The sequence below is a fragment of the Aedes aegypti genome, chromosome 3 (assembly GCF_002204515.2).
Source record: "Aedes aegypti strain LVP_AGWG chromosome 3, AaegL5.0 Primary Assembly, whole genome shotgun sequence".
In the NCBI taxonomy this organism is placed as follows: domain Eukaryota; kingdom Metazoa; phylum Arthropoda; class Insecta; order Diptera; family Culicidae; genus Aedes; species Aedes aegypti.
In genome coordinates, this window is record NC_035109.1 from 353,468,441 (window position 1) to 354,042,623 (window position 574,183).

General features: G+C 38.2%; 5 protein-coding genes across 8 annotated transcripts; 3 read left to right on the forward strand and 2 right to left on the reverse strand.

The window, feature by feature from the left end:
- Nucleotides 1-26,705: 26,705 nt before the first annotated feature.
- Nucleotides 26,706-410,149, reverse strand: LOC5574699 (MOXD1 homolog 2). Of its 2 annotated transcripts, none has more exons than XM_021855282.1 (10): nt 409,019-410,149; nt 296,024-296,447; nt 213,927-214,082; nt 189,471-189,740; nt 157,958-158,137; nt 125,919-126,428; nt 125,664-125,826; nt 114,360-114,495; nt 78,419-78,581; nt 26,706-27,943 (listed from the first exon to the last, which is right to left on the reverse strand). In XM_021855282.1, exons 2-10 carry the CDS (start codon nt 296,306-296,308, stop codon nt 27,596-27,598), a joined length of 2,211 nt encoding a protein of 736 aa, XP_021710974.1. In that variant the 5' UTR covers nt 296,309-296,447; nt 409,019-410,149; the 3' UTR covers nt 26,706-27,595. The 2 variants fall into 2 exon arrangements, with proteins under 2 accessions (XP_021710974.1, XP_021710975.1); XM_021855283.1 differs by lacking the exon at nt 409,019-410,149 and adding an exon at nt 296,533-296,634.
- Nucleotides 393,811-396,661, forward strand: LOC5574698. Its single transcript, XM_001661548.2, has one exon. It carries the CDS (start codon nt 393,861-393,863, stop codon nt 396,456-396,458), a length of 2,598 nt encoding a protein of 865 aa, XP_001661598.2. The 5' UTR covers nt 393,811-393,860; the 3' UTR covers nt 396,459-396,661.
- A 16,394-nt stretch (nt 410,150-426,543) lies between the features above and the next one.
- Nucleotides 426,544-429,505, forward strand: LOC5574695. The gene has a single exon (XM_001661547.2). It carries the CDS (start codon nt 426,605-426,607, stop codon nt 429,341-429,343), a length of 2,739 nt encoding a protein of 912 aa, XP_001661597.2. The 5' UTR covers nt 426,544-426,604; the 3' UTR covers nt 429,344-429,505.
- Nucleotides 429,506-446,373: 16,868 nt separating this feature from the next.
- Nucleotides 446,374-448,452, reverse strand: LOC110677974 (probable serine/threonine-protein kinase kinX). Of its 3 annotated transcripts, XM_021850165.1 has the most exons (5): nt 448,098-448,452; nt 446,978-447,938; nt 446,860-446,913; nt 446,692-446,799; nt 446,374-446,628 (listed from the first exon to the last, which is right to left on the reverse strand). In XM_021850165.1, exons 1-5 carry the CDS (start codon nt 448,374-448,376, stop codon nt 446,585-446,587), a joined length of 1,446 nt encoding a protein of 481 aa, XP_021705857.1. In that variant the 5' UTR covers nt 448,377-448,452; the 3' UTR covers nt 446,374-446,584. The 3 variants fall into 3 exon arrangements, with proteins under 3 accessions (XP_021705857.1, XP_021705855.1, XP_021705856.1); XM_021850163.1 differs by having other exon boundaries at nt 446,978-448,452; XM_021850164.1 differs by having other exon boundaries at nt 446,692-446,796; nt 446,978-448,451.
- A 17,491-nt stretch (nt 448,453-465,943) lies between these two features.
- LOC5574696 lies at nt 465,944-467,028 on the forward strand. Its single transcript, XM_001661544.2, has one exon. The coding sequence runs from the start codon at nt 466,028-466,030 to the stop codon at nt 466,919-466,921; it is 894 nt and encodes a 297-aa protein (XP_001661594.2). The 5' UTR covers nt 465,944-466,027; the 3' UTR covers nt 466,922-467,028.
- The last annotated feature ends 107,155 nt before the right edge of the window (nt 467,029-574,183 follow it).

Below are 574,183 nucleotides of genomic sequence, written 5' to 3' on the forward strand. Positions count from 1 at the left end.
GGAAACAAACACAGTTTTAGCTGTCAAACATACAGCGTAGTTTAGTGCAACTTTCGCGTGTCTGGCAAGAATCTTCTTGAGTTGTGTGTATTGAAACGCAGATTGCATGCAATGATGTTATGTTGTGGATGCTTCCAATGAAATAAACTTGAAACAGAACATTAAAATCAGCGTTTTGAAAATGTTTGTTTAAAAAGTTACTGAATACATTTTGATAAACTTAACTTCAATGCTGTTTAAAGAAAACATTTGGAGCAAATCTCGTCGTTTCAATTATGTTAAGCTTAAGTTCGTGCTGGGCTCGAATCCCGGTCGGTCCAGAATGTTTTCGTAAAGAAAATTTCCTTGACCTCCCAGGGCATAGAGTAGCATGCCACACGATATACGAATGCAAAAATGGCAACTTTGGCAAAGAAAGCTCTCAGTTAATAACTGTGGAAGTGCTGGTTGAACACTAAGCTGAGAAGCAGGCTCTGTCCCAGTGAGGACGTTAATGCCGAGAAGAATAAGAAGTAGCTTAAGTGCGGGATGAAACGCAAGTTCATTGGAACGGCAATGAAGCTTTATGAGCTTTTTACATTAATATCCTAAATAGCACGCAAAACATCTTTCAAAAATATATTTTCTAAAACTGGTTTTAGAGATGTATGATACATCAACATTTACTCATGATACATATATGTATGATACAGTATCAACAAAAACATCTGTAGATTACCTAGTTCTAGTTCCATTGCATATTAATATCAAAAACCCATAAAATTTCATTGCCGTTCCAATGAACTTGCATTTCATCTTGCGTTTGAGTTTAGTATTATTGACACGACGAGATTTGCTCCAAATGTTCTCTGCAAACAGTATTGAAGTCAAGTTTATCAAGATGTATTCAGTATCTTAAAAAAACTCTAGCTACTTCTTCGAAAATGACAAAAACACTAAGTAATCGTTCGAAGAGCTGGTGTAGTAGTGAGTATAGGAAAAGATTTACAATCTTGAGATCGGAAATTCGGTTCACGTATATATTGTTTTTCTTTTTTTCTCAAGTATTTTGCAACAAAAAAGCAATTTCTCTAGAACATAAATATGTTGCAAACAGAATCCGCCTCTTGCGCTTTTTGCGTTGCTTTTTGGTGCAGTTGTAAGTCATATTTATAAGAATTGACAACTGTGATTAGTATCAAGAGATATTTTTATTCTTGAATTCAAACAAACAGTGTTGCTTGGGATGCAACGGAACTAGAACTAGGTTATTTACAGATGCTTTTGTTGATACATCTCTGAAACCATTTATGGAAAGCATCTCTTTGAATGATGTTTCGCGTGCTTCTTGGGATTTCTTTGAAGGTATTCTTGAAAGATTATCAGAAGTATCTTTGATGAAATACACAAAATAATTCCCAAGGAAACATCTGTAAGTATTTTATAGGAGTTTCGGTTACTGTAAACCACTAAATAATTTTCATTTGTTTCTCTCATTATTTTGTCCAGTTCTTATATATATAAGGATTTGTTCTGGTCACATCTATGCTCATCCTCATGTTTAATAGTTTTTTTTTATTAATGAAAGCGTCTATTGTGACAAATAACAATTTAATTAAAGGCATGTTTCGTTTTTCTGGATACGTCTCACCTGAATTCGATTATTTATATTAACAATTCTGACTATTTGATTTGACTGGCTAACATGATTGATTATGTATGTTGTTTATATTGATAATTGTTTCTCATTGAAATTGATAATATTCGTATTTTAAAATTGAAATTGTTCAGAATGCAGTTCAACCTGGCATCAACTGAGTAATATATTTTTTTTTGCAAATTTCAACTTTACCTTAAATTTAAGGGTATTGGTAATACCGATAGAATCTACAGAAAATAAATTGCAAATCTTTAAAGCGTTAGTAAATAGACTGCCATTTATCTTGAAACCGTTCATGTCCAGCAGTATACCCAACATCACCATACACCAAAATCCATTCCCCTCTCCCCCCGTACACTGAATCCATCGTGATTCCATAGATCGTTCCATTTGAATTATGACGGCTCATAAGCACCTAAATTGAGCTGCATTAAAGTAACATCTCAATTCACCCTCAATTTATGCAGTCTCACACCTCGGTACATCGCCCCCATGCGCTTCGTGCATGCCAGCAGGGTAACTGTACATAGCTAGATGAACGTTGCAAAATGCACATTATAGCTATGCACCGATATGTTCGGTGTGCCTGATGGGATGGCAGGCCTTCTTCCTGCTGTTGGGCGTGTAGAACACTCGATTTCCATCGAATCGTAAATCGACACCAGTAAAGTAGTGCCGTTCTTGTAAGTGCTCTACAGTGGTAGCCATTCGTTAAGTCGACCTTATAAAATGGATCAAAAATTTGTAGTGAATAATACTATAAGTAACACTCTTTCATTACTGGGTGATGTGTCACATTTTTTAGTTTTTTTTTCAGAGAAAATGTCTTGAAAGAATTTAGACTACAAGAAATGACATATGTTACATTGTTTCTACATTGAATATTCTATGTAACTCATTAGTACTATACTAGGATGGAAGTTTCAGAATCATTTTCAAAATTTTATTAAGAATCCTCTGCGGAGCTTTCTTTCTGGTATTAAATCGACTAGTTCATATTGGTACAGCATACAACATGGCTGGCCAGAAAGTTTGTTAGAAGATCAAAAGCTTGTTTTTGAGACAGAAAAGTTTGATTTTATGTTAATGAGTGAATACAGACATTTTATATATTCGTTACATTCGGCTTGAATGCCCTCAAAATGATCTTTGAAAGCAAATGTTTTACCTAGCATTTGCTCTAGATACTTAATATCAACTGACCAATCTTTTGGAGCCCCACTCATCGTGATGGTTTCAAATAAAGAGCTTTTGGTTTATGTGGGAGTATTATAAGTTGAGTATGCTTCCATTATGAGAAATCTTCCTATTTGCAAGTATGTAGAAAATATATCCAAACTTTTTTGCAATCTACTACAGATTAAATGCATACTTTATTCCTTGGTGGATAGGCCTGTGTTATTCACAAACAAAGATTTTTGTCATTTTTGAGGTAACTCAGGTAAGACAGATGTATAAATATTTTATAATATTGGTCCCGAAATTTGTTGGGTTTGTTTTTCTGACACTTTTTGTAAAAAAATGGAACTCGACTAAACGAAAGGCGACCACTGTACATACCTAACTCAGCAACACATCGCAACGCGGCGGGTGCGAAGTTCAATCAATCCTGCAGTATACAGAAGGTGTGACGCATACAAATTTTATAATTTAAAACAAAGTTGTATATGATATGGATCCGTACCGGTAGCGCAAAATATACGAACTACTACACAGTACTTACATAGATGCACCATGAAACAAGGTGTTCACGGTTGAAAGTGTAACTTATTGTTACCCTCCAACGTGGGTCAGGATACAGTTTCAGCTGATGTACGACAAGGGGAGTGTTAATGTAATTTCCGACATGACATGGAAGGTGACGAGTTGTATTTGGCCTTAGCGTTTTTGCATGGTGGTGATGGTCGTCAGACAAAACATTGTTTTTATTTTCTTAGTTTAGGTTGGAATGGTTTTCAACAGATCAATAGTGTCTCTGAATTGCTAAGATGCTCATAGAAGAAATTATGAGCTTTGTGTCATTCTGAGTATCGGTATTATAATAATGTTGGATAACAGTCAGTTCTATCATTAGCACCATCTGGTACGCTTGTACCACTTTTTTAAGATAGGATCCTTGGAAGGTTTCATAATTTTTATTTCAAAAATTTTGATTCTAATCAAATCAACTGTTTTTTACTTTACATTCATGTTTACATCCTGATTTTGTTCAAGGTTTTCTGTTCGTTATCCCATTTGGCCACTTCCTCCGGGGCACCTAACACCGGTTTCGGAACACTATCGATTGTCTGGAAAGTACTGATATAGCACATCAAATTCGTTAATTGCCCACATGGAACAGTGAACTATCCAAGCATCGTAGTTCAACTCCCATGTGGTTCATACCCATACAATATCTACGTTTATTCAAAGTTCTACTAGCAGAGCAAGCAGTCCTTGGTCCGAACCCGAAGAGAAGCCACTTCAGTTAGAGATGCATTGCTCCGAAACTCCTCCCATGCGTGGTGGCAAACCAAACTAACAAGTTTTAATTATTGCTCTTTCGGCATTGCCGTGTTCAGCGCTCCAAAACGCTGAACTCTCTAAAGGGAGTGAGAATAGTTTTAAATAGTTTCTAACTAAGCTCCCCACTTCAGGCCGTGACGCTGACGGTGGAACGCAATCCACCAGTGGAACCTCCTGCAGAAGGGTGACCCATTCAGTTCGTTAAACTTCCGGTAAATTTGCATCGAATTCGGTAACCGGGAGAACGACGACATTAGAAGGGTTCTCTGTGCTCCGAGATGGCTGTTGGGAATCACCCACTTGAGCAAGAAGTGCTAGGAATTCAGCATCCGGAAAGTGCAAATGTGCACTTGAAGAGAATCCACTGCTCTTCCCGCAGTCTCATTGCATAATATTGTTTTTATAATATCAAACTTTGGTTCCACATTGTGGCGTCTGACGATGCACGTGGGAGTAGCCGGACAAAATTCATGCTTAAAATGTTTTATGGTATTTACATAGTCATACTACATTATTGCCTTACTAGGCAAACAAATATATCAAAAGTTTAAGTTTATTAAAGTTATGTTTGTGCTTACAAGGTTAACAACTCATTCTACTACTTAAAAACAAGATGGCGTCAAAATCCAATATGGCCGCCAGATTTATTCACTTTAATTAATACTCTTATTCTTGACTCGACTCGAAGAAAACACCAACGATTGAAAACATGTTTTTTTGTTGTACAAAAAATGTTGTGTTCGTTTATTGCACTCGTCATATACGACAAAATCGAAGAGCACGATTTAGAAAATCATTCTATTCATAGGGTAAATACCATTGCTCACCTAGTTTTGTAGCCTATCTTACTCAATTTTTTTAGCTTTCTGATGGTGACCTCAAAATTCTAAACGATTGGTAGCTTATGGTGTAAAAACAACGAAGTTAAAGATTTCGGCCAAATTCAAAATGGCCACCATCATTTTTTAAGATGAAAGCTATTTGCCATTTTCGCATACTCTATGCCCAGGGAAGTCAAGGAAATTTCTATTACGAAAAGATCCTGGACCGACCGGGAATCGAACCCAGACACCTTCAGCATGGCTTTGCTTTGTAGACGCGGATGCTAACCACTCGGCTAAGGAAGGGCCCAGATAGCCGTAGCGGTAAACGCGCAGTTATTCAGCCCGACTATGCTGAGGGTCGTGGGTTCGAATCCCGCTGGTCGAGGATCTTTTCGTAAAGGAAATTTTCTCGATTTCCAGGGCATAGAGTATCATCGTATCTGCCACGCGATATACACATGCAAAAATGGTCAATCGGCAAAGAAAGCTCTTAGTGTTCTGTTCGGGATGAACCGCTGCGACCAGTTTTCTTTGATCTTTTGTGGTAACAATGTATACAATGTGTACAAGCTCGCAGTTAGTAACCGTGGAAGTGCTCATAAAAATACTAATCTGAGAAGCAGGCTTTGTCTCAGTTGGGACGTAACGCCAGAAAGAAGAAGAAGAAGAAGTAAGGAAGGCCCCTAAGGATGGATATTGTATTAATAAAAATGGATTTTTCTGCAGTATTCGTAGGGCACACCGGGGAAAGTTGAAACGGCTGGGATAAGATGAAAAGCACTAATCTACCCCACTCATTTTGACTTGCCATGTCCATTTCAACATGCCCCGGTATACTATCTCACGAGATGAAAACAAATATTCTCCGATAGTCATGTTTGTTACATATTGTAAAGTTAGTGAAATAATATGTTATTGAACGTCAGTTTCAAGGCACTATGACAGAAAAACAATCCATTCAACTGTATTTATCATATCGCAGAGTAATGTTACCCTTCACCACTGAAATCACGTATGAATGCGCAAAAATACATGACTTATGTCCAGGAATAAGATCCATTTACTCCAATGTGGCAATGGTTGCTGCTCGTCGTGGTGTGTGAATTCTACCGAAATCGAAATGCTAAAGAGCAAGTTTTACTCGCACCTGGTCAAATCGGTATGCAGCAAATAGATAACATGAACACATCCAGGTTCAAAAAACAAACGAAAACATTATCATCCGCCACAGCACTCACTCTGGTATGTGCTTTCGTTTCGTTGTGTTTTCAATTGTTAGTTGTTCACCGTGGTCTGGCCGGCCGGAGTCTAACTAGAACCACTTTCCAACGCCAAGTGTCTGCAAAGTTTGGCTTTTGGAAAGCGTCCGGGAAAAAGGCATCGTTATTTTCAGGAGACTCTTTAGTTGTCCCTGGTGGCGGGACATTGGAGAATTGAAATGCATCGAAAAGTTTTCAAGAGGATTGAAAGTGTCTGCAATATACCTGTGAAACTTAATTAGTTTTCCACTGGGAGACAATCGGGTGAGGTGAGGTGATGGAATTGTTAAGGATAGGGAAAAAGTTATAAAAAATGTAAAAAAAAAGTGATTCAATGATTTAAATTCTTGTGGTTAATTAGTTTATTTTCAATTCATCGAACTTATTTTTTATACAAAATTGGACTGATAGATTCAAACCTTTTTAATCCATAATGAGGTTTAATATGACAGTGTTTTCAAGCGATATTCTAGAAATAAGACCATAGAGCATAAATTTGAGCACCAAAGCTATCACTATCTTCACCTATTAGTATAAGAAGGTGTGAATTATTCCCAAATTTGTAAAACTCACACTTTGGAGTTAAACTTTTCTATTAAACAACAGAATTTTTGGAACGCCAATAACTTTTTTGGAAGAAAATAGAGACCAGTTTAAATTTGACCATTATGAAAATATTTTTGAGATTATTTAGTGTTCAGTTATTGTTTCAATAATCAATTGAAATATCCATAGACCATCACCCCCCCCCCCTCCATCTCAAATAACAAATTTTTTTATAAGAATTATCAAATATATTTTTGAAATTCAACACTAAAATCCACAAAAATCGGAGCAGTAAGTTGTACACTGTAACTTCAATTTAAGAACTAGATCGGGGGTGCGCAAATTGGGTTGGTGCGTCAATTGAATCCGGCGTAAAACGAAGGAGCTTAGTTCGTAAAACGAGGTTTTGCATTTTGGAGTCTACTTGTATGACATTAATTTATATTATTTAGAGAAGTTATGCTCATTCAGCATCATTAACATATTATTGATATACTGGGTTCTTAATCAGACTAGAATGTGTACAAGTCAAGGTCTTCCAAGAACTCTTTGGAGTTTGGGCATATGATTCTACATCAATTTATCATTTCTATGTAGAAGAACGTCTCACAATACTAGACCCTAGAAGATTGTTATAATTCGAAAAAGGTTATGTATTCTCAGATCCGAGTTTGGTAACTAAATTAGTACAACAGGAATTTTGGTTCGTCAAAAAATTTCCTGGAATATATACCTGCAATGTATATATGGCTAAATACGATCCTTTGATGTTTTTTGTTTGTCTATTCATTGCCTTATCTATTCATAGCAGTAAAATGAGTATTGTTAAAATCTGTACCGATATTCTAGGTCCTTTAAGGACTCCATATAAGTCATCGGAATATTTTATTTGTTTGTACGGATGTTTTGTTCCTCGAAGGACTCCATAGAATATAGGCCTTACCATTCCATTGAGTAAACGGTGTATTGTATTAATGTATGTGGATTCTTGGTCCTCCAAGATCTTTATCGAATATTAAGATTAAGGCATTAAGATCTACAAGCGTAACCAATCATCAATAGATAGTTTTCAATATTTCAAAGGCCCCTTACTTACCATAGTTGCAAAAGAAGTGTTGTTTTGAGTTGTGTCGATGTTTTTGGAGTTCTAAAGACTCCACGAAATATTGGCCTGAGTATCTACAAACGCAAGTAGTTCTATATTGATGATATATAGCATAGAATCTTCATATAAGCAAATGGATCAATGTACTAATCTGTACTGATGTTTTTGAGTTTAATTCGTAAACAGTGACGTCAAATTAATTTGCTTAAAAACAGACTTCGTCAATTGATGTTTAAGTGAATGAGAATTAAAAATGGTGTCAGACATCAATTTTCGTCAATCGCTTGTGGAGCCCGTTTTGAAAATACCCATATTTTATGGGTTTCCAACCGTTTTCTTGGAAAAATTGCGTCGGACATCGATTTTCGTCATCCTCACTTCGTGCCCGTTCCGCAAATACCCATATTGCATGGGATTCCAACGGTTTTCCCCAACCGGAGGACAATCCTTTGGGATGGTACACGTTTGTCCGTACCCAACAAACGTATTTTGGATAATTTATTGTTAATCTTTATAAAAATGTATGCCCAAAGTAGAAGAGAAAAACCTAATTTGGCGATTTTTTCACACTCGTTTTATTTTCCCAAAAAAATATGGTATTCTCTTAACAATATTCGAGGAATTCAATTATAGTTTTAATTTTTTTTTCTGGATTTCTTTCAGAATATCTTTTAAAGAATTCTGCTGAGGGTCCTTTAAAAATATATTCAAAGATGGTTCTTCCAATTCTTTTTTGAAGTTTGCGGTTCAAGTACCATCGAGATAGGCATAAAAACTAACTTTTAATATGGTTCCTAAATTCGTTATTGAGATGTAAAGTATCGAGCTAGAAAGAGTTGACTGTGTTGAGTAATTTAATGATATTTTGGAGAACTTATACAAAACTCAATACAGTTATATGTAAATTTCATAAAATTTATTCTAATAAGTTTGGAATCTAATTTCAGATAAAAAATCATGACCAGTGACTCGTTTCAAGATAAATCAATGAGGTTCATACTCATGTGAGAAATCATCGAAATTCTTGAAATTATAAGATCTACAAGCGTAATCAATGAACTTTTCGTATCCTAATGACCTAGCTCAATATTGTATTTCCTATCATGTCTCGAAATCAAGCATCAATAGTCTTTGAACTGAGTACTTGGGAGAACCTAACTATTGACTATTATTCTATTTCGCAAAGTACTAAACGGTCACTCGTTACTTTTGTACATCTGCGGACTTGTACTCCAACTAGTAAACATTATAAATAAAAAAAAAAATAACCTCGAGAAAATATGTCATGCAATCAAATCTAGATTTTCAGTGAATCAAACAAAAAATGGACAACATTCTTCTCGCACAGTTCTAAAGTAAATCTAAATTCACCGAAGAAGTCATGACATGATTTATCACTTGTTCCCCTTCTTCAAATAATTGATAATCTCATAGATCGTGAGCAATCTCCGGACCCCCACGATGCTTGAGTGCTATTTTCCACGGCTCGATGGCGTCATTATTTTAAATTTATTCCTTCTCTGAGCGTATTCGTAGCAAAGCAACATACTTTCTCCGAATTACACACGCCTCACTGTTACATTATTTTATTGCAACCATGCCTGTAAGTGTACACACTGGTGCTTAGCGGGTTCCCGCTTGCAAGTGTGCCAATAATATCCTCGAATAAAAAGGACAAAACTTTGCAAAAATAATAAAACGATTAATGCCGACACGTGCTTCAATCCCGTCATACGTGAGTGCATTTGATTTTTCGGCAGCACCGGGCTTTGCGCGGCCGAAGCCATAATGAATCCCAGGACACGCCCAGCGAATCCCTGAAGCACTCTCACGTGCACTCAGCGGGAACACGTGCCCGGGATCGACACGTCACGATTCCGCGTGGATTAATACGGATAACGAGCATGATGGAGGCTACAGCATCCTGAAATCTGCATAGGCTGAGCTGTGCTGGGTTCTGTTGGAGCATTAAGATTCACAGAAACACCAACGGAACAAGTGACGTTTTATCTTAAATTCCAACCAGAATCATATTCCGAACACTCGAGTTTTTGTATGAGGTTTCCGTTGAAATATGTTAATAATACAGTGTAACAAAAATGTAATATTTGCGATTCTCAAGGATCAAATCATACTTTTGGGTAAAAATATCAGAAAAACACGATAAAACCTTTTCTTATTAGTCATTTTTTGTGTCCATTATATGCATATGAAATCACTGTAAGTCTTAAGTGTTCAGAATATGATCTAAAACGGTAGTTAGATGATCTCATTATTTAATCCTTGATGCTCGGTTTGCGTGTGCGGTAAGGGCTGCTCCGTCTAGACGTTTGGAGCCTTCTACATGAGAGAATCGTTTAAGTTCAATTTCATGCAACATTTCGCTGGTGCCGGCCACCGTCCACGCAAAAACCACTGCAGACGATTCCCTGCCGCGTGCAGCCGAAGATGTGAGGTACCGACCGACTACGAAATGTGCATAGTGTTTTCTCCTACAAACAACTGATCCCAATTCCCCCATGGGAACGCGTCATAAGTATGAAGCCGAGAATGGACGACGTCGTTCGAGGCCAAGGCAAAAACAACACCACTGGCAGCCTAGCCAGCCTAGTGATTTAGTGAAATAATTCTAAGGGTGAGGCGCTAACGGTGGTGTGCAATATGGCACGCACTACTTGCAGTCAAGTTCAGTCCCTGCAGCAGGCTCAATACGGTAGACATGCTCAAATGAAATTAATGGTTGGCTGGGATTACCCGTAATGAATGGTCCTGTTGAACTTTTTAAAGGAAAGAAGAATAAGAGAGCAGAGCTACTATTTGAGCTTCAGTTGATTATAACAGAAGAGCTATTTAACATACACTGTATTTTAAAGTTGTTCTGGAGTAAAATTTAAAGGGTAATATATTAACTATAGAGCGCAGGTGCGGTATTTACATTTTCTTAGACGCGTATCATACCGATTATTTTAGCTTGACATCACTTCGATATAAAAAGCTATGCCAAAAATGCTGAGAACGGTGAAACATGAAAAACCACCGATCAAAAAAAAAAAATGGTGCGTATCAGATGACCATCTTGAAATGTATAAAGCTATGACCATTATGAGTGTCAAAAACTTTTCGAGGAAATTGATAATTTCGAGAAACGGAACATCTTGGTAACTGTAATTTGGGGGTATGACATTGTTCGAGGGAACGACATTCGTGAAAAAATAGCACAATTACGTCTTTCGCCGCGCTTTTTATACAAATCGCTTACCAAGGACATTGTATTTCAGTAAATAGTGGAAAAGTTACCAACAAATTAAGTACTTCACTGTAATAATCGAAAGAGAACAAGAGAGGAAAGAATCTCTCATGTTGGATAGGACGTTGCGAGAGGTCTTTGCTGACGAAACAATTTGATCAAGACTGTACGACTTTTTATATTCAATCATACTCCTGTCTGAAGGACCAAAAGCGATTGGCGGACCCGTAAGCATAGACACTTACGCGAAACCCGCAAGGGACAGAGAATCTCCTTTCAGAAGTAAGTTCACATAAAAAGTCGTACAATCAAGCCCTTGCTTGCCAGAAAGACCCAATAGATGGGGAGAAGAGCCCGCCCTCTTTCCACGAAATGTTAGCGATAGGAAGTTGACAGTTTCACTCTTCCTATCCATCTCGCTTTAATCGGGTGCCCTGTTGGTTGTTATTATTTTCATTATAGTCAGTTTCAATAGGCAATACATTAAATTGTTTAAATCGCTTACCTTACTGTTGGATATATATTAGAGTGGTTCAAAAAATCGTTTTTGCTCCACACCGCTCATTCGATTCTAGATCAAATTCTGAGTGTCCTCCCAAAATTTGAGCTCATTTGGATGAAAATTGAGACTACACAAGCCCTTCAAAGTTTATATGGGAATTACTATGGGAAAAGCAAGCAATTCATTCAATCGGTCATAGTGTTTTCCCATGTGCTCTTGGGGATTAGAGCTACGTTGATACTGTGAGATACATTCATCAGCTACAACTTTGCCGAAGACCGTTTTTAAATCGGACGCCTCAGTAATTAGTTATTGATGTATATCCAGTCACAAATTCTTCGGCAGTGCTCATTTAACTTCTGAACAGGCAACATTGCTGCACTTGGCGCGAAAGATAGCACGCACAAATCATGGCTACTATGTTTTACTGCATATATCCAGTGATGCCTGCAGAACAGCCCAATAATTATAGCCAAAGTTTTACAACTCATTCAAAAATCAATAACTAATTACCGGGGCGTCCGATTTAAAAACGGTCTTCGGCAAAGTTGTAGCTGATGAATGTATCTCACAGTTTCAACGTTACTCTAATCCCCAAGAGCACATGGGAAAACACTATGACCGATTGAATGAATTGCTTGCTTTTCCCATAGTAATTCCCATATAAACTTTAAAGGACTTGTGCAGTCTCAGTTTTCATCCAAATGAGTTCAAATTTTGGGAGGACATTCAGAATTTGATCTAGAATCGAATGAGCGGTGTGGAGCAAAAACGATTTTTTGAACCACTCTAATATAAATGCTGAAACGAATGGTTATGGTTATTGTACTGGCAATGTTCATTGTTTAGTAACGGCAATAATTCATCTTTTGTTATATTATTTATTCCGGTGGTTTACGACATTTTGAACTTGGGATCTCCTGATCCTCAGGCCTAAACCTATTTTTTTGTGTGAAGGTTAAGCCACTGCGTCCATTGGATTGAACTTTTGTGGCATGTCCCATTTTACTATTAGCATTATTGAAGGGGCCCAGATAGCCGTAGCGGTAAACGCGCAGCTATTCAGCAAGACCAAGCTGAAGGTCGTGGGTTCGAATCCCACCGGTCGAGGATTTTTTCGGGTTGGAAATTCTCTCGACTTTCCAGGGCATAGAGTATCTTCGTACCTGCCACACGAAATACGCATGCAAAAATGGTCATTGGCATAGTAAGCTCTCAGTTAATAACTGTGGAAGTGCTCATAAGAACACTAAGCTGAGAAGCAGGCTCTGTCCCAGTGGGGACGTAACGCCAGAAAGAAGATCATTGAAGGAAATAAAAATGCCCACCATGAATCAAGTGAACAGCTTAAGCACTTTGACGCGTCTTTTCCCAGTCAGGCAAAATAAAGTTAATAAAACCCACAACCTTACTGGGATTTTCAGTCCAAATTTCACTTGATTGTAAGTTACTCCCGTTTAGAAATTTGGATCTGCGGTTGTATAATGGACTATAACTGCAGAGCAGATGTTCCGAGGTTTCGGGTTCCATATGACACACACGACAGATGTCATTCTGAATCTGACCAATATTCTTCAAATGATATCTACTTAGACAGTGTCCAGTTAACCTTCCAGTCGTCGCGCGGTTTGCCACCATCAGAACCACCACGCTGCTGTTGTGAACGAAAAGCAAAGTTTTTGCATCAGTGTTGTACAAAATACAACAGCGCAACAACTGAAGTGTTAATAGGCCAGTGTATGCACAAAGAACACTCTTGTTGAGCCCGAAGAGTGTTTTCGTGATAGTTACATTTGGAACTAAAAATCTTTTAGATTGATGATATCTTGTGGTGACCATCCAATTGGTCATCATCCTTTGTCGATCCCAGCTTTTAAGTTCCATATTTTGTGCATAAAATGGCTCCGGTGCATTGAACTGTGTATTTGAACCCTGTTCAGCAAGATTGTCTGCCTTTTTATTTCCTTCAATGTCATTGTGTCCCGGAACCCAATTGAAAACACAGAGATTTCTTGGCATTGGATAGCTTCCCACTGAAACGATTGTCCCAGGGTCGTAGAATTTTTGAGCCATCTGTGAAGAATTTTTTGGAGCCTTGACGTATATTGAGACCTCCGACATTCCAAACCGTACGCGTCGTGTCGCATACAATGCCAGGGATATAAAAATTGTCCACAATTTTCATCCAGTCTTCATGCAAAGTTAACACTGGCCCACAATGTATATGTTGTGGAATATTCAAGTGTCCAACAAGATCCTGACCTGATTTGAACTTATTTAATCTATTAAGCCTTAGACAACTCTTCCTCGCTTCAAATTATACAAATTCATACAACGGTAGTAGATGAAGGATAGCATCTAATGCTTTTGACGAAGTGCTTCGCATAGCTCCCGTTATAGCAATGGACGTAATACGTTGTAGGGTGATGTGCTATTAGGTATCCATCGTATTAAGCATTGATCAGTGAGAAACTGTAATTTTCCCAGTATTGCAGTGAATGATGTTGATACAAACCGATGCCAAACCATTCTTTCTCAAAACGGCTTTAACATTGTTCAATAACATTTTGATAAATCTTGATCTTTTTTTGAAATAATGCAAAAATGCATCTTACCGTATTCTCAATCCGTCGTATCGTTTTCAACTTCGTCGCAATCATTTTCCAGATTCGTCTCACAACTGGTCGGCGTTAAGTCAGAGGGGACCAAGTACAAAACTTGGGAAAATTGGATTATTCTATCATTAAATGAGAAATTACCTTACCTCCATTTCACTTTGATCAGATTTGATGAATACTGTAAACTGCGAGAGATATGTAATAAATTTACTTTGGATGATCAATAAAAATTGATAAAAGTATGCAGTCAGAGTGGACCAAGTGCTTATTACCATAACAGCAAAAATGATCAGCGCGCTGAGGAATGCGAAAAAATTCAAAACATTTCAAGAGATTTGTCTGATTTTTCAACATCGAATGATTCTTTTATTCATCCATCAATAGGAATTCATAAATTTTATTTAATTCGATGCATTTGAGTTTGATTTTTGACCATTTTCTATATTTGGATGGGTGGTCAGAAATTTCAACAATATCTGTGCAGACAGAGCGGACTAAGTGTTGAAATGCAATAAACTGATTTATTATTGCATTTTTTGAGTCAAGTTCAGAGTCCGATAGAAGTTTATGGTAGTTCTATGGTGTATGTATCGAATGTCCTAAGCCCCGCTTATTGGACCAAAATATTTTGGTCGTTACTCAAGATAAGTGATAATCCACTCTGACTGAACGCAAATTTGAAAATTTCTGGTCTTCAATGCCCTGACTCTGCAAAACCTTAATTTTCGAGCTACCGTAATGCCACTGCTATCGGGATTGACGATATGGATTATTGAAGAATCTACGATACTGGTGTCGAAGGGTGTTGATGATCTGTTTATCTTAGAGATATGCACCCAGTTTGACCTTGCAAGTATTAAATGATTGTTATTTTCATAGAAACTGTTCAGTCAGAGTGAACCAACTCACTGAACGGTGGTCTTCAGTTCAGTCAGAGTAGACCAGGGTTTCTCAACCGGTGGTCCGCGGACCCCCAGGGGGCCGTGAAGAATTATCAGGGGGTCCGCGAAGCCGTTGTAAATAAATATCGTGTTGTTGGTTATGATGAATAAATTTGAGGAATTTCTCAATTTGCTTGTTTTACGAGAAAATATCATTACCGAGTTGCAGTATGTATTTTTAAAATGTTGTTTTTTTTTTAACTACTGAAATGCTGAGTCTGTTAATGACATCCTGTCTATAAATTTACAGAAAAACAATAGCAGTTGATATAAAATGAATACCACACAGTAAACTTTCAACATGTTGGCTACAATTTTCCTGAACAAACTTGTGTCAATTTATTTACCCATTTTTAGTTATAACAGTTTCAAAATTAATTGCTTACATAGGATTATATCTGTATTGAGTTCCATGCAATTCTAGGGTTTCAATGCTAGTAATGAACCCCTCCCGGGGTCCATAATAGGAATGTTTACAAATTTGACGTTTCCTATTATAGACCCTCCATTTGATTTCCATGTAATCCGGCTCGCTACCGACGTGCCTATTATGGACCCTCTTGTGTGGTTTTATTTACAAAATTGTTTAAATATCTGTATTTATGCGTCTCAACCCAAATATTTTGCCTGAAACTGCTGACTAACAATGCAATGCAATTGAAGTTCCCCCGGTGGATTTTCATAGGAATAAGGTTGCTTGGAGGGTTAATTTTATGTTTTTCTGTAGGGGGTCCAAAATACGCAAAGGGTCTATAACCGGCATCGACTCCCTAGTTTGATCAAAAATTACAAATTTTTATTCAAACTAGGGTGTCGATGCCGGTTATAAAGGGTCCAAAACGGCATCGACTCCCAGGTTTGATCAAAAATAACAATTTTTGCGTGAAAAAACAACAAATAGGCATAACTTTTCAAAATCTCAATCGACTCTTATGATATTTGTAGTGAAAGTCTCTTACTTAAGTAGTTTTGTTTTGAATTGAGCTAGAAATTTTAAAAAGAAATTCTAGCCCCACTTTACTCCAAGTGTTTCCCATCGGTGTTGCTTAAGTATTTTTTCAGGTCAAATCTAAAAATGCGAATAACAACGTCCTTTATGAAAATTCCTAGCATATTTTCGGCTTAAATCTTGTCAAAATTCATCAGGAATCTATGCTGTTGCATAGAATTGTTGAATTCCCGGCAAAAAATCCTAGTATTAACAGGATAAAAAACTCCATTTTTTTTTATTATTTCAACTCAAATCATTGGCAAAATGTTCTCGAATCTATCAGCAGGATTTTTGAAGAGATTATCGACTGATATCTGCAGAAATGATCTTTGGTAGATTTCGGCGATGATTTTGGACGGATGTTTGACAAGGCATTCTAAGAGTTTCCTGCGTTGTTTGCTGATAATTGTTTCCCGCTAATAAATTTCTAAAAATATTCTTAGCAGTTTCCAGGTGGCGATTTTTTGTGGATATTGCTAGACATTCAATAATTTTCTTTCCGAGCTTTTCGTGGATTTCAGGTAACAAGATACGATATGGTAAAAAGTTTTTGATCCTTGAGGAAATCATTGAACGCAGTACCTGACCTGCAAGAATTTTATGTTGGGCTCGACTCTTATCAAACTTGGCTTCGAAATTTTCAGTCATCCAGTGGCTCAGTAGCTCATTAGGTAAAGCGCTCGTCTATCATATAAGAGTTGTGGTTTCGAATCTCACAAGAGCAAGTAGATTTTTTCATAGTTCTTCTCGTAAATTGTTGGTCTTTATACACGCGCAATTAGGTTTTTTCCTAATCAGGTAAGATGAATCCTTGCTAGATATTTCTGAGTGCTGAGCAAAAAGGTGTATGTTTGGAAGTTTAGTAAACTCAGTTTAATTGTAATTTTCAGCTGCATTGAGTTTATTTGACGCAATGCTGATGATATAGATAAATTCTATTTTTTTATAAAGTGTGATTCCAATAATGTAAATTTGAAGGGGTCCGTGAGATGTTTCTAGAATATCAGAAAAGGCCGCAGCTTCAAAAAGGTTGAGAACCACTGGAGTAGACCAAGTACATATAGTCCATCAAAAAATCGTTCTATTAGAGGTTTGGATTATGATTTTTCGTGATTATCACTTCACATTATATGGTTTGAAAGTCCAAAGATATGTAGAAATGTTTAACCAAAATTTTAACGAGTTAAAAAATTACAAAGCGTTAGACTTTAAGGCCATTTTTCTCAAAAAATAAAAAATGTCACTTGGTCCACTCTGACTTAACGCTGACCAACTTACGGCTCACTAGCGTTTATATGTTGGCTAAAACACAACATATAAACGCTATAGTAAAAAAGTAAAATAGGCAACAATACCAAATTACTGTTAAGAATGTGAATTTTCATTAGGAAGATGCCTACCTTTAGGCGTATTCCGTGGATTGAGGTGTTTTCAATTATAAAATAACTCAAACAGTAAATGACTTGTAAGCGTTTGGCCTTCATATTCGGTTTCAGGGGCCATGATTTAAGTAAGTAAGGACATTTTCGATGTTACCGAACGTTGTTTACATAGGTGATCAATGTTACCCCATATCAACTAAATACAAAAATCGCTTTAAGTATATTTTTAAACATGCTTACATCTTTCAAAAAACAAAGTAAAGTGTAAAGTCACGAACTATGCGTGGCAGTACTTGTTTTAAAAATATAAAATTTGTAACATTTGCATTTTCAAACGAAATATTTAGAAAATATTCAAAAAAAAAAAAAATGATCAATGTTACCTCGGATTACGGTATTCACCTTTGTCTATGTTAAGCCGTTCAAAGGTTGTTCCAGAATTAATTATCGGATTGCTCTAGTGATTTCTTTGTAAAAAGTCTTAGAATTCCGCTGCTAATTCCTTCGAATATGCTTTCAAGAGACTACCCAAATTTTTGAAGAATATTACTAAAAATTATTGTAAGAGTTCTTATTAGAATTCCTTAAGAACTGTTTTTAAGATTCTTGCAGAAATTACTTCAATGATCCGTTTTGCCTACCAAATGCGTGAGAAAATATCGTTCTGGGCACCTGTATGATTCGCTTTGGATTTGAAGGGACGCACAAACTATCTGAATGCAATAATAAGTACTTCAATGCAACATAAAAGGTTTGAAAATACCCCTTGCCGAAGTAATTTAAAAGTGACAAGATCATGTAAAATTGCCCAAAGATGAAATTACTAGGGGAAATCCTTCAGTACTGAACAGCACCCAGAAATCATGGTCCAATCAAGATGGTGTATTAGAAAAAATAAAGCCGTTAAGTAGGTATAGAGAGGAGTGGTTGCGAACAACACTTGAAATGTATTATTTTTCATCATATATGTACGAAAAAGATTTTTGGAACCACTTGCACACTAAGTAAAACTTGCAAATTCATTGAATTGACAGTAAAATACTCATCCTTGAGTAAACATATTCAACAGAATTCGAGGCATTTTCAGATCGATTCCGGTATTGGGTGCCGCCTTTTAATATTGGTCAATATGATACCGTAATCCGGGGTACTCATCTCATAGAAAGTTCATATCATCATTTATTGATAGAATATTTCAAAATCATGAATTGCGTATGGGACCTTCCTTAGCCTAGTGGTTAGAGTCCACGGCTACAAAACAAAGCCATGCTGAAGGTGTCTAGGTTCAAATCCCGGTCGGTCCTGGATCTTTTCGTGAAGGTAATTTCCTTGGCTTCCCTGAGCATTAAGTATCACCGTACCTGCCACACGACGTAGAAATGCGAAAATGGCTAATTTGGCTAAGAACGCTCTAAGTTAATAACTGTGGAAGTACTCTTTGAACACTAAGCTGAGAAGCAGGCTCTGTACCAGTGCGGACGTAAATGCTAAGAAGAGGAAGATGAATTGCGCTTCTTTTTCTTATATTCATGGGCTAATAAAAATTAAGGTTTCTGAGAAAATTGCGTTGCATTCATGCGAAAATTTGTCAACTTTTTGAAACAACGGTTTCAATGGTAAAGGATGACACTGCCGAAAATTCATGTCTCACATAAGTTTTGCAGGCGGTTCTAACTAAAATGACACTGCAGAAAACGATTCCGGTCTTAAATCATCCATAAGATGTTCAATTAGGCATCAATAACGAATTAATGTTGAGAATGTATATAAATAATAAATGATAAATTGCCTGCCTTTAGGCGTACTCCGCGGTTCGAGGTGTTTTTAATATTAAAATAACTCAAACAGTAAATGACTTATAAGCGTTTGACCTTCACATTCGGCTTCAGAAGCCATGATTTAAGTAAATAACGATATTTTCAATATTATCGAACGTTGTTTACAAGGTGATCAATTTAACCTCATATCATGTAAATTAAAAAATCGCTGAAAACATTTTTTTAACATGCTTAAATTTTTCAAAAAACAAAATACAGTATATAGTAACGAGATATAGGTGAAAGCACTCGTTTTAAAAAATATAAAACTTGCAACATTTGTATTTTAGAATGAAATTTTCAATAAATATTAAAAAAAAATGACCAATGTTACCCCGGATTACGGTAATAAAATACATAATCAAAATGCAATGTTAAAATTCATACCGTTTTGATTCATATTACGGACAGCTTCAAATTCCGGACACTCTACTTTGTATGGGAAACATTTCACACGAATTGTTTCAACTTTTGCCGTTCAAAAGTTCTCACTTTCAAGGCTCATTTTAATAAGCTTTTTCAATAGATATCTATGAAAATATATAATGCCCAACTTCCTAAGGTATCTCTGTAGTGGTTTAACGATTTCATTTGATGATTTGACTTTTCTTTTTATGATTTGTTTGACCTGTCCGCAATTCGAATCGAAGTTTCCGGAATATGAGACAAAAGTAAGGAAGCGTTCGGAATCAGAATCATGTAAAGTTCACACATTTCTATTTATTTAAAATTATTCATGTTTCGGAATCGAAATCTTCTCTTACCAATCGAAAGTTAATGGGTTTGTAAGTTTGATAACGTGGAGGAATCATACGGAATGGTTTATTTTACATGCTTTTTTGTGAGTTATACTTTACTGAGGCCTTAAGAGTCCGTAATATGAATCAAAACGGTACTTATATTTTCAAATTTATTTATGCACAAACACGATAATATTTATCATAAATAGGCACCAAGACCACATACATTTTTTTAAATTACGAATTTGGCGGCTAAGATGTCCGGTACTAGGGGATCTCCCACAACTCAATGATTTTTTTTTCGAAAAACTCTGTAAAACTTCCTTTAAAGATATTTTTTAAATTCTCTAAGCAGGTCTCAAACATATTTCTAGGCTAATGCTGCCAAAGATTCCTTTTTTTAATAGATTAGTTCAAGTGCCACTTCAAGAATTCCTCATCATCTCCTCTACGTTTTTCTAAGGATTTTCAACAAATTTATTTAATTTCTCAGGAACTTCTTCAGGGATTCCTTCGATGACTTCTGTACAAGTTCTTTCTTGCAAGTCTTTGGGTGATTTCTCCATATATACAGGCAAGAGTTTTTTGGTGGATTTTATTTTTCAACATTCGTGTTCTTGTACCTTTGAGGATTCAGGCAAAAAATCCAAATTACCAATTATTCCCTATAAAATCTCTCTAGTAAATAATTTATGGGTTCTTTAGAAGATTCCTCCATATACACTGATAGACGCATGGAGGTGTGATGTGATGAAATGTGATGGTCTGGGGGTGTTTTTCACGGAGTGGAGAAGGAAGCCTCGTGAAAATCGACGGAATAATGACGGCAGATTCCTACATTAACATCTTGCGGGAAAATCTGGAGGTTTCGCTGATCCAGACGGGCCTTGAAGAGAAATTCATATTTCTCTAGAACAACGACCCGAAGCATAATGGAAAGAAGACCAAGTCTTTCTTCCGGTCATGTCGGTTTAACTAAAATGGCCTCCTCAAAGCCCAGACCTCAACCCCATCGAGAATTTGTGCGGCGATTCTCCATGCCAGGGTTGACAAAAGTGGTGTTACCAACAAAAATAATTATTTTGAAGCCTCGGAGCGCGCCCGGGAAGAACTAGATCCACAACACCTACAAAACCTGGTGAAAAGCATGCCGAAGCGCCTCCAGCAAGTCCTTAAGGCCAAAGGAGGACACATTAACTATTAAATTGCTTTTTATTTTTCTTAAATCATCTTTTCTGGGGCCAAGAAGGAAGTGGGCACTTTTTTTTGTCACTACTTTTTTTTCAATACAAATTGATTTTCTTTTTCTTTGAGTAAAATTCTTTTTTTTTATCAAAATTTCGTAAGTGCAACTTTAAAAGAACATCAAAAATAAAATATCAATAAAGAATTAAGTGTATTAACTTTAATTTGAACCAAATCAATGAGAGAAATTCGAAAACTGGTAAGGTGGGCACTTTATTTTGCCTATCAGTGTATTCCAGCGATAATTTCTTCAGGTTCTTCCTTGTATCTTTTCAGAAAATATTACTTTATCCCAGATTTTCTTCAAAGATTCATGTAAGAATTACTACTGTTCTTTCTCCGACAGATAATCCTCCAGACTAATCTTCAGGCATCCTCCCAGAATTTAAAAAAAATCTGACAGGACTTTTCTCAACAACTTCTCCGAGTATTCTTTCACTATGGTTTTGAAATTTTATTAGGAAATCTCTATTAATTTTATCAGAGATTGTTACAGATAAGCAATATTAATTGCTCTATTATTTAATGACCTACGGTTATAAATAACCCACAAATATGGATCAATATTTGATGAAATACATAAACATTCATCATTTATTTTGAGGACCGGGCAAGATACAAACATATTTATTCATTTATATTTATTAAATAACTTGAAATGCATTTAACATGGCTTGACATCCATACAGCTTTTCTATTAGTTATAATAGAATTTGATACATTTTTCTTGTCGAAGAAAATAAAATTTTGAAATTGTAATTTGGTATGTATAGCTTTTACCGTTTCCTACCGAGTGAGCACGCTGTTTTAAGGTTGTAAATAAATTATTAGTTGTTTCAAAAACATTCGTTTCTTGTTCTCGTTATCCGCCCTAGTAAAGTCAATACAACGTAGGAGAAGACATCTTGGCCGCTCGAAACAGTGATTCATAACTGGCACTATAGCGAAGTATGCACTTCAACAGAAAAGAAATGGCCTATCTCGATGCGTGGGAAATTTTTTGCAAGAAATGCTCCAGAAAAGCATTTTTCTTTGATCGCAGTACGCAGTTGAAAAGAAATGTCAATTCAAATGGAGCCCACTGTAGGAAATTTCTTGACCATTTCTTGGGAAGAATTTTTACTTTTCTTGAGCTGTTCTGCTTAGCTTATGAATGAAACAAATATATGGCGATGTTAATAAAATGTCTTATATAAAAAAAAATCATATAAAAATCTACCAAAACGTAAACCATTAACATAATTTGCACAAAATAAAATTATTAATTCAGCAGGTCTGCTTATACAAGCTTGAATATTAAGGTTTGGAAATGTATCTTTTTCATATGAATTATTATTTAAATATAAAAGCCGAAGATTTATTATAAAGAAACCTTGAATGCAACCTTTGATTTCTTACCAAAATGTCCGAAAATTTGAAAAAACTTTATTTCATAAAGATATGGGAATGGGGGTTTCCAAGATTTTTGTTGTTTGACCTATATGAAAATTTGTATGCTCAATTTTCCTCCACGCCGATGTACGCCGCCGCCGCCGCCGCCGAAAATGCTCAACGGCGTGACGCCGATAACGCCGCCGCCGCCGTTGCGAAAATGCCCTGACGCCACCGCTGATTAAATATATTTCGGCGCACAGGCATCCTTATTCTTACATATACATTACAAAGACCTTGTGACTTAGTCAGCAGTCAATAGACTTATACTGATTCTGAATCTGTTTGACCCTGTTTATCTACGTGTTAAAATTCTGAATCCAGTTTGTTGTTGCTATTCCCTTCAATTGCTCAGCGGTTGAAAAACATACACACAATCCGACACAAAGTGCAAATCGATAATTATTATGGTGAACCGATTTAATTAGTCGTATCCCTCGAGTTTCGGTCAGGGCAGTTAACCCGCGGAAGTGAGTTCATTTGGACAAGTTATTGATCCGCGCATTTTGTTACACACAATGAACGATGATTTCCCCGCAATTTGAGGGAATCTCACCCGAACTCATTAGAGAACAATAATATTGATAAAAATGATAATTATTTCATTTTTACTAACCGACTAGTCAATGTGCAAAAAACCATCGCAAATCATTCATAACACATTTCAGGAAAATACAATTGTATCAGTTGCCATTGACACGCGGTTGGGAATTATCTGTTGAAGACAAAAAAAGTTTCCCACTTAGAAAAAATCGGAAATAATATAACCTATCCATACATGATTTATTAAAATTTCATACGCTTGATGGCAAACAAATAATTAGTTTGAAATGTAAACGACCGCTTCCGCAACGCATAAATTATTGCCGGATGAATGGCGTGTAGAAAAATGCGTGGATCGAATAATTGTAATCAGCATTTTTTCACAGCTTTCCGGAAATGCCATCGATGCCCAACGTCAACGCTAGAGAGCTTGAATTTGTGAAGCATGAAAAAAAGATCCGAATAATCTAGCCATAGAGTAAACAATATGCCACAGCGATTAGCGATAAATTGAGTTTCGGTCTTTTATCGCCACCATCATCAGCGGATGGTGGTATTTGCATATACAGGTGTGTAAGTTTGTGCATGGCGCGGAAATTAATCAGATAATAAAATATATAATTATCCGTACCCATTAGCCCAGTTTGCGGTTTTGATTAGGTATGAGCAATCGAACGAAATGGTTTACCAAGCATAGAGGTCCAGGTTTTGCAAAAGCTGACAAAAACTCAGATTTGAAACAAAGTTTTAAGTTGAAAAACAAAGCCAAACATTCGTCTACAATACCAAACAGTTAATAAGTTATACAAGAATTGAAAAATGTTTCATTATGATTGAATGCGCAATAGCGACACATGTCCAAAATTACAATTTTTACATTGAAGTTCAACTATTTCATTTCCACCAAAACCCGTGTAAATTTGGGTTTCATATTTCTTTGTCGATAGCTAATTATTACTTTGGCTCCGCATTTCCGGAAGCAAATTTATTTTTATCTGCCGTTACCCTTATTAATCAAACAGTTATACACATTTAGATTATTTTACGGATTCCTGTAAAATTTCACCATATTCTCAACAGCTGAAGGTATAATGAAAAATAACAAACAAACTCAAAAATGGTTCGACCTAGAATCGAACTCCCAACCTACCGATCAGAAAACAGGCTTGCTAAGCCAGCTTCCACTGCTTGTTAGTAGATTTAACCGATTTCATCCGAATAATAATAGATTTCACAGAAAAAATCTGCATTTTTTTTTTAAATATTAACACATATGTTGAGCTTTTCGATACTCCAATCTGCATGGTTATTAACCCTCTAATACCCAACCCCGCCTTTAGACGGGGTACACTTTGGAATTTTGTATATTTTTTCGTAGCTCGGAAATCAAAATGTTTTTATTTTTGGCTTATACTTTACTCATAACAGGCAGATTAAAAAAGTTTTTTATGACTTTTTAAAATTTTTTTGTATTTTAGAAATTGTTTGAAAAATTGCATTCTTATATAACCTACATTTAACGTGTAATATAAAAATCATACTTTTAATATTTTCCTACGATCAACCTATCACAAAAGAAGAGCCTGGTGGTATTAATATAATTTCAAACCTGTTTTTCCGTTAGTTACACGGAAAACAAAATATGCTCCGAAAAAAAAATAATGTTTTTAAAAGTGCCGTAAAAATTTAATTTTTTATTATTGCCAAAAATCAACAGCTAGAAAAGGCTTCAAGCAAAAATGAAAAAAGCTAGGGATGTTCAAAAATAAAAATTATAAAAATCAAAAATCAAAATTTAAAAATTTGCGAATAAAAATAAATAATTGCCCGAAACGTGTTTAGAACGATTTTAGATTACGAAAAATAATACTTAAATCGAAAATAAAAATTTGGGTATTAAAGGGTTAAATAAGTTAACTCATTACGCGTGATAAAGATTAATAAATTATGGGTGAAATTATGATAAAATCCACATGCTCGGCTTTTAATTTTATGTTTTTTTTGTTAACAGTTAAAATGTCAAGGTAATTTATTTTCTGGGATATTAACTTTGATTTATTCTAAACGTGTAGGTATGAGAAATAATTGAACGATAGCTTCTTCATAGCATACAAATCGCTTCCCGCCATTCCCACCGAAGATATTTTGTCCAAATGCGCTTATAAGACTAAGAAAATGTTTAGAAAAGATTTATGTTGCCCAAGTTCATCTGAACATTAGTGTTTTGAATTTGTTGTACAAAAACAGTTATTTTATTCTACAAAAACTTAAAAAATGGTTGCTATGCCAAAATAAGAAATTCAACCCTAAATCCTGAAACTCTTTTCTAGATTAAAATAATAAAACTTTGAGAATGGTGATTTTTTGTGAAGTCTTTTTTTATTCTGGTCCACTATGTAAAGACGTCTTTCCACAGTCGATTTGCGTTTCATTCAACGTTAATGGTACCGGTGTTAATTGTGTATTGAAAATTGTTCCAATGAGTATGCTTACAGGTCTTCTGGTGAGGTTCGTAAAAGTTAATGTTTATTTCCAATATTGCGTGGTAGTATTGGTTTTCCGCATATTATCCCTACAAATTTCAAAGGCATCCATATAAGTCGAGTCTAGTGCACGACACTGAAGACGGCCTTACATTTAAGGTCGAAGTACGCGTATCTGTAAAAGGATACAAACTCTTGTGGAATTAAATGGTATAGTACTAAAATCGTTTTTTTTTTCATCTACTCATGCATATATGTGAAGCTGAAAAAATTGAGCATTCCAACATGATTTGATTTTTTGACCTTGTATATTCCTCATTTCTGATTTCACATGTTTGTAAACTCAAGTCAAATGTTTTGAACGGTCTTAGCGAATACCATTTTACGAACTTTATAACGGAAAAGGTATGTCCTTCAAACTCACAGAATTTCAATCGTTCTTCTTCTGCTTCTTCTCCTTGGCATTACGTCATCACTTTAACAAAGCCTGCTTCTCAGCTTAGTGTTCACAGTTATTAACTTAGAGCTTTCTTTGTTGAAGTTGCCATTTTCGCAATCGTAAATCGTGTAGCAGGTACGATGGTACTTCATACCCAGGGAAGTCAACAAATTTCCATTACCTACTAAAAGATCCTGGACCGACCGGGAATCGAACCCAGACACCTTCAGAATGGCTTTGCTTTTTAGCCGCGGACTATAATCTCTCGGCTAAGGAAGGCCCAAATTGGACAGGTCATCATAACCAAAAAACAACTTATCACATTTCTGTTAAATAGTTTTATTTGATAAATACATTTTTTACATAAATTGCAAGTAGGTCCGTTGCGCTGGTTTTTCTTCCATACGATTTCTTATCAATTGTGATTTTTGTCTCGGCTTATTTTACGATTTATTTGATTTTTTCCATTAGATTCTGCTTATTGGTTTCGTGGCTAGCTTGCAAGGACGTGGAATGGTTACTTAAACTTTGTTTTGCTTGTTGACAATTGAGTTATCTATTCGTTATCTACGGAAGGTTGATGAGAGTTACTTCCCGTACTTATAATTTGTTTGACTATTGAATCGGATGCCAAACAACAAATCATGTTCTGATGTTTGCATTGATATATTTCTATTTAATGGTCAATTTCTATCACTTCGCTATACACTATGATACAAGTCATGCGGCTATTCCAAATATCGCCGAATCTATTTGGTAACTAGCATACGCCATACTGTAATTAGTCTACACACGGTTCCGTTGATAACACGATTCGATACAAAATTGTTCTCAGGTTTGTTCGCTTTGAAATATATCCGCCAAACGTTAGTACTGGTATTTACACGACGCAAATGGTTTCACTCGCCCACGCTAACGATACCACGGAGGATGATTACTATTTTTCATGTAGGTATGCCGAATCACGTTTCTACAACAAATATTTCATATTTTCTAGCAGTCAAATTGCTACACCACTCGGTACCTTTATTGCTTCTCGAATTTGTTTCATCTCGTTTTATGTTTTTTTTTTGTTTCACTAGAGCAATCAAATTCCTTTTCATCATCGGTATTCCGAAACTGTAATAAAATCGCAACCGTTCGAATCCATTTTTGTGCAGGGTTTCAGATTTGCAACTATTCTAATTTCGGCTTCCGCGGTCAACGTCCGCTTTTCGGATCCTATCGGATCTAATTATTTTGCTTTCAGTTCACATCTGCCGTTTTTGAAGTGATTCTTACAAAACAGTTTAATCTTCACCATGATAAGGGGTGGTGTATGGTCAGTTTCCGTTTTAATTAAATTAATCTGTTTACAATGCTGCTTGTAGCGGCGAGCATTGCGGTGGCCATTACGATTCGCAGAACCGATCCGTGTTCGCTGGAACCGCTGCTGCGTCCTGATGTTGGACGATTACCACCTTGGGAATACGTGGATCCCCCCGGTCGGGGAGTTACCTTGGCTTTCAGTTCCGTGTCGATCAGGTTGGTACTTTCATGGTCATCCATTGCTGGCATATCGATCATGTTGGGTTCGCTTCCGTCTTGCACCGGCTCGGAGATCATATTGGTGTGGATGTTGCGGCAGGTGTCCACGGGTTCCCAGTGGCGGGTGATGTTGCTTACGTACGATTCCATTTCAATACCCTGAGAAAGAGAGAAGGAGAAATGCACAAGGTTAAACTCTTGAAATATATATTCATTATAACTAGGAATAGGAATCAAAATGTATGTATTTGCGAAAAGGATTTTATTTGAATATGATAAGCTTAGTGGGCCGAAGTAGTCGTAGTCAAGGTATTTTTAAATGCCTTGATCGTAGCTACAACTTCTATACAACTTTGGTGACCTAAAGCTTTCAATTTTAACGTGCAGGAAAATTTCTGAGGGAGGCATCTGATTTCGCAAACCTAAATATCCTAGAGACACATAAATGTATTCTTGAGTTACGCATAAATGCTAATTTTGTTAAGCTGTGGTATTTGAATATTCATTCGAATCTAGTATTTTGAATCTACCATCGTTACCAGTGCCCTTCAATGAATAAGGTTGAAGCCCCAACAGGCTCAATATAGTATGTCCCATCAAGTAACTAGCGCAACAGTTGTTTGCGAATATCCGCAGATCGTGAACAGGCCTTCAATAAGGTTCATACTCATAAAGATTCAAACCAATATAATCTATCAAGTTTTGAGCTCAACGGCTGACTAGGGTTATCGGCTCATACAATAAGGTTGATTCCAATACGCATCCGGATTATCATTGAACTCCTTTGATAAAGGCCTTCAGATCTAAAAGCTGGTGATCTCATGAAGATTAACTAGTAAGAATGATATCGAGACAGGCATAATAAAATGTGTACCATCATAGACATATCATAGATCATAGACCAATAACTGAGTTAGATTATCCAAGAACCTTTAAGATATCATTAATAACTCTTGTAGATCTGAAGGCCTGTTTCCCATGGAGTTTGTGGCTAACTTAGAACAACAATGCAAATTAGCATATGGCTGAAGTAGTGGGGTGGGGGTTATATTCCACAGTCTTTGATAGTCAAAATTTACCAGGTGGAAAATGATCATCGGCATCAACAAAACATTTGTGAAAAAATGAACATTTTTGGAAAAAGTTTAGAGTTTTTATTAAAGCGAGTTTTTTAGCATATTTATTATGCTTTCCAGGTTATTTCGATGATTTTAGACTTCTTAAGAGAAAAAATCACCTCAAAATTGCGATATCTCTTCTCTATAATGAGATATTTGTCAAACATCTTCTAAGAATCTAATGTTGGCCCTTGTGTTTGTTTCGTTGAATGACCACTTTGAACTTGATGGCCAGACGGGGGAATGTAGGGCATTCCCATTATTACGAAAAAGAGAAAGAGATAAGCATTGTTCATTTTGAAAGTGAATACTTTGTTAATGCTATACCTTTTTGATTTACTGTTAAAATCGTAATCGGTATTCTGTGCATCGTTCAACTATTATTCTACAATGTTATGAAAATATAAAATCTTACAATATGCTTTTGGTTGAAAAAATAAATAGTTTTTCCAAAAACTCCTAAGAAAAACTGTTCATCAAAGTTAAGCATTATTTTTCGCCTAACAAAAATCCTGAACAAATTGGCTGTTCATATCCTTTACTATTTTGCGACCATTATTTAGATCTATTGTGGCATTACCCGAATCCTTAGTATATAGTGCATGTCTCATTACTCCATTTCCATTGATAGGTAATGAAGCATCGATTTCTGTACAGTTCTTGTTTTGATTCCTCAAAGTATGATAAAAATCGAATGTGATGAAAAGGTCCCGCTACTTACACCCTTCATAGAGACTTGCATCTCAGCGAAAGCGCGCCCCTTAGCAAACATAATCGATTTAATTTCAAAGGAACCAAATCGGTATTACTGATATTTGACCATGCAACGAAATTCTAGTCCCATCCTTGTTTTGCTTTTAGTTAAGTCCCAGAAAAATACTAGAAAAAAGGGGCTTTGTAATATCAGCAAAACCGAATCAAGCTAGAAAATTTGTTTAGTAATTAGAATTCACGTGAGTCCTTGAATTACCTGTACTTAACAGTTCTTGTTGAGTTAATATTCATGATTGTTATCCTGGCTTCAAGTGTAGTCTCGAGACTGATCAACTCTGAGTCTTTAACCATCTGCTAGGTAAATTAGATTCAATTTCAGAAACTGTTACCAGTAACAAGGATTTTGTACCGCGAATCCTTGAATTACCAAAACATATTACCCTAGCCCGACAAACAAGATGAGACTAGGGATCAAATTGGTAGACACTACCCCGTAACGCACCACAAAATGGTGATCTACCAGCGTTAAAATAAATCATTTATATTCCACCATTCTTTGGCACTGGGTTACTATGTGATTTATTCCTTATGATCAAATTTGCTAAAACACTATCCTTGTACTCCCAGCAAAACAGTAAAGTGAAAAACGTGTTAAAATTGGTTAAGATCACTAAAGCAACCATATTTGTATAAGAAAGAGAGCTAAATCGAAAATTTTAACCGAATTATTATGTATGATTTTTTCTCTTTATAATCGTTTTATTAAAAAAAAAACTCATACTTGTAAAATCATGTAAGCATATTTATCGAACCACAGCAAATTGTAAGCGTTTTCCTCCAAATATTTTGATAGGTTATCGCCGAATAACATATTGTGAAAATAATACATGGTAAATAAATTTAATTTCATTACAGCTGTGTACCCAAATTTAACGACGGTCATTATGCTTTGGGAAGTCTTCTGGTAATAAAGCATTTGTTTTTCTATTATTTTGTACAATATTAGTCGAACGATGTACAGAAACCCGATTGCGATTTCATTGATGAATTAAAAATATATTGCATGTACAAGTTGTCAACTTTATAAAATGAACATTCCTTAAAAGGAGAGAAAAGGACATATAATTAGAGAAAAAGAGAGAAAGAGTGAGAGAGATAAAAGAGCAGGAGTTGGTTGTGTCAACATTAGTACAAGCATTATAGTTAGTGTTGACGGTTTTACGCGTTCATTTTTTCCCCTAAAAATGACAAGGAAACTCTCCAAAAAATTGCGAAAAGATTCCAAAATCAAGTACATTGTCGTGGAAATCTTAGAGGCAGAGGGAGGACGTTTCCCGGAAGTGCGTGGAGTTTTGTGTTTTTTTCTTTTACCAACACCGCACGCTCAAACATACCATTAGAAACAGTTACAGTTGCAGTACAGAATCTCAGAACTAAATTCAGGGAGAAAACGTGTATTCCGTTTCCCCAGAACATACATTCCATCCGATCTATTGAGAAATAACACTCGCAGTGTAAGAGCCTTCTCAAATCTAATGGATGAGATAACTTCATCCAAGTCAAGAAGTTTCCTCAGTTAGGCAGTATATTTGATTTGGCACCGAAACATGCTACCATTCATATGAAAAAGGTTATTAAGCAAACCAAGAATGAGCCGGTTAGCATGGCCTTCAAGAAGACATTAAGTTTCTGGAGAATCAGAGGAATAAGCAGGAGTGTAAAGCCGTTATTGGTGGTTTTGACATCAAATATGGTAACGTTCAAGCGAAGAAAGACAAGAAAAAATCTCGGTGGTTTTGAAAGTGATGGCGGATAACCCAGCAGAACAAGGTAACCTGTTTTATCCATTCCTAGTTTCCTAACAAAATATTGCAATGGATGAGTACATCCTAAAGCAGATTCCTTATCTGAAAATGTGGCGTTATCGTATGACGTAGACGTAATGACGTAGAAGATTTAGAAGAGGTAGTGTTCCGAAACCGCGGCGAGGAAATACTAATGTAATGCTTTGGATGTTTTAAAAGTTAGTAACAGAAATGCAACGATTATTTTGGTTGCTGCTGAAAATATTTCGGTCCAATCGAAACTCCAACATCAACCTAACATCGATAAGACGAAAGCGAAATGCAGCTTGCGATACATTGGTAGCAAAAGTGATGAAGACATTCAAACTCGACGATGTTCATACCGTGCATTATTATGAAAAAATCATGAAGATGCTTCCGGCTAATTAATAAGTAGATCGACAGACAATAGTTGATACTAGTATTACCGTCGATGGGGTGACAATGGGTCTAGGGGTGAGATTGTGTCAAACCGGAAGAATATGATTTATGAAATATTTCAGCTTATAACGCTGATATTAACAAAATTAATATCTCATATGATAGGGAACATATTATTACACATAATTCATCACAATATACATTTTTAGAAAAAGTAGTTTTTGTATACTATATCAATAAACTTGTATGTTGAAGCTAGTTAAAATTTACAACATTAAATTTCCCCTGTGCAAAGTATCACGCATGTACTTCAACCTCTATCGTTATATTAGTAGAAGGTTGAAAGATTTTTCATTACACTTCACACATATTTCCGGAATCTATTTTATTTTTTCGCAAAAATATCATTTTATCGGTATGGTTTTTAAAATTTTAAAAAATGGGGGTGTGATTGGATCAAGCAAGAACGACAGTAAATGATATTGTAAGTTTACATTTTTGACATTTTACGGTGCCGGGTGTTCCCTTTTTGTCATCAAGATGTGTTCATTCTTTCTAAATACAGCATCTCTGAAACATGAAACAAGTCTACTTGAGGTTTCCGTGCATTGAATAACAATGCAACGCATTTTGACAACTTCTCAAACCAGCAACTGTGTTTCGTTCGCAGCAACAACGTAAAATTTTATCAAATGGATCGTTTTTTTTTGGAATTTAATTATTTATCAGTGTTTTCATATTATACAAACATCTCACGGAAGTACAAATGAGTTGGATCGCTGAAATGCCGGGATTATCACAATAGACGTCATCATTGGTGCAGAGTTCTACTTGGATCTCCTCAAAGATGAGCTGCGAAAGGCAACTGAAGACGGCCCACGTTACAAAATACTGATTTGGGGATGGATTGTCTCCGGAAAGCTTTCAGGTCACGCTCGTAACAGCCAACAGTCACTCACTTTTGTTCGTTCTACGACCGAACTTCAAGATCAACTTTGGGAACTGGAAACCTGTTGAAGTCCTAGTCACTTTCTCTCGAGGAGTCGGCGTGTGTAAATCATTTTGATATGACCACAGTACGAGACGAGAGCGACAGGTTCATCGTGACGCTGCCTGTCTACGACCAACAAATCCTATTCATCCCTCGCTACACTACTGGTGCACTACTGGCTAGCGCAAGTCCGCAAATATTATATAATTGCAATCACCAGGCCACTATCTCCGAGATGACCAAAACAATAAGTTTGTTGATCTCCCTTGCGTGGTCGGAAACAATAGGCTTCCAGCGCCAGTGGTATTGCCATCATCTCTATGTAGGACCACAGCACCATCACTAGCACCCGGTAGATCGATAGCCGATCGGTTAACGGCTAAGAGAGTGAGATCCTGACTACTGAGCATGCAGATCTACTCACCGCAGAAGATTGAACCCAGAAACCAGTCGATTTTGGATCACCGGCGGGAACACTTGGGCACCGAGCCCACGCGCATTTTTAATCCGTTTAGCTTTAAGAAGAAATATAGGTGTAAGTTTACTCAATATAGTGTTTTTGTCCTAAATAAAGTGCAGTTTGTGTGTAGCTTGTTATTTGAGTACGCGAAGGTGTTTTATTGCTAAACTGAAGTAGTGCATGTATTGTTTCGACCGAATATCTGGATAAGGAGAGCCTTCTAAGTTGGTTCGAGATCTGATCACGATCTCCTATTGGATCCCCATATTTCTACGGTCGATGTCGGACCTGACTGCCCGCTACGCTACGTCTACGCTATCGAACCCACGGAAGGTTGAACAGCCAGGTGCGTACACTGCCGATCAACGAGGTGATCAACAAACTAGGTCACTCCGAAGCCACAGCTATAAGGCGTTTGATAGGGATGGAACGACATTCCGCTGCTAATCCAGAGTTGAAAGCAATGTACGTCGATTTCATTCGTACCCAATGATCGGTGTACAAGGTCAAGATTATCCGGTGCATAAAGTGGAGATATGAACCATCTGAGCCAATCCATAGTTACGAGTTGACGACAGTGACGTACGGTACTTCGTCCGCGCCATTTCTAGCTACAAAATACCTTCAACACCTTGCAGAAGTTGGAGAAGCCACACACCTAGTTGCGTCCAAAGTTACCAGGAAAGATTTCTACGTCCGTGACATGCTCTCCGGCGTTGAAACCGTAGAAGAAGGTCGAAGATTGGTACGAGATGTCATTGAGCAGACATCATGTATACGCGCTTCATATCAAGAGCTTGAGATCAGCTTGCCATGAGCGCACAAAAATAATCGCGCGCATGAGCACGTGCTATGGCGAGACACATTTTTTTAGATCGCATGTAGCAATGTACTAGCTCAAACGATCACATCTGCACTGGCTCATGCGCCGTCTCATGAGAAAATCTCAATGTGACAGTGCATTTGAGCCTCGCTGGTGAAGGTTTCAGAAGCAAGGAAAAGGGATTAAACTATGGATCGAACTGCCCGTAGGCAGTTTCAAAGGACTGACGTGGTTCAACGCGATTGAGATTCTAGAATTTGAATTGATAAACTTGGGCTGGTTACCGAAGAAGCAAAGGCATAGACCGGAGTCGTACGCTTCCGTAGGGTTATTGTACTAGGCAAACATAACTGCATAAAAGTATTCCTAGTAAGCGCATGTGACGAGCCTCACGAGATGTCTCATGAGACTCGCTCACTAAGATATATTTTGTACGTATCCGCACCTCGTGTCTCACATAATCTGTGAGCTGCGATATGAAATATCGCATGGCACACTAGCTCATTTAGGTATACATGAGAAACACGACACTCTGTCATTGAGTTGTCGCAGCCAGCGGGTTTCACTCTCCGAAAGAGGAACTCGAACAGCAAGGAGCTTCTGGAAGTCATTCCAGGTGATCTAAAAGATGATCGATCTGTGCTAGAAATAGATTTCTCGGATACCGCCATCAAAACTTTGGGGCTTGTGTGGGTGACTGGCCATAATGTCTTCCGATTTACATTAACGTCCTTCAACTGGTCGGCGATAATCACAAAACGAATAGTAGTCTCTGATGTATCCAGACTCACGGTGTACTATATTATCGCCTTGTTAATTTTTATGCCGTGTCCAGACTGTTAGACTCGCTCGGTCTAGTTGGCCCTGTAGTTATTCAGGCTAAGATCGTCATTCAGGAGTTATGGAAGCAAGGCTGCGGCTGGGACGAGCCGCTTGGTTCGATATTACAGGAAAAATGCCAAGAGTATTGACGTAACCTAGCAGCACTTCAAAACCTTACCGTTCCCCGGTGGGTGGGAACAGGTAGTCACATCATTTTCACCGAGATACATGGTTTCTACGATGAATCGAATAAGGCTTATGGAGCATGTATTCACATCTACACAATCTCTGAAACGAAGGAGGTGTGTGTAAAACTTTTGACGGCAAAGTCACGAGTGGTACCACTGGACAGTCTGAAAAAGGGAACAAACGGCTGTCTACTCCACGACTGGAACTCTTTTATTGGCACATGTGTTTGAGAAGATTACGAACAGTCTCGATATCGAAGCAAATTGTTTCTCCTTTACGGACTCCACGTTGACTGTGTTGGCTAGCCTCACCACCGTCAAAGTGGAAGCAGTTTGTAGGAAATAGAGTTTCGGTGGTACAGCATACTACGAAGCATGGTCTTAGCGATATGGAACGCTATGAGTTAGCACAATCCATTCAGATGGAGAATGCTGAAAAATGACTCGGAAGCGTGAAATATCTATCGATAAATTGATGAAAACCACAATATCGCAGTTAGGAACCCCAAACACCTCATGATGTTTCGATAAAAGCGATCTCTTGAAATCGATAAGACCTATCTCTACATTCTTGTTGTTACATGGAAAATGAACCCATGTTATATTCACCGAAAACGAATCGTGGACAATTTGAAGGTTGTGAACGATCACGCTGAAAGAACGATCAAATTCGCAAGACTGCAATGGATACGCTACTGAAAACGAAGCTGGCTTTCAGCGTTTGCTTATTAACCCGTATAGGCCTGGGTAAAAGAAAAAAAAACTAAAAGTCTCACCGCTCAGCGAATACTTAATGAATTTCAATTATTTTTTGATGGTATATTCGTACACATATTTAGTTCCTAGAAGTGAACAAAGGATCTCGGGAATGTAACTGTGGCCAGAGTTATTCCACTGGGTCATGTCGGTTAAAAGGGTGTTGTGCTTTTGTGCCCCTGGTGGTAGGCAAATTTTAAGTCACAGATATTTTCTGGTTTCAGTTGTAACGTGGTCACTTTATAAAAGAGTTAAGGAAAACGATTTGATTGTTCCTACAAATGGCCATTTTCGGGTCCCGGGACGCATCAAATTTACGATTAAGTGAGCAATTTGTATCTGAACATTTGTGCCAAGCTTATGTAGGCACATTTTAGTGAACTATTATGTTTGATATTTACCTTCCAAGAATTGAAACGGTTTATTATCCAACAAATCTATAGTCGGCTCTTCACAGTATTAAATCCAAGTGACCAGCTACGGTACATTCTGAATGGTGCAAAACTCTTCATTTATAATTTTGAATATGGGATCTTAATTATTTATTCAAATTAAAATTATTGTGATTGCAAATAAATAAAGATAAGTACTCTTATCGATTTGTTCCTCATATTAATTTAGAAGCTCAATAAATTGGAAGCGTTGAATTCGAATACGTTTTTCTTTTAATCAATAATGTTGCATCTGCCCGTGTTCTAGTTTCTTTTTTAATAAACTTTATGACAAATATAACGTACCATGCAACTTACTTTCCATTTCACTTTTTTTTCTCTTTCTCTCTCTGCTCCTTAGAGTTCTAAAATAGAGACAACTCCGTGTGTGTAACAGAGTGGTTGATAAAGTCGTGCGTAAGTGGGATCTACTTTGGTAGGTAAGGAATTGAATCCTATTTTTAGCACTTTCAATTTACTTCAGCAGATTTTTTTTAGAACACACTTTATTAGTCACATTATTACAGCAGAAATCAACCTCTTTTAGCACAATTTGATTGAGAAGTGCTTTATTTTTATTTTATTCTAGAATTTATACTTTATTATCAATAGTCAATTGATTAATATGTAGATCCTATCACATTATGTATAGAGACTTGATTCCTATTTCCCTTTTTTTAATAATTTAATGTTTATATACCTTAGACTTATACCTTTTATAACTAACTGTTGCGGCCAGGATGTCTTTCCCTACGTTGTGATAATTTTTACTTGATGAACGGACAACGACTCAAACGCATTTTCGATTACTAATTTATTACCACCGAGGGGCAGCGTGCCCGCTCGGTGGGGAACGAACGATAATGTACAAGCAAGAGGGATACAAATTTACAAGTGATGATGCTGTGTCAAGTGTGGCTTATATATACTGTAGAGGTAGTACGGTTGAATGCTATCGTGCGTACAAAGCATTGCAATGGCACAAAGCAATGCTACGCTTGCGGTGTGTCACCACGATGCCTAATTTAGCAGAGATAATAAAATTAGGCTGCTACTGATGCTGGGCACAAAGGGGATCAATTGAATGGGATCACACGCTAGGTGTGATCTGCACAGCCAGGGAGATGCTGATGCGAGATCAAACATACTCCCGCCCGAAAACGAATGTTTTCCAATTTGCTTGGCCCGGCGACGGTTGACTGTAGGTAGTCTTCTCGATGGCTGCATTCGGTTGCCTACTTCGATGATGCGATTCACTTGCTTGGATGGATGCTTGCGTCGGTACGGCTGAACATAAACGATGCCTACTTGGATGGTGTTCGCCAATCGATACGGTCTCATTCTAGGTAGGATGCTTACACGGGTTGCTTGCTTCGATGGATGGAGATGGATGGATTTGCTTGAATGAGTGGTTGGGGTTGATCGTTGTCGTCCGCTTGAATGGATGATCGTTTGAACGGGGCTTGCTTGGATTCGATGCGACTTGGATAGTTTCAGTTGACTTGTTTGGTGTTTTTCGAGGATGCCTTTCTTCTACGGTTGGGCGCTACGGCCCGGACGGTGGACGCTGGGGTCCGACGGATGGACGCTTCGGTCCGACAGGTGGACGCTTCGGTCCGGATGGACGCAGGGGTCCGACGGGTGGACGGCGAGGTCCGGCAAGTGGACGCTAGGGTCCCACAAATGGACGCAGGGGTCCGGTTGGACGCCAATGGTCCGGGATTGGACGCTATGGTCCCTCGGGTGGACGCTACGGTCCGGATAGACGCCAATGGTCTTACAGGTGGACGCAGGGGTCCGGTTGGACGGCAGAGGTCCGGGGCATGGACGGCAATGGTCCGGCGGGTGGACGCTGGGTCCCACAGGTGGACGGCGAGGTCCGGATGGACGCAAAGGTCCCACAATTGAACTCTACGGTTCGGATGGACGGCTAGGTCCGACAAATGGACGCGGGGGTCCGACGGGTGGACGGCGGAGTCCGGAAACGAGGTAGGCATCCTCCTTCTCTTCGATACGGTGATCCTCACTGACAAAGGCTCGACGAAGTTGATCTTCAATCCTGGTCACGGCACCAATGTTGCGGCCAGGATGTCTTTCCCTACGTTGTGATAATTTTTACTTGATGAACGGACAACGACTCAAACGCATTTTCGATTACTAATTTATTACCACCGAGGGGCAAGCGGGCACGAACGAACGATAATGTACAAGCAAGAGGGATACAAATTTACAAGTGATGATGCTGTGTCAAGTGTGGCTTATATATACTGTAGAGGTAGTACGGTTGAATGCTATCGTGCGTACAAAGCATTGCAATGGCACAAAGCAATGCTACGCTTGCGGTGTGTCACCACGATGCCTAATTTAGCAGAGATAATAAAATTAGGCTGCTACTGATGCTGGGCACAAAGGGGATCAATTGAATGGGATCACACGCTAGGTGTGATCTGCACAGCCAGGGAGATGCTGATGCGAGATCAAACATACTCCCGCCCGAAAACGAATGTTTTCCAATTTGCTTGGCCCGGCGACGGTTGACTGTAGGTAGTCTTCTCGATGGCTGCATTCGGTTGCCTACTTCGATGATGCGATTCACTTGCTTGGATGGATGCTTGCGTCGGTACGGCTGAACATAAACGATGCCTACTTGGATGGTGTTCGCCAATCGATACGGTCTCATTCTAGGTAGGATGCTTACACGGGTTGCTTGCTTCGATGGATGGAGATGGATGGATTTGCTTGAATGAGTGGTTGGGGTTGATCGTTGTCGTCCGCTTGAATGGATGATCGTTTGAACGGGGCTTGCTTGGATTCGATGCGACTTGGATAGTTTCAGTTGACTTGTTTGGTGTTTTTCGAGGATGCCTTTCTTCTACGGTTGGGCGCTACGGCCCGGACGGTGGACGCTGGGGTCCGACGGATGGACGCTTCGGTCCGACAGGTGGACGCTTCGGTCCGGATGGACGCAGGGGTCCGACGGGTGGACGGCGAGGTCCGGCAAGTGGACGCTAGGGTCCCACAAATGGACGCAGGGGTCCGGTTGGACGCCAATGGTCCGGGATTGGACGCTATGGTCCCTCGGGTGGACGCTACGGTCCGGATAGACGCCAATGGTCTTACAGGTGGACGCAGGGGTCCGGTTGGACGGCAGAGGTCCGGGGCATGGACGGCAATGGTCCGGCGGGTGGACGCTGGGTCCCACAGGTGGACGGCGAGGTCCGGATGGACGCAAAGGTCCCACAATTGAACTCTACGGTTCGGATGGACGGCTAGGTCCGACAAATGGACGCGGGGGTCCGACGGGTGGACGGCGGAGTCCGGAAACGAGGTAGGCATCCTCCTTCTCTTCGATACGGTGATCCTCACTGACAAAGGCTCGACGAAGTTGATCTTCAATCCTGGTCACGGCACCAATGTTGCGGCCAGGATGTCTTTCCCTACGTTGTGATAATTTTTACTTGATGAACGGACAACGACTCAAACGCATTTTCGATTACTAATTTATTACCACCGAGGGGCAAGCGGGCACGAACGAACGATAATGTACAAGCAAGAGGGATACAAATTTACAAGTGATGATGCTGTGTCAAGTGTGGCTTATATATACTGTAGAGGTAGTACGGTTGAATGCTATCGTGCGTACAAAGCATTGCAATGGCACAAAGCAATGCTACGCTTGCGGTGTGTCACCACGATGCCTAATTTAGCAGAGATAATAAAATTAGGCTGCTACTGATGCTGGGCACAAAGGGGATCAATTGAATGGGATCACACGCTAGGTGTGATCTGCACAGCCAGGGAGATGCTGATGCGAGATCAAACATACTCCCGCCCGAAAACGAATGTTTTCCAATTTGCTTGGCCCGGCGACGGTTGACTGTAGGTAGTCTTCTCGATGGCTGCATTCGGTTGCCTACTTCGATGATGCGATTCACTTGCTTGGATGGATGCTTGCGTCGGTACGGCTGAACATAAACGATGCCTACTTGGATGGTGTTCGCCAATCGATACGGTCTCATTCTAGGTAGGATGCTTACACGGGTTGCTTGCTTCGATGGATGGAGATGGATGGATTTGCTTGAATGAGTGGTTGGGGTTGATCGTTGTCGTCCGCTTGAATGGATGATCGTTTGAACGGGGCTTGCTTGGATTCGATGCGACTTGGATAGTTTCAGTTGACTTGTTTGGTGTTTTTCGAGGATGCCTTTCTTCTACGGTTGGGCGCTACGGCCCGGACGGTGGACGCTGGGGTCCGACGGATGGACGCTTCGGTCCGACAGGTGGACGCTTCGGTCCGGATGGACGCAGGGGTCCGACGGGTGGACGGCGAGGTCCGGCAAGTGGACGCTAGGGTCCCACAAATGGACGCAGGGGTCCGGTTGGACGCCAATGGTCCGGGATTGGACGCTATGGTCCCTCGGGTGGACGCTACGGTCCGGATAGACGCCAATGGTCTTACAGGTGGACGCAGGGGTCCGGTTGGACGGCAGAGGTCCGGGGCATGGACGGCAATGGTCCGGCGGGTGGACGCTGGGTCCCACAGGTGGACGGCGAGGTCCGGATGGACGCAAAGGTCCCACAATTGAACTCTACGGTTCGGATGGACGGCTAGGTCCGACAAATGGACGCGGGGGTCCGACGGGTGGACGGCGGAGTCCGGAAACGAGGTAGGCATCCTCCTTCTCTTCGATACGGTGATCCTCACTGACAAAGGCTCGACGAAGTTGATCTTCAATCCTGGTCACGGCACCAATGTTGCGGCCAGGATGTCTTTCCCTACGTTGTGATAATTTTTACTTGATGAACGGACAACGACTCAAACGCATTTTCGATTACTAATTTATTACCACCGAGGGGCAAGCGGGCACGAACGAACGATAATGTACAAGCAAGAGGGATACAAATTTACAAGTGATGATGCTGTGTCAAGTGTGGCTTATATATACTGTAGAGGTAGTACGGTTGAATGCTATCGTGCGTACAAAGCATTGCAATGGCACAAAGCAATGCTACGCTTGCGGTGTGTCACCACGATGCCTAATTTAGCAGAGATAATAAAATTAGGCTGCTACTGATGCTGGGCGCAAAGGGGATCAATTGAATGGGATCACACGCTAGGTGTGATCTGCACAGCCAGGGAGATGCTGATGCGAGATCAAACACTAACTTATACATTCTATTTGTCTAATTTAGACTAATAGTATGTTAAACTGAATGCAAGCTAAGATAAGTAGTGCTCCGGATTGAAATTGAAAGGACACAAATTTAAGTAAGTGATTGTATTGTTCAAAATCTTAATTTAAAATTAATGAAATTACATTTTGAGCCTGATCTTGCTGCTGGAAAGACATAAAACTGCTAAAACCAAGATTTGTTTTTTTTTTCAGGATAACCTACTCCTAATTTTTAGCCAAAAAACTCTTCTAAATTTCAAATAATATAAATGATTCATGTGAAGCAGTGTCAGTTCGCTAAATTTATTTATAAGGTAAACTGCCGTGAATCGCAAGTCAGTCCCATCTGTAAAAAGTAGGCATTGAGAAAATGGGCTGTGAAGTTTTCAAACTCGTTTTCCATACGAATATGCAAAAAATTCCAGAGGATTGGAACATGTTCCAATCTTAATGACACTTTCACAACTTGCTTATCACTATGATATTTTACCGAGAAAAATATAAAGATGATCGAAACAAGTTGCATTTTTGTGTTCCATGGTGCGAAAGTCTGTAGTGGGACTGATATGCTATTACTTTTCACTATGGGACTTGCGATTCGGCAGTAAACGTCCTGAAATTTTGAAAAATAAAAAACGAAATGTTGTGAGTAAAGATAAATAAATATGTAAATATGTGTTGTACGATAGCATCACCGTTTTCATCCTGGGTTCAGCTTGCCAATCAATTCATTTCATACTTTCATTAACATGCCCAGTTTGCGACAGCTGAATCGTTCTGCAAATAAGTTATTCTCTTCAAAATGTACGTACACCCCCATCCTCTACCTCCCTCCCATCCACCGACAACAGGACACTTTCCTCGCAGCATGGCATATTTGTGTATCATCTTCATAGTTCACTCTTTTATCACGATATTTTCCTCACTCGAGCAGCTCCTCTCGTGAACCGAGAGTTGCGATGATGAGTACCAGTGAACCGAAGTGCACCCCTTTCCACTTAGAAGCGTTGTTGGCGTGAGCCCGAGACGATGTCGGCATTTTCCTTTGATGTTGATTTCAAAAGCTTTTTTCCTTCTCTTTTGTTGTTGTGTATATTTTTTTGTGTTCTTGTACCAACCCCCTGGAGTGGGTGCACCTTAGGGTGCGACTTTTTTAAGTTTTCAAAACCAAAGATTCGTAATAATACTAAATTAAGTAGGTGAAAACTTTTATAATCTATATTTTTTTATCTTCAAAAAAAGGCTTGTTCTTTAAAAGCATCACACAGCGTAACAAAAATGACATTTTTGCGTGTCTCAAGGATCAAATTATTTGTCTCGAGTAGATTTCGGGTTGATGAATCTGGTGCCATTTTCAGATCTGTCCTAGCACGTCACAATTTTTAGCTACAGATCGCCAAAGTTGTATAAAACACTGGTTCTATTGATGTTTACATAAAATTTAAAGTATGATTTATCAAACTTTTTTGTGATCTAATCCACCAAGCTATTTTGCACTTAAACTTTCATTATGGATAAAATTTGGTTGAAATTGCACGATTAAATTTAGACCGAATTTTTCAACATGCTTGCTGTCTCCATACAAAATTCTTCGTTTCTCTCATTTGGGAAAATGCAATAATTTTTTGAACCGTCAAAAATAACTTTTTCACATCGAAAGTAGTATAAACTTTGTTGATAAGTATTGTTATACACATAAAGTTTGAATTCTGTGGCAAATTAAGCAAATAAATTGTCATACAAGCTGGCAAACGTGCATGCAAGTTGGTTAAAATAGTCAACCCTTAATTGAATGAATAGCGGTATTTATGGCGCTTGAGACAAAAGCGTGTTCCGCAGTGTCATTAATAAAAAGCCTTCTTAGAAAATCAAGTTAGTTTTAAGCAATAAAATTTCAGGTACCATAAAAACAATTTACACCGACTTTTTAGACAAAAATATTTTACATTTAAAGGCAGCTGAAATGAGCAGACTTTTATAACTTGGAAAGTTACTTTTTAGTTACTTGCTCCTTCTCTTTATATAGCTAAAACTCAAATAAAGAGGTTTCTCTTTTAATTCTACTCAAATTAAGTAAAGGCTACAAATGTTTGGTTATGAGAACTTTCGAAAACTAAGCCGCACCCTAGTGCACACCAACGGATGCTGGCGGTGGTGTGGTTCAGTCCAAACTGTGACTGCATTTTCCGCTTTCGGATATGCAGCGCCCTTTGGAAGCCTCCTGCCCATAGAGAGTTGTGTGTGTGTGTGTGTGTGTCTGTCGTTATTATTATATTGCAGTTGCTGATGATGAAGGCTCGCTTTCTGTGCATCTCAATAGTAAATGGGGGTTCTCCAGGGTTATGGGTATGTGTTTGCCCTATCAACTTCTTTCACGTTGTCGTTGTTGAGCATAAAGTTGGTTGGTAATGATTAGGATGGTGGGCTGGGCTGCGTGATTGTTTCTTGTGTGTACTGTATATGCCGTTCTTGTTTTTTCATTAGGTTTTCCTCGAGGAGGATATCTTCATCGCTGCTTCTCACGTCTGAGTGGAACTGGGAGGGAACAGTTGAAGCAGTTTCCTGCAAACCGGTGTGATTAAACATGAAGTTCTTGAGGCATTCACGATCTATTCACGAGCCTTCTCTTGAAGCGGACGTTGGTGGTTAGTAGAAAGATGAAAGGAGAAATACCGACGCAATGTGTTCATCGTCATTAATTTACGTGTGTCCAGCGGTGAAATACTAAAGGTATACCGAAAGGCATTACATTCACATCAAAATCCGATCCTCGATAGGATGGTCTTCTTCACATTTGGATTTTTAGATTTGGATCGTCGGAACCATGCAGAAGCCTCTTTTCGCATTGAATGGTTTTTATGAGTGATTATATTAGGAAAATCCTGCCCAGATTAGGTGTATGCGAGTTGCAATTATAAGGAAAATAATTATTTTTCTTGGTATTTTTCATCAATTCGGATGAGTAAACGAATGTAGCTCTAACATGTGAATGTGGTCTACCGAATACGAAATGCTTACGACTAGCGATATGGTCAAAACTCGTACTTCTACCATATATATTTCATTTTTTTTTGCTCCTTTACATTGCAAATCCAGAAGGAGTTAAGACTGATTCTGGTTTTGTATTTTGAACGGTACAAAAATTATAGTATTTATCAGAAATGGATAACAAGATCGCATGGAACCAACTATTTAAGAATCATGAAGGCTTAGGTATCCGGTACTGGAGAATCTACCCCTATTTGTTAAGTTTTTTTTTTCCTCGTCTGTAGAGCCTTTTGACCACTACTTTTATTATTTAGGAATATTGTGGTTTGACCCATGTTTTATTTGGTGCTTATTTAAACTCTTAAATAAATGAGATGTGTTAGGCATTGATTGATGTGGAACATTGTCCCAGCTGGGCACAACTCGATTTTTTAAGCTGATAGGATTACTTTGCCATGCTTCCAATAGCTCCAATAAACCTTTTCCAAATGTTAAAATTCTTTAATAAACCTTTTGGTTGTCGCCCAATTTTTTGTAACGCCAGTAGTCGCGCTTTGTAATTTGTACAATACTGTTGATTTTTAAAATGTTCAACATGAAATAGAAAGTAAGATCCTGTTATTGGCACTTTAGATTCATTCCGACAGTGGGGTTTTTCGAAAGCTACTGAGCTCATATTTGGACACAATATGCGTCGCATTGCTTCTTTTGGCGAAGTTTCATACAATTCGGCCGAGATAAATCCCTTATGCCAAAGTGAATCATTGAAGTGCATAAGTAGCTCTGAACCCTACCTCGCGATCTAGATTGAATATAGGGAACCATCTTCAACACATTTGTTTTGGAGATCAAGAGCTGCGGTGATCATTCAGATTCGTAATTTCGTCACCAAGCTGCGTTCCGGATTCGGCTTTGAGCTATCTTTTTTGAAAAAAGTAAGAGGTTGTTTCCGAGATACGACCGCTAAGTTGACGTTGGATAACGTTAGCTTCTTCTATTTCCTGATTTAGGACCGTCACGAACTTATGAAAGATTTCTAGGTACTGACAAAAAATCAGTGGGGGTTGTGTACAAGACACGACCGCATGACGTTAACTACGCCATTTAATTTGTTGCATTTGTATTATAGTCAAATGTCATAATTGCAACCTTCTTTTAGTTATCATCCAGAATGTAATGGTTTGTGAATTTAGAAAAGATATATGTTTAAAATAAAATTTTGCGTTAGGTAATATTTGAATTATTCCTTAACAATAGAAAATATATTGCATCCCAACGGCACAGCAGCAGCGTCCTCGGAAACAGCTTCAAATTGCCGTATTGTCAATTATTCGTAATAAATCAATTATTGTATGATGCTATGAGATGAATTAAGATATTATAGCAAGTATGTGGTAAACACAATAGGGAATATTATACAATTAACTCTTTAAAACACATTTGTTGGCTCTCAAAAGGGCCGATTGAGTTGTTGAAATTGCGTAACACGCACACATTTTGACGGCGCACTGGTTGCGTCCTGCTCGCCCGATGAGATTTGCGGTGCGGATGATGATGTGCGCATCAACAAGCGGCTTTGGTCGATTTTCTTCAGCCATCTCGTACAAACAGCTTGCCTCTGGTAGCGAGGAGCTCTTACCAGCTCGAAAGCAAAAACAGAATGAAACCGAATTCAACGAAGAAGGGATGCTTTATACCCTTAGAATAGCAGGTGATGCTCCTCCTTTCAAATTCATCGTTTTCTTATCTTGGAAATAGGCTATTTGAAACTGATGTCTGGGTAAGGGATGTACAAGATTAGCATTATGCTGTTATTGCATCCCGACGGCACTGCAGCAGCGTCCTCGGAAACATCCTCAAATTGCCGTATTGTCAATTATTCGTAATAAATCAATTATTGTATGCTGCTATGAGATGAATTAAGAAATTATAGCAAGTATGTGGTAAACACTTTAGGGAATATTACACAATTAACTCTTTAAAACACATTTGTTGGCTCTGGAAAGGGCCGATTGAATTGTTGAATTTGCGTAACACGGACACATTTTGGCGGCTTTGGTCGATTTTCTTCAGCCATCTCGAACAAATTAAGGAATATTATACAATCAACTCTTTAAAACACATTTGTTGGCTCTGAAAAGGGCCGATTGAATTGTTGAATTTGCGTAACACGAACACATTTTGACGGCGCACTGGTTTCAATCCTCCTCGCCCGATGAGATTTGCGATGCGCATGACGATGTGCGCTTCAACAAGCGGCTTTGGTCGATTTTCTTCAGCTATCTCGTACAACAGCTTGCCTCTGGTAGCGAGGAGCTGAGCAGGTTTGGAGGAGCTCTTACCAGCTTGAAAGCGAAAACAGAATGAAACCAGATTCAATGAAGGAGGGATGCTTTATACCCTTAGAATAGCAGATAATGCTCCTCCTTTCATATTCTTCGTTCTCTTATCTGGGACATAGGCTATATGAAACTGATGTCTGGGTAAGGGATGTACAGATTAGCATTATGCTGTTATTGCAACCCGACGGCACTGCAGCAGCATCCTCGGAAACAGCTTCAAATTGCCGTATTGTCAATTATTCGTAATAAATCAATTATTGTATGATGCTATGAGATGAATTAAGAGATTATAGCAAGTATGTGGTAAACACATTAGGGAATATTGTACAATTAACTCTTTAAAACACATTTGTTGGCTCTGAAAAGTGCCGATTGAGTTGTTGAATTTGCGTAACACGGACACATTTTGACGGCGCACTGGTTTCAATCTGCCTCGCCCGATGAGATTTGCGGTGCGGATGATGATGTGCGCTTCAACAAGCGGCTTTGGTCGATTCTCTTCAGCCATCTCGTATAAATTAGGGAATATTACACGGAAGGTGACGGCTGTGCCGCTCGATCTAATGAACCAGAATGACCGCGCTAGCCTCCCGCATGGCAATGACAGCGGAGCACTGGCTGGTAGCGACGATTTCTGGCCGAAAACGATTATGCTGGCTGGTGCACTCAAATGAGCGGCTTCAGTTGCTGCGGCTCCGAAATGCGTGGTTCTTCGGTTCTAATGCGTGTTGTATTCGCGTCCTATTGAAAACTGAACTGAGGACGCGAATGACTCTCGAAATTTGCTCGCCGACCGTGTTTACAGTCAGACGGCAAAAAGAAGAATGAGGGAAGAAGCAGGGTGCGGTGCGCTTTTATAGTGGGAAGCGGAACCGAAAAATGTGCTTGAACGTGATTGGTTAGATAAGAAAGGGGTCAACGTTTTATGATATTTCAATAGTTTGTTGCTAATAATCAATAGTGTCCTCCATTTGGATCGACGCGTAGATAAATTTCCAATCGATTCATGGATAAATATTGAAAATCTATCGATAAATGACTGAGTTATTAGCGGTCAAAACCTGACCATTTTTCGTTACATGCTCAATTTTTCGTTTTTCTGAATTGTACCCCCATATCGTCCCCTTAATGCTACAACTAGATAACTCGAAAATCAAAATTTTGAGATGTGCAACTTTGAAAGTATGACCGTTTAACAAGGTGATGGTTAATCGCAGAGATTATGATTGAAAAATAATCTTTAACTTGTGTATTTTGAATCACACGCTTAAGACCTGTGGATATTTTGCAGATCTAATTAAGAAAAATGTTTTGACATATTGAAGTCAAAAATTTCAAATTTCGAGTTATCTAGTTGTAGCATCAAGGGGACGATATGTTGCCGTAAGACGTTATCCAACGTCAAAAAAATCGACGGTTTTCAAGCTTTTGAACAGTATTTTTAGGAGAGTTTTCATTCTTATAATACAAATTTCATAATTTGTAGCAGATTGGCGTGTTATTTTGGTTCCCATACAATCCCATAAATTGCTGAAAATTTTAAAAACCATGTTTTCAAAAGTAGGGTTCTGTCACTTACACCTTTTTGATTCTAACCTCTGAAATTATAATCCACAAGCTGCAATTATTCTATAGAAACGAGATGTTTTGTTATTTTTCTCATTATTGCATTTAGTAGTGACGTCATTCCTATCGTAAAATCGAACGAGTGCAAACAAACAGCAAGCACTGCTCTCTTTTACTATCCTCAAAGCCTCATTGTTGGCGATAGGAATGACGACACATGTTTTGATTGAAAATCGTTGTATACCTTGTTGTGTATACCGTGTACATGAAGAGCTTTGTATCATTGTATGGAATACAATTAGACACTTTACTTTTTATAAATATTCTGCAAATGTATTAGAGAAAAACCACTTACTTTCGACTTCTGTACCAATTCATTCAGAGCTTATTTTTCGGGTATACCTACAAAGACTTCTTCAGGGTTCCTCACAAGAATTATTATGGAGCTTCCACTAGCAATTCTCCCAGGAATTTGTCTTCCAGAAATTTCTTGAACTGTTTGCTTAAGGTGCGCTAAAAGGAATTCCTTCAAAATTTGCACTCGGAAAATTCTTCAGCAGTCTAACAACGGAATTGAACGTAAATTTTCTTAGAAATTCCTATAACGATTTCTCCACTTATTACACTGAGATATCTAGAAATATCCATACAGAAATGAACAGAAAAATAACCAAAGATTCATTCTACGATTAAGTTATTCGTATAAAAATTATAAAATCTAGAAATCATGCACGCATTTTTCGAAAATGTATAATGGAAACTTTATACTTTCCAGGTTCTGGAAACATCAATACTTCAATAATAACCCCACTGATTATTCCAGGAATTGCTCCATAAATTCTTCGAGGGATTATTCCATAAAATCATTAGATTTTATTTCAAAAAGTCTCAATAAATCCAATACTGGAATTATTTCTATACTAATTTCTACTTGGATTCCTCAATTTAAACATTTATTTAGTCTGAACACGAAATTCACAAAATCCTACAGCAATTATTCCTGTAGCTCCACAAATAATTTCACCCGAGATTTATCAAGGATTTCGTCTAGTAAATTTTGGTTAGGTCATTTCCAATTATTTCATTATTAGTTTCTATGAAGACTCATTCAAGACTTTCTCAAGAGTCTAGAAGAGATCCGGAAATCTTTGAAAGACTTCTCTATAGTAGGAATTTATCATATATATCATCTTTGATATATTTACGATTTCGTTTAGAAATATATCTAGTTTTATTGAAGAAATTTCCTCCAATAAAATCTGTAAAACTGCCTTAGCGCACTCAAATTTCAAGACAAATCTTGTAACAAATCTATGAAGACACCTTTGGGAAATTTTCTGAGGAAATCATAAAAAAATGTTGGAATAATTGGAAATAGTTCAGATTAATTTTTTTAAGGTTCCTCGAATGAAATTTGTGGTAATTTGTGAAGGAGTCGTTCAATGTACTCCTGATGAAATCTTTGAATAAGTTATAAGTTTATACATGCGAAATTATTAAGAAAAAAATTAGAGGCAGTCAAAGAAAGAATTAAGGGCTGGGATAAAAAAAGACCGATTTTGTAGGACTTTTTTTGGAAGGCTGAAATTCTATGGAAAGATGTTATGATTTAGGCCTGATTATTCGCCAAAAATGACAACAATTAAATGATTTTTTCAATTAATCTTGTCGGATATTATACGAGTTGTAGTTAATATATGGATTTATTTGAAGAATTCAATCATGGATTTATCTGTTCAAATCAATCATCATCACCGGACACCTCGGACAGGGCACCCTCCAAAAATATGGGAAATCGTAATGCAGTGAGTATGCTGCATTATGCTGAAACATTGAAACAGTATTGTTTGCACTATCCAGATAATTCGAATTTAAGTAACCGAATTTCCGGCACACTGACGCTTAAATCGCACACAACAACGAGCTGGTCCGAGCGGCACCAATTGAGCTATTGCCCGACGGTTAATCTTTCGGTTGTTGTACGATTCACCGAAGTCAGAACGATCACACTGATGCTGTGTACGACAAGCGAGGTTTTCCCACTATTGTATTACAAAATAAATAGAATCAACTACTGAAGAATATTTGTCAAGTGCTTCAGAAGATTTTTCTTCACGTTCACCAATCATGTCATTTTTTTAATTCCTGGGGGAGGGTGGCCTAAATGACTCCTGGAGGCCTCCTCCTGTTCCTACGCCAATGATTACGAGGTAAGATCTACCGGGGCAGCAGGGACGAAAGTCCAGGGGCTTAACAGACTCCCCCTCCCAGGACCTCTGCGAGTTGGGGTGTTGCCCTGGACGTGGTGGAGTTCACAGTAGGCTCTGATGAACCTTCATAAATACCACAATAATCCGAATGCAACTCTGTCAATGCGACCGGTGCCGCATAAAGTACCACAGCACCCTAGCCCAAAATAACAGGAGTGTCAACCAGTACATCAGTTGCGATTCAAACGGACAAGGCATGAAACTACGAGTAGGAGTGCTTCGAGCAGCTTTGGGTGACACTGGCCTGAAACAGCGCGTGGGCTAATAGCAAACCATGGCAGGCCTTCGAGTACGCTCCAAATCCGTCGCCTGGTTGTTCCAACTGGGCGGGAGTAGGCTCAAATGCCATTGCCTGACTTGCGCCAGTCATACGATATTTCCAAGACACCCAGAAAGCTTCCAGCCAATAATTGTGGCAATGCTCATAGCGCACTAAGCTTAGATCCAGTCTCTTTTTCTTTGCGGACGTAATATCAAAAAGATGTTCGATATCAAGTTCTGTTCCGCACCCTTCGATGCTCGGACGTTAGTCTGGAAGTTACAAAAGTTTTTCCGCAATCTCCATGCGGCCTTTGACGCAGTTTTCAAAACTAGAAGATCCAAACAAGCGAAAGAAAATGAAAGGCAGAAATAAAAGTACCGCAAGCAAGCAAGAGCCCGTTTATAATATCGGCGTCAATCGACCACCACCCAGCGTTATTCGTCGTTCTGACCTCAGATAATTTTCCTCTTTTTAATGATTACAGAGCCGTGTTGCGCTGGGAGGGCACAGAACAAAAAAAAATCCTCAAAGGAAAAACATGACTCTCCACTGTGCGCCTCAAGCACTTGAAGTCGGCGTAGTTTGTCGAGAATGGGAAATTCCACGGCTATTCAGTATAAATTTCACAGTTCTGTAATTCTTACTCTGGGTACTTAAGTTGAGGGGCTTTGACCGTACCGGGAAAACTCACCAAATTTTCAACGATACCGAAGTTTTTTTTTCGAAGTCATTAACCATATCTTAATTGCCGATTTGCCATGGATTATAAAAGGAGTCTTGAGCCCTTTGATGGCACAATAGATCACAGAGAAATGAAAACTAGTGCATTGTGGTTGCCCTCTAACAAAACGTACAAACTACGCCATCGTAAGAAATCTAACAAACATGGAAAATCTTTTAATTGGTTTCTTTGTTAACTTTACCTTTGAAATCGAAGACGTTCATACTCTCGTTCAAATAGTAATTTTTCAAGTTAATCATTCAAATTTCTTCTCAAAATGGTCATTTTTTTGTATTAAAAGTTCTCTACTCAAAAATATTAATGTTCATATTTGATATTGAACACCAGTAATAAACTACAGTTGAAACGCTTTCTTAATTCTAGTATTTTATGGAAAAATCATAAAATATTTAATTCTTCATAATACTACTAATCATTGGTAAGATATAATGAAAATTCATTAAATGCCAAGTATGAAAACCAATTTTTCATTTTCAAATCAAAGAATAGCTTAAATCACACATCTCACGAGTTACTAAAAATAAAACAAAAACAGTCTTGAAAACACCGAACCTGAAGAATGGTGTGAGATGTGATGAAGAGGCGCATTCGACGTTGGGAGGCACCCCACTTCACCACGAAAAACACAACGGGCAATTTTTCAATTCTACAATTTTGCAATTTTCCCTTTGATCTTTTCCGCCGGTTGGCATTCGTTATGGAGAGATGAAATGCTTCATTCATGAACAGCCACTCTTCCACAGTGCGCCCTCTTGTCACGATGCATGTGTTTGTGCGTGCCTATTGATGTACCTAACGCAAGACAGAAATGTCTGGAGAATACTAAACGTGATACTGGTAGAAGAAGGGAAACCGTCATCATTTGAATGACGGAGACCGCAACTCGATGATGATAAGATAAACGGCTATTGCTGTGAGTTTGGTGTAAATTGTGCGCGATAAAAATTTGTCATATGTTGCAAGTGCCCAATGGAAAAAGCTTTTTTTCTCGTTTTTAGTCAATTAGTCTCCTTTTTCTTGCACAACATTCTTGAAGGGATTTTAAAACTTTATCACAATTTTAGTACCAAATGCCAAATTTTAGAACCAAAAGTTTAGGCAAGAAAAACATGTTTACTCAATTTTCAAATGTTTTTCGTTGATATAAGTCCAAAAAAGAATGGTTCAGGTTTTTGAGATTTTGGTTTAGGCACAATTTTTTGAGTAAATGAAAAAAAAAACCGAATTTAGTACTATACCATTCAATACCACTAGAGTTTGTATCTTTTGACAGTTACGCGTATTTCGACCTCAACTTCAACTTCAGTGTCGTGTACTAGACTTGACTTGGTTGATTTTGTTTTCAGTGTCCCTTTCGAAATGTCAGATAGGAACAACGCTAGTGCTAAATAGTAAAACCCATATGGGGCAAACGAACTTTTGCCCCACCGGTGGGGCAAGAGTTCGAATCTAGTATGGGGCAAAATTTCGCTGGCTAAAACACAAAATATCGATCTTTTTATGACAGGGATACTTTACACCAGCCGTAAACTTAAGTTTGCCGAAAAAAACACATTAAATTTTCATCAAAAAATTGCCCATAACAGGGTTAATTGTTAAATGTAAAATTTTGGTGACAGTTTTCACACGATCAGACAAATTTAACCAAATTTGAAGATAATATGTGGATTTTATGCAATTTGCATTTTTTTTCCGTGAGTTTATACATGGGTCGAGCTTTTGCCCCGCTGATTCGAACTTTTGCCCCACTATGGGCCAAAAATTGTTTTCAAGTATTTATGCAAAAACTAATACACCTCAAAGCAACCTTATGATAGGCCTAGAAACGCCCTTACATAAAATATTGAAAAAGATTTTATCTTCAATTGGTTCCATGCAACGAAAGTTTGACCAAAAATTACAATATTCTCGTCGAAAAGCAATAAATAGCCATAACTTTTCCAAATCTCAATCGATTTTTATGATATTTGGAGTGAAAGTCTCTTACTTGAATAGAATTCGAACCACCATGACATTTATAAGTTTTGTTTTGAATTGAGCTAGAAATCTTGAAATGAAACTCTTACCCCACTCGAACTTTTGCCCCACTTTACTCTATAAGTCGAAATCCTATACAAAATCAAAACAGCGCACAGGCCTATGGCATTTAAGGGGGGGGGGGGCAAAAGAACGATCTTAGTGAAATAATCAATATCTCGACAAAAACAAAAACAGTTTAGAGAAAATACAAAACAACGAATCTTGGCTTCAACTTAAACTAAAAAACTTGTATCAAAATATTACCCCGTTTTTTTGTTATAACAGTTTAAAAATAGATTGTCTGAAATGAGCTTTTGCCCACCGATGGGGCAAGAGTTTCAATCAAGTGTAGGGCTCAGTGTCGTAAAAATTCAGTCGAATGATACCCGATCAGTGCAAAAACGAACAAAACTAACTTCGCTAGCACGAAACCAATCTGACTATGAGAGCGAATGCAACGAGAAATAAAGTGGGTTCAACACGCGCACGCATTTACACCCACTGTTGGTGTCATTTCACCTAGGTCCTAGAGGCAATTGAATATAAAAAAAATCAAATGAATTTTATATTACTGGTGTAAGAAAACGGCAATGTGATGCCTCCAGTCGATGAATCATGAGTGTCTTTCCGTAAAAAATACAACTTTTGCAATTTGCGGATATGTTTGTGGGACATTCTGATGGAAATGAATTTTTTCACGAGCGAAATTGAATTTGTTGCCATGTCAGTAGGTGGATGAGAATCAGTGTACACAAAGTAATTGAAAAACTGAATGCATGTTCAACCAGATTTGTGCATGTATTGTCAAAAAAAAAAACATTCACACAAAGAAGAATTCTGGGATGACAGATCTGACTGAGGGTCGGCGTTGAAATATGCAGACACTGAGGGCAATAGTTCGCCGGCCGAAACACAAAACGTGGATCATTTTTAGACAGACATACTTTATATAAGCCGTTAGCTTAGCTTTGCAGGAAAATAAACACTACATATTTGTCAAAAATTGCCAAAAGCAGAGTAAATTGGATTATATTCAAAAATAGCAGATTTTCGCAAAACTATGTAAAATGTGAAATTTTGGTGAGTTTTTTTTCACACGTTCAGGCTTATTTCGCTAAATTTGCAGATAATTTCTGGATTACGAGCCAAAAATGGATTCCAATATACAAAGTATCTTAATAGAAAGCATACAAATGCTTTTACATAATTGACGGGGTTGGTGGTCTGATGGCTACCGCTTCTGCTTCATAAGCAGAAGGTCATGGGTTCGATCCCAGGCCCGTCCATTTCCTCGTACTTTGTAGCTGTATATCTCTAACTTGCTTCTATCTTCTATTCTAAATCTATCACACTCAAACTATGGGTTCATAGCAAACGCTAGAACCAGAGACGGACAAGAAACCGTTTTCCTAACGCTTCCATTCTTCCACGCGCATGCCTTGCCTTACGCCTAATTCATAGGCAGTCTGCTAACCACAAAAGCAAACCTCTCTGCCATGCCTTTCCACCAATCCATACACTCCCGCATGAACTGGCGTAGATGCAGTGGTATATACGGTCTACGTGGGAGCCAGTATAAAGCATCATCAATTCCTCCCCCTTCCCCACATTGGTCTGGATTATGACGTGGCAGGCACCATTGTCACCTAAAAATAGAAGATCTCCAGCACTTATAAACTGAGGATGCCTGTTAGTCACAAGCAGTCATTCGGTTGGTTTCTTGTGTAAGTGCAGCTGATCATGGCGATACTGGAGTAGCAACCACGGGCGGCCAATCAAGCTCAAGCTCAAGCTCAAGCATGCAAATGCTTTTACATAAAAAGGCGAGAAAGATTATATATTATTTTTTTGCCATTCAACGAAATTTCGACCGAAAATCGCATTTTTTTACGTCTTAAACAAAAAATATGAAAAACTTTTCCAAATATAATATATATATATATGCTATAAAATTTGGAGTGAAAGTCTCTTATTCGAATAACATCCAAACCACCATGATATTTATAACATTTGTTTTGAGTTGAGTTGGAAATCCTGAAAAGAAACTCTTGCCCAACTTTACTCTGTATCCGTTATTTGAGCGGGAAAAAATGTCAAAGTAGTAGCAAGAACACGTTATATTGTATTATTGAATAAAACCAAGATTTTATTTTAACTTTTTGGAACCTATTCAGTTTTAACTATATATGGCGTTGTTAATAAACGACGAAGTCATATATTTTTTAAACCACCTCGTGGATTTTAGCTGACACAAAAAAAAAAAATAATTAAAATTTGTAGAAACCGTGGTTATTGACAGTTTTTTGTTCTTTTTTCATTCAAACATTTTTGGTCATAATTCATAAACCGTTTATAATGTAACATAAGTGTCTTCCACAAAAATATGGTTTTAACCAAGACAACTTTGCTGAAAACTTTGATAAGCTTAAAACGTTCCTTCTTCTAATTCATATTAACACTTCAGTGTTCGTGCTATTGTATTTTGTTCACAAACTGTTGGAAAACCTTCGTTTTCGCTTTTTTTCAAGGTTGCGCGACCATTTCTTGCATTCCAATGCAACTAATCAGATTGGGCAGTGTTCATTTACTACTTAACACTAAAACTGACTAGTAGGTATGTTTTTTGTCATATGATTCGTAACACTCAACTCTATTTTTGCATGATTTGTGATCGGCGTCTTCAAAGTTCAAGAAACTACTTAAAGAATGCTATTTGATGTTTTTTTAAATAAAGTTATATGTCTTAAATTGATTAACTCAAACAAACTTTTTTTTTTAAAGTGATGCTGCCTGACTGTAGTAGTCATGTGGTCATTTGAGTAAGAACGACATGTTGATAGCCTTCCCGCATCTTTACTCTTCCACAATACAGTTGTTGTGGAAGCGATGTATAGGATGATAAGCAAACAATTCCAACACTAAATAAATCGCACTCGCTCTACGCGCTTGTAGTATACATGAGATGGATGGATATGGGTTATGAAAAGGGTCTGCGTGATCAGTGGGGATTTGAATTCGAAACATGTAACCTTCTAAGTTATTAGGTCACCAATTGGCTCGGTAGCTTAGTTGGTAAAAGCTCGTCTAGCATACAAGAGTCCCGGGTTCGAATCCCAGCCAAGCACGTGATTTTTTTTTCATAATTTCACCAATAATATATCCATTTTTACTACGCTTCTTCTTCTTCTTTCTGGCGTTACGTCCCCACTGGGACAGAGCCTGCTTCTCAGCTTAGTGTTCTTAGGAGCACTTCCACAGTTATTAACTGAGAGCTTACTATGCCGATGACCATTTTTGCATGCCTATATCGTGTGGCAGGTACGATGATACTTTATGCCCTGGGAAGTCGAAAACATTTCCAACCCGAAAAGATCCTCGACCGGTGGGATTCGAACCCACTACCCTCAGCTTGGTTCTGCTGAATAACTGCGCGTTTACCGCTACGGCTATCTGGGCCCCATACCACGCGTCATGAGTTAATTAATTTAATAACCATTCGGATTGGATTACCGAACAGCTCAATATAAGCGTCAATTTATTATATGTCTTATTTTAGAAAAAATAAATAAATAATATAATATGCTTTTATTTTAGCATCAGCATAAACATTTAGCAATTAGCACAAATTCGTGGATGGTATAGTCTGAGACCATCGTCTCGTATTTTTTGAGTTCCTCAGTGTATTTTATTTTGTTCCGTATAGTGCGTACGGTTGCGCCACTAATGATAACGTTCAATGTAGGCAACCAGGAAGAGAACCCCATAATAATCGTCCAAAAATTGGTAGATCCCTGAAGAAGGCCAATTCCAAAGGCCGAAACTTTGGATTTAAAAAAAACGTAGCGTTATGATTATTCCGTAAAACAGAAAAGCTGTTAATTTTAGAAAATATACTGGAAGCTATAGGGGCCCTTACCTATCACTAATTTAGAGCCTCTCCAAACCTGAAAGGTTTCTTGGAAAAGTGCAGAGGACTCCTCGGCTTGCTAAAAACATGCCACAGTCACACGCCAACATTTCCCTCTTATCTGCAAATTGACCTGCATTCTGACGCAGCCAGCGCCATTATTGTTTCCTATAATGAGAGCATCAGTATTTACATATTGAGAATGGTACTGGTCCCAAGTAGCGTCTGTTGATTCCCTTTGTTAATGCAGCTGTTCTTGAAATAACGGAGTAGCAACTGTGGATGGTCAATCATGTTCAAGCTCATGCTTTGGACCTGTGGCTTTGATCCTCAATACCTTTGAGTTTTTTTTCGTAAGCTGTCGTGCACTAGCGAAGTACCGTCACGGCACCAGTACCCGCTCATGTTCCAGTAGCCCGCTCACGAGTTTAAAAATTAAGGTTGCTTGAGTTAAGAAAATGATCACAGTGTGTTTTAACATGTCGATTCGAAATAGCTAACGGCTGAAATTCACAAATTTACGTTGTTTAAACCCATCTTTTTTAAGTGTGAGCGGGGTACTGGAACATGAGCAGATACGGGTGCATTGATGGTAATTGTGTTTTATTTTTTTTGCTTAAAAGTTGAATTAAGAAATATTTTGGCAGCATGAAGTACAATCTCGAGGATGCGAGACAAACATACTTTGATTCAGATGCAAAATAGTTGAATTACATGATACGTTCAAAGTTATACCGGTAACAATTTCTAGCAACAATTCGTTCATTCTCTGAAACGTTCTTTTTGTTTCGATCAATTGTCCCCTATTATGTTTCATTAGAACTATACTACTACAAATTCAGCCATCAGCAATTCAAAAATGGACGCAATATGTGTAACGTTACCAGTTACACGTTGAAGAAATAATTCACACACCGATTACATATCCTCTGGGTAACTCTGCTATCCCCTTTTTCTCTCTCACTATTGAAACGCCAACACCATCTTCTCAGACCGTATCCAGACGGCGAAGGCTCAGATCTCAGATTGGCTGAGTGTTCACTTGTCGTCGGCTTGGTGCAACGCCACCTCGAGAGTGACAATATTAGCACCTTTCCAAAACTGCCGCTGAAAGCCAGAAAAGCTCACCTACCCCACTTGTCACGCCACGCACATTCCCCTCCCTCGTTTTTCTTCTTAAGTCGAAAAACTGTATCCCGCCACTCGGTGGTTTTTGCTTTGATGTTGCCGTTTTTTTGCTTCGTTCAAGCTGGTCTAATTTTCAACAGTGCACAGAAGCTGCTACTATTCACACCCGAAGCCTTCGACTCTTGGCTATGCCTCTGAGGAACGATGGCTTAGTGTCTTCGCTTCTTTTCAGCGCAACGAGGCACCAATAGATTCAGCCTGAAGACCGGCAGTCAAAGAAAATAAGCTTTTCTTCAGCCTGATGCGTTATCATTTTTGCGCTTTATTGAAGGCGTGGAAATTTTCTCATTAGACATCATCATTGAGTCCCTGAGTAGAATGAAGTATAAAGAGATGGCTCTTGCTTTTGAACTCTTTTTTTCGGTTATGGTTTCATCTAAGAGTGTAGGTAGCATTGATGTTACCAACAACTAGCGCAGCGTAATTAAACGCTTCAAAGCACTTGCATCAGGGTGCAATTAGCTGATGGTAGTTTTAAGGACAGTGCTTGCATGGCTTTTGTAAATGAAAGGAAAATATTTTTCATACTTTAATATTTGGCGTTGCTTTCAATAGTTAGAGTATGCAAGTAAGGGTGGTCATCGGTCAAGGTTTTGATGGATGAGCTATTCAGTGAGTACAGTATGGGTATGGGTAACACGGTACATGGAATAATGATAAGTTGTGACAAAATTCCAAATTATTCGCATCACCATCTGAAGGTTATAGAACTTTGTTCGTTATATCGTTTTCATGATCATATTAAATCTATACTGTTTAATGAAGGTCAGGAAGCCAAAACACCAAATTCCTCGCAAGACAAAAGTTCAATTCCAATTGACACACACTCTTAAAAAGTAGAGCTTCCAAATCCAAAAATTTCAGAAATAGAGCATAAACGCAATTACTTCATGGTGGAGCAGAGCGAAATTAGGGACACAACATCGATCGATAACCATCTTATAAACAGGTCAACCATGTACAGCAACAAACTCATTAGTACCAGCGTCATGTTAAGCTGCATGATCCAATTTGTTCGAAATATGTGAGCAACAAAAAAAAATCCAAAACAACCATCCACGGAAGCACTTGGGTGGGACTGTGGATGCAACCAACCACACTATCGCTCCCGGTCGGCTAGCTCAAATATCAAACTATCGGATTTAATTTGTCCAATCTTCCGGTTGTCTTGCCCTTGTGAGTTGCAGGCATCATCGTATAGTGTCGTCCGTGGGGTTGGTACAGTTACCCCACAATTATGGATCAGTTTTGGATTAAACTCTGAAGTTTTCATCGAATATATTTGCAACACACAAGATATACGAATGCAAAAATGGCAACTTTGGCAAAGAAAGCACTCAGTTAAAAACTATGGAAATGCTCATCGAACACAAAGCTGAGATGCAAGCTTTGTCCCAGTGAGGACGCAACGCCAAGAAAAAAAAGAAGAAGAAGAAGATAAGGTGAAAATTGATTGAGTTCGTAAACACAATGTTGACACACACTCGAACCACCCACTAAAGCACTCTCTCGAGCCATCCAACAAGACGGAGCACAGTGTTATGTGCGCCGGCCAAAAATAATTCATCATGTTCTTAGAATCCAAATCAAAACGTGACCCTTAGTCGACTCATAACCGCGGGATAACTGTAGCTCCATCTAGAACCGCACACTTTTTAGCTTTCACTTCACGCGCAGCACTATCATCATCATCGTCGCCATTCCTCATCCGAAGAAGGGGCACATTGCTGAAAACGATCTCTCGGCCAACCCCCTGGACTGAAATTTCATCTCTTAAGTGGTTTGTCTCCTCTGCACAGAAGCTAGATTGCACTGTTGGTTGGTTGCTTCCCGTGTGTCGACTAAGATGCATGATCCGTCCATGTACGATGGCACCTCCGGCAAAAATTGTTATTCTACTGGAGCGCACTGCCACCAACTTGTAGTATCGAATGAGCGGATGTTCGCTTTTCCTTCGTTCCATGTTCCGGATCCGGGCTGGATGGTGGCGTTAAAAGCACAGAACACTTTCACCCGCTTTCCAGAAGTTTACTCTTTCGGGTGGGATTTTTTTCTGAAAATTTTTTGTTTTCTCCTCTTATGCGCTTTGTCCACTGGGTATAGTTTTACGCTTCAGGGTGCAGATAAACGGGAATTTTAAACAATTCAATCCGATCAGCGCAAATTGCTTGACGGTAAGGGCTGTTGGTATATGAGATACCTTCAGATCGTTCAGTAAATATAACAATTGGGGGATCATGTTTTTGAAAAAGTTGACTACTGAAGAAAATATAATAATTAGAGAAAGGTGAGGCAAAAGTTTGACCTTAGTGAAATAAAGGTTGTTCACAAATTTCACGATAATCTCAGCAGCTGAACAGTTGAGTAAAATAAAACACCATAATTCCGTTAATATTTACGGATTTTGATGATTTTTCACTGAAAACTGTCAAAATTTACCATCCTCCGCAATTTTTTTTTTTTTTTCAATTTCTCCATGATAGGCTGTTTTTTATCATACCAGTCTGAAACGGCCTACTTTCCTGCACTGAATTATGCTGTGTGGTAAAAGTTGGGTGGTTAATGACTTGACAATGCGTACCATTGGTATTTCGCGTACCTTGCAGGTATAAAATATACCCCATTTGTGGTCCTTAGCCTCTTGTCCAGTAACTCCTATCCCTACCTCCCCGTGGTGCCGCCTGGGGTACGAGGGTAGGGAAGATCGGGTAACCAACCCTGGTCGTATGCTGACAGGGAAGGGGGGCTCCTCTCTTCTGAGGGTGTAGCTTATCAGAGTGTCTGTGCTCCATGTTAGGGGCGGCTCAAAACAGCGTCTGTTCTCCATGTTAGGAGCGGCTGATCATCGTCCTAGTGCCAGCGTGGGACTCTAAACAGTGCTGTGCACGATGATCCTCCGGCGAGACAGGGGGTTGGTGCAGGCCTTACAAGCCAGCCGTAAAAATCATCAGTACAGGAAGCATACAATGTAAATTCGTACCGGAACAATCGGCATAGACCCAGGCATCGAAAACGGACTAACGATTGGAAACTCGGATCATGGAACTGTAAGTCTCTCAATTTCTTGGTAAGTACCCGCATTCTTTCCTAATTATTGAGAGTCCGCAAGTTCGACATCGTAGCACTGCAGGAGATTTGCTGGAAAGGGTCGACGGTACATACGTATACCGATGGTTATACCATCTAACAGAGCTGCGGCAACAGACATGAGCTGGGCACAGCTTTTATCGTGATGGGCAAAATGAGGCGCGTGATTGGGTGGTAGCAAATCGACAACAGAATGTGCAAGTTGAAGATCAAAGTCCGTTTCTTCAATATCAGCATAATCAACGTGCACAGCCCTCACCTAGCAAGTGACGATGACGATAAGGACGCTTTCTACGCGCAGCTGGAACGTGAATAAGATGGCTGCCAATGCCATGATGTCAAAATCGTTATCGGAGATCTAAACGCTCAGGTTGGCCAGGAGGAGGAATTTAGACCGATTATAGGGAAGTTCCACACTCACCAGCTTACGAACGAAAACGGCCTTAGACTGATTGATTTTGCCGCCTCCAAGAATATGGCCATACGTAGTACCTACTTCCAGCACAGCCTCCCGTATCGGTACACCTGGAGATCACCCCAACAGACTGAATCGCAAATCGACCACGTTTTGATTGATGGAAGACACTTCTCGGACATCATCGACGTCAGAACCTATCGCGGTGCAAACATCGATTCGGACCACAACCTAGTGACGGCTAAAGTGCGCCAACGACTCTCCGTCGTAAACAACATTCGGTACCGACGCCCGCCACGGTACAATCTAGAACGACTCAAGCTACCCGAAGTCGCAATCGATAACGCGCAAAGCGTTGCCGGAAGAGGGAGAGCTCACCGAAGCCTCTCTTGAGGACTGCTGGAGTAGTCTCAAAGCAGCCATTAACAACGCAGCGGAAGGTGCCATTGCACACTGGGCCAGGAGCAGAATTTAGCCAGACAAAACCTCTAGCGCTTTAGGAACGCATTTTTTCGGGTTGGTGTCAATGGAGACTTATCTTGAATTTATTTGTTCTTCAATTTGATGATAAAAGTTAGTTGGAAATTTCGCCGCATAGATGGCGCTGCGATGCAAACTTTTTTTTGTATTGCGTCCTAGAGCTTTTGCATCTTCGGCAAAGTTATGAAACGTGTAAAAATACGACAAGTTGTCGAAGACACCAAAGTTCTAGGCCTTCAAATAACAAAGTTGTGGTAAAAAATGTGTAAATCACTTAAATTTTACGTTGTTTATTCTTTTTACGTCAAAATCGTATATGTTTCATTTTAAACACCATGCGTCGCTTAAATTCGATAACATGCATTTACTTTATGAAAAGAAAATCTTTTTTTTGTTTGAATATTTTATTTTTGAACAAATTATTGTAAAAACATTATAATTTTTAACATAATTTTACTCTAAAAGTTGCAGATTTTTGCAAAAACTTATCAATGTTCCGAAATACGCTATATTTCATCTTCTAAATGTCAAAGTTATACGGATGTATATTTGTATATGTTTGAGATATCTTCATTCAAAATAATTAACTTTTTCATAAAAATAAAATAGACTTATTGTTAATTTTATCACTACAAGATTTTTGACACATTGCGCCAGTTAGGATTTGTTAATCAAATGTTTTTATTTTTAAAATACATTCTGTGAATTGTGATTTATGTCAGAGAGAACTGTCTCGACACGATCATAACAAAAATAAAAAATATATATAGTAGGCCACAGCGAAGTTCCAATGGGGCTTTGCATTGTTTTGAGATTTTGACGTATACTAGGCCAGTCAAAACAACAAGGCCTGTTGTTTACTAATTTCGTGGAAGAGTAAAAGAGATACGCTGATTTTTGAACAGAGCCCCATTGGACAGTTACTGTGGATGACAAAAGAGCCACACAATAATATGAAAATGTCTAGATACTTAAACCCCTGACTTACAAAATATTTGATTAACAAATCTTAACTGACGGAATTTTGACATATTGCGTAGTATAATGATAATATTAATAATAAGTCTATTCTATTAATAAGAAAAAAGTGATTATTTTGAATTTAGATATCTTAAATATATCAAAATTTACATCCCGCAAAGTTTGACATTTCGTAGATGAAATATAGCGTAATTGTGAACATTGATAAGTTTTGCAAAAAATTGCAACTGTTTGAGTGAAGTTCTGTTAAAAATTATTATACTTCTACAATAATTTGTTCAAAAATTAAAAAATTCAAATAAAAACAAGATATTTTTTGTACAGTAAATGCATGTTATCGAATTCAAGCGACGCATGATGTTTAAAATGAAACAATTTGCGATTTACGATAAATTATAAACAACGTAAAATTTAGGTGATTTTCACATTTTTCACCACAACTTTGTAATTTGAAGTCCTAGAACTTTGGTGTCTTCGACAACTTGTATTTTTACACGTTTTAAAACTTTTCCTAAGACGCGAAAGCGCTAGGACGCAAAACAAAGAAAGTATGCATCGCAGCGCCACCTATGCGGCGAAATTTCCAACTAGTTTTCGTCATCAAATTGAAGAACAAATACATTCAAGATAAGTCTCCTTTGACACCAACCCGGAAAAATGCACTCCTAAAGCGCTAGAGGTTTTGTCTGGCTAAATTCTGCTCCTGACCCAGTGTTCATTGGGTTCGTGGAAGGAAATCGAAGGAGCGGTTGGTTTGACGAGGAGTGCAGCGCGGGCGATGATGCTGCAGCAAGGCACCCGTCAAAACGTGGAACGATACAAACAGAAGCGAAGACAGCAAACCCATCTATTCCGGGATAAAATGCGCCGCCTGGAAGAGATGGAGTGCGAAGAAATGAAGCAGCTGTATCATTCTCAAGAAACACGTAAGTTCTACAAGAAGCTCATTGCATCTCGCAAAGGCTTTGTGCATCGAGCCGAAATGTGCCGGGATAAGGATGGCGGTATCTTGACGGACTAACGTGAAGTGATTGAAAGGTGGAAGCAGCACTACGATGAACACCTAAAAGGCGCAGAGGAGGAAGATCAAGACAGCGACAGGAATGGCTTCATCAGTACGGCGGATGAAAGAGACGTGCCAACTCCCACAATAGGTGAAGTTAAGGATGCTATCAAACAGCTCAAGAACAACAAACCAGCTGGAAAGGATGGTATTGGAGTGGAACTTATTAAAATGGGCCCGGACAGGTTGGCCACTTGTCTGCACCGATTGATAGCCAGGATCTGGGATACAGAACAGCTACCGGAGAAGTGGAAGGAGGGAATAATATACCCAATAGACAAAAAGAGTGACAAGTAAGAATGTGAGAACTATCGAGCGATCACATTCTTAACGCAGCCTATAAAGTGCTTTCCCAGATCATCTTTTGTGGACGGGCGATCAACGACAGATCAAATCTTTATGTTGCGGCAGATCCTTCAAAAGTGTCGCGAATATCAAGTCCCTACGTTCCACCTATTTATCAATTTCAAAGCGACCTATGATACCATCGACCGCGAAGTGCTATGGAAGATTATGGACGAGAATGGTTTTACCGGGAAACTGACTAGACTGATCAAGGCAACGATGGATAGTGTGCAGAGCTGTGTGAAGATATCGGGTGCATTATCGACCCGTTTGAAACACGCAATGGACTTCGGCAAGACGATGGTTTTTCCTGCCTCCTTTTCAATATTTCGCTAAAAGGTATTATGAAACGGGCGGGCATCAACTTGCGGGGCACGATCTTCAATAAATCCAGCCAGTTCATCTGTTTTGCTGACGACGTGAACATTGTCGGAAGAACGTTCCAGGTGGTTTCTGAACAGTATACCGGGCTGAAACGTGAAGCAGACCGGGTTGGATTGAAGGTAAATACGTCGAAAATGAAATATCTGCTAGCTGGAGGAAGCGATAGAGCTCGCATTGGCAGAAGCGTGATGATCGACGGGGATGAGTTCAGGGTGGTGGACGAATTTGTCTACCTCGGATCATTGACAACGTCGAACAACAACTGCAGTAGAGAAATTCGAAGACGTATAATTGCCGGAAGTCGTGCTCACTACGGACTCTATAAGACCTTGCGGTCTGGTAATCTTCACTTCCATACAAAGTGTAGCATGTACAAGATGCTGATAAGACGGTAGTCTTCTACGGGCATGAGACGTGGACAATAGAACGATGCAAATTTTAAAATGTTTGCTCCCCTATGCTTAAACGATTTTAATTATGGTAAAAAGCATCCTCCCAAAGTTTGAAGTGATTCGGAAGAAATTTGACTGTGCACACGCCATTTGAAGTTTATATGGAGATTACTATGGAAAACGCCAATCTTTTGTGTTAAGCCCTCTATCTCTTCGTCATAATATTTTATGGAAAAGTGAACAAATTCTTCTAATGTGAAATCCTCCCAGCTACAACTTTGCCGAAGACCACTTTTTGATTGGACCTCAGGATAAATTGTTATTCATCATCATAAAGTAGGTTTGCATGTAGCATGCTTCTCCAACTGTTCGGCAGGCAACAGTGGTGTTCCTGGCGGGAAGAATAGATCAAAGTAATTCAGGCTACTATGTTCTACAGCAACAAAGCAGTGTTGCTCTGAAAGTAATTGAATGATCATCTCAGCATGATTAAGACTTTGTTATCAATAATAACAAATTATACTTACGTCCCATCGAAATGTGGTCTTCGGCAAAGTTGTAGCTGGGAAGTTTTCACATGAGATGAGTGTGTTCACTTTTCCATAAATTATTTTGACGAACAGTTAGGGGACTGAACACAAAAGGTTTGCCTTTTCCATAGTAATTTCCATATAAACTTCAAATAGCGTGTGCACAACCGAATTTCTTCCGAATCACTTCAAATTTTGGGAGGATCATTTTCATCATAATTGACATCGTTTAAGCATAGGGGAGCAAAAACTTCAAAATTTGCATCAGTCTAGTGGACAATGCTCGAAGAGGACCTGCAAGTGCTAGGAGTTTTTGAACGACGTGTGCTCAGGACGATCTTTGACGGAGTATGTGAGAACGGCGTATGGAGGAGAAGAATAAACCACGAGCTTGCGCAACTCTACGGTGAACCCAGTATCCAGAAAGTCGCCAAAGCTGTAAGGGTATGATGGGCGGGACACGTTGTGCCCGGTACAAGACGAAGGGGAGCGCATCGAGCTAGGTGGTTTGACCAAGTCGAGCTTGATCTTGGGAGTGTGGGGTGATCGAGAAACTGGAGGTTAGCAGCCATGGATCGAGTTAGTTGGCGTAACATTGTGGCGTAATTCATGTCTCGAACTCATTATTTGCCAATTTTAGGATTTAACTCAAGAGATTTTCCATTTATTTTGGCAGTAGACTGTATATAAGTCATCACCCCAATTCTCTATTGCATCACCAGTCGAGTTTGACTAAGCTCATGTTATTTTGACAGATCATCCACCGGTAAGACAGAGACGAGATGTTATGCCATCTCTCTTGCCAGTGCGCAATCTGTCACAATGACCTGAGTATTGTCAAACTTAGTGAGGTTATGTTTCTTCGTGCAATAAAGAATGACGGATTCAATTCACACTGTGAGAGAATTGATAGCAAACAGTCAGCATTACCAAATATTCAAGTCCATCATTAATGTTACATCAATCTATAAATCAGACATTCAAACGCAACGGTACCATATAGCAGATATGAACGTTTGTAGTGAAATGCAATTATTTCTGGTGAAACTTATAAAATAAATTCTAAATTAAATCGCAGAAAGAGTTTCTCAGAGAATACGACGGATTTCCTTGAGTCGTTTTAGCATATACTCATGAAGGATTTATGACCTACCATACTTGAGTAATTTTCCAAGACAAATCTGGGATAAATTTCAATCGCAAATCACACAGCACAATTGAATAATAGACGAATCCTTGGAAGTATTTATCGTAGATTTTTACAGAAGTTTCTTTATGATAGGTTAAAAAATAATTAATTTGCTAGACTTGTGGAAATGTACACTTGAAAAAATATTCAGACTTTGAAGAATTTTTCGGTTGAGTTCAATTTTAACTGAATTTAAAAAATGGCTTGTGAACGCTAAGAGCAAACGAACCTAAAAAAATAGTTCAAGGAAATTTTAATGCAATTACAGAGAGTAACCAACCAAGAATATGAGAGAAGCTGTTCACAGCAATGACTAAATGTTAATCAGACGTACCGTGAGCCCTTTTCTTCTTCATGGAGTTTCGTTCTAACTTGAACATAGCTTGCTCCTTAACTTAGTGTTATATGAGCATATTTGCAGTTAATTACTGAGTGCTCTCTTTGCTAATCGAAGATTTTAGAATTTATATATCACATAGCTAACAAGTTGATACTCTTTGCCCAAGTCATAGAATATCGTAGAAAAGGTCTTCGGCCAAACCCGGAATTTAAACCCGTGACCCTCACTAAAAATTTAATTCATACATCTTACAAACACAATTATTAAATCCAGCATCTTAATCAAGATCATAAATAATGAACGAAAAATGTCTTCTCTCAAAGAATGTTGCAAGTAAAACGACTCCGTTTACATAATCTAACACTGAAATTATGTCTGCTAAGTATCATAACAGACTAACGATATTGATTAAACGAGTGTTTTCACTGTCACTAGACGAAGCTACATTGCATGAGCTCACTTCATCATGTCGCAATGACGGAGCTCTCACGAGAGGATATTCTGCCATTTGGAGTATTTTCCGAAATAAATGTGTTTGATAAGTAAAGTGAATATGCTGCCATAATTCCAACGATATAAATAACAATCATACCAGATAATGAACTATATAAGACAGTGAGGGAAGCATCTAAAGTCGCGTGACACTTCTATTTACATTGATGCTTTGGGGCTGTACATTTATTACGTAAGACAATTTTGTCGGTTTTTTGCACGGAATACGCCTAAAGGTAGGTAATTTGCTAAGGGAATTTTACATTCTTAACAGTAATTCGGTAATGTTGCCTAATTGAGCATACCATAGCATAGGTACTTATGAAAGTTTTGACAGCAGAATCGTTTTCGGTGATGCCATTTTTAGTAACAACCACATTTTCCTTTCTTATATCGTTTTCAGAACTTATGCGAGACATGAATCTTCGGTAGTGTCATCCTTAACAATGAGCATGAGCATGAGCATAGATGACCGTACAATTCGTAGTTGCTACTCCATGATTGACCAGAGCAATCGAAGTTGCACAGGGATTAAGTGAATGGGGCTTGGGATTAGCTTACCATTCTTCAATGTGCACAAATCGAAAGCTCAAACTTTAGAAGTCAATAACGGCGCCGGCCACGTCCTTACGGTCATCGGGGAAGGGAAGGAATGTTAGTTAGACAACCATTGGTTTTAGAGACAGAAGAAGCTTCTGCATCTCCATAGTTGTCATGGAAAGGATATTGGGTTAGTGGGATAAGGTAAGGATCTGGAAGTCATCTTTAGCTGATGATGCGATCCTTGATATATTCACGCCTGACTGGATTCGCGATATTATTCGATAAATGAATTGTATGCTGTACAAGTGTTCATCGTTCGCCCTCGCAAGAGTAAGCAACGCGACCAAAGGATCAAACACTAATAACACTAATCACGCGATCCGCGACTCTTATATATTATCGTGCCGCGCGAGCGACGAGCAACACGATTGATCCTGTCCGCATCACCCGCCCCCGCAGGAGCAAGCAACGCGATCAAAGGATCAAACACTACTCTCTTCGGTAGTGTCATCCTTAACAATAAGGGTAAATTGCCGTGCAATAATTCACGGTTAAGGAAGCAGCGTCAGTAATTTGGCTGTCAAATATGACAGAGTCCATTGAACCTTAACTGAATTTCGCTCAAAACCAGCAAATATATTCGGCAATCAGATTTCTCATTTGTGGGTTCGAATCCCACCGGTCGAGGATCTTTTCGGGTTGAAAATTTTCTCAACTTCCCAGGGCATAGTGTATCTTCGTACCTGCCACACGATATACGCATGCAAAAATGATCATTGGCATAGTAAGCTCTCAGTTAATAACTGTGGAAGTGCTCATAAGAACACTAAGCTGAGAAGCAGGCTCTGTCCCAGTGGGGACGTAACGCCAGCAAGAAGAAGAAGATTTCCCATAGGTTTTTGTGCTTTTAAATTGATTTGACTGACTTTTTTCCACATTCAAGAACCCTTGCCAAAATCCAATTGTTGCACACTTTGAAAACATCCGCATCCTATTATTGCACAGTTTGAGTCCAATTATTGCACACATCTTTAGTTTTGCTTTTTGTTTGGAGTTGATACGCTAATCTAATTGAAGACGATTATGTATCACGAAGTCTAAACAATAAATTTAATGAATTACGAAGAGTTTGCACGACAATTCGATGAAATAATGTAACAATGGCCATTGCTTATCTCGCGGCATTTACTCCATAGCCAATAAATTAGGCTACAGCTGCTGGCGATGCGCCAATTATCGAACGCTTTCATATTTACAATGAAGAATCATGTGTTTCTATTAAGTTCTCCTCGCATTATAAAACCATAACATATATCTCCATTTTTGTTGAAAAAAAGTTGAAATCCATTTAGATTTGACTTCGGTAGTAGCTATATTTGAATCATGACGTAACAATTTGGGTGCTACTTGACTAGCGTTGCACACGATAGATAATTTTCGCTTCAATTGCATGATTTTGAACTTTTCAAAGAGAAATAAACAATTTTATCAAAAATATTAACTTTTATTTGCTCATAAATATGAGAAAAAGAAGCACCATTCATGATATGGAAATGTTTCATCAATAAATGATAATACAAACTTTTGATGAGATGAGTCATTCCGATCAATGTTACCCCGCTGATCAATGTTACCCCGGATTAAGGTACTTCCTTTCTCAGTTTCCTATAGAATTATGGTTTAATATATATCTTATATAGTTGAAGAGATTATGGAGTTCAGGATTTTTTATATTATAAATAAAATAAACAAAACGTGGGCTTTCAATTCTTACAGCTAAGATTCAGATTTTCCGCTTAAGCTTGCAAGTTATTTTCAAAAACTATAATATCAAAGTCTGACAGATGCAAATAAAAAAAAAATAAATACAAATTTTACCCTATAAAAACGTACGGGGACCTTCCTTAGCCGTGTGGTTAGAGTCCGCGGCTACAAAGCAAATCCATGCTGAAGGTGTCTGGGTTCGATTCCCGGTCGGTCCAGGATCTTTTCGTAATGGAAATTTCCTTGACTTCCCTGGGCATAGAGTATCATCGTACCTGCCATACGATATACGAATGCGAAAATGGCAACTTTGGCAAAGAAAGCTCTCAGTTAATAACTGTGGAAGTGTTTTTAGAACACTACGCTAAGGAGCCGGCTCTGTCCCAGTTGGGACGTTAATGCCAAGAAGAAGAAGAAAAACGTACGAAGTGGAATTAACTCATTATCAAAAATAAGACGAAACAGGAATTAAAATGCATCAGATTGACTATACTAAATTTGAAAATTGGAGAATTCCTATAGTTCAACAAACAATTGAATCATGAGAAAATTTATTGAAATTTTCATTTTCCAATATTTATCTAGGAATTGTTTTTTTTTCGAATATCTACCGACGGATGAATCAATCCATTTATTGTATTTCTTGTTAAGCTATCCAGGATTGTACGATGGTTTATATCAATATTTATCAATGTTTGAACTTGGTTGAAATCAATATTAAATTATAAAGTGCTTGAGGACGTTATTGAAATATTCCAATTTCTCCATACCTATGCTTGCTTATACATCAAGATTTTTCTTCATCGACAGAAAAATACATGATCGCCATGAACATACCGGTTTTACGCTGACATCTTACAACAAAACAACCTGGTTATTCCTGTCAGGAAAAATCCAATTAATGTAAACCATAACCACACACCAGCTTCGATGTAGACACGACATGGGCAGCCCAACACTCCGTACCAGTCAATATGCGAGTATGTAAAAACGACAGAGCAGAAGTTATAACATGAAGAGAAAACAGCGGCGGTAAAAAACAGGTTCACAGACCTCGACCTTTGAAGACCTGGCCGGTCTAGGATTTCAAGTAAACGGGTCACGTTATTCCATCACTTCATGCTGCTACCGACGACGAGCAACGGATCGAGCTGTACCTACTCACTTGTCCCGGATACTAAGTATTCAAAGTGACTTACGTCATTATAGTGTGTTCCAGTATACATTAGGGTAGTTCAAAAATCAAAATGGTATGAAATTCAATCTCCCATATCTTTCTTACGATAAAAATAGTGTTCATGTTAGTTCAAACTTCTCATCTCATAGTAAAACTCATTATTCAAACCATGATAAAGGAAGTCCTTCCTTTCTTAGCCAAGTGGTTAGAATCCGCGGCTACAAAGCAAAGCCTTGCTGAAGGTGACTGCGTTCGATTCCTGGTCAGTTCAGGATCTTTTCATAATGTAAATTTCCTTGACTTCCCTGGGCGAAAATGGCAACTTTGGCAAAGAAAGCTCTCAGTTAATAACTGTGGAAGTGCTTACTGAACACTGAGCTGAGAAGCAGGCTTTGTTCCAACGAGGACATAATGCCAAGAAAAAGAAGTTAAAAAAGTTGCCAAAATTTCTCCAGAGAAATTCCCATATAAACCTACATAGTCTGGTCACCTTCAAATTACAACCGAAATAGCCAAACATTTCAGAGAATACTATTTATTTTGTAAGACTAAGCAATATTGGATTTTCAAACTATTTTTTGGATTTCGAGTTACCCTAGTGCAGTATACGTTGCGACGAGTGAAACCTCTTTTCTTTGTCAGTCCGGAAGAGCAACGACGACGACGACGGTGTTGTATCTAACCAGTTCAATCGCTCGCATTCTCTAGGATCTACTGCAAAATCGGTTTTATCATATCACACTGGCTTTGAAGATGCCGAACTAAAATACCACCCTGGGAATGGGTTGAAAAGGGCTCCCCAGAAAAAAATGTAATCAGTACCCCTTGCTTGTCGTTCGAACTAAGAGCACCGGCACCAGCAAGTAACCTCATTTTCCTCAAAAGTTTTTTTTTTCTATCGTTTCTGCAGCCGGAATCTGAACCATGAGCGAAAAGCTGATTCATTTTAATCAAAAAGAAATCAAGAAATGTTTTTCACAATTAAGAAACCAAAAATTTGAAAATAAAATTTCTCAATTGGACCCTGGCTCTAAGCCCTTTTGGAAATTATCTAAAATTTGGAAAAACTTCAGAAGCCAATACCAGCATTGAAAGAGGAGAACAAATTATTACTAACTACAGTATGGCCCATAAAAAAAATGCGAAAATCGTCATATCATGTTTAATGGTAATTTTTACATAGAAAATGTGAATGAAACATAAATATTATTCATTACTTGTATTGTTTAATCTATTTAGACTCAGTTTTTTGCTTTGGACATCATTTTTATCTGTTACTTTCACCTTACCAGAGAGGAATTGGAAGCATACCTTCAAATTTTATCATGCGGACGTTGAGTTCAATATCTGTGTGATGAAAGCTTCTAAAACATCAACGATGGCGTGAGATTCTTCACAGACCTTGTCTCCAGCCTACGCCCATATCAAATAATAGAATTGATTCATACTTTGGTCATTGGAGACTTAAACATATTTTCAAAAAACGGCTCATTTTGGAGAGCTTTCATTGAACCTCCATATAAGTGTGATAAGCGGCTCCGTTTTGCTCAAAACCTATGATCTAGTATTGATATAAGTTGTCTCTAACCGAAGGAACAAATTTCATCCTCAAAAATCTGTTATAAGCCTCCGTATTTATTTTTTACTAAACTTTAACAAAAAATAAAGGCATATCAAACCTATAAGACGCAAAGGGAGTGGTTCTATCATAATTCCGCCTAACTTGTATAACTTTAAACAGAAGACTATCCTGATCTGCACAGAAGAAAAAAACGCTGCAAAGAATTAGTGACCATGAGCAGATCCAACGTATGAAAAAATGAAGATATTGTGGTTCTTGAAAGCAGTTATTACATTATGTGATGTTGCAGAAAATGTTTAGAATATTGTGTATCAATTAGCTTGGATAAGACAGAAGGCTTAGTTGTTCGAATAAATAACATGTTTCGTTGTACAGTGCAGTGTGGAAGAGAGGGTGCATGAGTTTTGTCTACATGCGCAAACAGGGGTAGCATGAGTTTCGCTATAAATGTGTTGGTGACTGTGTTGATGTCGACTTCGTTTCACACTGTTCCGAAGTGCTAATTTTTCTTGACGATATGCACGTGTTTTGCGGGGGAAAGTTTCGTGAAGGCTGCAGTATTCGAAATCGTTTTTGCGCGTCTCGGGAGTGCTGTTATGAGTGTTGATAAAAAATGTTGTTGGTGAATCAATTGATTTTATTTTCTTCGTTAAGCAACGGAGAATTGCAGCGGAGTGTCGAAAGTAGAATTTGGTGAGTTTGGTGGAAATTACAAAAAAATGGTATTATGCAGCAAAAAGAAAGTTCAACCGCTTCACTTTTCAGGAACAATAAATCCGGTTTTACGAAGACATTTAATAAAAAAAATTGTTAATTGCAGAATGTTATCACGGCAGCTAGGCAAGATGGAGGCAGTGGTTATATTTTCAAAGTTACTTTTATATAAAACGGTCAACAAATCTAAAAAAAAACATTTCATGATTTTTATACATAAACAAGAACAGACAAGAGAGAGATTTGTCGACTGTTCCTTATTATGTTTGACTCTTTGGGCAGCGTTCATTTATTACGTAGCTAAATTTATCAATTTTCAATTGATTTTACATTATATTGTTAGTACGGTATTGTGATGACTATATTTTTATTATTATATTGGGTTCCCATATTATTATATATTATACTTTGATCTGCTATATAAAATTTCATATAAACATCAAATGTGGTGGGAGGGAGCATCAGGGCATCATTGAAGTTACCAATGGACAAGGAAGTGGTATGCCAATCAGAGTCAGGAGGCGAAATGCTAGTCGTTTGTGGCTAACGCTTATCTATAAAACTAAATGATTCGACGCTTATGTGACAGAATATATGAAACTTTGATGTGCCTTGTGCAAGGTTTTGTTTTTGTGTTGCATTTTTTTTCAGGGACAGCATCTTCAAGCGTTGGAATTTTCCGTTTACATGTAATACAGAGGTACCCGGGTAATTCCTTTCTCGAATAAAACTACAACATTCCCTGGACATCAATAGATGTTATCATAAGTTATAAATTTTATTCCTCATAGCTACCAGACAATTCGTGGCGCGCAAATTACTTACTTATATTTGGTTTATTATCCTAATTAATTGGTTCAACTTCCAGAAGCATCAGGAAATCTGCATATCGGAAACGCTAGCTTAATCACCGCTCTTCATATTTCAGCATGTCGTTCTTCTCCAGAAATCGTAATTCGTCCTTATTTTGGAGATTGCTTAATAAAATTGAATTCATCATATCCAAAGAATTAAATTAATTGAATATCTATATCTATGTCATATATAAATGTAATTTCCGTTATTATATATTTCATTATAATTATTTCATTTATTATAACATATCTGATCATATTTCTATTATTTTATGTGCTTTGGGTTGGGCTGGGACCACCAGGGCACCCGAATGAAGCGATTTGGACAGGGAGCTTGGGACTGCCTCCTCCCTGTTTTCAACATTTCGTGAATTGAGGGCGGGCTCTTCGACCCCATCTATTGGGAGTATTCTGTCAATCGAGGGCTTGATTGTACAATTGTTCGTGAAAACTTTCTTCTGGAAGGAGATTCTTTTCCCCTGCCGCGGGTTTCGTGCAAGTGTCTCTGCTGCTCCGTTTTTGGCCCTTCATACAGGAGACTGACTGCTCACGAACAACTGCACAATCTTGATCAAATCGCTTTTCAGATTGTTCCAGTGCTATAGGCAGATGCCTTGCTACAATAGATGGTAGAACCAAATCATCATCATCATCAAACCTATAAGACGCAAATGCCCTCAAAACTATGACACTGGAAAAATATTTTATTGTAACCATGAAAAACACGTTCTCTAAGAACTCCTCCGTCATCTGATACCAAACAAGCTAAAATTAACAACAATAAAGTGTGATTTTTGAACGTGGAAAGTTTATCACCAGAGTATACGACAATCAGACGCTGTTTCTAGCTTTGGGTGGACAAAACCTTTGAACTTCTTTGCTTTATTACATTATTAAGGACAGTAAGAAAAATATGACTAGATAGCGAAGTTATGATAGAATCTTCTAGATAGCGAAGTTATGATTGAATATACTACAATAAACAGAAATTAAATTCAATAGCAAAAATAATGAAAATAACGCTTGTGGATGCTAGATTCACGTTCAAACAATTTTCGCATTTTTTTATGGGCCATACTGTAATTGCGAAAAAGCTATGCAGTTTGAAAGTGCGCACAATTTTAATTAAGGACTTACTAGTCCACTTGAAAATCAAGTAACTCAGGACTTCGAAAATATTCTCAATCAAGAGAACGTTTTCGAAAATGCCTGGGAGACTGATTTGGAAAAGTGACAACTATTATGAAAAAATCCAAAAATATGAAAGCTCCTGGCGATGATGGAATTTTCTACATCCTCATCAAGAAACTTCCAGAAAGTAGCTTATCATTCTTAGTTGATATATTAAACAAATGTTTTCAATTAGAATATTTTCCTGATAAATGGAAAAACGCTAAGGTTGTACCAATTTTAAAACCAGACAAAAATCCTGCAGAAGCTTCTAGCTATCGTCCAATCAGTTTGCTTTCCTCTATAACTTTTTGAAAATGTAATTTTGAACGCAGAATGATGGTCCACATCAATAAAAATTCAATTTTTGCCAATGAACAGTTCAGATTCCGCCATGAACATTCGACCACTCATAAACTTTTACGTGTAACAAATTTGATCCGTTCCAACAAATCTGAAAGCTATTGTACTGGTCTTGCTCTTCTAGACATAGAAAAAGCATTCGACAGTGTTTGGCATGAATTCTTGATCGTAAAATTAAAAAACTTTCAGTTTTCCAACATTCATATTTTTAGAATATTTCAAAGTTATCTGTCAAATCGTACACTTCAGGTTAATTATCAGAACTCCAGATCTGAAAGACTTCCTGTAAGAGCTTCCTCAAGGCAGCATTTTGGGTCCAATATTATACAATATTTTCACATCTGAGTTGCCTCTGGGATGTCAAAAATCCTTGTTTGCGGATGACACAGGCCTCTCTGCCAAAGGACGAACTATGCGTGTCATCTGTAGTCGATCGCAAAAAAGTTCGGATATTTTTTCTTTATACTTGCAAAAATGGAAGATTTCTCCTAATGCTTCCAAAACTCAACTAATAATATTCCTACATAAATCAAAATCTCTTTATTTGAAACCTTCAAGTTGACATGTTATCACAAATATGGCATTCAAGCCAAATGTAACAGATAAATAAAATGTCTGTGTCCACTTAATACAGGAAATCGAAATTTTGTCTATCGGCGCACAGCTCTAACCCGCAGTTCTCTCCATGGCTGGTTGCTTCGAGCTAAGCACTCATCTACCGTGCCGGATTACCAAGACGAATCTGGCTGCCACCGACGTCAAGGGATGGTGGTGATGACGACATCGACAAAAGACATGGGATGTGAAAATGCGATAGATTTTTTTTTCTCGTCAACTCCGTTTTGAGAAACTCATAAGCATATAAGCCATTTATTTCACTTGAAATCTTCTCCTGCCGGAATTATTCCGTGGGGACGAACCGGCGGCAGCTCACACGCATTTGACTGTGCGTGGTTGAGGTACGTGGAGGATTCTGACGTTGTCAAAAAACGATGGAAAGCCGGATTTGTATGCTGAGTGAAGACACGTGGATTTTTTTTCTTGATTTAATTCAAAGCAACACAATGGAAATGCTTTGGCTTTATTTGTACGCATTTGTCTAATTAGATTCGTAGAAAGCTTTTTTGAATATTTTTTCTAAAATTTTCAAAAGGATAGAGCGTTAGCTACAGCTTAGTGCAGCGCGTTCACAAATTCTTTCTTTGACACAATCCAAAGCAATAAAATAATACTTCTTAGTGCTACGTTTTTATAGTTAATTATTCTTTTCGATACATGTTTTGACCCGTGCTTTCGATCTTTTGTTGGACCCGGAAGCTAACGGTGTAATGCTTCTTGGACACTGTCTTGGAAGTAAAAATTCCTAAAAGCTCACTTCAAGTATTCACTGAACCATTGAACCACTATCGCAAACAAAATATTGAAAAATATTGAACATTGTATCGGAATGAGCAATGCATTTTCTGAGCAACAAATCGAAGCAGCCCCTAGCCTCTAGTGGGGATGCCAAGAGTGGCGCCAATCGTGGTCAGTATTTCTGAAGTTCCACAAACAAGATTGAAGTAGAGCAGGATCTTTTTTAAACTGAAGTGTGAAAAAGGAACAATAACTATGGAGTCCCTTTTGACACATTCCTGTGCTGTTCCTTGATCCCATCCGTCCCGTAAGAATTTGTCGCAATCAAAATAGCTCCCCATCCCCCTTTACCACACAATGGAACAGGTAAGCAAACCGTAAATATTTCAGGTCCCGTAATTTCATCCCGCATTATGCTCTCACTTACCGGCAGCATGGCATTGGCCCAGCACATCGGCTTGAAGGATCCCAGTCGGGTCACGTACTGGAAGTTTTCGAACTGATTGGCCCAATCGTACGAGATGAGCCGCTTCTCCAGGGTCATTCCGGCCAACTCCGGAGGTGACGAGATTTCCACCGGATTGGATCCACTGAAACGAAATGGAAACAGAAAACCAATTTAGAAGAGTCCTATATTCAGTACAAGAAGAGCAATGCATACGGTTCCGTCGTAAAACCGCGCCCTCATCGTTCATTACCGGGATCCCAAAAATTGGTCAACCATGACGGTGGCTACCGCATTATTGGTGGTTAGCTTGTTTTGCGGTTTGGCGACATAATGTATAACAATTGCGTGACACGGCCGGTTTACGGGTCGGGAATCGACAGAATAGAGGAGGATGTGCTGACTCTGAATTTGAAATGGCACCAACCACAGGAAATCGCTATCCTGCGACCGCCTAAGCCAACCACTAGTTTTCGGAACCACTAGCACGAAAAGGCATCCCGAGTGTGTTAATATTGCTCAGAGTAAGGTAGGAGAAAATTATGCAAGTGGTAAAATTTTCCGCGTTAGAGACATATGTTTGCCTCGAAAACTGACACAATTATCTAACATTTTTTTGTAAGACAGCTATGTCATACATTATGTTAATTAGATAATTCAATCATTTATCAATATTAGGTATTCAAAAACGCAAAGATCATTTTTTTTATTACTTTATTTATCTCAACAGTTGTAAACAACGGAGAATCCTGTAATGCTAGCATAATTTGTCGTAACTTTTTGGCACCATTTTTTTAATCATCGAACAACTTTTCGCCACTAATTAGAGTTTTAACCAGTCAAAATTTTGGTTGATGTGTTTTTTTTATATGTCATTCTGAATGAATAAATTTACTTTATAGCATGCATGGAAAGTCTCTATAACTACCAAATTGGATACTCTAACAGTTTATACAACAATTAGCAATTCTATGTTATACTATTCACAACATATTTTTATTTTATCAACACAGATTGTCAGTAATTAACCGATTTCGGGGATTACACTCAGACTATGTTAACATTTATTGATATAAATTTGACATACCGTTTTGATTCATATTACGGACAGCTCCAAATTCCGGACGCTCAACTTTGTATGGGAAACATTTCACACGATATGTTTCAATTTCTGCCGTTTAAAAGTTCTCGATTTCAAGGCTCGTTTTAGTAAGCATTTTCCATAAATATTTTTGAAAATTTATAATGCCCAACTACCTCAGATGTCTCTTTAGTGGTTTGACGATTTCATTTAATGATTTGACTGTTCCATTAATGATTATCATGAGCTGTCTGGAATTCGAATCAAAGTGTCCGGAATATGAGGCAAAAGTGAGGAAGCGTCCGGAATAAGAATCATGAAAAGGCCACACATTTTGATTTATTCAAAATGATTCAAGTTGCGGAAGCGAATTCTTTACCCACCATTCGAAAGTTAAGGGCTTCCAACGCTTGATAATGCCAAAAAATTATACAGAATGATTTGTTTTGTATGCTCTCTGCTGGGTTATACTTCACTAAGGCCTTAAGTGTCCGTAATATGATACAAAACGGTATTGTGCGATAAGATTCCAGATATATTCCGACATTCCTTGTGGGATTTGGATGACAAATTTGCGCCAAGGTATGTAAGGTACATGTTAATTTGCCTTGGTATTCCAGTCAGATCAACAAGCGTAGACTACTGGTGACAAATCAAAGGTCTATGAACAAGAATTACAAAAATATGTTCTGCCATGATTTTTATTCTAACAACTGTTTAGTAACTTCTTTAAATATGGGGTTCAGGTTCAGATCTTTGGGGCCCAGATAGCCGTAGCGGTAAACGCGCAGCTATTCAGCAAGACCAAGCTGAGGGTCGTGGGTTCGAATCCCACCGGTCGAGGATCTTTTCGGGTTGGAAATTTTCTCGACTTCCCAGGGCATAGAGTATCTTCGTATCTGCCACACGATATACACATGCAAAAATGGTCGTTGGCATAGTAAGCTCTCAGTTAATAACTGTGGAAGTGCTCATTAGAACACTAAGCTGAGAAGCAGGCTCTGTCCCAGTGGGGACGTAACGCCAGATAGAAGAAGAAGAAGAAGGTTCAGATCTAAAAACGTTATCGATGATCTTTCAGCAGATGATGAATAGACTCAATTAATTGTACCCTGCTGCATCGAATTGCCAGACGCTTCGAGAGCTGGACACTGGCCTGTTTCACGATGTTTTGGGGCCAAATTCCAAATACTTTTTTGCAAAGAATTCATAATTAAGTTTTCTTCTGAATTCTGCATGCATGAAAAATGCATAAAGGATAATTTTTGGGTGATTAAAGGCCGGTGTCCGGGATTCGAAGCATCCGGATATATCGGAATCAAGGCGAGTACAAATATTGGTCAAGGTTATCCAATTATCACTTGGAGTATAGGTCATGAGATCTACAAACCTAACGAGTGATTTTTCTGTACATTGTGAACAAATGCAATATCCATGCTGGCTCATTTAATTAAGTTCTACTCTGGCTTGAGTTAAACGACAATTTTAGATTCACCATTTTTTCCTTTGAGCTCAGAATTTCATACATATCTACGAGCATAACCAACAATTTTTCGAGAGTGCTTGATACATTTTTGATTGATAAAAAATTTTCAAAAGCTCGTTTGAGTATCAGCCTTTACTTCTACAAGCGTATTCCATGATCTCTCAAAATATTGTAAAAATGGTTGCTTAATTATTTGTTACCTATTTTTAAGTCGAAGGTACATTTAAGATTATCCAAGAAATACTGGGACTTAATAGGTAAGCAAATCTGAAAGCGTAACGAATACAGCAAATTGAATTTGAATTCTGAAGTTCAATATTCTTCGTTCCAATCAAAACGAGCTAGAACGCATTATTCATTAACATTCACATTCAAAAGATTACTGGTCACGCTTGTGGACTCGAAACCCTGTACTAATTGGTTACCCTTGACAACCGTAAGAATCAAGACTTAATAATTATGATTGTTCGATCCTGCATTAGTATGAATATTGTTCATAAACTTCCGAGAGATTACAAGGAACGCCTATATATTCGAAGGCTTGGACTCAAAGTGATGTTTGGGTTTCATAAGGCTGTAGTTGAGTTCGAAACATAATAGGACAAATACTATTGAGTCTTTTTGAGTGTAGACCTTAGTCATTATATATGCTTGAAGATCTGAATGTATAAAATAAATTTTTTAATATTTATGTTTTTGATAATATTGCTATAAACAAGGGATTATTTTTTTTAGGGGGAGTTGAAGTCTTTCAAGAAACATTAGACTATCGGGTTTGACCCCACATAGTCTGAACAACTGAACTTTTTTATTTGCATCCCGCTTATTTGCACATCTTTCAGATTGAAAATGGTTCAAACTTCATTTAGCACATGGAACGGAGTAAAGTGGATCGAAACCTCGTGTAAAGAAACACAGAATCAAAACAAAATTGCCAAAGGGATAACCAGAAGTACGATTTTCTGTTATTTGTAGGACTGACATTACCCCGAAAGCATATTGTTTTGAGATTGATAATTGTGGAGTAGGGTAAAAGCACCGGTTCTGACCAGCCTAAGAGAAAATGTCAATACAAATCATATGGGAAGCCATATTTATGCTACAAATATGTCAAATGAAAGCTTGAAATCCATACTATGTGTGTAGAATATCAAAACTGAGCTAAAACCATCATTTCGCTTTGAAAATATCGTTGGGCAATATAGACCACCAGAACCAGTTTCGGACAGAGACATAACTTCGGTTCGTAAATTGGTCAATCACATTGATTTTCTATGAGAGTGGCCAAATTAGGTGTATGGGATTTAAAACTATTAGAAAAAATAATGTGTCGAATCGATTCGGACGAGTAAATGAATGCAGCTCTATCATATGAATGTGACCTACTGAATACAAAATGTTTGGCTATGAAAAACGGTGTATAATTCACCATGGCTACAACTGGCGTATGGCCAAAACCGATGCATCTACACTATTGTTATGTGGAATTTTAATCAATTAGATGTTCAATACTGTTATGGAAGCTAAACAGCCATAGCGCTAAGTGCGCAATAGGATTATATTGAGGATGACTGGTTCAAATATGATAGTTGATAATTATTTGGAATTTTAAATTATAGAGTTTCCAGGGCAAAGAGTATCTTCATGCGTCTCACACGAAAAACTTTGCAAAAATGATCCACTGGCTAAGCTAGCTCTTAGTTAACAGTTATGGAAGTGCTCATGATAATATATGGCTAAAAAGCAGTATTGTTTCAGTGGGAATGTAATGTCAAAAATTTATCGAAGATGCTATTGCTGTGTCTAACAATTGGAAGACATAAGGTAACACGAGGCAGTGAGAATCCGGGGTAAGTGGGGCGTTTCGACATAGCTCACTTAGGAAAAGTTTTTCATGGGGGTATTCTTCTAGAAAATTGAAGATACAATGACAATGAATGTATTAAGTACTAAACATATTGTTATTTATATTACCATGTGGTTCATGTAACAGTTGTTGGTTCAGCGCCATTTTCAATTTGCATGATAAATTGTGACACGTTTCACGTCTTACATTGACTCTCAAAAAATAAATGTGTTATAAAGCGAATTTTCATCAGTAAGCTATAATTTTAAGTATTTTTACAAGCTGCTAACGATAAACCAGTATTTTATTTTCATTTCATATGAAATTTTCGATAGTCTATCTTACCCCATGAGAACGATCACTTTTCTATTTTATTTGAACTGTATTTGTTATTTCTACCAAATTAAGTAGTGATGGAAAACAATTCCACCCAATTAAGTGGTTTTCTGCCATGCATATAAATAATAACAACACATATTTATAATTTCGTCAATTATTGATTGTTTATGTGCTACATTTTAATTAACAACTTATAAATGGTATATTTTGAACATGTTTAATCCCTCTTTACGCTTTTATTGAGGAATTTGCAGTTAATATTAAATGTGAGGTGACATACTATTAAATAAAGGTTTTCTTCCTAAAACGTTACGTATTTTATGGTTGATCCCTTATGTACATCAAATATGTACTTAAAATTAAAAATCTATGATTTATCAATCCTTTTATTGTAATGGTTGACTTGCTGATGTTTATTGACGCATGAAACTGGATGTGTCCCACTTGCCCCGTTTAGCGAGGTTACTGCGGCTAATGGCTCATTCTAAAACTTTCTTCCAAGGTTTTCACAATTTCGAAATTATTCGATCAGTTTCATACACACATACTCAAATGTGTTGCCAAAATGTGATTGTGTTGTTGGATTTGAAAAGTATTGACATTTGAACATTTTATTAAACAATTTGTTTGAACTATCGTTTTTTTCGTTCCCACTTGCCCCGCGGTACCTTATGGGTTGTAATGAGTATCCATTGGTTAATTTGACCCAAATAATGATCCACTGGCCCTCTATGTTTCTCTTGTCGATATTTCAGCGTATGATCCAAAACTGGCCCAAACAATCTCGGATTTATGATTTTAATATGTATAGCAACAATGCCAAAAGAAGAGCCTAAGTTAAAAAGAAGGGATTTTTTTTATAAGAATAAAAACCATGAAATTCCCAATAAACCCTATTTCATCAAGTTTTACCCATTTTCTCGCCTACATGAATTTTTAGTAACAGAAATAAAACGTCACCATGATTCTGTAAATACTGATATAAGGGATCATCTAGATTCTAGAAGACCAACTATACCAAAATAATTGGGCTATAGAACAGAAACGCTGGAACGCATGTACAAATATCGACACAAGGATAAATCACGATGACCTTTTATCTACTTCACTGCGAAAAAAATCGCGTTGGTGTGTGGAATTCTTTAGCTGAGTTCCGATAACAGCTGAGCACATTTTATTCGTATGAAGAATAAAGCTTCAACAGAAAATAAGGATACAACTGAAATGGTTCATTCTATGACTTGATAACAAATGAAGCCAAGAGGTGTAAGTGATACTTTGGTCGGTTTTGAGTTAAGTATACTCACAAATTCTACTGTTTTCAAGCTTTCCAACGGTAATTTCAGATGATTTTACCGTTAAACAGCACAAATAACATAATTCGTAGAAGATTAACTTGTTTTCTAGACTTGATATGGGATACAATTTTGCTTCAAAAGCTTTAAAGTTGATTTTTTCAAAACTAAGTTATTGTCACTTGTCACTAAGTTATTGTCAGAAGCAAGGAGATGGCTTCTAACCCCCTCAAATGGAAAAAAGTGGTAAAACACTGTTTGTCAATGATTTTATTCAGCGCTACTCTATTTACCGTTATGATTCAAAATGCTACGTCCACTAGTTGAGACCCCTCCCTCCCCCTCGTCACACATCGTCACAAACTTGTGAAGATCCCCTCCCCCTAAAATGCTACGTCATTTATGGACGACCCCCAAGGAGAACTCTATGATTAAAAGCAATGAACTATTTATATCGAAATTATAGCCTGTCAGCACAAGTCGAGAAGAAATATATCTTCAATCAATAACCCTGACAACAGCATAACTTATTGCAAATGTTCTGTTTTTCATGAGAATTTACAGTTTTTTTTTATTTATTAGATGCTAGCGCTTCCAGCATTAATTCGAAAGAACAGCTTATTTCAGAAAGAAGGGGTTATTTCTGATGAACATGAAATACTTGCAGCTATGATGTCAATAATCACTCTAACAGAAGCATTAGATTTTCCTATAAAAAGAAAGTGAAATCTCTGATAGAACTAATAGCAAGAATATAATCATCAACAACATAGTTCGAAATAATAGCCTATATATGGATGAGAAGATAATTTTATATTGTATTTTACGCACCCTTGGTAATCAGCGAGACATGCTCGTGGTTGGTAAATGGCTGAGCATGGCGTACCATTGGTACCTCGCGTACCTTAAGGAATAAAATAGACCCCTCTGTGCAGTCCTTAGCCTCTTGCTCAGCAAATCCTATCCCTACCTCCTCGCGGTACTGGCCGGGGTACGAGTAACCTTAGGGGAGATTGGGTAGCCAACCCCCGGTGGGAGCTTTGGTCGTATGCTGACAGGGAAGGGGGGGTTTGCTTTTGCTTTTGCTTCTGCAAACCTTGAGCGTCTGTTCCCCATGTCAGGGGCGGCTGATCATCGTCCGAGTGCCAGAGAAGGACTCTAAGCTAAACTGCGCACTATGGTCCTCCGAACGTTTAGGGGGAATGGTCCTCCGGAAATCGAGGGGGTTGGTGTCAGGCCCTGCAAGCCAGCCGTAAAAAAATCAAGCAACGAATAATCAACGAGAGAATACGAACCGGGACAATCGGCGAAGACCACAGCGACGTAAAGGGACTAGCGATTGGATGCTCGGTACGTGGAACTGTAAATCTTTCAACTTCATCGGGAGCACACGCATACTCGCCGACGTGCTGAAGGACCGCGGATTCGGCATCGTAGCGTTGCAGGAAGTATGTTGGAAGGGATCAATGGTGCGAAAGTTTAGAAGTAACCATACCATCTACCAGAGCTGCGGCAACACACATGAGCTGGGAACAGCTTTAATAGTGATGGGTGATATGCAGAGGCGCGTGATCGGGTGGTGGCCAATTAATGAGAAAATGTGCAAGTTGAGGATCAAAGGCCGGTTCTTCAACTTCAGCATAATAAACGTGCGCAGCCCTCACTCCGGAAGAACTGATGATGATAAAGACGCTTTTTACGCGCAGCTTGAACGCGAGTACAACAGCTGCCCAAGCCACGACGTCAAAATCATCATAGGAGATCTAAACGCACAGGTTGGCCATGAGAAGGAATTCAGACCGACGATCGGAAAGTTCAGCGCCCACCGGCTGACGAGCGAAAACGACCTACGATTAATTGATTTCACCGCCTCCAAGAATATGGCCATTCGTTGCACCTACTTCCAGCACAGCCTTCCATACCGATACACCTGGAGATCACCACAGCAGACAGAATCGCAAATCGACCACGTTTTGATTGATGGTCGGCACTTCTCCGACATTATCGACGTCAGGACCTATCGTGGCGCTAACATCGACTCTGACCACTATCTGGTGATGGTCAAACTGCGCCCAAAACTCTTCGTCGTTAACAACGTACGGTACCGACGGCCGCCCCGGTATGACCTAGAGCGGCCAAAGCAACCAGATGTCGTAGCGGCATACGCGCAGCACCTCGAGGCTGCATTACCGGAAGAGGGTGAGCTGGACTGCTGGAGAACAGTAAAAGCAGCCATCAACGATGCAGCTGAGAGCAACGTCGGGTACGTGGGACGATCGAACTCATAAAGATGGGTCCGGAGAGGCTGACCATTTGTCTACACCGGCTGATAGGCACAATCTGGGAAACAGAACAGCTACCGGAGGAGTGGTAGGAAGGGGTAATATGTTCCATCTACAAGAAAGGCGACAAGTTAGGTTGTGAGAACTTTCGATCTATCATTATTCTAAATGCGGCCTACAAAGTATTATCCCTGATCATCTTCCGTCGTCTGTCACTAGTAGTAAACGAGTTCGTGCGAAGTTATCAAGCCGGCTTCGTTGACGGCTGATCGACAACGGACCAGATCTTAACTGTACGGCAAATCCTCCAAAAATGTCGTGAATAACAGGTCCCAATGCATCACCTTCAAGGCGGCATACGACAGTATCGACCGCTTAGAGCTATGGAAAATCATGGACGAGAACAGCTTTCCCGGGAAGCTCACGAGACTGATAAGAGCGACGATGGAAGGTGTGCAAAATTGTATAAAGGTTTCAGGCGAACATTCCAGTTCGTTTGAATACCGCCGGGGACTACGACAAGGTGATGAACTTTCGTGCCTGTTGTTCAATATTGCGCTAGAAGGTGTTATGCGGAGAGCCGGGCTCAACAGCCGGGGTACGATTTTTACGAGATCCAGTCAATTTGTTTGCTTCGCGGATGATATGGACATTGTCGGCCGAACATTTGAAAAGGTGGCAGACCTGTACACCCGCCTGAAACGCGAGGCAGCAAAAGTTAGACTGGTGGTGAATGCGTCCAAGAAAAAGTACATGCTATCTGGTGGGGCCGAGCGCGACAGGGCTCGCCTAGGTAGCAGTGTTACGATAGACGGGGATACGTTCGAGGTGGTCGACGAGTTCGTCTACCTTGGATCCTTGCTGACGGCTGACAATAACGTTAGCCGTGAAATACGGAGGCGCATCATCAGTGGAAGTCGGGCCTACTATGGCCTCCAGAAGATGCTGCGGTCAAAAAAGATTCACACCTGCACCAAATTTACCATGTACAAAACGCTCATAATGCCTGTAGTCCTCTATGGCCATGAAATGTGGACGATGCTCGAGGAGGACCTGCAAGCACTTGGAGTCTTCGAACGTCGGGTGCTTAGGACGATCTTCAGCGGTGTGCAGGAAAACGGTGTGTGGCGGCGAAGGATGAACCACGAGCTCGCCCAATTCTACGGCGAACCCAGTATCCAGAAGGTGTCCAGTTGGATTGCGATTGTATTTGGTACTAAATTGTGATTGGATTGCGATTTGATTTCAATTATTCTGAAATTCGATTGCATTTTATTTAGCAGCGCCCATTTATTACGTAAGGCTAAAATTTTAAATTTTTGACCCCCTCCTCCATAACGATGTTTGTACGAAAAATTTAAAATGTTTCTACGTTCCGTAAATTTTGAGCCTATCACACCCCCTCCCCCTGGAGCTTTACATAACTTTTAGATTGCGCCTTTGCGATTGGATTGAGATTTTATTGAAGTTGAACTGCGATTAGATTTGATTTGGATTGGATTGAATAAGGAATGGGTTGAATGTGGAAAGGATTTTAATTGGATTTGGATTGTGTTTGTATTGCATTTGAATCATTTGTTTGTTTTATAATTTTGACGACGATTTAAATTGCGAATTTTATTTTGATGTAGATGGTGATTTGTGTTGGAATTTGGATAGCATTGTGTTTGATTTGTATTTCGATATGGATTGGGGTTTGCATTACTATTTAGATTTTGATTTGGATTGTTAATCCATTCTGCGTCTAAATGCACAAGATTGAAATTCATCAAAGACAATAATTCCCACGTAAATTCATTGTTGCAAAATTTACCAGAATGAAGCAATGCGGTTGATTTGTAAGCAATGGTGCTGTGTAAATTTTACGGTTAAAATTTCATATGATGGAAGTGGCCTGCGTTGTTAACCAAATCATCCTCACCATTAGACGTTGCAAAACATTTGAATAGTCAAGTCACAACGCATCAAGTTGTCTGACCTCACACCTGATCCTCCCCTCGAATGGATTCCGGAAAAATTCAACGAAGAAAATATATTGTTTTGGAAAGTAATTTATTAGATTTTCGCTTGCCGACACTTTCACCCCACCGGAAATTGAAGCAAATTCGATGGTGCGAGTTTTGCGTACGAAGAACGCCAAAGTTGACTCTCTTGTCGCGGTTCAACTTTTTTCCGCCCAGATTAAATGTAATTCATTACGTTTGCCATTGAGTGAGGGGTGCGAAATTATAACTTTTTTCGCGCAGCATTGAAGCTACGTAGGGAAAAGGGTGTGGGAGGACTTTTTTCACGAATGTCTCAGTTTATTTGTGGCATCATTACTGTTTCGGATTTACGTTCGTATATTTTAGTAAGGGCAAGGAGCAGCTGCTTGTGCTTGTGAGGCAGATTAATTGAGACTGACTCGAGATTAAGGTGCAACCGTGTTTGTAGAAAGGGAAAGTGCCAGGGAATAATCGTTAATGTCTGTCTCATTTTTCTTCCACCTCCCCCCAGGAGGGAAGGATCAACGCTGGTCGAACAAAAAACAAATCGAGGGTTCGTGGATAAGCGGCTGTAGAAGGGATTAAACTTTCAACGATGTTGTTGAGTGCAGAAACAGCAGAAGCTGTAATCCGACTCCGAATTAATTAAAATCTTTGAATTAATTGTATCATGAAGTGGTTGGCGACGAGCGCTGCGATGGGAATGACAATGATGGCTGGCGACGTCCGAATCTCAGAGGAGTAAGTATTATAAATTCTTGGTAATAATTCAAGTTCGAAAATTTGAGATTTTTGATCCTGATATTTTTTTAAACATAGTTGATAGTATGCCGTATGTTGCGTTTACATTGTAAAACATAAAAAGAAAAAACATTTAAAAATTGTAATTATTATTTCTGACGATTGTTAGATTGGGTTCTCTTATTTTGATCTCTTCAGATGACTTATAGTCACTTGAGAGACCTTTCAAGACAACTTTGAACAAACGTTCAGTTTTGTCGTCATAGGTAAAACAAAATTGCTTTTAATTTTCAAGATGTTTGAGAAGAAGTATGCGATCTTCAAGAGTTTACGACAAAACACGACAGTCTCCTTTCATTGCGATTTGGAAGGAAAGCTTGATTCCCCTAATGGAGTTCAAGATCTCCTGCATATATCCTCCAAATTCGAAACAACTGACCACAATAGGCCTCTGCACTGTTTTGATTTTGTATGGGATTTTGACTTTTACTGGCCTTGTTGTTTACAAGATTCATGAAAGAGTGAAAGGGAGAGGTACATTTTTGTGCATAGCCCCCTAGGTGGCACTCTTTGTTTCGTCACTTGAAAGCCTGGGCTGCTTCGATTGGATGTTCGAAATTGTTTGTCTAAAGCATCGAACTGATTGCTCATTTCGATGCAATTATCAACATTAACCTTTTCATTCTTAAGTGAAAGTGCTCATTCCGTAGAAACGTCCTTTCTTCCATGTTTTCCACGTTTTGTGACAGTTTCAAAACCATTTTTTTTTTTGAAAGCACGTAGTGAATTCAGAAATGCACCCTTCCTTTTGCATGTGGTTGTAATCATGTTTAGTTAGTAAATAAAGAAGAAGTGATCCTCTAAAGGTTTTTTTTTTCCAAAACGGTTTCCAAGATAGATTAACACCGCAATTTTTTGCTAACAGGTCCAGCGAAAAATCGAAGGAACGGGTTCAAAGTGATCACTTGTAGAAAAAGTAGCACTGAAATGTACTGTTATAAGTAATGTTTTATTGCTTTAGGTATTCTTAAAAAATTCCGAGAGCAGAAAGAATTTGTGTACGCACAACACTAGGGTACGATGCGCACTTCAACTTTAATTCTTTTTTATCATATTATTAGGTAATAAATAGTTTTGGCCATGATTAATCAAACATACTCCTATGTGCGACGAAGCCAAGGGTGAAGCTACTTGGCAGCCATCGTTACACTTACGAGAGAACGCCTTCAACACAACGCGAAATTCTTACTCAGAAGAGCAAATTTCGGTCGATACCTTTCGTGTAACTTTTCAAAAGATGAAACGCAACTCTTCCCTAAACAACGACATTACAGCCAAGCCAAAGCCGGGCTAAGATAAAGGACTCAACGCAGGATAAAAGTTCTTTTGTGTCGAAAAGTTTTATCCCTCGTCGTCCCGAAAAAGAGTTGAAGGCAGGTGCATTAGCGCGATTTTGTCGGAGCTGGCTGCACACAAAGTTCAAGTAACGTTCGCTGTAAACTTAATGAGATTGACCCAAAAAACTTTTGCCGAGCAGCAGAAGTATGCTTTCTTTCAGCTAGCTCGTTTGTTTCGGTATATCCTACCACTTGAAACGAAATTTGCGTAATCTTGGATGGGAACTTGACAGTCAACACAGGGGTTTTCGTAGCAGCTAATTTTAGGGCAGACTTAAGACTGGTTAATTATGTGCCAAGCTACTGAAGTGAGGACAATGCAGTTGAACTGAAATGATGATTTGGAGACAGAAAAAAGATTTTTGAGAATTTTGCTTCACCAATCTGAATGCAAATGTGCAAATTATGTGTATAGAGATTTTTTTTGGTTTCTATTTTTTAATTATTGTCTCTGGTCAGCAACGATTACCCTCTCGTAAGTTAACCAATGTTACAAATTAGAATTCTGATACATTTTTGGTTACTCACACTTTGAAAAAAAAAAAAAAATGCAGCTCAAAAGTTTTATGAAAATTTATACTCAATTTTCCAAAGAATATTGAAAATCAAAATATTCAAAAATACATTAGCTATCTAACTATCTTCAAAGAAGAAGGAGCCCAATCGATTAGTGGTAAACGCGTAGCTATAGAGCAAGATCTTGTTGAGCGTCGTGTGTTTGAATCTGTTTAGGTTGAATACTTCGACATTGATTTTTCACAAGGGTCTACTTGCAGTGATCTATTTTTCTTCATCGTTGCTCTCTTTGCATGAATATAAAAAACTATTTTTTTTTTTTGAAACATATTCTAATGTTGTACAATTAAGAAACACCAAAACTTGCTTCATAGGCAAGAAACATAGCTCATGAAGCAACAATGTCGATATTCGCGACTTCTCATATCATGGAGTATCTTTGTGCACTTCTACAGTGACACTACTTTCTTGGCGAATCCTATCACACTCAGTTCCTGGCTAGTGTGGTGAATTAATTTAAGGACCTCATCGAATTATCGTGACTGGGGTTTTTTTTTTGCTGAAGATTAATAATGAGCTATGAAGTAGATAGAATTTCAAATTTATAAGCGTTAGCGTTAGCGTAGTTATGGTTTACTTCGTAGATTGGATACTAGCAACATTCATGTTTCTTTTTAATAATCTCATCCTGACTACTTTCAGGAACAAGGCAGGGGGGTATACCTTGTTCAAATCATAAACAAGAATACTAAAAGCATGAATATCACTATTCCCGGCCACGCCCATCTTTACCGTAACTTGGGATAGGGGAAAGAAAAGGTTGATGTAGCACTTACTCAATAAAGCCACCGACTCAGCGACACCCTCATAAGTGCTACGAAGTTGGAAGTTGGGGAAGGTATTTTGTCAGGATTCGCCTAGAAAGCTGGCGATTGACCATAAACATTTGTTGTTTAAGTGTTTTCAATTTAATCTTTTGAATGCCGGCAATCAAAAGAGAAAACAATAGTTTATTTATAGTATAAATAGTACTTCGCGAAATGCTTGTCGATTGTGCAGTAATATTCACGAAGCACTACCCAGCAAGACGCTCCGAAACAGGAAAAAACATTAAAAAAAAATCTCCGGCGACGAAAACACGCGCGAAACCGTGAGCAAAACCTATCTGACGACGCAAAATCGAACTGTCCTGTTTGGGCTTCACGAAGCACTACCCAGCAAGACGCTCCAAAACAGGGAAAAGAATCTCCAGCGACGAGAACACGCGCGAAACCGCGAGCAAAATCTATCGGACGACGCAAAACCGAACTGTCCTGCTTGGATTTCACGAAGCACTCATAGAATTTCAAATTTATAAGTAATGCACAAACCCTGAAAATTTACTTGAGCTATAGCCCCTTCAGTTCTCTAAGTACCTTCGCTCCTTTTGATACCGTCGTTGGGGGTGACAATGGGCCAAAAAGGGCATATGTACGATTTATTTATTGAATAACTATCGTAATTCAACTCCAATAAACTTCAAATTTGGTGTGTATGTACTTTGATGGTACATTAACAACTGTTCAAAAAATTAAAGAAAAATATTTATTTACAGCGGCACCACAAATGAATGAAAAATGACCCAATCTCACCCCATAGAAGGGGTTACATTGGGTCACTGTAATTAAAATAACTTTTTTTGAGAATATTACTGCAAAACCATTCATAGCTGAAAAGTATTGATGAAATACGATGCAAACAAGTCGAAAACATATCTAAGATGTTTCACAAGTATGATAAACCCACTTAAAAGAACGATTATACCAAAAAATTGAAGAGCTATGAGATAAAATATATTTACCCAACATTTATAGCCAAATTTACATAAATTTTCTTGTTTTTTTCCCTCAAATTAACTTCAAAGTCTCATCCTCATTGCCATAAAGCCTATTCAGTTTCCCCAAAAGTGTACTGAAACAGTGATTATTTTAAACCTTCGCAAATAGTTAAATTTCGGTTCGACATTCCACGATCAATACATTTCAGGCAGATGTTGACGTCATAATCCCGGTATTTCAGCGGTCCAACTTATTTGTACTTCCGTGAGATGTTTCTATAACATGAAAACACTGATAAATAATTAAATTAAAAAAAATTCATGTGTTAAAATTTTACGATGTTGCTGTGCACAAAAAACAGGTTTGAGAAGTTATCAAAATGCGTTGCATTGTTATTCAATGCACGGAATACTCAAGTAGATTTGTTTGATGTCTCACAGATGCTGTATTTAGAAAGAATAAACACATCTTAATGAAAGAAGAAAACATCCGGTACCGTAAAATGTCAAAAAAGTGGACTTGCAATTTCATTTACTATCGCTCTTGCTTGACCCAATCTCACCCCCATTTTTGATGTTTTAGACACCGTACCGAAAAAAATGAAATTTTTGTGGAAAAATCAAATAGATTACGGAAAATACGTGTGAAGTGTAATGAAAAGACTATCAACCTTCTACTAATATAACGGTAGAGGTTAAAGTACATGCGTGATACTTTGCACAGGAGAAATTTAATGTTGTTAATTTTATCTAGTTTCAACAAACAAGTTTATTGAAATAGTTAACAAAAACTATTATTTCTAAAAATGTGTATTGTGATGAATTACGTGTAATAATATGCTCCCCAACATATGAATTATTAATTTTATTAATATCAGCGTTATCAGCTGAAATACTTCATAAATCATATTTTTTCCGTTTTGACCCAATCTCACCCCCTAGACCCATTGCCACCCCCATCGACGGTAAGCTAGAAAACACATCTTGAATGTTTATAACTATAAATCCCCAGTCACAAGAAATGCATTGTATCAACGGAAAAACAATCGTACGCCGAAATAATTTGCACCTGAGCACAGTACCATTAATCATTGCCACTTTCTACAAAACTAGTTCTACTTGTAGTCTTTTGTCTGCACAATGAAACCTCATTCCAGTTCAAATTGCTTTTCTGGGTATTTACAGTTTGTTAGCAGCAAGAATTTGTGCCGTTTTTTTTATTTTTGGCTCGGATAGAAGATTAGTGTTTGGGTGTGGTTTTGTGATGAATCAATATAGTTTCCACCGTGTAATGGTTTGGATAAGTCGTGCACCTGGTGTCTTGTGTTTTTTATCTCCTGTATCGAACACCTTTGCCGATAAATTCTTTATTTCAAAATTATTGGCTCCATACGATCTTGTATTTCATTTAGGATAAATATTTTATTTTCACAGTGCATTTTGGTACCAAATTGATCAATTGAAATATAGTCTTCAATACCGGATAGAACCTAGAAATATCATGAATTTGCTTAATTTATACATCATGAGTTGTTTTTACTCCTTAAATGGTAGCTTATAATCTGAAGATGTAGTAAATAAAATAAAATAAACTAATCATTTCAAACATTTGTAACATGAGTTATTTGAGTTCTTCTGAGCCTGCAAGATGTCAATTCCAAACCATCTTAATTACACAGTTCGACAAAAAAAGTCGATCTGAATGCACAGAGACCGGACACCCTGGGCTTGAAAGAATAAAAATAAACAAAAATAATGGCGTTTTCAGAACGTTCGTGTCTGCCCCAGGTCATTTTTAAAATATACTTGAACTTTTTGCATTTTTTATTTAAAAATCTAATCTAATCAATAAGTGTTTTATATTCAGGACAGCGGAATTCATGTGCCATATAATGTCTTCAACTTTAAATACAAAATGAAGAGTTGTAATAAGATTTGCAGGGAGCCCTCCCACCTTTTTTGTACCCTCCCCATTTTTAAAGTATCGCAAATGATGGAATATTTGATATACAGGGGGTTGTCAAAACAACTGGAACAGGCAAAAATTGGGCCAACTTTGGAATGCTGTAATTTTGACAAAAAAAAATGACCGATTTCAATTCTTTAAGAAGTAATGGACGGGTCAACTGATCTAGTTTTGAGGTGCATCCACGGAGATGAACTATGACCACCGGATACCGGTGATAATCCGGATTTCCGGAAGCATGTCTTATGCAGTAAAATTATGACGTGATTTTAGCAAAGGTCTCGGCTAAAAAATCAAAATTTTACTACACATGAAGATAGAAGATCAAATTCTGAAGCGATTGGTGCGCCAAGTATTAAGATCGGTCCAGAAACAACCAAGATATGGCCATTTCCCTGGAATCGGTGCCGGTAGTGGATCCGAATTGGGATCAAACAATTTATTCACTCAAAATATATCGCGCAATATTGTTTTCTCCCTAGCTTATCATAAAATACCCTATTATAAATTGAAAATGAGTCTTGTACAGATTTGGCCACTCATGGCGCCGCCAAGTGCCTCGGGGAACCTTGCATAGGGGACATTTCGATTTTGACACCAAAGCAGATTATGCGACGGCTCATTCTTCATGTCTTGTCGTAAATAGATCAACTGTAGACTCAAAATGGATATTTGATTACAGTGACTACTTTTGGGACCACCGGATATCCCCGAGGGAATCTGTAATTAGGGACAATTGAAATTGAACTCCAATACATATCGTGCGACGGTTCATTTTTCATTTCTCGTGCTAAATAGGGCTATTGTAGACCTAAAATGGATAATTGACTATAGTGGCCACTTTTGTGACCACCGGAATTTCCCGGAGGAACCTGTCATTGGGAACATTTCTGTTCTTACACCGAAACATATCATGCGACGGCTCTTTCTTCATGCCTTGTCGTAAATAAAGTAACTGTAGACTCAAAATGGGAATTTAATTGAATTGGCCACTTCTGGGACCACCGGGTGTCCCCTAGGGAACCTATGATTGGGGACAATTGGAATTGAGCTCCAATACTCATCGTGCAACGGCCCATTCTTCATGTCTAGTCATGAATAGGTCTACTTTAGACCGAAAATTGATATTTAACTAGAATGGCCACTTTGGGGACCTCCTATAGTTCCCTAAGGAACCTATCACTTTTGGGACCACCGGAATTTCCCGGAGGAATCTGTCATTGAAGACATCACAGCCTCCCTCAGGGATATCCGGTGGTCCCAAAAGTGGCCACTGTAGTCAACTATCCATTTTGAGTCTACAATTGCCCTATTTACGACAAGACATGGAGAATGAACCGTCGCATGATATGTTTTGGTGTCAAAATCGAAATGTCCCCTGTGCAAGGTTCCCCCGGGGCACTTGGCGGCGCCATGAGTGGCCAAATCTGTACAAGACTCATTTTCAATTTATAATAGGGTATTTTATGATAAGCTAGGGAGAAAACAATATTGCGCGACATATTTTGAGTGAATAAATTATTTGATCCCAATTCGGATCCACTACCGGCACCGATTCCAGGGAAATGGCCATATCTTGGTTGTTTCTGGACCGACCCTAATACTTGGCGCACCAATCGCTTCAGAATTTAATCTTCTATCTTCATGTGTAGTAAAATTTTGATTTTTTAGCCGAGACCTTTGCTAAAAACACGACATAATTTTACTGCATAAGACATGCTTCCGGAAATCCGGATTATCACCGGTATCCGGTGGTCATAGTTCATCTCCGTGGATGCACCTCAAAACTAGATCAGTTGACCCGTCCATTACTTCTTAAAGAATTGAAATCGGTCATTTTTTTGTCAAAGTTACAGCATTCCAAAGTTGGCCCAATTTTTGCCTGTCCCAGTTATTTTGACAACCCCAAATATTCAAATATTCCATCATTTGCAATACTTTAAAAATGGGGAGGGTACAAAAAAAGGTGGGAGGGCTCCCTGCAAATCTTATTACAACTCTTCATATTGTATTTAAAGTTAAAAACATTATATGGCACATGAATTCCGCTGTCCTGAATATAAAACACTTATTGATTAGATTAGATTTTTAAATAAAAAATGCAAAAAGTTCAAGTATATTTTAAAAATGACCTGTGGCAGACACGAACATTCTGAAAACGCCATTATTTTTGTTTATTTTTATACTTTCAAGCCCGGGTTGTCCGGTCTCTGTGCATTCAGACCGACTTTTTTTGTCGAACAGTGTTATGCTCTGAAAAATCGTTGTTAATATATTTATTGCATGTTTGATATTATGATAAACGAAATCAATGAGAAATAAACGTACTTTGAGGCACTTGTGTAATGAATAAAAAAACATGTATCAAATCAAGCTGTCCAGAACTGGGATACAGGAACTGCTGGACCAAACTCGTAGTTTTCCCACATTTACTAGAATATTGATGCAAAATACGCGGAGCATTTTTTCCAATTCCACGCATTTTGCTGTGGGTGTTTTGGAAAGCCCAAGGAAAAGTTATTTTTGTGCGTTTTGTTTAGTTGTATTTGATCCGATGATTCTGTTGCATGCTCCTGCGGGGAGAGCGACGGAATTAGGCTCAATCGTGTCGCGTGTCCGGATCCTATTGTGCGAGTGTCAGAATGGATTATCAACTGGCGAGCTCGTTTCATGCTTATGATAACACAGCTCTATCGTTTCAGCGTTCTTCTTAGGCAATTTTCAAACAAACTATGAATGGTTCGTCATTACAAGATTGGAAATTAACACTTATTCCTGTTTTATATAATTTTAATATTTGCATAATTTATTTTTTGTCATTACATTTTGAATGGTTCGATTTTATAATTGTTGATGTATTTTCAATTCCTTTACCATCACAGAACAAAAATGCAAAACTAGTTTTAAGTAAGACTCGTATTTTTCCTTCTTATCTTTGGATTGCATCACCGATCAAAGGTGACTCCCAGATCTTTCCCCTCCCTCACCAATAAACACCCTTCCCGTGGTGATCGTGGAGATGTAGAGGTATTCTCGGTCTTAAGAAGCAACAATAGTAAACTATCATTCCTTTCCCATCCCAGCTGACTGTAAGGACTTAGCCGACGCCGTTATTGATCAATAAAATGAGATCTGCTAAAATGTGTACTTCGAAAATAAGCGGAAAATCCCATTCCTTAGTCATTTGGATCGAAGTGTAACTCTTACCAGTTCCCATCAACCAGAGTAGCAACCATTGGCATGTACAGTTAGTCTATACTATGCTGTGTTATCCTATACCTGAACGTCGGGACAAAATATATTCATATTTTCAAATTTGGATTATATTTATATATATGCTTGCGCGATCGAAATATTAATTTCGTAATCAAAATCATTATTTTTTAAAACATCTCCACTCTTACTAAAATATGTGCATATTTCAAGGATGTGTTATTCTACGCAAACATTGCTCTTAAACCAGCTTCATTTTTTTTAGCTTGACCTTGATATCTACGACTTTGACGGTGGTTGCTGTCCTATACTGGGGGATCTCCATCTACTTTTATTAATTATTGAACGAGGATTGTGATTTGAGACAACTCTATTGAATAGCTGCTGTATTAATATATTTTAAAAGATTATTTCAATGCATGTCCCGTATGTTGCCTGAAATACAGTCAATCCTCTTTTAACGCTTATAACTGGAGAATGGGGGCTTCAAAAGAATTATTTCGAATTTAGAGCGTTAAAAAGTTGTCGGATGTTATCAAGTAGTTTTGCGTCGTGGTGGAATTTACCCATGGCTCTTCTCAAGGGTATCCATAGGGATGGCGAAAATGTATGTATGATGCCATTTTTTTGAATCCAAGATGGCGACTTACAGTCTGTGGAAATAACTGAAATCCAATGTACTATGGGTATTTCTGGAACGGGTTCAATGAGTAGATGATGGAAATCGAAATTGGTGACATTCGGTTTGTGAAAATTATTTTACTAATTCTCTGAATGTAGACTAATAAAGCATCACTTTACAAAATTGTACTATTTATACAGTAAAATTTATACCCATCTAGTCAGTCCAAATTAAGCCACGAATGTAGACAGATCTACATTATATGCTCCGAAAGGTCTCAGATTCTCGGTAGTCCACTTTGAGATCGACGTCCGTGCGTCCTCATATCTGTTACAAGCTGTAGACAGGATGAAAGCCTTGAGCAAGCATGGGAAACATTCACTCGATTATTGCGTTATTCTCGCTCACTTCCACACGCAGTCAAGGGAGAGGTTGCCGTTTTTCCAACCAAGCTGAGTGTTTTAATTTCCAATGCGCTTTCTACTTGATCGCCGAGCGACAAGCTAGACAAAAACGGCAACAAAATGATTCACTACCGGTTCCGTGTGCTGAAGGCACCCGATTGCTGTAGTGAATGATTCTTTACATTCTGATTCCGCATGGATGGCATTCGTATTTGAGAGCTGATTAGCGCTAACTGACCGGGAATACACCCGGCGAAATGTTTCAGTGAGCGCGAAATTCGTACATTTCGCAGAAAGCATTCAGTGATTGAATGACGCACGCGTTCTTTCGTGTCTCACATTGAAGAGTGGATTGGTGCTCTCTCCATTCCGTGAATCTTTTGATTTTCGGTTTATCTCAATCGTTTGAGATTCGTCAGGACTGCACTCACCCTAGTAGCGTTAGGCAGTTACTGAACATTCGGTGGCAGCAGATACTTCGCAGAAATTTTATCGATAGCGATCGGATGACTGTGTGAATTTTCCCATGCTTGGCCTTGGGTGGTACAAACCAGTGCGATCAATAGACACTGTGCTCATTGTCGGATGGCGAAATTTGGAAATTGTGAACGTGCGGGTTTGGCAAAGATTTTTTAAGCACAGTGGTTAATGTTAGCGAAGAAAGTTCGTGTTTGATAATTCACGATACGGTAGTCGTGGATGAGTACGGACGACGAAGAAAGGTCGGACGTTGAGACGGCTGGTTAGAGAGACGATGAATTTGGAACGCAGGTGTAATTTGTAATTAATCGAAAAGCTAAGCAAAAATCGCGTTTGTACAAAAAAAGGATGCAAAATTGAAAGAAGCCGAAGAAGAGATCCAGAAACTCAAAATGCAAATGTTGCCAATCGGAGCTGGAACAAGTGCTGGGTCGAGTTTCGCCAGCCAGATTTTTGGGAGCTGAAGGAATTAGTGAGCATATTTATTTCTAAAGATCCCGCGTGTTTGTCTGCCGAAGATTGGATCGATGAGATCAATACTACAGCGGCTCATATAATTGGAAGTAAGACACAAATCTTCATTGAACTCGGTTGAATTTGGAGTGATCGGCTAAGTTGAGGTGAACTGGTGGACCACAAAGCGATAGTATACAAAGCGACAGCAGATCGAAGCTATTCCAGCTGTGGAGATAGTCATTGGCGTAGGAACAGGGGGGGCCAGGGGGGCCTGGCCCCCTCCAGAATCATCCAGGCCCCCCCCCCCCCCAGAATTTTTGATATGTAGTAATAAAAAAAAAACAATTTAATCATGATGCAAATTTAACATGACTCTTTTTATTATCAAAAATATCTTCAATAGTTACGATATTTTATGTTGTTGTATCTATCGTGAGAAAACCTCGCTTCCCGAGCAGAAGAAAATAACTACTGAATACCAAATTGAGGTATTCCATACCAGACAATTTCCAATACTGCATGCCTGAATGAGGTATGAATTAGCCCTGCATAAGAGGTAAAATACCTCAAATAATATCTCAAGCATATTCTACGAACACCAAACTGATAACTAGATCAGGTATTGTAATACCTCAATAATACTTGATGGATTTTCATATAAAAATGAAATTTTTCAATTATAGTTCAATACCTCCAGCCAGGCTTGATAATTCTCCTCAACATCATCAGAGTTCGGTGACATACTCTAGAGCAGCGTGCTGCCAGTGCCTCTTTGCGAGGGAGCCAAAAAATGCTAAGCAGCGAGCCAACGAAAAATGAGCGAGGAAGATGCAGCACAAAAAAAACCGAGTTAAATTCCATCAAAAAAGGGTGCTCTCACAACTCCCCGAGGACTGTCTGTTCGGGCGGCAGACTCGAGAGTTCGCTTGAAGTGTGAGTGATGGTGAGCATCGCAACGAGAGAGAGAGAGTGTCTGAAAAAATCCTCGCATTTTTCTGCACTCTCACTCGAATCGCTTGAGGATCTGTGTTGAAAATTTTGAGTTTATTTTTTTCTCCTCAGAAAAACGGCAAAATCGCCTCCTCTTTGCCTCGCAGAGGAGTTTCTATCAAGCCTGCCTCCAGCAGACCTCAATAGCTGTTCAATACCTCAATGAGGTATTCTTAATTGTTTTAAAGATTTTTTTCAATACCATTATAATACCAAATTGAGGTATTGACAACTGAACAATACCTAATTTTGGTATGATACCAAAAAATGGTATGCATAAGTTATTGGGGAGTTATTTGTTCCTCCTCGGGTTGTCACACACAGCATCAGCGTCGTGGTTCTGAGTTCGGTGAATCACGCGACAACCGAAAGCCTATCCACCCGGCTGTCGATCAATTGGTTACTGTTAGAACTAGCATCTTGTTGTATGCGATAAGCGCAATTTTTGGACATCTCCGTTGCGAAAAATACCGTGGTATAAAAAAGCATCAATATCCTGGAAATTCAATTCCCGAATTTGTGTTTTATGAATAATGCAAATGATGCTATTTCAGCAAAAAGCAACATATTCACTGCATTCTGATTTCTCATATTTTTAGGATACCCTGCTCGAAGTGTTCAGTGATGATGATTACCCTTATAAGAATTCACTAAAGAAATCCATACATTAACATCAACTCCGTAAAAAATAATTGGGAAAATAGACAAAATTACCAATGGAATTTCTCGGACAATACATGACGAACATTTTTAACAAAAAATAAGGCTTAGCTTTCAAGGAAATTCGACATAGTTCAGTTTTCTTTAGATCAATGGCTATTGTGGAAAAATGTAATAAAATCGACAATTCGCTTGAATAAATTTATTGATTAAACAATATTTTTTCAAAAAATCTTATTATTTATAGCAAAATTTTTCAAAAAAATAAACTCTTCGATGTTCTTTATAGAACTTTAGTATAATAAAATCTCTTGGAAATTAGTCTAATAATATTGTGGGACTTGATCACACTTCCCTGGTGGACATTCATTCTTTCTATGTCCACTTTTTATTAGCAAATTTATTCCGAAATATATTCCTGGAATTACCTAAACAATGTTACTTAATCATTCAAAAGTTCAGTTTCCCTTACAATTCCTCCAAAAAATAACAGATTCTGTCAAAACTTAAACTAAGATATCTGTGAATCTAGCGGTAAAGGAATCTGTAGAGAAACATGTAGCAAGGTAACTGGGAAGAGAGAAAAGATTTATTGATATTCATAAAGAAATTTGTATTAATCTTCTACTTCTAGTTCTCTAAAAGTAATGCTATCAATTGATGTCAGAATCCATATTTATGGTTTGATTTTTTGTGCGATACGAAGGCGGAATTTCTAGGGGTTTTCCGGTAAAATTCTAGAAAACCCAGAAGTAAAGGAAGAATAGATTTCAAGGATAATTTCTGAACAAGATGAAAATATAACTTCTTGAGAAATATGTTTAATTTGTAAATTCATCAGAGAGGCTTAAACTATCCAGTAATTTACCTCTAAAGAAAAGATTATAAATTATCTTTCATTGTACCATTGCCCATCTATTGTTCTACCTACTTAAACATTTTGTTGTTTCTCCTTCGCATTATGCTTTGAGGAACTTCGTACAAAAATCTTTTCATACTCCATAAAGAAACATTTTAAAGAATCTCAAAGAGAGATTTAAGAGTTTTGAAAAATTACAGAGCTCTTATACACGCAGAACTGGACTATCGAAATTCATACATTTTGCCATGGAACGATTACCGCAATACGAACGCTTTATGTATCGTTTTGGTATCACCATTCACCAAGGCTTCGATAGGCGCGGGGTGTACGCACGAGCCTTTCGATCACAAGGTCCTTGGTTCGGTTCCAGGTTACCGCGACATTTTATTTCTTATTTTTGTTTTCAAATTTGATTTCATAAGATAAATTTATGAATTTCAACCCGATTGTGGCGAATTTTCATAAGGGGTTCTTATGTTTATCGATAGTCCATTTGCCTGAGTGTACGTACGGTTGCTGATTTCTGTAAGTCTATCAGAAATTCGTGAACAAATTTTTAAATTAATGGAAAAGTTTCCCCTAAGATTTAAATTCATTAAAATACGAATTTTAACACAAAACGAATTTTAACACAACATATCTTCGGTAATGTTCTTGAAAAAATGCCGTCAATATTTTCGCGTTAAACTTTTACAGTAGCTCAAAATAATTATTAATATACCCTTCAAAACAGTTTGTGAAAATTTCTAAAGGTTGGAAAAATTAGTACTTTCTGCATCAATATGTTTACCATCGTATCATGAAACTTCGGAGTTCAATCTTATCCAATATTGTAAGATTTTAGTTACAAATACTTCAGTAAAAATTCCATCCGTTTCAACACAAATCATTTTTTGTTATAAAAGACGAATACAAAAGAACGAGAATTTTTGTAGCGAATCTGACAAAGACCACTTAAGCTTTTCTGTGAGGTACATTGTCGACAAGTTTCAGAAATTCTACGGTTCAATACTTGCATTTTACGACAGGAATTTTGGTATTTTTTTCCGAATTATGTTTAAGCTGCAATTATTCAAAAAATTACCAACAAAGTTTTCTCTAAACCTTTTTGTAAGTGTTTCTCTAGAAATTGGATATGGAGTGATCTGTAGAGGATTTTGTAAAACTATCCCTCAAAATATTGAGATATTCCTGGAGTAGTTTTTGAACCAAAAAATGAAGAGTGGATAAGTGTTTAAATGTTATTATGGAAGAACCCTGAGATTACCATTAGGAAAAAATTGCAGTGATTTCTAGAACCTAAAAGAATACTTGATGGAACTCCTGAACAATTTTTTTGAGATGTTCAAGAATGAATTCCAAAATCTTCGATCTGATCTAATGAAAATTTCTTCAAAAAATTCATAAAAAAAATCGTTAGTGCGGTTATAAGAAAAAAATCTCTTGAAAATAATTCTCTAAGAAATTTCTGAACAAATTACTCGGGAAATCTATAACTAAAAACTGCGGAAGAGTTTTTGACAAAACAGGAATGTTAGAGTACCTCAAACATTTCTTTGTTTGGCATTTTTTGAAAAAAAATAAAAAACAAAATTTTTTGAGAGAGTTTTGAAGGAATGCGGGATGTTGCTCCTTTATTTAAGAAAAATCTAAAAAAATACTATCGGTGAAAAAAAATGCACATAGATATGCGGAGAACTTCTGTGAGAAATTATGATATCATTTTCCCAATTGATTTCTTTTCAATTGCTAATGAAATTCTTGTGGAATATTACGAGGAATCCTTAGAGTCCTTAGAGACCTGAACAGGCTTTGGGAACTGTGATCACTCTTTACCACAGTTCATCGATTCTGCCAGTCAACCAAAACACAAAGCAGCAGCAGCATCAATACCATCAAGCGTTGCGCTGCCAACGGTTCACACACTGCTTGAATGTTTTTGTCTCTCCACTATGATCGTTTTCGAGCAGCCATCCCGAGGTGAATGATTGAAATAAATGTTAAATAATGCAATCGCTAATATTTCGCTTGTGTTTTCAATTAATTGAAATCTATTAGTACTAACAGCAAGGGCACAATCATTCTGTCGCGATACATATAAACAAGTTCAATTTAATGCCGCCTTTACCGAGCGAAAAGTCAAAACCCCGAAAACCGGAAAAATCGTGTCACCACTGTGCTCGAGTCATTTCGCATTCGGGTTTGAAAAAACGTTGGGAAGAAGAAGATTACAGTTTTGAAGAGCCGAGACATTTTTTTGTTTTGAACGGTCATGGTTTGCTTTGGATTTTGACCGTCGTGTAGAAACATGTAAATGTAGAGGCGGTAAATGTTTGCTACAGTACTTTTCCCATCCCTGGACCTGAAAGCAGTGCTGGGAATGGTAATAGTAGTAGGTTTGAATTTCGCGAAAATCACGTGGCTCTTCCAGTACAGTAGTTCAAAAAATTTAATTTCATCAAGTAGCCTATGTAGGGTGCATGAATTTTCTAAACGATTAGTGTCATTGAAGGCTCTAAATGCGGGAAATCCAGCGGAAAATAGAACATTTTTCTACAGTAATGTTGGGTTGCCCCTAGCAACGGGTGTTTTGCTATTTTCAAGGCTTTTTGCCTAACGCAGCGATGTGCGTGAATTTCACTGGCTTCGCGGTCTGTGATTTGCTTTGCTTGGCTACTGTAGAGTGAATTTCAAGATTTTTCCCATTCCTGCCTGAAAGAATCATCTTTTTTAAAGGAAGTCTGGATAATCTATGCTGCGATTTTTTCAAACAATCCTGTAGTGAAACTTTAGGAAGAAATTCAAAAGCATAGTTGAAAAAACTGAAGGTGGTCAGATTCCTAGAATTTTGTGTTCTATTTTTTGAAGAATCTGTTATTCCTGTAAATCATTAGCAAATTGTAAATTAACAAATGGAGGATACTGACAATTGGATTTTATATCTAATAAGTACGAGAGGATGTTACAGGAGAAATGATTAAAATAATTTCTAAGGCATTCTCTGGTGGAATTCTTTATTAGATTTGGAAAGCAATTTGAAAAAGATCCTTCGTGATTTTTTTTAGTGGGATTAGAAAGTCTGTGAATGATTTTCCATGGGAATCGCAAGACAAACTCAGTGGCTACTGGTAAAGTAATTCTTTAAGAAAGCACTGAAGAGTACGAAAATAATTCATGAACAAATTCCCGCAGGAATTCAATGCACATGGTTGAATACCTTAAAAAATCGTGGAAGAATCACATATGACATTCCCTGTGAGTTTTTTTTCTCTAGAACTTTTGAAGAATTTTTGACTGGATTACAAAACGAATGAATCTTTTCCGTAGCAAAAATTGATATTTACAAATATCACTCATGTGCCACAAAATGAGATAAAATACTAAATAAATAAAATCAATACAAATCTGATAAAACTTCGAAATTTGTGAAAACCGTGATTATTGCGACCGATATTACTTCTGTAAAAAAGTATTTGCTAGGCCCCCCTAGGCCCCCTCCAGAAAAAAATCCTAGCTACGCCAATGGAGATAGTGGTCATTTGGCGAAGAGTTGCCTTAAATCGTCTCAGGCCGGGCCTTCTCGTGACGCTAACAGCGCAGCAGTTTTTGAGTTTAGCCAAATTTATCTAGAAATTTGTCCTATTGTTCAGCCTTGTGGCATTTCCCTGCAAATGGACGATTGCCGCGATTTCACGGATGGTTTGCTGCATGTACAGTTTGATGAGCGTGTCTAAGCCACAGTGACGCGATTTCGCAGCGATTCTCGTCGTGTCAGTTTAGATGGTTCTATATAAGAGTGCTTGCAGCGACACAACAACAAAATCGCTGCGATTTTTTGTTGTTGTATTTTTGAAACGACGTCGATGAGCATTTGCCGGAAATCCATGTCTAACGACACTTTGGAATCTAAAATGGCGTCTACAGGTATATGAAAGTATTTAGAAACAATCAATGTGAATATTTTTTAATAGGGATCAAATAGTAGATGACAGAACCCAAGATGGCAATTTCTGGTTTGTGAAAATCACTTCAAAAACCCATGTAATATGTATGTTATTTTTTAAGGGAAATTTCAAAGGCATAAATGATAACATAGATAAGGAGCACTTTTGATTCACTTCGGCAGTGGGGTGTTTCGAAAACTACTGAGCTCATATTTGGCCCCAATGAGCGTCGTATTGAAGTGTTTCTGATCGCAAAGTTTCAGACAATTCGGTGCCAAAGTGAATCATGTAAGTGCCCAAGCTCCTATAACATCTGATATCACTTCTTCATTAAATTGAGTTGAATTAATTCGAATTTATTCAGTTTCATGTGAAATCAGAAACAATATTTTGCTAAATCATGAACTTTGACAAAAGTGGGACCAAATTTCCAATCACATTATGCGTTGAATGCAAAACCGTATTGATCGTTTGTTTTCCCATCGAACAATAAACCTATTCAGCGGTTTGCGTGTTTGCAAACGAATAGCACTTGAAAGCCAACTGCTGTGGAGAGTAAGTCGGCGAGAAGAAAGCCATCTCAACGCCAAGCTAAACACCGCGAAGACAATCCTCTTATAGCATCTCTCCATCGTCTGATCCGGCGGGGGAATAAAATACCTTCAGATTCTTTTTTTTTTTTCTTTGCTGTTATCGCTCGACCGTATTCATCATCAAGTCCTTTCTGCTAGATTTTTCTCGTTATCTTGCCGAATGCCCACCCCGCCAGGCCGCAGTTTTCCTTCGCAACAACCCCCCACGAAAGGGAATTGCATCGTTTTCTGTTTTCGTTAAATGAATGGCTAAAGTGATTTTTTCGCTTTTTACAAGGACTTTTTTCATTATTTATATCTTACAATGAGGCTTCCTCTATTCCTATTGGTCCCGCCACTATGAAGCTGTGCATAATAGACGTAGCCAGGATTTTCATCAGGGGGCGACCTTAAAAGTTCATTCATGAATTTCACGCATAAAGGTTCATTATATTCAACATCTGCACCCTTTTTGTACAAAAAGTTAAACTATGAAGGACATCCATTGCGAACATAGCAGTCCAGAACGTACTGGATGCCAAAGATGTAAAAAGGAGACTTTCATGAACTGCATATGTACATTTTAACATTTTATGTTCATCTTTATTTGAAGGTTATAAAAACACGAACAATTTTTGGAATTAACCCTAAAATGATTATTACAAAATTTATAAAATCGACTGGGAAATAAATTGAGTCTGAAAAAGAATTCCTGGCAAGCATGTGAAGCTATTCCTTATCGAATTCCTTGACGATTTTTTGAAAGAAAACCTGGATAAATTTAGCAAATACATTCAAAACTCTTCGAGTTCCATACATGATTTTTTAGAATTTTCTTGCGAGATCTGTTGCAGACTGTTGATTAATTGAATAAATTGTTATTTAAATCATTTCTGATAAAGTCCTTGGCAGGAGTCAGAATTTTAGTAGTACTTGAATAAATAACGAATAAGGCGGCGTCCATTTATTACGTAACGCCAAAATTGAAAATTTTTGACCCCCTCCCCCCTCTGTAACGCTTATTGTATGAAAAACTATAAGGGTACATCCCTATGGGATTGTACGAACTGGTGACGTAGGACCACGTAACAATTGAAAATATATTGCATCCCAACGGTACAGCAGCAGCGTCCTCGGAAACATCCTCAAATTGCAGTATTGTCAATAATAAATCAATTATTGTATGCTGCTATGAGATGAATTAAGAAATTATAGCAAGTATGTGGTAAACACATTAGGGAATATTACACAATCAACTCTTTAAAACACATTTGTTGGCTCTGACAAGGGCCGATTGAATTGTTGAATTTGCGTAACACGGACACACTTTGACGGCGCACTGGTTGCAATCCTCCTCGCCCGATGAGATTTGCGGTGCGGATGACGATGTGCGCTTCAACAAGCGGCTTTGGTCGATTTTCTTCAGCCATCTCGTACAAACAGCTTGCCTCTGGTAGCGAGGAGCTGAGCAGGTTTGGAGGAGCTCTTACCAGCTCGAAAGCGAAAAACAGAATGAAACCGAATTCAACGAAGGAGGGATGCTTTATACCCTTAGAATAGCAGGTGATGCTCCTCCTTTCAAATTCTTCGTTTTCTTATCTGGGAAATAGGCTATATGAAACTGATGTCTGGGTAAGGGATGTACAAGATTAGCATTATGCTGTTATTGCATCCCGACGGCACTGCAGCAGCGTCCTCGGAAACATCCTCAAATTGCCGTATTGTCAATTATTCGTAATAAATCAATTATTGTATGATGCTATGAGATGAATTAAGAGATTATAGCAAGTATGTGGTAAACAAATTAGGGAAGATTACACAAATAACTCTGATATTAATTGGTGGCTCTGAAAAGAACCGTTTTGATTGGTGGGTCAAAGGGCTTTTACATGAAAAATTATCCTAATAACTCTCTTGATATTAATTGGTGGCTCTGAAAAGAGCCGTTTATTTTGTGGCTCTGAAAAGAGCCGTTTTGTTTGGTGGCTCTGAAAAGAGCCGTTTTATCGTTCAATCACCTGGTTCATATAATATACACGAGCAGGAGTGAGCGGAACACGGAAAGTGACCAATAGTTCACCACGATTGATCTGGATTTTCCGGTCCTTGAAAAGTTGTTGCAGTGGTGGTTGTCGATGCTTCTTCGGCGGATGTTTCTTCGGCGGATGCTTCTTCAACTGAAGCTTCGGTGGCGTTTCCTTATCGTTTATGAACGAAACCAAAAGAGCGGCAATTTGCTGCTTGCAGTTGCAAGGAGCAACTCCGCTCTTCGATTTCGCTCGAGCCATTTTCTTCAAATGTTGTTCGGAGCGCTGATCACGATAGAATGAGGCATGGCAGGCTATGTGAGCTGCTTTTATAACTGGAACCAATCACTTAACGACCAATCACAAACCAGTAAGGGGAAAAGGCGGTTCCCCGCCGGTGACGATTGGTTGTGCATTAGGCACCAATCAGAAGCAGTGTAAGCTCCCTCTCTTGCTAGATGATTTCGTATTCTGGAGCGTGCTGTTTAACATTGCAATTTGATCTATTGTTCGTCATGTTTATCAATGAAGATGAACGATTCTCCATTTAGAATAATTTATAACGCGATATAGTAGAAAATATACCTCTGTTAATATATGATGTCTTCTTGGAAGGCCCCCTTCGTAAGCTTAAGAGAAGTAATATTCTTTGCTTGGCATATAAGATGTTAGAAATAAATAAAGTGGAAATCTTACTATAACTCTTTTACGCACATTTTGGTGGCCTGAAAAGGGCTGATGGCTTTCTTAGCTTCGATGCTGTCACAGATGAATATTAATGCGATATGTTATCAGTTGATTGTCAAACGGGGAATCCCCAACGCAAATATATAAATTTGAGCAAGCTATTTGCTTATGCGACGAACCAGCTGGATGTTTCGTGGCTTGGATGGCGCACAACAGCAACGGGCTGTGGATCGCCGGGCTTAAGTCGAAATCTGGAAACGTTTTTCATGCATTATCATGAGAAATTGATCGAACATGAATAGTTGGAATGCTTGACATTTACTAAATATTCTATAGTTAGCTATTGATAATCAATAGTTTTCTTTAATATGAAGGTAAATTTTTGATCCATGGGTACCAAAATTATGAAAATTGTTCAATCAGAATTTCTCTTCAAAACCATTCTGAACATGTCGCAATTTTGTTACATGGGATAATTTTCATATTCGAAATGCTCCCATTAAATATGGCAAATCAAAGACACTGTTTGAAATGCCACTCTAGTTTACAATCTTTGTGAAATGTTGAGCACTCACCCCGACGGCACTGCAGCAGCGTCCACGAATAGTCTCAAATTGTCGTGCCATCAATTATTCATGACAAATTAAATTTTGTACGAAGCTGCGAGATTGATTGATATTATATAAGATGTAATAAGGTTGGAAATATTATTCCTTCAACTCTTTTCCATAAATATTATGGCCCTGACAAGGGCCGATGGCTCTCTTGGATCGATACGGTTACAGATAAATAGCACTACGGGATGTTATCAGTTGATTGTCATGGTCAAACGGGGAATTTGCTTATTCGACGAACCAGCTGAATAGTTCGTGACGTGGATGGCGCACAACAGCAACGGGTATTGTATCGCCGGGCACAAGTCGAAATCAGGAAACGATGCTCACTCTTGAAAGCTTGAGCGATTTCACCAGTCCGACGCTCGATTAGCAGCATCTCCTCGGATCAGCAACTCTGGGGGCTTCTGGTTTCTGGTTCCTAACGGGCTTGATTCTGGACCACCGATCACGAGTCGAAATCTGGGAGCGCGGATAAATTTGTGGCGGCGTTGACGATGGCTTGAACGCTTCTCCGAGCAGCAGTAGTTTGCCGCTCGGAGAAGCGCCCAAGCCATCGTCATCGCCGCCGCAAATCAATCTTGCGTCTTCCTCTTCCGACGACACAAATTGGACTGTGACGCGGGTGCAAAAGCAAAGCGAGAATGACTCGCCCGACCGTGCTCACAGTCCGACCGCAAAAAGAAGACTGAGGGAAGAAGCAGGGACCATTTGCTTTTATAGTGGGAAGCGACACCGTCGAAAAGTGCTCGAACGTGATTGGTTGGATAAGAAAGGGGTCAACATTTATCAAATTTTCAATAGTTTAACAACAAAATTCACTTATCGGATATATTACTAACGATGCGTAGATACATTTCTGATCGAATGATACTAAAATCGTAATAATTGGTTCATAAACAACTGAGTTATTAACGTTCAAAATCTCCCCTAATTTCGTTACATGTCTCATTTTCCGTACTTTTAAAGTGCACCCCAATATAGAAAACAAAGACGTAGTCCTACGTCAAAATGTTAAATTTATGTATGAGCCGTAACGCTTGAGCCTACTCCCACCCTCCCCCTAGAACGTTACATAATTTGTAGATGCCGCCTAAGATGGCCAGGGAGGATGGCAACGAACCCCCATACTCCTGGCTACGCCCACAGCCATACCAAGGAGAGGAATAAAGCAAAGGAATGCTCCGTTGTTCCCTTCCTAGAACTTGCCAAGACGTTGCTCGAGTTGTCAGACAACCGCCTGCATTGCGAGGCTCTCTTTATCCATAGCACTGCCACGTTATTGTCGGCGGCATTCTTCACCGTTGTTGGCTTCGTAGCTGGGGATATTGCTGCTCCTTTGGTAAAAGATTTTCCTTTTTCTGTAATATTTTTTTTGCAATCATCACTCACAGCGCTGCGCTGGTGCACACCTGCGTCCTGGATGATGATGGAGGGGGTCTTTCCATTGGTTTTATAATTTCCGAGCATACTGAAGCCTGTCCACGTTAAATTTCGGACACCCAAATAATGGCAGCAAAAAAAAGTTACTCATAATTCAACAAAAACAATTGTTTATTTCAGAATAAAAGAGTTATATCTACAAAATAAACAGTTGACAAGGATGTTAATCCTTCTTTCTGTAAAATTCTCGAACTTTCTGTGGTAAACCCGCCATCCGTGTCCGAAATTTATCGTGGACAGGCTTTATATGGAGTAACGCTGGACTAGCATGGGAGGAAAGCTTTTTAGAGAAGAGTTTCGCTCAAACTCCGCCCATCGGACGGTTTTCATCATCTTTCTCCATATTTCTTCAATGTCTAGCGTGGGGAAGCATTTTTTGTTGCTCCTTTTGCCTGGTTGCTCCGCACGCCACAATCACCACCTCATTACAGCGCAATTTTCCCTCCTACCCAACCCATCCGAGAAGCAATCTTTCTACAACTATCTCGAATCTACTGTGCATTCCGAGGAAATCGCACCTTTAGTTGATATTCTACACCATCACCTTTTCCACATTTACTCGTTTTCGTCATTGTCATAATCGTCATCAACATTCATAAGAAAAAAGGGCCAGAAAATTCTCATTAAATTTTAATGATAACATTCCATGCGAGCCTTTCTTGCGTGTTGCAATCTTTTCACAATGACTAGCACCGGGAGTGTGCATTAATTTTGCACAAAGTTAACATCAATGCATGAATGGAACTGTACCCTAAACTTCTTGTATGAGTGCTTTTGCTGTATTTTGTCTCTTTTATATGATAACAATTCAGTAAAAAAAACTAACGGTCTGAGGTTGGTCCATTTGACTCTGAGAAAATGCAGCTACGATTCGTGCTCACGATAAGTTGGCGTAATATTACTCTTTCAATCGTACCAATCCACAGTCACAACAGAAAAAAAATTGTAAATCCCGCTCAGATCCCGTCCCGATGGAACTGTTGGGATAAGAAATCAAAATCAGAATCAGGTACATTTTTAGGGCATTTCCGTTGGTGAAGAGGTGTAATTTAAATTTGTACTCGCAGAAATACAAGCATTGAACAAATATCATATAAGTGGAATATGAGTCAAATAAAATAACGCTCAAGCTTATTTTAGCTGAACAAACTGTTGTATCACGCTAGCATAATAGAATATGTCTGGTAGCAAAACTGCTTACAAGTAGTGTTTTCAAAACTTGTTTAGTGAACATTGTTTTATAAACTCCAACATCCTTTTTGAGCTAAATATGTAAAATCCCACCTTTTCCTAGAAGTTTGAAAGTAGCAAAACTTAAGAGCATAATAAATCCACAAATCCGTAGAAGTGTGTATTAAACAAACGTTCTTAAACTTCTGCAACAGAAGAAGTAAATTTACTACTACACGGGTCGAAATCAGAATCCAAAATCATGATTATGCACCCGGATATCATGATTCCTGTGTGTTCTCATCTTATGAAAATACACCATGATTTGGGCTCACGATATCATGAGTCAGATTGTCGTAATGCGACACAAGTTGCAGCTGAGTGCTCGAAATCATGCAGCGAATGCTCGAAAATCATGATTCGCGCATCCATTTCGGATCTATTTATATTTCTGTAAGTCAACCCGATAAAATGAAAAAAAAAAAAAAAACAAAATATTGAAAAGCACGAACCGAACCAAAAACCTTCTGATTGAGAGTCACGTACTTTACCACAGTACCAATCTATCGTAATGAATGATGGGTGATCGATGCGAATGACGTAAAGCAAAGTGCACCGCTTTGTGTTGTCGCTCTGGATGTTGCGTTTATGAAGAATCATGATTATGGCTCCAGAAACCATGATTTGTCGTCCTGATATCATGGCCTAATCAATTTATGAATTTCATGACTTGTAAATCATGGTGTGGGAATCAGATTTTTATCCGTGTAGGTAAACAAATTTCGTTCACTCGAACATCCTTAGATTTACTATTAAGATTCATAAACATCTTCTACGGAAATGCCATGCTTCTTATTGCCCTTAAACAATTTCGACCAAATAATCGTCATTCGATTAAGTTGCATTATCAAATAACATTCTTACTGGACGTCACTAATCGTATGGCAACGCAATCATATGCCAAAATAGTTGCAATCACCATTGGATCAATAAATATAGAAAAAATAAACTTTTATATATAATACTTACGAAGCCAGCTCCTGAATTCCCAGCGAGTGCAGCACCGTCGGCAAGCTTGGCAGTGAGTGACAGGATGTCAGTGCCTGCTGTCTCGGGTAATAAAGCGTAAGGACAAGACAGATTTCCTCCCGAGTTGTCATGCCACCTGTGGAAATCAGAAATATAGAGAAAAGACGCAACATTACGATAGCAAAAAAAAAATCAATGAACCATAACCGGAGATGAGCTTGGCGGTTTGCTCCAGCCAGCTAGGTACAGGGGTTAGACAAAAAAGCTGAAATAGGTGGAATTTTGTAAGAATTCAAAAAACGCATAACTTCCTTGAAAATTGATGAAAATTCAAGCTTCCAGAAGCATTCTGCGGTTAACTTTATCTAGTAACATACAATGACCAGATTGGACCTGATAACCATTTGCCACCTGAGTTGTAACGGGTTTCCGTAGGATATGCCAAAATGTTAATTCTTTCATATTTTCATCTGGTGTGAATCTTTACCTTAGTTGATATTTTTTCTACAAAGTATGATGTCTGATGACAACTGCCAAAGTCTAAAAAAAAAAACCCGTTGAAAGCCGTCGGAGAAATTTCTGTTTCCACAACAACGGTTCCGGAAAAGTGATCATTTTCGTTCTGTTTCAGAATTATGTCAATATTTATATTAAACTTCATGATTTCTTTAAGATGACATCTGAGCTGTTATTTGCGAGACTCCAACGACACTTGGTAAGATTGGGGTAGGTTTCGAGTGCCCCATGGAATAGGGACAATACAGAATGTCTGTAACTAAATTGAAGTTCAATTAAAGATTTTAATTTTTTTTTGTTCACGATCGGACATTTCTAGAACCCATGTGAAATTTATGATTAATGAAAATGTCATCGTATCAGACGACATTCATTCTACGGTTTTTTTGTTTTGTTTATCGATGTTCATTCTACCGCTTGTACTTTGGGTAAGTAAATGACTATAGAAAAATCAATTGACTGCTGATCATGGAAGCAATACGAACGTCGCGAGAAATATTGAGTGTTTAGAGCACTAGTTCTGCCCCAGAGTTAACAGAGCATATATTAAGTCAGTATTGAAAAATGTCAACACAGTTGTGATTTTTTTAAATGGGTTTTTCGAACCCCTTCTCTACCCCCTCCACCAGAGCAGAAAATTTTTATAAGAATTGTCAAATATATTTTTGAAATTCAACAGCAAAATCGACAAACACGAAATGCTTTAATATCTGCGATGCTGATATGCCTTCGACAAACTGCTCATGATAGTCACAATGCTTCTTACTGTGGCTCGCGCTGAAAAAGCATTCTGTGCGTACAGAAATGTAGCTTGGATAAATTTACGAAAAGAAACTACGAAAAATTTAAATTTCAAAGATATCAGAATATTGAAATCCCGTGCAGTTATTCATATTTGAAAAAGCAGAATCGAAGCCAATATTTGTAAAGAACAAAATATTCTTTGGAACCCGAAGGTTTTTTCATACTTAATGAACATATTTCGGAAAACTTCCGGAAAATTTCATCAGGTACAACAGATTTCCTTCAAGTAGCGTTGTAAGTTCATATAAAAATGTATGCCCATGATGGACAAGTAAAGCTTTATTTTGCATATGGTGTAACGTTTTTTCTTCAAAGTTAATCTAGCAATATTTTTAAATTTTTCTGTTCGAAATTTTTTACATCCGTTTTATTCTCCCAAAAACACATTATCTTGAAGTTCATAAAACCTCCCCCTAAGGCTAAATCCTGGTTGCGCTACTGATTTTAACCAAAGCAATATGCCTCAGAATGTGGGAATTCCAACTTTTACGTATATTTAGAGCGTGAGAATTTTGCGTAAGATTAATTTGATTTTATTTAAAACAAAATCTTTGTACCTCAATAGGTTTTTTCTTAAGGTTTGTTTGTGTTACCCTTTAATAACTTTTCAAAAATTAAAGCAACAATTGTTTGAAGGTGAATTGAATTTGCTACTGGTTGAGCTATCTGTTAAATCACTATCCGTATTATTTATCTTTATAAAATAAACTCATTCTTTCAACATACTAGTCATATCAATGTCATCAAATTTACGATCGAATTTTTGATAATTATTGAACTCTTTATTCTTCAAACATTACTCATTCTTTTATTATATAGTTTTAATTTTGTTTATTTTTATTTTTTTTAATTCAGTCAATTTATTAACTTACTTTCCGGGAACAGATCATGTATGACTAAAACTAGCAAATCCGTTAAGCTTTACTTATCCTTAGTTTGATATTTTTTATCCTTCCAACACTGCCTATAAGTTACCATAGCATGGTGATAACATTGGAAAACAAAATATTTTTCAATGTCTCAACTGTTTGAAACATTGTTCAGTGTTTGAATTTTACGTTGCATTTCTATCGATTTTCTTCGTATTTTTATTTAACAAATAGATCGAAGTTTTATTTCTTTTCAATCTTTATAAACGAGATTTTAAGCCCTGGGCTAGCTCATCTTGGGACCAACGACTTTACTTCCCTTCCCTAAGGAAGTCGTCACTATAACCTTTACGTCATAAATGACTATCTCGGGGATGGGATCCCAAGTCCTGGGCGGGAGAGGCGTGTGTTGTAACTACTGGGCCCATCCCCTTACCAGGTTTTTCAGATATTCTCGATTTTTTCCGTATTGTCCATTCGACGTTTTGACCCTTTGACGTTTTGTCCATTCAACATTAAGGATTCGATATTTTTTATTTTCGACGTTTTGTCCCTTCGATGTTTTGTAATTCAACATTTTGTCTTTCGACATTTTGTCTTCGACGTTTTGGCATTCGACCTTTTGTCTTTCGATGTTTTGTCACCCGACCCCCTGCATCTACGCCAGTTCATGCGGGAAGGGGTGGTAATTTTATGGCAGATATGCTTGCTGTTTAATCAGCAGACTGCCTATGTATCAGGTGAAAGGAAAGGCGTGCTATAACGATGGCAGAATGGAAACGTATGGAAACGGTTATTTTCTCCATCTCTGGTTCTAGCAAATGGTATGAACTGTGATAGATCAACTGTGATAGATTCGGAGTGGAAGATAGAGATAAGTGATAGATACAACTACAAAGTACGAGTAAAAGGACGGGCATGGGATTGATCCCATGACCTTCTGCTTACGAAGCAGAAGCGGTAGCCATTAGACTGCAAAATCCGTGTTAACATCGAAACATGAATATTGCGATGTAAAAAGGTGTTGGTTCGAAAATCCATATGAAACAGTTATGCTTTTATGGGCAGTGTAGTTTTCAATCTGTCCAGGATATCTGAACTTTGCATAGAGCAATAAAGGTTTCGTCGAAATCAAAGAGAGCTGGGAATTTCATATGAAAAATTGGGATTTTTTGACTTAAAAATGCAATTTCACAAGGAATGCTCAAATATTTCGAGGAAAATTATGTTTTCGACTGAAAAATGTCTTATAAATCAAAATTTTTGAAATAAAAAAAATCATTCAAAGAAAAACCAGAGGCGAATGAACCGGTCGGTTTAAAACCTCTATAATAATTAAAAAAAAAAACAAAGGAAATCGGAATAGAATTTTTAAATTTTTAGAATGGAATATTTGGCAACACTGTACCAAAGAAAGACTTATTTAACGGTTTTCGCTATGGCTAATAGTTTTGAAGATATAAATTGAACGATGTAAGCAAAATCATGGGCTTTTGTCAAATTTGCGAGCACGGGAATTAGTCCCATGAACCAAGGGGTGGTCCGATAGGCATAAAAATTGGACTTTTCCCATGTTTCAAGACAATGAACATTAAATGTCATATCAAATTTTGACAAAAAGTTAGTTGGAATCGGTGATGGTCGATTACTCACACGTGCTGTGGGCCCCTAGTATGGGATGACCTATATGTTTTTCGTTTTATCTGATAAACATAGGCAAACAAATCGTTCTCCGTTCCTTCTCAACGGTATAATAGTTCAACATCATTACCGAAAGTGACAGTGTTTGCCAGCGTACACAATGGCCTGATAAAAGATTCAAAAATGTACAATAAAATTACAGAAAATAATAAGAACTGCTTTGACTAGCCATATACAGCGTTACGAAAATCTCATATTCTCATATCTCACGCTTGATATTTTTCACGCCTCAGTTGAAGCTTGCGCAACTAACAGCTAAAACATCATGCATGAGTCGGCTCATCCAGTTGACTCATTGGTTTGTATTTACACAGTTTTCTTACACAAAGTACTAATTCTCTGTTTCTCTGCTCGAAATTTAACAAATCTTATTTAACAAATTTAACAATTATAATAATTTAACAAATAACATCGAGATTTGATATATTCCTGATGGATTTTGTGAAGAAAATATTCGCATCACGAAGCACTTCATGAGTGTAAACCAACGCAAAACAAACATGACAAACTCGGGAACAGGCCTGATGTGTGTGAGCTTTTTTTAAGGGCGCAAATAATGCTGAACAGCTCCGAATAGGTCCACGAATAAATTCAGCTTTATTTCTTCGCGAGCATAACAGATTTGAGTAAATCAACACTCTGATGCTCGCGAGCGTTTTTGTTTTTTGTTTCCGTTTTGGTGCAGCAAACATATTCGTCACTTTCCCTTTTTCTGTTCGTGATTGATTCATTTTTAGAGGGGGAGAAAACTAATTTGAGATTCCCAATCATTTTGCATTACCTGCTAGAAAAAGTAACAGTAGCACCATATTACCAATAAAATCATTAATGAACTTGATGAGTTTCCTTGCCGTCGTCAAGTTAATAAATTGCAGTTCCTAATATTTTGTATAAAAGTATAAATGATGTTGTTGTTAACAAAACCAATAAAACATTGTTAAAATTCAAAAATATTTCATGCAATCTATTATTGTAATTTTCAGTAACACTTTTTTTTTCTAGAGATTCACATAATCTGTGAATCTCTAAAAAAAAGTGTTGCTGAAAATTGCCCAGGTGTAATATCGGTATACATGATCTTTGTATTTTTTTTTCTATCTTTTTTAACGAGATTTTTAGCCCTGGGCTAGTTCATATCGGGACCAACAGCTTTACTTCCCTTCCGAAGGAAGTCGTCACTGAAATTTTTAGTGACTATCTCGGAAATGGGATTTGATCCCAGGTTCTCAGCGTGAGTGATCTTTGTACCTTTTAAAAATCCTTAACGTTTACCTCGGATATCCGTCCAACATGAATTATATCGATTTAAACAACGTGATTTATCATATATGTTCAATGACAAAAGTTGCACAAATTTTGTAAATTGTTGTCATCAAACATGATAATTTTTGACTGAACAATCTGGCAACTCTGCTTTGTTCTTGTTAACTAATTTCAATAAGGAGCTATCAAGACTTTTTGTAGCTCCACCGTGAGCTCTGAAAGAGTAGTGTGTGATCCTTTGACCGTGACGCTTGCTCCTGCCGGGGCAGGTGATGCGGTCAGAATCGATCATGTTACGTGTGTAGTGTAGTGAAAGTGTGTAGTATTTTGCGGTAAGCACAGTGCTGCGACAGGAGAAACAGCGTTACATCCTGGTAAATTCATTCTTTATTATTATTTACTCACCTATTACCCTATGAAACTAAATACGTGCCAGGGTCGAAAATTTAATTTTCGATTCGGGAAGTATAAAAACATTTCAGATATCCATTTGATATATGGGTGTTTTTATGCGGGGCTTACTGTATATGAAAATGACCTCAGAATGTGTGTGTATTTACTGCCATTCTTGAAATGGGTCGTTGGAATTTCAGTAGAGCTATCACCTTTCATCTCCTGGGCTAAAATTGTCTGCAGATATAAAGATATCAAAGGGTATCAATAAATACATGCATACAATTTTCTTCCATAAAAGCACTGCCGGTCAGTGGGAGGTGGATTGTATATACACACACACACACACACACACTCCACCGTGAGCTCTGAAAGTTATGAAAATGTTAGAGCTGTTTTGTTTAACTCACAATTTTGCGTAAGTTTTCTTATAAGGTACCCTGGGGGAAGTGTATCAGTGGGGTAAGTGGATCATTTGTCCATATTAAGCATAAATGCTGGATTATGTTCAATGTTTTTGCACTATTGCTTTGTTTTATGTTATATTCTTACGTCCACACTAATACTATTATAAAACTGGTACTACACGGACACTAACACAAGCAAACTTGATGGCTGCAAAAACCAATTTATTTTAAAATTGTTTTCCATCAATCAAAAATCTATTGTATCTCTGTCTAAAATCGAAAACTATTAGTTTTTTCAACACATGGTGAGCATTTCAGTTCTAATTGAATGAATCACAATGAAAAATATTTGATTTTTATAAATAAATACGGATATATTGGACATGCTACACTTACCCCTACTTTTGAATGGGGTGGGGTAAGTGGATCAAGTATTCTTATCATTTATTCGCAGTCTGCTTACGAGAATTTGAATAAGTTTTAATATCCGAAAATGTTGTTTTCTTAAGCTTTTTTCAACCCTAGCTTAAATTTGTCAAATTGACTATAAAAAATTTGAATTTATCCACCTAGTAGTTTTTTTTAATCTTTCTTGTATAAAAAATATTAAAGAATGAATATTGCTAAATTCAAACAAAAATTTTCGTGGTTTTTCTAAGATGAATTGCAAAAAAGCAATAAGGTACAGTGGGGGAAGTGTAGCAGTGGGGTAAGTGGATCATTTGTCAATATAAAGCATAAATACTTGAATATGTTGAATATTTTCGCCCCTTTGCTTCGTTTTAGGTTATATTCTTACGCCCATACTGATACTATTTCAAAACTGGTACTACACGTACACTAACACAAGCAAACTTGATAGCTGCAAAAAGTAATTAATTTGAAAATTGTTTTCCATCAATCTAAAATCCATTGTATCTCTGTCTAAAATCGAATTCTATTATTTTTTTCGACACATGGTGAGCATTTCAGTTTTAATTGAATGAATCACAATGAAAAATATGTCATTTTTATAAATAAATACAAATATATTGGACATGGTACACTTACCCCTACTTTTTAATGGGGTGGGGTAAGTGGATCAAGAATAATTATCATTTATTGGCAGATTGCTTACGAAAAAATTTAATAAGCTATAATATCCGCAAATGTTGTTTTCCTTTATTTTGTTCCATTCCCAGCTTGAATTTGTCAAATTGGCCATGGAAACTTTGAATTAATCCACCTAAAAGTTTTTTTTAACCTTTCTTGTATAAAAAAATATTAAAAGAATAATAATTTCAAAATTCACACGAAAATTTTCGTGTTTTATCTAAGCTGAGTTGTAAAAGAGCAAAATATACTTATTTTCCAATCTAAAGCATAGTATCGTACTTTATTTGACCATATAAATTGTTCTAGACAGATGATACACATATATTCATAAACAAAATAGAAGGATTTCAGTTTGTTATTCAAAAGTAAATGTAACTAATGTTTTTAAACCATGAGTGTTCTTCAAAAATATCTTTAAGAATAATCCTACAATACTTCTGTATAACTTATGCGTATAAAAGGAAGAATTTTCTCCAAATTTTTCTATTTACAATGTTTTTTTTTTGTTCTTATTAGTATGAATTAATATATACATACTTTTTATAATATTTTGATTAAATAAAAATACTTTTTAATTTTTAAGTATTAAAATGTAACATAAGTAGCACTAATAACAAGAGCGAGGGTAATATCATTCTTATTAAACATAATCACATTACATTTGTTTCGAGAACAGATTTTTTTTTAAAGGTGGTCCACTTACCCCACCATGGTGGGGCAAGTAGATCATTTGGTGCAAATTTTTAAGTCTCTCATACTCAATACATAACAATCAGAAAAATCGAAATAAATGACGATTTGAAGTTTATTAGTCCCTTATTTGTTATCCACAGAAAAAAGTTTGAGTTACATTATTCACGTTAGCTGTACATAATAATGAAGTTAACTATTGATTTTTCTGTATCCACTTACCCCACGGTATCTTATATACATTTTTTTCAATGGACCGATGCATGTGTTCACTAATTTGACGTTTAAGCAGTGCAGAATTTACTGGTTACCATGGTCACATAAATAATGATAATAGATGATACAAACATATTCATTAATAGAATAAAAAGATTTAAGTTTTTAACACAAAAATATATGTAACTAATATCTTTAAACTACGAGCATTTTTCTAAAACATCGTTAGGAACAATTCTACAATACTTTTGTATAACGTATGTGTATAAATGGATAAATTTTCTCCAAATTATTCTAGCTACAATGTTTTTTTTGTTCGTATTATTTTGAACTTATGTATAAATATGTTAATACTATTTTGATATACTAAAGATACTTTTTTAATTTTTATGGTATCAAAATGTAACAAAACAAACACTAATTACAAGAACAAAAGTAATATCATTCATACTATACATAATTACACCACATTAGTTTTAGGAAAGGATTCTTTTGTTGGTGATCCACTTACCCCACCATGGTGGGGCAAGTGGATCATTTGGCGCAAATTTTCAAGTCCCTCATACTCAATATATAACAATCAGATAAATCGAAATACATGACGATTTGAAGTATATTAGTCCCTCATTTGTTATCCACAGAAAAAAGTTTGAATTACATTATTCACATTAGCTGTACATAACAATGAAATTGACCATTGATTTTTCTGTATCCACTTACTCCACGGTACCTTACTTTTGAAAAGCTTTATTTGTCACATATATCCATTATATCCATATTACTTATTTTGATGAAATGACATTTCTCTTAATAATTTACAGTATTGGACAAAACATTTGCAACTTTTTCGATGATCCATACAAAATGACCAACTTTGATAAGCTAGATCTCAGCTATTTATGGACCGATTCGAATGAAACTTTCACAGAACATCAGATATAACTTGAATTTTAACATATATTTCTGAATATTTTTTCCAATCACGAGTTTATAAGTAATAACGGTTGAACTAAAGTGCAATTTTCGACGAAAAATTCAAAACTATTTATCTTTATGTCTGATGTTCTGCCAAAATTTCATTCAAATCGGTCCATAAACAACTGAGATATAGCTTACCAAAGTTGGTCATTTTGTATGGAAAATCGAAAAAGTTGCAAATGTTTTGTCCAATACTGTATATTCGTGACCCTTAACAAATTATTAGGCATAAGATGTTTCTTACTTCAATATATCTTTTCTGTATACGAAAAATTATTTATGGTAATATCATTATTAAAAGCAATATACGATGCTTGAAGTGTTTTTATATAATACGTTAAAGAGCCAAAATTTGAAGCAAAAGCAAAAGCAATTATTCTTGTACCGTTTTGTCTCAAATTCCGAACATGACTCATATTCCGAACAGTGGCGATTTCAAAGATATAAATATATATTTTCACATCTTTTAAATGTAGAAGACTTAAATCATAGGAGAATTGATAATCATGTGAAAAATTGAAGTGGTTTTCATGAAAATTCGCTATGAAAAGTCGAGTGTTCGGAATATGAGTCATGTTCGGAATTTGAGACAAAACGGTATGCGGTTGTGCATTTTTTTAAGTATTTCCATGCATTTACTTCAATTATTGCTGTTTGCGTTTGACGTGCAAATCCAATCTAATAGAGCTTCAAATGCGGTAACACAAAGTAACCAAAAGATATTAGATAAGATGGTGTTCCCGCATTTGATATTTGCGTTTCAAACCTAGCTGACCCGACAAACCTTGCTTTATCTCAAAGTAGGTTGTTTGACAATGTCAACCATAATTCTACTAAAAAGTGTTTGTTTCCTACCCCGGGTTTTCCGATTTTCCCGTGAATGTTTTCGTCGTTCAAGCGTTCAATTTAACACTTCTGAACACTTCAAGAACATAACTGTGAAAAAATCAGGTAAGGGTTGATTCACAAATTTCATAACGCCAAAAATGGCCATTTTCGACACCCACCCACCCCCTCGTAACGCTTTTTGTATGAATATTTTACAAATTTTGTATGAGCCGTAACACCACGAGGACACCCACCCACCCCCTTTAGCGTTATGAAATTTGTGAATGGACCCTAAATCAGTTGACTCGCTCTCAAGTTATTTCGTGACATACAAACACCATTCCATGTTTATTCATTTAGATTATTTATTTAGATGAAAATATTAGAATGATTGTTGAAAGTTTGATAATTAAGTACTATTGTTTGTTGCAAGATGCTCCATATATTGAGTGATTTGAAATACTCACAATTTTTGTTCCTTCAACTCAAGGTCACTAAAACTTAATCCATATCAGTAGGACACTTGACAACTGTTTTATTATTTAAACTTTTGAACGTCATCTAATAAGCTTTGAAGTTGAAAGGTGTTTCAATTTACCTCGTTTGATAGTACTTTGAGGATTTTAATACGAAAATATGTACATATAACATACAGTATCGAACATACAATGCACCATAGTTTCTCATACAAAATGATCAACTTCAGAGAGCTATATCTCTGCCTTTTTTCAGTTGATTCTTTTGATTGTTTTCTGTGGTGAACTACAAAACACCACAATTATTGATAACTATTGGAAACGTCGCGTGAAAAATATTGGTTGAAGATAGTTTGAATTTTGACAAAAGAATTTATCAAGACACAAGTGATGTAAGTGATTTGTTTACTGAAAGATAAGGACCAAATACGCTACGACATGTAGTTTGTTTGCTACATCACTTTTGTCTTGGTGCAATTTTTTATCAACATTCAACCTATACGCAATTTTTGAATAAATAGTATTCACACAACTTTAACAATAGTTATCAAAAAACTGAGGTAAATTGTAGCTCGTCACAGAAAAACGGTGGAAATATAGCTCTCTAAAGTAGACCATTTTGTATGGGAAAACAGCGTCCCTGTATTTTATATGTCCGATACTGTATGTATAATGACACACTAGAATAGAATTTCGTTTAGAATGCCTTTCTTACTACTAGTACGATTTGAGGGCGACCAATGAGATATCGATCTGTGCGATTTATAAGTTTGTTATCAATTTTTGAACGATGCTGTTACTGGCGGGTACCATTGCGATATTTTTACTCCTAGTTTTGGGTGGAATTAGGGAATTGAAATTGTTGATCAGCCAACGGTGGGTTTGAATTTGTTTGTCAACTGATATCAAGTCCAGACAAAATAGATTAAATTTATCGCGTCAAGTCTCATCAATTTTCAAGAAACTGATGCTTGTTTGAATTTATACAAAATTTCATCTATTTCATCCTTTTTGTCTAACCCCTGTACTTTCGGGGACACATTGCTGCATTGTCATAACGGATCTTACCCAGGGTAATGGATTTCCGCGAAGAGCTGTCATAGATACATTCGGCAATCAGGCTGTCACCGGGGAGTGCCTTCACCGGCGTCGGCAGCCATCGGTAGTCCTGATAGCTCGGATCGACGTTGGTGTCATGCACAATCGGTTGGAGTTCCTCGTTTCCACGAATCTGAAAAAGTGAAAAAAAAACCGCAAAGGAAACGGGGGAAATTAAATTCCTTCGCTCGGTGCTGAAAAATCCAACACACGTGACGTTCTCACCTGTCTCAGCTTCACCTGCCGTCCGATGAGATGAGTGCGCGTCATCACGGCGAAAATATTAATTCCCTCCTGGGGGAAGCTTTGCTGGGTGCACGCTCCGATGCAGTGCCCTTCGGAAACTACCTTCTCCTGGCCGGGCGGGATGATGTGGCGCCAGTTTGGATCTATTCCCACCGACAAGACACCGGCATCGAAATTCCGCAATGATTGCGTGTAGTACAGCTTGAGGCCGGAATTATCAACCACCTGCTGCTCGGCCTCCGGTTCGCTACCGTCGTCCCGGTAGTCGTCTTGGTTTTCCCGGTCTTCATCGTAGTTATCGGCATCATCAGCAGCTTCATCCTCACCGTTGTGGATCTTCATATTGCGTTGCTGCTTGCTCAGATTCTTCCGGTAGAACGACGAGAAATCATACGAATAGTCCGGATTGTTGTAGTGCGTTTCCAGCAAGTAATACGTGGCTTGATGGGAGTCCAGCGGGTAACCGGCTTCCTGTGGGAAGCTGAAGCCCTGGATGAGACAGTGGCGTGATTGGAAGCAATTAATCAATTTAAATTGAGGTATATTTTGTGTCGTATATTGAATTATTTTTTTTTTCTATTAATTTAAAACACATGAATCAACTTGAAAAACATGCAATAGGTACCCGTTATAGGAATGGACTCGCTTAAAAAAGTATTGCAACACTTCGATGCATATTGAATCACTCCCAAAAAAAAGTTTAGCATCACCTCACATCATCCGGTGAGTTCATATCAGTACACAGAAATAATTAAAGCAACATGTAAATCATCAGAGCTGTAACGGGGGGGTGTTTATTAGTGAGGGCGGAAAAGATCTGGGAGTCACCAATAGTCAGTGATGCGATCCATGGATAAGGAGGAAAAATACAGCTTAAAGCTAGTTTTGCATTTTGTCTCGAGAAGTTTTTGGTAGAAGATTTAAAAAATACGTCAACATCCATAACGCCGAACCATTCAAAAGATGTTTTAAGTAATAGTGAAAAGAGAAAAAAATACGTCTACATTTTAAATGTGAAACAAGAATGATGCCGACACTTGTAGTGACGAACCATACATAGTGTATTTGAAAATTACAGAAGAGTAACGCTGTACATTTTTGTCTCGACATGAAAAGTTTTTGATAGGATTTTTAAAACATACGTCAACATCTATAATGTCGAACCATTCAAAAGATGTTTTTAGTAATGTTAAAGATAGAAAATATATGTTAATTTATATTATATAAAACAGGCATAATGCCGACACTTGCAGTGAAGAACCATACAAAGTTTGTTTGAATATTACATAAAATTAACGCTGTTATGAAAAAATGTGTCATAATAAGCATGAAACGAGCTCACCACTTGGTAATCCATCCTCGACTTAACACGGATATCTTTTCGCACTCACACAACGCAAACCGTAGAACTTCTCAGCGTCCCGAAAACGAACCGTGTTGCTTGGGCTCTCAGAAGCACCGACCAGCAAACACGCGAAACGAAACACAATTCCCGGCGTCCCGAAAACGAACCGTCTTGCTTGCGCTCTCAGGAGAACTCTACTTTGTAGAATACCAAATTTGTCTAAAATCAAAACTAGTTTTAGGTAAAAGTAGTTTACTTGATTTTTTTCCTCATTTCACTAAAAATGTTATCTTTGTTTGACTATAACTTCATGAACTCAACCGATTCCAAATATTTGTGCATGGTTTAGAAGCTAATTTGATTGTTTTTAAACTGTTGATGCAAAAAATTTCACTATAATATTGTTTTGACCAGGTTATTCAATGCACAAAAACATGAATTTTTAATGAATAGTGACAGATTTTATTCAAGTTTTTGCCAGTTAAACATCATCTCCAAAGCTGAAACTGCTTGCTCTTATCTGTTAAACCTTTGAAAAGGACTTGCTTTATCAACTTAAGTTTTATAGAGAAAAAAATCAATTTCTGGCAAAAAAATATACCTAAATAATCCAAAGAAATTGCGTTTTTCCATTAAAAAATCATGTTTTTGGGTAGTTTTTGTTAAATAACTAAGTCAGAACCATTTTTTAGTAAAATGGGTTGTACGAACAGTTTGACAACAACTAAATTTGCTTCGAAAACATGTAATAAACTTGTAATCGATTGAATATTTATGAAATTATGAAGAAATGAAAATTTTAGTAAAATGAGGAAAAAAAATGAAAAACTTTTTTTTTATATATTTATTGATTGATACAAAAATGTTGAACGAGGGTAAAACCCCTTTGAGTGATATCAATTAAAAAAACGTTCTCAAAAAGGCACATAACCTCTTTATCTTTTCTTATAACGTTACAAAAACAAATCTTAAACTAAAGGCTCAACCGGAAGTGATCCATCTTCTTCTTTTTCTTGGCATTTACATACTCACTAGGACAGAGCCTGCTTCTCAGCGTAGTGTTCTTATAAGCACTTCCACAGTTATTAACTGAGAGCTTTCTTTGCTAAAGTTGCCATTTTCGCATTCGCATATCGTGTGGCAGGTACGATGATACTCTATGCCCAGGGAAGTCAAGGAAATTTCCTTTACGAAAAGATCATGGACCGACCGGGATTCGAACCCAGACACCTTCAGCATGGTTTTGCTTTGTAGCCGCGGACTCTAACCACTCGGCTAAGGAAGGCCCCAAGTGATCCATATCAGATCCAAATTCTTGAAAAGGAAGTAATCATATAGGAAGGATTATTATTTATTTTCTTGATATCTGAAACGAAAGTGATAAAAAGCAAAGCAGTACCAAATAATGTAACAAATATCTCTGAAAAAAAGTATTTTTTTTCCTTCGGCAAAACATATTTTTTGAAACGAAAAACTATGTGATCGATATCTTGATAAGATTCTCCACAGTCACATAAATTTGAATCAATAATGATTAGAAATAAGTCTTGAAAACATGCAAATATAATTTCTTCCAACAGACAGTTTTATAAAACCAGGTACTTTCATCCACATTTCGAAAAATTGAATGACACCATCGACCCTTAGCACTAGAATCCCAATCAACTTGCCAAGAATCCAAAGCATTTCTTTTGATTTTAGCATAATATTCCGAATGAAAAACATTTCGTTTATATAAAATTCCACGAGTAGCTTCTTGTTTAGCTAAATAATCAGCTTGTTTACCACCAAATATATGACTATGGGCTGGAACTAAAAAAAACTATTTTCAACTAAGATTATTTCTAGTTTTAGACAAATTTGATGTTCTACAAAGATTTCATGACTCTATTTATGAAGATAATGATGCTAAAAGTTTCAAAATTGGTTGACAAATAAAAAATATATAGTGATTTCACTAATGACCATTTTTTAAAACTTGAAAATTCACCTTTAAAACGATTGCGCCATTTCTAAATCTTAATATTTTTAGCTTAAACTTTAAGGTTAATGTGATTTTAATTCATTAGAGCACACGAATTTCGGGTTTTGACAACTTTTGAAAAGTAAGCCGCACCCTAATGAGTATATCTAGATCGTGTACCACTCATGAGTCCATTCGATAAGTGCCGATAAAACCAATGCATATGAGGAAGAGAACCATCAGTTATTGGTGAATCATCAAACAGACCGTGTGAAAGCCAGTAATGTTCGGTAGTAGAGCTCAATTGATGTATGCTGTGGTCAGACCGATGTGAGTTAGAAAGCCTTTTGTGTGAGTTGTGCTTTATATCTGATATCTTCAGATTTATTTTTTGAACGGGCTACAATCATTTGTGGATATATTTTCGGAAATTTAATGAAAATTTTCAAATATATTTGTTTTGCTCACGTATTATGCATGATGTTCATTTTACACCAACAACTGTTCATTTTTTTTAGGGGGCTCTGTAGCCTTGAGGTTACGCTTTCGCTTCATAAGCGGAAGGTCATGGATTCGATTCCCAGCCCCTCCACAAAAAACCTGTCCAGCTACCAGAAGACGCCTCACGGAGGACCGTGCTCTGGGGAGCACATCCATCCTCCGTCAGTATCAGATGGTGACTGAGACAAACTGACCCTCTTCGCAGGCAGCTAGCCTCACTAATAGCAGAGCTCTCTCCTACCTGCTCGGTGTAAGAGTAAAAGAGTAGAAGAGAGTGAAACTAGATGTAAATATAGATAAGTTGAAAATAGATCTGTATCGATAAAGAAGCTACAGATCAACTGAGTCCGGCACAGTAGTGGCCACAAGCACGGATTCCCCCAAAAAAAAAAAAAACTGTTCATTTCACCTATATAATGCAGGTAAAACGAAAATTTGCACTGTTTTTTTTATTGCAATGAAAGTATGTGACAATTTAGCTATTTTTGTCTGAATTCGTATCACTGCTTTAGATAACATCCATATTTTTGATGTTGTGTGATACAACAATACAGAATCCGCGTTTTTCTATGAGAAACAATATGATATCTTTAAGGTGTTCATTCTACCACCCTAGTAGCACACATGTTATAATTGAGGCAGAATAACTCTTATATAACCAGATCTGGTCATATAAGAGTTATTCTGCCTCAAATACAACATGTGTGCTACTCGGGCACCTATTTTCCTATCTAATTTACATTCCTTCCTCTCCCGATGGATAGCCGATGCTGGGTAGCGTGATTGTAGAAGAATGAAGATAATGGAAAGTTTAAACCCACGCTCCATCTGAGTGGCTCTCTATGCCATATAACTATCCTGATCGATAACGGAGTAGCAACTATGAAGTATATTTTCTATCAGTTGATCGTTTTTATCTCATTCATTATTTTGGAAAAATTTAGATAGGGTCGGTGTTCCCTTAGTGGACAGTCCCCTATAGTCGCACTAGTGGCTTTTTACGGCCGTTTTGCTATAAATCTATTCAAAACGTTTTTTGACATGTGCTCTTGAAAATTTGAGGTTTGGCTTCGATTCATCTTCACCTTAACTCATGCGACTGTTCAAAAAAAATCAACATGTTAAATTATGTTATTTTATCCTGAAATGGGCTGTTAATCTGTATTTTTCTATCAGCATGATGGTAACACTCAAATTCATAAAAAAAATAGTATCCTATGGAAGGTATTTTAAATTTTCATGACAATATTCCCGACACGAATGCCCTAACGAGAATAAAGTGTCGATAATAAAAAATAATAATAATGACAATATCGATTTAGAGAGGTAAACTTTCATATGATACTATAACAGCAACAGACAGCATCGAGTCAGGAAGCATCAAGTTAGAGAGGTTACGACTTACAGAGGGGACGACTACATTGAAGGGAATGCGCATTACATCAAGTTTAGGGAAATATCGAGTTAGTTGCCTGTAGTATACAATGTACAATTGTTATGTGAATCACAAAATATAACAAATTCAAACTGTTCAAATTTACATGCTCTTTATCGTTACCTAGTAGAAAAACTTCCATCCCTTATTACTGCCTTCCGGATCGTTGCAATACGAGTTTCTTACTCTACCTTTAAAAAGAGGAACCACTCTTCCAATTTTCAGACATCTGTGCTTCTGTGATATCTACCAATCCTCAAGTGACAAAAGCAATCCCAAAAATAGCTACAGCTGACTAAAACCTAATTGCAGACATGTCTCGAAAGAAACCAATCTTTCAGCAAACTAGTCTGCCGAAATACGGTAAAGTGATATAAGTAGCATTAGAATTTCTTTTTTATCCTTGAATACCAAGCGACAGTAACTAATTTTCGCATGCTGGTTTGTTTTACCTAAAGTTACATCATAATTTCATTATTGCTACATTAGAACTTCAAATCACTATCGATGGCGCTTACGTCATTCTGTAACTTCACGGCAGACTATCAACTCACATCTACGAAGCTAACCCTCAAAACAGAACATTCTTCCAAGAATTGAAACCAATTTTGCTTCGATTAGTATTGTGAACAATCAAATTAAGCTCATCAGTCGGAAATCACGCAAACCGAAGCTGTGGATGTCTCCTGGATTGTGTACTAACTCTGTAATCTGGTTTGCACCGTCGTCGTGCCAGAATTGAATTCCTTCTCTCGAGTGCTTTGCCTTGAGTTGGATCCATTCTATTCCCATTGCTGGCAACTTGAATGCACTTTTCTGCTTCCTCGGGACTTACGAGATACGTTTGCCAAATGATTCATTTGGGAAAATTGTCAACACAGGGAGCACGTTTCGCCGTTTGGCAATAGAAGGCAAATGCTTGCATTGATGAAGTGGAAAATTGCTTTCTTTGTTATGTGATTCGTGTGGCATTTTGTCTAGTTTGATTGGATTGAATAAGAAAATTGCATTCCATGAAAGAAAGTAAGTTTGGTACTGTGAGGGAAAAGGCGAGATCTAGAGCAAGTATCTACATCATCACAGTATAGGTAAGAAGCAAAAAAAGGCATTCGTACAAAAACAACTTTTTTCCAAAAGGGGCTAAGAATACTTTGACAACACTTAAGATGAATCACTTACGGACTAATTAAACAAAAGTATTGTTGTATTATTTGAGCAAAGTGGCCATCCAAGAATCACACTTTGAAACTGGAATAATGCTGGCTTAAGTCCATTCTTAAAACATTGTAATCAGAGTTAAAGGTGCAGTACTGTGATATAAAATTATCCAAGGCTAGGCCTTTGATCGCAACCTTAATTATCTGAACAGAAGCATTTTACTTCATCAAAATGTGCGGAGTATATATAAGAGCTCACATTGCTTTTTGAAAAATGGTCATTGTCTACCATGTGAGTACAACTTAAGCTGTCTTGGTTCACAAGAATAGAAGGTAATCAGCATCGAATTTTCAACTCCTGCAAACCTCTAGGAATCTTATGCGAATCCAATCAGGAGTTACTTGTTACCCCTTAATAAATCCATAGATTGGATAGAACCCTTGTAAGAACCCAAGTAACTTATGAAAACCGCTTGTAATACCTTGAGAACCCCTGTTTCCGGGTTGCTGTGAGGATCGTTTCGAAAAACGTATAAAATAATGGTGGATATATGCCAATATAATGTCTGATACCCTCAAGTGGTCTTCTATGAAAATGCAAAAAATGTTGTACGTATCTCGCTGCAGAACTCGATTTTTACAGCACTCGTTTTAATTATTGTGCATTTAAAACCATCATTCTGCATCTTGTTGCGGTAACTACTATTTGAAAACGCTTTGAAAACGTTTTCATAATCTCTGTGCAAAAAATCAGTATATTTTGTATTTCTTCGAGTCGTTTATAGATTGAAACTACTTTACACATAAAGAAAATACATTTTTCCATATTTTTGCATTCAAAGGCTGGTTTGCTACTGACAAGAAAAGGATCGCCTATCTCGATATGTGAAAAATGTCTTCCCAGAAATGGTTCAGAAAAGCACATTTTTCTAATCGCAGTACGCAGTTGAGTGGAAATTTCATTTCAAATGGGGCTCTCTGTAAGAAATTTCTTGACCCATTCAGTCAAGAAATTTCATTACTTTTCTTGAGCGAAATAGCTCAGCTTAAGACACAAACATGAAATTGAAGAAAAAATTATCTCCTACAAAATTGTCTCTGAAAATGTAACCTGTTGTTCAGTGTTTTTAAAATAATGGATGTTCATAATGTGACATAAACAGAATAACTCTTGTAAGCAACAAGAAATCTCGTAAAACTCGTTAAAGTCACATGGCTACAAACACTTCAGTCAATCTACATTGATTTATCCCCATTCCTAATACATGCCAACCTTTACATTACTCCAATTGCACGTCAGTCGAACGCTTCGAAGTCGATGATTTGCTCGAATGAACTTCCAACGCCCGTGAAAGGGTGCACAGTTTTCTTGGTAGGTACGCAAATTACTGTAATTCTGACGCGACGCCGTTGCCATCGTCACAGCCATTTGGTGGTTGGGCGTCGTCATCGTGTTGGCATATGATGTTATACCACCAGGGTTGAGAACCGTGCAGCTAGGCAGTTAGAATTGATCATCATCACCGTTGCCGCACAGCGGTGCAGATTTGAATTTTTTTGAAAATTATGCGCTTTAAATATTTTATTAGTTTTAGCTTTGAAGAGTGGATTTGGGTTTAAGACTTTATGTAGAGCATAGTCATAATTGTTTGATCTTCATAGAATAAAATGCTAACGAAATATCTGTTTTCATACTTCTAAGAGTGTTAATGAAGTTGTGGTAAAACAATGTTATTTTATAAGCATAATCAGGAAAAAAATGAGAAAACTACTGTGAACTAAGACTAGATTTGTTTTTAGACAAATTAGAACTAAACAAATTAGAACTAAACACATTAGTATAGATTTTCCAAAAAACCTTGCTTTAAAACTCAAGTTTTTCATTTACTTCAAAATCCGTGCAAATTTGGGCTTCAGTATATTTTTTTATGGACGATAATTCTGTCTCATATAGATTAAGCATGCAAATGTATATGCAAATGATGCAATTTAGGATTCATAGTTTTTATTCAAGTGTCGTTAACCTTATTAAATTAATACTTATTGTTGTAGATACATGAAATAATTACAGAAGAGCTTCTTTAAACAGTACTCTTCGTTCCCCGCCACTCCCCGCGGGGATATCTTGCTCAAACGCGCTTTAAAGACTAAGTACTCGATTGAAGAAGATTCTTCTTGCTTATGTCTGCGTAAACAATAGTTTTTTTTGGGAAAGTTGAGAGCAAAAAAGTGTATGAAAAACCGCATTTAGTTAGAATTTTGTTCTACAAGAATCAAACAATTGTGGCTATACCAAAACAGAGTCTTCAGCCTTAAATCATGTTCCAAAACACTTGCAATGGCTTAAAAATAGTATTATATTAAGAATGCGCAATTTCTGCCATGATTTTCTAAAACTGTACCGCTGTGTGGCAACGATTTTGTCGTCGTCGCCAGTCTGCCCGGCAGTCCTCAGAGCGAAGGGTATAGGGGTACGGTAATCGTCACTTGGAAAATCGCGTTCGACGAGCTTCTATGCGGCACGGATGGAAAATTGGCCTGTATTTGTGTGCACGATGAGCACCGTGACATTAAGGAACCACTCCCCAGGTGCCAATTTCTGAATTGGAGCCCTACGAACATTACGCTATAGCTTGGCTCTGAGGCCGGGCATTTTTTCGCGTTTGGGGAGCGTCTCGATGCACTGTCCCAAATTTCAAAAGGTAGGTCTTTCCCAAGGGTATTAGAGAAAATCATTAGGTGGAAAAGGAAGGGTTTGACCTTTCTGTTAACAAACTGGATATGAACTGAAGAGGCGATGAACGGTCTCTCCTTAGTCGAAATTGTGAGACTCAGTTGCAATTTATTGCAAACTTGACTTGACTATATTATGACTGTTAAAGAATTAGGAGTGAACATTTAGTGCATGCTTTGTCTTTTCAATTTATCAATGAAGTTTCAATCGGATATACATAGCCGTTTTGTCTCAAATTCCAAAAAGGACGCAAATTTCGAACACTCGACTTTTTATAGCGATTTTTCAACAAAACCACTCAAATTTCATCACCAGATGATCTATCCTTTTTTGAATCAAGGCCTCTACATTGAAAAGTTGTGAAAATATTAGTTCTTACCATTGAAATTTGGAGTTTGAGACAAAACAGTATTCCTGAATGAACTGCTCCGACGTATTTGTGTGGATCAAAAACTCAGAATATTTTCCTACTTGATGACGAGACGAAGTTAGCTGGGGCCAACAGTTTAAAGAAAGAATTAAGTTTATATTTTGGAATGTGGCTTAAACTCCCGATTTAGAGTTCCTAATCTATTTTGAACACGTTATTGACTTTACTATTTAGTTGGATGTTGTAGAAATGTAACTCAGAAAAGGTTGACATAAATTGTTAAAAGACTAGAGCAACAGAGTATCAGAGATTGGTGGAATATCATTGGTGGTTTAAGGAAATATATCCTTGAGTACCAAAATGGCCTCTAATATGGCGGTTTATGGACAAAACGTCGCACAGTGGGAAAAACGCAACGAATAATCCTTGAGAAAATACCTGTATCTTATGTAAAAATGTCTAAGGAATCGAATGAAATTGGTTCTGATGGCTGCACGGATCGTTATCATGCCCATTTTACCCGAATTCCCCATTTTTTATTAGGTATTTGATAGGATTTCTCACATTATATGCAGGGATACTGTGTATGAGCTATTGAAATGACGATTTTCAAACGATAGGAATATGAAGATGTGGATGCAGAAGTTTGACCTGACCGCACGGATAGTTATCATGCCCATTTCACCCAATTTCCCCATTTTATCAACTTTTTCCTATAATTTATCATATTATACGCAGGTAAACCGTTTATTAGCTATTGACATAACGTTTTCTACACGGTAATAGCCTAGAAAAGCGAGTGCATGAATTAAAACTGATCGCACGGATCGGTACCAAGCTCATTTTACCCGAATTCCCCCATTAATCAGGTTTTTTATAAGATTTCTCATACTATATGGGAGGAAACTGTTAATGAGCTATTGAAATAACATTTTTAAGCGATAACAGTCTGATTAGGTGAGTGCATGAGTCTATGCTGACCGCACGGATCGTTATCATGCTGATTTCACCCAAATTCCCCATTTTATCATCACTTTTTCCATGCGATTTATCACATTATGCGCAGGAAAACCGTTTATTAGCTATTGACATAACGTTTTCTAAGCGGTAATGGCCTAGAGACGAAAGTGCATGAATTAAAACTGACCGCACGGATCAGTGTCAAGCTCGTTTTACCCGAATTCCCCAATCAATCAGGTTTTTGATAGGATTTTTCATATTATAAGCTGTGTGAGCTATTGGCACAATATTTTTTAAGCGATAACAGTCTGAGCATGTAAGAGCAGGTGTTGCAACTGACCGCACGGATCGTCAACATGCCCATTTTACCCAAATTCGCCATTTTTATGAGTTTTTTTTTCATAAAATTTACCTTACTATAGGCAGTGAAACAGCTCTCGGCATAATGTTTACTTAGCGATAATAGTCTAGACAAGGGAGTGCAAGAATTCAAACTGACCTCTCGGATAGGTATTATGCTCGTTTTACCCAATTTCCCCCATTTATCAGGTTTTGATAGGATTTCTTATATTATATGTATGGAAACTGTTTATGAGCTGTTCAAATTACGTTTGTTAGATGAAAGGAATGTAAAGATGTGAGTTCATGAGTTGGACCTGACCACACGGATAGTTGTCATGCTCATTTTACCCAAATTTCTCATTACATCAGGTTTTTCATGTGTTTTATATTATTATATGCAGGGAAACCGTTTATTGTCTATTTACATAATGTTTTCCAAGTGATAATAGTCTAGAGGAGGAAGTGCATGAATTAAAACTGACCACACGGATCGGTAGCATTTTCATTTTACCCAAATTCCCCAAATTATCAGACAGTCTAAAGAAGTGAATTTGGGAATTATAGCTGATCACACGGATTGGTAACATGCCTATATTTGTATCCAAATCCCCCATTTTTATCAGGTTTTGGTAATATTTCTCATATTATGAGCAAGAAAATTTATTGTAAACGTCTTATAGGCAATTATAGTCGAAGGAAATGAGTGCTGGAATTAAAAGGTATCACAAGTATCACAAATTCTCCATATATATCTGATCCTTGATTGGACTTCTTTTAAGATATGCAAAAAAAAAACTCTAAACCGGTAACGTAATTCAAGCAACAACAGTAAAAAAAAAAGAGTGCAGTAATTCAAACTGAGCGAACGGATTGCTGAAATGCTTATTCTACCCACATTTTCTATTTTGATCGCAATTTGTAAGTGTCAAGAGCCTAAGCAAATGAGTGTAGGAATAGAAACTGATCGCAAGGTTCGTTATTATGCTCAATTTATCTATTGGGAGCCGTTTCTTCAGATTCGAATAAAAACCTATCGACAGCAGTGTTCATAGTACATAGCTTAAAAGCTAAAATTTATTGGAAATATTACATAATTCTTTCACTTTAGAATACATTTAAAATAACTTACATTCTAGTTTTACTTCAAATTTCCCTGAGGAACAAACTCGTTACCCTTTCTCACTCTAATCAAATTCACAACTAATCCACTTCAATACAGTTTTATATATCTACATACAACAAGGTAAGTGTTGCCAGTTTCACCAAAAATCTATCGCAACATTATCCATATATCTCCATTTTCCATAAAAAAATTGATCGCAGAAGCCTGATCATATGGGGAATTTGGGTAAAATGAGCATGATGCCCATCCTGGCCACACAGTTTAAATTCCTGCACACACTTTCTTAGACTGTTGTCACGTATAAAACGTTATTTCAGCAGTTCATTTTTTCTTCATTTTCAGCTGTAAACTTGTTTTTCATGGTAACAACAGCAAAAGTTATACAATTTAGCCAACAACGTAAACAGGAAAAAGTTTATTTAAAACTGTTTTCCAAGTAACTTTTTAACGCTACTGTATATCAAACGTTCGCAAATCATTATTCGTTAGACTATCCTTACGTTTCAGTCAGTAAATAATATCAAACTGTGTTTTGATATGCTACGTATTTTCCAAGGGAGGTATCATCATTTGTGACGAAATGCTACGAGGGGGGAGGGGGGTTTAAAAAATCAGTGAAAAATGCTACGTCATTTATGGACGGCCTCTTACAATTGTGATAAAAATAGAAAATGTGGGTAAAATGAGCATTTCAACAATCCTTTCGCTCAGTTTAAATTACTGCACATACTTTTTAGACTGTTGTTTCTCGGAAAATGTTACCCTAAATAACTCATTAGAGGTTTCTTTGCATACAATAAAATAAGTCCAATCAAGAATCAGAAAAATATGGAAAATTTGGGCGAAATGAGCATGATCACAACCTTTCTGATAACTGTTATTGTCGGCGCGGTAAAAAGTTAGAACCGATTTCTCGCCGAAATTGGATTTTTCTCAGAATCTATGCGAGATAGGGTAGATGTACCAATAGTGGAGGTACTAAGCATCATTGAAGTTCATTTAACCGCCTAAATTCAAGAAGCGCAATCAATATACATGTTAATGTTGTAACAGGAAGTAACGGCCATTGACTCAATAAGAAAAATGATTTCATCGCAGTAATCCACGGCATGTCAGTGAAAAATAATACCTCCACTATTGGTACACAGTTCCTTTAGTTGCGGTATATTTTTAATTTATGTTCCTATAGTTGCGGTATCCGTGGTTTTCTTATGGGATCCTCCACTATAGGAACACTTTACCGCAACTATTGGTACAAGCAAGAACAGTTTTAGTCATTTTAGTGATATTTCATCAGTTTTAAAGTAATTTGAACGCTCTTTTCAACTATTCCGTGTATCAACAAGCCACGACGTTGATTGGCAGTGTCGGTTCTGCGACTAATGTAATAAAATCAGTGAAAACAGCACTACCGCAACTATAGGAACACCCACAACTAAGGGAACACTTACCCTACCTAACTTCGGAAGTGGTGTATTCGCTCTAATGCGCCCTGCTTCCGAAGTAAGCTATCTTGCATGGATACCGATAAAAATCCATTTTCAGCAAACTGCATTTTCTAAAGATTGACTGAACTTATAACAATTCCAGCATTCATTTCCTTCGACTATAATTGCCTATAAGACGTTCATAATAAATTTGTGTGCTTATGATATGAGAAATCTTATCAAAGCCTGATAAAATGGGGAATTTGAATAAAAAGAGCATGATATCGATCCGTGTGATCAGTTTTAATTCCTAAATTCACTTCTTTATACTGTTATCGTTTCATAGTTCATTATCAGCTTCCCTGAATATATGAGTCAAGATATATCAGGGTATCAGATTTATTATCAGAATTATCAGAATTCAAAATTCAGGATTCAGAATCAGAATAACCAGAATATCAGAATTATTAGAGGATATATCAAGATCAATATCAGGGTCAGGCTTCAAGTTCACTGAAGAAATCAAGAGACAATGGGGATTATGGGTAAAATGAGAATGATAACGATCCATCATCCGTTTGATTAATAGTAATTATTGCATTCCTTTTCGCTGACTTTTATAGCTTCGAAAACATTACGTCTATACTGCCGTGAATCACAAGTCAGTCCCATCTGTAAAAAGTAGGCATTGAGAAAATGGGGTGTGAAGTTTCCAAACTCGTTTTCCATACGAATATTCAAAAAATTCCAGAAGATTGGACATGTTCAAATCTTAATGCAGCTTTCACAATTTGCTATTCACACCGATAACTTTCTGAGAAAAATATAAAGATGATCAAAACACCGTTCATTTTTGTGTTACACGGTGCGGAAATCTGTAGTGGGACTGACATGCGGTTACTTTTCATTATGGGACAATTTGACTGTTTTTTCCTACTTTTTTCGAACAAATCTTATTATCTCATTAGGATAACTGAAAGAGCATTGGGAGATATGTTGAAAACTGAACTCAACTCAATTTTGACGAAAATGCAGATGGGACTGACTTGCGATTCACGGCAGTATAGTTCACGAACAATTGCCATGCATATATCAATATGAGTAACTATTATTTCAGAAATCAGAACGAAAGTCTGATAATTTGAGGAATTTGGGTAAAATGAAAATGCTACCGATCCGTGTGGTCAAATTTAATTCATGCACTTCCTCCTCTAGACTATTATCACTTAAAAAACATTATGTAAATAAATACAAAATGGTTTCCCTGCATATAATATGATAACACCCATGAAAAACCTGATATAATGAAGAATTTGGGTAAAATGAGCATGATAACTATCCGTGTGGTCAGGTCCAACTCATGCAGTCACATCTTTACATTCCTTTCATCTAACAAACGTAATTTGAACAGCTCATAAACAGTTTCCATACATATAATATAAGAAATCCTATCAAAACCTGATAAATTGGGGAATTTGGGTAAAACGAGCATAGTAGGGGGAGATCCCCCAGTACCGGACACTTAAGCCACTAAATTCATAATTCGAAAAATATTAGTTTCATGTGCTCGTGTTACCCATTTATGATAAATATTATCATTTTTATGATGTACAAAAATAAATTTGAAAATATAAATATGAATTTTGACATTGCATTTTGATGATGTATTTTAGTACCAAATTGATCGATCTTGAAAGGTGGCACCCAATACCGGACACGATCTGGAAGTGCCTCGAATCATGTGAATTTGAACATCTTTGAATGTGTTTACTATTGGAATAGTATATAATTGCCAATTCAATGCATTTGCAACATTTACAAGAACAATTTGAGTTTTCCTTAGTTTGCAAGATGTCCATCGAAAACCTCTTTCATATATGATGAAAAATAGCACATTTTACGATGTTGTTCTGAATGTTCATTCTTATTAATTTTATTGCATGTTTGATACCATGATCGACGGAATCCATGAAAAATGAATGTATTTTGAGACAATGGGGCAAAAATTACAAAGATATCATATAACAAATCAAGCTGTCCGAAACTGGGGGACAGGAGGAGCTCAACCAAAATTGTAATTTGTCCATATTTAGTTCAATTATGGTACAAAATACATTCATACTATCAATTAAGGATTATGTTCGAACATGCTTGCGTGATCCAAATTATTTTTCCATATTCGAAATAATAACTAAATAGGCTCAAAATTAAGGCGACACGTCAATTTTTTTAAAATTTTCAAAATTTTGTAGTTTTTTGAAAACGCGTGCATATTTCAAGGATGTGTTATTCTACGCAAACATTAGTCTCTATAATAGCTTCCTTTTCTACTAATACACCATCTTGATTGGACCATGATTTCTCAATTTTTCAACTTTGTCCGGTATTGGGTGCTGTCCGGCACTGGGGGATCTCCCCCTACCTATCCTAGAGGTCAGTTTAAATTCTTGCACTCCCTTGTCTAGAATATTATCGCTAAGTAAACATTATGCCGAGAGCTGTTTCCCTGCCTATAGTAAGGTAAATTTTATGAAAAAAAAACTCATTCAAATGGCGAACTTGGGTAAAATGGGCATATTGACGATCCGTGCGGTCAGTTTCAACACCTGCTCTTACATGCTCAGACTGCTATCGCTTAGAAAATATTGTTCCAATAGCTCACAAACAGTTTTCTGCTTATAATATGAAAAAGCCTATCAAAAACCTGATAAATTGGGGAATTCGGGTAAAGCGAGCTTGACACTGATCCGTGCGGTCAGTTTTAATTCATGCACTTTCGTCTCTAGGCTATTACCGCTTAGAAAACGTTATGTCAATAGCTAATAAACGGTTTTCCTGCGTATAATGTGATAAATCGCATGGAAAAAGTGATGATAAAATGGGGAATTTGGGTGAAATGAGCATGATAACGATCCGTGCGGTCAGCATAGACTCATGTACTTACCTAATCAGACTGTTATCGCTTTAAAATGTTATTTCAATAGCTCATTAACAGTTTCCCCCCATATAGTATGAGAAATCCTATAAAAAACCTGGTTAATGGGGGAATTCGGGTAAAATGAGCTTGGTACCGATACGTGCGATCAGTTTTAATTCATGCACTCGCTTTTCTAGGCTATTACCGCTTAGAAAACGTTATGTCAATAGCTAATAAACGGTTTACCTGCGTATAATATGATAAATTATATGAAAAAGCTGATAAAATGGGGAAATTGGGTGAAATGGGCATGATAACTATCCGTGCGGTCAGGTCAAACTTCTGCATCCACATCTTCATATTCCTATCGTTTGAAAATCGTCATTTCAATAGCTCATACACAGTATCCCTGCATATAATGTGAGAAATCCTATCAAATACCTAATAAAAATGGGGAATTCGGGTAAAATGGGCATGATAACGATCCGTGCGGCCATCAGAACCAGTTTCATTCGATTCCTTAGACATTTTTACATAAGATACAGGTATTTTCTCGAGGATTACTCGTTGCGTTCAGAAGATACAGAATTCTTCGTCGGTTTGTTACCATTTTTCCCACTGTGCGTCGCAAGACAAAAGGTCAAAAGGTCGAAAATTATTTGTTTGGTGGAAAATTTTTCCTTCTTTGAAAAAGGTTTTCGACCTTTGTCCCTTCCTTTTTGTTCTTCGACCTTTGGTCCTTTCGACCTTTTGTCTTTCGACCTTCTGTCCTTTTGACCTTTTGTCATAGATTCAATATGGCACCTTACTTTATTTTCACCCTTCACTTTTCGCTCCCTCCTCCCACACTTCTCACAGTGTTTCCGTGAGCTATCATAAAAAATGATTTGTTGGAGTTACTAACCTTATTGTAGAGGGGTGGTTTCTTTACTGAAAGCAATCCATAATGTTTTATCCATAATCTATCAGTTTTTGAATGCAAACAAGTAGTTATTGCTGTGATTTGTGTTGTATAATACCACTCACTACCGAATCACTTCATCTTCACGCACCGTGATGTTTTTTGCTGGTTTTTTGGGACCCGTTGTTAAACTCACTTTTAATGGTTTTTCAACTCACCGTAGCAATTCAATAATCTGATGCGATACTTGAAACAGTTAATTTTTTCTCGCGCCGTGCTCCTGGGAGCAATAGAATACTTAAATTCATCGAAAAACAACACCGGAACGCGAATTCATTGAGCTAACGTTGTTTATGAATGGAATGTACAGCTCTCACTGATTGGAAGTGATGTCAGTTTTTATGTTTGGAATTAAAATTGTTTGGATATTCAGACGCTTGCTCCAACCACTTATTGTACAATTTCAAAACATCTAAAAGGTGTACAATGTCACAAGTATTGCAAAACATTTTTATACGTAAGAAAAACTATATACGACGCAATTTAACAGCAAAAATGAATATAAGATCATTGAATAGTGGTCGAATTTGAAAGTGATTACGATTTCAATAATGAATAAAATAAATCTCCAATTCACAAAATGAACAGTCCTTACTAACTTGAAAGAATTCGTTTGTTAATCGTTCAATAATATTTTCAAAGTCTTTTTACAAAGTAAAATTTATCTACGAGGGGCACTCACTTATTATTACCACAATTTTTTTCTCCAAGTCATTTTGAATAAATGCAAATAAAGAATTTTCAGTGTGAAAATACATTCCATACTTGTTTTTATCCAGAATCGCTAATTATATATTTGATGTCAAGAAAACCATTAGCATGAGCCTTATATTACGAAGTTTATATATTTTGCAGTGTAAAATCAAGCGCGAAAGTTCACTTATCTTTGTCCTGTTATATTTTTGCTATGCTAACCCAAATATTTATTTTCAATCTAAGTATTATTTTTTTTCTATCTAAAATTCGGCCGAATGCCGTTTGATCGAAAGCAATTTGCCTGAATGTTATTTGGTAGAATGAGTCGTTTGGCTGAATAACGAACAAAAAAATAATCATTTTTTTCCAACGCTGATGTGTAGGTTTTATAAATGTGGTCAATAACTGATCTTCTAATTAATTTGTTGATATTGTGATGTGGCGGTATGTCATGTTTGTCGCTTTATAAGTGCTCCGACGAAATAATTAAAATTATCCCTTCATTCAAGACGAAATTGTGAACTTGCTTCAAGACTCTGAGATCATGGTTGGTTCGTCTTTGGACTACCAACGCTGTGCCAGGGTTTGAAATGTGTTTGGTAGTTTAATAAGATTTTTTTCCTTCTTCTGATCATAGGCTATTCCTTCAACTTGTACTGGTTTCATTAATATTGGCAATAATTTAGCTAATATTTTAATTGGGAATTTTACCTTCTTTAAATCATTTCGAAGGTTCTTTATAGTTATACTGATATAACAATTATTAACATAACACTAGCTTTAATTTTTATAAGAGATTTTTCCTTCTTATTATCATAAGCTTTCATTTTCGAAAATGTTTTATAATTATTGGAATTAAGGCTTATTATACGTTCATAGAGAGTCTTATTAAAAATTAAACCGAACGTCTTGGTAAACACTAACGTTAAAGAAACTCACAGTTTCTCCGTGAAAAGAAGAAGCCAAACTTGTGGTTGCTAGAAATCAATTTATTTTCTTAGTACTTAGTATCAGAATGATTGGAGCAAGTCGGTGCTACAGAAAGACGAATAAGTCGTAAACCGTATCAGTAACTGTCAAAAGCTTACTACAAACGCAATGAGAAAACCTATGCTTGCCTGGCAGCTATAACCGCAAGCAGAGAAGTGAATAATTGCTTACATTTAGATTGTTCTTCTTTCAGCATTGACTATTCCTAAAGAGCTGTATATCAATGATTTATCCTTCTTTGAGCTTCCAGTCGTCGTGCAGTTTGCTATCGTCAGAACCACCGCGCTGCTGTTGTGAACGAAAAGCGAAGTTTTCTTATGAGTGTTGTACAAAACACAACTGCGCGACTACTGAAGTATTAAGAATAAAGCCAGAGCCAGCTCGATATGTCTGAAGATGACCAATTAGTAGCAGGTCGAAACGCGTAATATTTGTTTGTCAATTTTTTTTATTAATGACACTTTACACTATAAGTACATTCGTGTCAACACCTAAGTCTGCATTGCTTCATAAACATCAATTACAATATTTAGCGACAAATTTGTCTTGCCGTTTTGAGCGTTTGTTGAATTTGACGATCCATCCTGCGTATTAAAAATTAAGCTGCAATCGTCGTTTTTGACCGAGAAAAGTAAATCAATTTCCACATTTTTCGTTGCACGTTTATCAACCCCCATTGATGGCAATCTTAATATTTTCAAAATATTTTGTTATAGATCCTTGGCATTCACAAATAACCATTGATAATTTCAGAATTTTTGTTATCATGGCAACTTTCTGATCTCGGTAATCATTAATTCCCGAAGATCTTTAGAAAAATATTTGAAATTTTAAATAAACCTAATAAACTGAGATATATAGAAAGAGCTCTTGGAGGCATATCTCCAAGTTATAATTATCATATAACTTCTAGATAGATGTCTTTATAAATCTTAGCTTAACTTAGCTTAGCTTAGACTGACTACACATATCAATGGTTGCTATTCCGTGATTGACCTAAGTCAGTGAAAATGCACAAAGAATCAACTAAAAGTTCGGCTGGGATTGGCCTTAATTTTCTTTAGTGTGCTTAATTCAGTGCCTCTATTTTTATAGGGTCAATAACGGCGCCGGCCACGTCCTTGCAGTCAGGTAGGATTGGGGAAAGGAATGTTAGTGTGTAACCTTTGCTATTTGGATACCGTGTTTGCCTCTGCATCTTCACAAAGGTTACTGAGAGCGATGTTTGTTAATGGGGAGGATCGTTGGGTCACAGGATTCACTTTGATAAGCGATTAGACTATGATGAATAATTATTTGTGAGATATAAACTTGATTATATGTAAATATAATATATTCATTTGATATGAACAATTTCTATGTAGAGGAAAATTATGCCGACACTTGAGGTGACGAACCATTCAAAGTTTGTTGAACAATTACCTAAATGTAACATTCCCAACACTCTTATTCTTATGCCGACACTTACAGTGGCGAACCATCCAAAGTTTGTTGAATAAAGTGAACCTTTCGCAAGTCTACACTTGTAGTGTCGAACCAACCAAAATTTTTTTTTTAATTACAAAGATAAAGGTAAAGATAAAGGTGTTTTTAAAAATAAATTTTAAACATAAATAATTCATGAATCATAGTTTATGTCGACACTCACAATGACGAACCATTCATAGTTTGTTGTAAAATCATATTTTCGTCCCAACGTTGTAACGATTAAATGTGCAGTCATACATATTTTATAGATTAGAAATAGTGACATGAAACGAACTCACCAATTGATCCATCATAATTGACTGAGCAGCAATAATCCACTTTCAGCTTTACTCCTTTGCTCGTCTATATAAAAGCACTCAGAGAAAAAAGGCGCGCGACCCGAGAGGGAAAACAACTGACGACTTCTCGGGTTTTCTTGACGCACTGCCCAGGAGCAAGCGTCAAGGTCGATGAATCAAAAAGAACTAATCAAACGCGGTACTTTTTCACTTTACGCGTCCGACGCGCGACATGTTTGGCCCTGCCCTCATAGCCTGCCCCCGCAGGAGCAAGCGTCAAGGTCGAAAGATCAAACACTTCTCTCTAGAAAGATGTCTTTAAAATTCTATACAAAAATCTTTCTGGACAAACTTGTAGAAAAAATCATCCTTCTAAAAAATCAGGATCGTAAGATACAATGATTTTCATAAACCAAAAGTTGCCATGTTTGTTTTCAGGCCGCCATCTTGGGTTCCAAAATGTTCAATTGAAAGCTATTTTGTTCATCCTGGACCAGCTTGTAGAAAACATCATCGTTCTAAATTATCAGAATCTTTAGATAGCATGATTTTCATTAACCGAAAGTCGCCATCTTGTTTTCTAGGCTACCATCTTAAACTCATGTTCAATTGAAAGCAATTATCAACCTGGAAAAGCTTGTAGAAATAATCATGAATCCTTGGTGATTAGGATCTTGATATAAAATAATTGCCATGAGCCGAAAGTGCTAGATTAACCTTTACGTTACCGGCCGCCGACAAGGCATTTTCAAATAGCTGCCATTTTGTCAATTTCCATTCGATTTTTTTGAAACCACCGTCAGTTTACTTTAAAAAAGTTTCAGTTATGTGTCATCAATGCTGAATTCGGAACCATGCCGGAAATATTCCGGATTGTACTCGGGTCACGAGGGTGCCATATTTGGAAAATGTGATTATTTTATTATTTATTGCAGTTACAACCATGTTATATATAAGAAAATGATCAATTGTTATGATTTCAACATAATTCGAATAAGCTAACCGTTCCGGAACATGATAGCCGGTTTTGCCAGGGCCAGTTTGGGGACATTTCCGTTTCATGTCCAAAACATACCGTGCGACGCACAGTGCGTTGCTCCATAGACAAAAATCAAATTTCAAGTTATTTTGTCCGGCGATAATAAGTATCCACAAGTGTTCATAGATACCATCTACTATTGAAACAAGCATTTATAAGCTATACAAAGCATTAAATCCACTACAACAAGCATCGAAAGTGACACTTGTCGGCATAGCAGAAAAAATCAATTTTGTCGCATGTTTTCAGCATTCCTTCCAATTAGCCAGGAGAGTTTTGAAAACAAACTATTCAATCAAAATCTAAAAGAGAACATGGCTAAACATTGTTTAAGTATATTTGATGTGATAAGAACACCAATTTTAACTTTGAATATAAGAAATCGGCACGTTAAGTTGGCTATGAAATCAAACTTGTGAAATACTAACATGTAACTCTGATTATCGATTCAAAAAAAGTTCCGCCGAGTTCCACGCTAAATCACGCACAGACATGTTTCTCAGAGTGTCCTCTGACAGGTCTAAAAAATACAGCTGCAACTCCCTGCAACTCTTCGAGATTTTTGACTATTTTTAGGTATACTCCTTAACCAGCACAAGTATGAAAATGAGTTGTTAATGATTAAAATCCGAAAAACTTGCAACGCTTTGGGGTCTCGGCTCAACCAGACATTACACCAGAGCAAGTTTATGCTTAAAATAACTTATTGGAAGTGTAATTCCCAAGATTTTAGTCAAATTTTATATTAAAAACTGAAAAATTAAAGAAAATGCGATTTTTTTTTTGCTTCAAGGCGTATAAGTCACTTTTGCAGCTTTGAGTGAGAAGAGACATATTTGCAAATAACTTCTTACATCATTTTGAGCAATAAAAGTACAAATTGCAAAGTTTTTCTTGGAAAACAATGAAATTGGCGCTTGGGACAGTTTTGCGATTATGTGTACAGTATATGTCATTTATGCAAATTGTAGCTCATTTGACCAGAAACAACTTTCCCTTCCATACCAAGGTGCTCAAATGTGTTGATCTTCCAGTTTTGATTTTTGTCCCACATCTCAATACATTCTACGCACTGTGCGACGTCTCAATTTTTATGAATTTGGGAGAACATGTCAATAAACGAAGAAAAACCCCGGTACAAACAGTTGTGGCCACTCCAGATCTCCTGGCACAGGTTCCACGAGGGCTTCTTTGGGGACATTCATGTTTTATGTCCAAAACAAACCGTGCGACGTATCAATCTTCATGAATTCGAGGGAACTTGTCAATAAACGAAGATTTGGCCACTCCAGAACAATACAATTTGAATTGGGGCTTATTAAGTTTCAAGCTTCAAAAATAAAAAAAAAAATCAAACATAAAAAAAAAATAAAAAATGTATTAAGAATTTGTAAGTAAAATCCTTGCGGATAATGAGCATGAGCTCAAGCATAGATGCCTGCTTCGTAGTTGCACTCCGTTATTGACCGGAGCAGTCGAAGATGCACAGAGATTTAATAAACGGGGCTTGGGATTAGCGAACCATTCTCAAAGAGCACAAATCGAGAGTTCAAAGACTGAATGTATCCCTGAATCTCCACAATTGTTTTGGAAAGTACATTGCACATTGGTCCACGGATCAAAATTAAGTGGAATGAATTTATCACTTGAAAAATATAAGAGATAGGGTTCTGGTGTCTTCTGAACATTTGTTTGTCTGGTCAAGGCGCGTTATACGCAAAAGTGTCCTAAGCGCCAAATTTCATAGCTTTCGAAATTCTCTCTCAAACTTTTTTGTTTCAAAAGATAGCGCAACAAAATTATCTTCAATATTGAAGATTATAGAAAACATGAAAACTTTGTAGAACATCATTTTTTTCTATATCTGATAGTTTTAGAGATATAGGTCCCTTTAGAACTTTATGGTGAAAAATTGGTTTTTCCTCAATACTAACGAAAATTTCAATTTTTCAGGCCTGCTATGTTCTAAGGAGTTTCAGATATGAACAAAATTCACATTTTCTCTGAAGACGTCATACCTCTAAAATTTTCATATGAAAATAAATAAGCGTTTTTGAAGTTTTTTCATTCACTTTTTCAAGCGTAACATTTCGAAATGGCGCAAGGAAAATCAAAAACTTTTCCTGCTACATGAATAAGCATATCTTAAAGTATATTTTAAGAAACTTTGGTGATGGTGATTTTCGATTTTCTCAGATTAATGTGTTTTGAACTATCCCTTAATTTCAATAGAAAACACTTCTTGTTCATGCTAAGAATGATTCATTATTTATGAATGTATTACAAAATGTTCGACTGTTTTTGAATTAGAATCTCAAGAAGTTGAAAAAATCTGTTTTCTAAGTAAAATTAAGGGATAAGTTGTTAATTTATTCCACTTAATTTTGCTACGTGGACCAATGTGCATTGGGTTAGTGGGTGTTTCCGTTCCCATCGCTCGCTCCAGCTGGAGCAAGCAATACAATCGATGGACCAAACATTTTTGACTGGATTACACTACTTTTCCTTCGCACTGCGCGAACCGGACACGTCTGATTTCTATTGCATCGCTCCCCCCGTAGGGGCAAGCGACGCAATCGATGGACCGAACACAAGGATTTTCCTATAGATTATCCTTTGCGGATAATAGAAAAAATCTCGAATGGACTCCAAATTTGATAATTGATGGCTAGATTATTGTTCAATTTCTGATCAAATCCTCAACATATACTAAGCAAAATTTTGTATTATGTTGCACATGGAATTCCTTCATTCATGAATAAGCGGTACGATTGACGGAACCGACGTTTGATCAAATTTACTGTTCTTTAAATGGGCAATAGGTTGTTTTTTATACTGTTCAAACAGTTATTGGCAGTGAATATGCCAAAGGTCAGTAAGCCAAAGGGATTCCATAAATCATAAGACAACTGTTATGGTGCATTCATGAGAAGTTCCAAAGCGAATTTTATTTAAGTTTTTATCAAAAAATTTATTGAGAACCCTGAGTAATTAATGGAAAATTTTCTTCGAAGTTTACAAAAGATTCATGGTAACATTCTAGCCAAAACCCTTTTAGGATTCTTGTTGGATTTCTGATGATGTTCGAAACAAAGTTCTGGAGGATTCCATGTTAGTTTTCTTCTCAGCTTTCTTCTGAGTTTTAACTAGTTGCACAGTGCATTCCTGGCATATTCATGAAGATCTGCATAACAGATTTTCTAAAAATCGTGGAAAATATCTGTTCAGAAAGATCCTGCCTAAGACTGCATCAGTGATGAGGAGCCACATCAGTTTGTACGTATTTTATTCTAGATTTATTTGAATACTTTTCATCATTTTCATTATGCTTTACCCGTGGCACATCATGTTTTGTTAAAATAACGGAAAATTTTCAAAAAAGGTTTTCGGCGAAACCTATTCCTTGTGCTCTGAAGTAGCCAGATCTGTTAGGAGCGAGGTCATTCTTCATTTATTGACATATCATTTCCTAACGGTAATGTCATAAAATAGGCCTTTCTGGAACCTGTACATGATGCTCAGGAGTGGAAACACAGGGTCTATTCCTCATTAATTGACATATTCTGTCGAATTTATGTAGATTGAAACGTTGCACAATACGTTTTGGACATAAAACTGAAATGTCGCCAAAGAGGCCTTGGCGGAACCAGTACCAGGTGCTTAGGAGGACCTAATTAGTTGATACCTAGTTCATACTTCATGAATTGACATGTTCTTTCGAATTCACGAAGATTGACATGTCACACGGTTTGTTATGGATATAAAACAGAAATATCTCCAAGGAGGCCATGGTGGAACCTAGGACAGTACGTGACAGCTCAACTAAGACTGCCCCGTTGTGTTTCAGTCGTTAAGCTTGACGATACAAAAGCCAGTGTTGTTACCAGTATTCTTTTGAAGCAAATCTTGTGAACATATTCAAATATAAAGGCTCATAATTTGATTGTTTCTTGTGCGATTCATTCATTTAGTGCATTAAGGATGCTATATTAAAAAACAAATCAGGTTTTAATTCAAGACCGACGATAATTTAGAGAGAATTGACACAATTTTCATTATATTGGTCTCAATTAGGCATTTTTATGTATTTTAACATTGAAGGAGCACATGCTTTGAACCTAGCATCGAATATGAATAGATTTGAAACAAAAAGATGTTATTGAAAATTTCCAAATTTTCGATGAAAACTCTAACCAATGAACTAGCAACACGGCCGAACTAGCAACAAAGTGCCCTGTTGCAATCAAACTCAACGATGTGAAAGTAGGCCTTTGCCAAAACGACCAATGAGAAGTGGTCTTTTTTGACAGGCAATTGGTTTCATTTCTGTACTTTGACCTGTCCGGTCTTGTCTTAGGGTGGAACCTGTGCCTGGAGCTATGGAGTGGCCACATCACATGTTAATAAGTTGATTCTTCTTTTATTGACATGTTTTTTTACAATTCACAAAGATTGAGACAGAAGCAGAAATATCCCCAAAGAAGCAATTATGGAACCTGTGCCAGAAGCTCTGGACTGGCCAAATCTTTTATTATCGTGTTATTTTTCATTTATTGTCAAGTTATTTAAAATTCATTAAGATTGAGAAGTCGCACGGTATGTTTTTGGACATAAAATGGAAATGTTCCCCAAGAAGCGCTCGTGGAACCTGTGCCTGGAGATCTGGAGTGGCCATATCTATTCGTACCGAGCTTTTTCTTCTTCTATTGACAAGTTCTCTCGAATTCACGAAGATTGATAGTCGCACGGTATGTTTCCGACAAATAACGGAAATGTCCTCAAAGAGTGTCTGGCGGAACCTGTATCAGGTGCTCTGGAGTAGCCAATTGTATTGAAATTTAGTTTATTCTTCCTTTATTGACATGTTCCCCCGAATTCATGAAGATTGATATGTCGCACGGTATGTTTTGCACATGAAACGGAAATGTCCCCAACTGGTGCTGGTGGAACCGTCTACGATGTTCCGGAACGGTCCACTTATTCAAACTATGTTGAAATGATGGCAATCGACCACGGTTTACATAAAAACTTTAGTGTTGTAGCTGAAATAAATAAAAAAAAATCACATTTCCAGAATTTGGCACCCTCGTGACCCGAGTACAACCCGGAATATCTCCCGCATGGTTCCGAATACAGAATTGTCCATTTGTGACAAATGACTGAAACCTTTTTAGAGTAAACAGAGGGTAGTTTCAAAACAATCGAATGGAAATTGACGAAATGGCAGCTGTTTGAAAATGCCTTGTCGGAGGCCGGTAACGTAAAGGTTAATTTAAAGCAGAATCTATATGGCAAAAATAATGTACGTTTATATAGCTTCGTGGTAACCTGGGTAAACTTATTATTTCACTATAGGTCTTTTTTTAAAGTTTGTCTCGAAAACTAAACATCAAATTTGCGTCATCTCACCTCATGTACAATAGATGGCAAACATAGTGAAGTCTTATGTTAAGCTGGGGGATGCGAAATGGAAATCAATAAGCAGCCAGGCTGCTGTCAATCTTAAATTTTCGTAAAAATGATCTGAGTGTGCCTAGAAATGTGTGGTCATGATTTAGCCACTCTAAAAAATGTTATACAATTTATATAACACAAAGACCACCAACTGTTAAGAAAAGTTGTAATTAGTCTAAATTATGCATGAGAATTTTACAATTTTTCTGAAATATATTTCTAACTTACATACGGCTAGCAACTTTCTGATTTAGTATATTTATTGGGTTAATTGCCTACACCGAAATGATGGAGATTGGTGAGAAGTATTTTAAGGGTGAACTTTTACTGTGGTTTCCTGCGAGACAATCAAACAAACAACGGTTAGCACTCGTGGAAAAGTTTGTGTTCAATTTGAACAACCGAAATGTTCGAGAGATCGAAGCGTGCCGTGCTTCAAATCGGACGCGAACATGTTTTTACTGCTGTCAAATTAAAAAAAAAAAACAAATCTTTCCGGTTTTAATATCTAATAATATTAGAAAACAATTGTTATGTTCAAAAAGTGAAAAAGTGATAGTGGAAAAATTGAAGAATGGAAGTGATTTCGTTGACTCGTGTTTTAGGTATTGTGAATCAAATGGTTTTTGGCTGTCTCATGCTTTGCAACGAACCGTCCGGAATTTACATGCAACACAGGATTTCAGAGAACCAATCCGGTGAGTTTGTTCCAGTTTGATACTTTTTTTTTTGTAAGTTTTAGGGACCGTATTATTTGTGCGTTGTGGAACTCCGGTCGATTCTTGAACGAAAAATATTTTTTCGGAGTTACCGTCAGCCCCGTCTTTTGATTCCGGGGGCTACTTTGGACACTCACGATTTGGATTTATTTCCAGCATAAATATTAATCTGAGCCATTTTGTGTCTTCAGCACTTTTATTAACCAATTTATGTTCAACAATCAGGCATGAATACTTTTTGGAACAACATCAACAATAACAGGATAAACAAGATAATATATCAAAAAAGTCCAAACAAATATTCACAAGCTACTAAACATTTGCTATGTAAACATTGTATGAATTTTCCACATATCGTGGAAAGTTGTTGGGAACATCACAAAACTATCAAATCGTCATGATTCAAAGAAATTTGTGATAAATTTATGTTGAAAGTTGGTTTTAAGAAAAATAAATGATCAAATGTCTTAATTTTACGACTCATATTTAATTACAAAGTGTTGGTCTCTATATTTTACAACACAATAAAAAATAAACAAAGGATTAAGAAAAGTAAATAATTGTAAAACATATATATTTCAACTCGTATAAACAGTAATCTCACAACATAATCCTTAAAAAATATTATTCAGTCATATTTTACATGAATCTGCTATACAAAGCAATGGTATCCTTCAACTGCTAAAAAAAACTACTCTTACGCCATCTCAAAACTATTAAGAGCCAAAATGCATCTAACAAAAGCAAACTTTTATTGTTTATGATCTTGTGAATCATTATTCTGATACTTCATGGATTGTATTTGGAATAAAAGCTACTTTCAGTTACAGGAATTAATTAGATTCTTCTACATATAGTTCATATAACATTAAGAATCAGAACGAATATTTCTGTACAAAGTTATTTATTCATCGCAGTACTTGATAGTTACACAATTCGTTTGCATCAACTTGAACAATCAAGCATAAGTCGATATTTATCAGCTGACATTTAAAAGGAAGTAAACATATCATCATGCAAACTAAAAATTATGAATAGCATGTTTTTGTGAAAAGTATTGTATAGGTATGTGTAGTTTTTTCAAGCTTTACAATTTTCTAAATTATGTATATCATTGAAAAACATTCGAAAACATTACAATGAACGATAATCAATAGTATCAGTTTGAAATGTATGATGAAAAATCATTTTACTATCAAAACGTATTAATTTCAAAAAGTGTCCAAAGTAGCCCCTTTTTTGTCTCGAAGGACACATTTTTTTCGCTATTCAAGCAACTTTTTTGTTTATTGATGGATTTGCCTCATATTTTGCACATTGGTTACTTACAAATACAACTTAAATATGCGCAAGAGTTATCGAAATCTATCTATAATTCACAGAGCTACAAATCCTCAAAGTTGAAAAATGTGGAAATAATGTCAAAAGAAGCCCCGTTTGACGGTATATATTTTTGTTCGATTCGCGTGTTCTGTTCGGGCGGGTGTTACGCAGCTTACAATGGATTGTGAGTGCTTTTTGAACCGTTCGATGACCCTGGAGGGATCGATTCTGCTTTTTGTATAATTCTGAGCAGAAAAACATATTGTGTTGTCCTCACTGTTTAGTTCAAACGCGCTTCCTTCCTTTTTTCGATTATCCTAGAAACTGTACCATCGGTCCTTTTTTTATTGGTATTTTTTTACGGTCAGCTTTGTTTGTGTTTTACGCGCATTATTATCATTTTTTTACAGACGATGACCCTGGAGGGCTCGGTTTTGTTCTTTACTGGCTATTGAGCAAAAAAATATTACCGCACAATCAAAAATCATTACTCTAAATACTATTTATACAATAAATAAACTGTTGCTTTCTCTTTTGATTGCCGGAATTCAAAAGACTAAATAATTACCACCTAATCACAATTGCTCTGGGTCCATCGCTAGCTTTTCAAGCGAATCCTGACGTAACCTTATACCCCTCCCAACCCCCAACTCCGTAGCACTTATGAGGGCGTCGCTGAGTCGGTGGCCTCTCATTAAGTAAGTGCTACATCAACATATCCTTCCCCTATCCTAAGTTACGGTAAAGATGGGCGTGGCCGGGAATAGCAATATTCATGCGTTTAATATTCTTGTTTATGATTAGAACAAGGTATACTCCCCTGCCTTGTTCCTGAAAGCAGTCAGGATGAGATTATTAAAAAGAAACATGAATGTTGCTAGCATCCAATCTACGAAGTATACCGTAACTACGCTAACGCTAACGCTAACGCTAACGCTAACGCTAACGCTTATTTGAACAACCGAAATGTTCGAGTCCGCACCCCTAGATGTTAAGTATATCCGATATCAATTTTAGGTACTTCATACAAAGTGAATATGGAAGGTGAGAGCTTCATTTACTTAGAATTATATTTACGTACCCCTGACCCATTAGGTAAGTAGAGGTTTCAGTGTAATTTGCCGCTTTTCAATCAACTTTGCGACATGAACGTAATTCATAAAGAAAAAGCACCACACTGAGAAAAATCTACACGTCAAGGTCGTGTGTTTTACTTATAGATTTGCGCAATGAGGAAAACCACATGATTTGAGTGTGGTAGCCATATGGATTTCATCATTGATTTCACGGTATCATAACATGTGTATCAACATTAGGTTGTCATGTGAAACAAACATGAATTTCCAAAAATTAAATCATGAAAACCAACTGATTTGCTTATTGAATTCGAAATGTAGTAGCTTTAGATAGTCATGTGTGATAGAACATAAATGTCAAGGGACTGAAAGAAGAAATTTGGTAGAAAAACTTTTGCTCCCCAAAATATGGATCCGTGGCTCCTCTGCTTGTCGCAAGCTCTCTACATTTTTTTTTTCAAACCCGTGAGCCAGCAACAAGCGGGGCGCCGCAAATCCATACTTTGGGAAGCCAGGGATAAGCATATTCCATTTTTTTCGAAACTGAAAGCCAGGAAAATCTGATAGTGGAATCCGATTTTTCTACTAAACTATACTTTATAATCAATGTTTTCTTATAGAAAGGTAGAACTCTCGTACATCGGTCAACTTCACTAATAAAAGAAAAATCGAATTCACAAATTTTCATCTAACACTTTCAGCTTCAAAATTTGCTTCTTCTCTTTGGAATCATGATTATGACTGTCGTTCGACATCGAATTCACAAATTTTCATCTAACACTTTCAGCTTCAAAATTTGCTTCTTCTCTTTGGAATCATGATTATGACTGTCGTTCGACACGAGGTCCAACCGCAATTCAGTTCACTATGCATCCCATGGGTTGATCACAAACAATTTAGAAGCTTTGAACATGGAAATCGATAGCATAGCTCATGGATTTCATCATAACAATCTCATTGCGCAAATCAATGAATCGACCAACTTGAACATGATGATTATGACACAAGGTAACCATAGGCAAAACACACTGAATCCGTGTTGGAGTGATGATCTATGCGTCCATAGGTTGACACATACGAATCTGAAGAGAAAGCTTCGGGAACTTATGTGGAAAAAATATGGAATCCCTGTTGTCGGTTGATGAATCAATCCATGAAGCAAAACACAGGAATTTAATGTGTAACATACACGAAGTTTGCAAGAAAATCATAGCAAATCGATATGGACGTTCATGAATCGATCCATAATTTTAAACACACAGATCGAGCGTGTGGATTTTTATCAGTGCACTTTCATCTCTGAATCTATGCGTCCGAGTCCCACGTTGAAATCCAACCGACTCAACTTGTTGCCAGTTATAGCCCAAGATGATGATGTAATATTTCAGTAGCATGAATTTTCAAGAGTGCCACTTTTGGACAAAACCCGTTGCGAGGAACATTTTTATAACCGTCGTATCATGGAGGAAGGCTTCAAGTTCCGTCACGCTGCGGCTGTTGCGTAAACATCGGTCTTGGGTCCTGAAGCGAAAAAGTCTTTCAAGTTTTTCTGCTTTCCAGGCGCTGGTCCTAGTTGGAAAACACGTGAAATGGAAACCGTTGCGTTCTGGGGCGGTACCTTTTTTATTCGCATGAAATGCAAGTTAATTAGCGTTGGCAATTACGTGTTACTTTTGTCACCTTTGATTTCGCTTTCTGTGTTCAGTGGTTTGAAACTTACGTCAGATCCACGTGCCCAGTTGGCTACGACGGTGTTGCAGTGCGTTGCCTTTATCTGGAAACAGGGTTGTCCATGCCGCCTGGATAACATTTCGAGCTCATTAGAAAGTCCTTGGCACTCGTACAGGATCATGTGATTTAGGAAAAGCACGCTGGTCGATGAATCAAATACCGGTTCGTACTGTAAGGAGAAAGCAATTGAAACACGTTTAAGTAAATTTGAAGGAGGAGATGGATATTTTTTATCATTATAAGTATCCGCTAGATCGATGGAATCGTTTTCAACCAAATTACACTCTTCACGATAATCTCAAATCAATTTAAACCGCAACCGTTGCCTTCCAAACCACAGAAGCACTCCACGGTTTCTTCTCTTCCGAGAAAGGAAATGAAATTTTTACAACTTTCTTATCTTTTCCTTTGACGGTTTTTGCTCACTTCGTCGGTAACCAGAAGCCACTCACGGCACACAAATCTACGATCATTTTTCTTTCTCCAGTGGTCTCTGGATATTTCCTCTCTACAAGCGGCAGCCGGGGAAAAAATATTCACTTCTTACAGAACCAACTCACACAAACAGTCACTCTTGGGGCAAAGCACATTCCAACATCCGTATCTCGAGCGCCATTTTTATCTTCGACACTCGCCCGTCAATTTCCTCCCCCGCGTTATCGCCATTCATTGCAAACGTCATGAGGTTGGTTTCTATATAGGTAAGTAAGCACACCCAGCTCAAACATCGGCTCCAACTCTTTGATACCTTCCCCAAAGGAGCACCGAGGACAGGAGGTGGAAAAAAGCGAAAGCATGGCACCCGGAGCATCATATATCACTGTAATGACGGCGGAAATTGGAAGTATACACATCCATTCCGTCTCTGTCACTATCAAATTTATACACATTATAAATAAATTTTCTCGGCTTCGATCCTTGCGGTCGGTCCCAGCATCATCGGATTGCATCCGAAGAAAAATTTCTGCAACTTGTTATCGCACTACTGACTGGTGGCTTCTCGTGTTCTGCTTCGACATACTCAAGCATGCTCGGGGAAATCAAGAAGAACTTATACATTCTCCGGGGAAAAATGGTGGTAAATGTAAAACATTCCGCCGGAAATTGAATGACAAGAATTTTATTTAAGTGAGATAATAAGGAATTGAGACCAAACAGCGTGACATGGGAATAATAAGTCGAAGGTGTATCTTTATCGAAGACATGACACCGGTGTTGAATCATTTCTTTTTTCTTCATTGCAGGTAAGTCGGACACATACATCTAACATGTTTCATCAGCTACAGAAGACAGTACTCCAAACGCTACCTACAATTGATATTGAAAACTAACAGTTTCAGAAGCCATCATCTTAATGCTAGACTACACTAATTAATGACCCATCGTGCAACGCGTTGCGACACAATCAAAATAGTTCCTAACGAAAAGTTCTCAAGACTGAAGCAGGCATCGAACCCAAAGTCCTTAGCACGTCAAAACGCACGGCGGTGAAATCCAATCTCCACAAACTTTACTCAATAATGTTCAGCCCTTTTAAGGGTTAAATGAACCCCTGTAGAAATTCCTAGCAGATTGAAGAAATATTGACACAAGTCGTGAAACTTTGCAATAAGAAGCGATTCGGTACAACGCATATCGGGACCAAATAAGAGCTTTGTAGCTTTCAAAAACCTCCACTGTAGAAGTGAATCAAAAGTGCCAAGAATAGGATCCGGCTCCCTATCACTGTATAAAATTTCAGGAAGAATCTCTGCTGGTTTAACTTAAAAAAGCTTTCCTAGAGTAATTACTGGAAGAATTGTCAGTAGAATTCATTAAACAATCTCTGGAAGAAATCTCAGAGGAATCAGTGAAGAAATTTCTGAAAATATCTCTTGAGTAATCAAATACGAAATACTGAAGGAATCACAAGATGAATAAATGAATGAAATGCATGAGGAATTTCTGGAGAGTTTTTTGAAATTCTTCCTGAGACTACCAGAAGAAATATCTTGAGTAATTATTTAGGGCCTTAACCTTACGAAGCGCAGAAAAGAGTGACTATTTGCAACATAACCCGAGCAGAAGAAAATAACTTCTGAATACCAAACTAAGGTATTCCATACCAGATAATTTCCAATACTAACAACCTGAATAAGGTATGAATGAGCCCTGCATAAGAGGTAAAATACCTCACATAATATCTCAAGCATATTCTACGAACACCAAACTGATAACTAAATCAGGTATTGTAATACCTCAATAAAACTTGATGGATTTTCATATAAAAGTGAAATTTTTAGTTCAATATCTCCAGCAGACCTCAATAGCTGTTCAATACCTCAATGAAGTATTTTTAATTGTTTTGAAGATTTTTTTCAATACCATAATAATACCAAATTGAGGTATTGACACCTGAACAATACCTATTTTTGGTATGATACCAAAATGTGGTATGCATAAGTTATTGGGGAGTTATTTGTTCCTCCTCGGGTAGCGATGGAAGAAGGTGAAAAGATATGGAATTAATAATAATCAGCTTCGATGTTAAACGAAGTTAAACACATGTTGAAATGCAATTTTAGTTAAAGTGGAAACAATCAAACTTTTAGGCTTAATGCAACTGAACTGACACGAGAAATGATGCTGGTGCCTTCCCTGAGACCTAATTGAACCAATATTAGAGAGACATGTTATGGGTACTGATCATGGAATTCCTGGAGTTGTTCTAATCCCTACATGAATTTTTGAACGTTTCATTTAAGGAACTCTTTAATTGATGGCAGGTGGAATTTTTTTGGAGCCATCTCTGAAGGTATTCTTAGGCGAAATTCTGGAGGAAATCTTGAAGTAATCCCTAAAGGAATTGCAGAAGCAATTACTGGTAGTAGGAATTGGCAATCCCGTCATGAATTATTACTTTTACCGGAGGAATAGGTTTGTGAAGGAGCACCTTAGGAGTTCCTGATGAAATATTTGGAGGAGTTTTTTCAGGAATTCCAAGAGTTATTCTGAAGACTATGTTGAGAGAAAAATTTAAAAAAGAAGGAGAAAAAGTTCACCTCACAGGTGACTCGTAAATCACGCGGGTTCAAGCTTACCGTGCCAAAGAATGAATGGTTAGGGGGAGTGTAAATGAAACCTAACTGTGAACGGAGCTTGTAAAGTACCAGGGCGCCCTCCACAGTATCGTGTTCTTTTTGTGCTACCCGGAGCTATGGTGCAGGCGACTTTATGTGTCTTTGAGCTGATTATGATTCTTCCCCAGACAACCAGAATGTACGTATAACGAAATCACCTTTTGCGTTATGCGATGCTTATATGCGCAAAGTTTCACGTATAAGATGTTGCGAAAAGGCCCTACACGTACAAAAGTGGAGGCGATATACGTGCATATTTTATATGATGAAAAGTAACATGCAATGCGAGTGTGTAAATTTTCTTACGAACTTGTCTGTACTCTTATGCGACTTAATTTATCATAACAAATTGATTTGACAGCTGCTACGGATTGATCCGACCTACTTTGTACAAGTATACGGGACGAAACGAAATGTACAAATGAACTCAGAAAATAGCATTTTATGCGAGGAAACTCATCGATCGAACGATATCATCCACCATGTAGTCCGGGTGTGATGTGATTTGGAACTATAAAGATGTTGAAAAAGGTGGAAAATTCGAAAATGGTGCAGATGCATGAATCACGGGTTGTATCAAGTGTACAAAGATGCGAATACTATCAAGCGTGTAAAATATGGCAGACTTCAGTGGGCTGGTCACTTAGTGCGAAAGTCGGAAGAAAGAATTGCGAAAATAATTTTCAGCAGGGAACCGGGCAGAGGTCAGCGGCTTCGGGGAAGACAACAAATACGCTGGCTCTATGCAGTGGAAGAGGACCTGGCGACCCTAAACGTTTGGGGCAATTGGAGAAGTTTTGCCCAACACCGACGAAGATGGAGCTCTACAATACGCCCGGCAATGGCGTGACGCTACGTTGTAGCCATCAAGGTATCAAGGTAGGTAAAGATGTTGAAATTTAGTTTAAATTTTCACCTTTATGGTATCGCAGTGTATTCTGTGCTTTTCGCCTTTGGCGACTATTAAGAGATTCCGATCTGTTTTTTTTTTCGCTGCTGGTTTTTTTGTGTGCTGAGATTGTAAAAAGCTTAATCCTGCCTAGTTTGGTTAATGGCTACGGTGAGGATAGCTCAGACCAATTTCAGCATAAAAGAACAGCAATATTTAACAATTTATAGACCTATGCAAAATGCTACAGTTCAAATGCCGTTCATTCAAGCACCTTACTTTCGTAAGAGATTCTTCTATCTTGCTATCTTTAAGGACCCAGTTGACGAATTGACATGTATCAGATAATAAATCAACCATCGCTTTGAACACTTGAATACAAATTCGCAGACTTTGAATTTTTTATACCCTAAACTAATTCCTAGAGATTTGGATGTTTCCACTTTGGGACACAATTGTCCTTGCTCCAAGTGATCTCACAGTTACTTGTCACGTTCCTTATAAGAAATTTTCCACACAACACTCTTCACATGAAGAGTGGCTATTTGTAAAGAAGTTTGTCAGATAGTTAGGCTGCTATGAAAGCTCTTTGCTTCGGACAACTCAATGTCTATGCTTGTTATCGCATTTCGAAAATTGAGAAACTGGATTCAGTCGATTGTACCCCGTTTGGCACAAACTCGTTTAGCATAAGGCCGTTTGGCATAAAGTTCGTTTGGTGTAATGGATGATTTGAAATGAACAGATGCAAACACAAAACATTTCATACATCAGGGATTTTTTTTGCATTTTTTAAAAATAGACAAACTAATTTATTTTACTTGAACACCTTGGTGCCATCGGGCTATTAGTAAACATCTCTGACTTGTCTTTTAACAATCGAGGTATTAGCTCAGAGCAATTTAAGTTATGTGTATGTTCGATTTTTTTCAGTTCAACCAATTGAAAAATGAAATCCAGAGAAGAGTTTTGGATTAATTTATCAACAGTCATAGGAGAAGTCGATACCTTCTGATTGTTATATATTATTTTTGTTATGGCTTCAGCGATCATGCGACTCGAAGGTAAAGTGAGTCTATAGAAGATTTTTGCAAATGATGGAAATGAATAGGTGGATAGGCGTCGCAAGGGAGCGACAAGATTTAATTTTTTATTAGGTGTCGGAAATTGAGCAAGCAGTTTCAGAGTCAGTAAGCATCGGAGCGTCCTGTATTCTACCGAGCTTCTCTACTGGAAAAGTGTAGACTCAAAGCTTTGAGCTTTGCTACCAATGCAGGCATGACACATTCATCAAAAAATGGCATCAAGAAATTTTCACTTCAAACGCTACTGAACTTATACAAGGCAAGTAGATGATGCCATTAGTGATATCTGATTGAACCGATGTTTAAGGGACATCATTTTGAAAGATGTTGAGTTTTCAAGGAATTTCTTGCAGAATCCCCGGAGAAATCTCTGGAGGAATTCTTAGACAAACTTATAAAGAATTATTAATGAAATCTCCGAGGCAATCTGTGCTTCTTATGTGAAATTAAGGAATCTTGTGAGGAATTTCTGGACGGAAGAAGAAATTCCTGGAAGCTTGAAGTCCTTGCGTAATCCAAAGTGAAAATTCTAAATGATCTTCAGAGAAAAAGCAAAAAACATTTCTCCAAAATCCTTCATGAATCCCTGAAGGAATATCTGGTGCTTTTTCTGAGGAATGCCTTGAACATTTACTGGAAGAAATCCTTTTTCAGAATTTATGCAGCCATGTCATTCCAAACATTTCAAGAGAAATCCCTGGTTGGGTCCCAGGAAGTATATATTGGGGAAGTTCTGTTGGGTAGAATGGTGGGATTCGTAGAGGAATACTTCAAACTTCAATTGGACTATACAAGTACAATCTAGCATCACTAGAAGAATCCCTGTTGAAATATCTGGATGAATTCTTAAGTAATGCATGGGAAATTCTCTGGTAGAATCCTTTACGAACCTCAGGAGTTTTGAAGTGAACCTTGAAAACGATAAACTTTTGAAAAAGTTAAGGAGGAAGAATTCCTATGTGATTCCCTGTTCGAATTTCAGGAGAAATCTCAGGTGAAATTCTTGGAGCAGAGCAATCTATAATGAAATTTATGGAGAAATCCCCCTGGAGGAAACCTTGATAGAAATATTCCTAAAGAAGCGCCTGGTGGTATTCCCGGAAATGCTGCTGTATGAATCTCTTGTTGAATTCCTATCATATGGAACTTCTAGTGAAATTCCTTTTCGAGTTCCTTAGTGATTTTCAGAAGTTTTTTTCTGAAGCACTATCGCAACCTGTTCCAAGAATTCGATAGCAATCAAAAGTTCTCATGAGTTGACAATTTTAAAAGAACTGGATACAAAATCATCCATCGAATGATATCTTTGAGTTTTGTAATCAAATTGTCCTTGTTTGGCTGAATTGAAACCAGTCCTGGATATCTAATTGAGCAGTGAAAACTTGAGCAGTCATACCTTGTATGTATATGACATTTTTAATATGGCACCCAGTTACGTTTGAAAAGTTTCCAGACAACAGGTGTGTCCAGTATGGCTAAGGATATAACAAGTGCCCAGAGTTCCATTCTTAGTTTTCTTATTTTTCGTAGAAAGGTAAAGTAATGAGCATCGGTTCAGAAAAAGATGTTAGCGCATTTCAAAGTCATTTGCCATTTTAGGGGCACAGATAGCCGTAGCAGTAAACGCGTAGCTATTTAGTAAGACCAAGCTGAAGGTCGTTGATTTGAATCCCACCAGACGAGAATATTTTCGCAAAGGAAACTTAGATTTCACTGGGTTTAAAGTATCTTCGTACTTACCACACATGCTAAAATGGTCAATCGGCAAAGAAATCTCTCAGTTAAAGTGAAGATGAATCGAAGCCAAACTTCAAATTTTCAAGAGCACTAATCTAGAAAACCAAACACTCGTTTGAGCTGAAAACTTAATCGATCGTTCACCACCAGCTAGTGACCAATCGATTAAATTTTCAGCTCAAATGGATATTTGGTTCTCCAGATTTGGGCTCTTGAAAATTTGAGGTTTAGCTTAGATTCATCTTCACCTTATTAACAATGGAAGTCCTCATAAGAACACTAATCTGAGACGTAATTTCTGTCCCAATTGGGACTTAGAGACATAAATAAGAAGAAGACCATGTTTGATCCTTAATGCATAATGTGTAACTTTTTCTTGATGTATTAGGAAGGTTTAGTAGTCTACATTGGCGTAACTAGTGAGGAGGCAAGTAAGGGGAGTTTAGGGCCCCATAGGAATATTATAGTCCCTCCTCGTGACAAGATGTACAATGCTGGTTTTGTTTAATTGTATTGTATACTTGACTGAGCATAGCTTGTGATTTCGGCTCATAAAAATTTAATCTTATCAAAAAAGTCGAGGACAGAACGTAATACCCAAAGATTAGTTACAGTTTATTTTAATGATTTCTTAGATACCTCTATTTCCCAAGTTCACTCACCCTGAAATCGATCGAGCACGTATCCAAGGATAACCTTTTCCCATATACCAAACGATGCGAATAAGTTGTTTACGTCAACACACTCCAAAAAAGAAACTCCCATCGTCGGATCGTATCTGCTGTGATTTCTTGACTCCTCTTCCACTACACTTGCTCGTCAGAGTTCGCTTCAGATTTTGTCACGTTCTCATTTCGAATAAATGGAACGGAATTGATTTAGAAATCCACGGAAAAAACTTTCACTTCTTCACATCACACATCTACGTGCTCATGAGAAAAGTCTGACATTTGGGTGGATTCGGTGGGGGAGGGATGAGTCGTCTGTTTTCATTCATCATGCCATCATCATCAATATTGTCATCGTCGGATGGTTTCCAAGCGCATATAGAGGCTCTTGCCAAGTGTCGTTTCCGTTTGGCATCCTTTCGTCTAGCGGAGTTTTTTTTCCTTCTATCAATCCTGATCCCCCTGTCTTGTATATCCCCAAATCGATTCCCGCACGTTCATATCTTCATTTATGCAAATTAACCCAAACGACAAGCAGCATAACGATGATGATGATGCCGACGACGATTGAGCCGGATCATTGAGCAGAGGAAAGCTCTTTTTTGCACTCGAATCCGATGAACTGATAGCTGTTTACGATTCCAATAAACTACTTCTGTTCTTATCTAGTTTTGCCTATTTTCCTCTTTTCCATCATGTCTACATTTTAAACCCCAGCTTGTCTGGGAAGTTGTGGGCTACGATTCGAATCCAACGTTCAAAATTCGACAGACGATCAATCTCGAGCTCAAGCTCTAGGAGCAACAGCAAGCCGACCAGATGTCTATCCGGTTTTCTATTCAACTAAAAACCTCCTTTGGTTTATCATGGAACCGTATCTCGAAGAAAACTGAAATCGAACAGAATGCCTTCCAACCGGTAGGAAACTTTTGGGGATATGGCTCTTTGTCGGCGAAACGTTCTCTACCACGAACGACACTGCGTTCCCGCACTAATAAACAAGGAAGTAGTGAGGATATCCATGAGGGGGTTTCTGCTGATGTCCTGCAAAAGTTCTTCGAAGGATTTTTTCCAAGAAATCCGTTCAGAACTGCTCAGGATTTTATCTTGACTTTAAAGGAGAAATTTCCGGAAAATTTTCAGATACCTCGCGAGTACCTAAAGACTCTTCTAGCGTTAGCGTTAGCGTTAGCGTAGTTACGGTATACTTCGTAGATTGGATACTAGCAACATTCATGTTTCTTTTTAATAATCTCATCCTGACTACTTTCAAGAACAAGGCAGGGGAGTATACCTTGTTCAAATCATAAACAAGAATACTAAAAGCATGAATATCGCCATTCCCGGCCACGCCCATCTTTACCGTAACTTGGGATAGGGGAAGGAAATGTTGATGTAGCACTTACTTAATGAGAGGCCACCGACTCAGCGACACCCTCATAAGTGCTACGGAGTTGGAGGTTGGGGAAGGTATATTGTCAGGATTCGCCTAGAAAGCTGGCGATAGACCATAGATATTTGTTGTTTAAGCGTTTTCAAATTAATCATTTGAATGCCGGCAATCAAAAGAGAAAACAATAGATTATTTATAGTATAAATAGTATTTCGCGAAATGCTTGTCGATTGTGCAGTAATATTTTTGCTCAATAACCAGTAAAAAGCAAAACCGATCCCTCCAGGGTCATCGGATTGTATAAAATAACGATACGCGTAAAAAAAATCACGCCTATTGAAAAACTGTACTGGGTGGTACTGTATTTTTAGATAATCGAAAAACGAAAGGAAGCGCGTTCGAACTAAACACCCTAGGATAACACAGTCGGTTTTTCTGCTCAAAATTATACGAAAAGCAGAATCGATCCCTCCAGGGTCATCGAACGGTTAAAAAGCATCCACAACCGATTGTTAGTTGCGTAACACCCACCCGGACAGAATGCGCAATCTGAACATAATTATTAAACTCCGAAAATAACATTTTCCGTTCAAGAAACGATCAGAAGTTCCACGACGCGGACAAAAACAATTCGGAAGGCTCACAAAAGAAAATGTATCATACTGGAACAAACTCACCGGATTGATTCTCTAAATTTATGTGCTGCCTGTCACTTCTGGACGGTTCGGTGAACTTAGGGCAGCCAAAAACCAACAGTACTGAGGACACAAATCAAACAAATCACTTTTTCATTTTTCACTTTTCACTGTTCCATTTCTGAATGTAAAAACTGTGCTGCTTGGGCTTCACGAAGCACTACCCAGCAAGATGCTCCAATACAGGAAAAAACAAAAAAAAAACTCCAGCGACGAAAACACACGTGAAACCGTGAGCTAAATCTATCGGACGACACAAAACCGAACTGTCCTGCTTGGGCTTCACGAAGCACTACCCAGCAAGACGCTCCAATACAGGAAAAAACAAAGAAAAACTCCAGCGACGAAAACACGCGCGAAACCGTGAGCTAAATCTATCGGACGACGCAAAACCGAACTGTCCTGCTTGGGCTTCACGAAGCACTCAGTACCTAAAGACTCTTCTAGGAACAAAAAGTGTCATGACTTTTTCGAGGAATTCAAACAGAGAAATTTTTCATAAAGTTCTTTAAGAATTTGTATGTTTCAAAAACCTTGCCATATTCATATGAATATTCTCTTGCGATATCCTCAGAATATTTCACTTCATGAACTTCAACTACTTATCTTTAATCCCTTCAAAGATTTATTCAAGAAATTCTCCAAGAATAACGTAAGAAACTTTTCCAAAACACTAGCACTAACGTGCTTAGAAGTTTCCTATTGATTTATGTAACGGATATTTCAATTTGTAATTCATTGAGAGATTTCTACATGAAACCAATGCGATCTGGAATCCAGGAAAAGTAGCACAACCTCTTTCATGAAAGATCTCACTAGGTGTTAGTGGAGGCAGAAACCTCAAGACTCCAAATATTCTGTTATATAATCGAATACTTTCAAAAGAGTATTCTGTTATAATTACGAAAACTGCAAACAAGCTTTTAAAATTTGAAACAAAATTTCATCCCTCGTAGTAAATTTGTGGATTTTGATTTATATTTTGGGCAGCTAGAGAGGGGCAACGGACCCCTTCGCTCTTCCCTGGCTACATCGATACAAACACACGTCGAGATTATATGCTTTTTCTCGAAAACTCCAAGTTAACAAGGTTTTCCCTGTGTCACCACCGCACAAGGCTGCAACTCCATTGGACTACTAACTGTAAGAAAAAAGGATTCTGGCTGAGAAAACTTCCTCCTTCTTGCGGAATGGCAATAGAACAAATGCAGTCAATTCAGTTTGACTCTTTCTGTACTGAGCGAGCATGCCTGCTAGCAATTTAGATCCTGACACACATAGTTTTCCAGATGTACACATGAGTAAGTGAAAGCCATGGCAGAGACCCCTCGGGCAGCACCGGAAAGAAAGGATTACAGAAAATTTCTAATTAAATTGAAAGAAGTCGGAAATATTTACAATCTTGCTGCCACGACCGGAAACACTTGCGGGGGCAAAGCCAGCCAAGCAGAGGACCGGGACCAAGGACAAACATTCGCAGAAAACGTGGAGTTACAGTGGTGGATAATCGTTTAGCCGAGTTCATTTTTTTCGGAAAAGCTTCAGAAAAACCAGGATATTAGTTTTACCCTAAAATTTTTCGTTTGTGGTTAAACACAAATTAAAACTCTTTTCATGAAAAGGTGATGCACCACACAAGGAATTTTATTTTGACAACACAAGAAATTTTCAAAACACAAGAAATTTTATTTTGACCAAGACATTCGTTTAGCCAAATAACACTTAGGTTCAATTTTTCAGAAGTTGTAAGCAGTGCTGGGAATGGTAATAGTAGTAGGCTTGAGTTTTTGCGAAAATCACGTGGCTCTCTTAATACAGTAGTTCAATAGTAGTTTACGGAACAAGTTGCAGAATGATGATTTTTACAGCACGAGTCGTAAATTTATCCTACGAGGCTTGCCGAGTAGGATAATTACGACGAGTGCTGTAAAAATCGAGTTCTGCAACGAGTTACGTACAACATTTTTTGCAATTTCGTAGAAGACCACTTGAGGGTATCATAAATTATATCAGCATGCATTCACCTTTATTTTACAATTTCTGAAAAATTGTTGGGTAATGATTCATTACGCAACTCAAAACAGTTGCGTAATGAGAAAGCGTTGCGTAATGAATCATTACAGCACTGGTTTCAGTTAGGTAATGACTATTCCCGCACTCCATAGTTCAGTGCAGGAAAGTAGGCCGTTTCATGACAGATCGGCGTGATGAAAAACAGCCTATTACGATAAGAAATTGCAAAAAATTGTGAATCTCATCAAGTAGCCTATGTTGGGTACATGAATTTTCTAAATCAGGAGTGTCATTGAAGGCTGAAAATGCGGGAAATAGAACATTTTTCTACAGTAGTTTTGGGTTGCCCTTAGCAACGGGTGTTTTGCTATTTTCAAGCCATTTGCCTACAGCAGCGATACGCGTGAGTTTCACTGGCTCCGGTGACTGTGATTCGCTACGCTTGCCTACTGTAGTGTGAATCTCAGAACTTTTCCCAACTCTGGTTGTAAGTACGACGATTCTCTGTATGCCTAGGGAGGATAAGACTTTAAACCTAGACACCTTCAGCATGGTTTTGATTTATAGCCGCGAACTTTACCTTTAAGCTAAGGAAGACCCCAAGTGAGTTTTAGTTATAATTGTAGATTTTATCTGCTCATTAGTATTTAAAACAATAAGTTAAATACTTGAGTAACACGACTTGTATGTTATAGTAAAGATATTTTTTCAATTGTTACTATATTGATTCAATAATTAATACAAATACTTGTTTCAAGAAAATAAATTGAAATTCTCTAGAAAAAAAAAACATTTTAAAAATGGTATAATCCTGTCCTGTTACTCGTTATTTTCATTTTCAAAATCAAAATTTAATGTTTACTTTGTCCCAATTATATCTGTTCTGGACGCAAACATCTAAATATTGTTGTTTAATGGTTCTTCTTCCTAAGAGTTTTGGCAATAAGTCTCTAAACATGTTGAAATTTACGGGAGTTTTTTTGTAGTCGGTCTCATTTGGCGTACAGTAATACAATCAATATTGCATATTCTACGCTTAAATGCTACATGAACATGACTTTTATCAGCAAAAATATTTTACTATGATTTTTAACTATGGTAGTAATGTACCGTGATATACCGAAGCATGATATAATGAAAATGTTTTTTTCAGCTATATAGTTTTCATTTAAATTTGAGTTTTATGTTGTAGGAATAGAACGAATTAAATAAAAGGCACGTAAGAGATGAGTCAAATAGATTTATGTTGATTGTTTAGGGCTATTTTCTAAAATAAAATATATGAATTTTATACCGTTATTGTGGCGTGATGAAGTCGAACTCCTAAATTTGAGGAACCATTCTGAAACTTCACGATCCACTTTACAATCCCAGTATTTAAACTAGAATACCAGGATTCACACTGAAATCTCACTATTCATACTGGAATCCCAAGAACCACATTAACAAACTATGATCCACTCGAGAGTCCCAAGATCCACACTGAAAATTAGTATACCACACTGGCCTTCCAATAGCCACATTGAAGCCTAGGATCAATGCAATGATGCAATGCTGTAACACAATCTACAATAGAATCCTAGGTTCCACACTGAAACCATATGATTCAAACTAAACATCAGGATACACATTGAAATCCCAGCATCCATACTGGACTCGCAGCATACACACATACAGAATCCATACACGATTCCCAGAACCAATCCACACTGAAATCCCAGAATCTACACTGAAATGCCAGAATCCACATTATGATCCCAGTATCTCAGAATCTCAGAAACCGCACTGAAAAAATAGAACCCAAAATCTACACTGGGATCCCAGGAATAGCATTGGAACCCGAGGATCCTGAAATTCCAATATTCACTATGGAACCCAAAGATCCACACTAAAATACCAAAATCCACAATGGAATTCAACGATCCTCACTGGAATCCCAGGATCTATGCTAATCCCAGAATCCACAGTAGTTGCCTAGTATCTATACTGAAATCCAAGGATCCATAATTAAATATAAGAAACCACACTGAAAACCCATGATCCACACTACAATCCAGTGAATAACACTAGATTCCCAGGATTCACACTAGAATGTCAGAAATAACACTGGAATTCCAAAATCCACAACGGGAATTGAAAAATACACACCGGAATCCCAGGATACACACAGGAGTCCTAGGATCCACAATAAATTCCTAGAATCCATACTGGAATCGCAGTATCCACACTGCAATCCAAAGATCCCTTCTGGATACGAAGTATCCGCACTATAATTCAAGTATCTACACTGGAATCCCAGGGTCTATACCGAAATCCCAGGATCCCTACTTGACCTATATAGGGATCCCAAGATTCACACTGGAAATCCAGGTCCAGACTGAACTTCCAGGATCTACACTGGAATCCTTGAAGTTACACTGACGTCCCTAGATCTTTGCTTTAACCCCAAAGTTATCAAACGATTCATACTGAAATTCCAGAAACCAGGCTGGAATCTTACTTTATTCCTAAGATTTACACTGTTACCAAAAGATCTACACTGAATCTACACTGAAATACTAGAGATCCACACTTTAATCTCAAGAGCCCCACCTTAAATTCCTATATCTTCACTGGAATCCTACGTTGCATAATGGTGAGTTGACTACCAGGAAGGAGCGTTCAACATTGTTCTGATCCTTGGTAGGGACTTGACCTCACGCTTCCACAGGACTAACGATGACAAAGACCGCCAGCTTAGGGTTCCGTGCTTGGCTGGTAGTGCAACCTGGGCACTGTTATCTTTCTAGCATCAGCTAGGGTGAAGAGGTGCCAGATGGGAGCTTGGGATACTTGCCTTTTCCAAGTGAATTTCATCCATACAGCCGTACGAAATACCACCTCCCGAAGGAAGTGGGAGATGGTCCAGCGTCTTGTCCGTCTGACCATGGGCTCAAGCATGGTCTACCTAGGATGTGGCGGGGGTTCAGCAGTGGGCAAGGTTGGATCTCCACGAAAAACCACATATCAAGCGACGTGGTACTGCTTTCTAAGTGCCTTAGCCTTTTGGAGAGCCAACCGGGACATCAGGATGATTGCCAGTAAAATCCTGATCCTGGTCACAGCCCAGAACAACGGACAGCACACGGATTGCATACGTCGACTAACAGTCGTGGGCTGGCAGTATACTCTACTATTCCCTGAGTAAGGAAGGGTGACACCAGCATAGAACGGTGAATAGGACTATGAGGAGACTGCTTTCGTCCTGAAAAAAACCTTGACAGGCCTTCGTGTACGTTCGAAACTCGTCACTACCCTCGGTTACGCCGATCTGGCTCTAAACATAATCCCCATGAAGGATTGTGTCAACCTTAGTTTGGCCTCCCTGCTTGCATAGACAACCATGGGATCACGAGAGGCGACTATATACAACGATTAGAGATAGCGATCCGAAGGGGGCACCCAATCGAATGGAGTAAATAATCGATTTGCATAGAGAATCTAGTGGAGCAAACGAAGACACAGAACGTGGGCAGAAGGAATTGCGGATTAGAGCGGAAAAAGTCGAAAAGGCATTGATCTAGGTGAATGCAGCAGCCGGCTCACAGGAGACGCCTAGGAGCAATCCAACCACCCGCTCGGAGAAAAGAACGAGGGATACACCAGGAGTGCAGGAAGATCCCAAAAAGCAGAGAAGCGACACTGAGTGCGTCAGCGAGCAAAACAACGGCAGTAAATGGCACACCGTGAAAGGCCAAAAGGAGAAGAATCCAAGGAGAGAAATAAAAAAAGAAAGGAACCGAAGAAGAAAGAAAAACGACGGTCACCTCGTGAGAGGTTCAAGGGCGATGCTCTTATCATTGAGGCAAGTGACACGATAACCCACGCGGCGATTCTTACGAGAGTGAGGGAGGATCCAGAGCTGAAGGAGTTGGGTGAAAACTTGGTGAGAACTCAAAATAGATCCATCGATCAAGAGTTCCACCTGCCGTGAGCTCGTCGTGAAGTCGCTGGGCAACGAGGAAAATGTGAGAGCCTTATCCCAGTAATCGAATGTAGATAACTAAACGAGATCACAACAGAAGTCGTCGTCGTTGAAGCACTCCGAGCAGGAAGCAATGCTCCAAACATGGATGCAGGAGAGCTTACAAAAGCGTTGGCGAAAGCGTGTGACGCAACTATGCCGAGAAAATTGGAGCCAATGAATCAACGGCGTCCTGCATACTGGTGGAATGACAGACTCAGCACCCTTCGCGCAGCCTGCTTAAGAGCCAGAAGTCGCGTCCAGAGAGCTAGATCCGAAGCCAGCATGGAAGAGCGTAAAGTGACCTACCGACTGGCCAGAGCCGCGTTCAAACGGGAAATATCGACGAGCAAAACGAACTGCTACAAGAAGTTGTACCGGGAAGCTGACGCAAATCCCTGGGGCAACGCCTATCGAGTAGTGATGGCGAAGACCAAGGGCCCAGTTACCCCAGCTGAAATGTGTTCCGACAAACTGAAGGCGATAGTGAACGGTCTCTTTCCTATGCATGCTCCAACCGCGTGGCCGCCAAAGCTTCCGGACCAGATGGTATTCCTAATGTTGCGCTAAGGGCAGCAATCTTGGTGTTCCTAGACATATTCAGGACAGCGTTGCAGATGTGTCTAGCGAAAGGCTGCTTCCCAGACAGATGGAAGGTGCAGAAGCTGGTGTTACTGCCAAAACCGGAAAAAGCGCCAGGAGATCCTGCTTCATATAGACCAATATGCTTGCTAGATACTCTTGGCAAACTTTTGGAGAAGGTCATCCTCGGCAGGCTAACGATCTACATGGAAGGCGAGATCGGATTGCCGAAAAGGCAGTACGGATTCCGTAAAAAGACTTCGACGGTGGATGCTATTCGGCCAGTCATTGCGTACGCGGAGAAAGCGTTCAAGCAGAAGAGGAGAGGCAATCGATACTGCATAGTGATAATAATAGAAGCCACGAACGCGTTCAACAGTGCCACCTGGGAGGCTATAGTCGCATCGCTACGCTGAATGCGGGTTTCAGAATATCTGTGTAAAGTTTTGCAAAGGTAATTTCATTATCGGGTAATGGTTTAAGACACAAACCAGGGACGGATGTCAATTGAAGTAACAGCGAGAGTTCCACAGGGATCCATACTTGGTCCACCACTGTGGAATACAATGTATGATGTAGTGCTAACCTTGACAATGCCGAATGGAGTCAAAGCTAAAGGGAGTTTATAGAAGGTTTTTTTTTTCAAATGATAGAAATGAATAGGGCCCAGATAGCCCTAGCGGTAAACGCGCAGCTATTCAGCATGGTCATGGGTCGTGGGTTCGAATCCCACTGGTCGAGGATCTCTTCGTAAAGGAAATTTTCTCGATTCCCAGGGCATGGAGTATCATCGTGCCTGCCACACGATATAGACGAACACTAATCTGAGAAGCAGGCTTTGTCCCTGTTGGGAAGTAACGCCAGAAAGAAGAAGAAATGAATATGTGGGTAGGCGTTGCAAGGGAGCGACAAGATTTAAATTATATTAGGTGGTGAAAATCGAGCAAGCCATTTTAAAGTCAGTAAGCATCGAAGCGTCCTGTATTTTGCCTAGCTTCTCTATTGGAAAAGGGTTGGCTCAAAGCTTTGAGCTTTGCAACCAACATGACCGATACAGCCATAACATGATGTCGTTCTTCTTTTTTTAACTGGCGAGACTGCGAAGGAGGTGGAGATGCTTACGGCGGAATCGCTAGACACCAGTGAATCGTGAATGACTGGAGTCAAGCTGCTATTGGCTCATCACACAACGGAGGTGGTGCTGGTCAGCAACTGCAAGGCGGTTCAGCAGCTCGAGATCAACGTCGAAGGACACGCAATCTCATCAAAGCGCTTTCTAAAGCACCTTGGAGTAATGGTCGACGACAGGCTAAACTTCAACAGCCACGTAGACTATGGCTGACAGCTGTAGCTAGGATCATGCCCAACATTGGATGACCTAGAAGCAGTACGAGGCGTCTTCTGGCGTCCATACTGCGGTACGGCCTCCCGGCTTGGGTTGCAGCGTTGGGAACCAAACGTAACCGAGAGAAGCTGGCAGGTACGTTCCGGCTCATGACTATACGGGTGACGAGTGTCTACCGCACTATATCGTCGAAGGCAGTGTACGTTATCGCCGGAATGATCCCCATCTGCACACTCTGCATATTGTCCGGCCTATCCAAATATCGAGGAGACCCCGGAGCATGTTATATTAGACTGCCCTCGATTCAGGGATATACGAAGCGAGATGATGTCAGATACAGCAAGCGTCCGAAATCCGGACAACATCAGGCAGAACATGTGCCATCATGAAAGCACTGGGAATGCGGTAAACTGGGGGATAACGCAGATCATGTCGTTGCTGCAAAAGAGATGGCTGGAAGACCAGAGAGCTGCGGGTCGCGATCGGAGTAGGCTAGATGCTCCGTCAGGGACCAGAGTAAAGCGGGAGTAGTGTACCGTTTTGACTCATATTCCGAACACTTAAGGCCAACAGTGACCTCAAATGCACCTGATTGGCATCAATTGGCTGATATTTGTGTAAATTTTAACTTCTTCGCAAAGTTTAACTGTTAGCTGTTGGGTGTACCAATAATTATGTTGATTTAATTAGTTTTAGTATTGTTTTTACGTAAAAGTATGAAGCAACATTTTGATTCAAATGCCGAACACTGTGTTAATTCTGTCTCATATTCCGAACACCTTGATTCAAATGCCGAACAGCACGAGTAAATCGTATTCAAATGAATAATTTCGCAAATAAATTTATCTTAGCTTGTTCTACTGGTCTTAAACTTGAGAATCATCACTACTACCGCGGTATAAAATATATTGGAGACGTTAAAATTGAATTGCAATTGACTGCCATTTCCTTGTTATTTGATGACATATTTCAGCGAAACATTTCAACCAAATCGCCATACAAAAACTGAGTGTTCGGAATATGAGTCTGTTCGGAATTTGAGACAAAACGGTAGTATCGGTAATGAGTCGTCGGGGCGCCTGCAAACCGGAAGTCATCCTCCAACCGGAATTGCAGAACCGAAAATGAAATGAAGATTTCATTGCAGATTCCAGCGATGAAAAAATCGACTTTTGCAACGAGCTTTTTTTGCAATAACGAAAATTGTTTCCGTCAACTGAGTAGAATTCGGATGATCCATTGAATGTTACATGAGAAGCTAGTTAACGAAGTTATTAATAAATCAAGAACAATACAATGGAGGCATTCAGAAATTATTTTTGCCTTCAAAAATAGAACTGAAATGTACTACTTTTTAGCACCGTTATGAACCAGTGCTAAAACGTAGCACTTTTCTGTTCTACTTATGTTGGTGGGAAAAGTAGGCCGTTATATTGTTGTATTGTTGGCTGATATACAACGTTATAAAAAATAGACTATAATAACAATTTATCTACAAATGAGGCACATTTCCATGATTTGAGTGAAATGCAACACTTTAGGCTATAGCATAACTGCGGCCAATACGTATTATAATTCTCAAGGAGTCTAGTCTAGTACACGAAAATGAAGACGGCCTTACAGTTGAGGTCGATTTCCGCGTATCTGCCCAAGGATACAAACTTAAGTAAAATTAAATGGTAATGTGATAAATTTGGTTTTAATTTATTTATAGGTATTCCACTAAACAGCTCGAAGATTTATTATCATTCTCTAAGAATTTCTGATCCTTTCCAGAAGCTCGACCAAACGAATGACCATCACTGTAGACACGAGATCAGAAAAGCACCCTTGTCGGTGATGGGTAGAGCAATAACATGTTTCTGTGGCGACAAGTGCATAAGTTTACATGCTGATACGGTCCCGAAGCTTGAGTTCGAGAGAAAAGCCAGTAGTGGAAAGGACCGGAAAGATGCCCTGCGGTTTGATGCTTTATCAGTTTCGCATTGCGTTTGGTTTCCAATGGGGGTTGGTAAGCGCATATGGCAAGTTCAAGTTCTGAAAATGTATGTATTTGGTGTCTATCCCAAAGGGCAACGAGGATGGAAGAGAATTTGAGAACGCTCGTGACTTTACTTTTGGCTGATGTACTACTGCACACTAGGGTTGTTCACTTTGATATCTTTTGAGGACCAAGTCATAATTGATTGATAATTTAGATTTGTATATTGGTTTTGGAAAATACAAATACTAAGTAGAATAAAAAAACAGAATTTAGTACTATAGCAATTAATTCCATTAGAGTTTGTATCCTTTGATAGATACGCGTATTTCGACCTCAACTGTAAGGCCGACTCGACTTCGAGTTCAGTACACGATACTGAAGACGGCCTTACAGTTGAGGTCGAAATACACGTATCTGTCAAAGGATACAAACTCTAGTGGAATTAAATGATTTAGTACAAAATTCGGTTATGTTATGTTTTCCAGGCGTGACTGTAAGAATTTCTTCTGAATTGCTACAGTATTTCTAACACTAGTTTCTAGAGTTACTAAGAAATGGCCCATAATGCGGGTGGTGTGTTATAGGGCAAAGATCAACCATTGAATGCTCATGCTGGCTGAGGACTAGGATTTTAATTCCAACAGCGTTTCGACTTTTGTAAGGCCGTCTTCAGTGTCGAGTATTAGACTCGATAAGGTTTATTAAGTCAAAGAGTTGGTTTAGTAATAAATTCTGTTTTAATTTTCTTACTCCATTCTGCGAACGTTATCACAGTATTTTGGAAGCTCTTGAAAGAATATTTGTGGTATGAATGATAATTGTAGCCACCCTAGCGCACTGCACTATGTAGTAATCGCACTCTCAACTCTTTGAGTGAACGCTCTACTCGAACAAACATCCATTCACATTCGCAATTATCTTCACCGTCGAAGGCTAACTACCCACAAACCCATGCTCAATGCCCATATGCAGTAGCACAATCCCTGCGTCTACATCAGTCGGCAACCCAGAGCCGCAAACGAAACCCGAAAATTGAAAATTTAATATCCTGTCGACAAATACCGTTGGCGTTGCGGAATAACAGCAGCAGCAATGGACTCTTAGCCCACTCACTAGTATAGAAATGTGTGCAGAACGACGAAGCAAAATGGTTGGTCCTGCGCTACGCTTCAAGAGTTCGAATTCCTTAACGATGTCCAAGAGCCGGCGGCAAGACGTGGGCACTTCTGTGCAGCAATCAGTGGGCGATCCAAATCCGGCCGTAAACGATACACATCCGGTTCGATGGGGGAGACTGGACACTCAAGAATTCGAATATGTAAGTATATGTGCGAAGGAGGAGGAATGGACCTTCATTAGGTCAACTGGGAAGCTGTAATGGAGTGAAATTTGCTGCCATCGAGCTGCTCCGCTATGCAGGGTTCGATCATTGGATGCCTATGACGCCATGCCATAGCGGTTCGCCCTTTCTGAGCACTAGCGGGGTGCTTTGAAGAACTTTATCATAAGAAAAACTCTCCATCAAATATTTGCTTCCCACTTGATTTCTATAGCCAAACAGGAAAACTTAGTAAAATTTCAGAAAATAAAAAGTCTAAGTAAAACAGTGATATTTGTCATTTTAAATTTTGCCGCCATCTTGAATTTTGTCAGAAAAACATTTTTTTTTCATTTGAACGATCATTTCGAATTCCAAGATTACCATCAGAAAGCTGAGAAAAAACTGAGTAAGATAGGCTACAAAAACTAGGTGGGAAATGGTATGAATTGAATGATTTTCTAAATCATGTTCTACGATTGTGACGCATAACTCGAGTGCAATCAATGAAAACATTTTTTTTTGTACAACAAAAAAACAAGTTTTCAATCGTAAGCGTTTTTTTAAGTCAGGTATCAGAAGGCCAAAGGCACGTTCCCCGCCATTTCTGACTACCATCTTGGATTTGGACGCTATTTTAATTTTAAGTAGTAGAATGAAATTTTCATCAGTCCCCATAAATATCCAATGAACACTCTTATAAAATTTTACAGGAAATTCAATTAGCAATAAACTGTGGTAGGGATTATTCGAAACACTCTGTTTTTTTTTTCAAAAATATTTCAATTGAATAATTCCTAACCATTCTTTAATCCAGAACATGGCTATGCGATGGATAAACTAAGATTGTTTAATTTGTACTGTTCTTAGAAAAGATGAAGAGACTTTGTGCGTCTACGAGAACGATTTCAATAAATCACTCAAATGGGGTTTTCCCAATTATAAAATTTCAAATTAAAAATATATAATAATAATAAAATATATATTAAATAAATAAATAACATTTCGAAATAAAATTAATTCACTTTCCTTCTTCTTGGTTAATCGACTCGGTAAAGAAGCTAGTTTAGCTTAGCTAGAACTTCGTAAAGACACGAGATAGAGATCTGAAATTTCCCGACTTTCGAAAAGTAACATATCAAAGTAAAGGTAATTTTCTTAAGGAGTGGCATTACAAAAAAGTTACACATAGAGTTTCAATAACTTTAAAACGCTTCCAAAAATAATGTTTGAACCGATTATTATTTTTTTATTTGTCAACGAACTATATGAGATCTTCGAACGGGAATCTAGACGTTTTTTGGAGGTTAGGCCGTCCTGGCACCTGGAATCTATTTTAAAAAGAAATAGTTTACATCACATTCTTATGGAATTTCTACAAGAATATCTTTTCTGCAGGAATATCTGGTGAACTTCTATAAGAATTGCTATAAGAATATAATTTTTGTAAGAATATCTGGTGGAACTTCTGGAGAAATCCCTGGTACAATTGATAGTGAAATCCTCATGTGAATAGCTGTAGGAATCCTTGAGTGACTTCCAGGAAAAAACCTTGCGAGATTCCTGGAGAAACCTCTGTTCCAAGTTTTACAAGAATAACACTGCGGAAAAGGTTTCTGTCTCAAGCATCAAAATACTGCTATTTACTAAATTAAACGTTGCTGAATCCATTGCCGTTTCCAAAAATTTCATAGCACGTCTAGTTTTTGAAATATTGACTGTTGAAAATGATAAATTTGACAATTTCAGCCAACTTCCAAGCAAGTCTGCTTGCTTGTATGGCAATTTATTTGCTTATTTTGCCACAGGATTCAAACTTCATGTGTATAACAATTACTACCAATAAATTGCATAATACTTATAATACAAATAATACAAAAAAATTCGAATGGAGACTGCAAGCAATTGACTTAATTTAAATTTAATCGCGCAATTTCTACTAAATTATATCTGAAATGGAAGTTGAAGGCAAATATTGCATGCTTGGTGAATTAAATCATTAAAAAGTTTGATAAATCATACCTTAAATTAAATGTAAACATCAATGAACACAACTTTCACTACAGGTCTAATAATTGTGACGTGCTGGAATAATTATGCGAACGGAATCAGATACAGTAACCCCAAATCTACAACAAACACATAAATCGACACGCATAAATATAATTTTTGTTACGCTGTGTACTTACGGAAAAAAATACTGTCGAAATTTTACGAAGAATACTGGCGGAATTTATGACGAAATTCATGGAAAAATGACTGACGGTATTCATGAAGGAATTACTGGCAGAAATAATAGAGGTATTGCTGGTGGAATTTTGATAGAATCCCTGCTGTAATATCTGGAGCTATACATGATAAAATTACCATTTTATTAACAAATCTTAACTGATGCAATGTGTCAAAAATCTTGTAGTATAATGATAAAATTAATAATGAGTGCTTTCTATTTATATGAAGAGATGGTTATTTTGATTTAGATATCTCAAATATATCAAAATATACATCTGGCAAACTTAAACATTTGGTACATGGAATATAGCGTATTTCGGAACATTGATAAGTTTTTGCAAAAACTTGCAACTTTTTGAGTAGAGTTATGTTAAAAATTATGATTTTTTTTTTTACAATAATTTGTTCAAAAATTCAAATATTTATACAAAAATAAGATTTTTTTTTCATACAGTACATGCATGTTATCAAAATTAAGCGATGCATGGTTTTTAAAATGAAACATTTCACGATATTGACGTAAAGAGTAGAAAAAACGAAAAGTTTAAGTGATTTATACATTTTCTACCATAACTTTGTTATTTGAAGTCCTAGAACATTGGTGTTTTCGACAACTTGTCGTATATTTACACGTTCTAAAACATTGCAGAAGACTCGAAAGCTCTAGGACGCAAAACAAAAAAAGTTTGCATCGCAGCACCGCCTATGCGGCGAAGTTTCCAACTAACTTTTATCATCAAATTGCAGAACAAACAAATTCAAGATAAGTCTCCTTTGACACCAACTCTGAAAAATGCACTCCTAAAGCGCTAGAGGTTTTGTCTGGCTAAATTCTCCTGGCCCAGTGTGGGATGGAAGCAGTTTTTAAATAGATGTATAAAAATGAAGAAAAGTCCCAGCGATGATCTTTATGCTTCATTCAAAAGATATTAATTGCTTTTCCAAGGGAAAAATGTTAAACCTATGTAAAAATTAACTATATTGTTTAAAATTCCTTGTAACTCCCAAACGTCTATTACTGGAGCACTAGCGCAACTACTGGAACACGTGTACCAATAGTGGCTCAAGCGGTTTTATGCCCAAAAATTATTTTTATCACTCTTTTCATATTTTTCCCATATAGTAGAGGTCGTTATTTTGTTATGATTTTTTAAAGCTTCGGTAGTCCACTAATGGTACCGGCACCCTATATAAGAATACAATTTTTCAAACAGTCTTCAAAAATGCAAAAAAGTTTCAAAAGTACTAAAAACTTTTCTTATATGTGTGTTAAGAGCCTAGGTTTAAGCCAAAAATAAAATCATTTTGATTTCCGAGCTACGAAAAAATACACAAAATTCCAAAGTGTACCCGGTCTAAAGGCGGGGTTGGGTATTAGAGGGTTAAAGTAATTCTGTGGAGAAATCTCTGAAGAAATACTGGAACAAAGGGAGTCCCCTAGGGATTTCTTGAAAGAATCCATGGAGAATTCCTGGGAAAGTCCCAGGTATACTCTTCTCGAAAATATCTAAAATATTTCATGACGAGTTCCTCAATAAATGCGTTGAGAACTCCTTGAAGGGCTTTCAATTGTAGAACAAATCATAGAACAAATTCCTAAAAGAATCTTTGAAAAAATTCTTATAAAAGTGCAGAAAGAGTTCCTGGAGGAATCTTTTGTGGAACCCTGAAAGAATCCCATGGAGAATTATTGGAAGCATCGCTGGAGAAATTCTTAAAGAAATTTATAAAAATTAAATTTAGATATCTGTTTAGGTGAAAACATCGTCGGAATTACTGAAATGCCTGAAATATTACTTGGAGAAATTTTTGGAGATTCCTTGGAGAAAGTACTGAGAAGCTTTCGAAAATATCTCTGAAGAAGCTCTTGTAGGAATTCCTGAGGGTATGCTTGAACGAATTCCAGCAGGAATCCTTTCGAGGAATTATTTAGAGCATTTGCAAATGGAAGAAATGGCAGTCGGAATTCTTAAAGGAATCCTTGGAGGAACTCTGTAAAAATTCTTGAAAATACTTCTGGAGGAGTCTCTGGAAGAACCCGTTGAGAAATTTCTGTACAATATCTGCAATATGTCAAGGTGAAATTTTTGAAAGAATTACTGACATCCTTGGAGGAGTTTTCGAAAGAATCTATGAGTTATTTCGTTGTGAAATTTCCCTAGAGAAATTCATTAAGAAATCTTTGAAGGATTTTCTTGAAGAATACTTTGAAAGTATCCTTGGAGACAATTGCATGATGAATTCATGGAGGAAGCCTTGGTGAGTCCTTAGAGGAATCTCTTTTGGAAATTTGCGTAAGAATCCCTGGATGAATCTATGGTGGAATTTCTGGAGTGTTCTCTAGAGAAATTCCGGGTGGGTTATATTTCAATTATTTCTTGGTGAATTCTTTGAAGAAAGCCCTAAAGGAATTACTGGATTATCCGAAGAAGTTCTCAAATATATCTTTAATTTCCTGAAATTCTCCAGGTATATTTGAAAGGGATTCTAGAGAAATTCCTGAGGAAATCCCTGGACAAATTAAAGAAGTAAATCTTGAAGAATTTCTAGCGAAATTGGAAAGAAATTCCATAGGGAATTGTCAAAAGAATCCTCGGAGAAATTTTGGGAAAATATCTGAATTTTGTCGATGTGAAATCTATGCAGGAATTACTGAAATCTGTCGAGGAAATTTCGAAAAAATCTTTGAATTATTTAGCGGTGAAATTTGCCTAGAGAAATTCCTTGAAAAAATCGTTGGTGGAGTTTATAGACGAAGAATTTTGTGAAAAAATCCCTCGAGAAATTGCAGGACTCTCTGATGGAACTCTGAGGGAGTCCTTTTGGGACTCTGGAGAAATATTTGGAAGAATTAGGGAAAATGTCTCTGGAGGAATCATTGGAGAAATTCCTGAATTATGTCAAGAAAACATCTTTGAAAGCATTATTAAAATTTTTGGAGGACTTTTCAAAAGAATCTCTGAATAATTTGGCGGCGAAATTTTACTAGATTTTTTCCTTACTATTTCCTTGCAATAAGTCCCTAGAGAAAACCCTTGGGAAATTCCTGAAGAAACTTCTGGAGAAAATCCTGCGGAAATCGATGGACAAATTCCTTGAAAATCCTCAGCAGGACTCACATGAGGATTCTCTAGTTGAGTTCTTTGTAGAAAGAAATTCTGGAGGAACTCGAGGTGGAGTTCTCGAAGAGGAGGACTCCGTAGAGAAATTTCTGGAAGATGTCTGAACTATGAAATCTTTGAAGGAACTTCTGAAATCCTTGGAAAAGTTTTTGAAAAATAAAAAATATCCATGACTTATTTCGTAGTGGAATTTTCCAACACAAATACCTTGAGAAACCCAGGTAACAATTTGAAGCTGCTCAAACGCTTTTATTACTAAGTCAAATCAGCCCTTGTTTGAACAAAAGCTGTTCATAGCCTCCTCACACTTTTAATCAGCTTTTAAACATCTAATTCTGGCGATTTTATTCAGCCTTAAGCTGAATTGCAGCTATATGGAAGGCTGAATAAAGGTCAAGCATGCTCTTATTCAAGTTTCTTTCAATAACGATAGTTCTATTTTTAGAACTGATTTCAACCTCAAAAAGCTTATGCATCCATTATTCAACAATAAACAAAAAAAAGGTAAAATAAATATAGGTGAATTTATTTGGATTTTGTCAATACCGCTAACCATTTCAACACTGGAATTTAAAGATGAAGATTATGAATAATGATCAATTGAGAACTGAACTCAGGTTCACCGATTTATAGCCACTTACCTTGACAACTACTCCACATGAGACTGTGTGAACATCTTTCAGAACAAGAGAATACCTTGCTGACATGTCTGAATAAGAGCTATGTTAAAGGTTGCATTGAGGCTGGAGAAGCGATATCAGTGCTACGCGAAAATATTTCAATTAGCTGTCAAAAGTGTGTTGCGATTTTAGTTTTAAAATAGAATCCTCGATAATCTGTAATCTGTTTAATTGTTGTCAACTAATTTTATGTTGGTTATAGTAAAAAATCAGTAATTCTTACCGCTTCGTTCGTGTTTTTTTTTTTCATCGAGAAAAGAAATGCCTGTGTTCGTTTAAAGTATGTCCGCTTTGTGATGGGGAGATTTGTTGTTCAACAAGTTTAATGAAACGGTTTTCAAATAAGCAGGATGTACATACATGAACGACCCAAACTTTGGTTGGTGTATTTTTGTTCTCGTACGATATGACCATTTTTCGACAGTGGATGTTGATTTCATTAAAGCTTTAAATAACCTTTAATCAGTGTCATTAATGCTTTCTGAACAAAAGTAAAAACTGTAGATTGAGAAAAGTTTGTTCAACTTGATATTCAGCTTTGCTTGTTTAATAAGCTTTTCTTCAAATTATTGTTCATCTGTCACGGTGTTCAGCCTTGTACACCATTGTTCAGCCAATGTTCAGAAATAACTCTTGCTGTTCAGCTTTCATTGTCACTTGGAAATAGCCGTGAAAAAATCCTACGAAAAATTAAGGCATTCTTTGAAGAAACAGCATGAGGAATCCTTGTAGGAATCGTGGAGGAGCCCTTTTGAGAATTTCTGGAAGAGTCGAGGAATCTGTTGAAAAATTCTTAGAGGAGTCTCTGGAAGTGTATTTGAAAGAATTTCTTAAAAATGTCTGGCATATTCTTGGTGAAATATTTGAAAAAATCATTGCAGGAGTTACTGCATCCAAAGGATGAATTTTCGAAAAAAAAAACTCAGAACTATTGTCTGCATAATAACTCTTGAGAAATTCCCTGACAAAACCTTAGATAAATGCGTTTTTACTCTGATCTGGTTTATTTTTACTCTTCGCAGATGGTTCCGGGACATTTTACCGAATGCCGTTTGGCCGAAATTGAACACCAATAATAAACTACGGCATGTGTTATGAATTTCAAAGCTGAATTTTGAAGAACTTATTCAGCTTATTCTGAAAGAAGGATACATCATCATTAAGGGTTTATTCATAAATTTCATAACGCCAAAAATGGTAATTTTTGACACCCACCCACCCCCTCGTAACACTTTTTGTATGAATATTCTACAAATTTTGTATGAGCTGTAACACCTGAAGGACACCCACCCACCCCCTAGAGCGTTATGAAATTTGTGAATGGGCCCTAATATACACACACAATTAACTTTTTAGTGTTAGTTCAAGAAACAGTCAGTGCTGAAGGAAGAGCATCCTAAATGCAAGCAATTATCAACTTCTCTGCTTGCGAAAATAGCTGCCAGCAGAGGTTTTCGCATTGCGTTTGTAGTCAGCATTTCACAGTAACTAAAACGGTTTAATACATCTCTTGAAAGACTATGATCAAAAGAAGGAAAAATCTCCTATGAAAATTTTAGCAAGTGTAATGCAAATAACCATTACATCAGTATAACTAAAATGATTGCTGATGATTTAAAGCAGGAAAAATTCGCAATTAGAGCATAAGTCAAATTATTGCCAACAGTTATTGAACCAGTGTAAAGCACCATCAACAAATTACGTAAAGCTCTTGGAGGAAGGGGGGAGTAGGCTCAAGCGTTACGGCTCAAACAAAAAAAAAAAATCATACAAAAAGCGTTACGAATGGTGGAGAGGAGGTAGAAAATTTACAATTTCGCGTTACGTAGTAAATGAATGCTGCCTCAAAAGAATTACCTATATTTAAAAGAAGGAAAACATTGTGATGAAATAATTAAAACAAACTTTTTTTTTTTAATTTCTTTATAAGTATCATTTTAAACATTACATTCATTTCTTATATCTAGGTGTTCTGTGTTATTAAAAAACACTATCATCCTAATTTGGTAAACATTTTGTTAACAACATATTATATTTCATTTGCCGTAGCTGTTCAGATTTTTAACAGGTGAGTTGATTTCACCTGCTTATAAGAGGAAAAAAAAACGTTCTTAATTTACTTAACCTAACTTAACCTAAACATATAACGCATTAATCGTGGCAATTGAAGATTGGAATGATTTTTTCCTGGAATTATTAATGATTTTATTTGACATTTGTTCCAATGTTTCAACATTGGATATTCTATGCAACTTATTGGTACTATACCAGCCTCAGAATCATTTTAAAAATTTAATTTTGAATTCTCTGCAGAGCTTTTTTCCTGGTATTACAACAGCTAGTCCATATTGATACAGCATACAACATGGCTGGCCTGAAAATTTGTTTGAATATCAAAAGCTTGTTCTTAAGACAAAGTTTTGATTTTCTATGAATAAGGAGATAGAGACATTTTTCATATTAATTACATTCCGCTTGAATGCCCTCAATGTGATTTTTGTAAGTTAAATTCTTATCTAGCCATTCTAATCAATATATTTGACAGTTACGCCTCTATTGGTAAAAAATAGTATTGATCTTCATTCGAAAATCCACCCAGAAGTAAAGAGTACATATACAAATCAACTTTAAATCTAGTTTTGATAGTGAATAATGAAAATTCGTATAAATATCGCTGATTTCATAACTTCAAAAGCGGATACGATTCTTTTAAAGATACCTATAAAGTTCATCTATATAAATCGACTGGTGAGAAAAGATTTGATGATTCTTTTTCTGATGATAACAGGTCTGGGAAGCACCGTGACAATGCTATGGAAGGAGACACTCGTAATGCGTATCAATCGATTGGCCCCAATCATTTCTTGACCGTACAAACCATACGTAATACCGATTGATGAAATGCTTAAACTCATTGTGGAACAAACACTTGAAGACGCACTCGGAAGGGATCCTATTTGAATACCGGCGTAGAGTGTGTCGATTTGGGTGCATTAGCAATGTTTCCATGGAAAGATTTCTCAATATCGACTAAGTGTGGAGTTCCCCTAGGGAGAGGAACCATTTTATTGCTTATTGTTTTCACCCCATCCAAACACGACGATAGACCTTCAGTCGTCATTGCTCACGAAGACAGCTACCACCGGAAAACAAATATTTAGGTTAAGAATGTAATAATCTTCCCTTTATCAATAAAACTGGAAGAAGGAAGGCCTCTCTCAGTAAAGAAAAACGGCCGTCGCGTCGTTTCATCTGCAAATTCAATCTCAAGTGCCGAGCGTTGATGAACAAGGACGCGATTTCCCCTGATTTGATAGTACAACTAGGGTAGGTGTACCAATTTCGGATACAGTATGTCAACAGTATGGTTATGGATATGGGTGTAAATCATTAATTTTAATGGTAAAAATGATCCTGGCATTCGCCATAAAAGTATATCAAATATAAATTATCAACTCTATTCAATTTGGTCATAACATTTTAGTGACACAATAAAGTTAATCTCTTTTTGTTCTCACCATTGCCATAATTGGTACATCTACCTTACCTCTAGTGTAGTGACAAAGTGAGTGATGCTCCGGTTTCAAATAAACACGGAGTTCAAGTGCAGCCGCGAAACGCGATCAACTTACAAAGCGATGGCGGCGGCGGCGGCTTTCAAGGAAGTTTCAGCGGAGAAAGCAAGCAGCTGATGATTTCGAGGGGTTTATTTTATTAATGTCTGATTTGCGGTAGTCGGTACACGGATGACAGGGGTAAGGTGCTGCCAACCATCACGTGACACGTTTCCAAGAGGGTGGAACAATGGCCCTCTAGGGTTTGTAGTTTTTTTGGGTTGTGAGATGAAATCTGATATCGCACGCTTTCATCAGATATTGCGTTCAGGATAATTGAATCTGATGTGGAATTAATTAGATTTACCATAAATGTGCCGCCGTTAATTTATGTGTTCTAACCGCTCACAGTTCTGTTTTCGGAGCTCGAATCACTGAAGCAAAACTTACATCTATGAATCCAACAGCTTGATTCTAACAATTTTTTTTTATTTGAATAATTAGGACAATTCGCTAACTTTAAAAAAAGTTCAAACATTTGCCCATTTTTGAACTAATAGCCATTTACCATGAACGACATGTTGTTCACCATGCTGTAGGAAATCTTTGGTACATACACTGCCGTGCAAAAGTTTGGGATCACCCCTTTTGAAACATATAAAAGTATTTGGTCCATACCTCTGTGGTTACACGTCCATTTGAAACTCTTTATGGCGCCTTTGAAAGGCAATGAGTTATTCTTACATTTTAGGTATTTTTCCAAAAACATTTTTTGAATTTTGTCTACTGAATGTTTACTTAAGTTGTGTCATTTTTCAAAAAACACAATGAAAAAACTTGGCTCATCCTCTCAGTATTGGATTAACCAAAAGATTAAATCAATGTGTCATTAGGATGATATTCTTATATTCTTTAAAGAGCACTCACGAAATTTTGACGGAAAAATCTGAAAATTATTCAAAATCAATGAAACAGTCTTTGAAGTCATCGAGCAAAAGTTTTGGAACACCTGAGATGCATGCAAATATTTTAATAGTTCATACACTTTTAAATTTTCAGACATTTTTCATCTTATGTACTTACCCGAATCAAGTGATGTTTTTGGTGAAAGTCATCCAGTTTGAAGATTTTACACCAGTACAAACTCTCGTCACTCTCCGGAAGTTCTACATCCATGTTCCTCAACTCCAGAATATTGATATCAGCTTCGTTCGTCAGCAGATGCTGATTAGTCCTCTGGGTCAGAAAAACCGACCGGGATCCTTTGAATGCCTCCAGCGGATCCGGCAGCGCTAGGGATCCCTTTTGTGGCTTCTGCTTCGAGTACATAAATATCACTCTCATTGTATCATTCTGTAAATAGAAATCGAACAAAACAAAAATAATAAGAAGATTAAATCCATTGTACGAGAAAAAAATCGATGCAATTTGCTCCGAAATCGTTCAATAATGCATGCAGCTGATTGAAATTCGTCGCCCTCGGACGATTACTATCGCCATAGCGCTTGGCCAATGAAACACACCACGGGCGCAAATAATTACCGCTGAGCTTCGGAAAATGGAAATGTATTAAATCGCTTTAAAGTTCCCTTCCACCACCACCACATGGCAGTGCCATTTTTCCATCTACCAGCGCAACACTTCCTGGCAACCAAAACAGCCAAAGGTGCCCGGAGGGTGCTGTTTTGTGTGCAAATTCTCGCACCGAAACCAATCGGAAGCCTACCAACCAGTGCAATGCTGCGATACCCACTATGGGCTGGGCAGTCTAGTGGTCAAAAATCGAGGAAAAATATTTTTCCTGAAGGTATTTTTTTTTTAATTTACCCTTTAAAAGTAAATAATTATTTATATTTTCCTTTTAAATCAAAGCAAGATCTTTCGTTAATTTGTTGAAAGACTCAAGGTATTTTCCGAATGAACATTTTTTTATAGATATTTATACATCCTTCAAAACTGATTAGAAAAGCCATACCTATAAAAATTAAATTTTGGCCTCGAGACTATATGGAAACGTCTCATAGTGATACCACGCTTTCACCGGAAAAATACCGGGAAAACAACAGAAATTGAACAGAACAGAACGAACATTGGACCAACTGAACATTGCCACCGCAGAGCAATAATGAAAAAATATAAAGCAAGAGAAATCATCATCGAATACGGAATGCGACTCTGCTCGGCTGCGATTTCGGTAGGCTCCGATGCACCGCGCAACGTATCAGTAATAATGGAATTATGAAGCATGAAATTTTATCTGTTTCGTTTCATGGTTTATCAATTATCATTTTGTGTGCGAAATTTAATTTCGAATCAGGAATTAATAACGATTGAACGGAAATGGGGTAGATATGGGCGGTTTGAATCGATGCGGTCGTGAGGGGTGTGAGAAATTTAGTTATTGTTCGTGCTGATTTGATGAATGCAACATTGTTGTGCGACGATTTTTGAATGCATGCTTGCTGTAAGATGGAAAAATGTTTTGCCAGCATGACACTACACTCAATAGAGAATAAAAACTCCATTGTGATGTATACAATTGATCCAAACCAGTATCATCACAATAACATTTTTTTTTCAATTTTTGTACTTAAGATCTTTATCTTTATTCATAATCATTTCAAACAATTTTTAAAGCTTTTTTTTATTTGTATCATTCCAAGCCTTACATTAATTTCTTATATCTAGATGTTGCAACATATTAGAGTTTAAAGGTATTTGATCACCTTACTAGTTATTTTAGTATTTTATTTTTTTGCAAAAATGACGTGTTAAAGTTCAATTAGTAGTTTTACTGAAAAGTACTGTGTTTGTAGCATTGAGAAGCACTGTTAGTTTGCTTCAGGTAGTTTTAAAAACTTCCAAGATCAGAGAGAATTTGTGTACGCTCAGCACGTGAGTACGATGCACATGGCCACTTTAACAATCGATATGTTCAAAATCAGCATTCTATCACGCTAGACATCTATAGGCATCTGCTTGTCTGATTGTCTTCCCATCAACCAATTGGGATTCTTCGTCTCTACTCGGGAGTCGCAAATTCAAATTTAATCGCTTGTAAACTATCTCTATAAATCAGACCCAACTTCCGTCTGGTTCCCTGACTCCGTCCCCAGCACCTGACACACTTCCGTAACTCGATGAGCTCATCTCTCGTTTCATCTTTCGCTAAAATCCCATACCTATAACGCCCAAACAACTGTGCGACAACCGTCCGAAGCTCCAGTGGCCCAGTTTGGTATCGGAAGAGAGCAAAGCCCAGGGAGAAAACAAAGTCAAACGGTTGTCCTTGTGCCCTCTTCCACCACGTGTCACACGCTGCTACTGTTTGGCTGGCAGCACTAGTATTTGCCTATCGATGTCACCTACTGATAGTGCTTCCCGATAAATTCATTCTTGTCCTCGGTGTCTGTCACTGTACCGCAACCGACCATCGGAACACTGTAGTTGAGCTCCGGCTGTAGCGAAGAGCGGTTTGACCCTATCTGACCGAGGAGTCATCGATGTCAAAGTTTAACCCGATCCCAAGGATAACCAGCCGGCGGCGACGGGAACGTTCAAACAACGCAACAACATATCTACCTAGATACCTGTATGGCGGTCTGGCTTTGAAACTGTCCCCATGGCGATTCTCCCATGTTATCCTCAGACGGATTAATACAAAGGGTGCTGTAGGATGGAGATATTTTACTAGTGCTCCAATTTTGGTGTTTAGTAAGCCCTTAGAATGCTGGATTAAAATTAAAACATTCAAAAGGCTAACTTAATAAATTTTCAGCTAACTTTTGTGCAATTTTCACTTCCTGGTCCCAATGTTGTGGTGGTGGTTTCGATGATTGTACCCCGTTTGGCATAAAGTCGTTTGGCATAATGGTCGTTTGGCATAATAGTTGTTTGGTATAATGGTAATTTAGCATAATGGCATAATGGCCGTTTAGCATTTGATTGACTCAAACGTCCATAGTGCGAAACGTCTGCCCCCCTCATGGGGCAGTTTGAAACTAACGTGGGTAACAAGTTTCAGTACTAGAACACAAAATAAAATGTTGATACTTTTCCAACAGAAATACATTGAGCTAGACATAAAAAAGATGTTTATCAGATATTTACCAAAAGTAGAATGATAGTAAAATACAAAAAAAAACATGGAAAAATGTAAACTTTTTACCAATATTTTTTTTTTTTTGCTTGATTTGATAAATTTCACTTTGGGCAATGTGCAAGCTCCCCCAAGAGATTATATAGAGCTCGAACTGTTATCTCACGATGGACAATAAATAGTTCCCAAACATTTATGTAGCATCCTTACAATGGATCTTCAATCACACATTTATTTTTACTTTTTTTGAATTCTGTTTGATACAATGGAAATTCGATCGGAAATTACAATTTTCATACCTAAAAAAGACAGTTAGCTATACATCTCAATCGACTTTAATCATATTGTGTGGGACAGTGTCTTGAAGAGCATTCGAATAACATTAACATATATAACATTTGTTTGGAAATGAAAGATACAAATTTAAATATATGTTGATTTCACCCGTATAGGACTGAGTGAAAGCAAAAATACTGAAATCCTCACCGCTCAGCGAATTCTTAACGGATTGAAATGATTTTTTGTCAGTTCACTGGCCCACATATCTAGTTTCTAGAAGTGGCCAGAGGAACTCGGTAATATTCCTGTGGCCTGTTCCTGTTATTCGTGTGTATCACTGGGTCAAGTCGGGTAAAAAAGAACTATTTTTTGGGACATGCCAAGTTACCTTTATTTATTTGCAATGACAATGATTTTAGGGGCCTATTTTGTAAATCGAGCAGATTCATGTGACTCGTCTGTATTCATCGTCGATCAAAGCAAGCATGCATATTTCAGATGTCACCCGTCGACTCCCATAGTAATCCAGTCACATAGAGTGACAACTGTCGAAAAACTCGAGTGACAGAGCTGAGTCGAGCAAATTTTTCGGTCGACAGTGACTCCAGTCGAGTCATTTTGACCGACTCGACTTATAAAATAGACCCCTTAATTTACAAAATCCTTAAGATCTGATATTGAACATTGGGCTTCGTAGCCGTGCGGTTAGTGTCACCAGGCATTTAGCCGCATCGTGCTAGGGAGTGTGGGTTCGATTCCCGCCTCAGGCTGGTAAACTTTTCGTGAGAAATGTTTTCCGACTGTGCCACTGGGCGTTGCATGCTAGTCCGTTGTCTAGTGTGGTGCTTCCTTCAAAGGGCATAAATGCCCACTGGAAGAATTAACGTGTCTTTAAAAAAAAAATGAAGACTTTTGCACCGTTTAAAATTTACCGGATGCGGCCATTTGGACATAATGCCCGGAAGAACCGGCTATAGATTTGTTGGATACTAAACCGTTTCAATTCTCGAAAAGTAGAAATCAAACATAATAGTGCACTGAAATGCGTTTCTATCCAGCTTTTTAAAAGCGCTAATGGCTGCCGCAAACACACTCACTTTCTGGTAGGGATCAGTCGATTTGACGTTTAGCTTGGGTCGTTTTATATTGAACGGACCCAAGCCAAACGTCATATTGACAGCTCCCCAGAAAGTGAGCCTGTTTGCGGCAGCCATTAGCGCTCGTAAAAACCTGGATAAGCTTGGCACAGATGTTCATATACAAATTGGCCACTTTATCGTAAGTTTTAGGACCCAAAAATGGTCATTTGTAAGATTAACCAAATGCAAAACTCATAGTTATCCAATTCAATCGTTTCTCAAAAGGTTTACACTGATGCAATTTTCTTAAAATTCCGCCATGTGGTGGCTACATTATAGCCGATTCCGAAAATTATCTGTGACTTGAAATTTACCTTCAGCGGCACATACGCACAGTACCCTTCTCACTCGACCTGACCCAGTGATCCACCGGAATAACTCCAGCCACAGGAATATTACCGCGTTCCTCTGTCTTCTTCTAGAAACTAGATATGTGGGCCAGTGAACTGACAAAAAGCATTTGAATCCGTTAAGAATTCGCTGAGCGGTGAAGATTTCAGTATTTTTGCTTTCACTCAGGCCTATACGGGTGAAATCAAAATATTTTGAAATTTGTATCTTTCCTTTCAAAACAAATGCTAGTATACTGACAAAGAATCATTTGAATCCATTAAGAATTCGCTGAGCGTGAGGGTTTTAGAATGTTTGCTTTCACTCAGGCCTATACGGGTTAATTCATGGTTCTCATACATATTTCGTAGGTACTAAGCATTTAAAGTTTTATAATTGATGTTGAAAATTCTATTTGAATTTGCTAATGAGCGTTTCCAAAACTGGTTTAATCGAGAAATAAATATCATATTATAAGAAAGTATCTTGAAGTTATATAAACAATTTACCCCTAGAAGCTAAATAAAGCAAAATGCTTTAATATAAACTAATTGAAATTAAGTTTGAGCTTAAACCAGTAAGCTAAGTTTAATAGAATGAATTCTAAAAAAATATATTTCAATATAATGTTGAAGTTATGTTCAATAGCCTAGATAGCCGTAGTGGTAAACGCGCAGCTATTCAGCAAGACCAAGCTGAGGGTCGTGGGTTCGAATCCCACCGGTCGAGGATCTATTCGGGTTGGAAATTTTCTCGACTTTCCAGGGCGTAGAGTATCTTCGTACCTACCACACGATGTACACATGCAAAAATGGTCATTGGCATAGTGGAAGTGCTCATAAGAACACTAAGCTGAGAAGCAGGCTCTGTCCCAGTGGGGACGTAATGCCAGAAAGAAGATGAAGAATGTACAATAAACGTGAAACGTTCAATGCTAAAAATAATTTATTTATAGCTGATTTTTTACGACTTTCACTCTTAGTGACAAGCCAACTAAAGTCTGCCGTATTTATTTAGCGTAGCTCCTTTGTACATCTGGTACTACGCCTGATGTATACGTTTAGTTTTACAACGAGTATTTTCCTAACCACTTTACGTAAATATTCTATTCTATATTCTCAGCCACAACATGATTTCAATTACACATTAATAATGATTTTTAGATGTCACAAGTGTTCGAAGATTAACAAAATTTTTAACCACTTCAAACAAATTCCCTTGGAGTACTACTAGAACTTCCACATTCTATACCTGCAACCATTAACTTCGTTTTGATAGATTTCAGCAACGAAAATCTAACTGTGGCAGACAATATCATAGACTTAAAAAGAAGATGCTAATATCTCAACATGAATTTTCCAGTTCATTGATTAAGCTAATAAATGCAATGTGTAAGAATTGTAGACGAGGTGGAGGAATGAAAAGCAGATGAGTTTCCGAATTCACTGTTAAAATTGTGTTTTGTCGCACATACTCCTTGATTTTGCAGACAATAACTTTATTGGAATCGATCGACAGTAGAACAGAGTTTTGCTACATTAAAGAGGAAGAACTAGGATATGCTTGTAATGTCATTTAACGTATTAGCTTGCATGTAGATGAAGAAGCAGGTTCCGTTGTGTTTAATCTGAGACAGTGCTTGATGGGGATGTAATTGAAGTTGTTGAAGAGTCATAGAACACTTGTGACGTGTGATAATGATGTTTTCCGTGTAATAAAAACACGGATACGTAACCAGTAAGGGGACCCCCCAACTTGCAATGAAAATGGCATTTCTACACTGTTGTTTGATATCCGACTTCATAGATCCATTCTTTCGTTATTAACTTCCACAATGATTCTATCTTCGATCGCGATCCTTTATCGTTCAACACTGAAAAATGTTTCGGAAGGCAAATAAGTTTTCAATATTAATACGAAGAGAGCAACGATGAATGCAAGCATGCCCAAATGAAACAACACTGTCAATTTGCCCTGTATAAAACGCTGATTCTTAGCTCTCTAGGCTCATTTATTTAAGAACAGGAGCGAATACTAAGCAAATAAAATACAGCAAACTTCAGTGAGCTGGTGATTCAGCGCGAATGCCAGAAGAAAATATTGCAACAATTAGGTGGAGGCCAGCGGTCCCGTGAAATACATCCAGGTATGTTCATTCTGATATTGACGTAAGCGTACCAGATCAACCAAATCATTCCAGATTTAGAACAAACGGTTCCTAATTGCTTTAATCGACTCTTACAGTAGTCACATGGCTTATCTTATAATTATTATTGTGCTATATTTATTCTCTGTAGTAGTTCAAATGGAACAACTGTACTCAATGATGGTCTTTGACAGAATGTCCTTTATTGTCTCCTTACAAAGTCATTGCCTACTTACAATATTTAATCTAAGTCTACCTAGTTAACAAATATACTGTCCCACTATTTCTACATTCTTAGATCCTTTTTCCCGAAATAACTTTATTTTAATTGTTATTTTTGTTCTGTTTTAACTTTCAATCAGTTCAACATAGAAAACAACAATCAATTAAACTTAAACCAGTAAACTATGAAAAACATACTTAAGCCACTCTGGTGAGTCAGCTGTAAATATTTGTAATTATGTATAACCGTTGTAGCAATTATATACTTGTTTAGAACAGTTTGGTCAACTATTTTGACCGCTTTTGTATTATATTAAATAACATTATATTGGATTTTACTGTCACATTTTTCTCGGTTCCTCTGAACATTAATTTAGCTACTAAATTGCCAAAACGGCTTTCTGAGAAGTGATTCTTTTGATTATTTGAGCGAAGAAATATGTGATACTGGAAGTATTTGCTGGATGAATGATGGAGGCTTTCTGTAGTTAACTGGCAGCAGAACTACTTTATGGATGTGGCAAGCAGAAGCTGGCGTGCTGCAGTTTTGGTAAGAAGTTTCCAATATGTACTTTTTCAACGCAGTAAACTAGAATAGGCGTTCACTGGCAGCGTGGAAGTCTAATCCAACAGCGGAACGGTATATCTCGATTAACCTATGCGTACCCAACGTCTGTTTTTGAGGATTTTCAAATCTTCAATCAGCTGGTAAAAAGTCATTTTTCAACCGATTTTCATGAAACCAATGGCATGCGATTCAGATTTGTCTAAATTTGCAAGGGCCGCAAAACGGAACCGGTTCACCTAATGGTTCCGGAGTTATTCCGGATTCCGTTGGGGTCAGAACCTGTCGAAATACGAATTTTCAAACAATTTAACTTCTTTACTCGTGCTATTCGATATGTTTATACATAAAACACTATCAATATATATAACCATATACAAATAAGTGTTAATGACCTCTTTGGACACGACAATCCGTTTACTTGTGCCAGATATGTTCCGGAAGTCCTGGGGGAGGTGGTCATTCCCACAATGTTATCAGAACCATTCGTGCGACACCTCAATCTTCATGATTTGTCATATAATGAGTGGAAATGGTTATAAGAAAGTTCAACGACCATTCGGGATTGACCTGGTCACACCGGACATGTTCCGAACACCCTGGCGGAAGTGGTCAATTCCACAATGCTGTATAAGCCGTTCGTGCGACATATCAAACTTCATGATTTGTAGAAACAATAACGAAAATAAATGTTCTGGACATGCATGACCATTCTGGACCGGGGTACACCGGACATATTCCGGATACCTCGAGGGAAATGTCAATTTTCTAAGTTTTTCCGAAACAATTCGTACAACAACTGAAAACCCACGATTCGTCAAATAATGAGTGGAAATGGCCAAAATAAATTTTCAGAAATTAGTGTGGACAAAATTGTAAAAAGAGAGATAAAAATAGAGTACACTACGCACAGGTTGAACCGTTTCAAAATAATTCTTGACAACACAATCTGAAGTCATTACTGTCTGGCTCGGATGATGCTGAAACTGAAGCTAACTGTGCTGCCATCAATGTGGACGAAATTGTAAAAAAAGAAAGAAAGAAGTAGAGCACACAAGGAGCAGGTGCGACCAGATTATTAGAGTTTCCAAATTTCCCAGGATTGGATTTCCCGGGAAACGGGAAATACAATTACAATTTCCCGGGAAATCCAGGGATCCCGGGAAATTCTGAAAAACGTGAAAATAAAGCAAATTTGATGGAATTTTCTTTTTCAAATTATTCGTATTTCGTGTAGGGTCGGTGTTCCCTTAGTAGACAGTCCCCTATAGTCACACTAGTGGCTTTTTATGGCCGTTTTGCTATAAATCGTTGCAAAATTTTTTTTGACATGAGGCTCAGGAACTATTTATTTAGGTACCATTGATATTTTGTTAAAAATTCGATTTTGTTAAAAAAAATGATCCAAGTATAGTTTAGTTTATAATTTAAGCTCCCTTGCATCTATAGCAAATCTTTTATTCCTATAGTAGCAATAGAAAGAGAAATCTTTTTCAAAAAAATAAATAAAAAAAATATGAAATAAGAACTTTTTTATATCAATCGAAAGCTTTTAATCCACACTTTGAAGGAAAAATATAGAAGTTTTGTAAAAATACGGTTTTGATTTGTTTTTTGCTTTGTATCAAAGGCACATGTATACCTGTAGTGACACAAGCGAAAATAAATACAAAAAAATGAGATTTCGTATTTTTTATGTTTTTTTTTTTCACAAAACCGAGGTAAAAAGCTTTCAAATGACGTAAAAATAATGACACTGGCTTTATTTTTCGATTTTAAACGAATATTTGTTCTTAGTTATGCGGCTTCAAAATTCAACATGTATTTGGTACATCGACCCTATATGTATGTATTTGAAACCAGTAAATCCATGAAACTTTTATAAGCCTACTCAGTTCAGTTGGAGCCTTCCTTAGCCGAGTGGTTAGAGTCCGCGGCTACCAAGCAAAGCCATGCTGAAGGTGTCTGGGTTCGATTCCCGGACGGTCCAGGATCTTTTCGTAATGGAAATTTCCTTGACTTCCCTGGGCATAAAGTATAATCGTACCTGCCGCACGAGATACGAATGCGAAAATGGCAAGTTTGGTAAAGAAATCTCTCAGTTAATAACTGTGGAAGTGCTCATAAGAACACTAAGCTGAGAAGCAGGCTCTGTCCCAGTGAGGACGTAATGCTAAGTAGAAGAAATTCATAGCAAAGATCCATCGAAAGTTCCTTTATTTTATATAGCAAATATTCTTTCGCCAAAAACGATATTCATTTTATGACCAACTATTTCATTACGAAAAATAAAACAAAAATAAGCATCGAAATATAACTATTGATGTAGTGAGTCCATTGGTTAAAATTATATGAAAAGTAAATTGTGCGATGGTTTTTGTTTGAAAATAGATAGTAAATTTTTATTTTTCATAGAAATATGAGAAATATGAAAATCCCGGGAAATACGGGAATCATGGGAAACAGAAAGTCATTTCCCGGGAAATCTCAATTCCCGGGAAATGGTCCTGGGAATGTAAACTCTAAAGATTACAATAATTCTTGACAACACTCCTTCTCCAACCAATCAGGAGTCAATCTCTAAATTACCTATCTAAGATGTTTGTAAACAAAACGGCAAGCCCTTCCTCACCTACCCTGTCTGGTTTTCTCCACAAAGTGTGCATAATGAGTCACCTTAGTAAAGTGAACCCGCCTTGCTGAAAACAACGGTGCCAGCACCATTGTTTTCAAGTTTTATTGAAGAGCGAAGGAGAGCGAATTTCACCGTGAAATGCCTAATTGCACGGTGATGTCACCAGAAAATCGCTCTCTTTCTCTCCTTTGAGAAATCAACTTTGACAGGTTCTGGCACCGTTGTTTTCAAGTTTTGTTAAAGAGCAGAAGAGAGAGAATTTCGCCGTGAAATGAGCTATTGCCCACTGCACGGTGACGTCATCAAAAAATGTTTCTCTTTCTCTCCTATGGGAAATCTGAAAACAACGTTACCAATACATGTCAAAGTTGACTGGTACTGGCACCGTTGTTTTCAGGTTTTGACAGGTACTGGCACCATTGTTTTTAAGTTTGGTTAAAGAGCGAAAGAGAGAGAATTTCGCCGTGAAATGCCTAATAGGTCACTTCACAGCGATATTCATTCTCTTTCGTTCTTCTAGAAAATTCATTCGATAGGAGCTGTTTCTTGTTTTTTAGTTTCCCATAGAAAGAGAACAAAGTTTGACTATTACAAGCGAACATTTTATCCATGATTCAAGGAAACATTGTGCGCTACTCGGGATATCCAGATTTTGTTCGGTATGGTCACAAACCATCTGAAATGTTTCCAATTTCATCTAAACGAAATGAGGTACACACGAATGGTTTTGGAAAAACTCAGCTTATGACCACTTCTCTTGAAGCAATCAGATTATATACAAAAGAACCCGTCCTGATTGGTCCTGAAACCGGTGTAAAATGCCGCAAAAATTAAATTTGATATGTCGCATGAACAGTATTGGGGAATTGGCCTTTTCCGCCAGGCCGTACGGAACATATCTGGTGTGGCCAGGTCAATCCTGAATGGTCGTTGAACTATCAAAGGACCATTTCCACTCATTATTTGACAAATCTGGAAGTTTGACGTGTTGCACGAATTGTTTTGGAAAACTTAGAAAATGGCCATTTCCCTCGAGGTATCCGGAATATGTCCGGTGTAACCCGGTCCAGAATGGTCATGGATGTCCAGAACATTTATTTTCGTTATTGTTTCCACAAATCATGAAGTTTGTTATGTCGTACGAACGGGTTATACAGCATTGTGGAATTGACCACTTCCGCCAGGGTGTTCGGAACATGTCCGGTGGGACCAGGTCAATCCCGAATGGTCGTTGAACTTTCTTATAACCATTTCCACTCATTATATGACAAATCATGAAGATTGAGGTGTCGCACGAATGGTTCTGATAACATTGTGGGAATGACCACCTCCCCCAGGACTTCCGGAACATATCTGGCACAAGTAAACGGATTGTCGTGTCCAAAGAGGTCATTAACACTTATTTGTATATGGTTATATATATTGATAGTGTTTTATGTATAAACATATCGAATAGCACGAGTAAAGAAGTTAAATTGTTTGAAAATTCGTATTTCGACAGGTTCTGACCCCAACGGAATCCGGAATAACTCCGGAACCATTAGGTGAACCGGTTCCGTTTTGCGGCCCTTGCAAATTTAGACAAATCTGGATCGCATGCCATTGGTTTCATGAAAATCGGTTGAAAAATGACTTTTTAACAGCTGATTGTAGATTTGAAAATCCTCAAAAACAGACGTTGGGTACGCATAGGTTAACTTGTGAAAGGGTCTTGCAGGTCATTTGTAGTCAGGCATGTTAAATAGGTTTTGAGCGTGGTCACTAATATCAATAGACGATAAACGATGATTGTAGTAAAAAGTGCAAATTTTGTGAAGAGCATTTCATTACCGGAAGGGACTTTTTATTTCATTCAATTTTAAAAATGGCTGTAATTTGGTAGTGCTTAATATTGGAGAATATTTAGTACACAGTACAAAGTGAGTGAGAATTTTTGAAAACATTCGTTCTTTATTCGAAGAACTGTTTAAGTAATGGAAAATCACATATTTGGCAATCCATTTATTTTTGAGATATAAATTAGACACCATTTGGGAGGTTTTTTTCTTTTCATTTCAGAGAGCGAGTAACGGCGCTTAAGCCTAGGCTATCGAGCTAGGACATACGGGAGAAATACCTGTGTCCCATCCTAGGAAATGGACCATGCTCAACGATGGAGTGTGCATTGACATTCTTAGACTCGCCACTCCCAACGTTCTTACTTTTTTCCCTAAATGAAACGGTTGGAACGGTTTTCCCAGTTTCTTCCTCTGCAAAATTTCAAATTTTTGGTCTATCATGTTTTTCATGTGTGAATAATCTGATCGGTGTAATTTTTGGAATTATCTTCAAACCCCAAGTCTGCACAGTGGGCCTGGCCATTTTAATATTTGTATCATATTATCGATACGCTGCAAATATTAATGTTGACAAGAAAATACTGGAAGAAATTTCAGTATTTCCAGGATGCTTTTCAATATTGGCTGTGCAGGCACTTAGATTAGATTAGATTAGATATTAAATAACATTATATTGAAATTTATTTATTTTTTTCAGTGCTTTAGTTAATGCACCGGTTTTGGCTAGCCTAAGAGTACATTTCTAGGAAAATTATATAGGAAACCCTATTTATACATCAAATATGTCAAACGCAAGCTTTCAATCCATATTATGTATGAAAAATATCGGACCAGAGCTGAAACCCTTTTTTGCTTTGAAAAGCTCGTTGGTCAAAAAATAGACCACCAGAACCAGTTTCGGTCAGATATTTTACTTCGGTTCCTAAATTTGCCAGTCACATTGATTTCTTATGAGAGTGGCCAAATTAGGAGTAACTTGATTAGGTAAGAAGTATGGGAGATAATATTATAAGGAAAATTAATTATTTCTCCTATGTTTTGAATCAATTCGGACGAGTAAATGAATGTTGCACTATCAAGTGGATGTGCTCTACTGAACCAAAAAAGGTTTCATACTGATTGCCTATGTAAAACGGTGTATATTCTACCATGGCTACAACTGACAATATTTCTTGTAAAATGCATTAGTTCAATCAACAGTACGGGGTTTTTGAATAAACTGTCACTCTTTTGTGAAAATTGATTTCAAAGTAAGCCTACCCCAGTAACCAATTAGCATTTAAAAAAGCATTTACTCAGCATTATGTGCGACTACACGACAGCGCATGAAATGGCATTCAAACGTATATTCCGCTATTTCTCTTCTCACTTTTTTGTTATTGTATTGTATTTTTATCTTATTTCATTAGTGCGATTTGAAACTACATCTCATGATCGAGAAAGTTGCCTATGGTGATGCTCTGTGCTGCTACAGGATAGTCTGCAGATGGTTAGGTGCCGGGCGATGAATTAAAGCCCAACTTAAAGAACGTATACTTCTCGTGTATGGCATCGTAATTTATTATTAGGACAAGACATTATTCAAGACAAAAAAAAAGTGTTTGAAGGATTAGGATCATTTTGGCTCTCTGTAACTGATCATTTAGTGGCATATATTTCTTCAAGATTGCGAAGCTGATAAATCCAAATAATTCTCGCATAATTTGTGATCTCGCCCTAAAAGCCATTGATAACCGAGAGTGTAGCTTGTTGTTACCGCGCAAACGAATAAATTTACACGTTATTCAACAATTCTACGATGAAGAGAAGATACTCCCAGTGGTGATAGTTTTCATCCTGGTCCATTCATTTGCTTAGAAAAAAGGAGCTACACACTCGGTTACCAATGGCTTTTAGGGCGAGATCACAGGTTATGCGAGAATTGTACATTTGGGCTGTCGTTTTGCCGAGTCCATCATGTTTGTTTTGAAAATCCCCTTCTTGATATCAACATTTCAAGGCTGTCAAAACTATCGTACAGTATGAGAGAGACGAAATGATCTATCAAATTAGTAACCCATTTCCTGTCCTCCTCTTTTGTGGCAACTAAAAAGCATTTCGATTGATTCCAACTGAATCAGCCCGTGCAATGGGAATGCTTCTTAACAACCGAGTGATTTTGAAAAGCAGTGCTTCTGCTGATTAAGGACAGCTAAACAATCGAACCAAGTCCGTCCCACTTGGGCTCAGATTGGGTACCACTTCTAGTACTGCATTTTGTCCCTCGGTAGTGCAAAAGGTACCCAAGTTTGACAGATCGCAGTATACTTTTCACGGCATTCTAGATTACCTTATGAGCCATAAAATTTTGGGCAACTGCAAGGGACATGGAGGCCTTTAATTTGTCTTTGATCGCACTGCTTTTATAGAACATCGATCAGTTCAAATGCAAAAAACTGTCTGCTATAAGGCTTATTTAAATGCTCATTGATTACCTGGGATGTTCGTTGATATATTTACCTGCTTTCAATAAAATTGTATTCCATCTTACTGTGTTGTAACAACAATTTTGACATCCATTGTAGATGATTTTATTAAAAACTCTCCTCGACAGGACAGGTGTTCAACACTTGTTGGCATCCCATTTTGCCTGGAAAATATCTGAACGTTTTCTGAGAGCTAACCAGGAATTTTGATATGCACCCGTTCAAGGTGATCTCGGAAAACAGCTTTAAAAAGTTTGATGAACAAAGTGTACAGATTTTCAACTATGCAAAAGTTGTGTTTGAATCCGCTCAATTAAAATCGCTCATTATGCCAAACGACTCTATGCTAAATGGAATACAATCTATATCCCAGAAGTTTACACGTTTTGTATAAATCGTGAGAACACCCACATGATACCGTGGTGAATCAAAATCCGGACGGTACCAATATCCGGACACTCTGATTGTATTCATAAAATTAAACATGAAATCAAACAAAAAATGTAGGTTATTAATTTTTATTCATACCTTTCAATATTTCTCTTTATTTTAATTCATAGTTTCATCTAGTAATCCTTTGCTATTTAATATCAAAAATAAAAACAAATTGGCAGCCCCAGTTGGACGTCGTTTCTCCGAAGAACCAAATCCAATAGTGAAGTTTACGACAAGAACGTCAGCCACTCTCGGCTGACAATGAAGCTACTAAATAATAAAATTTGAAATTATACGTCTCTGAAAAGTGTATGGACTAATAGTTTTCAAGTGTAGTGCATGAAAAAGTGGGAAAACTTGTGCAAATAAGCATTTGTGGTGTGAAAAAAGGCTGCCTTGCCCGCTGTCCGGATTTATAGGCTAGTGATCATTAAACCGGACATACCGTGAAAACCTAATATTTATTGAGCATTCGGAAGATATTTTAATGTGAATTGCTGCAAAACTGTTTAATTACATAAAAAAGGTGTGTGTAGTTACCAGAGCATGGATTTACGCAAGAAACGTGTTGATATTGTGGCTCATTCCAGTGAACCTAGAATGCAGGCTATTGACATGGGGTGCAGGTAAAAATAATTGTAATTCCACTCAACATTTTGGCCTTTCATAGGTTTTTAAACACACGTATGCAAATAACTCTTTTATATTTAAGATTTTAAGCTCGATTGACGTGCCTTTAATCATTTTTTCATGTAATATTGTCAACCAAAACGCTTCTGTCCGGATTTCGATTCAAAACCGTCCGGCTTTTTGGTGCATGTGTCCGGATTTAAGAACACGACATGCTTCATTAATTTAACGTTTTACATGTTAAACTTGTATTTTTAACTGTATTTTTTGACTTAAACTCAATCGATCATCTTGAATATTTTATCGATTGATTGCAATTGATAGCGAGTGGCAAATCGATCAAGTTTTCATCTTAAATGTCTAGTACTCCAGATATGTGATCTTGAAAATTTGAAGGGTGGCTTCATTTTATCTTCACTTTAAGAGTAATTAAAAACTTAGTGGAAACAAAATCGTAAAGGCCTGTTGTTCACTCAATTAACAACCTTCAAACTGAAAGCACAAAACAGTCATTGTGACGACAATTTAATTTTAAAAATTAAGGTTATATGAGACTTTCACACTTTATTTAATAAATAATACCTCATTCTAATATGGGGCTAGAAAGAATGTTGATCAATATTAAACACAATAAGCTCAGGTTTTCCCCTCATCAACTAGTGTCCCCAAAAATCCATCTCAGATTTCCCCAAGCGTATATAAACAACACCCAATCAGGCCTCTCGAATCTCTCCCCAAGTGCAATAACTCTCATTCTGTCCTAATTTCCCTACGTGACACAAATGTTTGTTCCCGTTCTCATCCCGTGAAGCTGGTACTTTTTCGTCCCGTTACACAGATAGGAATCAAACTAATTTCCAAGTGTTAAAGTTCAATTCCAACCGTCACTCCCGGTCCCCTCTTATTGTTCGCTTTCCGATTCGGATCGAAAAGTCAAAACCAGGCACCACTGCACGCATAGAGTTACCATAGTACCGTCCGAACAGACTCATATTCGGAACACTTGTTTTTTGTATAGCGATTTGGTTGAAATGTTTCGCTGAAATATGTCATCAAATTACCAAGAAATGGCAGTCATTTGCAATTTAGTTTTTACTCGAATAGTGATGACTCTCTAGTTCGAGACCAGTAGAACTTGCTAAGAAGAATTTATTTACGAAATTATTAATTTGAATATGATTTATTCGTGCTGTTCGGAATTTGAATCAAGGTGTTCGGAACATGAGACAGAATGAACACAGGGTTCGGCATTTGAATCAATATATTGTTTCATACTTTTACGTAGAAACAATACTAAACAATTTTGTCAGCTAACCCAACAGCTAACAGTTAGACTTTGCTATGAAATTAAAGTTTTCACAATTATCAGAAAATGTATGCCTATTAGATGCATTTGAAGTCACTGTTGACGTTAAGTATACGGAATATGATTCAAAATGGTACTCTTCTAGGCGTACACTGGTTACACTATTTTGGGCCACCCGCTATTATACAATATACTTTTACAAAGTTAGTTAAAAATTCCGATCAAAGCAAATATGGTAACCCTAATCACGCACGGGATCACAGACAAGGTTACAGGCAGGACAAGGACGAGGCGAGCGGGTCATCCCGCCCGCATTAATAATCACAAGAGTTAAAACAACTTTTCCAATTAGTTTCCGAAAGTTTCGAGGAACCGACAATGACAATCCGACCCACACACAGAGAGACAGAGCGGGGTGTCGCCGTCGTCGGTGCCGTTCGTTTTCTCATTTTAGGTGGGTTCAAACGATTGCTGCTGCTGGGTGGCACAAGTTGGGGAGGTCTTCGCATAAGCCGCCGTTGCGGGCGGAAACAAAAGAGCCACAGAATGAGAGGGATGAAATTACACAGAATACACATTAAAATCTGATGATGCTTTATTTATTGTGTAATTAATTTGTACCACTTTTGGAGCGGCCGGAGATTGTCCCTGTGGGATTTGGAGACGGATTTTGGGCGTTTTGATGGAAGGACATGGAAATGGTTACAGATCTCAGCTGACGTCATGGCCTTGCTGGTTCGATATGGAACATTCTTCGGAGGAAGAAGGTTTGAAATTGTTAGTTACGTAGAGTGAATACGAACAGACATTTATCTATCCTTTGACGATACTCTATTTATCACCATTGACCATTTTTGTTGTAAATGAGTATCACAAATCGAAAATATATATTCGTTCTTCTTCTTCATCTTGTCATATCGTCCTCACTGGAACTGAGCCTACTTTTCAGCTTAGCATTCAATGATCACAGTTGCCATTTTTGCATTTGTATTGCTGTGTGCGTTTGAAATGCAAATATCAAATGCGGGAACACCAAATGCGGTAAGACTTTTCACATGAAATGCGATGTCAAAGATAGATTTTTCTTGCTAGGGTGGCGGTGATTTCTATAATCGTTGCTAGGTGTCCTTCGATTGTTTTGTGTTACCGCATTTGAAGGACGTTTAGACAAGATTTGCATCTCAAATGCAAACAGCAATATATCGTGTAGCAGGTACGATAGTACTCTATGCCCAGGAAAGTTAAGAAAATTTCCATTACGAAAAGATCCTCGATGGTTTTGCTCTCTAACCGCGGATTTGAACCAATCGGCTAAGGAAGGCCCCGATAGCTGCTCTGTTTCCCAGATTGTGCCTATCAGACGATGCAGACAAATGGCCCGCCTCTCCGCGCCCATCTCTATGAGTTCAGCTCCGATACCATTCTTACTAGCAGCTTCATTGTTCTTGAGTTGTTGAATGGTATCTTAACTTCCCTCAAAGTGGGGGCTTGCTGGTTTCCATCGTCCGCAGAACTGATGAAAACATTTCCACGGTTGCTTAGACCTTCATTGCCTCTCAGCGCCATTCAGGTGTTCGTCGAAGTGCTGCCTCCACCTTTCGATCACCTCCTGTTCATCCGTTAAGATGCTCCCATCCTTATCCCTGCACATCTCTGCTCGCGGCACGAAGCCGTTACGGGATTCGTTGAGCTTCTGATAGAATTTACGTGTTTCTTGAGACCGGCACAGCTGTTGCATCTTGTCGCACTCCGAATCATGGAATTTATTCTCTAAAGAGGTGGGTCTAGTGTTGCCGTTTCCTTTTATAATGTTCCACGTTCTGCCGGGTCCCTTGCTGCAGCATGACCACCCACACTGCATTCTTCTCTTCAGAACTTGCGTACATTCATCGTCGAACTGATCGTTCCAAAATACCCGACGTTGCTCTCGTTGCCTACATCGTTGATGGCTGCGTTCTCCAGCAGTCCTCAAGAGGGGCTTCATCCAACTCACCCTCTTCCGGTAAGACAGCCTCGCGGTGCTACGCGTATGCAGTTGGATCATCCGGTTGCATATGCCGCTTTATGTCATACCAAGACAGCCGTCGGTAACGTGCGCTGTTAACGACGGAGAGTTCTTGACGCAGTTAAACCATCAACAGGGGTGAGAATCAATGTAAGCGCCACGATAGGTCCTGATTCGATAATGTCGAACTAGTGCTGACCTTCAATCAAAGCATAGTCGATTTGTGTTTTTGTCTGTTGTAGTGATCTCCAGGAGTATCGGTACGGAAAGCTGTGCTGGAAGTAGGTGCTACGGATGGCCATATTCTTGGAGGCGTCAAAATCAATAACTCGTAAGCCGGTTTTGTTCATCAGCCGGTGAGCGCTTAACTTCCCATTAGTCGGTCTGAACTCCTCCTCTTGTCCAACCCGAGCGTTTAGATCTCATATAATGATTGTGACGTCGTAGCTTAGGCAGCTGTCATACTCTCTGAGCAAAGCGTCTTGATAGGTGATTTTCCAACCAATTCCTAGCGTTCCTTTTAGCGTTATAATGATCGATGTCAAGCTTAATTTTATTAGTCACGTTGTACGAGCCTGAAAAGGCATCTACAGTTATTGTGACGCTGTCAAGCATGATAGGTATCTAACAGTTCTGCATAATTATTAGCAATCGCAAGCTCATGGCTCTATCCATAACTAGGAATGGGAACCAATCTGGTCACCTTTTGGTTTTGAACGAAAATAAACTAAGTGGTTGGAAAGCACTTGCATCTTTTGTGCTCTAAAGTGATGAAAATCATCGGTATTCCAGTTTTAACGCCGAGCTGATAACGGTTGCGAAAAGATTGAAGCTGAACAAAGCTCCCGATCCAGGTGGTGTCCCCAACGTAGCGCTAAAGGCAACAACCTTGGCATTCCCAGATATATTTAGGGCAGCGTTCCGCTAAACAAAGCTGCCTTCCAGGCAGATGGAAGGTGCAGAAGCTGGTGATGCTGCCAAAACCGGGAAAACCGCCAGGAGATTCTGATTCATATAGACCAATATGCTTGCTGGATACTCTTGGTAATGTTCTGGAGAAGGTCATTCTCGGCAGGCTGACGATCGACATGGAAGGCGAGAACAGATTGTCGAAAAGGCAGTTCGGATTCCGTAAAAAGAGTTCGACGGTGGATGCTATTCGGGCAGTCATCGCGTACGCGGAGAAAGCGTCCAAGCAGAAGAGGAGAGGCAATCGATACTGCGCAGTGGTAACAATAGACGTCAAGAACGCGCCAGTTGGAAGGCTATCGCCGCAGCCCTACACAGAATGCAGGTTACCGAATATCCGTGTAAAGTTCTGCAAAGCTACTGTCAGAACCGGGTGTCAACAACCGAAAGTCGGTGCAGCAAGCGGTGATCAGTGTAGGCGACTGCACGATCACTTCGAAGCACTCCGTCAAACACTTGGGGGTGATGATCGACGATAAGCTTACCTTCGGTAGCCTCGTTGATTATGCCTGCAAGAGAGCCTCCACAGCTATTGTGGCACTGTTCCGGATGATGTCCAATAGCTCTGCAGTGTACGCCCGTAAGCGTAAGCTTCTGGCCAGTGTCGCCTCGTCCATACTGAGTTATGGTGGCTCGGCTTGGGCCCGGCTTCAAGTACCAACAGCTACCGTAGCAAGCTGGAGAGTACATATAGGCTAATATGCCTGAGAGTTGCGAGCGCCTACCGTACCGTGTCACACGATGCACTCTGCGCCATCACCGGTATGGTGCCTATTGGTATCCTTATCATAGAATACATAGAGTGCTTCGAAAGGCGCGGCACAAGAGGCATACGCAGGACTGCCAGACTGGCATCTATGGTCAAATGGCAGCATGCGTGGGATAGTTCCACCAAAAGGGAGTGTTGACTCACAGGTTGATTCCGAGGTTAGATATCTGAGTCAATAGGCGCCATGGGGAACTAACATTCCACTTGACATAGGTCCTTTCGGGACATGGTTGCTTTAGACAGTATCTACACCGTTTCGGTCATACTGGTTCTCCCGAATGTCCAGTTTGTGCAAGTATAGAGGAAACGGCGGAACACGTTTTGTTCGTGTGCCCGCGTTTTCGCACAATGCGTGACCGCTTGTTTGCCACATGCGGTGGAGACACCGGACAATCTGGTTCAGAGGATGTGTGAAGACGAGTTTGGCTGGAATGTCGTTTCATCGGCTATCACCCACATCGTGGCGAGTGGACTTGAGAAGTGGCTAGTGCAGACGCTAAACAACAGGTGGTCCAAGGGTTCGCAGTCGGCTACGTAGATCATACCAGTGCCCTACGGTCGAAATCAACCCTTACAGCGATTAAGTGACCGCGGGGAGAACATCCTGGTAGCGTTGCTGTCGTGGCGCTGGCCTACTGGGTTGGATACGAGCCTCTGGTTGTTCGGGACAGGTGGAGGCCCCTTCGTCAGCAATCCCAGCTGGCGCTAGCAGATAGGGCCTGAGCCTTCAGTAGGTCAAATTGCAAAGCCCGCAGTATCAGTTCTTGATACCTGCGGTGCAGCTGGGCGCGGGCGTTGTGGTCAACCCTGCCCGCCTTCAGCGGGCAATGGGGGGTAAGGACCACCTGGGAAGCTGGCAAAGCTCCAGCATGCTACCTTGGTGGACCCCCCTAAGCGTGCCATCGATGTTCGTTGCTGCATGGCTACGCAGCTAACCTTGAGGTTGCGATGTGCAATAGCCCCTCTCCGAAGCAATGCCATCTTGGTGGTCCCGGAGAGACGAAGGGTTTGGCGGCAATGGAAATGGTTTAGTGGGTCGGGGTGTAGTCCTGTTTACTGCTTGCATGTAGTAAATGGTCCCCAACCCCACAATCCCGGACCTCGGTCCGGCGTCTGTTGAGCAGAATATCCCCCCATTGCTAAGAAAAAAAAAACATCTGCATCATTCTGGCTGAGGACATAGTATGGTACAGGCAAAGGGACTCAAGAAATGTGATGAATACCTTCAGAATGGATACAATGGTGAGGTGGCAGCAGGAGTGGAATAATTCGGTGAAAGGAAGTTGGACCCACAGGCTAATTCCAAACGTGTCGGTGTGGACAACCAGAAAACATAGAGAAGTTAACTTTTTCCTGACCCAGGTTTTGTCAGGCCATGGATGCTTCTGGAAATATCTGCACAGATTCGGACATGCAGAGTCTCCACATTGTCTGCATATTCAACTATCGAGGAGGCCCCGAAGCATGTTATATTCGACTGTCATCAATTCAGTTATATACGAAGCGAGATGATACTGCAAGCGTCCTAAATCCGGAAAACATCGTGCAGAACATGTGCCAGCGTGAAAGCATTTGGAATGCCGTGAACAGGGGGATAACGCAGATTATGTTGTTGCTGCAAAGGAGATGGCGGGATGACCAGAGAGCTCCGCATCGCGATCGGAGTAGGCTGAATCCTCCGTCGGGGACTAGACCGTGTAGAGCAGACGTAGCATAGAGTCGTTAATAAGTCGTCGAGCGCCTGCAAACCGGAAGTCGTCCTCCAACCGGAATTGCAGAACCGACCCTGGTACTTGGCCGACCAACGTCGAAGCGGAGTAGGCTGAGTCCACCACCGGGGTCTAGCTGAGTAATTCGCGAAACAGCACCGGCAAATGGTCGTCGGGGCGCTTGTGAACCGGAATCACATGACCGACCTCGACATCTGCCCGGATAGCATCGGTTCGGGAGATCTTCCGTCACCGGGAAAATCTTCGCCGGAGTAGGATAGATCCATCGTTGGGGACTACTCTGAGTAGTACGTAGCGTATCACCGGCTTAAGCCGTCGGAGTGCCAACGAACCAGAAGCCATCATCCAACCGGAATCGCTAGACCGACCTCGGCATCCAACCGATCAACCAGGAGAGCTCGAACAGCAGCAGCGGAGAACGAGTCGTTGTAGAGCAATGCAGTGCATATGAGCGTCCCGTAGAAGTTCAACAGGGTTCTCACGCGAGGCCAGCGCAAGGGCAGTATGCGTCGTAGCACAGAAAGCTGTACAAAGCCCCGGCGAGATCTTGAACCGCCAATTGGGCACTGGTAGTCGCAGAGACACCGTAGAAATGTCGTAGTGAGTAGCGTTTTTGACGACATAAAGGTCCAACAGCGAACTAGCAGAACAGCTAAAGGCTTAGAATGATGAAGTGCATGAGCACAGCCCTCACCCAATGAAGTTGCGTGATGTAGTTCCGGGGTAGATCGAGGCACAGGTTAGTGGTTAAGCACGCCTAACGTAAGTCCCACACCGTGCCAACACACAAAAGGCCAGGCTTTTGAAGCTTATTAGCTCTCAGTTAATAGCTGAGGAAGTGCTCATTGAATACTAAGCCGAGAAGCAAACTTTGTACCAGTGAGGACGTAATGCCCAGAAGAAGAAGGTAGGCATTTAATGTTTTCAACAGTTATTCTTCATTCTATAGGATTTCTTGATCTATTGTGTGTTGAGATGAAAAAATACAAAATTCTTCCACATAAAAAGCGTTCATTGAGATTGCCCATAACAATGCTCCATCAAAACAAATGTTAACATACATGATTTCTTTCATCAGGTTACGATTGTCATTGCTTTTTTCTTCAGCGAAACCCCACCAGGAAAAGGTAAGGAGCCCATGTTCTATTCTTAAAAACGAGCTCGTTGAAACTTTTAATGATGGAGTTTGCTGCTAACAAATCTAGACGTAGCATCAATTCGTTTCCGCGAGCATCGTGGTGCCAACATAAGTAGAGGAGTTTCTCATACACACACGCGAAGTTAATTTCAATTTGTATTCAAATTTAATAAGTTGCTTGACAGCTTTCCGTCGAATGGCACCGTCGCCACTTGTCTGTCTGGATTCGGTTTTCCGAGCACCATTGAGAAAAAAAAAAAAAACAGGAATCTCCCGTTTGGTTGCGTGTTGACTGTGGTTTTAGCATTCGTTCATCATCGTTTTCCATAATTCAATTTCCAATTAGAAAACTGGATTACGAGTGCTGGCGATTGTGTATCGGCTGGGTGTGGGTGTGGGAGGCGTTCAAATGTTTCCACCTTGATTCGAGTTATGGTTTTGAGGGGGGTGGAATCTTATCTCAATTAAATCGAGTGAATACATTTCCTATGTTGTTCCGAGTATTTCAACAAAGAAGGATTTACTTGTTGTTTCTGGAAGGGGAGAAGGCGTTTGGAAGGATGTGGGGGAGAAAGATAATGGAATTTAGGGCGACTGGAATTTGGTTTTCGTTTGCTAAGACCACCTGCATTTCGTTATAAGGCTTTGGATGGGATATTTCTTTGGGTCAGATCGTCTCTGAGTGGATTATGATTGAGTTTTGACTAAATTGAGTTTGTGGTTTGCGCAAAGTTTTCGCACAAGGTATGGTTCCATGCTTTATTATGAATTAGTGTGCCGAGTGTTGTGAGGAATTTATACGAAATATTTGGCAAATTGGAAATCGTGTTTAATCTCACCGTAATTGGAAAGTCATCCTTGTTGTCACAGGTATTCAGATTCCGCTTGAATCTCATCACTGTGTGCGTTTGGTTTTGATACAAGCTCAGCAGAGTGTAGTCTTGGGAGGGATCGATGATTGGATCACCATCACTGCCGGCTCGTATGTGACGGTCCTGTAAATAAAAGAACAATAAACATTAAAATCAAGTATTTTTTGTGGTTGTTTTGTATAAAAACAGCCAAAGTGTACTTTATTCTATGAAGTTCTGACTGTATAATATAATAGTTTGGATTATTAGCTATAAAAGGTAAATATTTGGTCTGCATCAAAGGCTTTTCCCGGTACTTGACCATCAATTCCGCAAAATCGAAACAGATCCCAACTGGCCAATTCAGCACTCAAGGGGCAACCACAGCGCGCGGTAACAACAATCTGCTACCACTCAGTGAGAGGAATGTATCCATTTGCTTACCAGCAGTTTATTCACGGCTGATTTATGGTGGAAATAATTGCTACAATTTGTCATCGCTATTTTGTTTTATGGGTCCCACGACAGGTCCAGAGAGAGAACCCATCCGTTTCCTGTTTCGTCGTCGTCGTCGTCGTCATCATCGTGGCGTTGTTGGCGGGAAGTTGACTTTTCAGACGATTAGCTTCGGCGGCCGACTACTCGACCAACTCAGGCCACCGTGATGGACATGAAATTTATGTCTATTCCGCGCGCCGGACAGTGTCGTCTCGGTTGTGAGCTAGCAGCGCACTGTAGGACAGAAACCTATTTTGGTTGGCCAAATCCTCTGGTGCTGTGGATATGATTCATTGAGGTTTGATATTTATGTCAAATTATCTTGGGTGAATCTCTGCATTATTTTGATGGAATTGTATTTGATCTGCATAAATGACGGCTTATCTAAGCCAGTTCAATTTTCTGGTAGAAACGTTATTGCATAAACATTCTTCTGTAAAGTTGTTCAATTAAATACTTTTGACAAATGTTCATTAGACTCCTTTGGTCTTAAACCTTTCGCGAGTAACGATTTAAGTTTTAATAATTACTTCTAGGGCGCTGGAAACTTATGTTTTTCTTCCTAGCATCTACCAAAACCTCTTGAAGTGTAAAATGGGTTTAGTTATGGCAAACCAATAAAGCAATATAGTCTTTATGACTGCCGTTTCAAAACCAACTTAATAAATGCTGTTTCTACTAGGAAATGCTTTAATTATAACGAAATAGGATTTATAATAAATTAAATTGTACTTGACAAGTATATGTCAACAATAGAACAGATTGTCTGTCCTGATTTTTTTTGCTGGTACAGTAAATCAGCGTTAAATGAATTTCGACTGATAGTGGAAAAAATAATTCTGTTGTATCTGAAGTACCAAAATTGTATTCTGTTGGAACTATGTCTAGTGGTGATTAAAAATTAGTTCGCGTCCGTTATAAAGTATTTGGTGTTTAAGGAATGAAAAAGTTGCTCTAAGTGGAAAGAGTTTTCAAGTATCAAAAGGACAACCAAAATATTCCATCAGGTGCCCTATTGGAATACAATCAAGAGATGTACAGGGTGATTACTATTTCCTGTCAGTAAAATAAGTAATCATAGAAAAAAGATAGTTGTATGAATTTCAATTACCAGTGCATATCCAGTATTGGACATCTATAATATTTGTCTTCACTGTACATAGATAACATATTTATTTCTTTACCTTAATTTCCAGCCACATGCGTTGTTTCATAAGCATTACAGTTAACATAAATGTTATTCAGAAGCAAATATTTTAACCAAAAAAGGCATATTTTTTTCGCTTCAATTTTCCATAATCAGCCTTATGCTATTCCCTAATAAGTCTGAAAGATTGTGGTAACATACTGTTTTAATCAGGCAAATTTTTCAGCGGCGTTAAGTCAAAAATACATATCTGTGGAAAACGTGCGTGCCAGGTGCTATGTCTTTAAAACAACACATATGACTAAAAGCTAAGGTAAATGAAAAAAAGATTTAATCTTTACTTTGTCAAAACAAACTTTCTAGATGAACAAAACAGGATGTATACTAGAAATTAAAATTCATACATACATCTTTTATCTACAATCAGTTACTTTACTGACAGGAATTAGTAATCACCCTGTAATCTGAAATGAGCTCTTATATAAAATGTTGAATTTGGTGAGTTTGTGCCAGTTGGAAAAATAAACCGTTAATCATATTTTTTTAATGGGATACATGCCTGATTCGCTCACCACATAGTAACGCACATGCACTAGTGCGCGAAAAATCGTTAAAAGGTAACGCGGAAAATATTTGTATTGTGAAATGCATCTAACGAATTATTTCATTATTATTATTCAAAATTGGGAACCTTTTTTGAAAAAATATTTGGTACCGGTTGTGCGTAATGATGGTGCGTTTCACGCCTACCAAATATTTTTTCGATTGAAGTTTTCATTTCCGAGAAATTTACAGTTAGATGCCTTTCTCCATACAAAATAAAATGAGAAAACTTCTGCTGATCAACTATGTACATGAGCATAGCAGGTAGGGACATCTGAAATAACATGTACCCCCAGTATAAAACGACTTTTTATGGTTTTTATGACTAATTTGGGAAAATTTAGACATTTTTCACTTTTTTTTTGTCAAATCGTACACACTAAAAACATATTAGAATTACACGTCACGTAATTCAAGCTTCAATCATTTTAAGCCACTAGTAATGTATTATTCAATGATAAACCCTACAAACTCAGCTATTATACCCAACATTGCTAACAAAATTCTCAAAATTGTACGCAAAACGGCTTCTTTCAAAAAATGTTGCAAGCAAAACCGCACGGTTTACACGACTTTTTTGCATCCATGTGCATTATTTTTGACAGACATTGCAGCGTAGAATCGTGTAAACCGAACATTCTCGTTTGCATTTTCTCATCTAAGATGCAAGAAAGAATGCAATATTGGCGAATATTGGGTATTCCTGTGCTACCCGGAGCAATGGTGCAGGTGACCTTGTATTTCTCCGAGATAATCGGCTGCCCTTCTTCAGTCTCTATCTTGAGGCTTAATAAGGGTGGGATTATGAATATGTTGACATTTAATTTAAATTATCACCTATATGGATTCGCATTATGCGTTTTACACAGTGTATTCTGTGCTCTTTCGCCTTTGGCGACTTTAAATAGATACCGATCTGGTTTTTTCGTTGCTGGTCTTTTTCGTGCTGAGATTGCAAAAAGCTTAATCCTGCCTAGTTTGGGTAGTGGCTACGGTTAGGTTAGCTCAGATCAATCTTCAGCATAAAAGAACAGCAACGATCAATCTTTGCAGACTCATGCAAAATGGTGCAGCCCAAGTGGCGCTAGTTCAAGAACCCTACTTTCGTAGAGGGAACTTCTATCTAGGTAACCTTGTGGACCCAGTTTTTGCTACTTTTAGCAAGCTTGAAATGGCAAACTCGCGCTCCATGCCCCGCGCATGCGTGCTCGTAAATAAAGCAATCGTTGCTACACTCATTTCTGAGTTGACGACCAGAGATGTATGTGCTGTCACAATTGATGTTTCTGTTGGTGACCTCAACAGGAAATACGTCTATTGTTCGGTATATTTACCACATGATGAACCATCCCCAACGGATGACTTCAAACGAGTTGTCGTACACTGCGTAACAAAAGCCCTTCCGCTGATTGTGGGCAGTGATGCCAATGCTCATCACATCATCTGGGGCAGCTCGGATATCAATTTGAGAGGCTCCAGTCTGATGGAATACTTAAGTAGTACAGACCTTGGATTACTTAACATAGGCAATCGCCCAACCTTCATGGTTTCTAATAGAGAAGAAGTGTTAGACATAACGCTCTGCTCGAATAGAATCAGTCACGAGTTGACGAATTGGCATGTATCAGATGAGGAATCATTATCTGATCATCGCTACATCTTCTTTGAACATTCAAATGTAACTGCGCAGACTTTGCGTTTTAGGAATCCTCGGTCAACAAACTGGGAACTCTACATTGAATTGGTTGCGACCAAATTTCATGGATATTCTCCGTCCATTGAAAATCCAAGTGATCTGGATGATGCCGTTGATACTACAACATCCTACATTATGGAAGCTTTTGAAGAAGCATGTCCTCTGCGGTCTGTAAAGACTACAAGAGGGACCCCATGGTGGAATTCCGATCTGACTAGACTCAGGAAACAATGTAGAAGGAGTTGGAACAGACGCCGTTCAGCTGGATCAGAGTCGTTCAAGTCAGCTCGCAAGGCTTACAAGAAGGCTCTTCGTTCTGCTGAACGATCCGGCTGGAAAAACCTTTGTACAAATGTTTCCAGTTTGAGTGAAGTCAGTCGGTTGAACAAAATTCTTGCAAAATCTAAGGATTTCCAAGTGAACGAAATTCGCTTACCTAATGGTGACTTTACTTCTTCCGATGAAGAAGTTTTAGAATGTTTATTCAATACACACTTCCCCGGATGTGTGGACATAGCATCTACGGATGAACCAAATGTCTTTTCATGTAGTTACGAGTCTCTGGCCTCGGCTCGCAGTATCGTAACTACTGAATCGATTCAATGGGCACTTAATAGTTTTGCTCCTTTCAAATCTCCGGGAGCGGATGGGATTTATCCTGTTCTGCTCCAAAAGGGATTTGAGTCTATCAAACATGTTTTGAAAAAGCTACTTGTAAGCAGTTTTGCTACCGGGTACATTCCCAAATCCTGGCGTGATATTACTGTAAAGTTTATCCCAAAAGGAGGACGTGCATCGTATGAGGAAGCGAAGAGTTTTAGACCTATCAGTCTGACCTCTTTTCTTCTGAAATGTCTGGAACGCATTATCGATCATCACATCCGTGATGTTTATTTGGCAAACATGCCTCTTCATGTGAATCAACATGCTTACCAATCTGGAAAGTCCACTGTGACTCTTTTACACAAAGTTGTATACGATATCGAGAAAGCATTCGCTCAGAAGCAATCGTGCTTGGGTGTTTTCTTGGATATTGAGGGTGCCTTTGATAACGTGTCTTTCGATGCCATATTGGAAGCCGCACGAAACCATGGGCTACCTACAATGATTACCAATTGGATTCATCAAATGCTCAAAAACCGACATCTCTTCTCGACATTGCGTCAAGCAGCGATTCGAAAATTGAGTGTTTGCGGATGCCCCCAAGGGGGAGTCTTGTCACCACTTTTGTGGAATCTCGTAGCAGATACGCTATTGAGGCAACTCAATAATTGCGGTTTTCCAACTTATGGATTTGCCGACGACTATCTAGCTCTGATAGTTGGTATGTGCATAAGCACCCTATTCGACCTGATGCAAAGTGCTCTTCAGGTAGTCGAGAGTTGGTGTCGCCAATATGGCCTTTCGGTTAACCCGAATAAAACATCTATTGTTCTTTTTACGGAAAGACGAAACCGCGATGGAATTCGACCTTTACGTCTTTTTGGCACTGAGATTAATGTGACTGATCAAGTAAAGTATGTCGGAGTCATTCTAGATTCCAAACTTTTATGGACAGCTCACATTGATTTCAGAGTCAAAAAAGCTTGTATGGCCTTCGGTCAATGCCGGCGAACCTTTGGTAAAACTTGGGGCCTCAAACCCAAATATATCAAATGGATTTACACAACAGTTGTTCGACCAATATTGGCATATGGATGTCTTGTGTGGTGGCAAAAGGGCGAAGTGAGAACAATCCAATCAAAATTGGGCCATCTCCAAAGGATGTGCTTGATGGCGATGTCTGGTGCGTTCTCTACAACTCCCACAGCAGCGCTCGAGGCCCTTTTCGACGTTGCGCCACTACACATATATCTTAAACAAGAAGCACTTTCTTGCTCTTACCGTTCATGGGTACTGGATCTACTGGAAAAAAATCCAGTGAATCGTAGATCTACACACACTTCGTTGTTTCCACTTTTGGTGAATTGGGACAAAATTGTCCTTGCTCCAAGTGATCTCACAATTGCTTGTAACTTTCCTTACAGGACATTTACCACACAATTCCCTTCACGGGAAGAGTGGACGTCTGGCTATTTGGAAAGAAGTATATCAAACAATATAGTATGTTACACTGATGGCTCCCTTCTTGAAGGTAGAGCTGGTGCAGGAGTATATTCTCGTGAGCTAAGGCTGAATCAGTTTTACTCACTTGGTAGAAACTGCACCGTTTTTCAGGCGGAAATATTTGCCCTTATGTGTGGAGTGCAATCAGCACTTCAACAGCGCGTAATGGGTAAAGTCATATACTTCTGTTCAGATAGTCAAGCTGCTATAAAAGCTCTCGCTTCGACCAACTCAAGGTCGAAGCTTGTTATCGCATGTCGAACTCAAATTGAGGAACTGAATTCAGTCAACTCTGTAAACCTTGTATGGGTACCTGGCCATTCTTCCATCGCTGGAAATGAATTGGCTGATGAGCTAGCTCGCGATGGAGCATCGCATGACTTCATTGGCCCTGAGCCGGCTATTCCAATTTCGAAGTGCTGGGTGAAGCTTCAGATAAACTCTTGGGCGGCAACTCAGCACAAGCAATATTGGAATAGTTTGGAGTCGTGTCGTCAAACAAAATTGTATATTACTGAGCCATCTCCAAAGGTGGCGAAGTATTTAACAAATCTGTCAAAGCAGAATTGCAGTCTCTTGGTCAGAGCGTTGACAGGCCACTGCCGACTCAACTATCACATGGCAAATATTCAGCGTGCTGACTCATTTGTGTGTGATAGTTGTGACTCCGATTATGGAACTTCGTATCACCTGATATGTAACTGTCCAGTTTTTGCGCAAATGCGATTCCAATTACTTGGTAAACACTTATTAAGTGAAACTGAATACAGAAGCCTGAATCTTCAGGACATCCTGTTATTCTTAACCCGCTGTGGTAATGAGCTATAGGCTCTCTTTACGCTCATGCGTTTTGCAGTGCCCTTTTTAGGGCGCTGTTCGAACCCATTGTGGTATGGAGCTACATGCTCTCATTTCGCTTATGCGATCTTCCCTCTTCAAGGGACCCCACTCCTATTTCCTCCCATCTTTCCCTTCCCTTTCCTCTCCCATCGGGTAGATGATGAAATAGGCTCAAATATGGCGATGGCACAAATCTCCCAACTGGTGGGGAACGTGCCTTTGGAGCCGGCCTTCTGATACCTGATACACACTAAAAACATATTAGAATTACACGTCACGTAATTCAAGCTTCAATCATTTTAAGCCACTAGTAATGTATTATTCAATGATAAACCCTACAAACTCAGCTATTATACCCAACATTGCTAACAAAATTCTCAAAATTGTACGCAAAACGGCTTCTTTCAAAAAATGTTGCAAGCAAAACCGCACGGTTTACACGACTTTTTTGCATCCATGTGCATTATTTTTGACAGACATTGCAGCGTAGAATCGTGTAAACCGAACATTCTCGTTTGCATTTTCTCATCTAAGATGATGATGATGATGATGATGATGATGATGATGATTTTTTTGCTGTGTATGTTTGGGTGCCTTACTATTATCCCCTGATGAAAAATTGTCCAAAACTACTTCGCAAATAGCCTAAAAGTGCACAGTGGGTCGTTTTTATTACCATGGATTCCTTTAATCCATTATGATGCAATGTGCATCGAGTATCCATATGGAAAACAAACAGTTTTCAAATATTAGCATTCATAAATTTGTCTAGCAGCACAACAAAAAATTCTAAATTTACACGGCATTTATTGGAAAGTCTGTAAAACATGTAAACTTTTCTGACTGTCAACGATGAATAATGTAAAATGTATCATCGCGTTCAAGACTGTTTGCAATCTTAAGCTAATTTGAAATAGTTCAAGTTTTTGCATGCAATATTCGCCAAAATTGCATGCTTTCTTGCATCTTGAAAATTGTAAACAAGATTGCTCTATACACACAATTATACGTAGTATTACCGTTGATTTTTTTTCCTTGAGATGTTTGGTTACCCGGTGCCTTATTCACGTGACATTTTATTTTGTGTATTGTTTGGTTTTGATCTGATAGCCCTGAAGGGATCGGATCTACTTTTCAATTATTACTGAGGAGATTATCAGAGATAACTTTACATAAAAACGGTTGATAGTTTATTATTATTCGAAATATTATAATCAATTAATAAAATAAAATAAATGTCTTCTTTTTTGATAGCTGCCACTCAAAGTTTGAATTGTTAAAAATTTAAACAACAATTGCCTTCTGTCAAACGCCAGCTTTTCAGGCGAATCCTGATTCTATATCTACCAAAACCTCCACCTTCATAGAACTTAGGACAGTGTTGTGAGAAACTCAAATTCTCATAACTCACGATTGACATTTTTAATCTGTGGGTAGTGGGTAGTATCACACAACTCAGCAGTCAAAAAATCATGGACGAGTTTGCTGATCAGTTCGAATCATTGTTTTTTTTCGACTCACACATGGCTTGAGTGTGATTGAGGGATTTTTCACGAAAAAATCAAGCATGAGATCAAGGTTACTGATACTCGCCTCGTGCGACTCGAAATCGCTTGCCGCTTATGAACGCGTTCGGAAAAACGAGAGCAAAGCATTATTCCCGAATGAATGAACCGATAGCATCGTCGGGAGGCTTGTGAGAGCCTTCTGCGGGGAGAGTGTTTGCGCATTTTGCCACTCAGTCTGGCTCGATTCTAACAACTCTTCGGGGAATTTTGCGATCGGGGAAGAGTGCAAGCAGCAATGAAAGCTCACTGCGAGTTTTGACTAACGCTCGCCGCGAGTCGTTGGGGAAAGGCTCGTAGGATCTTGGAAAGAAAAATTGTTGCTGCCGTGGAATGAAGGATAGCGCGTTACGCACGTTGCGTGTGGGTAGAAATGCTGGTTTGTGATTAAACGTGCGGGATTACGCCTAGTCGGATTTGGTGTCTTCACCGCACTTGTTCAACATGAGATGACAAATAAATACGGTGAGGAAACCAAACCGATGCGATCCCGCAATCTTATCAACTCCGCACGCTATGTCTAAACCGTTCGATTATAAAAATCGAACGTACATCGGGTTTTTTTTCTCACTAGAGCACAGTGTTTGGGTTGTATTTTCATAATAAAAAGGTTTTAAAATATTCCACTGGTGGTTTTTTTTTTCACTTTTTAGTGATTTTTCATGCTAAACCCCATGGAAATCCCGTTTTTAGACGCATTTCAGCCCATACAAAATGAATGGAAACAACTTTACCGATAGAATATTTTGAAACCTTCCTATCGTGAAAATATAGACCAAATACTGATCTCTAGCGAGAAAAAATTCGATGTACATTAGATTTTTATAATCGTCTGACTCAGACATAGCGTGCCCCGCACTCTATAATATTATAATGTTAGCCTCTAAAACTCCAATTTGTTCAACAGGTTCTGCTAAACAAATGTCTGAATTTAATCAGTGCACAGCACAACGTTTCAACGGAAGTCAGCATTATGTTAAACCAGTATGAGGCATACTGAGTCCTCCTTTTCACATCAATCTTTTATTAGTCACACATCGGATTATTTTCTCGCTAGAGATCAATATATGGGCCATATTTTCATGATCGGAAGAAATCAAAAATTCTATCGGTGAAATGCGTCAAAATGGATACTTCCTTGATTATTAGTATGAAAAATGAATAAATAGGGGGTAGGAGGGGGTACCAATGTGAACCATGCACCGTAGCAACCTCGATAGCAATCATGATGACTCTTTCTTGACCAGCGTTTTTGAGACTCCTACACTGCACTATGGCATTTGTTACAAATTTCAATTTCAATTTCTATTATATTTTTCATTTTACAATATTTCCTCCCTTATTGTTTGATCATTTTACACTCAGGATAAACAGTAGCGCAGCCAGGATTTTATTGCAAGACCGTGTTATTGGAAGATTGAAAAGGACAGCAAGTTTTGTGGAATATATCTCTCTTCACATAAAGTCGTTTGGCATACGACCATTTGGCATAAGGTCATTTGGCATAATGGTCGTTTTTCATAATGAGTTATTAAGGTGAAACTCCGTTGAATCCACAAATTGTAATGTAAATGTAGTGGTAGGCACAACTTTATTCTCTTGTTTCCGGGTAGTAGTGAAATTTAAATCAAATGTACATCGTTGCCAGCAATTGATGCTCATTTTATATACGTGATTGGTGTTTATTTTCAATTCGCTTTCAAACTGCTGGATGTCTTACATACCTTCCAACGACACCGACAACACTGCAACAACGAAAGCGATCAAAAATTAGAAAAATAAAAAAATTGAAATATTCTAACATCGTGATTGTTTTGACAACGGTTTTGTTAAGTTTTGAGTTATATCTTCCAGATATTATCTAGTACGTGTTCTTAAATATACAATAAGTGAAAGTAAATCCTGCTGAACGGACTACCTTTAGCAGAAACTAGGAAATTTAGTAAAAAATGTCCTTCGTTTGCAAGTGGATTAGTGTAAACAAGCACCGAAATAGTCGTCGTGTGTGTTGAAAATGACCACGAATCGTCAAATTTCTAACATAATTAGTTGAGAAAATGAGTAAAATGGAAAGGTAATATAGTTATTACAGTGTTTTAGCAATTTGGCTGTAATTAATCACTGGTAAGTTGCATAATATGAGAAAAAGAAAAAACCGCTGGCTGAATGTGTCTGTATGCGTCAGGAAGCCATCTTCCCTGCCATGTCAGGGATTCTTTACTATATGTCCTTAAATCACCACCAGATCAAAACATAATATTTTACTTATTTAAAAATTATTTGATCGGTGTTCAGACAGACTGGACTGGACTGGACACTGTTTTCATTGATGTTTACATGAAATCTAAAATAAGATTTTTAGTGATCTTTTCCACCAAGCACTCCAGATATAACATTACCTTTCGTTCCAGATTTAATTTGGTTGAAATTGCACGATTAAATTAAAAAAAAAAAACGATTTTTCGACATGCCGTCTTCATACAAAACTATTAGTTTCTGTCATATAGCAAAATACAATACTTTTCAAAACCATCAAAAACTAACTTTTGAGTATCGAAAATATAATGAACTTTGTTGATAAGTATTGTCATACACATCAAATTGAAGTTCTGTGACAAATTAAAGCAAATAAATTGTCATACAAGCTGGAAAACTTGCATACAAGTTGGCCGAAATAGTCAAATTTCACATTTTCAACCATCAGTATCTTATAAAGTAGACGTACTATGATATTTTTGAAAACGGCCATGGATGTAGCAACCCTAAATTTAGTTAATAATGGTATTTTGGTGCTTGAGACAAAAACGTGTTCCGCAGTGATATCATCTAGGCGTGTCTATCTGAACTCCGACCATTTATGCTGCACTTTCAATAACTAACACACTTTTTCAATGCGTTTTGACGATATTGACACCTACGCATACATTTCTGACGAGATTCCAAGCGTGGTTTATTTTCAGAGATTTGTCGAGCACAAGTCGGTACCAACAAATGCCGAGCTCCACATAGATAATGATTTAACTTTACCAAATTGAAAATACATAAACACAACCAATGTTTAAAACAGTTCACTATAAATGCAAAATTTTATAAAAGCTTTAACGGTCAGGATTTTTCCGTATCGATTTTATTTATTTTTTGCTTTCTAGCCTTCAATGAAATTATAGACCAACAATATTAAAAAGATGAAAATTAACAACAAAGCTTAACTAAATATTAGGTATTTTACAACAAAGAACAGTCTGTGTTTGGCAGAAGGCAAAATATATAATTTAAACAGTAAAAGACGGACCGCCAAAAATATTGCAACATAAAGAAACTTAAAACATCGAATGTGATGTTTCAAACCATTGGAGTAGCTGAAGTTATCGGTTTCTTTCATTTAGTTTGTTTTGCTAATAAACTGGACAGATAAATTTGTCACCATTATTTCAAAAGAAAGTTAAATAAAGACCACAATTTATTCATAATGCATTGGGAAATCCAACAACCGACTGTGCTTCGAGTGATTATCCAAAGAGAAAATCGATTAAGTCTTTTCGATCACTACAGTTACGATATACGAATACAATACTGAATGTGATAAAAGAAGGAATGTGTATAATTAAAATATTTAACAAAATCCGACCATAATGTTTGCAGCATAACAGCTCGAGAGAACAATTTATGTTTGTTTGAAATGAAAAAAATCAGATTATAACCTTCCTTAGCTATAATTACGAGGACAGTTTACACGTAGATAAATAGTTTACCTAAATTTTGATTATACGTTACCCAAAATTAAGTATATCGATGATACTTAAACCTAAAATTCTCTTTCTTCCAATAGGGATACTTTGGCCCAGTAAGCCAAATTTGAGCAAAACAAACTTTTTTCAAGCTTGGGTTGTAAAAACTCAATTTTGCGGTAAATTAACACAAAATTGAGAATATTTTTCTAATGGAATTAAAGGCTACCTAGTTGGGACCTTGGAAAGTTAGCCAAAACTGAGTAATTGGGCTCAACTACGGAATTGCGTTGAAACAACCCAAAATTGAGTTGAGTCCTATCTCCGTGCATACTAAATAAGCCGAAGCATACCTTAGATAATTTTAGAGAATAGGATTGTGAGATAAGGTATCTTTTTTGTACCAATTCATACCAAAATAAGCCTGAAATCGTCAGTGGAGTTCAAGAGAAACGTGGAAATGAATTCCACATAAAAAAAAAACTGTTTTTTTAGACTCTTTACGCCAAACGACTATTACGAAAAATGACCTTTATTTCAATATGCTTCATGGCATATGGCCTTATGCCAAACGACATCAGGCCAAATGACTTACCACCAATTTTGAGAATGTACTTTATATCTAGGGAATACAGTAAACCGAGCGGTTTCGATCTTGGCAAGAAAAACGGCGGTAACGAATGTAATGTATGTAATTCGACGGTATCGGTTGTTCAAATCAATATAAGTTGGCGTGAGAGGCGTGTGTTCTAACCACTATATCAGGTCCGTCCCCTTACCACCCCACATTGTCACTTCACTGCTATAAGTGTATAAAGAAACCAATTTTTGTGGAACTGTTGCTGAATAAAAATTTTCAAAACGGAAACGAATTCACCTGGCGTTTTATTTCCCGGCCCTTCTATCTTCAAGGTATAACAAAATTTACCATGAAATGTGTTGTTTTGTGATAAAAATGTCATCCCAATTTTCTACTAACAAATTTACAGCATATCATACAGACATCATTTGGTTGACTTCTTATTTAACGCCTCAAACCTATAACCATTCGAACGACCAGCCACATCGCAGTGAACGCTCGTCGCGAGTGGTAAATTGCACTCTTGACAAACGGAACTCTTCCATAAGGAGTCATCGGGTAGATCGGTCATAGTAAAAATCATGCAATAACGAGCAGCACGCTGAGTGACGCATGTTCGGTTCGCCAACGGCGGTAACTCAAAGAGCAGCGGGAGAATGTGAAAGATGCAAAAAAACAGAATGATGGTTTCCCTTTCGCGAGAGCGAAATCCCTCCGACGATGGAGCAACACAGCGATTTTCGCTTCGTTGTGATGATACGCAACCTTGCATGAGATTTTCGGAGTAGATCTCTAATGAGTTTGCTCTCACGGAAGCGCTCATTGATTGAGATTTGAGTGTGAGTCTGTCAACACTGCCAACTAACAAATGATATCTATTTTTATTTTAACAGTATCAGTTCAAGACAGAAATGAAAGAAAAGAAGTGTTTGCTTATTTTTTTCATCACGAATTTCTCATCGTTGAAATATTTCGATAATTTTTAATTATTAACTATCCTTCTGTTGATTTCCAATAGTGCACTCAAACTATCTATGCATGCTGCTCTAGATGTATTATGAAATGAACAATTTCACTCATTGTGAATTCATGCGCCCTACGTGAAATGGGAAAATGAAACAAAATATACTGAAAATTTGAGTTTCTTTCTTTTTTTTTTCCAGCGAATCCAATCCCAATTTTAGAAACGCAATATGACACCTTCCTCATGATGCCTTCAGTGCCGACAAAAATATTGAAACATATGTTTTTATTGAAGGTTGGGAGGCAACTTGCTATCATTCAGCCTAACAATTTTCACCACAAGATGTTTTTGAATAATAAGTAAATGTAACCTATTCATTTCCATCTTTTGCTTCTATAGAATCCAAGGAAGTGTGCATTGAATAAACATTCTAAAACTTCTTCATCAAATTGATGCATGAAGATGTTTTATATATATGTTTCTGAAGAAAAGACTGGAAGAATTAGCTGCGGCGAGCTACGACCTTTTGATTTAAAGTACATCTGAAAAAGAATAATCTATAAACACTTTCACATATGTTTCCGATGAAATAACAAAATTATACTGAAATTTCGAAGCAGTCTGGAAATAGGGCGATTCAAGTCAAATATACTCACGTAAAATCGGTCAAAAAGACATTCAGTTATGATTTACCGTTTACGGATAACAAGCCGAGTGGAAGTTGTAAAAACTTCGAAAACCTTATTATTACTTACATATACCATATACCGTACAGCTCAATTGGAAGTCGTGAGTTTTGACCCAATTGAAAAGTATATGAGATGTTTAGTTTTTAGGTGGCGATCGAAAACGTCTTTTTAGACAGTCATCCCTTTTCTTGTTTACGTTCGAATGCTCTTTCGATCGAAAAATAAAGTGGGTCATGGATTCGAACGAATAAGATTCGATCGAAAGTTGGATCCACCATAAACAAAATAAAAGGAGTGAATGTTTCTTTATATGTCAAATTGCGCTATTCACAAAGATTTTAAAGCATAGATGTCTTCAGGTTATTCGCCAGAAACATTTGAAAGAACATTTTTGCAAAAGAAAGTTTTTTTACTAGGACGATTTTATTTAAAAATAAAACTGATCTAGATAAATTGTAAGTTATCTAAATAAAATTCAATACTGTCAAAATGAAGCTCGTTCTTCTTCTTGGCAGTCACGTCCTCACTGGGACAGAGCCTGCGTCTCAGCTTCCACAGTTATTAGATTAGAGCTTTCTTTGCCAAAGTTGCCATTTTCGCATTCATATATGCCTAGGGAAGTCAAGGAATTTTCCATTACGAAAAAATCTTGGACCGACCGGGAATCGAACCCTGACACCTTCAGCATGGTTTTGGTTTGTAGCCACGGACTCTAACCACTCTGCTAAGGAAGGCCCCTACAAAAATGAATCTCGTATTCTTACAACATAATTCAACTAAGTCATCACCCCTCTATCACAGACAAACAGACGTAACATTTAGAACAAATCTCTATCAAAATCATAGTACATGTACGCGCAATGCTAAAATTAGTGTGTTTGGTCGACGGGCCAACAGATGGCGGTAGTGTGTAAACGTCAAACGCGAACAAAAACGATGCAAGCGCTGTAAATGGCGGATTGGCCATCTACCAAATATTTGAATTGACTGTTAAAATGGAGGTCGATGGACATCGATAAAAGTGTGACGTCTGTTTGTCTGTGCCTCTATGCTTCATCACCAGAGCGCTAGAAGTTTTGTCCAACCAAATTAGGCTTCTGTCCCATAGTGCAGCGGTAGCATATTTTGCCTGTGAGCACTTTTGCTAACACGGTTCAATTGGTTGTGAAATGATTGAGTGAGAGCGCGGAAAGTGTCCCAGGACGACCACTTAGACGAATGACGAGGCCGCTGCCGCCGACACGGTTGTTGTTGAGGCACGGATTGCAGCGAATTGCGCCACTGGGTGGTTGGGAATGCCACTGGGCAGTTACCCCCTCCTACACTGCATTATTGGACATCATGGGATGGGGGTGGGTGTCAGACATAATAGTTCAAGCGACCGACCCTGAGTGAGTGATTAGTGGCAGCGATTAGGGAGGCAGTTTTCCGCTGGAAGGCTTTTTTGCTGGTTACGGCTGTCGGCGGAAATTGTTACTAGTAAAGGACAGTGGAGATGCAAATACCTGGAATAGTTCCAATCAGTGGAGTTCTGTTTTATTGCATGATGCAGGTGGATTATAAATACACCCACCGTTTAGCAGCACTGTTCAATGTTCACTTCGTTCGATCAAACATAAAACCATCCTGAGCATTCATCATTCAATCCATAAAAAGAGGAGAGAACCCTTGCAAATTCCCATCCAGGTTCAGCAGCACAATTCCTCGGGATTCACTTTGTGACATAAAAGCTATTACGAGTGTACTTAGCAACTCTATTACACAACATGCTTTCTCGTGCTGCACAAACCTATATGCACATTTACCGGTGACATGGGTGCTTTTTGGTTGACCGGCTCTAATACTATAGAATCAGATGTTGCGCTGCTGTTCCGAAGCTAAGCTGCTGATGCCTAGTGTACGGAACAAGACATCCAAACGTCTCGGTTGAAACTAGTGCTGCCACAATATTGCCCACTTGTCGGAGAAACTGTCGTTAGAACTCTCGGCTGCTTTGCTTGTGTATAGCTGACATAGAGGGATCCATTGAGGGAAGGGAGCTAGCTAGTAAGTAGGAAGCCGAAGGTTGTCAGTGTGCAGTCTTGTTCATGTACGGTGAAAAATCGTAAAATCCTTTTCATGTCTTATTTCCCTCCCTGGGCATCCAGGGAGAATTCGAAGGCCGTTACGTGAACAACTCGTTCAAACGGGAAAAGTACCTTATGTACGTTCCGGTTGAGTAGTTTGTTCTAGTTTGTTTAAGTTCCACTTGAAAACTTCCGGTTGGGCCCCGTAGACGACGATGACGGCAGAGTAAAAGGGGCCATCCCAATCTTTGGCGTGTCCATCTTGGAGCTTTCTTTAATGCCACATCGCAAAGCACCGGTTAAGTTCCAGCTTGTTATCGTTCCACTTTGGGGCTCTTGTCGTCATCGTCATCATCGTTATCATCAGAGAACATCAACAACATTCTCACCGCCAGGTATAGAAGACGAAGCCGAAAGGTACACACCATCGCTGACAGCTGTAGAGTAATTCGGGGCAAATATGCGTATTTCGACCTCAGCTTTAAGACTTTCTTCAGTGTCATGTATTACTTTCGACGAAGTCAAATGAAACTTTTCAAAATCTAGTTATCCGTTTTGATGTAAATATGTTTTCCCTTACAAACCGGAGCTCAACAGATTTCAATTTAAAAGATATATTCTGCAAAAAATTGAGAGCCAATTTTTACCCCGCATTACTCTATTTCGGCTATACCGCACACAAAGAGGACCGTACCTCCGTCCGGGAGCCATATTTTCGGTCCAATTTCTCTAAATCACCTCTTTGGCCCCGCAAAAAGTTCAAGATCACTTTCAGCTTTGGGTGACTGACGAGCTGGGATGTAACCCGAGGAGATACCGGATCATTGGACTTGAAATTACGGCAACGGCTGCTGTTAGTGCACCGTCGGGGTCGGAAACTTTTAGCCGGATTAACTTTCCTAATTGAGTTGCAGCTCTGGATATAGATAGGGGTGAAGGAAAAGCAAATCGATTGTGGAGAGAGAGGGGAAGTCTGCCAAATCGTATCAAAAGCATTGACGTGCACGTGTGGTTGACGAAGATTTATTGTGATTTAGTGGGAAGTCTTCAATGACGTAAACTATAAAATTTTAAGTTTTATACAAGAGTGAAAACGTAGTCGACACTCATTTCTATCTGTAGAATACAGTATAAAAATCAAGGTTATGAAGTTATAAGCCACTCCAAAAATGTAATTTGCGTTGAAAAAATAAATTTGGCTATTTATATGTATGAATATATAATGTCTGCAGATGTGAAGAAGTTGCAGATAAAGAGATCAAACACAAAACAAATCAGCTATGGTGTAATATCCCGAGATCTGAAAATGACCGCAACTATTTTTGATGTGTGAGTTAGACTCTAGTTTTCAAAGCCACCAATATAAAGAAATACGTAATCTTTTTACTGCCAGTGTGAACCAGTGCTGGTAAACTTATACTCAAATCACTGAGCTTCACCTCGAAAACGATCTGCTTCAAATATCCATGCTCTAAATTTTCTTCCGATATTATTCATTCACACTCATACCATAAAAAAATGATCTCATTATTGAAGCAGGGGCGTACACCTAGAGTTGTAGAGATAAAGAGTGCGTGTCCCATACTTTTTAAGCATTGACATTTTCTAAAACAGAACTCTGAAAGCAAATCATTTAAGACGTCTAGAAAACATTTTTATTGGATAAAGTGTTTCAAAATATACTTGCATTTATTTCAAAAACTTGACTCCATCGTGTTTATGAGACATTTTCCAGTCGAAAACACTCAGGGGTCGTTCATAAACTACGTCGTCATTGAGGAGGGAGGGGGTGTTGTCTATATGGGCACGAGAAGCCTTGCCGAGGGACGGAGAGCCAACCATGTGGTAATGTCAGAAGTCTTTTGCATTACCAAATAATCTTTAATGTGGACGGGACAATAGGCATAAATACGTTAGCAATACGGATGGTTATGAAACAGACGATTGCCAAAAATATGTTAGGCATAATAGAGATTTTCCATATTGGACGATAACCATAACGTACGATTGTCATAACAGACGTTAGTTATAATGAAAATTATACCTGGTGTTAGAATATATGAAAATGTATGAAGTTCATTTTGAACCTAGAGTTAAAACAGGTTGTACTACTTTTCCCCAAAAATCGGTTCCCCGAACATCATTGCACCGAATTTCATTTCTCAGAATGCCAGTTCCTCGACTATCCCGTTCCCCTGAACAACTTTTTGGCACTCTTAATTATAATTGTCATATTTTTAAACATTTCAAGGTGATCAATGAATCGATCATTGGATATATTTGATAGACGGTTCTTTCGAGTTCAACCGTCCACAGCCTTTTTGTCATTATATGTTTAATCGAGAATGAAAAAATATATATCTCCTTCTTTCGATTGATCAATTCTAGTTCGTTAAAACGGGCATTCGAAGTAATGTCATTCGGAGAAACAACATTGGGGAAAAGCATGTAAAGTAGCCGTTAAAATACTTTTGTATGCTACAAATTGTTTCTTGAGATAAGTAAAGTTTTTTAATGCAATCTAAAAACAAAATGTGGGGTTACACACTAAGTAGAAGCTAGACAAAAAATCACTTCAGCTAAGTTTGAGCAAATATTTTTTCCTACAATTAAACAAAAATATTTGGGAACATTTTAGGGTCGATATACCAATAGCCGCATAGCTAAGAACAAATATTCGTATAAAATCGAAAAATAACGCTATTGTAATTGCTTGTTTTTAATTATGAATCGTGGTTTACGGCCAACCAGCCGAGTGGAAGTTTAACAACTACCGAAAAGCTAAACATTACATATAATTTGCAATTGGATTAGATGGACAAATTGATGTGAAGATTTGCGAAAAAGTTACACATCTTCTCAGTGAGAATAGAACTCACGACTCCCCGATCTCTAGTTGGGGCGCGTTACCACTACGCCATGAGAGGACTCATGAACGCAGAAGTTAACCTGAATTCGATTTCAGCTCAATAATCACGTGGTCCTTTTTCGCAAAGTGCACCTCTTTCGGAAGAATTAGATGCCCATCCAAACACAACGCTTTCTATATATATCCAATGCCTAGCCCGAGAGCGCATTGCCCAAGTAACACCGAAAACATCTTTTCAGATAGCAGATAGCAGATCTTGTCATATAAGAGTTATAATGGTGAATACCATAACATCTTGTGTTATATAAATGTTATAAAATAGCTATTGGAAAACAAGTCATCTCAAAACATTAAATGCAAAAATGACAACCTGACTTGGTTGATTGGATGCTCTACAAACGTACATAATAAAATGTATGTTGTTATAATGCATTTTAAACGAATTTTTTACAAGATTCAAACATCAATAAACCCATCATAGTCGATACATGTTGTGTGTCACTCTAACATCGACTATTGAATTTGGGACAAAAATGCCATAATCAAACCTTGTGGAGAAAAATTGAACGTAATGAAATCGTTAGCGGGTGGTTTTCTAAGTACGGTTGCTTTTCATTATCACAAAAAAAAAAAAACAATCGGTTTGATACTATAAACTTCTGAAAGAGTGGTTTCAGAGTGTACTGCGAATTAACAAAATAAATGTTTTTTTAGGTGAACAAAACTTCTGCCAACTGCGTTTGCTTCTTCAACTAGAATTCGGTGTCTTACACATGCACATAACGAATTTTGATATATTCACATTGGAAAATAAACGCACGGTTTTAACACACCGAGGTTGGAACATTACGTAGTCCAGAGTGCCGATATACCCCACACAACCAAAATGTACGTATAACGGAATCACCTTTTACATTATGCGATGCTTATATGTGAAAAGTTTCACGTATAAGATGGTGCGAAAAGCCCTTATACGTACAAAAGTGGAGGCGATATACGTGCATTTTTATATGATGAAAAATAGCATGCAATGCGAGTGTATCGATTTTATTGCGAACTAATCTGTACTCTTATGCGACTTATTTTATGATAACAAAGTTTATTTGACAGCTGCTACGGATTGATCCGACTAACTTTGTACGAGTATACGGGAGGAAACAAAATGTACATATGAACTCATAAAATAACGTTTCATGCGAGGAAACCCAACAATCAAACGATTTCATTCACCATGTAGTGTGGGTGTGATGCAATTTGTATAAATAAACGACTTTGTTTGTAAACTGTTATGCGACTTCTGGTTGTCTGGGACAGCACCATAATTTCGAGTTTGTTCTGGTAGAAGAAAACACATGATCTAAATGATGCATATTTCACTAGTGTTAAAATAAAGCAGGTTTCTTCTGTGCGGGCCAAAATTATTGTAGTCGAATAGGCTCTCAAATTGGTGAATATCGTCAAAAATAACAAATAGCTATTGCGTGAGGTCTGTCAACATTACTGCAAATTTCACAATGTGGACATTTGTAGAGTAATGTTTGACGTTTGGCAGATTAAAATCTATCCCCTAAGCAAGAAGCTATATTCATGTTATTTGGGTGTTATAAACATTATTGAGAAAACAATAAAATGATTTTTTTAGATAATATGTTGAAAGTATGTTCTTATGATGCATTATGAACGTTATTATAAGTCAATCTAAATCCTCTAGTTAAGATGCTCTGGAGACGTTATTACAACGTAATTTCAACTCATATCTGAATCAACATACACAAACATTTCACATTTTGCTAAATAAATAATCAGGCTTACAGTACCGGTTGAAAGCTTGAATCACCTTACTTCGAATCTATTAATTTGCATATCGATTATATTAAATTAAATAAATTGATTAGAAATTAGAATCAATTTGATAAGTTGCGTCATTGACAGCGATATAAAACAATTTCGTATGAAAAATTTAATAAAATAATTAAAACGTTCGAATATTTTTGGACGGCGCTGTAAGCCATATTAAAAATCTGCCATCTTACTTTTTCGTGAGCATTGAAGAAAATTAATCAAAACAGCACAATTTTAGGTGGCTTCGTTATACATTTAGGAATTATTGGCCCATTAATTATTGAAAAGTGAAATTGAATGTTTCACCATTAATTTTGATCCGCATAATAAACTTCTGAAATATCGTTGAACACCATCCTTTTTAATTTTATTCATCTCTGTGATGAAAAACAATCTTAGATTTTTTAGTTTGGAAACATTTGTCAGGTTATGGTAGCCATGTATTTTTGGAGACAATTTTGTGTTTTTTTCTGTAAGTTCCTTCGTTTTGCAGATTGGACATTTCAAGCAGATAGTATGTAATATGATTGTGTTTTGCAAGTTATATAGCTTTCAAATAACGTTACAATAACCAAAACATTTGCCTGTATTATAATCTAGTCATCTTGTGGCATATATATGTGGTTTGTACTTTAAAATAGCTCAATTACAGCACATGAAGTATGTCGTTATATACACTTGAATTGTGAGTATTTAATGCTGAAAAATAACCTAATTATAACAACTGTTCATTATAGCTTATACTCTCATCTTGATTATGTTGAGAGTATGCTTATAAATCGACAATGGTATGTGATTATAGGTGGTTGTCAGACCTATGAGATGTTATATAAGCCGCCATTTTTTGCGCTGTTTTAGCTATACAAGTGTTAGATATAAAGTAAATATCACTAGAAAAATACAACAGAATGTGTTAAAAACTGGAATTTTTAACTCTTATATAACTAACTGTGTTACTTGGGTGTTTTTTAGGTATAGGAATAGCAAACTACACTAGCCAGCAAATGCGCTGGCTGAGGTTTCTATTGTGTGGGCTTTCAATGGGTCGCGACGTTCTCAAACGACCGGTCACGGAACATGAGTCCGTTGCTCGATAAATACTTGTTTTTGATTATGAATCGTGGCTAGGCATTGGATATACATAGAAAGCGTTGTGTTTGGATGGGCATCTAATTCTTCCAAAAGAGGTGCACTTTGCGAAAAAGGACCACGTGATTATTGAGCTGAAATCGAATTCAGGTCAACTTCTGCGTTCATGAGTCCTCTCATGGCGTAGTGGTAACGCGCCCCAACTAGAGATCGGGGAGTCGTGAGTTCGATTCTCACTGAGAAGACGTGTAACTTTTTCGCAAATCTTCACATCAATTTGTCCATCTAATCCAATTGCAAATTATTTGTAATGTTCAGCTTTTCGGTAGTTGCTATTGTAATTATTTTTACATCATCTGAAAGCTTTTTATTTTTTTTGTGGGAAAAATATGAAAACTACGAAAACTCATATATTTGTAATTATTATCGCTTGTGCCACTATAAGAACACATGTGCATATAGTAGCACTATTTCTATAGTTCCTATATTTTTACAAAACTTTTATATTTTTCCTACAAAGTGTGGGTCAAAAGCTTTCATTTGATGCAAAAAAAGTTTTTAATTCATTCATTATTTTGTATAATAAAAAATTGTTTCTCTCAGTAGTGCTATTATAGGAACAATAGGTTTACTATAGGCGCAAGGGAGCTAATTTTTATCTAATTATTTCAATATTTTTTTGAAGAAAATCAAGCTGTGTATCAATGGTTTTTAGATAAATAGCTTCTGACCTTCATGTAAAAAAATATTTTTAAACGCTTCATAGCAAAACGGCCGTAAGAAGCGACTAGTGCGACTATAGGGGACTGTCTACTAAGGGAACACCGACCCTGTCAAATGTTGTTGCATGGCCTACCTAGGAACAATTTTAAAAATTCAACATTCCTATAAAAAATTCTAACAGGGTACTTTCAAATTTTCTTTCATAAACCCTTCCACAAATATACTCAAAAATTTCCCGAGCATGGATTTCTTCAGAGAATTATATTATTGTTTCCCCTGGGACGTCGTCCTAGCATTCTTCCGAAAAATTCACCAAAGATCCATCCAAGTATTTACCATTTTTTTTACTTTAAACAACATTATCAAATCTTCTGGGAATTCGAAAATAAGTTTTCCAAAAGATTTACTAAAGCATTTTGCAATTCATTCTCGAAAACAGTCTTCAGATATTCCATCAAGTATTGTTTCAGGTTCTGAAAATTCCTCCGTTTTCGAATGTTCATTCAGGAATTCTTCCATTAATAATGTCTAGAATTCTAACCACTCTCCATATATGGTTTAAAACCTATTCCAGAAATACTTCCATATTTCTTTAAGAATTTCTTCGAATTTTTTTCTACATATTATACAGAGTTTTGGAAGAACTTCTAATCTATTTTTTTGATAATTTCAGTTTTAATTGAATTTGTAAAAAGAATTACTTAATTTTTTGTCGAAAAATTCAAGAATTTATCGTACAATTTCTGAAACCTTTTGGCGAACTTCCTGACGATGTATCTTACAGAACAGTTTATGTAGTTTTTGTAGTTTATTCGTCTTTTATAATCGACAATGATTTTCGTTAATGGGAGTGGAATATTAACGGAAAGTGTTTGTTCATAACATATTAGAAAATGTTTTGAATGAACTCCGAAGTTTCATGATACGATGGTGAACAGATTAATGTTAAAACCAATTTCTTCCTACTTGCATAAATTCAGAACAAACTTTTTTGGATGGACTATATTAAACTATTTTGGTAGAACTACAGAAATTTAAAGTAAAAATATTGTTGGTATTTTCATAGAACATTATGGTAAAATTTGTAATGTAACCAAATTTTTGTAAAGCAGTAAAAATTTGGCTGGAGACTACCTGTTGGACTTTCAGAAATCACGAACCTCATAAACACCTAGATTTATTTCCTAAAGGTTCCTTAAAAAGTTGCTTTTAGAAGTAAGAAAAGATTTTTTGCACGAAGTTGCTGAAGGAAGCGTCATGTGAAGGAAAACGAAACAAGAAAATGTTGAAGCAGTTGGAAACAACAGATGGATAACGGAACAACTAAAGATTATAGAGGTGAAAGACTACAGGAAAATTGAAACCTTTCTAATGAATTAATAAAAAACAAATTCCTCAAGAACCCCCTCATAAGCTTCTTTAGAAAATATCCTTGAAATCTGGCAGAATTCATTTTTTGCTTTCTGGATTCTTGAGAATTCCACCAGAAAGCCTCTAGGAATTCCGTTTTTGAATTGCCCAAGAATTCAATTCCAGAATTATTGGCAGAATTGATAGAACTATTTTCAAAGTTATTTAAAGTTATTTATTTTTAAAGCAAAATGTTAATTCAAAATTTTCTCATAATATTCCCTCTTGCAAACTTGTTTGTACCTCTCAACTTTTTTCGATGTATAATCTAACATAGATTTTGCATGCTGGTCGTTGGGGTTCCGCTTGACCTTTTTCAAGTGATTGTTTTTTATTTGGTGAGTTATGAGTCATCCATGGACACTGTGTAATTTTAATTTTGACCTGTTTTTCAATTATTTAGGTATAGCATTGTATCAAAGTATTAAATTTGTTGATTATGCCACTGAGGCAGAAATTAACATCTTCAATTTCAGCAATGCAATCAATATACGATTTAAATTCACAGTTCAATTTATCATGGTTAACTACCTTTTAGGTATATACACCCAGCTTTTCGAGCAAACGTTTCTGAAAGAGGATTCTCTTGCCAAAGTCTCTCTCTCGATAATCATTGGAGTTCAATAAAAGGAATTATCAATGATGCAGGCGTGAACATTGTCGGATACGTTCAACAGAGTTGACGAAAAGTTCGACAAGAAAAGTAGATAGATACTGCAGCACGCTACTAGTCAGCACGTGAACTTTATAGACAGAACCGTAAGCAGTAGAATACCTTTGAGGCGGTAGATGAGTTCGTATACCTCATTCCAACAACGAAATATGGAGGCGCATCATCTGTGAAAGCCGTGTCTACTCTGGGCTACAGAAGATCCTTCGATCAAAATAGATTCGTCCTCACACCTGATGTAACATTTATGAAATGTTCATTAGACCGGTAGTCGTCTACGGTAATGAAACGTGAACTATGGTTGATAATAACATGCAAGCTATTGGGTTTTTAAAACTTCGGAAAATTATAGTATCATCTTTGACGACGTGTGAGATAACGGTGTGAAGTGTTAAAAAATGAAGCATGAGCTCGCTGAATCTGGACCTAGATTCGTCAAGGTGGCAAGAGCTGGAAGGATACGATGGGCAGAGAATAATGCAGGAATGCCGGACAATAATCCTGCGAAATTTGTGCGGCAGGTACAAAGAGACGAATTGTTCGTGATGGGCTGACCAGGCGCTGCCAAATGTGATGAGTGTGGGACGCAGCCGAGGTAGAGGGAGTCAATAGCAAACCTAGAAGAATGGCGACTTTTTTTTGGCGCGATTCTATTTCAATTACAATATATTAGCAATAAATGTACGATGAAACAATGTTATGAGGGGCGGTTGTAGCAAACACGAAATGATGCCTGCCTCCCACATGATTCATAGTTTCAACGTTATTTTGAGAGTTAGAAAACTTGAGTGTCCTACTCAGTGTCTAAAAATAAGCTCTCAAGTTCAATTTCCGTAAATACCATCAGCAACCGTTCATCACCCGGTCTGCAGGCTGCTAACTCGACCTAATGGGAAACTTTGAAATTGAGTCATGTGAAGCACGCCAACACAAAGCAATAATGTTTGTGAATACCGACTAACCGACCGACCAAGGAGTCACCACCAGGACCACCCATTCCCCGCGGCAACAAACGTCCAAATGTCGAGCTAATAAATCCATCTTAATAAATTGCCGTCCACCAGCTGCACTGGTTGATGGGGGGTGGGTTAAGGTCCGTCCGAGCTCCCATGCGACACCGATAGAAGCCAGAGCCAGCCTTGCCTGTATGAAGCGATGCACGGTCCGATACACTCAGACCGATGCTAATTGAGTGATGAAATATGCCAATTTTGTTTGCTGGTTCCTTCACATGAAAGGCAGTGCATTTCCATGTGTAGGCTTGGTTCTCCTGTTTGAGGATTGGGAGGAAGGGAGTAGATTCGGATCGGAACAAGTACCAGCAGTACCGAGGACAGGGTCATGGACGACGCACGGTACTTGAAGTGCCCACTGCAAGTAGGGGTATGAAAATGCAATCATCAAAGCTACTGCCATTGGGGAGGACGGATGATGGGTAAATGGACGAGGAGAATTTCATGACTTTCAAGGAAGTGTGGAACGTATATTTTATACCCTTGTGTGCGAGAGTGAGTAGGTGTGTGCAATCTTGGACATGTTCTGAGTGCCAGAGCCAGGAAGAAATACGCAGCCGGAAGATTATGTGCTGATGGATGTAGCTTTTTATGGAGGAAAGCCGAGCGCAGAACAGAAGGTGAGTGCCGAGTGGATTCGGAAAGGGGAGGGTAATTCCAGTTGATGGACAATACATCAAGCTTGGAGGTCTGCTTTTGCTGATGCTGGTACACTGCATTCCGACGACAACAACTTTATACGACGGTATTTACGATTATGATGAGCTTCGTCAGCTTGCAAGAGTGCAAAAAAATGGTACTTTGTTCGAAGGGAGGTTACTCTCAGAGGTAAACTCAAAAATTTAAGATTGCTGCAAAGAGTTATTTTGTGAGCAGTGTCATTTGAATTTTAGATTTAGTACCGGTTGTTGAGGAGGAATTGATCTGCGGGTATGAAACAAAGTCATGTTTGAATTGATGGAACTTTACCTTTGGCCGTAAAGAGAATCAATGTTATGTGATTGGACTGAAAATATTTTTATGATTTTTATTCTTCATGGTCCCTATCCCTACCTCCCCGTGGTATTGGTCGGGGTACGATTAACCTTAGGAATGTAGTAATCAGCACCGGTGAGAACTTTGGACGTATGCCATCCTTGCTTGTAAACCTTGCTTTTCATTTCATAAACACAGTATTCAATGTGTGGCAAGATCTGTTCTCAGGTTCTTTAGTAAAATCAAAAAAGAACTGGAGTTGTAAGCTAGAAATCCAAAGCCTTGATTGCTTGGTTATCTTAAAAACTCTCCAAGCAATTTTATCTCCCATTCAATTCCTCAACCACCGAATATTGTTATTCAACAAGAGAGACACTTTAATTAGGTTCTTCGATATAATTTATAGAATCTCTCTCCCACGTGCAGAATCGTTTAATCGACCAGAAGTACATGAATGATTTCCTTATTCAATCTTATAAAAAATGCATCACTCGTTCGGAACTCTTCCGCGTACTTTACATTTCCATCTCAGGAATGCTAACAAAAGAAAAATTCCAAGAGAAAACTCAACGAACAAGTGCAAACCCAACAAATCAAATATTTGAGAATAATTGAGTAGCGCAATAATCAGAGCTTCCTCATTTCATCGTCATTCAAGCTGCACCCAAAAGTAGTCTTCTCGATTCGTTCGCTCTGCCGTTCCAAGATGACGATGGTTGTCGAATTCGAGGCAGCCAGACACGGGAGCTGAAACCTAATCGATTAGCATGTGTTTGATTACCTCTTTTCCAAACCATCGACCAATTTTCCTGTCTTTCGCTCTTCTGCTCAGAAACAATCGTAAAGAACGAAACGAGAAGAACACGACGACACAATTGGTTGCCATCTCGGTTGATTCGGTTGAACAGAAGTTGGAAGGGACTGCAACTTTTCCGTCGCCCGTCGTCGTCCTGAAGTGTGACACCAGATGATTGGTTGCTCAATAATGCACAATTGAAATCGAGTTGTGATTCAATATTGAAATTCTTTGATTTGTTGCTCTTTGCTTTCCCCAAAAAGACGTTCCTAGCTACACTAACACATATCCTACCATGGATGGGCATAGTTAGATAGGAAGAATCACATTCCTTTAACAGGCGGAAAGGACTTTACTTCACTGGTTTTAAGTCATTCTTAGTAAAATGGAATATTTATCCCGAAAGCTTACCCGAAATCATAATTTAAACTCTGCTCCGTAATGTCTGCTTGACCATATGATAAATAGGTTAATTGTAAAATGATCTTCTGCGACACGTTATTGTAGTTTGTTGTTAACAAAAATTAAAAATAATTGACGAAATTAGAATGCGCTTTTATGTAATAAAAATAGTGCTCCATGCTCGGTTCTGCCATACGCTCGCAAAAACGATACGCACTTGATCCGCTCACTTAACTCGCTGTGCTCCACGCCTTCTTATATCAACTTGACTGCAGCGTACACCATCTTTGCAGGGTTACTGTCCGGCATTCTTGCAACATGCCGTGTCCATCGTATCCTTCCAGCTTTGGCCACCTTCTGGATACTGGATTCACCGTAGTTGGTCGAGCTCGTGATTCATCCTTCGCCGCCACACACCATTTTCCTACACAGCGCCAAAGATCGTCCTCAGCACCCGACGTCCAAAGACACCAAGTGCTTGGTCCTCCTCGAGCATCGTCCACGTTTCATGTCCGTAGAGGACCATCGGCCATATGAGCCTTTTGTACATGGTACATTTGGTGCTGGTGTGAATCTTTTTTGAATGCAGCTTCTTGTGGAGGTCATAGTAGACCCGACTTCCACTGATGATGCGCCTCCGTATTTCACGGTTAACGTTATTGTCAGCCATCAGCAAGGATCCAAGGTAGACAAACTAGTCTACCATCTCGAACGTATCCCCGCCTATCGTAACACTGCCTCCGAGGCGAACCCTGTTGCGCTCGGCCCCACGAGCTAGCATGTACTTTATCTTGGTCGCATTCACCACCAGTCCAACTTTTGCTGCCTCGCGTTTCAGGCGAGTGTACAGGTCTGCCACCTTTTAAAATGTTCAGCCCACAATGTCCGTATCATCCGCGAAGCGAATAAATTTACTGGATCTCGTAAAAATCGTACCCCGGATGTTAAGCCCTGCTCTCCGCATAACACCTTGTAGCGCAATGTTGAACAACAGACACAATAGTCCATCACCTTGTCGTAGTCTTTGGCGGTATCCAAACGAACTGGAATGTTCGCCTGAAATCTTTACACGATTTTGCTCACCTTCCACCGTCGCTCTCATCAGTCTGATGAGCTTCCCGGGAAAGCTGTTTTCGTCCATGATTTTCCATAGCTCTACATGGTCGATACTATCGTAGGCCACCTTAAAATCGATGAAAAAGTGATGCGCTGGGACCTGGTATTCACGACATTTTTGGAGGATTTGCCGTACAGTGAAGATCTGGTCCGTTGTCGATCTGCCGTCAACGAAGCCGGCTTGATAACTTTCCACAAACACATTTACTACAGGTGACAGCCGACGAAAGATGATCTGGGATAATACTTTGTAGGCCGCATTTAGAATGGTGATCGCTCGGAAGTTCTCACAATCTAACTTGTCGCCTTGGGCATATTAACCCTAACTTCCACTCCTCCGATATCTGATGGATTTCCCAGATTATGCCTATCAGACGGTGCAGACAAATGGCCAGTCTCTCCACGCCCATCTTTATTAGTTTTGCTCCGATACCATTCTTACCAGCAGCTTTATTGTTCTTGAGCTGGTGAATGGCATCCTTAACCTCCCTCAAAGTGGGGGATGGTTGGTTTCCATCGCCCGCAGTACTGACGAAGGCATTTCCTCCCGTTTTCCGTTCTTCATTGCCTGTGCTCTCAGTGCCATTTAGATGTTCGCCGAAATGCTGCTTCCACCTTTCGATCACCTCATTCTCGTCCGTCAAAATGCTCCCATCCTTTAATCATCACCATCACCATGTATGCTGTGGTGATCTCCAGGTGTATCGGTATGGAAGGATGTGCTGGAAGTAGGTGCTACGAATGGCCATATTCTTGGAGGATTGTGCTGTGCATCTGCACTTCTATTACGCTCTTGACGTTTTCCCACTCTGTGTTCTTGCTATCGCTACCGGCGTCTATCGCTGGGGAGATCTTCGTCAGGCTGACTCGAGTGCCGAGGTCGGTCAATCTATTCCGATTGGTGGTTGCTCTCTGCTCCCGTTTCGCTGCTCTTCCCACAAGTTTCTCTACATGATAGACGTTATATCGACCACCATATTGTTCGCCAGATTCTAAAAGTTAGGATCGCGAATCTCCGTCAATCGAACACAACATGTTCCGGCGTTTCCTCTCTCTCACTACACACGAAACAGAATGGTGACAGCGCGAGGCCGAGTACTGTTTGAAGCAACTGTGAGCTGACCAGAACTGTGTCAGGTGGAAGTTCACATCGCCATACTCCCTGTTTACCCAAGTCGACACAGTCGGAATGAATCATTCTTGCTGCCAATTAACCAGCGAGCCGATCCTTGCAAATTTCCTCGCTTGTCTAGCGCCTCTCTACTGATAACACACGATGTCTTCTCTCAGGGTGATGCAAATCGGAATCATCCCGGTAATTTTACAAACTGCCTCCGACGATGTTGTTCTGTATGCGCTTGCTACTCTCATGGCTATGAGCCGGAATGTGCTTTTCAGTTTGTCCCGATTGCGCTTCGTTTACAGTGCTGCATCCCAGGCTGGAACTCCATATCTCAGTATCGACGATGTTACGCTAGCCAAAAGACGCCTCCTACTACAGGGTGTTCGCAAATTATCCAAACAGCAAAATATTGGAAAGATGATCTCGCATTGAAGACAATGAAAAATAAATGTACATGTACCTTTTATAATACATCTATATGTCAACGCAAAATACAACTTCAAATAATTTTGAAATTATTGTTTGTTACTGAGATAGGCAAATTTAAATTTTTCGGAGACGTTTTTCCTGGGGGCCACCAGTTACACTGGAGATGCGTTATCCCTAAAATCTAAAAGAGATGAATCCAAATATCCTATCATTATTTTAAGTTACCTGTAGTTTAGTGGCTTCAAGTTAGACTGGAAATAGAAAATTATACGGTTAAAATCCAGTGAGTTCTATGGACATTTCTCTTCCGTCGTAAAGCTCGAAATACAACTCCTTTAAAGACACCTCAATACATTTGGTTTGGTTTTGCAAATATTTGAAATCGGAAATGTATCAAACTTACTTCTTAACAATACAATAAGCCAATGTTTAAAACCATGCGAGAATATTGAATTTATTATGTTTGATTGTATAGAGCCATGTCTTCAAAGTTTGTACGGATAATTTGCGGACACCCTGTACTTCTCGGACCATGAGCGTTCGGCATGATCCTTGTAAGTGCGTTGGTCGCTTTTGTCGCTTTCTCACATGCATAGCGACGTTGCGTTTCGCCTATTAGGGGAATTAGGGGCATAATGGACACGTTAAGCAAATGTTCGTTTTAAGACCATTAAATGGCAAAATTTTTAATTTACCCCCGGCTAGTTTTCAAGTATGATGTTAGTACGACGTGCCACATTCATTCATAGTGATAAAAATCATATCATATGTCAGAAAAGCGAGATAGAAAATTGGGTCGAAAACAAGGCTGGTAAAAAGGTATCGGGGCGAAATGAACACCTGCATGAAATTTAGTTATTCCAATATATTCAATGACTGTCAATCATTCCGATATGCAAAAGGGCTCTCCCTCAATCATAATAGCTAAAAAGAACCTTTCTGGGTTCGTTACTTTGCTCAAAAATTAGATTCTTCCACGGTCTTGCTTATATGCCAATTTGAAACTGAGAAAAATTTTAAGTCAAATTTTGAAGAACAATTGAAGCAAAAAATAAACTTTTATACCGTCAAACATTTCAAATGCATTACAGATTTCATGCAGTGAATGAACTTTTGATGAAATATGCGTATTATCAGATATTGAGAGGGTGTCCATTTCGCCCCGTATGTTCATTATGCCCCTAATCCCCCTACTGTCAAGACGACGGCATCAGCAAAGTCGACGATCTCGATGCTCATCCCTTTCCATTGCGTCGGACCCAGTATGGACCCTTGCGGAACTCCCGCCGTTACTCTTAACACTTTCCGGCCTGCGTCGATTGCATACACCAACACAAGATTCTCGAAGTAGCTCTGCAGAATCCGGCACAGATAGTCAGGAACCCGCATTCTATGCAGTTCCACTGCAATGCTCCAGTGTTCCGCTGGCCAATCCTGTAGCGTATCGCCTGGTGCTCGCTATGGGTGTACTCTTCGATTATCCTCCTGTTAATGTTGCCCGTAAGTGGTGGGCTACAAAATATTAGGTCGATGCTCGACTTCCGTCCGTCTTTTTGAAATGTGTTAACGGTGCCTCTGTTACACAATTGTATGTCTAGCTTTACTAGAGCCTCCAGTAGGTTGTAACCACTGACATTGGTAACCCTGCTACCCCACTCTACGGCCCATGCATTTAAGTCACCCTTTATTTGGTGTTATTAAGAATTTCGGTGGACCACATTTTCATAGAAATTGTGTAACTAACTTTCTTATTTGTAGAAATTATATTATATATGCTTCATCAAAGTTGTAGACCATTCAATTTCAAGCAACTTTTCCAAAAAAGTATTTTTGTATCTCTTAAATTGACCGATTTAGAGCTTTTTTCCTACGGTGACATAGGGTGGTCCAAACAAAACTTGTTTTCTGGCTCTAGTGTTTTCAATTAAAACATCTCATCAAAGTAGTCTATGAAAAAACTTTTAGAACTTTGAAAAATGCGTCATTTGGTGAGTGAAGAAACTCGCTATCTCCTTCCGTTTGGGAGTTATTCTTCTTACAAAAACATGTCTACTATCTCTGATAGGGGCAAACATAAAAAACTATCTTTTGACGGCATTCAAAAGACAAAACAAAATTGTATGTTATATCAAAAAATTACAGATGTGTTATTTTTGTAACTCTAATAAAATGCCTTGAAAAACAAATGATTTTTATCACAAAAACTTTTATAACTCTTGAAATAAAATAGATATCAACAATCTTTTTGCATGTAAATTTGTGTTTTGGTAAGTTCTAAAAGTTGTTCATAGATGACTTTAACTTTGTGGCTATTCACCACCAAATTTACGTTATTGAGTGGTACTCGATACGGTTCAGCTTATCGCAACGTCGCACTGTCGACTGTCACAACAATTGCTGTGCGGTGTCACAGTGATTCAGGATGATTTGCGTTACCTCCGTAACTGTTGAGCTTTGATCGCCTATTAGTACGCACGACAATTGAAGCTGCCCGTCGAATAGGTGTTCCCTTCCTCCGGTGAGCAGAGCAGGAACCTTGGTCGATTCTTGCAGTCGTTTCCAAAGTAACCTGTTTCTCCACATCCCTTGTACCGTTCGGTTCTATCCGGATATTTACAGCTCTTGTTCGGCTGTCCGCATCGGTGGTCTATCTGCTCGTGTGACGAGTCTCAGTGGGCATATCGACCAGCTAATTCTCATCTTGCCTTTCTTCACCAGTTTGTTCGCCGTGTCAACTGGTAGCTAACCGAGTGCCGTCATACGACTTCCTCAGACGGATCGCCATGACCTCCTTTCCAAGGCTGTATTGCTTATGAAGCTCCTCAGTCACCTTGTCCACGGTTGTTATGTCATCCAGATATCTGCACTCACAACTCGCCAAAGATCTCGCAACTAACTTCTGATAGGCTGAGTCCTTCATCGCTAGGATACTCTTCAGCTCAAACAGCATTTTCCCTTTCTGGGTGCGCCGCGTTCTAACCACGTTTTCTCCAAGTACGGCATCCCCTTTCGACCGTTCACGCTGCGGGCGCTTCTTCACTTTCTTCTTCCCGTCCTTTTCCTTCTCCACCTGCTCTTTCTGTTTCTTTTTTATCTTTTGCGTTGGCGATTGTTTGCCATCCATCCACATTCCCGTCCTTTTTCGGCACACCTTTTCCTTACTCGTTCTACAATTAAGACATATCAGCCGATATATGACTAGATTTGGTCGTATAACAGTTGAACTGACTTAATTACTGTGTTACTAAGGATTGATCTTGATTCCCTTGAACCATGCAACTAAATCGAAAGTCCACACACTACTCTATAATCATAGGCACTCACCATTTATCTGCATAAATTGGCCAAAAGTAGTGTTAACTTAGGCAGGGAGAATCTATGACATTTGGTCGAATGCGCCCTCTTTATTCCTCTTCGACTTTTCGTTCTTTCGAAATTCGACCACTAGTAGGGTCCTTGAAAAAGAGGAAAGCATGTATGGTAGGTGCTATTACTGGTGGCTGCATATGCTAGAGTGATAGAGTGCAAGTAATCTACATTGGTGTACTGGTAGTTCTTGAACAAACTTCAAGCCTTCATCACATGATAAGCGATATTTTTGGATTCCAAATGATCACCCAGATTCCCTAACAAAACTGATTGACCCCTTTTGTTGTTAACTTAACGTAATGTTTTTTTTTTCTCAAGTCAAGTCAACCTCTCTCACCTAAGTCAACTCGTCTCACCTCACGCGATATAACAGATAAACACAATTCCCCAGTCAACATTTTGGTTGGTATAACTTTTGTTATACATCATTCTATATGAATCAATTCAATTGTAATGAATGCACGTAAAGGCTATATACCTACCAAAGTGGAGGCTATATGCGTACAAAATTTGGATGAAAATAAAAAAAATTGTTTCCACCCAGCCTCGAACGCGGGACCTCTGTATTAGGAATCGGACACCTCACCACTGTACCACGAAGGGTTACATGACAAACGTTTGATTATTTGCCAATATTAATTCATGGTTCATGTTCAGCGACACTTGCTATGTTGTTCTTTGAGGCCCATCGTCAGCAGATACCAAGTTTGGGTGGCATTGTTTTTCTAAGTTATTGTGATTTCATATGATGCTTTCTGGATTGATATGTCAGTTTATACAACTCAACGCGATTATATGTTGCACTATTTACGACATGTTGATCTGTGTTGACAGATTGTCGTTTATGAATCGTATTGGGGATTTATATGCAACTCGTGTTGACATTGATAATGCTTAATCTAGTATGTTGTGCGATTCTGATTTAAGACTTACGAATATATGATTTTGGATGCACATTCTTATGCGATACGTGGTTCACTAGGTCTCTTGTTTGATTATTTTCGATTGAATTTATTACGCCTTATTATCAATCGAAGCCATCGAGTTCGTTATCAAAGCCACAAGTTTGCCCAAGGAATGTAAGGTGCAATCACAACAATAATTAACCTTGAGCGAGAAAATGTATCCTATAGGTGACTTTTGTCGCATTTCGTCAAATCTTTCGTCACCGGATTTAAATAGGGGACTCACAGTCGCACTCTGTATGGGTTTATTCATAACTTATGGCCAATAAAGTAAAGTGGGGCAAGAGTTTCTTTCTAATATTTCTAGCTCAATTCAAAACAAAACTTATAAATATCATGGTGATTCAAATTCTATTCAAGTAAAAGACTTTCACTCCAAATATCATAAAAATTGATTGAGATTTGGAAAAGTTATGGCTATTTGTTGTTTTTTGAAGTGAATATTGTAATTTTTGTTGCATAGAATCAAATGAAACTTTCGTTGCATGGAATCCAATGAAGATAGAATCTTTTTCAATATTTTATGTAAGGGCATTTCTAGGCCTATTATAAGGATGCTTTGAGGTGTATTAGTTTTTACATAAATGCTTGGAAACAATTTTTGGCCCATAGTGGGGCAAAATTTTGAATCAGCAGGCCAAAAGTTCGACCCATGTATAAACTCACTCAGGGTAAATTAATTTTACTACTAAGGTCGAACTTTTGCCCCACCTTACTCTATCATCCTAGACGAAACTTCACATCTTGTTTCTGACATTTATCATTTTTCGGCCTAACGGTCAGCTGGCATTCGGCCAAATGACTCTTTCAGTCGAATGGCGTTCTGCCAATGACCCGGATCCCATGGTGAACAAGTGTTAGTCTTAATGCTATGCTCGGACAGAATCAGTCCCGAATTGATGAACTGACATGTTTCAGATGAGGCATCATTTTCTGATTATAACTAAAGCTTCTATAAACTCTTGATTGTAACTTTGCTGACCTTGCGTTTTACCAGTAACCGGTCTACAAACTGAAAACCCTAAAACAATTGATGGCGTTCTAATAACCTACGTCCTGCAAAGTCTGCTAGACTTTGGAAATAATGCAAATGGAGTTAGAACAGACGCCATACAACTGGATCAGTCCTTCAATTCAACGCGCAAGGTTAAACAAACCCTCTAAATATCTGGACGGATTATCGTTATCATATTTGATACGTCAATCTTACAGACTCCTTCAAGTGAGTCCAATATGGAAATCAATCTGGAAAATTCACTACCATGGCCCTATTATACCATGAAGTGTGTAATTTAACAATATTTTTGTTCAAAACTACAACTGTTAGCAAGTTGTAATTGTTAACTGAGGGCTTTTCATTCAAAATGCAGATATGTGAAGTGCATATCGCTGAAATGTTAGTTTGCAAACACAATTTTAACAAATTTCACTTTCTGGTTTCTGACGCTTGTTTCCCTCAAAATTAACCGCACTAAATATCCATTTTAAATGGAATCAAACACTGTTCCGAAAAGTGCTCTTATCTCACCTGGAACATAATTACCGAACTGGATTCCAGAAGAGTGCACTCATCCATACTGGTTATTAAAAAGCTCGACAAAGTGTTGATCACCTTCCTACAAGCAAAGTTAGAGCACAGCCAGCGCAGCTTCCCGGGGAAAATAAGTTATGCACCATATCATGATCCGGACACAGCTTGCGATAACCCCATTGGAACCCAGTTTTTATCAAACGCATCCTGGGGAATGGAAACCGCACTCGTTAAACATTGTTACTCACACCGACCGCCCCAACTTCAATCCCTTCTCCTGGCCTGACCCCCAGGAAATGGATTAAAAGCGGTAGAATTTTTCTGCTGACGGAAACGCTCCTCTGAATCGCACATTTAGCATATCGCGAACCGCGCGCAGGGTCCAGGTCCTGGGTCAGGTGAACGAGAACAAGCACTCGTTATGAGTGAAAAGTTTGTGCAAAACTCAATTTCCCTAGCTTTTTTGGCCAAGTGGAAAAAAGTGGGAATCCTGACGGTTTGGTATGCTTACGAAGAGGCAGCTGGTCCGTTAGATGCACGAGTGTCGTAATTAGCTAATTTTCCTGTACCTGCCTTTTAACTGACTGGTGGAGGTCGGTGGAGAGGTGGCTGATTAAGCTCAGAGGTTGGGAATTTGAGGGAAAAAAGCTGCTAGTAGGGCAGCTGCTGAACTTCTGTGTTCAAATGGAAAAGTGCTGCGTTGATTGCTTTATCGCGAACTCTCGAGGCTCGCACCTGGTTCCGATCGTAGTAGAGTACCCTCCAGCTAACTGTGTACCTACTAGGAAGGTATTTGTGCGAGAAAAAGTGCTCACCAAGCTTTATCTTTGATAATGGGAGGGTTCACTGGAGTAGTGGCGTGTTTGACGTAGCGTGAGAGATAAGACCGTACTGGGAACGTATGGCTTTTTATCTGAGCCCCGTGGGGTATGGACTAGATTCTGTTTCTACTTATTTAGTTTGGTTTTGAATATGTTTGAATCTCGTTTCATACATATGCAAGCAGAGGCGCGTCCACGTTCGGAACCATGGGTAGGACAAAGATTAGCAATTTTTTAGCAATTTTTTGCTGTGAAGCTACGAAAAATTTTAACCCTGGGCTGGAAATTGAAAATTACTATATTAGAGGGGCTGAAACACAAAGCGGTGTAAGTGACATTTCGGTCGTTTTAAGTAGAGTTGATTTGAGTTGAGGAAATTCTTTTGTTTCCAAGCGCCCAAACGATATTTTTAGGTGACTTTTCCGCTCAACTAAAAAAATAATACAATTCTTCAAGACTAGTTTTTTTTGGCTACCATTCAATTATTATAGAATGAAAAATTGCTGAATAAAGTTCAAAGTAGATTAAATATCTGGAAGGAAATAAAAAAAAAATATATTTGAAGGAAATTCAACGACAGTTTTGAAAAAAAAACAGAGTAATACCTGACTGAGGTAATTACTGGAGGTAGTAGCTTTGGAGTTCTCAAGGATTTCCTGGAGAAAATTCTGAAGAAATTCTTCTGAGCATCATTTGACAAATCACTGAAAGGATTTCTGGAAGAAATGGTAAAGAAATCTCTAGAAAAACTCTCGTAGAAGACCCTGAAATTTTTTTAAGTAAAATCACTATTTTAATTGCTGAAGCTTTAAATCGTGAAATCTGAGACGAAATTTATGAAGAACCTGTTGAACCCGTTATAGTTTCTGAAAGTTCTTTGATTTTGGTTGAAATAGATACTCTAAAGACTTTCCGATAAAAGAAGAGATATCTTGCCTTAAGGAATTTAAGAATTCACTACGAGTGTGGATGTTCTAATTTTCTTATTTATTTCTAGCCAACAAATGGATAAACAGCAAACATTCTGTGAATATGAGTAGTTTTTTTTGCACCGAAATGACCTGGCTATTCGCAAAAGTTTTCAGGAGAAACTGAAGATGCTTGAAAAATGCTTCATCGCGCAGAAACTCCAACAAATGTTTCGCTGGAATTTCTTGAACCAGTCTGCAAAAAAATCATTCAAAAAGTCGTCATAATCTGCTGGATAATTTAGGAATTGCTCTGAAAATCATCAAGAGATTCAGCAATGCTGTGATAGATTATACCAAGAGAAATCGCAAGCATCATCACACTCGTGGTAACACGGTGGTATTAGACTGGTATTAGATTAACCCATTACTTCATTCAAAGATTCTTCAATAATCTTCTGATAATTATCTTTGGATGTTCCAGAAACTTCTCAAGAATTACTTCCTGGAATGCTCATGGCAATTTGTCCCAGAACATATACAGAGTATTTAATACATCTACGGCCAATATATTTAAGAAATCATTGATTGATTGATTCAGAAAAGCCATAGACGATTTGTTTTTCTAATGGTTGAAGAAGTTTCTTGTAGCAATTATTACAGTTTGTTTCCCATGATTTTCATTACAGATATTCTCATTCGTTCTTCTCACGAGTCAGAACAAGGGTAATATACAAACAATTTCATACTTTACTAGGCATGAGAATGCAATGGAAAATCTTGATCGTGTTTCTGCTGATCTAATGTTTTGTTTTGTAGAATCGTGGGTAGGACAATCCTTTGACTGTCCTACCCAGGTGATTTCGTGCGTAGTACATGTCCTACCTGTCCTACCCACTTCCCGCGCCACTGTATGCAAGAGTACCAAGCGTTACAGAATGTTTAAATACCGAAAAAATAATTGCACAAGAATTGCTTATTGTAGGCTTCCTCTCAGAAGTCTGGAAAAAATTAAACTGCGTGGATCACCTCTAAACTTATGACTTTATATGGATTTTGCCTAAGTCAAATTCAGATATGTATTTTCGAGCTTCTGTCTCTGGAATTTTTGTTCTAGTTGAATAAGTTTCAAATAATATAGTTTGTGCCCTAAAATTACCTCATTTTATTCGCTTACCAGAGCACTTCTCTAGGACTCTACCGGGGTTCATGAGAGGTTGCTAAAGGTAACTGTAAGGTTGGTGTTAAGTCAGATTAGACCAAGTACAAAACTCAAGAAAAATGGATTGTTCAGTCATTAGATACAACATTAGCTCCATTTCACTTTGATCATATTTGTTGAATGTTGTAAACTGCAAGAGATATGTAACAGAATTTACTTTGGATAAAAAATAAAAATCGATAAATGTATGCAGTCAGAGTAGACCAAATGCTTTTTATCATACCGACGAAAATGATCTGCTGAGTAATGCAAGAAAAATCAAGACATTTCAGGTGATTTGCTATTTTTTCGGCATGAAATGATTCTTCTCGTCCATCAATAGAAATACATCAATTTTGTATAATTTGATGCAACTGATTTTATTTTCTGGCCTTTTAACATAGTTGGATTGATGGTCAGAAATAGCAATAAGGCAGACAGAGCAAACCAAGTGTCAAAGAGCAAAAAAACTGATTGTTTATTGCATTTTTAAGTGGATTCCAGGGTCCGTTAGACGTTTTTAGTAGTAATATGGCCCTTTCTGAGTTCCTCCAATGTCATCAGGTATCAGATCTCGTCTACTCATTTTACTACATTTGATATTTTTGATGAACATGGGAAATTGTTGTATCCTTCCATCAACTAATAATTAAACATCAGAGATTTTTCTGATGATTTATCGAAAAAATCTTCTTGGAATTCACCCTGGAAAACTACAACCAATTTTCCAGAGCGTTCTTAAAATTGATTCAAGATTTACCAAATTGCTTCCAAGATTGGTTCCTACAGCGTTCGGTTGGGGCTTCCAGGAGGAATATAACTAAACTCTACTTTTAGAATTATCGGTAACTTCCAGCAGAATATTTAGGGTAATTGGGACTGCGATAAGGAAAACGCCTTATATTATTTCTAAATTTTTGGTGGATGCTCAGAATAAGACTGCCAAAAATACAAAATTGTTGCAGATCTGTGAGCGAATTGGTGAAAAGATTTAAGATTGTCTGAAAAAATATGCACTTAATCGAGCTCGGTTAATTTTCATTCTTTTACCGAGATTCGCACAGCCGAGCGGTCAGCAACTGAGTTTTAACTGATACATATGTCAGCATAAAAATAGTTTGTTTATAGCAGCACCTTTGGGTGCCGCTGACATCAAACGTCAGTTTTGCTAAGATGTCAGCAAACGAACTGCAACCTAGATTTGCACAACTGAGATCGGTATTCTGTTTTAAGTATGTATGCTAGCAAATAAGCTAATAATATATAACTAAAAATGTTACAGTGTGGAGATAACGGGAGTGTAGGAGTTTATTTTTTATTTTTTGTTTTGTAAATGCACAGTTGTGTGTGTAAATTGTAGCTTGACGTGCATACTAATCGCTCGTAATTGAACGCTGTTTTACAAGTTTTTAAGCCGGTTTTAATATTACCGTGTTGAGAGATTCAATGTTTAACGTGTTTGCTTCGAGAGCCCAACATTATAAATTAGTTTTGTTGTTGATAAAGCAATAAAATTCGGCTTCAAATATCGGAAATTTTGCTCTACACGTACCTCGACTGCCTCTACTTCAATCCCAGACAACCAAAATGTACGTATAACGAAATCACCTGGAGGCTTTGTATGTGCAACATTTCACTTATAAGATGTCGCGAAAAGGCCTTCTACGTACAAAAGTGGAGGCGATATGCGTGTATATATTATGTGATGAATAATTACATACATTGCGAGTGTATAAATTTTCTACTGAACTAACCTGTAATCTTATGCGACTTAACGTATGATAACAAATGTTGATTTGACAGCTGCTACGGATCAATTTGACTTACTTTGTACGAGTGTACGGGACGAAGCAAAATGTACAAATGAACTCAGAAAAAATTGTTTTATGCGAGGAAACTCATCAATCCGACGAGTTTATCCACGGTGTTTTGCGGGTTTGATGTAATTAGTACGAATAATCGAGTTGAAACGTGAACTTTCATGCCATTTCTGGTTGTCTGGGATGTGTTCGCTGTTCATAATGGATTGCCAGAAGTGTTCGCAAATCATCACCGAAGTAGCTATGTATACCGTGTGTGAAGTAAATGTTCTAAACGTTTCCACGCATTATGTGTCGGTGTTGATGAACAGCAATGGAATGCGTTTATCAAATAACATTATCTGGCTGTGTGATTGCTCTATGGCGGATTTTCGATCCGTAGACGTGGAGATTATGGAGTTGTAGACCAAAGTTGCAACGGTATTTGAAACTTTAGCTGCTATCACTGCATCTGAGAAGCCTTCGTCCGATGGAAACATCCAACGCCACTCTACTCCTGTGTCATCGCGTTGTCTTCGTGGAGCAACAAATTCATTGTGCGAAAATTCTCAAGCAGATGTATATGCTTCTGATGAACAACATTCGCAAAACGACGTTAACAAAACATTCGATTTGTGTCTAACGAATATTGATCCAAATGACCGAAAAAGATATCAGTTTCATGGTAGCTCGCTGCTTAGGCATAAATTCCGTTGATTTTATAGATATAAGAAAATTGGTGTCAAGAGAAAAAGTGTGTTCTAGACTTGATTATGTTTCTTTTAAAATAGCACTGCAAGAGTAAAAATCCGAGAATTTGTAAATCGGCATAACGATACATGGAAGCCTTAATTTTACTGTTTTTAGTTTATAACTTTCAATGTGTTTTTGGAGATTTTATAATGTTTTAATGTGTGTTTGTAATGTTTTCAGTGTGTGATACTATTGATAATGATTGTTATGATAATGAAATAGTGAAGTTTTATTTGTATGGATGTAATGTCATGATGTGTTGCTCTACGGTTAGTTTTAAGCATTCATTGAGACCTTTTGGGTCGGATGAATTAAGTAATAAATACAAATACAAATACAAATACAAATGAAGATTACACGTCATGTAAACTTCAATCATGCGATGTAAACATGAAGTCATGTAAATTAAAGTCTGAAATCATGTCAAAATGTGTTATATGTCATGTAGGCACTCAGAATCCTGCTGGATTACATGACATATAATTAAAGTTTACATGACATATCATGTAAATATCCATGATATTCCACACTCCAATTATGTGCATTATATGTCTCAGAAATTTACACGTTTCGTTCGAACTGTGTGGCAGTAACAAAGTCTGACTGATATTGGAAAACGATGAATAATTTCTAGATCATTAGAAATAGCTAAAATCGTTTGGAATTTATAAAAAATAATCTGAGATGATATAATACTGGTTTTCTCCTTATGGGATGTTTTCAGAAATACCAACCAAAAATTATTCGAAAATTCCTCCACAATCCTATACATAAGTTTTCAGTTATTCATCTACAAATATCCAGTCTTATGTAGATTTATTGGGGTTCACTCACTTTATTCAGAAACTTCTCTGAGATCTACGCTTACGGTAATTACAGAGGTTCTAATTAAGGCAAAATATAACTTTACCCACTCTATTTTACAGTTAGATACCAACCATTTTTTGGGAAGTATTTTCGCGAAACAATGATAACCGAAACTGGACCGTTACCATTATTAGGGAAATTCAAAAATTATTAATGGTTATTTTTGAATGCAAAGAACTTCTGACATAACATTTTGACCAAATTAAGATTGTTGAGGAATATGGGTAATTTCAAGATCAATAATTAATTGATTATAGACTATGATTTCTCGAAAAAATGATTGAATAATATGAATAGGAAGAGGATTATAGCTCATAAATACTCAGTCCAAAACAGCACTTTCTTAAAACCGATGATATTTTTGTGCTCTAATTATACGTGAAAAACTCCAACAATTCTAAATTTTCCGATGCTATTTTGATGCAGATGTATCATCAAATAGATAAGTTCCATTATTACAGCAAATGATTTAAATATTTTAATGTTTCGAATGACGGAGGTCTGTTTTCCTGAAACCATTAAAAAACACTTGGTTCAGTCTGTCTGAACACTCACCAATTATAGTTGATAAATTTCCCATAATGATTTAAATTTCTGGCAATTTTTCTTATTTGTATACCATTTTGACTCATATTACGGACACTTAAGGTCTCAGTGACCTATAACTCATTTAAAAGCATATTAAACCAAACATTCTGTATGATTTCTTCGCGTTATCGACCCTTCAAGGCACTTAACTTTCGAATGAAAAGTGAAGGTTTTTTTTTTATTCCGTAACATGAACAATTTTAGGTTAATGAAAATGTGTGACCTTATCGTGATTTTTATTTCGGACGCTACCTCACTTTTGCCTCTTATTCCGGACACTTTGATTCAAATTCCGGACAGCTCACGAAAATCATAAATAGAAAAGTCAAAACATCAATTGAAAAAAAAGTTAGACATTATATTTTTTTATAAAAATCTATGGGAAAAACTTACTAAAACAAGCCTTGAAACTGAGAATATTTGAACGGCAAAAATCGAGACATTTCGTGTGAAATGTTTTCCCCCATAGTAGAATGTCCGGAATTTGAAGCTGTCCGTAATATGAATCAAAACGATAGTTGGTCGTAAATTGCAACCATTTCTGTGCAAACAGAGCGGACCCAGTGTCAATGCCAAAGCACAGTGGTCTTCTCTGTACTAGTAGATTTTAGAAGTATGATGTCTTCAGATAAATTATTCGTAATTGAGTTTTGCATATTCTAAGAAAAAAATTGAATAGGGTAGCCCTTTCTTAAGTCTCAATTTTGACTCAAACTTTTCAAACTTTTTGTTTGATGAAATTTGGGGCTGCGCTTTTCTACTAGCTTGAGGAAATGTTATTTTGAACAACTTAGTTGATGACTCTTTTAATCTAACTCTTCATTTGAGCTAAGTACATTGATCCTAGAAGTTTCAACTAAGGGTGGACCCGAAAAAGAAGGTTTTTTATTTAACTTTTTTAGTTTTACGTTTACGTTTCACGTCTTCAGAATAGTTGTAGAGAAAGTAAAGATACACTTTTTTGCTGAACATTGCAAGTATGTTGTTGTTGTGATTTGTAAGTTATAAGCAAATTTTAGTGGAACACTACGAAATCTATAGATGACCATAACTCATGGAGATGATTCTATTTTTTTTTCTATGCAGCATTTGAAAGGCCATACATTAGGCAGCTTTTTCAGCCAAAACTGTGAGAACGTTTTTTTTTTGTAAATTGAGAAAATTATCTTTAAAAATAGGCTTAAAAAACTCAAAATTCGCCAAACCATAATTATATTTGAAGAATGAAAATAAAGCTATTAAAAAGATAAAGAACTTTGAATTTCCAAGCTAAAGCTCGTCACTTCGGATAAAAACTATGGGTTGATCTTGTTCGCAACTTGAAATTGATTCCATTTTAGGTCAATTTTTTTTTGAAGAAGTGATCAGAAAATGAAATTAAATTCCAGAAAATAATAATAGGGTGAAGCTAACAGAGCGAACAAATTTCTAGATCTATTCATTGATTTGATTTGATAGGAAAATAGGATTTTTTTAAAATTTGGCTCCGAGAATAATCGAATGGTGCTAAAGCTATACACACTTATATTTTTTTCACCAGCTCGGCTGTGCAAATCTCGGATTTACGCGGTTACGCGTATTTCGACTACCACATGTAGCCTTCTTCAGTGTCAGTTACTCGTATTCACTAACAGATATGAGTGGATACGAGTAACTGACACTGAAGAAGGCTACAAGTGGAAGTTAGAATACGGGTATCTGTCAAAGATAAGCAATAAGGGCGGAATTAAAAGGCATCTCAACATCTAAGAAAACTTTAATATTCAAAGTTTTTGGTATACACTTCCTCCAGTTTCTTGAATCGTTAAACCACAATTTGATCCGGATCTTCGTGTGACATAATTCAACTCAACTCCCTCGATGACACTTTTGTGTAACCATGCACACGAAAACCAAGTTACATTTTCATTGTAAAGCCATCACCTCGTTATTAACACTTTCCTTCCGTACTCACTCCGGTTATCGGTAAATATTTATGAGCCCTGTTGTCGTACTCCAGTTTGATTAAAAGGGTTGCTTATCACGATATGCTAATGATCGGTCTTTGAATACCCTTTGCCAGGTTGAAAGAAGTCTTGAGAGGTGACCGAGCTACAACGCTTTTCAATTGTGAATCCGGCACGGTCATATCCGTGGGTTCTGTTTGGCGAATGAAGCGGATGTAATTTATAGAATTGTGACATTCCATGTTACAAGTTAATTCACTATAAATTGCTTGAAATTGTGTGAGCACGAAAGGGTGGTAAACCTATTGTTGTCGCACAAAGGGCTCAGCTTAATAATTCATACCAATAAAGTCTTTTTAATTGAGATTATTACTGAGTAACAAGGGGTTCATGTTCATACTTTGGTAGTGTTGCATTGTACTAACTTCTAAGCGAAAAAGTCTTTCTTTGTACTTGTTAAAATCCCTCTTGGGATCATAAAAATAACAATAACTTCAGAATCTCCATTCCGAGAACCATATTTTCCTCAAATTCCATTTAATTAGAATTATACCTCTTCACCTTTCACCGGAATGGATCAGGAAAACACTTTCAAGTGCCATTTCGAAGTTGTAGCCCTTCTCCCAATTCAAACCAATATATATTTTCAACACCTTCCCGTTCGAGTTGGTTCCCCTTTCTGAATGGATCTCCTATTTTGGATATGGCTCACATGTAACCATTCTTTTTTTTGCTTTCAATTCTCAAGGCGAATAGCCTTTTCCACTCCATCGTGTAGGAAAGCAACAGGATTCAAAAAAATAAAATGGGCAAATGTGTTGTTTCGGTAAGTGCACTATGGGACAGAATACTACTTTGGATCGCCAAAAACCTCTAGTGCTCTGGAGATGCGTCCTTGATATTTGGACAGATTTGGGACAGAAGTCCCATAGTGAGGCGTAGACTGAACTGCTTGCGTGCTCGTTCCTTCAAGAACTCAACCAGAACGGAAATTCGACATCTATCCCGAAAATATCGCAGGCAATAGCAATTTATTTTGATAAATGAAAAATAGTACCCATTTCGGCGAATGAGATTACGTTTATGGAGCTGCTTTATTGCCCTCTGCCATCATCTGGGTGCTCGGAATGGCATTGAAATGATTGTTTCTCTTCCTTGCCCACAGTCTGCATCTTGGCAGATGGCAGAATTTGCGCGTGGGGGCAGATCCTAGCTCATAGTTACTAAGCTACTGGGGAGGAAAGCGTCTTACCGAGAAAGCTTCCTAGCCGAGAGGCAAGCACGCATTTCATATGACAATAAATAAAGGCTTTCAATCATGTCACTCGTGAGTTCGTGCGTGGGAATGCTGAAGTTATTCAAATTTTGTCTTATTTATTAGGTTGCTATGAGTGGATCCGGAGCAATTGGCAATGAAAGATCTGCTGAAACCACCCAAGTTTGAGATATTCGAGATGAAGGTAAAAATATATTTGATCAAGAACAATTAAAGCTGTTGTTTGTTGAAATCTGGCTCAGACTCAATACGCCTAATTTATCAGGGTTTCCACCATGTTTGCTTGGTAAAGGCTAATTACCGAAACATTTGGTTAATCTTCAGTGTATATTGTATTACTTAGAGCATCAAAACAGAACTTTTAAGTACAAGTCGTACTTGATTATCCATTGTATCAATTATCACTAAAAGAAAAAGAAAAATCTGTGGTAAAAGAACCAAAATATAATCTTTTTATTTATATGATGTTGTAGCGTAGCCAGAAATGATTTCTAGGAACATTAGGGGTTTTGAGAAGAAAACAAATTCTTAGACCAACAAACACAAAATATCTCTTTTTAAAACCCCTCTTTTCCTACCTATGCCAAAAACTGCTAAACCATTCATATTGCATATTGAAATATTAAATTTTCTCAATTTTTTGCATAAAACTGAAAAACAAGAGTATCAAAAATCACACTCCGGTAATCGAGTCCCGGATAATCAAGTCGCCGGATAATCGAGTCCAACCTGTAGTACTTTTACACCTTTTGATCCCTTTTTGAATATTCGCTCACAGAAAATGTATGTTCGAGGAAAGATTCAATTGGAGAACTAGAATGAGACTTCAACTGTCTTCTACAAAGTTATTTGAATAAGATGAGCCAAAATAAATATAAGAAGTAAGACGTTCACTTTTGCTGTCTGGTGGCAACATTTCAAATCTAATAATGACCCAAATAATGACAGACCTTGACTTTCTAAGCATCTCTCGCCATCTCTCTTAGTAGTCAGAATACTTAGATATCTACAAAATAAAAGTTTCATGCTCATTAGCGCTACCGGGTAGCAAAATCCTGAATCGGCAGGCCTAAATTATGATGGCGCTTGACTCACTGAACAATTTTGCGGAAGACACCATTTGTATGGGTAATATATCTGCGAAACAAAAAAAAAATAAATGTGTATCAACGCCTCCTGGTGGCAATATTTAATTTTTTTTCCTTACAATGACAGATTTTTACCTATTGGACATTTTTTTTTTCAAAAACGCCAGCCAAATCTATGGTTTTCGCAACATGCCCACTCCCTCTTCCTCCTTACAAAATATTCACACTGCTGCCTAAACATGTTCATATTAGATATTTTTGAAACTTGTTAGATCATCCCTCCCACATTTTTCTATAACTGTATTAGATAGGGTAAATATATTAGTATTCGCCTTGATTTAGTTTTCGCCGCTTTCATATAAATTTAGACTTTTTTGTATGAAGGGGCGAAGACTAGATTTTTACTGTATACATTTTAGCCATCTTTTTCAGAGACTTATGAAGATTTCATTTCGAATCATTCTTGTCCAACACTCGTCCCGTATGCTGAGAATACGCAAATCTACGAAAAGCGGCGTGGAGTATAAATTAGCTCTATGTCTTAGTTGCAACTTGATTGTTGTCTCAATTGATCTGCCTACAAGCGCAAATAGTTCCGCGTACCTAAAATAAAGGTAAATCAATGAAATTCACTGAGGATAAACAATAAATAGACATGAATTGAATTTCCAATTGCACAATGTTTAAATTCAAAACAAATGAGCCACTGGGCGTGCCCTAAATTTATTTGTTCTTATGACTTTTACTGTGCGCCGTGCGTTGGTGCTGTCCCGCTCTCTCTAACGGGCAACTTGAAAACAGGGCGCACAGTAAAAGTCAAATGTTTTATAGCATGCATAGCCTCATTTTAGATTGCCACTTACTTGGATCATACTATAAAATCCGTAGGTAAGAAATATCAAATTGAATAAGCTAGCTTAAAAAGCTGGATATCTGCATTTAATGATGTTATTATGATGCCGGTTCCGGGTCATTTGGCCGAATGCCGTTTGGTCGAATGCCTTTTGCCCAAAAAATTGCAATCATGAAAAACTATGGATAGCATTTGAAACACCAGATGTGAAGCAGAGTGCAACTGTGTTGCGTGTATCTTTGTGAACATCCTTACCAACACACTTAATCGTAGAATTTCATTTCGGTTAAGTTAAATGACGAATTGAGCTCGTGAAACATATTTTTACTGAAATCTCGTTCAATTTCGACAGATGAGCGATATTGGCAGATACAAATTGACGATAATCGGTAGTTTACATAAATTACTGAGACTCGGTAATTTGTTTTGCCACAACGATCAGCAAACAATATTTTTAATGAATTTCGGCAAAGTGCATCGGTGAAAACCGAAAAATCAGAGTTGGATGAATTCCCGGGTAGAGGTGAATAACAAAATAATGGTAAAATAAGAACAAATTTTGCTATCATATCTAGTTTAACCATTATTATGTTATTAATATATGACATTAAATATCTCATCAATAGCAAAACATACTATCATAGCAAAATTTGTTATTGATATGTTATACTTGAAATTCATGCAATAACTAATCAATAACAAAATATACTATCATGGTAAAATTTGTTATTTGTGCAAAAATATTAAAAAACATTAAATATCTAAAGAATAACAAAAATCGCCATCATAGTAAAATATGTCATTATTTTGATATTTGAAAACTTTATTTAAATAATTTATGAGAACAAACCAATATCAAATTTTGCCATAATAGCTCGTTTTACTGTTTATATGATATTCATTAAAGATTCAAAAAGCAAAAGTTTTTTAGCAAGAGAGCTAAAAGTTTATTTTTTAATCATGCTAAATTTAAATATTAAAGTCAAATAACTAAAAGTATCGTTATTTTGATCTACTCGTGAATAGCTTATTTAGTTATTATTTTGTTATCAATATCAAAATAATAACATATTTCGTTATTTACGGTTGCTTATATTTTTGCTATTAATTTGTTATTACAATGGCAAAATATGCTATTATTTAGTTATTATGCCATACAAACTTAGTTATTTTTTTTGTTATTTTATCTCTTATTTCAAACAAACAAAGAACAAATTTTGCTATTCAAACATTCTATTTTAATGGTAAATTTTGTTATTCTTTTGCTATTCTTCTCTACCCGGGTTAACATGTGCTTGAAGTATTTTAAAACGTTCTTGGAAAGAGGGAGAGCACTAACATGTAAAGATTCAAATAATTTATTATATTATTCATTCATACTGCCGTTCGTAGAAGAGCGTAGAAGGGCAGCATCCCGGGTAGAGGAGAATAGCAAAAGAATAACAAAATTTACCATTAAAATATAATGTTTGAATAGCAACATTTGTTCTTTGTTTGTTTGAAATAAGAGATAAAATAACAAAAATAATAACTGAGTTTGTATGGCATAAAAACTAAATCATAACATATGTAGCCATTGTATGAACAAAATAATAGCAAAAATATAGGCAACCGTAAATAATAAAATATGTTATTATTTTGATATTGAGAACGAAATAATAACTAAATTAGCTATTCACGAGTAGAGATCAAAATAACGGTAATTTTAGTTCTTTGACTTTAATATCTAAATTTAGCATGATTCAAAAACAAACTTTTAACTTTTAAACCTTTAATAAATATCATACAAATAGTAAAATGAGCTATTATGGCAAAATTTGATATTGGTTTGTTCTCATGAATTATTTAAACAAAGTTTTTAAATATCAAAATAATGACATATTTTACTATGATGGCGATGTTTGTTATTCTTTGGATATTAAATGTTTTTAGTATGTTTGCACAAATGACAAATTTAACCATGATAGTATATTTTGTTATTGATTAGTTATTACATGAATTTCAAGTATAACATATCGATGACAAATTTTGCTATGAATGTATGTTTTGCTATTGATGAGGTATTTAATGTCATATATAAATAACATAATAATGGTTAAACTAGATATGATTGCAAAATTTGTTGTTATTTTACCATTATTTTGTTATTCACATCTACCCGGGATACGAGTCAGCTTAGTTAAAACTATTTTTATTACAGTTTTAGGAGTATTCCATGCAACTTCTACCTATTGCAATGAACGTGCTGCAAAAATGGTCATTGCACGAAATGGGAAGTGCACGAAATTTTTTCAATTGAGTGAAATGTGTGTTTTGCAATAATACATTTATTTAAATAAATTTGTTTCAATTATTAAAATGTATGTTTTTTTCTTCTTATTCTACTAGCAATCTAAATTATAATCATTTGCCGAATTTCGGTAGTGGTGTGCCGAGATTTTTAGCAATGGATTACCGACATTTTCGGCAAATTTTGACAGCTGGGTTGATTTAACATTTTGCAGTTCAATCGGCACATTGAAATTTTACCGAGATTTTTGCCGAAATCTGAGCTGTTAGTTTCTAGGCAATTATTTTTGCCGGCCTCGGCGAAATAAATTAAGTGTGCAAGCTAATATTACTACCGATCACTTAAAGCAGATGGATATTGTCTATGATTATTCTAACATTATCAATTGGAAGAAAAACCAATTGCTTAAAGATGGACAAATTATCATTGACATATAAAAAACTAGCTCTACAGTATAAGTTGAAAAAATAATCAGTTTTATAGTGCATTATTTGGAAGAACACCCTTTTCATGAAAGAAAGAAAAATCTCGGTTGAAAATGTTTTTCTACGCAAGTATTCTTTTTAATGACAGAACTCTAAATGAATGTATGTAAAATAATCCTCAATGTCAATAATTATGAGAAAACTCAGTTTTTGATAAAAAAATAAGGAAAAATTTCTTATAAAAATGAGAACAAGTGCAATACAAGTAGTGGTTACATCAGTTCAGCTACAAAGAGCTGTCTTAAATAAGATAAACCCAATTGAAATATAAGTGAGTTTTTGTCAATAGTAATGAAACTAGTAAAACTCGAAAGAATAGTCTATTTTCAAAAGAAGGAAAAAAATCTGATGAAAAATAATTGCACACCAACTTCAGCACAAAGTTTATAACCCAAAAACGTACCAGTCATCAGCTAAGAGTCTCAAAAACATGTGCGAAATTCAAAAATTCATCAAATTAACAAATCGGTTTAATCTTTCTCTTGAAGCTCTATACAGTGACAAACATGACGTCAGGTAACATCATAATAATTTACAAACATAAAAGCTGATGAGTCATAGCCAGGATAGAGGAGAATGGCAAATGAATTACAAAATTTATCATTAAAATAAAATGTTTGAATATCAAAATTTGTTCTTTGTTTGTTTGAAATAAGAGATAAAATAACAAAAAATAATAACTTAGTTTGTATAGCGTAATAACTAAATAATGTCATTTTTTGCCATTGTTATAACAAAATAATAACAAAAATATAGGCAACAGTAAATAACCAAATATGTTATTATTTAGATATTGATAGCAAAATAATAACTAAATAAGCTATTCACGAGTAGATCAAAATAATGGTAATTGTTGTTCAATGACTGTAATATCTAAATTTAGCATGATTGAAAAATAAACTTTTGGTTTTCCTGTAAAAATTAATTTGATGCATGTCAGCTTACGCATATAATGCCATTATAATGCAAGAAAAGGCGAAATAGTGTGACATTATAATGCAATGGTATAACCCTGCTTCTCTTCACGACTAATGCCAATTCAAGAATCGTACATTGGTTTCGCCATTTTTTTGGGACGAATGTTTTGTACTTTTGCGTACGCGTCCAAGCAGCTGGTACAATAGGTAAATAAATGTATGAATAAAAATGGAAACCTCAAAAAACTTGCAAAAAAATAATGAAATGATTTAGAGAATACTTCTCTACTTCTGCACTAAAAATGCTGTCATTAGACGTGTAAGCATTTGTAGTGCTATCAGAATGCCGGTATGCATCTATGATGCTGATTTAGTACTTATTTGACTGTATTGTTTTTTATTTTGTCAATTTAGTGCACTTTGTGGAAAGCAATTGTCACGATAGTGAAAGACGATTGCCCCTTCTGGGTAAAGGCTCTATAAACAGAAAAAAAAACTTGTTTTTAATTATGAATCGTGGTTTACGGCTAACCAGCCGAGTGGAAGTTTAACAACTACCGAAAAGCTAAACATTACATATACAGTCGACTCTCCACATCTCGATGTTCTACATCTCGATATCTCTCCCTATGTCGATGATTTCATAAGTCCCTTCAGTCTGCATACGATTTCACTCTCCATATCTCGATATTCTCCTTGTCTCGATATCTCCACATCTCGATGTGTGTCTGTTCATTTTTCGTTCTTAATTTTCTCTCCGTATGTCGATATGACCATTATCAAAGGTTACTAGACCAAAGTTTTGGGATTCAAAACAAATTAGGAGCGCGAAATGACGTTTGCTTGTGTATTACTTTCTTGGCAACGGAGTGTTTTTCAATCTAGTATTCATCAATAATTTGTTCTTTGTCTCGATCTCTCCCTATCTCGATGGTCCCTTCGATATCGAGATGTGGAGAGGCGACTGTACTTTGCAATTGGATTAAATGGACAAATTGATGTTAAGTTTTCCGAAAAAGTTACACGTCTTCTCAGTGAGAATCGAACTCATGACTCCCTGATCTCTAGTTAGGGCGCGTTACCACTACGCTTTGAGAGGACTCATGAACTCAGAAGTTAACCTGAATTCGATTTCAGCTCAATAATCACGTGGTCCTTTTTCGCAAAGTGCACCTCTTTCGGAAGAATTAGATGCCCATCCAAACACAACGCTTTCTATTCATATCCAATGCCTAGCCCGAGAGTGCATTATTTTTTAGGTATGGAAATAGCACACTACACTAGCCAGCAACTGTGCTGGCTGAGGTTTCTATTGTGTGGGCTTCCAATGGGTCGCGATGTTCTCAAACGACCGGTTACGGAACATGAGTCCGTTGCTCGATAAATACTTGTTTTTAATTATGATTCGTGGTTTACGGCTAACCAGCCGAGTGGAATTTTCGTGAGCTTCCGACTAGCGTAGCACACTAGGATTTCGATGAGCTGAGAGACGGTTTGGTTGGAGGCTCGTCAGTACATTTATGTGCTCCTGAGAAATATGTAATTCTACTTACGGGATTTGATCACGAAACAGTTTGAAAAATCCTTAAATTTCATGTAAACATCAATAAAGCCAGTGTTTTCTACATTTTTGGTAACCTGTAGCTAAAAATTGTGACGTGCTGAAACACTTCTGAGAACGGCATCAGATTCGGCGACCCAAAATCTACTAGAGACACATAATTTAATCCTTGAGACAAGCAAAAATGTTACGCTATGTTATCTAATATCAGGATCTTAAATTAATGGCTGTTCATTAACCACGGTTTTTTTTTCTGAAAAAGTTATATTTTAGTAGTAATGATGACCGGTAACGGTAAAATCCTAATGGTAAACGAGCAATTTAGCAAGACTATGCTGAGAGTAATGGTTTCGAGTTTCGATCTAAGCGAGGATTTTTCCGGATTTTGAAATTTTTCGGAGTAACAGTATCTTATACTTTTCAAAATAAAATTGAAAAAAAGAACAGAATGACAAATACAACTGGCCATTTAACAAGATGTTCATTTTTTACGAAAAGCATACAAAATGTCGTTGCATTATCTTCTTGAACACAAATTAGAAAGAAACTGGAATTTTCTCTGATTATCATTCAAATTCAGATTTAGCGGAGGATTGATACTCGAACAGGCTCAAAATCCGTACACTTCATACAAATAGTAGCCATTTTGAATGAAATGGACGGATTTAGATTCAATTCCTAGGTGTAGGGATTTTTATCTCTCAGGGTATATAGCTAATATCCCAAGCGTCCTAAGCCAAAGTTCGCAGATATAATTACTTCCGTGATATCGCGTATTCAATTTCTCTCTAGAAAAAATTACTGCTCTCACGACTGAAAGTCTAAAACAAAAATGAAGTTACTAATTTTGTCTTATTCAAATAACTAGTACAACAGCGAAGCAAATTGATTCACAATGACAAAGACTATCCTTCAAACAATTTCATCTGTTATTTTTTTCTGACAAATTATTGTTTTCCCATCCCACCCTTCTTACCATAGTTTTCACATCACATTTCCCGGATATAGGCACACATTCCGCTGCGTTAATTCATCCTTCATCCACTGATGTTCGAACTCTTCGTTGTTTCACCAAAACATCGAAAGGGTCGAAAGGATAATGATACCGTAATTTTTCGGCAATTCCAACTCAAATGTACTCCTTTTTCCTGTCGAGTTCAAATATTTTCATCATTTATTTCTAAACCATACAGGCAGCACAAAACTAGGAAACCCGGTCGATACGGAATCGGTACCAACGGATAGTATAGAGTAAAGTGGGGCAAAAGTTCGAGTGGGGTAAGAGTTTCTTTTTAAGATTTCTAGCTCAATTCAAAACAAATCTTATAAATGTCATGGTGGCTCGAATGCTATTCAAGTAAGAGACTTTCACTCCAAATATCATAAAATTTGATTGAGATTTGGAAAAGTTATGGCTATTTGTTGTTTTCGACGTGAATATTGTAATTTTTGGTCAAGCTTTCGTTACATGGTACTAATTGAAGATAAAATCTTTTTCAATACTTTATGTAAGGGCGTTTCTAGGCCTATCATATGGTTGCTTTGAGGTGTATTAGTTTTTGCATAAATGCTTTAAAACAATTTTTGGCCCATAGTGGGGCAAAAGTTCGAATCAGCGGGGCAAAAGTTCGACCCATGTATAAAATCACGGAAAAAATTGCAAATTGTCTAAAATCCACATATTATCTTCAAATTTAGTTAAATTTGTCTGATCGCGTGAAAATTGTCACCGAAATTTTACATTTCCACTTAGTTATGCGAAAAACTGCTATTTTTGAGTATATTAAAATTAACCCGGTTTTGGGCAATTTTTTGATGGAAATTTAGTGTGTATTTTTCGTCAAACATAAGTTCACGGCTGGTGTAAAGTATGCCTGTCATAAAAGGATCGATATTTTGTATTTTACCTAGTGAACTTTTGCCCCACACTAGATTCGAACTCTTGCCCCACCGGTGGGGCAAAAGTTCGAATAAGACAATCAATTTTGAAACTGTTATAACTAAAAATGGGTAAATATTTTGACACAAGTTTGTTTAGCAAAATTATAGCCATTATGTTGAAGGTTCACTGTATGGTATTTGTTTTGTTTCAACTGCTATTGTTTTTCTGGAAACTTTGATTATACCACTAAGGTCGAACTTTTGCCCCACCTTACTCTATATGTGGGGGGATACGCCCTTGACTGCTGTAAAAAATATCACGAAGGGGATTCCTCCAAAAGGTATGCTTTTTACTAGGGGTTGCCGACCTGTAGTAGAGTTGCTTGGGAGTTCGGGCCCCCAAGTGCCGTAAAAGGCGTTTTAATGATAGTCATTTGTTTTATTTGAACGTTTTTCGTTCGTTCTTGGCCCATTAGGATCGAGGCTGCTAACCCCATTCTATGAGTGTGTGTGGAGATAATAAAAATGGTGTTTTCGTTCAGTTGAATGTTGATATTTTCATTAATTATTGCTAGTAATGTAGGGTCAGGGGTTTTATAGGCAAGAATTGAGTCGTGTGAAAACCTGATTTCAAGAGTTAATCATCTGATTTATGATACGCATTTGATTTTTTTTCTTGTACAATACATGAGACGAACGAGGGAGGTAAGACCATACAATATTTCAAATTATGGAAAACAATTTGACGGTTTTCCGAAAAAAAAACATCATATTCTTGATTTTTCAAATCAAGATTCTTCACTATCACTGTTTGTTTGTGCTTGTTTGGCATTTTAAAACAATGACAAAAAAAAATGACTTTTTGCGAGTCAATTTCCGTAAGCCATTTTGAACCAAATTTACTTGCTGCCCAGTGCATTGAAAAGGTGATTAGATAGCTATGAAAGTATATCTACCAAGCTGTGTTTCAACAGAAACATTCAAACCTTTGAAAACTTTAGTTTTATTATGTTTCGTCATTCTTATCGTTTCGTATCGTCATGAAAAAGTACAATTCGCATACCCCTAGTTTTTGAGCTTGGCCAATAACTTTAAATTGTAACAAACAGATTGATGAATACTTTTTGAATGCTTTTTGATAGATTTGTTTAGCAATCCTCCCTCCGCTGCAATGCCTTCAATAACGCAGCAGAAATATTTCCGCTTCATTAAATCATTAAACATTTTGGCTGAATTGTTTCGTAATTCACCCAACTCTTCCTGAATTCCTTCACTTATAACTTCTCATACGTAACAGGTTCGGAAACAGCCGTCCTAGTGCAGCAGGAGGAAACCCTAAATTTCGCAACTAAAACTCAACTTCTTGCATTTATTGCTGGGGCAATCTTTTCGACTAGCAACAACTTTATCTTTCCACTTGGCAGCATGTTCGTTTCCATCGTCGAGAGCAGTTCAATCCCGGTTCTGTCGAAAATTCCCTCCAGGAAAATTTCGCCGTGTTCGTGTGGGTGTGTGCGCTAGCTAAATTTGTTTACTTACGTAATTTATAACGTAATCATAAACATAACACAATCCGACAACCCGCCTGGCAGCAATCTCTCTTAGTGGTGTTCCCCGTGCCCAAGTTAGATCTTTACAACAGAACGGAAAACAACGCGATTTTAACCGGCTTGAACCATTCCAGCGAACGGTTTTGATGCTCTTGGAGCAGCCTCTCCGGTGTGGCAGCTGTCTAAAACATTAGTTTTCCTCCGACGGGTTTACCCTTCATCATCTTTGCCGAAATGTGGTGGAGATTACCAACCAAACAAGCCAGGCCCGTCCATAACCGGGTTCAACTCCGTGAAAAAGGGGTAATAACGAAACGCAACATAGCTCGAGTATGTGAGTCCTTATTTACATTGCCAGACGTTGCTCTTGCCCGGTCAGTAACCACCAACACCACCTGCCCCAATACTCCCCAAACCCTCTGATGTTAGATTTGAATTATGTTTAAATTTTAATCAGATTACGAGATATGCAGATCTCTTGCCCTTGCCATCAGGGTTTGTGATCCAGGGATAAATATTACAACTCGCCAGGTTGGGATGGGAACCTTTAATAATGATACACAAAGTCTTTGGGGGTAATGCAGATTTTCACTTTGAGGGAGTAATAGATATTGCAAATTCAAATCGGTGTAGATAGAATCTCAATTATGATCCTTAAACAATGTCAAATACATAAGGAACAGTCTAGAATTTAAGGATATGCCCCAGGATTTTGTTCAGTTGTTTGAGTTTGTACATGTTATCTTCATTTCATACGAATGATTCTGAATTACATATACACTTGTGTCTTTTGTTTGATTTACTTATCACAAACTGAAACACAAAGGATAGTTTCAAACAAGTTATTATAGAATGTGATTGAAAACGCCTTCCAAAAAATCTAGCCAGTGATACAAATGAGCACCAGTTGACCATTTGAGTTTACGACTTTGCCTGTCTCAGTAACGAATCCTTATTTAACCATCGCAACAATTGAATGGGATCTCACGTAATCAATAACAAAATTTTTAAAAAATTTTTGATCAAAATTTTACTCAATCATTTAACTTTTTAACTAGAAACTAGAAATTCCCTCGAGGAAAATCCTTAAGGCATACCTCCAGGTGACATTCTTCCCGCAATAGTTTCCTCTACTAAATTTCTTTGATTTATTCATTCAAAGATCAATCCAAAAAAATTCTCTAGTGATTTCTTCAGTAATTCTTCAGAGCTCACTCCAAGATTACCTACAAGAATTCCTCCAAAGATGGCTTTAACAATTTGTTCAAATTTTTCTTCAGGAATTATTCTAGAAGTTAGTTCCAAGAATTCGATCATGCGTTAACCAGGAATCACACAAAGATTTTTTTCAGGGTTCCTTAAGAAATGTATCACCAGAAATTCCCCAAAGGATTGCATCAGGACTCTTTTCAGGAGTTGTTTCAGGAATTCCAGAAGAAATTCAGCGATTCTTTCTTGTATTTTTACTACAAATTCCTCCAGGGATTTATCCAACAAGTTCCAAAAGGATTTCTGCAATTATTCATCCAATACTTCCTTCAAAGATTTCACCGAAAAATCATCCAAAGATTTAAAAATGATTCTTTTCCTGCGATTCCATCAGGAATTCCTCGAGAAATTCTTGAAGGGATTTTTTAAATGAATCCCTTTCAAGAAATTCCACCAGGAATTGCTTCTATCAAAAATCTTCCAGTCATTCTTCTAGTGATTTCCCTAGATATACCGTACAGATTTCCTACATAAATACATGCAGAGATTTACCCAGAAGTTCTCCAAGGATTCATTAAACAGTTTTTCCAGGGATTCCACCTTAGGGTTTCCACAAAAACCACTTCAATTTTGTTTTAAAAAGCTTCTACAAGGGATTCCAGCAGGAATTTCTTTAGACATACCGCTTTCAACTAGAGGTTCCCTTAGGTTATATCCCGGGGATCCTTCTAGGAAATATTCAGTAAGTTCTCTTATAAATTCTTCCAGTATTTCCTTCAAAGATTCTTCTTTGTATCGTAGAAGGGACCCTACGAGGCATTCGACTTGAGATTTCTGATGGAAATACTTCAAGAATCTACCAGAAATTTCTCCGAGGATTCCTAAAGGCATTTCTTCGTTAATTCCTTCGAATATGGTTAAATTGCTGGAGGAATTTCTGAAAACCCCCAAGAGTTCCTTAAGATATTCCGCGAGAAATTCCGAAAGGAATTTCTTGAGTAATTCCGGTGACAAAATACTTTTTTATAAGCATTCTGGTAAAATCTCTGGAGGAATTACTGATAACTCTTGAAGACCCTTGAAGTTTTCCGGGAGGAATTCCTTATGAAATTTCGGGAGGCTTCCTTCGAATTATTCTGGGGGGACTCTCCTGAAGAATTCATGGTGGAATCCCTTGAAGAATAGAACAACCCCTGGAAGAAAATTCTGGTAGAATCCCTCTATAAATTCCGGGCCGAATCTGTAGTTAACAGCTTGATGGAACCCAGAATAAAACTGAAGGAATCCCTGGAGGAACCTTAGGAAGAATTCTTGATATAATCCCTGATAGAACTTCCGATGGAATCCCAGAAGGTGTTCGTGATGGAGCCCCAGGAGAATTTTATAATGAAACCTTAGAAGTATTTCAAAATAAATGCACGGAACAATTTTTGATGGAATCCCTGCAGAAACTCCTAATGAAATACCTAGAAGAAACTTCTGATGTAATCCCTGGAAGAATTTCTTATGGAATCCATTGAGAAACTCTTGATAGAATTCCTGTAGGAATTCCAGTTAGAATATCTGAAGGAACTCTTAATGAAAACCCCGGAGTAACTCCTGATAAAATCCTTAGAAGGCCTCCTAATGGAATCTCGTGCAGTAATTCCTAGAAGAATTTCTGATGTAATCCCTGGAGGAACTCCTAATAGAATATCTAAAGAAACTCCTGACGGGATCCTTAATGGAACTATTGATAAAATCTCTGGAGGGTCACAATTGTTAGCTTATTTATGTCTATCAGATGCATTTGAAGTCACTGTTGGCCTTAAGTGTTCGGAATATGAGTCAAAACGGTACTCTTGATACTATCAAGAGTACCAATCCCTAAAGGAACTCCAGATGGAATCCTTGGAGGAATTCCTAAATATATTATTGAAGGAACTCCCGATAGAATTATTGGGGAATCCCTATAGAATTTCCTGATGAAATCCCTGGAGTAATTCCTGATAAGATTCTTGATAGAACTCCTGATAGAATCCTTAGAGAAACTCCGTATGATATCCCTAGAAATAATCCTGATTGAATTCCTCGACTCCTGATATAATCTCTGGTGGAACTACTGATAGTGCCTCTGGAAGTATTCTAGGTGAAATCTTTGAAGGCACTCTTGATGGAATCTTTAGAGGAATTCTTGATGTCATCTCCAAGAGAAATCTAATGGAAGCCCTGAAGATACTCTTGATATAATCCCTAAAGGAACTCCTGATGGCACCCTTGGAGGAATTCCTAAAGATATTATCGAAGGAACTCCTGATAGAATTATTGGGGAATCCCTATAGAATGATGAAATCCCTGGATGAATTCCTGATAAGATTCTTGATAGAACTCCTGATAGAATCCTCAGAGAAACTCCGTATGATATCCCTAGAAATAATCCTGATTGAATTCCTCGACCCCTTATATAATCTCTGGTGGAACTACTGATAGTGCCTCTGGAAGTATTCTAGGTGAAATCTTTGAAGGCACTCTTGATGGAATCTTTAGAGGAATTCTTGATGTCATCTCCAAGAGAAATCTAATGGAAGCCCTGAAGATACTCTTGATATAATCCCTATAGGAACTCCTGATGGAACCCTTGGAGGATTTCCTAAAGATATTATTGAAGGAACTCAAGGTGGAATCATTGGAGGAACTCCTGATAAAATCCCCTAAAGAGCTCCTGATGGAATCTCTATAGAAACACCTGATCAAAACCCTGGATGAATTCCTGATTAGATGCCTTGAAGAACTTCTGATAGAATCCCTAGAGGAATTCCTTATTGTATGCCTAGAAAAAATCCTGATAGAATTCCTCGAGGAACTCCTGATATAATCTCTGGAGGAACTTCTGATGGAATCTCTGGAGGACTTTTGATGGAACCCATGGAGGATCTCCTGATGATATCCTCAGCAGAACTCTGATGGAAGCCCTGAAGGCACTCCTGACAGAATTCCTAAAGGAACTCTTGATGGAATCCTTGGAAGGATTCCTAAAGATATTCTTGATGGAACTCCTGATGGACTCATTGAAGGGGATCACTATAGGAACTTCTGATGAAATCCCGGGAGGAATTCCTGATTAAATTCCTGATAGGACTCCTGGTATAATTTTTAGTGCACCTCCATGTGATATCCCTAGAAATAATCCTGATGGAATTCCTCGAGAAACTCCTGCTATGATCTCCTGAGGAACTATAGGATAGAGTCTCTGGAAGTATTCTATGTGGAATCTTTGAAGGATCTTTTGATGGAATCTCTGGAGGAATTCTTGATGTAATCTTAAAGAGAAATCTAATGGAAGCCCTGAAGGTAATCTTGATAGAATCCCTATAGAAATGTCTGATGAAATACCTAGATGAACTTCTTATGAAGTCCCTAGAAGAAATCCTGATGAAATTTCTCGAGGAACTCCTGATATAATCTCGTGAGGAATTACAGGTGGAATCTCAGAACTAATTCTTGATAGAATCCCTGGAGGAACTAACGATAAAAATCTCCAGAAGGATTCTGATGGAAGCCCTAAGACACTTTTGATAAAATTCCTATAGGAACTCCTGATGGAAATACTGGAGTAATTGCTGATGGAATCCTTGGAGGAATTCCTGAAGCATACAGAGTAAATTCGCATCCGAACAATCGGCACAGACCCAGGCATCGAAAACGCACTAACGATTGGAAACTCGGATCATGGAACTGTAAGTCTCTTAATTTCTTTGGAAGTACCCGCAGTCCTTCCGAATTATTGAGAGCCCGCAAGTTTGATATCGTAGTGCTGCAGGAGGTTTGCTGGAAAAGGTCAATGGTACATACGTATAGGGATGGTTACTAGTGTAGAACAAAATTTAGATTCTCGCTCCAGTCCACTTTTTGGATTGCATTTAAGTCCCATAAAAACTGTGCAAAATTTCAGCTCGATCAGTGAAACTATATTTTAGCGCAGCCGGTCAAAATTTGTATGGGATTTACTATGGGAAAACTAGCTTTTGCAAAGATAAATCGCCAGAGGTCGTCCATTGGCCTCTATTAAAATTCTGAATGCAGACTAGATAGGTATTTTTACGATGAAGAATATTGCCAAAGACCGCGAAATAATCCGACAGTTGTGAAAAAAGTTATTCAATGAAAACCTATTAGCAAGGTGACGTTGATTAACACGTAAAGGAATAACAATAATAACAAAATTAGGCAAAATTTCTGAACAGTCTATCCTTAATAACTTTTTTCACAAGCATAGGATTGCTTCGCGGTCTTCGACAATGTTGTTCATCGTAAAAAAAAACCTGTTTTCAGAATTTTTAAAGAGGTCAATGTGCGACCTCTGGCGAGTATTCTTTGCAAAAGTAAGTTTTCCCATAGTAAATCCCATACAAACTTTGAACGGCTGGCGCTAAATATAGTTTTCCTGATCGAGCTGAAATTTTGTACAGTTGTTATGGGACCCAATTTCAATCTAAACAGTGGACTGGAGCGAGAATCTAAATTTTGCATATAACCGTGTTCCAGGCTAATGATTATACCATCTTTCAGAGCTACGGCAACAGACAAAAGCCTGGCACAACTCTTATCGTTATGGACAAAATGCAGAGGCGCGTGATTGGGTGGTGGCCAATCGACAAGCGAATGTGCAAGTTGAGGATCGAAGGCCGTTGCTTCAATATCAGCATAATCAGCACTCTCTCAGCCACGGATTGTTCAACCAACATCGAATGCTGACTCATAATTGTAGTGACCGTACGAGGCCGCTCCATCTATCAGATCAAGATGAGCAAAATAAAGCCTGCACCGATCGATAGCCAGGATTTGGGATACAGAACAACTACCGGAGGAGTAGTGGAAGGAGGAAGTAATATTCTTAGAAAGGGTGACAAGTTAGAATGTGAGAACTATCGAGCGATCAACTTCCTCATGCGGCCTATAAAATGCTTTCCCAGATCATCTTTCTTCTACCAAGCCGGTTTTGTGGACGGGTGATCGTCAAAAGACCAAATCTTTATGTTGCAGCAGATCTGCAAAAGTAGCCTATGATACCATCGACCGCGAAGAGCTATGAAAAACTATGGACAAGAATGGTTTTCCCGAGAAACTGACTAATCTGATCAAGGTAACGATAGATAGTACCGTGATGGATCGAAATACGTACACCTAAGAATTGAATCTTAAGCCGTCCACTTCATACAAAACGCTTACTATTTGCATTAAGTGTACGGATTTTTAGCCTGTACGGATTTCGGTCCCCCACTGTATACAGTGCTGTGTTAATATATCTGGTGCGTTTCGGACCCGTTTGAAATACGAAAAGGATTTCGGCAATGCGATGGTCTTTCCTGCCTCCTATCCACTATTGCGCTAGAAGGTGTTATGAAACGGGCGGGCTTCAATATGCGGGACACGATCTTCAATAAATCCAGCCAGTACTCTGTTTCGCTGTCTGTCCACGTCATTGTCGGAATAACGTTCCAGGTGGCTGCTGAACAGTATACCTACCAGACTGAAAAGTGAAGCAAACTGCGTTGGATTGAAGGTAAATACGCCGAAGACGAAGAATCTGCTCACTGGAGGAACTGAGTGCGATAGAGCTCGCATTGGCAGACGCATGATGATCGACGGAGATGAGATCGAGATGGAGGATGAATTTGTCTACCTCGGATCATTGGTAACGTCGGATAGCAACTGCAGCAGAGAGATTCGAAGACATATCATTGCCGGAAGTCGTGCTTACTACGGTCTCCACAAGACGTTGCGGTCTGGTAATTTTCACCTCGATACTAAGTGTACCATGTTCTTCTTCTTTCTGGCATTACGTCCCCACTGGGACAAAGCCTGCTTCTCAGATTAGTGTTCTTATGAGCACTTCCACAGTTATTAACTGAGAGCTTTCTTTGCCGATTGACAATTTTTGCATGTGTATATCGTGTGGCAGGTACGATGATACTCTATGCCCTGGGAATCGAGAAAATTTCCTTTACGAAAAGATCGTCGACCAGCGGGATTCGAACCCACGACCCTCAGCATGGTCATGCTGAATAGCTGCGCGTTTACCGCTACGGCTATCTGGGCCCCTATGTGTACCATGTACAAGACGCTGATAAGACCGGTAGTCCTCTACGGGTATAAGATGTTGACAGTGCTCAAGAGGATCTGCAAGCGCTAGAAGTTTTTGAACTACGTGTGCTCAGGACGATCTTTGGCTGAGTATGTGAGAACGGCGTATGGAGAAGAAGAATGTGCCACGAGTTTGCGCAACTCTACGGTGAATCAAGTTTTCATAAAGGCGCCAAAGCTGGAAGGGTACGATGGGCGGAGCACGTTGTGAGAATGCCGGCGAACAATTCCGCAAAAAATGTGTTCCCCTTGAATCCGGCTGGTTCCCGGCAAGATTTGAATACCACAGGTTTCTAAACAGAAGACACAAAATTCAATGCTTTCCAACTAAGAGGCAACGTTTTTGTCGACAATACATGAAACTAAGATATCAGCATTATGGCCTCTCGGTTGACCCGAATAATACACATAATATTAATCGACGAAACCGAGATGGAATCCAACCTTTGCTTCTTATCTTGCTCTGATATTGATATAACTGATAAGGTAACGTACGACGGAGTCGCATTCAGCATTAAAATTATCGGCTTAAGTCAATTTGAAAGTTGATCTACATTTAAGGTTTCTGTAACAAATATGAAACGGAACCAATTAAACGACCTAATTCAACATAAATACTACATACCATGACCGCAAATGGTCCACAATCATAGATAATAGAAACCACCATTAGCCCTCTGTTGGAAATCCATCAGCGATATTGCCCCCAATTCGTCCAAACTGACTGTTCACCAAATTCCGCTCATTACGCAGCTGTCATGATGGCAATGGCATTTCCTGTCCATTCGTCCACTTCATTTGAAAGCCCTTTGTCACATGCTCAGCGTAGGTGGGCTGATTCATAACGTACGCACATTTCCGCCAACAAAAGGCCCATAAACGCTCATTATGTGATTTTTGCGACCATTTCTGCAATTATTACCGTACACGTATCCCAATGCATCATCATCATCATCATTGCTATTGGATGTTGAAAACGTTGCAATCCGTACGAGTCGGGTCCACCAGAGTTGAATGGCCATCCGTTGGTACGTCGTCCCTGATGGCGGATATAACCGAATCGTTATCCTTGTGTCATCATTATTGTAACAGGAAGAAAATCCCTGCTCCCACCACGCTGACCGCACAAAAAGGTCGAATTGTCCAGAAATACGATAATTGTTTGCCCGACGATGATGACGACTACGACGGTGTATTGTCGGCTGGTCGTCACATTCCATATAGGCTGAAAATCCTCCCGCGGTGTGATGGGATGTCCTTTGGAAAAAAAATCATGACGGCTTGTCGACAGTCAAACTCATGCACTCCCGCCAACAATGAGAGAAAGCTTGTCAAGCCAACAACAATCGGTATCCACAACGTCCCACAAATTCCACCGTTCGAGCTACGAGCGGAACGAGAGAACGATAATTACTCTACGAAAACGATTATTACGGTTTGCGCCAGGCCGGAAACGTGGTTTGGAGACTCAATGGACATTGACTTGGTCCGGCGTGGAAGCTTTGTCATGCAACAGTGTGGAACATTAATTTCGGAAATTGGTTGTATTGTGAAAGATTTTAGTGATAATTGAACGAAAAAATGCATCCATGTCGAATTATATTGAACACCCAGACAACCAGAATGTACGTATCATGAAATAACCTTCTACCTTATGCGATGCTTCTATGTGAAAAGTTTCACATACAAGATGTCGCGAAAAGGCCTTATACGTACAAAAGTGGAGGCGATTTATGTGCATGTTTTATACGATGAAAAATAGAATGCAATACGAGTGTGTAGATTTTATTACGAACTAATCGGAACTCTTATGCGACTTACTTTGTGATAACAACGTTGATTTGACAGCTGCTACACGGATTGATCCGACTTACTTTGTACAAGTATACGGGACGATTAAAAATGCATTGATAAACTCAGAAAATAGCATTTTATGTGAGGAAACTCGTCACTCAAACGATTTCTGTCACCGTTTTGTGCGGGTGTGATGTTATTTGTACAAGTAAACGAGTTTTTGCGTTAATTCTTATGCGACTTCTGGTTGTGTGGGCAGCCGTCGACAGCGAAGAATAACTGCCGGGAGACCGACACCCGTCAAGCTGTGACAGTTATAAATTATCATATAATTGAGTTCGAAACATATGTTTTCCGGATTCCGAAACTCAAACAACAGCCCCATCATAATCGTCATCATGAATACAAGAAGTGTGGCAAATGAGGCCAAACGAGAGTCATCACGCAAATTGGTGCATTTCCCGACATCCGAAAACCGTCCCGACAGATGGTCGCCGTTAAGTCAGAGGGGACCAAGTACAAAACTTGAGAAAATTGGATTATTCTCTCATTAGATGCAAAATTACTTTACCTCCGTTACACTTTGATCAGATTTGAAGAATGCTGTAAACTACGAGAGATATGTAATAAATTTACTTTGGATGATCAACAAAAATCGATAAAGTGTGCAGTCAGAATGGACCATGTGCTTATTACCATAACAGCGAAAATGATCAGCGCGCTTAGGAATGCGAGGAAATGAAAGGCATTTCAGGAGATTTGTCAGATTTTTCGACATCGAATCATTCTTCTACTTATCCATCAATAGAAATTTATAAATATTACATGATTCGATGCATTTGATTTTGATTTTTGACAATTTACCACATTCGGATGGGTGGTCAGAAATTGCAACAAATTCTGTGCAGACAGAGCGGACCAAGTGTTGAAAAGCAATAAAATGATTGATTACTGCATTTTTTGAGTCAATTTCAGAGTCCGATAGAAGTTTACGGTAGTTCTATGGTGTATGTATGGCATGTTCTACAATCCGCTTATTGGACCAGCATATTTTGGTCGGTACTAAAGATTTTCACTTGGTCCACTCTGACTGAACGCATATTTGAATATTTCTGGTCTTCAACGCCCTGACTCTGCGAAACCTTAATTTTCAAGCTATCGCAATGCCACTGATTTTGGTATTAACTATATGGGTTATTTAAGAATTTACGATACTTGTGTCGAAGGGTCTTGATAATCTGTTTATCTTAGAGATATGCACCCAATTTGACCATGCAAGCATTGAATGATTGTTATTTTCCTAGAAATTGTTCAGTCAGAGTGAACCAACTCACTGAACGGTGGTTTTTGGTTCAGTCAGAGTGGACCAAGTACACATAGTCCATAAAAAAATCGTTCTATTAGAGGTTTGGATTATGATTTTTCATGATTATCACTTCACATTATATTGTTTGAAAGTAACATAAAGACGTGTAAAAATATTGAACCGAAATTTAAACGAGTTCAAAAATTACAGAGCGTTAGACTTTAAACCCATTTTTCTCAAAATATCAAAAATGTCACTTGGTCCACTCTGACTTAACGCCGACCAGATACCAATCGAATCGGTGATCCATTCGACATTCGACGCCTTTCACGCAGAAAATTGCCTACCAAATAGCTCATCCATTCAGACATATTCATAAATCGATAAGCGCCCGTCAAATGAATGCAGTAGTAGATGTCACACACGATTGGAGCCTATCGCCCTTGTCCGCAACGACGGTCGTCCCCTGCCGACCGAGGAGCAAAGTGTGAAATCAATTTTCCCCGGAGCAATTTTGCTGAAAGCGCTACACAGCAGCAACTCATCCACCTACCTCTGTGATAACTCCAAAAGCGTGGAACAACTCACACTCAAACACTGCGTCCCACAGTGGTTACATTTGTTTTACGTGGCGGTCAAAAACCATCTTATACAAAACCTGATAGAAACACTATCGAGATTTTTGTCATTGATACAACTTCACTAGGGTTTTTTTGGGCGTAAAATGAGTAAAACGAAGATCGTGGGTTCAAATCCCGCCGGTTCTGAATCTTCTCGAAAAAGGAAATTTTATCGACTTCCCAGAGCATAGCGTATCTTCGTTCCTGCCATACGACATGCAAGAATGGTTAAACGACAAAGAAAGCTCTCAGTTTAAAAATGTGGAAGTGCTCATAAGACCAGTGAGCTGAGAAGCGGTCTCTTTCCTAATTGGGACGTAACGCAAGAAAGATTAAGATTTTTTTTCGATTTTCGGCCTGTGGACGCTTCCACTGTGCATCCATTTCCCCCCACGGGGGGTGGGATGCGGGGAATTAGCGCCACAATTCGCGACGTTGTTTTCCGCGATGTGCTTCGGTTGGTGTGTCGCCCGCCCGCGTGTCGACGAGACTGAATAAAGAACGGCTGCTGGCTGGCTATGTATTATGCGGAGATGCAGGCAACTGAAATTGCAACTGTTGACCGAGTTTCGGAGGCACGTATTGTGCAGTTTGGTTTGGTGTGGTGCTGCCTTTGTGGGTGCTGAGCTTATTTTTGAGCCAGCCAGCGGGTGGAAATTTATGGAAAAACTAGCGAGCGCGTTGGTTGACGGGAATTGGTTAATGATTTGGAAAATTGCGGTTGCAGAGTGATGTAGGACAGTGGGAAACAGAATGCAGAATGTGTTTTAGAATTACTGGAGTGCGATAGATGCGATGAATAACAATTGGATTGATACGGGGGAAACTATCGTGGAAATGATTGCAATAGTTTAATTTTAAAGCAATCTAAAAATGACGATTGACAACGCAAATGCATTGCCTAATTGGATGAAGAGTGTCAAAGAGAGAAAGACGAGAAAAATTCCGCAAGAAGCTGAATGTTATAAGCTGTTTGGGATGCTTTTTTCCATAACCATATGGAAAAAGATATAGGGGTCTCTTGAAGAGTTAAAATTGGATACGGAAATTACTGTTCAATCCACTTTAGAGTTAATTTTGTTCAGGATTTTTGTAGATGTCTGCAGGGCTATAATCTTATATGGAACTAAATAATAATAAAAAAAAATCATGAATATCTCTTCTTTTATCCGTCGGATAGAACTAGTCTCTTCAGGTAACTTCTTTTTTTATGGTTTAAAGATTAAGTTTTCACTATGGGTTGATAGTTCTAAAATATTTGAAACATTTTTAAAAATTTCTCTAGAGTTGTTTCCATATAAACCTACATCATCTTTGGGCAAACTTTAAATCACCACCTAGAAAAGCTGAAAGTTTCACGGAACACTTTTTATATGGTAAGGATAGTAAGGATGATATGGAAGATTGGATTTTCAAACTTTTTAAAATTTTGTACTGCCCTTTCCATAGTGCAAATGTATTATATTATCAATATAGATCACTCTCATTTATTTCTGGTCACAGCTTTTTTTTTGTGATTGTTGCGCCACCCATGACAAACGTGAAAACCAATACTATCTGAACATTCGGGATCATTGAAGTGACACTTCATATCATATGCAGTAGAACTTATCAAACGTACCAAGCTCAAATACGAATTAACTTCTGCGGAATTTTAAAATAATTTCCACATGTGCGAAAGAAGACCATTCTCTATTTCTAAAACTATTATTTGCTGAAGAATCGTACATGGATTACGCAACCTTAATGAGTCAAGTTTTGCGTTGCGATGCGTACAAATTTTGAAAAAAGGGCAAGAGAAAAGTTAAATTTTGTACAGCAAGGATTCGGTTGTTGGGACACGACTACGTTTCAACTAGCGAGTCCTACGTCATTTGGGACGACTCACAGTGGCCGCACTATAACAAAACTTGACCAAAAGTTAAAATTTTACACAAATCGTTTAAGAACCCTAGTTCTTCAACAATACTTTGTGAAAGTATTATGTTCGAAATTATTGCCTAAATCACAATTCTCCATTTCCGGTATATTTGGTAGATTGGGTTAAAAAAGCATTTTTCGTTCATATATCGATAACAACATAGGGACCCAGATAGCCGTAGCGGTAAACGCGCAGCTATTCAGCATGACCAAGCTGAGGGTCGTGGGTTCGAATCCCACCAGTCGAGGATATTTTCGGGTTGGAAATTTTCTCGACTTCCCAGGGCATAGAGTATCTTCGTACCTGCCACACGATATACACATGCAAAAATGGTCATTGGCATAGTAAGCTCTCACTTAATAACTGTGGAAGTGCTCATAAGAACACTAAGCTGAGAAGCAGGCTCTGTCCCAGTGGGGACGTAACGCCAGAAAGAAGAAGAAGAATCGATAACAACATCAAGCTTTACTTAGATGTAATTATTAGCACACTATTTTTTGCAGTAAATTTGTAGCGCAATCTTTTGATTTTTTTTTTTATTCAAAAAGTTATAATGACGAAAAATGAGTTGATGAAATAAAATCAGACAGTTCCATAGCCTGATTAGCTCTGCAACAGAACAATAAATGTTCATATCTTGGCGCAAAAATGCGCAAGCAATTACATAGCACATTGCATACCATACAAAATTTGTACCACAGTTAGGGGTGAATGATCATTTTTGAGTGTTTCCTAGATAATTTACAATAGCTTAGAAAAAATGAAATTTTTTTATGAAGTTCCATGCTAGCAACACTTATTGACATTCTCAAATGTTAAACGTATCAAATATGATTCACAATACCTTCAAAACAACACCGCTAGCGCATGACGGCTCACCATAGTAGCATTTTCGAAAGAACTTGAAACTATTGAGAACCAGAGCTACAGGTCCAAAGCCCTGATAAAGGTGGATGGTTGTGATGGCTATGACCGTGGTCATCATGTAAAGAACAAACGGACATTGCTGTATCGTGTCAGCACCGAGGAGGCAGCCTTTCTAGTACGATGTAGGTAGCGTAACCCTGGTTAGGTGGCCTATCGAAGACTCTTCACCAACCAAGAAATGCAAAAGTAGAGCAAACGGATGAATTTTACGGCAACAGACCCGGCAACGAATAAAGGACAACGCTTGGAAAGTTGGATCTTGGAACGTGAGAACTTTGAATGAACCCGCGCGTGTTGGGATCCTGGCTCGTGAACTGCGGAATGTCGGCGTGAACGTGGCAGCTTTCTAGGAAATACGCTGGCCGAGAACCGGTGAACGCGAATTCCGAGCGGTGCACGCAGCGAACTGGACTATCGAAATTCATAAATTTTGCCTTATGAAAGGTGGAATGATTATTACAATGTGAGCGCTTTATGTATCGTTCTTGCATCACTTAACATCAAGGCGTCGATAGGCGCGTGGTATACGCACGGGCCTGACGATCGCAAGGTTCTTGGTTCAATTCCAGATTGCCGCGTAAACAACCGGTTTTCAAATTTTGGTTTCGTAAGGCAAATTTAATTTCAACCCGATTTCTTGTGGCGCATTTAAGGGGTTATTTTGTGTATTTCGATAGTCCATTTGCCTAAGTGTGGACCCCATCGTCAACACTTCATTCAAGTAAAACATCTACTACAGCGGTGGCGACAGAGCAGAACGTGGAGTTGGCTTCATAGTGATTGGGAAGCAGATGAAGCGAATTATTCGGTGGAAACCGGTAAGTGACCGAATCTGTGTGTTGAGAATGAAGGGCAAGTTCTTCAACTACAGTCTGATCAGCATATATGCGCCAACGAACGAAAAGCCCGATGACATGAAGGATGAGTTCTAGGAGAGCCTGCTCCCAAATAGACCACATACTGGTTGATGGGCGACATTTTTCAGATGTCATGGGTGTCAGGAACTTCCTAGGCCCTAATATCGACTCGGAGCTTTATCTCGTTGTAGTTAAAATTCGGGCGCGGTTATCCAGCATCACGAGTTCCACAACAAACAGAACGCTGCGCTTCAATATACAACGCTTGTCGACTGATGGGATAGCTGCGCAGTACCGTCAGCAACTAGACGAGCAGTTGGGAAGAATCAACGTTCATGGAGACGTAGACAGCCTGTGGGACCCTATCCACGAAGCTGTGACAACAACGGCGCGGGAAGTGATCGGCACTGGTCAACGACGAAGACGAAACGACTGGTTCGATGAAGAGTGCCAGAGGGTGACAGACATGAAGAATTTCGCCAAAAGCCGTATGCTTGTGGCCGGTACCCGACAGAACAGAGAGCGGTACAGGACAGCGAGAGCCGAAGAAAAGCGAATCCACCGCAGAAAGAAAAGGCAGCACGAAGAAAGTGTGGTAACTGACGCTCAAGAAAGCATGAACCGGAATGATATGCGGAGATTCTATGCAACGGTCAATGGTGCGCGGCACAATACCGTACCAGTGCCCGTCATGTGCAATGATCGAGAAGGGAATTTGCTGACCGATAAAACGGCGGTGGCTGCCAGGTGGAAGGAGCACTTTCAGCAATTGTGGAAATGGAAATGTAGCGAGGAGCAGGATGAACATAGATGACGACGATCAAGCTGTGGACCCACCGACCATAGGAGAGTTTAAAAAGGCTATCAGCGAGCTGAAAAACTGTAAGGCTGGAAGGACGAGACCCACCGAGTACTCGCTTGTTGGATACCGGCTGGTTGGATGGCCTTAATCTACAAGAAAGGGCACAGACTGGAGTGTGCCAATTACAGAGGAATTACCCTGCTGAATTCGGCGTACAAAATTCTGTCGCGCATCTTATTCAACAGACTGCGACCGCTCGAGGAGTCCTTCGTCGGCGAATATCAAGCTGGTTTCCGTGAGGGCCGTTCGACAACGGACCAGATGTTTAGCTTGCGAATGATCCTAGACAAACTCCAGGAGTATATCTTGCAGACTCACCATCTGTTAATTGATTTCAAGCCGGCGTACGACTCAGTGAAAAGAAATGAGCTTTGGCAGATAATGTCTGAAAATGGTTTTCCGGCGAAACTAATTAGGCTGATACGTGCTACGCTGGATGGCTCGAAATCAAGTGTTCGGATCGCAGACAAGGTGTCAGCCTCGTTCGTGACGTTGGACGGATTGAAGCAGGGAGACGCACTTTCGAATTTACTGTTCAACATTGCAGAGGGTGCTATTAGGAGATCTGGCGTGCAGAGAAATATGTTTTAACCCGTATAGGACTGAGTGAAAGCAAAAATGCTAAAACCCTCACTACTCTGCGAATTCTTAACGGATTCAAATAATGTTTTTGTTAGTACACTCTTAAACAAGTTTTGTTTCAAAAAGTGGCCAAAGGAACTCAGGAATATTCATATGGCCGGAGTGATCCCAAAGGAAGAATAAAACGGAGGATTAGGAACTGGTTATATGTGTCTTAGTCGTTTACCATGTCTTTCTCTCTATTATTTTCACCTAAATTTTTAACATTAGTTTTACAATTGACACAAAAACATCAGAATATTCTCTACACTCATATCACAAACATCACGTCTAGCGCCAAAAACCTTTTCAATCGTCAGTCATGCTGGTTCAGCACATTTCAAAATCCTCACCTTACGGGTTGCAGATGTACCTATCCTAAACGTACATCATAACAGATTAGCTGAGAAATTGGAAATACTCATTTTACCCGAACTAGATGGAATCACTAATTCAAAAACAATCAACTGCCGCGACCGGGAACCACTCACTAGAGACAACGTCGCTTTCATCGAAAAGCATTATTGCCAAAGCAGATACCTACAATACATCACACAGCAAAGAGCATTCATACCATGTCACGTCCACACCGTGTCGCTTTTGCGTGGATCCGTCGCTCATTGGTGCCAATTTCGATCAAACATAATCAATTTTCCAAACACTACAACCCAACATTTCAGTTTGATTTAATTTTCAGGTTTTCGTTATCTTTGTGTTCGAATTTTCGAGCCCGCCTTTGGGTGGGAAATCACGCGCGCCTAGCCTAGCCTGCCAGCTGCCAGACAACCGAAACCGATTCCTCGCCGGAGTGGCACTCAAACAATATTATGTGCCGAGCCGCGGGGCCAACCGGTGAAATCGAGCACGCTCGAGCTTTTCAAGGCTTCTACCGTCGCGCCGGTATATAGGTAGGTGCCTATCATACGAAAAAGCACATTAATTATGCCAAACAACGATGTTGGATCTGAAGGCTTCGTAAACAAAAATTTCAACGATCGCTCGCTCCTGTCGGCGCGGACCAAATGAACTGACTGATTTCAATTGGGGGTGGTCGTTCGACAATCCGATGAATTTACTTCACATATTTCAAGTGAGATCTGAAAATTTGAAAACGAAGTAGAGTGAAGGTCTATGGACAGGCAATGATAGGCATGGGAAAAATAATCAGAAGGAATTTAAAAGCAAAATGGAAAAAATAACAATTGTTTTTGAATATATGTTATCTCTGACTAGGTTTCTGTTCAAAATATAATATGTTTAGGAGATGTTTTGCCAGTGTTGCTGTGCTGTAGTAATTGGGACATGAATTAAAAATGATTAAAATCGTACTTTTGATTAAAAACGTTTCTCTAGAATAGATAATAAAACAATGTGAGTAAGATATAAATTTTAGATAGAGCAATCTGTAACATTCTAATCCAAACCTTCACAGTCTAATCACCATCAGCTCCAGAAATCCTCCAAACATGACCAACCGAGAGAGGTGTTAGCTCTGGAAAAACATATAAATAGCAAAGACAAGTCTTCCGCCGCCCCAAAAAGTAAAAGAAAACCATTATAATGGTGCACCTTGCAGCGTGAGGCGGCGTCGTCATATCACGCACCATTAAAATGTAAAACACACAACCGACCGTTAGCTCGGTTGCAGCGCAGCTCAGAACTATAGTGGTCGACTCGAAAGCTCCGTTGTATACCGTAAACCGGCGGCCATTTCTTATGAAATGAGCCCTTTTTCTGGAATAAATGGGTATTTGAGCGAAAAACTATGCTTGTAATGATTTATGATTACTTTTGTAAGTAGTTTCTGTTGTGTCAATAAAGCATTTGAAAGAAAATGCTATTTGGTACCGACTTGATCTTATTCACCACAGTGATCAATTCGACCCCGCATCACGGTACTCGGTTGTGGTGCACAACACCGATGGTTGAAGGATTTCCGTGCCAAGTTTCCGGCTCCGGCCTCTTCGCCACTTCATACCTCGCTGCATACATATCTCACGGCATCCAGCCCGGTGGAAAGGTACAAAATTAGGGAAAATGAAGTTGTGAAACGGGCGAGCGAAAAGCCTAATGAATTTAAACAGCTCGTTTCCCCGGGATGATGTGCACAAGGATGAATGACGAAGGGGGGGTGAGGGAGCTTGGGTGGCGAATGAAGTTTAGCTGCATGTTTTGCGGGTTTGGTCGGCAAATGTGTCAAAGTTTTGGTTTGCGTTTGCACTTGCAACCAGGGTGTGAAAGTGGTTCGAGAGGTGCGATATTTTGTCTGGTTTGTGGGTGGTTGCGCCGTGTACAACGTGATGCAATTGGTTGGGGACCAAATATACCGGACAAGTTGATTTTTGGCTCGGTAAAATGTTAGCAACTGTGACAGTGTTTGTTTGGTCAAATGTGTTTCGAGTTTTTCGAGTTGATCTGAACAGGGCCTGACAGTTTTTAATAATGTCGTAAATAACTCTACAATTTACAGGCAGGTACGATGATACTTTATGCCAAGGGAAGTCAAGGAAATTTCCATTACGAAGAATTCCTTGACCGACTGGGAATCGAGCCCAGACACCTTCAGCATGGCTTTGCTTTATTGCCGCAGACCCTAACCACTCGGTTAAGGAAGGCCCCTAAGAACATTATATTTTACATGAATGGTGATGATGGTCATGACTCATGAGATTTCCAAGGCTGGCAGTCCAGTAATTCATCTGAAACAACTTTTTCGCAAACGCCTGGAAATTTCACACTCGGAGATAGGTTTTGACATACTGACAACACTCACTTTTCCGATAAATGCAATAACATATTTGGATTCAATTTTTAAAAGCATAATTTTGTTTTTTCTACACTATCACCCAATGTTTTATCTTGTGTCACATGTTTGCTTCAATTGTATTTTCTATTTTGCCAAATTGAATCAACAACACAAATTGTTTAACCAACCACAAATATGGTAGAATCAATTTTATTATACAAATGACTTAAATTCAAAGTAATAATATGACTGTTATCCGGCGAGTATGATTGACTAGACTTTTTTTCTCCGTGTAGTGATCCCTTTGGTTACTTCTGATGGAATATTCCAAGGAGTTTTAGTATTTTGCGTCGAATTAATCTTATTCTGTATCATGCATTGTTTTTATATTCCCTATGACATTTTGTGAATTATTTATGAATTTTCCGAGCGTCTGATCCGTTTCCAAAGGAGTGATCACCAGTAATATTTAAAGGGGTTTTACACAAAACTGATTAAAGCAAAGGAAGATTTTTACTTGAGTTATACGAAGAAAATCCCTTATTTATTTATCCAGAAACTTTACCAATGATTTTCTCAAAAATTCAGCTCTAATACCTACTAGGAGACGAGCCTAGTGTTGTGGTTAGAGCTCATGCCTCTCAAGCCAAGGAACTGGAATTCAATCCCATACGCAAGATAGTCACTTACGACTTTCGGAAGAAAAGTAATGCAGGGAATGTGTTAAAACTCAGTGATGTGCAAAAATAATGCGTGTCACTCCGAAATTAATTGTGCATCTCCCATTTTTTTTTGCGAGTGAACTCAAATTAAGGTGCATGAGACAAAGTAAAGCACAATCACAACTCTTTCAATCTCTTTCGTGCCAGCACAAAAATTTTCTCTAGTAAAATTTCAGCAAAGCATGCTTTAAAGGAGAACAAGCTTGATAAGCAATCTGCGTAAAATTTATAGTTTTGAATCTAAATATATTTGGTAAAGCCAGAAACTTTAGGTGGAAATTTAATTTATTGAATTTATTATGTTCATTCTGTTTAAGAGTTTCGACAGTCACATATTAGTGAAATGAATTCAAGTGGATTTTTTTACGCGTGTACTGAATGCAAAGAGTGAAAATGAGACAATACGAAGCCACGTAGTCCAAAGCACATTGGGAGTCAGCACCTCCAAGGTGCAGAGCAGAAAAACTACTCGTGCACGTCTCTCTTGAATTTAAGATGCTGTCGCGCAGCAGCGCGTGTAGCACAGAAAGAAATTTGAGTCGCGTCTCATCCCTGAAGTAAAACTCTTGGTACAGATACGAACTAGCCCAGGGCTAAACAATTTGTTAATAAAGTTAGAAAAAAAAATCTTTCATAAGGATTCTCCAGGACATCCTGTGCAAACATCTTCGAAAACTTTATTACAGATTGCTCTTCCAATTCATTGTATCAGGAAATATTCAAGAATTTTTACCAACTTCTATTTAAATGCTTTCTCCAGAAATATTTTCAGTGGATTACGAGCAGTCGTATCAGTGACATTTCCAACAGTTGCTCAACAAAACCATATGCAGGATCTTCTTCCAGGGATTTCAAAAATTTCTCGTTTTAATTTTTCGGGTTTATGTTTCTTCAAAGCCCCTAGATACCAAATCAGCATTGCATCTGGAAACATCTGGAAAATAAGAGAAAGTACTGGTGGAAAATAATTTTGAATTCTTCGTGAAAAACGTAATTGGTCTCCTGAATGAACCTCTGTCACATGAATTGGAACAAAATTCTGAAATAAAGGATAAATTCCAGAAGAATATTGATAAGGTTCTGAAGAATTTCTGTAGGCATCCCTAGAGCAATTTTTTGAGCAGCAGTTTACAGTTTGTATTCCAGAGCATTATGAACTACTCAAAAGCTTAGCGACCACATTATCGAGTAACAACCAAAACACAAATTGGGACAAACTGACTAATCACTGACCACAAATAAAATAATTTTTTTTTGTTAAGAAATATTTCCAGAAATATATCAGAAAAACCCTCTATGTATTTCTTCAAAACATCTTCTATGGAATCAACTGAGTATTTTGAATAGAATTAGAAAGAAAATATTCTTCAGGAATTATAACCGGTATGCCTTAATATTTTTTGTTCAACATTTAATTACATCAATAAATATTTGGTTATTTCTTTAGAAAAATCAATTTTTAAAGTAATTTCCATGTACACACTTTTTCAGATTGCTTCTGATTTTCTTTTCCTTGGATTCAGCCTATAATGATACTGTACGGATTCCTCTTAAAGTCCCTCCAAATATTCCTTGGCGGTTTTTTATTTTATTTTTATGCAACACAATATGCATCGGAAAAAGTCGTCCTGAAATATATCTGCGAAATGATCCAATCAATAAAACATGGAAAAATCTAACAATATAACTTTATGCAACTTTTAATTGAGAAACCTGAAAGAAATTCTTAGAGTTGTTTATTAACAAGTCATATGATGAATGAAATGCAAATTTTATAGCAATTCCTCCTGGTACAACTTTACTGAATAAGTCAATACTATCCTACATACATTTCCAAATAACTTTCATAATTGTATACTAAACTACTTTGAAGAATTTTTGAAGTATTCCTGCAAGAAAATTTCAAATATTTGACCAAGAGTTTTGCTGAGGACATCTTCAAGCATTTTTTTTAGCAGGGTTTTCCCAAGGAATACAATCAAGGATTCATACATGGATTTCTTCAAGAACTGTTACAGATATTCTTTTGAAAATTTGTTTAACACGTCTGGAAAAGCTGTAGAATAATCCAGGATTTTTTTTATCAAATTTACTTTTCCAGATATTCTCAGGATTTATCTCAACATCCGATGCAGGCACTTCTTTGGGAATTTTAAAAACAAAGCCAAAGGAAAAAAAGCTTAGTTTTCACAAAAAGTTTCTTCAGATATTGCTGTAAAACATTTTGAATCTAGGCATTGAGTATCGAAACTTCTGAACAAATTTCTGAATCTCTGAAGGAATGCAAATTGTATAGCTTCTGGATTAATAATTGTTATGAGTTTTGAAATAGATTCATTCCATTGATCCTTGGAAAAACCCTTCAATAAATGAAAAAAAACAGGGGCCCAGATAGCCGTAGCGGTAAACGCGCAGCTATTCAGCAAGACCAAGCTGAGGGTCGTTAGTTCAAATCCCACCGGTCGAGGATCTTTTCGGGTTGGAAATTTTCTCGACTTCCCTGGGCATAGAGTATCTTCGTACCTGCCACACGATATACGCATGCAAAAATGGTCATTGGCACAGTAAGCTCTCAGTTAATAACTGTGGAAGTGCTCATAAGAACACTAAGCTGAGAAGCAGGCTCTGTTCCAGTGGGAACGTTATGCCAGAAAGAAGAAGAAGAAATGCAAGAAATACAGAGATCTGAGGCAAGTATATAGAGGAATGAAGTTATTCTGAAAAAAATCAAGGAAATAACAAAATATATCTCCTGATGGTCGAGTTGTAGAAATTAACAAGAGAATTGTCTAAAAAATACCCTTGGTATATCTCAAGGCAAAAATGGAATAACATGTAGCAGGTAAAGGGTGATTTACGGCTCCAGCACCATTCGACTATTATTGACAACCAGAATACACTCCAAAGAATAGATACACATGATTATTTGTTCTGTATGCTTCACTGAGTAATTCGAAGCGTTGTAAAAAGGTTCTGAATAAGCGTTCGACAACTCGGTGTCGGTGTGAATCGTAAGAATATAAGACAGTGCATGTTAAAGGAACACATCTCATTTAATTTGTTTGCGTATGCTCAAACTGCCGACAATCCGCAAATTCCTCTACTAGAAAAAAAAATCATGAATTGATTCCTGAACAAAATAAAGTAACATCTCTGAAAAAATCTCACCGAAACTCAGGCTGTCGTTACTGGACGAATTTAAAAGCAAATACCTGTTGAGTATCTGGTGCAAAATGTTTAAAGGAACTTTGAGAAGAATAAGACATTTTAAATATTTCGAAAGTTCCTCCACATATTTTAAATAGGAATGATTTCTAAAAGTAGGTACAGGTTCAAACTATTAAGATCAAATACATAGAAATTCCTGGAAATTGTATATGAGAAATCTTTTGCAGAACCCTTTACAGCCAGTGCAAAACCATCATTCAACGAATCTATCACAAATCAAATCTTCGATTTTTTCACAATCGTTCAAAATTAGGCACTGCAGAATTCGTTCTCAATTTATTTCGAAACACGATCAAAGCGTGCAAAGAAAAACATCGCATCTGTATCACTCCATGATCGCTTCCATGTTTCGCAAGTTGTAACAAGTTTGATATGCAGCATTAGCGAAAGAGAACCTCAAAGAGAGAGCGATGATAAAACCTATTGTTCTCGCTTATTTATCTTTGGGAATAGGTGTTTTACTTTACTGGCATGATAAACAATCCCCAAACATCCTATAGCAATAGAGCCTCCTAGGTTTGGAGTCTGTTTAGATGGGCTATTTCATGTACAGGTTGGACTCGAAAATCCGGAGACTCGATTATCCGGTGACTCGATTATCCGGGATTCGATTATCCGGAATTTTAGACTCGATTATCCGGAATATGTTTTTTGATGTTCTTGTATTTCAGTTTACATGCATAAACTTGAGATAATTTATTATTGCAATATACAATTTGAATGGTTTAGCAGTTTTAGACATAGGTAGGATAAAGGGGGGTGACGAAGGGGGTTTCTGTGTATGCTGGTCAAAAAATGTGTTTTCTTCTCAAGACCCCTAATGTTCCTAGAAATAATTTCTGGCTACGCCACTGCATCATATAAATAAAATAACGAAAAAAGATAATATTTAAGTTCTTTTATCACAGGTTTTTATTTTTCTTTATGTGATTCGATCAGCCGGAGGATTCGATTATCCGGAGTGAAAAAAAATCGATACTCCGTATAATCGAGTCCGAACTGTACTGTAATCCCCCCGATATAATCAAAGCTGTAGCAGTAGACAATAAACAGGCTCTCATGATGTGCAGCAAATCATGATTGTTACAGAGAGCAATAAGTAAGAGATACTCTCAATTTTCTCAGAACCCTGTTTGATTGGGGTTGAACCCTGTTCAAAATCCAAGTCAAGAATTTAAATTACTATCCATTAATGTCCTCTAAAGTGTTACGTTTCAAATAAATAAAAAAAAACCCTTTATGAAAACCTGGCTACGACTTTGGAAAATCTCTGGAGATTAAGTTGGAGGATTCCTCGAGAGATTTTGGATTATACCTCCAATGATGTTTTTGTTATCTAACTCTGGGAGGAATTCTTGGTTAATCCTACCGCCAACAATAGCAAACTTTTTTCCGCTCAAAAATGATATATGTAAGAGGTAGCCTCGGTTTACCTTTGGTACACGTTTTAATAAAAAATATAGAGTGTATCTCCAAAACGCTGCTGAAGGTGAGTATCAAAAGTATACAAAATTTACGCTTTCAAAAGGATTTATCGAAGTTCTATATAAATCAAACTTACCTGAAATTGGGCCTGTCCATCATCCATCCAGCCGACAACGATATCCGAATCCGCTAGCGTTCCATCCCGAGAGAACCCCAAACCCACAAATCCCTGGGTCCGACTTTGCACCTCGAACGTTATATCCTTACTGGTTGAAGTCCATAGCAATCGATAGTTTTGATCAAAGTCCATTATATGATCCCAATTACTCCCGCCGATTCCTAGCTGCCAACTCCACGCCACAAGTAAGCACTGGAAGCATCGCACCATTCTGGTGGATTTTCGCATTTTGCTGTTTCCCATTTTTTAGCAAATATCACTCCCCAAAAATATTCACCACTCACTTGATAATTCTCAAATAAAACTCCTGTTTCACTCGCGTAGATTCACCGTTTCGAAGACGCGCCTCGATTTACTGCAACGAAACAAGCCCGACGAACATCTGAAACGAAACCAAAGCGCAGCGGTTAGTTTTATACAAATGACAAGTTTAGGAACACATTTTTATCTAAATTATTAATTATTACATCGGGCACCATGAATTCGGAAGGTATGTGGTGGAGAAACGCCGGCGGTTTCAGTAAAATGCAACGAAAGTATGATGAACACACTTTTTTGCTGCTCTTCACAAAGTACTTTCATAAATTAGCTTTAATTAAATGTATCTTCCCGAGAGTGACTTGCAGTCCGGTGCTGCTGGTCGGCTGCTATTGCAATGCGCGTTTCCAGAGTGCAATATTTCTGCATTCTTCGCACAAGACCGGGATTCATAATTTCTCCGTTACGTGTACGTAGCCTAGCCTGGTCGTCGTTCTCTATCGCCGACATTCCGTTCCGTTCCTTGTATTTCGAAGGTGGCAGTGCAAGCTGACCAAACCATCACTCCGAGGAATATGGTACTTCTTTTTTTTTGGCATTACGTCCCTACTGGGACAGAACTTGTTGCTCAGCTTATTCTTTGCCTCAATTGACTTTTTTGCATTCCTTTATCGAGTGAGAGTTACAACGATACTATATGGCCAGGAAAATCAGAGAATTTTCCACTACGAAAAGATCCTGGACCGACCAGAAATCGAAACCAGACACCTTCAGCTTTGTAGTCATTTACGTTACCACCAGGCTTAAGAAGGCCCCGAGAAGTATGGTTCTGGCAGCAATTTTTTTTTTGTAGAGACATAGTAACACATAGAAAAGAGTCACCGCTGGAAAAATGTGCGATTCTGATAAGACGATGAACTACTGGCACAGAAAAGTAATGTGTCTGTGAAGAGCTAGAGTTACAGCTGAGTTTGGTGAAAAAGGGAGGGTGGGGGACAGAAAGATGGTTGGACTTGGACACGGTGTGACAAGGACCAATTAATTCATATCATCTAACATAATTATGTGTTTCATTTGGAAGACAGATTAAAGAGTGAAATGTTTGCCAGGCGTTCTGGTAATGGGGAAAATGTGGCTAACGATGGAACAATATAGTCTAGGGATGGTGTCTCATCATAAAGCCGTCCGAGTAGGGGAAGACAAGGTAAGAGCACCCATCGGGGTAAGACGGATCACCTACAGTTTAATATAAAAATCGTGGTTTTCTTGAGAGTTCACCAAGCACTTTATTAAACCACAGGATTTTTGCTATTCCGAGGCATTGTGAGTGATATTCACAACAAATTTATGTAACCATTATCAAATACAATATGTTTGCTCACCGATAGTGAATTCGATGTAAATTGAACAAATTACTTTTACCCCTTAGGTGGGTGGTTTGTGATTTTTAATAACTTTTTCAAGTCTCAAAAATTGAAAAAGTTTTCACTTATACAATACCTGTGATAACTTTTAATCATGCCAAATGGTTTATAAATCGACAATCTACATCGAAAATTAATTTTTTTATCCTAGATTTTGACACACAAAATAACATGTTTGAACGGGTTTAAATGCGCCCCGTCTACAGCGTATTTGTTTCTGAAGAGTTCAGCAAAAATCCTCCAATGTAGCACCCCGACCAGTGGATTACAACAAAATTGTAGCACGATTATAGCAAGATTTTGTACAAGTAACACATTTTGTTTCATGTTTGTCAGAAGCACTTTGAGTTGATGGAAGATTTTTTTTTTTCAAATTTGTCTCACACAATTTATTATAAAAAAAATTGGGAGCAATGGCTTACAACAATTTTGTTATAAATCAGTTATGCAAAACAACAAATTGAGTTATATTTAGGCTTTAATTAAAACATGATTTGTTTCAATTTTGATAAGCGTAGAGGAAACTGTGTTATAACTTTAGTTATTTTAACTACTAACCAGCCAAAATTAAAACATATTTTGTTAGAAAAAACGTGCTAAATGAGTTAGATAATCTGTAACAACACTGTTCTAATCCACTGGTCGGGACGTACTTTTCTGCATCAGTGGTTTCCAACTGGAGTAGTGTTTGATCCAATGCTACTGCTGCATTCTTCTGTGCGGCGAGTGACGGAAACAGGAACAATCGTATCCAGTTTACGTTTTGAATGTGAAGAAAATTTGGGGTGGGTAATGTCTATTACATTACCGCGAGGTTGACGTAGAACTACGATAATTAATAATTTGATTTGTCAAGTGTATGAATTTGTAAGTGTACTAGTTTTGTGTTGTTATTGATCGGATGAAGTTTTCAGAAGTTAACTCTTTTCGGACTCATTTTGGTAGTCCTGAAAAGAACCATTTGTCGTTCTGTGGTTCCGAGAACCAGTGTTTGATGTTCCAGGAATAATGCCAGATGATTGAATTTGTTTGTTTGGTCGTTGCTTCCTTGTGTTGCTTGGTAAGTGAAGTAACCCGCGACAAACCAACATATACCAATTGCTGATCCTGGCTTTTGTCATAGTCGTACACGACCTCGGGGAAAGTTCCACCTTGCGACTTATGAACAGTAAAAGCACAGGCACTAACCATCGGGAACTGAATACGTTTGCATTTGATTATGCCGCACAGTTTGAAAGTAAAATAATTCTCTATACAGGAGTGAAATTGGAATTTCAAAACCAAGAGCCTTACGTTGGCATGAAATATTTTGAACTCTTATAACTGTTTGCTGGTTTAACGAAATTCTTTGAATGGCACCTCAATTGAAAGACAAGACATCGAAGGGTCATGTCGTTTACTTACTGAATAACACATACCTGTCCAAATAGATTAATAACTGTTTTAAAAGAAAACGTTGATTTCAAGCAAATTTATAAATAGGGGTGCTAGAGAAAATTTGACGTCATTTGCTTTAAATTCTCCGCTTGGATCGCATCTCAGCAGGCAACAGATCGTCTTGCTCTGACCGGGCGTGCTTCTCACGCACAGACATCGATAGCGAAGGACCTCCCCGTTTGTCTTGCTTGGCTCAAATCAAACTGTCGAGCGAGCGAAAGAAGATGCCGTCCGAAGCCAAAATCATCACCGCTGCAGCCGCCAAGAAGAAGAAGAAGAAAAAGAGGAAGCAGTCCACAGGTGAATTTGCGGTCGAACTGTGAACACGGTCGGGCAAGTCATTCTCGCTTTGTGCTTCACCGCTTGTTTGCGTTCACCCAGCCATCGTCATCGCCGCCATCATCAGATTTCGACTTAAGCCCGGTGATCCACTATCTGTTACAGTTGTGCGCCATCTACGCCACGAAACTTTCGGTTCGTCGTATAAGCAAATAACTTGCTCAAATTTATACATTTGAGTTGAGGATTCCCCGTTTGACCATGGCAATCAACTGATAACTTCCTGCAGTGTTATTTATCTGTAAGAGCATCAAAGCTAACAAAGCCATCGACCCTTTTCAGGGCCATCAAATTTGTGGAAAAGAGTTAAAAGAGAAATATTTCCGACTTTATATATGACTTCTTATAATCCTAAATCAATTTCACAGCTTCATACAAAATTTCATTTGTCATGAATAATTTATGACTGAACATTTTGATACTGTAATCGCGGACGCTGCTGCAGTGCCGTCGGGGTGAGTACTCAACATTCCTCAACAATTGTAAAATAGAGTGGCATTTCCAACAGCGTCTTTGATGTTCCATATTTTATGGGAACACATTGATTAGCAAAATTATCACATGTAACAAAATTGCGACATATTAAGAATGCTTTTGAAAAGACATTCTCATTGAACAATTGTAATAATGTTGGCACCCATGGATCAGAAATTTACCTTCAAAATAAAGAAAACTATTGATTATCAATAGCTCGTATTGAATATTTAGTTAATGTCAACCCTTCCAGCAATTCATGTTCGACCAATTTCTCATGCATTAGCATTTTCCGCAATTTTCAAGTAATTCTAAGCCCAACACATTATTGGCACATACCCATTTCCCAGACTGGTCGATCAGAAAGCGAAGAGCACAAAAGGGAGGAGCATCATCTGCTATTCTGAGGTTATAAAACATGCTTCCTTCGTCGGATTCAGTTTCATTCCAATTCCACTTTGGAGCTGGTAAGAGCTCCTTCGAACTTGCTCAGCGAGAAGTACATCGCTGCTAGAAATCTGCTGAGTTGTTAATCTTCAAGCTGCCAATCCAGCATCTGGTTTGTGAAATCGCTCAAGATTTCTAGGTTGACCGATCCGCGCTTCTAGATTTCGACTCGTGGTAAACTCGTAGTCACAGCACCCAAGCTCAATCGGCCCTTTTCAGGGCCAACATACGTTCATAAAAGGGTTTATTGGATGATATCTACTGATTTATCTATAATGATCTAAATATCGCGGTATACTACAATTTGGTTCACATAATTTACCCCACATAATTACATGAATTTGAGAATTTACCACTGCAGCGCCGTCGGACCGTAATAACATCATACTACTCAGCTTGTATGGTATTTCTAACAGCATCGTTGATTTATCATATAATGGGGGAACACTTCCTAAATTCTCGAGTATGGAAATTGGAAAATGTATCAAAATTGCGACAGATTTTAAATACTGTTCAATAAACTGTTTCCTGACCAATTGTAATGAGCAACTATTGATCTGAAATTTTTCTACATGTTAGTCTATTGCAAATGTCATAGTATATAAATCAGAACACATTGAACATTGATCAGAAATATTTAAAATTTGCACGAAACCAAAACATGCGTGATTTTAATATATTGTAAGCTGTTAAAATAATGTTGATATTTTTACTGTCCATACGAACGCGCATGTGAATTTTCCAAGGTATGTAAATCCCTAACTAAGCCATCAACTTCATGTATCTTATCCTAGATTGGTCAATCAGAAGAAGGCGAAGAATACGAAAGGGAGGAGCATCGTCTGCAATTCAAATTATGTAAAACATACTATCTTCGACAGATTCGGTTCATTTAAGGGACGAATGACCTTCGGATTAAAATCCCTCTGTAACAACAACAGGATTCGGTTCATTTCATTTACACTTTCGAGCTAGTAAGAACTTCTCGTGATAAACACAGTATAGCTAGTAATACTTCCACATACTTGCTATAATCTCTTAATTCATCTCGTAGCATCATACAATATCTGATTTATCACGAATAATCGACAATACGACAATTTGAGGATGGTCCGAGAACGCTGCTGCAGTGCCGGGATGCAATAACAGCATAATGCTCATCTTGTACATCCCTTGCCAAGACATCAATTTCATATAGCCTATTTCTTAGATTAACGCAATAGACAACATGTAGAAAAATCAATTCAGATCAATAGTTGCTCATTACAATTGGTCAAGAAACAGTTTATTGAACAGTATTTAAAATCTGTCGCAATTTTAGTACATTTTCCAATTTCCGTACTCGAGAATTTTGGAAGCGGGGGCCGTGATGCTCGGGATGGATTGTCTTCCATGACTGGTCCTGGCTGGAAATATTCGTGGGGAGAAACTCGACCCTTTGCTGTAGGAATTTCATCAACAACTCTTTGTTAAAGCAGAAATTTCTGATAAAAGTGAACTTTTTCGAAACAACTCTTATTGATTGGAATATTTATCAACAACTCTTTGTTAAGTAAAATCATCCTTAATAACTCTTTGCTCCATCGCCAAACCAAACCATTTCATTGACTTCATCAAGTACAAGAATATGCATGGTAAGGAGAGGCAGATGGTGTATATTTCGCTGGTGTTACTTTCCAACAGGTCGCCGGTAGGCGCTGACTACTAATCCGTCCACTGAATGATTTTCAGTTGTTGCTTTCGCTTCGTTGCTCTCTGGTTCCGTTCGCTACTCGCACACTGCTGTGGCTTTCACGCGCTCTTCTTTGCTGCTCCGCTGCTTGATCCGTTCGTTATGCCGTTCGATTTGTGAATGAGCTGGGAGCAGAACAACCAGTGGTTTTATTTGCTCGAGCTCCGTTCACCGATGGCGAGTGGTGGGGTTCTCGCTTGGTTGTTTCGTCACTCCGTTCGCTACTCGCACGCGATTGGTTATTGCTTTCGCGCTATTTTCGTTGATGGTGTAATTCTTCGCTGAGAAAAAACTGCAACTTTTGATTTTTCATGCAATATGACCAACTTTGATAAACTATATCGCAAATATTTATGGACCGATTTGAATGAAATTTTCACAGAATATCAGACATAACTTAAATTTTAACATATATTTTTGAGTGATTTTTCCAATCACACGTTGAAAAGTAGTAACGGTTTGACTAAAGTAAATTTTTTGACGATTTTTTATAATTGACATAACTAAACATATTGAAGGAATAGCTTCATGGTATCTTCAGCAAAGTTGTAGATTTTGACAAGATGAATAAGTTTGCTGAAGACAGTTTTTGTGGCTATCAGATTTTAAGATAAAAAGTTTTGAATTTTTCGTCGAAAATTACAGTTTAGTCAAACCGTTATTACTTATAAACTTGTGATTGGAAAAAATATTCAAAAATATATGTTAAAATTCAAGTTACATCTGATGTTCTGTGAAAGTTTCATTCGAAAATATTTCCATAAATAACTGAGATCTAACTTACCAAAGTTGGTCATTTTGTATGGAAAATCGAAAAAGTTGCAAATGCATGTGAATAAGTTGGGGCCTTCCTTAGCCGAGTGGTTAGAGTCCGCGGCTACAAAGCAAAGCCATGCTGAAGGTGTCTGGGTTCGATTCCCGGTCTGTCCAGGATCTTTTCGTAATGGAAATTTTCTTGACTTCCCTGGGCATAGAGTATAATCGTACCTGCCACACGATATACGAATGCAAAAATTGAAACTTTGGTAAAGAAAGCTCTCAGTTAATAACTGTGGAAGTGTCATAAGAACACTAAACTGAGAAGCAGGCTCTGTTCCAGTGAGGACGTTGATGTCAAGAAGAAGAAGAAGAAGAAGAAGATGTGAATAAGTACTCTGTTTATTCGTCAAACCAGCTGAATATTTCATGGGTGCACAACAGCAACAGGGTAGCGGATCACAGGGATTTAGTTGAAATCTAGAAACGTAGCTCAATCTTGAAATCTTGAGCGATTTCACAAACCAGATTCTGGATTAACAGCTCAGCAGGCTTCTAGCAGCGAGGTACTTCTCACTAAGCAAGTTCGGAGGAGCTCTTATCAGCTCGAAAGCGGAAATGGAATGAAACTGAATCCAACGAAGGCAGCATGTTTTATAACCCTGGAAAAGCAGATGATGCTCCTCCCTTTTGTGCTCTTCGCTTTCTGATCGACCAATCTGGGAAATGGGTATGTGCCAATAATGTGTTTTGCTTGGAATTACTTGAAAATTGCGGAGAATACTTATAAGGTACAGTGGGGGAAGTGTATCAGTGGGGTAAGTGGATCATTTGTCAATATAAAGCCTAAATACTTGGATATGTTGAATGTTTTCGCACCATTGCTTCGTTTTAGGTTATATTCTTACGCCCACACTGATACTATTGCAAAACTGGTACTACACGTACACTAACACAAGCAAACTTGTTAGCTGCAAAAATCAATTAATTTCAAAATTGGTTTCCATCAATCAAAAATCCATTGTCTCTCTGTCTAAAATCAAATTCTATTATTTTTTTCGACACATGGTGAGCATTTCAGTTCTAATTGAATGAATCACAATGAAAAATATGTCATTTTTATGAATAAATACAAATATATTGGACATGGTACACTTACCCCTACTTTTTAGTGGGGTGGGGTAAGTGGATCAAGAATAATTATCATTTATTGGCAGACTGCTTAGGAGAATTTTAATAAGCTTTAATACCCGCAAATGTTGTTTTCCTTTATTTTGTTCCATTCCCAGCTTGAATTTGTTAAGTTGACCATAGAAAATTTAAATTAATCCACCTAAAAGTTTTTTTAACCTTTCTGGTATAAAAAAAATATAAAAAAAAATAATAATTTCAAAATTCACACGAAACTTTTCGTGGTTTATTTAAGCTGGGTTGTAAAATAGCAAAATATACTAATTTAAAATCGAAAGCATAGTCTCGTACATGATTTGACCATATAAATTGTTCTAGACAGATGATACACATATATTCATAAATAAAACAGAAGGATTTCAGTTCGTTATTCAAAAGTAAATGTAACTAATATTTTTAAACCAAGAGTGCTTTTCGAAAATATCGTTAGGAATAATCCTACAATACTTCTGTATAACTTATGCGTATAAATGAATGAATTTTCTCCAATTTTTTCTAGTTACAATGTTTTTTTTTTGTTCTAAATAGTATGAACTAATATATGCATACTTTTTATTATATTTTGATTAAATAAAGATACTTTTTAATTTATAAGTAATAAAATGTAGCATTACTAGCACTAATAACAAGTGCGAGGGTAATATCATTCTTAATAAACATAATCATACTACATTTGTTTCTAGAACAGATTTTTTTTAATGGTGATCCACTTACCCCACCATGGTGCGGCAAGTGGATCATTTGGCGCAAATTTTTAAGTCTCTCATTCTCAATACATAACGATCAGAAAAATCGAAATAAATGACGATTTGAAGTATAATAGTCCCTTATTTGTTATCCACAGAAAAAAGTTTGAGTTAAACTATTCACGTTAGCTGTACATAACAATGAAGTTTACTATTGATTTTTCTGTATCCACTTACCCCACGGTACCTTACGTGAGAAATTGGTCGAACATGAATTGTTGGAATGATTGTCATTCCCTAAATATTCAACACGAGCTATTGATAATTAATAGTTTTCTTTATTATGACGGTAAATTTCTAATCCATGGGTGCCAAAATTATTACAATTGTTCAATGAGAATGTCTTTTCAAAAGCATTCTAAATATGTCGCAATTTTGTCACATGGGATAATTTTCCTTATCAAAGTGTTCCCATAAAATATGGAACATAAAAGGCGCTGTTGGAAAAGCCACTCTATTTTGCAATCGTTGTGAAATGTTGAGCACTCACCCCGACGGCACTGCAGCAGCGTCCGCGATTACAGTCTCAAAATGTTGAGTCATAAATTATTCATGACAAATGAAATTTTGTATGAAGCTGTGAAATTGATTTAGGAATACTAGAAGTTATAAATAAAGTCGGAAATATTTCTCTTTTAACTCTTTTCCACAAATTTGATGGCTCTGAAAAGAACCGATGGCTTTGTTAGCTTCGATGTTGTTACGGATAAATAACACTGCTCGGACCAGCAAAACTCAGGGGGCTTCTGGTATTTGCTCCAAACGGGATTGCTTCTTGACCACCAATGATGATTTCATCACGAGTCGAAATTTTGAAGCGCGGGTCAACAGCTCCTCGGCCGATGAAATTTGCGGCGGCGATGACGATGGCTGGGTGAACGCAAACAAGCGGTGAACCACAAAGCGAGAATGACCCGCCCGACCGTGTTCACAGTTCGACCGCAATTTCTCCTGTGGACTGCTTCCTCTTCTTCTTCTAGGCGGCGGCAGCGGTGATGGCTTTAGCTTCGGACGGCATCTTCTCTCGCTCGCTCGACAGTTTGATTTGAGCGAAGCAAGACAAACGGGAGCGTCCTTCGCTATCGATGTCTGTGCCTGAGAAGCACGCCCGGTCAGAACAAGCCGATCTGTCGCCTGCTGAGATGCGAGCCAATCGGAGAGTGAAAAGCAAATGACGTCAAATTTTCTCTAGCCACCCCTATTTATAGATTTGCTTGAAATCAACGTTCTCTTTTAAAACAGTTATTAAACTATTTGGACAGGTATGTGGGATTCAGTAAGTAAACTACATGAAGCTTTGATGTCTTATCTTTCGATTGAGATGCTAATCAAGAAATTTCGTTAAGCCAGCGAAAAGTTATAAACGTTTAAAATATTTCATGCCAACGTAACGCTCTTGGTTTTGAAATTCCAATTTCACTCCTGTATAGAGAAGAAAGACGTACTTCTACGTCAAAAACTATATGTAATTTATGTTCATGTTCATGCATTCATTTTATTTTAAATTTGTATCGTTTACCCGGACAAATCCTGCAAACGAACTACCCTTTGCCATATCAAAACTATTGAGGGTTTCTTATGGAAATGCAGAGGACTCAACGGCTTCCTTAAGGCATATCTATTTTACTTCCAAGATTTTTAACATTTGTTGTGTATTCCGCAAACCTATTTGACACATAAAAACGCGTGTTTTTGCTGAACATGTCATCATGCTACATTTTGAAATAGAAAGTTTTTCAATAATAACTCTTCTTCTAAGTGGTAGGTTATCTCAATATCTGCTTCCGGTACAAAACGTCGCAGAAAACCTTTACGTATTATAAGAGCACTATATCTTCCCTTTTTCGGCAGGTGATAAAAACTTCTGTCCATAAGATTATTTTAATGCGTATTTACTCTCAAACAAATGAGCCTTATGAAATCGAAATCGACTGCTAACTTCTTCACCTTAAGAGATAGACAGTTGTGATGTTCAACAAAAACATGTGTTTATATCTAACTACTCTGTAAAATATCTACTCACGATCCATACACTATAAAAACATTATACATAACCTGTGTGCGTTCAATTTAAGAATACTGTAGCATAGTTTGGTCACCGATTTCATTAACTCATGAAAATCTTATAGAATCAGTTCAAGAACAATTTCTGTTTGCACTTCGAAAATTAGGTTGGACAAGGTTACCTCTACCATCTTATGAAGCACGATGTATGCTTATTAATATTCAAACATTGAATAAACGTCGCGAATTTGCAATGGTCTCGTTCGTAAACGATATAGTTTTGCATCGTATTGACTCGATGCCACTTTTGTCAAAATCAAATTTTTATGCTCCTTCAAGACAACTGTATTTTTTTTATACAAACCATCACCGCACAAATTATGCCAAATTTGAGCCTTCAAATCAAATAATGTCTGTTTACAATAAATATTGCGAAACCATTGACTTTACAATGACGAAATCGGAACTAAAACAAAAATGTATGTTTAATCAAAATTTGAACTAGATTAAGAAAATTACGTTTTAAACTATATAATATTAAGTTTAAAATTGTTACAAAATGGTCTACCTCTGATTGACGACAAGTTGCAGTGAGTGATTTCAAACCAGTTTTCTCATAAAGTTAGCAAACTGGGAAACTAGAAAACTATGAAATAAGAAACTCAAAAGAATGGAAACTAACAAATCAGCAAACTAGCCAACTAGAAATCTGAGCAACTAGGAAACTAGAAAAATAGGGAACTGAGACACAAGGAACAAGGAATCTTGGAAACTAGAGAACTATAAAATTAGGAAACAAGGAAACAAGAAAACTTGAAAACTATGAAACTAGGAAACTGGGAAGCTAAGAAACTAGGAAACTAGGAAGCTAGAAAACTACAAAACTAAGAAAAACTAGAAAGCAAGGAAACTGGGAAACTTGGAGACTAAAAAACTAGAGAATTAGCAAATTAACAAACTAGAAAACTAGGAAACGAGGAAACTAGGAAATTAGGAGACTGGGAAGCTAGGAAACTAGGAAACTAGGAAATTAGGAAACTTGGGAACTAGGAGACTAGAAAAATAGGGAACTAAATAAAATAGGAAACCATGAAACAAGCAAAATTAGAGATCTAGCAAATCAGTGAACTAGGGAACTACTGAACTAGGGAGCTAGTAAATTGGAAAACTAGTTAGTTAGAAAACTAGAAAAATAGTAAATAAGGAAACAAGGAAACAAGGAAACGGGGAAACTTGGAAACAAAACTAGCAGATTATCAAACTAGAAAACAATAAAACTGGGACACTAGTAAACTAGGAAACTAAAAAACTAGGAAACTAGTCAACTAGGAAACTAAAAAACTAGCAAAACTAGCAATTAAGCAAACTAGCAAATTAAGAAACTTATAAACGAGGAAGCTGGAAAACTTGTTAACTTGGAAAAAAGGCTACTAGGAAACAGGAAACAAGAAGACTAGGGAGCTAAGTAATTTGAAAATTAGGAAACTGGGAAACCTGGAAGTTAAAAAACTACGAAACAAGGAAGCTTAGAAACTAGGAAATTAAGAAACTTAGAAACTAGGAAACTACGAATCTCTATATCTACGAAACTGGGACACTAGGAAACTATGTAATTTGAAACTAAATCACAAGGAAAATGGGAAACTAGGAAACTAGGAAGCTGGGAAGTTAGGAAACTTAGAGGCTAGGGAACAAGTTAGCTTGGAAACTAGGAAACTAAAAACTAGTAAACAAGGAAACTAAAAAATTGTGAAACTTGGAAACTTAAAGACTAAGAAACTAGCAAATCAACAAACTAGGAAACAAGAAAACGAGAAAACTTGGAAACTAGGAGACTAGAAAACTAGGAAACTAAGAAACTAGCAAAACTAGGAAACTAGGAAACTGTAAAATTAATTAACTAGGAAACAAAAAAACTAGGAAACTAAGTAACTTGAAAATCAGGAAACTGGGAAACTAGGCAGTTTGGAAACTGTGAAACTAGGAAATTAGAAAACTAGGAAACAAGAAAACTTTGAAACTATGAAACTAGGAAACTGAGCAACTAGGAAACTAGAAAACTAGAAAAATAGGAAACTGAATCACAAGAAACCTAGGAAAGTGGGAAACTAGGAAACTATGAAACTGGGGAGCTAGGAAACTAGGAAACTGGGGAGCTAGGAAACTAGGAATCCGGAATACCAGTTAACAAGGAAACTAGGATACTGGAAAACTTGGAAACTAAAAAAACTAGGAAACTAGCAAATTGGCAAATTAGGAAACTATAAAACTAGGAAATAAACTAGCATAACTAGAAAACTAGGACACTAGCAAATCAGCAAACTAAGAAACTAGGAAACTGATAAACAAGTAAACTAAAAAACTAGGCAAGAACAAAACTAGGAAACAAGAAAACTTGGAAACCAAGAAACTAGGAAACTTTGGAGTTAGGAAACTAAAAGGGATAAAAACTAGGAAAACTATGAAACTATGAAACTATGAAACTAGGAAACTGGGAAACTATGAAACTAGGAAACCTTAGATTTGAAATCGTTAATCGGGATGACTCGAGTATTGGAAATTATCTGGTATGGAATACCTTAGTTTGGTATTCAGAAGTTATATTCTTCTGCTCGGGTCGTCTATCGTCGTCTACCTGTACCACTGCAGCTTTTTGGGCAAAAAATGGATCCTGCGATATCTCCAACTTGTGTTCGAAACAAAAAATCAGATATTTATCATACATCTAATTCTCATCGGCGTCGAAAACTTCTCAACTGCTCTCGAAGATATCCACTTACAAAAAGCTGTCGGAAAAGCCAGCAGACAATACCCAAAGTGTGCCTAAATTACTCAAAAAAAAACGACCACCTTCCCGGTATTCAAAACTCCACTTCAAACGCACTTCTTGGCTTTTGAGTGAAACTTGCGGCGTGAAACTCAGTGCCCAAAATTTCACAGCAATGAGTGTAAAACGCGTTATTTACAGCAAACACCACAAACTGAACAACGGAAAACGTTCGTGGCTCAAAAAGTGAAATTTCCCAGCGAAAATCGTGGTGTTGCGGAGAAATTTGAAACGTGAAGCCCTCCAGGCCATTGTGCGGCATTGGATTCACTTGCGATGAGCTTTCCCGGAAGCTGCTTTCCTTGTTGCGAGTGTATGTATTGCCAACAAGTGGCGAGTCGGAAAATTCGATGACTTTCAGGACTTCATCTTCTCCTCGGTAGCAGAAAGGCAGCCACGCTTCAACAAAAGAATAATAATGGCAGATAATATTCCGACAATTCCATCATTGAGGGCATTATACATGACAATGGGACGGCCGGCGCTCGCTTCCAAGAGTGTTTATTCATTCGATCTCTAAAAGATGTGTATTTCCGGCGGGGTTTGGGCGGTGGTACGGCGTGTGGGTAGAGGGCATTTACCAAGTGTTCCACATGATAGGAATTTCCACCTCCATTGTTGTTGGACGATGCGCTGGCGGCAAGCTAAAAGGAGACCCCACGACCATTGTTGATGCTGATGCTGCACAGAGGTCGCTTTCCATACATATGTTGGCTAAAAGTGAAAATCTCAAGTAATAATCCAATTGAATTTGGTTTTAGAGTGAATTTATTAATGTTTTATGGTAACCTTGGGCATTCCTTAGCCGAGTGGTTAGAGTCCGTGGCTACAAAGCAAAGCCATGCTGAAGGTGTCTGGGTTCGATTCGCAGTTGGTCCAGGATCTTTCCGTAAAGGAAATCTCCTTGACTTCCCTGAGCAGAGAGTACCATCCTACCTTGCACACGATATACGAATGCAAAAATGGCAACTTTGGCAAAGAAAGCTCTCATTTAATAATTGTGGAAGTGCTTATAAGAGCACTAAGCTGAGAAGCAGGCTCTATCCCTGTAAGGACGTAATGCCAATAAGAAGAAGAGTAACCTTCATATTCCTTAATGAGGCTAACTGATTAGACATAAAATTCTTTAAAAGTTAGTGATGAAATTTAAGTTTACCAGAGGATGATATTTTGTAAATCAATTCTTAGCTGTCTTCAAAATCTTTTAGATACAATTAATAAAGTAAAAGTTTTGTGGCTACAAAACCAACTTTACTGCAGCATACAACACCTTGTTTATTGCGAAAATTTCATTTTTCTGATTTTTATCCAGCTTAGGACCACTGTGTGCTGAAGAGCACTTCCCACCATACAAATCAGTGTTGCAGAATGTGTTTTGTGTGTGTGATTTGTTCGACACTGAATGGAAGAATTTACTCTACATTCGCAGGGAATTATCGTTATTGTTATAACCTACAATGTGAAAGAATGTCGAGAGCAAGCAGCGTATACAATAGAGGGGGGTTTGGTGGCCCAGTTAGAAGAAGTGGGGTTCGGAGACGTTAAGCTTTGATTTTCTCCATTATTATGATGTTACGCTTATAGGATGTTTCCTCTGCTCTCGGTAAACGTTTCGTTCATGGTTGACCAGGAAACGGTTTTGATGCTTGAATTATTGGCGATTCCTTATACTTTAATGTTCCATGAGAGACTTTAACAATCCAAATTTTGACGTCTTCAACTTCCTACACTCATCTAATAATTTGTTTGAAGTTACAAGCTTGTTCTTGGGACAATGTTTTAATTTCCAGTCAATGAGTGGATATATTCGTTATATTTAGCATTGATGTCCTCAACGTGATTTTTGAAAGTAAATACATTATCTAGCGTGAGTACTACATACTTCACCCAAATTTATTGGAATCCCTCTCATCACGAAGTAGATGTTTTGAAGGCTTCAAATAAAGAGCTTTTGGTTTATATGAGAATATTATAAGTTGAGTTTAGGAAGCATCTGCTTAATTCTTCCTAAACTCAACTTATAATATCTTTTTTTTTTCAAATATAAGGGAAAAACGTCCAAGCGTTTTTTGCAATCTAATACAGATGAGCACACTTTCTACGTCCTTTGGCGGAGAGCCATGAATCCACAACCAAACAGTTTTGACATCCTCGAGATAATCCAGGTAAGTGATACCGTAATCCGGGGTAACATTGATCATTTTTTTGAATATTTCTTAAATATTTCGTTCGAAACTGCAAATGTTGCAAATTTTATATTTTTAAAACAAGTACTGCCACCTATAGCTCGTGACTATGTACTGTATTTTGTTTTTTGAATGATTTAAGCACGTTTAAAAAAATGTTTTAAGCGGTTTTTTGATTTAGCTGATATGGGGTAACATTGATCACCTATGTAAACAATGTTCGGTAATATTGAAAATGTCGTTACTTACTTAAATCATGGCCCCCGAAGCCGAATGTGAAGGCCAAACGCTTACAAGTCATTTACTTTTTGAGTTATTTTGAAGTTAAAAACACCTCAAACCACGGAATACGCCTAAAGGTAGGGAATTCCCTTAGAGAATTCTATTTTCTTAACAGTAATTCGTTAATGTTGCCTAATTGAACATACTTATAAAAGTGTTGACAACGGAATCGTTTCCAGCGATGCTATTTTTAGTAAGAACCACATTTTCCTTGCTCATATCGTTTGCAGCACTTATGTGAGACATGAATGTTCGGTAGGGTCATCATTACCCATTGAATTAATTATTTCGAAAAGTTGACGCATAAGGTTCACGCAATTCACGCAAAAATTTTCACTTTCATTAGCTTATGAATATAAGAAAGAGAAGCACCATTCATGATTTGGAAATGGTCCATCAATAAATGACGATACGAACTTTTTATGAGATGAGTCATTCCGATCAATGTTACCCCGCTGATCAATGATACCCCGGATTACGGTATTTAAAAATATTGTACAATATTGGTCCCTGAATGCTGCCTAGAGACACATCAGCTCTTATAGAATGTCAGTCAATTTTATATAACAAATATGACACTTTTGAGTGTTTCAAAAACTAAATTATGTTTCTCTAGTAGATTTGGGGTAGCTGAATTTGATGCCGTTCTCAGAATTGTCCCTGCTCGTCTCAATTTTTAACTACAGGTTGCCAGAGTTGTATTAAACACATGTTTACATGAAACCTAAGGTATAATTTATCAAACTTTTCCGTGATCTTGCTAGATGAGGAAAATATAGGACTTCAACTTTCATTTCAGACAAAATTTGGTCGAAGTTGCACGATCAAGTTTTGATTTAATCGATTTTTTAACATGCTTGCAGCCTCCATACAAAACTCTTCGTTTCTCTCATATGGAAATAGACAATATTTTTCTAAAACACCAAAAAATAACTTTAAACATCGATAGTTATATGAACTTTGCTGATAAGTATTGTTTTTTTTTTTTTTTTTTTTTTTTTTTTTTTTTTTTTTTTTTTTTTTTTTTTTTTTTTTTTTTTTTTTTTTAAAGCACTCCGTGCTCGTGGCCACTACTGTGCCGGAATCGGTCTATCTGTATCTTCCTTACCGATACAGTTCTATTTTTAGCTAATCTATATTTACATCTGCTTTCACTCTCTTCTGCTCTTTTGCTCTCACACCGAGCAGGTAGGAGAGTGCTCTGCTGTTGGTCCAATCGATTTCCATAAGCCATAGTCAATTGCTCTTGCGGTGGTTCGTTTTGCCGTTTTCCTGAGTCGTTTGAGGCTAGCTGCCTGCGAAGTGGGTCAGTTTGTCTCAGTTACCATCTGAAACTGACGGAGGATGGATGTGTTCCCCTAAGCACGGTCCTCCGTGCGGCGTCTTCTGGTGGCTGGACGGGTTATTTTTTGGAGGGGCTGGGAATTGAATCCATGACCTTCCGCTTATGAAGCGAAAGCGTTACCTCAAGGCTACGGACCCCCCTTATAAGTATTGTTATACACATAAAGTTTGAATTCTGAGGCAAATTGAGCAAATAAATTACCTTACTTGGCTGAAATAGTCAAATTTTGCATTTCAAACAGCCAATATCTCAGAAACTAGACTTGCTATGGTGTTTTTGCGACAAAAACGTGTTCCGCAGTGTGATAAACTATACATCATGAGGCAAAAAACTTTGAGTTATGGTTATAACTTACGTTGTTCTTTTTTTATTTAAACACTCTGATTGAAAATTATATCTTTTTAATCAATTATATGTTAGGCTTTTTCGCTATTTGTTATGCTTTTCAAAATTTGATATTATTTCCTTGAAGCTGATTTAATTTTCATAATTTTTATTTTATAATTAAAAAATGCTTCTTTTCTTCTTGCAAATCCTGCAATCTAAATTTGTTTCGTTCAAATTGAAGAGGAAATAAGAATTTCACGCTTTGATGATAAGGCAGATAACGTTGTATCCATGATAACTTATTAGATATGGCGATATGGACCAATAGGTCTGTGTCACAATAAGGGAGAGTAAAAAAATAACTTGTAAGAATTTCATTTTTCATATGCAATGCTTCTTACGCTATCAATAAAATTTGCAATGCATAAAGCATCGTCAATATCTACTTCGTATGATAAAAACAACAATTGCGTCTAGATTGCTATATTTAATGTAAATTCCAATCAGCTCTATGATTATTCAAAGTTAGAGATGGGCAAAAAGAATCGTAGCCGTTCAATGGATCCGGATCACTCAAAAAATCAGACTCAGACACTCACGAATCAGACAAATAGTGACCCGGAAAAAGAATGAACCGATTCGTTCGTTTTTCGGCTTATTATCGCTTGATACGCACCTTGCTTTGCGCGCCACGGCACATATGCAAACCCAATTTGCTGCACACACTCTCAACTTACACGGCCAAACAACTAATTTGCCCCGCCCACTTGCAGGCACATGAAAGTTAGAGAGAAAAATGCCCGCATGAGTGGCAAAGCACATTTTGCGTCTTCGGATGGGGAAAATCGTCCGAGTATCATTGGTCCATACTCCGAATGCACTCCTTGACGTTTAAGCGGTACCGTGCTATTTACGTGACCATGGAAACGAATGAATTTGGCACTGCTCAAATGTCAAGTTAGTGAACTCGTGCATTGATAAATGGACCGATGCACGAGTTCACTAATTTGACGTTTGAGCGGTACCGAATTCACTCGTTGCCATGGTCACATAAATAACACGGCACCGCTCAAACGTCAAATAGTGAACTCGTGCACTGATCCATTGCCCATGGACCTTTGCACGAGTTTACTAATTTGACGTTTGAGTGGTGCCGAATTCACTAGTTTCCATGGTCACATAAGTAACACGGCACCGCTAAAACGTCAAATAGTGAACCCGTGCATCATAAAAAGCGCTCTCTTTCTCTTCTTTGGGAAATCTGACAACAACGGTGCCAGTACCTGTCAAAGTTGACGGGTTTTCAAATTTTGTTAAAGAGCGAAAGAGAGAGAATTTTTTTTCTGTGATTTGGACAAGCAGAATGGTCAGGATAAGGATATTTTATTAGGCACCGTCACAAATAACGTAACGCTAGAGGAGAAGGGGGGAGTAAGTTCAAGAGTTACGGCTCATACAAAAATTGAAAAATATTCACACAAAAAGGATTACGGGGGAAGGGTGGGGGTTGTTAAGGCGGTGCCGCCTTAAAGATGCTTGGTAAATTTTTCGTGAAATTCCTTCAATGGATCCATATTTTTAAAATTTTCAGCTTTAAAATTCATATGAATTCTACCAGTAAATATATATCATGGAGGATGTCCTTAAATAACTTAACTTACTTTGAGAAAGCTTTTTCCAAATATCAACAAGAATCTATAGGCAGGTATGCTTTCTAGAACACTAGATAAATTTTTATGATGATATACCGTTTTGATTCATATTACGGACATTCTACTTTGTATGGGAAACATTTCACGCGAAATGTTTAAATTTTCGCCATTCAAAAGTTCTCACTTTCGACATTCGTTTTGCAAAGGTTTTTTCCCAAGACATCTGTACCAATTTATAATGCTCAACTGCCTTTGGCGTCTCTTTAGTGGTTTGACTACTTCAATAGATGATTTGGCTTTTCCATTTGTGATTTTCATGAGCTGTCCGGAATTCGAGTCAAAGTTTCCGGAATATAATGCAAAATTAAGGAATAAGAACCATGAAGAGCCCACACATTTCTATTTATTTAAAATTATTCAAGTTGTGGATTCTTCTCTCGATTTTCTCACGAAGTTCGTTTTGCTTCATGATCAGCCCTCAGACTATTCTACACTCATCCGCTACCTTCACTCCTCACATACAGCACGAGCGGTAGAATGAACATCGAGAAACACAAAAACTGTAGAATGAATGTCGTTTGACAAGGTGACATTTTCATAAATCATAAATTTTGCATTAATTACAAAAATGTCCGATCGTGAACCAAAATAATTGTTCTTTCTTGCTTGTTAAGTCTAATGTGGCACACATACAGTCAAATCAACTCTTTTTACAAAATAAAGACTGAAATAAATAAAACCGTACCGTTTCTTGTCGACGCCATCCTGGTTAGCTGCATTCAATTGACATTTTTCTTTCGTAAGTTCGTTTGACCATTCGTATTGTGAATGTGGAAGGCAAAAGCTGTCGTATGTCAAAGAAAACGTATTGAATACCGTAATTTCGGGTGATATCGATCACTTTTCGCGGTTTTTCTTGCTTTTTTATAACGTTAACCATAGTTAATCATCAACTGAATGCAGGAAAATAAGTATGACCTTGAGCTTCATTGGCTAATGTACCGACATTTTCTAAAAAATGTAATATATTGCTAAAAATCGTCTCTAAAATATAAAAATCTGAGGATTTAATTTTGGGATGAAATTGATCACTTGTCAAAGCGATTATTGTTAGTTTTTGAAATAATATGCTGAATTTGAGGTTCCTGAATCCGAATATGCTTGCTAAATTATTAAAAATACAGTATTTATGGAAATTATGAATAATTGACTTCAAAAACTACGCTTAAAGGTTTTGAAATAAATTTCCTGATATTTAGCAGAAATTTATTTTTTTAGTTTATAATCCAGAGATCCCGCGTTCGAGGTTTGGCGGAAACTTTTTTTTATTTTCGTTCAAATTTTGTAGCATCGTATTTCAGGTCTCAGAAAGTCTGAAAAAGTCGTGCCAAGTGCGCATATAGCCTCCACTTTGGTAGGTATAAAGCTTTTTTATGCATTATATACGACTAAGTTGATTCATATAGAATCATGTATAGCAAAAATTATACAGACCAAAATGTTGACTAGGTGTGCTCCATTAGGAGCAAATAAAATCGTGTGACACGGTGATCAATTTCACCCGAGTTTACAGTACTATGATTGCTTACAACACTAATTAACTGGTGACTCACAAATTATTCAATTCAATGTTCATAAACCCGTGCAGAAGCAAAGTACTGACCATCAAAACGTGATTTTGGCTTGATTGACATAAGGATTAAAGATTTAAATATAAAATCAAAAATTTTATTCGTTGAACTTCTGAGCCATATCAAAATTTGGTTATTATTTAAGATATTATTTTCAGATTCATCCATCAAATTTATATTACTTTTCGGTATTCATATCATAATTTGCAATTACCAAGAGTTTTTCGCCTGCTCAAGTAAATCGTGCAATTTTTTGAATTTGAACTTCAAAATTAAACGATTGTTCAAGACAGCGTGAGAAACATTTATCGTTCAATTAAATTAACTTGAAAATAACTTGAGAAGACTACAAATATCACTGAACCAAAAATTCAGTCGATTTTTTTTCTGAAAGAAAAAAAAAAACACTAAAATGATTGATTGATTGATTTGACTTTATTAACGAGATTTTTAGCCCTGGGCTAGTTCATCTCGGGACCAACGGCTTTACTTCCCTTCCGAAGGAAGTCGTCACTATAACTTTTTACGTCATAAGTGACTATGTCGGGGATGGGATTCGATCCCAGGTCCTCGGCGTGAGAGGCGAGTGTTCTAACCACTACACCAGGTCCGTCCCCAAACACTAAAATGCATTTTGTTACAAATATTTAAATAATTTTACTTGTTTAAGAAGCCTACTCTATGAGTCTTTTGAAACATATTAAACAGCTATAATATATAGGATTTCAAAAAAGTGTAATTCACCCGATAAAGTCCTCAAATCAAAATCTAGCTTTGTGCTTCTGAAAATTTGAGGAGTGATTTTAATGTTTATTGAGCTTTAATTGATAAGTTTCAGTGAAATTTACATGTTATACATCTTCTTGATAAAAGGACCTAAATTCGAACAGACCTCAATCACGAGGTTATCACTTTTTAACGAACAGCACTGATTTGGACGTCCTGCCAAGCCAATTCGAGTGTTATAGCTTATTAAGACCTTTTTTGCAAGATACGAATATTACTATCGCTATTAAGGAATGCTATTTTAAGCTAAACGAAAGCTTCCGAGTCAGACTATGAACAAGAACATTAGATTAATGATATCCATTTAATCAAGCTACAAATCTAGTTAAATATCATGACAGTTCATTCAAATCAACTGAACCTTATCTCAAAGAAAACAATCGTAGTATATCTTCAAATAAGTAGGAGTTTCCTCATCAACATATCAACCCGCCTTAAAAGTCCTCCTTAACGGCGTTCAAAATAGCCCAACTTATCCCATTTTCCGAGTGATAATTTTTGGTTGATCGCCTAATCCCATCTTAAAACGACGATAATTATCATGCTTATCCGCAAAGCACCTTTCACCTTCGGACACAGAACACGAAAACACAAATCGGCCATAAATAACGACTCTCATTTCGGGGGGCGACATTTCTACCGTATACCCTCCCGAAAACAATAGAGACGTTAAATTGCTTGTAAGATTAAGTGTCAGAGAGCCCCTTCCAGCCGACCTTTCTCTTCCTTCGCCGTACGTTACCTGTTTATATTCCAAATGGGAACCGACGGCAGCAAATGGCAATCCAAGTCCGAATCTCGGAAGCAAATCCCAGCTTCATGCAAAACGAGCTGTCACTCTAGCTTTAAATCTGGTACAAATCTACACTGGGCCTCTAGGCTTCTGCTGCTACCAAAAGAGAAAACTGCCTCGGTTTGAGCCTAAAGTCCCAGTAGATAAATAGCACCTACTGGCCTGCTCTGGAAGGCAAGCTAGGTCATCCGGTCCAAATCTTCGGCTCAATTAACTGGGACATTTTCTCGTTGGAGCGAGCACTGGACATCGATTAAATAAATTTCTTAGAATTGGGATTACACTTTTAAGTTGGTCGATGCAAATTAACGGACAGGTATAGCTAAGCATTTACCTACCCGGTTTCGAACAATTTTCCACAAAAATTCATCTCATTTTTCCACCGAGCTAACCGAGTTTTACTATTCTGGGGTGTCACACCGCATTCACCTGGATCCAGTGACGTACCCATTTGGTCCATAAAATTCCACTCCCTAGAGCTGAACATTTTGTAACAACTTGAGTATGAGTATGAAACCATCATAAATTAGAATTTTGTTGAGCTACTTAAACTTGAGTTTTTGCTTTTGATGGGCTTCAAGCAGGAATTGAGATTTAGTTATTCCTTACTGCACAAACATTCCTTACTGTATTTTTAAATTGTTATAAAAACTATTATTTTGAATAAATTGATGACCCTTAATTTGAATCAAATGTTGGCCAAAAATGTGAATTCCAGCGTTAGGATACTAGTAACATTTACACTGCGGAACACGTTTTTGATCGATCAGTAAAATACCACTATTCGCTGAATTAAAGGTTACTGAATCCATTGCCGTTTTCAAAAATATCATAGCACGTCTAATTTTTGAGATATTGGCTGTTGAAAATGCAAAAAATGACTATTTTAGCCAACTTGCATGCAAGTTTCGCAGCTTGTATGGCAATTTATTTGCTTAAATTGACACAGAATTAAAACCTTATGCGTATAACAATACTTATCAACAAAGTTCATAATACTATCGATGCGGAAATGTTGTTTTTTCATGTTTCAAAAAAGTTTTGTATTTTCCCATATAGGAGAAACGAAGAATTTTGTATGGAGACTGCAAGTATGTTGCAAAAATCGGTTCAATCCAAATTTAATCGTGTGATTTCAATCAAATTATGTCTAAAATGAAAGTTTAAGTGCAAAATGGCATGGTTGGCAGAAACGATCACAAAAAAGTTTGATAAATTATACTTTAAATTTCATATAGAGTAAGGTGGGGCAAAAGTTCGACCTTAGTGGTATAATCAAAGTTTCCAGGAAAACAATAGCAGATGAAACAAAACAAATACCATACAGCGAACCTTCATCATATTGGCTATAACTTTGCTGAACAAACTTGTGTCAAAATATTTACCCATTTTTAGTTATAACAGTTTCAAAATTGATTGTCTTATTCGAACTCTTGCCCCACCAGTGGGGCAAAAGTTCGAATCTAGTGTGGGGTAAAAGTTCGTTGGCTAAAACACAAAATATCAATACTTTTATGCCAGGCATACTTTCTACCAGCCGTAAACTTATGTTTGCCGAAAAATACACACTAAATTTTGATTTGAGCTAGAAATCTTAAAAAGAAACTCTTGCCCCACTCGAACTTTTGCCCCACTTTACTCTAAACATCGATAAACCAGTGTTTTATACAACTTTGGCGACCTGTAGCTAAAAATTGTGACGCGCTGGAACATTTCTGAAAATGGCATCAGATTTAGCAACCCCAAATCTACTCGAGACACATAATTTGATCCTTGAGACACGCAAAAGTGTCATATTTGTTACGCTGTGTTATGTTTATTTTCAATAATTGCAGCCAGACTGCTTTCGGATTCAAGGCAGGGTGGTACATTCTATTTCAAGAATGAATCTCGCTATTTCCGGCCACGCACCGTAACTTGAAGCAATGTTTGGCTGAGATACACGCTAAAGTATTTAAAATGTTGTGTTAAGTTAAATATGACTTGGTTAACTCGCCTTCGGAAACATACAGACTCAGGATTTTTGTTTTCCGATTATAATTTTAGTGATTGATATGCTAGTTGTAGAAGTTTTGACACATTTTTCAAAATACGTTTAAATTTCGCCTTCTATTAAGCAACTTTCTAGGTACGCCACTGGCTCCGGACGGCCTCATTATCCCGCCAGGCTCTCCAACTGCACGAGGCCTTAAGAGACACCACGACACTGACTGTACACTGGAGGACAGCGCACCTTGCTGCACACAAAACCGGACATCGTCACCCAGCTAGGACCGGATGCAAGCTCATTTGAACAAATAGAAATTAATTAAAAGCCATTTTTCTCACTTTGCTCTTCCTGGTTTTATTCGTTCTGCACTCTGTTTTATTTAGGTTTTTTTTTTAGATTTTTTGAGCTTACGATTCTCCGAATTGAGCCTTCGAGTCCGAGAGTGCTTTTCCGGCCAGAGTTGGGGAAAGCTGCAAAACAACGAACAAGGGGTTTTAGATAATTTCATTTGCAGATCACGTTCGGTGTGGTGATAAAACTGGAGCAAGGTTGACCACCACCAGTTCCTCCAAAGCGAAGATAAGCAAGGAGAAGCAAACGCAGACTCTCGAAGAGGTGGACCAAATCAAGTGCCGGTAAATTAAGACAAGACGTAGCATTCTGAGGTGGATGTTACAGTTCGAGGCACATTGCTTCTGTAGAATATTTGGCTCCTAAATTTTTGCATTTTATTGCGTAGAATAAATTGAGGCGATTGGATGGGATTGGGATGGGGGGAAATTTTCTGTATAAATGTTGGAAGAAAAATGCTCTTTAATTTGTAGATATGCTTAAGGTTAATCTATTGCATCGTACACTCATTTATTAGTTGAAAAGTATTCACACTGAAAATTTATCTTACACCCGAACTAAGCTTTAAAAAATGGTTGCATAGAAAGCATAAACGAATGCAGAATCGCTTTTCCAGAGCTAGAAAATTCGACGTACCTTATCACGAACAAAATGATAGAGAAACGAATACATACAGTGATTCCTGCAATAATTCTCACCAGTTCCTTTTGAAGGCTTCGATATTTATTCGTCTTTAATTCCTTCCTTCCTTTGAAAGTTCTTCAATTTTTTTTTTCAAATATTTAATATGATTTTTGGAAGCTTTTATTAGGGCAACTTCACCAGTGGTCCAAATCACTGGTTGGGTTCAAATTTTTGGACCATGGTAAAAATTGGAGTTTGCACCGGTGTTGTTCCATTTAATTTTATACCAGTTTTCTGGTCTATTTTTTTGGAACAGGCTAACTGCCTTGTCCATTTTTGGTCGAATTTGGAACAAGATTTGAGCTGTTCCAAATCTGATTTGACACACGTTTGTTTACCAGTTCAGATTGTTCTTCCTGAGCTTGGTAGTCTAGGATATGAGGGTGCAAAAGTTTTCTAGGTGTGTCTATCAGGATTTCCACCTGGAATTCCTTCTTGGATTTCCTCCGAATATTTATTTCATGAATTCATTCTGGCATTTGCTGCAGGAATTGCTCAGAGGATATTTCCTCCAGGAATCCATCCTTGAAATCCTACAGGTATGTCCATCACAAATTTCGTGGATTTCGTCCAGAATTTCCTCCGAAGATTTGCTCCACGAATTCCTCCAGGTTTTTCCTCCAGGAATTCTTTCAGAGTTTTCCTTCAGAAATCCTTCCGGGAATTGCGTCCAGGAATTTCACTGGAGATTTTCACCAGGAATGCCTCCTGAGATTTAATTTTAAAATTCTTCCAGGCATTTTTTCCAGAAATTCTTTCAGGAATATTTTCACTTAATTTATCAAAGAATTTTCTTCAATAATGTCTCTGAGCATTTGCACTAGCTATTTCTTCGGGAATTTCGTCCATTAATTCTTCCGGAGATTGATTCCAGGAACTCCTCCGAGGAATTCCTCTTCGAATTTTTAGAGGGATTTACCTCAGGAATTTCTGCTGGAAATTTGCTCTAGGAATTCCTCCAGGGATTTTGTCAAGAATTCCTCCAGAGATTTTATCCCAAGAATCCCTCCGAAAATTCCGTCCAGATATGTTTTCGCAAATTTCGTCCAGAAATTCATTAAAATTCCTCCGTAGATTTTCTCCATAAATTCATTTGGGTTTTCTTTCACATAATTTATCTGGAGATTTCATCCAGGAATTTCTCTGGAGATTTGCACCAGATTTCCTGAAAGGATTTCTCCACGGAAGCAATTCCGTGTGGATTTCGTCCAGGAATTCCTCTGGGAATTACGTCCAGAAATTCCGCCTGGAAGTTTTTTCAAGAAGGAGTGTAAGGATTTCCTCCAGAAATTTCTTAGAGGATTTTCAAAAGCAATTCCTGTGGGAATTTCATCCTGGAGTTCTCCCGGGGATTTTTTCAGAGAATTGAAATTTGAAAATTGCACTTGGAATTTCTCCGGAAATTTTCTCCAGGAATTCCTTAGGAGATTTCTTACAGGAATTGGTCCGAGAATTTCTTCCAAGAACTTCAAGGATTCCCCCGGGGATATCCCCCAAGAACTACTTTTTCCAAGAATTCCTTCGAGGATTTTAATGATTCTTCCGGAGATATTCTCCAAGAACTCTTCCAGGGATTTTCTCAAGAAAAGCAATCTTCGGAGTTCCTCCAGGAATTCCATTCGTCCAGAAATCGTTTTGGAGTTCCTCTAGCAATTCCTCGCAAGTTCCTCCAGAGGTCCACCGGGAATTGCTCCGAAGTTCTTCCATAAATTCTTCCTGAGGTCTTGCAGCGATTCCTCCGGATTTGATCTAGCAATTCCTCGATAGTTTCTTTAGAGCTCCAGTCTTAGGAGCTCCTATAATAATCACTCCGGAGTTCCTTCACCGCATCATCCGAAGTTCCTCTAGGAGTTACTCTAAAAATATTCCGCAGTTCCACCAAAAACTCTTTCGGAATTCTTCCAGGAATTCCTTCAGAGCTCCTCCGGGAAGTGCTTTGGAGCTCCACCTTCAGATTTTCTTCTAACAATTCCTCGAGGTATCCTCCAAAAATTCTTTCGGTGTTCCTCAAGGAATTTTTCCGGGGTTCCTCCAGGAGTTTCACAGAGAATTCCTACAGATTTCCTCTGAGAAATACTCCATAGTTGATCTGGGAGTTCCTCCAGGAATTACTCCGCGAAGATTCTCTGGAGGTCCACCGGGAATTTGTCAGCAGTTCTTCCTGAAAAGTTCCTTTGAAGTTCAACCGGGTACATTTCCGGAGATGCTTCTTGCAATAAACTCAAGAATTCTGCTGATTCTTTCCACTAATTGTTTGTTTTTGACCACATTTGAAATGGATCAAAAAATACAAAAACACAGGTAGAACGACGGTGCAGAAGAATCGGGGAATTGGCGTTTGGGGGCCATAAAAGAAAAATATTAGGCTGATACAAATATATATTTTCTTTTACTTCCGAGACCACTTGGGTACGAGGGTGGATAAAAATAAATAAAGAACAAAAAAAATAAAATGAGAAAAAAAAAGTATTATTTTGGAATTCTCATTTCTAACGATAGTTGTTAAACTCTTTTCAAACGTCCTCTGGATCATTATTTTATCTGTTTTTTAATTTAAAAAACCTTACTGCAGTCGCAAAAATGAATTTTTTTTTTCTCCCCTACAAAACTTTCGGTTGTTGAAGGGAGGGGTGACGTAAAAAAATTAATATTTGTATCAGCCTAATTAATATCAGCCTTATTAATTAAAAAACAGAAAATTATGTTAACTGTAAAATATTGAATACCTGTTGGATTTGTCACTACTAATACTTATACTTTTGAGATACTGATTGGCCTTTCTTAGATCTCATATAACTGTGAACATTAACCAAAAAATCGAAACAAATACATTAATTCACATGGGCTTCCTCAGAATTTCCATCAAGGGAAGTTATCAAGAGAATAATTCAAAATGACATCGATCAAAATCACTTCCAAAACTGACATCGATTGCAGCTCTCTGTGTGATTATTCTGAACTTTTGTATGAAACGTAACATTTTGAAGGAAGTACAACTTTTTCCATTCTTCTACAATCGGCAAATTGGAGTTACGAATGAAAACAATTATTTGAAGGGTTCAGTAAATCATTTTCGATGGAAAATTAACCCTAGAAAAATGTTTAGAAAAATATATTATCCTTAACTCCATCCAGTTACAACTCGAGAATATCTGCAAGAATTAATGTTATTCCTTTAGAGTGTTTTTGACAGACATTGCACCGAAGTCCAGTTTTTTTTTTTTCAAAAAGCTGTCAAAACCCCTATTTCCAAACTACGTTTTATGTTTAAAAACATGTTTTATAACAATCAGCTAAAATATTAAATAGTTAATACCACATACGAGTATACGAGTAAAAAAAACTATGTTTAAACATGTTCGGACGCTGAATAGATGTGCAGTCTAAAAATCCTAATATTTTGCTTTAAAACTCGACTTATTCATCCTCGCCAACACCCGTTAAAATTTTGGTTAAAGCATACTTTTTTATCGATAATTCAGTCCTACCTGGATTAAGTATCCCCGGATGCAAATGTATATGCAACTTTAGTTAACCTTATTAAATAAACACTTATTGTTGCAGATACGTAACACAATTGAAGTAAAACTTGTTCATATCGTACAAATCGCTTCCCTCAACTCCCCGGGCAGATATCTTGCTCAAACGCGCAATCAATACTAAGCCTCAAAATGCATGAAAAACAGCAACTTTGTTATAATTTTGTTCTATGATAATCCACAAATTATGCCAAAATATGCCAAAAATAGAGTCTTCAACCGTTAATCTTGTTCCGAAACCCTTTGTATGACAAAATATAGAAAAATTTTGGGAATGCGGAATTTCTGCAATGGTTTTTCTAATCTGAACCACTGTGCACTAGTGCTTTAAAGCTCAAAGTGGGCGAATGCCCTGTGTGGGAAGCGCCACACTAGACAACCGGTTAACATGCAATGCCCAATGGCACAGTCACAATACGTTCCTGGCGAAAAGTTTTCTGGACTGCAGTGAGAATCAAACTCAAACTCCTTGGATCGATGCGCCTAATGCTTGATAGCACTAACCGCACGGCCACGAAGCCCACATAAGCATGAGGAATTTCTGCATGAGTTTTTCTAGAAATCGAAGGAAAGATGAATCAATAAAGAAAGCAGACGAATTCCATCCAGATTGAGTCGAAAAATAAATCGTACTCGATAGTCTTCGATTTGGATAAAGTTTTGCACATGTTTTTGATATGTTAGAATAAGTGTTGTCCATAGATAAATTGATCATTTTAGGTCACTCATTTGGTACTCACCACAACAAAACAGCGGCACTTCCGTACATGCGATTTAACATTGTGACAGCATTGCTGTTATGTCAAACACACAAGTTTACGGTGGCGCTATCTATGCATTTCATAGCGGCCGTTTTGGTTATTTTAGTGATCCATTGATTATAACTCCGAAACTGTTTATTTTAGAGAAAAAATGTTTTATGAGGAAGTTGTAGTGCAAAATATTTTATTTATTTTCATAAAAATATCAAAAATAGAATTTTAATTTTAAATTACACCAAACCCCATTTTTCATATTTTTTAAATTTTTACCATAAAATCTTGATACTAAACAGATGCTTGCGAGAAAGTTTCATGATGGAGACATTTCTAATGAACACGTTTTTCTAAGAACAACTTTCGACCGAATTTAAAAATTTTGATTTTTTGTCAAAATAGAAAGGTTCTGATGACACAATAAGAATCTTGAAATCATTCTGAACCATATTAATTAGATGAATTTTTTTTTCTAGAAGTAGCCATTCTGAAATTATATCGAGTTCAATGCAAACAATATTATTTAAATATTAAAATAGGGCATTTTAATTAGTTACTCGTAAACGTCTATAGAGGAAAATAAGTAAGTGGATAGAAATATGGTCTTTACTCTTGAAAATGGATTATTATTGATGGAGAATCGCGACTTACTAATGAAAATGGCCTATTTCTATATTTAAATAATATTTTTTTGTATTAAACTCGATATGATTCGGATATTACTACTTCTAGATAAATTATTCACGTACTTGTCATGGTCAAGAATCATTTCTAGATTCTCATTGTATCATCAGAACTTGTTTATTTTGACAAAAACAAATTGAAGATCGATCAAAACTTGTTCTAAGAAAAACTTTTTTATTAAAAATTTCTCCATCATGAAACTTTGTCCCAAACATGCTGTCAAGATTTTATAATAAAAATGTAAAAAAATATTAAAAATGGGGTTTTTGTGTAATTGAACACTGAAGCTTCAATTTTGATTCTTTTTGGGAAAAATTGTGAATTTTTTCAGCGAGTATTTTTTCTTGTATGCAAAACGATTCACTACAACTTTTACCGCTACCTAATTCCAAATGGATTTTTTGGCACAATTCAACTAATTACCAAATTCTAAAGTATGTAGCTCTATGTCTCGATTTTTTTCACGTCATTGGCTCTCAAGGCCACTAAAATCGTTTCTAATTTTCAAATTGAATCTTTTCCACGAGTCCTAACCGTTGTGTGTTTGCTTGTCTCGTAAACTGAGGCAAAAAATCTTAATAATTTCTTAAGCAACAATTATGATCTGGCACCATAACGATTATTGTTGGAATTCTTAAGTTTTACATAAGATTTCGGTGAAGAATTTCAGTACTTAATTTCATAAGTCAACCAATGAAAATCTCCCAGACAACCAGAAGTCGCATACCAGTTTACGAACAAAGTCGTTTATTTACACAAATTGCATCACACCCGGACTACATGGTGGATGATATCGTTTGATCAATGAGTTTCCTCGCATAAAATGCTATTTTCTGAGTTCATTTGTACATTTCGTTTCGTCCCGTATACTTATACAAAGTAGGTCGGATCAATCCGTAACAGCTGTCAAATCAATTTTGTTATGATAAATTAAGTCGCATAAGAGTACAGACTAGTTCGCAAGAAAATTTACACACTCGCATTGCATGTTATTTTTCATCATATAAAATATGCACGTATATCGCCTCCACTTTTGTACGTATAAGGCCTTTTCGCAACATCTTATACGTGAAACTTTGCGCATACAAGCATCGCATAACGCAAACGGTGATTTCGTTATACGTACATTCTGGTTGTCTGGGCTGTAACTAATTCAATGAAAATTGTAAAATTTAATTTATCAAATATCAGTAATGTTTCCCTTTCATTTTAGGCGTGCTAAAAAATTGACATGTTTTGATAACATGTGACCTACTTTCGATTAACTTGTACCCAACATCAATAGCGGGGCAGTTCTTCTAGCGATTGCTAGAAAAAATATTTCGAGTAATGGCTTTTAAATAACTCAAAGCTCTCACTTATGGAACTTATGATCCCATTTTCGAAATGGTTAAGCGTTCAATGAAACCATAATTTGGCTGTTTCATAAGTCATGATTTATGGAAAACCTAAGTATTTTTGCCTCAGTGTGGGAAACCACATTCAAAATGCACACTTAACATACTTCACACAAAGCTTCAGTTCAATGCAGAAAATCAACCCAATGAATTTATTTCTGCAGGAAACGCTGTATTAGCTCCAAGATGTAATGTCTCGACTAACTCTCGGAAGAATTCGAAAAAGGTTCGAGGGACTTTTTAAGAATTGCTGTTCCCGAACTAGGAACAACTTGGTCGATGAGCTCTCGTTAATTGAAGAATAACTTAGAAGTGTTTTACAATTTGGACAAATTCAAAGGATCATTTAAATGGAATGTTGAACTTTTTTTTTTAAACAATCAAAAATAATATTACAGGAAAACTTAAACTTATTGCTTGAGGAATTCATGTATGTAGGTTCAACGATATTTCTGAAATAATTCTTGAATACATGTTTGATGAGCAATAATAAGAGTCTCCAGATAGCACCATTGTTTTTTGTTAATCTGTTTAATAACTACTAAACATAGTTCAGTACTACTCTTTTGTTTTGTTTTCCTGAAAAACCAAAATCATGATGGAATTTCTCTGGAAACCTATAGCTGGAATTGTATGCAAAGATTGAAAAAAAGTTGTATGCAAAAGACACAAAAAAAAAACCTTTGAAATATGTATATAATTGTGGAAAATACAGTCAGCTCTTAATAACTCGGAATCACTGAGTCAGGGAGGTATCGAGCTACAGAACACAAAATCTGTACAAATCCGATCCAAGGGAACATCGAGGTAGACATGAAACCAAAACTTACTATGGTTCTCTAACTCAAAATCAAGATACGAAACATTGAACTGTAAAATAAATCCGGAGCGAAAAATGGTACTTAAGCCTAGGCTTTCAGCATCTCAAAACGCCCAATCTGGCCAGTAGGCCAGACCAAATCGTATCACCGATATGTACATAAGATTGACAAGAAAAATGATACAAGTTATCGATTCATTAGCTTTCCAGGAAACTTTCTAGTATTGGCTGTATATAAATGAACATGATTTATAGTGAAACCTCCATGAGTCTATATTCCATAACTCGTTTTCGACTTTTGGAACGATACAAGAAGCAACATTTTCCGGTTACTATGATAATCCTCTCAATTAGCTTTCCAAAGCATTTCTGTTCAGTAAGAGTTTGCGGAAGCTTAAATGTCCTAAATATTTGATAGAATATTGACAGCATTACTGGTGGTATGCTGTTTCAGCTACGTTATATTTTTATATCCAGACAACACAACCTGAAAGCATAGCATATTCGACAGCACTTTCACCTCTCCAGTAGAAGTTCAATAAAGAAACAACCTTTACATCGTGAATCTTTTTGTTGGGATCTTTCCCTCTTGATGTCGTGTACAACAACCGTAATCTTCTTACAGAAATTAGCGTTAACAAAGAAAAAAAAGCTTCTTCATCAGCCGAACGACGACACGACAGCAGCATTCATCGGAAGCTAGCAGAAATCAAAGAGTTATAAAAGTTCCAAAATTTTAAATCTCTCACGCCATCCGACCCGATCCTCCCGAAGAAGCGAAATAAAAATGTGCTGCAGAAGAACTTCTGAGTGCGTAATCATTTCTCGCTCAACAAAAACCTTAGCGGAAGTTCCAAACAGAAAACCCATCCACGGAAAGGAAAACAGCAACAAAGTATTCTCGAAAGCTCCTTCTGGCGCGGATTATAACTTTTTATTTCGCAAAACTCACACTTCTTCACACGGTGAGAATCGCACATATATCCTTTCCGATGCTTTTCAACCGAAGAGGTGTGAACGAAACGAGCAAAAAGCCAGCCAGCGGCAGCGCGAAACATTTGCAACATTTCGGATCGCAAATAAACATAACATATGAGAGCTTTCCGTTTTTGTGCTACTTCCTGCTTGAAGCCACATGTATGTACCAGCAGACCGGGAAAAGAAAATCTCAACGAGTCTGAAGAATCTGGAATCGCACTGTTGTGGCTGATGCTGCTGTGGCTTCACCAGGACGTAGCCAGGATTTCTATGAGGGGTGAGAGCGACTATGAAGTGGCATTGAGTAGTTCACGCTGAGAAAATAAAAATTCCATACATAGTAGAATTTCTGGAAGAACTTTTGAAATAGTTCATAAAGGTAATCCTTTATTTGTTTTTTAATTCGTCTAAGGTTGCATTTCAGGCAAAGGGGTTTTCAATGGAATCTGTGAAGGAATTTATTGATTTGTTCATGTATCCCATGAGAGTTATCTGAGAATGATTTCTTACCCCTGGCCGAGTTCGAGTTGAATGCGTTCCCTCGTAAAAAAAACTTCAAAACTTTTTAGACCAAACTTTCAAAGATGCCATCTTACACATATACATCAAGTAATCATTATGAACTTTCCAGTAATTTCTTTTCTAGAAGTCTTGAAACTGTTCATGAAGTTTTCCCCTCTAATTTGAAGAAAATTCTTGCAGGATTCTAAAAATGCATTAAAAAAAAAAACTTGGGGTATTGAAGATGACACGTTGGAGAAATTAGAGGAACTCAGAGGAATGATTTCCGAATTAATTCCTGGTAGGATTATAACTTATATAATATTATATATATAAAACTTATATATTCTTGATGAATCGAAAGATAATCATCTAGAGAGATTCCATAAGGAATTCCTGAGGAAAGACATTTTTTTGAGAAATTTAAACAGGAAATTAATTTTAGTGGATTTTTTTTTTCTATCGGCTAGGGGGTGTTAGCGAGGGGGGTAACAGAAACACTAAAATTACCAAAAGTTGTCTGAATAGCTCTTTGGCAGGCCAGGGGGGCTACGCCCATGTGGTGTCTTCCGCTTTTATTGCAATTATATTGCACGAGACATGAAGTGAGCGATGAACCGCGTAGGAAAAACAAAACTCACAACAGCATATCCGCAAATGATGTGCCGCTGCCGGTCCTGATGGGGCTCTTAAAAGTCTCTTCGCGAATTATGCTTTCTTTCTTTCTTTTATTTTTGTTTCAAGCATTCTTATTTCCGGTGGACGGCTGCTGCTTGTAAGCTGTGAAAAAGTTATATTCAGCTGCGCGATTTATGGCGCACTTAAGATGGAACTGGAGGAAACGATGAATCCATGCAAGGCGTTGAAGTATGAAGGCGACTAGTGTTGGATTCTGTTGCTGTCACTACTGACGTTTTCTTTGCGATTGGTTCGTTGAATTTAAATTTAAAAACTGCCATGATAAAATGGTAGTTTCTTGAAGATATATCAACAAATTCTCTAAAAGTCTTGAAAAGGATTCTCCCAGAATCTTGAGCAGGTTTTGCTTAGAATGCAAAGAAGGGTTTTCGTAGAATCCTATGAAAAAACACTCAGAATCTCGAAAACGATTCTTTCAGATTACGGAGACGGATTCTGATAGAATACTGGGAATGATATTTTAAGGATGCTGAGCAAGATAATCCTACTCAGGATTCTAAGACATTCCTGTTCGGGATTCTGAAAGAATCCTGCTCAGGATTCTGAGAGAATCCTGCTCAAGATTCTGAGAAAATTCAGCTCAGGATTCTGAGAGAACCCTGCTAAGGATTCTGAGAGAATCCTGCCTACTATTCTAAGAGAATCCTGCTCAGAATTCTAATAGAATCCTCCTCAGGATTTTGAGAGATACCAGCTCAGGATTCTGAGAGAATCCTGCTCAGGATACTGAGAGAACCCTGCTCAGGATTCTGAGAAAATCCTGTTCGGGATTCTCAGAGAAGTCTACTCAGGATACTGAGAGAAGTCTGCTCAGGATTCCGAGAGAATCATGCTAAGGATTTTGAAAGAATTATTAACAATAAAGATTTCGTTTCAGACCCTTCAAGAAGTAAAATCGAAAGGGTAAAAATAAATTCAATTAAACAATTCACAACCGATAAATGGGGCAAAATTCAGCGAAACTCATTCATCACCAGCAAAATGCCCGTTTAAATTCGATTCGCATCCGCAATCATCATTTAGCTCGGTTCGATTCTAATCGCCAGAAACCATGCGGAGGGCGTCTGATCGTGCCGAAAAATGCTCGACATCCCTCTTCCAGACCCGGTACCTACACATTTAGCCATTTATCGTACGCAGCAATAATTTATAAATCGATTTACCGCCCAGCCGGGCAAAACCCTTTTATCTTGACTGGTTGTGTGTACCCGATGTAAATTTCCAATCCACCAGAACAAATACCTAAACGGGAAACTCGTTCGATGCCCACGTGAACCTTTTCCTACCAACCAACCGTTCCGCAACAGCATCAACCAACCAGACCGGGATTCTAAGCTTGTCGTTGTTGGGTTGGCGCAGTTCAATCAGGTAAGGGGATGCGATATTTTGAATGGTTCCGTCTAAAGGCGTTCGAAACGAAATTTCGAGAATGGGGTTTCGATCCACTTTGTCGCAAGCGCTAATATTCGTCATATCAATAGGGTAATTGGGGATAAAAAGAACACCCTAAGCAATTTTCATGTTTTCTTGCATAAACTTTTTTCCGCTCGACAACGTACCAGGTTTTTAATTGCTAATAATATTGGTTCCAAGGCATCGTACGATTCATTGAAAAGAAATAAGCTTTGGTAGATAATGGATGGATCGACCTTATTGGAATCAATCGCGGGTAAGTTCCTTCGTGCCTCTGAAGAGGTAGACAGCGAGGATAGGCCTGACAATTGATTCTACCAAAACGAAGTACATGGTTCTACCAAAACGAAGTACAGGTAGGGATAGTGATAGGTTGTTTTTTTTTCCTTTTTTTATTAATAGTAGGATACAAAAAGCTTAAAAAGCCTGGCCTGTTGTGTGTTGACACGGAGTGGGACGCACGTTAGGCGTGCTTAACCACTGACAAACTTTCACTACTGCTCCTGTGCCTCGATCTCCCCCGAAACTACATCAGGAAACTTCATAGGAGGAGGGTGGTCCCTACCCAACAAACATTTTTGCTGAATAAGAGCTGAACAAATAACTCTTAAGCTTATCTTAATTTAACAAACTGTTGTTCAGCTGTAAATGTTACTTGGCTATGCACTTATGAACTCATGCACTTCGTCAATCTCAGCCTCTAGCTGTTCTGCTAGTTCGCTGTTGGAGCTTTATGTCGTCAAAAACGCTGCTAACTACGACATTTCTACGGCGTCTCTGTGACTACTCGTTTTGTCTAATTGGCGGTTCCGGTTAACAGGCATCCTGACGACCTTTTGCAGGTGCTACTACGCGGTCTACTCAACTAATCCCCGACGGAGGATCTAGCCTACTCCGATCGCGACCCGGAGCTCTCTGGTCTTCACGCCATCTCCTTTGCAGCAACGACATAATCTGCGCTATCCCCCTGTTCACCGCATTCCAAGTGCTTTCATACTGGCACATATTCTGCACGATGCTGTCCGGATTTAGGACGCTTGTGGTTTTTGACATCATCTCGCTTCGTATATCCCTGAATCGAGGGCAGTCGAATATGACATGCTCCGGGGTCTCCTCGATATTTGGACAGGTCGGACAATGTGGAGACTCTGCGTGTCCGAATCTGTGCTGATATTTCCGGAAGCATCCATGGCCTGACAGAAACCGAGTTAGGAAAAAGTTAACTTCTCCATGTTTTCTGGTCATCCACACCGACAAGTTTGGAATGAGCCTGTGGGTTCACCTTCCTTTCTCCGAGTTATTCCACTCCTGCTGCCACTTAGCCATTGTATCTATTCTGATGGTAGTGCGGTAGCCACGCGCCACCCGTATAGCTATAGCCGGAACGTACCTGCCAGCTTCGCTCGATTGCGTTCGGTTGTCAACACTGCAGATCAAGTCAGTATGGACGATGATACGGTCGCCAGAAGACGCCTCGTACTGCTTCTTGGTCCTTCAATGTTTGGCATGATCCTAGCTACAGTGTTAGCTGCTTTCGCTGGCTTTTCACTGGCATAGTCTACGTGACTGTTGAAGTTTAGCCTGTCGTCGACCATTACTCCAAAGTGGTTTAGAGAGCGTTTCGATGGGATTGCGTGTCCTCCGACGTTGACCTCGAGCTGCTGAACCGCCTTGCAGTTGCTGACCAGCACTACCTCCGTTTTGTGATGAGCCAACTGCAGCTTCACTCCAGTCATCCATGATTCAATGGTGTCTAGTGATTCCGCCGTCAGCATCACCAGCTCCTCGACAGTCTCGCCAGTTATTGCAAGAACGACGTCATCTGCGAACCCGACAATCTCAACCCCTTTTTGCAGCGACAAGGTTAGCACTCCATGAACCCCTGTGGAACTCAAGCCGTTATTTTCCTTGACATCCGTCCCTGGTTTGTGTCGTAAACAAGTATCCGGTTCTGAAAGTAGCTTTGCAGAACTTTACACAGGTACTCGGGAACCCGCATTATGTGAAGGGCTGTGGTAATAGCCTCCCAACTGGCACTGTTGAATGCGTTCTTTACGTCTATCGTTACCACTGCGCAGTATCGATTACCTCTCCTCTTCTGCTTGGACGCTTTCTCCGTGCACGCGATAACTGTCCGAATAGCATCCACCGTCGATGTCTACGGAATCCGAGCTGCCTTTTCTACAATCTGTTCTCGCCTTCCGTGTTGATCGTAAGCCTGCTGGAGATGACCTTCTTCAGAAGTTTTCCAATAGTATCCAGCAAGCGTATTGGTCTGTATGAAGCAGGATCTCCTGGCGGTTTGCCCGGTTTTGGCAGCAACACCAGCTTCTGCACCTTTCATCCGTCTGGGAAGCAGCCTTCCGCTAAACACTTCGGCAACGCTGTCCCGAATATGTCTGAGTACGCCAAGATCGCTGGCCTTAGCGCTACATTGGGGATACCATCTGGACCGGGAGCTTTGTTCAGCTGCAATCCTTTCGCAAACGTTATCAGCTCGGCGTTAGACATTTACATACTGGCGTTTTCTTCATCTACGCGGTTTGAACGCGGCTCTGGCTTCGAATCTAGCTCTCTGCACACGTCTTCTGGCTCTTAAACAGGCTGCACGGAGGGTTCTGGCTCTGTCGTTCCACAAGTATGCAGGACGCCGCTGATTCCTTGGCTCTAGCTTTCTTGGCATAGTTAGGTCACACGCTCTCGCCAACGTTTCTGTCACCTCTCCTGCAACCATGGCTGGAGCGTCGCTTACTGCTCGGAGTGCTTTGACGAAGATATTCTTATTGAAATGCTTCGTCTTTCACCTTCGATCTCCATTCCTCCTCTGCCATATTGCACAACGTTTCTTGCCTACGCAGTAGTGGATCGCTTGATGGTCACTGTGGGTGTATTCTTCGCTAACTCTCCAGTTCATATTGGTGATCAGCGACGGGCTTCAAAAAGTCACGTCGATGATGGATTTCCTACCGTCTTTGCGAATGAGCTAGCGTTGAACAGCCTTACATCGAGCTTCGTTAAAGCTTCCAGTAACCTGTATCCTCTCGCGTTGGTCAGTCTGCTACCCCACTTCACGGCCCAAGCATTGAAGTCTCCTCCGATGATTAACGACATTTGACTGATCAGCATGTCGGTTACCCAAGTAACCAGTAAGCACGATAATGCGGCACGGTAACAGCATTATATGCGCATATAGGGTAATCATTTGATGCATGTCAGTTTTATATACGCGTATAATGCTATTATAATGCCAGAAAATGCGAAATAGCGTGCCATTATAGTGCCAAGATATAACCGTGCTTCTCTGCACCACTAATGCTGATATAAGACCGCGTGAGAAACGTCAGTTGTTTCGCCAGGTTTTTAGGGCGAATATTTTGTGCTTTCGCGAACGCAGCCAGAGAGCTTTCGCGTATGTGGCCAAGCAACTGGTACACGAGGTAAATAAATGAATGAATGAAAACGAAAACCTCTAATAGTATGCAAAAAATGAAATAAAATGATACAGATAGTACTTTTCCGTATTAGATATATTCGTTTTGGCAGTTATCATCCTTTTGAGGACTTGCAATTGCCACATTTTGATCCTGAAAAGTGACCAATTTAAACCATCACTTTTCCCCGTCATAAAACCTGCAATTGTAGTAATGAGTAGTAGTGAGAAGATTTATGTTTGACTCCCTCTTACCACTATATGCAAACACAAAGCACGTGGTATATCTGCCAAAACGCTGGATGGCATTTAAACACGCCCTGTATTCGAATATAAAGCCAATATAGTGCTTATTTAATGCCTGTATGCATCAGGCTTAGAAGCATTAATGATGCTGTAATAGGGTTTCTATGCAGCGGAAGTGCTGTTATACGACGGAAAAACAGCCAACGATTGTTCGTTTTTGACGTTCTTGAGGGAAACACCGATTGTCCAGAGCTTTTGGAACAAACAAACTTTCAAGTTCCATCACGAAACCTGCGCAGCTATCCCGCGATTAGTGTACCATTCCATGGAACTAACTATGGACAACACAGTAGCTACAGTTCTTGTTTAAGAGCATACAATGAAGTAAGCAGATTACATGACTTTGGTATGTCGAAGACGCATTTTAAATCTAGGATAAGGAGATTAGAATAAGAAAAGTCTGTGCACTTTTTATAATTGAAGACGAAGTACAAATACAAATACAAATAAGGTGTGTAAGCATTTGTGGTGCTATTTTAATGCATGTACGCATCTATGATGCTGATTAAGGGCTTATTATTAGTGCTTATGGTTACTTGGGTAGCACATTCAACATCTTGGTGTACTACTCCAGTGTCCACCTTGGGGGCGTAACAGCTGCACACGAAGATTCCGTTAATTTTAACGATCGTGAAACCCTCGTATGAGCGTTCGACTATTTCTTGGATAGGAAATCGGCCTTGGATTGCCGTCGTCTCTGCTCTGTTTGCTACCCAATTGCCGTTATCGGGAGGAACCAACTGTAGACTACCACAACAGTTGTTGTGCGGCGTAGCAATGATTGAAGATGACATCATCATCATTACTGCCCTGCCATCGCCTTCCAATATTTGGGGTGTTTGAAGCCACTCGTCGTATGGGCGTTACCATCCTCCGCTTTACATAGCATGCACCTAGGTGTCTTCAGACAATCCCTGCCAACGTGACCTTTTTCACATTTCCTGCCGTGTTCGGACCTGTCTGGGCCTTTGCAGTTTATTGCCTGGTGGCCGAAATCCATGCATCTGAAGCAGTTTCAGCGGGAAAACCGACCATCCCACCTTGACCTTACCAGCTTCGACAAGCTTTTTGGCTGCTGCGACTGGTAATCGGATCGTCGCTATTTGCATACCCCCGTACGCTTTCCTCAGTCGGATGGATTGCGGTGCTTCTTCCAAATTGCATTGAGACAACAGTGCATCCCTCACGTCGACTTCTATTATGATCTCGTCCAGTTCTCTGCATTCGATCACCTCCTGGGATAAAGCTTCGACACTTACCTCGTTGCCCAGCGACTTCGCGACGAGCTCCCGGCAGGCCGAACTCTTGATCGACGCATCTTTTTTGAGCTCAAAGAGCAAATCATCATTCTGGGTGCGCCGGGTTCTCACTACGTGTTCACCCAGCTCCTTCAGCTCTGGATCCTCCCTCACTCTCCTGAGAATCGCCGCGTAGCTTGTGTTGTCACTTGCTCAATGACAAGAGCATCGCCCTTGAACTTCTCACGAGATGACCATCGCTTTCCTTTCTTCTTCGGTTCCTTTCTTTTCCTATTCCTCTCCTTACGTGCTGCATTCTTCTCCTTTTGTCCTTTCACAGTGCGCCATTCACTGCCGTTCAGCTCGCTGACGCACTCAACGTCACTTCTCTGCTTTTTCTCTGCGAGCGGGTGGTCGAATGGATCCTAGGTGTCTCCTGTGAGACGGATGTTGCATTCACTGGGATCAAAACCTTTTCGGCTTTTTCCACTCTAATCCGCGATTTCTTCTGTCTGCTTTCTGCGGCTGTAACATTGTACTTGTTGCTCGTGACCAGCTGCTTGATCCTGAGGTGGACATTGTTTTTGGTCGTGACGAGCTCATAGAGTTCGACCTCTTTATATCTGACAACTCTGACTTCTCATGCTGCCGGTCGTCTTGAACAGTGCTACTCCCTTACTTTGTTGTGAACACTTGACTCAGGAGGCCTGCATCCTGCTGGTTTCCCGGTGGCTCACTTGGTGTGCTGCATCTGCTAGTGCTGACTGATAATGTCTGTGGTATCACTGGAGATTTCTGCATATTTCCGCTCCTTGTGAATACTATCGCATCTTCGTTTCCTCCACTAGATTCTGCATCCAAATCGATTGTTTGCTCCTTTCGATTGGGTCCCACTTCAGGCCGCTATCTCTACTGGTTGTATATTGTCGCCTCTCGTGATCCCATGGTTGTCTATGCAAGACGGGAGGCCATGCTAGGGTTGACACAATTCTTCATGGGGGTTGTGTTCAGAGCCAGATCGACGTAAGTCAGGAATAAGACATCTAATCCTACTACTCACCGAGATTGGTTACGAGTTTCGAACGTACACGAAGATCTGCCAAGGTTTTATCCGGACGGAAGCAGTTTTCTCATAGTCCTATTCACCGTTTGGTGTGGGGGTACCCGAGAAGGAAAGAATAACTCGGCAATAACTTATGCATACCATATTTTGGTATCATACCCCAATTAGGTATTGTTCAGTCATCAATACCTCATTTTGATATTATAATGGTATTTGAAAAAATAATTAAAACAATTAAAAATACTTCATTTTGCTATTCGATAGGTATTAAGGACTGCTGGAGGTATTGAACTATTATTGAAAAATTTCACTTTCATATGAAAATCCATCAAGTACTATTTGGGTATTGCAATACCTGATCTAATTATCAGCTTGGTATTTGTAGAATATGCAGAAGGTATTATTTGAGGTATTTTACCTCTTATGCAGGGCTCATTCATACCTCATTCAGGTTGTAAATATTGGAAATTATCTGGTATGGAATACCTCAATTTGGTATTCTGTAGTTATTTTTTTCTGCTCGGGTAGCGTTTGATAAAAGTTGTTGAAGAGTTTGTTTTCCTTGGAACACTTATGACTTGTGGCAATTAGGTCTCACAACTTACAAACGGAAACTAAATTCATCCTTTATATAACATTGATTCTGGCTCTCTACGGGCACGAAGCGTGAACGTTGAAAGAAGCAGACCGCAAAGCCATCGGTGTTTTTGAACGTGCTGCGGACAAATACAGAAAAGAACCTGTCGACCCTAAACGTTCGGGGCAACTGGAGAAGTATCACCCAAGACCGACGAAGATGGAACTTTACAATACGCCCAGCAATGGTGTGACGCTAAGCTGTAGCCATTAACGCATCAAGGTGAGGTAAGGTATATCGTTTTTATATCGCTATGAAAAATATAATATCGCATCCCCTTACGGGCAGAAATAAAACCGAGCCCGCCCAAGTGAGTGCCTACATTTCCGCCCATTTTTTCCGAGTTCCGCTCGAGTTGCCGCTTTTCCGCGTGTTGTATTTTTTTTTTCTGTTCCTGCTTTTGAATAGGTACACAAGGCACCGACCGTTTCAAACTCATTTAAATTCCGATACCGATAAATTTTTAACCGAAGAACAAGCAAACTCCAAACACAAACGTGTTTCAAGTACCAAGGTATTGGATTGTGAGGAAGGGCAATTTGGCGGAAAGGCCATGCCATAAAGGTAATACAGTGAGCGGACCAAGAGTGCGCCTAGTAGGGACATGGGTGATGGAACCAAATTGTATGAAATATAGATTCTCGAAACCAGACAATCCGGTGGATAACTTTATCGATATACCCAGCAAAGAAGGGCGTTGCATACAGGAGTAATTTTGGTCATTTATTTCATCTGACCAATTTATTAGAACCCCTATCATCGTGACAACATGTCTACTTGAAGGTTTCAAATAAAGAGCACCAAAATATGGGAATATTATCAGTTGAGTTTTAGAAGCATTTGGAGAAATATTCAACTTTTTGCAAGTATGAAGAAAATATACCCAATTTTTTTTGCAATCGACTACAGATGACACGCAGACGTCGTCCTTTGACGGAGAGGTCTCACTTTGGCTGGTTTCCATACAGACTGGCGGCCAAAAATATTTTTTCAATCTCATGTCGTATTTATGAGTTTTGTGATACAAATTTGATGTTTTATTTTCAAAAACAAGTTTTTGAGACTAACTTTTGATTGGGGCCTAAAGCGAAATAATAAGTTTTATTACTAATGATGCATATAAGCCATTTATGCGATTATCATTGTGCAAACCATAATGAATAATAAAACTCACATAGAAATGATTATATGTATGATTTAGCGATATTCAGTTATTCGCAGAATTATTTTGTAGCTGTTTTTAGTAAAAAATTGTTAAAAATATTGGAAAAATTCAAAAATCCCTAAATTAAAACAAGTGCAAATGTGTGCAGCTAAATTCTTCACGATCCTTTAGTTTACGTCTCAAAGTATCCTCGGAAATAAGTTTTAGCCTGGGACAACTTGGGACAAAACAGTGTGGGATGTGTAGAATTTCGATAAATTATCAAATTTATTTATTTCAGTGCACTTTCCGACCTTTTCCGACCTAAAGTACCAATTTTAATTTTTTTTTTTCTAAGATAGTTTTTTGAATAAGCTATCGGACAGTGTATAAAGATCTGCATAAAATATCACGATTATGTAGTATATTGTATTCAATGTGTACCTTGCGTTTTTTTTCTGATTTTATTATTTATGTTAAAAATTCTAAATTTGACATACTGTATCAATTAAACTATAGAAGATATTTCAGGAATACCTTAATAGAAGTGTTTACTATGGAATGATGTACAAGAAAAACCTATCGAAACAAATCATTTTTTCGATTATTGGCCACCTGATCGCCAATAGTGGGTCTGTGTCATCCGCAAACAAGGATTTTTGACATCCCAGAGGTAACTCAGGTAACTCAGATGTGAAAATATTGTATAATATTGGCCCCAAAAAGGGCCCAGATAGCCATAGCGGTAAACGCGCAGCTATTCAGCAAGACCAAGCTGAGGGTCGTGGGTTCGAATCCCACCGGTCGAGGAACTTTTCGGGTTGGAAATTTTCTCGACCTGCCACACAATATACGCATGTAAAAATGGTTATTGGCATAGTAAGCTCTCAGTTAATAACTGTGGAAGTGCTCATAAGAACACTAAGCTGAGAAGCAGGCTCTGTCCCAGTGGGGACGTAACGCCAGAAAGAAGAAGAAGAAGATTGACCCCAAAATGCTGCCTTGAGGAACACAAGCTCTTACAGGAATTCTTTTAAAACATAGACTTCTGATAATTAAGCTGCAGTATGCGCTAGAAAGTATCTGTTTTTTTTTGCATTTTACTAAACACAAGTAAAAACTAATAATTTTGAAATCATATATTTTTCATATTAGTGAAGGATCGACTGGAATTTGATATTTGAAGGAATTTTGGCTTGCAGTCTTTAATCCTTAATTTAAACAGTGTTTTTCTGCTGTCATGTAGAAAAACACTGTTTTAATTAAGGATTAAAGACTGCAAGCCAAAATTCCTTCAATTCATATATTTTTCATTTGAAATTATGGCCTGGAATATGATATAGCTACTCATCTGTGCGTCGTTTGCGAAAAAAATAAACATAGAAGCAGCCATATAAAGAACAACTCTCAAAAAGCCCGAGAATGTGAACGGTGAAATGGAAATGATGTGCTTTCACTTTCCTAAAGAGGTGGGACACTGTGAAAAAGTCAATGCTATCACATTGAATCGATTGCTTTCCTCCATGTGAGAAAAATTCCAACAGTGCACTCTATTTGGAAAATCGTTTTTTCCAGGCGGACCTTTGCTTCACGGGTCGCAAAGCAAAAACACCAAGAATGGCAGACAGGCAGCAGCAAGCGAGCCGAGCAAACACAACCCACTACCTACGAAAATGGGCGGCTAACCCCTCGGTGAGCTCCTTGCCATCTAACCTAAAGGAACAAAACAGGAGGAGAACATTTCGAGTTCAACCTAGCTCAGTGGTTTTACATGCACGTGGGGCGAGCTTGCAACGTACACGCGAAAGAGTTGGAATGCCATATGGAGACAGTCCTTCGGAAAGGTAATACAGAACCGAGAAGGTTGTTGGCTGTAGTCGTATGGTACGTGCTTTATTGGAGTAGAAATGAGCAATTTGATGGGATGCTTCTTCTCAATTGATGTTTGTGTTAGCATTTTAGGTGATCAAGAAATGGCGAGGTTGAATTAGGTTCAGTTCTGTAGGTTGCTGAACAAAAAACAATATGTTTAATAAGGTAACACTTAGCAACACAAGTAATGCATCAAAGGGACGTCATGTAATATAAACTTAAATAAAAACCATATATATGTGGCCAGGCCTCCGGCTTGCAACGGTAGCTTTCTCAGTCAAAAGGGTCACTTGGGAACCTTCCTCATAGCTCGCTTGTAACCAAAATGGAGAAAATCTGTATTCACGTAATTGCTAGATAATGTTCTTCTTCTTGGCATTGCGTCCTCACTGGGAAAAATCCTGCTTCTCAGTTAAGTGTTCTTATGAGCACTTTCACAGCTATTAACTGAGAGCTTTCTTTGTCAAAGTAGCCATTATCGCATTCGTGTATCGTGTGGCAGGTACGAAGATACTCTATCCCTAGGGAAGTCAAGGAAATTTCCATTACGAATAGATCCTGGACCGACCGGGAATCAAACCCAGACACCTTCAGCATGGCTATGCTCTATAGCCACAGACTCTAACCATTCGGAAGGCCCCAGATAATGTAACATTCAGCTAAGCTAGATAATGTAACTGGTGTAATGAACTACATGAAGGAACTTTTATAAAAATGGATACCTCCAAGTTATGCTTCTGAAAATTTAATCTCTGTCAACCAGTTTTATGTTTTTGGATTCTGAGAAAAGAGCAGATCTTTTTTTCGTTCTTGTGCTTCGCATATTGGCAGAAACTTCATTCTGAATAGCATTTAACAAATCGATACTTATCCTTCGTCTATTTGTTGCAATGTATGCTCACAGTTAGGTAATAAACGTTGGAATTATAGTACTTCAGATTGTGATAGTGTCAAATGATGTAGGTAAAATGTATTGTATTTACCACCTTTATTTAAAACCATGCCAATAATATTGAAATTTATATTCTGATCTACAGCTATCCTCTTTTGACCAAATTCTTTTTTTTTTTTTGGTCACTGAAGTGCGCTCTGACCTATATTTCAGCCCACAAAAAAAAACTGTACAGTCGACGCTTGTTGTAACGAAATCGCAAAGGAACCGTCGTAATAGAGAAAAGTCGTTATAGAGAAAAGTTATAACTCTGAAATATTTTGCAAGGTACTAAAAAATGTCGCTATAAAAGTTGTCGTTATAACGAGCTTCGACTGTAATTCTTATTGCATGAATGGCTTTCCCCACGAATGTAGATGTTAATATCATTAAACCGTTTGATTTTACCGCAACGCGTAGGTTGGTATCATAAAAGCTTTCTTAGTAAAAAAAGTTCATTTAGTAGTTTAAGTCCACACTGCGTAATAGTAACATTTATTATTTAATTATTTATTTCCTGGCTTTCACTTTCCATATCCAATGAGTTGTGCCTGATTTTGAATTTGAACAACTACAATTTATCTTTTTTTTGTATTTTTTGTTGTTTTTTTTTTGAATAGCTATATTCTCGCTGCAAGTGCTGCTTCCTCAATTCCATATTGGCCAGACCGCAAAAATAGGAGGAAAAAATTATTGTGACTATGAAGATGGCTTTATAGAACAAATGTGTCTTTGGCAAAATTGCTACATGTGATGAGGACTACATTTTAACCTTAAGTGGCATTAGGGTGGTCCAACAAAGTATGGAAATATTTCTCATAATTTTTATGCTTTTCAAGTTAGCGTTTTTAAGTGTTCTAGGAAGTTGTTCTCTGTATAATTTTGAACAACTTTGCCGAATACGCAAACTTTGTAAGTCTACTGTAGCTCTTGCTATGGCGTTTTCAATAATGCAGGCTAGGGTGGTCCATGAAAATTGATATTTTGCCCATAACTTTTTTAATTCAAATTCTATCCACATTACATCTTCTACAAAGTTTTAGAACTAGTTAAACGCGTATATTGGTGAAAGAATTCAATGATTTTATCCATTCGTTTATGAGATATGATCATTTTCATTCAAAAAAATCATATTTTTTAATCGTCAGTGTCTCAAAAAGGGAAAAAACGGGGATGCAATTTGCCCAGGATCTGAGAGGTATTACTTAGAGGTTTAAAAAGTTATATTGTACCTTGGAGGATTTACAGTGTAATTTTGATGTGAAAACGATCATTTTTTACTGAAAATTCTTGATTTTGGTTGAAATATTGAACATTACGGCAAAGTTCGAAACATAATTCGTTTTAAATTTGATCAACTGAATATTTTCTATCATATTATACTTATTTATGTAATGTTTTGATTCATATTCCGAACACTTGCGGCTCACGCTGACTTGAAACACAACTAATACGCAAAAATCTGCCGATAATCATGAAATATTAAGTTTCTTTGCATAATTTAATCGTGAACCGTGAAATTTAACCTTGATGATTAAAAATATTAATTTATGACATTTTATGGTAAGTTTTTCGCAAAAGTATGGAACAACATTTTGTTTCCATTGCAGAACCCTGTGATTATTCTGCCACATATTCCAATCACTGTGATTCAAATTCCGAACAGCACGAATAAATCCTATTCATATAAAAAAATCGCACATATATTTATCTAAGTAGGTTTATCTGACATCGCGCTTCACGACATGTATTCTGATTATCTCCATTAAATACATGCCTTACATATTAAAACTGATGCATCAATACAACTTCCAAAAATACAAAGTTGCGATCGACATCTGTTAAAAATTATTTGTATTTATTAGAGAAAAATATAAGAATAAATATTCGATTGAGAAGATTTCCGATGGGTTTGACTTTGTTTTTGACAGCACACATAAATATTTCAACTAAAATCTGCACACTTGCTGTCTGAAATACAGTTATAAGATTTCATGGAGATTCTCTTAATTTGGACGAAAAAACTGTTTTTTGTTCTTGTTTGTTAAATGATAGATTTTTGAGCTGAGTTTTTAAAATTCAGAATTTTCTAGCGAATTTGTTCAATACAAATCGCAAAAAATATTTTTATTTAGAACATACATAACAAACACCACAGGCTGTGGAAAATTGTATAAAATTATATTTATGAATGGATACCGATTGAATTATATGTTTCTGCGTTGTATTTAACAGTAATCAATCGTTTTTGAATATAAATTCGTATGATTAGATCAAAATGAAATGAATTACGTAATGCATGTAGGACGTTGCATAGCTCTGGGCGTTTCACGTTATATGGATATTTCTGACCTCGATTGTTTATGTTTATGCCCCCCCCATTGTAGGTAATAATGCTTTTCGCTGAGATTTGAGCTTCAGCTTGATTGGCTGCCCTTGATTGCTACTCCAGTATTGCCAGATCAGCTGCACTTACACAACTAACCAATCAGATGACTGCTTGGGGCTAACAGACACCCTCAGTGTATAAGTGCTGGTGATCTTCTATTGTTAGACAACAATGGAGCCTGCCACGTTAGAATACAGACCAAAGAGGAGAAAGGGGAGGAATTAATAATGCATTAGGACTGGTTCCCACAGTAGACCAAATATGCTCCTGCATCTACGCCAGTTCATGCGGCAGGTGTAGGGCTGGTAAAATGTTATGACAGAGAGGCTTGTTGTTTGGTAAGCAGGCTGCCTATGTATTAGGCGTGAGGAAAGGCCTGCTATAATGATGTAAGAATGAAAGCGAAGGGAAACGATTTTTTGTCCGTCTCTGGTTCTAAATGCTATGAACTGTGATAGATTAAGAGTGGGAATAGAAGCAAGTGAAAGATACAACTACAAAGTACGAGCAATTCTACTGAAACTAGGCTGTCAAGGATGAATCTATGACATTTGGTCGAAAGACATTTGGTCGAATGACATTTAGTCGAATGACGTTTGGTCGAAAGTACATTTGGTCGAACGGACATTTGGTCGAAAAGGTTTAGTTGCAGCAGAAAGCGTATGACAGAAACTATGACATTTGGTCGAATGACATTTAGTCGAATGACGTTTGGTCGAATGACATTTAGTTGAAAGTACGTTTGGTCGAATGGACATTTGGTCGAAAATAATTTAATTTCTTTAAGAAGCATATGATATTTGGTCCAAAGAACATTTAGTCGAAAATTTGGTCGAATAGGGATTTTTCAGATTATTTCACTGAGTGACATTTTAACATCAATACACAGTGATTGGGATTGAAAGAGCGGAAAGCATGTATTGTATGATCTATTACTAAATCGACTGACCTCTGTCGTTGTTGACGTTAATTGATGTCATTTTTCTCATTAGGTTTATTCTGTGAGTCGAATGAATCGTGACGAGCTGATCTCAAATAGGAGCAAGTGACATTTAATTACACCTTTTTCAAGTCAACTCGTCTCACCTCACGCGATACATAGGATAAACACAATAAACTTGATTGATTATTTCCGATTTAATTAATAATCAACTTAAAATCGATAGAATTTGATGATTTCAAACCCACATGTTTGCCCAAGGAATGTGATTTAGTTGGAAGTAACAATCATAACAATAATTCGCCATGAGTAGGAAACGTATCCTACAGGCGGAACTTCCAATGGACTCCTTCAAAATCGTTTCCTAAAAGCAAGGCCATCAAAACTCGTACTCTTATCTTATTTCTTATCTTATCGACTCGTCTCGCCTCACGCAATACACAGGATATACACAATTCTCTTCTTTGATTATTTTAGATTAAAATAATTATCAACTTATTATCATTTTAAAAGCCACATGTTTATTCAAGAAATGTCATGTAGCTGGAAGTCACATTCATAACAATAATTCAGCATGAGAACAAAACGAAATACACAGGTACTTTTAGTTCACTTCGTCAAAATCGTTTCCTTCAAGCCGCGTCCATCAATGACGCAATTGTTCTACGTCCATATGTATCAGGTCTAGCTGCCGCATTCCAAATGTTTACCCTAAGTCACATCACCATTCAATAAATATCACCAGTTTTATGTTATGAGCATTGACATTCTGAAAAAATATAAATTCAACTTAATGATTTAACATTGATAACAATTAGTTTTGAACTTCCACAAAATTGAATGAAATAAAACGTCCCGTTTACCAATTCAAAAAGGCTGAAGAATAATAACATTTTCAAGAATAATTTATCATACATAGACGCTAGTAGTATATCTACTAGCGTCTACATATGATAAATTATTCTTGAAAATGTTATTATGCCTTCACCACGTTGCAAAGTGTAGGTAATATTTAGCAAGTAGATATTTTTTGTGGCTGGCTACAGATGAAAAATATGTTTGCCCAAAATAAACTTAAGATCATCCATTGAGCAAAATTTTTAGTTTGGTTTTATTTCTGCTGAACCAATCGATTATTTGATCAACCATTACTGAATAATCTTTCGATGAAATGCTCTAAAGTCATTCGACCAAACGTCCATTCGACCAAATATTCATTCTACTAAATGTACTTTCGATCAAACGTCATTCGACCAAATGTCCTAAAGCCTTATGACATTTGGTCGAACCGACGTTTCGTGGAAAGAATTGTGCTCGGATCTAAATAGTATGGAAACAAAGTTTTACGTTTAGTCTAACTACCGTTAAGAGTAGCTAATACAAGAGTAATTGAATAATTGAAAAAAAAACATCCGTTTTACCAACAATCTAAATGCGATGAGCAAAATTTTGACATTCAATTTGATGAACGCTCTTCCAGCGTATTAATCTACTTCTGGCGATTTTGGCATTTCATGCTGCTTTCTCGTTCTGGTATGTTCTGAGATTCGAGATAAGCTGATCTTAAATGGAAACAAGCCAACTTTTGTCACCTCAGTCAACTTTTCCCTTACACGATGCATAGTATTAGCACAATTTTCATTTTTAATAAACCAAAACTTCGACTGCAAACTCTGTTATTCACCCGATGTCATCAACACTATCAGCAAACTATATAGGTATTTATTATTATATTTATTATTAAGCCGGAAGTCACAATAAACCAATTGGCCATAAGTAGAGTTACCGTCACCTAACATTCACTTCGCGATAAAGGTTTTCCTTAAAACAAATTTTTCCTGCCGTTTGAATACTGATTTCCGCATTCAAAAATCTTACCCAATTTTGTGAGCTGCAAGACCCGGAGTGCAAAGAAAGATTCCGAGCACTCTCTTCGCCTGCTTCCATCAGATGAGCTGATCTTCATTACGAAGAACGATGTTATTTCATACTTACTTATTTGGCTTTACATCAATTATCTTGATAAAGCCTCGCCAACAATATTTCGCCAATTCCCTCGGTTCATGGCCGCTTCTCTCCATCCTCGACTGTGACCCACGCTCTCCAGGTCCTGGTGTACCTGGTCAATCCACCTAGATCGCTGCGCCCCACGCCTTCTTGTTCCGACCGGATTCGTGGCGAACACCATCTTTACAGGGTTGTTGTCCGGCATTCTTGCAACATGCCCTGCCCAGCGTATCCTTCCAGCTTTAGCTACCTTCACGATACTGGGTTCGCCGTAGAGTTGAGCGAGCTCGTGGTTCATCCTTCGCCGCCACACGCCGTTCTCCTGCACGCCGCCGAAGATCGTCCTTAGCACTCGGCGTTCGAAAACCCCAAGAGCTTGCAAGTCCTCCTCGAGCATAGTCCACGCCTCATGCCCATAGAGGACTACCGGTCTTATAAGCGTTTTGTACATCGTGCATTTGGTGCGGGGGTGAATCTTTCTTGACCGCAGTTTCTTCTGGAGCCCATAGTAGGCACGACTTCCGCTGATGATGCGCCTTCGTATTTCCCGACTAACATTGTTGTCAGCCGTCAACAAGGATCCGAGGTAGACGAACTCGTCCACCACCTCGAAGGTATCCCCGTATCGTAACACTGCTTCCTAGGCGGGCCCTGTCGCGCTCAGTTCCGCCAACCAGCATGTACTTTGTTTTCGACGCATTCACCATTAGCCCGACTCTTGTTGCTTCGCGTTTCAGGCGGGTGAACAAATCTGCCACCGTTTCATATTTTCTCCCAATAATATCCATGTCGTCCGCGAAGCAAACAAATTGTCTGGATCTCGTGAAAATCGTGCCTCGACTGTTAAGTCCGGCTCTCCGCATGACACCTTCAAGCGCAATATTGAACATGTTATTTCATAAGAATAATAAATGAAGAAAATATGATGTTCCCCTCGTTGAGTAATAAAATAGCTTGTTTAGCAGTTTTTCAAAGAATGATATTTTAAAAAAAATAATAAATTCACTAGAGCTACAGTTGTGTTCAGAAAAATAGTAGTTAAAGCCGATTTTCATAGAAAATGCTCAAGATGGGCATGCTGTAACTTTGTTTCCCTATGAGCAATCGGTATGAAATTTTGACAGGAAAATACAATTATACTCAGTTTCATTATCACAAAATATGAAATTTTTCACACTACCGGCTAAAAACTTGAGCACCATATGAAATCGCTCAAAATAATATTCCGAATTCGGGGGTAAGACCCATCCAACTACCAACAACAACATCATCATTGCAACTACATTTACGATCCCTCTCTTCCATTTTTAGCTTGCAGAAGTCGTCGCCCCAGCGAAGGCGAGCGTCCCCCTTTTTATAAGTGGTGTTGTCCATATTTTTATTGTTGAAGCCCACAATGATGAGACCCCTCGGTAGGGCTCAAAGGCTGGCCCCTATGGCCATTCTTCTTTACCTCTTTTTCAGAGGATGCCCATCTGGTATTCCTTTGGCGCGCCCTTCCGGTGCTCCTAGTCAGGTTTAGAACTAGTCACACGGCATTGTGCTAAAACTCACCTAAATAAAGGAATAAAAAAAAAATGAAATTGCACAACTGTTATGTCTGTGCAAATATCCTTCATTTTCGTATTTATTTTCATTAACTGCTTTACAGAAATAATTTTATTTCATTTATAATAAATTCTTCTAAAGAATACCTAAAAGAAGATGAAAAAAATGAATCTATAGTACTATAGCATTTAATTCCACTAGGATTTGTATCCTTTGACATTTCGACCTCAACTGTAAGGTGTCGTGTATTGCAATAGTTGACATATTAAGCTTTCATTCCATACAAAAAGATTGGAAATCGGTTAAGCTGTTCAAAAGTTATAATTTTTTTTAAACATTACAAATTTAATGCGTGTGCCTATAGTGTGTGCCGATAAAAAAATGACTGATTTTTTATTTTCAAAAAAATATATCTCAAAAACTAAAAAAACATACATCGTTGAAAATTTGACAGTATACGTAAAATTTTCTGAACTTTCAAGAAAAAATGAGAACAGCGATAGCCCCTTTGGTCCCGAGGTTTTCAAAACACGAAAAAACGGAAACTATTGAGTTTTTCATGTGAAAAACACAATTTTTGTGAAATTTTATATTTTTCCTGAAAAGTCAAAATCTTTAGGCTTCATTTCGTTATATTTTTTTTTTAAATAAAAATTTGGAAAATTGCGATCTCTCTGGTCACCTTATTTCGGAAATGGTCACCCTAATCAAAAAATCCAAAAATACGTGTATCCTTATTTCGGATAAGGAACAAAATAGCAAATTTTCACGGAACTCGGAGACCCACTAGATCGGTTTTTCATGGAATGGCTGCATATATTTATAAGCATTTCCTCAGTTATTAACTGAGAGCTTTTTTTGCCAAACTTGCCATTTATACATATTATTTATACACGATATACAACGTGTGGCGGGTACGATTATACTCTATGCCCAGGGAAGTCAAGGAAACTTCCATTACGAAAAAATCCTGGACCGGCCAGGAATCGAACTCAGACACCTTCAGCATAACTTTGCTTTGTAGCCGCGGACTCTAACCATTCGGCTAAGGGAGGCCCCATACCCGTTTTGGTCGACTGTCCTACTGGCCATTAATCACTTGATCATTGGACCCTACCTATTCTTTACTTTTTTCTGGCACAAAAACCTATTGAAAATAAAACAAGTTGGTCCCATGTGGGCTTCAGATCGAAATAAAATAACGAGAAACGAATCCCGAAAAATCCTGTCCCTCTCAAGGAACGTGATGAAAAATCGAATTTCCACCTTGTGTACGTTTCAATTGTATGCTCCCCAACAAATGGGCTATAGCCTGATGCATACGCACATGGACAACTATCCCTTTGCAAAGGATAACGACCTGTCCCGTCGTCGTCGTCGTCCGGCCGTTTTCGAGAGCCACAATGCGAAACTCGATTGCAAATCGAAGACGGGTAGAAAATTAGCTTTTTTTCTTGAAGACTTTTGGGGATTCACGCAAGCTGGGACTGTTTCCCTCCAGCCGCTATATCATTGTCAACAGAAGCAAAACGTAATCTCCGAAGGATTAACCCCCTCGTGGAGTGCGTTACGGGGAATGGTGATGAGCACAGAACGGATAGAGTCCGGGATCGAAGACAGGTTGAAGATGTGACCTGAGATTGAGATGAGTGGCTACACGTGCAAGTTGTCATGGTTTGAAATTCGACTGTATTGGTTAGGAAGGTGCTCATCATTGTTTGAAATGTTTTTGTTGTGTACATCGATGTTGGAAACATTAATTTACTTATTAAAGTAAATAGTTTGTGTTGAGATTCTTCAGTGAAAAATGAATGAATGATATTTGAATTGCAACACATGCACAAAGCCAACTTCAATCGTTCTGTCGTCTATCATGCAGATGGAACTCAATTATATTGTGACCCAGACGTAACTCTATGTCTAATGTTTTGAATAGAGTGTACCAACCGCAACACTTTAAGGAGCTCCCCACACCCAAAGCATTACACTTCCATCGACAACATCTCAAACCACCAGACATACCAGTGAATATCCTTCCACTCTTTGTGTTACATCTGCAATCCAAACCGACGAACGATGACCGAAGCTCAACCAAGCAATTGACGCTGCTGCTAGCTGGTAGCTGCTTCATAAGGCGGAAAAGCCACTTGAATACAGAACTTCTTGCAAAACGTAGTTATTCGAAGCAAAACGCCTCCCTGCTTGCAACACCTTCCACCAACGTGCAACTAGAATAATACCCCGTCAATTGTGCTGCTTGACTCGGGTTAGTGTTCTCCTATCGTTCTTCGGCGATGCCCAGCCAGACATTGACCGACCACGGACGACGCAGAATGAGAGTGTATCCATGTGCTGGTAAAACAATAGCATAGTTTTCCCTTCCGTAAACGTTTGTGTTTTCCTTTTCCCACCTCTCCCGCTTTCCGACCCGACACCAAAATCATCGTACCAAACCAACTTCATATGTATAGCGGCTATTGCTGGAAGACATGCATAGAATAACTCACGCCATCCAGGACTACAACCTGCACCACCTACACACAGAATCTCGAGTCTCCGTTTTCCGTCCAGAGGCTGACTGTTTTCCTTGTGCTTAAAGCGGTTCACTACTTTCTCTTCGTTTCTCTGCCAGCCGGAGTTTACTTTGTTGTTATTTATCGGAGGAAATCCTTTTTAATGAGTTGTTAGACAATATCACATCCCCGGTAGAACCCTTCATCGTCATCGTCGTCATCGTAGTCGTCTGGCAAGGTAACAAACGCAGAATAATGCGCCCTTCGTCGAACAACTTTCCCCACCGACGTTGAACACCCATTAAAATGGATAAAATTCAATATGTGTGAATTACGGTTTTGTGGAAAATCATTGTCGTCCTTATCGTCATCATCGCTATGGACGGTGATGGGCAGTTTCATGGCCTTATGGAGGGGTGCCTTCTGGAAGAGATGATAAACTTCCTTGCGTTCAGTGCACAGTGGGATGAAACTAAGCGATAATAAATATTCGACCTTTTTTGTGGAATACTTGTAAGTAAATGGAAGCAAAATTTAGTATCATACCAACTAAAGTTTGCATTTTTTGACAAATACGAGTGTTTTGACCTCAAACGTGTACTCCATTTAGTCAATAATTAAATGGTTTTCATACAAAAAGATGGTCAAAATCTTTTAGAGGGATTTAAGCGTATAGGTACCTTTAAAAAAAAACATCAAACAGCATCCCGAGTATTTAATAATCAAAAATAATTTAAAATTGGATTAAGTAAAAAAAAAACGTAGCAATTTTTTTCCCGATTTTTTTTTAAATTCATAATTTGAGAAAATTTTTATAAATTTGCATTGTGAACAGCTTAGGAATATACTCGAGAAGCCCAAATGCAAAGGAGTGCAAGACATTTTAAAAGACACGAACATAGTTTTCAACTATTTAGCTACACTGACTGTAACTTAACTCCAGAAAACAGACAAGCATGCTCCAATGGCACAGCCGAGAAACATTCCTAATGAAAAGTTTCAATGGCTGAACTGAGAATCGAACTCAAACCCCATAACACGATACACTGGACTGCCTGTAGACACAAACCGCACGGTAACAAGACCATGTTCGGTTTTGAGTAAAGTGTACTGAAAAATGCTGCTGTTTCCAAACTTTCCAATTGTATTTTAAGGTAATTTTTCTATCCAACAGAATAAAACACCAAGATTGCCCTGTATTTTAATTTCCACACTCGGTTTTTGACCCTATTCATGTTTTGCGAAAACACACAACTGCTTGACGGATACACCAAAGCTGTGCAACAGACACAACGAAAGATAGTATCTTTATCGATCATTTTTCAAGGCTTCTGTATCTCCTTAATCGGTATTTTTCGGCCGCCATGATACATGATGCAGCCCACAGACGCTCATTCTGTTTGACCAACACTGGCTCCGCCCCCAAGTGAGTTGAACCAATTTATTGTTCGTACGACCGATTGACGAACTGTCAAATCTTGTTGCACAGACATTAGTGTGAGTGGGATGGAGAATATTTTTGACTGTTGATATTTTGATTGATTATTGTTCTCTTGAATGTGAAAAAGATAGAAATTGCACCAGATATTAATCGGATGGAAAAAATCAGTCAATAATTATGATACCATGTTCCAAAGTCGATAAAATATTTATGAAGAATCAAGACAAACTAATAAAAAATGTTATTGGTGCGAAATTCATCAAGAAATCCTTCGAAAATTTGATATTTCCTATGAAACTCCACCAGATATATACTTGCAATTTCTTTCGAAATTCTCCAATGATATTTCTATAAGGGATTTCACCAGAGATGCTTTCAGAGGTTCCTTCAGGAATCCCTACAAGAGTTTCTACAGAGAATTCTAAATTAATTCCTATCAATAGTGTCCCTTTTGTTTCATCAGGGATTGCATCTTCGAGAGTTCCTTAAAATATTCTTCAGAAATTCCTCCACGAAGTACTTCAGAGATTAAACCAGGATTGATTTTTTCTAGAGATTTCCTAATTTACTCAGGTATTCTTTCAGAAGATTCATCATGCTTTTCTCAATAACATTTTCCAGAAATTCTCCTAAGTGTTTATCGCGGTATTTATTAAGGATTTTTTCCGGATATTTCATCGTTAATTCCTTCACCATTTCCGTTGAAGTTTCTCCAGGGATTTAAAAGATTCTTTCAAAATTTTATTCTGAAATTCTTTTAAAAATGCTTTCAATTATCCATCCAGGAATAACTGCAGATATATGTGTGAGGAATCATCCAAGGATTTTGTATAAGGCTCATCTACAGATTCCGTAAGCAATTACAGCGATTACTTTTAGAACACTTGTAAAGGTTCCTTCTGGGATTAAACTAGAAATTTGTGTTACATTTTTACCGGGGATTTCTTCAAATATTCCTTTGAAAGTTTTCACCAGGATTTTTTTTTAGTGGCTTATCTATATATATATTTCTTTAGAAATTCCTTCAGGAATATTTCAATGAAAATTTCCGGAAATTCACCCAGGAGTTTTTCCCGGAATTTCTACAGGAATCTCACCAGATTCTCTATCGCTAATTACTGCACCGTTTTCCATAAAACTTTACCAGAGATTTCTATATAGCTTCCTTTAACAGTCTCTTTGGAGATTCTTTCAGAGATGTTTCCAAACATTCTTCCAGGAAATCCTCCAGAGATTCTTCAGGAGTTGATCCAGACGTGCAGCTAGGATTTTTGCCACCAATTTTAAAGGGATAACTTCAAAACTTCCTCCATGAATTTCTTCTTCAATTTCATCAAATGTAAACCCAGTCAACATTTTGGTTGGTATATTTTTTTGCTATACATCATTATATATTAGACCTGATCACTTTTTCTAAGGTGCCATTGCCACATCAAATTCTGAACTAATTTATCAAATCAAGTTATCTGTCCAAAAATGAGCCAGTGGTAATGTTCCTTCACTAATTATGTAGTGATGATAACCTACGATTACCTTTGATTATGCGAAAAAAAAAGTTTATTGTGCTTGAACCGTTGATCTTCTGATCCTCAGGCCCTAACCTTACCATCAACTCCACTTTGAGCCGATGATGATGGACTGTATGGTTCAAAGACATGACATCTAAATCATGGGTAACTGTGGTTTTCATAGAGTGCATTCGTGTTGGCAACCATATGCGGTTTTAGGGTATAGAGTGATACACTTTCAATTATTTCGCAGTGAAAATTAATTCCAACATGAAAATGATGTATGAATGATATGTTCGTAACACTCGGATGAAATAGATAATTGAATTGGAAACAAAATATAATAAGATTTTTATCCGTATATATATGGCAAACTGAAAAAATATATTGCTTTTTTCGAGATTTTTTGACTAATTACGTTAAAAGTATAATGAAGAAGCGGTCAAAACACTCTGGTCTCTTCGGCAAAGTCATAGATTATCATATTAGCAACAGGATAGTGGTATATTCGAATAAATTTCAATGATATTTTTGGGTTTCAGGAACGAATTTCTATCGAAAGGTCCAAAAAAACACAAAATTTGTTTGATACACCTCTAAAACTTCACCAAATTGGCTCATTTTTGGACAGATAACTTGTTTCGATAAATAAGTTCAGAATTTTATGTGGCATGGAGATTCGGAGAACTTTTTTCAAAAAGTGAACAGGTCTATTATATATGAATCAAATTAATCGTATAAAATGCATGAATACGCTATATACACACCAAAGTGGAGGCCATATACGCACTTCCCACGATTTTTTCAGATTTTCCATGGTTGGCAGACCGCTTTATGAAAAAGGTGTGATTATTTGCCAACATGGAAGGAAGTTTGCTATACAGCACATACGCTTTGTTGTTTTTTGAAGCCCACCGCCAGAAGATACCAACCTCGGGTGGCAAATTTTGCTAAGTTATTGTGATTTCGTTTGATGCTAGTCAGCATTGATATATGATCTGTCAGTTTATATAACTTGATGCGATTCTAGATTATACTATTAGCGGCATGGTTTGTTGTCAACAAAGTTTGTCGACAATGAATCGTAGTGGAGAATTATATACAATTTGTGTTAACATTTAATCGTTCTGATTCGACATATTGTGCGATTCTGATTTTTGACGTATGAATATGAGATTTTTGGCGCACATTCTTATACGATACGTGGTTCACTGAGAAATGTTGAACATATGTTTTAAAGCTTTACCAAGAATTTTAGGGATTCTTCCAAGAATTTCTCAAGAAACCTTCCCCTTCTCTATGCCCTGGGATTAAAAAAAAATCGAGCCCGTAAAGATCCTCGACCGATTGGATTCGAACCATCAACCATCAGCTAAATCTTGATGAATAGCTGCGCGTTTATAGCTACGATTATATGGGCCCTTTTAATATGCACATGATTTTCTTGACAAAAACTTTAATTGATTCGCTGAGAGAATACCTAGAAGAACCCCTTCAAAAATTCATGGTAGAATACCTGTTTGAATGATTACGAGAACTCCGCAAAACTGTAAGTGTAATTCTTGGATGAAAATTGGCTGAAATATACGTTCAAGAAATGTCATAACATATTTGAATTACCTTTAGATGCTCTTATAAGATATACGTCCTTGACACTTCCAATACTCCTCAAAAAATTTCTTCCGAAACATCTCCCTAGTTCCTCCAAAAAACTGTTAAATTCTTCAAGGATTTCTCCAACCGTATCTCTGAAGATTGCTCCAAAAAATCATCAAAGAAATCTTCCAAAGATTCTTACTGAGACTCTTCCAGAGATACCCCTAGGTACTCCTCCAGAAATTTGTAACGAGATTCCTCTCAAAATTCCACCTGGAATTCCCCCAAAATTTGTCCAACAATTTTCCAGGATTTTATCCAAAGATTCTTCTTGACGTTCCGCACCTACAGAAACTCGTCAATGTACTCAAATATTCCTCCTGGGATATCCCAAGATTTTTTTTCAGGGATTCATTCAAAAATGCTTGCAGAGATTTTTTCATGAAATTTCTCAAACAGTTTCTTGAGAGATTTCTCCATGATTGACCACTTAAACTACTCGATAAATTCCGGCAGAGATTTTCCAGGAAACCCTCTAAAACTTTATCAGAAAATTGTCCAAAAAGTGCTCAAGCAATTCTGCAGAAGATTTCTTCAACACTTCCTCCAGGAATTTATATCACAAGTTTCTCTAAGAGTTCTAATAGTATTTCGTTAAGAGATACTACCAGAAAATCCACCAATGATCTCACCATGAAATCTGACAGGAACTCCATAAGGCAGCGTCCCTGAATAACGTAACGCAAAATTGGAAATCCCCCCCCCCCCCCTTCGTAACACTTTTTGTATGGAAAAATTTCAATTTTTAGTATGTGCCGTAACGCTTGAGCCAACTCCCTTCGCCCCCTAGAGCGTTACATAATTTGTGGATGCCGCCTAAGGTATTTCGCCAGCGATTTCATAAGTGTTTTAATTGAGGTTCCATCAGCAAATCCATCTGAGATTTTACTGGCAAATGAAAGTTTTGCAATATTCCACTAGAAAATCTTTGAGAAATTCACCGGGAATGTTTAGAAGGGTCAAACTACTATTTCCTCCACAGGCACCCCCTAGTATCCTTGCAGAGATTATACCAGGAATTCCAAATAGAATTACACCAGGAATTTTCGCAATCACCGGGAACTTCTCCAGAGAATCCATTCTTACAATCTATGGAAGCCTATGCCTCGGGAATTCCTCCAGAGATTCTGCCAGTGAAATCCTTCCAGCAAAAATTATTCCACCTTCAAGAGTTCTTCGAAAGATTCCACCAGAAAAACATAGATAGACTCTTCCAAGGATAGCACTAAAAATTATTTAAAAAATTCCACTATTTTTGTTTTATAAAATTCATCTAGCAAATAAATCAATCATCAATTCCACGAAACAACCGTTCAGGGATTCCGTGAGTGTTGACGATAATGAAAATTGCGTTTACGTCACTCTGTTTTCAATATTATATTTAGTCTTTTGTCAGTTTACTACGATTTTGGTTACTTTTACAAAGTTGATGAAATACTGAATCAATACAAACAAAAATCAGACATTTAAGCGCTTACGTCACATTGTGCAAATTACGGCAGTACACTTGGTACCCAACTAATCGCAGTACACGTTTCACAGCATTCTAGATATTGTCTATAACCTCAGGTGTCAGGCAGGTTACATCAGAGTTTTAACATGAAATATTCCTAAGGATTTCAACAAGAGAATCTTCAAAGGCTCAACCAGAAATCCCTACAGGGATTAAATCGATAGTTCCTTCAGGGTTTCGAACAGGAATTTGACCTGCCATCTCATGATTCTGCTAGTATTTCATCCAAAGACTACAAGTGGAATTCCAACAGACATTCCATCAAGAATTCCGACAATCATAGAGATTACTAAAGGAAATGCTCCAGCCATTCCAATAAGAATTCCTTCAAACAATTATCAACATTTTCTATTACCAATTCTTCCAGATGTTTCACAAAAATCTCTTTCAGGGAATCTTCAAGTATTTTCTTTAGAATTCTTTTAGGAATGACTTAGTAGATTCCATTAGGAATATTCTCAAGGATTACACCAGGTAATCTTTCAGCAATTCCGCAAAACCTCCTTCAAAGTATTTTGTTGGAGATATTTCATCAAGATTTCTGACAGTTATTCGACCATGTTTTCTTCAGAAATTCTACAAGAAATTCCTTCAGAGTTTCCGCCAAGCATTTTAATAACAGATTTGAAGATAAATATTATCGAAATTTCTAAAGGAAATTCTGGATAAATATGTGTAGAGTACTGTCCGAACTGCAATTTTTCCCAACAAAAGTCTTCAAAGATTTCGTGTTTGTTTGCGCTCGTGGTTAACATCCGGACAGGAATAGATCCGTGACAGAGCCACTGACTGTATGCTCTGTGATCGGCCAAAAAACGTCGACAATCTAGTTCAGTGCGACTCTTGTGACGGATATTTGCACTATTCTTGTGCCGTAGTGGGTTGTTGCCGATGCTGATCAGAGTTTCACCTGCAAGAGGTGCGTGGAGAGCGACGAAGTTGTCCCACAGCTCCCGCAGAACTTCAAACAGCAGCCGCAGTGCGTCTCCAGCAGCTTGAGAATGAGAGATAGATCCGCCTCAGAGAGCTTGAGGACGCGGAGAAGTTTCAGCGACTACGCCGCGAGGTCGAACTAGAGTTCGAGAAGCAACAGTTTGCCGTCCTCGAACAACAACTCCAGCGAAGATGGTAGCGCCAATACGAGCAGAGTAAGCTCTAGAAGGATAGAAGGATCGGTGATAACACCAGGAAGTGGGACAGAGCAGTGAGTCAGACCGGTGGAGTGAAAAGTCCAATAGCTACCACAACGACTCAAATCGTTTCCACAATTCCAACTGGGACCTCACAGAATCCAGCTATAGCTTCCGAAGCTGGCACTGGAGCTACCCTGCAGTTCCGTTTTCCAGAAGCGTAACCAGACGAGTACCGGCACCTGTCGCTGTCATGGCGATGAGCGTCGTCGGCAATCCTGGGGAACAGCATTCCAACCATCCTACGGTAGTTCGTATCATCACGACAACCAGCAGCGACTATGGAATGATCACGCGAGCCGGAATCATTCCTCCGGCAAATTTGCAGATATAACAACAACTTTCGGGCCGAATGAAGCAGATAGCGGAAGCAGCTTGGACAACGATTGTTCGCAGCATGTCATCGAGCATCGGCGGTGAGCGAATGGGAGCACCAATAAGCGTAGGTTTGTCTACAGATCAGATGAGGACTAGCATTAGTACTTTATACGTGAGATTACTGTCGATAGACGAAGCTGCTCAATCTAGTACGCTGAAACAGGCACCTGTAGTACAAACAAGCGTAGGAAATCAGTCAAAGCCTAGAGTAAAACAAGATAATCTAGCCAAATCAGGCAATACGATAGAAGCAGTTCAAGGTCAGCTACTACACATTACTCTCTTGAACATTTTACCACTATTTAAATCAACCTTGTTAACCAATCTAAATCCATCGATTAGTCAACAACCGGACAGTCAAACGATCTGTCGAAAAATTCCGGTAGTTATTCGTCTTGTCGTCTTTATTCGAACGTGGACAGTGAGGTCAACCAAATCCATCACTTGTTTTGCCAGCGTCGGGGCATCAGCAGTTCAGTGCATCGAATCCCCAAGAATCTCAACCACCGTTGGGACAAGAACAGTGTATGGTGTTTAGTGAACGGAACCAATCAGAGATCTAGCCCCCACCGGGATACGAAAATTTCGTGAGGAATTCCGAAACAGCACCAGCAGGTTTTTGAAACACGTCGTATCCAACGCTTGCGAATCCTGGTTCAGTAACCCTTTTCCGGACACCGGGTTCGTATCAGCAGACACGCCGCCTCCCAGACCATGCATTGAATTCGACGGAATATCCACCGCGATGGGTCATCAGCAATGCCAATTACCGAGCTCGACGATACTGGGAGCCCAATCAGGATATCAAGCAATTCCGGCACCTGAATCGGATCAATCGGAACCACCATCGGGACGAAATCTTCAGTATGTGCCAGATCAGTCAGCTCACGTGCAGTGGAACCATGTCAGTGATTCTCAACCGCGACGTGGGCAAAGCTCCACAGCCGAACAAATGACTGCTCGACAAGTCATCGGAAAGGAACTACCAATTTTTGCGGGTGATCCAAAGGGTTAGCCACTCGTTCTAAGTTCCTTCAATAACTCGATTGAAACCTGTGGGTTAGACAGTTTCACAAAAATCAAAATTTCTGGGATTCAACCAGTCACCCCCAAGTCCTAGTTGCAATACTAAAACAAACTACCAGACAAATTTTCATCCAATTTGGAGAAGATTAGGAGGTGCCTCAAGTCGAAATTGTGTTTTTTGGCTATTTTTTACATTCAAAAAATTCTAACAAGAATTTGGAAAAATGAAAATCAGAATGAATACCCCTAGTTGAACGTATTATTAGTACTTTACAACTTTTGAGAACACTGTATGCCGATAAGAGATGGTTTTGACCTCATAAAATTGATTTCTGTTCATTTAAGTACCTGTAAAACATACATTTCTCTACAGTTTTTGTTCTACAAGATTCTAAAACTCATGCCTAATCATAAAATTTCAATCGTAGTATCATTCCTTTGTCATTTCTGAACGTTATTGTAGTACATCATTTTTGTATCCGAATTACAGATAAATTGTAAAAAATCGTCGGAAATACGACATTCCTCATTCCCCTGCATTTAGAGCTGCTGCCAAATGGCGCAATTGCTGACATGTTTAAAAATTGAACATAGTAGCTTTGCTTTTTCAATGATGGATGATGATTGGAGAAAACATCTGGCAAATAGCATCAACGCAGTTGTGTTTCAAACAATATTCGCATTTGATGTCGAGCAATTATATATGTGATATAGTCCCGAGGTCAAGGTTCTCGACTACTGATCTTGAGGATCAGAGTTTGATTACGGGAGTTCATTTAGTGTGTTTTTTTTTCCAATGGACCAAATGACTTGAGGCCAACAAATTTCATCACGATTCATTGTTCAAAAGTGTATCTTGTGGCTGAGTCTTAATCAATAGAACTCACAAAAATCTCCCACTCCTAAGTGAATGAAGAGAAACGCTCAAGTAGTGATTTGCGCCTTTAGTCCTTTTTCTATGCTGCATATAATAAACATTGGTTTCACTCGAAAAAAAGAATCAAACTCTGATCCTCAAGATCGGTAGTCGAGCAGCTTGACTTCGGGACTATATCACATAAGTAATTGCTTGGCATCAAATGAGAATGTTGTTTGAAACACGACTGCGTTGATGACATTTGCTAGATGTTTTCTTCAATCATCATCCATCATTGAAAAAGCAAAGCTACTATGTTCAATTTTTAAACATGTCAGCAATTGCGCCATTTGGCAGCAGCTCTAAATGCAGGGGAATGAGGAATGTCGTATTTCCGACAATTTTTTACAATTTATCTGTAATTCGGAGACAAAAATGATGTACTACAATAATGTTCAGAAATGACAAAGGAATGATACTACGATTGAACTTTTATGATTAGGCATGAGGTTAAGAATCTCGTAGAACAAAAACTGTAGAGAAATGTATGTTTTACAGGTACTTTAATGAACAGAAATCAATTTTATGAGATCAAAACCATCTCTTATCGGCATACAGTGTTCTCAAAAGTTGTAAAGTACTAATAATACGTTCAACCAGTGGTATTTTTTTTGACGTTAACTACGTCTTACGGCAATATACTGGGTGTCAATTGAAAATCTAAAATTTTGCGACCGTCACGAAATTATGAAAGATTTTGAACGCTAATAACTCAGTCATTTATCGATAGAATTTAAAAATTTTCCCACCAATCGGTTGGAAATGTATACAGCAATTTCCTCGAATGGAGAAAACTATTGAATATCGACAATAAACTATTGAAAATTTGGAAAATGTCGACCCCTTTCTTACGCAACCAATCACGTGCAAGCAGTTTTCCACGCTTCTTTTGCGTTCCGCTTCGCACTATAAAAGCAGACCGATTCCTGCTTCTTCGCTCATTCTTCTTTTTGCCGTCAGACTGTGAACATGGTCAGCGAGCAAGTCTCGAGTGCCTTTCGCATTCTCAGCTCAGTTTTCAATGGAACGCGAATGGAACAACAACACGCCGCCACGACTGAAGCCGCTTGTTGAAGCGCACATCGTCATCGCCACCGCAAACCTCATCGGGCGAGGAGGATTGCTACCAGTGCGCCGTCAAAATGTGTCCGTGTTACGCAAATTAAACATTTCAATCGGCCCTTTCCAGAGCCAACAAATGTGTTTTAAAGAGTTGATTGTGTAATATTCCTTAATTTGTTCGAGATGGCTGAAGAAAATCGACCAAAGCCGCTTGTTGAAGCGCACATCGTCATCAGCACCGAAAATCTCACCGAGCGAGGAGGATTGCAACCAGTGCGCCGTCAAAATGTGTCCGTGTTACGCAAATTCAACAATTCAATCGGCACTTTTCAGAGCCAACAAATGTGTTTTAAAGAGTTGATTGTGTAATATTCTTTAATTTGTTCGAGATGGCTGAAGAAAATCAACCAAAGCCGCCAAAATGTGTCCGTGTTACGCAAATTCAACAATTCAATCGGCTCTTTCCGGAGCCAACAAATGTGTTTTAAAGAGTTAATTGTGTAATATTCCCTAATGTGTTTACCACATACTTGCTATAATTTCTTAATTCATCTCATAGCAGCATACAATAATTGATTTATTACGAATAATTGACAATACGGCAATTTGAGGTTGTTTCCGAAGACGCTGCTGCTGTGCCGTCGGGATGCAATAACAGCATAATGCTAATCTTGTAATTCCCTTACCCAGACATCAGTTTCATATAGCCTATTTCCCAGATAAGAAAACGAAGAATTTGAAAGGAGGAGCATCACCTGCTATTCTAAGGGTATAAAGCATCCCTTCTTCGTTGAATTCGGTTTCATTCTGTTTTCGCTTTCGAGCTGGTAAGAGCTCCTGCAAACCTGCTCAGCTCCTCGCTACCAGAGGCAAGCTGTTTGTACGAGATGGCTGAAGAAAATCGACCAAAGCCGCTTGTTGAAGCGCACATCGCCATCCGCACCGCAAATCTCATCGGGCGAGTAGGATTGCTACCAGTGTTCCGTCAAAGTGTGTCCGTGTTACGCAAATTCAACAATTCAATCGGCCCTTTTCAGAGCCAACAAATGTGTTTTAAAGAGTTGATTGAGTAATATTCCTTAATTTGTTCGAGATGGCTGAAGAAAATCGACTAAAGCCGCCGAAATGTGTCCGTGTTACGCAAATTCAACAATTCAATCGGCCCTTTCCAGAGCCAACAAATGTGTTTTAAAGAGTTAATTGTGTAATATTCCCTAATGTGTTTACCACATACTTGCTATAATTTCTTAATTCATCTCATAGCAGCATACAATAATTGATTTATTACGAATAATTGACAATACGGCAATTTGAGGATGTTTCCGAAGACGCTGCTGCAGTGCCGTCGGGATGCAATAACAGCATAATGCTAATCTTGTAATTCCCTTACCCAGACATCAGTTTCATATAGCCTATTTCCCAGATAAGAAAACGAAGAATTTGAAAGGAGGAGCATCACCTGCTATTCTAAGGGTATAAAGCATCCCTTCTTCGTTGAATTCGGTTTCATTCTGTTTTCGCTTTCGAGCTGGTAAGAGCTCCTGCAAACCTGCTCAGCTCCTCGCTACCAGAGGCAAGCTGTTTGTACGAGATGGCTGAAGAAAATCGACCAAAGCCGCTTGTTGAAGCGCACATCGCCATCCGCACCGCAAATCTCATCGGGCGAGGAGGATTGCTACCAGTGCGCCGTCAAAGTGTGTCCGTGTTACGCAAATTCAACAATTCAATCGGCCCTTTTCAGAGCCAACAAATGTGTTTTAAAGAGTTGATTGTGTAATATTCCTTAATTTGTTCGAGATGGCTGAAGAAAATCGACTAAAGCCGCCGAAATGTGTCCGTGTTACGCAAATTCAACAATTCAATCGGCCCTTTTCATAGCCAACAAATGTGTTTTAAAGAGTTGATTGTGTAATATTCCTTAATTTGTTGAGCAGGCTGAAGAAAATCTACCAAAGCCGCTTGTTGAAGCACGCATCGTCATCAGCACCGAAAATCTCACCGGGCGAGGAAGATTGCAACCAGTGCGCCGTCAAAATGTGTCCGTGTTACGCAAATTCAACAATTCAATCGGCACTTTTCAGAGCCAACAAATGTGTTTTAAAGAGTTGATTGTGTAATATTCTTTAATTTGTTCGAGATGGCTGAAGAAAATCGACCAAAGCCGCCAAAATGTGTCCGTGTTACGCAAATTCAACAATTCAATCGGCTCTTTCCGGAGCCAACAAATGTGTTTTAAAGAGTTAATTGTGTAATATTCCCTAATGTGTTTACCACATACTTGCTATAATTTCTTAATTCATCTCATAGCAGCATACAATAATTGATTTATTACGAATAATTGACAATACGGCAATTTGAGGTTGTTTCCGAAGACGCTGCTGCAGTGCCGTCGGGATGCAATAATAGCATAATGCTAATCTTGTAATTCCCTTACCCAGACATCAGTTTCATATAGCCTATTTCCCAGATAAGAAAACGAAGAATTTGAAAGGAGGAGCATCACCTGCTATTCTAAGGGTATAAAGCATCCCTTCTTCGTTGAATTCGGTTTCATTCTGTTTTCGCTTTCGAGCTGGTAAGAGCTCCTGCAAACCTGCTCAGCTCCTCGCTACCAGAGGCAAGCTGTTTGTACGAGATGGCTGAAGAAAATCGACCAAAGCCGCTTGTTGAAGCGCACAGCGTCATCAGCCAAATCTCACCGGGCGAGGAGGATTGCAACCATTGCACCGTCAAAATGTGTCCGTGTTACGCAAATTCAACAATTCAATCGGCACTTTCCGGAGCCAACAAATGTGTTTTAAAGAGTTGATTGTGTAATATTCCCTAATGTGTTTACCACATACTTACTATAATTTCTCAATTCATCGCATAGCAGCATACAATAATTAATTTATTACGAATAATTGACAATACGGCAATTTGAGGATGTTTCCGAGAACGCTGCTGCTGTGCCGTTGTAATGCAATATATTGACGTTAACTACGTCTTACGGCAATATACTGGGTGTCAATTGAAAATCTATAATGTTGCGACCGTTACGATATTATGTTAGAGTTTGAACTAAAGGAAGGCTGAAACTATGACAATCGACTAAAATTCAAATGCAGAAAATCACTTGGCGTAGTTAACGTCATGCGGTCGTGTCTTGTACACAACCCCCCCTGATTTTTTTATTTTCGTTTTTCCAAATTCTCGGTAGAATTTTTTGAATGTAAAAAATAGCCAAAAAACACAATTTCGACTTGAGGCACCTCCTAATGTTCTCCAAATTGGATGAAAATTTATCTGGTAGTTTGTTTTAGTATTGCAACTAGGACTTGGGGGTGACTGGTTGAATCCCAGAAAATTTTATTTTTGTGAAACTGTCTACTGTGGGTACAATGACGCGGAAAATCTTGCGCGTTTGCAGCGATGCTTGCATGGACATGCACTGGAGAGTGTAGAAAGTCGGCTGCTGTTTCCGGAGTCAGTTCCTGTTGTTTTGGAGACACTGGAGCGACTATATGGAAGACCAAAGGTGATTATCCATGATGTTTTGAAGCGGATGAGAGAGATTTCCTCCCCTCGGGGTGACGACTTCCAAACATTGATCCAGTTTGGTATGGACGTAGAAAACATGGTGAAGCACATGATTCTACATGATCCTGGCGCAACAAAATCAGCATATCAGCAAACCTATGTTACTGTAGGAATTGGTGGATAGGCTTCCACCGAATCTTAAACTCCAGTGGGCCTGCTCCAAGTGCAACTACAACCCAGTCAACCTGGCAACGCGCAACGATTTTATGAAAGACCTTGTTGCGGTGGCCAGTGACTGATTTGGGACTGCAAACGACCAAGAAACAAGAAAAGGGTAAGCGAGAGAAACCCACGAAGAAGAAGCTGTTTGCTCATCAACTGTCATCAACGGCGGCTGAGACGTCTACCTCTTAGACTCCACCGGTCAAGCCCTGTGTCCATTGCAGCCAAAAGGGCCATCGAATCGCCGACTGCCTGACTTTCCGGCAATTGAATGAGGACGAGCGATAGAAGGTTCTACGACAGAAAGGATTGTGCAGGATATGTTTAATACCTCATCGATCTTGGCCATGCCGGCCAAAACTGGAATGCGGAGTAGGAGACTGTCGCATGCATCATCATGGTTTGCTTAACGTTGGAAAGAAGGAATCAGGAGTACCATCGTCGTCAACGCTGGAAGAAAACGTTGTTCAGCAACTCCATTCAGCAACAACTCCATTCAGCAACAATTCCATTCAGCAACTTCTAGTACACTGTTGCGCTATCTTCCTTTGACGTTGCACTTCAACAGAAAAAGCGTGGATGTTTTCGCATTTCTAGACGACGGATGTTCCCCGACCATGGTGGAAACAGAAGTAGCAGATCAGTTGGGCGCTGTAGGACCTGGCGAACTGTTCCATCTCGGTTTGACGGGAGAAATTACAAGGACCGAGAAAAATCCTAGAACATCCAAATCATCATCTTTAGACTCAACATGGAAAATGAATTTCCATTGAAGGCTAAAACCGTAAGCAACTATTCAGACCATCCATATTTGAGGAAGATGTCACTGTGCAGCTACACGAACGCCTCACATCGTCTCATCATCGGGGTTGATAACGCGAAATGTGCATTGAAATCAACTAATGGCGGCTATAATGGTGTCTTTTCGGAAAAATCTCTAGCAGTAGCGGAGAATACGTGAACATTCATGCTGAGCTGCCCGAGAAAGACGCCGAGATGAGCAATCTGTTCAGGCAGTTTCTTGTAGTCGATGAAGCGAGCGTCAAGCGAAGTCCAGTATCGAAGGAAGAACCGTCGCTCCCACAAAAAACTACAATATGGCCTTGAGAAGAATGGAAGCATTGGAGCGCAAGCTAACGAAGGATGAGGAACTGCAGAAGAAAGTTCAGGAGATGATTGAGGAGAACCTTGCTGAAGGTTATGCCCATCGAATAACTGCTGCTGAGTTGAAGTCTTCTATGCCGGGTCGGGTATGGTATTTGCTTCTTGGGGTGGTAAGGAACCCACGAGAGTCATTCCGGTCGTCCTTCTGCGCTTCAGCCAAAATCGCATTGCCTAAAGGAAATGTTTCATAAATTTCGGGTACGACAAGAGGACAGGCAGGCGCAAAGTTTCCTTTACCGCGAGCATCCAGGAGCGCAAGCACAAATATTTGTAATGGATGTAGTTACCTTGGGAGCTGCATGCTCACCATACATTGCGCAATATTTGAAAAACAAAAATGCCGAGCAATACAAGGAGCAGTATCCAGAAGCAGCGCCAGCAACAGTCGACAAACATTATGTTGATGACTACCTGGGTAGTGTCGAAATGGTAGAAGAAGCTGTGAAGCTGATAAAGGACGTAAGGTACGTTCACGCTATGGCTGGAATGGAGATTCTGAACTTCCCCAAGCAGCACATATTGTTACAAGTAGCTTACAGCAACGGCTACTTAACATATTCAATAGTTACAATATGATACATTTGCAACATGCAAAAATACTGCTATGTAACCGAAAAAGCGCAAAAAGTCGACCCTTATGTAACTTGTTTGTTCGTTACATAAGAAGTTTACAAGCGACTGCTATGTAATTTGTTGATTACGCATGGGTTTTCCTGCGACAAAAGAAATGAAACGGCGTTGAAGTTGTTGTAACTTTCTGACAGTTTTGGAACCGAACAACCATTTTAGAAATGAATGTCAATAAAAGTAATACGTATGATTTTCGAACGCGTAATTATTCACATGTTCATAACAGATTTAACATGCCGATTTGAATTTGTGGTGAAATCAATCATTTTACTTGCTCAAAATTGACGCGCTCATAAAATAGATAATATTTTTATATTGAATAACACATGATACCTGAATTGTTGAGATATTATTCCATTAGAACTGACTCAAAAAAAATATGAAAATTAACACTGTTACTCTAATCAGCAGTGTTTTTGATTTTAATTTAATTGTTGTGAAGATTATGATTCCAAAATCATCTTGTTTCGTGTCCCGCAGTTGCATTTTCTGGGCTGCCTATCATAAATCGCCATTTAATTCCATCTTGCGGCAGATACACTTCCGAATAACTGTTTGAGGACAGCCAATCTAAAATGATGACAACTATTAAAAAGCTGTTAGAGAGGCTGCAAATTGCAAATTAAACAATTTTAATTAATCACTGGAAAAATATCTATGAAAACAATAACTAGTCATAAAATAGTAAAGTTCTTATATCAAAATTCACAATACGTATGGAAACTTTTGACATGTAGTGTTGACCACTGTCAGCAAGTTACTCGTTTGTTACACATTAGTTACCCAGAAATCTTATGTTATTTTGAAACTGATGTGTAACTATACTGAAACTGGAAATTAATTACACTGCTGCCAATAGGAGAAGGGGTATTAAAATGAACACCTAAACGATATCGTCTTGCTTTTAATGGAAAAAACAATGAATTTGCGATAAATCATCAAATATTGTGCAAAAATCCCCTAAGCCAATTAACTGGAATTTTCAAAAGTATGAAAATTAAATGCTCCGTCCAAGAAAGCGCATGGTTTGTGACGTGCTCAAATGGCTCAAATAGCTCGAAAGAAGGCAAATTCAAGCGTGTGCTATAGTAAGGGCGCAAGTCGCGTGATCGAATGATCGAATGAATAAAGATGACAAGATGCGGGTTTTGTTAACAATTTTTCACTACAAGACGCTTGGAAGTAATGCAATCTTGCGCCCTGAGGTGAAACAACGAATTGAATTTAGCAATTGATCAACTTGTGCCAATATTAGGGACTGAGGGTAATATGTCCATGATAAGGAAAATAGCAATTTAGATGTGAAAAACATGTTTATTTTATTATAATCGGATATACAAATATGTTCTCTATCAAATAGTAGAAACAACATCCATCCATTTGAGTATTTCTAGGGTTAATAAATCAAATATAAAAATGCGTGCTTATGGGTCATCCATAAACCACGTAGTCATTTAATGGGGGGGGATTCTTCTCAATGACCACGGTCCATACAAATTGTAAATTTTGTGTATGGACAAATGACTACTAGGGGGAAGATGGGTCTAAAATTGGAAAAAAATAACCGCGTTGTTAATGGTAGCCCCTTGTGCATTTCTGTGCTGTCACTCCAATAGGGTCTAACTAACATGAGTGATTTCTCTTCATCGATTCTGCATATATAATGCATACCTACAGGCGTTTGTTCTGATGTTATTGTTAGATACATGCTGATGCGAAAAAAATACATTAGTAAGGTTCTAATTTGCGCGTTACTTCAGCGTGGCATTACGTTTGGCAGAATTTGAATTCAACAGCTGTTTTGGTGTTATGAAATAGGGGGGTGGGGGTTGTGCCCCCACGAGTTGATTAAAGTTTAGGTCCTTCGATAACTTTTTCAAGGACAAATTCAACATATTTATTGCACGTAATACAAACTATGACAGTGCATAAGTGGACCATGTGGGAGTTGGAATCCCAGAACAAATTACAACAAAGAAGACAGCCACTGACTGCTATCGTCTAAAAGTAATTAAGCTTAACAAAACACAATCATTTACGGGAAACTTGCGACGATCGACGCGCTAAATAATCCGTGGACGGAGGGTATTAGAACTAAGTTGGAGATGTTGGTTTCGAAATTTTGAAGTAAACATCACCTCAAACACTAGCGATTTTGTGGTGGAATGTTGACGTTTGATTACGAAATGTCTAGAGGACTCAAACATCTTAACGTTCAAGGATTCGTCATCGTAATCATCGAAACTTCAACAGCCATTTTTCTGTTCAAAACTGAAATTTACTCGTCGAAAATGTGTTCACTGTGTTTCGGTTGGAGAATAAAATGCAGTGAACACATGAATATATTCATGATTTTGAACGAAAAAACTGCTTTTGAAAATTATGGAGTTGATGTCGGATCCTGCCCCCTTAAACGAATTCTCGTCATTCCGTGTCATCGGCTCAAAGATTGGCGTTCCCCACAAAAGTAGTAAAGAGAACATTACAAATGTAACTCGATGTTCTGTGATATGTCTACTCGCAGAAATTGTCCTTCATTTATTAATTTGTTTAAACTAGTTCTATCGCACAACATCAAAAATAGGGATGTTAATAACCGCAGCGAAACGAATTAAGACTAAGACAGCTAAATTTTCACATTCTTTCATCGTCATTAAATATTATGGAAATGTTCATTTTATGTTGGTGGTAAAACACGCGAGCAAAACAAACATTTTTGAATTTTTTATCACAGTCCTAAAAAAACATCTATGAATGATTATAATGCCTTCGAAAACAGTTCTAAAGGTTTCTGCTTCGACATCATATCATTACGATATTCACCTCATTGGAAAACCTCAACATCTCCGTGCCTAAAATTATATCAGTTTTAATTTCTGAACGTGGTTCTGCCTTCAATTCTCGCATGATCTGAGATAACGCCCTAAAAGCCATTGGTAACCACGTGTGTAGCTCGTTGTTTCTGAGCAAATGAATGAATCAGCATTCAAACCAACATCACTGGCGTGTAGAGAATGATCCTTTCTACACCATACCGTTGTAAAACAACATGTGACTCCATTTAAATGTTCAGAAACAACGAGCTACACACATGGTTACCAATGGCTTTTAGGGCGAGATCAGAAGTTATGCGAGAATTTATCTCCGTATCAACAAAAACACTCTTTTTCATGCTCTAAATCAACCGTGCGTAATAAAAAATATTGAAATTTGTTGCTCATGCGTAACAAGTTCAGTGTTCATTTTACCATCCTGTTCATTTTTTCACCCCTTCCCCTATGACAAATGGTAAACAAACTTCATGCTGTTACACACTTGTGACTTAGCAATCTGTATGTAACCTAGCGTGTTATTTGTTTCTTTGCAACCACAGATTCAATTTCAATGTAACTTATTCATTTTGACAGGTTAAGTTACATGCAAGTAAAAATGCAACATCTATGTAATGTAAACAAAGCGTAAGTTACAATGTAATAGCTTAGTAATCAAAATTAAAAATCATCAATAAGATATGCTACAAATTATCTGAAATGCAACGGCAATGTAATTTGTTTTATTTTTCTAAAATATTGCATTTGTTACCAGTGCTACCTGGGTCGCTTCGAATAGTACGGAGCTTCTCCAGCGCGTTGGAGAAGTACGCGAAACTCAGCAGAAGTCAATGAGCCTTGGAGCAAGCGCAGAGAGAGTGCGCGGCTTGATGTGGAAAATATTGGAAGACATCTTCACGTTCCGGTTGGATCTGAACGAGGAAGTGCGAAACATCGTGATGAACAAGATTGTGCCGACAAAGCGCCAAAGGGACGAGCAGATCGTCGGAGAAATATTGGAGGACTGGCGTAAGTGGAGCGGTCTGCTGACAACAATAACCGAAGTAAGCGTCCCAAGATGCCTTCTTCCCGCCAGTGGAGTTTATTTCACAGGAACCGCAACTCCATGTTCTGGTGGACGCTATTGAGAAAGCATATGCTTGCGTAGCATATCTCAGAACTTCGTGCAATGGACTCCCTCGATGCACGATGCATATTATCTATTAAACGGGGTTAAAAGTAAAAAAGTGTTAGTGACAAAAAAAACTAGTTTAGAAAAATCGTTTTTTTTTTCAGTTTTTTCATTCTAAACACATTGTTCATTTCATTTATTTAGTTAACATCTACACAGATAACACTGAATCAACAATTTCACGCCACAATACTCGGTTCGTGGCCGCATCTCTCCATCCTCGGTTCTGCCCCACGCTCGCCAAATCAATACGCACTTGATCCGCCCACCTAGCTCGCTGCGCTCCACGCCTTCTTGTACCAACCGGATCCGAAGCGAACACCATCTTTGCAGGGTTGCTGTCCGGCATTCTTGCAACATGCCCTGCCCATCGTATCCTTCCAGCTTTGGCCACCTTCTGGATACTGGGTTCGCCGTAGAGTTGGGCGAGCTCGTGGTTCATCCTTCGCCGCCACACACCGTTCTCCTGCACACCGCCGAAGATCGTCCTAAGCACCCGACGTTCGAAGACTCCAAGTGTTTGCAGGTCCTCCTCGAGCATCGTCCACGTTTCATGCCCGTAGAGGACTACCGGCCTTATGAGCGTTTTGTACATGGTACATTTGGTGCGGGCGTGAATCTTTTTTGACCGCAGCTTCTTCTGGAGGCCATAGTAGGCCCGACTTCCACTGATGATGCGCCTCCGTATTTCACGGCTAACGTTATTGTCAGCCGTCGGCAAGGATCCAAGGTAGACGAACTCGTCGACCACCTCGAACGTATCCCCGTCTATCGTAACACTGCTACCTAGGCGAGCCCTGTCGCGCTCGGCCCCACCAGCTAGCATGTACTTTGTCTTGGCCGCATTCACCACCAGTCCAACTTTTGCTGCCTCGCGTTTCAGGCGGGTGTACAGGTCTGCCACCTTTTCAAATGTTCGGCCGACGATGTCCATATCATCCGCGAAGCAAACAAATTGACTGGATCTCGTAAAAATCGTACCCCAGCTGTTAAGCCCGGCTCTCCGCATAACATCTTCTAGCGCAATATTGAACAACAGGCACGAAAGTCCATCACCTTGTCGAAGTCCCCGGTGGGATCCAAACGAACTGGAGTGTTCGCCTGAAACCTTCACACAATTTTGCACACCTTCCATCGTCGCTCTTATCAGTCTCGTGAGCTTCCCGGGAAAGCTGTTCTCGTCCATGATTTTCCATAGCTCTACGCGGTCGATACTGTCGTATGCCGCCTTGAAATCGATGAAAAGGTGATGCGTTGGGACCTGGTATTCACGACATTTTTGGAGGATTTGCCGTACAGTAAAGATCTGGTCCGTTGTCGATCGGCCGTCAACGAAGCCGGCTTGATAACTTCCCACGAACTCCTTTTACTACGGGTGACAAACGACGGAAGATGATCTGGGATAATACTTTGTAGGCCGCATTTAGAATGGTGATCGCTCGAAAGTTCTCACAGTCTAACTTGTCGCCTTTCTTGTAGATGGGGCAGATTACCCCTTCCTTCCTGTTTGTAGCTGTTCTGTTTCCCAGATTGTGCCTATCAGCCGGTGCAGACAAATGGCCAGCCTTTCCGGACCCATCTTTATGAGTTCAGCTCCGATACCATCCTTACCAGCAGCTTTATTGTTCTTGAGCTGGTGAATGGCATCCTTAACCTCCCTCAAAGTGGGGGCTGGTTGGTTTCCATCTTCCGCAGTACTGACGAAGGCATTTCCTCCGTTGTCCCGTCCTTCATTGCCTGTGCTCTCAGCACCATTCAGGTGCTCGTCGAAGTGCTGCTTCCAACACATTGTATGCAGTCCAAAAATAACAAATCAATCTTCAACGAACCGCGTTATTTTGTCTGTTGGGCATAAAATTTACCTAAATATATCATTCGAAAGCTTAAAAACATTAGAATTTTTTAGTATACCTTAACCAAAACCGACATACACATCTTCTTCTTCTTCTTTTCTGGCGTTACGTCCCCACTGGGACAGAGCCTGCTTCTCAGCTTATGAGCACTTTCACAGTTATTAACTGAGAGCCTACTATGCCAATGACCATTTTTGCATGCGAATATCGTGTGGCAGGTACGAATATACTCTATGCCCTGGGAAGTCGAGAAAATTTCCAACCCGAAAAGATCCTCGACCGGTGGGATTCGAACCCACGACCCTCAGCTTGGTCTTGCTGAATAGCTGCGCGTTTACCGCTACGGCTATTTGGGACCCTACCGACATACACATATGGCACTCAATTTTCAAAGATGTTGACCGACTATTTTTGTCGTTTCATCCCACTGTGCAGTAAAGGCGCGGCGTCGGAAGCATATCGGCTCGATAATTTTATGCAGGAAAATCCTAAGCATCCCAAGAAGAGATTGCTCTCCAATCATCCCTGGAACCGACCCGGCCGTCGACGTGGATGCATAGAACGAGTTCATGGTACGCGTAGTTCTGGTTGCAAAAGGTAGAAACGCTTCGCACCAGGAGACCCGTTTCGAGAGAGTTTGGAAGACCATCTAGGCAAGAGTGAAAGCACACTTGGTACGAGCACCAGCTTAAGCATTGAATTTGAATATATTATAATTTATGTTCCGAAAGCTACACATCCAGCCACTTCATGAAAGGATCGCTGACTGTCGAGTTGAGTTACAGCACTAGTGGCGAGTAAGCAAGTGAATGAATTAAAGAGCAGCTTCGGGTGATGCGAACAGTGTAATTTTGAAAGTAGGATAATTTTTGTTCACTTTGTTTCTTAATGAGAATCATTTCGAACATTACAATTTCTTCTGTGAATACATCATAGCTTTGAGCCAATACTGAATTTGGTTAGAAGTTCAGTTATGCCATAAATCTTAAGTTTAAGAATAGCCTTAGTTCCTGAAAAAGTTGGTTTGATTGATGTGGAATCAATTTGATTCATGTATTCACTGGCTGAAAATGACTCCGATAACGTATGGAAGTCAATCAAGAATTTTAAGAAAAAAGAAATATTCACATAAACATATAAAATCAATTTTCAACTGAAATCGGAATTGTCTATAAAATAGAAATCGCGTTTTCTCAACAATGTGTGTCCGAACATGTGACAAAATATAATATGCTTTAAACGGTAATGTTGGAATTGATAAAAAAAGGCGAATCACGCAAAAATATTCCACGTGTTCAACATGAAAATCGGTTTGCCACCATATTTGAGTTTATGTTTGCAATACATTGTTCATGCAAACCACGTCACAAGGTGCCATTCTAATTATTCCCCATGGAAAATTCACTAAACGAACCTTCGCTGCCAAAACATGACCTTTCTCTGCTCAACTGACCATTCGGCGAGACTCGAAGAGCTGAAAACCCAACAAAACCGCCATCAATAATGCAGCAATCCATCAAAATCCTTGATTAAACTTTGGAAAACTAAATACACTGCGAACGTTCGGTTTGTCGGTTGCTTCATAGTATTGCAGCAAAACTTATGCATGGAAACGGCACGTTTCGTTGTTTCAATCCGGGAAAAGGATGAAGCGTCAAAAACCTTTACCACTAACCATCAACGCCACCGCATGTAGATTCAACCACCAGCTCTCGGAGGTAGGCCTTCGCCAGCTGACCGATGCCTTATCATCCACGGTGGATCGACTCTGGCGAAAAGCTAAACAACCCGATTTAAAATTCATGGAAACAATGAACTATTCATAAGGAATTATTCCCTTTTCGCATTCTCTCCGCATTTTTTTCGTGGCTCTGTGGACGAGGTCAGGACAGGTGTGGCTCCACCGAAGCACCTGAAAACTGATCTGACGTGTCAGTGAGCACATTCAAGTTCTGCTTGGTTCTTTATTAGGGTAGGCAGGCCAACAGGCTATCAGCTACCGAATTGGCAAGGAAAATCTGACCTTCAAGGTTCCGCACTTCTAAAAAATTTAGGATTGGTATTTATTTGCAGAAATAATCAACTTGAGACACATACCTTTTTGGGCTTTTATCATCGTGGACGAACCTAATTGTGCTGCTGACGTATAAGACGGCGCGCAACTTCTCCTTTTCGTGGCATGCAGAGTATACCATTCAATTCTACTACCTACTAGAGTTTGTATCATTTGACAGCTACATGAATTTCGACCTCAACTATAAGGCCTTCTTCAGAGTCGTGCAAGTCGAATCTGAAACACGACACTGAAGACGGCCTTGAAGTTGAGGTCGAAATACACGAATCTGCCAAAGGATACAAACTCTAGTGGAAATAAATTATAAATTACACTCTGTTTTCCATTTTAGCTAGATTGCTAAACACGAAACTGTTTATTATTCAAAATTAGGTCTTTGAAAAGAAATTTAAATTTTGATTTCAATAACTTCCGCCACCATCATAATTTTCGCAAGTGATCAAAAAGTAAAAAAAAAGTATTAAAAAGTATTGAACATTTTATTTCTTCTAATCTTGTAACTCATTCCACATAAACAGATCATTTCCTGCAAAACAATTCATTCATCAGACGGCTTAAATCTCTCCATATCCACATTAACTCTCTTTCGTTCGCTCAAGTATGTAGCTTGTACAACCGACTGCACGCGTCCGGACATACATATGAAGTTACAACAATTAATTAATCGGTTGTCCGCGGCATGTGACACATTAATTATTATCTGTGTCACACACTTACTGTGTCTCCCCGCCATACAGACCAGAAAAAAAACTGCATCAGCTGCTTACAGCAGCGCAACGCGCATACGAACCAAGCGAGCTGGAAGCCAGATAATGCCATTTTTTGGACGTGTTATCCTACTGCCGCCTCCAAACCAGTTCTCATCTCCCGGCCACTGTGAGACAGGCTGCGAAATTTCAGGACATTGTACCCACCGACAATGGTCGTCCTCGTCTTTCCATGGAAGCTGTCTTAGCCTTGCTGTCTGTTTTCCAGACTGGGGTCTTTTTTTTGTGACACGGACACTACCGACGACTACATGGCCGCACTATGGGACAGAAGTTTATTTTGGTTGACCAAAATCTCTAGATATGGGATTCGTCCATGAGGTAGGAAGCCTTTCGCAAATCATCATGGGTTAATTCGAGCTTTACTAATTTTATGGATTGGATCTGTATAACTTACAACTTGTCTAGATAATTTCTGAGTAATCTCGCACATATGGTTGGAATTCAATTTTAGACAGAATAACTGTTTAGTGGAATACCTATAAGGAATTGAAAAACCGATTTTAGTACTATACCATTTAGTTACACTAGAGTTTGTATCCTTTGACAGATACGCGTATTTCGACCTCAACTGTAAGGCCGTCTTCAGTATCGTGTACTAGACTAGACAATGTCGTGTACTAGAAGTTGAGTTTAGTACACTATACTGAAGTCGGCCTTAAGTTGAGGTTGGAATACGCGTATCTGTCAAAGGATTCAAACTCTAGTGTAATTAAATGGTATAGTACTGAATTCGGTTTTCCAATTTTAGACGCTGTTCGCTAGAATACGTAAAAACAAGTGGAGAAGCGCTTTGGTAAACTTAAATTAGTGGACCCTGTAACGGGACATGGGAAAAGGGAAGAAAAGGTTCGAAAAATACAATCTCCACTTAAGCTCAAGGTAGAAACGAGTTCCATCTGTGATGATGCGTGTCCAAAATTCTCTAAATTAGTCCCGTACCTGCCCGGGAACCCTCAGGGCGAGTCCTTTCTTTAAACCTGAACCCGCTTTCGAAACCTCAGCGTGACCAAAACCAATCCAAAAGAAATAATTATCAAGAAAATATGTACAAATCACAGGGTGGATTGGTTACCAATTTGGATTTCCTTCCCAGAGCCTATACTAACCAACGAAGCTAAAACCTGACTTGCGTTGCAGTTCCTCTTTTACTTAAATCATCAGACTTTCAATGACTTCAAATTAAGTACAAATAATTTATAGAAATTTGGTCTCAAAATTTTACATTTGGGCTGTTTTGGGTTAGTAATTTACAATTGGGTGGCTCTTACTTGTAGGTTCTTCTTCCGGAAGCGATAGCGATGTTCCTCGTTGTCCAACGGTGGCTGATAAGTGCACTTACTGATGAGAAGGTGTAATTCGGACCACCACGTGCCAAAGTCGTATGCGCATACGGTAAGTTGGTTGAATATGCTGCGTCGATAGCGTGCTTCGTCGTGCAGCTTGCATGCAACTTCTTGTATGGCCCAACTTGCTATCAACCATCTGTTGGTTTGTGCATGAACTACACGATTGGTAAGTACTGTTAGTGGATGCTGTACAACTATTCAGAGACCCGAAACGCAAATTTAAATTATTCAAAGTACGGGGCTGTAAATTGGACCAAACTAATTTTTTTCAAATATTAGATTTTATATATATATATATATATTTTTTTTTGGATACGGTGAAAGGATTCAAAGGATATTGTAACCAAGTTACAACCCCTTGACTTTGAGAAAATACGCGTTTTTTACGAATGAGAAAATGTCGTTATATTTGTTGAAACAAAGATGGCGTCCAAATACATAATTTCACAAAATGTTTTCACTACGGATGAAAGCCCTATTTTTACTCGACTTGAAGAAAGAATCAGCGATCAAAAATTCAAATTGACGACCAAAATTAAACTGACTACCATTTTTTAAAGTCAAATAAAAGCTTAATACTTCCTCCATGCAATGCATGTTAACTATGTAATTCATTGTAAATATGAGGCTTATCATGTGAATAAATAACTTTTTATCAAAAAATAAGCTTTTGCAAACTGTTTAACTTGCAGAATCACAAGGAGTCAACCAACTTAAGGTAACAAAAACGCTTCTCCTCTAATTTTTACATATTCTGGCAAACAGAAGCAAAACAATTGGATTCTAATGATATGTGCTGACTTCGCCCTGATTTCAGCAAGTATTACTATTCTGTATGTTAATTGGAACGTCCTCTTAGCAAAATTGTTTGTTTCCTGCAAAGTTGTGCATTTGTATTGCTTCTGAATTGCTCTCATATGATACCTTTGTGAACGTCGCTATTTGACATTTAAATAACCATTGTCTAAAAAACGCTTTGGATAATTTGTTACGTAAAAATATTCTAGAAAATTTATTCATAATTTTTCTCGGAATCCTTCATTCTTAAATTATTTGATTTGAAATTTCGGCATAATTTCGATAATTCATCGAAAATGTACAAAAAATGTTAAAAAATTATGCAATTTTGAAACTAGTTCTTCCTTTCATCGGTAATTTCTGAAACGCGCTCCAATTGTTTTTGGAGAGCTGAATTTCGATCTGGATGTGCTTAAATTAATCCAGATTATTTTCACTTACATTAAAGTTATTTTTTTATGTTGAAACGGAGGTCAATTCAACGGAGAACTTTGACGAAAAACAACACTTACAACATCTTATAGAAATTCAAATAATCAGATTCCATTATAATATCTTTTAATTTCGCTATAATTGCTTATCAGATATGTGTATTTCACCTACCACTTTAAGTCTTCTTTAGTATCAGTTAGCTGCAAACATATAAGTACAATGCGATTCCGTTTTTGGCGAAATAATAGGATGGATCAAAACAAAAGTCAGTAAAACACTGACTTTACACTTTTACTGATCTATCTGCGTTGATTATTTTGAACAACTTTTAGTTTTTGTTAAAAAATCTGTATGATTTTCGATTTCCTAAGAGACTGTCTAACATATTGTACTAGATGTACTCTGGCTGGAGTAAATTACGTACCATCTCAAGAATTTAAATCAAGAGTACGAGCCACACAGAATAAGCAAAATGTTTTTTACGACATCCCACGCGATCGCTAGCTAGGTCTTGGAGTTTCCTAACTCTACATCATGGATAGTCCTTTTGGGAGCCTAGGACTTTCTTGTGGGCTTCTGGGACTTTTCAGCGAATTCTCAAAGATACTGAGCGGAATCTGGGGATTCCTAGCGAACATTATGGGTTTTCTAGGGAATCTAGGGTTTCAAGTAAATTCCTGAGATTTATGGGACATTCTGTGAGTTTCTAGCAGGAAACTCGTATCCACTCAGTGGATCCAGTGGATACGAATAACTCACACTGAAGAAGACTACAAGTGGTATACGCGTATCTATCAAAGATAAGCATTTAGGGCGGAATTGAAAGGTACAAGAAACCCTAATCTATATTTTAGTTTCTCTATTGATCATATAGTTTTCCACTGCACTCGGTATGTTATTCCAAGAAACAAATTTGTTAGTGATTTAAAAAAATGGGGGTGATCCATTTCGCATAACGACGTTTGGCATAACGAGAATTATATGCCTTCTTTGAAATGCTACCTGTTCTTGTATGAAAGTATTTTATGCGAAACGTCTTTATGCGAAATGGGTCAACCCCAAAAAAAAATCATCACCACCATATTCCTTCATCTGTGCCTTTAGTGGTCACATCAGCAATTTTGGTCCACTGATTAACAACGTCGAGACCAGCAACCAGTGTTTGGATTTTAATCCGACTAAGTCGATCGAACCATATTCGGAGAGTGTAACAGTTCGCGAACCATAACAGTTCGTGGCGCATCGCATTCGGAGAGCCCTAGGAATGTAAATATTCACTCTCTCGTTTATTTACGTGGCACGAGAGCGTACGAGAGCGGCAACTCTCACAGACTGAAACAGTATCGAGCTATTCAGGTGATTTATGTTTTGCATAAAATTGGTAATAACTTTCATATTTTCTGGTAATTTAACAATCGAATTATAATCTATTGAACCATTGAACACTCCTTTGGTTGCCAATCTAACACAGAAAATAAAAAACTATAAGGCTACATCCCTATGGGGTTGTACGAACTGGTGACGTAGGACCACGATGATTAATGTAACTGAATTTGATGTCATTCTTGTTGCTCGTTTTGACTTCATACTGTTTTCAGTGCTCGAAACTTTCGTAAATATTGATGCATATAACGATTTGCAATTTGGTCAATCAATCGGCATATTTATCTATGAACATGTGAAATTTCACTTCAGGATGTATGATCATTTTGAAATTATATTAATAACCTCCTCTGAAATATACAGTAGCATTGGAAAGAACAGTAGTGATTCAGTAATAGATCCAGTCATCGCTTTGTAGTTCTTATGGTTTGAGAGAAATATTATTCATTGCTTGGCAATGTAATAAATTAAGTCGGAAATATTACTCCGATAACTCTTTTACGCACATGTGGTGGTCCTAAAAATCAGTGGGGGTTGTGTACAAGACACGACCGCATGACGTTAACTTCGCCATGTGATTTGCTGCATTTGAATTTAGGTCAAATGTCATATTAGCAACCTTCCAGAATGTAACGGTTTGTGAATTTAAGAACAGTGAGAAGCTCTTCGTTCGGAAAAGTGCTCCAGTCATCGATATCGTCATCGCCAACGTAAATTTTAATTTGTCGTATTGTCAATTATTCTTCTTGACATAACGTCCCCACTGTGACAGAGCCTACATCTCAGCTTAGTGTTCAATGAGCACTTCCACAGTTATTAACTAAGAGCTTTCTTTGCCAAAATTGCCATTTTCGCATTCGTACATCGTGTGGCAGGTACGATGATACTTTATGCCCAGGGAAATTAAGAAAATTTCCATTACGAAATTACCGACCAGGAATCAAACCCAGACACATTCAGCATGACTTTGCTTTGTAGCCTCGGACTCTAACCACTCGGCTAAGGAAGGCTCTTATTTGCAATTATTCATAACATATCAGATATTGTATGATGTTACGAGAAGAATTAAGTGATTATAGCAAGTTTGTGGTATTAGGAAATATTACACAATTAACTCTTTAGTACACATTTGTTGGCCCTGGAAAGGGCCGATTGAATTGTTAGATTCGAGTAACACAGACACATTTTGACGGCGCACAGACTAAAATTCTCCTCGCCCGAAAATATTTGCGGTGGCGATGACGATGAACGCTTCTACAGGCGGCTTTGGCTGATTTTCTTCAGTCATCTCGTACAAATCTTGCATTAGCGCACACTGATTCCTGCAGGTCCAATTTTCAAAGTGCGAGCCAATCTAGAAATCTTGTTCGATTTCACAAACCAGACGCTGGATTGGCAACTTGAAAATCTACATCTCAGCAGGCTTCTGGCAGCGATCTACTCCTCGCTGAGCAGGTTCGGAGCACTTACCAGCTCGAAAGCGAAAATGGAATGAAACCAAATCTGACGTAGAAAGCATGTTTTATTACCTTAGAATAACAAATGATGCTCCTCCCTTTCGTGTTCTTCTCTTTCTGATAGTCCAATCTGGGAAATGGGCATGTGCCAATGATGTGTTGGGCTGAGAATTACTGGAAAATCTCAGAAAATGCTAATGCGTAAGAAATGAATGATTTGTTGGAAGGGTTGACATTTACTAAATATTCAATAATTAGCTATTGATAATCATTAGTTATATTTATTATGCAGGTAAATTTCTGATCCATTATTACAATTGCCAAAATTAATACAATTGTGTAATTTAAAGTAGATTATAAAACTAAATTTACTACAATACCATTAAATTCCACTAGAGTTTGTATCCTTTGACAGATACGCGTATTTCGACCTCAACTGTAAGGCCGTCTTCAGTGTCGTGTACTAGACTCGACTGTGCAATTTTGTTACATGTGATAATTTTCGTCATCGAAGTTGTCCCATAAAATATGGGAAAACAAAGACGCTGTTTGAAATGCCACTCTATTTTACAATCGTTGTGAAATGTTGAGCAATCATCCCAACGGCACTGCAGCAGCGTCCACGAAAGCATCCTCAAATTGCCGTATTGTCAATTATTCGTAATAAATCAGTTATTGAATGATGCTATGAGATGACTAAAGAGATGTGGTAAACACATTAGGGAATATTACACAATCAACTCTTTAAAACACATTTGTTGGCTCTGGAAAGGGCCGATTGAATTGTTGAATTTGCGTAACACGGACACACTTTGACGGCGCACTGGTTGCAATCCTCCTCGCCCAATGAGATTTGCGGTGCGGATGACAATACGCGCTTCAACAAGCGGCTTTGGTCGATTTTCTTCAGCCATCTCGTACAAACAGCTTGCCTCTGGTAGCGAGGAGCTGAGCAGGTTTGGAGGAGCTCTTACCAGCTCGAAAGCGAAAACATAATGAAACCGAATTCAACGAAGGAGGGATGCTTTATACCAGGGCTGCCCAACGTACGGCCCGCGGGCCGCATCCGGCCCGCGACATCATTTTGTGCGGCCCGCGAAGGGTTCGAAGATTCTTCTCATATTCGGCCCATTGACTACCCTACCAATCTGAAATAAGAAATTATTTTATTTCCAATTTGATATCAACCTAATAATTTATTTAAATTGTTTTGTTTCCTTTCAATCTTCTTAATGAGTGATTCAAATTCCATATCTCAAATTATGTGTGTTTCAACCATGTTTCCACAACGCCTTCCTTCGGCATTTAAAAAATGCAGCCTGAGCAAAACTTATGGACAAAGGGCTAAGTTTTCATACATAATTTCACTAAATCATAGGCTTAACTACGCTAACGCTAACGCTAACGCTATAATTTCACTAAATCATAGGCTTATATTCTCACAGAATCCTGGAAATTAATTTTACCAAAACCTGGACGTTATTCACGCAGATTCCTTGACAGGATTATAGAAAAAAGGATTTTTACAAAATCTTAAACAGGGTTTTTAGAATTCTTGAAACGACTTTCACGGATAACATTGGCAAGATTCTCACAGAATTTTTACCAGAATTCCATAGACTTCTAGCCTGGATTTTGAAATACTTTTTAGCAGTATTGATAGACTCACACTCAAATCTCAATCAATACGCTCTCCCGTGAGAGCAAACTCATTAGAAATCTGCTTCGCAAATCTCACGTTTGAGATTTTGATAATTTTGCATTATTTTTAGTTTTTCTATCAACTCAAACCGTAAAAAATGATTCAGTCGCAAAACCCGCCAAAAACTCGTGAAACCCAAATGTTATTGTTTACGTTAAAAAGGATTAGCAGAATTTTACAGGACTAACAACAAATTATTGCCGTGTGTGAGTAAACTGTGGAAATACGAGACAAAGTGTCAAAAAGGTGAGCCAACTCATCCATGATTTTTTGACTGCTGAGTCGCGTGATTGACAACTCACGCATGAAAAATCTCAAGCGTGAGTTATGAGAAATTGAGTTTTTCACAACCCTACATTTTAGCACTCTCAATAATTTCAAGGTTACATATCGAAATGATTTTTGAGTGAGATTCGGAAGGAATCCTAGGCACGACTCTTATAAAATCCTGGCAATTCTTACCAAGTTTTTGGTAAAAGCTTGATCTGGATATTAGCACATTTTGGGTCGGATTCTGATAATATTAGAAGTATGATTTTTATAAAATCCAGAGCTTTGTTTGCACAAAATAAAAACATGGGGTTGATTCTTCACAATATTCTGCAAGAGATTATTAAATAGTTTTGAAAGAAACTCTCACAATTTCGACCAAAATGGTTAGCAGGACTTATCTGATTTCCGAATTCTTCAAAAGAAATTTACTTCATTAACTGATTTTTGTTAAATTTTATGAACTTCATTTTTTTACTTTTGTCAGACTTTATGCGAATATTTGTTTTTTTTTTTATGTGGCCCACGACACGAAATTGTTTTTGTGATTTGACCCGCGGTTTAAAAAGGTTGGGCAGGCCTGCTTTATACCCTTAGAATAGCAGGTGATGCTCCTCCTTTCAAATTCTTCGTTTTCTTATCTGGGAAATAGGCTGTATGAAACTGATGTCTGGGTAAGGGATGTACAAGATTAGCATTATGCTGTTATTGCATCCGACGGCACTGCAGCAGCGTCCTCGGAAACATCCTCAAATTGCCGTTTTGTCAATTATTCGTAATAAATGAATTATTGTATGCTACTATGAGATGAATTAAGAAATTATAGCAAGTATGTGATAAACACATTAGGGAATATTACACAATTAACTCTTTAAAACACATTTGTTGGCTCTGGAAAGGGCCGATTGAATTGTTGAATTTGCGCTACACGTACACATTTTGACGGCGCACTGATTGCAATCCTCCCCGCCCGTCCACGAATAGTCAATTATTCATAACAAATTAAATTGTGTATGAAGCTGCGAGATTGATTGAGAAATATAAGATCTAATAAGGTCGGAAATATTATTCCTTCAACTCTTTTCCACAAATTTGATGGTCCTGACAAGGTCCGATGGCAGATAAATAGCACTGCGGGAAGTTATCACTTGATTGCCATGGTCAAACGGGAAATCCTCAACGCAAACAGCAACAGCAACGGGTAGTGGATCCCCGGGCACAAGTCGAAATCTGGAAACGATGCTCACTCTTGGAATCTCGAGCGATTCCGACGCTCGATTAGCAGCAACTCCTCGGATCAGCAACTCTGGGGGCTTCTGGTAATTGGCTCCTAACGGGCTTGCTTCTTGACCGCCGATGCTGAATTTATCACGGGTCGAAATCTGGGAGCGCGGATAAATTTGCGGCGGCGACGACGATGGCTTGGACGCTTCTCCGAGCAGCAGTAGTTTGCCGCACGGAGAAGCGCCCAAGCCATCGTCATCGCCGCCGCAAATCAATCTAGCGTCTTCATCTTTCGACGACACAAATTGGACTGTGACGCGGGTGCAAAAGCAAAGCGAGAATGACTCGCCCGATCGTGTTCACAGTCCGACCGCAAAAAGAAGACTGAGGGAAGAAGCAGGGACCCGTTTGCTTTTATAGTGGGAAGCGACACCGTCGAAAAGTGCTCGAACGTGATTGGTTGGATAAGTAAGGGGTCAACATTTATCAAATTTTCAATAGTTTAACAACAAAATTCACTTATCGGATATATTACTAACGATGCGTAGTCTGATCAAATGATACTAAAATCGTAATAATTGGTTCATAAACAACTGAGTTATTAACGTTCAAAATCTCCCCTAATTTCGTTACATGTCTCATTTTCCGTACTTTTAAAGTGCACCCCAATATAGAAAACAAAGACGTAGTCCTACGTCAAAAATATTCGCCTTTGTTTCTTGATCATAATGAGAGTGGGTCAGCGAATGTTACAATGTCCTGCGTGTTGTATAAATGCAGGCGGAAATTTCTCATAACTCACGCTTGAGATTTTTCATCCACACCATCGTATATGATGGGATATAAGAGTACAAATGTGGAGGCGATATACGTACATCTTGCATGCAGCCTTATGTCACATGTACGTATATCGCCTCCACATTTGTACTCTTATATCCCATCATATACGATGGTGTGTTTACTGGGCGCGCAACTCAGCAGTCAAATAATCATGGGTGAGTTTACTCACCATTTTACTCATTGTCTCCTATTTCCACAGGCATCTTACACACGGCAATAATTTCTTGTTAGTCTGGTAAAATTATAGTAATCCTTTCTAACGTAAACAACAACATTCGGGTTTCACGAGTTTTGACGGGTTTTGCGATTGAATCATTTTTTACGGTTTGAGTTGTTTGAGTGATTTTGCGTCAAAATCTCAAGCGTGAGATATGCGAAAAAGATCTCTAACGAGTTGGCTCTCACGGGGGAGCGTATTTCTCTCACGGGAGAGCGTATTGCTCTCACGAGAGAGCGTATTGATTGAGATTTGAGTGTGAGTCTATCAACACTGCTCGTGTGTCAATGATCTTGAAATTTTCCAAAACATGCCAGTACTCTAAAGATGAGGTTGTCTTCCGGTTCAAAGGTTCAGAGTTAGTTAACCGGACCGAGTGTGTGTAGTGAACCACACTGTACCCGCGGAACGATACAACTGGCCCTAGCAATGGTGAAGCGATCCAGCAACAAAGCGTGGCATGTGGCGCCATAGATAGGCGTCGACCACATCAACTATCGCAGCATAGTAAGTCTTGAGAGTCAAAAAGAGAGAATCGATATTCTATTATTATGGAATTTCCATAGTTTTGTGCGTGCACTGAAAGAAAGTTTTTTCAGGTTGAGAACGTTAGGTCTGTTATAGTGAGTGTCTCTAAGCACATGTGCCGACCCTGAGAGGAAACTAACTTGAGACGTGAAGACGTCCATGCCGTAGACTCGTGGACGTCATCGGTAGTAACAAGTGCTGACCCGATGTTGTCAGCCCGAAAGCTTTTAATTTACACGGTTCATTATCAATTATTATTTTCTTCCAATCTCTGATAAATTGTTTATATTTTGAAAAGGAGCCAAAAATGGTTTTCAAAATGGGGCTGACATGTGTTTCATGTAAAACTGACATTTCATTAGTTTATTTTCGATGGTAAAAATAAGTAAAAATTAGCTATTTTAAACTGAATTCGTCTCAAATGGCTACAAAAGCATTTTTCAACAAAGCTATATGCACTGTATGAAATCTTTATTGTTCATGAACGACGGTATAAAAGTTTAAAAGAATCTTATTTTTGAGAAGTTTTTTCTTGTTGATGTGATTACCAAGGAAAAAGACGAGGTAAGTTCATAGTATTAGTTAGAACCAGAAAAGGACTAGAAACCGTTTCCTTTAAATCCGATACTTCATCATTTTTATATATTTTTTTCCTTACATTGGAAATCTGCTAAATTAAAAAGCAAACCTGAGTAAGAAAAACCCTCCAGATACCTATCTGTGCAAGCCGCATTAACTTGCGCAATTCAGTGGACTCCATAGTCAGAAGTGAGAAGGATTCAATGCATTAATTACATTAATACATTAATTCCTCTCCCTTCTCTGCAATGGTCTGCACGCTATTTTGCATCTTGAAAGTGAAATTGCAAACGAGAATGTACTGTTTACACGATTATAGGCTAAATATTCTGTCAAAAATAATGCACATGAATGGATCGATAGCTCGGTCATTTCGTGTGCATTATTTATGATTGAATTTTCAGCGAATCATGTAAACCAAGTCATTTTTCTCGCAGCATTCTTTGTGAGAAGACGTTCCGTTTTCAATATTAAGGATTTTGTGGGCAAAGTTGGATATAATAGATGTGTTTGCAAATGGCTTTGCATGATTGAAGCTGAAATAAGGTTGCGTGTAAATCTAAGATTTTTTGCGGTGTAATTTTGGTTTAATAGGGCAAATTTTTGAATTTCAACCCGATTTCTTTTGGCGAATTTTTATAAGGGTCTTATATGAAATTCGATAGTCCATTTGCCTGAGTGCAAGATAATTTGCCGAAGACATCCCCAGAGGTTTTGGTCAACCAAAGTATGCTCCTGCCCCATTGTTTGGCCGTACACAATGTGGCGCATTTGTGTCACACTTTTTCTGGGCCATTTATTTCCAGCCTTTCGTTGGATCGAGCGCCATCGTTGCCGTTGCCGTACTCCATCGTGTTTGACTTCATGTTTACAATGAAATGTGCTTGTACGTGTTTATCTGCGTTTCATCCTTGTGAACGGGGGGATGATGAGGGAACTGGCTTTCCACAATTTGGACAGATTGGTTTCGATGGAATTTGCACGCGGAAAAAATGCTTGAAATATTAGGCACTCTGTTCTGATGATTACGTGTGCGTTGCCGGAATGATGCAGCATAACAATGTTTACTGTTCCGCAAATTGCGATCAATTCCGGGAATAAGTTTTTCATCATCCTAAATGTAGGAAGCGCTCCTGAATCACCAAAATTAATTTACCAACAAAATAGAACATATGCGGTGCCACCAGTTCGACACGTGGATGCATGTGGCCAACGAATTTTGGCTTTCTCATCAGTGGACCAATTGTTCCTGCTTCATCATCAGCTGATGCTCGCTTCGGTTGTTTGTCGGTTGGACATTTTAATTTGATCCTTCACCCACCGTACCGGCACCACCTCTCACCCCATCACCACCAGCCTAATCTAACGGCAGACAGGGTAAATGCCTTCATTTATTTGGCCACGTGTCGAGGCTTGTAATTAAATAAAATTCCTTAATACTGGCTGCTAAGCCTCAATGGCGGGTCTGCCGGGCGTTGGAATCGTAGGGATGTCAAAGTCGGAGGGAACGCCGATATCGGGCTCTACAATTCTTCCCCCTGTTTGCCTATTTCGCTAACGTTGCTCGCCTTGATAGGAATGCGAAGCACCGAGGGCTCATCAGTAAGGGATGAAGATCGTTACTCGAAGACACAAGTGGCAGCCGTTAAGAGGCCTTCACTTTGCAGTTGCTTGAATTGTATGATAAACCATATTACACAAACCGAGGATTTCGAGATTTATTTATACCATCGATTTTGCTTCGCATCAGTTGCTGACGCAATCTTGAAGACTAGGTTGTTGGGTTATGGATCGGTTTATGAGATTTCCAAGAAAGACAATGATAAAAATTGAAGTACATGGTACATACTAAGCATTAAACGTGTTTTGCATTTTTTGGTCAATGGTACAATTCTATGTATAACGGCAATAACAGTGTGCAATCAACTTTTATTCTACTCTTTGATGTTTTTAGAACTACTCAAATACATCGGAATGCTATTTTTTCAACCGTTTGATTGCTTCTCGATACTTGTTTGAACCCATGCCTTCGATTTTTTGTTGGACCCGTTAGCGAAAGCAAGCGGTGGTAATTCTTCTTGGACACCGCCTTGGAAAAAAAAACCTCTTCGAAGTTCACGTTTTCTTTCGTTTATTCATTTATGGTTGCAACTACGAACAAGCGGATAGGTGAATCTCTGAATTCACAACTTCCTACCAAAAGAGTGGGTTCTAAAACTGTCACTAAACGTGGAAAAAATGGAAGAAAGGACGTTTATCCGGAATGCGAACTTTCTTCCAAGGGTGAAATGGATAATGTAGATAATTGCATCGAAAAGAGCAATCAGTTCGATGCTCTAGACAAATTTTCCGAACACTAAATAGAACTAGTCTCTAGCCCAGGCTTTTTGAGTTAAGTGAGGAAGCAAAGAGTGCCGTCTATCGTGGTCAGTTGTTCCGAATTTGCGGGATTTAGGCAAGGGTCTTGAACTCCATTAGGAAAATCAAAGTCTCCTTTAAAATCGCAAAGAAAGGAGACTGTCGCGTTTTGCCGGAAACTGTTAAAGATCGCGAACTTCTTCTCAAACATCTTGAAGAGAAGAAGTACAAATTGTTAACTTATGACGACAAAACTGAACGTTTGTTCAAAGCCGTCTTTAAAGGTCTCTTAAGTTACTTTAAGTCACCTAAAGAGATCAATGATGGAACAAAAAATGTTGTCATTGGTGACTTTGATGCCAAACATCGGTCATGGGATAATTCTCAAAGTAATTTCAACGGCAGAATTTTATTTGATGAGTGCTCTTCAGGATATTTCTCAATTCAATTCCCTGATAGCCCTACACGTTTTTCTCTTCTAGAAATCCATCTACGAATGATTTGATCTTAACCGACTCTAGTCATCTTTGTTGCCAACTTATTACTCATGCTGATTTTTATTCTGATCATGTCCCTGTTACGTTTCAAATATCCCATGAAGCGATTCTCAATCCTATCAGCTCCACTTACAATTATTTTCGAGCCGACTTGAATATATATCAAACATATATTGACTCTAATATTGATTTTAACATTTCTTTACAAACAAAATCAGAAAATGTTTTTCACAATTAACAAACAAAAATATTTAAAATAAAATTTCTCGATTGGACCTTGGCGCGAAGCCCTTTTGGAAATTATCTAAAATTTCGAAAAAACCTCAGAAGCCAATACCGGCATTGAAAGAGGAAAACAAATTATTACTAACTAATTGCTTAAAACCTCAAAAACTTGCTATGCAGTTTGAAAGCGCGCACAATTTTAATTTAGGATTAACAAGTTACTCAGGACTTCGAAAATATTCTCAATCAAGAGAACATTTTCGAAAATTACTGGGAGACTGATTGGGAAGAAGTGAGAACTATTATTGAAAAAATCAAAAATATGAAAGCTCCTGGTGCTGATGGAATTTTTTACATCCTCATCAAGAAACTTTCAGAAAGTAGCTTATCATTCTTAGTTGAAATATTTAACAAATGTTTTCAATTAGCATATTTCCCTGACAAATGGAAAAATGCTAAGGTTGTACCAATTTTAAAACCAAACAAAAATCCTGCAGAAGCTTCTAGCTATCGTCCAATCAGTTTGCTTTCCTCCTTCAGTAAACTTTTTGAAAAGGTTATTTTGAACAAAATGATGGTCCACATCAACGAAAATTCAATTTTTGCCAATGGACAGTTCGGATTCCGCCATGGACATTCGACCACTCATCAACTTTTACGTGTAACAAATTTGATCCGTTCCAACAAATCTGAAGGCTATTCTACTGGTCTTGATCTTTTAGACATAGAAAAAGCATTCGACAGTGTTTGGCATGAAGGTTTGATCGTGAAATTAAAAAACTTTAATTTTCCAATATAGATTGTTAGAATAATTCAAAGTTATCTGTCAAATCGTACACTTCAGGTTAATTATCAGAACTCTAGACCTGAAAGACTTCATGTAAGAGCTGGTGTTCCCCAAGGCAGCATTTTGGGACCAATATTATACAATATTTTCACATCTGACTAACCTGAGTTACCTCATGGATGTCAAAAATCCTTGTTTGCGGATGACTTGAGGCCTGCCAAAGGACAAAGTCTGCGTGTCATCTGTAGTCGATTGCAAACAAGTTTGGATATTTTTTTTTCATACTTGCAAAGATGGAAGATTTCTCCTAATGCTTCCAAAACTCAACTAATAATATTCCCACATAAACCAAAAGCTCTTTATTTGAAACCTGCAAGTAGACATGTTGTCACGCTGAGAGGGGTTCCAATATATTGGTCAGATGAAGTTAAGTATCTAGGGCTCATGTTCAAGCCAAATGTAACAAATATGTAAACATGTCTTTATTCACCTAATTATAACTTTGTCTTAAGAGCAAGTTCTTGATCTTCAAACAAATTTTCATGCCAGCCATTTTGTACTAACAAAGCCTAGCTGTTGTTATTCCAGGAAGAAAGCTCTGCAGAGGATTGGAAGAAAATTAAAAAAAAAACAATTCTGAAGCTTCCTGGTTTAGTTCTAATGAGTTCCATAGTTCCATATTCCAAGTTGAAACATTGGAACAAATTTCGAATACAAATATTAACAATTTTAGGCATAAATCGTTGCATTATATTAGTCACTATTAATGCGTTATATATTTAGGTTCATTTATTTGAAAGCGTTTTTTCTCTAACCCTTTTTGTTACCCCGTTAGAAGGTGATATTTACCAGCCCAAAGAGTTAGCCCAGGCAACTTATCGAACACGTAGCCTTATCCAACTGTCGATGTATTTTACTCAACGTCGTGGGATTGGCTTAATGGTTCGATTGATAGCAAGTAAATGGTAATTATAGATTAGAGCAAATATTTGGCTGTTGAAGGTCAGTGCCTATCAATTTGGACGTTTTCTAATTTCTAAAACATTTTTTTTTAAGTGCTGCTATATGAAATGGAAGAATGAAACTTTGACAGACTAGGATCATGAATGATTGCTATAGTTGTTTTTTTTTTCTTATGGTTACAAAAAAAATCTATAGGGTAAGTTCGTTCTTAGTGAAATATTAAATATCGGCGGTTGAAAGGTGGATGCAGCAATACGATAATCACCTGAATGACGCCGGAAACAAAGGCCGCGTGTGCAGCAGTCTGTAGACCACTCTAGATATATTCTTTTTTTATTCTAAACATTCCGTACTGGGAAAAAGAGCTTTACTATCAGCAGTACAGCACCAAGACTTTTATAATGAAGGGTTCTCAGTAACGATACGATAATAACAGATTTTCTGAAAATGAACTTAATACGCAAAGTTTCTTCGTTCACGTGTGAATTGATTAAATATGCCACAAATCCGAACATATCGTCCGCCCATAATTTCGTCAAAACTAATCCCTCTTTTTTATCAATTTTCACGAGTAGAACATAATCCGATATGCAGATGTCAATGCATCCGGGACGGCTTATCATAAATGGTCAAAGTGCCATTTGACGGATTGCGATGCTTTATCAGCAACCTGAATAGCTCGAGGTTTCGGTCGAGCCCATTTTTCAAGATAAACCTGCTTAAAATCCAGCATGGCACCAAAAAAAACTGTCACCGTGCACATTCGATCGGTCAGTTTAGCTTGAACCACGGAAACGAGATGTGGTGGAAATTTATAGCAACGGGTTTGCTGGTAATAGCCGCGCGGATAGCGGCTCAAGATCCTGGCCAAGTTGAGTTCGACTGCAGTTCAGTGCTGACGTATGCCTTCTTCTCGTTGGAGGCGAATTGTAGTCGTTTTGTGTTCTGTAATAATACAGAGGCGAAGCATTTTGAATGTGGCGGTGACGAGATTTGGTCCCAAGCTAACGGGGCTTGCGTACTCGGTGATCAAGAAACGTGTGAAGAATGGACTCTTAAAAATGCCTGCGGAAACAATACAGACGATAGGTTAGTTTCGTATCCCAGAGATTGTGGCAAATACATCCAGTGTGGTGAAGATGAAGTCAAAGTGCTGGAATGTGAACCAGGAATGATTTTCAGTGAGTTACGCTCTCAGTGCTTCGTTGGAAGTTTGAAGGAGTGCGAGTTGCTGGAAAATGTGTGCGATGGTAGAGAAAATGACTATGTGACACATCCTGAACGGTGTGATGTTGCAATTATGTGTGACAAGGAAGAGATAACTACTGAACTTTGTTCTGAGGGTGATATATTTTCGGAAGAATTCCAGATTTGCGTTCCAGGTAATTCCAAAACCTGTCAACCTTTGCCACTTGAAGAGATGTGCGTTAACAGAACGGACCAAGTTCTGCTGCATCCGGATCGATGTCAGTCGTACGTGCAATGCCAAAACGGAGTGTCAATTGAGAAAGATTGCTCTCGTGGGACGATTTTCCATCCGAGAAACATGTCATGTGTAGTGGGCAAAGTTGGGGACGGAAATTCATGTGAACTGCTCGATGAAATATGTACAAACTCCATTGTCGGCGAACTTCGGGAACATTCGGATGAGTTTTGTGACATATTTGTAGAATGTTTAGAAGATGAGATACCTCGGATTAATTTTTGTGGGACTGGAAGAATTTGGAGTCAACGATGGCTTTTGTGTATTCCTGGAAACACTATCGGCTGTGTGCCTTCATCGTTGGAAACTATTTGTGACAATCAACAATTTGGAGCGATATTTCCACACCCAGAGGATTGTTCAATGATCGTGAGTTGCAATCTTACACACGCCAATGAAATAGCATGTCCGGAAAATCACATTGTTCAACCTGGCACACTAGGCTGCATCCTAGGTGACCCAAATACTTGTAAATCGCTTGATGAAATGTGTGCGAACCAGATGGATCTCTCCATAAGCTTCCCTGAAGATTGCGAACGATTCGTACGCTGTCGCAACGAGAATCCAAGCTTGGAGCATTGTGCACCAGGAGAAATTTTTATTGAAACGCTACAAAAATGTACTCCGGGTAACACGGAATCGTGCCTGCCTCTGACCTGTGAAACAGGCTTCACCCGACACCCCAACTACTGCAATTTGTATTTCGACTGTCAAGCAGGGCAAGTTAATGTCAATATGTGTCCATATCAGCTGATTTGGCATGAACACTTGTGGCGCTGTACTCCTGGTTCTGATTGCGTTTATGATCCCTTGGACACTATGTGCATAGGTCGATTCAATGGCGACGTTTTTCCTTATCCGACCAACGACAACAGTTGTGATACTTTCGTGACATGTGCAAACGGTGAGGCATGGAAAGAAACATGTCCATCAGGAATGATTCTTCGGCAGCAAATTCTAGATTGCGTTCCAGGAGATGATCAGACATGCAGAGATTTTGATATGAGTTGCACAAGGGAAAGCGAATGGGTTGAGATTCATCCGACCAGGTGCAATATTCGGATAATTTGTATGTTGGGAGAACTCTCCACGAGAGAGTGTCCAGTAGGACAAATCGTTGACGAAGAATTGTTGATTTGCGTGCCGGGAACCTGCCCCGAAACGAATCCCATTGACACAATTTGTTCCGGCCGTCCAGACGGAGAATTGGTACCAGATCTCGATCAGGCCAACTGCGTAAATTATTATGAATGCCTTAATGGGTTGCCCATTGCTAACAGTTGCCCAGAGGGACGTATTTTTCAAAGATTAGAGAAAATATGTGCACCGGGTATTGCTTCTAGATGTGAAGATCTTCGCGATTTCTGTCGGGGAAGACCAAACGGAGCTGCATCGTTTCCTGAGGATGGAAAGTGTAACATATATCTTGCATGCAACGGAGATACGACTGATGTGAGGGATTGTCCTGCCGAAGAAATATTCATAGACGGCAACACAGGTGTTTGTGTTCCAGGCTTTATTCCGGAGTGTACTCGTCTTCCCCTGGAAACCATGTGTCAAGGCAGAGCAGATCAACTGGAATATCCGCATCCGGATGATTGCTCATCATATGTCACTTGCCTAAATAATCAAGCTTCAGTAGACACATGCGAGAGGGGCAATATTTACAGCGGTATCAATAGTCAGTGCCTTGCTGGAGATTCTTGTGTGCTGTTCAACGGTTGTGCAGGTCAAGCGAATGGAATAATTTTACTGCACCCAACATCATCATTATGTGATCTCTACGTAGAATGTGTGAATGGTCTACCAGAAACTAAAGAATGTCCACAAGGGCAAATCATCACCAGTGAAACGGGCAACGTATGCGTTCCAGGAGATAGCAGTACATGCTCTGTGACACTTATAGGTCGGTGAAATATTCCTGGAATCGAAGAAGTGGACAAATGTATAACCACATCATTGCTATCTTAACTATTTCTACGTGGAATGCTCGAAAGTGGCAGCTCACTGTGGGCTCTTTTGCAACGAATGAATTTTTAGATGTTTACAGCAACAAGTGTATGTAGTATGAGGCAAACGAATATGTTAGGTTTAATATATCTGGGACAAGGATTCTATTTGAAGTTTATAGATTAGAGACATGATGACCTCCATTATCCCATTCATCAACATTAATCGCTTGATAAAACGTCAGCTAATGCAAGTTTATTGAGCTTATCTATGGATTAGCTACACTGTACGTGCTGCTGATAAAATCAAATTCATCAATATGGCTTTTAAAGTTAGTTTGTTGTTTTTCGTACGTAAATCAGAAGAAAGTCGCACCCATTCGAGGCACGTGCAATAATGTAATATTATGCTGAAATCCGCTCTGCCACCGATCATTCAAATCCAGGGAAATCAAAGGGAACTTTGTATCGATGATTGGTACATTTGTAGATTGCATAAGATATCTTATCACGGCTGAATTTGGATTTAGTCAGAAATTGATAAGTCATTTGAAGCGTGTGCTTCAATAATAGTGTGAGTAACATGTTCGGGTTCTCTTCATCAAGCCTCTCTTTCGTGAATGAATGTAACAAGATGCAATTCAGACATTATTTTTGAACATCAACTTGCATTGCTGACAGCGTTCTGATGTGAAAAATCAATCAAACTTACATTTTATCAGCATTATTGACAAAAGTGACAATGAAGACGAAGCTTTTTCAACGTCTGACTTTTTTCTCCTTTTTCAGGATGTAAACAGTCCTACCCTATTATGGAAACCAACGGGGATTAACCAAATTCTAAAGACGATGATAATTCTGTACCTCATCGTGCAACGTTCAAGCTGTTTAGGGTGCCGGATCCTTTTCTTGGCAATTTTGATTCACTTTGGCAGGGCGTTTTTTTAAAGGCTACTGAGCTCATTTTTACAATATGTGTCGTATCAAAGTGCTCCTCACTTCCAAATCAGTTTCCTAGGAATTTTCGAAAACGTTTTATTGATTGAGAATATTTTCGAAGTCCTGAGTAACTTGATTTTCAGTTGGACTAGTGAGTCCTAAATTAAAATTGTGCGCGCTTTCAAACTGCATAGCAAGTTTTTGAGCTTTTTCGCAATTAGTTAGTAATAATTTGTTATCCTTTTACAATGCCGGTATCGGTTTCTGAGGTTTTTTTTTTCAAAATTTTAGATAATTTCCAAAAGGGCTTAAAGCCAGGGTCCAATTGAGAAATTTTATATTCAAAATTTTTGTTTCTTAATTGTGCAAAACGTTTCTTGATTTCTTCCTGCAAATCCTGCCATATAATTTTTTTTAGCAGGATCGCGAGTGCGTTGAAATTGCCTTCTCCTCACGTTTTTAAGGCGAAGAGTTTAAGATCATCGTTCATAATTACGGATTCAAATTTTGGGATTGCAATGCTCCTGGCTTCAACAACGGAATTTGTTAAAGTTTCAAGAGCATTGTCAATATCAAGTTAAGTTTGTAAAGAAATGTTGACATCAAGATCAGAGTCAACATACGTTTCATATGTATTCCAGTCGGCTCAAAAATAATTGTAAGTGGAGCTGATAGGATTGAGAATCGCTTCATGGGATATTTGAAATGTAACAGGGACATAAACAGAATCAAAATCAACGTGAGTAATTAATTGGCTACAAAGATCACTGAGTCGGTTAAGACCAAGTCAATCGTAGATGGATTTCTAGAAGAGGAAAAACATGTAGGGCTATCAGGGTATTGAATTGAGAAATATTTTGAAGAGCACTCATCAAATAAAATTCTGCCGTTGGAATTACTTTGAAAATTATTCCATGACCGATGTTTGGTATTAAAGGCACCAATGACAAAAAATTTTGAGAATATTAACTTGCTGTCCAGAACATTGAAAAGGCAAATAGGCAGCTATGAAAGTATATTTACCAATTTGTGTTTCAACAGAAACACCTACAGCTTCAAAAACTTTAGTTTCAAATGACGAAACCAGTTATACGCCTATGAAAGATGATTGCAACTCCCCCACATGTCCCATCAGGTCGATCATTACGATAAACAAAAAAGTTAGTATCACTTTTGAGTTTGGATCCAGGTTTCAAATACGTTTCAGTAAGAATCGCTATATGCACTTTATTAGCTGTAAGAAAATTAAACACTCGTCCCCTTTACCATTCAGAGAACGAGCATTTCAATTTAAAATATTTAGAAATTGTATTGATCCATTAGAAAAACGTAATCCGATAACAATTTGGTTAGTAAATTTTACACCAACTTGAACTGCTTCAGGCATAGCGGTGGTTTTGAAAATTGCATCAATCATTTGATTCAATTGTTCAGTTAAAAAATTAAAATCAAATGGAGACATATCACTTGAAGTAGGAACATTATCTGATTATTTTCCGTTAGGATTTTCGGTATACGAAGAGGCGGAATAGAAGTTTCCTGTGGCGGCAGGGTTTTTTTTTTCATTTGTTTTGAAACAATTAGAATGGTTACTTGTAGTATGAAAAGGGGTGAAGTTTAAATTACCTGCTACGATATCGGCGTAGGATTTTCAAAAATTTGACTCATGATTGGCCCCGAAATTGGCGCATATGAACTTGATGGTATCTTCCTTCACTAGACAAACGTCCTTGGCGTGAGAAGTACCTTCGCAAATCATGCATTTAGCACCCATGCAGCAAATTTTTGCACCATGACCCCACTTTTGGCACCGATGGCACTGAGTGGGGTTCAGAAAAATTTTTCCAGGTTTCTTGAAATGTTCCCATGTCACACGAGCATCGAACATAAGTCTAGCTTTTTCTAAAGCTTCAATATTATTTAGTTCTTTTTTGTTGAAGTGAACTAAATAATATTCGTGAGAAAGCCCTTTCCGAACAATGCCAGATTAGGTTCTCTTTTTCATAATGATTACTTGGACTGGGGAAAATCCAAGTAAATCGTTTATTCCATTTTTGATCTCTTAAAGTGACTTATAGTCACTTGAGAAACCTTTCAAGACAACTTTGAACAAACGTTCAGTTTTGTCGTCATAAGTAAAAAAATGTGCTTCTTCTCTTCAAGATGTTTGAGAAGATGTTCGCGATTTTTAAGAGTTTCCGACAAAACACGACAGTCTTGTTTTCTTACGATTTGGAAGGAAACCTTGATTGCCCTAATGGAGTTCAAGATCTCCTGCCTAGATCCCCCGAATTCGGAACAACTGACCACGATAGGCGGCAGTCTTTGCTTCCTCACTTGAATCAAAGAGCCTGGGTTAGAGACTGCTTCGATTTGGTGTTCGGTAAATCTATCTAGAGCATCGAACTGATTGCTCATTTCAATGAAATTATCAACGTTAACCATTACACCCTTCTAAGAAAGCACGCATTCCTGAGAAACGTCCCTTATTCCATTTATTCCACGTTTATTGCCAGGTTTAAATCCCACTTTTTTGGAAGGAAGTTGTGAGTTCAGAGATTTACCCTGTCCTTTGTTCGTAATTGTAGCCATGTTCAGTGAATAAACGAAAGAAGAGAAGACCTTCTAAGAGTTTTTTTTCCTGGACGATGTCCAAGATAGATTACCTCCTCTAGCTTTCACTAACGGGTCCACTAACGCGATAATAGTAGAAAAATAGTACTGAAAAGTACTATTTTATGCTTTGGGTAGTTTTAGAGACTTCCGAGAGCAGTGAGAATTTGTAGTCGCACAGCACGAAGGAATGTGGCGCACTGATGCGTATAGCTTGAATACCCAACGCAGCTCACTCTGATTGATTCCCACTGGGACGCTTTTCACCAAAAGCTTTAACCAACACAATGCTGCCACCTGTCCCATCACCATCGGCTCTCATCATTCGTTATTGTTTGTGTCGGGCCTATCAACCCAGAGTGTCATAGCCCGAATAGACAAATAAATAAATTCCGGAACACGCTTTCGTAAACAATAAACTCGCTATTTGCTTTGCAATAGAGTATACACTGAAAACTGGCAGAGTTTATTAGTTGCTGTTCATTGCTGCCGAACGTTCACCCCGTCCGTCCGTCCCCGTCACCATGTTGAATGTCCCAGGCTAACAAGCTGGGATCGCCCTGAAAAATTGTTGTTTTGGCAATCAACAAATCGAACCGAACCTGACAAGCAGACTCGACCAGAATAATATAGCAAGATTATAACACACTTTTACCAATAACAGTTGAAAATTACTGAAGTTGATACGATTTTGTTATAAGATGGGTTGGGTTCTAACATGTTGCATTTTTGTAAAGATTGTATATAGTGACATGGCACTTATACTTTTGTTGAAAACCACTTCCAAAGAGAGAACAGTAACATATTTTGCATAAATTATGATACTGTTAAGCCTGCTGGAAACACATTTTGAAGTAATTTTGATATAATTGAAATTGAATTTGATATATTTGTTTTTTTTAGTTTTTTTATAATAACTGATGATATAAAAAAAACATATTTAAAAAACTTGTTCTACCATAATCTCGTTTCTTCCGTCTGGTCGGGAAGTGTCTACCTGTGCCGCCCGCGCGGAATGGTTGATTGGTTTGGCAAACGTTGCAACTGCTGCGCGCGCGATGTGACTTGACTTGGGGCACTGTCGCTTTATGTCTGGCGGATTTTCGCTGCTCAGCGAGTTATTTAGTGTTTTCCCGTGACTCGTTCGGTGGCCAAGCTTTTCAAATTTGTGAAAATTGAAAAAAGCGACATGACAGCTCATGACGGTTAGGGTGGCCACTGCGACCATGAATTTGATCTATTGTGGTATGTTTAATTTGCATTCTTTCAGGACGACGAATTACAATTTGGGGTAAATGCCGTTGACTGATGATGCGAAGTACTCCAACCAGGTATGATTCTTAGAACGAAACCAACAATCAGATTGGGATTTTCTAACCAAATTTCAAAACGGCTTAAAATGTTTTATTGAAATATTATCTTCTACATACATATAGGGGGACTGGGGGAAATATGCCCACGTTAAGGAAAGCAGCGATTTTGGATGTGAAAAATATTATTTTATGCTCCTTTTTAACTATGGTCGCATAAACAAACACGTTTTCTACCAAATAGTAGAAACAGCTATCAATTTTAGCTCTTTTGGGGCTTATAAATCAATTTTCAAGAAATGCTTGCTTAACATATGTCTTGTTTGAGTTCGTACTGTAAACGTACACACACAATCATGCATGTAACATACATCTGGGCGTTTGTTCAGATGTTATTGTTCAATAAGGGGCGGTCCATTAATTACGTAAGGGGTAATGGGGGGGAGGGGGGGTTGAGATTTCTTACGCGCCATACAAATTACTTTTAATTTTCATACAAAAAATCTTACCACGGGGGGAGGGGGGGTAGAAAAACCGCCAAAATTGTCTTACGTAATTAATGGACCATCCCTAATAGTATATGCTGGTGCGAAAAATGTGCTTTTGTAAGGTTCCAATTTGCGAGTAACTTCAACGTGGCATTACGTTTGGTAGAATTTGAATTCCAACGGCTGTTTTGATGTTATGAAATAGGGGTGGGCGTTTTGCCCCACGAGTTGATTAAAGTTTAGGTCCTTCAATAAGCTTTTAAAGGACACATTTAACATATGTTTTGCATGGAATACAAAGTATGACAGTGCACAAGTTGGCACTCGTCGATAGTTTCAGAAATTTTATTATTTTTCGACATTAAAAATGGTCTTGAAAATCGCACCAAATTGCAACGAAGCAGCGAAAAACGTTTTTATACGTTTTTTTTTTTAATTTCTTGAGAAAAAAAACATAAAAATATATCATGAGAATTTATTTTATCCATTTACAACAATCTAGTGTGAAAAAAAAGCATTCTGAACCACATCGTTCGTCCAAATCGAGGGTGTCGTGTTTTGCCCCCTTTGAGCAAATTGCTCCCAGTTCCCCTAACGCTGGACAATCACAGAGCAAATGTTGTGAGGTCTCTATTTTACACTCGCAAAACCGACAGACAACAGTTTGACAACTATTGATCTTATTCAAATTATATCTTATCGGGAAATGTCTTGTGAGAAGCCAATTGTTGTTTAAACTTAGATAGTTTTTTCCGTAACCTTTTTATATGCAGTTTTGAACAGCTTGGATTGCCTTAAGGTTTCTGTTGCAACCCAGGTTGACTGTATCCTTTGATCCTCCAATTGTTTCCATTCCATTTATATTGAACATTTAGATACACCGCAGATGATGGGTTAATGTTCTACCCTTTATTTTGAAACCACTGCCAAGTACAGTTAAATGCTGATTGTATTTTGTTTGTGATTATATTATCAAACTTTCTTCGAACTAAAAGTACCACATCATCTGCAATCCTAATAAATTCGAAGTCTTTTTCTACTAGTTTAATGAGAAGATCATCAAAAACACGCGACCATAACAAAGGGGATGAGGATTGCGGAAATCCCTTAGTGATTTGTATTGTTATTGAAGATTCTCCCATTTCAGCAGATACTTTTCTATTATACCACATTTTCATAATCCAAATGTTGATACAACGATCGAATTGCCTTTTCACCATACAATTTGCAATGTATTTAAAGGACGCATTATCAAACGCACCTTGAATGTCCAGATGTGCCATAAGAGCTATTTTTTCCCTGTCAAGCATGGATTCTATTTTTGTAACCAGTTTATTACGAGCTGTGACTATGGATTTATTGGGTTGATTAGCAACTTGATATTCACTGAGAGCATTTTTTTGTCAGTATTTTGATTGTATATACTCGTCTATTATCTTTTCCATGAAAAATGAATTTTTCACATTGTTTTGTCATGATTTCTTCTTTTTCTTCTTAGCATTACGTCTTCACTGGAACATATCCTGCTTAATGTTCTTATGATCACTTCCACAGTTATTAACTGAGAGCTTTCTTTGCCAAAGTTGCCATAATTCTATTCGTATATACTGTGGCTGATACAATGATACTCTATGCCCAGGGAAGTCAAGGATATTTCCATTACGAAAAGATCCTAGACCGTCCGGGAATCGAACCCAGATGCCTTCAGCATGGCTTTGCTTTGTATCCGCGGACTCTAACCACTCGGCTAAGCAAGGTCCAAGGAGCAACGGCCTCTCTATGCCTTCTCTGCCCCCCTCCCCTCTGTCTACGTCCATGGGACCTTCTGGGAAACGACATTTGGGGAAGATTTGAGCATTCTTCTTTATTTTTTGCCTCTTAGAACTATCCTCAGTAATGTTTTGTAGGCTTGGAAAATAATTTCCGAGCTAGCATAGCATAGCATAAACACTTGTACAAATTGTGAATGGAGTTGCAGAAAGAATCATTCCATAAGTACAATAGAGATTGCAATCGGTTCAATAATCAAGCTTATATTCAAAATCGGCTATCTGAAGGAAATTAATATAATCTCAATTATTGTTCTCTCAATTTCATATGCTCACTTTTAAGAGCATTATATTAACATATAGAATTAATTAAATGTTAGACATAAGAAGATTTGAAACAAAAAAGATTTCATGGGCAATACTTAAACATTTTGTAAAGACTTGATGAACAAGCAACACGACCGGGCTAGCAACAAAGTACCCGATCGCAATCCAACTAAACTTTGCCCAAACAACCAACAATAATTCTCGAAAACTTTTTCAAATAATCTCAAGTCAGAAAAGAGAACAAACTTACTTTATCGATCCTACGTATTTCGCAGACGAAATTCCACGCGTTCCGCTCTTAACCAGCTAGATTTTTCACTTTTAGAATGTTCAATTCCACAATTACAAAATGGCGTAAGTAAGAATGTAAAGTTTCGCAATCCAACCGCTCCGTTGTATGGAGAGACAAAGTGAATTAACCACGGACATCGTCTAGCAACATCCACAACTTTCAAATCAAATTGTCTGACATAATTTTTATTTTTTTAAATAATTATTTTTATTTAAGCTACAAGACTTTGTAAGCACCTATTGGATCAGTACCGTAATATCGGGTGTATTTCATCAGAAGGTTGAAATTGATCATCGTATCGCACGATTTAATTTATTCGTAATGGAGCACAAATATCAATGTAAGCTGCAGTAAATGAACGTTGTTTGTCGTAACTATTGTCAAATTGTGTGCTGTGAAGTTTTTTGCGTTAAAAAATGTTTATTACTATGAAAATAATGTAAAATTTCAAAATCATGCGCGGTGCAGTATTGATAAACACCTATGAACTTCTATTTCTAAGCAAAGATTTGAACATGGTATAAACCTGAAAGTTTGTGAGGATGATTGAGATATATCCCCAAACCAGATTTCATCACCAAAACTCTCATTTAGCTCATATGGTTGAAAAAATTGAATTTCTGTTAGATATCATTGAATTCCTTAGGAAATTGCATACATTTAGGCGTTTTCCGCGTAATTCTTGAAATTTAACTATTCGTTATTTATATAAATATTGCTTTGTTAAGAATTTGACAAGCATATTTGGATTCAGGAAGCTCAAATTTATCATGTAGAGTTGTTTTGAAAACTAACAATAATGACATTTACAAGTGATCAATTTCACCCCGAAATGAGATGTCCTGATTTTTTATTTTCGAAATATTTGTTGACACTAATATGACATTTGTTAAAAAATTTCGGTACATGAGTCAATGAGGCTCACCTTCGTACTTGTTTTCCTGCATTTAGTTGTTTGGCTTTGTTAACATTATAGAAAACAGACTAGAAAAAATGTGAAAAATGATCAATTTCACCCGAAATTACGGTACGTATTTTGGTGTGTTCCAATTACTACTCAAGCCAAAAATTTAACAATATTTTTGGAAATTTTCGATTTAAGTATACAGTTTTCCCTATTGCTGATGTATATATGGTTTGACCATAAAAACATCAAGATAAATAAAAAAAATCAAAATACTTAATACATTTTTTATTCTGTTCGTCATAAATCCAGTATACCGCGAGCGAAAATAGGAAACGTTAGATACACAACCAATTCATTATTTTTTTATGAAAGTTTCAACTTTTACGTGTAACGAATTTGATACGATTCAACAAATCTTAAGGCTATTCAACTGGTTTTGCTTTTCTAGACATACCGTTTTGATCCGTATAACAAACATGTAAGGCCTCAGTGAGGTATAACTCATCAACAAGCATATAAAATAAATAATTCTGTAAGATTCCTCCACGTTATCAAGCCATCAAAATACTTAACTTTCGAATGGTGGTTGAAGATTTTGATTGCGCAACATGTATGTACAATAAAGAAGAAATGTGGTGCCTTTTCATGATTCCTATTCCAGACACTACCTCACTTATGCCTCACACTCCGGACACTTTTTTTAAATTCTGGATAGCCCATGAGAACCATAAATGTGAAAGTCGAATCATCAATTATAATATCATCAAACCAATTGAGATACGTCTAAGGCAGTTGGGCATAATAAATCTGCATAGATATCTATGGAAAAAGCTGAATGAAACGAGCTTTGAAAGTGAGAACTTTTAACCTTACACATGACCATCACTGTTGTTTCGCTTGAGTAGGTACCTGGAACTCAAGGTCTTCCAGCTATAATCGACCATATTGATCATGATCTCCTTCTCTTATGGACTTCAACACCAATGACCGATCTGTGTAGAGGTAAGGGAGAGCACAGCATCCGAACCCGATGCTTATTCTGCTGTTACCACACAGCCAACAGATAATTGAACTTTTATCTATCTACGCTCATACCGTTTTGATTCATATTACGGACAGCTTTTAATTCCGGACACTCCACTTTGTATGGGAAACATTTCACACGAAAAAAATTCAAAAGTTCTCACTTTCAAGGCTCGTATTAACAATCATTCTCCATAGACATCTATGAAAATTTATAATGCCCAACTTCTTTAGGCGTCTCTCTAGTGGTTTAACTATTCAATTTGATGATTTGATTTTTCTATTTATGATTTGATTGACCTGTCCGGAATTCGAATCGAAGTGTCCGGATTATTAGGCAAAAGTAAGGAAGCGTCCAGAATAAGAATCGTGTAAAGTCCACACATTTCTATTTATTTAAAATTATTCATGTTTTGGAATCGAAATCATCACTCACCATTCGAAAGTTTAGGGGTTTGAAGGTTCAATAACATGAAGGAATCATACGGAGTGAATTATTTTACATGCTTATTTGTGAGTTATACTTCACTGAGGCCTCAAGTGTCTGTAATATGAATCAAAACGGTACATGGTCTTGAGCCGCAATGTTTCGATCAGTAGCCAGTTAATCCTAAAGCAGGCAAGTCCTAGGCAAAGTCTATACGAAAGATTTACTATCCCGCCTGACTGGCATTTTGTGATTTGTATTAACTACTAAATGCGTATTAAGTGATTCTGTGGTGGAAATTTATAGAAGTGTGGGCTGAAAAGGTAGCACTCGGTAATAAAGTTCTTCAGGTGATAGATAATAAGTGCTTGTTTTCTACAGCCGCCTAAATGCTTAGAACACTCAAGTTAGCTGCATGTCGATGCATGTCATGATGGAGTAGTTTGGATACGTTGTTTTGAGATTGGTAAGCCTGGAGGTAGTTAATTCTACGGCATATTCCAAACTGTACTTCTAAGCCGTAAGTTATGTGCTTCCCTCCTCAACTACCTCTACTCAGGTCTTTTATTTCAACCCCTAAATCGAGGCTGATTGGTTCATGAGTTTAGGAACCAATATTCCTGCTTCTCCTTTCTACCATCTTTGGCTCCGTCTCTTGTGGCCTTCTTGCGGGGAGGTGACAAACTTTTCAACGGCAAAAATCGATACATTCCTTGTGTTATGTTTCCCAAAAGCAGTAGAGTATTCGGAATTTGAAGTTATTCGTAATATACACAAACATGGTAGAAAAATCCTTCTACATTGTTTGGCATTAATTGTAAACTTGAAAAACTTCAATTATTCAACATACATTTTTGAAAAAAACAAAGCTGATTATCAAATCGTTCACTTTAGAGTAATTATCAAATCTCCAAGTCTGGAAGTCTTCCTTCAAGAGCTGATGTTTCTTAAGCCAGCATTTTGGGACCAATACTATACAATGTTTTCAGATCTGGCTTACCCGAGTTACCTCAGAGATGTCAAAATTTTTTGTTTGCGGATGACATAGGCCTCTCCGCCAAAGGACGAAGCCTGCGTGTCATGTGCAGTAGATTTCAAAAAAGTTTGATTTTTTTATTCATTCTTGCAAAAATGGAAGATTTCTACTAATAATACTCTTTATTTAAAACTTTCAAACGGACATGTTGTCACGATAAGTGGGATTTTAATTAATTGGCCATATGAACTTAGATATCTACGGCTTGATTAGATAAAAATTCAACTTTCAAAAATCACATGGAGGGCATTCAAACCAAATGTTTAACAAATATATAAAATATCTGCATTCACTTATTAACAGAAAATCAAAACTTTGTCTTTAGAATAAGCTTTTGATATTTAAACAAATTTTCAGGCCGGCCTTGTTGCATGCTGTACCAATATAGACTAGCTGTTGTAATACCAGAAAGAAAGTTCTGAATAAGATACAAAATAAAATGTTGAAAATGATTCTGAAGCTTTTCCTTTTATAGTACTAATTAGTTACACACAATATTAATTCTCTCTGTAGTTTCCCATTAGTGTCATTCTTCTGCCAAACGCACTCAGCCAAATGGAATTCGACCAAATGACATACGGCAAATGACGTTCGACCTAATGTTTGGATACCCCATAGAAATACAAACGGGTTATGTCCATATTTTTGCGATACACCTTCTATTTAGAACCCTCTTTGGTTAATTCAGAGGCCAATGAGTTTAGCTTACTTTGTAGGTAATTTGATTACAACTATTTCCGGATTTTGTTTATTGAATTCCGAACAGCGTGAATACTTAAATTGTATTTCAAGGAATAATTCATCAAATAAATCTATCCTTGTTGGTTTTGTTGTGCTCAAACAAGAGAATACTTGAAGTTGTAATTATAATTAAAATGTATACAGTAGCTTAATGGACATTAAAATCTAATTGTAATATTTTCTGGAAATTCGTTAGCATATATAAGCGTAATATTTTAAACAATTCGCTATACAAAACATGTGTTCAGATCATGAGTGTGTTCTGAATTAGAGATAATACTATACTTTTCAACAGAACAGGGGAACAAGCACGCTATTAATGGGTCGGCAATTCTACGACTTGCTCACAAGACAATCATGGTTCAGTTCAATCGAGGTGAGGTTTCAAGCCCTAAGTTTCCCTTTCAAAATTCCCCCAACGCTAAAATAATATTGCAACTTGTTCCTGCTACACCGCATCGATTAAGGTGAAATTCGAACCACTCTGTCTACCGTCTTGACGTCTTTGTTGTTTTCACCTGAACATTGATTGTTCAATTGATTTCGCCTAACCTAAATGTGCACGCCGCTCCTCCCACCACAATTCAACCGTCGGTTGTAGTAGATAGAGGTGCCAGTAGCAGTCCGCAAAATGGAAATCTAGGTCAACTTACGTTTTCTAGCCATGGCTTGTTTGGATTCCTTCCGTCGTCGGATGCACGCTTCTGAACCCTTTTGCAGTTCTTGGGATGCTTCAGGTTAACACGCGACGACCATCGTCAGGCCCCCCTCTCGATAAGTCCGTGCCAAGAAATTTGAATTTGACCCGTTTCTTCTGCAGCTGCTCTGAGGCGAAAAACTTCACACGAAAATCGAAATTAAATCTACATTTTCCATTCGGCTGGCGTAGTATTTTCTCTGCACCGGGTCGAGGAACATTCAGCAAAACAACTTAACCGTTTGGCAGAGTTTCCGCGAGGACTCGGTGGATTCGGGGAAGCTGAGGAAACGGAAAGCAATCACAAGGAAAATTTTGTCACGTTTTCTTGCGTTGTCTGTTTGTTGTGGCAAAACAGATATCTATTTTTGCAGTTTTTCTCCAATGGTGAAGCTTCCGCTTTACTGGGAATCGAAATATAGAAGATGTTAAGAAATATCTGTGTGCCTGTCCGTTTCCATTCGGTTGGCTGTCACTTCGGTAGAAGCTCTTGATTTCCTTTCGTGTCCTGCAGGGATTTGTACTGCTCTGCTTCTGTTGTCCTTTCGCAAATTGTTATTGTGGTTTGCAGAAATATATTATTCAGCTTTCGGCTCAGGCTGTGCGCGATGTGAATAACCTTGAATGAAATTTATTGATTTTCTTTTTCCCTTCGAATTGTTCCTCCGATTCCCACTAGCGTACGGTCAACACTCTTCACAGGAAGGACACGAAGTCTATTCTTTTGTTTCCGGATTCTCGCTCTCTCTCTTTCTCTCGCCCATGCTCGTAGGCGCACTGCTCTCTTTTTATCTCTCAACACCCGAATCACTGCCCTCCGCGTTCGTCACAGTAATGCAATCGTTTTCAGGAAAATCACGGCACGATTTCAATCTTTACTGATATCACCCTCTTAAGCTTATTTGATTTATTATTTTTATCACAATCCTTGCCAACAATCTCGAATCCAGATAGATTTCTTGGAATCGATTTCTCCGCACGGCATGATAAACACGATCGCAATAATCACGGAATAAACCCGTCCCCAGAATGCCCGTAATCACACTCAGTGCAACGATTGAAAGTCACGGCACTACTAAAATCGCTCTCCGAGCCTGGATTGTGCGGATGCTCTAGTTTTGCCTCGGTTTCGCTTCCGTGTTTTTGAATTTTTGGAAGCCCCTTTCGGAAGCAGACCAAATCCTGGGACTTCGTTCGCTCCCTCTCACGCGGCATATCCTTTCGGGGTGATGGTGGGATGCTAGACCGAATTTTAACTCGTGCTCTCGTGCTCAACTCACGCTCTGATTCGGTGCAATGTTTTGACGGGATATCTGCTGCTGCTGCCTCTGTCTGTGATAAACACGAGAAGGGATACGATGTAACGCCAACACATCGATTTACTCCGCCGGAAAATGAGAGAGAGCTCAGTAATAGCGATTCACCATTCGAATCTAATTGGAGAAAGAGAACGAGTATAAGGATGGTACAAGAGCTGAGATTCCAGTTGTACCGATGAAAATTTTATAGCAAACTGCAGTAGGATTTCGTGCGAACGAGCAATCCCCTCCATTTTTGGATGGTTTATACGATTGTAGTCCTTCGGGGGTTGAATTGTTGCATGAACTTCCATTTTGTGTCGCAGGATACAGTGATACAAGGTGCTGTTGTAAAGGCTGGCAAACGTAACGGTTGTAACGCTTTTGGCAAGGATTAGCTGCGTGTATTGTCTAATCGAACAAAAGTACATATACCCATCATTTGTAGGTGCTAAAAAAAATGATTTGCAATTGGTAATGTGGGATTCACAGCATACTAAACAAAATAATATAATTTCTAGTAATCAGTAAAGCAAAACGAATGCAAATATGAAAACTATAAGTACCGTAATCCGGGGGCAAATTGATCACATTTTTACAACTTTTTGTTGTGTTATCCTTCGGAATCCAAATATTGTCAAATAAATTTCAATAAAATCAGTACTCTTTTGATCTTTATCAGTATATGTAATCGACTTTTCATGAAATGATATATAACATATCATAAAAATAGTTTTAATATGAAAAATAAATAAAATAAAACGACACACTGGGGCGAAATCGACCACCACATAACGAAGCAGGTTGAAGAATAGAAATTCTCCCTATCTACTAAATTTGGGTCTCATGAATCTGAAAATGAGACCGAAATTCTTACAACTTAAATGTTTAATCATTTTATAGCAAAATCAAAAAAATTAAAATCTGCCTAATACGCCTAAATGTAGGCAATTACCCTTAAAATAAGTACATTATTTGAGAATAAACGGATTTATGAGCAAAAAACTATACTATATGCTGTAAGATATCAAAAATGAGTTCAGTAGTTCATACTCAAGCGTACACAACATTTTAAACATTCAAAGATGCCATGTAGGTATAGCATCAGTAGATTGTTTAGCAACGACATTTCCAACTGTATTGCTTACACCTTCGAAAAGTGTGAATATTTCTATGCAGAACTAACCCGTATAAAAATGAAATAGTTCAAAATCATCATTAGTCATCTATAAACTAGAAAACATGGAATGTCTGTGGCGCCAATGAAACCTTAAGCATCCATGGGAGGAAATGTGTTTTGATACGGACCTGATCAAATTCGCCCCAGTGGTCAATTGCTCCCGGCTTACGGCATGACGCTTTATATCTGAGCTATTTTAGAGAACATTTGATGCCTAATATCCATATATTCATATAGGTATGTGAGATTTTTGCATGTTTGCATGGATTCTACCCCATTACCCCGAATGCCATTTCCCCGAATACCAACACCCCGAATTCCATCACCCGAATGCTATAGGGTGTCCCAGAAAGTATGGACACGACTTCACCATACTGCCATTCAGAAACTAGTGCAGATAAAAATCCTATTTTCTCTCATTTCATTTTTGCACTTATAAAGAGAAGATTGTGAATTTTGGGCGTCATATTTGAGCGACTTTGTTGTAAAAAAAATTGTGCTAGGTCATAAAGTACGTACCGTAATCCTGGGTAACATTGATCAGCGTAACATTGATCGGTATGACCCTTCTCGTAAGAAGTTCGAATCATCATTTATTGATGGACAATTTTCAAAGTATGAATGGTATCTCTCTTTTTTACATTCATTTGCTAATAAATATTGAGGTTTTTGTGCAAATTGCGTTTCGTTCATGTGTAAATTTGTAAACTTTTTGAATCAATGACTTTTAACATTATGGATGACACTACTAAAGATTCATGTCTCACATGTGTTCTGCAAATAGTATAAGCAAGGAAAATGCGGTTGTCACTAAAAATGACATCGCTAAAAACGATTCCGTTGTCAAATGTTTCACAAATGTATTAAATTAAGCAACATTAACGAACTTCTATTAAGAATGCAGAATTTCCTTAGGGAATTGCCTACCTTTAGGCGTATTCCGCGGTTCAAACTGTTTTTATTTTTGAAATAACTCAAAATATAAATGACTTGAGTTTGATCTCCATATTCAGCTTCAGGGGCCATTATTTAAGTAAGCAACGACATTTTCAATATTACCGATCGTTTTTTCACATGGGTGATCAATGATACCCCATATCAGCTAAATCAAAAAATCACTTTGAACATTTATTTAAACATACTTAAATCTTTTGAAAACCAAAATACAGTATATGATCCCGAGCGGTGGCTGCCAGTACTTGTTTTAAAAATATTAAACCTACGACACTTGCGTTCTCAAATAAAAAAAAAAGTGGAAATATCCCAAAAACTGATCAATGTTACCCCGGTACAATAAAAATCTGAAAAAATATATTTATCATTGCCGATACGATAAATAGTCAGACTATCACTTATTTTATTGGAAATTATAAACTTAAGTATATTAAACTTGAAGAGAAACTACTAATCCAGTTTCAGCTGTGGTCGATTTTTAGCAGGGTCAAAACCAAGTCCTTGTATATCCGTCAAAACATGTAAAAATCTTAAATTTTTGTTGTCTATCCAAAAGTATAGATATTTGACATAAGTACATTTGAAATAAATTATTATTGTCAATATTGAAAATACCTGAAAATCTATGATTTAGTGAAATTATCTTATATGTAGAGACAATGTAGCGATTTTTTAGAATTCTACGGTTTTGTCAAATGTTTCCTAGCAAAGCCAAATAAAATTTTAAACAGAAATTCTTGCGGAACACCTTAGATACAATGAACTTGAACTCACCATATCGAAAGATATTGATAAAAATATTCATTACTAGTAAAGTTCCAACAAAACACAAAAGTAGGGTCTGTGCTGGCTAGATTTTCTATAATCAAAAATTTCAATAAAACAGGTTATTTTATCAAACAAAATTTTTACAGGTTGCGTTTAAAATGCCCCAAGGAAAAATACAAAAATATTAAAGCATTAATTTGTTTGAAAAAATAGACCTATATAAACCTGATAAAAAGTGGCCAATCCTGTGGATAACCTGCGAAAGCAGGAAGATTCTTTGGGAACACCTGACGCGAAGCAATCTGATGTGTTGTTGGACCTACTACCATGCTACTATATGATTCTCGTTATCAAAGTCGTGCCCATACTTTCTGGGACAGCCTATATTTCCCCGAATTTACAATTATCTTGACATGATGATATTGATGGCATTTCCCCATGATATTGGGATTCGGGATAATGTCATTCGGGGTGATGGGTAGTTCGGGGTTTTGGAATTCGGGGTAATGGCGTTCGGGTAAATGACATTCGGGGTAATGGGATTCGGGGTAATGGGGTAGAATCGTTTGCATGACATGATGTAAGTGATGGAACGACACCAAACGTGTCATTGAAGATGTATTGGACCAAAAATGTAATTTCACATGTTAAATGATACGAAAACGATGAAACTGTGATCGACATTTCCCGAATCAGACATTAACGTATATGAAATTCGACACAAATTTCCGTCATTCAGCTCACTTCTTCTATGTACATCCCAAAAAAACGTAAATCACGTGATTTTTGTGTGTAGATTGAAGTTCAACAAGAATTTAAATTTCATTAACCTTTATGCTGTCATATTGGCTAATGTCAAAAATTGAAAAATGTGGTATTAGAAAAAAGTACAAAATACTTATTTTCAGCATGATATATTTTCTCAATATTTCACACTATCTGAAAGCTTATGGTTCAACATTCCTCTCGAGCATGAAGATAGAAAACATATTTGGTTGAAGTTTTAGTACTATTCAATATTACACTTGCAACAAACGTTATTTTTTTGCAGAAATTTGCTGATGTTCAAGTTAGAGCTATTTTAATTATTCAAAATTTAACCTATATTTTACCGATATTTTTAAACTAAGTTCATTTAAAAAATATTTGGGCACTCTTCATACATATGTTAATCCATTTCGATCATATACAAACAAAATTAAATTGCATTTCTAATAAAAGAGCGTTTAAAAATAGGAGAAAATATTTACGTTTTATGTTAATACTCCCTTTTGAAACCATAAAAACAACAAAATAGCATATTCGGATATGGGGCCTTCCTTAGCCGAGTGGTTAGCGTCCGCGGCTACAAAGCAAAGCCATGCTGAAGGTATCTGGGTTCGATTCCCGGTCGGTCCAGGATCTTTTCGTAATGGAAATTTCCTTGACTTCCCTGGGCATAGAGTATCATCGTACCTGCCACACGATATACAAATGCAAAAATGGCAATTTAGGCAAAAAAAGCTCTCAGTTTATAACTGTGGAATAAGGGTATGCGAAATACCGAATGATTCCATCAAACACGCTTCGAAACGAAATTCCGCGGAATTCTACGGAATTCATACAAGCGGAATTTTTATTTTACGATTTCGTTTCGTTTCGTCCAATTCTAAAATATTTCCGCGGAAAATTGAAAACAAACGGAATAAAACGGAATTTTGCGAAATTTCAAGTTTAATTTCGAACAAAAACAGCAGAGCACACGCTTCTACTTCTTTGTAGTATATCGCCCACACAAATGTAAAAAAGCCTTTTCGCAATATTCTAGCGGGACAAGAGTCCTCAATGTTGAGCATGAGCATGAGAACAGATGACTGTACAATTTGTAGTTGCTACTATACAATCGAAGTCGCACAGAGGTTTATGAATGAGGCTAGCGGTTAGCTTGCCAATCTCAATGTGCACATATCGAGAGCTTACATTTTTTAAAGTCAATAGCGGCGCTGGCCACGTCCTAACGGTCATCGGGTAAGAAAAGGATTGAGAGTTGGACAACCATTGTCACTAGAGACCGAAGAATCTTGTGAATCTCTACAGTTGTCAGGGAAAGGATATTGGATTAGTTGGATAAGGTAAGGATCTGGGAGTCATCTATGGCCAGTGATGCGATCCATGATGTATTCACGCCTATCAGAATTCACGATATAAATCGATAACAGCATTTTACGACAAATCATTTGTTATTTAGATTTGTACTCTTGAAATGTTGAGGTTAGCCCTCGATTCATTTTCACCTAGGTTTGTTCACGCATCTCCCTGTTATAGCGTGACATATTTTCTGCACGATTCGAAATCAAAAAAAAAAATCAGTGGGGGTTGTGTACAAGACACGACCGCATGACGTTAACTACGCCATTTAATTTGCTGCATTTGTATTATAGTCAAATGTCATAATTGCAACCTTCCTTTAGTTATAATTCAGAATGTAATGGTTTGTGAATTTAGAAAAGATATATGTTTAAAATAAAATTTTGCGTTACGTAATATTTGAATCATTCCTTAACAATAGAAAATATATTGCAACCCAACGGCACAGCAGCAGCGTCCTCGGAAACATCCTCAAATTGCCGTATTGTCAATTATTCGTAATAAATCAATTATTGTATGCTGCTATGAGATGAATTAAGAAATTATAGCAAGTATGTGGTAAACACATTAGGGAATATTACACAATTAACTCTTTAAAACACATTTGTTGGCTCCGGAAAGAGCCGATTGAATTGTTGAATTTGCGTAACACGGGCACATATTGGCGGCTTTGGTCGATTTTCTTCAGCCATCTCGAACAAATTAAAGAATATTACACAATCAACTCTTTAAACACATTTGTTGGCTCTGAAAAGTGCCGATTGAATTGTTGAATTTGCGTAACACAGACACATTTTGACGGCACACTGGTTGCAATCCTTCTCGCCCGATGAGATTTGCGGAGCGGATGACGATGTGCGCTTTAACAAGCGGCTTTGGTCGATTTTCTTCTGCCATCTCGTACAATCAGCTTGCCTCTGGTAGCGAGGAGCTGAGCAGGTTTGCAGGAGCTCTTACCAGCTCGAAAGCGAAAACAGAATGAAACCGACTTCATCGAAGAAGGGATGCTTTATACCCTTAGAATAGCAGGTGATGCTCCTCCTTTCAAATTCTTCGTTTTCTTATCTGGGAAATAGGCTATATGAAACTGATGTCTGGGTAAGGGAATTACAAGATTAGCATTATGCTGTTATTGCATCCCGACGGCACTGCAGCAGCGTCTTCGGAAACATCCTCAAATTGCCGTATTGTCAATTATTCGTAATAAATCAATTATTGTATGCTGCTATGAGATGAATTAAGAAATTATAGCAAGTATGTGATAAACACATTAGGGAATATTTCACAATTAACTCTTTAAAACACATTTGTTGGCTCCGGAAAGAGCCGATTGAATTGTTGAATTTGCGTAACACGGACACATTTTGGCGGCTTTGGTCGATTTTCTTCAGCCATCTCGAACAAATTAAAGAATATTACACAATCAACTCTTTAAAACACATTTGTTGGCTCTGAAAAGTGCCGATTGAATTGTTGAATTTGCGTAACACGGACACACTTTGACGGCGCACTGGTAGCAATCCTCCTCGCCCGGTGAGATTTTCGGTGCTGATGACGATGTGCGCTTCAACAAGCGGCTTTGGTCGATTTTCTACAGCTATCTCGAACAAATTAAGTAATATTACAAATCAACTCTTTAAAACACATTTGTTGGCTCTGGAAAGGGCCGATTGAATTGTTGAATTTGCGTAACACGGACACATTTCGGCGGCTTTAGTCGATTTTCTTCAGCCATCTCGAACAAATTAAGGAATATTACACAATCAACTCTTTAAAATACATTTGTTGGCTCTGAAAAGGGCCGATTGAATTGTTGAATTTGCGTAACACGGACACACTTTGACGGCGCAATGGTTGCAATCCTCCACGCCCGGTGAGATTTTCGGTGCCGATGACGATGTGCGCTTCAACAAGCGGCTTCGGTCGATTTTCTTCAGCCATCTCGTACACACAGCTTGCCTCTGGTAGCGAGGAGCTGAGCAGGTTTGCAGGAGCTCTTACCAGCTCGAAAGCGAAAACAGAATGAAACCGAATTCAACGAAGAAGGGATGCTTTATACTCTTAGAATAGCAGGTGATGCTCCTCCTTTCAAATTCTTCGTTTTCTTATCTGGGAAATAGGCTATATGAAACTGATGTCTGGGTAAGGGAATTACAAGATTAGCATTATGCTGTTATTGCATCCCGACGGCACTGCAGCAGCGTCTTCGGAAACATCCTCAAATTGCCGTATTGTCAATTATTCGTAATAAATCAATTATTGTATGCTGCTATGAGATGAATTAAGAAATTATAGCAAGTATGTGGTAAACACATTAGGGAATATTACACAATTAACTCTTTAAAACACATTTGTTGGCTCCGGAAAAGGCCGATTGAATTGTTGAATTTGCGTAACACGGACACATTTTGGCGGCTTTGGTCGATTTTCTTCAGCCATCTCGAACAAATTAAAGAATATTACACAATCAACTCTTTAAAACACATTTGTTGGCTCTGAAAAGTGCCGATTGAATTGTTGAATTTGCGTAACACGGACACATTTTGACGGCGCACTGGTAGCAATCCTCCTCGCCCGGTGAGATTTTCGGTGCTGATGACGATGTGCGCTTCAACAAGCGGCTTTGGTCGATTTTCTTCAGCCATCTCGAACAAATTAAGGAATATTACACAATCAACTCTTTAAAACACATTTGTTGGCTCTGGAAAGGGCCGATTGAAATGTTGAATTTGCGTAACACTGACACATTTTGACGGCGCACTGGTACAAATCCTCCTCGCCCGATGAGCTTTGCGGTGGCGATGGCGATGTGCGCTTCAACAAGCGGCTTCAGTCGTGGCGGCGTGTTGTTGTTCCATTCGCGTTCCATTGAAAACTGAGCTGAGAATGCGAAAGGCACTCGAGACTTGCTCGCTGACCATGTTCACAGTCTGACGGCAAAAAGAAGAATGAGCGAAGAAGCAGGAATCGGTCTGGTTTTATAGTGCGAAGCGGAACGCAAAAGAAGCGTGGAAAACTGCTTGCACGTGATTGGTTGCGTAAGAAAGGGGTCGACATTTTCCAAATTTTCAATAGTTTATTGTCGATATTCAATAGTTTTCTCCATTCGAGAAAATTGCTGTATACATTTCCGACCAATTGGTGGGAAAATTTTTAAAATCTATAGATAAATGACTGAGTTATTAGCGTTCAAAATCTTTCATAATTTCGTGACGGTCGCAAAATTTTAGATTTTCAATTGACACCCAGTATATTGCCGTAAGACGTAGTTAACGTCAACACATTTGTTGGCTCCGGAAAGGGCCGATTGAATTGTTGAATTTGCGTAACACGGACACATTTTGACGGCTTTGGTCGATTTTCTTCAGCCATCTCGAACAAATTAAAGAATATTACACAATCAACTCTTTAAAACACATTTGTTGGCTCTGAAAAGTGCCGATTGAGTTGTTGAATTTGCGTAACACGGACACACTTTGACGGCGCACTGGTTGCAATCCTCCTCGCCCGGTGAGATTTTCGGTGCTGATGACGATGTGCGCTTCAACAAGCGGCTTTGGTCGATTTTCTTCAGCCATCTCGAACAAATTAAGGAATATTACACAATCAACTCTTTAAAACACATTTGTTGGCTCTGAAAAGGGCCGATTGAGTTGTTGAATTTGCGTAACACGGACACACTTTGACGGCGCACTGGTTGCAATCCTCCTCGCCCGATGAGATTTGCGGTGCGGATGACGATGTGCGCTTCAACAAGCGGCTTCGGTCGATTTTCTTCAGCCATCTCGTACAATCAGCTTGCCTCTGGTAGCGAGGAGCTGAGCCGGTTTGCAGGAGCTCTTACCAGCTCGAAAGCGAAAACAGAATGAAACCGAATTCAACGAAGAAGGGATGCTTTATACCCTTAGAATAGCAGGTGATGCTCCTCCTTTCAAATTCTTCGTTTTCTTATCTGGGAAATAGGCTATATGAAACTGATGTCTGGGTAAGGGAATTACAAGATTAGCATTATGCTGTTATTGCATCCCGACGGCACTGCAGCAGCGTCTTCGGAAACATCCTCAAATTGCCGTATTGTCAATTATTCGTAATAAATCAATTATTGTATGCTGCTATGAGATGAATTAAGAAATTATAGCAAGTATGTGGTAAACACTTTAGGGAATATTACACAATTAACTCTTTAAAACACATTTGTTGGCTCCGGAAAGAGCTGATTGAATTGTTGAATTTGCGTAACACGGACACATTTTTGCGGCTTTGGTCGATTTTCTTCAGCCATCTCGAACAAATTGAAGAATATTACACAATCAACTCTTTAAAACACATTTGTTGGCTCTGGAAAGGGCCGATTGAAATGTTGAATTTGCGTAACACTGACACATTTTGACGGCGCACTGGTTGCAATCCTCCTCGCCCGGTGAGATTTTCGGTGCTGATGACGATGTGCGCTTCAACAAGCGGCTTTGGTCGATTTTCTTCAGCCATCTCGAACAAATTAAGTAATATTACACAATCAACTCTTTAAAACACATTTGTTGGCTCTGGAAAGGGCCGATTGAAATGTTGAATTTGCGTAACACTGACACATTTTGACGGCGCACTGGTACAAATCCTCCTCGCCCGATGAGCTTTGCGGTGGCGATGGCGATGTGCGCTTCAACAAGCGGCTTCAGTCGTGGCGGCGTGTTGTTGTTCCATTCGCGTTCCATTGAAAACTGAGCTGAGAATGCGAAAGGCACTCGAGACTTGCTCGCTGACCATGTTCACAGTCTGACGGCAAAAAGAAGAATGAGCGAAGAAGCAGGAATCGGTCTGCTTTTATAGTGCGAAGCGGAACGCAAAAGAAGCGTGGAAAACTGCTTGCACGTGATTGGTTGCGTAAGAAAGGGGTCGACATTTTCCAAATTTTCAATAGTTTATTGTCGATATTCAATAGTTTTCTCCATTCGAGAAAATTGCTGTATACATTTCCGACCGATTGGTGGGAAAATTTTTAAAATCTATAGATAAATGACTGAGTTATTAGCGTTCAAAATCTTTCATAATTTCGTGACGGTCGCAAAATTTTAGATTTTCAATTGACACCCAGTATATTGCCGTAAGACGTAGTTAACGTCAAAATTGGGGTTGTTTTATATTGACCACTTATTATTACAAGTATCGGATGCAATATACCGCAAGGCATTGATCATAACTTTTAAAGTACTGGGTACCGACATCAAAGTTTCGAAATTCAATAGTTTTGATCGATTTTGACGATTATTTTTAAGGAAAAATTACAAATTATATTTTTTTATTCATGCATTAATTATTTTGAATTTGATGATGGTTCCGGATTTAGGTCCAAGTTTGTTGAGGTATTTAGGGTATTTTGAAATAGAAAAGCACAACAGTACTTTTTCGGATTTTTTGGCACATCTGAACAGCGAGAAATCAATTGGATGAACTTTTCAATCTAATTCGCAATTTTTCAATGCTCTGTTGTCCAAAATTAGAACTTTTTTTTTCAGAATTTTCGATATATTTTTTAAATACGTTCGAGGCTCCCAATTTATTGATTATTTGATTTTGTAGAGGAAAAGCACTAATTCTTGACCCAGCACTAGTTTTCAAACCATTCATAATTTGTTAAATTGGCTCAGAATTCTTGTAGGTTGAAAATATGTGCTTTTCCCCTAGTCAGTTTTAAACCGAGAATCTTAAAATGACATAATCTCAAAACTACTCAAAAATCCAATTCTCACAGAAGTCTTCCAGAAATTCCTTCACAGATCATTTCTCCCGTATTTGCTCAAGAAAATCATCAGAAATACCTCCAATAATTTTCACATGGATTACTGTAAGAAATTTCTTTCCGCCAGTTTTTTTCATTTATTCTTCCAGCCATTTAGAGAGTGATACCTCCAAGCAATCATCACCATTTTTCAGGAATTTGAATAGAAACTTCTTATTGAACTCGACCAGGAAGTCCTTGTTTAGTTCCTCCAGGAATATCTCTTGCAATTTATTACACTTGCAATTCTTCCAAATTTATCTCGATTGGTTTTAATTAGTATGAGTATAATTCAGGGGCTCCTCGAAATTTAATTTAATTTAATACTTCCGCAAAAACAACAGAAATTATTCCGGTAATTACTCCGTCTCCTACTTGTCTTCTTCTTTGGCCTTATGTTCTAACTGGGATAGATCCTGTTCCTCAGAGTTCTTATGAGTACTTATCGACTTCACATTCACTCTTATTTACGTTCTCTCAAGGAAAATAACATCACCACTGCAAGATTTTTTGATACATTGTAAGGCATTTCTAAAAGTTAAATTCCTTTTGGGATTAACTCAACATTTTTAATATTGGTATCAATGTTTGCGACTACTTTTCGATCCACTTCATTATTGTAGCAATTTAAGAGCATCTACTCACCATGATCGTTATGAAATTTGTGAACGAGCTTTTATCAAACAAGACATAAGGTTTATCAAACAAGACATGTAGGTTTGTCCTTGAAAGTCAGAAAAGTTTCCAACTCGAAAAGATCCCAACCGGAACCGGGATTCAAACCTGTCACCCTCAGCATGGTTTGGCTTAATACCATTTACGCAACTGATTTTGCGCAGCGGTAAACAATTTCTTCGTTTGATTTTTTCATAGTTTCATGAAATTAAAATTGTAATAAATACAATCACATTTTTTTACAAAATTTTTAATGAGTGCGCAAGATTACACCCTAGGGACGCAAATTATGGTGGGAATATGGTAATTCACTTGGGTATTTTCGACTGTTCTCATCGTCATAGAACATATCTGTCACTCAAATCGACTGAAGTTTAGTAGTAAGATGCACGTAACATTTAAAAATATTTTGAGCCCGATGGGTTATAAAACAAACGATTTTCTGGCAAATTGAAAGATTTTTTTCAAAAATTTAAGAAATCACCCAACGTGTATGTGTAAATTATCACTGCACAAAAAATTTCGCGGAATATTCAGAAAAATTTCGTGTCGTTTCGAAACATTTCGTGAGGATTTGAATTCCGTATCGGTTTTACGGAATATTTCAATTATTCGTTTCGTTTCGCTACGAACAGTTTCGAAAATTCCGCATATCGTTTCGTTTCGTATCGTCATGGAAAATACTCATATCGCATACCCTTACTGTGGAAGTGCTCTTGGAACACTTAGCTGAGTGGCCGGCTCTGTCCCAGTGGAGACGTTAATGCCAAGAAGAAGAAGAAGAAGAAGAAGCATATTCGGAATACTTTATTCATCGATTGAAGCGCTTAAATAGTTTAGGTCGATATTTTTCCGACCATTGTGGCATTGATCAATTATTCAAGAAAAAAAATTATACATAACACTTTAGATGCCAAATAAAGATTCGATAATTTTATTACTCTCCCAACAACGGGTTGTACAGCATATATTGGGAAATTTAAGATCTAAAGACACAACATTATAAGTACAGATCAAAATGTTTAGTGCAGATGAATTCAAAACGTGAGTATCCAAAGTAGCTTTCGGAATCAAAAGTATCTAGCCCTGTTTTACGATAATATTTAATGCCTAGAGGTGCAACGCCCTATATTGTGTATGCAATTCATTAAATTTTGTTCGAAATATGCTTATTTATATTCGAGAAATGATTGATTTATGGAGATTTCAAATGTCAAATGTCAAAACATGAGAATCCATCTATATCTGTTTACGTACATAACTCTACACAATTTCTCATAGACTTATAATAATGGTGCTTGTCATTAATAGTTTTTTTTTTCAACTTTTTGAATTTTGAATTAAGATATGTTGGTACAGCAGACGAAAATTGACGTGTTTGTTACTTGAAGTCCTAGCACTTTGACGTCTCTGATAATTTGTCATATTTAAACACATTCTACAACTTAACTTAAGACACTATAGCTCAAGACAAAAATGAAACAAAAAAGTTTGCATCTCATCGCCACCTATGCGATGAAATTTACAGCTAAATTGCATCATCAAATCAAAGAGCAAATACCGTTTTGATTCATATTACGGACACTTAAGGCCTCAGTGAAGTATAACTCACAAATAAGCATGTACAATAAATCACTCCGTACGATTCCTCCATGTTATCGAACCTTCAAACCTCTAAACTTTCGAATGGTGAGTGAAGATTTCGATTCCAAAACATGAATAATTTTAAATAAATAGAAATGTGGGGACTTTACATGATTCTTATTCCGGACGCTTCCTTACTTTTGCCTCATAGTCCGGACACGTTGATTCGGATTCCGGACAGGTCAAACAAATCATAAATAGAAAAGTCAAATCATCAAATTGAATAGTTAAACCACTAGAGAGACGCCTAAAGAAGTTGGGCATTATAAATTTTCATAGATGTCTATGGAGAATGCTTGTTAATACGAGCCTTGAAAGTGAGAACATTTTGTGTGAAATGTTTCCCATACAAAGTGGAGTGTCCAGAATTAAAAGCTGTCCGTAATATGAATCAAAACGGATTTAATAAGGATGATCCACTGGTATCGAAGGTTAATACACTTCCCCCACTGTACCTTATGTATATTAGACCTGTCCACTTTTTAAAAAAAAGTTCTCCGATTATCCGTGCCACATCAAATTCTAAACTTATTTATCAAAACAAGTTATCTGTCCAAAAATGAGCCAATTCGATAAAGTTTTAGAGGTGTATCAAATGGATTTTGTGATTTTTCGGACCGTTCTATCGGAATGCCATAATGAAACCCCATAATTACTTTGAGCATGATTTGAAAATACCACTAGCCTTTTGCTAACAGAAAGGCCTATCAATTTGCCGAAGACACAAGGGTTTTTTGACCGCTTCTTCATTATGCTTTTAACGTAATTAGTCCAGAAATCTCGTTAAAAGCCATATATTTTTACAGTTTGTCATATAAATTCCGTTAAAAATCTTATTACATTTTTTATCCAATTCAACTATCTATTTCTTCTAAATAATCTGAGCATATCGTTGATACATCATTTTTATGTAGGAATTGGTTTTCAGTGTGAAATAATAGAAAGTGTATCACTCTATACCCTAAATTCTCATAGGGTTGCCAACACGAATGCACTGTATGAAAACCGCAGTAACCCATGATTTAGACGTCATATCTTTGAACCCTACAGAGAATCGACCTCCATCGGCTCAAAATAGATTGGATGGTAAGGTTTGGGCCTGGGGATCAGAAGATCCATTCTAGTTCAAGAACTGTTCTTTTTTTTTCTTTTTTTTTTCATACTAATCAAGCCAACGTTTGTAATTATTTGACCTAATTTGGAACATTGTCATAGAGGTGTGTATTACTCAAAATACCAAAATACCACTGGTAATGTATGTTCGTTCACTAATTAGTTATGATATGCTACGATTACTGTGGTCATGTAAAAAAAAAGATTACTTTACTTGGACCGTGGATCTTCTGATTATAATGCCCAAACCTTACCATCAACTCTACTTTAAGTCGATGATGATGGACTGTAGGGTCCAAAGATATGACGTCTAAATCATGGGTAACTGTGGTTTTCATAGAGTGTATTCGTGTCGGCAACCCTATGAGTTTTTAGGGTATAGAGTGATACACTTTTAATTATTTCTCAATGAAAATCAATTCCCACATGATAATGATGGATGAACGATATGTTCGTAACACTAAGATGAAATAGACAGTTAAATTGGATACAAAATATAATAAGATGTTTATCGGAATGTATATGATAAACTTGAAATATATATGGCTTTTTTCGAGATATTTTGAATAATTACGTTAAAAGCATAATGTAGAAGCGGTCAAAACACCTTTGTGTCTTCGGCAAAGTGATAGGTCATTGTGTTAGCAAAATGCTAGTGGTATTTTCGAATCATTTTCAATGATATTTTTGGGGTCAGGAACGCATTTCGGTGGAAAGGTCTAAAAAACCACAAAATCAATTTGATACACCTTTAAAACTTCCCCGAATTGGCTCATTTTTGGACAGATAACTTGTTTTGATAAATAAGTTCAGATTTTGATGTGGCAAGGGTACCTTAGAAAAAGTGAACAGGTCTAATGTATATGTTTCATGCATAGCGTTCTCATGATTAGATCTTTTACACTTTTATACTATCAGAAGCCAAAGAAAAAAAAATCCAGACTAGGTAGTGGTTGACCAATCAAATGAAATAAAATAAGTCAACGAAAGTTTGCTTGAGATTGATTGGCCGCCGTGGTTGCTACTCCAGTTTCACCAGAACAGCTGCACTTACACAAGGAACAAATCAGATAATTGCTTGGGTTTAAGGCTAAGTAGCCCGTCATTCAATTTGGCAACAATGATGACTTTTCAGGTTGCATTTCAAAGTGATAAAACTCAGCCTTGATAGTTTATATTGACTTGAAAAAGTATCACTGTACGCGCTAACATACATAAAGTATGCTGATACTTTTTCAGCAGTGTCAGTGCAAAACCAACTGATTTTCTTCGATTCGAAATCTGAGATGAAATAGCAACAATCATCAACGACGCGTACAAATTTCAATGACGGCCTACTTCGCCTTAATAGACACACCCTCAGTTCATAAGTGCTGGTAATCTTCCATTTTTAGGCAACAATGGCGCCTGTCGCGTCAAAATGCAGACCAATGAGGGGAAGCGGGAGGAATTGATTATGCAACACCAAAGTACGAGGAAAGAGACCCATGACCTTCTGCTTATGAAACAGAAGCGGTAGCCATTAGACTACTAACCCCGTCAAGATCAGTCAATGAAAATTTGCATGGGAAAAGTGAAGAATTGCTCAGAATGAAGGTTTCTTACGCCTGCTGTTTGCATAGCTAAGTGGCGGGCAGCTTAGAAGTAAAACATATAATTTTTTTTTCAGAAGAATGATAAAAATTTAAAGTTTAAGTACTCATATAGTTTCAAACAGCACCCACCCTACTATTCGACAACCGCGTTAGGAAATGTTCCGGACAGCTGCTCCGATAAGCCGTGTCATTCTGTTGCTTGTTAATTTGACCAGCGGTAGTTCCGACAACGTTATAAGCAAATTACATCTCATTGAGATACGACTAATCAATTGCCAAAATGCGCTTAGATAACGGCTTATCTCGCTGCTCAACCGTAGTAAACATCCTACGATTATACTTAAGCTATGTCGTTCCCAAATAATCGGCTCAGTATCGAATCGAACGAGCAAAAGTGAAAAACGGTAAAGAGATGATATACCCAACGCTACTCGCAGTGGTAGCAATAGCCTTCACAATTCCGGCCACTTCTGCGCAGCTGGAGAACTTCTGCCACGGAGTCATTGCTGGTATTTTTCCACATCCGGATCCGCGGCTGTGCTTCATGTATGTGTCATGTGCCTTCGAGGAAGCGTTCCTGTATCAATGTAATGAAGGATTCGTCTTTGACGAAAGCATTTCGGAGTGCGTTCCCGGAGAATGGGAAGATTGTGGACGGGAAATAAACCCAGAGTTGGAGCTGATCTGTGCCAACGTTTCATATGGAGTGTTTGAATATGAAGAGGATTGCGGAAAGTTTATCTTCTGTCAACGTGGAAGGGCATCGTTGATCGAGTGCTTGGAGAATGAAATATGGCTTCAAGAGAAGGGTTCTTGTGTGTTCGGAGATAGAGACACTTGTCAACCGGGAGATGTGTTTTGTATGGGAATGCCAGACGGAGTGATTCCCCATCCAGAGGGGTGTGGCAAATTTGTTGAATGTGTTGATGAGCGCAGCACTGTCATGAACTGCGACAGAGGAATGATATTTGAAGAGGGTGGCGTAGAATGTGTGATCGGAAGTTTACAGACATGTCAGTCCTCGGAAGGCATTTGCAGCGACCAACCTAATACACTACATCCACATCCGGAGTTATGTGATCTTTTTATGAGATGTGATGGTAGTGATGCGATACTCATGACCTGCGGGCCAAATGAAATATTCCGGCCAGACATTCAGTTCTGTGTGCCCGGTGATCAAGACACTTGTGTCCCAAGTAGACCAGAAGAAGCTTGCGTTGGCAGACCTGATGGAATCGTACCGCATCCAGATCGGTGCAATCAATATATTGCCTGCAACGGTGGTAGCTCGTCCGTGCACGATTGTCCTACAGGACAGATTCTTCGACCAGAAGTACCAATTTGCGTGGCAGGTAATTCAGATACGTGCGAGTTAATGGACGGAGTTTGTACAGGACGTCCAGATAGATACGTAATAGAGCATCCAAACTATTGCGGATGGTTCATTTGGTGTCAAAACGGACAAGCGAGCGTCTTCCAGTGTCCGGCGAACGAAATACTTCGACCAGATATGCAGTTTTGCGTGCCTGGCACTGAAGAAACATGTGAAGCTGCTGAGATAGACGAAATGTGTAATGGACGCCATGGGGTTATCTATCCCCATCCTGATCGATGTGATCAGTACATACGTTGTGAAGAAGGTAATCTGAACATAAACTCCTGCCCTCCATACATGGTCATAGAACGAGGAACCATTCAATGCGTTGCCGGTAATACGGAAACCTGTGAGCTTTACGTTGATCTCTGTCGAGGACGACCAGATGGCATTATTCCGCACCCATCCAGATGTCATTTGTATATTGAATGTCGATCGGGGCAGGTAGATTTGAATTCGTGCCCTGAAGGACTCATCTTCGATTCATCACAATCACAATGCGTCCCCGGTAATACAGAGACGTGCGATCACTTGGTAGAATATTGTATAGATCGACCGGATGGAGTGATTCCGCATCCCAATCGATGTGATTTGTTCATGATCTGTACCAATGGAATCACGTCGGTACACCAGTGTCCATGGGGAGAAATTCTTCGTCCCGATATGCAATTCTGCGTTCCTGGTAACAGCGATACGTGCCAGTTTACACCAATTGACGGAATGTGTAACAATCGTGAAGGAACTGTAATCTACCCACATCCCTACGATTGTTCACAGTTTGTGCGATGCCAGGAAGGCCAACTCAGTGTTGAAAATTGTCGTGAAGGAACAATATTGCAGCCCGGAACAATTCAATGTGTCGCCGGTAATCGGGATACTTGCGAACTGTATCTGGATAGGTGTATAGGAGTCGAGCAACAAATTATTCCGCATCCTTCCGAATGTCACCTCTACATGAGATGTGATTCTGGTCAGGCTTCGGTCGACTCTTGCACTCGTGGTATGGTATTCATCGATGGAGTTTGCGTCATTGGTGATCGCGACTCGTGCGAATCTTGGCAATTGGTCTGCGGAGCTATTGCAAATCAGATAATATCACATCCAAATTTCTGCGATTTGTACATCGAGTGTCGTGATGGACTAACGAGCATGCGACCTTGCTCTTCAGGACTAATTCTGCACCCAAATATGCAGGTCTGCACTCCAGGTTTTCTGGACACATGTGAGTTCATTCCAAAGGAGGAAATGTGTGATGGCCGAGCCCAAGGACGTTTCCCGATACCCGATCAAACGCAGTGTAATGAGTTTGTCACTTGTTCAAATGGTGTGGGAAGTTTGGATTCATGTCAGGATGGAACGGTTATGCGACCTCGATTTATCGATTGCGTTCCTGGCAACGAGCTCACCTGTGCGGCTTATCCTCACATTTGCCTCTTCCGACCGAACGAGCACATTCCTCATCCAGTAAGATGTGATATGTTCGTATCGTGCATCTCGGAAATGCCACATGTCGTGCCCTGCCAACGAGGCGAAATATACAACGCCGACAGAGACATGTGCGTCCCTGGAAGTGCTGCGTCTTGCGTATCATTCGAACAAGTCTGTAGTGACCAAGAAGATGGATTCATACCGCATTTGAACTATTGTGATTTGTTCATCGCCTGTACGGGAGGAGTTGCCACCGTGGAAGCGTGCCCTTGTGGTGAGATTTTCGTACCGGAAATACAGCAGTGTCTACCGGGGGATGCCGAAACTTGTGTACTGCAGCCGGTTTAGAGTCAAGGGGGGTGAATATAATGGAGCCTGATAAGCTTTTCGGCATGTGATTGAGTTAAGAAAAATACTTAAAAAAAATCAGGCAAATAATGTAAGCATCAGTCGAAATTTCGTTCAAAGATCAAACATTCTTATTTCAAATACATTTATTTAACAATCTAATTTGTGTTTATTATATTCACTTTCAGGTGAATTTGCTTTTGTAAGCCTAAGTAAGACGCGATTGGTGGTCTAATGGCTACCGCTTCTGCTCCATAAGCAGAAGGTCATGGGTTCAATCCCAGGCCCGTCCCTTTCCTCGTACTTAGTAGTTGTATATCTCTCACTTGCTTCTGTCTTCCATTCTTAATCTATCACACTCAAACTATTCATTCCCTAACGTTTCCATTCTTCCACGCGCATGCCTTCCCTTACGCCTGATACATACGCCTGATACATAGGCACAACAGCAAACCTCTCTGCCATGCCTTTCCACCAATCCATACACTTCCTCATGAACTGGCGTAGATGCAGACTCCACGGTCTACAGAGGGCCAGTATAAGTGCAACATTATTTCCTTCCCCACATTGGTCTGCATTCTGATGTGGCAGGCGCCATTGTTGCCTAAAAATAGAAGATCACCAGCACTTATACACTGAGGGTGTCTGCTAGTCCCAAGCAATCATTCGGTTGGTTCCTTATGTAAGTGCAGCTGATTTGGCGATACTGGAGTACACATTCCGAAAAAATCATGTGATTTTACGTCTTTTGGATGCACATAAAAGAAGCGAGCCGAATGACATGCATTTATGTCACATTTCAAACACCATAGCGTCTGATTCTGGAAACTCCGTTCATAGTGCCATCGTTTTTGTGCCAATTAACGTGTAAAAGTACAGTTTTTGTTCAATACATCTTCAAGGACACATTTTTGTGTCGTTTTATCATTTACATCATGTGTCATTCAGTCATACTATGAATTACGTCCACAGTAATTTCCATTATTTTAAAGAGAGTAGCATTCACGGGCGACCAATCAAGCTCAAGCAAGCTCAAGCTCAAATTTGCTTTTGTAAGCCTGAGTCTTAGTTCACGTACAGGGAGGGCTAGGGCGCGTAACGCTCTACAGATTGGGGGAGTAGTTCAAGCATTACGGCTCATTAAACAATTTTCATTTTTTCAGACAAAACGATTTATGGTAGAGAATAAATGGACGCTGCTTACCATCCTCTCCCTGAACTTGAAAATATTTCATAGGGGAAATCAAAAGTAATAGTAATTTCAAGATTTTTGAACGTTTTCAAGGAATATTATAATTTATGAGAAATTTGTCGGACTGTAAATCTTTCAAAAAAAAAGAATTATTCTCGATTACTTTTTTTTATACCGACTCAATCAATTGAACGTTCTAAAAGTGAAATTCGAGAAAGTTTATAATGAAAATGTGTAGAATTACGTCTGCGAACTACAATGAATCGTTAGTAGCAAGTCTGCTTCCTGATCGGTGAGTCAGGAGTTCGATTCCCGGTTGGACCATTTTCCAGTATTTCTTAATGATTTTGTTCAATGATTTTACACGCTCAAAAAAGACTTCTGGAAAACGTGAACTGTCAAAAATAATACCCCATGAACTACCATCATGTTTACACAAAAACATGATCTAGTACACGGTGTATTTTTGCTTGTTGACAAGTTCACGTCTGCTGTTCACGGATACGAGAACGGATTTTTTTCTGTGTACAGATTATAAGGTTTTTTTTTCACCGAACCTTCAGCTGTCGAGATTGTTGTGAAACTTCATCGTAATCCATATTTTTTATGTGTGCAGCAAACAATCATTTAACGCTGATTCTTTTTCAGTTTCATCGTTCAGTTTTTCTTCCATTTGACGACGAAGATTGTCTACCCAATTTCAATTTCATTTTCATACAAAAAATCTTACTATGGAGAGAGGGGGGTCTAAATACCGCCAAAATTGTCTAACGTAATTAATGGGCAGCCCCTTAGTTCATGGGATTCCTATTAAGGTGAAGATGAATCGAAGCCAAACCTCAAATTTTCAAGAGCACGGATCTGGAGAACCAAACATCCGTTTGAGCTGAAAACCTTATCGATTGGTCACCACCAGCGAGTGACAAATAGATTAAGTTTTCAGCTAAAACGGATGTTCGGTTTTCCAGATCCGTGCTCTTGAAAATTTGAGGTTTGGCTTCGATTCATCTTCACCTTAATCGCCTATGGGTATGCAAAATTATCAAAACCCAACGTTCAAGCTGCTTCAATTAAATACTGACAGATGTAGCATCGAGAATGAAAATAACGATCGCAAAATAAGGAATTTGAAACGAACAAAATCTTAGAAGCGACTTAATTTTCACAATGGCACAATGGGATCGTTCAAATATTACATAACGCAACAGGAGGAGGGAGGAAGTCTTCCGTTGTGTTACGGTCCATACAAAAATTTTAAATTTTTCATACAAAGGGTGTTACGTGGGGGAGGGAGGGGGTCTACAATTGGCAAATTTTGCGTTACGTAATATTTGAATTATCCCTATATCTTTTTTACGTCAAAGTAAGTAATGTTTCGTGATTCACACCGTTAGGTGGCATCCATTTATTACGTAACGCTAAAATTGGAAATTTTTGACCCCCTCCCCCCCCTCCGTAACGCTTTTTGTATGAAAATTTTTGAATTTTTGAATGAGCCGTAACGCTTAAGCCTACTCCCCCCCTCCCCCTAGAGCGTTACGTAATTTGTGGATGCCGCCTTAGGGTTTCAATAAGTAAATGGGTAAATGCCTTCTTAAGCATTTCTGTCGATTTTTCGCAAAAAAAAAAAATAACATCTAAGGCCATTCGAAGTTCCAGAAGTTACTATGCAATATTTGCTAGCTACCGCCATGAATACTTTCCTTAAATTTGAGCAATATCGTGCCGAAAAATTTGTTGGAAAATGGAGGTGATTCGAAATGACCGAATGGGTGGAGTAAAACGCCATTTCGTGGTATAGCGAACAAAGAGTCAGCCGCCAAGCGCCTCCATAAGTTTGCTCTGTTGCATGGAAACGCTTATTTGTTTTTGCAATCATCGAAGAATGTTTTTGCATTTCACCGGGCAATGTAAGGAAAATATATCAGTTGTCCTCCAAGGCTTGTACCGTTTTGATTCGAATCTCAGACAGCTTCAAATTCCGGACACTCTACTTTGTATGGGAAAGATTTCACTCGAAATGTTTCAAAATGCGCCGACAAAAAGTTCCCAATTTTAAAGATGATTTTTATGAACATTTTACATAGCAACCAATGAAAATTGTCAATGTTCAACTAGTTTTGACGTCTTTCTAACGGCTTAGTGCGTTTAATTAATGATTCGATTATTCTGATTGTGTATTTCAAGAGCTGTTCGGAATTCAAAGTGTCCGGAATATGATGCGAAAGTGTGGTTGTGTCCGGAATAAAAATCATGAAGAGGCCGAACATTGTTAATGATTAAGGTGAAGATGAATCGAAGCCAAAGTTCAAATTTTCAAGAGCATGGATCTGGAGAATCAAACATCGGTTTGAGCTGAAAACCTAATCGATTGGTTACCACCAGCTAGTGACCAATCGATTAAGTTTTCAGCTTAAACGGATGTTTGGTTCTCCAGATCCATGCTCTTGAAAATTACGAGTTTGGCTTCGATTCATCTTCACCTTAAAGTGAATTAAAGGTGTGGAATCCAAATCTTCATCTAGCATTCAAAATTTGTTATTTGCAAGGCTTGATTACGCAAAAGTTTTGAACAGAACGATTCAATTTATATGTGTAGTGATTAGTTGTACTTCACGGAAGCCTTAAGTGTCCGTAATATGAATCAAAACGGTAGTAACATATTTTAACATCGTTTGTCAAACATGCAATCGTTTTAGTAATGATTCAATAGGTCGAGCCATTTTACCCTATCAGTGCGTATTGGGCCATGTTCCCCGCATATTTTATCAACGAATTATCACAACTAAAACATAAAAAGTAGGAGCTGTGTCACACTCAGCCAAATAAACTTAAAGAATCCTTACAACTACCTTTTGAAAATGAACCATAAGTATAAAATAAGATTACCATAAGGTTCACTATGGAATATAAGGAAAAACAAATTTCGAACTCAAATGAATCACTTTTCTATATTATGAAATCATAATCAAACTAACAACAATTCGTAAACTCATATCATGAATCCATGATGTAGCATATTTAATCAATAAAGTATATTATGAAAGTTTTAGTCATCCTTAGCTTTCATTCCGTAATAAAAGATTGGACTTGGATTGGTTAACTTCTGCGTCCATGAGTTCTCTAGTGGCGTATGGGTAACGCGCTTTATCTAGTGAACAGAGAGTCGTGAGTTCGATTCTCACCGAGAAGACGTGAAACTTTTTCGCAATTTTCAGATAAATTTGCCCAAGGTTGTGTTTGATTTGATCCTTCGACTTTGAAGCTTGCTCCTGCGGGAGCGGGCGATGAGGGCAGGATCAAACATGTCGCGCGTTGTTCGCGTAGTGAAATGAAAGAGCACCACGGATTGTTAGTAGTGTTTGATCTATTGATCGCGTCGCTTGTTCTTGCGTGGGCGAGTGATGAACACTTGTTCGGCGTACAATGCAATAATCGAATTGTTTCGCGATTCCGATTAGGCGTGATTATATAATGGATCGCATATGACCGACCATTGGTGACTCCCAGATCTTTACCCTATCCCACTAACCCAATATCCTTTCCATGACAACTGTGGAGATGCAGAGGTAAACTCGGTCTCTAGTAACAACGGTTGACTAACTAACATTCCTTCCCTTCCCGATGACCGTAAGGACGTGGCCGGCTCCGTTATTTACTTTTAATATGTGAGCTCTCGATTTGTGCACATTGAAGAATGGTTAGCTAATCCCAAGCCCCATTTATTAATTTCCTGTGCAACTTCGATTGTTCTGGTCAATCACGGAGTAGCAACTACGAATTCTACGGTCATCTATGCTCATGCTCATGCTCAATTTCACATCGATTTGCCCATTTAATGCAATTTCAAAATATATGTAATATTTAGTTTAACGGTAGTTTTCAAACTTCCACTCGGCTGGTTAGCCGTTAACCACGAATCATAATTAATTAAAAAAGTAACTAAGAAGATGCTTAATACATATACTCCTTTAAATATGTGTATAAATATAAGATAAGAGTATAAAAATGATCCGCAGCTCTGACTATCAGGAAAAGCTGAACAATCTCTTGAACCATAGCATTTCCGACCGTAGTTTCCAAGTATTTCAAAACGATTTTATTTTCATTGCAGCTTAACTTTGTCATCGCATCTAAACTAAAACTTCTTAGTTCTTCCATGTCCACTAGTTTGAAACAAATCTAATGAATCACCATTCATTAACCACATTCATACCGCAACGTGAGATGAAATTGCCATTTCCCATTTGTCGGTGTAGTCGACGAAAGTCACGTTCCCATGATCCACCACTGTCAACTCCCGAGCGCGGGCAGAAAGTTTGATTTTTCCATTCGTTGCATGAAAAATGATTTTGCACCTTCCGCTTTTCGAATGATTGCTTCACACTTCTTCAGTCGGTTGTAGGACAAAAGGTCGAAGGACAGAAGGTCGAATGACAAAAGGTCGAAGGACAAAAGGTCGAATGGACAAAAGGTCGAAGGGACAAAGGGTCGAATGGACAAAAGGTCGAATGGACAAAAGGTCGAACGGACAAAAGGTCGAATGGAAAAAAGGTCAAATGGACAAAAAGTCGAATGGACAAAAGGTCGAATGGACAAAAGGTCGAATGGACGAAAAGTCCAAATTGTACCGTTGAAAGGATTATCGTACCCTCAGTTGCTAACATTTTAACCACAAATTCCTCCCTTCTCATCTGAAGTTTTTCCTTCTTTCAAATGAGAGCTGTTCTTCAGAACTATCGTTTGAAGCAATAATTTGTATTAATGCTATTATTTTCCAAACAAAATATTCATTTTCTGAATTTTGGTTGTAATTATTTTGATACTTCAAAGCATAAAGAAATTATTATTAGCTTTTTATTTGATACATTTGAGATTTGTCCTTCTTTTAAACATTGGCTGTTCTTTTGGAGTTATGCATTATAGTGGTTTATATTGTTGTAGACACTTGTATCGACGATTATTCCTTCTTTTATACATCGGCTGTTCTTCATGGATTTCACGTTTACACCTTTTATTTTTATTTTCTCAATTGATATGTTGCCTTCTTATAAATGTCGGCTGTTCTTCATGCTTTACAGTGTTTATGAGCATTTCAATTGCATTTCTAACAAAGGATTTTCCTTCTTTTAAAGTTTTGCTGTTTTAGAGCTATGCATTAGAGTTTTATCTAACTGTTGGTTTCGACTGATTTAAAATTTTTAATTTTAATGATTTAAATTTAAATCAGGGAAAAATAATCATCCTTAGGTCTCAACTAGGGTAGAGTCTGCTTCTCAGCTACTCTAGAATTTACTGAGAGCTTTTCTGATAATTTGATCATTTTTGCATTTATGCATCATGCTTTTTATTAGGAGACGATCTGCAACCCGAACCGTTAGAAGATAATTCAAGGAATGCAGGTGTGATGTCGCATCACCGATGATCTGACATCTACCTATACTCTGAATGGAGGTTTACAGAAAACACATACATTACTCTTGGACTCAGAATCATTTATCTTCCGAAACCTCTGATGGGTTTACTACGAGGATAGGCTATTTCATATAGCACTTTAACATATGCAGCAGAAAAGCCTAGCCGCCTAGAACCCTCTGCTCTGCAGTCGGCTAATGGCGGCACGCCATAGATGCTATAATTCCAGTATAATCTGAATGACAGCCGCAGTTACTGAATTCCAGCACCCGGCATCCCAACACATAGCACATCGAGTGGCATGCACCTCGATGTACTTAGAGTTACATAATTACCAGGAGAACATAAATGAACTAACGGGTACCGCCTTTCAACGAATCAGAATCGTAGTGTGCTGCGCTAGAACCACAAAAATTCTGAAAGCGCGCGCTAGGGGAGATTCAACACATGCGCTGCTCGGTGCTATGCTCGCCATCGGTATCCAAAAAACAACTGCTCAGTAACGAAGAGTCTCTACAGCTATTTTTACCTTATTATGCAGGTGTCTAGATGGTCTACATGATACGGTCGAAGACGCGCAATCCGGAAGCTACAATTTCGATTCTCGTTTTAAAATTTTGTCTTCACATCAATTGGTCGGGGTTCTGCTAAACCGCACCAAGTGCCATTTTTTCCCTAATTGACTTTTTTACACCAGAGGGCTCAAATAATCATTACCTTTCTACCATAAAAATATCAAGTAATTTGAACAGTCCCTTGTAATCTTAGATCAAAAATTTTCTTTGGGTGGACAAGAAAAACTGTAATTTTGTTCAGCCAGAGCGAACCATAAACCAACGCACGTCGTCAGAGGAAATTCAATTTTCAGATATAAAGCTATATTTTTTCAACTTCCTTCTATATTTTTACAATTTATCCATTCCAAACAACTCATAGAAATAGAGGCCAGTGAAATTGGGCAGCAATTGATTAATTAAAATTAAATATTGCTCCGGTGGCGTTGATCTTTTTTCTTTCAAATATTATCCAGCCACACCGCACTAAGTACTGTTTATCTGAAACTCACATTTAGACATGAAGTAAAGGCATTTACATGCAATAAATACTTGCATTAGCTTGTTATATAATATGTTTATCGAATCACACAGAAGCCGTAATAAAAAAACGAATTAATTTAATCTGATACTGTGTGAACAACTCAGGTGGACTTGGTGCGCTTTAGTTGTTCAGAAAATGGCATTATCGCCATCAAACCCCGTCAGAAAAACTGCACATTACTTGATTCAAGTTTATCACCATTCCTTTAAGAAGTGAAGATGACCTAGTGGTAGCACACTAGATAACCACTCAGAAGGCAAGAGTTCGAATCCCGATGAAACTTTTTTTCTGATGTTCTATCCGATGGTGATGGAAATCAAACAACTTTTAGATTCTGTGATTATTTTTATATTGCAGAAAAACATCAGCAGGTCAATGTACATCTGAAAAGATGGTGATTCCTGGTGAGCACTTCACGCATTGAACTGTGAACTTGATCAGCAAAGGTGCACCAAATGGGAGCAACTTGGTGCGCTTTGGCAGAGCGAATTCATGGTTTTCTTCGATCATTAGGATCTATGTATGAACACGTGAGAACCTTGATTCAATACATACGAACCCTTCCCATAAACACTTGTGACATGGATTCCAACATGCACGGTGATGGTTTGCATCATTTGTCTCCAATTTTACTTGTGTTGTTAAAAACTGTGAAACACATCCAGCCATACCGAACCAAGAACCATATTTTCAATTTTTGTTCAGCCAGAGTGAACTGAGTGCTTCATATTGTTTATTGAAATCCAATTACATCGTTAATTTTTGATGATTTACTAGTATATTTAATCTCGGTGTACTTATTGAACACTGTTAATCGCATGTGAGCGATAAAAAAATTAAAATTATCATCCACGATAGACTAGTACATGGAAAAACATTAAAGTAAAATATCTCGGAATAAAGATTTTGGCACTTAGTGCGGTTTAGCAGAACCCAGACCAATTATTGTGCTGTTTTTGAACAACGCATGTGACGAAGCGCATGAGATGCATTGAGAAATTACCCTAAAAAAAACGAGGAACACCAACGTAGGTTTCAAAATGTACAGTGCACGGGTGAGCATGAAAGGAATGTGGCTCTTGCACATAAGGCTACAGCACGTACACAGTAACTCTGGATGCACTACGACCTGAAAAGTCTAACAAAATTTCACCCCGAAAAGATCGTTGACCAGCTGAAATTGAAACTCCCTCAGTATGGTCTTTCTGAAAATATGCGCGTATTCGTCACGTCTATTTGAGCTGTAGCGCTTGTGATAACGCTTTTTTATCTAAATAGGCTTTTTGTTCTTCTTTTGTCATTCGACCTTTTGTCCATTCGACTTTTTGTCCATTCGACCATTTTTGTCATTCGACCTTTTGTCCATTCGACCTTTTGTCCCTTCGACCTATTGTCCCTTCGACCTTCTGTCCATTCGACCTTCTGTCATTCGACCTTTTGTCATTCGACCTTTTGTCCTTTGACCTTTTGTCATAGATTCCTTCAGTCCACTGGTAACCGAATCGAAATTGATGACCACCAGTGCAGCGTCTCCGTTTACTCCAAAAACTAGCTGCTATCGACGTTGATGGTGGAGTGAGGGTGGACTTTCCCGTTAAGTTAGGAGAAACATGATTTCCCACTTTCCTGTGGGCGGTATACTTGTAAGGGCGTTCCGGGGATAGATTCATAGTTTTTTTTTTTCAGCAAATCAGCGAGCCCTACTGCGGTTTCGAAGGGAAAGATTTAATTAAAACTGAAATTGAAAAATAAATTGAATGATTTCCAACAATCGACGAACCGGACATGAAATGGTCCAAACTTCGCACCCATCGAAGTGTAACAGAGAACACACACAAAGCAGGAACGTGTTGATGAAAGTTAGCATTGTAAAACTGAGCATTTATGTACAATTCAAGTATGTTAATCTCGTGTGTAGGAAATTATCATTAAAAGAGATTATAGTTGGAGTCAGGATCGTTTGTAAGAACATCATCGGAATTAAGGTACAAGAAAAGTAACCCGTTCCTATATTCGTTAACAAAACTCATGGTAAATGGAACGCATTGTTTGTTTTGTTTCGTGATTCAATTCTTACAAGCATGATTCCTTGCCTTTCGTTCTCGTGAACCCAATCTCTCATCCAAGATAACAGTTCATGCCTGCTTCACGGGTATGCTTTACTAATATCGCTTCCAAAACCATGATTCTGAAATCACGATCAAATAAATTCAAATTCATGAATTGGTTCCGAATAATACGGTCAACAGTGGAGTCAAAGACAAATTAAAGACCTCCATGACCCTTGCAGTTGCCCAAAATTTTATGGCTCATAAGGTAAACCGTGAAAAGTGCACTGCGATCAGTGAAACTTGGGTACCTTTTGCACTACCGAGGGACCAAATGCAGTACTAGAATTGGTACCCAGTCTGAGCTCGAGTGGGACGGACCTGGTGGAGTCCCAAATGTGAGTCTACAAATGTGTTTGAAGCTCATTTTTTGTTAGAATATCTGAACGTTAAATTGTTGGTTCCATGAGGAATGTCAGAATGTACCAGATGAGAAGAATCTTGTCAGAAACCTGATGCCAGTCTCTGATACATGGCAGAATAGAGAGCGGTATAAAGAAGCGAGAGCAGCCGAGTAAAGAATTCACCGCAGAAAGAAAAATCATTATGAAGAAGATACAGTCGCCTCTCCACATCTCGATATTGAAGGGACCATCGAGATACGGAGAGATCGAGACAAAGAACAAAACATTGATGAATGGGGCTCTGCACTGTTTGGATTTTGCATGGGATTTTGAGGCCAGTAAACCCTTGTTGTTTACAAATTTTGCGTAGGGGTGAAAGAGAGAGAACGATTTTTGTGCAGAGCCCCATACTAGATTGAAAATTACTCCGTAACTAGGAAAATAATAAACAAGCAGACGTCATCTCGCATTCTGAAATTGTTTTAAATCAGTAAAATCTAGTCTAGTCACCTTTGAATATGGTGATATCGACATACGGAGAGAAAATTTGGAGCAAAAAAGTTGGAGGGGTTGTGTGCAAGACAAGATCGCAGTGTTGACGTTGGATAATCTTAGGCTGGTTCAAAAAGGATATGGTTTCGAAAATGGTCTTAATGAAGGGCCAATGGGGCAGGACACTAGATCCAATATTAAAATATTAATATTTATTAATGATATTAATATTGATACTGAGAAGATTATCAAGTAGGCATGGAGTTTTGCTGTATGCCTGCCTGTTGCCGGAGTTACCAAGGCAAATTGATTATTTATATGAAAAAACAAGTTGTGTTTATTGTCAGTTCGTCTCAGATCCATATGGTCATGATATCATGATGAGTGGATGGATCAGAAATACCTTTTAGCCAAAATATGTTCAATCATATTTTCTTAAATACAATGAGCTCCCTTTATGAGAGTTTCTTGTACCTACTTGCTAAATCTAGATACTGCCACGGCTTGAATTCAAGATACTTCTGTCAGATGTCTTTAGGAAAATCGTAGCTACCTTGATGATAACTTAAAAATAATATATATTAATTCGTATTAACGGATATTAGTACCAATATTAATGAGTGTCTTACCCCATGGAAGGGCCGATTATATTGGGCGGTTTTACACAAAGTTCAGTTTAACGCAGCATATTTCGATTATTCCAAAATTAGTTAGAGTGAGATAGTGATATTTTTGTAAGAAATATGATTCATACAAATACATGCTGGTAGGTGGAACTGAACGCGACAGGGCCCGCCTAGGAAGCAGTGTTACGATAGACGGAGATACCTTCGAGGTGGTGGATGAGCTCGTCTACCTAGAATCCTTGTTGATGTCTGACAACAACGTTAGTCGGGAAATACGAAGGCGCATCATCAGCGGAAGTCGTGCTTACTGTGGGCTCCAGAGAAACTGTTGTCAAGAAAGATTCACCTCTGCACCAAATGCACGATGTACAAAACGCTCATAAGACCGGTAGTTCTCTATGGGCATGAGACGTGGACTATGCTCGAAGAGGACTTTCAAGCTCTTGGGGTTTTCGAACGCCGAGTGCTAAGGACGATTTTCGGCGGCGTGCAGGAGAACGGCGTGTGGCGGCGAAAGATGAACCACGAGCTCGCTAAAGCTGGAAGGATACGCTGGGCAGGGCATGTTGCAAGAATGCCGGACAACAACCCTGTAAAGATGGTGTTTGCTACGAATCCGGTCGGAACAAGAAGGCGTGGCGTGCAGCGAACTAGGTGGATTGACCAGGTGCTCCACAGTCCACAGTCGAGGATGGAGAGAGGCGGCCATGAACCGAGTGAAATGGTGAAATATTGTTGGAGAGGCTTTATCAAGATAATTGATGTTAAGCCAAATAAGTAAGTAAGTATCTCTGGAAACATTTCTGTTTGAATTTCTATCAGTACTGCCGTGGAAAATTTATCAAGCTTGAGAAGGAATCTTGAGAGAAGTCTCTGGAGTAAGTTTGGAAAAAAAAATCTTGTTCAAATCTTTACACAACAATTTGGAAGGAAATCTTGAGGAGCGAGTGGAGCACTGGAGAAATTACTGGTTGAATTTATAAAGAAATACTAATCTCTCTCACAAACAAGAAAATCTTTGTTCATTATCTTTCGCAATACTGACGCAGACATTTCTTTCATCGCTTTGACCATCATTTGATGTATTCATCGAAGTGCTGCTTCCATCACCTTGCACGTTGTATCTATCTTTGCCTTGATCAGTCTAGGCAGTATCCAGGGACAACTCCCTCGTCCATTATTTTCCATAATTCTCCATGGTCAGTTTAGCAATTAATAGGTTGTATGTAGGAACTTAATATTCGTGGAACTTTTAGAGGAGCTGTCGCGACGTAAAGATTTGGTATGTCGTTGATCGGCCGTTCACCGTGTTCTTATCGGCCGTATCATATCATTTCATCTCTGATTTTCAATTGGGAAACTATTCCTTCCATTATAGTTTTTCACAAGCAATTGGAATAAGAGTGTCAAAGCAATTAACTTAACAGTTTTCAGTATTCATTCCATGCAATAGTCCGTTACCACCTAACGCAACTCCGCTGAACCTTGAAAAATCAAAAATTGAGCAAGTCACTTTGAGTGAGATTTGACACCATATGACATACAGGCACATGGTTGGGGGGCGTTAACAACTCTTCCGCACACTCATCAGGATCTAGAGATATCATAGGTTACAAAGTTTGCATACTTTTCCCGCAAGGTTCATATAAGGCAATTTCGAAAAAGCGCCCATTCAGGCCATGTTCTCAACTTAAATGATGATCCTTAACTCCTGAAGGTATGTCGTACTGAGTACTGAAACTTCGCCGAAGACAGTACTGTGCTATCTCTTAACGCATACGAGATATTCAACAACACCCCCAATAAGCCTTGAGTCTCCTATTACGCTCTAGTGTGTCTTGAAGGAGTGCGCATAATAGAAATCCATTAAATAGGAGACCCGACTGTAACGAGTACATTGTACCGTTTAGTTGCAAAATAAACATTGAAAATTCACTTAATACGCCTGGCTGTAGGATAAACTGTTTTATTTAAACATAACATTTTAAGTTTTTGTTTCCACAGACGAGTTATGTAAGTCATTTAGAGGCTAACACAACAATTTAAATACTCACAACTTACATGACGGCTTAGCATCGGATTATTCTTTAGTAGGTACACACTTTGTCAACAAGCGTGGTTACACTTTCAAAAGTTTTGAATAATGTTATGTAAACTAACCTTTCTAAACAAAAAAAAAACGAAACGGCCTGACATCAAAAAGTATGAGAAATTGAAAGTTTGTGATGCGAAGGAAACGTTTAGCCTCCTAGAAAGTAAGCGTAATTCGGTTCCGAACAGGTCAGATTCATACCAATTTGCCCCGAAACACGGTACATACAAGCAATCTTTGTCATACGATCCAGAAGCACTCCAAGAATATTCGACCAATCATGGTATTTCACTTATGGATTTTAAATTTTTAGTCCTTAGGCTTCTGCGGAGCTTTAACCAAAAAGTTTGCAGGTAATCTGGGAGCATATCATCTAGATTCGCTACAAATCTTATGAATCAAAAAAGACAAAATAACTTGGTCGCATATTACAATCCGTTGCGTTATCCCCTACGTCGTTCTTCACTAGATCAATAACCCCTAAATTGACACTCAGCTTTGTTGCTTTGTATCGAAAAAAAAAACCATCTACTCGATAAGGCGCTCCTACTCTCCCTTCGCCTTGCATATGAACACTTCTACGGAATAAGAGCTTACTAACAACTCAGGAGCTGCCAAAATCGACTAAGTGGCTTTTGAAGTTCCAACCATGGATTATACTAACGTAGAAGGTAATCATGCATATATCACTTTGTCCAGAATGTCGAATGTTTCCGTAGATAAAATAGAAGTTAGGATATTTTCAAACTGTAATTAAAGTAAAAAAAAATGTAAACATTATGGAAAAGTAAGAAATCTGTATCAAAATAGGACGCTCCATCATTGTATAAGAACATGAAATAAAATGCCTTCAGAAAAAAATTCTTTATTTTATCAACTCGAAAAACATCCGAAAACAACCAAAAGTTGTGAATTTTCAGTAAATTTAATTCAAATCGCTGTATCTCGGAAACGGTAGCAATTAGCAAAATTTTCTCATACAGTCGACTCTCCACATCTCGATGTTCTACATCTCGATATCTCTCCCTATGTCGATGATTTCATAAGTCCCTTCAGTCTGCATACATTTTCTCTCTCCATATCTCGATATCCTCCTTATCTCGATATCTCCATATATCGATATGTATCTGTTGATTGTTTGTTAGCAATTTTCTCTCCGTATGTCGATATGACCAGTATCATAGGTTACTAGACCAAAGTTTTGGAATTCAAAACAAATTAGGAGCGCAAAATGGCATCTGTTTGTTCAATACTTTTTTGGCAACGGAGTGTTTTTCAATCTAGTGTTCTTCAAAAATTTGTTCTTTGTCTCGATCTCTCCCTATCTCGATGGTCCCTTCGATATTGAGATGTGGAGAGGCGACTGTATACCCTTTTTGTTGTAAATTTTGCGTACTATCATAAAATCGGGTTGAAAAGCATTCAAAAAGTTTATTTAGACCATATTGAAAAATCAACCTTTTTTTTTAAATCATAACTTTTTTGTCCATGACTTCTCCATCTTGACCCACTGTGCAAAAGACTCCATTTTTTGTCTACTTTAACATATAAACAAAATAAAAAAAGGCAAAAAGACGATATTTGAGTAAATGGATTTTTAGCTTTATTTTCGAAATAAAAAAAAATTACATTTTTTTTACAGATAGTTCAAACAATAACCTAAAACTTTGCGGAGAACACCAAACCGATCAGACAAATAGCTTCTGAGATTTAATTTTTTGAAAATTGTTAAGGCTATTTATCTTAGGCTAAGGTAAGAATGGCGAACCGATTTTGCATTTTTGGGTATAAAGGAAGCATGTGCCAAATTTCACCCAATTTAAAAAAATATAAAAGTAAAGCGACATTCGAATTCAAATGGAACCGCCTAAATCTCCCATGATTCAACATGAACACATTCAGGTAATATTCGGCTCTAATTATCATATCGATCTCCGATAGAACTTGAAATTGTTGTTCGGTGATGTTCAGTGGCATTTGAGCTCTTCACATCGTCAACCGAAATTCCATGTTTCCATAGACGTAGCTAGAATCCCGATAAATTCGATTCACGACGAGGAACTCTGCGCTGTTCGTGCCATAAAAAAATACATTATTTTATCTTGAATCGCCACTTATCTCGCAATAAATCATTCTCAGAATCATGAATGAACAAATCTTATCAGCCACACATCTTACCTTTGCAAAATGGTCCAAGGGTGTCTGTACCAATTATGGAGGTAATGTAAACGGATTAAGAAATACAAAATAAATTGAGAAGAAACATGTTACACAATACATTCAAACATTCAAGTTGGTCAAAACAAGCAAAAAACGCAAAAAAATCATTACTGGCTCAAGTACCCTGTTTTAATACCCAAGATGATAAGCTGGCGTCCATTTTTATTATAGGCGAAGATGGAGTAAAACGCTCCAACGATGAAAATCATTTCAATTATGATTATGCTATATTCAGCTACTATGTTCCAAAAAAAAAGTTTCCTTGTGAGTGTTGAAAATCTGAAATTCCTAATCAATAGGACTACAATATGAAGCTAAACATCACAACTGCTGCTCTTTGATAAAATATGCGAGTATCGCAATTTTGTTCAACGATATATTTTTTACCACTCGCACCTGTGCACACTCTTTCCTTCTGAAAGTTTGCATTGTTCAGCAATTTCTTGAGAGCACTTCTTTGTTTACTCCAATAAATGCACGGATTTCGGATTCTTAACTGAACAGCCATAATTTCACAATCTCGCAGAATTTAATCTACACTTCCGATAGCAGCGAAGAACACTGCAGCACGTTACCCCTCACACATCGCACCGTCTGTAGATCGAATACGTAATACGGTGGACACGATTCGACCCGAGTACTGTTCTGGAAACAAGTCACAAACTGGTTGCATCGGTAGGGATGTGGATAGTTGCCGGGAGGCCTCGTTTCACAAAAGCGCGGATCAACTGGCTGCAGCAAGCAGCGACCAGGATCTCCCGGAAAGCAATCCTGATACGGCAGGCTGAAGACCTTTCCCGATGGGCAAACTCTGTTGCTCGGAGGATACAGCTCACAGTTGATATACTGCGTGCAATTGAACGGGTTGTGAATCAGGGTAGACACGCGATTCCGGCAGAACAGGGTCTCCCAAGCTGTTTCCGGGCAATCACTAGGCGTCGAGGGTAACTCCGGTACATTTGTCGTAGACGGTGCTTCCGTTGGGGGAGATGATGTTGGTTCCACTGTCTCCGAGCATTGGTACATGGAATGGTGAACGCAGAATGACACCCGTGGGTCGAACACAAAGTTGTAGCCACATTGATGAACCGAACCCTTGAAGTTCACGCAAACGTAATACAGTTGACAATTGGTAGGATGTGGTAGAATCCCGAAGCTAACGTTGGAGCAAACCGAACCGGCAGAACCGAGAACTTCCTGGCAAAATCCCGAAGTGGAAAATAATATCAGCACAAGAGCAGGAAGTAACGCGTTCGAGTACATCGTGAGAGTGGAACTGTTGGTTGACCGTGCCCTTGTGAAGAGGTTTTATTTCAAACTCAGTCCGAGACTTGCAGAGATCAAGAAAAGTAAACACTGGAATTAAGTTATTTGATGAATCGTATCGTCAAGTGGCGTGGATATTTTCTCCGAATGAAACTGTTGTTATCAAGAATAGCATCGTAGGAGGTAACACGCGGATATTATTTGCTCAAGAAACAGGATAAATTTCTCAGTAGTTGGAAATGCTTTGTTAGACGAAATTCAAAAGCTTTATGTGGAAACTTCTAGTTTTGTTTACAACGATTCATGACAACCGATCAAAATTTTTTTCGACAGTAGTACTTATCTTACATCCTAATGCTGGCCAAATATTGGCAAATTGAAGCTTTTTTCAATACCTCAGCTTTGGCTCCGATTCCTCTGCTACGGTATCATCTGCAATGATAGAAATGCGTTTCAATGTCAATTAATTAAGTGTATTTCAATCAACAGCTTTACCTTCCGGAGTTTCCACCTCTGGAAGGGTGTTGTCAGGAGTATGAATCAAGTCGTCGTCTTCAGTTTCCTCATCTTCATTTTCTTCGTCTTCTGGTGTTTCTTCATCTGCTGTAATAATATAGTTTTATTAGATAATAGACATTTATACATAAAGCACACGAATATTACCCTCTGGTTCTTCAGTGGCTTCTTCTTCGTCATCGACGACGGTGGTGGCTTCTTCTAAAGAAATTAAATGTAATGATTAAAATACGATTTGTTATATATACTTTAATATATTACTGACCGACTTCTACGAAATCACAATCGGTTCCACTTCTGCTTTCTTCTTCTTCAACAGGTGCAGCTTCTACGGTTTCTTCTTCTTCAACAATGTTCTCCTCTGCTTCAACTCCTTCCTCTTCTTCTACCTCTGCTTCTGGAGCTGGTTCTGCTTCTTCTTTTACCTCTTCCGTTTCTTCTTCCGTCTCTTCTTCCGTCTCTTCCTCCGTCTCTTCCTCCGTCTCTTCTTCCGTCTCTTCTTCCGTCTCTTCTTCCGTCTCTTCCCCTGTCTCTTCCTCCGTTTCTTCCTCCGTCTCTTCTTCTGTGTCATCATCAGCTCTCTTCTTTCTGCTTTGGCTTTCTTCAACAGGGCTTTGCTCTTCCTCTACCTCCGTATTTTCAGGGACCTTATCTTCTGCGTCTTCAACTTCCGAGACTTCATCTTCTTCTTCTTCTTCTACGGGAGCTGTTTCTTCTTCCTGTTCTCCTTCTTCCTCATCATCCTTCTCTTCTTCGTCATCATCGCCGCAGGCTTTGGATTTCTTGCTTTTATCCTCTTCAACAGTTGGCTCCTCATCTTGAGTTTCCTCTTCTAATTGATTCTCCTCTTCTTCCGGCACTTGCTCCTCATCCACTTCAGGAACTGATTCTTCCTCTTCATCGTCGTCGTTCTCTTCTTCTTCATCATCTCCACAATCTTTCTTCTTTTTGCCCTCATCTTCTTCAGTGGTAATGTCTTCTACAGTTGCTTCGCCTTCTTCGTCATCAACGGCGGTTTCCTCATCAGCTTCTTCTGGGACAGCTTCACCTTCCTCAGCCTGTTCCTCTTCTTCTTCTTCATCGTCTTCATCATCCTGCTCTGGCTCATCTTCTTCAGGGACAGATTCTTCTTCTTCTTCGGGGGTCTGTTCTTCCTCCTCAGGTTCAGATTCAGCTTCCTCTTCTGGTACTACCTCCTCCTCTTCCTCTGGTGGTGTTACTTCCTCCTCTTCATCATCATCGTCTTCATCATCCTGCTCTGGCTCATCTTCTTCAGGGACAGATTCTTCTTCTTCTTCGGGGGTCTGTTCTTCCTCCTCAGGTTCAGATTCATCTTCCTCTTCTGGCACTACCTCCTCCTCTACCTCTGGTGGTGTTACTTCCTCCTCTTCATCATCATCGGATTCAAGTTGGCATTGCACTCGCTCCGGCAGATCACATCCTTGAGTTGATTCATCGAAGTACAATCCATCGGGACAGCTACCGTCAACCAATCCTCCATTGAAGCAGACCTTGTACTTAGTGCATGACTCCGGATGAGGCAAATAAACGCCCTGATGTCCATCTACAGTACAATCGAAATCCGGATTGCGTTTGGTTGGAAAGCCATTGGCCACTGCCGCCACGAGCAGTAGCACTGCGGCCAAACAGATCCGACCGTTCATTTTCTCGCAGCTAAACACTATTCCTCACACCAACTGGAAACCACTCACTCGTCGACTACAAACCGAATCGAGATGACGACCCCTTTTATTGTATCACGTCAAGTGACCACCAAATCTTCCACTTTTGTCTGATAAAGCGCAAGATAGTTGTCGTCACGACATTGACGAAGATGCTCTGAAAAGTTATCGATACCTACACTCTGATTCCACGAGTTGAATCTAATTATGATACGCATCCACGCGAAGCCTTACGAAGGAAGGCTTGTTCTCTGAATATGCTTCATTTCACTGACAATGTGCCAAAACGATAAGATACGGGAATCTCCAGGTGAAGTATTGTCCACAGAGAGATCACATCACTTGGGATCGGAGGCGCCATATGTCAGATGTTGATGTCCGAGTTATATAACTTAACACTAGTTACGTTCAGACTTTTGTTGTTACACCTGTCCACCTGACTTCAAAAAGAGGCTTTTTTTCGTACATTATTAGTTTGGAGAAGTTGAAATTACGTACATCTTCAGAATAGGCTTGACGCCAATTCGGAGACACGTGACGATCACGGTCAGAGTTGGCTAGATTCATAATTGATTGATGCGTTTGGAGCGTGCCTTATCTAGCTTGCAGTACAGTTTACGCTGTCACGCTGTATTTGGTTGAGAAATGAGTCAGAAATCTGAATATAGAATTGCGCTGATTATTTTTGCACCGAGAATCGGAGATAATGTGATGCGGATTCGACCGATTACCGATTTTACGAAATCTTTTTTTAACGTATGTTCAACTTGTTTTACGAACTTCGTAAATCGATGATATATTTATATGCTGATGATATATTTATATGCTGCAATGATTCTTTGAAAGTCCATAAATTTTATACTGGACTAATGCAGTACCACAGACAAACAGTGTGAGTGAGCCCGTGACGCTCGCATAGCTTTTGTTCGAATTTAACATTTGCGCACTTCCACCACCTAGTGTCCAGTTGGCCGAATGCTGGCTGATTTGGGCATTAATGTTCGCATGACTATGTTCCAAGTTGATAATTGTTCTAGCTGTTACATTTGTTTATCTGTGACAGTATGGGGATGAAAATGGCATACATTTTTTAAAACAGCGCTGCAAATAGGCATGCTTAATTTTATCATCACAAAATTTGAAAATATTTGAAGCGTCTATCTAAAAGTCAAAAAAACAGGTGAAATCTCTCAAAATAACAGTAGTTTTCGTTTTGAAAACTTTCTTTGAGCGACAATTTTGTAAAAAGTTGGCTTGTTTGTACATTTGCTAGGGTGGAAATATTTAAGGTGAAGTAAATCGGAGTCAACCCTCAATTTTTCAAAAGCACAAATCTGGAGAAGCGAACACCCGTTTGAGCTGAAAACTTAATCTATTGGTCACCACCAGCTAGTGACCAATCGATAAGGTTTTCAGCTTAAACGGATGTTTGGTTCTCAAAATTCGTGCTGTTGAAAATTTGAGGTTTGTCTTCGGTTCATCTTCACCTTAAATGATAATAAAATATAAGGCCTTCCTTTGCCGAGTGGTTAGAATCCGCGGCTACAAAAACGCCGGTCTGAAGGTGTCTGGGTTCGATTCCCGGTCGGTCCAGGATCTTTTCGTAATAGAAATTTTCTTGACTTCCCTGGGCATAGAGTAGTATCGTACCTGCCACACGATATACGAATGCGAAAATGGCAACTTTGGCAAAAAAGCTCTTAGTTAACAACTGTGGAAGTGCTCATAAGAACACTAAGCTGTGAAGTAGGCTCTGTCCCAGTGAGGACGTAATGTCAAGAAGAAGAAGAAGAAAGCACTGTTTTTCATCATTTCGGACACCCTATTTGCTAAAGCATAAGATACTCTTTGTTTAACCTGTTTCGGTCCGGGTTTAAAATTTAATTTAAAAAAATCGTCCTGGCCTCAACTTTCAACAATTTTTTCGAAAAATATCAGGAATGACGCATTTGCATATTTATTTTTGAGGAAAAATATTTGAGGGGTAATTTAGACTTTGAGGCTACAGTTATATAGGGGTCTTTTGGGTCAAACCGGGTCCAAAATTGATCAACTTTCTCTTAATCGCTGGAAATTCCAAAAAAAAAACATCACATATGCAGTTGATTATACTTGATGCAAGAGCCATGTTATAGTTGATTTGAATGATCAGAGTCAGGTTCTGAATGCGCTGGATTGCAATAAAATAGTATTTTTAAGGCCGCACGGGACGTCATTATAATCACCTTATCCATTTTAAGAAGAAAATCTTAAGTACTACTCCATATATCGATGGAAATTAAAAAAATATCACTTTGTTCTATATAATACAGTGTACAGCCCATTAAATTTTCAGCTTCATGCATTATGTCCCTACTGGGACCGAGTCTGTTTTTCAGTATTTCATGAACACTTCCACGAGCGATTTCTCTGCCAAAGTTAGCAGTTTTGCCGAAGTATATTGTGTGTCAAGTATGGGATTCTGGGTCGTTCGGAAATCGAACTCAAGCACTTTTGATTTATAGCAGTGGAAGCTACCGAAAACCTGAAGAATTCTTCAAATTAGAGGATTTGTAGCTATAACAATTATGGATAGATTTTAATAATTCTTGCGTATATCTAAGTTGTATGTATGCGTAACAAATGTGCAAAATATGATTTAATTTTATCAAGAAATGAAATTTTGCTTGAGTAGCGATAAAATTATGTCCTTAAAAAAATGCGGTACTTTGGAAACTTTTAGAAATCAATAAGATTTAATAATAGATTGATTTTGTATCATAAATTTCAAATAGATTATTGTCCATAAGGCAGCGTTCATTTATTACGCAACGCCAAAATTGGAAATTTTTGACCCCGTCCCCCCTTCTTCGTAACACTTTTTGAGTGAAAAATTTAAAATTTGTGTTTGAGTTGTAACGCTTGAGCCTACTCCCCCTCTCCCTCTAGAGCGTTACATAATTTGTGGATGCCGCTTCATGAAGTTTCAGAATGTTGTATGTACCAAGTACTGCGATGATTTATTAGTTTTGTACAAAAAAACATTTGTTCTGATTCTCAATGTTATATGAATGATATGTACAAGGATCTCATTGATTCCTTTAACTAAAAGTTAATTAAAATGCAATCCATGAAATATAAGAATTATGTTTCGCAAGATCATAAACAAATAAAATTTTGCTTATGTTGTAAGGTTTTTCGTTTTTTTAGTTTGAAAACATAATAAATAATAATAATAATAAATAAAAAAAGAGAATTTCATTTTTTATAGCTGTTAACTGTAAAAGTTTTATAAATTTACGAAGTTTCTATATGCCATATACTCCTAAACACACTACACACGCACTTACAATAGGGCCACTGAAATTATAAAGAGATAGAATCGCACAGCACATGAGTTACTTTAATGAAGCAATTTGAATAGAACGCACGTGTTCTTTTACTCGTCGTGTTGGTCGGTCATTCCGAAGCGTTGCAAGTTCCAATTTGGTGTCCCGTTTTCCATTTCTTTTACCGTCGTGTTTTCCTCTGTAAAAGCTTCTCCGTTGTGATCATATCACAGATCGTGATCCGAGCCAATTGCCGCGAGTGATCGTCTAAATTGCAAATAATAGCGTTATATAAACATATTTTTCTTACTTTTTCAATACGCGGCGATCCTTGTAGCGTAAGCTTATGTGGATTGCGTTAGCTATAAGAAATGGTGAAAGCTTCGTTTAATAGCAAAGCGCCATGTACACATTTTTGGCGGACTATAGGCGTAATTCAGATTTTTTCGCCATACCTACCACCAGGGTGGTTGTCACATATACAGATTTATCTGTATTATACAGATTTTTTCGAATATGTTGTGACCAAGAATCCGTATATTCCGATTTCAGATTTTTTGTAAAAATATAGATTAACAGATTCTGTATACATATCGGTCTAATTTATACAGATTTAACAGATTTTCCAAGTTTGCTTGAAAAAATATATTACTTAAAACATTTAAAAATAATCTTAGATTTAACAATTCTGCGTTATAATTACTAATAACTGGTAATTCTTTGAATTTTTCATAAAATCTAATTTCTTTCTCATTTTTTGGGATATAGATTTAGAATATAAATATTTTGCTTCAGGATACAGAAATACAGATAATTCAAGATATAAATACAGTTTCAAATGTGGAAACCCTGCCTATCACGCGCCATGCGAAATCAGTTGGCGCAATTTTCTATGATAGTTTATTTTTGTGCGAATAGTTGAACGGTTAGAAGAGGTTGTTTCTTGAAGAATTTCTTCAACTCGTTCAGTTCACTACATAGTCGGCTGGAAAGCAGAAGTGCACGAGTTGAGTGATTTGGATACGTTAAGCAAAAGTGATTTAAAAAAAGTTAGAGTTGAATCCCCGCTCGGATTAGCGGACAGGTACGTCGCTGGGGTACGTGCTTCTCTATTTGCAGGAGCGACTCGTCCCGGGTATTAATCGGCGAATCGCTCGTTTCCTGAAATCGGAAGCTTCCGTTCCAGCCGCCACTCCCTCAGCAACGTTATTTTGGTTATGCAACGTGGGTCAATTGGGTCCTTAAATTTTTAATGAAATCTTGTTTTTATTCAATAACACGAAAGAGCATCTTACTGCAACTACTCTAGCAATATTTCCCGCTCAAATAACGGCTATATCATGTTTAAACTTTAATTTAAAAATTGGGTCCATAAATGAACCTTGACACTTAAGATCATGTTTGACGTTCGCTTAGTCGACAAAAACACCACAGGGGTTTTAGTTTTACCACTGGGGTTGTTCCTATCTGACATTTCGGAAGGGACACGGAAAACAAAATACAGCCAAAAGTTGAGTTTAAGCCAAGGAGTGTGACAAAATCTAAAAAAATGTTTTTTGGACTCAAACCAACGGGAAACATTAGAAAATTGAGTAAACATGTGTTATTGGCCTAAACTTTAGCGTTTGGCACTAAAATTGGGACAGGGCTTTAGGACCCTATTCTCTTTGTGCCCGCCAATTAGAAGCACGGACACGCCGGTGGCCGCCATCGCCGAGGTCGATCGTCGCCATCATCGGGTCTGCGGAGTCGACATTTCGTTTTTCGTCTACGAGCCATGGTCGAGTCAAAGCCAAAAACCTGCGCAGGTACGTGTAGAGCTTATTTTACATGGCCATGTTTGCTCGTTTCCATTCCGTACGGTTTCCTTTGTCCAACCCGAATGAATGATGAATCGACTCTAAAATAAACAATTTTTGAAGAAACATGAGTCACCTTTTCCGTTATGTTACGTTTTACTAAGCTTAAATAAAACTACTCGCTAACTTACATTAAGTTTCGTTCCGTTTATTAGCTCATTTGAGTAAGCTCCCTCTTCTGAATACCCTGAAACTTTAAGGCTAATATTTTTGTGATGCTTCCAACGACTTTCAACGATATGTGAATCCTTCAAACAATGTTTGTATAGCAATTGTATTGTATCTTGTAAATGTTTTTGATGGATATTTTTTCTATATATTTTCTTGTTTATCCTGTTATTAGTAAATAAAAGTGTTGAAGACACAAAATTAAATCAAAATTTACGCAGCAAATAAATACAAAATGTGAGCGTCCAAAGTAGCCCCGTCTGACGGTATCTTATTTCATAATTCTTGTAAACATTCTACACGCTTAATAAAATTTACACGAGACTGAGTATAATTGACTCATAATCGAGCAAACTGATTTCACCTGAAAATCCTGCTCAACTCTGACCTCACTTTTTTGCTCTCTTGTTGACAATAAGGCTGATGCAAAAATTGATATTCTTTTATGTCTAAGACCATTTGCAAGGTACGAGGGGATAAAAATAAAAAAGAAACAAAAAAATAAAACGAAAAAAAAACAATTTCTAGAGTTTTTTTACGTTAAACTTTGTACATTTTCAATTGTCCTCTGGATCATCACTCTACCTGCTTTGTATTTCAAAATTTTGAAATACCTATTAGTGTTCTGGAAAATAGTGGATCTTTCGTTTCCCCTTCAATTATTCGGCTTATCGAAGGTGTGTGACTTAAAAGAAAATTTATGTTTATATCAGCCTAATCAGAAAACATCCAATATTAAAATTTATGGAATTGTATTTATTTGATAAGCGTTTAAGCAAATGAAAATACTCATTGTACGTTTTTTTCTTTTTTCGCTGGAAATAAAACAAACCTAACAAACATAGAGTATCTTCGTACCTGCCACACGATATACGCATGCAAAAATGGTCATTGGCATAGTAAGCTCTCAGTTGATAACTGTGGAAGTGCTCATAAGAACACTAAGCTGAGAAGCAGGCTCTGTCTCAGTGGGGACGTAACGGCAGAAAAAGAAAAGAAGAAAACAAACCTTTCTAATACAAACAATAACATTGGGTTTTGATAGATTTTCGGTGGTTTATATGATCGAATAATTTTCAACGGCATGAGCGTGAGTGGTGATCAGAGTGGTGATCAAAGTCACAGTCAGCGAAGCCAGTGAAACTCACGCCTATCGCTGCTGTAGGCAAAATTCCTTGAAAAAAACAAAACTTTCGTTGCTAAGGGCAACCCAACACTACTGTAGAAAAATGTTCCATTTCCCGCTGCATTTTCCGCATTTACAGCCTACAATGACACCACTGATTTAGAAATATCATGTATCCAAAATAGGCTACTTGATGAGATTCACTATTTTAGACTACTGTAGTACTGCTACGCGAAATTCAAGTCTACTACTATTACCATTCCCAGCCCTTGTAGTGATTTCGCATCAAAATTTTATTCACGAGTTTTGCGAAGCAGATCTCAAATGAGTTTACTCAACAAAACTCAATGATGGATATTTGAGTGTAATTTTAGCGACATAGATTAACCGATTGAATTTATTTCATTTCTGTCAAAATAAAGGCATTTTCCATGCCCAAATAATTGATGCAAATGTAAAACAGTCCTGGCTATCCAAATACCATGCGAACTTTGGTATTTCGATTTAAACTGGGAAATTTGTTGGAAAAAGGTTCAGAAGCGCCAAAATATATAGGGTGATCAAAGTAATTTGGGCAGACCGTTACGCGAATATAATTTGGCCATTTACGGCAAAATCAAATGGATGTGGCCAAATTATATAAGCGTAACGCTCTGTCCAAAATACATAAAACACCCTAGATGTTAAAAATATATTGTGTTTTTTTTCTTCTGTTTCTGTTCAGGATGAACCACTGCGACCAGTTTTCTTTGATCTTTTGTGGTATACCCGTATCCCGTATACAATTATTTTTCTCGACCATTATGCATAGAGCCTCTTTAGAAAAAGATTCCGCTATTTATACCTTTTGGAGAAATCAGTTTGTCACCATTAAACTCGCAAAAGCACGCCTCTCAATCAGGTTCGGCCACTAAGCTGGTTGAATGATTTAGATTCCGTTGAAAAAAATAAGCTTATTTTAGAATGTAGAAGGTCTGCTACTCCACTGATTCGGAATCGTTTACCGCCTAGATATCCAAAGCACTTGAACTCGGAAAGAACATATGTTTCTGAATTGAAACCAACCTCAGATGCGGATTGATACATTTTTCAACTCTGACCTCCTCATCATCTAGGACAAATAGGTGGGTCTTAGTGACTTGTTACTCTCTTTTACTTTTCCGACAATTACTTATCAGTATTAACAAGAACAGATACAACAAGAGCACAATATGGTAGACAACAAGAGCACAATATGGTGCGTACCTCGTAACGCACTTCGAAAAGGTGATCTACCTGCGTTACGGGGAAATATATTGGTTACGCTATTTTGAACATTTACAGCAAAATTGAAGGCAAATGTCCAAAATATATAGTTGTAACGGTTTGCCCAAATTACTTGGAATACCCTTACTACCTTAATTCATGTGAATCCGATGTTAAATGCATTATTATTATTATTATTTATTATAGAGGTTTTAACTGGTGTCATTCGCCTCTGGGTTACATGCATTATGATTTCCATCATGTCGTTCACAGTAGAAGTAAATTTCACCGCGACACGTATCATCAGTTTTAAGTCACGCGTCGCATCATACTTGTAGCGTCGTGCGCAGACACGACGAATGAACATTTCGCTTCCCCTTTTGTTCCTTATCTTGTGTTCGACGCATGCGTATAAACCTTGCGTTAGTTGGTACGTTACGCTTAAACAGTCGCACATGGAATATACATTTAGGCGCATATACTTATATTTCGAATTATTATCTTATTCTAGTATAACAGATTCTTATTATCTAACATCTACTTTATCGATTAGGGTTTCTCAGTTCCCCAAGCTATACAATCTACATTCTCCTTGGGATTCGTATCCTGGCAAGCAAAATTTCATCGGTTCGTAGAAAATGTAGCCTTCCAAGCAGGATTCCAACTTAGCACTTCCGTCAGCACAGTTATAGTACTTTCCGCAATCTCCTGGACAGGGCAACCGTCCTACGTATCCTTCGGCGCACGTAACAGCTTGTTCTGGAGGGTCTTGCTGTCGACATCCACTGGAGTCACCGTCCACGCACAGAATTAAATCCTTTGAGAAAACCTGTCCTTCTGGGCAGGCGACGTCTTGCGCTACGAATTTATTACACGCAATGTAGTGATCACAGCTTTCCGGGTGTTCTCGTATACCGATGACGACGTTTTCGCACAAATAATCGTAACTATCAGGAGTGACAGAATCGCCTTGTGGGTAGCAGGAAACAGCAGCGATCGTTGCAAGGATTGCCACCGGAATGGAGTTTGTGAAAATGTTCTTCATCGTTTGACTGTTTAACTAGGATTGATGGTTTGTGTGCTTTCAGCGACAGCTTTTATATTGCGACTACCAAAGCAGTGTACTATCATACATGATTTATTGAATCAATAAATAAAGACAACGATTGTCAGCGCGTTTGTAAACATTGTGGACTTTGCCAAACGGAGTAATAAACCTGGATGACAATGTAGATTATCGGAGGATAATTGAGACGTCAATGTAACGTGAATCTGGTTGACGCATATGGTAAGAATAGACCTTTCCCGACTGGTCAAACAACAAGGATGTATGTTTCAATAAGTATTTTTTTATAAACTTCTAAATTCTTGTTTTATGGAACATGTTGGAAGATTTTGTAATTGAATTTATATGGGGAATAATTTTCAGAATTCCTAGGTTTTTAGAGACTTTAACGGTTTAATTATATGAATAAAATTCTAAATCAAATATATGCATAAATCAATAACGGGTTGAAATTCACAGGTACAGGAAGCATCTGAGCAAATATGATTTTGAATTTATTTTGTAAAAGAAAGGTCTATTAACTGCAATTCACGTGGAATGTTATCCTATCAATATGGGTGAAATCAATTTTTGATTCTGTGGAATTTGACTGGAGAGAGATAGCGATATGAGTCAAATTGATTTCAATCGTAGGAAGCACCTGACGCTCGTTCTTGTATAATGTATGGCAATGACATACTGTAACACTTGTGTGCTATTTCAGAAACTTTAGCCACTTGAGTAATTCGTTCCACAAGCACATTTCATAGAAAGAGAATAGTTTTAACGGTTTTTGGATAGTTTGTAAATATTTTAAATTGATATCACCGCATAAATACATACTAATCAAATATCTATAAACTGTTTTACAATTATGTAAAACCCCAGTTCATTTGAACAGCGTAACATAATCAACAATTTTGCATGTCCTGAAAACCAAATTATGTGTTTCTAGTAAATTTGGGGTATTTGAGTCTAATGCCGCTCTCAGGAATGTTCCAGAATGACACAATTTTGGGTTTTGATTTCTACAAATTATTATTTTATTCTTTTTTTTTTGAGCAATGTATGCCCCACTGTGGTCCGCTTTTACACGAACTAGAACAACGATTACTCAACCTAACATGGGACAACATTCATTAAGGCAGCGACCATTAATTACTTTACATGCAAATTTAAGATTTTCGACCCCCTTCTCTCCCCTCCGTAACGCTTTTTTGTATGAAAATAATCAAAAATTTATATAAGCCGTAACGTATTAAACCCCTTCCTCCTCCCCCTTCAGCGTTACATAATTAGTGAACGGAGCTTAAGTACGTCACGCAATGTTTAGAAATTGTCGGCCACCGCTTCCCCCACCTCTTTTACCTAACTTTTCCAAAACTTAATGCATAATATGCCACACAACTGAAAACTGAATCAAAGATATTTTTTCAATAGCTGGCTTACAGCCAATACATACAGTTACGGACAAATCAATAAGTAATTCTTTTTTTTTATTGTACCCCATTTGACATAAATTCGTTTGGCATAAGGCCGTTCGGCATAAGGTCATTTGGCATAAAGTCGTTTATCATAATGGCCCTTGGTATAATGGCCGTTTACAATCATCAGTTAATGCTTTTTACACATCTTTGAAAATTCACGAACTAATTTTTCTCTTTGAATGTCGGCATTTTAGCGAGATTGTCACTACCGAGCATATAGCAAAAAGTTCTCAGAACGCTAAAGCACAAGGCAGTGATAACAAATGCTGTACGCAATTCAGGTTGTGTTTACATCGTAAAGCATTGCCATTCCATAGGCAAACAGAAAAAAGTCTCACCTTTATAGAAAAAATGAAGTCCTGAGTAGAGTTTTTAATTAAATTATCAACAGTGATTGTCAAGTAAGCAGGTTAGAGTATAAATTAATGAAAATACATTACAATGATAAACATAAACTTGGTAAAAGATGGTAAAATTTATATACAGAATATTGCAAGCTTTGATCCAAAGACTTATTATTACAGTATTATTAAAAAAACAACCTTCATATGAAAGAAGATATTTTGTTTAAAATATGTAAAGTTTTAATGCCAATATATCTTCACACAACAATGAACGAACAACACATTTTTGAAAGCAAATATTTCTGGCAAAATTTTCGAACGATCCAATTAAAAGCTAAAGTTTCTATATAAGGTGTCCCGGAAGAAGGTTGTTTGCCATGATGAGCTTCTACCTACGTTTTGGGCGTTTATCTCAACCGATGTCGACTTGATATGATGTTGTTGCTCACATATAGGTGGCGCATAGTTTTGCTTCGTGGTATCAACTTCAATTTTGCAAAAGGAAAAATAAAATACTAAAAATCACTAGTAAGGCGAGCAAATACCTTTAAACTCTAATTTGTTGCATACATTGATAGATAGGCCTATTTCGTCTGCGACTTACAGACTTCTTCAGCGTCGATTGCTCGACTTGAAGACGACATCGCATGGATCTATTATTTATACTAGAAAATTGAGTATGTGTGGGTATGTTAAAACTAGATTCTTCCTGTTATCGTATACAGGGGGTCATTTTTCATAACATTGCTTTATTTAACTGAAAGTTCTACTAGAATCTTATCTGTGAATTCCTTCAAATTGTTTTCCTATTTTTTTTTTTATTAAAATGTCAAAATCAAAATAGTTTCTCCAAAAAGTGTTCAAAAAATCTCTCTTTCCTTCAAACCTTAAAGGGAATTTCCAACCAAACCAGTAATACTTTTGCTTCCCAAATTAGCATGGCGAAATCTGTGGAAAAATGTTTAGCAAAATAACTGAGATGGGCAACAGGATTAGAACATTTCTTTAGAAATAGTTATATCAATTATTCTGCAGAATCTATAATTCTAGTGCAATTCAATGGTGGAATTCTTAGAGGCTTTATTTCAAAATTCTGGTAAATATAGAGATCTAGGAAGGAATTCCGCTAAATTTTAAGGATAATTTTTAAAGAAGGTTCTGATGAAACTTCTTGGAAAATTTGGAAATTCATTGACCTCTAGAGAAAATATTATAAATAATCACTTATATTTTGTTGTTCCTGTTCCATTATCTATCTGTTGTTTAATCCCGATTCAACATTTTGTTGTTTCTCTTTCATTTGCATGACGCTTTGGAAAATCTAAAGATAAGAGGTGAATTCTAGAAGTTTGAAAAAATGCCCAATTGAAGGTCCATCAGGTCCTGCTGAAGTTCCATCAGGCATTCCACAATATATTTCCAAAGTTATCAAATTTCTCTCCTAGATTTAAATTTAGTAAAATCTTTATTTACAAATTTTACCATGAGACAATTTGGAATTGTTCTTAAAAATATCACTAATATTTTCACGTTCGACTTCTGCAGTTCAACCACAATAATTAAAAATGTTCGCCATAGTATCATTGAACTTCGGAGTGCATGTGAAATATTTTCTATGATGTTCGATACAAATACCTTCAGTAAAATTTAAAGTAAAAAACGAAGAAAAGTATACAAGAAGTAAAGTAAATTTTAAAAATAACTCAAGTTTTTCTGTGAGGTATATCGTTAGGAATTTTATCAAAAAGATTCAGAAATTCTAAAGCAAATTTTTCCAAAGTTTTTTTGTTTGTGTTACTCTAGAGATTTGATATGAATTAGATAAGGATACGGAGTGATTCGTAAAGTAATTTGTTAAAATATTTCTAAAACTTTCGAAAATAAAAAATTTACGGTAACTTCTAGAACCTAAAAAATTATCTCATGGAATTTCTTGAAAATTTTTTGAGAAGTTCAAGAATGAATCATAAAATCCTTTAGTGAAAAATGCCTATACAAAATCCCAGAGAGAATCACTATAATGTTGCTTTAAGAAAGAAGTCTTTGGAAAATTATTGGACAGATCTCTGGTGAATTTTCCGGAAGAATCCTAGGACAACATTTTAAAGGAAACAATAATATAATTCTCTGCAAAAATCCCTCAACAAATTGCTCGGGTAATTTCTGAGTATTTTTTGGAAGAGTTTCTGAAAGAAATTTAACTATTAACTATTTCTTTACTAGTGGCCCCGGTAAACTTCGTCTTGCCATCAATAAAAATGCCATGCAATTTACCATACAACAAGACATATTAATTTTCTCCCGTTTTTCCGACTTTTCTGGAGACTTCCCTAAACTTTTTACGCACGAATACGTCGTATCCCCTGTCGAATCTAACAGTGAAAGAATCGGGTAAACATTGGAAGAGTTTGTTGCATCCTCAAGCCATGCATCCTTAAGCACTGCACCATTCTCAAAGTGTTTTTTTTTAACTAATTTTAAAATATTATTTTCGAAAGAGTTTTGAAGGAATGCGGAAAGCAGCATCAACACGTTTTTTATAGAAAAATCTAAAGAAGCACTTAATGATATTTCTGCGAAAAAATGCAGATAGGTCCGCGGAAACTTCTCAGAGAATTTTCCATGAACTTTTTACCTATTGAATCCTGTTTAATAGCTTATGAAAAACTTGTGAAATATTGGGAGGAATTCTTAGAGTAACAGCTGAAAGAATAATTTAAAGTTTTTTTGCGGGAAGATTTGGATAAATTTTGCAGTGAATATTTCAAGTAATCCTTGAAGAATTTTCTAGAGAACATGGTTTAATAACTGAAAAAATTGTTGCAGGATTTTTTACTGGATTTAACAAAGAAGGAATTCTTCTAGTTAAAATAGAAATTTACAAATATCACTGATGTGCATCGGTGTCATACTTAATAGCAAACAAATAAAACCTATGCAAACTACAACATTGGTGATAATAGTGATTATTGCGACCGACATTGTAAAATTAGAATTTGCTAGGCCTCTAGTCCCTAGGCCCCCTCCAGAAAAAATCCTACCTACGCCAATACTGGTAGATTCGAAAGAGTTTCGCCAATGATGGACACAGTGAAGAATTTCAAACTTTTTGAACCCACAAAAAGTTCGCTAATAAATTTCCTAGGAATTTCGCAAAGGACTAGGTTGGAAATATGCCAGGAATTTTCGGTTGATACCTCTAGTTTAAATTCGACGAATTCAAGCCAAGTCAGAATTACATGTGATGTTGTATATATCTGGCTGCCGATGCTAAAAACTTTATCTCGGAAATCTACAAAACATGTTTCTTTCATTTTCCAATTCCAATAAAATAAGGCTTATAATCCCTTATTGATAGAATGGCATCACAAACTTTTTATCATTTTTCGCATATCTAGATCAAAATCAAAATAGGGTAAGTGATCTATTAGTTGTAAGTGTTCCTATAATAGCGGTAGTGCAATTTTCACTGATTTTACTGCATTAGCCACAGAATCAACACTGTCAATAGACATATTGGCTTGTTGATACACGAAATAGATGGAAACAGCGTTAAAATTGCTTTAAAACTGATGACATATCACTAAAATCGCTAAAAGTTTTCTTATTTGTACCAATAGTTGCGGTGAATTTCCTATAAAGGAGGATCCCATAAGAAAATAACGTATAAAAATATACCGCAACTAAAGGAACAGTATACCAACAGTGTGAAGGTATTACTTTTCACTGACATGGCGTTGGTTTCTGCGATGAAATTCTTTTTTGTCAATAAATTTAAATTTATTAAATTTAAAAATGTGTTAACGTTCAACGCTATCGTCATCGCAAAACGTCATCGTAACCATCATCATCATCGAAACTTAAAAAGCAGTTTTCTGTTCAAAACTTAAATTTATTCAATGAAAGTGTATTCGCTGTGTTTCGATTGCAGACTAGAATACAGTGAACACATTTTCCTGTAAATTTTCTTAATTTTGAACGAAAAAACTGCATAAGGATCTAGAGATATCATATGTTACAAATTTTGCATTCCTATCCCTCATGGTTTATATAGTGCACGTCAGTAAAAGCGCCCCTACCGACCAAGTTCTCAACTCCTAAAGGTAGATCGTACTGAATGCTGAAACTCCGCCGTAGACAGTACTGTGCTACAGGGGATAGGCAAAATGATTGAGATAGGCAAAATTTTGCCCAAATTCAAATGCTTTATGAAAAATGAATGAAATTGGATGCATCTGGAAGCAGTCGACGGCAAATTTGGTCCAGTTTTAGGAACTTCCTTGGCCATGCATATTGGCCACTGGACACCGGAGATGTTCCGGATTTTCTGAGGTCATGTCCAAATGTCATTTTTTCTGTCGCTTGTATTTTTGTGTGGTGTAAAGTTAGAAAGATGTTTGCAATTTTCCTAGAAACTAGAACTAATAGGAAGTTGAATGCCACCGGACGCATTAAAATTGGTTGGAAATCTTCAGAAATATGACCATTTCCGTAAAACTGGTTCCGGAAAGCATGGTCAGTCATGTTTGTATTTCCAATCATGTAAATATTATTCGGAGCTATATCCAAGTAGACATCAACCTTAAAAATGATGTTTCCTGCAGCGTATTCAGAACCATTAGATGCACAGACCACTCTATAGAAGGTTCCAGGTGCCCTGGGGGAAGTGGTCAATTAAGAACATATCTGGAACCATATCAATATGGGCATCAAACTTCATGATTTTCAAAGGTTATGCTTTCCGAAGCATTTCTAGCACCACCGGCTGCCATGACCACTTTATAGTAGATTCCAGGTGCCCCGGGGATGTGGCCAATTCAAAACATGCATCCAATTTCATCCATTTTTCATAAAGTTATAAGCATTTGAATTTGGGCAAAATTTTGCCTATCTCAATCATTTTGCCTATCCCCTGTATCTCATAATGCATACGAGATATTCAACAACACCCCCAAAATGTTGAAATCCAATAAGCCCTGGGTCTCCTATAACGCTCTTGTGTGTCTTATAGGAGTGCGCGTTATAGGAATGCGTTTAATAGAAGACCCGACTGTATATGGTCTTAGGCAATATTACCACCAAACTTGGTAAAACTTATTTAAGCTATTCTTAACATTGTTAACAACAACTGTAAGGCCGTTTTCAGTAAAGTGTACTAGATTAGACTCGAGTAGTATAATATTAAATTTGGTTTTCTTTAACTTCTACTACACAATTGCTCGTAAAATGGTCGAAAATTGAATAAATATCTTCAATAAATACCTATTATATAACAAAATACTTATCTAGGATTAGGGACAGATCTGATAATACCGGACAGCACCCATTGCCGAACACTGCGAAATATTGAGAAATCATGGTCCCATCAAGATGGTGTAGTACAAAAAAAGGAAGCTATTATAGAGAGGAATGTTTTCGTAGAACAACTCATCTTTGCAATATGCACGCTTTAAAAAAAAAACAGAGATGTTTGAATTATAATTTTGGTCTAGCACCTACTGTCCCCCAGCTTCATTTGTTACATGATATCTTTGTAATTTTCGCACCAATGTTTTCAAATATATTAATTTTTCATGGATTTTATTAATCATGGTATCATAGATGCAATAAAAAATAAGAAGAATGAAAATTCAGAACAACACGTTAAATGTGTTATTTTTCATCTTCATATGATGAGGTTTTTCGATGAACCACTTGCACACTAAATTACTCTTGTGAATTTTTCAAATTCATTGAATTAGCAGTAAAATACGAATCATAGAGTAAAAACATGATGTACAATATTACATCATTTAAAGCATTTTCAGATCGTATCCGGTATTGGATGCCACCTCTTAATATTGGTCAATTTGGTACTAAATGCAATATGCAAAATACAATAAAAAAAATCATATTTATATTTTCAAATTTATTTTTGTACGTTTCAAAAACGATAATATTTATCATAAATAGAAACCATCATCGTACTTAATAAATAGTTTTTGAATAACGAATTTAATGGCTTAGGTGTCCGGTACTGAGGGATCTTCCCCTATAGTAAAATATTCAGTATTTGGCAACCTTTTTTTTAATGTTTCAGCGGATTACACAGTGTGAACATATTTAGTATGTTTCCAGTCGCCACGTAATATTGATGTACTAGGTGACATCCATTCCCACGAATTGTCAAGTCACCAGCCCCAACTCATCAATCAAATGCACACGCGAATACCAATGCACAATGGTCATACCGCAGACAGTTATTGCGGTAGGTACATGAGTTGATTCGTGGACAAAGTTTAATGTTTTTTTTAATGAATGGCTCATACCTAATGGGCAAAGCTTATCTCATTGGTGCTTCCCCATCCAACTGTAGAATGTCTATAACTGTAACATTGATCATCTTCCTTCAGAGAAGTTGTAATTGCTGTGCGATGGCCGTAAGGCAACAATTCCTTGATTATAACAGGATACAAATCTAGTTGCTCTCATTACAATTCTTATTCAAAGCCACGCACGTTTCCGCCACGATAAGAACGACCTCAAATAAAGTTAAAAACATTGATAAAAAAAATCAAGTGCATCACTATTTTCGAACTTAATTCTCGAACATTACAACCGGCACTGTTGCCCGCGACCATCACCGGTAAGCATGGTGGACAATAGCAAGTCAAATCCCACCCAAATAAAGATTTGTGTACAAACATGGCACCCGTATCGGGCAGATATGAACTTGTACAAATCGTAGATATTGCCGCTTTGAGTTTCACTCATCTGGCAATTTACTCGATTCAATGGCTCTGGGAAAAATGTCATAAAACGATAAGCTATCCGCCGGAGCTGTCCCGTGTTTTGGCTACCGAAGGCAACCCCATCTGACGACAACGACGTATCAATCGCTCCCGATTCACTAAATTTGGGGCTTAGGCGATTACCGTGATTCACCTTATCAGCATGCGGCTCCTTCTGTTCCGTATAAAAGCCGGTTGTCTATCAGTGCCCGGAATCACATCAACAACAGTTAACAGTCCTAATAGATCGAAATCGGTGTTTGAAGAACAAAATCAACGAAATGAGGTCGTTAGTTTTTGCGTTGCTTATTGCGGTATTACAGGTCGGATCTATTGCCAGAGCAGACAACCCATGTCAAGGAATCCTTAGTGGCATTCTGGTTAGTCCGGGAGTGTGCTACGAGTTCATTGTGTGTTATTTGGAAGAAGCTGAGATCGTGACATGCCCGGAAGGAACGATTTTCTCCAAGGAGCTGGTGACATGTGTTCCAGGAAATCAGCAAACTTGCAGAGAAGGTCTTCCTGAGGAGCCGGAAGAAGGAAACCCGTGTAGAGGAGTTGTGTTGAGTAGATTTCCGCATCCGGAGAGTTGTACCAAATTCTACAGCTGCTTGCTGGGACGATTGAGAGAACATACATGCCGGGATGGGTTCGTGTTCTCGCAGAGATTCTTCATCTGCTTGCCGGGAAATCCTGACTCATGTAATGTGCAAATTTTACCTACGACTACAACTCCAGCCCCAGGAAGTATCAAGCCAGTTCCAGCTGACTATTGTTTGATTAATAGCCAGCCTTTCGGAAGGCTGCCTCATCCCCAGCTTTGTACCAAGTTTGTCAGTTGCCAGTTATGGATCCCGACAGTACAGGAATGCCCTAGCTGGACGGTTTACAGCGAGAGACTACGTATCTGCATTCCTGGCAATCCGAACACCTGCGCTACTTTGATTGATCCTGAGGGTCCAACAACCACCACTCTGGCACCAATAACCGACGAAATATGCGAGGGTAAATTGGTGGGCCTTCTGCCTCATCCGCACTATTGCTACATGTACATCAGCTGTCTGTTGGGAGTTGCTACGGAACGAGAATGCCCCAGGCTCCATGTGTTTTCCGAGCAAAATTCGATGTGCCGACTGGGAAATCGTGAAACTTGTACAGTTCTTGGACAGAGCTGAACATGCGGGGCAAATTCAATAGAATAGTAATTTTATATTAACTGTGATGAAGTACTTAAGAATTAGAATAATGCAATCGAATAAAAGTATTGATATATTTTAAACAATCGTTTGCGTGGCATTTAAGCGCATCGTTCTTAGATGTGTAAAGTCGATTCCAACTCTGTCTAGGCAATTTTTCATGAGGAAGTTGTCCAATTTCATCATCGAGTATCCCACATATAAAAATCATGATACATCCTTCAAAAATTATATTTTCACAAGCGACATTGACATGTTAATGTTGAAATTAATTTTGAGCCTACCGATAACGTCGTTACAAACTACTCTAAAGGTATCTGGCTTTGATTCCCATTCAGTCCAAGATCTTTTCGTTAAGGAAATTTAATCGACTTTCATGGGCATAGAATAGCATCGTACTTGTCACGTGACATATGAATGGGAAAATGGCAACTTTGACAAAGATACACATGTGAAAGTGCTCAAAAGAACACTAAGCTGAGAAGAAGGTTATGTCTCAATGACCCATAATGACAAGAAAAATTAGACGAGGGTGGATGAATTGAATGTTTACGGGACATGATTGAACTCAATTTGGGGTTGTTCCAACGCTATTCCGTAGTTTAGCCCAATTACTCAATTTTGGGTAAATTTTCAAGGTCCCCACTAGATAGAAAAAAATTTTGGGTTGAAGGAATAATCGACATATTAACTTTCGGGTATGGTAAACTCAAAATATGGGTAAAATTATTTCCTCCGTGTATCATTTTTCCGTTCACTGAAAAATTCGAATCCCACTATGGGCGATCAGGTGGCCAATAATCGAAAAAATGACTTGTTCTGATAGGTCTTTCTTGTACATCATTCCATAGTAAACACATCTTTTAAGATATTCCTGGAATATAAGGGCAGGATCTTGTATAGTTTAATTGATACAGTATGTCAAAGTTGGAGTTTTTGAGAAAAATAAAAAAATCAGTGAAAATACAAGGTACACATTGAATACAATATACTGCATAATCGTAATATTTTACACAGATCTTTAAACACTGTCCGAAAGCTTATTCAAATAGCTATCTTAGAAAAATAAAATAAAATAAAAATTCGTATCTTAGGTCGATAAAATGCGGGGAGTGAACTGAAAAAATATATTTGATTTTTTATCGATACTTTACACATCCCATAATTTTTTGTCCCAAGTTGTCCCAGGCTGCACAAATTTGCACTTTTTTGATTTAGGGCTTTAGGAATTTTTCCAATATTTTAACCATTTTCTTTAAAAAACAGCTGAAAAATAATCTAGGGGATGACTGAATATAACTAAATCATTAATATCATCATTTCTTTGTAAGTTATAAAATTTATAATGGTTTGCACAACGATAATCGCATAAATGGCTTATATACGTCATTAGTAACAAAACGTATTATTTCGCTATAGGCCCTATTCAAAAGTTAGTCTCGAAAACTTGTGAAACGTCAAATTTGTATCACAAAACTCATGAATACAACATGAGATGAAAAAATATTTTTGGCCGCCAGTCTGTATGGAAACCGCCCATAGTGAATCCCCTGTATCAGCATGAGGTTTTGCGTATTGCATAGGTTAGGGAGATAAGGTGGTTTATGGGATAGGTTTTGATTTGATTAGCAAATTGCGGGTGTATTAGGCGCAAGAAAAAAAGTACAGTAATCCGGGGCAAATTGATCACTGGGGTGAATTTGATCAGTTCAATACCAAAAAAACATTTCCTTCCAAGGATGCTGAAGGCACGGTGTATTAGTGGAGCAACTTTATTACAAAAAAATAGGCAAGTGTGAAATTTCGAACTAAAAACAATTAGACTTTGCTCTTTCATTTGCGACTAAAATCGAAAAAAATCGGTTGGGGGGTCCAGAACATTTTTTTTTATTTTGTGTGAATTATTTATGGATACCTATGTGTTTTTGTACCGACGCTCATTGCGTTGAACGTATGGAGATACGGGACAAACTGCAAGATCAAACCATTTGAACACCTTGGCATGGAAGGTAAAGTTGTTTTTGGTCAAAAGAGCTGTAACAAGCATAAATGACATATGATATACGCATAATCGCAAAACTGTCTCAAGCGTCATTTCAATTATTTTCTACGAAGAACCTTGAAAATCGTACTTAAATTGGTCATAATGATGTAAGAAGTTATTAGGAAATATTTCTCGCAAAATTTATGATCCCGTTTTAAGGTGAAGATACATAGAAGCCAAACCTCGAATTTTCAAAAGCACAAATCTAGAGAACCTGACAACCTTTTGCGTTGAACATTTTATTGATTGGTCGCCACCAGCGAGTGACCCGTGAATTACCGGTTGTCTGCTTCTCTAGACTTGTGCTTTTGAAAATTCGAGGTTTAGCTTCTAACCGAGTATGTAGCTCGTTGTTATTAAGCAGATAAACGGACCAAAAAAAAAATATTACCGCTGGGAGATAGAGGAGGATCTTCTCTCCATCGTAGCTGTTGCTTGCCCTATTCAGGCAGCACGCATCTCTACTGTCCAGAGCGAGCCCTCTAGCAAATTGGTCACACTGAGAGAACGGGAGATGACAGCGTGAACAAACTGCCAATGCAGATGAGTAGGTATGAGCAAAACATCTACGAATTGTCATTCTACTGGATAAACGTGTTCTGGATTCCTCAAACTATTTGCTCTTAAAATACTACATAAAACAATTAATAATTAGTTAATTTTTGCCTATACCGTAAGTTAAACTATAATTTATTGTGCCATGCAATCATGCCTTACATTTGATCTATCCTTATAGTGAATTATCGTGAATTTGATACCCCACTTAACCTCCTACGTAAAAATCCCATTATAATTAGCAATTACGATTGGTAAGTGGAATTAAACAAATAGAGTTTCTTCGTAAAGCTAATTAACTACGTTTACAGCTCTAGTTTATCGCATTGCAACCTTAAGGAAATCACAGGCATACTAAGGGAAACTAAACGTGAGTACAAGATGATCATAAATTTAATGTTAGGTAAACTCACATCTATAACTAAAACATCGCACAGAATTAAATGCACTCGAGAAAGAGAATTACACAAACCTACATATATATATATATATATATATATATATATATATATATATATATATATATATATATACAATTCAAATCTAAGAGTCATGCAAAATATCATGCAAACTTAAATCTATAGTATGAATCAAAATTGTATATCTAATACTAGCTTATTGTGAATGAATTCGCAGGAAAATTATAACTCTCAGTATCCCAAAGACTCTACGTGTCGGATTGAGTTCATAATTTTGGAAGAAATCCCCATTTCCGTATAATTGTTGCTGTTTGACAACAAATTATAATTTTCGTTTATGCGACAATAGCGATGTCAGGCCGTGGTAACACCGACGAAGCTGGTAAGTCGTCAAAAGGTGCGAAACAAAAAGGTTCTAGTAAAAAACAAGTGATTGATGATGATAGTGTGGTTATGGTGGTCACAGCGGGTAAAGACAAACCTAAAAGTGGAAGAGGTGCATCGGTCGATGCATGTCAAGTGTGTGGAGAGTCTGATAAAAAACCAATGGTGCAATGCGACGACTGCGACAAGTGGTCTCACTTCACTTGTGTAGCCGTCACCGAAGAGATCAAGGAAGTGAGCTGGGTTTGCCTGAAATGCCAATCTGCTAGGAAAACTCAGTCTTCAAATTCTTCAACTCGACATCAAGATGAGCAGAAAGTGTTTGAAAACACCGTCCAAGGTCATGCTACGAATTCTAAATCCGGAGAAACTAAAACGTTGAATGTTCCTGTTGTAGTGATCCAGCCTGCAAGCGATGCTCAGTCGAGACGTTCCGGTGGCAGATCCCGATCATCGAAGTCATCCCAGAGTGTGTTTAAGCTACAGCTGATGAGACTAGAAGAAGAACGTGCGTTCGAAGAAGCGGCAGGTGCGAAGTTCAGAGAATACCTTAAGGAGAAGTACAGACTGCTGGAACAGATGTCAAACCGGTCAGAATCCAGTTGCAGCGACGCCGGTAGCCGTGTGGAAATGTGGGTGAACAATGTCAACGATGTCTTCCAAGAAGAACGAGATGGTCGAGGAGTGGCTGAAGCTTTCAATCCCAAAGGTCATTCCACCACCCATCCTCCAGTAAATCATCTAGAGAATCCTTCGTCAGTTCGCAACAACCAGGTATACATGCCAAATAGCACGCCCCTATATGGTGATAGAAGTCCCCCAGCTATGATCGCGACGTCGTTCAGCCAAGGAACACGGCATGCGTCCACCTCACTCTCCGTAAACTGCTATAACGAACCTGACAGACATGACCGTCGTCGGTCCGATATAGGTGAAGCAGTGCGCGAATATAGAAAAAAATATAGAAAATAGAGTTTCTTCGTAAAGCTAATTAACTACGTTTACAGCTCTAGTTTATCGCATTGCAACCTTAAGGAAATCACAGGCATACTAAGGGAAACTAAACGTGAGTACAAGATGATCATAAATTTAATGTTAGGTAAACTCACATCTATAACTAAAACATCGCACAGAATTAAATGCACTCAAGAAAGAGAATTACACAAACCTACATATATATACAATTCAAATCTAAGAGTCATGCAAAATATCATGCAAACTTAAATCTATAGTATGAATCAAAATTGTATATCTAATACTAGCTTATTGTGAATGAATTCGCAGGAAAATTATAACTCTCAGTATCCCAAAGACTCTACGTGTCAGATTGAGTTCATAATTTTGGAAGAAATCCCCATTTCCGTATAATTGTTGCTGTTTGACAACAGTAGCATTGTGAAATAAAGTGTAAATCCATTCGTTTTCTCAGTAATAACAAGCTACATACTTGGTCAGCTATGGCTTTTAGGACGAGATCATAAATTATGCGAGATTTCTCTTTTTACTCGTAGATACAAAAGTGACTTATCCGCCTTTCCAACAACTTGGTATGAAGAATGAGTTTTTACAATGAGATAATCAGTTTGTATTTACATTATAGTACAAGCGTGTTTGGAACATATCTCAAAATTTCTTCATAGTAATTTCTATATAAACCTACATTTTCTTTGGGACACCTTTAAATTACCACCTAGAAAGCTGAAAATCTATTTTTATAATAAGAACACTATTTTTATAATAAGGATGGTAAGAGAAATATGGGAGATTGGATTCTCAAACATTTTCAAATTTTGAACCACCCTTATGTACATAAATACATAGATACGCAAATACAAACATATGTGCAAGTCTCTCGAAATCAAACAAAAAAAAATTACTCTAGACCCCCGACCGATTTTTTTGGTTTTTGCAGCAAATGAACGCGAGAGACCAAGACTTCATTGTGGCGAAGTTTCAAACTTACCTATTTTTTTGTAATAAAGTTGTTCTACGAAACACACCGTGAAGGATTCATTGGCACCACAGAAGTTCTTTGTTTTCTGGTTTGTAGATGTCTTATTATGATTTTAAACTATTTAATTTTTGTAAGGGTCAGTTTTGCTTAGAAATATTCGCACTTTTTGAAGGTGTTAGCAATACAGTTGGAATTGTCCGTGCTAAACCATCCAATTGGATTAAATGGACAAATTGATGCGTAGTTTTGCGGAAAAGTTACACGTTTTCTTGGTGAGAATCGAACTCACGACTCTCTGATCTCTAGTTAGGGCGCGTTACCACTACACCACGAGAGGACTCATTGACGCAGAAGTTTACGGACTGGGGGTAGTATGCCCACGGTCAGGTTTACGGTCAGATGAACAAATATGTTTTCTATCAGATAGTAGAAACAGCTATCAATTTTAGTTCTTTTAGGCAGGGTTGCCATAGGTTTTCTCGAATATTTTGTGACCAAGAATCTGTATATACAGATTACGGATTTTGTGGAAAATTAGATATACAGATTCTGTATACAGAATTCGGCCATAATTATACAGATTTATACAGATTTCTTAGAAAAATTGAAATTTGTATTTTTGATTGAATTTTAATCTTTGATGTGACAATTCCGCAATGTAGGTACCAATAATTGATATTTTCATGAATTATTTGCATAATGTTAACTTCTATTCTAATGTTTAGACATACAGATTTGAAATACAGATATTTTGTTCTAGGATACATAAATACAGTTAATTAAAGGAAAAAAATACAGATTTTAATTTGGCAACCCTGCTTTGAGGGTTTATAAATCAATTTTCAAAAAATGCTTGCTTAACTGCATATGTATTGTTTTGCGGGGTAAAACGCCCCGCTTGAGTTCGACGTTACTCGTGCTGTAAACGCACGCACACAATCATGCTTGCTTATATTAAAAAAAAAAACACATAAAAATATATTAAGAAAAGCATTTTTATCCATTTACTACAATCAAGGGTGAAAAAGGCATTCTAAAACACATCGTTCGTCCAAATCGAGGGTGGCGCGTTTTGCCCTCTATGGGCAAATTACCCCCAGTTCCTCTACTGGCACCGTTGTTAAAAAAAAAAAACCCGAAGGAGGGAAAAAGAGCGATTTTCTGATCGTCACCGTGCAATGGGCAATTTCTTCAAATTTGACAAGTACCGAATTGCAAGAGGAAGAATTAAATAATCCAAGTAAATCGGCTTGTTCTACTTCTTATTAATATTGATATTGGTTTCTTCCCCGACGTCGACAACGAGAGCATCCTGCTGCCCATTTGTTTTTGGAGTTCATTTTCTCTTTGCAAATTATATGTGATACATCTGCAAGTCTCGATCTAAATCATATTAACCAGATCTAAATCATATTAACCAAGTTAAAAATCATATTTGGATCTTTTGATGACGAATACTAACGAAGATTTCTGTGCGGTAGAATCATTGACTCCCGTATGGAAAAACGAACTTATTCATACAGCAATTGAGTTTTTTTTGATCGTGCATGGAAATAACAGACCTCCAGATCGCGAGTTTGAAGAAGTCCCTGATTATCGTTCAGCAAATTTCAAAAAAATCAATCAAGTAAGTTGGCAAAATATGTTGAGAAATGAAGAAAATTTTGAATCTGCCGTCAAAACTTTTTACAAAATATTATACGAAAAAATACACGATGCTATACCCTTAATAAAAAGAATAAAACATATATAAGAATCTTAAACAAAAAGCACGTAAAATATATAAATGATGAAAACATAAATAGCTATTTGAATCTCTGCGATCATTTCAATCTTGCCATTGATACTGTATTTGAAGAGTATAATAAAGCGTGAATTCAAATCATGTCCCTAAAATTACTTTAATTACGTTAAAACTTAAATCAAATCTGACAAATTTCAATCCGAAATGCACCCAGATGATAAAATTGGTGTGATTTCTGTAAAAAGTTGCAATCACTTTCTATGGCGAAATCGGAACAAAAATGTATGTTTATTCAAAATTCGAACTAGAATAATAAAATAACGTTTGACACTACATAATATCAAGTTGAAAATTGTAACAAAGTGGTCTACTGCTGACTGACGACATGACATAAATAAATAAACAATTAAATTTGTTACATTTGGCTTGCATACCCGCAATGTGATTTTTTAAAATTAAAGCTTTATCTCGCATGAGCCTTAGATACTTAACTTAATCTGAACAATCTATTGGAACTCTTCTCTCGTGACAGTATGGTTTCAAATGAAGAGCTTTTGGTGTATATGGGAATATTATTAGTTGAGTTTTGGAAGCATTAGGAGAAATCTTTCATATTTGCAAGTATGAAGAAAAAAATATCCAAACTTTTTTGCAATCTAATACATATGATACGCAGGCTACGTCCTTTGGCGGAGAGGCCTGTGTCATCCGCAAACAATGATTTTTGACATCCCTGAGGTAATTCAGGTAAGTCAGATGTGAAAATATTGCATAATATTGGTCCCAAAATGCTGCCTTGAGGAACACTAGCTCTTACAGGAAGTCTTTCAGACCTGGGGTTCTGATAGTTAATCTGTACACTTCAGGTTTGACAGATAACTTTGGATTATTCTTACAATGTATATAGTAAAATTAAAGTTTTTGTCTTTTTAGTTTTTTTTTCGGCCATGCCTTAGCTAGGTTCTTCTCGAAACTTAACTTAGACATGCCCATGTACAATTATGTCAAGGTTAATGACTACCGAAAGGCATATCATATGACTTAACTATGCATCAGATTTTTCACGACATAAATCTTTCTATTCATGGAATACTCCAATTATTCAAGTTTTATGACATGAGATATACCCTTAAAAAATCTACGCTCGATTGAGTCTGAGCTGGGTTTTTAAAATGATGGAGTAATCACTTTCTGTTACCTTTCTGAGTTCTCACAGGGATTTTTTATTTATTAATTTGGTTAAGCTCTATTGTCCACATGGGCACTACGCGAACTGATTTCTCAATTTGACAGATGTACTAACTCTCTCATTAAGCACATAGTCAGCTATCTTCGCAATGTGGTAACTTCAGCTATCCTATTTTTACATTTTGTGATCATTCCTCTTCTGCTTTGCCGACAGAAAGGACATCCTTTGCTGCTTCTATTTACATTGTTGCCAATGTGTTGTATCCAACGAGTCCATCGAGAGTACCCAGTAAACACATGATCGTATATGATAGGGTACAAGAGTAAAAATGTGGAGGCGATATACGTACATTTTGCATGTAGTCTAATGTCGCATGTACGTATATCGCCTCCACATTTGTACTCTCATGCGCTATCCTATACGAGTTTGTGTTTACTGGGTAGTCCGGTTGTGTTTGCATTATTGCCATTATTCCAGTGAAATGTTGGATTATTTGCAATCCGAGAAATACATAGTCCAGTCGCTGTCTGATCGCCGAGATTGACGGGTGCTCCCCTTCATAGCACCGTCTTCCGCGCAGAACATTTCAGCGACTTGACGAAAGGTTTTGGTGGGGGGACTGGGAATCAAACCCATGACCTTCCGCTTATGAAGCGATAGTGCAGCCAACTACGCCACGTTGACCCCCTTCCCTCAGGGATGTTAAAAATCTTAGCCCGCGTATTAGATAGGCCAAAGGGCTAAACTTGCGTGTCGTATGTACATTGGCGTAGCTAGGCATTGTTTTGGGGGAGGCCTAGCAAATTCTTATTTGGTAGAAGTAATGTTGGTTGAAACAATCACGACTTTCTCATTTTCGTAATTTGCACATATTTGGTTTTATTTGTTTGCTGCACATCATTGATGTTTAAAAATTTAAATATTCACTACGAAAAATATTCATTCTTTATCTAAGCCAGTAATAAATTCTTCGGAATTTTTTCAAAAAACTCACGAGGAATATCCCATGTGATTATTCCACGAACATGTCAGATATTCAATCATGTGCTTCTAGATATTCCTCTCAGAATTCTCTCAGGGATTTCTTCATCAACTATGTCCGTACTTTTTCAGTGCTTTGTTCAAGAACTCCTCAACAAGTCTAGAAATTATAATTCAACTTTTTTTTCTGAATTTTCTTCAGCCTTTCTGATCTTACTTTCTTGTAATTCGTCTAAGAATCTCTATTAAACTGCTCAAAGAACTCTTGAAGAAAACCGAGAGAGAATACTCCAGAAATTCATTTGAACATTTGAACATTTCTTCAGGAAAGTCCTACACGTACTTATTACGCCTTAATTCAAATTTCTAGTTTGAAACATCATCCAGTTGTTTGTTAATAATTTGATAAGATATTACTGGAACATTTCAAAAATACTCAAAGATTTCCCTAGCGATTTATTCTATTTCTTCTAGGGGATATGAAAACATAAAATTTTCAATAGATTTACTAAAGGGTTTTGCAATTCATTCTTGTTCTTCTTAAAAAAAAAAACCCTGCAAAAACTCCATCAGGTAACAGCAAACTACTCCAGGAACACTTTTTTTTAGAGATTTCTTTACAAATTACTCAACGTTCCATTCCATATTTATCTCCATATCCAGATTCGTAGTGTTGTAGCAATTTGTTGGATCAATACAGCTTAAATTGAATTCGGAAAAAATACTACACACTTTAATTATTTAACAGGAATCCGTGAATTTCACCGTAATCTCCACAGCTGAATTGTTCGGTGAAATAAATTATCGGATTACGGTATTTTTTTACAGTTTTCGGTAAAATTTCACCGGGGTCTGTTGAATTTCGACTGAACTGTTCAGCTGTTGAGATAATGGTGAAATTCACGGATTCCGGTAAAATTTAAGTGTGTAAATTCCTGTTTTCTAATGTTCAAGAATTCACCATAGAAATTCTGAAACTTTTTGACAATATATCTTACAGAAATGCTCAAGCGTTTTTTATAGGATTTACTACATAAAATCTTCTTCTTTTTCTGTGACTTTTATAATGGACAATGATTGGCGTAAAAAGGGATGGAATTTCTACTTAAGGTATTTGTATTCAACATCCTAGAAAATGTTTTGCATCAACCTCGAAGTTTCAATATACTTGGGCTAACAGATTGATGTAGACATCATTTACTTCCTACTTGCAGAAATTCCAAACACACTCTTTTGGGGTGATTATTATTGATTATTGCGGTAGAACTGCAGAAGCTAAACACGAAAAATTTGGCGGTATTTTTCAAGATCATTATGATGAAATTCGCAATGAAAAATTTGACTAAACTTTAAGTTTCGTAATATTCTGAAAATTTCTTGAGGAATTCCTAATGGTACCGTATAAGCATCCTGATAATTTTCAAAGCCCTTAGCATTTGCTGTTTTCTTTGATTTTCAAAAGTGTTTCGTATAGGAGTATAAAACAGAAATTTATGCAACGTTCCTCAAGAAAGCATCATGCGAAGAAATGAGAAGCAACAAAATATGGAAGCTGGTAGAAACAACATATGCACAACGGATTAATGAAAGCGATTATTGATAATCTTTTCTCTGGAGGTGAATGATTTCTGGACAATTTAAACCTCTCCAATGAATTCACAAAAAAAACATAAAGTTCCATCAGAATCTTTTTTAGAAATAAAATCTAGTAGAAGACCTTCCTCGACTTCTGGATTCCCCAGAATTCTGTCAGAAAGCCTTTAGAAACTCCGTAAGGGTTTTCACAACAATTCAGTCGTATGAATTTAGTCAATAATTTAGAAAACTATTTCTAAAGAAATGTTTTAACAAAGATCCTTACACATTTTATTATGAAAATCTTAAAAAACCCGTTCCTCCCTGCTATTTTGCTAAAAGTTTCTCCACAGATTCTTTTCCGCTTAAGAAACAAAAGTATACTTGGGGTTTTGAACAAATTTCCAGGAGGCAGGAGACATCAAAAACACTTTTTATAAAATATTCTTGTAAAATCCAGATATTACGTTAATAATTTTTGTTTGCAACAGAATTTCTGAGAAAAATCATAGCATCATAGCAAATTTTCTGCAATAACTTATAATGTATTTTGGAAATATTTCAGAAATACTGTTGATGAACTTCATGAAAAAATTTGCAATATATGTTTTATATACTATTTGAAAGAATACACAAAAGATTTTTAATTTTTTGATATTTTTCAGCGATATAACTCAGTAGATGATTTGACAGAACCATCCCATATTTGATGGAGTTGCGAGAGAAATTTTTGAACTTTTGAAAAGTTTAGTATTTTTTTAAGCCGAATCTGGGAAAATATTTTGTAGATAAAAAGTAGACATAAAAGGAATCCCAAGTAAGCAAATAGCACTTTAATTCGCCCTGCGTGCTGATACAGTGCTATTATGCAGCTGACAAGTCCTCAATTAGCCGTACAATAGCCCTATATGGCCAAAAAGGTGAATTAGCGAGCTAGTGGTTACTTGGGATGGTTGTCCTTCGCGTGGAATTCACGTTGAAAGTATGGACAAATTTTAGAATATTATTTATGTCATATCCAAGAGGTTTGTAGGCAAGTTTCAGAAACCACCCTTCGATATTCCTTATGCAATTTAGTTAAACAAAAATTCTTCAAGAAATATCGTAGGGTGGCTTCAACATTTTCACTACAAATCTGTTGAAAATAAGTTAAATAAGTATTGGAATTCCTTCAAAAATTAAGACAATAAAACGTAATAAGGCCGATTGGGCATAGGGGCCTTTCTTAGCCGAGTGGTTAGAGTCCGCGGCTACAAAGCAAAACCATGCTGAAGGTGTCAGGGTCCGACTCTCGGTCGGTCCAGGATTTTTTCGTAATGGAAATTTCCTCGACTTCCCTGGGCATAGAGTATCATCGTACCTGCCCAGACAACCAAAATGTACGTATAACGAAATCACCTGGAGGCCCTTTATGTGCAAAATTTCACTTATAAGGTGTTGCGAAACGGCCTTCTACATACAAAAGTGGAGGCGATATGCGTGCATATATTATGTGATGAATAATAACATACAATGCGAGTGTATACATATTCTACCGAACTAACCTGTAATATTATGCGACTTAACTTATGATAACAAATGATGATTTGACAGCTGCTACGGATTGATTCGACTTACTTTGTACAAGTGTACGGGTCGAAACAAAATGTACAAATGAACTCAGAAAAGAAGTGTTTTATGCGAGGAAACTCATCAATCTGACGAGTTTATCCACGGTGTTTAGCGAGTTTGATGTAATTAGTATGAATAAACGAGTTGTAACGTGAACTTTCATGCAATTTCTGGTTGTCTGGGTGCCACACGATAAACGAATGCGAAAATGGCAACTTTGGCAAAGAAAGCTCTCAGTTAATAACTGTGGAAGTGCTATCTTAGAACACTATGCTGAGTAGCCGGCTCTGCTCCAGTGGGAACGCTAATGTCAAGAGACGAAGAAGAAGGCCAATAAAATTTTATTTTTTTTTGGTGGTTTGTTCAATCGGCCTTCAAATGGCTGAGAGGGGGGAGGATAATAAAAAATAAGATAATAAATTGAAAAATATTATAATAAACTCATCGGATTTGTTAAGAAATTTTCTGGAATGCTTAAAATTTTGAATTACTATTTTTCGGACACATCTGTGGTTTATTTCAAGAGTGCGACGATTTTGTTTAGGTCGCATGACAAATGCAGAACATTACAGGACAAAGAAGCAAAGTTTTGGTGTCATTGCTGAATATTTTCCTGATTTTTTTTTTCATCATAAACCATACCTGTCAGAGACTGATTGTTGGGGGGCGTTGATAGTCTGTCTGTGTAATTACTTTCCCAGACGTTACAATTTTCGTGAAAGCTCTCTCGTCAACATTGTGATCCATCCAATTAAAAACATGTCAAATATTCATTATTTTCTTTTGCCGGACTGGAGTGGGTAATGAAAGCTTACCGCCGCCGATGGTAAACAATAACATAGGTTGCTGTCCAGGTGGCGCACCTATAATTTTCCCTATAGCACCAAACCATCCCGTGTAACATATGATACCGGGAAAAGAAACCTTTCCATCAACCATTGTTGTAAAATGAAACGCCTCGAATTGTTCTCTGGCCCCATAGAACGAATGACGTCTCCACAATGTGGACATGACGAACGTTTTGGCTCTGGGTGAATGGGGTTTCCATTTCCGGACTGACGCCCGGATCACCTTCTGAAACAATAAAGGCAAACATTCGTCGGAAATCGCCTCACCAACCTGGCCAATGGCTACAGGATCCTTTTTTTCTATTCAAGAATTCTATCTTTGTCGTGAAAGGACCACCTGCTTCATTTGCGGTGGTGGTCCTCGTCGAAAAAAAGAATCACCGTTAGATATTTCCGCAAACCGTGAAAACAAAAATCGAACTGATTTATCGCAAATTGAACATCTTCCAGCTGTTGGTCTCGGCCTGGCCGATAGAAGTATGTAGCTTCCCACTCGATTCGGAAACATCTTGATAAAAATCATAATTATTTTGTAATTAAAGCACTAAATCATGGCGAGCGAGAGTGGTGTTTGCACGCGGGTTTGACAGTTTAATAAGTTTGCACCGCGGTGGTCGCAAGACCGACAAAAGGAACAACCAGTAAATTGTGTCCCATAGAATGGGTGAGGCATATTTGGGGCACGTTCTTACTGGGGCTTCAGGTATCGAGAATCAGTAGGGTAAATTCCAGATGAACGGAGTTCTCCAGGCAGAATATCCAACAATTCTCATTTTTCAGTTAACGATCGCTTGCTCATCCTTCCGAATTATTTAAGAAAAATCAGTAGGGGTTGTGTACAAGACACAATTGCATGACGTTAACTACGCCATGTGATTTGGTGCATTTGAATTTAAGTCAATTGGCATATTTGCAACCTTCCTTTAGTTATAATTCAGAATATAACGGTTTGTGAATTTAAGAACAGTGAGTGAAAAGTGCTCCAGTCATCGATATCGTCATCGCCACCGTAAATTTCAATTTGTCGTATTGCCAATTCTTCTTCTTCTTGGCATTAACGTCCCCACTGTGACAGAGCCTAGTTCTCAGCTTAGTGTGCACTTCCACAGTTATTAACTAAGAGCTTTCTTTGCCAAAGTTGCCATTTTCGCATTCGTACATCGTGTGGCAGGTACGATGATACTTTATGCCCAGGGATGTTAAGGAAATTTTCATTACAAAATTACTGATCGGGAATCAAACCTAGACACATTCAGCATGACTTTGCTTTGTAGCCACGGACTCTAACCACTCCACAATGGTCGGGCTCCATATAAAGGGGCGGCCAAAACTACCAAAAACTTTTTTGAGATTTTTATGATTGTTTTAATTTTAAAATATACTTCATCTGTTATATTATTATGATCCTTAATTGAAATTGAACTAAAATTTAAATTTCAATAACTTATATGCCGGCAAACTGGCTGAAGTCAAAAAATTGAAAAATGTAACAATAAAATAAAACACAAAATTTATAATTTAGAAATGCAATATTTCCCCAAAGTTACCCCTTATCTGAGAGCTTATGGTTCAACACTTTTATCGAGCATGAGGATGGAAAAAAATATTTGGTTAAAGTTTCAATACTATTAAATATTACACTTTAGTAATTTTGATGATTTTGAACATAAAAAACAACTCTTGTCGCGTTATGTCGCCGCCATTTCGAATATTGCACATCAAAAAGCATCCTTAAATCTTACAAAAAACCTTTAAAATTTTTGCAGAAATTTGCTGATTTGCAAGTTAGAGCTATTTTAAAAATTCAATATTTTACATATATTTTGACGATATTTTTCATACAAAGATTATTTAAAATATATTTAACCACTATTCATACACATTTTGATCAAACTCGATCGAATATAAACAAAATTTGTGCTCTCAGCCCAGTTTGATAACAATTTAAATTTGAAAAAAATATTTTTTTCAAAGTTACGTAATTTGTGAATAACCCCTTCTGAATCAACAAAAACGCCAAATAACATATTCAGACTACATATTTCATTGATTAAGGCGATGAAAACAGTTTTGGCCAAACTCCGCTTTTTTCCGACCATTGTGCACTCGGCTAAGGAAGGCTCTTATTGGCAATTATTCATAACATATCAGATATTGTATGATGTTACGAGAAGAATTAAGTGATTATAGCGGTTCTCCGACATTACCCGGAAAACCATTACCCGGAATGCAAATTACCGGAAGACCATTAACCGGAAAACCATTTACCGGAATGAACCATTTACCGGAAAACCATTACCCGGAAGGACCATTTACCGGAAAATTATATCTCTATTTCTCGCCTTTTTCATTAACGTCCTTTTAACCGTTTTACGGTCCTTCAGGTTTTTTGACTTGAAATATTTATAATAATCACCAACGATAATGGACAGGGGATGTTCTTCCATCAAAATACGTAAGCATCGAAGAGGAGTCTAAGATATCTTCGTATTTGATTATGTCAACATGCACCATCTTCATATATTTGCATTTCATAGATGATTCACCCTTCTTTCAAGGTGAAGATGAATTGAAGCCAAACCTCAAACTTTCAAGAGCACAAATCTGGAGAACCGTTTGGTGTTTACCCGTGTGAGCTGAAAACTTAATCGATTGGTCACCACCAGCGAGTGATTAATCGATTAAGTTTTCAGCTAAGACAGATGTTTGGTTCTCCAGATCCGTGCTCTTGAAAATTTGAGGTTTGGCTTCGATTTATCTTTACCTTAAAAATAAGCTGTTCTTTCAACTTATCTTTGCAGCTTGTCTTGGGTGAACTGGCTAAATTTGTCCTAAAACCTTTACTTTTGACATTCGACCGTCGGTAGTGTCCAAGTGTCCAAATGTTAATAAGCAATGGTTAGAATGTTTAACACGATTGCCTGTGCTACTTTTCGCCCAGTGTCAATTCACCGAATGTCGTTTCTGTAAACGTCAATCAACCGAATGCAAATCCTCCGAATGCAAACCGAATGCAAATCCTCCCTTTTTCTAGAATGAACCATTTCATCTGATCTGACCTTTCATCTGATATTCACCCTTCTTTATTTTGTTGGCGGTTCATTGGAGTTCCACCGATCTTGGCATGTTTGGTCAAATGTATTTAGTCGAAAATGACCAAATATCTTCTTCTTATGATTGCTAACTATTATTTCTAGTATATTATCCTGGATTCGGGGTACAGACATTCAGAGTTATGACATTCGTAGAAAAATAGCACAATTAATGAAATTCAAAGGAAAAGTAGATCTATTGTGGTTCAATATTCCGGAATCCAGAGATGGACGTAACAATGGCGTATAGTGTCCCTCCTCTCGATCACTAAGGCACTCTTAGTTTCGTCTTGATTTTTTAATTTTTTTCAAACCATAGAGGCTCCCCTAAATCAAGGCAATTTTTACGGCGACAGCGACATGCACATGTGCTGCATGCACAGTTTGAAGAGCGTGTCTAACCCACAGTGACGCAATGTCGCAGAGATTTTCGTCGTGTCGGTCTAGACTATAAGAGTGCTTGCTATGATCCAACAACGAAATCACGTCAATTTTGTCGAAGTTGCCTAAAAAATCGTGTTGATTTGGGGGAGCCTTAAAGCTAAAATCAGAATTGCACTGTTGTATGTCACTTCCCTCGCAAGATTAGTGTTTTTTTTTATTTTTTGATACAATATTTAAATTGGATTCTAAACTGTTTTAACTAAAGAGAAGAAGAAAACCATAATAAATCCAAATATTTTGAAATGCTGGGATGTTCCATTTACTCCAATGCACCATACCTTAATTGATAGGCGATTTTTTAGATTTATATTGACTCGTTGATATTTAAAATCAAATATATATAACAAAAACAATTCTTTTCGTTCTTTTTATCCTAGCCTATAATGTTTAGTTTTATAGCCTTAATTTGAAGACATAGTTTTTCGATACATAGGGAGCCGGATCCTATTCTTGACACTTTTGATTCACTTCGGCAGTGGGGTTCTTCGAAAGCTATTGGTTCATATTTGGCCACAATGTGCGTCGTACTGTAGTGCCTCTTTTTGCAAAATTTCAGATAATTGTGCACCCTATCAAGCCATACTTTTCTAATTAAATCGCAAATAAATGACATGTGCAATTAAATTTTTGTATCGTAATATTCGTTGCGGCAAAGTAAAGCTATTCAGAATGATCAAGCTGAGGTTGGTAGAATTGAATACCGCCGGTTCAAAATTATTTCTGGTTGGCAAATTTGACGACGTTTCAGAGCTAGAGTACTTACATACTTGTCAAACTATGTATAAATGCAAAAGTGGTCGATTGACATAGGCTCTCAGCTATTAACTGTAGAATTACTACTAGTATAGCTTTGTCCTAGTTGAGTCGTAACGCCGGCATAAAAGAAAAACATATTTCGTCCATGAATGTTTGAAGATGTCTTTTGAAAAAGTGTTTATGGAAGCGTGACATAAGTTGTGTTGAGCATCAATGAAAGAGAATAAATATTGTATACAAATGTACTGAAAAAGGTCGTCGAAAATGGAAGATTTGCCTTTCCGGGTAATGGTGCATTCCGGTAAATGGTTTTTCCGGGTAGTGGTACATTCCGGTAAGTGGTATTCCGGTAAATTACATTCCGGGTAATGGTATTCCGGGTAATGGTATAGAATCGATTATAGCAAGTATGTGGTATTAGGAAATATTACATAATATGGTTAGAGTCCCCGGCTACAGCACAAAGTCATGCTGAAGGTGTCTGGGCTCGATTTCCGGTCGGTAATTTCGTAATGGAAATTTCCTTGACTTCCCTGGGCATAAAGTATCACCGTACCTGCCACACGATGTACGGATGCGAAAATGGCAACTTTGGCAAAGAAAGCTCTTAGTTAATGACTGTGACTGTGGAAGTGCTCATTGAACACTAAGCTGAGAAGCTGTTATTTACGGTGGCAATGACGATATCGATGACTAGAGCACTTCTCCGAACGAAAAGCTCCTCACTGTTCTTAAATTCACAAACAATTACATTCTGAATTATAACTAGAGGAAGGTTGCAAATATGACAATTGACTTAAATTCAAATGCAGCAAATCACATGGCGTAGTTAACGTGCTGCGGTCGTGTCTTGTACACAACCCCCACTGTTTTTTTTTTTTGTAAGTCTAACCATTCTGGACACAAGATACACAAGGGTGGAACCTGTTCCAGAATTACGAATGAACTAAACGCAATTTTTGCATGAACCTTAAATTTTACTACTTTATGAATACAAGAAAGAGAAGCTTGCTTTTAAAGTATTTCATTCATAAATAAATATTGATTCGAACTTTTTACGAGATGAGTCATTCCGATCAATGTTACACCGCTGATCAATGCCACCCCGGATTACAGAGCTTTTTGTTTTTGGCGTTACGTCCTAACTCGGACAGAGCCTGCTTTTCATCTCAATGTTCTTATGAAAACTTCTACAGTTATTTATTGAGACCATATTGCATGTGTATATTGTGTGGTACGAATTTACCCTATGCCCTGGGAAGTCGAAAAGTCGGCAGATTGAACTAGTCATAATACCTAAGAAAAAAAAAATATTAACTCTAACGAATTAGAACTTAGACCGCAATCGTAATTTTTGGGCATATCCAAATAATAAGCATAAGTATAAGCATAGATGACTGTACAATTCATAGTTGCTACACTGAAAATATATATTGTTTTATATTACGAAATCCCCAACTAACATTCACTCATTTAACAAACACCATTATGGCAGTTTTATCCAGCATCATGTTTTATAACATTTTAATAATTTCCATGGCCAACCTTTGTTAAAGCATTGTTCACACAAATTTGGAGAAACTTTAAAGCATGTCGTTGAATACCAACTTTATTTTTCAGCTTTAAAAACGTTTTACAAGCATTTAGTTCAGCTTTTATATGGCTGGTCTAAAAATAATTAAAGACTTGTAAAAACCAAAAATATTTTTCACGGCACTTTATAAATGTAGTGTGCACTATTATCATGATAGTATAACAATCTTATTTAAAAATCGCCTGTATACTGGATTCGAACTCGAGACCTTCCAATCGTCAGCGGTATGCCTTGCCATCTGCGCCATCATAGAATTGATGATTATACCGTCCAGTGCAAAATATAAACTTCTCATAGCTGAATATTGACCATGTTCGAGCTTCTATTCGACAACGTCTAATCAACACATGGTACGCTAATCTACAACTGAACAAGCATATTATTCAGCTGCTGTTTAGTGCTGATCCAAGCTGAGTTCAGTCGGCTATTTTTAGCGCACAGTGAGAAAATTTATGTCGATGTTGGTCAAAATAATGTTTATTTACACAAAGTAAAAACAGTCTGAAATGATTAATCTAATTTCATAATAAGTTTTAATTTGTTCAAAAATGATTAATTAACTTAAATAATTTTATAAATTATAGTTTGATTATTTTTTATTTGTATTTTTCATAAACCTACTACATATGCATTGAAGTAAAAGTTCACTGTATGAATATATTTGAATCATTTGAAGGGTTAGTCCTCAGAACCCACCTGAATAGAAAAATTTTCGAATATCTTGATGCGATTTTTATTTTCGGAAATGGCCAAGTAAATCATTTTTCTTAGAGCGCAGTATTTATTCAGTTGTGAAGAAATGTCATTTCAAATGTAGCTGGCTATAGAAATTTATTTAATCAATTCTGTCAAAGAAATTTCCATTTTTCTTGTACGGAAAAACATCCCGAGCAGGCGAAAAAAGCTTAGCAATAGAAAATATAATATGGATAGCTTAAAGTGATATTAACTTGATAGATATATGATATAAAGTATCTGGAAATGATATCTAAAATAAACTACTAGAACAAAATTGGCATGTCATATTTAGATTCTGCAAGATTTTACCAATAGCTGCGAGCTATTCATTAGATCTGCGTACGTCAAATTTTTCATAGGTTTCGAAGTTCCAGGAACAAAATTTTGATATTGTCTTTAGATATTTTATCTCTTATGTCAATCAGGTCAATATCACGCTTTGTTTGTCAGTACTTTGCTCCTACTCGGAATTCTTAGCTTAAATTTTTATTTTTTTTTCACAATAATTCTGCATTTCTGGAGACTAACCATGTTTATTTTCTGAACAGCTATTTCAAAAGTTTTAAGAAAGCATAATTTATGAGCTTTGAAATGCATTTGGAACTCAACACGAATTTCGGATATTTTGTCCATTTTATGAAATTTAGCTTTAGTGTGATCGCTTTTACAAGGCTTATATATTGCTGAACAATGTGTTTATTAATCGTCATTTTGGCCTCTATTGGATCAACTGTTCTTATAATATACTGAAGCTGAATTAGGATTTAATAAGATACTTATTTAGCTCTTATTCATGCTTATGTTAAACATGTGGGAATAGCTGAAGTGCGACGCAAGTAAAACGTTAGTTCGTCTTCTGAATATCCTTTTATACATATACATTTGTTTAGTAGAATATTGGCTTTTTAATTGGGGGAAACATGTCTTGTTCAGCTCATTTGTAGAACAATCTTGACAAGTCGAATGAGAATCTTCGGTAACGTTTAATAAGTGGCGATTCAACTTTTGTTCATTCTAATGCATAACGTTGAACATTGATCTAATATTGTGTTAAAAAAGCACCTTCTCAGCTTTTTATAGAGTAAATTTTTTATTCAGCTGCGATTACCATTATTGAACAATAATTAAACATGCATGCTTGTTTGTGGCTCTGTATTGTTAGTTGGGTCGTTCGTTTGAACTACGAAATAATTCGTTGTTTTCTGCAACGAAACAGTTTCGTAAAATGTATGCAACCAGCTTCGTAATATGATTCAAGCTCGAAATCAAAACAAACAATGATTGTTATAATGTACTAAACATTTCGTAATCGAAATTCGTTTGTTTCGTATTCAGAACGAACATGTATACGCGCTTTTTATTACCTCCTTCGGCTGTGGTCGTGTCATGTTGTATTTTACGAAATGTGTCTACGAAACCTTTCGTTGCAGAAAACAACGAATGATTTCGTAGATCAAACGATCAGTTTCGTAATACTAAACAATTCGTAATACGAACAACACGATAACGCACATCTACGAATTGTATATCGTACATCTTACGATTATTTCGTAAAGTCACTGAATCGCGAAATTCTGTCAAGTACAAATAATTTGTACAATGAATGAAAATAGCGTTATATGTACGAAATCTTGTTTAACGAAATGGATTTTGGATAAAATACGAAGAGATGTTTTCAGTGTACTCCGTGATTGACTAGAACAATCGAAATTGCACAGAGAATCAATGAACGGGGCTTAGGATTAGCTGACCATTCTCAATGAGCACAATTCGAGAGCTCAGAATATAATGATGTCTATAAAGGCGCTGGCCACGTCCTTACGGTCATCGATCTCTGTAAAAAGTTATGACCAATAATTATTTTAAACGAGTTTTTTCATACGACTTTGTGTACATTCTGTTTAAAAAATCGTAACTCTTATACAAGATTTTTAACATTTTTCATGTCTTCTACAAAGTTGTTAGATATATTGAAACGCATGTTTATGCTGAACATCGCACCTCTCTATCTCTTAAAGTAAAGGAGTAATCGGTAGAAATCGTTTTCATAAGGCTTATTTGTTCAATAGTAAGAACCCATAAAAAGACGCTTATAGACAAATGTTTATATCATCTGCCGAAAGGGAAGACATGGTACTTCCATGATTTGTAAGAGTTGTCTGCGCCATTTTGCGCAGAAGGCAGTTATAGGGGCCTTAACTACCCCTTGAAAAAAAAAATTCATTAATAACTTTGTTACTTCAAAAGATAGCGCGATGATATGTTCATCAAAACACGGATTTTTTTATGACAATAAATTTTGTAGAAACCACAAACAATGTTAAAATTCTTGGAAAAGAGTTATGATTAAAAATATGATTTTCAGGGGACATTCACATACAACCGCTTATATCGCAAAAAGTACAAGAGATAGAAAAATCATGTCTTCGACAAAGTTGTTTCAAATTGCCAATTCTACAACTTTTCCGAAGACACCATATGTCTATCTAAATGTTTTGAAAAAATAGTTTTTCTATCTCACTGCTAGGTGGATTGATCACAAAACTTTTTTCGTCAGAAGATGCGCTTTAATATACCAATAAACTTCTCCGAACAAACTATATCGCTAAAATCAATGGTTTGGGCGCTATTAAAAAGCGCATGAAATTGACGAAATAAATCACAGTGCATTGCAAGCTTACTCATGGAGGAGTTAAAATGACCTTGGCGGTTGTTCGTGCCGAGTTCTAGCCGCTAAATGGCCAAAGAGCAATTCGAAGTGCCATCCTGCTGCACCGATCGAATCCCCAACCCATCCAGCTATCGATTTGCCAGAGCTACCCTTTGCCCGTGTTACCGCTAACCAAGTATTTGCGTTCACGGGTGTTGATTACTGCGGTCCCATTTTCCTCAAGCCAATTCACCGCAATGCCGCTGTTCGCCAATCTTACATTTGCGTCTTCGTTTGTTTGAGAACAAAGGCGGTCCATTTAGAGTTGGTGAGTGACCTGAGTACGGCTGCATTCCTGATGACACTAGATCGTTTCGTTTGGCGACGGAACAAGCCTTAGTATTTGTACTCAGATAACGGTTCGAATTTTATTGGGGTGAAAAATGAACTGCACGCACTCTACACTATGCTTCAATCCGGTCCCGACAACGATAAGATCGAAAAGCTTCTCGCCGAACACAACATACAATGGCACATTATACCGCCTGCACTCCTAATTTTGGTGACCGCCTGCACTCCTAATTAGAGGGTCTTGTTTCCCGGACTCGAAAAAATCCCGGGATACGGGATTTCATTTTCAAAAATCAAATGCTTCCAAAACGGCTATAGAACAATCAGGACGGATTTTGAAGCAATGGTTAGTTATAAAGAGTAGTTTCATAATATCCGAACCTATTTTTGAAGGTGAAGTTGAGTTCTTTGAGGAAAAAAAAAACAATGCAATCTTATATTTCATTCATCAAAATTTTACCTATCTGCAATCGAAGCTAATGATCACTTGTTTAAGTAAATTTGAGTCGAAAATCAATCGTGATGCATAAGGTGATGATCCCAATCACTTTCAAATTTTGCCAAGAAATCTATAAACATCTACTCACATGATTATGCAATTTATTTAGATTATTGTATCATATGGAATCTTCATGGTTTTGAATCAGGCCTGCCCAACCTTTTTGGCTTTTTTCGACATAAATTATTGGTGCGTTCGCAAGAATAAACCGATATGAGCAAAATAGAGCGAAATTAGTCTCAAATGAAAGCTTGGTAGTGTATTTGTCTCATCCTTGCTGAAAATTTCAAATTTATATAAAATTTAACATTTTCAGCATGGATTATACAGAAATACTAACAAGTTTTCTTTTGAGACTAATTTTGTTCATATTGGTTTATTCTTGCGAACGCACCAACAATTTTTGTCGAAAAATAGCCTAAAAGGTTGGGCAGCCCTGTTTAAATGATTGGCATAACAGCCACGTTAGACCAGGAAAAGTGTCAGGTACATCGGGAAAATTGAAACGATTACGGGAAGATAAAAAATCAACCACCAAATCAATTGTTGACAAATGGAACACACCGTAAAGAATCCTGTTATAGTTATAGTTATAGTTATAGTTATAGTATATTACGTAACTAACATACCAGAGAAACACAAGTTCAAGCATAAGTGCATCAACAGTCACAAAAAAAATCATGTCACTTGTTTTGTGCCATTACTTGAAAAAATACAACAGCATTTTCTAGTTAAACATGATATTTCGAGAAATCTCGGGATTTTCGAAAATATCCCGGGATTCGGGATTTTTGTCCCGGGACAAGACCCTCTACTCCTAATTTTGGACCCACTGTCGCTGAGGTTGATGAGAGCCTGTGTCGAGCAGACGGCCACATCACATCCCGTAGTAACCCCAGATACTCAAAGGTCTCCCGTTTATTGCCCGTCATCTGGTTAGCAAGGTATCGAAGCAGAACTCATAGATATGGGCCTGAAAAGGATGGCTATTTGTCTGCACCAGCTGATAGGCACACTCTGAGAACAGAACAGCTTCCGGAGAAGTGGAAGTAAAAGGTAATATGCCCCATCCAAAAGAAGGGCGATAAGTTAGTTTGTGAGAACTTTCGAGCAATCTCCATCTGTAGCATGGTCACTTTTTTGTAAATATTATTTAAAGATTTATTCAATATAAATATAGATGTACTTAAATTGTTATACAATTATATTGTTTTTCATGTTCTTCAATGTTAATTTATTATTCGTGTTAATTTATTTTTCATTTAATCATATATTATTTCATTGTCAAATTTAACAAATTCGATAGTTCACTTAAATATATGCGATATTCAATATCACAGTTCAAAATGAAATGCACTTTTCCAAAACCGCATACAAAACTTGCATACAAGTCGCCTTCTACCAATACTATATCAAATAAAAGTCCCTGTCGCCTTACACACTACACCACGAAACACGAATAAGCCTAAGGTTCAAAGTTCAAGCCCGAACGTTAACGATCGTTATAAATAGATCGGAGTCCAAAAATAGACGGAACGATACGGGTCATTCAGATGGAATGGTACCGAAAGAGATAGCGCTTCAATCGGTTCTCATTCGTAGTTGATGAGGATCGTCGTTTGGAAAGGTCGTGAAATTACTTCGGTGATTTTACGTACTTCCGTCCACGAAGATGTAAAATCATACCTTATCTGAGGACTTTCAGAATTTCTACTCGTCCATTTTGACCTGGACCGTGGAAGAGGCGAGAGTGCGTGAATAATTGTTAAGTGTCGCGGTGTGTTTCATTTGGTAATAAATTAAAATGTGAGAAGTCTTGTAGATTGAAATTAATGTTACTTTTTGTTCCTTTTCGTTAGTCAAGTAAAGTTCGTTAGCTTAAAGCTAAGAAGGTTAAGTGCGGTCAAGTTAGTTTGTGTGTGCGATTGTGAATTAAGAAAGGTAATTGTGAAGTTTTTTGGTTGTGTGGAAAATGTTTTGGTAATGCGTCGAACAGCCGACGGCTTTTTATCCAGGATTTGCATCTAGCGATCAACGGCCCAAGCTCGACACACCGCATCTACTCGCTAAACGCTGCTCTCGACCCCACGCTTCAGCGCTCAAAAGTCCCGGTTTGAGGGGAAAGCCGGAAGGGAACAAACCGTTCCGACAGAGCGGCCACCATTTCTATTACCTCGTGGACAGGCCACGTGTGAAGCTCCCGACGATCCCCACCGTCGTCAACTGCGTCATCCGTCACCGACGCACGTGATTTCCGGCGTGCGACACTTCATCATTTGGTAATTCCAAAAAGTCGCAGTTCGTTGCTGTATTTGGGGTGGTAGTCGCAATACCATCGTCGATGCACTAAATTCGGAATCCTGCTTTGCCGTCCCATTCTTCGTCCGGCAGTTCTGCTTTGCCAGCCCATTGAACGGCCGTCGCTTCTGCTTTGCCGGCGGCATTCATCGCAGCATCTAAAAGGGTCCGTGAGTACAAGCCAAACCAAACTAACCATGCGCATGCGTTAAAACTCCACACAATAACCGAGCTCGAAGGAAAGAAGAAGATGATCGATAAACATCGATAGAAGTAGATTAGAAAATCCGCACACACATTAGGGAAAGTAGGAAGAAGAAGAATGAAGAGGAAAGGAACACACAATTATGAATAAAAACCTAGGTTATCAAATTTGAATAAACTTCTAAATGTTTTTGCTGTTCTCTACCAAATTATGTATTTTTGTAGTATGTTAAAGCTTTCCCTGTAACAGTTTTTGGTCTTCGAGATTTCTCACGTTTCGCGTCGTTCTACCTGTTTCTTTTTCTGTTTTTTGTACGCCAGGATAGACTGCCTGGGAAATCAGTCTCTCCACTCACGTGTCTGAAGCGGACAGGGAAAATTGAATTAGTGAGTTCTTCCAGTGATGATACTCGTGAGTGGTGTCTTTTTGTGTCGGTAGAACGACGGTCAGCATCAACTATTTTTTGAGAATCGCTTAAGGCGACCTCTATAACTGAGAAATCTCGATCCACTATACCTTTTGAGTTTTCTGTATCGTTTCCTAAATTGCTATTTGGTCTCTTATAAAACAAACCCGCCCTGAGGTTGGGTTTCTTGCCGGGCAAACATAACTCGACAGACGGTCCTCTTCGGAGGTGGCGCTAATGCCGTATGTTTCTTGAGCCAGGGAACGAAACAGGAGACGGAAAACCTTTAGCCGTATTTTACGTGCTACACATCCTAAATTCGGCGTGTAAAGTGCTATCCCGGATCATCTTCCGTCGATTGACACCTGTAGTGAACGAGTTCGTGGGAAGTTATCGAGCCGGTTTCGTTGCCGGCCGATCGACAACGGTCCAGCTGTATGGCAAATCCTCAAAAAATGTCGTGAATTCCAGGACTCTGAATGCATCATCATTTCATCAATTTCAAAGCGGATTACAATAGTATCGACCGCGTAAAGCTATGGAAAATCATGGACGAGAACAGTATTCCCGAGAAGCTCACATGAGCAAGCAACGATAGACGTGTTTAGTCTGATTAAAATAAACATAAATTTAAAGCTGACAAAATCGGACAAAATAAGATGCTAAAATCAAGGGTAGACAAAATCGGGGGCTAACAAAGTTGGATCATGACTGTGTTATCTATGTTACTATTGAATGAACGCGCGCATTTAGATGTTCCTTTCTAAAAAGATTTATCCCCAGACGGTGTCAAAATTTTTCGAAAAATTGGTAGCACGGGTCTTCACAAGTATCGAGCACTGAAAGGTATGTACCTACTGGCGTGTAGCACTAAAATTTACTGTTTTATTGGTTTCGGTTGTATCCAAAGTTTTATTTTTTCAACGCGGTTTTATATTAAGACCCCCTGATGATTTTCAGCATAATAACAAAACCTTCACGATCCTAGTGATAATTTGCACTGAAAAATAACTTCACAACCATAAAACCCCATTCACAAAATGACAGTTACTTTGCCCAACCGTTCGCATTTTCGAAAAGAATTTAAACTAAGTCTTAATAAAGTTAGGAATCATACAGCCATTTTAATTAAATTTAACGTCAAAACTTTCCACATTGCCCATTCCACTTCCCTAAATACAATGGAACATTCCCAATTTGGACTAATTTCTCCCTCCTCTCCTGGTTCCATCACGAGGAAGTTACAACAGTTTGCAACAGCCATCACGGCGAAGGAAAAATATATATAGCTAGATACACCTACAAGTCGTTTCTAATTCCTCACACTTTTCGCTTTTTTCAGCACTCAACCAAACACAATCCTTTCCACAAGACAGACGTCTTTCAATTTATCATCAAGCCAAGAATGAACTGTTTCGAGTCTGCTGAGCTCTTCCACCCCCACTCTACCCCAAAATGATTACGCTCAAAGACAATGGCGTCCGACTGGGTCTTGAAAGAAGACTTACCTTCATGCGTTCATTTCCGCTTTTCCGGGAAGTAGCTGCTGTCGGTGTTGTTTTGTGCCTTGGCACACGAGGAAAGGTAGGCTCGCCTACAATATCTTCACTTCCCAAGCCTTTCATCGACCAGGAGAAGCATCCCACACACAGTCTGAAGACTTTTCCAAGAAACAGCAAATTGAAACCTTCTTTGCGCCTAAAATGAAACGTTACGTAAGTTATTAGGTTTACACAGTAGAAAAATATGCTGCTTTTGCATATCGTCGCAACAATATGAATCGGTATGGCTGAGTTGTTGGGTCTAGGTACTGGGAGCAGAGTTGGGGAAAGATGAACTCTTTCTTTCGCCATGCTTCGGCAAACAATTAAGATGGGCTGGGCAACCATCATCGGTGAGGCAGATGTTTCCCTCCCGGTTATAGAAGGGAGTTGTTTGGTGATGTACTAATTTTGTTTCTATGCTATGTGGGATGAAAATGGGACTTCTGGGACGGAGTTCGGCTGTAAGGAAAAAGCTTATTTGTATCTTTTCTCCCAGAAGCAGCTTATGAAAGCTGGAAAAAGCTTCTGAGTCGGTTTGTGCTGTATGATGGATGTTTGATTTGTGAGCGAGATTGAAGATGAAGGCAGCAGAAGTTGGAACTGGAGCTTGGTTCGGTTCAATCAGATTCTATCAATCGAATAGTAGTCATACTTTTAGTTGGAAAGGAATTGACCAAAATATTACAAACAGAGAATATGAAACACTGCCCTAATATATAAGTAAGGGTAGTTCAATTAACACAAATAGGTCAAAAATCTAGTCTCCTATACCTTCCTTACAAGTTTTATGATGAAAAAGGGTTCTGTCAAATTTACCTAAAATATCACATGCCTGTTTTAGTATAATGCATTTTAGATAGCTCAATTTATTTATTTAGTTAACATCGCGACCTCATTTTGTACGGCCCGCGGAGGGTTCATGTTTTGCCCGTTGAATATTCTACCAATCTGAAGTTTCAATTTAGTTTCAACCTATTATTCTAGCTTAGTAATTATTTAAATGGTTTTTTTTTTACCTTGCTTTTTTAACTTTTTGCTTTGATATTTAATTTTATGAATGATTCAAATCCTAAATCTCAAGAACTGGGTGTTTCAACAATGTTTCTATCATGACTGCTTTCAACATTCATTCATTCGGCATTCATCTTCTTGAAAGGCAGGCTTTTACAAAATCTTGAACAGGATTATTTAGAACTAATGGACATGACTTTTACGGATAAAGCTAAGTATGCTGTTTCGCTCAAGAAAAGTAAAGATATTCATTGACTGAAGGTTTTCTTGTGAGTAAGAGTAACAAGCGGAATGAAGAAAAATTTGGCTCGTTGTCGATTTTGGATTGAAGTTAGAATGCACACTTTCGTCGATGCCATGCCAGAGTTATTATACTGGATGACGATGTTTTTTTTTAATTTCGTCACCAGTCGGTGGGTGACGAATCTGACGATTGTCTGCCTTGATTGGTATTTAGATGGATAATATTAAATATTACAAATTTTCTACTGCTTGACAAAATCAAGCCAGTGTTTTAATAAATATGCAATGATGTATGAACGGTATACAAAATAAACAACATCTCACATGCTAGGTTCATCAAAGGTACTTGTATACAATTTTCAAATTTTTTTAATCGAAATCCTTATAATCTAGGCTTTGGAATAGTAGAAGCTTGAGTGTGTTGATGTTAACATGTAATAGGCTGTTAACGTTCTGACAGAGCTATTGGGGAAAATAAAGTCACGGCGCGTTACTGTTGTAAGTCTGTGTCGAAAGTTTGAGAGGGATTTACTAACATGCCTAACTAAAGTTATCCTTTTCGGTATGTCCTCTTATCATGCTTCATTTAGTCATGTATCGAAACACAAACCGAAATCATGGCTAACTCGATGGAATCCACGCTTATACAAGGATAAGTATCAATTAATTTTACCTAATCACGCTATTAAAGGTGTCTTGCCCCTAGGTGTATATCGAACCATAGTGCAAAACCTAAACATGAGAAATAAAAATCAAAGAAACCAAGAAAACAAACTAGCTAGCAAACTCATCTCTATTCGGTTAATATTGTTGTGTGCGCTTGAAATGCAAATCTCAAATGCGCGAATACCAAATGCGGTAAGATTTTTAACAAGGAAGACGATTCCCAAGTTTGATTTTCTTTGCAAGGTTGGCAGTGATATGGATCATGCTTGCTAACAAGGGAAGGTCACGATGGTGTTACACGGGGTTTTCAACCGGACTATTTTTGTTAGATTCTACATGTCGAAATATGAAAAACCCAAAAGCCTTTCGGGTGATGGACCAGTGGTGTAGCCAGGAGGGGCTCTGAAAGGGGCAATTTTGTACGTATATTATACTATTGAGCTAATTGGAAATTTGACAAAAATATTTTTTTAGTATCTATTGTGATGGTAGAGAACAGAATTGACATTAAAATATGTTTAAAATGTATTTTCCATGCCATTGGCGTAACCATCATGGAATATGGACACCAAAACAAATTTGGTTTTATTAGAATAGTATACCAATACTAAACCCATCCCGATTGCGCCTATGGCATGGAAAATACATTTTAAACATAAATTAATGTCAATTCTGTTCTCTACCATCACAATAGATATTGGACAAATATTTTTGTCAAATTTCTAATTAGCCTAATAATATAATATACGTACAAAATTGCCCCTTTCAGAGCCCCTCCTGGCTACACCACTGTTCCATCACCTGAAAGGCTTTGGGGTTTTTCATATTTCGACATGTAGAATCTAACAAAAATAGTCCGGTTGAAAACCCCGTGTAACACCATCGTGACCTTCCCTTGTAAGTATCCTTTGATTACTTCGTGTTACCGCATTAGTAGCCCAGTTAGCCAACTTCTGCTCGTCAAATGCGAATATGTCCCTTCTACAGGAAATGTGATAACGTGGATAGTGAGTGAACTTCTAAGCGATCACCATCACAAATGCGATCTTCGAAGTGTTATGCCTACTCAGTCAGAAGAACTTAAGCCATGTACGAAACCCTTATAAGTCCGGTAGTCAGCTAAGGGCATCAAATGTGGATTATGCTCGAGGTGAACTTGGAAGCTCGTGGAGTTTCCGAACACCGAGTTTTGCGGTTCCGTGCAGGAAAACGGTTTATGCTAGCAAAATGAACCACTAGCTCGCCCTGCTGTACGTTGAACCCAGTATTATGCAGGTGGTGAAAGCTAGAAGGATACGAAGGGTAAGATATGTTGCAAGAATGCCAAACAGCAGCACTTCAAAGACTGTATTGATTTTGGATCCAGTTGGTTAAAGAATTCACACCTTCAGCGAGCTAGATGCGACCACGAATTGAATATTGTGGCGTGAGATTGATGATACAGTTTTATCTGTTTCAATGTTAACTTAATGGGAGGACATATCCTCCTAAAGGACACTTTCTGAATAGCATAAGAATGAACCTCTAGCTTGGCGTTAGAGAAAATGAAGAGAGGCAGCTGCGAATCGCATGATGTGTCGTGAAACTGTCGACGTGGATTTATTATTTATTCAATATTCAATCAAATAAATGAGAAGAAAGTAAACACTTCCTCAAACTCAATACAATCAAAATTAAAAATTTGATGAAATTACATAAACTCAAAGTAAGCCAAGGATCGACAGACTTACACTGATTGTGTTGCTCAAAGTACACAATTTCATGGTATTATATTCTTAAACGACCCTCACCACCAGATTCGACCATAAAATTGACCATTGAAATCACGATAAATTAATCACCGACCCAGCATCCCTTGGCAAGACCCTCCTGCGTAAAGTTTCAATTAATATCACAGCGTGTCCATCTGCATCAAGCAACCCACACTAAGCGATGGGACACCAACAATGGACCTCATTTAATGGCCTTAAAACTCGAAACAACAACTCTCCGAACGACGAAGAATAGATACATTACACTACATCACATGCACCCGGTTTCGACGTGGATGCTGTTGCAACATCTGCTTTGTAGCTTCTTCCTGCTGCAACCGGATAAATGGTGACAATTATTTGCGGCGATTCTTTTTTCGGGCGGTTCTTCGCCCATAACTTCACTGGCCTATCTACAAACTGCCAACAGCAAAACAACAACCGTCAGAAGCGTATGTAAAGTAGCTAAAAAATTACTCGCGGAGCTATTAATTATCGTCCCGAAAAAAAGGATGACACCAAACAGTGATTTTGTGGGAGTGGAGGACGGGGGAACGAGGAAAAGGTTGAAATGTTGAGATAAATTATGATTGCTCTAAAACGCGCGCGCGTATTCCAGGATAGTGCCAGCAGCTCAACCAGTGATGATCTGAAGACTAGGAGGTCTTTTAACAGAGGCGTATGCCGAGCGTAGTAGATTACAAAAATAGTTTGGATATTTTTTCTTCATGCATGCAAAAATGGAAGGTTTCTCCTTATGTTTGCAAAACTCAACTTATAATATTCTTACATAAACCAAATTCTCATCTTTCGAAACCTTCAAGTAGACATGTTCCAATCAATTGGTCAGATGAATTTAAGTATTTAGAGCATATACTAGATAAAAACTTTTTTTAACTTTTAATTAAAAATTTAACGAAAATCACATTCAAGCCAATTGTAACAATTATATGAAATGACATAAATGACAATTCTAATTTCAAACCTAAATGAAAGCGCTTCAAACAAAATAGTCAACACTCCCTCGAGTACGTCTTTTAAACTGTATGATCTACATTTGAGTGTTCCCTAATCTTCCTGGAAGGTAAAGTCGGCCATCCGAAACCTTTGCCAGAGGGAAAGGGTTCCGTCGAGTTCAGTCGCCCAAACAAGAAACATTTGTTCTTCGCCATTAGACAGCACCGTCTCTACGGTAGACACAAATTTTCGGTGTTATTATTTCAACGCTGCCATTAATTATCTCTCAAGAGTGAGTGGAGGGCCCGGGTTCCCGTTGCTGCAGCCTCAAACTTGGGCAACATGACAAATATCGATGTTTCTCCGGTAGTTTCTCGAATGAGTCAATTTGTTATCAGCCGAAACTGAAACTGGGTAATGAGGACTTGTCTTCGAAGCGGCAGCTGGTGGCGAAGTCGAGGCGTGTGGAGTCGAAAGCACTTACCACCAGATTATTATTTGATCACCCTATTCATTGACATCCATGCTCGACTGGACTAGACGGGTGGGTTGGCTAGTTGGTTGGTGGTGGCGAGACGGTGACATACAATGGCACGAGATTAATGGGATCTCGTTTTGTAGGGATAATTACCACGCGTTGATCGTCGCTTCGGCCAGTTGATGGGAAGAAAATCTGAGCAAATTTCCTATTCGAACGCCCCTGCCTAATTTAATGGTTTCGATGGCGGATGGGAGTAGGCAATAAAATACTCTAAAGTAGTTTGGGTTACACATAGCGGGCAGTGTGGGTGACTAAAACTGACCACATGGTAGATGTGGGTGAACAATAATGGAGGGTGTCGTGATGAACGGAAATGGATAACAAGACAATAGAGAATGTTAAAGTGAAGATTGTATGATTAAATTTAATACAATTACTCTTTAGCAAGGGATTCCAGGTTTTTAAATTTACTACGGTTCTAGAAACAAATTAATTGCAACTTTTTTGACGTTGGATACACACTCAGATCAAATTACCGAATTCGGTAATTCATTTACCGAAATCTCAACAGCTGAACGATCGGTAACCGGTTCGGTAAACGTGCCGATTACAGATCATTCGGTAATCTGCATATTAGAGCTCAGCTGTCAAAACAACCGACTTGTCGGTAATCGTTTACCGAAGAACTGCAGATACGGTGGACGGATAATTTTTCTTGGAGCCTTGTTTTCTCGTAAGGAACAACAATAACGAAGACGGGTTTTCATGATTGCGATTCTTTATTGAATAAGTGAAACTAACAAGTAAAAATAAACAAAATTTGCCCACTTAAGCTGCAGCGACGAGACAAAACTGCTGATGGGATCGATGCCATTTTATTTGTCGGAAACACAAAGCGGGATGCACATGGAAAACTGCAAGGGAGCCGCGGACGCTGACAGCAGAAATGCAAAAAATAATGTTAGTTCATAGATAAACATTTGTACGCAACCAAAAACTCACCTCCATCGTATTTATATATCCAAAAAATCTTTGAAATACTGCCTCAATTTCGATTTCTGACATTCCACGCCCGGAAAAAAAATGTACATGACTGATCGACGCTGTTATTCGTTCAAATTACTGAAGTCGGTAATCTAACGGCATTTTACCGAAAGATCAGTTGAGTATTTTACAGTTTTCGGTAATACAAAAAATTCACAGATTTTTCGGTAATTTTTTTTGACAGATCATCTAGAATTCACCGAAGTTCGGTAGTTTGTTATGTAATGAGCTGTCATAACCTGCTGAATCACCGAATAATCGGTGTTCTTGTGAATTACTGATCAGTTCGGTGATTTTATTTACCGAACGCTCATAGTCTGATTGAGTGTGTAACGTCCTTCAACAACTTATGGGGGTACTATTCAAAAAAAAAAAAGAAAAATTGCGCATGTAATGGAAAATAATATGGTTTTGACCGCAAACTTAACCATTAGACTGGCCCAGCTCAGTATGAAAAAAAAGATGAATAATTCCACGTGGCATCCCCAAAATCATTCCTTAGAGTTAGAAGAAGAATTCCTGAAAATTTCAGTTCATTTGGTCGTTTTATGAGCTGTCGCATTTGAATTGAAGTTAATATCGGATTTCCAGCTCAAACATATGGGAAAAAGTTGGGGTGACCCATTTCGCATAAAAACGTTTCGCATAAGGACGTTTCGCATAAGGACGTTTCGCATAATGGTCGTTTCGCATAAACCAGTTTCATAGAAGAACAGGTAGCATTTTAATGAAGGCATATAATTATCATGCCAAACGTCCGTATGCGAAACGTCCTTATGCGAAACGTCTTTATGCAAAATGTCCCACCCCCAGGAAAAAGTACATCATCTTCTGTGTGGTTCAGGAAAATTGCTGATCGCGTTCAATTGAACCCAGTATGTCAAAAACACTACTTGATACCATAGCGTATAATACTGTAGAAGGTTGTACCAGGATTAAAATTGATAAAGTTGGTGTTTTAACTATCTGAAGTAGATCTGCAATACAGCTCCGATTTCTTCAACATTACATGATGGTTACCACTAGACGCATTATAGCAACCTATGACGCTGGGCGAGCTGCTGCGCAAGGCGCATGTATATATGTGATTGTACGGGAGCTCCGATCTAAGCCTTACTTTCAACAACTGAAATGTTAATGAAAATGATTTTAAATCCAGATACAACCTTCTGCAATTTTGTTCATTATACATAACGAAACAGTGACAAAGGGTCAATTTACAATGTATTTGAAACGAATATCCAATGCAAACTTCGAATTGACTGCGCCAGCTGGTGGCGCAACCAATTGAAATGAAATTTTGAGAGACCTTTTTTCTTAACCTAAGTCACATATCTAGGGGGTGCCCCGTTGAGTTTTACAACTTTTTTGTTTAAGGGCCAGCCTTCTCAACCATGAACCGATTGATTTCAAATATTTTCCCATCGCTCAATTGGAAATTTATCTACTAGTCGATCCAAATGAAGAACACTATTGATTATTGACTTCAAACTAGAACGGTTCCACAGAAAATGACGACTTTTTTTTCCCAAATTTCATTTTTATATTTTTTGATTTGGATGAAATTTTGCACATGCTTTCTTCATGCCCAAAAATGCCTTTTTGAATCATCGGCTCGCCATTTTGACTCTAGCCTTACTTTTGAAAAGGGCCCTAAGAAAAAAATCCTTAATAATTTTCAAAAAAATATAACTTAGAAACGGTTTGTCCGATCAGTTTGGTGCCTTGCGCAAAGTTTTAGGTTATTGTTGGGACTATCTGGAAAAAAAATATACACTGTAAAAAAAAATGTTGTAATGTAATTGTAAATGTAATTTTTCATATATCGAAAATAAAGCTTAAAAATCAATTTTCTCAAAAATCGTATTTTTGATTTTTTTATTTTTTTATATGTTGAAGTAGACAAAAAATGAAGTCTTTTGCACAGTGGGTCAAGATGGAGAAATCATGGAAAAAAAGTTATGATTTTTTGAAGATAGGTGAATTTTTGAAAATGGTCATAATAAACTTTTTAAATATTTTTAAACTCGATTTTATGAAAGTACGCAAAATTTACAATAAAAAAGGTATACGGAAAAATCAGGCTAACTTTTACCATTTTAAAGATACAGCGATTTTAATACAAAATTATGATATAATTTTCAATTTTCGGTCATTATAATATAAATGTCATAAACGGTTTGTCCGATCAGTTTAGAGTCTTCCACAAAGTTTTAGGTTATTGTTGGGACTATCAGGAAAACAAATACAGTGGGATTCCGTTTTTGGCAACAAAGTCGAAATTTTCAGTTGCCAAAAACGGAACCGTGCCAAAATCGGAACCCATATTTTAAATTTTATTTTTCAACTACTGGTTTTGAAAACATCATTAGAATGTTATTACATCATCCTTATAGAACCATATGGCATAAAGACTTCTGAACGGTTCACTTCGAAGCAGTTTTCCGTAATATTGTACTATGCTATGGATCTATAGCGCCGAAAAGTTAATTGTGGCAAACGTTCTACATTCATGCTTTTTACGCCTCAACGTCTTTAATGATTTTTAGAAGCTTTATGTACACTATTTGTATGAGTGGGCCATGCAAAATTAATAATAGCAAAAGTGGCTTTTATACAAGAACTGAACATTTTCCTAAAACTGTGTACGAATACGAAAAAAATTAAATGTGTTACTGTATTCATACAAAGACGTTTTTAAGTACAAATCAAAAGCCCTGGGTATTGAAAAACAAAAATCAGGTCAACTTCAGGCTTTAGCGTAAAATTTTACAAGATTCGGTAAGTTTAGAATACCTTCCTAATTAATGTTTCTGATAAAGTAAGATAAAGTAAAGCATTTCATAATGAATGATTGACTGCAGTCAAAAGACCAAACATATACAACTACATCTCATGATTCATAAATGCGACTCGTAATTTTGTAGAATACACATACAACTTTTATTATTATTACTTGAAGTGAGTTTTTATTTAACTTAACATATAAAAATATAAAACATATATTTACATATATCCATGTTAAGAAACCTCAAGAACCTGATAGGAATCTTCAGGTGCTCGTAAGTAATCTACAGGAAAACGCTAAGGTTCCGAAGCATCTTGCTAAGAATATTACTGCTATATTTCCGAAAATTCTCAAGTCTCCAAGGAAAATTTTCAAATGTTTTTTATTCTTAGGTTACCACTAGCACTCCTCAAATTCCTCTGGAAACCTTTTCAAAATCTACAAAATTTCGCCAGAAATACTCAAAATACCACCACAAATTCACATTTTCCCGCTAGGAATTACCAAGATGCCCTAGAAATCTTAAGAGTTTATTAGGAATCACCAAATTTCAGACTTAATCCCCAATAACCAACTATACATTCTCAGGATCCCACAAAAAAACCCAAGAGTCCGCTAGGAATCTGCAGACATTCTCAAGAATCCGTTAAAACTTCTGAGAAGTCCCTTAAGGACTAAGAATCTCCTAAGGATTCTCCAGGCTTTAGTAAGGAAACTCATAGTTCCAGCTCGCAAGGAACATTTTGTTTATGTTGAGACCCGTATCCTTGATTAAAAATCTTGTATCGAACTCGTCTCTTAAAAATCTAACGTCTTAAAGAGTTTCCAACAAAGAGGGAACGTAGCGCTAATTAGTTGTCGCAGAAATATTAATATACACACGAATACCACAAACAAAAAGTTAAAATACTCTCAATCGTTTTTATCGCACGCTTCAATTATTGAGAATAAGTTGTAGTTTGGACTGTGTTTGCATTCGTGCTGGTATTGAATGGAACATTGGAATTCTTAAAAAATAATGGGCAATATAGTAAAATCTTCACTTTTTTATGGATTATATGTTGCCACTTCTGCAATTCACTAGAATTAAGCAATTTATTCTATGAAATTCCTTAAAAGTTATGATGCACGACATATTGTTGTATTTTCATTGCGTTGTGTTTTTCATGCGCAATGTATGTAACTCCATAGTAATAACAGTGAGCTTAAAAGGTGACTTTTAGTTGCCTAATGTGCTTGAGCTCTGTTCAAACAAGCTGTTCCAAAACTGGAGAGAAGAGATTTTTAGTGTACCACCTACTGGCAGACCCAAGTGGGCTGGACACTTAATAGGAATGCCTAAGAGATTGATCTCTAGTTGAGATTGTGGTGGAGATGAATGGTCTTATGAAACGTTGGGAATGCATGACAAATGACCATCCTGAAGTAAATAAGCGCGTACGGGAGCCCTTAGTAGTTAATGAGATTTGGGGGAATATCAACGAAAATGAAGATCTGGAATGTAATCGGTGTGTAGTTGACCTACCATTCAGATAAATAAAGCAACAGACACGATAATATTTACAAAAAATTACAAATTTTAATGGTATTCAAAAATGTTGCCAAAAACGGATCCATTTTGTTGCCAAAATCGGGGGGTGCCAAAAATGGAGCATGCCAAAAACGGAGCATGCCAAAAACGGAATCCCACTGTATAAAAATCATAACTTTTTTGTCCATGATTTCTCCATCTTGACCCACTGTGCAAAAGACTTCATTTTTTGTCTACTTCAACATATAAAAAAATAAAAAAAAAATCAAAAATACGATTTTTGAGAAAATTGATTTTTAAGCTTTATTTTCGATATATAAAAAATTACAACATTTTTTTACAGTGTATATTTTTTTCCAGATAGTCCCAACAATAACCTAAAACTTTGCCGAAGGTACCAAACTGATCGGACAAACCGTTTCTAAGATATAATTTTTTTTAAATTATTAGGGGTTTTTTTCTTAGGCCCTTCTCAAAAGTATGGCTAGAGTCAGAATGGCGAGCCGATGATGCAAAAAGGCATTTTTGAGCATAAAGAAAGCATGTGCAAAATTTCATCCAAATCAAAATATACAAAAGTAAACCTACATTCGAATTCAAATGGAACCGCTCACTATTGAAAAATCGTTCAAGCACAGTTTTGGGTTCCGCTTCGCCCTATAAAAGCACACCGGTCCCTGCTTCTTCTTTCATTTTTCTTTTCGCCGTCCGACTGTGAACACGGTTGACAAGTACACTGAAAAAAATCCACACGTTTGATCCATGTGTTTAAAATTATGGATCGATTCATGAACGGCTATGTCGATTTGTTGTGATTTTCTTACATACTTCGTGTGTATTACACATTCAATACTTTAGTTTTGCTTCATGGACTGATTTATCAACCGACAATATGAATTCCATAGTTTTCCACATAAGTTCCTGTAGCTTTCCATTTCAAATTCATATGCGTCAACCTATGGGTGCATAGATCATCACCCAACACGGATTCAGTGTGTTTAACTTACGGTTATCTTGTGTCATGATCATCATGTTCAAGTTGGTCGATTCGAAATCGATGAGCTTGCTGTCGATTTCCGTGTTTTGAATTTCTAAATTGTTAGTGATCAACCCATAGGGAAGTAAATTGCGGTCGGACCTCGTGTCGAACGACAGTCATCACCATTTTCCAAAGAGAAGAGGCAAATTCTGAAGCTGAAAGTGTTAGAGGAAAATTTGCGGATTCGTTTTTCTTTCTATTAGTGAAGATGTCCAAGTGAACATGACGAGTTCATTATAATTTTCTATAAATAAAATACATTACTTCCAGCATTGGATGTAACGTATGGTGTTAGAGAAAAATTGGATTCCACTAACAGATTTTCCTAGCTTTCAGCTTCGAATAAAATGAAATATGCTTATCCCGGGCTTCCCAAATTATGAATTTGCGGCGCCCCGCTTGTTGCTGACTCACTTGTTTGAAAGAAAAAAAAAACATTCAATTGAGCTTGCGACAAGCAGAGGAGCCTCGAATCCATATTTTGGGGAGCAAGATTTCTTGTATCAAATTTCTTCTTTCAGTCTTATGACATTCATGTTCTATCACATATGACTATCTTAAGCTACTACATTTCGAATTCAATAAGCAAATCAGTTGGTTATCATGATTTAATATTTAGACAATCATGTTTGTTTCTCATGACAACTCAATGTTGATACACATGTTATTATACCGTGAAGTCAATGACGAAATCCATATGGCTACCACACTCAAGTCATGTGGTTTTCCTCATTGCGCAAATCTATAAGTAAAACACACGACCTTGACGTGTAGATTTTTCTCAGTGTAAGTTTTAAGTGCAGTGTTGCCACAAGTACTGATTTATCTGGAAAGGTACAGATTTTGATAGTTTTTGGTACAGATTCTGTACGGTACAGATTACAGATTTTTGGAATTGGCGATTTTTGTAGCACAAAATTGAAGAGATGCGTGAAATTCGGAATTTAGTTTCACAAAACTACTGTAAAGATATACTGTTTCCATAGAACTTAAAAATAATTATATAATAGGTGAAATTATTTCAATATAAACTATGCTAAATTCCCAAATTTTTTGTGATTTTTAGGGTTTCTTTGCAATTTTTTTGTTGCGTGGTACAGATTTTGGGTACAGATTTTTAGAATCTCTGGTACAGATAAAAAAGATTTTTGAGCCTTCGGTACAGATAGAAATGTGGCAACACTGTTTGAGTGTCGTTCGCGTCCTCAGTTCAGTTTGCATTGGGACGCGAATAGAGAAACACGCATTTCGGAGCCACCGCAACTAAAGCCGCTCTCAGTGACTGCACCAGCATTCCGTCTCTACAAGTCAATGCTCCGCTAGCATTGCCATGCGGGAGGCTAGCGCGACCTTGACCGGTTCAAAGCGTCACACCAGTCGCCGTCCACGCAAGGGATCAGCAGTGAATACGCGCTCTCAGACTTGATGCGATAGATTTGCTGCTGTATTGACAGGCTACCCCAAAACAAAGCGAATTTATTCAGCGACAGCAACGAAAATCGCTGCGATTTCGTCGTTGTGTCGGTGCAAGCACTCATATGGAACCATCTAGACACGCTGCTAAAACTGAAGTCTGCATGCAGCAAAATAGCAACGAAATTTCGGCGATTTTTCATCGCAGTCGCTGTAATTAAATCGCGTTGGGAAGCCACACAGTGCAAGCAGCTACAAAACTACAAAACGAAATTCTCTGAGCTGCAGCTTATAACAACCCGATATTTTAACTGGCGAACAATATTATATTACTGTGCAAAATGGCCTCATATTATTCTACAAAAGAGTTAACAGGAAATTTCAATGATCCTTCTCAAAAGTATATCTGCCATGAAACTTAATAATTCAACTCTCTAAATCCCTTATGATACTTGATATCGGAATTCAAACTATGGTAAACATTATCTCCTTTTCGAATTAGGAATTTACGATTTTGAATTGCAAATTATTTCAAAATTGTTGACCACTTGTCCATCCGAAGGCGCCTTAGCATTTTACACGAGACATGTAGATCCCTAGCCAGGACATCATTTTCATGTACACAACTGGGGTATTGGTTAATCAGAAGGCGAAGCGAAGATCACTAATGGGAGGATCTCCATATGTTGTTTTAGAGGGGTTCTCAAACATTACCCGGAAAACCATTACCCGGAATGCAATTTACCGTAAGACCATTTACAGGAAAATCATTTACCGGAAAACCATTACCCGGAAAGACCATTTACCGGAAAATTATTTTTCCATTTCTCGACTTTTTTCATGAACGTCTTTTTAACCGTTTTACGGTCATTCAGGTCAGTATATTGACTTAAAAATATTTAAAATGAACACCAACGATAATGGACAGAGAAGGTTCTTCCTTCAAAAAACATAAGCATCGAAGAGGAGTCTAAGATATCTTCAAACCTGATCATGTCAATATGCACCATCTTCATATATTTGCATTTCATAAATGATTCGCGAAAAAAAAAAATCGCGTTGATTTGGGGGTGCCTTAAAGCTAAAATGAGAATTGCACTCTCGTATGTTGCTTCCCTTGCAAGATCAGTGTTCTTATATTTTGATACAATAATAAAACGGATTCTAAACAGTTTAATCTTAAGAAAAAAAGGAAACCATCACAACTCCAACATGTTGAGATGTTCCATTTATTTTTTCGATTCAATATTTCTGTTGTTATGTAAACACAGTTATAAAACAGTACTGGCAGAATTTTGTAATCAAATTTTGCCGTTCTACAAAATGGCTCTCCTCAAGGCCAGTAGATCATTTCACAAATGATCTATCTTCTTCCCTTATTTCCATCAAACAAAACAATAATTTATCACACACCGCATGAGGTTTTTGACGTAGGACTACGTCTTTCTTCTCTATACAGGAGTGAAATTGGAATTTCAAAACCAAGTGCGTTACGTTGGCATGAAATATTTTAAACATTTATAACTTTTTGCTGGCTTAACGAAATTCCTTGATTAGCACCTCAATTGAAAGACAAGGCATTAAAGGTTCATTTCGTTGTCGTTACTGAATCCCACATACCTGCCCAAATAGTTCAATAACTGTTTTGAAAGAGAACGTTGACTTCAAGTAAATCTATGAATAGGGGTGCTAGAGAAAAGTTGGCTCTCCGCTTGGATCGCATCTCAGCAGGCAACAGCAACAGCTTGCTCTGACCTGGCGTGCTTCTTAGGCACAGACATCAATAGCGAAGGAGCAACCACCACCATCCCTCCCCCTTCGTTTGTCTTGCTTCGCTCACATCAATCTTACCGTTGACCGACCGAGAGAAGATGCCGCCCTAAGCCAAAGCCATCTCCGCTATCTAAGAAGAAGAAGAAGAAGAAGAAGAAGAAGATGAAGCAGTCCACAGGAGAATGAGATGGTTGCGGCCGCCATCGCAGCCCCAAACGAATGGAACGAGTCCTCCCTGCATGTGATCGAGAAATACATCGGCGGAAACTACAACTGTGAAGTCGGCAAGATTTGCAAGTGTGAAGTGACATACCGGGAAACTGTGGCTGTGACTGGTATCCAAGAAGGAGGAGGTGAAAACGAAGGCAGTTCCTAAGCAAAACCAAAGACCGCCGCGATGAATAAGACCCCAAAGAATCAGCCACCGAAAATCTCATCGGGCGAGGAGGATTTCAACCTGTGTGTCGTCAAAATGTATCCGTGTTACTCGAATTTAACAATCCAATCGGCCCTTTTCAGAGCCAACAAATGTGTACTTAAGAGTTATTTGTGTAATATTTTCCAATGTGTTTACCACATACTTGCTATAATCTCTTAATTCATCTCGTAGCACCATACAATATCTGATTTATTACGAATAATCGACAATACGGCAATTTGAGGATGTTTCCGAAGACGTTGCTGCAGTGCCGTCAGGATGCAATAACAGCATAATGCTCATCTTGTACATCCCTTGCCAATACATCAATTGCATATAGCATATTTCCCAGATCAGAAAGCGAAGAATACGAAAATTAGGGGCACCATCTGCTATTCTAAGCGTATAAAGCATACCTCCTTCATTGAATTCGGTTTCATTCTATTATCGCTTTCGAGCTGGTGAGAGCTCCGCCGATCCTGCTCCTGTGCCACAGAGCTCTTGATCATCAAGCTGCTGCAAATCCAGCATCCGGGTTGTAAAATCGCTCAAGATTTGTACGAGATGACTGAAGAAAATCAGCCAAAGCCGCTCGTAGAAGCCCCCATCGTCATCGCCACCGTAAGCCTCATCGGGCGAGGAGGATTCTAACATGTGCGCCGTCAAAATGTGTGTCGAATCTCACCGTTCAATCGGCCCTTTTCAGGGCCAACAAATGTGTACTAAAGAGTTAATTGTGTATACCACATACTTGCTCTAATCTCTTAATTCTTCTCGTAACATCATACACTGCCCATAAAAGCATAACTGTCCCATATGGATTTTCGAACCAACACCTTTTTTCATCGCAACATGTATAGTTTAATATATACTTTACTATGTACCGTTTTGATTCATATTACGGACACTAAAGGCCTCAGTGAAGTGTTACCCATCGAAAAGCATATTAAATAAATCAGTTTGTATGATTCCTCCGCGTCATCGAGCCTTAAAACCCCTTAGCTTTCGAATGGTGGGTGAAGATTTTGATTCCGCAACATGAATAATTTTAAATAAATGAAAATGTGTAGACTTCCCATGATTCTTATTCCGGACGCTTCCTTACTTTTGCCTTGATTTCCGGACACTTTGATTCCAATTCCGGACAGCTCATGAAAATCATAAATAGAGAATTCAAATGATCGATTGAAATCGCTAAACCACTAAACAGACGTCTAAGGCAAATGGGCATTCTAGATTTTCATAGATATTTATGAAAAATGTTTATTAAAATAAACTTCGAAAGTGCGAACTTTTGAACGGCAAAAATTGAAACATTTCGTGTGAAATGTTTCCCATACAAAGAAGAGTGTCCGGAATTAAAAGCTGTCCGTAATATGAATCAAAACGGTATATCAAAATTTAAATACTTTGTATGAAAATGTTGCGGAAAAATATGAACTTGGTGCAGTCCCATATTGAAAAATAAAAGCATAACAGTCTCTATATGAACTTTCAACCCAAATGCAACTTGCCTTGCAACTTGCAATTTCAAAGTAATTAAACTGGGTAATCATATTTGATATTGGTTCGAAAAAGTATCACTGTGTACGCCTACATGCAGAAATTATGCTGATACTTTTTCAGCTATGCCAGTGCAAAACCAACTGTGCTTTACTTTACTTAGAAATAGTTTGGTGAATTGGCAACAATCATCAACAACGCGTACAAATTTCAATGACGGCCTACTTCGGCTTAACGTCATGCGGTCATGTCTTGTAAACAACCCCCACTGGTTTTTTGAAGTATTTTACTTTAAAATACAAAACTGTGAAAAAAATTCTAAACCAAATGACAGATCTCCCTTAAAACCATAACGTAATTGAATACTGAAAATCACAGCACCTATCATCTATCATCAAACATCCTATCTGCAAAAAGCTACCGCATTGCTGTTAGATTCTGACCCAGAATTGATCGAAGTTGTGTCCATAGTAGTCCTACGTCATCCCCGCGGTCATGTAACAGACATTACGTACCCCAATATTTTTCAATAAAATGTTTAATTCCAATCATTTTTAATATCTAATGGAACATTCACTTTGTGGTAGCATATTTGCTGATGTGCGCACGAATGGAAAGGTATCAATATTCGAGATATTGAAACCCTTAAAAGAGGGTCTGGAAAATCTACCATAAATTGCCGTTACACTTCTCTGCAGGGTAAGAGGGACACATGAAATTTGATCGTTGTAATTAATCGCATAATTAACCATATTTCATGCTGAAAGCATATATTATTCGATGCGAACATGGTATCTATTTAGAGAGATTATAAATTGGTCAAACTTTCAAGTTTTTAAGCTGCTTAAAAAAATACTTGTTGAAACTTAAGCATATTTCGTTTCTTTCGCATGCTGTTGGTCCGATCTGATTGTTATCATCCTACTAATAAAACAATACAGATAGGGAGCCGGATTCCATTCTTGGCACTTTTGATTAACTTAGATATGCGTCGCATTGAAGTTCTTCTGTTTGGGGTTTCAGTCAATTCGTCCGAGAAAAACCCCCCAATGCCAAAGTGAATCATAGAAGTGCCCAAGCGGCTCTGCACCCGAGTAGTTTATAGAAATAGCCTTCTCACATATACTATTGTTTTCGGCCTTTCTGAGGCATCTGTAACTTTGATCGCGTAGTGTATGAGGTGGTTGCTGGGAAATTTCAGAATTTAAACGCAGATTACTCATTCAAGCATACAATGAACATGACGAGATCGCACTCATAGACCACGGTTGATTAGTTCTGGCACAAAAAATACAAATCCACTAACGATTAATTGGCAAAAAGCTCTGTTCCAGCAGAGGTGTAATGCCAGACAGAAGAAGATGAAAGTTTATGTATTCTTACCATGGAAAGGTCGATAAACTTCTACAGTACGAATAAGTGTCCAACAGTCAAACCTTCAGTATGTCTAATGGAATAAATGTCCTTTGGCTCATTAAATCCTCAAAAACACATAGGACAGTTTTGGTTTTTTTAAACAAAATGAGACCTGAATATCTTTATTTTATGAACTTTATTTTGCAATTATAGCTTTAATCTAGCTTAATAGCAATAAAACTGTCTTTTACAATGATAATATTTTAGAAATAATGTACTCTACGGAACAAACATTTAAAATGAAAAAAATGTTCGGGATCCTTCGTTGGTTTTTTATTTGGGAACACATCAAAAGAAAGCAAAAAACCTATATTTTTGAATAGTGAAAGATTACTGTTTCTGTTCGGGATGATTCACTGCGACCAGTTTTCTTTGATCTTTGTGGTAAATCCGTTTCCTTTGTTTAGTGCATGTCGTTCTATGCCATTAGTATGGACAAATAATAAAGTATTCGTTTTTTATACAATTATCTTTCTTTACCACTTTGCATAGAGCCTCTTTAGAAAAAGATACCGCTATTTATACCTTTTGGAAAAAAAACAGTTTATCACCATTAAACTCTGAAAAGCGCGTCCCTCATCCAGGTTCGGCCACTTATCTGGTTGAATAATACTGATTTTGACCATGCATCGATACTCAAGCGTATCAAATTAATGGTTATCCCTTATAAGGCTCAAAGTAATTTGTTGAAACTGTGAACAAGTTTCATTGCATAAGACATTTAGATTCCTTTAAACCAAGTATGAATTTTATGAATTGAAACCGACCTCAGATGCTGATGGAGTCGTTTTTTCACTCCGACCTCCTCATCATCTAGGACAAATAGGTAGGTTTCAGTGACTTGTTACTCTCTTATACTATTCTGACCATAACTTATCAGTGTTAACAAGAACAGTTACAACAAGAATGTAATATTGGTAAATCTTACCTCGTAACGCACCTCGAAAAGGTGATCTATCCGCGTTACGGGAAAAAATAATAGTTAATGATTAAGCGATGCCAATTTTTTTGTGATAAACCTTTCCCATATAAACGCCATGAAGATTTATGGTGGCCTCCGCAACTTTTTGGTATCATCCTTCACAGGACAGTCATCCGTAGCGTGAGAAGACCAACCACAAATCATGCATGTAGCATCCATGCGGCAATGTTTACTGGCATGACCCCATCGAAAATAAGTCTTGCTTTTTCCAAAGCTTCCATACAATTCAGATAACTTTTGATAAAGTGAATTTAATAATATTCTCGAGACAAATTGTTTTTTTATAATGATTTATGGACTGGGGAAAATATGAGTAAATCATTTATTCCATTTTTGGTGACTTATTGACACTAGAGAGACCTTCAAGAGGACCTTGAACATATGTGCAGTTTTGTTGCTATAAATAAAAACGTATATTTTTTTTCTTCAAGATGTTTGAGCAGAAGCTCGCAGTCTTTAAGAGTTTCCGGTGAAACGGGGTAGTCTTCTTTCACCTAACGGAATTGCTTAGATTTCATTTTCGGAAAATTTGTCTCAAACATCGGGCTTATTGCTTATTTCGATGTTATTTTCAACATAAAATAACCATTTCTCCCTTGAAATAAAACGCGTATTTTGAAGAAACGTCCTTTGTATCATTTTTGCACAATGAGTGACAGTGTGTAAACACAGAGAGTTGTGAATTCAAAGATTAACCTTTCCATCCATTTGGGGTAACAAATTATATTCACTGAATATATAGAAGTAACCTTTCAAGAGTTTTTTTCCCCAAGACGGTGTCCAAGAAGGATTACTATTATTAGTTTTCGCTAACTAGTTCAACCAAAAACGGAAGGCACAGGTTCAATCAAGGATCGAAAAGGGATCAATAGATATAAACATTAGCACTGAGAAGTACTGTTTTATTGCTTTAGGTAGTTTTAAAAACATCCGAAAGCAGATAGAATTTGTGTACGCATAGCACATGGATACGTTGCGCACCTGGTGATGCTATTTTGATTTCACTGGATGTACTGCATAAGAAATATTTTCAATCATTCTAAGCAGACAGCTTCAGAAGCACATAGATATACCTCGATGTTGCCTTTAGCTCCTAAATCAGGTTTTAGAATCAAACGAAAACTTGGAAGGCAAATCTGCGTAAAATTGGTCCACTGGGGAATTGGATTTATCAGCAACGGCACACTGGAAAGCCCCCGAAAACCAAGGAAAAACAAAGAATGGGATTTTAACGTCAAGACTTTTTCCTTTTCGGTTGCACCTCACATATATCTTGGGTACGTAACACGGCCGCAGTCGTTTCTTGACTGGGGATGATTTATTGACCAAGTCTTACAAGTGATATGTTGATCTCTTTGGTTTCGCATTGGTTCTGGGCTTCGGTACTGTCCTGTGAGATTTCCTCCCCTTCACACAATAAGCACGTTTGATTCGTGGAAAATGGAAAAATAATTTTTCGTGCTTCCTTCCCGTGCAGATTTATTCGGCTGTCATCGTAAATTGATGAATCGAATGGTCGGATTGAGCAGCAGAAAACTCGTAATTCTCAGCTAACAAGATCTACCTGTCAGAGTCAGCTTTGTCAGTTGCTTTGAATGACTTTTGTGGGTTAAAGGATCACCTCTTGTGGTGAAGCATCGATAGATATTCATGTACAGTGCAATGTTTTCCAATTGTTCAATATGGAACGCAATCTCAGTTGTCAAAGCATAAATAATCTGATAGGCTCCCCTGGCTGTAATTGAATTTCAGGTCAGCAAATATGCTTCAAACATATATTTGCTACGTTTATCTAAGGTGGGGGTCACCTGTATAATAAGAATATAAATTATCAATCCCCATAGTGGATTCATAGGAACGGTACAAAACGAACGAAAATAGCAAGAGTTCCGGGAGATTGAACTAATTCCTGGGGTCCCTCCTTCTTCGGTATATCGGAAGCATATGCCTGTCAGCGCCCTTTGCTGACGTAGGTGAGGAGAGGCTCATCTTTAATTCATAGCAACTGACCTTCCCCTATCGTACGGAGAAGGCCTTCAGCACTTGCTGAGCTGCGCAGACAGCAATGGACGAAGAATGTGCCGTTCGGGAAAAACTTTCGTTCTTCGATGGAAATAATGTTGCTTTATCTGTCGATGATGTGGATGAACAATATCTCGATCCAATAAATTTTGTCTAGTCTTACTCGTGGACAGTTACGAGCTGGTCTGGGTGGTGACCAACGTTTAGAGATGGTAGGGATGGTCCAAAATACTGCTTAACCACTGTTTCTTGATGTTTCGATAGTGTTGTCCTTCCTCTTTTAGAACAAGTAATTTTGATTTAAATATAAATTACCGTTACAAGTATTTTGCTTCTTTGAAATTAATATTGTATAGAAGCATTCTCCGTAGCTTTTCACTTTTGATGTTTTTTTTTTCTATACTATCTGATTGGAACAATATTTGTTTTATGACTTTCGCCGACTAAGATATTCCTAGGAAAGAAAACTTAGCGCTCCTAAAGCAGAATTGTCCTTGCCGTTGTCCTGTGAGGTAAAAGTGTGACAGTATAAACCAAAAGTTGCAGAAGTCATCGTCTAGATGCCCGACGAAGTAGGCAACACGTCGCACAGAGGAGTAAGTTGAACAATTTCATGGCCATAATTTCAATTTGAACTATTGAGATTTTTGTGGATTTAATATAATTAGAATAATTGTTCTTTTTGGTTTCATAAACAATCAATTATCAAAAAAACTATGTTTGATATGTATATTTTCCAAGCATTTTCAAATGTTCAATCAATTTTTACTAAGTTACCATATATAGCTAATGCGGATTTGGTATTCGGGAAGCCCGAGTCATATTTATTGAAGTGGCCCAAAATACGAAACACGCCAGAAACACTTAGCATAGGGGCCTTCCTTAGCCAAGTGATTCTAACCACGGATTCTAGTCCGCGGCCACAAAGCAAAGCAATGCTGAAGGTGTCTGGGTTCGATTCCCGGTCAGTCCCGGATCTTTTAGTAATGGAAATTTCCTTGACTTCCCTGGGTATATTGTATCATCGTACCTGCCACACGATATACGAATGCGAAAATGGCAAGTTTAGCGAAGGAAGCTCGCTTATTGAACACTAAGCTGACACTGCCAAGAAGGAGAATAAGAATAAGAAGAAGAAGAAGAAGAATAGGGTTTAAGTTCACTTAATGTTCAAACCGACTGGAAGTAATTAGCCCAGGAGGCTTCTTTATTTGGTGTCAATCACATCAGATAATAATTTCGGCCATCTTCTTCTTTTTCTTTTTTTCTGACGTTACGTTCCCACTGAGACAGAGCTTGCTTCTCAACTTGGTGTTCTTATAAGCACCTCCACAGTTATAAACTGAGAGCTTACTTTGCCAATGACTATTTTTGCATGTGTCTATCGTGTGGCAGGTACGAAGAAACTCTATGCCCTGGGAAGTCGAGAAAATGTTCAACCCGTAAAGATCCCTGGCACGTGAGATTCGAACCCACGACCATCAGCTTAGTCTTGCTAAATAGCTGCGCGGTTACCACTACGGCTATCTGGGCCCCAAATTTCGGCCATGATTGATCCAAAAGACTCCCATGTGCATCGTCGTCGCATCGGTCACCGGCATACCACCGACGACCATCGGGAAAAGATCGTGATAATATTAGCACATAAATAAATATTCATCTCTATCCGCAGGGTGAGGAGGCTCTTACTGTAGTTGGTCATCCTCCGAAAGGCGAACGGTAAAAGTTTGCTTAGGGCAGCACAAAAGTGCAAGAAGAAGCAAGGAAACGGGGCAATGATTTATTCGGCGAATCTGAGTCGAGGTGAACGAACACTTGACTTCGACCCGGCCCCAGATGATCAGCAATTCTAACTATTTGGGAAATAATTTAATTACGAAAATGTTTTACAAACAATCGCAGCGGGAAGGAGAACTAAATTCCTCGCACCAAACAACAGGAACATTACGTGTATTAACAAACAATCGAAATTCGGGCGTGCAACCGTCTTATTGAAAAGCTTATCTGTACCAATGAATTGGTCGCATCATTTCGATTTTCTTTGCGTTGGCTGGTCCCCAACCTGACCTCAATTGCTCAATTTCGTTGGAGCAGCATTAATAATAAAGTAAACTGTCATCGTTTGGGTTTTCCTTACGCTCGCTCCTTGTACCTGACCGTGGTATCGTTCCAGTGAAGACGGTTGCCTGTCCGGTGTAGTTGCGCAAATCTGATGATAATGAGGCCATTGAGCAAACAATGGATAATTTTGTGTTGAATAGATTGAGAAAACGATAGTGAGCAGCTTCCGGGGATTATCTGAGAAGTATGTGATATTTAATGTAAGTAAGAAGACGAAAAGGTGAACGAAGAAGATTAAAAATCATTAATTCTAGGATGCTGTATGCAAACTTGTTTTCTTCCAACAATAGTTAGAGGACTGAAAATCAAAGAAGGTATATAATTCAAGTGATTCCCCCAAAAATTGTCGAAAACGTTCTCTTGATGGAGAATAATTTCAAAATCGTTAATTTAAATTTAGACTAGTGATTCCTAAATTGAAATTTTGCGTGCTCTCTAACTGCTTAGCAAGTTGTTGAGCCTTTTTGCTATAGGTTAGTATTACTAAATATTACTAAATAGGATAGAAATAATGTGTTTTCCTCTTTCAAAGCCGATATTGACTTTTGAAATTTTCAAAATTTAAAGAATTTTTCTAAAGATCTTTAACCCAGGGTCTTATCAAAAAATGCTTTCAAAACGTTCGATTCATAGTTCAAGAATGAAATCTTTTTTGATTATTTATTTCAGATCCTGTCATAGAATTTTCATAGCATGACTCACAGGAGCAACTCCTGGAGGAGCTTCGAAGGCGTTCCTGGAGAAACTTGAGCTGCGTTTCTGAAGAATCTCCAGAAATGTTTCTGGAGGAACTCCGGAGTTATTGCTTGAGGAACTTCATGGTCATTGCTTGAGGAACTCCGGAGAATAACTCTGAAGTAACTACGGAGGAAAAATTGAATAAAATCCAAAAGATTTGCTGAACACCGGAGAAATTTCTGGAGGAACTAGGGAGGAATTAATAGTGCAGCTCCGAAGGATTTTCTGGAGGAATTTTGATGGAATTTACGGACGAATTCCTGGAGGAACTCCGGAGCAATTCCTGGAGAAACTTTGAAGCTATTCCTGGAGGAACTTCGGAGGCATTCCTAGAAAAATTTCTGGTGGAATTCCAAAGGCGTTTCTGGAGGAGCTGCGGGATTATTGCTCGAGGAACTCCGGTATAATTACTTGAGTAACTACTTGAGAACTGTAAGGCAGCTGGGAAGGACGAGATCCCGGTCGAGCTTCTCAAGTACGGAAGTGAGCAGCTTTACCAGTCGATCCACCGAGTACTTCTGAAGGTATGGGAGGACGAAGAATTGCCCACCGGCTGATTGGATGGCCTCATCCGCCCTATCACAAGGAAGGGCACAGACTGGAGTGTACCAATTACAGAGGAATTACCCTGCTGAATTCGGCGTACAAAATACTGTCACGCATCCTGTTTAACAGACTGGGACCGCTCGAGCAGTCCTTCGTCGGCGAATACCAAGCTGGTTTTCGTGAGGGCCGTTCGACAACGGACCAGATGTTTAGCTTGCGAATGATCCTAGACAAATTCCGGGAGTATAACTTGCAGACTCACCATCTGTTTATTGATTTCAAGGCGGCGTACGACTTAGTGAAAAGAAATTAACTTTGGAAGATAATGTCTGAACATGGTTTTCCGGCGAAACTAATTAGGCTGTTACGTACTACGCTGAATGGTCCGAAATCAAGTGTTCGAATCGCAGACTACGTGTCAACCTCGTTCGTGACGTTAGACGGATTGAAGCAGGAAGACGCACTTTCGCATTTGCTGTTCAACACTCGAAGGTGCTATTAGGAGATCTGGCGTGCAGAGAAATGGCACTATTATCACAAGGTCGCACATGCTCCTTGGCTTCACGGACGATATTGACCTAATTGGAATCGATCAAAGCTCAGTGGAAGAGGCCTTCGTGCCTCTGAAGAGGGAGACAGCGAGGATAGGCCTGGCCATTAATTCTACCAAAACGAAGTACATGGTTGCAAGTAGAGATAGAGTTAGGCTTGGTGGTGTAGGTGCTGAGGTAGTGTTTGATGGGGATGTTTTTGAAGTTGTTGAAGAATTTGCTTACCTTGGAACACTTGTGACATGTGACAACGACGTTTCCCGCGAAGTGAAAAGACGTGTTGCGGCTGCGAATAGGGCCTTTTACGGACTACGTAATCAGCTTAGGTCCCGCAGCTTGCAAACGGGAACAAAATTCGCCCTGTATAAAACATTGATTCTTCCGGTGGCTCTCTACGGGCACGAAGCGTAGACGTTGAAAGAGTCAGACCGGAAAGCTCTTGGTGTTTTCGAGCGTAAAGTGCTGCGGACAATACTCGGTGGGAAACTCAAAAATGGTGTGTGGTGAATATTATCAACCGTGTAAAATACGGCAGACTTCAGTGGGCTGGTGCGAATGTCGGCAGAAAGAATTGCGAAAATAATATTCAGCAGGGAACCAGGTAGAGGTCGGCGGCTTCGGGGAAGACCACGAATACGCTGGCTGTACGCAGTGGAAGCGGACCTGGCGACGCTAAACGTTCGAGGCAACTGGAGAAGTTTCGCCCAAGACCGACGAAGATGGAGCTCTACAATATGCCCGGCAATGGCGGACCGGAAATTTCTTCAAAATTTCTTCGAGAATTCTAATTTCAAGAATTTCTTTAAAAGTCCTCCAAAATTTTTTGGATTTCCTCCGGGAATTGTTTTGAAGCTCCAACGGGAATTTCTTCAGATTTCTTCCAGGGTTTCTCCTGGATTATTTTCGGGGTTTGTCCAGGAATTCTACAGAGTTCAAGTAATACCTCGGAAGTCCTCCGGATTTGCACTAGGAATTCTTCATGAGTTACTTCGAAAAATTTCCTACATTTCCTCCGGGAATTCCTCCAGAGCTCCTCAGAAAATTTCTCAAGAGTTTTTTTTTGCAAATTTCCTCTTGACTTCCTCCGAGAATTCTTCCACAGTTCCTCGTGTGATTCCTCCGGAGTCCCTCAAGGATTTTTCTTAAGTTCAATAAGAAATTTTTTATGATTTACTCCGGGAGTTCCTCTGAATTTCATCCAGCACTTCCTCGGAACTTTTCTTGGTTTTCTACCAGGAATTCTTACAGTGTTCTTCCAGAAATTGCTCTGGATTTCATCAAGTAATTCTTGGAAAGTTCTTCCAGAGCTCCATCGGGCATTCCTTCGCATATCCTCAATAGTTTCTCCAAGATTTTTTCCGGAGTTCCTCAAGCAATAACCCCGAAGTTCTTCCAGAAACGCCTCCGGAGTATTTTAGACATGCATTGGGAGTTTCTACAGGAATACCTCCGGAGTTCCTCCAAAAATTGATACAGAGTTGCCCCATGGAATTCCTTTGGAGTTTCTTTAGGATTTTGTACAGAGTTCCTCCAGGAATTCTTTCAGAATTCCTCTGGATATTCCTTCACAGTTCCTCCGGAAATTCCTCCAGAGTACCTCCTGGAATTCTTTCGGAGCTTCACCAAGAATTCCTCATGAGTTGCTCCAGAAATTGCTCTGGAGTTCTTTCAGAAATTCTTCTGGTTTTTATCCAGCATATCCTCCAAAGTTCCTCCAGAGCTCCAACGGGAATACCTTTGGATGTCGTTCTTGGTTGCTTTGGATTGTTTCCGTAGTTCTTTCAGGAATTCTTCCATAGTTGCACCAGGATTTTTTTCTGGATTTCCTCCATGAATTGCTCTGCAATTCTTTTGGAGTTTCTTCCGCAATAAATTCATCTGGAGCTCCTCCAGGAATGCCTCAAGAGATCCTGCATGAATTCCTGCAGTGTTTCTCCAGAAATTCCTTCAGAGTTGCCTCAATTTATTAAGAATTCTTTCAGACGACTGGGAAATCCTCCGGAGCTCTACCGGGAGTTCTTCCAGAGTTCATGTAAGAATTTCTTTATAGTCACTCCTGGCATTCCTATAAGAATTTCTTCGGAAGCCCTCCAAGATTTGCTTCAGAGTTTCTTCAGATTTTTTTCCGGAATTTTTCCTATGATTCCTCTAGAAATTCCTTAACAAATTTGTTTAAAACTTTTGGCGGAAATTTCTTCGGAGCCCCACCTGTAATTCCTTCGGATTCCCCCCATAGATCCCGCAGGAATTCTTCGGAGTTCCTCCAGATTTTTTTCGGAGTACCTCCACAAAAGATCGTAGTTCCTCCAGTAATTCCTTTGACGATTCTCCAGATATTTCTGCAGGGTTCCTCCAGAATTCCCTCCATAGTTCCTCCAGGAATTTCTTCGTAGTTTCTTTGAAAATAATTCAGCAGGTCTTCCATCAAATCCTTCAGAATTCCTCCAAAAAACCCTTCGGAATTGCCCCAGGAGTGGAGGTCCTCCAAGAATTACTTCAAAGTTCCACATGGATTTTCTTTGCAGGAGTTCCTTCAGATTTCCTCCGGAAATTCTTTTGGAGCTCCACCGAAAATTCCTTCAAATTTTCTCAATGGTTCCTCCAGGAATTTTGCCGGAGTGTATCCAGGAATTCTTCAGAGTTTCTCCAGTAATTCCTCAGAAATACTCCTGAGTCTTTCTAAGGAATTCTTCTGCAGTAACCCCAAAAATTGTCCTAGATCCTCCAACTGAATTTGCTTACCTTGGAACACTTGTGACATGTGACAACGACGTTTCCCGCGAAGTGAAAAGACGTGTTGCGGCTGCGAATAGGGCCTTTTACGGACTACGTAACCAGCTTAGGTCCCGCAGCTTGCAAACGGGAACAAAATTCGCCCTGTATAAAACATTGATTCTTCCGGTGGCTCTCTACGGGCACGAAGCGTAGACGTTGAAAGAGTCAGACCGGAAAGCTCTTGGTGTTTTCGAGTGTAAAGTGCTGCGGACAATACTCGGTGGGAAACTCAAAAATGGTGTGTGGTGAATATTATCAACCGTGTAAAATACGGCAGACTTCAGTGGGCTGGTGCGAATGTCGGCAGAAAGAATTGCGAAAATAATATTCAGCAGGGAACCAGGTAGAGGTCGGCGGCTTCGGGGAAGACCACGAATACGCTGGCTGTACGCAGTGGAAGCGGACTTGGCGACGCTAAACGTTCGAGGCAACTGGAGAAGTTTCGCCCAAGACCGACGAAGATGGAGCTCTACAATATGCCCGGCAATGGCGTTACGCTTGATAGCTTGATACGCTGTAGCCATCAAGGTATCAAGGTAGGTGACTCCGGATAAATTCCTGGAGAAACTATGAAGAAAATTCGAATCAATTCTCGATGGAGCTCCAGAGGAACTTTCTAGGAAGTACTGGATGATATCTGAAAATACTCCGGAGGATTTTTTGGTATAACTCTGGAAGAATTCCTGGAGGAAATCTAGAGTAAGTTCTGAGAAATTTCTGGATGAAACTCAGAGGAAGTTTTTCTGGAAATTATTGGAAAAATCCTGGAGGTGCTCCGCAGCGTCACCTAAAAGATTTTTGTATAATATTTTTTTAATAATTCCAGGAAATTTTCCGGATTTCCTCCGGCAAAAACCATGGAAAAATTCCAGAAGGAAATCTAGACGAATCCCCGAAATTTACTGAGGAATTCTGAAGGCATTCCCAGTGAATATCTAGAGAATTTGTCGAAGTAACTCCAGAAGGATTCCTTATGGAATCCTAGAGGATTTCCGATGAATTATTGAAGGAACTCTGAAGAATTCCTAGAGAAATTCCAAACAATATCCAGGAGCAACTATGCAGGCAATCCGGAAGAATTTCCGAAGGAGCTGAATAAAAGCTTAGTGTAAATCTAAAGGAATTCCCGGAGGAGCTCCAAAGAAATTCCATAAGGAACTCTGAAATACTTCTTTAAGAACCTCCAAAGGTATTCCTGTAAGGACTCAGGAAGAATTGCTAAAGGGACTGCAGAATATTTTTTTAGATAAACTCCGGAGAAACTTTGGAGAAAATTCTGGAATATCTCTGCAGATAATCCTAGTGGATCTTCCCAGGAACTCCTGCAGGAGCTCCGATGAATTTCTGAAGGAACTTCGAAGTATTTCCTGGAAAATAAATGAAAGAAATCTGAAGGATTTCCCGTCGTAACTACATTAGCATTCTCGGAGGAACTCTGAAGAAATTCCCGGTTGAGCTCCGAAGGAATTTCCAACACCAGCAAAACAACACCAGCAGAGAAATCCAGAGACGCATCGTTGCTGGAAATCGTGCCTACTTTGGACTCCGCAGAACTCTTCGATCGAGTAAAGTTCGCCATCGCACGCAGTGTTGATAGACTCGCACTCAAATGTCAATCAATACGCTCTCCCGAGAGAGCAAACTCATTAGAGATCTGCTTCGCAAATCTCACGCTTGAGATTTTGATGCAAAATCAACTCAATCAACTCAAAGCGTTAAAAATGATTTAGTCGCAAAACCCGGCCAAAACTCGTGAAACCCGAATATTGTTGTTTACGTTAGAAAGGATTACTATAATTTTACTAGACTAACAAGAAATTATTGCCGTGTGTGGGTAAATTGTGGAAATATGAGACAATGAGTTAAAAAGGTGAGCCAACTCATCCGTGATTTTTTGACTGCTGAGTTGGGTGATTGACAACTCACGCATGAAAAATCTCAAGCGTGAGTTGTGAGAAATTGAGTTTTTCACAACACTGATCGCACGAAGTTAACCATCTATAAGACGCTGATTAGACCGGTACTCCTCAATGGCAAGCTTGATAGGAACTCGTCTACGATGCAAAGAGGAGGCGATTTTGCCGTTTTTCTGAGGAGAAAAAAATGGACTCAAAATTTTCAACACAGATCCTCAAGCGATTCGAGTGAGAGAGCAAAAAAAAAATGCGAGGATTTTTTAAGGTACTCTCTCTCTCTCTCGCTCTCTCTCTCGTTGCGATGCTCACCACTTCTCACACTTCAAAAGAACTCTTGAGTCTGCCGCCCGAACAGACAGTCCTCGGGGAGTTGTGAGAGCACCCTTTTTTGATGGAATTTTACTCTGTTGGGTTTTGTGTTGAATGTTCCTCGCTCAATTTTCGTTGCCTCTCTGCTTAGCATTTTTTCGCTTCATCACAAAGAGGCAAAGGAGCACGCTGCTCTAGATGTATGTCACCGAACTCTGATGATGTTGAGGAGAATTATCAAGCCTGGGTGCAGAGGATCGCATGGAAGGTGTTGGAAGGAGTGCAGATGGAAGACGGATCGTACAGCAGGCGGATGAGCCATAAATTGTACTAGTTGCTGTGAGAACCAACCATCGTCCACCTCGCAAAAAATGGAAGGTTGCGGTGGGCCGGGCATGAAACCAGAATGTCGTATAAAAGGCCGATGAAAATGGTTCTCGAAAACAATCCGACTGGCACAAGACGACGACCGACGTGGTGCGTAGCAAGAATTTTTTTTCACGTTTTTTAGATTTTTAATGCTGTTTGTCTCAAATACTGTCAAATTGTATGTTGGGGATTTTTTTTCTTGTGTAACAGAATGGTCATTTCTATGAAAATAATATAAAATTATAACAAACATTTATTATAACTAAACAATGATTTGGACATGTTTGTGAGGATGCATTTTGTAAATATTGTATTGTTAAGAATTTGGCAAGCATAATCGGATTCAGGGAGGGACCCCAGATAAGTTGTACAATAGTAGTTTACGGAACAAGTTGCAGAATGATGATTTTTACGAGGCTTACCGAGTAGGATAATTACAAAGAGTGCTGTAAAAATCGAGTTCTACAACGAGTAACGTACAACATTTTTTTGCAATTTCGTAGAAGACCACTTGAGAGTATCAGGAATTATATTGGAATGCATTCTCCATTATTTTACAATTTCTGAAAAATTGTTGTGTTATGATTAGTTACGCAACTCAAAACAGTTACATCATGAGAAAGCGTTGCGTAATGAATCATTGCAGCATTGGTTTCAGTTGCGTAATGACTATTAGCGCACTGTATACTTCAGTGCAGGAGAGTAGGCCGTTTCATGACAGATTGGCATGTTGAAAAACAGCGTATTACGATGAGAAATTGCAAAAAGTTGTTTTCAGAACAATTACTAGTAGCATTGACAAGTGATCAATTTCACCCCGATAAAGGGTTTCTTAATTTTTTTTAAACATTATTTTTAGCACTAAAATAACAGTTGTTTGGTATTAACAAGATTATAGAAACCACATCTGCAAATCCATGAAAAATGATCAATTTCCCCCAAACTTACGATACTCGTGCTGAATATTGAGTCAGAAAAGTATCACTATAAGCGTTTAAGTGCTGAAAGTATGCTGATACTTTATCAGCTATGTCAGTGCAAAATAATTTTATTATAATTTATTTAAGGCGAAGTAGGCCGTCATTGAAATTTGTACGCGTCGTTGATGATTGTTGCTAATTCATCTCACGATTTCGAATCAAAGAAAATCAGTTGGTTTTGCACTGACACAGCTGAAAAAGTATCAGCATACTTTATGCATGTTAGCGCGTACAGTGATACTTTTGCAAGTCAATATAAATTACCGAGACTGAGTTTTATCACATTGAAATGCAAGCTAAATGTTATCATTGTTGCCAAAACGAATGACGGGCTACTTAGCCTTAAATTTGTGAGATGATTTAGCAACGATCATCAATGACTTGTAAAAATTTTAATGACGACCTACTTCGTTTCAATATTGCAAGAAGTTGTAGATAATCCCCAGTTCTTAAGCGGAATGTGTTGCTATTGGAGAATATGGAAGAATTCCTGCTGCTTGCAAACATTTCGGTATAGAAAAATATAACAATCACTAGTTTTTTTTTTTTGCAATTTTAAAATTTTCTTGAGTTTCTTGATGATAATGAGAAGAATTGATTGAACTTTTGTTGAATTTTCGGAAAGTTTCATTTTTTGGTAGAATTGACTTATTTTTTCTGGAACAATCCAATTGGAATTCGAAAATAAGACTTGAGTTAATCACTGAGAACACATTGATGTACTTCAAAATACTTCCACTATTTTTTCCAAGGTTTTCTGAATTACTTCTTTGATTAATTCTCGGAGAATACTTTAAGATATCTATGACGACCAATCCTTCGAATGAAATCTAGTTGTTTAGATTCAATGTTAACTTTTGATGACATTTCCAAAAGATTTGTGGTTAAATTTCCAGCAGAAGCCTCGTTTTTTGTGACCACCAAAGATTTTTCAAGATACAATTAAAATAATGTGAATTATGTTGACGGGTTTTGAAAAAAAATAATCATTTAACAAATCTATTATTTTTTGTAGCAAACAATTGTTTTCAAAATAGAAACCATCAGTCTGGGAAACAGGGACGTTATTTAAATAATTTATCGAAACTGTCACCATTAAATTGAAGATCAGATGTTTGTATTTATTTGTTCTGAATGTATTTGTTTTCTAAAAATACTTATAGATCCCTAGTTTAATTGTGCCCATACCACCTTTTTGGCTTCAATTTCATTTTCGATCATCAGCATGGGATACTCTCTAGCAGAAAGAATTCGACACCCCGTGTCATAACTTTTGTTTTGCTAGCCGTGTAATTAAAGCACATTCAACAGACTCACTTTAGAACGATAACATCTTTTGGTTTGTTTTTGCCTCGATATCTTTCCTTCATTCTTCGTACCAACGCAAAATGCATAAGAAAAGGCACATGTGACGTCATGAAGGGTATGCCTAGTGATCTTGGGGAACTGGTTCGATAGAGCCGATTTGGGTAGGACGGAAGAGTTGTGAAACATACTTCATAACCGGACTCCGGTCGAATGAATGCCAAGTGAAATGAGAAAGCTAGCCAAAGTAGCCAGAATAGCATTTTCTATCGGCAGGTCTGAGCCAGCAAGAGAAGCTGTTGGTATTGATAAGATTTTCAGATAACAATCTATGGCAAGAACACTGAAGTTGTTGCTAGGGATGCTTTGTTAAACTGCAGAAAATTGAATTGTTGAAATGGGCTGGCCGAATGCGTATCCCAACCAATGAGTAATCTGGGTCTGGAAATTCAATGTTCCGGTCAAATTGGATACAGTTCTGTTGGTTGTACCTGGAAAAATTTATGAAAATTTCTACCTACACAGCTAAAAAAATGTTGTAAATTTAAGTTTATTTTGATGCACATATTTGGAGCATCAAAATAAACCTAAATTTCAACGACCAATCGTTTATTTTCCAGTCGAATTCAATTTAAATTTACACGATCATGTAATATTCAGCCAGTTTTGGTTGAAAATTGAATGTATATTCATTTAAGTTTACATGATGCTGTAAAAATACAAGAATTTGATTTATTTTTACAGTTGATTTCAGTTTACATCACATTGAAATTTCAATATTTTTTTCTGTGTATGATTATTGATAGGCTTTCATGCCTTCTCAATATTGAACATACTGATATCCGGGAAAGAGGGAGGAAGGAGAATATCAATTTTCTCTGATTTATGTTCCCATATCTTCAGGCATTGAGCTTGTATTTATCAGTGGCAGATGAAATTTCTGCAAAATTAAATTAGTTTTTGATTCAGTTGAAAATTTCAATATGCATACATTCATTGCTCAGGTGAAAGCCAGATTTATGATTAAATTAGGTCAAGCTTCAAATGGCGCAATCTGCCACTCACATGTTTTCATTATCAATTTTCCTATCAGAACAAGCCTGCCACCTTTCCCATTAGAACTATTCCGCCTGGGTCACCGGTGATGCAAATTAAATAATCTGTTAATTATGAATGGACAAGCTTTTACAAAATGTTAAATTATACAAACAATTCCAATCAAACGCCCTGCTGAGCCCAACAACGATAGCACCAACTGACCGGCCGTGACGTTTTCCGTGGCAGCATTTTCAATGCAACAATAAAGAATGGAAAAGCTCCAACTTTTTCATAGTATAAGCTCCATTACAATTTGTGACATGTTCTATCAATGAGAGTGTTCCTTAAATAAGTGCAGCAATACCGATAAATCAACAGTTTTCTAAAAAAAAAATCAAAATAGACCCCAGAACACAAATTTGACGTATAGCTTATAAGGCAAAATAGGGAGTCGATGCCGGTTATGGACCCATTGCGTATTATGGACCCCCTACAGAAAAACATAAAATTAACACTCAAAGCAACTTTAATCCTATGAAAATCCACCGGGGGAACTTCGATTACATTGTTAGTCAGCAGTTTCAGGCAAAATATTTGGTTTGAGACGCATAAATACAGATATTTGAACAGTTTTGTAAATGAAACCACACAAGAGGGTCCATAATACGCATTTCCAGGTGGGTCCATAATAGGCTCGTCGGCAGCGAGCCAGATTACATGGGAATCAAATGGAGGGTCCATAATACGCAACGTCAAATTTGTAAACAATCCTATTATGGACCCCGGGAGGGTCCATAATAGGCATTCGGACAACAGTTTTCAAATGCATATTTCGCTGGAAAAATCGAATGATTTTGTATGTTTCATACACGTACTATGAAGTAAAGACATTGAATTTGTTGTTAGACTCCACAAAACGTATATGCGTCTGAGATATCATTGCGGAAAAGCGTCTAGAATGAATTTCAGCTACTAAGGGGTCCATTACTAGCATTGAAACCCTATATGTCATGATGATAAACTTTTTTATTGTTTTATAAGTTTCTTATAGTCGCAAAACCATTTTGCCGCTTTCCGTGCATCGCAATTCGTCATGTTCTCTCTGCCCGGCCCGGATGCGCGGATTTATTTAATCAATTCAGTCAGGGTGACATGTGTATAACAATCACCAAACGACCGGAAGCTCGTCACCGGGAGGCACCAAATGGACATCGAATGCTTTCGTTGGGAAAGCAAAAACAACAGAAAAATGTCGGACATATTCCACGCTTTTGAGGGTCCAAGTGGAAATTGAAACCGAACGATCCCTCTGCACTGCCGAGCACTGGGTTACTGGAATATTGTAACAATTGAATTCCACTGAAGGTTCATCAGCGCGCATTTTTGGAGCTTGGGATTTTGTCATAAACCGATTAAATTACTGCCACCAGCTGGACGAGAACAAGCATGTCACAAATCTGGCCACTTTTGGAAATGTCCTGTGTATGCACTTTTCACTAGTAAAAGAGTTCGTTGTTTAGTTTACAATAAATCGGAATGGATGAGTGACTGAGAAAAGTGAACAGCTTTAGCTACCGGACAAATAAAGTTTGTATAGGGGTGCTAATCAAACGCATGATTATCCGAACTCATACATGTACATACCATTAGCTGAAATTTATTTGAAACTAGATCTTCAAACCAATATGGACTATCTTTTGTAAACTTGGAAAAATACTCTACTGGGGATAAGAAATAAAATTTTAGAAGAGATTCTAAATATGCCTCCTTGGTATTATACATGTAAACTATATAGGAGACACATTGCTAAAATATGTAGTCAGAAAAATAGAATAAACGCGTTGACTTATCATAAGGAGTGAGTTTATCTGAAAGGGATGTTTTGTTTTACCCCGTTAGTTAGTTCTGTGAATGTAAGTTCACCGAATAACACTTTTTACTTAATAGTCCATTTTTTTAAAGGTTTATGGCCCACATGTAAGATGTCAGAACTTTATACATTTCAAAATGGTGATATTCAGCTATCCTTTGACTTTAGAATTTCAAATCCACACGCATAACCAGTGATCTTTCGGACAGCAAAACAGGCTCATGTGCCATCAAGTTTCAAATTCAACGATTATCCAAAAACTTGTGAAGGTTTTCGTATCTACAGACGTAACCAGGGATCTTTCGAGGTTTTATGCATAAAATTCATACCCAAGCAGACCTAATCAAACGTTAATGATCAAGTTTGGAGTCCAAAGGCTTCCTAGGGTTAACCAAGAACTCCGTTACCAGTAATCTGTTGGCGATAAATCAACAAGGTTTACACTCATGTGGGCTCATACCATTATTTTAAACAAAAATTAACGAATATAAGCCAATAAGTAATCTTTCTGATGTATTTTTTTTACCCAAACAGTCTCAATCTTCTTTGAATGAAGATCATCTTACTTATAGGCGTAACCAAAGATCCTTCGAAGATTTGTACATTGGATTCATACTCCAGCAGCTTGGAACAAACATATTCCATCAAATCCGGAGTCCATCAACTTTCTGTGGTTTTTCGAGAAAGCAAAACTCATCAGAACCTTACTATTTGAGTATGCATTGCACTATGGGCCAGGTACACAATCTGGCGGGACAAAATTAATAACTCGGTAACGAAGCGTTTCCGGTATTTGGTGTCTTCGGCAAAGTGTTTTGTAACAACGAGGACCATCTACTGACATAAACGGATAGTTCGTAAACCGTCCGCATCTGAGACGAGACACGTGAAGAGGAAAAAAAGCAACGTCATATGCAGCCCAGATTTCGCTGTCACGAAACTTCAGATGCAGCCAGTTGATTTTGTGGGCAAATATGTGGAAAGTATTGGAATGTTTTCTAGAAAATTTAATTCTGCGAAATATTTCATTTAATTTACGCTGACGAAACTAAATCGAAACAAGCTACACATTTGTTACTGCAATGTTTACTGCGTTTGCGGATATGAAATTTAATTTTAGAAGGTTTTCTGAACTTGTAACGATGCAATCGCAATTTATCTTTGCCATTGAGTTCATGTAAAAGCTTGAACATCTTGCTCACAAATTTGTGTAAACATAGAATCGAAGAAGAAAATCTTAGCAACCGTAGAAAAAGAAGACCGACTTCGCGAGTCTCGTCTCAGGTCCGCATAGGTGGCGCCACAATCTAACTTTTTACTTTGACGTTCTAGAGACTTGGCATGTTCGGCAAAGTTGTTCATTTTGATAAAATAAACAACTCTCTCGAAGACGTCAAAATTCCACAGCCTACTTTTTTCGAGTTATTGGCGAAACTAGAGAAAATTAGTGAAAAAACTATTTTTTCATCGAATTTGACATTTTTTCTAAGAACCATGTCATATAATATTTTTTGCTGATAAATATACAACGAACGCAAGCTCTGGTGGAAAAATAATAATAATAATACGACGCATAAAACCAAAGAAATTATGAAAAAACTTGAAAAATAGAGCAATTTTTAAACTTTAATATCTCCAAAAGCGCAAAAAATCGCAAGCTCAAATTTTCAGGCAACATAGAGCAATACTTGATGAAACGGATGTCAAAATTCCAGAGAGGTATATTTTGGTGTTTTTGAGATATTTTGATTTTTTTTACGTTTTCCTTTCCATTACGCGATTAATATTGTCATGGCAAATATTTAAGTGTATTTATTTATTTATTTGGTTTAATTCAACTGACTATATATAAGTCTTATTGAATGTCTTAATATAGTAACAAACAAATAACATTCAATTCAAACACAACAGCTAGATCACATTTCATTGAACAAATTAATTAATATTACAGCTGGTACACAAATTACAGCTGTACACAAATTACAGTTTTTTTGAGTTTAATTATAACAAAAACAAGGATACATAGTTAAGAACGATTCAATTTGTAGGTTTCCACGTATTACTCTTCTTGTCTTATTTGGCTTTACATCAATTATCTTGATAAAGCCTCGCCAACAATATTTCGCCAATTCCCTCGGTTCATGGCCGCTTCTCTCCATCCTCGACTGTGACCCACGCTCTCCAGGTCCTGGTGTACCTGGTCAATCCACCTAGCTCGCTGCGCCCCACGCCTTCTTGTTCCGACCGGATTCGTGGCGAACACCATCTTTACAGGGTTGTTGTCCGGCATTCTAGCAACATGCCCTGCCCAGCGTATCCTTTCAGCTTTAGCTACCTTCACGATACTGGGTTCGCCGTAGAGTTGAGCGAGCTCGTGGTTCATCCTTCGCCGCCACACGCCGTTGTCCTGCACGCCGCCGAAGATCGTCCTTAGCACTCGACGTTCGAAAACCCCAAGAGCTTGCAAGTCCTCGTCGAGCATAGTCCACGCCTCATGCCCATAGAGGACTACCGGTCTTATGAGCGTTTTGTACATCGTGCATTTGGTGCGGGGGTGAATCTTTCTTGACCGCAGTTTCTTCTGGAGCCCATAGTAGGCACGACTTCCGCTGATGATGCGCCTCCGTATTTCCCGACTAACATTGTTGTCAGCCGTCAACAAGGATCCGAGGTAGACGAACTCGTCCACCACCTCGAAGGTATCCCCGTCTATCGTAACACTGCTTCCTAGGCGGGTCCTGTCGCGCTCAGTTCCGCCAACCAGCATGTACTTTGTTTTCGACGCATTCACCATTAGCCCGACTCTTGTTGCTTCGCGTTTCAGGGTGAACAAATCTGCCACCGTTTCAAATTTTCTCCCAATAATATCCATGTCGTCCGCGAAGCAAACAAATTGTCCGGATCTCGTGAAAATCGTGCCTCGACTGTTAAGTCCGGCTCTCCGCATGACACCTTCAAGCGCAATATTGAACAACAGGCACGAAAGTCCGTCGCCCTGTCGTAGTCCCCGCCGAGACTCGAACGAACTGGAGTGTTCGCCCGAGATCTTCACGCAGTTTTGCACACCGTCCATCGTTGCTCTGATCAATCTTGTGAGCTTCCCGGGAAAGCTGTTCTCGTCCATGATTTTCCATAGCTCTATGCGGTCGATACTATCGTATGCCGCCTTGAAATCGATGAACAAATGGTGCGTAGGGACCTGGTACTCACGGCATTTCTGGAGGATTTGCCGCACGGAAAAGATCTGGTCCGTTGTCGAGCGGCCGTCGATGAAACCTGCTTGATAACTTCCCACGAACTCGTTTGCTATAGGTGATAGACGACGGAAGAGAATCTGGGATAGCACTTTATAGGCGGCGTTTAGGATGGTGATTGCACGATAATTTTCACACTCCAGTTTGTCGCCCTTTTTGTAGATAGGGCATATAACGCCTTGCTTCCACTCCTCCGGTAGCTGTTCCGTTTCCCAGATTCTGACTATCAGCCGATGCAGACAAGCGGCCAACTTGTCCGGGCCCATCTTGATGAGTTCGGCTCCGATACCATCCTTGCCAGCGGCTTTGTTGTTCTTGAGCTGTTGAATGGCATCCTTAACTTCCCCCATCGTGGGAGCTGGTTGATTTCCGCTGTCCGCTGTGCTGACGTAGCCATCGCCTTCGTTGTCCTGACCTTCTGTGCCTGTGTTCTCTGCGCCATTCAGGTGTTCATCGTAGTGCTGCTTCCACCTTTCGATCACCTCGCGTCCGTCCGTCAAGATGCTCCCATCCTTATCCCGGCACATCTCAGCTCGCGGCACGAAGCCTTTGCGGGATGTGTTGAGCTTCTGATAGAACTTCCGCGTTTCTTGAGAACGGTACAGCAACTCCATCTCTTGGCATTCCACCTCTTCCAGGCGGCGCTTTTTGTCCCGGAATAGGCGGGTTTGCTGTTTCCGCTTCAGTCTGTATCGTTCCACGTTTTGCCGCGTACCATGCTGCAGCATTGCAGCCCGCGCTGCATTCTTCTCCTCTAAAACCTCTTGGCACTCCTCGTCGAACCAATCGTTTCTTGAGCTCCGTTCCACATATCCGACAACGCTTTCGGCAGCGTCGTTAATGGCTGCTTTGACTGTCCTCCAGCAGTCCTCAAGAGGGGCCCTATCGAGCTCGCCCTCATCCGGCAACGCTGCCTCAAGATGCTGCGCGTACGCATTGGCGACATCCGGTTGTTTCAGCCGCTCGAGATTGTACCGGGGCGGGCGTCGGTACCGTACATTGTTGATGACGGATAGTTTTGGGCGCAGTTTCACCATCACCAGGTAGTGGTCGGAGTCAATGTTGGCGCCACGATAGGTTCTGACGTCGGTTATGTCGGAGAAGTGCCGTCCATCGATCAAAACGTGGTCGATTTGCGATTCTGTCTGCTGAGGTGATCTCCAGGTGTACCGATACGGGAGGCTGTGCTGGAAATAGGTGCTACAAATGGCCATGTTCTTGGAGGCGGCAAAATCTATCAGTCGTAGGCCGTTCTCGTTCGTCAGCCGGTGGGCGCTGAACTTTCCAATCGTCGGTCTGAACTCCTCCTCCTGGCCAACCTGAGCGTTCAAATCTCCTATGATGATCTTGACGTCGTGGCTTGGGCAGCGGTCGTACTCGCATTCGAGCTGCGCGTAAAATGCGTCCTTGTCATCATCAGTGCTTCCGGAGTGTGGGCTATGCACGTTGATTATGCTAAAGTTAAAGAATCGGCCTTTGATTCTTAACTTGCACATTCGTTCATTGATCGGCCACCACCCGATCACGCGCCTTTGCATATCACCCATCACTATGAAAGCTGTTCCCAGCTCGCGTGTGTTGCCGCAGCTCTGGTAGATGGTATGATTACCTCTAAACGTTCGCACCAATGCTCCTGTCCAGCACACCTCCTGCAGCGCTACGATGTCGAAACCGCGGGTCTTCAGTACATCGGAGAGTATGCGAGTACTTCCAATGAAGTTGAGAGATTTGCAGTTCCACGTACCGAGTTTCCAATCGCTAGTCCATTTTCGTCGCTGTGGTCTTTGCCGATTGTTCCGGTCCGTATTCTCTCGTTGACGTTCCTGTGCTGATGTGTTTTTACGGCTGGCTCGCAGGGCCTGACACCAACCCCCTAGATTTCCGGAGGACCATTCCACGTATTACTCCTTCGAATGAATTCTCTAAACCGCACATTTCTAGGCCAAGTCGAAGGGTTTAAAGCGCAAGATTTATAGTTCAACGGTAAAACTACTTTAAATGAAACAAAATCTAAGTTCGAATGCGTTTTCCATTTTGACACTAGTTTCGTTACATCGATGCACTCGGGATCGGGTAGACCAATTGCACGAGAAACCATCCATTGTATATCGCTCTCCGTGGCACTGCTATCGATATTCGTCAACAGGAGAGAGAAATTGATTCCGTCGTCTGTGTGACGACTTTCATCGCTATTTGCAGTATCCCGGGGTTCGTATGCCGTTCCATCAAGTAGCGTCGAATATTGCTTTGGCGAGTGTATCGACTCACAGTTGATCGGTGCTCTTACTGGTACATTTTTGATCGAAGCAATAGAGTCCATGATGCTGGCTACTGCGATCTTTAGCTCATTGATGTCATCTTCGATGGTCTTCGATTGCATCGTAGTGGTTGTTTCGGATGAGTTACTATTCTTGGTACGTAAGAAATCATCCATACAGCAGTCAAACATCCACAGAACATTTCGTGAGAGATCCTTCAACGTCTTCCAGTGCATACCGCGCAGCCCAACAAAATGGCAATGGAATAACTCGGCACAAATTCCGTTGCAAACGATAAAGTAGTTGTCATTTGCTTTGATTTCCTGAGAGCATTTGCGGCACTTTTTTACGTTCTCCATAGCAAAACGCGAGAATGGGTACCACGACAAAATGTTTCTTGACTTGTGATAAAACGGAAAATTACATGTATTTTCAACAACGATTCTATTAATTGATGCGTTTTAACGATCACGATGTTCACAGATTGAAAACTAACAAAATAAACATATTTAAACGACGTATCAAAACTTTAATTTTGCTATCAAATATAGAGCAACAACGTCGGTGTGCAACGAATGGATACAACAAAACATAAGTGTATGTTTAAATTATGTTTAAATATATTTTATTATTTCATGAAATTATTATTTCTGCTCACAGTACAAGCTGGCTTTGGATTTCATCTCGAATTCGTTGTCACATTTTTCGGAAGCTCAAAATTTAAGCAAACCCGGTGATTAAACACATATTTAAGGTTAAACTACCTAACAGTTCTCAAAATCGAAGGAATCTCTAAATTGATACCTTTGATCTGTATCCTCTGTTTTGAAACATCCAAAAATCAACGCTCTTTCCGCTTTAAAACAAATCTACAAGCTCCGGACAAGAGATCGTGCACTCTGAAATTTTAGTATTTAGAGAAATCAACATGAATATGCTTTAAAATTTGATTTTCCGTGTTAAAAGTAACACATTCACAAAATAAATTGCTCACCTCGAACCATGATGACACATAATCAAGTCTTTCATGGCATACTATATCATTTGAATTATTGAGGAAAAACAATTATGTACCCAGTTTTAATCTACAATTTCATCTACATTACTCGATATCAACTCAAGGAACTGCTCTTAAACTGAATTCCATGGCTACTATGATGGCTTTTTTAAACAATTTTCTGAAAGTTTTTGTTCCACGACTCGTTATTTCTTGAAGTCAATCGTCCCTTCAGATTCCTCATGGAAATTAACTGTATTGGAGAAATATAATCATTGTAAAAAAATGATAGATCTCAAAAACACCAAAATATACCTCTCTGGAATTTTGACATCCGTTTCATCAAGTATTGTTCTATGTTGCCTGAAAATTTGAGCTTGCGATTTTTTGCGCTTATAAAGATATTAAGGTTCAAAAAATGTTCTATTTTTCAGGCTTTTACATAATTTCTTAATTTTTATGCGTCGTATTATTATTTCCACCAGAGCTTGCGTTTGTTATATATTTATCAGCAAAAAATATTGTATGACATGGTTCTAAGGAAAAATGTCAAATTCGGTTGAAAAAATTGTTTTTTCACTATTTTTTTTCTAATTTCGCCAATAACTCGAAAACAGTAGGCTGTGGAATTTTGACGTCTTCGAGAGAGTTGTTTATTTTATCAAAATGAACAACTTTGCAGAACATGCCAAGTCTCTAGAACGTCACAGTAAAAAGTTAGATTGTGGCGCCACCTATGCGGACGATTTACGAACTATCCGTTTATGTCAGTAGATGGTGCTCCTAGTAACAAAAAAACTTTGCCGAAGACACCAACTACCGGAAATGCTTCGTTACCGAGTTATTAATTTTGTCCCGCCAGATTGCGTCCCTGTCCCATAGTGCATTGGTATCATTCCAGTTTGCAAGGTTTGAAAACGCCACTTATTATTCTTAAAGGTCTAATGACCGCAAGTAATTCTGGAGTAACCTAAACCAGTCGTTGAACCTAAATATCGGTACAATATAAGTATATAAGCCCGTATGGGTTATTCATTAACCTACAAAAGATCACTGTTTATGCTGATCTGTGGGCCTGTACTCTAACTAGTTGTTGTTTAAACTAGATCGGTGATTGTTCACATATCTTGACAAAATATATCTATATGGGTATAGAAGTAATTAATAAACCTTTGAGAGATCACTAGTTACGCTAGGAGATCTGAAGACCTGTACTTAAAGGAGGTTTTGGATAACCTTGAATAGTCGTTGAAGTCGAAGCATTGTACAGCCTTACTTTATGAAACTGTATGGATATTATCCAAGTTTTTAGGACTCAGAGAGGCCACTCATCACGCTTGTAGATCTTATGACCTGTACTCCAAATACAGTCAACTCTCCACATCTCAATGTTCTGCATTTCGATATCTCTCTGTCGATGATTGTTTCGGTCCCTTCATTCTACATACGATTTCGATGTATTACTGTTGATTTTTTGTTCCCAATTTTCTCTCCATATGTCGATATGAACATCATCATAGGTAGTAACCAGATTTAAATTATTTAGAACTATTTGGAAACTCGAAATTAAGTTTGTTTGTTTATTATTTTTTGAGTAACGAAGTTATTTTCAATCGAGTGTTCCTTAAATGAATGTTCTTTGTCTCGATCTCTCCATTTCTCAATGGTCTCTTCGATATCGAGGCGTAAAGAGGCGACTGTAGCTCAAGTAGCTCTTGGGTAACCTTAGTCGTTGAATTCAAACCCTGGTATTCCTGGCAACCTGGTTCTGGTATTTTTTTTTATGAAGAATTTTCGCACTTCTAGCAAAGCTAGACACTTTCACCTACCCAGCAAATGGGGTTTAAGCTCATTTATTTAACGGTCTATTACGGATGCACGCCTCGAGTGTTCTTCTTTAGCCGAGTGGTTAGAGCCCGCGGTATCAAAGCAAAGCCATGCTGAAGATGTCTGGGTTCGATTCCCGGTCAGTCCAGAATATTTTCGTAATGGAAATTTCCTTGGCTTCCCTGGGCATAGAGTATCATCGTACCTGCCACACGATATACGAATGCGAAAATGGCAACTTTGGCAAAGAAAGCTCTCAGTTAAAAACTCTGCAAGTGCTCATAAGAATACTACGCTGAGAAGCAGGCTCTGTTCCAGGAGGACGTAATGTCAAGAAGAAGACGAAGAACGTCTCGAGTGTGGTACAGAGAAAAATAGGGGGAAACCGACTCTGTACCAGGCCATATTTATTTAGCTACAAGGCCCTATACATTTAGATACAAGCCCGATGTACCCCCGGAACTACCTCGTGGTATTACTTCGGAGGGCTGGAGCTTGTTGATGCCTCTACGTCATTTCTTCACCTCAGGCTCTATTCGCTCTGGCGGCGATTTGTCGCTGCTCCGTCAGTTAAATTTTGGGGCAGGCCACACGCTTGGGCCATGTGAGACTTTTTATGATAGATGCCCATGTTCTCTGGATTTTACTGCGCTGCTCGTCATGCTCTTCGAGCGGACTGGTTGTATGCCGAGGTCAGTCTCGCGATTCCGGTTAAGGCGTGACTTCGGTACGCAAGCGCCCGTCGTGATCGATACAACTCGGCGTAGTTCCCGATGGGGAAGCTAGCCTACTCCGATGGAGAGACGGATGAAAATCTCCCGAAACCGGTAACGTTACGCGTTGTTCTTGTTCTGTTGTTGGCCGGTAGAGTACAGAAGTCGGCTTAGCGATTCCGGTTGAAGATGGCTTCCGGTTCGCTGGCCCTCCGACGACTCAAGCCGATGACTCACTACGGGCTGCTTAGAATAGTCGCCGACGGTGGATCTATTTTACTCCGATGAAGATTTTCCCGATGGCATTTTCCGGTGCTGTTTAGCGATCTACTCAGCTTGTCCCTGGCGGAGGATCTAGTCTGCTCAGATTCGATGGTGCTCGGTATGGTGCCGAGTAGACCTGTTCATATTTAAAAAAAATCTCTGGAAATCTACCGGTCAAGCAGTATTCGGAATTCTCAAATTTTCAGCTCATTTGATAAAGATTTCAGTATGCTTCAAGTTGAAAATGTGTTTTTGGGCTTATTTCAAGGTTTGAAAAATCATAACTAGCATGTGGGAAATCAAAACCACTTGCTATTACCACTATTTGAAAGCTAATTCTATTCTGTTAAAGTTTGTCGAACACGCTAACAAGATTAAAGTGAGTTTTAACATTGTTTGATCCAAATTTGTACTCCGATGTACCCAGAAATTACAGTTTTCTCAATATACATGGTATATAAAACATGCATTGGTATTATTTTTTCAGGCCCTAGTCAACGGGAATCAAACATAATACATTTATGAATTCATTGACCATCAACAGATTACATGTTGCTAAAAGCAATAAATTATAATAAATGCCCAAAGATCGAGTACCGCATCGCAACCTGATGATAGTTAAATCATGCATGACACATGTACCGGAAACGAATGAATTGAACAAGTTAGCATTGCTTTTTCTTTCCGAGTGATGATTGTTTTGATCGCATTTCACTGATCATTTAGAACGATTTGAAAACAATCATCATCATCGACTGAGAAAAGGCAGTGCTAACGTGTTCATTTTTTGTATTCATTGAAGCTCACGGTGGTGCTCTTGGCTCACCCACAGTGGATTTACAAATGTGCTTCATAATTACCTATTTTTTACAATTTATTTTCGTAAGATAAATGGTTACTTTGAACGGGATTGACTTTTAGATATGCATTGTCATCATGTCTGGAAATTAAAAAACCCGAAATTTTCATGCAGGCATGCTGTTCAGTGGAAACAATTCCCGAAAAAAGAGATTTTCAAGAACCTCGAGATACAAACCTCAACCAAACTATGTTAAAACTTGCTCCAATCATAAAATTGTGTTCGGCAAAAGTTCGTAGAATTGGATAAACTACTATGTTGAAATATTTCCGATAAATTTAGATGTTTCGTTCGGTAGTTATGATTTTTTAAAGCTTGAAAATAGCTCAAAAACACATAATTGATTTGAAGCACAACTAAATTTATTCTAAATTGACTGAAATTTTGGCCATAAGTTCATTTCACAATGAAAAATCAAAGTATTGGTTGACTGGGGAGTTTCCAGACATTTTTGAAAATATGAATAGGTCTAGTGCCGAGGTCAGTCCTGCAATTCCAGTGGAGGAAGGCTTCCGGTTCGCATCACTGATACTACGTGACGCTCGAACTACTCAGTCTAGACGCAAGATCTAGCCTACTCCGATCGCGGCCCGACGCCCTCTGGTTATCTCGCCATATCTGTTGCAGCGACGACTTATGCGTTATTGCTTTGTTCACCGCGTGCCACGTACTTACGTGTTGACACATTTTCTGCACGATACTGTCGGGGTTTGATTCTCCGTCGCTGCTTCCAAGCATTTCGTTCCAGTCAAAAACTGTTTGCTGCGGTGTCTCCTCGATGTTTGGGCAGTCTGGGCAGTGTGGCGACTCTGCGTGCCCGAATCTCTGGAGATACTCTCTGATACATCCGTGACCTGATAGGAACTGTGTCAGGTAGAAGTTCACCTCTCCGTGCTTCTTATTAATTCACGTCAGCAAGTTTGGGATAAGCCGGTGGGTCCATCTTACTGTCTCCACTATCCGCTATCTTCCTTTATCCGCTATAACGCATACAGCATCTGACGATATCGTTCTATACGCACTCGCGACTCGCACTGTCAACAGCCGAAACGCTGTGTTCAGCTTTTAGCGGTTCCATTTTGTTTCTAGAGCATTGCCTCAAGCAGGAGCTCCGTACCTCAGTATTGATGCTGGGACGTTAGCTAGCAGACGCCTCCTACTACTGCTTGGACTGCCTAAGTTTGGCATGATTCTTCCTGTTGCGCTCATAGCTTTCTCGGACTTTTCGCATGCGTAATCAACGTGATTGTTGAAATTCAGCCGATCGCCGATCATTACTCCCGGGTGCTTAAACACGTGCTTCGGTGCAATCACATACCTTCCGACGTTGACCGCCAACTGTTGAACCGCCTTGCAGCTGCTGACTAGCAGTACCTCTGTTTTGTGGTGAGCTATCTGCAGCTTGACTCCGCTCATCCAGCCCTCGATTGCGTCAATTGTTTCCATATCTGACATCTTCCACTCGCCCATAACCGTTAGAGACACATCATCCGCAAAACCGACAATCTTCACCTTCATGGGTAGCCGCAGTGTCAAGACTCCGTCGAACATCCCGTTCCAAAGAGTTGGACCGAGAATGGAACCTTGAGGGACGCCCGCTGTCACATACATTGACTTCTGCCTTTCATTTGTTCCGTACACCCGGATTCTGCTCTAGAAATTGTTCTTCGGGATCATGTACAGATAGTCGGGAACCTGCATTCTGTGCAGTGCTGCGACGATGGCATCCCAGTTGGCACTGTTGAATGAGTTTTTCACATCTATCGTGACCACGGCACAGTGTCGATCTTCCCTTCGTTTCTGCGTTGACGCCTTTGCAGCACACTCGAGTACTGCTCGAATTGCGTCTACCGTCGATAAGCCTTTGCGGAATCCAAACTGCATTTGCGACAACCCACGCTCACGCTCTGTATACTATGTCAATCTGTTAAAGCTGATTCATTCTAGGAGTTTTCCGAGCGTATCCAGCAGGCAAATGGGCCTAAACGAGGCTGGATTTACCAGTGGCTTCCTTGGCTTTGGCAGTAGTATCAGTTTTTGGATCTTCCATATTACTGGGAAGTTACCTTCTTCAAGGCAGGTTTGCAACACCGTCCTGAACATGTTCGGATATGCTAGCAGCTTTCAGCGCTACGTTCGGTATTACATCTGGACCAGGGGAATTCTTCGATTTTAGTCGTTTTGCCGTTTCTATAAGTTCTACATGCCGTTCCTCTGCGATTGCTTCTGCATCTTCATCGTACGGCGTTGCTGGCCAAGACTCAGCTCAGCTGGTGTCGAAGGGCCCTCGATCTTTGCCTCAACGACTCGGTATGCATTACCCCACGGATTGGTGTCAGCATCTTGGCAAAGCTCCTTGTAGTAATAAGATTTACTAAGCTTGATCTCCTGTTTGAGTGCAGTCCTAGCTTCACGAAAAGCTGTCCTTCGTTCCCTTCTCTCTAATTCCGTTCACCCGCCTTCTGGCTCTGAGACAAGCAGCGCGAAGCGTGCAGAGCGAATGATTCCACCAGTAAGCTTTGTTCCTCGGCTCCTGAGAGATTCCTAATAATCCGAAAGATCATTGGTTGCGCTTGTAGATCGTGAAGTCTGTATTCAAGGAAGTTTTTATTCAACCATATAGGAGTGTTGTCCAGAGACCTTCCTTAGTCGAGCTGTTAGATTCCACGGCTGCAAGGTAAAATCATGCTGAAGGTGTCTGGGTTCGATTCCCGAATATACGAATGCAAAAATGGCAATTATGGCAAAGAAAGCTCTCAGTTAATAACTATGAAGAGAAGCGGGCTTTGACCCAGTAAGGACGTAATGCCAAGAACAAGAAGAGTATAGGTGGCATAGGTTATTTTTCTTATAAAGACTATATTATTATTTTCGTACATACGTTGAACCTAAAAGTTTTAATCATTTCAATTCCCTTTAAATATAAAATATGGTTTTTAAAAAAATCGGTAAAAAGATTTTATTTTTAAGGGTAGAAGGCTCTTCTAATGATGATATACAAGCCCTTTTTGAAAATAAAAAATATAAACAATTGAGTTTTACAGCTAATTTCTAATGATCATTGATTCCGATAACCTTCAAATATCGACTGTTCTGAACGTTGTTTCTTATTCATATGAACCTCATAATTTTGGAGAATTTTTATTATCATAATATCGTACAATATTAGTCGAACGATGTACAAAAAACCGATTGCGATTTCGATAATAAATTAAAAAGATTTAGCCTGCACAAGGTGTCCACTTTATAAAATGAACAGTCCTTAAATAGATGATTTTAAGGTTATATGATATGCATCAGTTATCAAGGTAAATTCAGTTCGTGTAGCTTCTGAATCATTCCCACTAACGAAAACTCTTTCGCGGGGCAACCATGAAGATGCAGAGGTATACTCGGTCTTTAGTAATAATGAATGTCACACTAACATTCCCTACCTTGTCCGATGACCACTAGAACGAGGTCGGCTCTTTTATTGACTTCATAGAATTGGGAAAATTTTATTTTATACACATAAGATGTTAAGCTATTTCCGAGCTCCGTCTGTTGAAGCTTTCAGCTATTTCGATTATCCCGGTCCATCACGGAGTAGCAACTACGAATTGTAGGGTTATCAATGCGCATGGTCATCTTCATTATCAATACCCCACTGTAGTTTAAATTCATTTGATCTCACAACGTTAGTAGGTACGATTCTTAAATCGAAACCTGAACCGCAAAATCTAATCCTTTAAAACGAATACCCCTTTCGATCACGCATCACAGAACATCCAACAATGCTGTCTGAAACGTCCAATTATTGTACCCGTCATTCCATTGACTGCCCACACCTAATCCCATCATTCTTGATCCATTTTGCCCTAAAGCTTCCACACACAGGAAGAGACCACATTCGGGACAATCAGCTACCCGGCCGCCTGAGTGACAAATGGTGTGCTTTTCCAACTGGAACACCAAGAACTATGGTACTTCCTCCTTCTTGGGTTATCCCTGTGATTGTCGTGTTGGGTCAGCTCCCCTTTGAAATTGTGATATGAGCATACATTAGATTGTATTGTAACAATACCTTGTTTCCAACAGTACACACGGTGTCTCTGGTAGAACAACATTAATATAAAAAAATCAGTATCGCTAAAACATCCACCAAATGAAAGCTTAGGCTTTCCCCTTTCATTTGAGACCTGTTTGGAAATGTTCTATCGGGGGGTCCTGAACATTTTTTTCAAAACAGTACAATGCCGTTTTATCAGTACTGATTTCTTAATTATGGTTCACACAGTCATTTTCTTTCATGCTCATCTAGGTAGCCATGAGAAATTGTACTACGAATAGTTAACCAATTATTAAAAAGGATTTAGATTTAGCATTATACCATTCTATTCAAACCAATTATATACACGACATATCGATAAAGTAAATACGGATAATACGGCTTTCAAATGCTCACTATTGTACATTACTACAGCTCAAAGAAGCTGTTGATCACATGCTTCGGAGTTCTCCGGAACCTTAACATGATTCCAAGCAACTTGAAAATCGAAATGCACGGTTTGACTGGCTAACTAGTACTAGTACTAGTACGATAAATTACAATTGCTAGCAAACTAAGATCCCATTACACTTCCAAAACATGCCGATTTTTCAAAAGCTTCTGACAGTTTCATCTGGTGAATCCACTTTTGTTGTGGCGTTGGCAACTGATGATCCTCACCTGTGATAAAAGAATTATTTTAAGGTCATCTTTATGAATCACACAATCAAACTGCTGATGCTTACCCATTCCTCGACATTATTTGGATCAATTTGGAGCAGTGGATATTAAATACAATTGAAGAACTGCTTCGCCAGTTTATGGTCCGAGCCGAGACTTTCCCATTTCGCGGACGCGTATGTGACAAAGTATTCGTGGATGACCATCTAAATTGGATAAATCTTTTTTGTGTGGTACAGTATGGGCAAGGAAATGTTGAACTACCTCCCATTATTACGAAAAACAGATTGACGATTTTCAAGTCTCCAGCAATGGAGCACCTAAAATTATTCAAAAGCAACAGTGTCTTCCACATTTTCTCAATAATGCCATATTTTTCTGGAACGCCAGAAGCAACAGCAAACAGCAACAGTTTTATTTTCGCCAGTATCCTTACATCGGCCTTGAGTTCCGATGACGTCGGAATTATGCTCGATAATCGACAGGGTAAATGATTAAAGGACCCTTCTCCATCGCTTGCAGATCGAACTGCCCAGGCCAACCCCCCTTTTAGGACGTCACATAATCAACTAATCCCTGAACGTTCTTCTTTTTGGCATTAACGTCCTCACTGGGACAGAGCCTGTTTTTCAGCTTAGTGTTCTTATGAGCACTTCCACAGTTATTAACTGAGAGCTTTCTTTGCCAATGTTGCCATTTTCGCATTCGTATCTCGTGTGGCAGGTACGATATCTCTATGCCCAGGGAAGTCAAGGAACTTTCCTTTACGAAAAGATCCTGGACCGACCGGGAATCGAACCCAGACACCTTCAGCATGGCTTTGCTTTGTAGCCGCGGACTCTAACCACTCGGCTAAGGAAGGCCCCTGAACGCATTTATATGCACTTACATTTACGTTATTACAGTTTCTGCATTATCATTCAAATCAAGGTGCAAATGTGTTACATCTAAAAACCCCTGAACTGATTGGTTAGGTCTGCTGATTTTGAAAGCGATGTTTGGGGCGATTGCAACATCCAAACCCCTTAGATAGCTGCTCAACTGCAACGCTCATCTGGTGCTCAAATCATTTTTTTTAATCAAAAACATCAGCGAACAAATGGGTTTTTTTTAGGTTGCACAGATGTTGAATATGATTCTCAGTTGAGTGGTAAACCGTGTAGATTCGACAACCAACCAATTCAATTGGCACTTACTTTTTGCATTACTGTGTCTACCACGTTTTCCCTTTAGTTTTGGTGAGATTATTGTTCTCACATCATTACATGCTTCGAGTGGTAGGTTTCAAATTGTATTTATATTTATACAGTGCTATATTCAAAAGTTTGAACTGGTTACTGAACGAATAAACGAGCAAGCTCGACATATTTTTGTAGGACAATACCAGACTGCAATCCTGATGTCGTGAAGAATGTACTGTTCAATAATATCAACCACTATTGATGATAACGGTTGCAGACACAAATTCTTTAAACACAATACGCAAATCTTCGAACGATTGTCTTCATGGCTTTTCGGTTTCATGTTTCAGGTCTCCTGACAGAGTGTAGTGTAAATATATATATTTATTATAAGGTGTGAAATTGGGATATATTTATTGTAATTATTAACAGACATACCTCTAATCAGCAAACCAAAATGTTGACCCAAAACAATGAATTTATAAACTTATCACGCGACACAAGCACCAATTTTTCGCTATACCACCTTAGAACGCGACAACTTAAGCAATGAAGCGTTATAACGCAGCGCCGATTTCTCTACCATTGATGCCAATTTAGTTGTTTTTTGCAATCTGTGAAACCATTGGTAATGTAATGATCCATGAGTAAATGTTTTCAAACGCTTTGGTTATTACTAATCGTAAAAATCAATATCTTATGAAAATATAATTGAATTTTAAAACGGTAGCATACAACTGAATCTAAATAATGGCTATTTATTGAAAATCTTTCAAATCTCTAAACATTTTTTTATTCAAAATTTTAAATATTATTTACAACCATTTTAGTTTTGTATAAATGAATAAATTTTGATTAAAGATAAACAATTTTACTATTTACTGAATTCATAATCAACTGAACAGCAACACTGCCAAAACAAAAACAAGCTTGTTTTATGGAAATCTGAACAAACATTTAAAAAGGGCACATCGACATAGGTAAACAATGTCTTTGTAAGACGCTGTTGAGCCCAATTCAACTCGATCACGCTTACCAATACTACTATCAGGAAGAGCTAACACTAATCTTTCTGATAGTAGTGTTAGTTTGCATGGGCGAGCAAAAAAGGGCTCACAGCAACGTTTCTGAAAAAAGGCTCAAGACCTCTCCAGCCCTTTTCAAATGTTTGTCCAGAAATATTTGTCATGGCCTTCTACGGTTCTATTGAGTTGTCATCATATGGTACAAGCGATTCATTGTATCATATTGCTGTGTGCGTTTGAAATGCAAATATCAAATGCGGGAACACCAAATGCGGTAAGATTTTCCACAAGAAATGCGATGTCAAAGATACGTTTTTCTTGCTAGGTCGGTGGTGATTTAGAATATCGTTGCTAGGTGTCCTTTGATTGTTTTGTGTTACCGCATTTGGAGGATGTTTAGTCAAGCTTTGCAGCTCAAATGCAAACAGCAATACTATTGGTGGAAGAAGATCTCCTATGGTACGTATCTCTTACTAAAATAAAAAAAAATGTTCAGGACCCCCCGATAGAACATTTTCAAACCGGTCTCAAATGAAAGGGGAAAGCCTAAGCTTTCATTTGGTGGGTGTTTCATCGATACTGATTTTTTTATATTAATGTTTTCTACCAGAGACACCGTGTACACAATGATTTTTTTTAAATCATTTACTTACTTTTCAATGCATTTTTGCACATAGCAATTTTTTTGCTTTCCTATTGCTTAAAAATTTCAAAATTTATTCTATTCTATTTTTAGCTGATGGACCCCTCGATAGTTATGATTACACAGGTTCATTTTTGACAATTCTAAACTGCCATTAATCATAAATTTCTTTGACAGCCCCTTAACGATAACATATTTATAAGTTTTATCGAAAAAGCCATGGTGTTCGCAACCACCGGCTTTAAAAGTTTTTGCATCATTGGAAAGCTCAGCTTGTTTCACATAACATATGTAGTAATGAGAGGTGTGTATAATAAACTATTGTACACCCTAGTTTGTATGGTGTTCGAATAAGTTCAATCATTAAAATGATTGTAAGTTTTTATTCGGGCTTCTAACCGTAGGGTTGTAAAACTACCGACAATCTAATAAAAGTCACTGCTAATCCGTTTATCTTTGAATTGTTTTCCAATGTGACTGACTGGCTGCCTAACTAGCTAACCGGTACCGGAGCAGCGCCACCACACGATGGAACCGGAAAGACCGAACGAGAAAATTGAAAAATAAATTATTCTCATTCATAAGAAAATTAACGAAGCGGAAAATCTTCTACTTATCTGTGCGGTCGGTTGGGGTCCGGCATTTTGCTCCCCGTGGAAGCTTGTTTGGCAGGAAACGGATCCATACGAAAAACTGGATGGGACTCGCGACCCTGAGATTTCGGTCCGGAACAAGACGAAAAATTAACATTTTAGTGATTTGACCTCCGGATTGACTGACTGTGGGTGGATTCTGCTGTTGCTTATTTTTACGGAGCTTTCGTCGCAGCATGAGAATGGGATGATTTATTCAAACCGTGTGAAACCGTATGGCTAAGCATTTGTAAGAGGACGGTCTCTAGAATGAGCATGCTGTGGTCCAACAAGGAGTCGAGGATTCGTTCAAAAACCTGATCAAAATTTAAACCTTAAAATTACAACAAAAGATACAAACTCGAAAATGAAGTCTCACATATTTAGTGAGAGCGTGAGGGTAATTTTAAGAAATGTTAATATGAGATTGTGAATTATTTGGAAACATATCCTTAAAAAGAAGGAGTTGTGGTATCTGCTTGAGGATTAAGTATTATTTTTGTCTTCAAGTCAAACTCGATGTACATATTTCTGAACTACATTTAAGCTACATTCAAGTCCAATGTTTTTCATTTCGAATGACTCAACCAGGTATTGGACCCAGCTTTTCTTTTCCCCTGCTGGGGATCAATCAATGCGGAAAGAAAACTCTTCATCGAAGATGGAATCTAGGGAAAACATATGTTTCAATATGATGGGTACACATGGGAAATGATGGATTTGTAGAAAAAGGGATTCGCTCCATTGTTTCCTGTCGAACACTTTCTTGTTCGATTTTTCTGTTGGTTACGAATGAATTGAAAGTTTTTCCCTTCTCAGAGGGATAAACCATTAAAAAGAAAAGTTTGTTTGGTTGTTTGGCGCTGGAAGGCCGAATAAAAGGGTTGAACTTTGGATTGTTTGATTCTACTGTATTTCCCTTTCTTTTGAAATGCTGTTACCAAAATCTGACTGATCTTCCAAGATTATTTTTATTTTTAGACACCTAAATTTATTGTGTTTGTGAGTGTGAATTACACGCAGAACAAATTTGTAGTGCGTTGTTAGAAAGATCAAATTTGAATCTTATTACGTTCGTTTCGTTTGCTAAATTAACAGTTGCTTCAATCGTCATTCGTTGTCCTTGGCGTCTGGCTATAATTTTCAAACATATAATATGCTTCTCGGTGAGAGCCCGGGATAAATAAACCTGAGAATTTTAGGTTTTCAAGTTTTCAAGTTTTCAAGTTTTCAAGTTTTCAAGTTTTCAAGTTTTCAAGTTTCCAAGTTTTCAAGTTTTCAAGTTTTCAAGTTTTCAAGTTTTCAAGTTTTCAAGTTTTCAACTTTTCAAGTTTTCAAGTTTTCAAGCTTTTTAAATTTAAACCATTCTAACGTCATCTGAAGACTTGAAAATGCTCAACAAGGACTCCAAAAGCTTTAAAAGGTCTAAAACAGTCAAACCATGCTCGATAACTAAATTTTTTTTGAATTTTAAAAAGGCTTATGATAATTTTAAAAGGCATAAAAAGTTATTGGACAGCTTAAAAACAGGATTTTGTGCCTTAAAAAGTTAAATTTGCTCAATAATAAAAAAAAGACTCGAGAAGGCTAAACAAACTAAATGGTTTCATAGGCTTAAACGGCATCAAACGGCTCAAAATGCTTTTAATGGGTAAAAAGATTCTTATCGCATTGTGAGATTAAAAAAGCTAAGAATTGCCAAAAAAAATAAGGCTAAAATTGGTTTTCAATGTTTTTGGATAGCTAGAAAAGGTTGAAAAGTAAATAACTAGAAATGCTTTAAAATATTTAATTACTCACTTAAAAATACGGATTACGGTGAAATTTCACCGTAATCTCAACAGCTGAAGGTTCGATGAAAAATCAACAATCTGTAAAATGATTGAACAAAATCATAAAGAAAAACAAGAAAATGCTCCGACTGGGAATCGAACTCCCGACTTACTGATTAGGAAGCAGGCTCGCTACCACTAAGCCAGCTTTCTCTGCTTCATAATAGTGTGCAAATACTGAAACAAAAGAAAGCTCATGCCTGCCAAAGCGACTGTCACACGATTTCAAAGAAGTTTGGTGAAAATAATGCTGTTACCGAACTGTTCGTTAGTATTTAACAGGGTTACAGTAAATTTGTTTGTTTCACGGATTTTTTCCGGTGAAATAGTTCACTGATTTTATCGGTAAAATAATAGATTTCACAGGAAAATCTGTAGTTTTGTTGTTTACAGTTCGAATTCGGTGATTTATTTATTTATGATTTTATGATTTTATGATTTTATGATTTTATGATTTTATGATTTTATGATTTTATGATTTTATGATTTTATGATTTTATGATTTTATGATTTTATGATTTTATGATTTTATGATTTTATGATTTTATGATTTTATGATTTTATGATTTTATGATTTTATGATTTTATGATTTTATGATTTTATGATTTTATGATTTTATGATTTTATGATTTTATGATTTTATGATTTTATGATTTTATGATTTTATGATTTTATGATTTTATGATTTTATGATTTTATGATTTTATGATTTTATGATTTTATGATTTTATGATTTTATGATTTTATGATTTTATGATTTTATGATTTTATGATTTTATGATTTTATGATTTTATGATTTTATGATTTTATGATTTTATGATTTTATGATTTTATGATTTTATGATTTTATGATTTTATGATTTTATGATTTTATGATTTTATGATTTTATGATTTTATGATTTTATGATTTTATGATTTTATGATTTTATGATTTTATGATTTTATGATTTTATGATTTTATGATTTCAGAGATCTCCAGGATTTCCGAAGCAGTTATAAAGTGTTAATATCATTAATACATATTTCTAACTGGGTCAATTCATTCAGCATACCTTCTCATTCCTATTCGGTCAAATTTCACACAGTGGCAAAAGTCCTTCATAGGAACGCCATTGTTTGGCTCATAAAAAGTCATTCTCTTTCACATGGAAGCTCTATCGGAAGTCCTCCAGTGCTTGGAGTTGATTTCAACAAAAGAAAGGTGGTGACCGGTCGGCGGCGAAGGTCCATCGAGGGCAGGCAAAAATTTCAATAATGATAAAAATATTCCCGCTTCATTGTGCTTCCAATCGCTGATCGACCTGCTCCTCATTTTGGTTTCATCTTCGGGAAGCTTGTCGTAGCATAGCGGATTGTTCTTCACCACGACACGGAAGACGAGGGCAGTGAATTGCGGTGAGTTGGTAGCAGCGCTTATTGTTTTAACTTGGCGAGAGTGCCTTCCGGGGTTCGCAAAGATTAAACTACTTTTCAATGGTTTCCTTCGTTATACTTTTTCCCACAACAATGGGGGTAGTGAATGGGAATCGTCGCTGACGTGAGAAGGAAGCACGAAGGGAGTGTTTACCTGGCGGATACAAAGCTTCCCGTTTTGCCCTGAACAAGGCAAATGACGAAATAAAAAAAGTCTCGGAGCAGTTTGCCAACAGTAAACTAAATATGGCATCCCGATAGCATTGTTTTGCAGATGTTTGATTGCTCGATGCTCTTCTTTGCAAACGTAGCTTTTGATTGAGTCGAGCAGTATTGGCTCAGGGAGGGGATTTGTTATCAACCGTTGTTTCTGTTGGTTTCAGCAAATTTTTAAATTGTGTGCTCTGATTGAAAGCTTAAGCTTCTTCTCTTGAAGAAACTTGGAAGCTCATGATGTACTTTCTACCGTTATTGTAAAAAAACATCGAAACTTTGAACGAAATCTTCTTCTTCTTCTTGGCAGTACGTCCTCACTGGGACAGAGCCTGCTTCTCAGATTAATGTCCAATGAGCACTTCTACAGTTATTAACTGAGAGCTTTCTTTGCCAAAGTTGTCATTTTCGCATTCGTACATCGTGTGGCTGGTACGATGATACTTTATGCCCAGGGAAATCAAGGAAATTTCCATTAAGAAAAGATCCTGGATTGACCTGGAATCGAACCCAAACACCTTCAGCATGGCTTGGCTTTGTAGCCGCGGTCTCTAACCGCTCGGCTAAGGATGGCCAAATTGTTTATAAATAATTGCTCTACACATCTGAATCAATTTAAAAAAACGTTAGGCTAAATTTTTGAAACGCCTTCAAATCTGAAGATATTTTTATATTCTTATGAAAATTTCTTCGGTTGTTGTGTTGTATCCAAGGAATTTGAAAATTATAAAATTATGTTTTTGAAATTTTCAAAATTTTTACTGCCAGATTGGCATCAGAATATAAATAGTCACCACTTTTTGTAGTACGAGGCCTTTTGTCGACATCTCATACAAGCACCAAATCGACCGCAACATTGTTGTTTCTCATGAAATGAAATCCATTTAATGGCAATATGCATTTCCATTACCTTAAAGCACCATCAATATCTGTTAAGTGGAGAAACATTGAGACGAATTTATACAGTTAAATATTTTCCCTCATGTTTTTCCAGTTGCAACGTGAATTGATTCCCTCGCCGTAGGCCAGCAATAAATAATCGAATTAATCAAATCTTCTCCTCACGCTTTATAAAATGGGACAGGGGCGTCACAGCCATTGATGTTGTTGGTTGGTCCCCTTCGGTACTCGTTCTTCCCAGTTGTGTACGAAGTTGGTCGCTTGGCTCGGTCTTATCAACTGGTAAGCATCTCACGCAATCGATTAAAATCTACCGCGGAACAAAATATGACACGATAAATGTACTCTTTTCATCTTCCATCCGCCCACCCTTCCCCAGCAGATTGAGGCAGCGCGTTTTACGGCGAAGTCTGCAGCTGAAGATGACGTTCAAAAAATCGTCGCAGTTTTTCTTGCAATCATGCTTTTGCAAGATGCTGCAAAACGAGGATCCATGCCTCTCAGAGGTGAAAAGGTTTTTTTTCAATGATTTTTCATAGACAATCATAAATTAGTCTATGATAGATCGAGCTTTTTCCATTACAATTGTACATTACAAAATGTTTTATAAATATAACCAGTGTCCGGTAAAACCATATGTTTATAATTCGAAATAAAATATACCATGAAACACGAAAAAAAAAACTATGAAAGTATCTCACGCCGAGGACCTGGGATCGAATCCCATCCCCGACATAGTCACTTATGACGTAAAAAGTTATAGTGACGACTTCCTTCGGAAGGGAAGTAAAGCCGTTGGTCCCGAGATGAACTAGCCCAGGGCTAAAAATCTCGTTAATAAAGTCAAATCAATCAATCAATCAACTATGAAACTATAAACCACAGAAAACACAACCTGGGTTTATAGTTTAATGTTTCATAATATATACAACTATTATTAATAAAAACATCAAAAGGCACGATAAATTTCCTCAAATTTGTATGGTGTGATCTTTTCGAATTTGCTCCTCATAAAAAAAAAAACAATTTTTCATTATAAACTATTCTGCACCGTTTCTCAACAGATTATTTTCATTTTTTAGCTACGACATATACAGTCGAATCTCTCCTATTCGGTATTTCGTGTCAAAATATCAAGTAGTAGTGAAAGTTGGTTTTCTTAGCAACCTCGATGGTCCTTCATAGCCTTAAGGTGTATTGTTGAAAATTTTTAATGGTACAATTTCCAACTTTATGACAGAAAATTTGGTGATTTACCAGAACCATTGATCTTATGGACAAATCTAATTTATTTGTGGAACTTGTCATAATTTTCAACCCGTATCCGCCCAGCAAATGGAAAAAAGTTAAAATTGATGCTATTTTGACTTTTTTGACGGTTTAGTTCGAATGGAATAGTCTGTATGTAATTAGCTTTTGTCCTTGAGTATGTTTTCGGTTATTTCAATGATGATTCAAAAACTAGACATCTAGACGATTCCATTCAAAATAAAACGAATCAAGAATTGTCAAAATGGCAGCAATTTGAACTTTTTCCATTTGCTAAACGGATACGGGTTAATGGTGGATGCATTTTTTTTATTGGTGCATTAAATAGGCTGCCGTTACCAATGTGCACGTTATTGGCGGCGTTTCCGTAGAGCAGGACCATCTTGTGGCTTAAACTCAGAACTTCTTTTGAAGTACAGCAGCCGTTGTGATGTGTCTTGATAAAGATTTTTATCCACTTTTTTTAGCTGGATCGTAGGGTTTTCAAGATGTGGGATGAACCCTGTAATTTCACACGATGCGCTAGAACCTTTACGATTGACAGTAACATGTTTGAATTTGGATGCGAAGTAAGTATGGTAGAACTCATCTTCTTGAAGTGAATTGTTACAAATTCAGTGGCTGTCTTTTTGGATTTTGTCTTATTTTAACTCTATGTTTGTACTTGAAAGCTTAGCATTAACATTTATATATCGCTATGATTACACTATGCTAACAATTAATGCATTTAACAAAAATGCAAAAGTTGAAATATCTATAATACACGGGTAGAAATCGAACTCCAAAACAAGATTATGATTCATGATATCATAATTCCAGTGTGTTTTCATCTTATGAAAATACATCATGATTTAGACCCATGATATCATGAGTTGGGGCCTTTCTTAGCCGAGTGGTTAGCGTCCACGGCTACAAAGCAAAGCCATGCTGAAGGTGTCTGGGTTCGATTCCCGGTCGATCAAGGATATTTTCGTAAGTGAAGTTTCCTTGACTACAACACGGTGCGTTAAGAGAAAGTGATTTAGTATTGTGAGATATTTTACAACACAAATTCCAGCAATAATTACGTGTTTGCATTCAAAAAATGATAAAGGGATTGATAGAGGGACTTTTGCGTTTGAGACAAAAATGTGTTCCGCAGTGTTACAATTGTATAGAGTTGATCATTTTCTTCACCGTTGATCTTCCATTCCTGTTCCCCAAGTGCCATTCAAATGTTTGTTTCAATGCCGCTTCCACCTTTCAATCATCAATCTTGATCGAAATATTCCAAACCTTATCCCAGGACAATTTGAATTTTTGATAGGGTTTTGAACTACATCGTCGTACGCGCTACTATTCGTCGTATCAATCTTTAAATGTTCTACTACGGTTGATATTCTTACTAACTTGCAACATTGATTCATTTTACATGTGTAATTTAGTGAAAACTGTTGTGGTTCGTCCACTTGTACATCAAAAAATGCAATAAAATCACTGTAGTTCGATAGATAACTTCAGTTCAATCACCCACTTTGCACTTTTTCACCGAAATCGCATGGATGAATTGGTGCCGAGCGAATCTGATTAGCGATCCCCTGGGCCACGCCACATAACGATTCACATTTCTTCCAGCCCCCTGTGTGACCTCCTTCAATGGTCACTTATTTACACTATGTTAAACCTGAACTGAACTGATTCGTTGAGCAATCTCATTTATTTATGGAACATGTCACTATTTGAAGGGCGAATAATTGCTTTTATAATGGAGCAGATTTTAACTACACGAATAGAGTCAAAGGTAAGTAATGATTTCATTGCTATATATCCAATGAACGATCATGTTTTATTTAAATCTTTTAGCTCAATACGAAAGCCATCTTGTGAATGAATTGTTTGACATCAATTTGCATCAGCATCATTCACTACAACATTGGAAAAATAGCAGATTCTCACTGATGAAAGCTTAATACGATGGATAATAGCACATCACCCTAGTTCTTTCGAGTATCTTGCGTGTGTTACCAGCTTCATTTCATACTTCACTTCTTCTAGACTATAGTTAGTTTTTCTTTGAATAGCGGAGTCGTCAGTGCTTAACATTCCATATTCAGCCGAATACCAAGCAGCATTTCTGCCTGTGCTTCATTCTTCTATTCCAGAATCCTCCAAAGTACTTCTCAAAAAAAAAATATATTATGAAAATACACCATTCTTTACAAGTGTTGAAGCATAAATTATTACATAAATTAAAGAAAGTTTTATCCAGTAGAGTAATTTGGGGTAAAGTACGAGTGGAACAAATATTTCTTTGAAGATTTTTAGCTCATGTCTAAATTAATGATTAACTAAAATAATTAAAATTGGGGAAATATTCATATTTTGTACGGCAAATATCCAATATATCGACGGCTCACTGTGAGTTAGAAGTAATTTCTAATCAACTAGAACAGTTAGTTTTATAGAAATATCGATTAACCGCTATGTTCGAGCTTTTATCCAAACTAATGCTCAAGAAAATTTTCTCCATGGATTCCGTCTAGCATTATTTGAGTAATTGAATCATCCAGGTGTGTTCCAGAGGCTAAATAAATTGCTCAACTGTCTTTAACAAAGTATACCTGCAGAATACTGTTATCATATGTTCAATCGGATTTCCTTCTAGAAATCCATAGCTGATTGTTTTAATGACATAATATGATCTTTTTGAATAACTGTTGGTTTTTATTTAAAAACCTGACAATTGATTCCTCCGAGATTGTTTGCTCCTTCTCATCTTTTTCTTCTTTCTGGCGTTGCGCCATAACTAGTACTAAGCCTGTTTCTTCTTGCGGGCGGTTCGTGGAACAATGGACGAAATTTTATGAAGAAATTCTTCAAGAGTGGCATATTTGGAGAATTTTCCAAATGGTTATATCCAGTCATGTAAGCAATCGCGGTAGTTGACGCATTTACATTGACATTTGACCGTCTTTGCCTTCAGAATTCACCACACGCGTGGTATGTCACTGTATGTGTCACTGGCCCTGATGCGGAACCCAGCTACGCATTTAATATTACTGATCATCTGAGAAATATGTAAAAAGTGCTTGAAGTTCTGTGATGATATTTTCTTGAAATACAGAAATGAATTCTTATGGAAATTCAATTCATTGGATTATCAGTCTCACAAAAAGAGATATTTCTCTATAAATTGAATAAGGAAATTTTTTCTATTCAAATTGTCTTTGAGATTTATTCAGCAAATTTAAAAAGCACAGCGTAACAGCGTGTCCCAAGGATTGAATAATATGCATCTAGTAAAATTGGCGTCAGGAGGACTCCACACATAGCAATGTCAATAATGGCACCGGCCACGTCCTTACGGTCATCAGGGAAGGGAAGGAATGTTAGTGTGACGTTCATTGCTACTAGAGATCGAGATCACTTCTGCATCTCCATGGTTTTCACAGGAAGGTGTTTTGTTAGTGGGAGGGATCAGAAGCTACATGCTCAGGCTTCACTTGGTAAGTGATGCGATTCATGTAGCCTCAGATTTGTATTTGCACAAGCATGAAACGAATTCACCAGTTAGTAATCCATCCTCAACTGAAGTCACTATTTCGGCATCAACACACAAAAGCTGGGAACCAGAAAAAAACATTTCACTCCGGCGACGCAAAAAAACGAATCCACTCGCATGGGCTTCATAAATTCCACTCTTTTCAGCTACATGTTGCCAAAGTTATATTAAATACTGGTATAATCAAAGTCTAAATGAAATTAAAATATTTATTTATCAATCTGATCTCTTCCATTGAGCAAAATAGGACTAACATTTTTATTTAAGTTATAGTTTGGTTCAAATTCCTATTATATCGAGTTTTCCAACATTCCTGCAGTCTTCATACAATTTCTTTTCTTTTCTTTAATATGGCAAGATACAATACTTTTATAGAGCTCAACTTTTGAGCACTGAGAGTGTAATGAACTGTTCTAAGAAATATTGGTGAATACAAAAAGTTTTAATTCTGTGATATATTAGGCAAATACATCACCATAAAAGCTGGTAAACGTGCATGCAAACTGACTGAAATCGTTACGAAATATACAGGGTGTTTGCTTCCTGGTTGTGCATATTTTTAGGGTTGATAGAGGACCTTGAGACATGAAAAAGTGTCCATGGAACATAGGGTCGGAAATCAATGCTAAGGGATTTATTCAATATTCGATGTTTTAAAACTGGCTCAATTTTGATTGTCGTTATCTCACTAACCACTTATCAAAAAAATAATCTGAGCTCATGAATGGTAAGCCTAAACCTTTATACTTCAAAGCCTCTTGGGCGTAAAAATTGTATAAAATGTTTTAAGTACATTAATTTTGACATCTTTGAAGCGCATACCCGAAAAATAAGCTTTTTTAAGGTATTTTGCTAGTTTAATGTATGGCAATATCGTTTTAACAAAAAGTGTTCTTCTAGAAAACATTGATCATACTGTTTTCTACCAATCTTCCTTGGAGACCAACATTGGTTGACTTACCGTTTGACCACAATCGATAGGTCAAAATCATGCACAAAACTCATCGAACAGCTCAAATCATCGCCATGATTTCATTAAATTGTGCCTTTGGCAGCCCTTCCTTTTCGCTCTTTCTCTCGCAGCGTCGAATGTTGAATTCGTTTTTGAATCTTCGTTGGACTGGTGAAACCCATCCAGAATCATAGTTCCAGCTACAACCCGATTCAGGTTCGACCGAACAAAAATTAGCCTGACGTTGGTTTATTTACATTTTCATCACCGACAAAGCTCACAAAAAGAAAAATGGCATAAGACTTCTGGCGTGAGAACGAACGCTGGTATTGTTGTAGTAAGAGGGTAATCGCATCCTCAAATTGCGTTCCGTATCTCCGCTGAGGGAAAACATTGGTGCGGAAGTTTGTTTCTAAAATGCGCACAGCGGAGAATTAGTTCTATGCGCAACAATAAAGTTCTCGGCTGGTGTGAGATGCGAGCGTATGACGATACGTGTGATTTAAAATTCCTTGCTAACTTCATATCCTTGCACTTGCAGTCGTGCTGCGGTGCAACACGGTTGGCGGGAGGGTACGCATGAGTTCGAAAAATAAACTTCACCATGCCATGAAACTGTATGAGATTCATTTCAATATTCATAAGAAGTGTTTGATTTTTTTAGAATAGGTATTTTAAGGGTAGCAAATTTGCTTCCTTTCTCTGGCATTATGTCCCAATTGGGGCAACACCTGCTTCTCAACTTCAAGTGTTCTTATGAGCATTTCCACCGTTAATAACTGAGAGTTTTCTTTGCCATTTTTATACGTTTATACCATGTGGTGGGTACGAAGATATTCTATGCCCTGGAGAATCGAAAAAAAAAAACTTTTCAAAAGTTCCTCGACGACTCTCAGCATGGTCTTATTGAATATCTGCGCGTTTACCGCAATGGCTATGTGGGCCCTTAGAAAATATGGGCCAAGAGTTCCTCTTGGTATTCTTCCAAGAGTTTGTCCTAGGATTCTTCCAGGATTTCCTCCTGGAATTCTTCCAGGAGTTCCTGCTGGGATTCTTCCAAGAGTTCCTTCTAGGATTCTTTCAGAAGTTCTTCTTGGTATTCTTCTAGGAATTCCTCCTGGGATTCTTCTAGGAGTTCCTCCCGGGGTTCTTCCAGGAGTTCTTCCAAGGATACTTACAGGAGTTCCTCCTGGAATTCTTTCAGAAGTTCCTACTGGGATCCTTCCAGAGATTCCTCCTGGGTTTCTTTCAGGAGTTCCTCCTGGGATTTTTCCAAGTCCTCCTCTGGGAATTCATACAGGAGTTCCTCCTGGCATTCTTCAGGAAGTTTCTCCAGGAATTCTTCCTGGAGTTCTTCCTGGGATTCTTCCAGGATATTCTACAGATTCTTTCAGGAGTTCCTGTGTTTCTTACGGGAGTTCTTCCTGGGATTTTTCCAGGTCCTCCACTGGATATTTATCCAGGAGTTCCTCCTGGGATTCCTCAGGGAGCTTTTGCTGGAATTCTTCCAAGAGTTCTCCCAGGGATTTTTCCAGGAGTTTCTCAAGGGATACTTCCAGAAGTTCCTCCATCTAATCTTCCAGGAGTTCCTCCTGGAGTTCTCCCAGTCTTCCTCCTGAAACGCTTCCTGGAGTTCCCCATGGGATTCTTCCAGGAGTTCATCCTAGGATTCTACAAGGAGTTCCTCCAAGAATTCTTCCAAGAGTTCCTTCAGGGATTCTTCCAGGAGTTCCTTTTGGGATTCTTTCAGTAGTTCCTCTTGGTATTCTTCAAGGAGTTCCTCCTGAAATTCTTCCAGACGTTCTTCCAGGGATTCTTCTAGGAGGTCCTCTTGATATACTTCCAGGAGTTCTTCCATTTATTCTTCCTGGAACTGCTCCTGGAGTTTTCCAGTCTACCTCCTGAAATGCATCCTGGAGTTCCCCCTGGAATTCTTCCAGGAGTTCTTCCAAGGATTCTTCCAGGAGTTTCTTCAGGGATTTTTCGAGGAGTTCCTCCAGGGATTCTTCCAGGAGTTCATCCTAGGATTCTTCAAGGAGTTCCTCCTAGAATTCTTCCAGGAGTTTCTTCAGGGATTCTTCTAGGAGTTCCTCCAGGGATTCTTCCAGGAGTTCCACCTGGGATTCTTCCAAGAGTTCTTCCTGGGATTTTACCAGGGGTTCCTTCTGGGATTCTTCCAGTAGTTCCTCTTGGTATTCTTCTAGGAGTTCCTCCTAGAATTCTTCTAGGAGTTCCTCCTAGGATTCTTCCAGGAGTTCCTTCTGGGATTCTTCCAGGAGTTCCTCTTGGTACTTCCAGAAGTTCCTCCATCTAATCTTCCAGGAGTTCCTCCTGGAGTTCTCCCAGTCTTCCTCCTGAAACGCTTTCTGGAGTTCCTCCTGGGATTCTTCCAAGAGTTCTTCCTGGGATTTTACCAGGAGTTCCTTCTGGGATTCTTCCAGTAGTTCTTCTTGGTGTTTTTCCTGGAGTTCCTGCTGGAATTCTTCAGGAGTTCCTCCTAAGATTTTTCCAGAAGTTCCTCCAGGGATTCTTCCAGAAGTTTCTCCAGGGATTCTTCCAGGACTTCCTTCTGGGATTCTTCCAGAATTTCCTCTCGGTATCCTTCCAAGAGTTCCTCCTAGGATTCTTCCAGGAGTTCCTCCTGGAGTTTTTTCAGGAGTTCCTGCTGGGATTCTTTCAGAAGTTCCTACTGGGATCCTTCCAGAGATTTCTCCTGGGTTTCTTTCAGGAGTTCCTCCTGGGATTTTTCCAGGTCCTCCTCTGGGAATTCATCAAGGAGTTCCTCCTGGGATTCTTCAGGAAGTTTCTCCAGGAATTCTTCCTGGAGTTCTTCCTGGGATTCTTCCAGGAGATCCTACAGGGATTCTTCTAGGGGTTCCTCCAGAGATTCTTCCAGGAGTTCCTCCTGAGATTCTTCAAGGCTTCTTCCAGGAGTTTCTCCTGAAACGCTTCCTGGAGTTCCCAGGAGTTCCTTCCAGGAGTTCATCCAAGGATTCTACAAGGAGTTCCTCCAAGAATTCTTCCAGGAGTTCCTTCAGGGATTCATCTAGGAGTTCCTCCAGGGATTCTTCCAGGAGTTCCACCTGGGATTCTTCCAAGAGTTCTTCCTGGGATTTTACCAGGGGTTCCTTCTGGGATTCTTCCAGTAGTTCCTCTTGGTATTCTTCTAGGAGTTCCTCCTAGAATTCTTCTAGGAGTTCCTCCTAGGATTCTTCCAGGAGTTCCTTCTGGGATTCTTCCAGGAGTTCCTCTTGGTATTCTTCCAAGAGTTCATCCTAGGATTCTTCAAAGAGGTCCTCCTGAAATTCTTTCAGGAGTTCCTGCTGGGATTCTTCCAAGAGTTCCTTCTCGGATTTTTTCAGAAGTTCTTCTTGGTATTCTTCTTGGAATTCCCCCTGGGATTCTTCCAGGATTTCCTCCTGGGATTCTTCCAGGAGTTTTTCCAAGGATACTTCCAAAGGTTCCTCTTGGGATTTTTTCAGAAGTTGCTACTGGGTTCCTTCCAGAGATTCCTCCTGGGTTTCTTTCAGGAGTTCCTCCTAGGATTTTTCCAGGTCTTCGTCTAGGAATTCATAAAGGAGTTCATCCTGGGATGCCTCAGGAAGTTTCTCCAGGAATTCTTCTTGGAGTTCTTCCTGGGATTCTTCCAAGAGATCCTACAGGGATTCATCTATGGGATCCTCCAGAGATTCTTCCAGGAGTTCCTCCTGAGATTCTTCAAGGCTTCTTCCAGGAGTTTCTCCTAGAATTCTTCCTGGTGTTCCTCCTGGAATTCTTCCAGGACTTCCTCCTGGAATTCTTCCAAGAGTTACTCCTGGGATTCTTCCAGGACGACGTCCTGGAATTTTTCCAGGACTTCCGCCTGGGATTCATCCAGGAGTTTCATCTGGGATTCTTCCAAAAATTCCTTTTTGTGTTCTTCTAGGAGATCCTCCAGGAATTCTTCCAGGAGTTCCTCATGGGAGTCTTCAGTATATATAGGATTCTTCCAGTAGTTCCTCTTGGTATTCTTCTTGGAGTTCCTGCTGGGATTATTCAAGGAGTTCCTCTTATGATTCTTTCAGGAGTTCCTCCTGGAATGCTTCCAAGAGTTCCTCCAGGGATTCTTCCAGAATTTTCTCAAGGGATTCTTCCAGGAGTTTCTTTTGGAATTCTTCCAGTAGTTTCTCTTGGTATTCTCCAAGGAGATCTTTCTAGGATTCTTCCAGAAGTTCCTCATAGAATTATTCCAGGAAGTCCTTCTGGGATTCTTCCAGAAGTTTCTCTTGGTATTCTTCTAGGAATTCCTCCTGGGATTCTTCCAGGAGATCCTCCAGGGATTCTTCCAGGAGTTCCTGATGGGACTCTTCCAAGAGTTCCTTCTGTGATTCTTCCAGAAGTTCCACTTGGTATTCTTCTAGGAATTCCTCCTAAGATTCTTCCAGGAATTCCTCCTGGGATTCTTCCAGGAGTTCTTCCTAGGATATTTTCAGGAGTTTCTCCAAAGATTCTTCCAGAGATTCCTCGTGGGTTTCTTCCAGGAGTTCCTCCTGGGATTTTTCCAGGTCTTCCTCTGGGAATTCTTCCAGGAATTCCTCTCGGGATTCTTCCAAGAGCTCCTCCTGAGATCCTTTTATGAGTTAATCGAGGGATTTTTCCAGGAGTTCCTTCTGGGATTCTTCCAGGAGTTCCTCTGGGTATTCTTCTAGGAGTTCCTCCAGGGATTCTTTCAGAACTTCCTCCATGGTTTCTTTCAGGAGTTTCTCCTGGAGTTCTTCCAATTTTCCTCCTGAAACGCTTCCTGGAGTTCCCCCTGGGATCTACCAGGAGTTCATCCTAGGATTCTACAAGAAGTTCCTCCAAGAATTCTTCCAAGAGTTTCTTCAGGGAGTCTTCCAGGAGTTCCTTCTGGGATTCTTTCAGTAGTTCCTCTTGGTATTCTTGAAGGAAGTCCTGCTGAAATTCTTCCAGAAGTTCTTCCAGGGATTCTTCCAGGAGGTCCTCTTGATATTCTTCCACAAGTTCTTCCATTTATTCTTCCTGCAATTCCTCCTGGAGTTCTTCCAGTCTTCCTCCTGAAACGCTTCCTGGAGTTCCCCCTGGGATTCTTCCAGGAGTTCTTCCAAGGATTCTTCAAGGAGTTCCTCTTGGAATTCTTACAGGGGTTTCTTCAGGGATTTTTCGAGGAGTTCCTCCAGGGATTCTTACAGGAATTCCGCCTGGGATTCGTCCAGGAGTTCCTCCTAGGATTCTTCAAGGAGTTCCTCTCCTCCTGGAATTCTTACAAAGTTCCTTCAGCGAATCTTCCAGGAGTTCTTTCTGAGATTCTTCCAGAAGTTCCACTTGGTATTCATCTAGGAATTCCTCCTGAGAGTTTTTTTTTAGGAATTCCTCCAGGGATTCTTCCAGGAGTTCTTCCTAGGATATTTCCAGGAGTTTCTCCTAAGATTCTTTTAGATGTTCCTCCTGGGATTCTTCCATAGATTCCTCCTGGGTTTTTTCCAGGAGTTACTCCTGGGATTTTAACAGGTCTTCCTCTGGGAATTCTTCCAGGAATTCCTCCTGGGATTCTTCCAGGAATTCCTCCTGAGATCCTTCCATGAGTTCCTCGAGGGATTCTTCCAGGAGTTCCTTTTGGGATTCTTCCAGGAGTTCCTCTGGGTATTCTTCTAGGAGTTCCTCCAGGGATTCTTTTAGGATTTTCTCCTGGGATTCTTCCAGGAGTTTCTCCTGGAATTCTTCCAAGAATTCTTCCTGGGATTTTTCAAGGAGTTTCTCCAGGGATACTTCCAGAAGTTCCTCCATTTATTCTTCCAGGAGTTCCGCCTGGAGTTCTTCCAGTCTTCCTCCTGACATTCTTCAAGGCTTCTTTCAGGAGTTTCTCCTGGAATGCTTCCAGGAATTCCAATTGGGATTCTTCCAGAAGTTCCTTCTAGGATCCTTGCAGGAGTTCCACTTGGTATTCTTCTATTTATTCCTCCTGGGAATCTTCCAAGAATTCCTCCCGGGATTTTTTAAGGAGTTCTTCCTAGGATACTTCCAAGAGTTTCTCCTGGGATTCTTTCAGATGTTCCTCCAGGGATTCTCCAGGAGTTCCTCCTAAGATTTTTCCAGATCCTCTAGGAATTCCTTTAGGACTTCCTCATGGGATTCTTCCAGGAGTGCCTTCTGAGATAATTCCTTGAGTTCCTCCAGGGACTCTTCCAGGAGTTTCTTCTGGGATTTTTTTAAGTAGTTACTCTGGGTTTTCTTCTAGCAGTTCCTCCAGGGATTTTTCCAGGACTTCCTCCTGGAATTCTTCCAGGAGTTCCTCCAGGGATTCTTCCAGAAATTCCTCCAGGGATTCTACCAGGAGTAACTTCTGGGATGGATCCAGAAATTCATCTTGGTATACTTTTTGGAATTCCTCCTGTGATTCTTCAAGGAATTCCTCCTAGGAAACTTCCAGGAGTTCCTCCTGTTATTCTTTCAGATGTTTTTCCTGGGATTCTTTCAGAGGTTCCGCCTGTGTTTCTTCCAGGAGTTTCTTCTGGGATTTTTGCAGGTCCTCCTCTAGGAATTCATTATAGGAGTTATTCAGGGAGTTTCTCCTGGAATTCTCATAGGAGTTCCTCCTGGGACACTTCCAGGAGTTTCTCCTAGAATTCTTCCAGGACTTCCTCCTGGAATTCTTCCAGGAGTTCATCCAGGGATTTTTACAGAAGTTCCTCCAGGGATTCTTCCAGGAGTTACTCTTGGTTTTCTTCCAGGAGTTCCTCCACTGATTCGTCCAGTAGGTTATCATGGGATTTTTCTATGACATCCTCTTGGGATTCTTCAATGAGTTCCTCATGGGCATCTACCAAGAGTTCCTTCTGGGATTCTTCCAGAAGGTCCTCTTGGTATTCTTCTAGGAATTCCTTCTGGGATTCTTCCAGGAGTTCTTTGTGGAAATCGTCAAGGAGTTCCTCTTCTTCTAGGAGTTCTTCCTAGGATTCATTCAGGAGTTCCTCCTGGTATTTTTTCTGTAGTTCCTCCATGGTTTCTTCCAGGAGTTTCTCCTGGGATTTTTGTAGGTCCTCATCTTGGGATTCTTCCAAGAGTTCCTCCTGAGATTCTTCCAGGGGTTTTTCCTGGGATTCTTCAGGGGATTACTCCTGGGATTCTTCCAGAAATTCCTCTTAGTATTCTTCCAGGAGTTCCACTGGGATTCTTCTGAGTTCCTCCTGGGATACTTCCTGATAATCCTTTTGGTGTTCTTCTAGGTGTTCCTCTAGGGAATCTTTTTGGAGTTCTTCTTGGAATTCTTCCAGGAGTTCTTCCTAGAATACTTTCAAGAGTTCCTCCTGGGATTCTTTTAGAAATTCCTCCTGCGATTCTTCCAGAGGCTCCTTCTGGGTTTCTTCCTGGAGATCCTCCTGTGATTTATCCAGGTCCTCCTCTGGGAATTCTTTCTGGTGTTCCTCCTGGGATTCTTTCATTAGTTCTTCTAGGGATTCTTCCTGGAGGTACTTCTGAGATTCTTTCAGAAGTTTCTCCTGGGATTCTTCCAGGAGTTCCTTCTGGGATATTTCCAGATGCTCTTCTGGGAATTCTTCTATGAGTAGATTCTGGGATTCTTCCAGGAGTTTTTCCTGGGATTCTTCCAGAAATTCCTCCTGGTATTCTTCCAGGAGTTCCTCCTGTGTTCTTCTGAGTTTCTTCTAGTATTCTTCCAGGAGTTCCTTCTGGGATTCTTCCAGGAGTTCCTCCTGGGATTCTTCCAGGAGTTCCTCCTAGGATTCTTCTCCTGAGATTCTTCCAGGAGTTTTTTCTATGGTTTTTCCAAGAGTTCCCCCTGCGATTCTTCCAAGAGTTCCCCCTGCGATTCTTCCAGGAGTTTCTCCTGCTATTCTTCCAGGAGTTCCTCCTGGGGTTCTTTCAGGAGTTTCTCATGGGACATTTCCATGAGTTCCTCCTGGGATTCACCCATGAGTTCCTCAAGAGATTCTTCCGAGATTACCTTCTGGGATTCTTTCAGGAGGAACTCCAGGAAACATTCCAAAAAATAATCTTGGAAGAAGTCTTGAAGAATCTCTCGAGGAAGACTGGAAGAACTCCAGGACAAACTCCTTGTAGAATATCAAAAGGACCTCCTGGAGGAATCCCTAGAGGAACTTCTGGAAGTATCCCTGAAGGAACTCCTGGAAAAATCCCAGAAAGAACTCCTGGAAGAATACAAGAAGGAACTCCCTGTAGAGCCCAGAAGGAACTCCTGGATGAATTCCCAACTAACAATTCAGAGCCACAAACAAGCATGCATGTTTAATTATTGTTCAATAATGGTAATGGCAGCTGAATAAAAAAATTGCTCTATAAAGAGCTAAGAAGGTGCTTTTTCAACACAAGCTTAGATCAATGTTCAACGTTATGCATTAGAATGAACAAAAGTTGAATCGCCACTTATTAAACGTTTCCAAAGATTCTCATTCGACTAGTCAAGATTGTTCTACAAATGAGCTGAACAAGACATGTTTCCCCCAATTAAAAAGCCAATATTCCACTAAACAAATGTATCTGTATAAAAGGATATTCAGAAGACGAACTAACGTTTTACTTGCGTCGCACTTCGGCTATTCCCACATGTTTAACATAAGCATGAATAAGAGCTGAATAAGTATCTTATGAAATCCTAATTCAGCTTCAGTATATTATAAGAACAGTTGATCCAATAGAGGTCAAAATGACGATTAACAAACACATTGTTCAGCAATAAATAAGCCTTGTAAAAGCGATCACACTATAGCTAAATTTCATAAAATCGACAAAATATCCGAAATTCGTGTTGAGTTCCGAATGCATTTCAAAGCTCATAAATTATGCTTTCTTAAAACTTTTGAAATAGCTGTTCAGAAAGTAAACATGGTCAGTCTCCAGAAATGCAGAATTATTGTGAAAACTAAAATAAACATTTAAGCTAAGTATTCCGAGTAGGAGCAACGTACTGACAAACAAAGCGTGATATTGACTTGATTGACATAAGAGATAAAATATCTGAAGACAATATCAAAATTTTGTTCCAGGAACTTTTAAACCTATGAAAAATTTGATGTACGCAGATCTAATGAATAGCTCGCAGCTATTGGTAAAATCTTGCAGAATCTAAATATGACATGCCAATTTTGTTCTAGTAGTTTATTTCAGAAATCATTTCCAGATATTTTATATCATATATCTGTCAAGTTAATACCACTTTTAGCTATGCATATTATATTTCTATTGCTAAGCTTTTTTCGCCTGCTCGGGATGTTTTTTCCGTACAAGAAAAATGGAAATTTCTTTGACAGAATTGATTAAATAAATTTCTATAGCCAGCTACATTTGAAATGACATTACTTCACAACTGAATAAATACTGCGCTCTAAGAAAAATGATTTACTTGGCCATTTCCGAAAATATAAATCGCATCAAGATATTCGAATATTTTTCTATTCAGGTGGGTTCTGAGGACTAACCCTTCAAATGATTCAAATATATTCATAGAGAGAACTTTTACTTCAATGCATATGTAATAGGTTTATGAATAATACAAATGAAAAAATAATCAAACTATATTTTATAAAATTATTTAAGATAATTAATAAGTTTTGAACAAACTAAAACTTATTATGAAATTAGATTAATCATTTCAGACTGTTTTTACTTTATGTAAATAAACATTATTTTGACCAACATCGACATAAATGTTCTCACTGTGCGCTAAAAATAGCCGACTGAACTCAGCTTGGATCAGCACTAAACAGCAGCTGAATAATATGCTTGTTCAGTTGTAGATTAGCGTATCATGTGTTGATTAGACGTTGTCGAATAGAAGCTCGAACATGGTCAATATTCAGCTATGGGAAGTTTATATTTTGCACTGGACGATATAATCATCAATTCTAGGATGGCGCAGATGGCAAGGCATACCGCTGACGATTGGAAGGTCTCAAGTTCGAATCCAGTATACAGGCGATTTTTAAATAAGATTGTTATACTATCATAATAATAGTGCACACTACATTCATAAAGTGCCTAGAAAAATGTTTTTTTTTTGTTTTTATTAGTCTTTCATTATTTTTAGACCAGCCGTATAAAAGCTGAACTAAATGCTTGTAAAACGTTTTTAAAGCTGAAAAATAAAGTTGGTATTCAACGACATGCTTTAAAGTTTCTCCAAATTTGTGTGAACAATGCTTTAACAAAGGTTGGCCATGGAAATTATTAAAATGTTATAAAACATGATGCTGGATAAAACTGCCATAATGGTGTTTGTTAAATGAGTGAATGTTAGTTGGGTTCTAATAGGAAGACCTGGAAAAATCCCAGAGCAACTCGTGGAAGAATCCAAGGAGGAATTTAGAAGAATCTCAGGAGGAACTCCTGGAAGAATACCTTGAGGAATTTCTGAAAGAATTTCATGAGTAACTCCCTGAAGAATAACAGGAAAAACTCCTGGAAGAATCCCAAGAGGAACTCCTGTAAGAATTCCAAGAGGAGCACCTGAAAAAATCCCAGGAGGAATTCCTGGAAGAATCACAGGAGGAACTACTGAAAGAATCCATGGAGGAACACCTGAAAGTATCCTAGGAAGAACTCCTAGAAGAATACCAAGAGAACTCCTGGAAGAATCCCAGAAGAAACTCCTGGAAGAATACCAAAAGGAACTCCTGGAAGAATCCCAGAAGAATCCCAGTAGAATCCCATGAGGAACTCGTTGAGGAATCCCAAGAGGATCTAATGGAAGAATTCCATGAGATCCTCCTGGACGAATTCTTGGAGGAACTCCTGGAAGAATACCAAGAGGAACTCCTGGAAGAATCCCTGGAGGAACAACTGGAAGAATCCCTTTAGGAACTCCTGGAAGAATCTTGGAGGAACTCCTGGAAGTATTCTTGGAGAAAACCTTGAAAGAATCCCAAGAAGAACTTCTGAAAGAATCCCAGGAGGAACATCTTAAAGAATAACAGAGGAACTCCTGGAAGTACAACAGGAGGAATTCCTGGAAGAATCCCAGGAGGAATTCCTAGAAGAATACCAAGAGAAACTTTTGAAAGAATCCCAATACATGGGACGGATCTGGTGTAGTGGTTAGAACACACGCCTCTCACGCCGAGGACCTGGGATCGAATCCCATCCCCGAAATAGTCACTAAAAATTTCAGTGACGACTTCCTTCGGAAGGGAAGTAAAGCCGTTGGTCCAGAGATGAACTAGCCCAAGGCTATAAATCTCGTTAATAAAGATAAAGATAAAAAAAAAGAATCCCAATAGGAACTCCTGAAAGCATTTGAGGAGAAACTCCTAGAAGAAGCCTTATAGAATCTCAGGAGGAAGGCTGTAAGAACTCCAGGAGGAACTTTTGAAAGTATCTCTGGAGGAACTCCTGGAAAAATCCCAGGAAGAACTCTTGAAAGAATTCCAGGAGAAACTCTATAAAAAATCCTTCTACATAATCCCAGGAGGAACTCCTGGATGAATTCCCAAAAGAGGACCTGGAAAAAATCTCAGGAGGAACTTCTAAAAGAATAACAGGAAGAACTCCTGGAAGTACAATAGGAGGAATTCCTGGAAGACTCGCAGAAGGAATTCCTTGAAGAATAATAAGTGGAACTTCTGAAAGAATCCCAGAAGGAACTTCTTGAAGAATCCCAATAGGAACTCCTGGCAGCATTCGAGAAGAAACTCCTGGAAGAAGCCTTGAAGAATCACAGGAGGTAGACTGAAAGAACTCCAGGAGAAACTCCTGGAAGAATAAATGGAGGAACTTCTGGAAGTATCCCTGGAGGAACTCCTGGAGAAATCTCTGGAAAAACTCTTGGAAGAATTTCAGGAGAAACTCCATGAAAAATCCCAGGAGGAACTCCTGAATGAATTCCCAGAAGAGGACCTGGAGGAACTTCTGAGAGAATCCCAGGGGCAACTCCTGGATGAATCGTAAGAAGAACTCCTGGAAGGATCCCAGGAGAAACTCCTAGAAGAATTCCAGGAGAAACTTCCTGATGAATCCCAGGAGGAACTCCTGGATGAATTCCCAGAGGAGGACCTGGAAATATTCCTGGAGGAACTTCTGTAAGAAATACAGGAGGAACTCCTGGAACTATCCCTGGAAGAACTTCTGGAAGAACTCCAGGAGGAAATCCTTGAAGAATACCAATAGGAACTCCTGGAAGAATCCCAAAAGGAACTCCGGGAAGAATCCCTGGAGGAACTTCTGGACGAATCCCTTGAGGAACTCCTGGAAAAATTCCAGGAGGAACTCCTTGAAAAATCCAGAGGAACTTCTGGAAGAATCCCTGGAGGATCTCCTGGATGAATTCCCAGAGGAGGACGTGGAAAAATCCCTGGAGGATCTCCTGGATGAATCCATGGTGGAATTCCTGGAAGAATTCCAGGAGGAAGTACTAGAAGAATCCTAGGAGGAACTCCTGAAAGAATTGCAGCAGGAACTCGTAGGAAAATTCCAGGAGAAACTCCCTGAAGAATTCGAGGACTTACTCCTGGATGAATTCCCAGGAGAGGACCTGGAATGAATGAATGAATTTTCTTTATTAACGAGACTTTCAGCCCTTGGCTGGTTCGTCTCTTCAGACCTGGAGAAATTCCTGGAAGTAACACAGGAGGAACTTCTGGAAGAATAACAGGAGGAACTCCTGGAAGTATCCCAAGAGTAACTCCTGGAAGAATCCCAAGAGGAACTCCTGGAAGAATCCCATGAGAAATTCCTGGAAGAATGCCTGGAGGAACACTTGGAAGAATCCCAGAAGAACTGTCAGAAGAATCCCAGGAGAAATTCCTAGAAGAATTCCTAGTGGAACTTCTGGAAGAATCCTTGAAGGAACTCCTGGAAAAATCCCTGGAGGATCTCCTGGATGAATTCCCAGAGGAGGACCTGGAAAAATCCCAAGAGGAACTCCTGGACGAAACACAGGAAAAACTCCTGAAAAAATCCCAGGAGAAACTCCTTGAAGAATTTTGGAGGAACTCCAAGAAGAATTCCAGAAGAAACTCCTTGAAGAATCCTAGGAGGAATTCCTGGAAGTATCCCATGAGGAACTCCTCGAAGAATACCAAGAGGAACTCTTGGAAAAATCCCACAAGAAACTCCTGGAAGAATCCCAGGAGGAACTCCTTAAAGAATTCCATGAGAAACTCCCTGAATAACTCCTGGATTAATTCCCAGAGAAGCAACTGGAAAAATCCCAGGAGGAACTCCTGGAAGAATCCCGGGAGGAACATCTGAAAGAATAACAGGAGAAACTCCTGGAAGTACAACAGGAGCAATTCATGGAAGATTTCCAGGAGGAATTCCTAGAAGACTACCAAGAGGAACTTCTGGATGCATCCCAGAAGGTACTCCTGGAAGAATAACTGGAGGAACTTTTGGAAGAATCCCAATAGGAACTCCTGGAAGCATTTGAGGAGAAACTCCTAGAAAAAGCCTTAAATAATCTCAGGAGGAAGACTGTAAGAACTCCAGGAGGAACTCCTGGAAGAATAAATGGAGGAACACCAGGAAGAATCTCTGGAGGAACTCCTGGAAAAATCCCAGGAAGTACTCTTTTCTTTAAAAGACACGGAAAAATCTCAGGAGGAACTTCTGAAAGAATAACAGGAGGAACTCCTGGAAGTACAATAGGAGGAATTCCTTGAAGAATCGCAGGAGGAATTCCTAGAAGAATACTAAGTGAAACTTATGAAAGAATCCCAGAAGGAACTTCTGGAATAATCCCAATAGGAACTCCTGGCAGCATTCGAGAAGAAACTCCTGGAAGAAGCCTTGAAGAATCTCAGGAGGTAGACTTAAAGAACTCCAGGAGAAACTCCTGGAAAAATAAATGGTGGAACTTCTGGAAATATCCCAGGAGGAACTCCTGGAAAAATCCCAGGAAGAACACCTGGAAGAATTTCAGGAGAAACTCCATGAAAAATCCCAGGAGGAACTCCTGGATGAATTCCCAGAGGAGGACCTGGAAATATTCCTGGAGGAACTTCTGTAAGAAATACAGGAGGAACTCCTGGAAGTATCCCTGGAAGAACTTCTGGAAGAACTCCAGGAGGAAATCCTTGAAGAATACCAAGAGGAACTCCTGGAAGAATCCCAGAAGGAACTCCGGGAAGAATCCCTGGAGGAACTTCTGGACGAATCCCTTGAGGAACTCCTGGGAAAATTCCAGGAGGAACTCCTTGAAGATTCCAGAGGAACTTCTGGAAAATCCCATTAGAAATTCCTGGAAGAATCCCTGGAGGAAATCCTTGAAGAATATCAAGAGGAACTCCTTGAAGAATCCAGAGGAACTTCTGGAAGAATCCCTGGAGGATCATCTGGATGAATCCATGGTGGAACTCCTGCAAGAATTCCAGGAGGAATCCTGAAAGAATTGCAGTAGGAACTCCTAGGAAAATTCCAGGAGAAACTCCCTGAAGAATTCGAGGAATTACTCCTAGATGAATTCCCAGGAGAGGACCTGGAAAAATTCCGGGAGAAACTCCTGGAAGTAACACAGGAGGAACTTCTGAAAGAATAACAGGAGGATCTCCTGGAAGTATCCCAAGAGGAACTCCTGGAAGAATCCCATTAGAAATTCCTGAAGGAACTCCTGGAAGAATACCAAGACGAACTCCTGGAAGAATCCCAGAAGAACTGTCAGAAGAATTCCAGGAGAAATTCCTAGAAGAATTTCTAGTGGAACTTCTGGAAGAATTCCTGAAGGAACTCTTGGAAGAATCTCTGGAGGAACTTCTGGAAGAATCCCTGGAGGATCTCCTGGATGAATTCCCAGAGGAGGACCTGAAAAAATCCCAAGAGAAACTCCTTGATGAAACACAGGAGGAACTCCTGAAAGAATCCCTGGAGAAACTCCTTGAAGAATCCTAGGAGGAATTCCTGGAAGTATCCCATGAGGAACTCCTAGAAGAATACCAAGAGAAACTCTTGGAAGAATTCTAGGAGAGAGTCCTGGAAGAATGCCAGGAGGAACTCCAGGAAGAATCCTAGGAGGAACTCTTGGAAGAATACCAAGAGGAACTCCTGGAAGAAATCCTAGAAGGAACTCCTTGAAGAATCCCAGCAGGAACTCCAGGAAGAATACCAAGAGGAACTACTGGAAGAATCCCAGAAGGAACTCCTGGAAGAATCCCAGGAAGAACTCTTGGAAGAATACCAAGAGGAACTCCTGGAAGAATCCTAGGAGGAACTCCTGGAAGAATCCCAGCAGGAATTCCAGGAAGAATACCAAGAGGAACGACTGGAAGAATCCCAGAAGGAACGACTGGAAGAATCCCAGAAGGAACTCCTGGTAAAATCCCAGGAAGAACTCTTGGAAGAATCCCTGGAGAAACTCC

Excerpts from the sequence above, each read along its gene's own strand:
- LOC5574699 (XM_021855282.1), bottom strand. The coding sequence starts at position 296,308 with ATGGGAAACAGCAAAATGCGAAAATCCACCAGAATGGTGCGATGCTTC. Across the intron at positions 214,083-296,023 it reads ATGGACAGGCCCAATTTCAG|GACCGTCACATACGAGCCGG; the intron begins GTAAGTTTGATT and ends TTTTATTTACAG. Across the intron at positions 158,138-189,470 it reads AAAAACATCACTTGATTCGG|TACGAACCGGTATTTGATTC; the intron begins GTAAGTACATAA and ends TTCTCCTTACAG.
- LOC5574698 (XM_001661548.2), top strand. The coding sequence starts at position 393,861 with ATGTGGTGGAAATTTATAGCAACGGGTTTGCTGGTAATAGCCGCGCGG.
- LOC5574695 (XM_001661547.2), top strand. The coding sequence starts at position 426,605 with ATGATATACCCAACGCTACTCGCAGTGGTAGCAATAGCCTTCACAATT.
- LOC110677974 (XM_021850163.1), bottom strand. The coding sequence starts at position 448,376 with ATGAACGGTCGGATCTGTTTGGCCGCAGTGCTACTGCTCGTGGCGGCA. Across the intron at positions 446,914-446,977 it reads TTGTGATTTCGTAGAAGTCG|AAGAAGCCACCACCGTCGTC; the intron begins GTCAGTAATATA and ends TAATTTCTTTAG. Across the intron at positions 446,629-446,691 it reads AGAGGTGGAAACTCCGGAAG|ATGATACCGTAGCAGAGGAA; the intron begins GTAAAGCTGTTG and ends CTATCATTGCAG.
- LOC5574696 (XM_001661544.2), top strand. The coding sequence starts at position 466,028 with ATGAGGTCGTTAGTTTTTGCGTTGCTTATTGCGGTATTACAGGTCGGA.